The sequence below is a fragment of the Scyliorhinus canicula genome, chromosome 8 (assembly GCF_902713615.1).
Source record: "Scyliorhinus canicula chromosome 8, sScyCan1.1, whole genome shotgun sequence".
Classification (NCBI taxonomy): Eukaryota; Metazoa; Chordata; class Chondrichthyes; order Carcharhiniformes; family Scyliorhinidae; genus Scyliorhinus; species Scyliorhinus canicula.
In genome coordinates, this window is record NC_052153.1 from 74,897,915 (window position 1) to 75,474,630 (window position 576,716).

At 46.0% G+C, this 576,716-nt stretch overlaps 3 protein-coding genes and 1 long non-coding RNA gene across 18 annotated transcripts; 2 read left to right on the forward strand and 2 right to left on the reverse strand.

Moving 5' to 3' along the window:
* The first annotated feature begins 30,279 nt into the window (after window positions 1-30,279).
* On the forward strand, window positions 30,280-308,109 carry sema4d (sema domain, immunoglobulin domain (Ig), transmembrane domain (TM) and short cytoplasmic domain, (semaphorin) 4D). Of its 10 annotated transcripts, none has more exons than XM_038804759.1 (19): window positions 161,664-161,769; window positions 166,102-166,421; window positions 199,639-199,784; window positions 200,626-200,688; window positions 201,266-201,364; window positions 201,459-201,552; window positions 202,782-202,883; window positions 216,258-216,409; window positions 224,071-224,246; window positions 232,596-232,752; window positions 234,819-235,041; window positions 238,950-239,062; window positions 244,399-244,577; window positions 247,437-247,489; window positions 263,117-263,437; window positions 265,707-265,829; window positions 291,123-291,326; window positions 303,590-303,687; window positions 306,529-308,109. In XM_038804759.1, exons 2-19 carry the CDS (start codon window positions 166,331-166,333, stop codon window positions 306,532-306,534), a joined length of 2,400 nt encoding a protein of 799 aa, XP_038660687.1. In that variant the 5' UTR covers window positions 161,664-161,769; window positions 166,102-166,330; the 3' UTR covers window positions 306,535-308,109. The 10 variants fall into 10 exon arrangements, with proteins under 10 accessions (XP_038660680.1, XP_038660681.1, XP_038660679.1 ...); XM_038804758.1 differs by having other exon boundaries at window positions 306,524-308,108; XM_038804760.1 differs by lacking the exon at window positions 265,707-265,829 and having other exon boundaries at window positions 306,524-308,108.
* Window positions 308,110-323,302: 15,193 nt separating this feature from the next.
* Window positions 323,303-461,385, reverse strand: LOC119970326 (selenocysteine insertion sequence-binding protein 2-like). 5 transcript variants are annotated; one of them, XM_038804765.1, is made up of 20 exons: window positions 461,177-461,383; window positions 438,415-438,557; window positions 433,706-433,988; window positions 428,541-428,661; window positions 427,740-427,972; window positions 425,678-425,743; window positions 409,507-409,591; window positions 406,856-406,998; window positions 406,606-406,746; window positions 398,964-399,077; window positions 386,872-387,024; window positions 384,880-385,012; window positions 384,529-384,701; window positions 381,425-381,575; window positions 375,984-376,131; window positions 363,709-363,929; window positions 356,221-356,375; window positions 352,143-352,341; window positions 332,282-332,389; window positions 323,303-324,221 (listed from the first exon to the last, which is right to left on the reverse strand). In XM_038804765.1, exons 1-20 carry the CDS (start codon window positions 461,210-461,212, stop codon window positions 324,217-324,219), a joined length of 2,811 nt encoding a protein of 936 aa, XP_038660693.1. In that variant the 5' UTR covers window positions 461,213-461,383; the 3' UTR covers window positions 323,303-324,216. The 5 variants fall into 5 exon arrangements, with proteins under 5 accessions (XP_038660693.1, XP_038660690.1, XP_038660691.1 ...); XM_038804762.1 differs by having other exon boundaries at window positions 332,193-332,389; XM_038804763.1 differs by lacking the exon at window positions 323,303-324,221 and having other exon boundaries at window positions 332,115-332,389; window positions 375,984-376,122; window positions 461,177-461,385.
* A 45,770-nt stretch (window positions 461,386-507,155) lies between these two features.
* On the reverse strand, window positions 507,156-516,156 carry LOC119970327 (cyclin-dependent kinases regulatory subunit 2). Of its 2 annotated transcripts, none has more exons than XM_038804767.1 (3): window positions 515,939-516,156; window positions 510,430-510,557; window positions 507,156-508,341 (listed from the first exon to the last, which is right to left on the reverse strand). In XM_038804767.1, the coding sequence occupies exons 1-3, from the start codon at window positions 515,995-515,997 to the stop codon at window positions 508,286-508,288; spliced, it is 243 nt and encodes an 80-aa protein (XP_038660695.1). In that variant the 5' UTR covers window positions 515,998-516,156; the 3' UTR covers window positions 507,156-508,285. The 2 variants fall into 2 exon arrangements, with proteins under 2 accessions (XP_038660695.1, XP_038660696.1); XM_038804768.1 differs by lacking the exon at window positions 507,156-508,341 and adding an exon at window positions 508,403-508,762 and having other exon boundaries at window positions 515,939-516,155.
* A 164-nt stretch (window positions 516,157-516,320) lies between these two features.
* LOC119970328 lies at window positions 516,321-521,826 on the forward strand. The gene is made up of 2 exons (XR_005461584.1): window positions 516,321-516,423; window positions 519,792-521,826. It is a non-coding gene; the product is annotated as an uncharacterized LOC119970328 (long non-coding RNA).
* The last annotated feature ends 54,890 nt before the right edge of the window (window positions 521,827-576,716 follow it).

Consider the following 576,716-nt stretch of genomic DNA (forward strand, 5'->3'; position numbering starts at 1 on the left):
TGCAAAACTGCTTACCAACAAATTAAGAGCCGTTATCCATAATGATCTTTCTAGGCACACCAAATATACTGGAATAGCACTTAAAGTGTGTTGTACAGTTGTGATTTTCCAGCAGACAAACGTCCGGTGGTGGCTATGAGCTGAGCTCTTGCACGAAAGGTGGCTCTCTCCTGGGACCTTTTCATTAGACATTTATAACCCATCAAACGTATACCACGTGTGTGAAAAAGTTCCCCAGCTGAACCCCCACTTACTACCCAACTGAGTGAGATGTTGACGCATCTGTAGCCAGGCCGTAAGGCTAGCAAGAGCAAGAAGAGGAAAACTCCAAAAGCAGAACTGGGGGGGACCCATGTGGCGAATCATATCTGAACATGGCGGAGAAGCTGATGGAGTTTATCTCTGCAGAGCTTCAAAAGCACAGGGAGGCAGTAAAATTGGACCTCATGGAGGCAATGAAGTCGGCAATAGAGGCCGCAGTGGCCCCCATAAAGGGAGTAATGGATAGAGCAGAGCGGAGACTGGAGGCCCAAATGGTGATTAGTGGGCCCAGAGCCCTATGCTCCGGCCAAAGCACTAAGTACATTCCAGTCACTCAAGCGTGTGTACTCACTGCACTTACCTCACTTTGATGGGGTCAATGTTTACAAACATTGTGGTTTCACCACTTAGGCCACTGAAGCATGAAAGGATATTAATGGCGCAAAGCTGCATATGGTTTGTAGAAGCTGTAAATCACAAATCGCTGCTTGAAAGCTATGAATGGCTTGCAGATAATGGATCTGTGGTAACCCGGTGCAGGTCACAGCTGCTATCCTTTGAGGAATGGACACATGGAGCTGCAAGGTTAGTATTACAGCTATAATGCTTCCCACTGCCCTTGTCTGGACAGCTCTCTAGCTTCCTGACAGGGGTCCCTTTCCTGGGAGGTGGGGGGGGGGGGTTCGTGGTCTGTGTTGGGAGGGGATGGTCTGTGTGTGGGAGGGATCTGTGGAGGGGATCTTAGGCAGGGGGTCACTGTGAGGGATTCCTCTATTACAGGGGTCCTTGTGGTGTTTTCCTATTAGAGTGGTCCCTGGGGCTCCCTTATTAAAGGGGTCCCTGTGGGTGTACCCCATTCCCGGGATCCCTAGGGCAAATCCCCATACTATAGGGGCCACCAGGGGTTCCTGGGGGAGGGAGTTCCATTATTACAGGGATCCCGGGGGTGGGGGGGGGTGGCGGGTTGGATCACTCCTGTACTTGGGGGTAGAGGGAGCAGCCAAGCAACCTGAGAGTGGGGGGACCTATTTGAGGTGGAAGCGTTGTTTGGGCCGATTTGTGTTGGAGGGGGGTTTCGGGGCCAATTTGCGGTGGGGGGGCTCCCGAAAGGATCTCGTTATCGGGCCGCCACCTTCAGTGGGATACCCTGGGGAAACATTATATTCCACGCCATGCATAAATTTGCATGTCATCGAACACTGAATCACATCCGGCTTTAAAACTGCAAGTTTATGTAAAACTAGTACAATTCAGCCCCGGTGGGAGAACAAGTCTCCCAAACGGAGAATCTCGCCCTATGTTCTCTGAGGTGAATTGGAACTGATTTGTGGTCCCGCTAACTACGATTGACAGCTTCCACAAACACAGCTGTGAGCCTTGATTCATTCATCTCCCTTCATAGATAAGTAACTCTGCATTGCTCTAACCACAATGTTTACATACATCAACTACTTCAAAGAGAGTTAAGTGCATTCCAATCACCCCCTTCACGCTTGAGTGATTTTGAAGTGCTGAGCTGGAAATTGACAACTCTCTATGCCCAACTGAGTGTTATAACAGTAATTCTTTTCACTGCCCTTGTCTGAACTACTTCCTAGTAGACAGGGGTCTCTTTTCTGAGGGTCTGTAAAGGTGGGTTCCTTTGGTTAGGGAGTCTTGGGGGACATGTCCCTTTATTTAGGCGGTCCCTGGGGAAGTCCCTTTAGTTAGGGGGTCTCTGTGGAGAGTTCTTTTATTTAGGAGATCTCTGTGAGCGGTTCCTTTAGTTAATGGGGCCCTTGGGCGGGGCCGCTTTCATTAGCGGGTCTCTGGGGATCCATCTATTTATGGGGTCTGTGTGGGGGTCATTAAGACCCGTTTGCATCCATTTGCATTCTCCCTCTGGCGCGCGGGCGAGAACCCCAATTCCACTGCCAGCACAAGGCTGGAGCATCACAAATGGTGCTGATCCCATTTTTACCCCTGATACCTGATTCTCCGCTGCATTGGGAACTGTATGAAGTGTGGATGAGGCATATCTAATGATGTATACCTACCTACACCACATGGACAGCAGTGGTTGAGAAAGGTTGCTCACCATTACCTTCTCAAGGACAATTAGGAATGGGCAATAAATGCTGGCTTAGCCAGTTATGTCTATATCACATGAACAAATATAAATCATACTTAATCCCCTATAAAAACAAACATTTGTATTCATAGCCCAATATCTAAGGCAGATAATCTTGTCATAACATCTTTGAGTTGACAGTCAAACTATGATTTTCCAGCCATCCAGTATGGTTATGACAGGCTGCGGAAAGCAATCAAGCATTAATAATGCTGAAACGATAACACTTAAAGTTATTTAAATGTCTAGAACGAAATTTTCTTTCTTTTTTAAAATAAATTCAGAGTATCGAATTCTTTTTTTCTAATTGAGGGGCAATCTAGCATGGCCAATCCACCTACCTTGCACATCTTTTTGGGTTGTGGGGGTGAGGCCCACACAGACACAGAGAGAAAGTGCAAACTCCACACAGACAGTGACACGGGATCGAACCCAGGTCTTAGGCGCCGTGAGGCAGCAGTGCTAACCACTGTGCCACCCAACTAATTTTTATTCCAACTCTCAGGCACAGGCAGTTCTTTTCAATTTTGAAAGGACTAGGCATTTAAATAACTTGGCAGCTTGAGTTTTTTTACCTCTCAGAAACAGGTAATTTATTTCCATTGTTAAAGGGCTTGGCATTTAAATGGCTTGACAGCTGACAGGTTCTACAGAATGTATCCGTTATAAGATGTCTTTAAGGGATAGCAGCATGTCATAATTACAAAGGAAGTGTGTCTGTTCATGATGTCCTCAAGCTTTCCATCTTTGTGTAACTGTGCTTAGTCTAAATAAATAAGCTCACAACAGATTTACACAATCCCTTATAAGTGATTAGTCCTTCTATCATTATAAAAACTCAACAGCATCCATCCATAAAGAGCATTTCCAGCTTCTCCAAAACTTTGACCAAAACTCAGCAAATGGCCCTGCTGAGTTCAGGTTTCCAGCAAAATGGTTTCTGCTAGAAATGGCGTTGAGAGTTCTAGACCTGGGCCGGGATTATCCCCTGCCCAGCGGGGCGGGGGGTCCCAGCGGGATGGAGTGGCGTGAACCACTCTGGCATCGGGCCAGCCCAAAGGTGCGGAATTCTCCATACCTTTAGGGGCCAAGCCCTAACCTTGAGGGGCCAGGCCTGCGCCTGAGTGGTTGTCGCCCCACCGGCCGGCGGGAACGGCCTTTGGCGCCACGCCAGCCGGGGCCGAAAGGACTTCGCCAGCCGGCGGAAGACCGCGCATGCACCGGAGCGTCAGCGGCTGTTGACGTCATCCCCGCGCATTCGCAGGGGAGGGGGGTCACTTCCGCGTCCGCTATCGTGAAGACTATGACGAAAAGGCCAGGCCACCGTTGGGGAATCCCCCGGGGCCAGATCGCCCCGCGCCCCCCCCCCCAGGACCCCGGAGCCCACCCGCGCCGCCTGGTCCCGCCAGTAAGGTAGGTGGTTTGATTCCCGCCGGCGGGACCGGCATGACAGCGGCGGGACTTCGGCCCATCGCGGGTCGGAGAATCGCCAGGAGGGGGCCCGCTGGCAGGCACGGCGCCATTTCCCCCCCCCCCCCCCCCCCCCCCCCCCCCCCCCCCCCGCCGAATCTCTGGTGCCATACACTTCGGGAGACAGCGGGGGCGGGATTCACGCCGGCCCCCAGTGATTCTCCGACCTGACGGGGGGTCGGAGAATCCCGCCCCTGGTGTCCAACTGGCATTTTGGACATGCCATAGAGTCTCCACAACTCCACAAAAATCCAGGCAGCATGGTGGCATAGTGGTTAACACTGTTACCTCACAGCGCCCGGGACCCAAGTTCAATTCCCCCTTGGGTGACTGTGTTGAGTTTATATGTTCTCCACTTGTCTGCGTGGGTTTTCTCCGGGTGCTCTAGTTTCCTCCCACAGTCCAAATATATGCAGGTTAGGTGAATTGGCTGTGCTAAATTGCCCCATAGTGTCCAAACTTTTAGGTGGGGTTACTGGGTTAAGTGGGCCTTCGGTGTTCTTTCAGAGGGTCAGTGCAGACTCGATGGGCCGAATGGCCTCCTCCTGCACTGGAGTCATTCTATTCTAATCTGAAAATCGGTCGATGGATGTCTACAATACTACGCTATTATTTAACATTGGAAAATATTGTTCCACAATTGATACTCAGGAGCAGAACATTTAACTCATCCCTATTCATCTGCTTTGGAAAAACCAATAGTCATTATTTTTAAATGGTGTAAAGCTAGTGGAGGACTAAAAGGAGTCCATTTGCACAGAGTATTAAAATGTAAAAGCCAGATACAAAATACTTGCAAAAAAGACAATGGAATGTTCAAGAAGGTTAGAATATAAAGGCCAGGGAGTTTTGTTACTGATTTATAGAGCCTTGTTTAGTCTTGGAGAAATGTGTGTAGTTCTGAAACTATGTTAGAGAAGATATATTGACCTTGGAAAGATTGCAGCACAGACTCACTGGAATGTTCCAATTGCTTTCAGGTTTAGATTATGAGGAGAGATTACATAAACCAGGTTTGTATTTCCTGGAATTTCGAAGGTTCAATGGTGATTTGTTTGAGGTGTTTCGGGTTTTGAAATCAACTCAGTGGGTGGATAGAGAGAAATGTTTTCCATTCATGAGGGGATCTAGGAAAAGGAAACATAGGCCTCAATTTTTCAGAGGGTGGGGTCTCGTTTCCCACTATCCAAAGAGTTGATAATGAATGCAGTGCCCCTCAACCATTTCACACTCGACTGAGCGTAATTTGACTGCAGACACAACTCCTGCCCGCCCCTCATTCAGGGGTGAACTATGACCTTACAGGGCAGACAGACAACCAGATTGGCTGGCAGCTCTCCAGTCCCTGCCGTGATAGTGCTGCAGTGAACAGGCGAGAAAACGCAGGAGAGCCTAAGTCAGGTAGGTTCTAGGGTTTTCTGGGTGAGGAGGGTATGGAATGCCTGAGGCGAGACTAGGAAGGGATGCTCAGGGTCTCAGGGAGAGGCTGGGATGTGGGAGGTGAGGGGAAGACACAGGACCTTAAGGGGCCGTCCCTGATTGCTGCCCCCCCCCCCGCCTACCGCACTCCACAGCATGCCCCCCCCCCCCCCCCCCCCCCCCCCACCTAGCGCACTCCACAGCATATATTCAATTTCAGCCTTCCTTGTGCAAGTTCTGCCAACCTAAGACTTGACGCTGGGCGGGAAATGGCCCTTAAGTGGCCAATAATAATAAGTGGCCTTGCCAGCCACCGTGAAAAATCGATTAGTGGTCAGGGCGGGCGGGAATTTAATAGTCCACCTCCATCTAAAATCCTGGCATTGTAGGGAGTGTAATATTCTAGCCATAAGTCTTAAAAGCAGAGCAAGTTTATACATAAGACATGTTGGGAAATATTCCTTCAGGAAAAGGGTCAAAGAGGTGGGACGTGGCGCAGTGGTTAGCACTGCTGCCTCATAATGCCGAGAACCCGGGTTCGATCCCGACTCTGGGTCACTATCCGTGTGGAGTTTGCACATTCTCCCCGTGTCTACGTGGGTCTCACCCCCACAAACCCAAAGATGTGCAGGCTAGGTGGATTGGCCACACCAACTTGCCCCTTAATTGGAAAAAAATAATTGGATACTCCAAATTTATAAAAAATGAAAAGGGTCGAAGAGGTGTGCAACATTCTCCTACAGAAAGCAGTAGTTTTAAAAAATTCTTTCTCTGTCTAAGCCAGCAATTTTATTGCCCATCTCTAATTGCCCTTGTGATGCCTTCTTGAACCTCTGGAGTCCCTGAGGTGTAGGTACACCGACCGACAGTGCTGTTACGGAGGGAGTTGCAGGATTTTGACCTGGCGACAGTGAAGAAACGGCAATATATTTCCAAGTCAAGATAGTGAGTGACTTTGAGGGGAACTTCCAGCTGGTGGTGTTCCCATGTGTCTGTTTCCCTTGTCCTTCTGGGTAGTATAGGCCACGGGTTTGAAAGGTACTGTCCAAGGAATCAATCAATAATTTTAACTTTGAGATTGTTAGATTTTTGCTACTTAAGGGCATTAAGGGGCGTGTAACCAAGGTGAATGGATGGAATTAGGATAGAGATCAGCCATGATCTCTTTGAATGGTAGAACAGGTTCAAGGGGCTGGATGGCCCTTCCTGTTCTTATGGGCAGATTTTTCCCAATGCCCTAGCTGGTGGGTTCAATAGTGGGCAGGGGAGAGAAGTCAGCTGGAGTGCAAAAATCATTTTCACGCTGGTGCGATATTTCCCGTGGAATCATCTGCTGGAGCCTGGCATGGCGGATCGGGAAACCGGTGGAGGGTGGCGTGAAACTGATTTGCATCCGGCTAATGGGATGCAGATGGAGGCTCGACCAGAATCTTCCCCCATGCCTGATTCTCTGCAATGCCAGTGGGAAAACATACTGGTCCTGAGCACGTCTGGAACATCATGGTGTGCAGAAGTTGGGACACACCTCAACAATGCCTGGGACTGCCTTCAGAGTTCAGGATGAAGGCTGCCGGCAATCCTGAACCCCGGAACACCACAGCAATGGGGGAAGGAGGGGGAGGGGATGCGGGTGGGGGGTAGCATCTTTCAGGTGACCTTTTAGCTTCAGTTGGCAGTGAAGAGATCCATCTTCCAGCCTCAGAGTGTCCTGGAGATGTGTCAGTGATGTTAGGTGCCTTTTAAATACGGCATCCAGATAGGATGGTAGAACACAGACCATCATACCCAGCCTGCCAAGGAAAACAGCACTAAACCCTTGAGTGCTTGATTAAAGAGGTTGGGGCTGGAAAATATGGCATGGTTTGCCACCGGCCTCCATTCTCCTTGCCACGTGCCTTAGTCCCAGTTGGGAGAATTCTGCCCCATGTTCCTGTTTGGCCCCTTCCCCTAATCACAACATCCAAACATTTAACTGATTCCAATTTGTGCCATAGATAATTGTCATTTCATCCAGTATTGGTTAGGGTTCACAGTGTAACAACGTTTCCACAAAGCACCTGCCGTTCATAAGCACCCATCGTATCAGTCACACAAATTTAAACTGAATTTCCATCAAAGATTATTTATTTGCAACAAGATCCTGAATCCCTTGCAATAGAATAAAATGTATGACAATAGTATCTAATTAACTTTGCAAACATTAAATGTATGCACATCTCATGTTGAGTGATTTTTCAATTAGATTAAATTTATAAGTCATTGACTTTCTCCTTTTGATCAAATATTTAATTTGTTTCTGTTTGTTGTCGCACACTCAATACAATAGTAAAAAGAGTCATTATAAGCTTTCCTGTGTAACACAGATTTTGGGTGACCCTAAACCTGGATACAGTTATTTATTTAAGCATTTACTTCCTGCTAATCACTATAACGTAACTCGGTATGGTTTACAAACTGCACTTCAATAATGGTTGCTTCCCACCATTGTGAGCCTGAAAGAACAGCCTGGCAGTGGTGTCAGCTGCCTAAAATGAGACAGCAGTGTACTCTGTCCTGTGTCCCTCTAATCACCGTCTTCTGGTGAAGATACTTCCAATAGGATAATTATAACATTGCAGGAAGTAACACCAGGTGAATGACAGGAGAAGCAAAACCTGCCAGCTGAATGGGCAAAGCAAAATACTGCAGATACTGAAAATCTGAAATATGAACAGAAAATGCAGGATGTGCACACAGTTCAGGCAGTATCTGTGGAGAAAGAAACAGTGTTAGGGGACAAACCTTTACAGCCCCCTAAGGCAAGATGGCAAGCTGGAGTGAGGCATAAACTGGGAACTAGGGGAATGGCACTATCCCTGCTGCCTGCCTACCCCTGCTATTACGATCCTAGGCTAGACCCCAACAATGGCTAGGATACTGGACTGAAACCTCAATATTTTATTTTTGGAAGACTGTGCTCCAGGAGTGATATCGCAAGAAATAGGGATTTGGTATTTTAAAACAAAACTTTGTTATTAACACAATAGGTGCAATCTTCACAAAAGGGAACAAAGTCCCGAGCGTGTGTAGCCCGGCACTCGCAGTGCTGAGAAACACGTGGCTATTCTATGAGACTTGCTTTGAATAAAGTGCCTAAACAGGGAGCCTGCGGCCGAGGTCGCACATAGCCCCGTTTTTTACAACGAGGAGTTCCGCTCGCCGGAACTGTCCGTTGTAGTGCGAGATCAAGACTGTCCTGATCTCCGAGGTCCAAAAATAAAATCCCTGAACTTTCCCCCACTCCCCAGCCCGATCGCAACATGGGAGCCCTTCCCAAACACCCACAGTGGACAACCCCGGCCCAATTGCGCGTGCGCAAAAAATCCCAACTTGGCCGTGCTACCTGTGCACATTGGCATTGCCAACTTGGCACCTGGCAATGCCACCCAGGCACCATGGCAGTGCTAGGCTGGCACCTAGGTGGCACCAGCAGTGCCAGGGCACCACCCTGCCCAAAAGGGCAGGCAGCTGGAGACCTCCGATCTCCTTGGAGACCACCACAAGTGTTGTTCTGTCTGGTCCTCATTTGTGGAGACCAGAACCAAATGGAACTCGCCTGAGGTCCCTGAGGTGAAGGGATTGAATTCCAAATTATTTTGGGAATCTGCACATTAGAATAAGGCTTACTGACTCGCTCTAATATGCAAATTTGCTAAAAACTGATCATGTCCATTGTGAGCAAGATTCCCCTTGCAGCGTCTCGCGAGATTAGTAAATTACTAAATCGTGGGTTAGTAAATTTGCTGATGACACCAAGATTGGTGGAGTAGTGGATGAGGTGGAGGGCTGTTGTAGGCTGCAAAGAGACATTGATAGGATGCAGACCTGGGCCGAAAAATGGCAGATGGAGTTTAAACCTGATAAATGCGAGGTGATTCATTTTGGGAGAAAAAAATTTGAAATCGGATTACCAGGTCAACGGCAGGGTTCTGAGGAATGTGGAGGAACAGAGAGATCTTGGGGCTCATGTCCACAGATCTCTGAAGGTTGCCACTCAAGTGGATAGAGCCGTAAAGAAGGCCTATTGTGTGTTAGCGTTTATGAACAGGGGGCTTGAGTTTAAGAGCCGTGGGGTTATGCTGCAACTGTACATGACCCTGGTGAGACCACATTTGGAGTATTGTGTGCGGTTCTGGTCACCTCACTATAGGAAGGACGTGGAAGCATTGGAAAGGGTGCAAAGGAGATTTACCAGGATGCTGCCTGGTTTGGAGGATTGGTCTTATGAGGAAAGGTTGAGGGAGCTAGGGCTTTTCTCTTTGGAGCGGAGGAGGATGAGAGGCGACTTAATTGAGGTATATAAGATGATGAGGGGGATAGATAGAGTGGACGTTCAGAGGCTATTTCCTCGGGTGAATGTAGCTTTACAAGGGGGCATAACTATAAGGTTCAGGGTGGGAGATATAGGAGGGATGTTCGAGGTAGGTTCTTCACTCAGAGAGTGGAATGGACTGCTTGCTGTGATAGTGGAGTCGGACACTTTAGGAACTTTCAAGCGGTTATTGGATAGGCACATGGAGCACACCAGAAGGACAGGGATGATCTTGGTCGCGAACAATGCTCGGCACAACATCTGGGGCCGAAGGGCCTGTTCTGTGCTGTACTGTTCTATGTTCTATATTCTATGAATGGACATTTGGAGCTTCCAGGTCAGTGTTACAGCCCCTGCTTGGACTGCCCTCTAGACTACAGACAGGTGTCTCTTTCCTGTGGGGGGTTGTGGAGTGGGTTTTAGTTAGGGGGTCTCTGTGGGAATCCCTCTTGTTAGGGGGTCTCTGGGGAGTCCTTCTTCTTATGGGGTCTCTGTGAGGGTTTCTTCAATTAGGGGGGGTGTTCCCTATTCACGGGGTTCCTGGAGGGGTCTCCCTGTTCATTGGGTCCCTCGGAGGGGCTTCCCTATTCCTTGTTCCTGGGGGCGCCTCCCTATTAAGGGGGTCCCAGGGGGTCTACCTATTAAGGGGGCCCCAGGAGAGGTCTCCCTATTAAGATGGTACGGGGGAGGGGTGGTCAGCCGCAGGACTTCACTGTGGGGTAGCCCGCTCAAAATGACAGAAAAATAGTGGGATTCCCTCGGCAATCCTTCGTATTCCTCGCTATGCATCCATTTGCATGGCACGGGATACAGAATGCTTCTCAATTTGTGCTCCCAGGGGGAACGTAAATCGGTTACAATTCTCCTCCGGTGGAAGAAACTTTATCTTTATTCCCAATTAAACAACAAGAAAGGGAAAAAGCATACAGTTCCCAATCCATCTCAATGGCACAGTGTAATAGTTGCTTTACAGAACAGACTTGGTTTCTGCTGGAATTCCTGTAGACATTGGCTGAATTGCTTCAAAATGTTGTTTCAACTGGTATGTTTCAGCTTTCCCCTTGTCCTCAGACAAGTCTGCCCTGTTTTAAATACTATTACTCTTTTTTTAACTATCCTACTGGGAGACCAAAATACTTTACTTGTGGTCTAAAAGGGTAGCCAGATTAGAACTCAACTCAAAAAGCTTTCTCAAAATGTCTAACTACCTTAGCTCCACCCAGCAATGATGTCATCTCCACAAGTTGAAAAACATGAACTCCCCAGGGACTTCGCCTAGTCAACAACATTACATTAGCCAAGGCTGAAAATACATTACTCTGGTCAATTTCACCTCTGGCTCCTAAAAACTTGCTGGTCTTGCAAAACAAGATTATTTTAAAATCATGGCTACTCTATCCCAGGCTTTTAGCCCTGAAATCGCCAAATGTTCACAATCCAATGTATCTAAAATCCTGCATTTGCCACTCCTCCCCCTTATGAAAATGAACAAGCAATATAAACAGATGGCTTCATTTTTCCAAAGCCTTTTAACATGAAACATTTCTCATGATTAAACACAACTTATACTCTATAAGATATGTATAATATTGTATGGGCCAGAGTTTAGAGAACCCCAAAGTGTATCATGGAATTCACCTGACCCACAACTTTTAATAGATTGTGATATGGGGAGCACATGGACCACTCTACAGGTGTGGTACAGCAGAAATGGAAAAGTATTTTTAAAGCAAAACAATGTTTATTCTATGAACTCAAGTTAACCTTTTTAAAACATACAGTGAACATCTTAGCAACCATTAATTCAAATACAACCCCCAAAGACTACAACATTAAGAAATCCTTTAAACTTTCCTTTGAACATCCATACGACTAAAACAAAACATTTAACAGAAGCACATCAGGTTAAAGTCACTACTGAAAACATTTATAATTCTGAATTCACCAAATGATCAAAAAATAGTATTTTGATGGCAGAGAGAACAGCAGTACAGCTGCTTTGTCTGGCTTCAGCTCCAACACTGAAAACGAAACTAAAACACACCCTACAGCAAACAGCCTAAAACGAAAGGAAACAGCTGACAGACAGCCCAGCTCCACCCACTCTCTGACATCACTGCAATAGTAAACACCAATTTCTTAAAGGTACTCTCACTACAGATATTTATATCTACACCCATTTATAAACACCCATTCCTTAAAGGTACTCTCACATGACAATATGTATATATATATATATATTCATCATTTTACATTTTAAACATGCAAACAGCAGACCTATTTTTGGTTTTCTTACTTGTCACATTAACATTGTACTTTTGCCTTGCACCATCATCTATTTTGTTTAATAACCCTGCTTCCCACCCTAGCACAGGCCTTTCCTTTTGTTCTTTCCTCCCCTTCCCTTTCCCTGCCTCCAACTTGCTTAAAACCAGTTACACCTCAAACTCCTTCCAGTTCTGATGAAAGGTCATCAACTTGAAACTTTAAATTTGATTCTCACTCCATAGATGCTCCCTGACCTCCTGTGAATTTTCAGCATTTACTGTTTTCATTTAAAATTTCCCGTATCTGCAATATTTTGTTTATGCACTCAAATATTTTGTTCACCTTTTATTATGCTCTTTCACACTGTAGTGATAATTTCAGGTAGATATCTCTCTGCGTCTTCCCAATTCTGAGCCATTTCTTTGTTGTATCCTGAATCTTACGAACGTTCATCTTTTGAGATCAATGTTTATTCTCGTGGCCCAGTCTTGTCTCCTGTTGAGTCAGAACCAATGGAAATATTAAATGTATTTCAGTGTCTATAACTGAGAACATTCCAGTGTTATTTGAGAAGTTGGTTATAGAGCATCTGCTAGACTATACTTTTTTAAAATAAATTTAGATTACCCAATTATTTTTTCCAATTAAGGGGCAATTTAGCATGGCCAATCCACCTACTCTGCACATTTTTGGGTTGTGGGGGCGAAACCCACGCAGACACGGGGAGAATGTGCAAACTCCACACGGACAGTGACCCAGAGCCGGGATCGAACCTGGGACCTCAGCGCCGTGAGGCGGTTGTGCTAACCACTAGGCCAGGGTGCTGTCCTCTGCTAGACTATACTTATCATACAATATTTGTTTAAATTGGCCTGCATTTCATTCTTGCTTTCCACTACGTTCACAAAATAGTAACCTTTATGGCCAAAGGCACAATCCCTAAACAATACAACAGGAAAATATCATGAATACAGGTCAGATACTAATTAGAGTCTTGAGTTCGAATTCTGGGGTATGGTTTTCAATTACCTCCTGGCACTTGACCCATCAATTCACACAGTGAGTATTGACAAGCTATTTGATCAAGGAGCATATCACTCCTGAATTTGATCCTATTCCAACTGACTGTCCACCATGTGCATTTTACAGCAGGAGTTACTATAAAGTGATCAGGAAATTGTATTTACTTTTTGCCTCAAGCTCAAAGATGCTGACACCAATTCTAGCATCTGTCACTGCCTTGCCCGAGAAAGACGAACTTAGCTCAGATCAAGAATCAAATCTGTGACCTTCCTTATTGTATGGCTCGGTAGTGCATATACCCATCAACACATGTTGCAGCAACAATGATCTCTCTGTTCAATTTATAAACAGAAAGGCATAGCGATGTGATTGTCACAATGAAGTAATTCCACTACTAACTGTGCTTACTCCACAATTGCGACATTTGCCCAATGTAAATTTTGAAAATTAAAACACAATAATGTGACAACAAAAACAATATAATTGTAGAGCAAATCTTTGGGGAGGAATTTTACTGTGTGATGACTTGGAGGTGGGGTAACCAGGAAAATAACAGGGAGCTGCGTCAGGTTGGCAACACATTCTTACTACCATGGAACCCTCCATGGGTTAGAATGGTTACAGGATTGGCTGCCCGCTCCATGGAGGCAGTTAGCCAGTCCGGGTAGTTAAGGCCCTTTCCGGGTGATTTTGTAACATCGTTGGAACTTTACCACCAACAGAGAGGACTCTGCCCTATATAGACACTCCTCCCTATATGACAGGCCTGGGTGCTGTCAAAGCTGCAGGCCCAAGCCCAATGACGGGCCGCTTGAAAAAAAGTCACAATGGCAATTATTTCCAATAATGCAGAGGGGTTACCCCTCCATCCCAATGTCACCATTGGTTTTCGGAAACTTCAGTGTAGTACTTCCAAGTGGGCCAATGAGGGCACCTCCATGTTGAGCCACCCTCAAGACCCGTGTCCTTAATGGGGCAGCGAGCTTGGTGGTGACCAATTTAAAGGGTGCTTCCAGGAGGATGGCACTGTTGGCCTTACGGCTAGCAAGTGAGAGGTCAGACCCCCATTTGGTCCTGATGTCAGGGTCCTGAAATCCACAGGAAAGTCTAGCCCTTTGTGACAGTACATATATATATAATATATATATTAGCTCTTAAAGCAAGTCTTTTTGGAGCAGCAGACTACTCCAGGAGATAACATTGCATTAACATTTCATAAAGCCAAGACAACATTTGTTCAAAATTATATAGTACTATTTAATAACAATAACAACAATACAGTACCAATATATTCATTGGCACGAATGCTGTTCTGCATGCAAGTGGACCATGTCTGTGTCAAAAGATTATGGGTCAAATTCCATTTCGGACATTTGACCACATAACCTAGACCGAGAGAGCACTGCTCTATTATCTGCATGAGATAATAAACCAAAGCCCCATTCAAAGGTACCATGCCACTATTCAAAAAGGGATAGAGGAGTTCCTCCTGGTGTCATGGTCAAAATTTATGCCTGCCCAACATTTGGTCATTTTCTCATTAATGTTTTTGGGTACAAAATGGTTTGTTGCATTTTCTACACTGCAAAAGTGACCACGCCACAAAAGTATTTAAAATAGCCCTCTCCTTTGTTACCTCAGGTGATAAAACCTGTAGTTTCTTTTATCGTTTGTAAACAAATTGATCTCGCTGAAATTGAATAAAAGCCCACTATAGGGAAAAAAGTACCAACAGATTAACATTGAGTTACACCGAATTTACACCACAGAAGCAGGCCATTTGACCCAATTGGTTTATGCTCCACTTGAGCATCCTCCCACCTCTCTTCACCTAATTCTTTCTGAAGATTCTTCTATTCATAGGAAATAGAAACAGGAGTAGACCATGTGGCCCCTTGAGCCTGACATTCAATAGGATCATGGCTGATCTTCTGCCTCAACTCCATTTTCCCACCCAATCCCCATATTCCTTGATTCCTTGAGTGGCCAAAAATCTGTCCATTTCAGCCTTAAATATAATCAAAGATGGGGCTTCCTCAGCCCCCTGGTACTTCCAAAGATTCACAACCCTATGTTTGAAGAAATTATACCTCATCTCAGCCCTAATTTATCAGTCCCTGAAACTGAGACTATATCCCTGTGTTCTAAATTCCCCAACCACGGAATCTACCCTGGCAAGCCTCTTCAAAATCTGGTATATGTTACTGAGATCACCTCTCATTTCTTTTACCTGTAGAGAATATATGCTTAATTTACTCAGCCTCTCATCAAACAACAACCCTTAAAATTCAAAAGTCTTCAAGCAAGCCGTTTGACAGATGTTGAAATATTTCTCTGCTGTTGTTATGGGCGGCCAGTGACATAGTGGTTGGCTTTGCTGCCACACGATGCCAGGAACCGAGGTTCAATTACAGTCTTGGGTGACTATGTGAAGTTTGCACGTTCTCCCATGTCTGCGTGGGTTACCTCCAGGTGCTCAGTTTTCGTCCCACAGTCCAATGGCGTGCACTGTAGGTCGATTTGGCCATGTTAAATTGCCCTTTAGTGTCCAGGGATGTACAGGTTAGATTATGGGGTTTGGGCAGGGGAGTGGACCTGGGTAGAGTGTTATTTTGGAGGGTTGATGGGCCAAATGGCCTCCTTCTGCACAGTAGGGATTCTATGATTTTATGTTCCAGGTTTCTGCATAAACCAGTTTTTTTCACTCCTGGGGGGACAAGTAAGCCTTAAGCCTTCCTCTTGTCGTTGAGCATGACTGGGGGAATGAGCAGTGATCATACAGTGCAGGACAAGCTACTGGGAGAGTGAAGAGTAACAGAGGGGGGAAAACTTTCAACAGGAGGCTACATCGCCCAGTGGTTTATGGAACAATCCTCCAACCTTATGTTGAGTAACAATCAATATCTGAAATGTCTATGCTTCCCTAGGATTCTGAAATATACCAACTGTTGAAGCCACAACTCCAGCCTCAGAACAGTGCAAGGTCTGCATTGTCAATAGCTGTGAAGGTGACTATAAGTATGATGTTTTAATACATTGGACTCCTTCAAGCCTGCTGCGGAAGATAACAGAAGCATCTTGCAGTTTGCAATGCATTGCTGTTTAAGAGGTTCTTTGTGCAAAGGGAGATAACATTCATCTTAATTCCTCTTGCCAGATGAAAGCAGATGGAGCAAGCACAAGGGTTTGTTCAGATTGCAGATATCCCCATGGTGCAGAGTACGTTGACTGTAGTCACATCGCTGGACACAAGCTTCATGCCAACTCTGCCGTTAAATGAACCCAAGTGAATTTCATTTCCTCAATGTGCAGTTGAGGTGTTTTAAAGATAGTAATTTATACAGGTCAATGCCCAATATCCTGGCAGCAGTCATGATGCATGCAATCTGCAATCCTCTGTGTCAGCTGTATTTCAGATACTATGACAAACCAAAGGTTGGCCATCTACATGGCTCATGACTCTGATTCACAACCCAAACAGATTTGCACTCCATGCATACATTGAGAGACATGCTGACACAAGAAATCTAATAAAGCAAACTATTAATGTCCTGAAATAATGATTCCACTGCCTGAGCCACCCTGGGGGCCCTGACTGCTAAAGTACTCAACTGAGAAAGTCACAGAATTTGTTCCAGCATTTTGCTTGTTGCCCAATACCACCGTCATAAGGGAACAGCTTCTAACACCACTTATCAGGTGAGAATCTGAGGAACAGGCACATGACATGGAGGAGACAGAGCAGGAGGCAAAGGTAAAGGAGGAGGAAGAAGATTAAATGCAGTTGGAATACTACACTAATGAGGGTGTAAGGTTGGTCTGCTTCCAGTGGGTGCCTCCATAGTCCTGGAGGACACCACTATGCAGTGGTACTCAGGCAGAACTGCATACTCAAATAGAGACCAACATTGCGACAATGGGGGGGGGGGGGGGGGGGGGGGGGGAGATTAAGGGACACATGGTGGGGGTAGAGGGGCAGGAAGGCATGGCAAGAGATTTGGGAGGGGGAACACATGATGGGGCAAAGGACGCTATTATAATGGAGTAGGGCAGCGATAGACAAAGTAGGCTGGTGAGTGGGCCTCCTGAGTGGCCCTCCTTCATCTCAGTGGGCCTCAACATTGAAATAGAGCTTGTTCACTAACTATGACCTTTGAATAAGATTGAATACATTGAAGGCATGTCAAGTATTTTCTAATAAGTCATAGAAAATGCTTAATCATTTATATATTAATGGAACTGTCATCAACTTCAAATGACAAACAGAAAATAAATATTTCCATTTTAATGGATGCAGAGGGAGCGTACGGCTCTCACAGTCATTGTGTGCAATCAGTGTTCAATTCACGTGTCTTAGCTTTACGTGCATTTTAGTCATGCCGGTAGGAAAAAAACTACATGGATGGAAACCAACGGAATGTGGTAACTCTGGCCATGGGTAACAGTCAACAAAATGTCTCGTGGGCCACACTCAAAACATTGATGGGCCGTGTATGGCCCCTGGGCTGAAGGTTGCCCACCACTGGAGTAGGGGGAAGGGGAAAAGACAGTGGGGGACAAAGGGACAAGAAGGTGTTGCAACGGGGTCGGGAGGGAGGGGAATCATTGACAGGCAGAGGGGCGACTGAGGGGTGGGAAACATAGTCCTGACAAGGGAAAGTGAAACACTGACATACGTTCACCGTGAGCATAAACGGAGATGTGGGAACAAAATATCGCGAGACTTGGAAAATGGGAATCTCGCCAGCAAGATCTAATTTTCTGATTCTCCCCACCCAACACCAGCGACGTAACAAAGTTCCCACCCAAGCAACTCAAGAACCTTATTTCAATCCATTTTCATATAATTAGTGGACTCCCCCCCCCCCCCCCCCCCCCAGTATTGTTCCCTCCATATATGGAACTGCCCCCTCGCTGATGCAAGGTTTACAACTGCTTTTTAAAATTGAAAATCAGAGAAAGAAAACCTGCTTGGGGCGCACAGGTAATTATAGACCCCCCAGGGGGAGAGGGACATGCCAGATAGTACCCTGGCACTGTCCCTGCACACTGGAACTGCCCCGACATCCTAGTACTGTCCCCTGCCCCGGCACTGCTTCCTGCATCTTGGCACTTAGAATCATCATAGAATCATTAAAGTGTAGAAGGAGGCCATTTGGCCCTTCGAGTATGCACTGATCTTCTGAAAGAGCACCCTCCTCGGTCCACGTCCCTGCCCTATCCTCATAACCTAATAACCCCACCTAACCTTTTGGACACTAAGTGGCAATTTAGCGTGGCTAATCCACCTAACCTACACATCTTTTTTTAAATATAAATTTAGAGTACCCAATTCATTTTTTCCAATTAAGGGGCAATTTAGCGTGGCCAATCCACCTATCCCGCACATCTTTGGGTTGTGGGGGCGAAACCCACGCAGACACGGGGAGAATGTGCAAACTCCACACGGACAGTGACTCAGAGCCGGGATCGAACCTGGGACCTCGGCGCCGTGAGGCAGCAGTGCTAACCACTGCGCCACCGTGTTGCCCCAAACTACACATCTTTTGACTGTGGGAGAAAACCGGAGCACCCGGAGGAATCCCACGCAGACACGGTGAGAATGTATGATCACCACACAGACAGTAACCCAAGGTTGGGTTTGAATCCGGGTCCTGGCACTGTGAGGCAGCAGTCCTAACCGCTTTACCACCGTGCTGCCCACTTCCCCTGGCACTGCCCCAGCACAGTACCCTGGCACTGGCCCCTGCCAGAAGGCAATGCCAAGAGGCAGTGCCATGGGGCAGTGGTGGGGGACTCTCTGGGGAGCTCCATTGGGGGGGCTTCCACTTACATATTAGGGTGGTTCCCCTTGTGAGGGGGGATTTCCCCGTGTCAATGGGTGGTGTCTCCTATGTCCATGGTGGGGGGGGAATCCATTTGCACGTGGGGGGAGAGTGTTCCTGTTTTTTCCACGGGTGCCCCGATCTTGGGATTCCCAGTTGCTGGGATTTTTCAGCCCTGCCACGTCAGAATGACGGTGTGGGCCACACCTCCAGAATGTTTCTGCCAAGAGTTCTGGATTACTTGTTGAGAAAAGCCTGTGAGCTGCAAGCCCAGTTTTCTGGCCTCAGCCAGCAGAGAATGGAAAATTCCACCCCACATGTATGTATGGGCGAATGTACATGCAGACACCAGATCATGAAAGGGGATGTATGTTAGTCTGGCTCAAGAGGGATTTACAGAATTTACAGTGCAGAAGGAGGCCATACGGCCCATCAAGTCTGCACCGGCACTTACAAAGAGCACCCTACTGAAGCCCATTATCCACCCTATACCCGTAAACCAGTAACGCCCACTTAACATTTTTTGGACACTAATGGCAATTTATCATGGCCAATTCACCTAACCCGCACACCTTTGGCCTCTGGGAGGAAACCAGAGCACCCGGAGGAAACCCACACAGACACGGTAGAACGTGCAAACTCTGGACAGACAGGGATGGGTTGCACAGAGACTATGGTCAGTCATGAGGGCAATGGGGACTTCATTGAAAGTCAAAGTTCACAGTCTGGGGCCAACAGGGTGGAGTGAGAGAGTGGAGACAGTCTTGGAGAAGACAGTGAGGAGTGCGAAGGTGGAGATAGTCCTGGGGTACAGTGGGCCATGCTACAGAGCTATGCATGACATGCACGTGTACTCCTGCTCCGGGGAGGGGCAAGAGCTGTGTGCTCAATTGGCATAAGGCACAGCCTGGTCGTTTTCACAGTCCCTGGCCATGGGCTTGTCTGGCTTTTTACTGGTCTGAAGATGGGATGGTAATGCTTACAGGAGGCACCCGCAGCCTGCATTTTGGGGAAAACATCATAAAGGTTGGGATCCTTAAGGGGGAGGGGGAGCAGCCCCAAGTCGTGGTCCACATAGGTACCAACGACATAGGTAGGAAGAGAGATGGGGATTTGAGACATAAATTCAGGGAGCTAGGGTGGAAGCTGAGAGCTAGAACAAACAGAGTTGTTATCTCTGGGTTGTTACCCATGCCACGTGCTAGTGAAGTGAGAAATAAGGAGAGAGAGGAGTTGAACACGTGGCTACAGGGATGGTGCAGGAGGGAGGGTTTTGGTTTCCTGGATAATTGGGGCTCATTCTGGGGTAGGTGGGACCTCTACAAACAGGATGGTCTTCACCTGAACCAGAGGGGTACCAATATCCTGGGGGGGAGATTTGCTAGTGCTCTTCGGGAGGGTTTAAACTAATTCAGCAGGGGGATGGGAACCTAAATTGTAGTCCCAGTGTACAGGATGTTGAGAGTAGTGAGGTCAGGGATAGGGTTAAAAGTTCGAAAGAGGGCACCGGCAAGCAGGACGCTGGTTTGAAGTGTGTCTACTTCAACGCCAGGAGCATCCGGAATAAGGTGGGTGAGCTTGCAGCATGGGTTGGTACCTGGGATCTCGATGTTGTGGCGATTTCGGAGACATGGGTAGAGCAGGGACAGGAATGGTTGTTGCAGGTTCCAGGATTTAGATGTTACTGTAAGAACAGAGAAGATGGTAAAAGAGGGGGGGGGGGGGTGTGGCATTGTTAATCAAGGAAAGTATTATGGCGGTAGAAAGGACGCTTGAGGATTCGTCTACTGAGGCAGTATGGGCCGAGGTTAGGAACAGTAGAGGAGAGGTCACCCTGTTGGGAGTTGTCTATAGACCTCCGAATAGTTCCAGAGATGTAGAGGAAAGGATTGCAAAGATGATTCTCGACAGGAGCGAGAGTAACAGGGTAGTTGTTATGGGGGACTTTAACTTTCCAAATATTGACTGGAAATACTATAGTTCGAGTACTATAGATGGGTCAGTTTTTGTGCAGTGTGTGCAGGAGGGTTTTCTGACACAGTATGTAGACAGGCCAACAAGGGGCGAGGCCACATTGGATTTGGTACTGGGTAATGAACCCGGTCAGGTGTTAGATTTAGATGTAGGTGAGTACTTTGGTGATAGTGATCACAACTCGGTTATGTTTACTTTAGCAATGGGCAGGGATAGGTATATACCGCAAGGCAAGAATTATAGCTGGGGGAAAGGCAATTATGATGCTATTCGGCAAGATTTAGGATGTATAGGATGGGGAAGGAAACTGCAGGGGATCGAAATGTGGAGCTTTTTCAAGGAACAGCTACTGCGTGTCCTTGATAAGTATGTACCTGTCAGGCAGGGAGGAAGTTGTCGAGCAAGGGAACCGTGGTTTACTAAGGAAGTTGAAGCACTTGTCAAGAGGAAGAAGAAGGCTTATGTTAGGATGAGACATGAAGGCTCAGTTAGGGCACTTGAGAATTACAAGTTAGCCAGGAAGGACCTAAAGGGAGAGTTAAGAAGAGCGAGGAGAGGACACGAAAAGTCGTTGGCGGATAGGATCAAGGAAAACCCTAAGGCTTTCTATAGGTATATCAGGAACAAAAGAATGACTAGAGTAAGATTAGGGCCAATCAAGGATAGTAGTGGAAAGTTGTGTGTGGAATCAGAGGAGATAGGGGAAGCATTAAATGGATATTTTTCGTCAGTGTTTACACTGGAGAAAGACAATGTTGTCGAGGAGAACACTCAGGTTCAGTCGACCAGGCTAGATGGAATTGAGGTTCAAAAGGAGGAGGTGTTAGCAATTTTGGAAAATGTCAAAATAGATAAGTCCCCTGGGCCAGATGGGATTTATCCTAGGATTCTCTGGGAAGCCAGGGAGGAGATTGCAGAGCCTTTGTCCTTGATCTTTATGTCGTCTTTGTCGACAGGAATAGTGCCGGAAGACTGGAGGATAGCAAATGTTGTCCCCTTGTTCAAGAAGGGGAGTAGAGACAACCCTGGTAATTATAGACCTGTGAGCCTTACTTCGGTTGTGGGTAAAATGTTGGAAAAGGTTATAAGAGATAGGGTTTATAATCATCTTGAAAAGAACAAGTTGATTAGCGAAAGTCAACACGGTTTTGTGAAGGGTAGGTCATGCCTCACAAACCTTATTGAGATTTTTGAGAAGGTGACCAAACAGGTGGATGAGGGTAAAGCTGTTGATGTGGTGTATATGGATTTCAGTAAGGCGTTTGATAAGGTTCCCCACGGTAGGCTATTGCAGAAAATAAGGAAGTATGGAATTGAAGGTGATTTAGCGGTTTGGATCAGTAATTGGCTAGCTGAAAGAAGGCAGAGGGTGGTGGTTGATGGCAAATATTCATCCTGGAGTTCAGTTACTAGTGGTGTACCGCAAGGATCTGTTTTGGGGCCACTGCTGTTTGTCATTTTTATAAATGACCTGGAAGAGGGTGTAGAAGGATGGGTTAGTAAATTTGCAGATGACACGAAGGTCGGTGGAGTTGTGGATAGTGCTGAAGGATGTTATAGGATACAGAGGGACATAGATAAGCTGCAGAGCTGGGCTGAGAGGTGGCAGATGGAGTTTAATGCGGAAAAGTGTGAGGTGGTTCACTTTGGAAGGAGTAGCAGGAATGCAGAGTACTGGGCTAATGGCAAGATTCTTGGTAGTGTAGATGAACAGAGAGATCTCGGCATCCAGGTACATAAATCCCTGAAAGTTGCCACCCAGGTTAATAGGGCTGTTAAGAAGGCATATGGTGTGCTAGCCTTTATAAGCAGGGGGATTGAGTTTCGGAACCACAAGGTCATGCTGCAGTGTACATAACTCTGGTGCGGCCGCACCTGGAGTACTGCGTGCAGTTCTGGTCACCACATTATAGGAAGGATGTGGAAGCTTTGGAAAGGGTTCAGAGGAGATTTACTAGGATGTTGCCTGGTATGGAGGGAAGGTCTTACGAGGAAAGGCTCAGGGAATTGAGGTTGTTTTCGTTAGAGAGGAGAAGGCTGAGAGGTGACTTAATAGAGACATATAAGATAGTCAGAGGGTTAGATAGGCTGGACAGTGAGAGTCTTTTTCCTCGGATGGTGATGACCAACACGAGGGGACATAGCTTTAAATTGAGGGGTGATAGATATAGGACAGATGTCAGAGGCAGTTTCTTTACTCAGAGAGTAGTAGGGGTGTGGAACGCCCTGCCTGCAACAGTAGTAGACTCGCCAAATTTAAGGGCATTTAAGTGGTCACTGGATAGACATATGGATGAAAATGGAATAGTGTAGGTCAGATAGGCTTCAGATGGTTTCACAGGTCGGCGCAACATCGAGGGCCGAAGGGCCCGTACTGCGCTGTAGTGTTCTATGTTCTATGTTCTATGTAGGTGTTGGTGGGGGAGATATGCGAAGGTTATAGGTGGTCGGTGGGGCAGATGGGCAGGGAGAGGAGTTGCCCCCGGAATGGGTACACACGATCCAGGGGTTGGTATGGTGGAGCTGCGAGCCATTGCCAATCCAGTGCCTCTCCCCCACCTTCCTATGGTGGCCCACCGCTGCAGAGGGTCCCCCACTCCCAGCTGAGGGTGTCCCATTCCCCACTCCCGAGCACTGGGGTGACAATCCAAGCTTCCCTAGGCTCTTTGCCTGTGAGTAAAGATGGCTACTCAGCTCCTCGGATCCCCACAGAAGCCCTTCCACCAGGTGCACGTTTTTCAAAAGGAGTACTAACTGGCGCTAGCGTGGCAACTTGCTGGGTGGGGGGGGGGGGGGGGGGGGGCGAAGAATCACGGGAGGCTGTTGGACATAGGGTGGTTCTCGTTAATGGAAATAGGGCTCAAATGGTGATAATTGGTTTCTTGCAACGTTACGTCGATATTTCGATTTTGCCTATGGGAGCGGGCCGGTTGCATCGCAAACTGTTTGGCAGCTGACATGGTTATTTTCTGTCTCTCCTGCTATTTACCGGTTTTGTTTAGCTTGAGCGAGAGTGCAAGGAGGGTGTAGAATCACAACCTTTGTTTTCTCCTCAGCACAGCTGGAGGACATTCTAGTGAGACTGGTGATGGAACCATCAATTCACCAGACACGTGTTTCCGATATGAATCTAGGCTTTAATCGACATACTTCAGAGCCAGCCTGTTACCCGTTGATGAACTCTTAGTGAACTCAGGCTGACTCTGGACAAGGGTATTTATACAGCAGCACTAGGGGAGGAGTCATGGGCGGAGCCAAGGGTGGAGCCCAGTACAAGTTCCTGAGCACTCCCAGAGCTACTCCCCCTAGTGGTAGGATAGCGCTACTGCGCTTACAAAGACAGTGTGAATTATCATATATATATATATATATATATTACATTCACCACAACTGGAAACCAAGTAAGAGTAAAACTCAGGCTGGGACAGCTCTCGGTGGATTTGAGGGGAGACAAAGTAAATCTTAAATAAATCTTAGCCGACAACTAAAAGCAGGTTCAGTAGTTTAAAAGTCCTTTTAAAATCTCATGTGGGGAACTCTGTTCTTATCTCAGAACGGCTGCTGCTAATCCTGGTGTAGTTGAAAACAAATCGGAATTACACAGGCCTGAGGGTGTCCTTTTGAGTGAAGGCCCAGGGTAATAAAAATCAAAGTGAATCCAGAGGAAACCCTTTAGCTGGGGGCTCTGACTGACTGCACTACCAGAAGTTCCTCATTAGCGATCCAACCAGTGGTTCCAATCATTCCGCATCCTGATTGATTGATATTTATTTATTTTTGCATGTACCGAAGTATAGAGAAAAGCATTTTTCTGCGGCCAAGGGAACGTACACAGTACGTGCATAGTAGCCAAAAGAATAACAGAGTATATTGACAAATGGTACATCGAGAAATAGTGATTGGTTACAGTGTAGAACAAGGGCCAAATGAGCAGCATAGAGTGCCGTGAATAGTGTTCTTACAGGGAACAGAACAGTTCAAGGGAGAGCCATTGAGGAATCTAGTAGCTGTGGGAATGAAGCTGTTCCTATGTCTGGATGTGCGGATCTTCAGACTTCTGTATCTTTTGCCTGATGGAAGAGGGCAAAGCCTGGGTGTGAGGGTCTCTGATAATGCTGCCTCCCTTCCTGGGACAGAGGCAGGTGTAGACAGAATCAATGGGAGGATGGCAAGCTTGTGTGATGTGTTGGGCTGAGTTCACCATACTCTTGCGATCTTGAGCCGAGCAGTTGCCATACCAAACTGTAATGCAACTGGATAGGATGCTCTCTATGGTATATCTGTAGACATTTGTGAGAGTTGATGCAGACATGCTGAATTTCTTTAGCTTCCGTAGGAAGTGGAGATGTTGTTGGGCTTTCCTGATTGTTGCATCAACGTGAGTGGGAGGGCAACCTGCTGCTGCAACCACTTCAACATCCGAAGCAAGGAGACTCATCTTTCATTTCATATGAATTCCTATTATTTTACTCCTTCCCCTCCTTCTATGTGTGCCTGTCTTATGTGTGTTTGGGTAGCGGCTGGGACAGTAAAAGAGGGGAGTAATAAAGTAGGTGGTTGTTGTTCTATTATAATTATTGTATGCCTTGGGCGAAATTCTCCGTCCCCCGCAGGGTCAGAGAATGGCCCGTGGCCAGAATTCTCCACCACCCGGGAATTGGCGGGGGTGGGAATCACGCCCCACCGATTGGCGAGCCCCTGCGGCGATTCTCCGGCCCGCAATGGGCCGAAGTCCCGCCGCTGGGAGGCCTCTCCTGCCGCCGTGGTTTGAACCACCTCTGATGGCGACGGGGATCGGCGGCGCGAGCGGGACCCCGGGGTCCTGGGGGGGCGCGGGGCGATCGGACCTCGGGGGTGCCCCCACGGTGGTCAGGCCCGCGATCAGGGGCCACCGATTGGCAGGCGGGCCAGTGCCATGGGGGCACTCTTTTTCTTCTGCGCCGCCACGGCCTCCACCATGGCGGAGGCGGAAGAGAATCCCCCAGCGCGCATGCGCCAGTGGTGACGTCAGCGGCAGCTGACGCACCGGCGCATGCGCCAACCGGCGAAGGCCTTTCGGCCAGCCCCGGCGCCGGTCGTCAAAGGCCGCTGGAGCCGGTTTGGGCGCCAGTCGGTGTGGTGCCAACCGCTCCGGCGCGGGCCCAGCCCCTCAATGTGAGGGCTTGGCCCCTAAAGGTGCGGAGAATTCCGCACCTTTGGGGAGGCCCGATGCCGGAGTGGTTGGCACCACTCCGCTACGCCGGGACCCCCCACCCCACGGGCCTGGCCACCGTGGGGGCACCCCCCCGGGGTCCGATCACCCCGCGACCCCCAGGACCCCGGGGGCCCACTCGCACCGCCGATCCCGCTGCCACCAGAGATGGTTCAAACCACGGCGGCGGGAGAGGCCTCCCAGAGGCGGGACTTCGGCCCATCGCGGGCCGGAGAATCGCCGCAGGGGCCTCGCCAATCGGCGGGGCGTGATTCCCGCCCCCGCCAATTCCCGGGTGGCGGAGAATTCCGGCCACGGCGGGTTTTACCCCGGCCCCGGGCGATTCTCCGACCCTGCGGGGAGTCGGAGAATTTCGCCCCTTATCTCTATTTTTATTATAAATAAACAGTTGTTGTATTTCACTTACAAATCTGATGCCTGCAAGTCATTTGAGCAGTCAAGGGCCAGAGATCTCAGAACCTTTATATGAATTATTGGTAAATTCACTTGTGTTGGGACTCGAGGGTCTGTGGGGCTGGAATCGACCGTGAACTAACCCAGGGGCCGGGTTTCACTGATGTTATGTGTTGACGCCGTCGTAAACACCATCACGTTTCTCGACGGCGTCAACATGGCCTCAGGAGCAGCGATTCTGACCCTTACAGGGGGCCAGCACGGCACTGGAGTGACCCACGTCGCTCCAGCTGCTAATCCTCGAATCAGAAGGGCGATGCGAGTCTGCGAATGCACAGTGGGACCGGCGCCAATGCGCGCATGCGCAGTGGCTCCCTTCTCCGCGCCGGCCCTGACGCAACATGGCGTAGGGCTACAGGGGCCGGTGCGGAACAAAAGAGGCCCCCAGCCCGGGAGGCCGGCCCGCCGATCGGTAGGCCCATCGCGGGCCAGGCCACAGCAGACACCCCTCCCCCTCCACCAGGCCGCCCCCTGATGCATGCATGCCAAAGTCCCGCCGGGTAAGAGCAGGTGTGAACAGCGCCGACGGGACTCGGATTTTTTGCATGGCCGCTCGGCCCATCCCAGGCGGAGAATCGCCGGGGGGGGGGGTCACATAGAGCGCCCCCCGACCGGCGGTGCACCGACCACACCGGTGCGAATTCTCCACTCTCTGGAGAATCGGCGGAGCGGCATCGGGGCGACGACGTGCGATTCGCTCCCTTCCCGCTGATTCTCCGGCCTGGCCTGGGCTGAGAGAATCCCGCCCAGGATGTCCAAACATAAATTGGGGACTCGTCCAGGATCTGAAACATTAGACGGTGAATTTGGGTTGCAAGGTAAATTCAAAAGAGACAGCAGGTTTGTAGTGATATAACAGGATGGCTCTGGAAACTGCTCAGCATTTTCTTCAGGTGGAAGACTTACTCTGGCTTACTTAAAGGGCTTCACAAAGACTGGCTATTTGCAATGGCAGGTGAATTAAACATAGATGTACCACCCAAAGCTACGAAGGTGGAGGTAATTGATGCAATTGTGAAGCATTTAAATTTGATGGAGATGCTGGGAGCACGTGGGAGCCGGCGAGATAGTATAGCATCAGGGACATCTTATGGTGGGGAAATGGAGCTGGAGAGAATTTGGTTGTTGTTAGAGTATGAAAGGGAATTAAAAAGAATTGAAATGGAGATGAAGCAGAAAGAAATGGAGATGAAGCAAAAGACAATGCAGATGGAAATGAGGAGAGAGGAAAAAGAAAATAAGAAAAAAGAAACAGAGAGCGAGGAACAAGAAAAGGATTTTCAGCTTAGGTTACTGGAAATAGGTGAGAAGCTGCCAGAACGTAGAGGGGAGCTCAGTGGCGATATATTTACATTTATACAGGCTCTCCCAAAATCTGAAGAGAAGGAAGTAGAAACTTCTTTAGGGCTTTTGAGAAAATAGCGACTCAAATGGAGTGGCCAAAAGCAAAGTGGACATTACCCCTGCAGAGTAAGTTGATGGGCAGGAACAGTATGTTTATGCTGCCTTATCAGAGCAAGAGTCAAAGGATTATGAGATGGTAAAAAAGGCCATATTCTAGATGCATATGAATTGGTTCCCAAAGCATATAGATAAGAAGTTCAGAATTTAAGGAGACACTCTGTAGAATTTGAAAGGGTTTAGCAGAACAATTTTAATAGGGGGTATGAGCATGAAGAGTTGAATCTACCTATGAGGCTCTGAGAGAGGTTGTTCTCTTAGAGTAGTTTAAGAATTCCCGCCCTTCTATAATAAGAACCCATGTTGAAGAGGGTGCAAACTACTAGGCAAGCAGCAATTATTTTTTTTAAAATTTAGAGTACCCAATTATTTTTTTTCCAATTAAGGGGCAATTTAGCGTGGCCAATCCACCTAACCTGCACATCTTTGGGCTGTGGGGGTGAATCCCACACAGACACAGGGAGAATGTGCAAACGCCACATCGACAGTGACCCAGGGCTGGGATTTGAACCCAGGTCCTCAGCGCCGTAGGCAGCAATGCTAACCACTGTGCCACCGTGCTGCCCTTGGCAAGCAGCAATTATGGCTGACAATTCTGCGTTGTCGCGCGTCCTGAAGACCGCCTTGGAGAACGCTTACCCGGAGATCAGAGGCTGAATGCCCTTGAATGCTGAAGTGTTCCCCGACTGGAAGGGAACATTCCTGCCTGGTGATTGTTGCACGATGCCCGTTCATTCGTTGTCGCAGTGTCTGCATGGTCTCGCCAATGTACCACGCTTCGGGACATCCTTTTCTGCAGCGTAAGAGGTAGACTACATTGGTTGAGTCGCACGAGTATGTGCCGCGTACCTGGTGGGTGGTGTTACCACGCGTAATGGTGGTATCCGAGTCGATGATCTGGCATGTCTTGCAGAGATTGCCCTGGCAGGGTTGTGTGGTGTCGTGGTCGCTGTTCTGAAGGCTGGGTAATTTGCTGCAAACAATGGTTTGTTTGAGGTTGCGCGGTTGTTTGAAGGCCAGTAGTGGGGGTGTGGGGATGACCTTGGCAAGGGCAATCTCTGCAAGACATGCCAGATCATCGACTTGGATACCACCATTACACGTGGTAACACCACCCACCAGGTACGCGGCACATACTCGTGCGACTCAACCAATGTAGTCTACCTCTTACGCTGCAGAAAAGGATGTCCTGAAGCGTGGTACATTGGCGAGACCATGCAGACACTGCGACAACGAATGAACGGGCATCGTGCAATAATCACCAGGCAGGAATGTTCCCTTCCAGTCGGGGAACACTTCAGCATTCAAGGGCATTCAGCCTCTGATCTCCGGGTAAGCGTTCTCCAAGGTGGTCTTCAGGACGTGCGACAACGCAGAATTGCCGAGCAAAAACTTATAGCTAAGTTCCACACGCATGAGTGCAGCCTCAACAGGGATCTTGGATTCATGTTGCATTACATCCACCCCCCACCATCAGGCCTGGACTTGCAAAATCCTACCAACTGTTCGGGCTTGAGACAATTTACACCTCTTTAACCTGTGATTATCCCTCTCCCTGGATCTGTAATGATTTGATTACCTGCAAATGCCTGCATTCCAAGCATTGTCCAGCATCTCTGACTTTGTCTATATAAATGTTTCTGGAACATACCTCGCCATTCACCGGAGGAAGGAGCTGTGCTCCGAAAGCTCGTGTTTGAATCAAACCTGTTGGACTTTAACCTGGTGTTGTAAGACTTCTTACTGTGCTCACCCCAGTCCAACGCCGGCATCTCCACATCAGAGTTATATAATGTCATTTGTCTGCTGCTGTGAAGCAGAAAATGCAGCCAAATCCTGAATTCATTGTGGCGGATAGGCACCCCAAGCTGTTTAATCTGGACAGGACAAGGGTAATGGCAGAAATGGGTCCAGGTTTTTAGAATATTCAACACCGACAAAGGTTGGGAGGAGAACTCACGTGATTAAGTTCTCCCATGCTAGTTTAATCTTGTATGCGACCCTGCATCAGGAGTATAGCTTTGCTAACTAAAAACTAGCGATTCCAGCCACTGGCCTCAGCCTGATAGAGCGCACTCATAAAGACAGACTAAAATCAATAAAATCACCACTGATTATTTCACAGTATTGGCAAGTGGTGCTGGGGAATGGACATCTGACCCTTCCCCTCGTGGCAGATTAAAAAAAAAGCTGCTTGATAAATTCGTGGAAGGGTGAAAATAAACTGAAAACAAACTTTGGGGGGGGGGGGGGGACACACGCAAAACAATTCTGCCGTTGGTTTTGCTGTCGATCATTTTTATTTCGGTTCGACAAAAAGTACCCCCTCCGTTGTACGGCGAAGAAAAAGAATAAAGTTCACCAGGCCCCTCAACTGCAAACATTAACAGAAAGGGGGGGGGGGGGGGGGAGGTGATGAGCGGTGAATGCCGCCGCGAGACATCTTCCAACTGAAACTTTCACGCCCCCCCAAAAAAAACCCTTCAGGGGTTTCGCGCATTTAAACATAACGGGAAAAGGGGGACACAGCTTGCAGAGAGGGTGGGTAGGCTGTGTTACAGCCCGGCTCTGACTGTCGCCCAGGGTGGGAGGGGGGGTGCTGCAGGCGGGACGAGGCGCCTCATTAACGCTCGTCCACCTCTGACCGCCATACTGCGGGGAGGCGCCCAGGCCGCGGCTCCGACTGGACTTGTTGCAGAGCTGCAGCGCGGACAAGCTGCACGTTTCCTGTACACTGTTCCGGTGAGTCCCACATCAGCGTCCGCTTTTTAATTTTAAAAAAATATGTTGTTGTAGAAATGCATTTTTCCGAGGAGGGGGCTGCTGCTGTCCAAATACTTCAATTGGACGCTGCTGCTTCTCGGCACCCGCCGCGCCCCCTTTTTAAAAAAAACATGTATTTTAAAACTAATCTCGGGTTGTCTGCAGCCGACTTGAAGTAGTTTGCAAGGAGTTACAGCACTGATTCTGCGGAGTTTGCTGAAACCACACGCGTGTCTCTTTCTCTGCTCCTTCGCGCGCGCAAAATACTTAACCTGCACCTATTTTATAAAAAACAAGTGAAGTAGTTGCTGGGGTGGGTCAGGCCACAATTTTTTTGTGTGTGTTTCTCTCTTCGGGAGATCGTTTTGAAGTGGACGGCCTTCGGGGTAAACAAACAATTGATCCAATATTTTTACTTGGTGCCACTATTGTGGCTCGAGCGTTTGTAGGTCTGGCACTTCAGGTATAAATTGGGAATGGAAAGGTTGTCTCAATTGATTGCAGATTTACATTTACACCGCTTGTTGTCCACCGTCCTCCTATAAGCCCCCCAATATGGTGGGGGCGGGTGGGTGGCTAGGGAGAAAGCGTTGGATTCTTTCAAGATGCTTATCTGAGATATGTATAAATAATTGCTTCCAATTGAAGCACTCTTCTATGGGAGAAATTAGGAGCTGTGCATAGGCATTTACAGTAAACAAGATCACTACTTGTCCAGCTGTTTCGGTTCATTACTTTTCACCTTCAGGAAAGTATATTTTTCTGTGATTTTCTTTTTAGTGTGAGTTCAATTAGCCAAAGGACAGTGCTACTCACGAATTTGTAGATTGTAATACAAACAAAACCTGACCGTGTTTTCGTTTGTTCAATGGTGTATAGCATGTTAGCAATCTAAGTCACCGAATTTGTGGGCTGACGCCTGACGCTAGGTGTCTTGCTCTAAAATGTAAATCGATGCATACTGTTCTTCCATGACTGCTAATCGGTAGTTTGAATACCACACCAACAAAGAGTTGGGAATAGGCCACAGCCCTGCTTTCTCAGTTGGGTTGTTGTATGGGGTTGGTTGAAGGGTGCTTGGAGGAAAGATTAATGGCAGGGTGGGATGTTAAAAATGAGTACAGGTCTGATTTGATTTTTCACTGTTTGACACATAAAGCGACACAAGTATCAGCACCGACACAAATATAAGCAGTTTATAAATGGATAGGACAGTGTCATTGTTTTACCCCCAGAGGTATGAATAGGATTTAAAAGTTACAAACCTTTGATATACTTGCATTTGCTTTACGGCTTGAGTGCTAGAACATCTTATGAACCATTTTAAAACAGGCATATTGTTTGGTTGGGCAATAGGTTATTTTTCAGACTTTACATATTTATTTGCAATATTGTGATTGCCAGAATGGTTTTTGACCTCTTAGCTGTATGATGCCAGCAAAAAATTAATTGGATCAGATGAAATTTCTGATCCTGTCAATTCCCATTGTAAAGCGTATTTTCTGAATTTGCTGAATTGCATAAAATATATAATTAACTATAAATTTGTTAATATTCATAATGATAAAGTGTAAGATGTTGTAATTTCTATTATTATCTTGCATAGGTTAGATTTACTTTGAAATCAGTTATTTTCTAATATATACTTTTACATAGCGTATCATCGATTAATGTGTCTCTTTATTATTTTTATGTGTTTAGCATAGAGGGGAAGAAAGTGCCAAACCAACTGATTGCACCTTTGTGGTGGTGGGGCATAACTTGGGAAGAAATGCAAAGACAAATTAGTTTGATCTCAGCAATGCCTTGCAGGGGAGATGTTGCTTGGAGGCTTTATTTCACAGGCATTTGTAATATCTGACTGTTCCCGAACAGGCGCCGGAATGTGGCGACTAGAGGCTTTTCACAGTAACTTCATTGAAGCCTACTTGTGACAATAAGCGATTTTTACTTTCACTTTCACTTTTTTGATTGTTTCCGTTTATGAAGCAAGTTATGGCTTTGGTCTGGAAGTATGGCGAGAGGGCTGTTGGGCAGAGTTTGATTTCACAAACTATTTTAATCAACTTGTAGTCTTGATGTTTCAATATTTACTTGAGTTTCATTGCAAACATGAAACAAATAATTATAATGTGATTAATCGCCTGAATGCTAGGGAATAATCTCATCAGGTTGGCGTTGTCAGTATTTGTGCAGAATATTTTGCATATTTTATTTCAAACACAAACTGTATTAAATGATATATTAAATATTGCTTTATTAACTGCGAAGATGGTCTTTTTAAATACAATTAGACCGTTGAACAGAAATAAAATCAAGAACACCACTGTGTATAAACCTTGACCTATCTAAGATTTCATTATTCAAGATCTTAACAAATCTTGCTCGCCCATCCTTCTTGCTGACCTACACCCATCCTTCTTGCTGACCTACACCCCTGTCCTACAGAACCACATTTAAAATTTGTAAATCATCCGTGGTTGCACCCTTCCCTGCATCTGTTATCATTTTTCAGACCTGCAGTGGCCTCTCCCCAGCCTCCTGGTTTGGTCTTCTGCATCTCCCTCTCCATTTATCTTGGGTTGTGTTTTCAGCTGCCTAGACTTTTGGAATTGCCTCCCTAGACGCCTCCATCTCTCCATTCAGCCTTGAAGACCGCCCCACCCCCTACTGCTGCTTTGACTAAGATCTTGGTCAGTCATAAAATCTTTCCTTCCTCTGCAAAGTAACTATGGACAACTTTCTGCATTAGAGCTGCTATATAGTATGCAACTTGTTGACATGATGTAGTTGTAGTAGTATTGACTACACCTACTTTTATATTGGCAAGCTATCTGGAAGAAAATCTGGAAGTCCTCCCCGTGTGTGCGTGGGTTTCCTCCGGGTGCTCCGGTTTCCTCCCACAGTCCAAAAGATGTGCGGGTTAGGTGGATTGGCCAAGCTAAATTGCCCGTAGTGTCCTAAAAAGTAAGGTTAAGGGGGAGTTGTTGGGTTACGGTTATAGGGTGGATATGTGAGTTTGAGTAGGGTGATCATTGCTCGGCACAACATCGAGGGCCGAAGGGCCTGTTCTGTGCTGTACTGTTCTAAAATCCGTTGCTCACATAGGTATATGTCTGAAAGCTTGTATGATGGAATGTTGTACACTAAATTTCATCATTCTTAAGATAGGTGATCCTATTGCTCTATGTTCCTGGCCAATGAATTTTGGTAGTGGCAGCAGTTCATTGGCTCTTGATACAGTTAATGGCTGGTAGCCCAAAATAAGATCCCATCTCTGCTGTGCTTCTATCCAATGCAAATAACAAAGGTCAGAATCCAGTACTTTAGGGTGGAGTGATTGTACTTGTATGTCTGAACTGCTTAGCAATAAGCAGGGTCAAGAACAACCTGCCATGGCATTTGATGTTGCATTTACAAAGCACAGAACTGCTAAGTTGTTTGAGAACTGAATTGTTGGAAAGGTGGCAGCTGTACTTGTAAACTGGAATGTAGCAGGTTCACGCTGTACTTTTTCGGTCGAGAGATAAATTCCTACTCGATAGTAGTATAAATAGATGAAACGTCTACAGTATACATTTGTTTACTTGGAAAGTCAAAATTTCACACAGTGGGCTATCTTGGAGCTTTATTTGTACAGAATCTGCTATAACACTATGAATGTTGGAGCAATGTTAAGAGTAATGACATTATAAATAGAAACACTACTAACTTTTTTTCATATCATCTCAGCCATGACTGCAATAGTTGACTAGACTGTCTTAAAACTCGGAACTAGGGAGAGTAAAATCGGTGAGCTTATCTAAGGATGATTGCTATCCCGCGACTTCAGCTGGAAAGTGTAACTAAATAAACAAAATCAGCAAATTGAGGGATAAATTAAAAGGAAGCCCTTTAATGGGATGCTGCATCAAAGTAAACGGAATCTCAAAGGAAACTTAAAACATCAAAACAAACAGCTGGAAAGTGTGTGTACAGGTTTATTATGATGTGGAGATGCCGGCGTTGGACTGGGGTGAGGACAGTAAGAAGTCTTAAAACATCAGGTTAAAGTCCAACAGGTTTGTTACAAACACTAGCTTTCGGAGCACTGCTCCTTCCTCAGGTTCACCTGAGGAAGGAGCAGTGCTCCGAAAGCTAGTGTTTGTAACAAACCTGTTGGACTTTAACCTGGTGTTGTAAGACTTCTTACCAGGTTTATTATGATTAAATATCCAAGATCAAATAGCCTGCTGGTGGTGCCTCAGTTTGTGTCCAAAGAATGATCATTTGGGTGAGGCAGTTTAGGGTGTCGGACACCAGCATGTTTATGTTCCTGCTCTGAGAAGGAGAGACAATTGTTTGTGCATTGAAAGGTTAATTTTGCGGATATTTCTATAAATCACCGTTGTTTGAAAAAACTTTTCAAAGTTGGAGAATTTTGTTTTCAGTATCCATATCTGTAGAGGCCGTGTCATATACCGTTCACCCTGCTACTTTTCTGCCGCTTCTTAGATTGTGGAACCAAGTTGAAGGGCTAAAGTCATTGAGCAAGACATCATCACATTTGCAAAGAAAATAGATGAAGAAGTATCAATTAGGCAAATCCAAACTTGGATATTAATCATTTTGATTAGCTAAACGAGATAGCCAAGTGATTAGATTTTAAGTCTTTCAGAAAAGCAAGACGTTTTGGATTAGTGATGGGCTGAACAGTAGAATAATAAAAAAGCATGACGCAGGAACATTAGTGGCAAATTTTTTGTTTAAGTGTCAGCAGACTTAGAATATTTCATTGCAGTCTGACACTGGGCTAGTATTTTGAGAAAGCAATTTTCTTATTCTTGTGGGCTGCCAGGATTAAGGTTGGATGCTTCCCATTCAGTCAGAATTTGCTTTTGTAGGGAAGTATCTGCACTCCTCTTAGACTCTTAGCCATCTCTTTCTGACCAATTCAGAGCAGCCTTGGGAGCAAAACTTTAGCGCATGGTTCAAGGGCAAAAGACAAGAAACAGATTTCACGAGCTAAGATAAAATGAGTCATTCTGTGAATGCATACGTTTTTCAAATACCTCGAATTGTAGGATCTGTCATTATTTAAAACATGTTGATGCTTATTTTGTATCACTTGAATGCTTCCATAACATCACCCTGAGCTTTCTCTTCAGTGCTGACCTTCCAAGCATAAGCATTCTCTTTTTCTAACTCGTGAGTCTAATCCCAGCCATCACTATAGTTTTTCTTTGCTGTATCTCTCCAATACCTAAATGTTTTAATCATAATAAGATGACAAGAATTGTGCAATCTGTTAAAACTCCAGACCGTAACGAGGTTTGTGCTGTACAGGCCAAGGTTCGATTTACTCTCTTACCTGCTGCCGCAGGTTTTGACCATCTGTTTGCCCGTAACCTCAAATTCCTTTCCCATCTCATGTAATTCACTTTACTTTTGTTGCCAATTTATTATCCTTTCTTAATCTTATGATGTTGCAGTTGTCCACATTAAATGGCACCTGCCACTCTTCAGCCCAGCTGCTTGATGTAGCCAGGTCTTTTAATATGTAATCAACCTGTGTTATGAATGCCTTTATTTGGGTAAATTGTTGAACTTGAAACGGTCTAATTCCAAGATAGAATTAAATTTGGGGGGGGGGTTCTGTCTTGCTGATGGCTAACTGGCATTTCTATCTGGCTACAAGGCCCATATGACTAATGTTACGATGGACTTGGGCTTTGAGCAGGAAAGAGTCCATTGGAAACCATTGTCGGATATAGTTGCAGATTTTCTTAAATATCACTGAAACTCAAGTCTGCAAAACATTTGAGAGAAAAAGAGAGCAGTGAAACAGGGGCAAAAGATTTATGTTGTTCACCATACAAAATCTAGTGGGAGCCCATGCTTGGATTGAAGTGACCAAGGCCATGAGAGTCTAAACCAAGCTTGCAGATTTGCCTAGCTTTGGTTAGAGGGAGAGATCTCTCAGCTAACTCACGCCATAAAAACCAGTTCAAAGATTAGAAGTTGTTTGGCTGAAAAAGGAAAAATGATCTAAGAATCACTTTGAACTGGTTCTCTGAGAATTAAGTGTCTATTTGAGGACAAAAGTTTCTACTTGAGGGACAGAGTAAAGTATAATCATAGCGAGAGTGTTTTGGTCATTTTAAATGTTAAATAGAGGAGTTTAGAGCATAAGTTGACGACTGAAATAATGTTTAGCTAATGCTGCTTTAGTGTGTGTGTTAAGGTAAAAGTCCTAAAACTTGAAATCTTGTGTGATCCTTTCAGTGATTCACTGGAAGTTCAACTTTAATTTATCAGTCTCTGAGGATCGTTACAGGACCTACTTGCAAATCATTTATTTATATTGTAAACACGAGCATTTTTAATTCTTAATACATCCTATTACTTATCTCTTCAATTCTGTCAGATGGAGCAATTGTCTTATGAGGCAATGTTTCAAAATTGAAGTTCAAGTTAGTTATCATTTGAAAATGCTGGGATAGTTCAGCACGGTTGGCATCGATTTCTTCAAGATATGAGCAAACTTAATTGGGGTAGTGTTTCCTGGGGGGGGGGGGGGGGGGGGGGCATAATACAATGTCTATTTTTGTTCTCTGTGTATGTAGGTGGTTTGAGCTTGGGTGTAGTAAGCACAATATTGAAATTTACTGAGAATACAAAAGTCAAGATTTGGTAAACAGCGATGTAGACTACGGTAGACTTAAGGCAAACATAAACAAGTAAAGTTTAATGGAGTGAAATGTGTGCTGAAGCATTTTTGGAGGAAAAGTGAGGAATGGAAGTATGCATACCATTCAAAGACATACTGACGGGGTTAAATATGCAGAGACCATGAGATTTGAGTACATCTTTCAAGTGTGAGGTAAGTTAGCTATTTCCTTAAAAGGCTAATAGTATTTGCTGTTAAACAAATAGAACTGTGAAGTAATCTGGTTCGAACACGGATGGACTTGTTGCCTGCAGTGTTGGTTGCCTCATCACCAGAATTATGGCAAGACTGGGAAACTAGTTATGAAGAGAGTTGAAATATGGGGACAATTTCTGTAGAAATAGAAAAGGCTGATAAGTATAAAAGAAGTTAAACATGTTTTGATCAGGGCTAATGGATGAAATGTCCTGCCTGGAGTGAGGAAATGCAAATATGAATTTGACGGCAGCACGGTAGCCCAAGTGAATAGCACTGTGGCTTCTACAGCGCCAGGGTCCTAGGTTCGATTTCCCCATTGGGTCACTGTCTGTGCGGAGTCTGCACGTTCTCCCCGTGTCTGCGTGGGTTTCCTCCGCGTGCTCCGGTTTCCTCTCTAAGTCCAAAGACGTGCAGGTTAGGTGGATTGACCATGATAAATTGCCCTTGGTGACCAAAAAGGTGAGGTGGGGTTATTGGGTTACGGGGATAGGGTGGAAGTGAGGGTTTAAGTGTGTCGGTGCAGACTCGATGGGCCGAATGGCCTCCTTCTGCACTGTATGTTCTATGAAGAAAACTTCATATTCTAAACAAATACTATTCAATTATAGGTGCTGTAGTAGAAGTGTTTTAAAATTATGCCAGGATAGACGAGGTCGAAAAAAATCATACAGACTCCAGTAGTTGAGGGGTCAAGAACGAGGAGTTGGGGGGCAGCACGGTGGCACAGTGAGTAGCACTGCTGCCTCATGGCACCGAGGTCTCAGATTCGATCCCGGCTCTGGGTCACTGTCCGTGTGGAGTTTGCACATTCTCCCGTGTTTGCGTGGGTTTAGCCCCCAGAACCCAAAGATGTGCAGGCTAGGTTGATTGACCACGCTAAATTGCCCCTTAATTGGAATAAAAATAATTCTGTACTCTAAATAAATAAAAAAAGAACAAGCAGTTGTACAAGATGACATTTAAAAGATTTAGAAGATTAAGAGTATCTTATTCTTGCAGACTTGTGGATAATGTCCCCCTAGGTTGTAGGGCTTCACATTTAAATAAATTACAAAACAAAACTAGAGGGACCGTTGGTTGTGAGACAGTAGAATTTAGTTCTAAGGGTGGTATGTGAGACAGAAACTGTGTTCATATTCAAGATTAAATTGGATAGATGGTTGAAATTTTTGGACGGGGCAGTGGTTAACACTACTACATCAGCTCTAGGGACTCTGGTTCACTTCCAGCCTCGGGTGACTGTCTATGCGGAGTTTGCACTTCCTCCTCGTGTCTGCGTGGGTTGCCTCCGGGTGCTCTGGTTTTGTCCCACAGTCCAAAGATGTGCAGGTAGGTAGGTGGATTGACCACGCTAAATTGCCCCTTAGTGTCCAAAAGGTAGATGGGCTTACTGGGTTACGGGGATAGGGTGGGGGCAAGGGATTGGGTAGGGTAATCTTTCCAGCGGCCGATGCAGATTCGATGGGCTAAATGGCCTCCTTCTGCACTGTAAAGTCTATGATATGGGAAGAGGTTGGGTAAATGTGATTAAACTATTGGCTTGCACAGATGCTTTAAAAGATGTTTCCCCAAATTTGTCGGTGAACAAAGCTTTTGTATGTGTGTATGTTCTTATTTGGATTTCTCACTCGTCGAGTGAGAAATCCAATGTAAAATGTAGTAAGTAGTACTAAATAAGGAATCTGGATCGATGCAGGCTTGATGGGCCGAAGGGCATATTGATGTGCCGTAATGTCCTTTGTTCTTTATTGCTCTGGAACGTACTGACGAAAAGATAAAGTTACTAGCATATACACAAAATGAGTTTAAAAATAAAATGATACTAATAAATGTAAATCAAAACTAGTCAATATTCAGTACAGCTCTGATAGGTTTGAAGTTAAGGTATTGCATTGTTTGAAGTGAAGGTCTTGAAGTTGTAGAGTTGTCTCTGCAGCTGCAATGACTTCTACTGTTGAATTCCTGGAGATTGCTTAAACATATGAGCTTTATAGATGGAATCAGGTTTGAGGGAGGTTCCTTGCTTCTAATTCTGCAGGCAAGACATCTTTATGCCCAATTACTTGCAACAGATTGTTCCTGGATCTCTCTTCCTGGTTTGAAGCTCTTGTCTGCTTCTCTGTGGATCAAGGTGGTAGATCCGTCTCTGCACAGCTTGCTGCACTTTATCAGTGGTTTTTGCAGGTAAGTTAAGATGGCTGCTGTTATCATGTGTCCTGTACAAAGTGCCAAGTCATCTTACAAGTAAGGCATCAACACTTCAAACAGCCCTTCTGAATGGCAATGACCACATCTGCAGCAAGTGTTGGTTGCTGGAAGAACTCCGGCTCAGAGTTGATGATCTGGAATCCGAGCTTCAAACACTGCGGCACATCCGGGAGGGTGAGAGTTACCTGGACACTTTGTTTCAGGAGGCAGTCACACCTGGGAGATTAAGTAATTCACATTCAGTAAGTGATCAGGGACTTCAGAGTGTGACTGTTAGTGAGGCAGGCAGGGGGAACCTGAGTTCAGGAGTGCAGGAGCCTCAGCCCTTGACCTTGTCCAACAGGTATGAGACTCTTGCTCCCTGTATGGATGAGGAAAAGGGCTCTGGACAGGATGAGCCAGCTGACCACAGTACCATGGTGCAGAAGGCCATTCAAGAGGGGGGAGTAAAAAGAGTTGTTATAGGGGATTCTATAATTAGGGGGACAGATAGTATCCTATGCAAGCCGGATCGGGAGTCTCGCATGGTGTGTTGCCTGCCCGGTGCCAGGGTGCGGGACATCTCTGACCGGCTTGAAAGGATATTGGAGCGGGAGGGGGAGGATCCAGTTGTTGTGGTCCACGTTGGGACTAACAACATAGGTAAAGCTAGGGTGGAGGACCTGTTCGGGGACTATCAAGCACTAGGAAGAAAATTGAAATACAGGTCCTCGAGGGTCATAATCTCTGGATTACTGCCCGAGCCACGTGCCAATTGGCATAGGGACAAGAAAATTAGGGAAGTAAACACGTGGCTAAGGGATTCCACTTCATGGGACATTGGCATCAGTTTTGGAACCGGGGGGATCTGTACCGTTGGGACGGTCTCCACCTGAACCGATCTGGAACCAGTGTTCTAGCGAAGAGGATAAATAGGGTGGTCAGTAGGACTTTAAACTTCTGAGTTGGGGGGAAGGGAAAGTGAAAGCGACAGGGAGCATGGAGTTAAATGGCAAGATATGCAGGAGGATAACATGTAAGCAGGTGGATTTAAGGCAGACTAGGAATGCAACAAAAAGGAAGGATAACTTTGGACATCTTAGGACTTCCAATATCTGTAATGATAAGAAAGTTAGCATTAAGGCACTTTACCTGAATGCTCGTAGCATTTGTAACAAAGTAGACGAACTAATGGCACAGATCATCATGAATGATTATAATGTGGTAGGCATCACAGAGACATGGCTGCAGGGGGTTCAGGACTGGCCGTTAAACATCCAAGGATATACAACCTATCGAAAAGACAGGGAGGTGGGCCGAGGGGGTGGGGTTGCCTTGTTAGTTAAGAACAAAATTAAATCTATGGCACTAAACGACATAGGGTCGGATGATGTGGAGTCTGTGTGGGTAGAATTGAGGAACCACAAAGGCAAAAAAAACCATAATGGGAGTTATGTACAGACCTCCTGACAGTGGTCAGGACCAGGGGCGCAACATGTACCGGGAAATAGAAAAGGCATGTCAGAAAGGCAAGGTCACGGTGATCATGGGGGACTTCAATATGCAGGTGGATTGGGTAAATAGCGTAGCCAGTGGATCCAAAGAAAAGGAATTCATGGAATGCTTACAAGATGGCTTTTTGGAACAGCTTGTCATGGAGCCCACAAGTGAGCAGGCTATTCTGGACCTAGTGCTATGTAATGAACCAGACTTTATAAAAGATCTTAAAGTAAGGGAACACTTAGGAAGCAGCGATCATAATATGGTTGAGTTCAGTCTGCAGTTTGAAAGAGAGAAGGCAAAATCGGATGTAATGGTGTTACAGTTAAATAAAGGTAATTACGAGGGCATGAGAGAGGAACTGGCGAAAATCGACTGGAAGCAGACCCTAGTGGGGAAGACAGCAGAGCAAAAATGGCAGGAGTTTGTATGCATAATTGAGGACACTGTACAGAGGTTCATCCCCAAGAAAAGAAAGATTATCCGGGGAGGGATTAGACAGCCATGGCTGACAAAGGAGGTCAGGAAATGTATCAAAGAAAAAGAGAGATCCTATAAAGTGGCCAAAAGCACTGGGAAATCAGAAGATTGGGAAGGCTACAAAAACAAACAGAGGTTAACAAAGAGACAAATAAGGAAGGAGAGGATCAAATATGAAGGCAGGCTAGCCAGTAATATAAGAAATGATAGTAAAAGTTTCTTTCAATACATAAGAAACAAACGACAGGCCAAATTAGACATTGGGCCAATTCAAACTGATTCCGGAAGGCTAGTGATGGGAGACGAGGAAATGGCTGGAGAACTGAATAAGTACTTTGCGTCTGTCTTCACAGTGGAAGACATGAGTAATATCCCAAAAATTATAGAGGGTCAGGGGGCTGAGTTGAGTATGGTTGCCATTACAAAAGAGATGGTGCTAAAAAAGCTAAAAGGTCTTAAAATTGACAAATCTCCTGGCCCCGATGGGCTACAACCTAGAGTTCTGAGGGAGGTGGCTGAAGAAATAGCGGAAGCGTTGGTTGAGATCTTTCAAAAATCACTGGAGTCAGGGAAAGTCCCAGACGATTGGAAGATCGCTGTTGTAACCCCCTTGTTCAAGAAAGGATCAAGACAAAAGATGGAAAATTATAGGCCAATTAGCCTAACCTCGGTTGTTGGTAAAATTCTAGAATCGATCGTTAAGGATGAGATTTCTAAATTCTTGGAAGAGCAGGGTCGGATTAGAACAAGTCAACATGGATTTAGTAAGGGGAGGTCGTGCCTGACGAACCTGATAGAATTCTTTGAGGAGGTGACAAGTAGGTTAGACCAGGGAAACCCAGTGGGTGTGGTCTATCTGGATTTCCAAAAGGCCTTTGATAAGGTGCCACACAGGAGGCTGCTGAGTAAGGTGAGGGCCCATGGTGTTCGAGGTGAGCTACTGGCATGGGTTGAGGATTGGCTGTCTGACAGAAGGCAGAGAGTTGGGATAAAAGGTTCTTTTTCGGAATGGCAGCCGGTGACCAGCGGTGTCCCACAGGGTTCAGTGTTGGGGCCGCAGCTGTTCACTATATATATTAATGATCTGGATGAAGGGACTGGGGGCATTCTAGCGAAGTTTGCCGATGATACAAAGTTAGGTGGTCAGGCAGGTAGTGCTGAGGAAGTGGGGAGGCTGCAGAAGGATCTAGACAGTTTGGGAGAGTGGTGCAGGAAATGGCTGATGCAATTCAACGTGAGAAAATGTGAGGTCTTGCACTTTGGAAAAAAGAATCCAAGCATAGACTACTTTCTAAAAGGTGAGAAAATTCATAATGCCAAAGTACAAAGGGATCTGGGAGTGCTAGTCGAGGATTCCCTAAAGGTAAACATGCAGGTTGAATCTGTGATTAAGAAAGCGAATGCAATGTTGTCATTTATCTCAAGAGGGTTGGAATATAAAAGCAGCGATGTGCTACTGAGCCTTTATAAGGCTCTGGTTAGGCCTCATTTGGAGTACTGTGTCCAGTTTTGGGCCCCACATCTCAGGAAGGACATACTGGCGCTGGAGCGTGTCCAGCGGAGATTCACACGGATGATCCCTGGAATGGCGGGTCTAACATATGATGAACGGCTGAGGATCCTGGGATTGTATTCATTGGAGTTTAGAAGGTTAAGGGGAGATCTAATAGAAACTTACAAGATAATACATGGCTTAGAAAGGGTGGACGCAAAGAAACTGTTTCCGTTAGGCGAGGAGCGAGGACCCGTGGGCACAGCCTTAGAATTAGAGGGGGTAAATTCAGAACAGAAATGCGGAGACATTTCTTCAGCCAGAGAGTGGTGGGCCTGTGGAATTCATTGCCACGGAGTGCAGTGGAGGCCGGGACGCTAAATGGCTTCAAGGCAGAGATAGATAAATTCTTGATGTTGCGAGGAATTAAGGGCTACGGGGAGAATGCTGGTAGGTGGAGTTGAAATGCCCATCAGCCATGATTGAATGGCGGAGTGGACTCGATGGGCCGAATGGCCTTACTTCCACTCCTATGTCTTATGGTCTTCTGCCACCTGTAATTCTTAGCTTTTGTCTTGGCCAGGGCACAACTTACATTCTTTTTAAAAATAAATTTAGATTACCCAATTATTTTTTCCAATTAAGGGGCAATTTAGCGTGACCAATCCACCTACTCTGCACATTTTTAGGTTGTGGGGGCGAAACCCACGCAAAAACAGGTATAATGTGCAAACTCCACACGGACAGTGACCCAGTGCCGGGATCGAACCTGGGACCTCAGTGCCGTGAGGCAGCTGTGCTAACCACTAGGCCACCGTGCTGCCCCACAATTTACATTCTTACAATGAGGCGGCAACAAAACTTTATTATCACTTGGACAAGATCACAGTGAGCCATAATTAAATTATGTTGTCCACTTGGATGAGGAAATTCAGTCTGAAATCCACAATTCTGTCTGGTAGCTTGGAGTCATTTTGAAATAGTCTTTAAAATCGGTTCACCGTATAAAAATAATTTGTAACTGTTAAAGCAGTTTTGTCTAAAAAATAATTGTAATATCATAACTGTGCACCATTGCTAAACATGTTAAACAGGAGAAGAGCTGATGAATTTGGTATTACTGTAGCTATGAGTGACATAGACACTTGTTGAATGGTCTCCCACGTTGTAAAATTGTTGGGTTCTTGATATAATCTTTATTAGTGTCACACGTAAGTTTACATAACACTGCAATGAAGTTACTGTGAAAATTCCCTATCGCCACACTATGGTGCCTGTTAGGGTACAGTGAGGGAGATGTCCAATAACAGCTGACAAGCACGTCTTTTGGGTAAGGAGGTGATTGGGCTTGGCTGTGATTCTTTCGATAACCAGTGGAGATTTTGTCAAGAGCTCATGTGAAGAATTGGTTCTTTGGGTCAGTTATGGAAGGTCAACTGTATCTGTGGAACTCTATTCCTGTGTGTGGTTTTTAAAAAAAGTATTTAGTAGAGGAAGGAGAAAATCACAAAATGCGAAGAATAATAGATTGAACTATAGATGGAGATATCTACTACAATTTATTTTTTCTTACACGATGCATTGTTTGTTCCATGTTTACAGGTTGAGCCCAAAATGGGTCAATAATGAAGTATGTTTAGAAACCGAATAAATCTGACAGACTTACTTAAACATTCTCGAAGAAAATTATTGCTTATTAGACTTGGGTTATAATAAGAAATTGCAACCCTCCCTAAGGTATAACAAAAGAAGTAAATCTGTGTGAGAATTAGAGGGAGAGCTCCAAATTTGTTCAAATGTGACTTGATAAGAATTACCCTGCCAGGCACCAGGAGATTGTAATAAAAAGGTACTGTGGTTTTTTTTTTCTCAAAGATAAAACTGCAAAGGGCAGCACGGTGGCCTAGTGGTTAGCACAACCGCCTCACGACGCTGAGGTCCCAGGTTCGATCCCGGCTCTGGGTCACTGTCTGTGTGGAGTTTGCACATTCTCCCCGTGTCTGCGTGGGTTTCGCCCCCACAACCCAAAAATGTGCGGAGTAGGTGGATTGGACATGCTAAATTGCCCCTTAATTGGAAAAAATAATTGGGAAATCTAAATTAAAAAAAAAAGATAAAACTGCGAACAGAGTACATGTTCTTGAGTTTGGAGAGAAAGTTCAGACAGTGACCTGACCCAGTTGAACAGTGGAAATACTGTGGTTGGCAAGAACTTGAATCTGAAAATGAGAACTGTGCCACATATCTCCTCTTCCTCACTGGCACTGTAATAACAGTTTGTTTACCAGTTCTGTGTATTTTTTCCAATGTTATAAACACTGAATAAACATTATACTGTCTTGACTGAAATCAAATCTGACATTATGGACTGGGAAGTAAACAAAAAGCTTGTTTATGCGCATTTACTAAATCGAAACGTGGGGAGGGGTATACATTTGAAAGATAAGCTAATCATTTACCCACATTTCAGATGGCAATTTATCTTGCAGTACAGTTTAATTCCAGGGTTCCTCAAGTGAACTTAATTGAAAATTAGAGTTTAATTAGTGAAAGGCAAGACTGAAGGGGCCTTTTATAATAAATAAAACTGCCTCTGCAATAATTCATTTTAAGTGGTCTTTTCAAGTGTATTTTGCTGCAAATTTTCAGTGACTCTTCTGAACAGCACTTTATTCATACAGGACAAGTTTGCAACTGCAAAAGGCTGCTGCTGACATTTAACTGAGTTCTGACATGCATCTTTTATCATTTTAGTCATCTTTACTTGAACATGCAAATTCACATTTAATCCAATACAACATTTTATAGCAATTTCCAATACTGTCTGGATTCAACATGGTGAAATAACTGGCCACCATGGTTTATTTCGTTAATGTAATTAAAATGGTGCAAAATATTATTTGATTTTTGTAGCTGTCTGTTTTATTTTGTAACATCTCTGCAATGGGACTCTCCACAAAAACAAAATATTTAAAATGTATTGTGGGCCTCAGGTCATATATACATCCATTAAATGAGACAATAACTTCACATTCCAAAAATAGTGTTTTATTCAAATAATTAACATGTCGTATTTTAAAGCAAATTGCACTGCTTTGTGGCTTTAAATCACCATCAGTGCGTGGTTTAGTTGTTAAAACTTTTTGTGAATTGGATCAGTTTTCTGTAGAACTTTTAAGTGACTAGTGTCTTCATGGTATTCAGCAAAGTTCCCACAATGCAAAGCATGTCTTGTGGGAACTTTCTGGAGACCCATTAATGTTTATGAATAGAGACCACATTCTGTTAAAGAATTTGTGTAGCTATATAGAGTCAGGTGATTTAAATTTTTGTTCCGAATCTTTCTTGTTCAGCAAATCCTGCTCCTGGCCAGGACAGTGAAAAACGTCAAGCTTGACTACTGCATAGTGATGAAGAAGAATGTTGTCCTTGTTTTATGCATGAAGGGACTATGGCGATGGTGCCTGGAAAATTTATTTCACACGCCAAATCATTGGCACTGATAGGTCCTGGAAAATATTGTATTTATATTTTGACACCATTCAGTACCTCAATTTTAAAGTGATTAATTTGTTTTATTTTATCTTCTATCCTTCTCTACAGTCTCCCTGTACCAAACACTTCCTCATCAGTGAACATGTGAAGCAAAAAGACCTGTCCCTAGGAAACTGTCAATGGTGTGTACCAGGTGACAGGACCTCTGATTTTCAGTACTTTCTTCTTGAAGCATGTGACCTTTGGCTGTCTTGAATAGTGACATGCTTGAGTTTGAAACTTTTATATAAGACTTAATTCACTAATATATTGTATAGGCACCAGCCACAATACCAAAACTGCTCTTATAAAAGTTATAAATTACCTCCTGTGTGACTGTGACAAAGGTAAATCATCCGTCCTGGTGCTTCTCCATCTGTTTGCAACCATTGACTAGGTTGATCACACCATTCTCCCCGTGCCTTTATAATTATCTTTCATTTTGATGGGACTGCATTCGCCTGATTCCAGTGCTAGCTACTCTTAGCTAAAGAATAACGTGCGGTGGCTCCCTTCCCATGCCTGCATAAGTGCCTCAGATGACTCCAAGGATGTATCCTTGGCTGACCGCTTTCTAATTCGCATGATGCCCTACAGTGGTACATCAGGTTCACATATACACTGATGACACCCAGCCCTACCTCCCTACACCACTCTTGACTCCTCCACCGTTGCTAAGTTATCAGACTCTGCTTGTCTGACATCCACTACTGGATGAGCAGAAATTTGGTCCAATTAAATTGAGAAGACAAAAGCCATCGAGTTCAGTCCCTACCACAAACTCTTCCTTAACCAGTTCTGTCTGTCTCCTGGCATCTGTCAGAGGCTGAACCAGGTAGTTTGCAAACTTGGTCTTATATTTGATACAGAGAAAATCTTTTAAACACCTAATTGCAGTATCATTGACTGTCTGATTCTACCTTCCTAACTTTGTCAAGCCTCAGCTGCTGAAATCCTGTTTGACTATTATAATGTACTCCAAATGCCTACCACGTTCTATCCTCCGTAAGCTCAAGGTCATCCAAAGCACTGCTGCCTTTGTCCTTACTCCCACCAAGTACATTGCATCCACCGCTCAGCTACATTGTCTCCTGGTGAAGCAACGCCTTGATTTTAAAATTTCTCATGGCCTTGTCCTTCCCCATCTCTTGTAACCTCGTCCAGCTTCACAGCCCTCTTGGGATATCTGCTTTTCTCCAAATCTGGCTCTTGAGAATGCAGATTTTAATCACTCCACCACTTTCAGCTGCGTAGACCCTAAGCCCTGAGATTACCTCCCAAAACCTCTCTAACTCTTCACCCCTCTTTCCTCTTGAAGATGCTCCTTAAAGCTGACCTCTTTGGTCACTTAACATATCTTGTGACTCAGTGTCAAATGCCGGGGAGATAACCACAGTGTGCGATGCCTGGCCGGGTCGCGTGCCGCTGTCGCCCGCCTCTCCCGGACGGTTCTCGCCGCCGTCCTCCGCTGCTCCTTCTGTCCTCCATCCCCAACCTCCTCGTTCCCCGCTCCTGGAGATGTCATGCACGTTTTGGCACCCTGTGCCTTCCTTCCGGCTCCTGTTTCCCTGCCCCCCGCCGCCCCATCCCGCTGGTTCTCCTCTCCTGTCCCCCTTCCCTCCACGATTCGCCCCTCCCTCCTCAAGTTCAGCTGTCTCCCCCCTCTTCTCCCCCGGTTCGCCTTTCTTTCTTCAGGTTTAGCCCCCCCCCCCCCCTCCCCTTTCATGCCTTGGCTACCCTCACCTGATTCTTGACTAAGTTCCCCTGATTCTTGGCTACCTGGCTATTCTTCCTCTTGTTCGTTGGCCACAAACAGGTCCTGGAACAGTCGCGTGAATGGCTCCCACGTTCTGTGGAAGCCGTCGTCCGACCCTCTGATGGAGAATTTGATTTTCTCCATTTGGAGAGATTCCCAGAGGTCGGACAGCCAGTCTGCAGCTCTGGGTGGTGCTGCTGACCGCCAGCCAAACAGGATTCTACGGCGGGCGATCAGGGAGGCAAAGGCAAGGGCGTCTGCCTTCCTCCCCAGGAATAGATCTGGCTGGTCCGAGACCCCGAAGTCCGCCACTTTCGGGCATGGCTCCACCCTCGCTCCCACCACTTTGGACATGGCCTCGAAGAAGGCTGTCCAGTACTCCACCAGTCTGGGGCAAGACCAGAATATGTGGGTGTGGTTGGTCGGGCCTAATTGGCATCGTTCACATCTATCCTCCACCTCCGGGAAGAACCTTCTCATACGGGTTCTTGTTAGGTGGGCTCTATGTACCACTTTTAGCTGCGTCAGGCTGAGCCTTGCGCACGTGGAGGTGGAGTTGACCCTATGCAGTGCTTCGCTCCAGAGTCCCCATCCTATCTCAATCCCCAGGTCCTCCTCCCATTTCTTTCTTGTTGCGTCCAGTACGGTGTCGGCCCTTTCTGTCAGTCGGTCGTACATGTCACTATAGTTCCCTTTATCTGGATACTTGCGTCCAGTAGGTCTTCCAGTAGTGTCTGTCGTGGCGGTTGTGGGTACGTCCTTGTCTCCTTTCGTAAGAAGTTTTTGAGCTGCAGGTACCGTAGCTCGTTCCCCCCAGCTAGCTGAAATTTCTCTGTCAGTTCGTCCAGTGTTGCGATCCTGCCGTCCGTGTATAGGTCCCTGACTGTCAGTGTCCCTCCGTCCTGCCTCCACCTTTTGAAGGTGGCATCAGTCAGTGCTGGTGTGAACCTATGGTTGTTGCAGATGGGAGCTTTGTCAGACATTTTGGTCAGGCGAAATTGCTGCCGCAGTTGGTTCCAGGATTGGAGGGTGGCTATCACCACCGGGCTGCTGGAGTGTTTTTTGGGTGGGGATGGGAGTGCTGCCGTGGCGAGGGCCCGGAGGGAGGTCCCCACGCAGGAGGCCTCCTCTGCGCGCACCCACTCGGCCTCTGGCTCCTGTATCCATCCCCCTTACTCGCTCGGCTGTTGCCGCCCAGTGGTAGAATTTTATGATACCATCCTTCTGAGAATTGTAGAAAACTGATCACAATTTTGATTTTCTTTTCCTGTGACGTTGCAAAGCTGACATACCCTAATTTGCTTGAGCATTGGTGAGTTATTTTCCTGCAATGCTCTTGAACCATTTAAACACACTTTCTCACCCTAAAATTTGGATGGATTTTGTGTTCCTGAAAGAAGAGTAAATTGAGAAATGTAACATTTGTGGATTATTGGTGTTGAGTGTTGCCAACAAACATAAGCTTGTGTAACACAAAATCGATGCAGGGTAAGACTCACTTCATTCTGCCAACAATGGGCTTTATCCCTAACTTCAAAAAGCGCATTCTACGATACCACTGCAAAATTTCCCACACAAGCCATCTTTGTGGTTTTTAAGAAACACTGCCAATTTTTGCTGAATTTGGGACAGTTTATCCTGTGGGCTTGCATCCAATAGGAACTGGGTTGAAGCCATCCAAGCTCATTTCATATACAGTTGATAGGAAGAGTAGCTTTGTATCCTGCGACTCACAGCTCAATTCAAGCATAGATTCAGAAAGCTGGGGGCTGAAGAAAATTGTGAGAAGTGAAGCACGAGCAATCTCATTCCAATATTGAATTGCACATCCTAATTTGGGTGTGATGGGAGTCGAAACCTTTTGGAACTTTGAAACTGTGACAAAATAATACCACAGTTGTGTTCAGGAGGAATAACTAAATGTAAATGCATTTTATTGAAAGGAAGATAAGTAAATGTAAAATGAATATCTCTCATCCCATGTTTTAAAAATAAAATTAGAATACCCAATTATTTTTTTCCAATTTGGCATGGCCAATCCACTTACCCTGCATATCTTTGGGTTGTGGAATGAGACCCACGCAAACACTGGGAGAATGTGCAAACTCCACACAGACAGTGACCTGGGGCCGGGATTGAACTCAGGTCCTCGGCACCATAGGCAGCAGTGCTAACCACTTGAGTACTGATTTAAGGGTTATGTCATGTTTTAATACTATAATATTTTCTTACCCGTATACCAGATGATAATGGTTCTATAAATTTTTTTGTAACTTTACTATTCCATCTAATCACCAGGTAGGTTGTTGCTAAAGATGGAGAAGAGCTGTATGTTGATGTAAAATAATTATAATGCTTAACAAGAGATCAGTTACACAGTCATGGGCAATAACGTGAGGAAACGACTGTTTAGAACAAGATAAGCAATGGGGTGATTTGAATATTCTTCAGAATTGGACAGGTATGTGAAATTCAAGTGCTTCCCAAGGTAACAAAAAAAAATCGAGGACAGGACTTTATTTAAATGGAAAATAAGCAAATTCAGGGGGGCAGTGATCAGTGGTAGTGAGTTTTGTGATTCAATTGTTGAAATAGGTTAAATATTCAATATTGAGTTGAAATGGATCGTGGATGTGGTTGGACTTGGAATACGATGTACACGTCTGCTTGTCATATTACAAAGGGGATATTTTAATTCTTGAAAGAACCCTAAGGAGCAACTGAGGAATTGAATTATGAGGAACAATTATGTAAATTAAGTATGTTCTCACTGCAAAACAAAGCAGAGGTTGAGGGTGGGCAGGACATGTGATACAATTGCTGTTGTTTGAATTCTGTAGGGACTAGATAATGTAAACCAGGGCTTCCTAAACTGGATTGCGACCCAGGATTTCGGGATTGTGAGTTTCGAGGCAGCAATGGCTGCCGTAACACTCAATCTGCACGTAGCCGCTCCGAGGCCCCTTTAAATCCTACCTACAGTTTTATTTTCAATCGTGGGAGTGCATAACCGGCTGACCTGTGAGGCCTGAATCCTGCTCCAGAAAGAACTGTGAAGAAATAGTTCTAAAAAACACTTTAAACTCCCGCTCCTCCCCCCACCACCCCCTGAACTATCACCATCTGGAGTCACAGCAATTTTCAAGCCTCATAATCACAGTGGGAAATGGTTTGGGAAGGATTGATGTATGCCAAGGCGAACTGTTTCACATCGACAATAGTAGAACCAGCGGACTCAATATTTGAGGGATAAATTCAAAACAAATCTGCAGAACATTATTTAATTGAGCAAGTGGTCGGTTTATAGAGCATACATCATAGGTGGGCAGCAGAAGCAGGCAGTATTCATTCATTCATTTATAAATTGGAAAGATTTCTCTCAGAAAAATGTCTTTTGCAATATTGTAGTTGAATAATTTGAGCCATGGCATAGGAGTGAAGTGCCGCATTCTTGGGCGAGCAGGTCAATTTGGACCTATGGTTCCCAAATCTTTCCACCCCTGGATTTTACTTGCCTTGTATTTGGTTTTGTGATAGACTAATTTAGGTGATTAATTGCTGTGATTAGTCGAGGACTGAATCGTTATCCTCTTGTGTAGCTATAAGGATGGGAGATGGAGAACTGGATGGACCTTGGTCTTTCCTTCATCCAGCGATTCCCAAGACAAACCTCTGATGGGAAGAGAGTTTTAAAACATATGAGGCGATGGAATGTGCACTGCTTGTACCTGCTGTGCTAAGTTTAAATCTGAACCAGGTTGATTAAATTCTGCATTGTTGGGTGTAGCAGTCCTGTGTGAAATCTTTCTGTAGTTTCAATCCAGTTCCTAATGGATAAAGGCCCACAGCACAATTTTGATCAGCTTACTTAGGCAGCAGGTTGGCTGATACGGTAAAAGAAAAATGGCACCCTTGTGCAGTAAGAAAGCGCTTTTTTTTTTAAAAGTGTAGTGTGTGATTCTCCGGAAAGATTGCTAAGTGCGGTAGCAATCATGAACTACTGCGAGCTGCCTGGCGAGGCCAGCAACGTAATACAATGTTAATTGGCTCACTTAACGAGGCCCACAGGCTTCACTCAGCGAATGAAGGCTCCCCAGCCAATTCGCCAGGGCCACAAACCACCACCACCAATGTAAACCACACCTGTGGTTGACGATGCCTCCCTGTCTCTGCAGGAGAAGCTGCCTAACAACCATCGGGAGCGGCCCAGACTGGCAGAGGGGTGCTGGCATAAGAATCCTCACTACCTTTGAGGAACTTGACCTGGAGGTAACGGGTGGCCGAGGACTGAGCGGTCACCAATGCGGACGTTGGCGCACTCCGCAGAGTGGAGGATCCACCTGGAGAACCTGGCCAACATGAGTTATGCCATACAGACTGACCCATCCCTCCCACTGACTACATGTTCATTCGCCACCCACTCCCCTCACCTCCCAGGAGACCACCTGAAGAGGAGAGCTCCAAGGATGCCACAATCGATGTGCCACAGCTGTCATCCCCACCCTCCAACAGCGCAGAGACACATACATCGGTGGGCAATGTTAGTGGACAGGCTTCTGGGGCACATGGTAAGTAGCTAGCTGCCTCCACCTCTGATGTACATCCTAGCGATACACCTAAACGTAGCAGTAGAGCGAGGAAGGCCAAGCACACTGATAATCCGTGAGAGGGCACTAGTGGTGTGCAGGTGGGGCATAAGGAGTGGAGTGTGTGTTGGAAGGGAAGGGGGCCATTTTCTGGGGGGAGGGAGTGAGAGTGCGGATAGTGGGGTGGCACCATTGGGAGAGTGGGGCAGTGCTGTACACTTGCACGAGGAACATTAAAATATCCTCACCACAACCAGTATGGCGTGTCTGGCTCTTTGTTCCGTGATGCGAGCCGACCATTGATTCCATGCCCCATTACCCCCACCGGACACGCCCTACCCATGCACATCTGGCCACGCACATGTGCCCAGGGCTGGGTCCCATCTCCTTGGTGATCAAGGTTGGCTGCTGCGTCTCTGGTACTGCCTCCCACAGTGTTCAAGCACAGTGTCTGCATCAAGGTGTGATTGGGAGGCTAGGCAATGAGCCCTACACGTTATAATGGCACGTCCGCTCACGGGGGTCCACTTGTGATGTGTGAAATGCTCACTTAACCTCTTCCCTCTGAGCAATAGCCTTCAGCAGCAAGGCCAGAGGCCTCCATGGTCAGTGGAGCTTATGGGTGATCGTTGGGCAAACAGGCAGGGACTAGGGTTGCCCCAGGAATGGGACCGCATGGGGTTGGCATGGAGGACCAGTGCATGGTTTATTTCCTACCCCCATCCCCCAGAGCACACGAGCAGCATGCCCAGTGCCCCCGGGCTCATTGCCTGTGAGCGAAGATGGCTGCTAACCTCCTCGGCTCCCCGCAGCAACCCATCTGCCAGGTTCACTTTTTTCAAAAGGAGGATTAATCAGCGCCAGCGTGACCACTTGCTGGGAAGGCCATTGGATATGGGGTTGCTCCCATTAATTGTATGGAAATAGAAGAATGAAGTATGTAGTTTTTGGCCGATAGATTTCTAGATAATATTTGCATATTTACGTAAGAAAGTGACACTGAGGTGGATGATTAGCCGTGATCTAATTGAATGGCGGAGCAAGTTTGAAGACCGACTCCTACAGTGTTCCTTTCCAAATGGATGTTGGCTGTTGTTCACTAAGTTATTGTCAAGCAGGTAATCCTCAAGTTTACTCCTGATAATTGATTTTATTACTATTCTATTGATGTGAGACTAATGCCTCTGGTGCCTGAATCTGTTTTATGACATTTTGAAAAGAGGAACTCTGTTGGTTTACATCAAATGTATTGGGACTCCATGTTTCTGAATCCCTCATGTTAGGATATCATATTCTCTACAAGGTCGAGAGTTTATACAATAAGATGCTGAATCTGATGTCCAGAGCTAATAAGACACATTACAGGTAATTACCAATTTGCATCTAATCTATAAAAACAGGAGCCAACTAATCTATCAACAGAAAATGAATGTAAACTTGTACAAAACTAAAAATTTTCCAATTTCACATTATTTTCTCTGGACCAATGAAAATTGAAAACAAAGAAGTAATGGTCTTGCTTTTGAGCTTTTTTCCATTCTGTAGCAATTATAATAAAATGTTTTGTGTATTGTGAAGCTTGCAAATGATACCGGGGAGTGGGGGGCAGGAAATCATAGTTGTTCAGTCGTTTGGTCTATGGGCCTGATGTACTTAATTTACTTCTAAGAGGCGGTACGGTGGCACAGTGTTTAGCACTGCTGTCTCATGGCGCTAAGGACCTGGGTTCGATCCCGCCCGGGTCACTGTCCGTGTGGAGATTGCGCATTCCCCCCTTGTCTGCGTGGGCTTTACCCCCCCCCCACAATCCAAAGATGTACAGGGTAGGTGGATTGGCCAAGCTAAATTGCCTCTTAATTGGGAAAACAATTGTGAACAAAAACTTAATTTGGTTCTGGAAACGCACATGAAATAGAAAACACAAAGTAATGCTGTTCACCATATTTTGTTACATTTTATTTGATGTAATACTTCGGCTGGCTTTAATTAAGTGATCCCTGAGTTTTGTTAAGCAGAAACTTTGCACAAGTGTTCCTTTGTAGTTCTCGTGCAAATTTAGTTTCCGGACATATAATGTTTAGTAATTATGGCCCCTGTTTGTTTTATACCTCTGTGCACGCACTGGTTTAAGATGAACTGCATTGAGAATTCAGTTTGTTTATGTAACTGAAGGTTCCGTAACCAATAAATTAAAAAATGTCTTTGATAGACAAGAATCCTTTTCTACTTTCCCGTTGGAAATCGAGCATTTCTATGAAGCGACATGGAAAAAAAACCTAGATCATTAATGATTACCTGCGTCATATATACTTCAGCCAAAAACCTTAACACGAGAAAAGAACAGTGAATTCACATTTCAGATTTGCTAATTAATGTGCAGGTGTGTCAAATTTACATCATAGAAACATCTGAGGAAGGTGATTCTGTCCATCATAGCTCATCCAGCCAGGAACACCTATAATCCTTCTCTTCTTGCCCTTCAGCTCATTAAAGAATCCCAGTGTTTCTATAGCTGCTTATGTATTCTTCAGACATGATTCTGCTAGGGTGAGTTTATCTTAGCCACTGATCAACCTCCATTTTCTTTGGTAGTGTGTTTGCATGGCTGCATTCTCACAGAAAGGAAGGGGCCAACTTGTGTGCAACCTGCACGCGTTATATCTGAAAGAAATAATTGATACAGTGCCCGTTTTTCCATCAAATTGCTTTGTGTGCATTGAATTACTTTGAAATGCCGCGACTGTTATCTGGGAAGCCAATTTTGTTGCAGCAGGATTCAACATCAGCAATGGAGTGGAATGGAACAGGTCTTCGTTTGTCTCATCTGAGCTACGATGCTTTTGATAATTCTATACAGTGTCATAACTGCAATTATAAGTGGTTAGCACTGCTGCTTCACGGCGCCGAGGTCCCAGGTTCAATCCCGGCTCTGGGTCACTGTCCGTGTGGAGTTTGCACATTCTCCCCGTGTTTGCATGGGTTTCGCCCCCACAACCCAAAGATGTGCAGGCTAGGTGGATTGGCCACACTAAATTGCCCCTTAATTGGAAAAAATGAATTGGGCACTCTAAATTTATTTAAAAGAGAAAAAAAACCTCCAGTTATAAGCTCTAATTCTTTTTATGGGACTTGAACCTTTTAACATGGTTGAAGAGCTGTTGATTGAGTTGAGCTGAGACCTCTGCGGTACCTCTCTAACTGGATTATGCTAAAAGTGATAATCCGTTCACTAAGGAACAACCTAAAACATTTGCATTAATCCAATGTATACTTTTGATTTGGACTACAATCTTTAGTAGCCATGATTACTGCTGACTCCAGGCTGATGGATTGATCTCTGCAGTAACTGATAATTTGTAATTTTCAAGAGAATAGTGTTTTGTTTTATATAACTGGGTTTGCAGGTGGTTGATTTATTTAATGCTGATGAACAAATGGACTGTGCAGATTCACCTCTAATTTGACCACCTTCTACCTGAATCACGAAAGATAGGAGATAAGCAACTGAGTTGCTATTTTTCTAAAGAAATTGTGGAAGGCATATTGTGCAGAATGAGTTTCGGGGGACAGAAACAAAAGAATCTATTTGTGAACTGTGCCAGCCTTTTCAGTTTGCGGTCATTTTGGAAATAAAGTTGATCTTAAACAATCTGTACTTTGTCTCTCTCCCTATCCTCACTCACATGGAGAAGCCATAATTCCTTATTTAATGACTCCCAAGTACATAATTATATTGTAGAAATGATGAGAAATTTTGAGATTATCCTTTTCAGTATTCTAATGAACGGACTGAAGTGAAACTGAAACTTTTGGCCGACAATAGATGTAAGAGTAAATGATCAGATGTTGGGATTTAACTTGATAAGTTAACCATACAATGCTGCTCGAGTCATTTTGATACATTGCAGCCAGTATTTCTGTTTGTTGTCCTGCTGAGTTTAAAGGAAGTCTTCAGGCTCAAGGGAGATAAAAACTCCTGAATATTCCGTCTTCACTCCTAGCACAGTTACATTTTCATTATGTAGATAAATGACAAAAGCTTCAACATATATACCGCACCTATGGAAATACAATTTGCAATTATTGTACCTTTGCTGTTAGTTGCGTTATCTAACTCAAATTCAGGAGATTTAAGAAGTGAGCACTTATTAGAATGGGACAGTGATTATCAATCATCCTGAATCTGACTAGTGTTGTCGGGTGGGCTGGTTGAAGACGGTGAAGGACCATATTTATCGTTGTTACAATCCCCTTTGAGACTGATGACGTTTTTAGAAGATACTTGAATTTCCGGTAATTTACTGGAGGAATCACACAAAGTTTCAAGTTTTCAGACTTTTACTGCGACAAACAAAAATAAAACATTGACTAGAAGTTTTTTTTAAAAGGCGACTTTATCTCTTTTGGTGGCAACTGAAAGAAAGGGTTAAAGAAAATTACTGCGGATGCTGGAATCTGAAACAAAAAGCAAAAATACTGGACAATCTCAGCAGGTCTGACAACATCTATAGGGCGAATAGGGAGCTAACATTTCAAGTCTGGATGACCCTTTGTGAAAGCTGGAGAGAAATTTTCCAATCTTACGATATTTTGTTTGAACCAATGGATGTTGAAAACATTAATAATGGTCTTGCTTTTGAGCTTTTTTCCATTCTGTAGAAATGATAAAAAAAATGTTGTTCTGTATTGTGAAGCTTGCAAATGATACCGGGGCAGTGCGGGGCAAAAATCCTAGTTTGGTATTTGGGCCTGATATGCTTAATTTGGTTCAAAGAGGCATCACAGTGGCACAGTGGTTGCACTGCTGCCTCACGGCACTGAGGACCCAGGTTCGATCCCAGCCCCGGGTCACTGTCTGTGTGGAGTTTGCACATTTTCTCCTTGTCTGCATGGGTCTCACACCCCACAGCTCAAAGATGTGCAGTGTAGATGGATTTGCCATGCTAAATTACCCCTTAATTGGGGGAAAAGATTGTGTAAAAAACCCTTCCGTAATTTTGGTTCTGGAGATGCACATTTTTCCCTTCATCATTTGTCTCTTCTTCCCCCCCCAAAACTTGGGCCAACTGCTCCTAGTTGGCCATTACACAATGCTCACCTTCTTTGTTCTGCCATTCGCACATTTTAATCTCTTGATGTGCCACTGTCAGCACCCTTCTTGGCCTTCTTCACCCCATTTACATTCCTTTTATTTTCTGTCATTGACATCTTTGTCTATCTCCACCTATCGCTGGCCCCCTATCCAGCCATACTGCTCTCCCCCTCCCCCCACTACTGTATAAATCTGACCCCATTTCCAGTTCTCTCTAGCTTCGACAGAGTCATCCAGGTTCGAAATGTTATTTCCCTTTTCTCTTCAGCGATGCCGTCAGGCCTGCTGAGATTGTCCAGTATTGTGTTTTTGTTTTGTGGGTTCACCCACTTAACGTGTAAAGCACTAGAATTTCCCCATCATGCTTATACTTTACTCTGAAGTTTTATTTATTCTCCCGTAACCAGTCGAAAGCTATTTTCTGCTCCCAATGACCTGCTTCCTTTCCCAGCATGGATACCTCAGATTGCAGGGCTGACTTTCACAGTGAGGGTTATGCTGTCCTGATCTTCCAATCACCTTTTTTAAGTCTTCACAAACTAGGCCTTTTCAATCTGTGATGAGCTCCCACCCACCTTTGTGTGGTACTTAATAAAGGCAGCATTTTCTAGACTCCAGGTGCAGGACTGGCTACATCTATCAATCTTCCTTTTGCACTCTCAGATTCTTGCAGGACTGCCTTGTCTCAGAGTGTCGGGAACATCTTAGAAACACTGCGTAACTCAATACTACAATGCTTGCTATGGATCCAGGTTGAAATGATAATTATCTATCCTCCTCTTTCCCAACCCCGCCAACTAAGACAATTAAAATATGAACATTTATAAAACCTGACATTCCTAACAACTCCCTTGGAGGCATTTGCTATTGTCTTGCACCTTCTTCCCCGCAAAACAACCTGCCACCCGTTTAACATATAACAGCCAATCCACCCAAGCTTCTTGTCGGGTGGAATTTAGAGCAGGTCATATGATCCTCTTCATTCCACCCGAGAGAGACAGTCAAAAAAATCATAATCCTATAAAGCATACGTTTGTAACACTGCTGTCATCAAGGATTTTCTTAGAAATGGAAGCTAAAGGCTTCTTTAAAAGTCATACAAGTGAAAGATTATTGAAGAATTAGATAATTAAATGTAGTGCTTAGAATGGGGCTACTCATTAGCAGTTTTTAATTTTGACTGGTATTTCTGGGAGAAGAAAATGCAAAAAAGTGGCATTTATAAATGATTTGTGTTTTTTTTGATAAAGCATTTACGATCTGAACTTTGTGCTGGAGTGGATGTCTTTGGTGCAGGAAAAGTAAAGCTGACGTATTGCTGCTTGTGGCCTGGCTTAAAGGCAAAATTTAAGTGGGTCAAGGTTGCAGGCCAGAGAAGTGTGCACAGTGGCAATTGTTACTTTTAGAATTCCAGAGTTCTTCAGAAACTGCATTATAAATTCAGGATGGACATTTTTAAGACTGGTGCCAGTTTTGTTCTTGTGCAGTGTACTTTAGGATAATGGGCAGCATGGTAGCATTGTGGATAGCACAATTGCTTCACAGCTCCAGGGTCCCAGGTTCGATTCCGGCTTGGGTCACTGTCTGCACATCCTCGCTGTGTGTGCGTGGGTTTCCTCCGGGTGCTCCAGTTTCCTCCCACAGTCCAAAGATGTGCTGGTTAGGTGGATTGGCCATGCTAAATTGCCCTTAGCGTCCAAAATTGCCTTTAGTGTTGGGTGGGGTTATGGGGATAGGGTGGAGGTGTTGACCTTGGGTAAGGTGCTCTTTCCAAGAACCGGTGCAGACTCGATGGGCCGAATGGCCTCCTTCTGCACTGTAAATTCTGTGATAACATTTCTTTAGGATAAAAATTCTTCCCGTGTCTTTGCAGCTGAAGCCCCAAACCAGCAAATTGAAATTTGCTGATTTAAAAAAAAAAAAATTCCAATTAAAGAGCAATTTAGCATGGCTAATCTACCTGCCCTACACATCTTTGGGTTGTGGGGGTGAAACACACACAGACGAAGGGAGAATGTGCAAACTCCACACGGACAGTGACCCGGGGCTGGGATCAAACCCGGGTCCTCGGCGCTGTGAGGCAATGCACCACCGTGCCGCCCTACTCCTGTTCTTTGTTTTTAAAAAAAGTATTTTTATTAAGGTTTTGCAGAATTTTTCATAATAAAACAGTAGTAACAATAATAACAAAACAAACTAGAGTGAACATTAACATAGTGCAAAAAGAGAATATACAATAACAATTAAATAGACATTACCCCACACGACTCCGTCTTTCCACACCATCCCAATGAAGCACCTGCCCCCACCCCGGATTGCTGCTGCTGCTTGCATTTTAATTTTCCCCAAGAAAGTCGATGAATGGCTGCCACCTCCCGAGAGATCCGTAGCGTAGACCCTGTTAAGGCAAACTTTATTTTCTCGAGGCTGAGAAACCCAGCCATGTCACCAACATAAGTCTCTACACTCGGCGGGGGGGGGGGGGGGGGGGGGGGGGGGGGGGGGGCTTCGAGTCCCTCTACATTAATAAAATCGGTCTCCGGGCTACTAGGGAGGCAAAGGCCAAGACGTCGGCCTCTTTCGCCCCCTGTACTCCCAGGTCTTCTGACACTCCAAAGATCGCTATCTCTGGACTCGGCACCACCTGTGTGTTAAGCGCCTTGGTCATTGCCCTTGCGACCTCTTGCCAGAACTCTCTAAGCTCCGGGCATGCCCAAAACATATGGACATGGTTTGCAGGGCTGCCCTTGCACCTCATACAACTCTTCTACCCCAAAAATCTTTCTCATTCTTGTTGCAGTCATGTGTGCCCGGTGGACCATCTTAAATTGAATTAGACTGAGCCTGGCACATGGTGAGGAGGAATTAACCCTGCCCAGGACCTCGTCCCAAAGACCCGCTTCCAACTCCTCACCTAGCCCCTCCTCCCACCTGCCCGTGTGCTCTTCCACCTGGGCTTTCTCTGCCTCCTGTAGTTCCTGGTAGATATTCGACACCTTCCCTCTCCCACCCAGGTGCCGGAGATCACCCTGTCTTGTATCCTCAGTGGCGGTAGCGTCAGAAAGGCCACTACCTGGTTTTACAGGAAGGCTCGTAATTGCAGATATTTAAAGGCGTTTCTTGGCGGCAGATTACATTTGTCCTCTAGCGCAGGCATTGTCAAACTCGGGGGCGCAACCCGCGGGTGGGTTGTGGGCGGGTGTCGGGAGGGTCACGGCGGCCACATTTTAAAATATGGTCGCAGCCTTTTTTTTCCCCAAGTTCGAGGGACCATTGGGGCCAAAGGGACCCAAAACCATTTCCTCCATTTTTGTCAGCAACAAACAAGGTAAGAGAAAATGGTGGGTCGTGAAGGTTGGCCGGTTGGTAAAAATGGGTCCCTGGAAAAAAAGTTTGAAAAACACTGCTCAGCGCCTTGAAACTGGGAAAGCTTCCGTCTATGAACAGATCTCCCGTCCTTCTGATGCCTGCCCTCTGCCAGCACTGGAACCCACCATCCATCCTACCTGGGACAAATCTGTGGTTGTTATATATCGGGGTCCAGACTGACGCTCCCTCCACCTTCTTGTACCTCCTCCACTGTCCCCAGATCCTCAGTGTCGCCACCACCACCGGACTTGTGGAGTAACGGGTCGGCGAGAACATCAAAGGAACCGTTATCAAAGCTCCCAGACTAGTACAGTAGTCCCCCTTTATAACGCGGGTGTTGGGGTCCAAGACCCCCACCCGCGTTGTAACCGAGCCGCGGATATCCACGATGGGGGTTTTAAATTTATTTAAAAATCTATGCTAGCGCTTCCCATTGTGAGTCTACGGGGGGCGGGGGGAGAGGTCAGACCCCCGTAGACTCTCAATGGGAAGCGCTAGCATAGATTTTTAAATAAATTTAAAACCCCCATCGTGGATCCAATTAAATTTCAGCGGCCGGCTCACTTTGATCCGGAGAGAAGCTGCTCTCAGTGAAATAATCAGCCGGCCGCTGAAATTGACACTGCTGGCTGCTCTCTCCCTCCAATCCAACTTTTAAGTTTTAATGTTTCTGATTGGAGGGCGAGAGCAGCCGGCAGTGTCAATTTCCTTTTTTTTCCCTCCGGCTTGCCCCCTCTCCCCCCACATCCTCCAACTAGACCCCTCTCCCCCCACACCCTCCGGCTCGCCCCCTCTCCCCCCCCCAACACCCACCGGCTCGCCCCCTCTACCCCCACACCCTCCGGCTCGCCCCCTCTCCCCCCACACCCTCCGACTCGCCCCTCCCCACACCCTCCGGCTCGCCCCCTCTACCCCCACACCCTCCGGTTCGCCCCCTCTCCCCCAACACCCACTGGGCTCTGTCTCCTCCTCTCCCCTCCCCCCACCCCCCCCCACCCACCTCACACCCTCCGGCTCGCCCCCTCCCCCCCCCTCTCCTCCCCCGTCCCCCAACACCCGCATGGCCCTCCTCTCTCCCCCAACACCCGCAGGGGGGGTGTCCCCCACACCCGCAGGGGGGGTGTCCCCCACACCCGCAGGGGGGGTGTCCCCCACACCCGCAGGGGGGTGTCCCCCACACCCGCAGGGGGGTGTCCCCCACACCCGCAGGGGGGTGTCCCCCACACCCGCAGGGGGGTGTCCCCCACACCCGCAGGGGGGTGTCCCCCACACCCGCAGGGGGGTGTCCCCCACACCCGCAGGGGGGTGTCCCCCACACCTGCAGGGGGGTCCCCCCACACCCGCCCCCCCTCCTCTACCCCCCCCAACACCCGACCCCCCCCAACACCCGACCCCCTCCTCTCCCCCCCCAACACCCGCCCCCCCTCCTCTCCCCCCCAACACCCGCCCCAACACCCGCCCCCCCTCCTCTCCCCCCAACACCCGACCCCCCTCCTCTCCCCCCCCAACACCCGCCCCCCCTCCTCTCCCCCCCAACACCCGCTCCCCCTCCTCTCCCCCCCAACACCCGCCCCCCCCTCCTCTCCCCCCCAACACCCCCCCCCCCTCCTCTCCCCCCCAACACCCGCCCCCCTCCTCTCCCCCCCAACACCCGCCCCCCAACACCCGACCCCACTCCTCTCCCCCCCCCAACACCCGACCCCACTCCTCTCCCCCCCCAACAGCCGCCCCCCCTCTTCTCTCCCCCCCAACAGCCGCCCCCCCTCTTCTCCCCCCCTTCTTCCCCCCCTTCTCCCCCCCCTTCTCTCCCCCCCCCCCCCCTTCTCCCCCCCCTTCTCCCCCCCCCCCAACAGCCGCCCCCCCTCAGCAGTGTCAATTTCAGCGGCCAGCTGATTGTTTCAGTGAGAGCAGCTTCCCTCTCTGGATCAAAGTGAGCCGTCCGCTGAAATTGACACTGCCGGCTGCTCTCTCCCTCCAATCAGAAACATTAAAACTTAAAAGTTGGATTGGAGGGAGAGAGCAGCCAGCAGTGTCAATTTCAGCGGCCGGCTGATTATTTTAGTGACTGCAGCTTCCCTCTCCGGAGCCGGCCGCTGAAATTGACGCAACTGACAGTTGGGGTCCATCAGCCCCCCCGCGGTATATCGCGAACCGCGGTATTGCGGAGCGCGGTATAACGGGGGACTACTGTACCTTTACATGAAGCCGCCTCCAGCTGCTCCCACGCCCCCCCATTGCTCACTTCCTAATTATGGCTATATTGGCCGCCCAGTAGTAGTTGTGAAAGCTCGGTAGCGCCAAACCCCCCCCCCCCAACTGCGCTCCAACAGCGATCTCCTTACTCGCGGGATCTTATTGGCCCACACAAAGCCCGCAATGATCCTACTCACCGCTTTAAAAAGGCCTCGGGGATGAAAATGGGGCGGCACAGAAAGACAAACAAAAATCTGGAGAGGACAGTCATTTTCACGGTCTGCACCCTCCCTGCCAGTGACAGCAGGAGCATGTCCCACCTTTACTCCTGTTCTTTTTAACACTCCTTTTGAATTCCTTTAGTATTTCCCTTTTGTTTTAGATTACGGAAGAATATAATTGTGAATCATATTTGCTTTGTATTGCAGAAACACTTTGCCATTATAGTGAGCAAATGTCCAGGAAATAAAGTACATAATAGTAAAAGTACACTGCTATCTATCTCTGTAATACTATATTGTGTGGGCTTATTTAGTATTTGATTTTACGTTCTCTAGCTCAAACTGTGATCAGAGGAGAGAAGAGAGAATGTGTTTGAACTGCAAGTTGGCTGGTTAGCTTTTGAATTAGTTTTAATGAAAGATTTAAAGTTATCCCCTGAAGGAAAACTTGGGAAAGATGTCCCAACATGCTTCACATGCTATGAATTGCTTTTTGAAGTGTAGCCACTGTTTAGTGAGCAAAGTTTTGGCAAAGTACCAGGCCTACAAACAGCAATAAGATAAATGACCTGTTAATTTTTGATGCTGTTAACTGAAGAAATTAATTTTGTTGAGACTAAATCTGTGCTTTTCAAATCATGTAACTACAGCAACCTGTATGTATGTAGTGTCTTTTAATGTACTAAAATGTCCCTTCACAGGAGCATTAGAAAACAAAACTGTTATGGCAGATGGCCAGAGCATGACCATTGGGCTTTAACCAAGTGTCTTAAAGGAAAGAAAAGTGAGGTGGAGAGGTTTAGGGAGGGAATTCCAGGGGCTAAGCAACTGATGGCATGGTCACAAAGCGATGGAGCAATTAAAATTGGAGATGCACAAGAGATCAGAATTGGATGAACAAACACATCTTTATGCAAAACCATCAGAGGTAGGGAGGGGGGAGGCCGTGGATGAATTTCAACACGAGGATGAGAAGTTTAAAATTGAGGTGTTGCTTGACTCACTTAATGTAGGTCAGCCAGCACAGGCAAATGGGACTTGGTGCGAGTAAGCATGCAGGCAGCAGAATTTTGGTTGAGCCCAAAGTTTCCGAGAGTAGAGTTCCGGTGTGATTTGTTTGGGCTCCTGGCAGAACAAACAGCTGTGAATCGGGGAAGTCAAAATCGACATTGAAGAGGGGCGGAGATGTGAAACTTCAGGCTCCGTGCCTGAGCCCACTGGGGTTGGAAGAGATCAAGAAGGTGTTGGAATTAATGCTACGGGGAAGGCACCGGGGCCTGCTGGGTTCCCGGTGGACTTTTATCAAACGTTTGTAGACCTGTTGGCCCCTCTATTATTGGGGATGTTCAGGGATTCCTTGGAGCGAGGTGGTTTGCCACAGACGCATAGGCAGGATTGATTTCCCTGCTCCTGAAAAAGGGCAAAGACTCTGTAGACTGTGGGTCGTATCGTCCAGTCTCCTTGTTAAATGTGGATGCGAAGCTGTCCGTAGATTGATAGAATTTACAGTGCAGAAGGAGGATATTCAGCCCATCGAGTCTGCACCATCCCTTGGAAAGAGCGCCCCACCAAGCCCACACCTCAACCCTATCCCCATAACCCAGTGACCCAACCTAAACGTTTTGGAATCTAAGGGCAATTTACCATGGCCAATCCAACTAACCTGCACATCTTTGGACTGTGGTAGGAAACCAAAGCAACTGGAGGAAACCAACGCAGACACGGGGAGAACGTGCAGACTCCGCACAGACAGTGACCCAAGCTGGGAATCAAACCTGGGATCCTGGAGCTGTGAAGCAACTGTGCTTTAGAGTACCCAATTCATTTTTTCCGATTAAGGGGAAAATTAGCATGGCTAAATCCAGCACATCTTTGGGTTGTGAGGGCAAAACCCATGCAAACACGGGGAGAATGTACAAACTCCATACGGACAGTGACCCAGAACCGGGATCGAACCTGGAACCTCGGCGCCGTGAGGCGGCAATACTAATCACTGCCACTGTGCTAACCACTGTGCTACCGTGTTGCTGTTATTTAAGGCATTGATGTTAGGCTGGAACCCCTTCTTCCGGAGGTAGTGGGAGAAGACCAAACTTGATTTGTCAAGGGGCGGCGGTTGATGGCAAATGCGAAACAGCTGTTGAACGTGGTGCCTATCTCAGGGAGGGTCGGGTTCCAGAGATCATTATTTCGTTTGATGCGGCGAAAGCCTTCAAAAAGCTGTGGGGCTATCTATTCACGCTATTCGAGAACTGAAGAGGTTCTAGAGTGTTATGGGGATTCAGAAGAGCTTTGGGTCCGGATGGAAGCAGAGTCTGTGAGGAGGGAAAGCCTAGAAGCATTGGTATCAGCTCCATTACCGGTGGTGCTGAAGAAATGCTTGACTAACCCGGTGATAGTGGCCACGTAAAAAATTTGGAGGCAACTCGGTTAACATTTTAATTTGACGGAGAGGGTTGCAGGGTAACTTGGGGTAGAAGGTTTTTGTTATTCTGTGTTATTGTATGTTTTGTGTATAAATTGCTGTAATTTTATTGTAGTGTAGAATATGGGAGGTCAGTCCTACGTGCATTGGAATAGCCAAGTCGAGAAGGAACAAGCATTGATTGAAAGTTTTGGCAGCAGTAGAGCTGTGACAGGACTCCAGCCCAGTGATGAGGAGGTGGAAATGTCATAGTCATGATGATGGTTGAAAACTCATCTTGGGCGCAACTATAAGACACAGGTTTTGAATGGTCAGGTTCAGGCACAAGAGAGATCCCAGGACGATAGATGGAACTCGTGGTTAGGAATTGGGGTTTGTGGCAGGGATCGAAGACAATGGCTTCAATATTCCCAATAGTTGGAGGGTACTTTGCTCATCCAGTACTGGATGTTGGATAAGAAGTCTGCTAATGGAGCAGCAAGTGTGAGGTGGAGCTGGATATCTTCAGCATAGATGCGAATAATAATAATCTTTATTGTCACAAGTAGGCTTACATTAACACAGCAATGCATTTATTGTGAAAAGCCCTAGTCGCCACATTCAAGCGCCTGTTCGGGTACACAGAAGGAGAATTCAGAATGTTCAAATTACCTAACAGCATGTATTTTGGGACTTGTGGGAGGAAACCGGAGCACCCGGAGGAAACCCACGCAGACAGCGAGAGAACATGCAGACTCCGCACAGACAATGACCCAAGCCGGGAATCGAACCTGGGACCCTGCAACAGTAAAGCAACAGTGCTAACCACTGTGCTACCGTGCCGCCCGAAAATTAATACAAAGAGTGAAATCATCAGTTGGATAAGAGGTGGGAGGGCGGGTTGTGTCTTGAGTTATCTACCTGACGCTTTCCCACTACCAAGCAATCTTGCTGGAGGGGTCTGCCTGGCACTGGCTGCCGCCTGGCAGTTTTGGGTAGTTAAGATCAGTTAAGTGCCTGTTTTGAGAAAATGTTAGGGATTTCACCAGAGGTGGATGGCAAGCCACTGAAGCCAGAGTCTGGCAGGCTGGAATCCACTGTGTCCTCCTTTAATTCTCCATCGCCTCCACAAGCTGCTGTCCCGGCAGCTCAGTTGTGGCCATGGGCTCTTTTGTGGGATAGAGGGCATTTCCTCCACAATAGCGGCATGGCAGCTATAGCCACAGTTTAATTTTACCATTTATTAAAAAAAAATCTTCAGGGGATGTCTCCATCTTGAGTTGCCTCTATTACTAACCTACAGTTGCAATGACTCGCTCTGTGTGCTGCAATTGACCTGGCCTGTGTAGCTTGTCTTCCATACCTAAATGGACCGGGCTCCTGGAGGTGTTCCTGTTAATTTGGTGAAGATCGCACAGGTGGGGTGGAACTCTGGCACCATCGGGATTGATATGTGTATATGGTTCAAACCCTCGTTTAAAGGCAACATTGGCATGATTCTACCCTATGTGTTTGGGTATTGTCGCTAACTGGCAATTAAGTCTGAAGACCATGGTGCTGGATCCTGAGGCTGGCGGACGGTTGGGTTTTGATTTGCTCCGTCTGGACCAGTAAAGACTTAATTACAAAGACTCATATTCAAAGTATCATCTTGCATCATTGACTATATATATATATATATATATCTTTTTGGAACCCACTTCTTCATTCACCTTTAGGAAGGAGCTGTGCTCCGAAAGCTAGTGATTCGAAACAAACCTGTTGGACTTTAACCTGGTGTTGTAAGACTTCTTACTGAACTTATTCTTGGAGGTGAGGGTGGAGGAGACGGAAAGAGGGATTCAAGTGAAGAAGGTTTATAGTAGAGAAAAGGATCCAGAGTTATCTTTCCATTACAAAATTATTCTGGTCCTGAGATTGGGACCTAATGATGCTTTATTTGCTCAAACCAGACTTGTTGGTGAATGGCTAATCCAGTTTTCCACCATATCTGCTCAAGCCTGCATTCCCAGGACTTGGGGCGTGAGATGGTAGAGTGGTCAGAGGAAGAGAGAGTAATGATTTTATTGGGGATTATGGCGTTCAAAGATAGAGAAGGTGAAGGTGGGGTTGAGCAGATTAATAGACGCAATAATGCCATTGCAGACAAAGGGATAAAGGTTAGAGTTGGGATTCAGAAGTTGCAGGTTTAAGTGAGTTGGGTCCAGTCAACCCCCGCTCCCCCCAAAGGGGTGAATGGAGCAAGAGTTAAGCAGTTAACATGATTTGACCAGATCTGTTTTTGTCTCCATCTTTTATCCCTTACTCGCGACTTCATTTTTGGAGCTTTCCATGTCCTCCCACTGGGACACTAACTTGATAATGGTGCTCTGTAGCCAGTCATCTGACGTGTCTTTTTGCACCGCCAATTTTCTTCTGAGCAGGCACTGCAGGGTCAGTCGTCTACCTGAAGAGCATAAAATAATTGAACTGTCTGTGTGTGGGCCAGTTCCTGACCAGCGCATGCATGGGGACCCATAGTTCATCGGGAACTGAGTTCCCGCCGACCTCTGACTGTAAGTTTAGGTTTTAGTAACAATGAAGCTAGAGGTGATTAGCGGACTTCAAACTGTTTACCAGGTATTTTTGTGTCTGGTGTCATATTTCTGTTAAAAGTGGAAAAAGGGAAAAATCGTATAGTGCCCCTTTTCAATTGTTCTGTAACTGCTTACATAAATAGTAATGGTGGCACGGTAGCACAGTGGTTAGCACTGTTGCTTCACAGAGCCCAGGGTCCCAGGTTCAATTCCTGGCTTGGGTCACTGTCTGCGGAGTCTGCACGTTCTCCCTGTGTCTGCGTGGATTTCCTCCAGGTGCTCCAGTTTCCTCCCACGAGTCCTGAAAGACGTGCTGTTGGGTAATTTGGACATTTGGAATTCTCCCTTGGTGTACCCGAAAAGGCGCCGGAGTGTGGCGATTAGGGACTTTTCACAGTAACTTCAGTGCAGTGTTAATATGAGCCTACTTGTGACAATAAGATTAAAAAAAAACACATTTTTGTGAAGGAGCTGCTTTATATTGTGATCTAATCATGCTTGTAGATTAGGTAACAGAAACCAAAGGGCAGATTACTTTTAACAAGACATTGAGGTATGAAGGAAAAGCAAAATGTAAATGCAAGTCTGTCTTGATCCCAGGACATCCCAAAGTTTTTTGAAATGTAGATACTGTTGTACTGTAGGAAACATGGCATCCAATTTTTGCACAGCAAACTCCTCTAAACAATGATGTGATAATGGCCAGGTTATCTATTTTTTGGTGTTGCTTATTAAAAGTTGGCACCTCGCACAGTGCAGCTCCCCCTCCCCCTTCCTCCATCCTCTTCAGAAAACATCAATAATTGTGTGCAATAACATCTCTTCTTTTTATTAGACAAATAATTATTGTTTAAAAAAAAAAAAATCCACACATCAAGCGTAGGCATTAAGGACGAAAGGAACTTTGGGCAGTTTCTAGGAATGCAAAGAAATGTGTACAGCTATTTTAGTCTGATTTCAAAATGTTCCAGTTTTTAAATAGCATTTTGCTTGGCTAGTTTCTGCATGTTGTGCAAGGTAAATTGGGGGAAAAGCATTGCTGTGTTGGAACTGGCAGTGGGAGGTAAGAAGCAGTTAGCAAGGTGACAGCTGTGCTTCACTCGAGCACCCTTCAGATGTCATAGGAATGTAACCAAGTCTGATTAGTTCTGGGAAAATCTGGATGCAAGCATGCTTTTCATTTGTGCCTGGAGTCAAATGTGACCTGCTATTCTTGTGTTCAATAAAGCTCTCCGACCTGTATGAGAGAACTGTTTAATTCCCCTCCTGCAATCAGTGAGCTCTATTCTCCTATTCTGGAACGTGATCATGCATAATATCAGAAGATATAGTATAGTTTGCTTGCAGGATATTCGCAATACCCTCTGACCGTCCCCTCTCTTGACACTGAATCACCTATACTCAGCAAAGGACTCTGCTCTATACCGCTACGCCCGCACGGCAATGAAATTTGAGCCCTGCATGATGTGAAGCTGTTCCTCTGTCGCCTTTGCCTCAGTGCTTACTTCTTTTGCCAGGAATCCTCTCTCCGACCAGCGTGCTCTTTCAACTGCCTCCAGTATTCTCCTTCGATCTGGACCCCTTCCCTCTGGCTTCTTACCTGTTCTTATTTTTTTCATTAAGAATTGTAGACATGACTTCAGCTGCTTTAAATCCTCTGCCCCCTCACTCACACTTACTAAGATCCCAGACCAGATCCCAAAAGTGGCTAGGATACTGGACCAAAACTCCAATATTTTAGTTTATTTTGTAAGACTGGGCTGAAAAAATAATTCGCTCCAGGCATGACTGCACGAAGAGCTAGGGTTTTGGTATTTTAAAACAAAACTTTATTATTAATACAATGATACAATTGACATCACACCCAAAAATAGTTTACGATTACCCCATGAACGATACTATTAAATACAGTAAATGCCCTTAATTACTATCTCTATTCCCCAGTAAACAACAAGAAAGAGAAAAACATACAGCTCTCAATCCATCCTATAACCCAATGGCACAGAGTAATACTTGCTTTCCAGAATAGATTTGGTTCCTGTTAGAACCCCTGCAGACTCTGGCTGGTTGTCTTCAAAAAGCTGTTTCAACGTGTTTGTCAACTTCCTTGTCCTCCGACAAATCTGTACGGCTACAAATACTATTAATCTTTTTTAACTATCCTACTATGAGAGCAAAGGACTTCTGGTCTAAAGGGAGCGACATCAAAAACTCAAAGCTTTCTCAAAATGTCTGAATACCGTGGCTCCACCGAGCAATTGCATTGTATCCCCAAGCTGAAATCAAATCAACTACCCAGGCTGAAAACACACTAACTCCCCAGGGACTCCCGCCTGTCAAACAACATTGCATTAGCCCAGGTTTTTTTCTCTGGTCGATTTCACCTCTGGCTCTGAAAAGCTTTCTGTTCTTGCAGAAGAATATTTTAAAAGCATGACTACTGCAGTCAAACACACTCTTAAACCAAACTTTTAACCCTTAAATTACCAAATGTTTATAATCCAATATATCAGAAATCCTGCATTTGTCACTCGGACTTGTCTCTCTTTGAACTTGTCCCATCTTGTTCTCGGGTCAAACCCTTGGCATTGTTATCAAACCGGTTGACCAGGATGGTGCTGTTATTGTCTGGTGTATCAATCTCCACCATGAACATTAAACTGCTGTTTCTAGAACTGTCACTGATCTCCACTCCTCTGGTGATCTTGCCACCTAGTTCCTCAACTACAAACAGTCTATTTCTACCTTCTTTCCCAGAAGCCAAACAAGATTACCCTGGTAAACTCGAAGGTTTCAGCCTGGTCCTGCCGCCTTGAACTTATTTCTTCTTATATGGACTGCACTTTTGCTTTTCTCCCTTTGTCCAGTCTCTCCCTACCTATAGCCACCACCTCTTCACTATGGATGCCCAATATCCCTCTATACTTCCAGCTCCCCTCAGGACTATCTGAGGGCTGTCCGCTTCTTCCTTGCACCGAAGCCCATCCAGTCCCTGTCCTCCACCACACTCCTCTGCCTGGATGAACATGTTCTCACTTTGAACAATTTCTCCTTTATTTTGTCTCAATTCCTCCAAATAAAAGATGTTGCTCTGGGTCCTGGTTAGATGGGCCTTTTTGTGAGTTTCCGGCTGTTTGCTATTGTAATTCACCACCTTGCTTTCATATCTGTCCTTGGCCTGCCGCAGTGTACCTATGAAGCTCACGCAAGCTTGAACCACATTTTCAACTGATTAGGCACTTTATAGCCTTCTGGACTCAATTTTCACATTCCCCCCCCCCCCCCCCCCCCCCCCAAAATTTTTCTCCTGCTATGTGCCAGTTTGATTCTTGTATTTCCTGTTTTTGCCTTTGGACAGGGACGTTCATTATTCTGTCATTTACATTCACTTAAGACAAACACTTTGTCCCTTTACTACAACCATTGCCATGTTTTTTGCCTTTTGTTCCCAAATATCTTTATCATTCAAACTTTCCCATTCCATCCTACACATTCCCCTTTGTTCTTCCTCCCCCTTTCGCCAGCAACCCATTCATTTCCTACCTTCCTTCAGCTCTGAAGAAATCACGTTGACTCAAAGTTAACTTTCTTGCTTCCATTACTTTTTATTATGTTTTAGTTCTACTTTTATTATACCATAGTCTTCTCCTTCGATACTTTAAAAAAATATATATTTTTATTGCCATTTTCAATTTTATATGCAGTTACATTTCGTGTTCCTTATTTAGTACATCGGATTCTTTTGTATCTATTTACATTTTGTCACTATCTGTCTCGACGCTCTATCCTCCCTGTTCGCTCGGGCTGTGCCTACCCTTTACTTCTGCTTCCCCCCCATCCCTAACCTTTATTTCCCAAAAGTTCCCTCAGGTTCCCTCCTCTTGGGGCCGCACGGTGGCGGAGTGGTTAGCAATGCTGCCTCACGACGCCGAGGTCCCAGGTTCGATCCCGGCTCTGGGTCACTGTCCGTGCGGAGTTTGCACATTCTCTCCGTGTTTGCATGGGTTTCGCCCACACAACCCAAAGATGTGCAGGCTAGGTGGATTGGCCACACTAAATTGCCCCTTAATTGGAAAAAATGAATTGGGTACGCTAAATTAAAAAAAAAGTTCCCTCGTCTTTTCCACCCCCCCCCTCCCTCTGGGTTGCGTATTCCTAAATTTAAAAAAAAATTCTTCCTTTCTAGTTATTGTTGGCCTTGAACAAGCCGACAAATTGCCCCCATGCTTTAAGGAAGCCTTCCTCCAACCCTCGGATGGTGTATTTGATCTTCTCCAAGTGGAGAAATCCAGCCAGTCTGCAGCTGTGGGTGGTGCTGCTGATGATCAGCCGAGCAGGATTCTCCGGTGTGCGATTAGGGAAGCGAAAGCAAGGGTGTTGGCCCCCTTCCCCATGTGTAGCTCTGGCTGCTCTGATACCCCAAAGGTTGCCACTTTTGGGCACGGGTCCACCCTCACCCCCACAACCTTGGACATCGGCTCTTAAAAGGCTGTCCAGAACCCAACAAGCTTGGGGCAGGCCCAAAATATGTGGGAGTGGTTGGCCGGGCCTCTCTGGCACCATTCACATTTGTCCTCCACCTCTGGGAAGAACCTGTTCATTTGGGTTCTGGTCAGGTGTATTCTGTGTGCCACTTTGAACTGCATAAGGCTTAGCCTTGCGCGGGAGGAGGTGGAATTGCCCCTGGTCAGTGCTTCATTCCAGAGTCCCCAACCCACTTCTGTTCCCAGTTTGTCCCCCATTTCTGTCTGGTCTCGTCTAATGGCGTTCGGGCCCTGTCCAGTAGTTGTCCATATATTTTCTGTCCGTTTCCCCCTTCTTTACTTTCTGTATTCATCAGGTCCTCTAATAGTGTGGTCTCTGGGGCCCTGGGGTACCCTACTGTCTCTTTGCGGAAGAAGTGTTTTATTTGTAGTTGCCCCATATCTTGTCCTGTTCAGTTTCCATTCCTCCGTCAGTTCGTTCAGCGTCGCTAGTCTGTAGAAGTCCCTGACTGGCGGCGTTCCCCCGTCCTGTCTCCATTTCTTAAAGGTAGTGTCTAGCATGGCTGGTGGGAACCTGTGGGGCGCGATTCTCTGCTGCCCACGACGGGTCGGAGAATAGCGGGAGGGCCTTCCCGACATTTTTCACGGCCTCCCGCTATTCTCCTCCCCCTCCGGCCGCCCCCCGACACGAATCGCTGCTCGCCGTTTTTTATGGCGAACAGCGATTCTCCGCAGGCCGATGGGCCGAATACCGCGGAGTTTACGGCCGTTTTCATGGCCGCGGTCACACCTGCTTTCAGCGTTCGTTAGAACGGCCGCAAAGTGCCTGTCCCGGACAACCATGGCACCGATTGATGGCATGGGCCTGCGATCGGTGGGCACCGATCGCGGGCAGTGGGTCAGATACCCGCGCACTATTTGTTCTTCCACTGCCCCGCAGGATCAGTCCGCGGGGCGGCTGAGGGGCATGACGGCCCGCGCATGCGCGGGTTTGGCGCGTCTGCGTGATGACGTCATGCATGGGTTGGAGCCGTCCAACCCGCGCATGCGCAGCTGACGTCATCGTGCGCATCAGCCGGCGTGACGCTTGCCGCGCGGACTTAGCGACGGTCGCTAAGCCCGCGATGCCGTGCCTCACGGCGCCCCGCTGCTAGCCCCGCCCGGGGGGGAGAATCGGGTCCCGGGAGGGGGCGCGGAGGCTGCCGTGAAACATGGCCAGTTTCACGGCAGCCTTTACGACTCGCTGCATTTGCGGAGAATCGCGCCCGTGGTTTCTGCAGATGGGGGCCATCTCGATCAGTCTGAAATGTTGCCTCATTTGGTTCCAAGTTTTTAGTGTGGCAACTACCACTGGGCTGGATGTGTACTTTGTCGGGGGAGATGGAGTGCTGCCATGGCTAGGGCCTGAAGGGTTGTCGCCTTGCAGGAAGCCTCCTCTATCCGCACCCATTTCGAGTTGGGTTCATGTACCCATCCCCTCATTTTCTCTGCCATTGCTGCCCAGTGGTAGTACTGCAGGTTTGGTAATGCCAGGCCACACTTAATGTTTCCTCCTTTGCAGTGTTGGTTTGGGGAATCTCGGATTTGTTTCTCTGCGCCGAAATCGTGATCGGCGTGGGGGTAGAGAATGGGCGTTGATGCCGAATCCAGCGTGACGTTGCTCCCGCCGACCGGAGAATCGCCGCGAATCATGCGTGTGTGGTCCACGTGGCGTGGGTAGGGGGCCATTGACAGAGGTCCCAGTAAAGATAAACTGAGTTCTTCAAATGCTCCTTTACAGCTCTCAATATGTGTATATAAAGCAACTATGACGTGCGCATTTACTAAACATTACTGTTTATATTTTAAAAATATTTTAATTAAAATTTTCCCCATTTTATATACAATACAAGATAATACAACAAAACAGAATAAAACACCAATGCACTCGTATAATCCCAAAGCATAACATAACTCCCAGAAAATAACTGTGACCATCTCCTTAAAATACACAATAAGCGGCTGCCATCTGCGGTAAAACCCCACAATTGCTCCCCTCGCGATGTACTTGACTTTCTCGAAGAATAGGAACTCCTAGCCACACTGAGGCACTGGGTGGAGAGGCAGACCTCCACCACAGCAGTACTTGCCTCCGGGCTTTGCTGTTTATATTTGACAACTGCTCAGGCCTTCTATATTCCGTACAATTTTGACATAGTTCCGAAAGTGTGAATGATTTCTACATTTCTGATCTTTCTATAAAACTTGTTAGATTTTTGATACGGGATTTTAGTTTGACCTTTTGTTTTAGACCAACTCTAGGTCAAAATGATTTGATTCAACTGTACAGGTGCCTGGTCTATATGCAATGTAGGATTAGGTTAGCTATGAATCCCCAACATGATGACCTGACAACAAAAATTTGGTCATGCTCAGCACGTGGTTTCCAAACAAAAAACGCTTGTTTTAGTTTCTATAGCATGAAATTTGTCTGTCCAAGAATGAATCCATCCGAGGAAGACCGATTTATCTTTCCTGCATTTTGGTTGAAGGATTTGTAATTGATAGCTAATGTGTGTTGGGATCTACCTTTTTATGACTGTAATTTAGCTTAAATTCTTTTGGTATTGTAACGAAAGAACTTGCATTTATGTAGCACCATTCATTACCATCGGACATTCAAAAGAGCTTTACAATCATTGAAGTTCCTTTTTAAATTGTGGCCACTATGCCACCTATAGACCTATGGCAACCATATTTGCCCACAGCAGAAAGAAAATAAATACTTTGCATTTTACCGTTCCTGTCTCCACAACACCCCCTTCTATCAAAATAAATAATATTTCTCACTTTCAAGACAAACAGGATTAAAATGCATTCTTCTATTAGCTACCAGGTGTGCTGTAGTGCCAAGTTAATTTTGCTCTTGATTTATTGATCTTTATTTTTCCCTTTTTTCCCCTCACAATAGTGCCTCAATTTGAATTGTGATCTCCCTTGTGTTTGTCAACTGACTGTTATCTTTTGACTTCATGTTCTTGAATTACAAACTGAAATCTCCCTAAGCAAATAAATTAATTTTGTCAAATGCCAAAATGATCCAGCTTCCTTGTTAAATATACCTTGATGCCTTGAGCCATCTTCATGCTACGTAAAGCAACCTCAGCAGAAACTTGGTAAATTAAATTAAATCCTAGAGTAACATTTTCGCTTTGCACCTAACAATCACCCTGACATTCCAAATCACGGTCTTGATCATTTTGTAAACTTCCATCATGTCATTCATTCTATTCATTAGTACCTATCGATCATCTGTGCTAGCTACTAGGATTTGGTCATTTGTAAACCTGCACTAATGGACACTCTACTTCAACACCTTTCTCTACTTCATCCAGTGTACAGTGATTAAGACTGATTTGGAATGTCGTCTTGTGCAGGGTTGAAATGTGGACAGTGAGAAAGGCGGACATCCAAAGACTAGAAAGTTGAGAAGGATGGAAAGGGTCATTTAGCGAGAACATTAAAGCCATTAAAAAAAAATTTCAGGATGGTGGAGGAAGAAGGATTGTGAACGAATATCATGAAGAAAAGGCAACAAGATTTGATTGACCACATTCTAAGGCATGAGGACTTGCTGAATGGGTGATTGAAGTAAGATTAGAGTGATGTAGGCCAAAGGAGAAAGAGAATGATGATCTTCAACAACTTGAAGAAATTGACAATGGGAGGCTCCTACATGTAGCTGATAATTAAAAACCCAAGATCATGAGGCCAGGGAAATGAGCAGAGAATCTTCGTCAAATCACTGGTGAACAGTCACCTTAGAAGTTGGAATTCTTCAGGTGATCAATTTGGAATCCTAATTCACTTTTCACAAATAATCACTTTTTTTCTTTCCAGTCATCGAGCTCTCTACATGTCAACATTAGTGAAAGCAGGGCAGCACGGTGGTATAGTGGTTAGCATTGCTGCCTACGGCGCTGAGGACCTGGGTTTGAATCCCGGCCCTGGGTCACTGTCCGTATGGAGTTTGCACATTCTCCCCGTGTCTGCGTGGGTTTCACCCCCACAACCCAAAGATGTGCAGGGTAGGCGTATTGGCCACGCTAAATTGCCCCTTAATTGAAAAAAATAATTGGGTACTCTAAATTTAAAAAAAAACATTAGTGAAAGCACAGCCTTAAATGCATGGTAATTCAGAAAGACCCTGGATTATATGGCAAGTACATGTAGTCATAATGAAAGTGCAGTGGGCACTGACTTGGGTATGCAAATATTCCAATGGCATTGTTTTGTTGAAGATTATTGTAAAATTCTCAGGGTTTTTGTTTAAGAAAATTGTGGCTATTACAGTTAATTGCTCATTTTCGGAATGTGATTTTTGTCAGATTGCTTAAGGTTATTTCTTCAGCTGTCACAGTGACATAAATGTACTCAATTTATTTGTCTTGTTATCATCTTGTCTCAATTTACCATCTCTCCCCTCACTTCACCTCACATAAACCTGTTCCTGCCCACCATGACACCGGCTCAGCCTCTTAAAAAGTTTAATTTTATAACTTGATATAGGCCAATACAAAACAAAGACAATGAAAAGTACAGCACAGGAACAGGCACTTCGGCCCTCCAAGCCCGTGCCGACCATGCTGCCCTAATACAGTGCAAGTTGTTTGACATGGGATACAGGTAGATCTCGTGTTTCCACTCACCATATTCATGAGGCAGAAAAGTTCAGTCTGTCAGCAAAGCATCATGTAGGAACTAGGAACAGAATGGAGTATTAAAGCTGATTCATGCAGTGATCAGTAAAAGAAGATTATACGTACCCTACTGATGTTGCCCAGAAGTGATGTTGAAATTTCACTGCAGAGTACTGGAGTTTATTTCTCAGTTTCTGTTAGGTTTTCATCCCATTTCCTCTGGCCTTCTTTAGCACGTATTGCTCTTTCTACGTTTGTGTGGAAGTGTCAGTTGATTTATAACCTCATAATCTTATTTGACACTCCAAAATTTTTAATGATGGGATTTTAAAGTGAAGAAACTGCTTTGAAGTGGAAAGAGAACATAGAACAGTACAGCACAGAGCAGGTCCTTTGGCCCTCGATGTATAGCCGAGCCTATCCCACTCCCTGTCATTCTGATGTGCACCATGTGACCCTCCGACAGTGCGGCACCCCCCAGCACCGACACCCCCTCAGCGCCAACCCCCCGACACTGCAGTGCTCCCTCTGCAGTTACCCCCTGACAGTACGGGGCTCCCCCAGCACTAACTCCCCAACAGTGCGGCGCCCCCCCCAGCACCAAAGGAGCAACTTGAGCTGTGGATATGACCTTCCTGACCCTACTGTACTGAATTTCTTAATCTTTGACATCTTTATCTAGAAAATACTTGAAACAAATGTTAACTGGAGATTATTTTGCTTTGACTTTTCATGCGTATTTGTACATTTTCAACAATCCTTTTGCAGCTATGAGGGCGATTTTGAGGGTTAGTCATTTTGAATAAACTTTCTCTGCTCTGCAATTAGGACCTGTCTAAAAGGACTTCTCAAATGTGAAATAATCTTGGATGATTAGATTTCTTCCTCATTAACCAATTCAGGCATACACCCTCTAAAGTTCACTGCACTTTTAGTTGTATCATTTATTTTGTTATGATCCTAGACCAGACCCCAAGCTTTTGGTATGATCCAGTTAGGAATGAATAACATGTGGCTTAAAGCAGAAAAAGTTTGAGATTCAGGACACTCGCTCAGAGAATAAAACCACACAATGTTGAACAAACAAGTTTAGAAACAGCCAGAAAAGTAAAACAATTTGCAATAGCTATCTTATATTCCAAGAATTAACATGAAGTAATTGTGAATTTATAGACAAACTTGTGGTTGTACTCCCACACGACACATTGAATAGCAAATGCAACCAAGATATATCCCATGCAGATGTCAGTAAATGCTGTGAGTCATGCTCATTGAAACTCTGGAGTCCCTCATGAGAGAGACCAACTTTGCAAAGATTTAGCCTCCAAATTCCCTCAAAATCTGCTCAGACCCAGACTGCCTCAATGACTACACCTCCCAGGATTTCAGTCTTGTTTCCTGGCACCCCATTCCCTACAGTTTCCAAGTCTGCCCTCTAGCCTCTACCGGCTAGCGCAATTTCAGCTCTTCACAGCTTCAGGGAGTTGGCACTGCCTCTGAGTTTCACCAAGCTTCAGTCTCTCCAACTACATCAAGCCACAAATGGCTCCCAGGGCTGCCACCTTTCCCAGCTCCCCAGGACTTCTCCTGAGCCCTAATTGCACAGAGCTATCAAACAGCTCTTGGGACTTTGCCTGAACCCCAGCCGTGCAGACACAGCTAAAAGCAGTACATTTTCAATGTAGCTTTTTCCATTGCAGAACAGCCACTCACCCACAAACACACCGATAAATTGAAACCCTCGAAGTTAGGTTCCCCCCATCTCTATGCTAAAGTTACCATCCAAGGCTCCAAATTGAATGCTTTTAAATTAATTGCAACTTTAACTCGCAAAACAAAACTCTCTCTGGTCTGCATTTCTGTACAAACAGTGTAGTCAGCAGGGGCGGGATTCTCCGCGCCGGAATTGCGCTCGGCCCCCGTATCGCTCGCTCTTCTCTTTCCTCCCCCCCCCCCCCCCCCCCCCCCCCCCATCCCAACTGGAAGGTGTCCATCTGAAACACAGACTTTTTTCCTTTTACTTTCATGATTATTTTATACTCCTCTTTCGCATCTGTGTTTGTGTGTGTAGAAATAGACTATGGGGCAAGTTTAAAAAGGGGAATTAGAGATTTTTAAAAATAAATTTAGAATATCCAATTCATGTTTCCAATTAAGGGTAATGTAGTGTGCCCAATTCACCACCTACCCCACGTCTTTGGGTTGTGGGTGTGAGACCCACACAGGCACTGGGAGAACGTGCAAACTCCACATGGTCAGTAACCCAGGTCGGGGATCGAACTGGGGAATGGAAGCAAGTTCTGACCCAAACCCCCACAGTTGTAAATATGTGGAATAAATTCCCAAAGTCATTTGAGGCTGTATCAATTAACAGTTCAAAAAGGTTGAGATGATCAAACAATTTATGATCAAACGATTTTACGATGCACAGTATTTTCCGTGCTGTGAAGAGAAGATTAGAAATGGGGGAGGGTACTTGAGTTCCGAGATTACAGCTGTGGAGTATAGCAGGCTGAAGTAGAAAATGATCACCTAATAAAAATTCAAAGCTGAATAATCCAGTCATTTGATCTGAGCATTGTAATTAAAACAGTAATGTTAAAAAACAAAATATGATTCATATGCAATGCTCTACCTTTGGGGATTAGGGATAGATTGTTCTCCAATTTTATTAGTAGGATAGAGTCCTTTCAATATTGATTATATATGGCTTGTGAAAGGAGTAATTGGCATGTCTGTATGGATGCACCATTGAGATGTCAAATAGTTACTGATTTTGGAGGCACTTCATCTCCAGTAGATAAGATTCTTGACACAACTCTCTGATCTGATGTATTGATTCTGATGTATTGATAGCTGCAAGTGATCCAAAATCTCCCAAGCCAAAAGCAATTCCTCAGTGAGTTTACTCAGTGAAAAGTTTAATTATTATCTTCTAGAAAAAAAAACAAGCTCTGTATGCAGCCTGTGCTTATCACTGCCAAGGCAGCAATTAAGGTGTTTCAATTATTTTTTGAGTTTCAGGAATGAAGTCTGGTAAAATATCCAGTTTTAACCTCAAATAGTTGGGTTGTCTGGAGGGATAGTAAAATGTCAAATATTTGAAACATGAATTCAACCTGCATTGGGCCCATCCATTTCCAGTTTTCATGGAGTGGGACAAGAGGTAGATGAGCAATCCACGCTGTGGAGTTTCGTTGATTGTTGAAACCTTTTAATGGAGGGCAGTGTGCTTTCATTTTGATGAGATTACTATTTTTGTTCCAGTTTTCTGGGGCTTGGAAAACCAGGTAGGTAAAGGGAGGTGGGAACGACCAAATCAATATAGATAAGTTCCTTTACAGCACTGCATGTGGGCCAGGAGGAACAAGAGTGTTGCCTCCAGATCCAAACAGCTAATCTTTTATACCAAATCCTACCTCCCTTCCTCTCTCCCTCAGTCTCTACCCCCGAAAAAGCACAAAATATGCCTGATCCTGGGTTATGACCTTTTCTGGAGGCACCTTCACCTGGCAGCCAATCGTGCTTCCAAAGAAACACGCATGCCCAGATTGAGGGAAACCTGCACTTCTGGGTTTCTTGACCTTAACTGCGCCCCTACCACTGACTGTCACGGCCATGAAAGGCAATTTACTCACTTGACTTCAATAAATATGGTAACATAAGCTGCTACCAGGAAATTATGACATTAAAACCCAGCTGGTTCATTAATGTCCTTGAACAAATAGAGTTTTCCACCTCTACCTAATCTGATTTATTTGTAATTCCAGTCTCGTGCTATGTGGTTAGCTCTTTCTGCCTTCAGGGCAACTAGTGAGGGATAAAAAATACAAACTCGCCAGGGTCGATTTCGTCCCGAGAACAAATTTTAAAAAAATGTTGGAACATGTGTTTCCCACTTGTGACTTTATAGTGAGAGGAGCTTTGGAAATTTACAAAAACTGTTCCACAGACATTTGTTTCAAATGAGCTAAGTTAAACCATTTGTATATTTAATACCATAGAATATTGGGCATCACGTACAGTTTAAGGGGAGGCATGTATAAACAGGTGATAAAGTGGTTTGCAATATTGCTGCATTTCTTGGAGTATATTAAATGGTAGGATACTGAGAAGTGTGGAGGAACATTGGGACCTTGGAATGCATGTCCACAAATCCCTGGATGTGGCTGAGTGGGTAGATGAAGTCAATGTGATATACGAGAAATCTTTTGTTACCCAAGCCATGGAATATAAAAGATGGGTGGGTATGCCAAAACTGTAGAAAACACTAGTTGAAACACAGCTGGAGTATGATATACGTTTCTGGCTACCTAACATAGGAAACATGATTGCACTTGAGAGGGCACAGAGGAGATTTAAAAAGATGTTGCCTGGGCTGGAGAATTTTGCTTATGAGGAAAGATTGTGGCTAGCCTAGGGTTGTTCTCTTTGGAACAGGGAGTGTTGGGAGAAGACCTAATTGAAGTGTATAAATTGAGGGATTCAGTTAGGATGGTTAGGAAGGCTCTATTCTCCTTCGGGGGCTCCATAACCGGGAGGTATAGATTTAGGCTAAGACGTAAGAGGTTTTTGTTAAGAACCCTGCTGATGTTACCTGTGAGAATGTCTCTAACCCCCCAAATCTCCGATTGTTCATTGCTGGCGGGTTTCTCTGGTCCTGCTGGTGGCACACACCCCCAATGGGTTTTCTGGCAGTGTGGGGTGGCTTGACAGAGGAAGGAACAAAGAATGGTGCGCCTCCTCCCAGCGCCGAGAAACTTGTGGAGAATCGCCCACTGGTTCATAGAACAGTACAGCACAGAACAGGCCCTTCGGCCCTCGATGTTGTGCCGAGCAATGATCACCCTACTCAAACCCATGTATCCACCCTATACCCGTAACCCAACAACCCCCCCTTTAACCTTACTTTTTAGGACACTACGGGCAATTTAGCATGGCCAATCCACCTAACCCGCACATCTTTGGACTGTGGGAGGAAACCGGAGCACCCGGAGGAAACCCACGCACACACGGGGAGGACGTGCAGACTCCACACAGTTCTTGATGTATTTTTGTTTCGAATAATAGGAGGAACCACGTACAACCCAGTGATGAACCAATCCAGTCATTATGTTAGCAACTAATAAACAATATTTATTAAAGAAAATGAAAATTTAAAAAACACGACAAAAAACTAATATATGCAACAAGAAGGAAATGGGAGGATGACCTGAGGATGGAGATAGGGTGGGGACTCTGGAGCGAAGCACTGCATAGGGTCAACTCCACCTCCACGTGCGCAAGGCTCAGCCTGACGCAACTAAAAGTGGTACATAGAGCCCACTTAACGAGAAACCGTATGAGTAGGTTCTTCCCGGAGGTGGAGGACAAATGTGAGCGGTGCCAGAGAGGCCCGGCCAACCACGCCCACATGTTCTGGTCTTGCCCCAGACTTGTGGAGTACTGGACAGCCTTCTTCGAGGCTATGTCCAAAGTGGTGGGGGTGAGGGTGGAGCCATGCCCGATAGTGGCGGTCTTCGGGGTTTCAGACCAGCCAGATCTATTCCTGGGGAGGAGGGCGGACGCCCTTGCCCCTTGCCTCCCTGATTGCCCGCCGTAGAATCCTGTTTGGCTGGCGGTCAGCAGCACCACCCAGAGCTGCAGACTGGCTGTCCGACCTCTCGGAATCTCTCCAAATGGAGAAAATCAAATTCGCCATCCGAGGGTTGGACGACGGCTTCCACAGAACGTGGGAGCCATTCATGCAACTGTTCCGGGACCTGTTTGTGGCCAACGTACATGAGGAAGAATAGTCGGGTGGCCAAGAACCAGGGGAAAATGGGCGGGAATCGGGGGAAGGTAGCCGGGGGTGGGGGGGGGGGGGGGGGGGGGGGCTACGGGCTCGGTATGGGGGTTTGATGGCAAGCCAAGGCCCAAAACCAAACTATAAATAAATGCCTATAAACATGTGCCTCGGCCATATTGGGGAATGTAAAATATGTATGCTGGCTAAAGGGGGCGGCCACAATTATTGTTATGAAGATGCTTACCTGTAAATATTCATGTAAAAAATTTTTGTGTTTTCCTTTTTTTTTTCTCTCTCTCTAATAACTTGTAATTTGTCATATATAAAATATGAAAACTCAATAAAAAAACATTTATAAAAAAAAACTAATATATACTTTGACAATTGCATATATGAATAACTAAACACACCGCTTTACCTGAAGTTACCTCTTGTTCCCAAAATATACCCACATTCCCTGAATTTACTGGAATACCCCTTTTCCCAAGCAACATCCAATTTTTCTAACGCTATAGGTCAAATCCAGGTAATAGTTACCACACAATATCGCTTAGGTGACCGAGTCTGGGGAAATATCTCTTCCTGGTTCGGTAAAGGTACAAAACTGTGTCTTATAAAGGAGAATACCTGCAATCTACCGTGTCTCTAAACGTTAGCTGGAATATGCCTCCCATGTTGGATCACAGATGGACCTGGTCTGTCCAGCAGGTGGATGGAGAACTAGCCTCTTTCCCATTGAAGGTGTTAGCAGTTATACAGTTCAATCTCTTTGATATTTCCCTCTGTGGATTCTGCTGTCTACCTCATTCAAATTTCTTGACTTCAGACGTTATAATTTGTTTAGCCTCATGGATTTCTGGTAAACAATGTTTTTGACATGGCGATTTGCACATCAATGTTGCTAGATTCCTGCTAATCTTGTTACTGGGAAAATTTAATTTCATACTCCTTTAGGTGCTTGCTAATGTTCTTACTTTTCTGTTATTTTCATCTCCGCAATTCACTGTTAATCTCATTAATTTGCCATATTCCTGGCATTTTCAAGAGGAAACGTTTCATTTATTGGATTGTGGCGATCTGGAACTCATGGCCTGAAAAGGTGTGAAAAGCAGAAACCTCTGATAATATTTAAAATGAGCTTGGCAATGCATTTGAAGTGCTGTAACCTGCAAGGCTACTTTCTGAGAGCTGGAAATTTGGATTAGGCTGGATGGCTCCCTTTTGACCTACACGGGCATGCTGGGCTGAATGGCTTCCTTCCATGTTGTTAATTAAATGGAGATAGATTTTGAAAAGCTGCCAAGTTTAGTTCCTAATCTGTAATGTAGTTGATCTCAGTTGTGTACGTGCGTATATGTTCAGCACGTTGCATAGCTAATTGCTCTATCCAAATCAGTTACTTCCAAGACACTTTTTTTTCTGCTTTACAGTTTTAACGATTACATGAATGCAATCTAATATCACTGTACTGACCAACGCAAACTTTACGATTGCACCACACAAGGAAGAAATAGTATTCATTAGGCCAAAAGCATTTGCCGGGATGTTGCTGTGCTGTAATTTTCTTTGTTCTTTTTGGAAGATAGGCAACAGGTTTAGATAAAGGATCTGGGTTGGCGCAGGCTGGGAGGGCCGAAGGGCCTGTTCCTGTGCTGTAATTTTCTTTGTTCTTTGTTCTCCCACCAGAGATGAATTGGAATTGATTTGTGGTCCCAGCATTCACTATCACTCTCCTTGCAGATTTATGCATGGCGAGGAACACGAGGGATTTTGAGCAGGCGGCCCGATAACAAGGTCCCGTGGCTGGCCATCCACATCACGAATCAGCCCACCATTCCTAGATTTTCTGCCCCACAGAAAAGAGACCCCGTCTGGAAGCAAACACAGCATTCAGCCTTGCTTCATTCATTTTTCATGGTTCAGTAACTCTGAAGTGCTGTGGCCACAATGTTTACAAACATCAACCCACTCCAAAGAGAATTAAGTGCTGTCAATTTCCAGCTGAGCATTTCAGAATCACTCCAGCATGAAGGGAGTGTTTGGAATTGCTTAACTTTCTTTGAAGTAGTTGATGTTTGTAAACATTGTACAGCACTTCAGAATTGCTCAAGTCCTGAAATACGAACTTGTTAGGTGAATTGGACATTCTGAATTTTCCATCAGTGTACCTGAACAGGCACTGAAGTGTGGCGACTAGGGGATTTTCACAGTAACTTAATGTAAGCCTACTTGTGACAATAATAAAAACATTATTATTATAATGTGGAGATGCTGGTGTTGGACTGGGGTGAGCACAGAAAGAAGCCTGACAACAGCAGGTTAAAGTCCAACAGGTTTGTTTCGAATCACTAGCTTTCGGAGCACTGCTCCTTTCTCAGGTGAAGGAAGAGGTAGATTCCATAAACATAGACAAAGTTAGAGATGCAAAACGATACTCTGAATGCGAGTCTTTGCAGGTAATTAAGTCTTTACAGATCCAGAGAGGGATAATCACAGGTTAAAGAGGTGTGAATTGTGACAAGTCAGGACAGTTGGTAGGATTTTGCAAGCCCAGGCCACATGGTGGGGGATGAATGTAATGGGACATGAATCCCAGGTCCTGGTTGAGGCCGTATTCATATGTACGGAACTTGGTTATAAGTTTCTGCTCAGCGATTCTGCGTTGTCGGGCGTCTTGAAGGCCACCTTGGAGAACGCTTAGCCGGAGATCAGAGGCTGAATGCCCTTGACTGCTGGTGTTCCCGACTGGAAGGGAACATTCCTGCCTGCCGATTGTCGCGCCATGTCCATTCATCCGTTGTCGCAGCGTCTGCATGGTCTCGTCAATGTTGGGCAAGGGAACCAATCTCCCTCTGCCGTAAAATCATTCAATAGCCCCACCTCCACCGCCTTCTGGAGCAGAGTCCTAAAGTCGTCCAACCCTCTGAGAGAAAACAATTCACCTAATCTTTGTCCTAAAAGGGTGACCCCTAATTTTAAAACACTGTGTCCCCTAGTTCTAGACTAGCCCACAGGAGGAAACATTTGTTCTTCTTCCACCTTGTCAAGACCATTCTGGGTCTTTACTTGAATCAAGTCACTCCTCACCTTTCTAATCTCCAGTGGAAACAAGCCCAGCTTGTCCAATCTATCCTCATAAGACAACCCACTCATTCCAGCAATCAATCAAGTAAACCTGTTCCTTGAGTGAAGAGACTAAAACTGTTCACGGTATGCACACCATATTCGAGCTGTGGTCCATGATCATCCATGTTACCCTCTACACCATGAGTTTTTATTTTCTGCTATAACCTTATCAAATGGCTTCTGGAAATCCGAGTACAGTATATCCACAGGTTCCCCTTTACCCACAGCACATGACACTAATAGAGAGCAATCTTTTGGTTGAGTTTTAAAAAAAAAAGCAATATTTTTGCCATTTTAAAAGCACTGATTTTGTTGTCTACGCCCAAGGAATGCCATTCGTTGTTGAATTTTAAATCCGCCCAAAAAGATTCAGTGGATGTAGGGTTTTGATTTTCCCCTGTTGTGATGTGCCTTTTCATCTGACACCATCTATGGTGCCCAGCAACAGTAATGTCATCAAGCAACCTGAACAGCCAAATTGAAGAATTCTCAAACAGCAAACCAAGAAGTTTAAGAAACATGGATTATAATTCACTTATCATTTTACCGGAAGCAAAATAAAGATTGAAATGAAATGAAATGAGAATCGCTTATTGTCACAAGTAGGCTCCAAATGAAGTTACTGTGAAAAGCCACTAGTCGTCACATTCCGGCGCGTGTTCGGGGAGGCTGGTACGGGAATTGAACCATGCTGCTAGCCTGCCTTGGTCTGCTTTAAAAGAGAGCGATTTAGCCCTGTGCTAAACCAGAACCTGGTTGGGAAGGACATGAGTCAAACCTGAAATTTCATTAGCATGTGGAATTTTAACTCGGAGGGAATATCACTCCAGACTTGAGGATGCTCAGTAATTGTAACTTAGAATGCCATTTAAAAACATAATTATACAAAGTTCAATAGTGTTTTCAGTTTTTAAACTGACAGCAAATCATGGATTCTGTGTTGATTGCATCTGTAAAGACTGTAACTGCCCCTGTAGAGGAGCTGAGTGTCTCTGAAAGCAGCTCCTATATTTCAGTGTTTAGTTGCGCTTGTGTATTCCACGCAAGTTGTTGTTAATGTTAGACAATGAGGGAAAGTGCTGATAGTTTTGTTGTAGTTCACAGCTGTAAATTCTGGGTCAATGGATCCACGAAATGGACCATTTGAGCACCCAGTATTCAATTGAGAACCGATGTAGAATAGTTCGAAGAGTCTATTTCAGCTCCTGTTGTACCATTTCTCATTTTCCACACAAATCATCCTTTGGTTTATTTGAATTAGGTAGTGAAATCAATGGCCAATGAATTTTTAAACTCCAATGTGAACTGAGTGTGTATTGTCTATTTTGAGCGTTTTTGCCTTTCACAGAAGAAGGCCATTTGGCCTGTCATGCCTGTGACAACTCTCCAAATGAGCAATTTACCTAGTGCCATTGTTTCTCCTTCTCCCTGTATTCCTGCACGTTCTTCCTTTTCCATTTCCCACTTGAGCAACTCTATTGAACGTGCCTCCACCAGACACTCGGGCAGTGCATTCCAGATCTTAATCACCCGCTATGTGAACATGTTGCTACTCATGAGTCCATTGCTGCTCTTGTCACTTATCTTAAAATCTGTGCCCTCTTGTTCTTGATTCTTCCATCAATGGGGACAGTGATCCTCCATATCCCCTCCATCGAATCTCCTCTTAACCTTCTCCATTGAAAATAGTCCCAACTTCTCCAATCCAGCTACGTAACTGAAGTTTCTCATCACTGGAACCATTCTCATTAATCTTTTCTGTACTCTGTCTAATGTCTTCACAATTTTCCTAACATATGGCACCCAGAACTGGTTCCAGTACTCCAGTTGAGGCCAAGTCCAAGTTTTATACAAGTTTTTAACAATTTTCTTTTTTACTGTATGCCTCTTATTAATAAAGGGCTCCATATGCTTTATGGTTTTCTCTCTGAATTTATCATCATCGATGCTTCCTATCATCGATGACGTATAAACCCAGATTCCTCTGCACCCTGTTTAGAATTATGCCTTTTTATATTGTCTCTATACATTCCTCCTACCAAAATGAATCACTTCACACTCCCCTGCAATAAGTATCATTCCCCAGTTGCCTGCCCATTTCACTTACTTGTCTGTCCTTTTGAAGTTCTACGTTATCCTCCTCACAGTTCACAATGCTTCCAAGTTTCCTATTATCTGCAACTTTGAAATTGTGTCTTATGCGCCAAGATCTAGGTATCAAGATCTATCAGGAAGAGCAAGGGTCATGACATTGACTTTTGGGGAACTCCACTGCAAACCTTCCTCCAGTCCAAAATATATCCATTAACCACTACGCTGTTTCTTGTCACTCAGTCAAGTTCAGGTTTTGTAGAGTTTTGAAGAATGAGGGGTGACCCTATCGAAATTTACTGATTTCTCACAGGAGTGATGGGCTAGATGCAGATAACATGTTTTCCCTGGCTGATGAGTCAAAAACAAGGGGGATATAATCTCAGGATAAGGGGTAGGCCAGCTAAGACTGAGATGAGGAGGAAATTCTTCACTCTGGAATTCTCTACCCCAAGAAGGCTGTGGAAGTTCAATCATTGAGCACATTTAAGACACAAATTGATAGACTTTTGGAGACCAATGACATTGAGGAATGCAGGGATAGTTTGCGAAAGTAGCATTGAAGTCTATGATCAGCAGACTTTATGGGCCAAATGGCCTACTCCTGTTCCTTTGTTGCTTCTGTCCCTTTTAATGCAGTTTACATCAATTACTCAAATCTTCATTTCACACAATGAGATTATGTACATTCATATAGCAGAGTACTGACTAATAAAAATAAACTACCCTGGAAAATATATGCTTTTTTTTTAAAAATAATTTTTATTCAAAGAGTTTTTCCATACAAACATTTACCCCTACTAATTTTTTTAATTATTTACAACACAATCCCTCTAGGCAAATATCCCTCCCTCGCCCGCCCTCTCGCGCGCACCAGTCCTCCCCCCCCCCCCCCCCCCCCCCAAGCAACAACTTAACAAACAAGGCAGACTACAGTTTCAGACATGAGCAGCGAGCAGACTTGCCCGCGTTACAGTCGTGCATGTCCCCCCACGACCCTTGCTCCCCCCCCCCCCCCCCCGGGTTGCTGCTGCCACGACCCCGAACGTCTATCTCTGATCCAAAAAGTCAAGGAAAGGTTGCCACCGCCTGGAGAATCCCTGTACCGACCCTCTCAGGGCAAATTTGATCCTTTCTAGCTGAATATAGCTAGCCATATCGTTAATCCAAGTTTCAACGCTTGGAGGCCTCGCGTCCTTCCATTGAATTAATATCCTTCGTCGAGCCACCAGGGACGCAAAGGCCAGTATTCCGGCCTCCCTAGCCTCCTGTACCCCCGGTTCTACCCCGACCCCAAAGATCGCAAGCCCCCATCCTGGTTTGACCCTGGACCCCACCACTTTCGACACCGTCCTTGCCACCTCCTTCCAGAACCCTTCCAGCACCGGGCATGCCCAGAACATATGCACATGGTTCGCTGGGCTTCCCAGACATCTGACACACCTGTCCTCACCCCCAAAGAACCGGCTCATCCTTGTCCCCGTCATGTGAGCTCTATGCAGCACCTTAAATTGAATGAGGCTCAGCCTCGCACACGAGGAGGAAGAATTGACCTTCTCCAGTGCATCCGCCCATGTCCCGTCTTCTATCTGCTCTCCCAGCTCCCCTTCCCACTTGGCTTTCAGCTCCTCCCCTGATGCTTCTTCCGCCTCCTGCATTATCTTGTAGATGTCTGATATCTTCCCCCCTCCGACCCAGACCCCCGAGAGCACCCTATCACTCGCCCCCTTACTGGGGAGCAGGGAAAATATATGCTTGTTAACCATTAATTTCATGATCTTTGCCTTTGGAGAGGGAAATTGTTTGACTAAGCTAAATTAATTTTATTGATTGCTTAAATTTTTCACGCGTTGTGCCTTGATGCTGGTATCTACATGCCATTGAGAAAGGTTTGCCATATTTGTGACTGGATACATTTTTGAAAAGTGAACTAGTTGAAATAAGCACTTCAACAGCAAAACTTCAGATTGTTATGCATATTAACCCAATATTTAATTGCTCAGTAGGGAAATGTTGAGTTATGGGAATTATAGGATAAGTGTTGAAGTTTACCTTTGTAAATCATTCTTGAAATCTGATTTCTAGCTTACGGGTAACTTAGTTTTAAAGAAAAATGTCTGAAGTGAAATAAAAGAGTGGCTAAGGTAAATATTGGTCCTTTAGAGGATGAGAAGGGAGTTTTAATAATGGGAAATGAGGAAATGGCTGAGGAACTGAACAGGTTTTTTGGGTCGGTCTTCACAGTGGAAGACACAAATAACATGCCAGCGACTGATAGAAATAAGGCTATGACAGGTGAGGACCTTGAGAGGAGTGTTATCACTAAGGAGGGAGTGATGGGCAAGCTAATGGGGCTAAAGGTAGACAAGTCTCCTGGCCCTGATGGAATGCATCCCAGAGTGCTAAAAGAGATGGCTAGGGAAATTGCAGATGCACTAGTGATAATTTACCGAAATTCACTAGACTCTGGGGTGGTCCCGGTGGATTGGAAATTAGCAAACGTGACGCCACTGTTTAAAAAAGGAGGTAGGCAGAAAGCAGGAAATTATAGGCCAGTGAGTTTAACTTCGGTAATAGGGAAGATGCTGGAATCTATCATCAAGGAAGAAATTGCGAGGCATCTGGATAGAAATTGTCCAATTGGGCAGACGCAGCATGGGTTCGTTAAAGGCAGGTCATGCCTAACTAATTTAGTGGAATTTTTTGAGGACATTACCAGTGCAGTAGATAACGGGGAGCCGATGGATGTGGTATATCTGGATTTCCAGAAAGCCTTTGACAAGGTGCCACACAAAAGGTTGCTGCATAAGATAAAGATGCATGGCATTAAGGGTAAAGTAGTAGCATGGATAGAGGATTGGTTAATTAATAGAAAGCAAAGAGTTGGTATAAATGGGTGTTTCTCTGGTTGGCAATCAGTAGCTAGTGGTGTCCCTCAGGGATCCGTGTTGGGCCCACAATTGTTCACAATTTACATTGATGATTTGGAGTTGGGGACCAAGGGCAATGTGTCCAAGTTTGCAGATGACACTAAGATGAGTGGTAAAGCGAAAAGTGCAGAGGATACTGGAAGTCTGCAGAGGGATTTGGATAGGTTAAGTGAATGGGCTCGGGTATGGCAGATGGAATACAATGTTGACAAATGTGAGGTTATCCATTTTGGTAGGAATAACAGCAAACGGGATTATTATTTAAACGATAAAATATTAAAGCATGCCGCTGTTCAGAGAGACTTGGGTGTGCTAGTGCATGAGTCACAGAAGGTTGGTTTACAAGTGCAACAGGTGATTAAGAAGGCAAATGGAATTTTGTCCTTCATTGCTAGAGGGATGGAGTTTAAGACTAGGGAGGTTATGTTGCAATTGTATAAGGTGTTGGTGCGGCCACACCTGGAGTATTGTGTTCAGTTTTGGTCTCCTTACTTGAGAAAGGACGTACTGGCGCTGGAGGGTGTGCAGAGGAGATTCACTAGGTTAATCCCAGAGCTGAAGGGGTTGGATTATGAGGAGAGGTTGAGTAGACTGGGACTGTACTCGTTGGAATATAGAAGGATGAGGGGGGATCTTATAGAAACATTTAAAATTATGAAGGGAATAGATAGGATAGATGCGGGCAGGTTGTTTCCACTGGCGGGTGACAGCAGAACTAGGGGGCATAGCCTCAAAATAAGGGGAAGTAGATTTAGGACTGAGTTTAGGAGGAACTTCTTCACCCAAAGGGTTGTGAATCTATGGAATTCCTTGCCCAGTGAAGCAGTTGAGGCTCCTTCATTACATGTTTTTAAGGTAAAGATAGATAGTTTTTTGAAGAATAAAGGGATTAAGGGTTATGGTGTTCGGGCCGGAAAGTGGAGCTGAGTCCACAAAAGATCAGCCATGATCTAATTGAATGGCGGAGCAGGCTCGAGGGGCCAGATGGCCTACTCCTGCTCCTAGTTCTTATGTTCTTATGTTCTTAAAAGGCATTTTGAAAGATTTTTGGACCAGTTGACCACACAGATTGCAGCAACAGTCTTAGATTTGCGTATGTTCTTTAACTGGACTCCTTTAAAATCTACTTCCTTAAACTGTCAATCACTCTGGTCGAGGGGGATTTTTGTCATTGCATCATTCCACTGATGGAATATTACAGTAAATTGCAGGCAGATAAAGGCCACTTCAGAAAGTAGAAAAGTGTCAACCATGTTGATATGGGACTGGAGTCCATATAGACCCGGGAGGGTATAGATGCCAGGATCAGCCCCATATGACAGAAATGAACTGGTCTGGTTTTGCAACAATCTAACAGCTTTGTCATCACATTTTACTGATACCAAATTTTTACATGCAGAGTTTTAGAATTACCTTCAAATTTGCAAACTGCCATGGTAGAATTTGAACTCACTTTTCACAAGGTTATTACACCAGGCTTCTACATTATAGGCCCAGTAACATAGTCACTGCACTTGTCTTGTTGGCTAAAGCCCATTTTTATCAACATTGGAAAAATCCGGACAGTTGTTAATTTGCTGCAAGATTATAAACTGGTAAGTGTTTTTTTTTATAAATTTAGATTACCCAATTATTTTTTCCAATTAAGGGGCAATTTAGCGTGGCCAATCCACCTACCCTGCACATTTTTGGGTTGTGGGGGCGAAACCCACGCAGACACGGGGAAAATGTGCAAACTCCACACGGACAGTGACCCAGAGCCGGGATCGAACCTGGGACCTCAGCGCCGTGAGGCGGTTGTGCTAACCACTAGGCCACCGTGCTGCCCTAACTGGTAAGTGTTAGTAAGCTAGCAATAATTGTTTTAAAGAAAAATCTGGTACAGGTCTTAAAAAGATGACAGCCCAAGACGTAACAAGTGAAAACATGCAGTTACATGAGCTTTGTAATTTAAACAGTAGGCGTACACCACACTCCTTCACTTGAATTCAAAGAAAACAACAAAATGTATGGAACTTAAAGGGGAAATCCAGATGTTGAAGACAGAAAATTAATGGTGGAGTTTGCACCATTCTCCTTTGGAAAAACTGCAATTTTTTATTTTAAAAACTTTGAACCTGGTTCACTCAAAGCATTTGAATATTTCAATATTTTAAAATCTCTCAAACTAAACCAAAGTGGCATTGGGGTTTTCAGCAAATGGAGGAGACTTCGCTTATCCAAAATTAATCTTCCTGTTCGTTTACTCTCAATCCTCCACACCTCAGTTGCTCATTCACAAAGGTAGCCGTCTCCTCCATCCCACTTTATTAAGATATTGCATCCACTCCAGCTGCCTACCCTTACCAAGAGACACACTCATCCAAGTCTCACAGTTCAGGATGCCACTCATCTATGTTGTTTCCCTTAAGTTTACTTGCACTTGTCTCCCACTTCAACCGAGTTTAATCTGTTGGCATGAAACACTGACATTTACCAGGAATGACCATAAGAAATAGCCCAACAAATGCACCTTGGTCTTTGCCAAACAAGAGTTGCTGACTCTGTACCTCAATAGGATACCAACACTGAAGCTTCCTAAGCTATCTGCCACATGTGAGTCTTTCTAGAATGAATTGTTGCTTGGAATTCTGTCTTGGGCATGCAGCATTATTTAAAAAAAAAAAAAATTTAGAATACACTATTTTTTTCCAATTAAGGGACAATTTAGCATAGCCAATTCACCTACACTTCACATCTTGTGGTTGTGGGGGTGAGACCCACGCAGACACTGGGAGAATGTGCAATCTCCACATGGACAGTGACCTAGGGCCAGGATCGAACCTGGGTTCTCGGCTCCGTGAGGCAGCAGTGCAAACCACTGTGCCACTTGCCGCCCTTGTATGCAACATGGTGAAGGCAAAGTAAATTAAAGCGTTGGAACATTTATTAAGCTTTGAGGAAATTGCAAGTTAATTGTTGTTATCCACGTACAATCTACTTTTAACTTGCTTTAAGGAGTAATTATAAACTAAGATTAAATACGAATGAGGAATAGGTGTGAGTGCAACACCTGTTGAAACCACAGTTGACTTTTTTCTCCATTAACTTCATCTCTGCAGGTAAAGTTGCCCCATATGTTGTGCAAGCACTTAGCGTCATAAACTTATGAAAGAAGATTGTTGTAAATGCTGCAATATGTAAGACCTCTTTTGAAAACTATAAAGTGTGCTTGTAAGCTTTATGTTTCTCAAAGAGGAAGTGAAGACTGTCCATTCATAAACTGGCCAGTATCATCATTTCAGCTAGTGGGCTGAAGTTGTGCAATGATGATTTGTTGTCATCTTATGCTTTTAAAAATAATTCTCGATCACGCTCCTCCAGCACAAGTTGTGAAATAAGGGGAGGTGGGGAATCATTGCCGTAGATTTTGCTGGAGGGGCTACTCTTGTACCATGCCCTGTTAAAATTTGGTTGTTGAGGTATTTGCGTTAACATATTTTGCACGTTTCCCACAGTTGTTTAAATTATGAGCTGATGATGGCACACCAAAGGCAACAGGTCATTGGGACGTTGGTGAATGATAGGACAAAGTATCTCCTTAAACCAGTGTGAGTTAAGATTGAGAAACAGAGCAGCACGGTGGTGCAGTGGTTTGCACTGGTGCCTCACGGTACTGAGGTCCCAGGTTCGATCCTGGCTCGGAGTCACTGTCCATGTGGAGTTTGCACATTCTCCCCATGTTTGTGCGGGGCCCGCTCCCACAACCGAAAGATGTGCAGGCTAGGTAGCACAAGTGGATAGCGCTGTGGCTTCACAGCGCCAGGGTCCCAGGTTCGATTGGCCGCTGGGTCACTGTGTGTGTCTGCATTGGTTTCCTCCTGGTGCTCCGGTTTCCTCCCACAGTCCCAACGACGTGCAGGTTAGGTGGATTGGCCATGATAAATTGCCGTTGGTGACCAAAAAATGTTAGGTGGGGTTATTGGATTACGGGGAGAGGGTGGAAGTAAGGGCTTAAATGGGTTGGTGCAGACATGATGGGCCGAATGGCCTCCTTCTGCTCTGTATGTTCTATGTTCCAGGTGGATTGGCCACGCTAAATTGCCCCTTAATTGGAAAATGTGAATTGGGTACTCTAAATTAAAAAGAATAATAAAAAAAAGTGAGAAACAGAAAAAGTGAACGAGGGTGAATTAGAGTAGATGAATTCAATGACATCAGCTAGTGAGAAAGAAACATTAAGATTGAGAGAAAGGAAAAATAAGAAAAGAATGGTGACTAAATTAAGCAACTTCATGAAAATTAAAGGGGCGATGTCATTGTGGAGTGGTGTGAATTGGCCAAACAGCTTATGGTGATTCACAATTTGGGGGGCGGGGGGTGGTGGTGTGGAATCTTTCCCTTATGACAAGTTGCTGGCTAATTTGTATTGGTATGCGATGTTCAGATTCTGTGTTTTATTCAGCAAAATACAGGCCATGGAAGAACAAAATGTAAGTCAACTATTTGGCACATTGTATCTCTGCCAGCTCTGTAAAGCTATCCTATTATTTCTTTCCCCTGCTCCTTCTTCATTATAGCCCCACAAATTTCTCCTTTCAAGAACATTTATTTTTGGAATTTACTATTGAATCTGACTCTACCACTCTTTCAGGCAGTGCTTGCTAGAGAATGAAACCTGTGAGCTCTTATTCTTGTAATGAGGTGGTTTGTGTATCTAATTTGCAAGGGTGCTGTACCTTTTTAAAACATTCTCGCCAGTCTTCTAGCCTCTTTGCTTTCTTTTAGATTTAATGCATCTGTCCCTTAAATGGCTCTACAGGTAGCATGTAGTCCTATTAGAAGTGGGGAAGAATTTACACTTGTGATTGTCTCTATTTTGGTATACCAAGCCTTCTTAACATCAAGGAAATTATTATCCTTTTGAAAAGTCTTTTATTGGGCAGATTGCTACAAACACAGTTAGTGTATTAATGAATTCTGATGGTACTTAATTCAGTGTAAGAGTAAGTGCAAATGGGAGAAAAAACTGTTTCTATTTAATATTGAAAGGAAATCTTAGCAATTCTTACAAAGTGCACACTGTGACCTTAAATCAATAGAATGTAACTGCACCTTGAGGATGTAAATGCGTCAGCATATCATTTTACTGTGGGATGACCAAAGTACAAAAACAGGATGGAACAAAAGGGGCCTAATTTCTTGGAAACTGGTACAATTAAATCATTGTGCTATTAAGCAGTATGTCCTCTGAGAATGAGGAGTGCATTTGATTGCCCATGGGTATTCCAAATTGCTGTTAGTTGGAAATCCCCAGAGAGTGTGAAAACGGAAAGGTATCATTTGTATTGACCACATCCCTTTTGGAAATGAGGTTGGTGCTTTCACGGGCATCACATTACCAATGCAGAAATATTTTAACAGCCAGAATTTGATTGATTTTGTAACATAGGATTGCATTTTTATCTCAATTTAATTTAAAGCTGTGTAGGTGATTATAGGGATTTAAAATCTAGTCCAAAAGGAATAATATTTTCACGTTAGCTGAAAAGAGTAGCTTTTCTTTTTGTTGAACAAAATTGTTTCACTTTTGTTTGCTTGAGTGCCGACAATGTTGGCACTGACATTTATTTATACTTCCCCATCAGGTGGGATCAATAGAGTTTCATAAGTATGTGGGAAACCAATACCGTGCCGTTGTATTTCCCTCCAGCGACACTATTCTTAAAGCAGTCTTGATCAGGGAAGCATCTGTTTTTCCTACGTGTTGTCCAGACCCCCCCCCCCCCCCCCCCCCCGTTCTCCCACCCCACATTGCCTCGTTCCTTTCTATCTTGACCCACCCCCCCCATCCCGTCCGCACTCTTCTAATTCTGCCCTTCTTGTGCTCCACCAAACGCAGTCAGCTGTGTCTTCAGCTGTCGAGGCTCGAAGCTGTGGAATTCTTCACTCAACCCCTACACCTCTCTACCTCTCTTTCCTCCTTTTTAGACACTCTTTAAGACCTATCTCTTTGACCAAGCTTTTTCGCCATCTGTCCCAGTCGCGGTTTGTGCATCTTCGCGTCACATTTGGCCTGATGAGGCTTCTGTAAAGTACCTTAGGACATTTTGCTATGGTAGAGGAACTGCATGCTTTTGAATGAGCAGTTGTTCGAAAGAACAATTTGTCTTGTGAAATGCAAAGATTTAAACATAGAACATACAGTGCCATGTATGGAGGAGGCCATTCGGCCCATCGAGTCTGCACCGACATACTTAAGCCCTCACTTCCACCCTTTGAGGGGCTGGTTTAGCTCACTGGGCTAAATCGCTGGCTTTTAAAGCAGACCAAGCAGGCCAGCAGCACGGTTCGATTCCCGTACCAGCCTCCCCGGACAGGCGCCGGAATGTGGTGACCAGGGGCTTTTCACAGTAACTTCATTGAAGCCTACTCGTGACAATAAGCAATTTTCATTTTCATTTCATTTCATTCCCCATAACCCAATAACCCCTCCTAAACTTTTTGGTCACTAAGGGCAATTTATCATGGCCAATCCACCTAACCTGCACATATTTGGACTGTGGGAGGAAACCGGAGCACCCGGAGGAAACCCACGCAGACACTGGGAGAACGTGCAGACTCCGCACAGACAGTGACCCAGCGGGGAATCGAACCTGGGACACTGGCGCTGTGAAGCCACAGTGCTATCCACTTGTGCTGCACTACATCAATTTCTCTCATTTCAATTCTGTAAACATGGGCGGGATTCTCCGACCCCACGCAGGGTCGGAGAATTGGCCGGCAGCGGCGTTATTCCCGCTCCCGCAGGGTTTTTAAATCTCTGACCGGCCAAAAACCGGTGCTGTGCAAATCCCGCCGGCAGCCTCTGAAAACAGCTGGCACCGGCGGGATTTCATTATATTTTTAGATTCCACAAATCTCCGGCCCGGATGGGCCGAAGTCCCGCCGACGTGGCCACGGGTCACGTCGGTGAAAATCACAGTTGCTTTAAAACGGCGTCAACCATTGATGATGGTTGACGCCGTTCAGTGTCGGGGGGTGGGTTGCAGCATCGGGGGGGGGGTGGGTTGCGGCATCGGGGGGGTGGGTTGCGGCATCCGGGGGTTGCGGCATCGGGGGGGGGCATTGGGGGGTGGGTTGCGGCATCGGGGGGGGGCATTGGGGGGTGGGTTGCGGCATCGGGGGGGCATCGGGGGGGGGTTGCGGCATCGGGGGGGGGGTTTGGGGGCAGCGGCGTGCAGAGAGGGGGGGCTACGGATGCCCTGGGCCAACGCACCGTCGCCCCCCCCTCTGTACGCCGCTGCCCCCTACCCCAACCACAAGCCCCTCACCACCCCTACCTCCCTCCAACGCCCCTACCCCCCTCCCCACCACCCCTACCCCCCTCCCCACCACCCCTACCCCCCTCCAACGCCGCCCCCCCATCTCTCGCAACGCCGCAACCCCCCCCCCCCTTAACGCCGGGTCTCCCCCCCCCCCCCCCCCCCCTCAACGCCGGGTCTCCCCCCCCCCCCCCCCCCCCCCTCAACGCCGGTACCCACACCCCGTCCCCCTCCCTCTGAAGGCCGGTACCCACACCCCCCCCCTCTCCCCCTCCCCCCCCCTTCCTTCCTCCTCCCCCCCCTTCCTTCCTCCTCCCCCCCCTCCTTCCTCCTCCCCCCCCTTCCTTCCTCCATTAGTGGGGGGGGGGGGTGCGGCGTTAGTGGGGGGTGTGGGGGTGCGGCGTTGGAGGGGGGTAGGGGTGGTGAAGGGGGTAGGGGTGGTGAGGGGGGGTAGGGGGTAGGGGTGGTGAGGGGGGGTTGGGGTAGGGGCAGCGGCGTGCAGAGGAGGGGGGCGACGGATGCCCGGGGCCAACGCACCGTCGCCCCCCCCTCTGCACGCAGCTGCCCCAACCCCCTCCCCTCACCACCCCTACCCCCTTCACCACCCCTACCCCCCTCCAACGTCGCACCCCCCACCCCCCACTAATGCCGCACCCCCCCCCCACTAACGGAGGAAGGAAGGGGGGGAGGAGGAAGGAGGGGGGGGAGGAGGAAGGAAGGGGGGGGAGGAGGAGAGAGGGGGGGGTGTGTGGGTACCGGCCTTCAGAGGGAGGGGGACGGGGTGTGGGTACCGGCGTTGAGGGTGGGGGGTTGCGGCGTTGCGAAAGATGGGGGCGGCGTTGGAGGGGGGTAGGGGTGGTGGGGAGGGAGGTAGGGGTGGTGGGGAGGGAGGTAGGGGTGGTGAGGGGGGGTGGTTGGGGTAGGGGGCAGCGGCGTTCAGAGGGGCGGGGTGACGGTGCGTTGGCCCCGGGCATCCGTCGCCCCCCTTCTCTGCACGCCGCTGCCCCCAAACCCCCCCCGATGCCGCAACCCCCCCCCCCCCCCGATGCCGCAACCCCCCCCCGATGCCGCAACCCCAACCCCCCCCCCCCCCCCAAATGCCGGAACCCCCCCCCCCCCCAAATGCCGGGTCTGTCTCTCTCCTCCTCCTCCTCCAAAAAACGCCGGGTCTCACCACTTCCGCAGCTGGTGAAACTGACGCGTATCGCGTCAGTCAGCTGCTGGCCCCTCCGGGAACGGAGAATAGCGGCCTAAAAGAAGACCCCGACGCCGGAGTCATGTACACCGATTTTTCTCGCCGGAAATCGGCGTTACGACGGTCTGCGGAGAATCCCGCCCCATATGACAATTTATCTGGGGAGATGGTGGGTAGTGTAAATAATGCAAGTTATTGGGAATGGTAAACTTGAGGGCCAGGCAATGATCAGGTGTGTGTTTATGCTGCTTGGGATGATATCAATAACCAAAGAGAAAATGCTGGAAAATCTCAGCAGGTCTGGCAGTATCTGAAGGCAGTGAAAAGAGCTAATGTTTCGAGTCCAGATGCCCCTTTGTCAAAGCTGATTCCAGCATCCGCAGTAATTTACTTTTGTGGTATCAATAAAAAATTAGAAGAGGCTGACACATTTTCATAGTAATTTCATTGCAGTGTAATGACTACTATAATAATAATTGTTTTTATTCATCTTGATTATTAATAATAATAATAACCGTGTGACAAAATAAAGATTATTATTTCATCCAGTAGTAGATGCCATCAGCAGTGGAGGGATAAAAGTTAAATTATTCTGAAGTGCCATGATAGTATTGGGAAAAACGTTCAAATCCATTCTCTGCTGTGATGCACTGTCCTCAACCACGCCCTATGAACAGACGTGGTACTACCTTTCCTGGAGTTAAGCTATCTTGAGGCATTTTATGGATACCTTAGTGGTTGATTTAGAAAAGCATTAGTGAAGGCCTGGGCGCAATTTGCCCTCTTGCACATTTTGATATTTGTTGCCTGGCATGGATTGAGAGGGTAACCTTAGTAAAAGAAACATAATTTTTAAAATTTATTTACTGGATGTGAAAGTCGCTGGTCAGGCCAGCATTTATTGCCCATCCCTAGTTTCCCTTCGGAAGTTGGTGGTGAGCTGCCTTCTTGAACCGCTGCAGTCCTTGAAATGCAGGTACACCCACTGTGCTGTTCGGGAGGGAGTTCCAAGATTTTGTCCCAGCGACAGCAAAGGAACGACGATATATTTCCAAATCAGGGTGGTGAGTAACTTGGAGGGGAACCTCCAGGTAACCCAGGTATCTGCTGCTCTTATCCTTCCAGGTGGTAGTGGTTGCTGGTTGGAAGGTGCTGTCTAAGGAACCTTGGTGAGTTACTGTAGTGTATCTTGTAGATGGTACACATGGCTGCCACTGTTTGTCAGTGGTGGAGGGTTTGAATGTTTCAGGAAGAAGGATCAATCAAGCAGGCTGATTTGTCCTGGATGGTGTCAAGCTTCTTGAGTGTTGTTGAAGCTGCACTCATCCAGGCAAGTGGAGAGAATTCCATTACACTCCTGACTTGTGCCTTGTAGATGGTGGACAGGCTTTGGGGGGTCAGGAGGTGAGTTACTCGCCGAAGGATTCCCAGCCTTTGACCTGCCCTGGTAGCCACAGTATTAATGTGGCTAGGTCAGTTCAGTTTCTGATCAATGGTAACCCCCAGGATTTTGATTGTGGGGGATTCAGTGATGGAAATGCTCCTGAATGTCAAGGGACGATGGTTAGATCCTCTCTTGTAGGAGATGGCCATTGCCTGGCACTTGTGTGGCACGAATGTAACTTGCCACTTGTCAGATATTGTCCAGGTCTTGCTGCATTTGGACATGGACTGCTTCATTATCTGAGGAGTCGCAAATGGTGCTAAACATTGTGCAGTCATCTGCAAACATCCCCACTTCTTACCTTATGATGAAAGGGAGTTCATCGATGAAGCAGCTGAAGATGGTTGGGCCTAGGGCACTACCCTGAAGAACTCCTGCAATGATGTCCTGAAGCTGAGATGATTAACCTCCAACCACCAGAACCATTTTCCTTTGTGCCAGGTATGTCTCCAACCAGCGGAGAGTTTCCCCCCTGATTCCCATTGACTCCAGTTTAGCTAGGGCTCCTTGATGCCATACTTGATCAAATACTGCCTTGATGTGAAGGGCAGTCACTCTCACCTCACCTCTGGCATTCAGCTGTTTGTCCATGAGGTCAGGAGCTGAGTGACCTTGGTGGAACCCAAACTGAGCGTCCATGAGCAGGTTATTGCCGACTAAGTGCCGCTTGATATGAAATGAAATGAAAATCGCTTATTGTCACGAGTAGGCTTCAATGAAGTTACTGTGAAAAGCCCCTAGTCGCCACATTCCGGCGCCTGTCCGGGAAGGCTGGTACGGGAATCGAACCGTGCTGCTGCCCTACTTGGTCTGCTTTAAAAGCCAGTGATTTAGCCTTGTGAGCTAAACCAGCCCCGATAGCACTGTTGATGACTCCTTCCATCACTTGGCTAGGAACAGCTTGGCTAGGGGTGGGCAAGTCTGTAGCACAAGTCTTCAGTACTGTTGCCGGAATATTATCAGCCTTTGCAGTAGCCAGTGCCTTCAGCTGTTTCTTGATATCACATGGAGTGAATCGTATTGGCTGAAGACTGAGATCTGTGATGCTGGGGACCTCCGGAGGAGACCAAGATGGATCATCCGCTCGGCACTTCTGGCTGAAGTTTGTTGGGAATGACTCCGCCTTGTCTTTTGCACATATGTGCTGGGCTCCTGCATCATTGATGATGGGGATATTTGTGGAGCCTCCTCTAGTGAGTTGTTAAATAGTCCACCACCGTTCATGGCTGGATGTGCAGGACTGCAGAGCTTAGATCTGATGCTTTGGTTGTGGAATCGCTTAGCTCTGTCTATTACTTGCTGCTTATGCTGTTTGGCACACAAGTAGTCTTGTGTTGTAGCTTCACCAGGTTGACACCTCATTTTTCAGTATGCCTGATGTTGCTCCTGACAAGCTCCACTGCACTCTTCATCCACTGGTGGTAATGGTGGAGTGGGGAATATGCCAGGCTATGACATTGCAGATTGTGGTTGAATACAATTTGTATTGGCAACCTCCTGTATCTTTTGACTATATTTACTGCAAAGAGATTTGAGAACTTAGCAGTGACATTTTGTAAGGAAGTTGTAAACTGCATGTCCATTGCTGAACCTGATATACAATTGGTAAGCTGGCATCTACTTCATTGGTGGGATGGACAGTGTAAATGATGTCTGGTGGTTCTGTTATCGCTCCTTCGATCTTTGTCTTTTTTGGTTATGGACATTGGTCACATTCCTTGATCGTAACTACTTCTATTGAATCTATGAGGCTTCAGAAGGAATTAGTTTGTGCCCTGATAGGCCATTGCACAAATTGACATACCTATGTGATTTCAATTTCAGCATGTTGAGGATGAAAGCATGAGGAAAAACAAATTTTGGTTTTGAGATGACAGTCCCCTCTGTGTCCAAAGACTTCCAACACCAATGGATATCAACTGTATTATTAAACTCTGCAGAACAGGTTCAAAGTTCATATCGTTTGGGAAATAAACTTGCATTTAGATAGTGCCATTCACATCCTCAGCATGTTTCAAAGTGCTTTTAATTAAATGTTTTGTTTAATTAATGTCTGTGTATACAGGATGCAAATTATGCAAATCTCAAATTTAGCAAACTTAAAAAGTGACCAAATCAAAAAGACTTAAACTCTCACCATTATACACAGGGCACTAAAAAATTAGCATTCACGACAGTTTTTGCTTTCACTGTCATTCCCTTTCACTTTATCCCTCACCAGTTTAAGGAGTTCTGTCACCCAAGGCCTGAATTGAACCTGGGTCCCTGGTGCTGTGAGACAGCAGTGCTAACTGCTGTGCCACCGTGCCACCTATTTCTGTATTGTAATTTAACCTAAGTTTTAATTTACCATAAAGCACTGTCCTTCCTCCCTACATCAAGTTTACTAATCTTCTGGGACTGTGGATTCTTTTATTTTGCTCCATTCTAGGATGAGCAAAATCTGCTTGCATTTTTATAATCCCTTTAATTCGTAAAACGTCTCGAGGCATTTCATTGGAATATTATCAAACAAAATTTGACACTGGGAACTTTTCCTGCATATTCCTCCGGATGCTGCTTGCTGTTCTGTGCATGCTGGGGTTTGGTGCAATTTTCCCAGGCTTCCATGTATGTTTGACCAGTGCCCCCCTGCCAGTTTGTCTTGCTGTTGTGCCTATTCAGGCATGGATGACCTTAACATTAGCTGGTTACTTCCTGGTCAAACCGAGAGAAAATAAATTGAGCTGTAATGGGAAAGCGAAGAAAAATTATTATGTATAAAAATAGAAATACGAACTGACAGAATGAGTGTAGAAAAAAGGAGCAAGAGAACAAAATAAATGGTCATATGTTGTGAGAGAGAAATGATAGATAATGGATGAGTCAAAAAGGGAAGAGAAAATAAAGATGTGACCATGAGGTGGAATATGGAAGAGATTCCAAGAAAGAAGAATCCATAGAATTCCTACAGTGCAGAAGGAGGCTATTCGGCCCATCAAGTCTGCAGCACCCCACCTAGGCCCAATCACCAACCCTAGCTTGTAACCCTAACTAACTTACACATCTTTGGACACGTGGGGGGAAACCAGAGCACCTGAGGATACCCACACACACACTTGGAGAATGTGCAAACTCCACCCAGGCAGTCACCCAAGGCCAGAATTGAACCCAATTTCCAGGCGTTGTGAGGCAGTAGTGCTAACCACAGGCAAAAAGACAATTTTTAAATAATGCTTGGGGATTTAAACAAGTGAGATCAACTAGTTTTGGATGTTGCTTTAGATAATAGTTTTTGAATTAAAATGGTGATATTTCTCTATCATAATCACAGTGCTGAGAGAGGCCATTTGGCCTATCTAGTCTGTGCCAATGTTTTGCACGACGAGGTCAGATAGTCCCACTCTTCTGCCTTCTCATAGACCTGCAATTTTTTTATCTTCAGGTAATTTCCTTTTGCAAACCACAGTTGAATCTGCCTCCACCATCCTCTTGGTCAATGCATTCCAGATGTTGAACATACACTGCATAAAAACAAAAAACTCTCCCATGTCATCTATTGCTGCTTTTGCTAAACACCGTAAATCATTGTCATTATTGACCCCTCGCACTGCCGTCTCATGGCGCCGAGGTCCCAGGTTCGATCCCGGCTCTGGGTCACTGTCCGTGTGGAGTTTCCACATTCTCCCCCTGTCTGTGTGGGTTTCGCCCCCACAATCCAAAGATATGCAGGGTAGGTGGATTGGCCACGTTAAATTGACCCCTAATTGGAAAAAATGAATTGGGTACTCTTGACCCCTCTGCCAAAGTCAACCGTTTTTTTCTATTCACTCTGTCTGGACCCCTGATGAGTTTGAACATCATTATCAAATCTGCTGGCGATCTTTTCTAAGGAGAACAATCCCAGCTTCTCAAAGTCTTGTAACAAGTCCTTCAATCCTGGAAAAACTCTCCTAATTCATTACTGCACCCTCTCTAAAACTTTCACATTTAAATTGTGTGCCCAGAATTGGATGCAATACTCCAATTGAGGTCAAATCAGTTTATAAAGGTTCGCCATAACTTAGTTAGCACTATGGCTTCACAGCGCCAGGGTCCCAGGTTCGATTCCCGGTTTGGGTCACTGTCTGTGTGGAGTCTGCATGTTCTCCCTGTGTCTGCGTGGGTTTCCTCCGGGTACTCCGGTTTCCTCCCACAAGTTCCGAAAGACGTGCTAGTAGGTGCTATTAGGTAATTTTGACATTCTGAATTCTCCTTCTGTGTACCCGAACAGGCGCTGCAATGTGGTGACTAGGGGTTTTCCCATAGTAACTTCATTGCAGTGTTAATGTAAGCCTACTTGTGACAATAAAGATTATTGTTATTATTATTATTCCATTACTCTTTATAAAAGCCAGATTTCGACTCCTGGTGGCGGCCATGGTGTGAGTGGTCGCGCATTTGGTGGCTCCCGCTTGTGCCAGTTTTTTCGGACCTTTTCCCCGATTAATGGGTGGATGTGAGGAGGCACAATGGTGCAGGAAGGTTCATGGAAGAGAGCGACCCACTGGTATATGGAGCTGTGAGGGCCAGAAGCGGTCGCAAAAGAGGGGAACAGACTGCAAAAGCTGGTGCGGTGTCTGCAACGCATGTGGAGATGGTGGAGGTAGAGGAGCGGCACTGCTGGCTCAGTGGTCAACTGAGCAGCTGGTGGGCTTCCTGAACGGGAAGTTCACCCAGCAACACGAGGAGAATCTGGAAGCCTGGCCCAAGCGGTGGATTCAATTAAGATAGTGATTGACCATGTGGAGACGCGGCTGGAGGCCCAGGGTCAGACGATCGAGGAGTTGGAGGAGGTGGCAGGGGAACATGAGGAGCAGTTCGCCTGGATAGCAGCGGAGATGGGCTGATGTGGGATCAGAAGAGGCGGCACCAGGTGAAAGTCGAAGGCCTGGCGAACCGGTCACGCCGACAGAATATTAGGATTGTGGGCCTGTCCTGGGGGAGTGAAGAGGCCGACACTGGCGGGTATGTGGGGAAGTTGCTGGAGAAGCTGCTGGGAGAGGGAGCATTCGCGTGGCCTCTGGAGGTGGATCGAGTGCATAGGACGCTAATGAGGAAACCCCAGGGGAATGAGCCGTCGAGGGCGATGGCGGTGCATTTGCACCGTTTCCTGGACAAGGAGCGGATCATGAAGTGGGCTGGGCAGATTAGGCGCTGCACCTGGGAGGGCAATGAACTTTAAATACATCAGGACCTGGGTGCAGAGCTGGCCAAGAGGAGAGTGAATTTCAACAGGGGCTGGTTTAGCTCACCAGGCTAAATCGCTGTCTTTTAAAGCAGGCCAGCAGCACGGTTCGATTCCTGTACCAGCCTCCCCGGACAGGCGCCGGAATGTGGCGACTAGGGGCTTTTTACAGTAACTTCATTGAAGCCTACTCGTGACAATAAGCGATTTTCATTTCATTTTCAATAAGGCCAAGGTGACCCTCTACAAGAAGGGAGTGAAGTTTACGATGTTGTACCCGGCACGTCTGCAGGAGACTTATGAAGGCCGGGAGCTGTACCGTGGGACATCAGAGGAGACAATGGAATTTATCTGGATGGTGGACATTGAACTTTGGTGGAGATGCTTTGGCGCTGTGTTTAATTTGTGTTTGGTGCCATTGTTCAGCTTCAGGTTTGTTTTTGTTCTTTGTTGGAAGATGGGGAGTTGATCTCTTCGATTAGGCTTGGGGAGGGGTTGCTTTTGATTGCACTAGCAGGATGATTGAGCGGGGGGGGGGAATCAGTGGGAGGTAGGATGCTAGGTGCCATGGGTGGGGGCTGCCGGGCTAGTTGGGTGGGCTAGTTCACAGAAGCGCAGTGGGGAGTGAGCAGAATGTTAGTTGGGGGGATGGTGGTAGGGGTTGTTGTTTGGGGGACTGGGAGGGGAGGATGTACAGCTGACAGGCGAAGGGCGTTAAAATGTAATAGGAGAAGGATCGTGACAGTGGGCGCCCGCAGGCTGGAGACTGGCCCAAGAGGACTATGGTTGATTGGTAGGAGGTGGGTGGTCGGTAGGGTGTCCTCGACCAGGCTGATCACGTGGAACAGGCTGGTCAAGAGGGCACGTGTATTCGCACATTTAAAAAGATTAAAGGCCGATGTGGCCATGCTACAAGAGGCCCACCTGACGGTGGGGGACCAGACTAGACTGAGGAAGGGATGGGTTGGGCAAGTATTTCATTTGGGATTGGACTCCAAAAGAAAGGGAATGGTGATCGATTTTGATGAATAAGCGGATGGTGTTTGAAGTGGGAAGTATAGTGACGGACTCTGGGGGAAGGTATGTTATGATGAGCGGGAAACTGGAGGGGATGCCGGTGGTGTTGGTGAACATCTATGCTCTGAACTAGGACAATGTCAAATTTATGAAGCGGGTCCTGGAAAGGATCCCTGACCTGGACTCTCATCGGTTAATTACAATGTAATACGGTCCTGGATCTGAGACTTGCAGGGGCGGGAGGGGCAAGTAAGGGTAAGAGAACCAGTGGAATGGTGGGCAAGTAAGGGCAAGAGAATCGGTGGAAAGGGGGCTGGGGAAGGTGGTCCTGTTTGTGTAAAGCCATGTCGGCTGGCGTTTGTTACTGGGGTGGGGGGGGGGGTGTTGGTTATGTTGTTATGTTCATGTTAAAACCTGATGTTTAGAATTGTTAAAATTCTAAATGCCTCAATAAAATATTTTCACAAAAAAAAAAAATCCTAGGATTCCACATGTCTTCCGAACTGCTTTCTCAACCTGCCCGCTATCGTCAACGATCTGTATGTATATATGCCCCCCAGGTCTTTGTTCCTACATCCACTTTAGAATTGTACTCTTTCGTTTATATCGCCTTTTCTTATTCTACCTGTCAAAATGTATCACCATGATTCCCTGCATTAAATTTATCTGGCTCTGTCCTCTTGAAGTCTTATCACTATCCTTCCACATTTTGTTTCTTCAGCTCATCTACCCCCAAGTCTTGGTCATTTATGTAGATCAAGGAAAGCAGCATCTTAATACTGCCCCCTTGGTGAGCCAGTCTGAGAAAGCCATCAACAATCTAAAAATTTTAAGGTTAAGTAACACAAATAAATTGTAGAAGTAATAATTGTGGGGATTTAAACAGGAACCTGTTTCCAATAAGATTCTTTCAAAGGATGAGTGCTTGCTTGTGGAGAAGTCCAACATTAGTGCCTCCTTTGGTAATCCCTTTAAAGAGTTCTGGAAATCATTGGTAGCTTCTTGATGACAGATTGCAGAGATAATATCACATGACTAATTAGCACATATGATCTGAGTCTGTAAATCTAACTAATAGAGACATGTTTATGCTAGCTGCTTTTTAGATGTTATCAGTATTTACATTAGCCTGAGGTATTTTAGTAGATATGAGAACAGATTTGGGTGAAGAAAAAGAGAACAAAATAAAACCTATGGCCCAAACCTGTTCTTGATTTAACACTTTTCTTTTGACAGCCCTAGACTTGCTATTTTCCTAGAGTTTATAACAGGTTAAAGACACTTGAGGGTAATTTTAAGTAAGTCAATGAGGTGTCTGGCAAATGGAGCTGTCCTATGCCAGCCTGATTTGATTTTGGTGATTGGATCTCATCCAAATAAAAGTGACAGCAGCACTAAGTGAATGTCACATGCAATTTGATCATGGTGCGGGTGGAAAATCTGTGGAACGGTATTGATGGAGACCTGCACTTCTTCCTCGGCAACAAAAATTGGTTTAAAAATGAGTTCTGTGCGTGTTCATGGTTGACCGTTCTATACTTTCTCCACCCAATGAGACCTCTCCCTGCCTATGTGACTTTCTGTACTCCTGTCCTGTTTTGGACCCTCTATTCTCGTTCTAGTCCACCATCGGTGGCAGAGCTTCCATATGACGACTGCTGGGCCACTGCAGTCCCACAGTCCCATACTGAGGAGCCCGGGTATGTCTGGCATCAGGGGCCTCTGTAAGGGGCTGGGAGAGGGATTCAAGAGGCCAAGGAAGGAGGGTTGAGTTGGGGGGGATGCCTCTCAAAGACACTGGGGACCTCCTAAGGACCTCCCTTACCCTTGTCCAACACCTGCCCGGATAGTTAAAGTGGTCAAGCTTCCTACATGGTGTGGGCATTTCCCTGAGGTGGGCAACGTATGTTTGCTCAGTAAGCCATTAAAGATGCTGAAAATTAATCCATTTTAAATATTATGCCTTTGTTCTCTCCCCCCCCCCCCCACCCCGGTCCAAATTAAGTTCATTTCTATTGTGCGTGTTTCCCCCTTTTTTAATTCAAAATCTTGGATTACTAAATTGCAGAAAATATTACAAATAGAAAGCAGTCCCTCTTGCTGCAATAATAATAATCTTTATTGTCACAAGTAGGCTTACATTAACACTGCAATGAAGTTACTGTGAAAAGCTGCCGTGGGTCATACTTTTTGTCAGAAGGAAAGTGTCTTGTTACTTCATTTAAAGGGATATTCAAAATGAATTCAGCATTCAGCCTTGTTAACCATAGACTGTTTTACACAATGGAAGTCTACAAACCTAATAACGAGAAAACCCACTTCTCCAAAACCAGAATATTGTTGTTCCTGGTTGATTAATAAATAGACCTGATTGTTATTTTTTTTATTGTTTAAGATCAGCTGCTTCATGAGATCCTGAAGTGAGAACCATAGAAAAAGAAAATAAGAATATAGTGCCTTATATCTGTAAGGGCAGCCTAAGATTGAACAATTAAATGCTGCAAAGTACAGTTATTTTGCTGTGTGACCCACAGCACATTGGTGGATTGGCCATGATAAATTGCCCTTAGTGACCAAAAAGGTTAGGAGGGGTTATTGGGTTACGGGGCTAGGGTGGAAGTGAGGGCTTAAGTGGGTCGGTGCAGACTCGATGGGCCGAATGGCCACCTTCTGCACTGGTATATTCTATGTTCTATAATTAATAATGCATGGCGGAGTAATTTCGATTTCGAGAGCCTCCATCACCTGTTTGATTATTAAAACGTATTCTTGCTTAATGTTTTCACATTTTCTCTTAACCCTATATACTTATCAAAAGGCAGCGCAGTGTACAGATTCAATTGATACATGGCCGCAATCAATTCAAAACTAAGGATTCTCAATAGGTAGAAGATTTATATACGGGGTTTATATTTGTGTTGGTAAATATCAGAAATAAAGCATAGTTTTAAGTGGATTTAATTGTTTATGCATAAGGAAGGGTAAACCTATAGTTAGATTAATGCTAGGTAAAGGTGTTCGTATTTGTGGGGGTTTTGGTTTCAGTTCAACCTGTGCTTCTATTGATCTTGGCGAAGCTGTGGCATGAAAGTAACTAGAAGCATAAAGCCGTTGCTTAGCAAATGAGACACCTTTACTGTATGAAAGTTCTTTTGAGTTTAGGTTTTCGCTGGATATATTGCAGTTGAAAACCAGTAAGTGAACATCTCTCAGCTCAGCCAAAAGAAAAACTGGACAGGATAAGATGGCTGGAATAAGACAGACTCCCCAAAGAACCAGATAACTTCCAGACACCCAAGGAATTGGAACAGAACAAATGTCTTGAGGAAGACTGAAGTTAAGAGAACAGAGACCAAGAAGCTGAACAAGGTACTTGTCAAGAGAATTCAAAGGAAAAACAGATAGCTACAGTAACCAGATTTAAAGTGGGAAAGCAGACTTCAGAGATAAATCAAACATTTGGTGCCATCTTAATGCAGTCTGGGAATTAATAGTTAAAACAATTCTGGAGAGTTTGTGTAACGGTCAAGACAAAAGAATTCCTGAAGAGGAAGATGTAAAACCGGAAAGAGAAACTTTGATGGAGAGTGCTCAGAGAAAGCATTGTTTAAACAAAAATTTGAAAGTGTGTCATTTTGAAAGCAGAATTTAAAATCACTTGTGTGGAAGTCGGAGTTCAGTGAGACAAGATGGCTCATAGTATAAGAATCATTTGGGTTGATTTTGAGAAGTCCACAGAAAATTACTTGGGTTCAGAGTGGTGTGCCTGGCCACAGCCAACCTGTGTGTTGAAAGGGACTGTGTGTTACTGACACTATTATAGGCTAAGATATACTTTAAAACCTGTGTTAAATTTTAAATCTGTGTATATTTGTGAAGCTAAGAAGTGAATGAAGGAATATATCATAATTAACCTTTCCCGTTTAATAATTTTTTTGTTAAAACTAATTAGCAGTCCTGTGATTCTGCTCCTCCCATGTTTTCTTAAAAATATTCTGACCTTTTGAGCCAGGGTTCCATTCTTGGATCTTCCCATCCAGATATAGCACCAACTAGGATCGTAACACTTTTTTCTATAAAGCTAAAATGGAAAGGTAATAAAACAAATTTTAACTTGAGCTTGCTACTCTCCCTCTCTTGTCTAGTAATAAAAAAGAAGCATGACTTGACTGCAGATACTTTTTAGACAAACTCACAAAGTGGCAAGTTTGTCACATCTCTTTTGTATTATCTGGCACTTGGAGTGAAGACTGTAGTGTTACTGCTGCACTCATATATATTCCTTTGGCCGGTAAAGCACCAACATCGGCAGTCACTGAAATTCATTATGCTCTCTGTACTTAGCAGTTAGTGAGTGCTATGTCTTTCACCAGGGAAACTAGTTTTGTGCTGTCCTTGATTGGAAAGGAGGGGAATGAGCTCATCCATAATTGCCTTTGAACTGAGTGACTTGCTAGGCAATTTTAGAGGGCAGTTAAGAGGGAACCACAACTGATAGTAACATATGGAGCAAGAGTAGGCCATCTGGCCCTTCGAGTCGGCTCTGCCATTCAATGAGATCATCGTTGATCTTTTGTGAGCTCAGCTCCACTTTCCCGCCCAAACACCATAACCCATTATTCCTTTATTCTTCAAAAAAACTATCCATCTTGATGGTCACCATTAGTGAGACTCGCTCTATATGCCAGATGTATTCATGGAATTAAAATTTTTTAAAGCTGCTTTGGTTGGATTTAAATCCAGAGCATTAAAATAAAAGCAAAATATTGCGGATGATGAAAATCTGAAACAAAAATTGAAAATACTGGAATAGCTCAGATCTGGAAGCATTTCTGGAGAGAAAAACAAAGTTCACGCTTTGAGTCTGTATGAGAAGTAGCTACTTTTGTGCAAGGTAGGAAAATTGCTTTTTTAATAACTTTGCTCAGATTCCTATCTTCCAACACCAGAGCAGAACGATATGTTGTGGAATAAGACCAGCAATATAATGCCAACATAGGTAGTTAAACCTAATAATTGCAAAACGGGAATAGAATGAATTGCACAATACCATAATAACCCAAATGCCAAATTTATTTCCTATGGCACACATCCAGTCTTTAAAATCTTGATCATGTAAGACACATGCCATTTCACGTAATCCAGCAATCGCTCTGGTCTCATCATGACACGTTCTTGGCAAAGTTAAATAACTCCGTATTAAAATTTGCAGAGCATACCAAACAGGTGTGCATGGGTTACACTTGAGAATGAATGCAACATATTACAAAAAGATATTAGAAAATTTGCAGACTGGGCAGTTAATGTAGATGTAGCAAGGCAGTTTGGCAGTAAAAATTAGAACATCACTTGCACCTTATAAAATGAAAAACTGAATTGGATGGATGATAAAAAAGGCAGGTGAACAAATCATTAAAAACTGCACGGCAAATTTCTGCAGGCAATTGTTTGTTGTGGTTTGTTTCTAGAGTGTGAGGTTAAATGGTGAAGGAGCCATTCCGGCACAGTAGGAAGCCATTCAGCCGATTGCAACCATGATGGCAAAAGTACTGAAGTTATATTACAAAAAACGAAGAACAAAGAAAAGTACAGCACAGGAACAGGCCCTTCGGCCCTCCCAAGCCTGTGCCGACCATGTTGCCCATCTAAACTAAAATCTTCTACACATTCGGGATCCGTATCCCTCTATTCCCATCCCATTCATGTATTTGTCCAGATGCCCCTTAAACGTCACTGTCGTCCCTGCTTCCATCACCTCCTCTGGCAGCGAGTTCAAGGCAGCCACTACCCTCTGTGTTTATAAAAAAAAAACTTGCCTCGTACATCTCCTCTAAACCTTGCCCCTCGCACCTTAAACCTATGCCCCCGAGTAATTGACCCCTCTGCCCTGGGAAAAAGTCTGACTATCCACCCTGTCTATGCCCCTCGTTATTTTGTAGATTTCTATCAGGTCGCCCCTCAACCTCCGTCGTTCCAGTGAGAACAAACCGAGTTTATTCAACCTCTCCTCATAGCTAATTCCCTCCATACTAGGCAACATCTTGGTAAATGTCTTCTGCACCCTCTCTAAAGCCTCCACATCCTTCTGATAGTGTGGCGACCAGAATTGAACACTATCCTCCAAGTGTGGCGTAACTAAGGTTCTATACAGCTGCAACATAAACTTGTAAAGGGCGGTGGTCATGCTGCATTTGAGGTATTAGCACACTTATTTTTTTGTAGTTTAGAGATCATAAATAGAAAACTGAAGAAGTGTAAAAACAATTGCAAGGATGGTATCAGAACTGAGAACTGCTCTAGAAACATAGAAAATAGGAGCAGGAGGAGGCCATCCGGCCTTTTGAGCCTACTCTGCTATTCATCATGACCATGCTTATAATCCAACTCAGTAACCTGTTCTTATTTCTCTCTCTGTTCCCCCCCCCTCCCCTCTATTCTTTGATCCCTTTAAGCCCAAGAGCAATATCTAGCTCCATCTTGAAAACTTGCACTGTTTTAACCTCAACTACTTTCTGTGGTAGAGAATTCCACAGGCTCTCCACTCTGAGTGAAGAAATTTCTCCTCATCGCATTCCTTTTTTTTAATAAATCTTTTTTTATTGGGTTTTTGAACAAAGTATATTTCAAGTTATGTGCACAGAATAATATTATTTTATATATATATGTGTGTGTGTGTATATCGAAGAGAAAAAGAATAAAAAAAGACTGGTATGATATTCTACACTAGCTCAACAACAGCAACTCTGTTCAGTTAGCAATATTATTTTTAACAAATAAATAGGCACCTGTTTGTGGTGGGGGGGTGGGGGGGAACTGTGGAGGTACATATACATTTGGGTGCCGGAGAAACAATTACATTAGTTATGTCCAATACAGAGAGGGCAATACAAGAATGGATCTGGTGTTGGTGCTGTTACTTGCTTCTCCCGGTGTGGTGAGATAACCACTGTAGTTATGTGTACTGCAGTAGGGGGATGTATGCCTGTACCTGTAATACAGGTTCCTCCGGTCAGCCCCTGCCGGCTAGCTCCGCCCACAGGGAGCTTATGTATAAATGTATGAGAGCTGCTCAGACCCTCAGTCTACAGTTGCGGATGGAGGGACAACATCGTACAGCAATAAAGCCTCTATTGTACTAGTCTCTCGGCTTTGAGTATAATTGTTAGCAACACAATTTATTGCTGTACGATGTTGTCCCTCCATCCGCAACTGTAGACTGCTAACCGGATGGACTCTTGATTTTCCTTGTTGGACCCTCTTGTAAATAGCATCCTTTGTATTAGAGTTACATGTCACCCCCGCCAGACTCATTTTTACAGGGGGTGAATGTGGTGAGATAACCACTGTAGTTATGTGTACTGCAGTAGGGGGATGTATGCCTGTACCTGTAATACAGGTTCCTCCGGTCAGCCCCTGCCGGCTAGCTCCGCCCACAGGGAGCTTATATATAAATGTATGAGAGCTGCTCAGACCCTCAGTCTACAGTTGCGGATGGAGGGACAACATCGTACAGCAATAAAGCCTCTATTGTACTAGTCTCTCGGCTTTGAGTATAATTGTTAGCGCCACACCCGGATGGTTTTCGCTGCCATTGTCGTTGCATGTTCACCTCCAGTTCAGCCGTTCGTCCACTCTGTTGCCCGTATTTTCCTTGCTCTCTGTTACTGTATTTGCCAAGTTTGTCGTCAGACCCTCTGATGGCGAATTTGATTTTCTCCATTTGGAGAGATTCTGAGAGGTCGGACAGCCAGTCTGTAGCCTTGGGTGGTGCTGCTGACCGCCAGCCGAACAGGATTCTACGGCGGGCGATCAGGGAGGCAAAGGCAAGGGCGTCTGTCCACCTCCCCAGGAAGAGATCTGGCTGGTCTGATACCCCAAAGACTGCCACTTTTGGGCATGGCTTCGCCCTCATCCCAACCAGTTTGGACATTGCCTCAAAGAAGTCTGTCCAGTACCCCGCAAGTCTGGGACAAGACTAGAACATGTGGGTGTGGTTGGCCGGGCCTCTTTGGCACCTTTCACATCTATCCTCCACTTTTGGGAAGAATCTACTCATTCGAGTTCTTGGTATGTGGGCTCTATGTCCCACTTTTAGTTGTGTAAGGTTGAGCCTTGCACACGTGGAGGTGGAGTTGACCCTATGCAGTGCTTCGCTCTGGAATCCCCACCCTATTTCAATCCCCAGGCCTTCCTCCCATTTCTTTCTTGTTGCGTCCAGTATGGTGTCGGCCCTTTCTACCAGTCGATCATACATGTCGCTAGTTCCCTTTATCTAGGATGCTTGCGTCCAGTAACTCTTCCAGTAATGTCTCTTGCGACAGTTGTGGGTACGTCCTTGTCTCTTTTCGTAGGAGGTTTTTGAGTTGCAGGTACCTTAGCTCGTTCTTCCTGGCTAGCTGGAATTTCTCCGTCAGTTGGTCCAGTGTTGCGATCCTGCCGTCTGTATATAGCTCCCTAACTGTGAGTGTCCCTCCGTCCTATCCCCACTTTTTAAAGGTGGCGTCAGTCAGTGCTGGTGTGAACCTATGGTTGTTGCAGATGGGAGCTTTGTCCGACATTTTGGTCAGGCCAAATTGCTGCCATAGCTGGTTCCAGGACTGGAGGGTGGCTATCACCACCAGGCTGCTGGAGTGTTTTTTGGGTGGGCTTGGGAGTGCCGCAGTGGTGAGGGCCCAAAGGGAGGTCCCCTTGCAGGAGGCCTCCTCCGCGCGCACCCACTCGGCCTCTGGCTCCTTGATCCATCCCCTTATTCGCTCAGCTGTCTAGAATTGTAGGTTTGGGACGGCTAGCCCTCTCCCCCAATGAACGCCATGATTAGTTTGTGCTTTGAAAAAGGCCTTGGGGATGTAGATCAGGATAGACTCATCTCAGTCCTAAATGGTGTAGCCCGTATCCTCGCACTGTGACCCCTGGTTCTGGACTCCCCCACCATTGGGAACTTCCTTCCTGCATCTACCCATCCTGTTGTGTATTCATGGTATCAGGCACTCAGTAACAAATGAAATGAAACAAGTTGTTGGGGCAAAGACATCATGTGCAGGACTTGTGACAAAAAGGGTCACACTGAAAGTACTTGTTGGAAAAAGAAACCAGCTTCAGACAAAAGTTGCAAAAAGCAAGAGCCGACTGAATCAAATGGGAAAATTAATCCAGGAAAAAGATCCATGTGGTAGAAGAAATTTGATTCACAGTCCAAAGATGAACTGTCAATAAAGATACTAGCTATTGCTGGTAAAACAAACAGTTACTGGGCCACTCCATTACTGGACGGTCAGCCGGTGAAGATGGAGGTGATCACTGGGGCAACCGTCTAGTGGGTACCAGAAAGTGAAATTCTGAGATATTGCTCTGAAACCCTCAAAGATAGTATTAAAAAGCTATACTGGTGAAGTGTTTTTGTTAATGTACCAATGCAATTAAATGGGCAGATGGCAGATTTGCCCTTGCTCATAGTCAAAGGAAATTATCAGGCGTTAATGGGAAGAACTTTGCTGGAAAAGATCAGATTAACCTGGGCCAGGCTAAATCTCATGACCGATTCGAAATCAGTCCTTGAACCTGTTAACGTGAGTACTGTATTTAGGCCATGCTGATCGTACTCGTGATCAAAAAGGGTGGATCTGTATGTTTTAGGCTAATTTTAAAATCACTATTAATCCTGTATGTGCAGAGCAGTACCCCTGTCCTTGATGGATGATTTATTCACTGGATTGGCTGGAGGCAAACACTTCAGTAAAATTGACCTCAGTCACGCATATCTTCAAATGAAGGTGGATCCAGAATTACAACGGTTCTTGACAATTGTGATGCACAGTTATATATGTGGGAATACTTTCCTGCTGGTTATGCTTCACATGATGTGTTATGACGTCAAGTTTGCGTGGGCTTTGAGCAACACCCTTGATGAACCTCTCATTGTGTTTTACAAGAATCTAGAGTGTGGACACCTCCATGCATTTCGTCTTGGTGACAGAAATATAACATACACAAAAGGTTATTTTGATTTAAAAGACGACCATTTGGCATCACATCCGCACCAACTTTGTTCCAACGAACTATGGATCAGATTTTAAGCGGATTAGATGGAATCCAGTCTTATTTAGATGACATTTGAAAGAATGAGGAAGAATATCTCCGCAACCTAGATGCCACACTCCAGAGATTAGAAGATTATGGAATAAGAGTCCGAAGAGACAAATGTGAAATTTTTCCAATCTTCAATCGAATATCTGAGACAGCCTGTTAACGCCAAGAGACTGCATAGATTGTCTTAGAAAGTCAGAGTCATTACTGAGGTAGCCGCACCTCAGAATGTGAACCAACTTTGATCTTTCTTGGGCTTACTAAATTACTATGGAAGATTTGTCGGTAATCTGACTACTGTTCTAAAATTTATTGTATCAAAAGAAAAAGTGGAAATGGGTGGCTCAATGTGAGAGAGCCAAAGAGGGGCTACTAAAGTCAGAAGACCGAACATATTTTGACCCAATTTTACCCCTGCAGCTGGCACGTGACACATCACCTTATGGCGTTGGGATGATGGTTTCCCACAATGCCCACAGGTGCTCACATTATATATTAATGATTTGGACGGGGAAACTAAATGTATTCTCTCCACATTTGCAAATGATACAAAATTGGATGGGAGGGTGAGCTGTGAGGAGGATGCAGAAATGCTCCAGAGGGATTTAGACCGGCGGAGTGAGTGGGCACATGCATGGCAGATGCAATAAAATGTGGATAAATGTGAGGTTAGCCGCTTCGGCAGCAAAAATAGGAAGGCAGATTATTATTTGAGTGGGTGTAAATTGAGAGAGATGGATATTCAGCGAGACCTTGGTGTCCTCGTGTATAAGTCGCTGAGAGAAAGCACGCCAGGTACAGCAGGCAGTAAAGAAGTCAAATGGTATGTTGGCCGTTCTAGCAAGAGGATTTGAGTATAGGAATAGGGATGTTTTATTGCAATTGTATAGGGCATTGGTGAGGCTACACCTGGAGTATTTTGTGCAGTTTTGTTGTCTTTATCTGAGGAAGGATGTGCTATGGAGGGAATGCAGCAACGGTTTACTAGGCTGATTCCTGGGATGGTGGGACTGTCCTATTAGGAGAGACTAAATTGGTTAGGATTATATTCATTGGAGTTTGGAAGAGTGAGAGGGGATTTCATCGATACTTACAAAATTCTAACAGGATTAGACAGGGTAAATTCAGAACGAATGACCTGCGGGAATGGCCAGAAGAGGCCTGGCAGAGGATACATGTTGATTATGCCAGACCGTTTGAAGGGCGTACGTGTCTCATTCTAGTCGATGCTCGCTTAAAATGGCCTGAAGTTGCTCTTAAAAAGACAGCATCGTGGAGAAAACAATTGAGAAGCTGGGCGAAATCTTCAGATTCGGTTACCCTGAACAAATCGTGAACGATAATAGGCCATAATTCATTTTACAAGAGTTTATACACTACTTGAAGGAGAACTGAATTCAACACATCCCATCTGCTCTTCATCACTCTGGCACTAATGAATGTTTTGTACAGACCATAGAACCATAGAATTTCTACAGCACAGAAGGATGCCATTCGGCCCATCGAGTCTGCATCGATCCTCTGAAAAGGCACCTACAGAGGCACACTCCTCCACCCTATTCTCATAACCTGATATAAATTGCACATCTTTGAATTATGGGAGGAAACTGGAGCACATAGAGGACCTAAGCAGAGGAGAAATTGCAAACTCCACACAGACAGTTGCCCAAGGTCGGAATTGAACCCGGGTCCCTGGCGTTGTGAGGCGGCTGTGCTAATCATTGTGCCACCTGATGAAACATTAGTTGAGAACAAGGTTCATTGTCCAAATGCTTGAGCCAATTCCTGCCCACGTACAGGAATACTGCACACCAAACAGCCTAAGTTTATTCGGTTTTGCGAATAGTTAGACAGCAATTACACACAGCATTCAATTTGCTAAAACCACCAAAGACAAAATAAATTGTCGAGGAAAAAGAAACAGGATCAGGTCATATGGCGGGAGAACAAAGTGAAACGTGTTTTCCACCATGGTCAATAGGTTCTGATAAGGAATTGTAGTACAAGTGAAACGTGGATGCCTGCCACCAGGACTGGTCTCCTGTACCATACAAACTCGATACAATACGATATGGAGGAGCCGTGTGGATCAACTTTTGCTGACAAGAACCAATCTGCCAGAGATTGACAGAGAGTCCAAATCAAGATGTGCCAAGCAATGACTTGCACCTTCCCGAGAACTTGACACTAATCAAACCAATTGGGCAAAGCAGTACCTCAGTTGAAAACCAGACTCCGGTTAAGATGACCACAGATGATGTCCAAACCAAGTCAAAGACACCATGGATTGCAGTAAGTACTAAAAGGCAGACACACCTGAGGTTCTCCGACAATCACACCGAGAACAACGGACTCCAAAGTATCTAACGTATTGACTGTTGTTGGTTGATTGTTAATGCTACACTGTTCATTGTGTCAGGAATTTTAGATTTAAAATGGAAGGAAAATATTGTGTATTCTTATATGTCTAATGTTTTCTCACAAGCAGTTTTGCAGTGGAACAAGGATGCTTTAAGAGAGACCAATGGTCGCTTTCGCAGGCAAATGGAAAGTATAACATAGCAGCCTGTGGTGTTAACAGCTTCTAAATAAAGCACTTTGATTGTTTGAACCTCTGAGGCCTGCAGATTTAATTTTGAAACCATCACACTGGCTAGTCCTGTTAGAATTTTGTCGGTTTCTATGAGATGCCTCCCCTGTTGGTCGTTCTGGGTGAGTGTGCTTATCACTCACTTGGCTCTGTTTCTCGTTCTAAGCTTTGGAGTCGCCAGGTGCCGTTAAGACACCGCCACAAGTTTCAAGGTGAAGTTCAAAGCAATAAACCGTACACCAATTAGTAAGTCCAAACAATTAGAGTTTATTATAACACAATTATAATAACTACCCATGCACACGCTAAAGAATTAAACTTAATCCTACCGCTAAACAACTAATACTTATCTCGAAGGAACTGCGAGGTCAGGGAACAAGGCCTCTTGCTCTGCTACTGCTCTGCAGACTTCGGATTGCTTATCAGTTGCCAAGGGTGTCAGGAGTGCCTAGGCCTGGTAGCGGTCGTTGTCTTTTAGGCACTTGTTGGTGGCTGCTGCTCGACGGCTGTAGAAGACAGGGGCCCGGAGACAGGAGACTGAACCATGTGTGGGACCTTTCTTTTATAGGTCCCAGGGGGTCCGCGCCCCTTTGGGCGGACTCCCTTACCTGCTTGGAATTGATTGGGTCTCTTCCCAATCGATATGTTTTGAACCCCCCAATCATAGGGCAGTTCCTTGGTTTCTGGGCGGTTCTTGGGACCTTTTGTGTTGGGCTTCTCTGGCGCCACTGGGTCTGGCCTTCCATAGAATGTATCGATTTGTTCTTAATTTGTGTCCATTGTATCTGGGACTCGCCCGGTATTGCCTCATTAGTATGTTAATGCGTTTTCTTTCACAGTGCTGTCTGGTCTCTGCAGCAGCAGAAACCGGTTTCTGCAGTCGTCCCAATACATAATTACCTTGCAAGCTGCTTGCTTTTCAACATGTCCATTTTCCCTGCATTCTTTGCAATCCTCCATTTTGTGGCCACCCCAGGTGGCTACACTCTTTCCCCCCCCCCCCCCCCCCCCAATTCTTCTAATGTCCACCGTCACCATCTCTCCCTGTATGTCAGTCACGCCATTCCAGGAATCACTCTGGTAAACTTTCGCTCCACTCCCTCCACAGCAAGAACATCCTTCCTCAGATAACGAGACCAAAACTGCACACAATGGGCGAAATTCTCCGACCCCCAGCAGGGTCGGGGAATCGCCTGGGGCCGCCGAAAATCCCGCCCCCGCCGTGGCAGAGATTCTCCGCCACCCAGGAAGTGGCGGTGGCGCGAATCTCGCCACTCCGATTGGCGAGGCCCCTGCGGTGATTCTCCGGCCCGAATGGGCCGAAGTCCCGCCGCTGGGAGGCCTCTCCCACTGCCGAGGTTTGAACCACCTCTGATGGCGGGATCAGCGGCGTGAGCGGGCCCCGGGGTTCTGGCGGGGGGCGATCGAACCCTGGGGGGTGCCCCCACGGTGGCCTGGCACGCGATCGGGGGCCCCCGCTCAGACTCCGGGCCAGTGCCGTGGGGGCACTCTTTCTCCTTCCACGGCCTCCGCCATGGCGGAAGCGGAAGAGAAACCCACATCGCGCATGCGCCGGTGTTGACATCAGCGGCAGCTGGCCGCTGACGTCACTGCCGGCGCATGCGCCGACCGGCGAAAGCCTTTCGGCCAGCCCCGCTGTCAGGGGCGCCGATTTTTTGCGCCAGTCTTCTGGTGCCAACCGCTCCGGCGCGGGGCTGGCCCCCAAAGGTGGGGAGAATTCCCCACCTTTGGGGAGGCCCGACCCCTGAGTGGTTGGCGCCACTCACCTACGCCGGGACCCTCCGCCATGCCGGGTAGGGGAGAATCCAGCCCCATATTCCAGGTGTGGTCTCACCAAAGCCCTGTATAACTGCAACAAGGCATCCCTGCTCCTGTACTTGCATCCTCTCGCTAGGAAGGGCAACATGCTGTTTGCCTTTACTACTTGCTGTACCTTCATGTTTACCTTCAGCGATTAAAGTACAAGGACACCAGGTCTCATTGCCATTTTCCTCCTCTCCATCTATAGCCTTTCAGATAATCTTCTTTTTTGTTTTTCCCACCAAAGAGGATAACCTCACATCTATCCATATTATACAGCTTCTGCCATGTATTTTCCCATTCACTAAACTTATCTAAATCACACTGAAACATCTCTGCATCCTCCTTACAGCTCTGCTTTGTGTCATCTGCGATATTACATTGAATTCCCTCATCTAAATTTTTTTAAAGTGTTGGTCGCAGTCCGTGAGTTTGTCGCACGCCGGCAGGTGTCGGGAGATTGCCAGGTCGATTGGTCGCGGCATTCCCACGGTGACGCGCCGGCATTTTTATTCAGAATGGCAGTCGCTGCTGCTTTTTAAATGAGAAGAAAAGGGCTGTGCGCAGTCCTCGGCCATAAGTGGCAGCAGTGAGCAGATCAGTGCGCTGCACATACACTTGGTGTACATGCTTTTGATGATAAATCACAGAGGAGAACTTCTTGCATTTTTTAGCTGCTGCCAAGTAAGGCAAGAGGACTGTGAAGATGAATTGTTTTCTTACAGGTAAGAGACAGCCATAGACACCAATAGGCAATATGCTTATTGGATAGGATCTCACAACTGATTCTGATGGAGAGAGTTGCTTTTGAGAGTCCAGGGCAGGACAGAGCAGTGCCAATGTTAGCTTTGTACAGAGCTCGGGGCCTCTGGTTAACAGCCTACAAAGAAGAAACTTAACTCAGGAAAAGGTGATTTTGTGGTTTACGGTTTTGTTAATTGTGCCAATGTAGATAAGGAAGCAAAGCCCCCGTGTCTTATATGCAGGGAAGTACTGGCAAATGAGACGAGAAGTTTCAGATTTTGGAAGAGAAGTGGTGGGTGAAGAACTCCTTTTGAGGTCAAAACCTCAGAGTCAGTTATCAACTCGCAGCTGACTCCAAATGAAAAGACTATGCTGTTGTACCTGACCTGTGAACTGGCTGAAGCCTGCACCTGATTTGCGCATTACCCTCTCCTGTTAACCTGATTGGAGTGAGATTGTGAGGACCGAACACGCTCCCCTTTTCATTAAAGGTAAGCAAATGTAATGTGGGCTGTGATTCCCTAAGGTCGATCGATTGGCAAAACTGGGTCCAGGGAAAAGAAAGTTTGGAAAACACTGATCTAAATCATTAATATGCATTGTGAATAGCTGGGGTCCTAGGACTGATCCCTATGGTACCCTACTAGTCACTGCCTGTCAATTTGAAAAATACATGTTTATTCCTACTTTGTTTCTTGCCTGAAAACCGGTTTTCTCTCCATCTTAATGCACTATCCCCAAACTCATGCTAATCTCTTGGGTGGGACCTTGTCACAAGTCTTCAACTCTACAAAATGCATTCTCTTAAGAATTTCAGTAGTTTTGTCAAGCATGATTTCCCTTTGTAAATCCATGCTGACTCTATATCCTGCTACTGTTGTCGATGTGCTCTGCTGTTACCTCTTTCATCATGGACCTCAGTACCTGGTAGAAATCCTGAGATAGCTATCTTTGAGGTCTTAATTTTCAACTTCTGTCCTAACTCCTTATATTCTGCCTTTACAACCTCCACCTTTTTAAATTTACCTATGTTGTTTGTACCAATGTGTACCATGACAACTGACTGTTCACGACCCCCCCCCCCCCCCCCCCCCCTTCAGAATATCCTGTAGCAGCACTGAAACATATTTGACCCTAATGAGTGCCAGGGAGGCAACATATCATCTTGGAGTTTTGTTTGCGGCCACAGAAATGCCCATCTTTTCCCCATACAATTGAATCCCCTATAACTATTGCACTCCCACATTTACTCCTCTCCCAGGCAGCAGAGCCAACCATGGTGCAACAAATTTGACTGCCACTGCTTTTCCCTGAGAGGCCAATCCTTCCAACCGTATCTATCTTGCAGGGGAATGACCACAGGAGATTCCTGCACTGCCTGCCTAGTCCTGTTGCTCTGCCTAGTGGTTACCCATTCCCTTCCTGCCTCCAGCTGCGATGGCCGGGCCACTTTGTCTGCGTGCCTGACAAAAGGCTCCCGAAACAAGTCCTCACTCTGAGCTCCGCATTGGCAAACTATCACTAGGAGGGCACAGTAAGAAGTTTTACAACACCAGGTTAAAGTCCAACAGGTTTGTTTCAAACACTAGCTTTCGGAGCACTGCTCCTTCCTCAGGTGAATGAAGAGGTATGTTCCAGAAACATATATATAGGCAAATTCAAAGATGCCAGACAATGCTTAGAATGCGAGCATTTGCAGGTAATTAAGTCTTTACAGATCCAGAGATAGGGGTAACCCCAGGTTAAAGAGGTGTGAATTGTCTCAAGCCAGGACAGTTGGTAGGATTTCGCAAACCCAGGCCAGATGGTGGGGGATGAATGTAATGCGACATGAATCCCAGATTCCGGTTGAGGCCGTACTTATGTGTGCGGAACTTGGCTATTAGTTCCTGCTCGCCGATTCTGCGCGCCCTGAAGGCCGCCTTGGAGAACTCTTACCCGGAGATCAGAGGCTGAATGCCCTTGACAGCTGAAGTGTTCCCCGACTGGAAGGGAACATTCCTGCCTGGTGATTGTCGCGCAAGGAGGGCAGAGGAAACGTTACTCTCTGAAACCTCCCTAAATAAATGCAACATCCCCATCAGCATGTGGGAATCGCTTGTTTAGAGAGTACAAACTGGAGAAGAAGCATCCGCAAAGGCACCAATTACCTTGAGCGTCTTAGGGTGAAGCACGAAGAAGGAGAGTTCAGAATCTAGAGTGTTTCATCCACCCACCTGCCAAACGTGTGGCAGAGTCTGCGGATCCAGGATTGGACTATTCAGTCACCGTTGAACCCACTGCGGATGCTTAGGGACTGCCCAAGAGTGGGGTCATAGCCTGCGATGTGACCACCTCTTTATACCTGTTACCCATGATACTCTCCGCCCCGTGGATACACCACAGTATCTCCAGCAGTCGCCATAGCTCCAATTCCTGAACTTCCAGGGGCTGCAGCTGGAGACATTTGCTGCATACATACTGGGCCCAGGCACCGGAAAAGTTCCCGGCTTCCCAGGTAGAGCAGGAGGAGCACAGCATGGCTTTGAGCTCCCCTGCCACGACATACCCCTTTAACTAAACTTTTGCAAGATGCATAAAATCAAACAAAATCAATTACTCTCGGGGCCCTTCTTCCTGGTCCTCATTACTACAGAATATAGCCCGTACAAACTATAAACCACAAAATAAATACCTTGCCATCTGTAAGTGATAAAAGTATGAAATACTTACCCAACTGTACTCACCAAATTATACTGATCCAATCAGCTGCTTCCACCCTGCAGCGCTTTTGAAACCTGTCACCTCTAGCTCTAAATTGCAAGCTGGTGCTCTGATTTCTCCCTTCATTCCCACGCTGTTTGCAATCTCCTCTTGCACTTTTCTCTGTGTTGATGATTGTCTGTCCCGGTGTCGTCCTCCTCTCATTCTCCTTGAGGGAGACATTTCTTTGGAATGTGTACAGGTAGTTATAACTTGTTACCACATGAAATGGTGGAGGTAAATGCTTAGGTGATTTCAAAAGAAAACTAGATGAGTACGTGAGAAAAGAGGGAATTGAAATATGTGCTGAAAGGCTGCGATAAGATTGATAAAATTAGAGGGGATTTGAGTAGGGTATCACTGCCAGGATAAATTTGATGGGCTATATGACCCATTTTTTTTACTGTATATTCTATTATATGAATTTATAAAGCCTGATACTCCAATGAAAATATGGGTTTAATTGTGCTTGATGGGCCAGCATTTTGACAGATTAATAGTGAGGCTAAAGATGCTCGCCATTAATTAATGTATGAATAGTACAGTGACATAAGGCCAGGGACATGCAGTATCTGAAAGTCGCTGTCCAAGTTGCACTGCTCAGCCAGTAACCTTGAGAAAACAGCATTTTGTCCCTTCTACTTTTCATATGTATTCAGAATTTTAAAAACTCTACACGCTCATAGGTACTTGCCATACTTTTCACTAATTTATCCCAGTGCGTTTCCACTTCCCTCTCCAAATCCACACTCCCACTCCCCAAGAGAGGCAATAAACGGAGAACTCTAAACAATTAAGGAAACTTGTTAACAATTCTACCAAAATACTATTTTATCATTTGATCATTCTGTGTGTAAAATAACTTGTTTTGTACTCTTTAAGTAAGCTATGTGTACATGTCAAAGGGCGTTTGTCAACCATGGACCTACTTCCCCCAAACTATCCAAATCCATTTATAATCTCTTTGAAGATCCTACTCAATTTAGTATCATTCACAGATTAAATAAATTGTGCTATCTGTGCCCTGCTCTAGGTTATATTAAGCAGGAGGGGGATCGAGCACAGGACCAAGGAACATCCCCCTAGTGGCCAGATCCATTGGGAAGTTATCCATTTGTGATTTGTCTTGACACTACAGGATTTAGGATTCATGTAGAGCTCTGAATGTGGTGCTCAAAACAAAATTTCACTGAGATCAGCCCAGTACTGAGGGAGTGCTGTATTGTCAGGTGCCGCCTTTTAGATGAAACATTAAATTGAGATCCCATCTACTCACCTGGGTGGATGTAAAAGATCCCATGACACTATTTCAAATATCACTTAAAAAAAAAAGCAATGGAATTTTCATTATCATATTGTTATGTGGAAAATGGCCACTCTGACTCCTGTATTATAACAGCGACTACACTTCAACGGCACTCATTGGCTGCAAAGTGCTTTGAAGCAGCCATTGGTTGTACAAGTCGCGATATAACTGCAAGTCCTGGCAGTACTGATCCATCAAACTGTTTTATTATTTGTAATTAAACTTGCTGGTAGTCTGTTGAATTTGCTTAAAGACTGCTTCTTGCCACTTCTGTAACAGTCCTTGCCTCTACTTTGAATTCTAGCTTCTCCCAAACTAAAAACCTCATCCATGCTTTTGCCACCTCCAGACTCCATTGCTCCAGAGCTCTTCCTGCTGTCCTTCCATTGTCCTGCCTCCATAAATTGTAGTATATCCAAAACATAGCTGCTTGTTTCCTGTCCTACACTATGCCATGGTCACACTTCCATATTGCCTATCTTCCCTTTGCCTCAAAATATTTAAATTAAAATCTTCAGATCTGTCCACTGCCTCACTCTCCACTACTCCTGCAACCTCCAATGCCTTTTCAGTTCTTTGACTTGGGTCTCTTGTGCACATCCAAAGCTTTGACAAGAGTCATTGGACTCAAAACATTAGCTCTTTTCTTTCCTTACAGATGCTGCCAGACCTGCTGAGATTTTCCAGCATTTTCTCTTTCTTTTCAGACCAGCATTCGCAGTAATTTGTTTTTATCCATCCTTTTCAGTCATTGGTGGCAAAACCTTCAGTCATCTTGGCAGTCACCTAGTTCCTGGATGAAATGAAATGAAAATCGCGTATTGTCACATGTAGGTATCAAATGAAGTTACTGTGGAAAGCCCCTATAGTCGCGACATTCTGGCGCCTGTTTGGGGAGGCTGGTACAGGAATTGAACCCGCACTGCTGGCCTTGGTCTGCTTTACATGCCAGCTATTTAGCCCACTGCTGAATGGAAATCGTTCCCTCATCCCCTCCGTGCCTCTATTTCTTTGCCTTTTCAAAACCCACACAAAATCCAACTTAACCACCTTCTACAATTTGGCATCCGCTTCTCCAGTTTCTCTGCAAACCTCATTCAAACATTAAAGAAGCTGAAGCAACAATTCTTTAAATAACAGGAAACTTGGATACAAATGTGGCTGGGATTCTTTTCTCATTTTTAAGTGCAATTTAAATTACCATTTTTTTTGCCAAATTGCATAAAACTGCAAGCAAAAAAAAATTGAAATCTACCTTTGAATAATTTGCAGTACCCATCTCTCAAAATATGTCCCTTTATAATTGACCTTTGAACATCCATTATTCTATGGTCTTAAAAGAAGAAGAAATAGTTTAATTATTGTAAGAGAATGCCATAAAAGTATTTTATGTACTTTTATTGAAGGATTCTTTCACTTGAATCTGCATTTGAAGTTCATGGGACAGCACAAGGAATGGAGAGTTTTCTGAGGTATGAGGGAGGTTAAATATAGGAAAGGGAGAGGCCATGGAGGGATGTAAACACAAAGATCAAAATTTAAAAAATCACGGTGGCAAGCACTGCTGCCTCACAGCTCCCGGGACCCAGGTTCAATTCCGGTTGACTGTGCGGAGATTCCACTTTCTCCCCGTGTCTGCGTGGGTTTCCTCCCACAGTCCAAAGATGTACAGGTTAGGTGAATTGGCCATGATAAATTGCCCCTTAGTGTCCAAAGGTTGGATGGGGTTACTGGGTTACGGGGGTGGGATGGAGACATGAGGTGCTCTTTCCAAGGGCTGGTGAAGGCTCGATGGGCTGAATGGCCTCCTTCTGCACTGTAGGGGTTCTGTGGTGGACCAGGAGCGGGTGTGAGTCAGGAAGCCAGCTAACAGCTTAGTCAATTTTCAACTGAATTATTTTTTTTAAAAAGCAAGGACATTTGCATATCCTGTTGGTAACATGGTACATTTTTTCTCTTTGCAAGAAGATATAAAAAATCTATGGGAAACAACCAAAGAAATTCAAGAACGAGTAACTCCCCATTGACAGCTGAAATGAATGGAACTGAGAAAATCCAAAGATGCGCATTAAAAATTCAGTGCTAATTTTATTTTAAATTATTTTTTCACTTATTAATATTCTGCACTGCTGCAAGTGCCACAGGTTATGTTGTCACCACTGTGGGCGGTTACCCGATGAAGGGTAATCAATGACATTCCACCTGGGGACTATTGCAAACAGGTTTCATCCACAACAGGCACCATATGGTTCAGGCAGTTGGCATAGGACTGAAGTTCATAAGTCAGTCATTGAAATTATTATCAGTTGTTTTTCTGACATTCTCTGCTTTATTTACAATCCCAGCATCTTTTCTGACAAACTGAATTGCGAATCTCTTATTCCGCCTATCATACAATCTCTACTTCCTCCTCAATAACGTCATCCACCTCTGCCCTCCTACCTCTATCCATCTGCCACTGAAAGCCATCCGTACCTTGTCACCTCCAGAATCAACTAGCCAATGTTTTCCTGGATGTCCTCCCATTTCTCCATTATTCTTGTTCTGGGACACAGTGTGATAGATGTCAGCAGCTCCTTTGTGCCTCACGCCAGTGATGATTTATCATCTGTGAACTTGGGCTAATATTGTCAGCCTGTTTGAATGTGGAAACATTATAATCACATGTAATCTTCCCCTTACCTACACGTATACATATTCAGTCAGTTTATGAGAGAGTAATCAGGATGAAGAGGAACAGCAGTGCCTAATTTTGGCCCTCATTCTCTGTCAAACCAGGGAGTTAACAATTGTTAAGTGTTGTACTTGGGAGTTGCCTGTTCTGGTTTAGCTCACTCAGCTAAATCGCTGGCTTTTAAAGCAGACCAAGCAGGCCAGCAGCATGGTTCGATTCCCGTACCAGCCTCCCCGGACAGGCGCCGGAATGTGGCGACTAGGGGCTTTTCACAGTAACTTCATTGCAGCCTACTCGTGACAATAAGCGATTTTCATTTCATTTCATTTTCACATTGGGCGGTGCTTTTACTCACTGAACCATTGCGATGTTATTGAAACAAAAATAAAATTGATTGCTTTAATCCGTTTGTTTTCATGGATAAACGGAAACACTGCTCAGCAATCGTGTATAATACTAACACTAGTCATAAGACTTTGATCTTTGGGAATCTTTTGTTTTTGACTATAACCGAGACTACATTTGCTGATTGAATATGGTGTTTGTTCTCTTTATATAGTTAGGGGTCTTATTTATCGCTATAGGATGTTAATTAAGACAGGGCACATTGGAGCAATTGTCCACGGCGTTCCCGTGATGGTCCCGATTGGAGGAGAAGTGGCCAATGGCCGCTACCGGCATTTCTATTCAGAATGGTGGCTGCTGCTGCTGTTTAAGAAGGAAAGGAGGCTGTGTGCAATCTACTGACTAGATGCGGGAGCAGTATGCACCCTGCACATATACTTGACGTCAAGCGCCCTTAATATTCGGTGCCAAATCATGGAGGAGAGCTTCTTCCATTTTCTAGCTGTTGGCAAGCAAGGCAAGAGGACTGTGACGATGAATCATTTTCTTCCAAGGAAGAGATGGCTAGACACACAAATAGGCAGTGTACCTACTGCCCAGGATCTCACAACTGAATCTGCTGGCGAGAGCTGTTCAGGAGAGTCCAAGGCAAGACAGAACAATGCTTGTATTATCTCTGTGCAGAGCTCCAGAGGCTCTGGTTAACAACCTACAAGGGAAAAGCTTAACTCAGGAACAAAACAAAATAAAGATGATTTCTAAAGGTATGGTTTTGTCAGTTGTGCCAATGCAAATAAGGATGCAAAGCCCATGTGTGCTGTATGTAGGGAAGTACTGGAAAATGAGAGGAAAAGTTTCAGATTTTGAAAGAGAAGTGATGGGTGAAAAATTCCTTTTGAGGTCGAGACCCCAGAGTCGGTCGTTAACTTACAGCTGACTTCAAATGAAAAAATTACATTGCTGAACCTGACCTGTGATAGCACATTAAAAACACACCAAAAGCCCTTGAAGCTGTCAGCATTCTGGAATAGCATCGCCAGGAGTATCCAGTGCTGAGTAAAACAAGTATTTTGTTGCTATTGCCCTTCATGATAACCTACGTGTGTGAGGTTGGTTTTTCCGTTGAAGACAGAAGAAAGGAACTGGCTGAACTCTGCACCTGAGATGCGCATTACCCTCTCCTCTTGTGAACCTGATTGGACTGTTCAGTCCTTGCTAGTGTTGAGTGGTAAACATGGTGCACTGTTTAAGGTTTATACTTCAGTTGCATTGATTTTAAAAGGTTTTAAAGGTTTTTAAAGGTTTCATGAGCCATTGCACTTGGCTAGAATTAACGGTGACCTATAGTTGAAAGGCCGTAACAGTTAACGTTGATTTTATATGAACAAATGATTATAATAGAAGTTGACAACTAGAATGTGAAGCATGATTATACTGTAGGATAATTGCTGCTGCAACTTTCCCATTGATGAATTGTGAAGGAGCTTAGAGTAAATGATGCAGTAAATGACAGCGGCATTTTCTGAGCGTTGGATCAAAGTATAAATAGATTTAATTATATAGTGCAAACAACTGTCAAATTATGAAATTGTACTTTGCATTGCAATATGTCGTTCATATTAACTGGTTATGAGTCAACAGCACATAGCTATATCAGTCAGTGCTAATTGTAATTATTTTTGATGAAAATGTTGAATTAGATTCTCAAATCAAATTTTCAGCTGGAAGTAAATTTTAAAATGCTAAGCCCAAGTTGGGAATGGGTGGTGGGAAGCCGCCATATTAAACAGCCCGTGTCTGCCATACAAACTATATTCCATTGACTGACTTGAAATGGGATAGAATTGAATTTGCTGATTTATTTTGACTGGAATGCTGTGTAATCTTGTGGGAAGGTAGTAAATGTAATGACATTTCTTTTGAGTATAAAGGCAACCAAGATGCCTCATTCTTTTAAGTTTATTAATGTTTTTGTTCAAATCTTTGCTGAGCCATAAAATAAAGAAACGTTCCGACATTTCATACTTCCCATTTTGTCGGTGCCAGTATAACCAGTTGTTGAAAGCCAGGTGATGTTGGTACTAGCTCGTGTATGGAAGTCACCCACGATGATAAATGTCTGCATTCCATGAGATTTAGAAAGAAAATCCTGAAGATAACTGTACATCTGTTTATCTTATCACTGTTCTCAAAACAGAATGTAATTGATGGAATATGCTGATACATCAAAGATTTTTTTCAAGTTCCCTGGCATAAGTTACATTGATTATTTTGTTTTCTTTGATATATAAATCCTTTCATATTAGTTTTATGGTGCCAATCAGCAGCTTTCACTAACTTCTGTTCACACAGTCACACTCCCGGGCTGCTATATGTTTTACCGCAGTGTGTTTAATATGTGCCAAATATCCTGAAATTGATAGTATTGTAGTCTCTCTCCAGAAATGCTTTGATCCTCTCTTCCTGGTGAGTCTGAGAACAGGAGTTAGACTGAATTTTCTGCGCCAGCAGTGCATGAAACATTTGGGGCTAGATTTTTGCTATCGAGGCAGGTGGGAAATTTCCTGACTTGGCAACCCCCGTGCTCCCCAGTTTAATATTACCACATCATACAACTTTCACAGCTGCCTGATAGATTCAGGCCTGCGAGCCCAAGAAGCAGATTTGAGATGACCACAAAGGTGGCCAAGTGTCGAAGTGGGCTGGTTAGAAGGCCAGCTTTGGTTCTCTGGACTCAACTGTGATAAAAGCAATTGGGCCCTCCTAGTTTTCACCCCTCACATGCCCTCTCCATGTCAACTCACGCAATATCCAGCATGGCCAGATCTCCGGACTTGTGTGGAAATAAAATAAACTTCTTACTATCGAATTAAAAGGATATATCCAATTAAAGTGGTTTCTCTCTGATATAAACTTCACACCCCATATCAAAAATGACTAATCTTTTACTACTCTTGTCAAACTGTGAACTTGGAATTCCCTGTTATGATAAATGTAGTTTTTGAAACTTGGCCAAATTTGCACGATGAAGTAATTTTATTAATGAAATGTTGTCAACTACTGCATGCAATGCTACAGCATCTGGCCTGCCAATCAAAGCAATTCGGCAGAGGTTTTTAACAAGTACTGACAATGATGGCCTGTTTGTTTTTAATAGTTTGAGCGTGGGAGATATTTCATAGAATCCCTACAGTGCAGAAGGAGGTCATTTAGCCCATCAATTTTGCACCGACCCTCCAAAAGGGCACCCTACCTAGGACCACTTTCCCCCACCCTATCCCCGTAACCTCATAACCTTACATAATCTGCACGTCTTTCGGACATCTTAGATAAATGGACCTTATCCACCCTTTGAGTTTATACATCTACCGCATTAATTTATGACTGCCCCATGCAACATGGTTCAGTTTAAACTCAACATGGAATTCAAATAACATCACTGAGTTTGGGTTATCCTTGTATGCATCACGTCTTACCACCTTTCACTTACTGGCAAAAATGGGATCTGTTGGAAATGGGGTCAGAACCTCAGCATCCGGGACTACTGACCATTTTTAAAGATCGGTAGAGTCGTCCGGACTCTGTAAACCTAGCTCTAGGTCTCTTTTTCTTTAGCACCAAATCTTTGAAGGGTGTATACTGGTGAGGGTACCAGTTTTATGGCTAAAATACTTAGTTTAATACCGCCATGACTGTCACATCCAACTTATCTTGTTTTTGTTTAATGCTGACAAATATCCAGCAAAGTAAGGAATGCATACAGTGTTTGCATTGACATGTGGGTCAATCAGTATTGTGAGGCAATGTTAACTTGTCTCTTCTTTCCTCTGGTGTTTGATCAGTCAAATATTTCCAGAAATTTCTGCATTTGTTTCGCATTTCCAGCATGTGTTTTTATTTAGTTTCTTTCCTTTGTGTCTTTGACATTAAAAAAAAGTACAAATTATCTTAGGAACAACAGTTCTACGTATTTAATGCAGTCAGTGCAATTCTTATTTGTGGTGATTTATTTCTGTGTCTGCACTATTGGGACTATTGTTATTGCCAAAGTGTGAGTCTCATTTAAAGTCTTAATATTCTCATCACTTCACCAATCACAGTGACCTTTATGCATTTCACCTTCCTACTCGAACAGCTTGTCTCCAGTTAACTGTGCACTCTTGCTCTATATCCTAGTTCCCATCATTGTTTCTGTTCTCCATAGGAGTGCTGTGCCCTTGGTCTTGAGATTGATTTCAAAAGGTTGCTACTTCCTTCTCTTAGCCTCAGCGCTGTTCGATCATTTGCAAAAGCAAAACTCATGTTTGCTTTAGATGCAACATCTTCCAAATTATTCAGAAGAAGTCAATTGCCTCTACTTTCAGATCTTAAATTGATGTATTTCACAATGTTTCATTTTCATAACTGGACATGTTTTGTAACATGGTTTGTGAAAAATAAGCATGTGCTGAAATACATATGCATTCAACTTGCAGGGTTTCTAGTCTAGCACTGGTGCACCAATTTAAGTGTACTACATGGAAAATAAAAACTTATGGCTAATATAGTGAAAGCATGAAATGTATATTCTCATTCAAAATTTTAAAGATTCTTTGACTTGTGCAAGATTTGGTCTAGAGCCCCATATTGTGTGCTATGTCTCTGTCCATGCATTTTACCTTTTAATTTAATCTGGCCATGTACATGGTGATCTGAAGATCTGATTATTTTCCATTTTTCCAAGCTGATGGTAGAATATGGATGGAAAGGTGATCTGAAGAAGTACTTGTTTTGTTAAACCAAAAAAGACAGTGGCTAGACTCACAGCAGCTTGGCCCCAGAGTAGTCAGAATAGTTATTAACAGGGAGATTCCACAAGTAATGCTGAGGGAATTATTCTAGTTCTAACAATGGTCTTTATTTGTGGTGCTTAGCATGGTAAGAGTAAAGATACAAAAAGATGGTGACTTCTCCATAAACTTATTAAGTTGGGAACTAATTTATTCTTACAGTGTAAAAACTCTGGAATGTTATAACTTGGGTCAGTAGTTGTCTTTGGTCCTTGTGTATGGTTATTTAAAATACACTGGAAAGCAGACCACCTTCCACTGTTCAACTAGATTGCTTCTAGCAGCTGGGCCAGCTGAATGTTAAAACTTAAAATAAGAAATAGGAGAAGTAAGCCATTTGGCCCTTTTGAGCATGCTCTCCCATTTATTACAATCATGGCTGATCTCCCTCAACTCCATTTATCTGTGCTATTCGCATATCCCTCACTCCTCGTAGTATCCGAGAAAATCTATTGGTCTCTTTCTCAAATATACTCAATGACTCATCTATCTTCAACCCCTGGGCTCGAGAATATCAAAAATTCACAACCTCTTGCGTGAAGAAAGTTACCCTCTTTTCAGTCCTAAATGCCACAATTCTGAGACAGTGACCCCTAATTCTAGATGCCACGGCCAGGGATAATATCTTTCCAGCATCTGGGAAATAGACCCTGTCTGCTTAGTTTCTCCTCACAGGATAATTCCCTATTCCAGGAGTCAGCTTAGCAAACTATCATTGCAATCCCTCTCAGGCATGTATGGGCAGCATGATGGCGCAGTGGTTAGCACCGCTGCCTCACAGCTGCAGGGTCCCGGGTTCAATTCCGGCCTCAGGTGTGTGGCGTTTGCACTTTCTCCCTGTGACTGCGTGGGTTTCCTCCGGGTGCTCCGGTTTCCGCCCACAGTCCAATAATGTGCAGGTCAGGTGGTTTGGCTTTGCTAAATTGCCCCTTAATGTCCAAAATGTTAGGTTAGGTTGGGTTACGGGGGATAGAGTGGAGGCGTGGGCTTAAGTAGGGTGCTCTTTTCAAGGGCTGACTAGATGGGCCAAGTGACCTTTTTGCACTGTAAATTCTATGATTCTGTGTACTTCCTTGGTTAAGGTGACCAAAACTGCACACAATACTATTTTCCCATGGCTTGCTATAACTTTATTAGTTTTCTGTTCTTCATGTGCCAGGTCCCTCTGAATACCCGCATTTACCAGTTCCTCACCATCAATGTTCCCTTTATGCTAACCCAAAAGTTTTGTATCGGCTGTTCACAAATTGGGCCCTATTAGATTCATGCACATACGTTGCCATACAATAAAAAGGAAGTTCTGCACTATTATTTTTGCAAACCATTTAGAAGATGTGTAAATGCAGTACGGAGAATACCACTTCAACTTTTCAGTCATCCGGTAAAAATCTGTTTAAAGGGCAGCACGGTGGCCTAGTGGTTAGCACAACCGCCTCACGGCGCTGAGGTCCCAGGTTCGATCCCGGCTCTGGGTCACTGTCCGTGTGGAGTTTGCACATTCTCCCCGTGTCTGCGTGGGTTTCGCCCCCACAACCTAAAAAATGTGCAGAGTAGGTGGATTGGCCACGCTAAATTGCCCCTTAATTGGAAAAAGTAATTGGGTAATCTAAATTTAAAAAAAAAAAAAAAATCTGTTTAAAACTTTTGTCTCTTGAAGTTAATTTTCTCTAATGTTTTAAAATTTGCAGGATATACTGCAGACAATTCACATGAGCTGAGCTGAGTAGCAATGCAGAGCATTTCTCCCTTTTCCATTTTAAACTGTCAGCAAAATGTTTCTTTCTCTTGTTTCCATTGATAGCTCTCCAACTTCGAAAAATGTGACCTGCTTGAAAACTTCCCCTAACAATAGCTTGGACTTTTGGAAAAATAGAGTACCATTGCATCCAGATGAGGCCTGTTGCGCTATATAATATGCAGGAATAGGGCATTATGTGTTCAGGCACATAAGAGGCATTGTGGCCTGCTTAGACCCAGACAATCCTGATTCTAGTAACATACTGGCCTTTCTAGAGATGCTGGAAATAGATATCTGGCACTAGAGCTGAACAGAATATCGAATCGTTGTCTGGGAAACACAGTATTACAGTTCCTTCAAAGAGGATTGCCAGGCCTAGAACTGAGGCTCATCAATGGATGAGTTTCTTTGCCATGATGATCAGGGAGCTGTGAAGATTCTGATTTCTGTTGCAAGAAGCTGTATTTTTAACCTTTGATAACTGTTCAACAGATTGAATACACTGTCCATAAGCAAACTGACCTTGGATGCCACAGTACTTGGCATCATGGTTTCTCAGCTCCCAGGTTCTGTCGTGGTTTTTTTGTCCATTTAGATTTTCATGTTTTCCATTGTTTTGACTCTTGCCTTCCAAGAGCTTTTTTTTAGTAATTAGTATCCAGTATAACTTTGCTGGTTATCAATTGACAAGTTAGCATTTTTGAAGATATTAAATAATGCAAGCCAATATGGAAATAATTGAAAAGTTTTCCTTACTTTGCGAAAACCTAGAGGAGAATCCAACTTTTTGTGGAATCTTAATGCTTAGGAAGGAATAACTGTAGATCTTATTTCCATCCATCAAAGGATGGTTCAGTATAGGATCAAAACCGTGACTTGCTTAGTAAAATTAAGTTTTCCACAGATAACATCTCACTTCATCTCTCCCCTTTTACTTTGCGACCTTGTGTGATCTAACATTCCTGACTTGGAAAACTACCACATTTGTGGATTTGTTCTTAGCTGGAAAAGTTGGAATAACTTGATTTAGTTACTGGCCTGTAATGACTTTCTGACATAATGCAGAGCGGACACTTGTGTTCTAAGCAAAATTTACATTTAGCACAAAAACCATGTTCAGTCCTTACACCTGAACGACAAAACCAAACTACAAAACCAAGTGAAATTTAGTGAACCGTTCATATTCTGAATAAGACATTGGGCCTGTGGAATGTGTCAGTTGTTGCCTCTCTTCAAATCTGCAAACATAGAACTAGAACATAGAACACTACAGCGCAGTACGGGCCCTTCGGCCCTCGATGTTGCGCCGACCTGTGAAACCATCTGAAGCCTATCTGACCTACACTATTCCATTTTCATCCATATGTCTATCCAGTGACCACTTAAATGCCCTTAAAGTTGGCGAGTCTACAGGGAGGGCGTTCCACACCCCTACTACTCTCTGAGTAAAGAAACTGCCTCTGATATCTGTCCTATATCTATCATCCCTCAATTTAAAGCTATGTCCCCTCGTGTTGGTCATCACCATCCGAGGAAAAAGACTCTCACTGTCCAGCCTATCTAACCCTCTGACTATCTTATATGTCTCTATTAAGTCACCTCTCAGCCTTCTCCTCTCTAACGAAAACAACCTCAATTCCCTGAGCCTTTCCTCGTAAGACCTTTCCTCCATACCAGGCACCATCCTAGTAAATCTCCTCTGAGCCCTTTCCAAAGCTTCCACATCCTTCCTATAATGTGGTGACCAGAACTGCACGCAGTACTCCAGGTGCGGCCGCACAAACTTTAGACCTTTGTTTCTAAAATGAGCACAAAAAGTGTTTCTGAAATGAGCATGAAAAGTAATAGTTTTGCATTCACCAGTGAGTTCAAACTGTACTCCAGAAATCTGAACACTTAATCTAGGTTGATGCTTCAGTGCTGCATTGTCAGCACATAAGGGTAGCATCTCATTACAACAGTGCTTCCCTGTCAGAAGTGCTATTGTTTGATGAAACATTATGCCAAGGCCCTGTCTGTCCCCTTGGTGACGTAAAGCATAGCTTGGCACTATTCAGAGCAGGGGAGTTCTTCTGTTTTGGTCGATATCTATCCCTCAACCAACATCACTTAAAAAATCAGATTATCAGATCATTATATTGCTAATAATGGACAATCCTGGGGCATGACCAAGAGAAGCCCTGATAAGATAATATAGTGGGACTTCTTAATTTTTTAGGGGGAGTATTAAAAATAGCAAACTGTTCTTTTGTACTGTAACTTGACTCTAAAGGAAGCAAGTAAAAGATTGAATCTTTAATTTAAAAATTCAGTTTCAGTAAATAGTTAATTTTAGTTCATAGAATTTACAGTCCTAGAATATACAGTGCAGAAAGAGGTCATTTGGCCCATCAAGTCTGCGTCAGCCCTTGGAAAGAACACCCTACCCAAGGCCACACTTCCATCCTATCCCTGTAACCCAGTAACCCCCCCCCCCCCCTAACCTTTTTTGGACACTAAGGGCAATTTAGTATGGCCAATCCACCTAACCTGTACATCTTTGAACTGTGGGAGGTAACCAGGCCACAGACCCGCAGACACTGGGCGAACGTGCAGACTCCGCACAGACAGTGACTCAAGCCGGGAATCGAACCTTGGACCCTGGAGCTGTGAAGCAACTGTGCTAACCACTGTGCTGCAGTACCCCCTAATGGTATCTGACTTGCCAAGCACTTTCTCATGTAACTGGGCAGCCATTTCTCTTGTGTTAAAGTACAGTGTTCTTGTGTATAAATGCTACATACAACAGCATATCTGTCTGATGAAATAAATTTATTTTCTGTGGTTTTGTTAGTTTTTTGTTTGGGGTCAGTGAAATACTTCTTTATTCTTCTGAATGGCTGTTATCCAGCTGTTTGGCTTATAGCATTAGTACCCATTGCAAATTGCAGTTTTTGCTGTAAAAGTATTATTTCTATTAAAAATCAATTCAAAATTGGAAACTTTGTTAATGAGGCAAACCTTTCCCCATCCATCAAAATAAATTTATTTCTAAATGTTCAATATGTAATCCTGTAATATATGATGGATCTTGGTGGAGTTGCTAATTAAGTTTTTATTTTCTCCTTTCCTTCTGAGCCACCCACTCGATCGGTGGAAAACAAAAGAGATGAGAAAAGGAATATTTAGAAAATGAAAATGTCAAACATTTGCACTAAAGTATGAACTAGTGTTCTCTTGCTATTTTAAATACATGACAAGGTGTTAAACAGTTTTGAACCCCGTGAAGATTTAATAATGTTCTTTTGTATTTTAAAGAAAGCCATTGTTCAGTGATGCGCCTTGACGAGGTAGAGAAGGATCAAAGGTTTCCTAGCAACAAACGTTAGGTGCAATGTAAAATTAGATTGCATTAGCAATGTTTGTTCGTAACATAAGAGCTGTACAGCAGTAAGGATGATAAATGCAGTGCGAGGAATTAATAGAGCTAAAATGTCAGAATTCATCTTTCTTTGACAACAGAACAAAGGTTGCGTCCAAGAGCTGATGTTTAATATTCACCAAGTCTTAAAATCAGCTTTTTTGCTTTGATTTATCGAGAGTAAATATGAACATCAGATAGGAGCTTTCAGAATTTTGTGTAAAGTCATGTGGATAATCAATATACAAAGTGAACATGGAATTATTGGCTCTCTAAACTTTAACACAGCAGCCCTGGTTATCAAAACCAAATGGTCAACCTCTGCAATCTTTAAGATTGACACATAGCCAGCGCCACAGCATTGTGGTCCCTCTGTTTAATGTGCCATAAATTGTGCTTTTACAAATGTGTGATGCTCAGTGGGTAAATGTACAATTCTATCTAGGGGTAGCTCTGAACGAGTGCAGATTGGAAAGTCCATGATGTGGTCCCTGCCTCTCCTGACAGTGGGGGTAAGTAGGTGGCAATTGTACCTGAGTTTGTGGATATCCAAAGATCGCTAAAGAGATCACGTGCAGCCTATTCTCTGTATTGGAATAATGACGCCCGTTTTAAATGAGCACCTTTGGAAACAACACTGACTGCATCAGGAATAATGCTTTGGTACTTGGCCTAATGCTTACCATATTCAACGTGACACTGCAGTTTCTGCCATCCCTTCAGGACACCTCAATTGGCTAACGCATTCTGGTTCGAGTTGGAAAAATATTAGGTGGGATTTCCAAACGTGATTGGCCCCTTTGAAAAGTGCGTATGTGTGAATATTGTGAAGGACAGCATTGAACTTGGCTGACATTCTGTGTTTGAATAGGCTGCTGCCATTCATTACCACTGTTAGCTCAGATCGAATGCTTGAATGAAGCAACCAGTAAAAGTTAGCAAGTGGACAGACCTTCAAATGTCTTTTGTGTTGCTGTAAATTCTTTCTGGCAAAAAAAAACCCAACGTTTCACTGCTTTAAAGAAATAGTAGCTAGAAAGCTCATAAAATAACTAAAATCTGAATGCAAAAATAATGAACTGAAAATGTTTGACTCTCTAAATCCTATGTAGTAATCAAAAGGAGTTGAATGTGAGGAAGTATCTGATGAGTCGTTTACAGGAGCCAGGGGACAAGAGCTTGTGGAAAGCTGTCTGTCACTTTGTTTAACAGCTGAAGCGAGATAGCTACGTTCCTTTCTGAAAAAAGCTTAACCAGCCGCAGAAGAAGTTAGCAACGCAAAGACCAGTGTCCTACCAGCTTTATCAGTGAGACCATGCAAATCGTTGAACAATTTACACTTGCACTTAAGATGCTTGCTATGCATAGTAAGTTTTATCTTAATTATTTTCAGCCAAGTTCTCTGCAGTATCCGAGGTACCTGAAGCTCCTTGGGAAATTGTGTTACAGGCACTGTATAAATGTCGCCTTTCTTCAGTTTTCAATAAATACTATTAGTAATGTGAATCATTGGTATTTAAATTGAAAATTTTTCAACAGCATAATTTGTACAACATAAAATGATTGGAACTGGGGGAAAAAATGTAGAGAGCACTTGAGAGATTCACAGTCACCTCTCCAAAACAGCTGCCATCGCACATCAAAGAGCAAGTGGACAAGGCTTTTTGCTTGTTCAGGCAGTGGTTTGTCGATCTCTGACAAGGCCAAAAATAGAAGCCTGGTCTTGTATACAGATACTATGTTTCTAAGTTCCAAGAAACCCTCATAAATAAACCACGTCTAAAAAGACTGTTAAATATGTTTGTGGTTGTAGATTATTTACAGTAAGAAGTCTTACAACACCAGGTTAAAGTCCAACAGGTTTGTTTCAAACACGAGCTTTCGGAGCACGGCTCCTTCTTCAGGTGAATGGAAAGGCTTGTTCCAGAAATGTTTATATAGACACAGTCAGAGATGCCCCGGAATGCGAGCACCTGCAGGCAATCAAATCATCAAAGATGCAGAGAGAGAGGTAACTCCAGGTTAAAGAGGTGTGAATTGTCCCAAGCCAGTTCAGTCGGTAGGCCTCTGCAAGTCCAGGCTTGTTGGTGGGGGCCGAATGTAATGCGACATGAATCCCAGATCCCGGTTGAGTCCGCATTCATGCGTGCGGAACTTAGCTATAAGTTTTTGCTCAGCAATTTTGCGTTGTCGCGTCTCCTGAAGGCCTCCTTGTAGAATGCTGACCCGGAGATCAGAGGCTGAATGTCCTTGACTGCTGAAGTGTTCCCCAACTGGAAGGGAACAGTCCTGCCTGTTGATAGTCGCACGATGCCCGTTTATTTGTTGTCGCAGTGTCTGCATGGTCTCGCCAATGTACCACGCTTCGGGACATCCTTTCCTGCAGCGTATGAGGTAGACTACATTGGTCGAGTCGCACGAGTATGCGCCGCGTACCTGGTGGGTGGTGTTTCCACGTGTAATGGTGGTGTCCATGTCGATGATCTGGCATGTCTTGCAGAGATTACCCTGGCAGGGTTTTGTGGTGTTGTGGTTGCTGTTCTGAAGGCTGGGTAATTTGCTGCAAACAATGGTTTGTTTGAGGTTGCGCGGTTGTTTGAAGGCCAGTAGTGGGGGTGTGGGGATGACCTTGGCAAGATGTCCATCCTCGCTGATGATGTGTTGGAGGCTGCGAAGAAGATGTCGTAGTTTCTCCGCCCCAGGAAAGTACTGGACGACGAAGGGTACTCTGTCAGTGGTGTCCCGTGTTTGTCTTCTGAGGAGGTCGGTACGGTTTTTTGCTGTGGCGCGGTGGAACTGTCGATCAATGAGTCGAGCACCATATCCCGTTCGTACGAGGGCATCTTTCAGCATCTGTAGGTGTCTGTTGCGCTCCTCCTTGTCTGAGCAGATCCTGTGTATACGGAGGGCTTGTCCATAGGGGATGGCTTCTTTAATGTGTTTCGGGTGAAAGCTGGAGAAGTGGAGCATCGTGAGATTATCTGTGGGCTTGCGGTAAAGCGAGGTGCTGAGGTGACCGTCCTTGATGGAGACGAGTGTGTCCAAGAATGGAACTGAATTTGGAGAATAGTCCATGGTGAGTTTGATGGTGGGATGGAACTTATTGATGTCATCGTGTAGTCGTTTCAGTGATGTCTCGCCGTGGGTCCAAAGGAACAAAATGTCATCGATGTATCTGGTGTATAGCATCGGTTGAAAGTCCTGTGTGGTGAGGAAGTCCTGTTCAAACTTGTGCATGAAGATGTTGGCATATTGAGGTGCAAATTTGGTCCCCATGGCTGTTCCGTGCGTCTGGATGAAGAATTTGTTGTCGAAGGTTTCCTACAGAAACTCAGCACCCATGGACCAGTTGAACCAGGAACATTCCTCGTCACAATGGATGTCTCGGCACTCTACACCAGCATCCCCCATGACGACGGCATTGCTGCAACAGCCTCAGTCCTCAACACCGACAACTGCCAATCTCCAGACGCAATTCTGCAACTCATCCGTTTCATTCTAGACCACAACGTCTTCACCTTCGACAACAAATTCTTCATCCAGACGCACGGAACAGCCATGGGGACCAAATTTGCACCTCAATATGCCAACATCTTCATGCACAAGTTTGAACAGGACTTCCTCACCACACAGGACTTTCAACCGATGCTATACACCAGATACATCGATGACATTTTGTTCCTTTGGACCCACGGCGAGACATCACTGAAACGACTACACGATGACATCAATAAGTTCCATCCCACCATCAAACTCACCATGGACTATTCTCCAAATTCAGTTCCATTCTTGGACACACTCGTCTCCATCAAGGACGGTCACCTCAGCACCTCGCTTTACCGCAAGCCCACAGATAATCTCACGATGCTCCACTTCTCCAGCTTTCACCCGAAACACATTAAAGAAGCCATCCCCTATGGACAAGCCCTCCGTATACACAGGATCTGCTCAGACAAGGAGGAGCGCAACAGACACCTACAGATGCTGAAAGATGCCCTCGTACGAACGGGATATGGTGCTCGACTCATTGATCGACAGTTCCACCGCGCCACAGCAAAAAACCGCACCGACCTCCTCAGAAGACAAACACGGGACACCACTGACAGAGTACCCTTCGTCGTCCAGTACTTTCCTGGGGCGGAGAAACTACGACATCTTCTTCGCAGCCTCCAACACATCATCAGCGAGGATGGACATCTTGCCAAGGTCATCCCCACACCCCCACTACTGGCCTTCAAACAACCGCGCAACCTCAAACAAACCATTGTTTGCAGCAAATTACCCAGCCTTCAGAACAGCAACCACAACACCACAAAACCCTGCCAGGGTAATCTCTGCAAGACATGCCAGATCATCGACATGGACACCACCATTACACGTGGAAACACCACCCACCAGGTACGCGGCGCATACTCGTGCGACTCGACCAATGTAGTCTACCTCATACGCTGCAGGAAAGGATGTCCCGAAGCGTGGTACATTGGCGAGACCATGCAGACACTGCGACAACGAATAAACGGGCATCGTGCGACTATCAACAGGCAGGACTGTTCCCTTCCAGTTGGGGAACACTTCAGCAGTCAAGGACATTCAGCCTCTGATCTCCGGGTCAGCATTCTACAAGGAGGCCTTCAGGAGACGCGACAACGCAAAATTGCTGAGCAAAAACTTATAGCTAAGTTCCGCACGCATGAATGCGGACTCAACCGGGATCTGGGATTCATGTCGCATTACATTCGGCCCCCACCAACAAGCCTGGACTTGCAGAGGCCTACCGACTGAACTGGCTTGGGACAATTCACACCTCTTTAACCTGGAGTTACCTCTCTCTCTGCATCTTTGATGATTTGATTGCCTGCAGGTGCTCGCATTCCGGGGCATCTCTGACTGTGTCTATATAAACATTTCTGGAACAAGCCTTTCCATTCACCTGAAGAAGGAGCCGTGCTCCGAAAGCTCGTGTTTGAAACAAACCTGTTGGACTTTAACCTGGTGTTGTAAGACTTCTTACTGTGCTCACCCCAGTCCAACGCCGGCATCTCCACATCGTAGATTATTTAGGCACTTTTCCACCTGGACTTTGGTTTTCCATCTCAAATACCAATTCACTGGGATGGCACTAATGTAATTCAAATTGGGGTTTCTGAAGTTCTTTATCTTTGCTTGTGATTCAGATTGTGTGCTGGCCAAAGTGAAATTCCAGTGAATCTCTGGGTAATCCAGTCAGCTGTTCTCCAGAAGCTATGCAGTGACCCTCTGGGCTCGTATGGTCTGCATTTCTGTACTCCATCCAGAATAGGTTTAGAATCTAGTGACCTATTTAAAATCTACCTGAACCCATAAATATTGACAGTTATTGGTGACTAACAATAGAATGTTTCGATTCAGTTTTTTAAAAAGTTTAAAAATGGAAGTTAAATGACGATGTTTACTTACTTCGTTGTTGCTGGAGCTTAATTGTGTTACAGTTTCCTTTTGGTTAAGGAAAGTGAAAAATCAGAATCAAGGTGCTTTAAAAGTTGTTTTTGATCAGTGGTGTCTCCGGCTCCAACTCATAGTGGAGAGGAGGCAAGACAGCAAATAAGAAAAGTTGAACAATTGAGGTGCGCCATTTGATGATTTTTGTGCTTTTTTGGAACAGAAATCAGGCAAGTGATGATCAGTTCTTTTCTCTGAATTGAATGAAAATGTCAGGTTTTTTTTCTGTCTTTAGTGGATCAGGGCTCCAATCATACCTGCCAGAAAATGTTAAAATAGAAATAAACAGGATGGAATTATCTCACTGCAACTGTATTTATATAAAAGCTGTTGGCTAGAGCCATTGTTTGTTCAACATTAAATATATGTTATTGTGATCCTGTCAAGAAGCATTAACTTTTAAAGAAGTCCAAATGCCCAGTAATTAACTGCCCGCACTATGCCACAAGATTTTAAGTTCTTAAACAAAAGCTTTATTGCATGCAAAAATAAATGACAAACTAAGCACCACTACCGTGTCATTATAGTTAAAAAGACTTGTGCCAAAACTCAATTCTACTTGGTTCCCCATCACCCGTGAGTTCCTTTAGAAATCTTGAAGGTTCATTCATTTCTTCAGGAACCAACCCAAAGATATGCCAAAGCCCTCTGAAAGTCACATCGCTTACCCTTCAATTTTCTAGCTGTTCTTTGAGATAAGATTCTATGTGGGCCCTTGCATTAGCTTTTTGACTACACGGCCCTCCACCTTTTCTTTGCAGATCTCATGCTCCGCCAGGTTTCTGGCAGATACGCAACTGCCTTCTCACTATTTTCAAAGCTAACTGCTGTCTGCTTTCTACCACAACACCTTGTGAGGACCCCTGTAGATTTCTTCTACTAGCTGCAAGTTGGAGCAAATCTTCCAGCTGCTTTCCCCTCTCAAAATCCAAACTGAGAATCAGCCCCACCCACATTCCACACTGCGAATTATGTTAGTATTTTCGCTGTTTAAGTGCAGGCATGACTAATTTTAATTTCTATTAGCTCTCCAAACTCTTGAGTTGCAGCCCACACAAGACCAAATCTGTAATTGCTGCTGGCCCCAAGCAGAAACTTGCTTCTGTCAGCAAGCGCACACAGATAAATTAAACAAAATAGCCTTCTAACCAAGGCACTTGGCAATGCGGCATGCTTTTGGATGGTTCAAACAGAACTGCAAATGCATTATTTTACCTTCAGTGTTACTCTTTGATTATGTAACTCATATGAATAATTTATATTGGTAATTAAATTTTACAACTATTTCTCCAAGCTCTGGCTCCACAAAGGGGTCCAGAAATGGGTCACCCATTATTTAATACTTTTTCCCCATTAGCTCTCACCTTGTAAGATAAAGACCGGTTATCTTTTAAATGTAGTAAACCCAGGCTTGTTTAAATTGCATTTGCATCAGCGTTACTACCATTACTCTTGCCTTTCACTAATTAACCTCCAACCTAAAAACTATTTTCCTGAAACTAAGTCAAAACGTTCTGAACTAGATTTTTGCAACAATGTATATATCATTCTTCCTGGCTTTAAGATTAAAATTCATACATTTTGACAAATTTGGAATTTCCATCTTGATAATTAGCCAGGAGATAGTCCACTGCCTATTCTGGAGAGGATCACGTCCCCAAATAATGAATACAATGACTCTTTTGATATCAATGTGGTAAATGTTGCTTAGTGCAATGTAATATTTTGTGTTTGGATTGATTTGTAATGGTTTTCAGCTAAAATTTTGTTTTTATTCTTCATTGCATTGTTGAGACTATTTTGAAGATATTCTTGATTTCACTGTACAACTGCTTTATGTCTGAAATAATTGGTTCTGAAAGGTAGTGGAGATGCCATATGGGAACAATGTATGATGTCAAGACAATTTGAACATAGCAGTAACATTACTGGAGCACACACAAGTCAAAGGGACTGGTGTGGAGTGTAGTAATTAGTATACAGATGGTGCTGCTTGGTTTAATGGATGCCTTGTTGAAGAGTTGTAGAGTAAATTGTGTTGCATGCTGGATTAAACACTTGGCCACTGCAATGTGCAAATGTGCAACATACATAATGAACGTTGTTTCACAGTGAAGGATAGCTGGGTATAGTATTGAGGTCTCCTATTAAACTTAATGGCCTGAATCTTCCAAGGAGTGGCTGTTGTTGCCTGATTTCCACCCTGCTCAAATGTTTCTCCTTCTTGATGCTGTTCTCCTTTTCCTTTCTGATCGTCTGAATTCGTATTTAGCAAAAATGCAGAAAGCAGCGTCCGTCCCAAGAGCTCTGACGCAGCAGAACAGTCGGGGGAAAACCTCTTGCGAGCAACCTGTTGGAAGTTTATAGGTCCAGTTTGAATGTTAATGAATGGGTAGGGTGGCAGGGTGTGTGTGGTAAGTGGGCAAAGTGGGTTATGTGGAAGGGTGGATGTTACGGCACCCTGGGCTAGGGTGTGGTCAATTCCAGCTCCACTTTATCCGGAGTTTCAACACAATTGATTTAGCCGATAATTCTTATGAAAAATACGTGAAGTCTTTGGCCCTTGGCTGCCCAATAATTATAGTCACCAGGGTTGTAAATTTAAACACAATTGCTTTATATTCATAATAAAAGTAAGAATGAAATGTACGCAAATGCTTTTTTGTTCAGAACAAAAACTGTAACAAAGATGCAGCAAAAACAACTTGTTAACTATTATCTAATTCAGTAATTTTCAAACCCATGAGTCACGGGCAAGTGTTGGGAAGGTCATGGAGCCATGCTTTGCGGCGTTTCCGATTGCGGGAAGTAGTGCCCAACAGCTGCGACCGGTTTTTAAAAATGGCGGCAGCTGCCCCACACGTGCATGACGCCCTCAGCGGTGCGCAGGCCCGGAGTCGAGCGAGGCAGCCAGCCTCCTCCCGACATCAGCTTGCTGACCCCGGAGCAGTTTAAAAAAAAAAAAAAAAAAAAAAATCGTTGGAGTCTTCCAGCCTGGAGCGGCGGCAGAGAGCAGGTCACATGCTCTCGTACACTGACGCAACGTGACCTGGGTGAAGAGAGATTCCTCCAAGCAACCGGACTGAAGAATTTAAAATGGGTCGTTTTGTAATGAGGAAGCGAGGGCCAGAGCGACAAACAGGCCAGGATTTCACACCAAGTAGAACATAGAACAGTACAGCACAGAACAGGCCCTTCGGCCCTCGATGTTGTGCCGAGCAATGATCACCCTACATTAAACCCACGTAACCCGTATACCCGTAACCCAACAATCCCCCCATTAACCTTACACTATGGGCAATTTAGCATGGCCAATCCACCTAACCTGCACATCTTTGGACTGTGGGAGGAAACCGGAGCACCCGAAGGAAACCCACGCACACACGGGGAGGACGTGCAGACTCCACACAGACAGTGACCCAGCCGGGAATCGAACCTGGGACCCTGGAGCTGTGAAGCATTGATGCTAACCACCATGCTACCGTGAGGCCCCTGCGAGTCTGCTGGAGATAGCAGCTCAGGAGAATCCACAGCAGGACAAAACAGTGCCTGGTGTGATATCCAGAGCCTCTGCTGAATAGGCCATTAAAAAGGAGCTGAAATCAGGAACAAAGCAATATAAGGATTTTTTAAGGTATGGCTATATTAATTGTGCCAATGCAAATCAGGATACGAAGCCCAAGTGTTATATGCAGGGAGGTACTGGCAAATGAAAGTTTAAAACCCTCAAAACTTCAAAGGCGAGTTTGAGGACAAACCTCTTTATTTTTTTCAACGGATGCTGTGAGAACTTAAATTGTCAGCAGTAGTCTTTCGCAGAAATGTGACATTGAATGACAAAGCAAGTGAGATCATGAGGACCAAAAATGATATGTCATGAAGTTTGGCTGGTGTGGGTCCCAAAGTCCATTTGTCGCTTCTTCCTCTCTGCCAGAAACTCTGCGGTCGGGGCCTTGGAGTACCACCTGTCAACCTCCAGGGTGGAGTAGATGTTGCTGCCTGGACACCCTCTCTCCCCTGTCTCTGCGAGCCTTAGAGGTGATTATTTCTCCCCTAATCACAGCCTTCAGTGCCTCCCAAATGTGAAAGGTGAGACTTCTCCGTTCTGGTTGTTAGTGACGTTTCTGCCTTTGGCCTGTGATATTTTCTGGCAGAAGACCTTGTCAGCCAAGAGGGTGGTGTCCAACCTCCATGTGTGGCGATGGGCAACCTCCGTCTCCAACATCACATCCATGTAATGTGGAGCGTGATCCGAGATTGCAATTGCAGAGTATTCCTCTCTTACTATCACTGGACGCACCGATTTCCCCACTACAAAGAAGTCGATACAGGTGTAGACCATGCGTACTGGCGAGAAAAACGAGAATTCCTCCTCACTTGGGTGAATATACCGCCAGGGGTCCACTGCTCCCATCTGCTCCATGAACGTTCCCAGTTCCTTAGCCATGTCTGCTGTTTTCCCCATTCTGGGGTTTGACCTTTCCATCAGTGGGTCCTGTACACAGTTGAAGAAGTCTTCCCCCCACACACTCCCATCCCGCCATGATCAGTCAGTGCGTGTCTATGTTGGGGATTTCCGCTGTGATACTTATAATAAATTCCGTGTTGCCCAGTTGGACGCGTACACGTTTACCAGGAACCTGTTGACCATGACGTACCGTCCCCCTTGGTCCATAACCGTCCTCGACTTGGTGAATGTCGTCCTCTTACTAAATACCCCCCCTAGCTCTCGTCCCATAACAGGAATGGTAGGTCTGTTCCACCCAGCCCTACCTTACCCGTAGTCAGTCCTTCTCTCTCTGGTGCGTCTCTTGGAGGAAGACTGTGCCAACTTCCATAATTTTCAGGTGGTCGAAGGCTCAAGATCTTTTCACTGGGTCGTTAAGTCCATTGACGTTCCAGGCGACTATCCTGATTGGGGGGGGGGGGGTTTGTTTCTCTCCCCCCCCCCCCCCCTTACAGGATCAACCATGCTTACCTTGTGGAGGTGAGCCTGCACTCCGAGGTTTCCCTTTGTTCAGGGGCCACCCAAAAAGGCCGTGGCCGCTGTTCTCTCCATGAGCCCGGGCCCTTGCACCCTGCGGTTTCCGTTTGGCCAGAGTCCACCCAACATGACCGCCAATTGTGTGTATGTGCTGTGGGCAAGCCCCTGCACTCCGGGGTTTCTCTTTGTTCAGGGACTCTCCAATGTGTGGCTGCTTATGGTGCCACCCTGTTCCACGTTTCCGATTATTGATCTTCTGAAACCAGTCCAGAGCCCCTCATCCGATCTGACCCCCTCCTACGTCTGCTCTGTTCAGGTCCCGACTGTCCCATCCCCTCCTACGCCCTACAGCCCTTGCCCCCTCCTTCCTATGAGCTGGTTCCCTTGTTCGTAGTGAGACGAGGCAGGCGCACAAATGTGCCCATTTTTTCCTCACCCTTCGCCTCCTCTGTGTCTTCCTGACTGCTGCCTCTCGTTGCCTGTCCAAACGGATGAACTCGTCCGCCTCTGCCGGCGCAGTGAAATAATGTTCTTTGCCCTTGTACGTTATTCAGAGCATGGTTGGGAATAACATCCCAAAACTGATTTTGTGTTGTACAGGGTCACCTTTGCGTGGTTAAATTCAGCTCCGTGCTTTGCCAGATCCGCCCCAATGTCCTGGTACACTCTTAGTGTCCCTCCCAGTTGCACGCCTTCATCTGTCGAGCCCAGCGAAGGATCCTTTCTCGCATACTGATACTTGTGTAGCTTGGCTTTTATCGCCCTCGGCTGCTCGCTGGCCCTGGGCTTTGGTTGGAGTGACCTGTGAGCCCGGTTGATTGATCCTCGGTGGTTTGGGGAAGCTGTCCTTCCCAACCAGGTTGCCCAGCATTTAGGCCATGTATTCGGTTGGGTCCCTGCCTTCGATCCCCTCTGGCAGGCCCATATACGAATGTTCTACCTCCTCGACTGATTTTCCTGATCCTCGACCTTCACTTTTGGGCTCCCCTGGGTCACCACCAACCTCTTGATCTCGGCTTCCTGTCACCCGGATCTGTCGATTGCCTTTTCCAGCTCTTGGACCGTGTTTTCTGGGTTGCCAGTATCCCTGTCTCGGGCATGGCTGGGGACCCTCGCCTTGTGGGACTGCCAATCCGCTTGCTTCCGTTCCTGTCCCTTGCCGCAGTTTGTGGTGTCCCTGCAGGCCCTGTTGTTTCCTGCCATTTTGTTGTTCGTACCATTGTTGAGGGCGAGGGGATGTTTAAGTATGATTTGACGGGCTAAATTCTGCCAAAAGTGCCTATTTTCTGTCGTATGGAGGAGAGCCACCTGATGTGCGACTACTCAGCACATCCCCATCGCCAGAAGCCCCCAACTCCAATCTCGTACTCAGACCGAGGTTTATCCTGCAGCGCCGGGGGCGGTAACTTCGGAAACATAAACAACTCCTTCCTAACGAAGTGTCTAACTTGCAGATATCGAAACCCATTCCCCCACAGAAGTTGGAATTCCTCCAATGTTCGCTCCCAACTCTGCAAACATCCCCACCACAACAGGTCCCTAAAGCACTCAATCCTTGTTCTCTCCCATATCCGAAATGTGGAATCTAGGCCTGTTGGAGCAACCTGTGATTGCCACAGCCCGAGCCCGCAGTGACACCCCCTCCATCTTAAAATGATCCCATACACTTAGCACTGATACCACCACTGGGCTTGTGGAGTACCTGGCCGGCGAGAACAACAGCAGGAAAACATCCCACCTCTTAAAATCCTCTTTCACCTCCTCCACCAGATTCGTCAAGTTCAGCTTGTGCAATAGGGCCCAGCTATGCAGCACTCCTATCCCCAAGTATTAGAAACTCGGCCCGACCAGCCAAAACGGCAACTTCTCCAAATCTTCTCCCCTCACCCGCGCATTTCCTGCGAACATCTCGCTCTTTCCCATGTTGAGTTTGTACCCCGAAAAAGAGCCAATATCACAATGACCCTATCTATGCTTTCCACCGGGTTCGTAATATATGTGGCGATATCATGGTTGTGTTGTAATTCACCAACTGACTACTCAGAGTGTCATTAGTATATAAGTGAATATTAGTGTCAGGTGACCCCTCAGTCTGGCTGGATGAAGCTGGAGAGACGTTGCCTGTGCTTGATCTTGCTGTTATTCATCTGTTGTTTTGTATATAGTTTACCCACAGTTAATGTTAATAAATCGTTTATAGCTTTAGCTGCAAGTGTTCTTGTAATATAAATCAGGCCATCCGACAAGAACATGACAATATAAAGCAAAAGGTCATCTGCAAACTGGGAGACCTAGTGCTGCATTCCCTACCCACCTCCCGAGGCTCTAAGCACCATCACCAGAGGCTCAATTGCCAAAGCTAAAAGCAACAAGAGAAAGCGGACATCCCTGTCTCGTGCCCCGATGCAAGCCAAAACCCCCAAGCTCACATCGTTTGTACAAACACTCGTGTGGGGGCCCTATACAGCAACCCAACCCAATCTACCAACCCCTTCCCAAACCCAAACTGCCCAGCACCTCAAACAAATACTCCTGCTCAATCTGGTCAAATGCTTTCTCCGCATCCATAGACACTCTCACCTCCATTTCCTGCCCCTCCAGGGGCATCATAAACAGACTCAAGAGCCTTCTGATATTCGCCGACAGCTGCCGCCCTTTCACGAACCCCATTTGGTTCTCCCCTATCACCCCCAGCACACAGTCCCCTCGGCCCGATTGGGGCACCCAACCCTTACACCTTCCCTTCCTCGACCACAGGGAACTCCAGTCTGTCCAGAAACCAGCTCGTGCCCTCATCAGCCCCCTCCCCCAACCACCTCCCCAAGGCTCCAAACTACAGCCTATGGTAAAAGGCTTCAAAAATCCACTACCGTGATTCCGTGACCACCTTACCCCCAAATTCCTTCATCGACCAATCCCCCTGGCTGCCACCTGCTGCCTCAACTGGTCCGCGAGAATCCTGCTGGCCTTTTCCCCATGTTCATACATGTATGTATCCAGGTTTGGAACTTTCGCAAACACCGCCACAAAATCCACATCGTAAAAAACAAACAAAATCTACATCGTCCAAATTGATGGGCATATATATTCACCAGCACCAACCTCTTATTCACCATCACGGATCTGCCACAGAACTACCAGCCGAAAATGCCAGCCAAAAATGCTACCCTCTTACTCACCAGCATTGTTACCCCCCCACCCCTTGTCATATCTAGTCTTGAATGAAACACTGCTCCACTCACTCCTTTCTCAACCTTGTTAAATGACCTTTTAAATGAGTCTCTTACATGAATGTCACGTCTGCCTTCAAGCTCCTTAAGTGTGCAAAGACGTGGGACCTCTTGATCGGCCCATTTAGTCGCCTAATGTTCCAAGTGATCAGCCTGGTTGGAGCGCCCCAGGCGACTTCCTTCACCCCACCCCAATCAGCCATATCCAGAGTTTAATGAGCTCCTCCAGGCACAAGTCCCACCCACCTCCTGGGTCTCCTCAACATGACAGCTGCCATTCCCCACACTGCACTTCCGACAACACACCATCCCAAGCCCACCAACCGCACCTCCCAAGTCACAAAGAAAACCATCCCCACCCAAACACCCCAACTCCCCTCCCTCTGTCTCTCCACCACTCAACCCCCCCCCCCCCCAACACTGCACTTCCGTTAACTAGCCTATCAGCTAGGAGGGTGACCTCCACCTGAGGCAACTGCCTCTTCCCTCCTAAGACCCCCCTCCCACCAGCTTCTAGAACATTTGAGCCACAAATTTTATGGCCTGTGTCCCCTCGATCTCCTCGGGTAGTCCCACAATCCTGAGATCCTGCTTCCTCAAACGATTCTCCAAGTTGGCCACCTTCTCCCATAACATCTTCTGGTCCTCTGCCATCATCATCATTTTAGCTTCCAATGAGACTAAATGGTCCTCGTGGTCAGCCACCGACGACTCCACCTTCTGGAGCAATGCATGCTGTGCCTCCAGCCTCTGCTCCACTCGCTCTACGACAAGCCAAAGTGGCTCTGCCACCTTATCCAAGTCTTTTGAGGCCTCCTTCCTCGGCTGCTGGAATTTGGCTGTTAAGAACACCACTGGCTGCTACGAAGACCACTGTGCGGGCAACAACGCCACAGAGCTCTCCGCCATCTTCCCCTCTTCCACAACTCGAGAGTCCTCCTGAACTGACTGTTATTCTTTATTAGTTGCACTCCTCGTTTTGTAGGACTTAGACATTCCCGACCGAAGGAGGCTCACTACTTCTCACTGTTCTTTCATTTTCCACCTGCTTAACACCCTGCAAAACGGGCAAAAGGGACTAAAAAATCCAACCTCGGGCAGGAGTCACTTAATGTGTGACCACTCACTCCGTGGTCGCCTCCAGAGTCTAATTTCATAATCTTTTACTACAGGTAGCTTTTACAGCATATTCCTTTCCACATGTCCATCATGTTACTGTTACGCTTCACCTCACCATTTAAAATCCCATTACCTGGTGACAAAATAGAAATACTATGATGCAGATCAGTCAGCATCTATTAAGGGGAAAAGACGATGTGACATTTGAAATGTTTACCTGTCTTTTCTCTGTACAGGTCATAGATGTGGAAACAGGTCCAACCAGTCTTTGGTGTTTACACTTTTCTAAAACAAATAGTTCTAATCATATTTAACCACCCTATTCTCTTGAAAGCATTTTCCTTCATCTCTCTATCAATCTTGAATGTTGAGAGTTGCTGCCTCAAACACAAAGTCTGGAAGTAAACATCATAGTATCTTAGTTATCTAAGATGTTGCCTCCTAAATCTCTTGCATTTAACTTTACATCATTGCGACTACTTAATTACTAGAAATGGGATGCACCTATCCTTTCACAATTTTAAATTGTTCTATCACATTGCCGGTTACCTGCATTGCAACAAAATAAATCCAATTTTAAAGTTGTCCAACCTTTGAAAGAATTCTGTGAGCTTCGTCAAACAATTGTTACTTTTTGAAATCCCTGCTGGCTTCTTCTAACTTTTTTTCAGTATCCAAAAACGTGGTGATTTCACCCTTAGTTATCTACAGCTCTGACTCGAATTGTTGGATTTTGAATTCAAGCAGTGTGGGTTTTGTGACATTTCCCACACTGACCTATCTATTTCCAGCATTTTGGTTTCAGATTTCTGATATTTGCAGAGGAGAGTTTCTCTTTGATACTACGGACAAATAATACAATTAAAGTATGCAGTAAGGGATGTAACTAGACTCTCTTAGATCAGTGTGAATGCAGAGTGACATAAAAGCTTGTTATGCCAGGTGTAATCGCAGTAGAAGCTCTTACTGCAGGGTGATAATATCCCCTTCAATGTAGCATCATAATCCGGAGCAAAGTACAATCTTCCTTAGACTCGGGTGCTGCCAGAGGACTGGAGAATCTCTAATGTTACATCCTTGTTCAAAAAATGGTGCAAAGACCAGTCTCACAACTACAGGTCAGTCAGTTTAATGTTGGTAGTGGGAAGCCAAACCTAGTAATCCAAAGACCCAGGGTAATGCTCTTAATCGGGTTCAAATCCTGCCAAGGTAGATGGTGAAATTTGAATTCAATAAAAATCTGGAATTAAAAGTCTGATGATGACCATGAAACCATTGTCGATTGTTGTAAAAACCCACCTGGTTCACTAATGTCCTTTAGGGAAGGAAATCAGCCATCCTTACCTGGTCTGGCCTACTTGTGAATCCAGACTCTCAGCAATGCGGTTGACTCTTAAAATGCCTTTGAGATGACCTAGCAAGCCACTCTGTTCAAGGGCAATTAAGGATGGGCAATAAATGCTGCTGCCCCAGCCAGCGATGCTCACATCCCATGAATGAATTAAAAAAAAGTTGTTACTTGGGCACATAAGGGTAAATTAAGGAAAGCCTCATGATCGCTTTTGATCTCTAATCATAGAATTTACAGTGCAGAAGGAGGCTATTCGGCCCATCGAGTCTGCACCAGACCCTGAAAAGTGCACCCCACCCTTTCCCTGTAACCCAGTAACCCCACCTAATCTTTTTTGGACACTAAGGGCAATTTTCCATGGCCAATCCACCTAACCTGCACATCTTTGGACTGTGGCTGGAGCACCCAGAGGAACCCCACGCAGACATGAGAACACGCAGACTCCGCACAGACAGTGACCCAAGCCGGGAATTGTATCTGGAACCCTGGAGCTGTGAAGCAACTCTGCTAACCACTGTGCCACTGTGCTGCCCTAATAGATCGAGAGATTTCTTCTATTGCAAAGCCATTCTCTAGGCAACTTGCTCATTTATTTTAAACACTTCCTCTCAATAACTCCTGATTATCCTATTAATTCTAACCAGATTTAAATACTGGGTCATTTCTCCCAAAATCTCTATACTGAAGAAAAGATGAACGATCGATCATTTGGTAGTTTACCCCCTCCCTTGTCTCTAATCTTCAGTCTCACTTAGTTTCATTTGTTATTATTCTTTATCTATTTTGTTGCTGCTGCCTCTCTCAACTTTATTTCTTGTTCCTTTAAGCTCCAAATACAATCGTACATATTATCATCCCTACATTCTCACTTTGTTGAAACCACAGATTGTTGCAATAACAATAAAATAAGGATTATTAAATAAAGGTGTTGCCAAATATTAGAGTTGTCAGGAGGTGGAAACAGGCACCACAGAGGGAGATGGCTAAGAAGTGTTAGTGAACAGGAGGTAGGGGTTAAACGAGTGACCGTCAGTGATGGAATAGGGGACACACTGTAATCCAGTGGTAAATAAACCAAGAGAATATTATTAAGGTGAGGTGGCATAAGGCTGTGAAGGAATTTGAAAATGAAAAAGTGTGCATTTTGATATCTCATTGGACCATGGGGTGCCACAGAAACTTTAGGGGAATGGTTAACTGTCCTTGTGTGTTGGTAAGAACTTGGGGTTCAATGTTCCACATTGCATCTTATGTAGGGTTGAAAAATCGAAGGTAAGCATTGAGATGATGAAAGAACTTACTTGAATTTGGTGGCAGTGGTGGGGAAATGAGACACAAGAGGGTTGTGTGTTGAGAATTTAAGCTGAGCCCAGGAACCAGCAGTAAATCCAGTTTCTGAAACACCTTTGACTCAGCTTGAGGTGGTAGCCAGGATGCTAATGGATTTGAGGCCAGATGTTAGTAAATGTAGGAACCAATTTTCAAGCTGGGAGAAATTTTAGCTCTACCAGTTATGGGCAAACAATTGAAGAGAATATAATACAACCTTCGGATTGTTGGAAAGAGGAAAAATTCAAAATGGGCGGGGAGGTGGGTGAGGGTGTTGCATCATAACCATACATGTGGAAGATGGCCTTGTTGCATTTGATTCCAATTTATAAAAAAACACTACAAATTCCTGTAGCAAAATCACCCAAGACAATAAAGGTGCACTCCTACCTCCATCTACACATTTGCAATCCTGGAGATGCTGACTGGCCTGGTGTACATCTCAGCAATTTCCATTTTGAAAATTTTAAGTCTCCTTTTATTTGGAAAGAAAATGTAGATCCCAGAGTTTCCGACTTGAGCTTATCCTTTGCAGCAAACCGCTGTGCCTTACAAACGTGCTCCTGTTTCTCCTATCATTTCTCATTTGAAACTTTCCAATCTGGCTTTTGCAAATTGTCTCCTACTCTTCAGTTCATGGCATGAAAATGAAGAAGAGGGTGAGAGTCCATGGCTAATACGGTACATCAGTGGTGACTCTTTAGACAAAGGTAGAAAAAACTGGCTGGGCAATGTAATATCTGCAGTTGGAAAGATGTAAATAGAACTAGGAGACAGCAGTATAACCAAGAAACCCTGGAACTTGATCAATTGGTCAACAGCATTGAAGACATCAAAGAGGCTGATGAAATACAGAGCATAGGTCACAGTTGCATCAGATTTTGCTTGTGACTTTGAACATTGTGGTTTCCATGCAGTGGTTTGGCCTTGAACAGAGCAGTGGGAAAGATGGGAATACAACTCCGAGAATGCCAGATCTGCGATTGGAGCGGAACAATATTTTGCTTTCAGGGTGGGAGACTGTCCGTAACCATTTAATTATGTAGTTCAGGAAAGTGCTCGTCATTGATGTTTCTGAATCATCTTCTGCTGTTTAGAAGATCCAGACATCGCTATTTTCCAAGAACTTTGCAAGTTGTGATTTTAGCATGTACTTTTTGCTGCTAATATTGAGACCAGCTGTAGTTCTGAGTTTCTCCCTTCCCTAGCCTATTCAGCAAAACTTTGCCTCAGCTTCCCTTGCATTAGCTGTGAACACACCTATTTCTCTTTCTCTCCTACCTCTCAACATAACCTCTTCAATTTCATCTTGTTCACGAGAGCTACTTCTTGCTATCTTAACCCTATTCCCACTAAACAGTGGTCACCTAGCTTGCCATCTTGGCCCTTATGTCAGCTGGATAGTATTATAAATTGCCTTTCTTCAGGTTCAACCCCTCTCTCCTTCAAAACTGTTATCAATACCCCTTTCCTCAAAAAAAAGTACCTTTGACCCCTCTTGTAAATTACTGATCTTGACTTTCCTTTCCTTGTACCCGTTGCTGTCTTCCAAAGCCACCCATCTTTCTTGCAATCAGGTTTCTGCTTGCCAAAGCACTGAAAAGCCCATTATCAAAGTCCCAAATGGCACCCAATGTGACTGCGACCCAGGTATACTCTCCCTCCTTACTCTTCTTAACCTGCCTGAAGCCTTTGGCATGGATGACCACAGCAGTATCCTTCTCTGACATCTCTCTGTGTCCTGCTGCCCTCCCTTGGTTCCATTCTTATCTACCGTGCCATATAGCCGGGGGGAGGGAGGGGGGGAGATCACTTGCAATGGTTCCTTTTCCTGCTTCCGCACACCACCAGTGTATCCCAAGGATCTATCCTTGGCCCTGTCCTTTTCCTGTGTGCGTGCTTCCCTTCTACACCCTCATCTGAAACACACCAGTTTCAATATTATTCCAGATTCATCCCATCACAACCTCACTCAACTCCTTCCACATTCCGATTCGTCAAGCTGCTCGTTGATTTCCAACACTGAATGAGTGGAAATTTTCTCCAGCTAAATATTGCAAAGATTGAAACTTCTCTCCAATCCCGAACCAGTGACCCCACCTCTGTTCCTGGCAACAGTCTGAGGCTGAATCAGATTGGTGTTGAATTTAACTCCCAAGATATGACCACATATCTGCTTTCTCACTAATATTGTCTACTTTCACCCCGGAACAGCACCTGACTTTAATAATAATAATCTTTATTGTCACAAGTAGGCTTACATTGCAATGAAGCTCCTAATCGCCACATTCCGGCGCCTGTTCAGGTACACGGAGAATTCAGAATGTCCAAATTACCTACCAGCACATCTTTCGGGACTTGTGGGAGGAAACTGGAGCACCCGGAGGAAACCCACGCAGACACGGAGAACGTGCAGACTCCGCACAGACAGTGACTCAGCCAGGAATCAAACCTGAGACCCTGGTGCTGTGAAGCCACAGTGCTAACCACTGTGTTCCCGTCCTGCCCCACTTTAGATCATCTGTTAATCCATGACTTGACTAAATGTGACTATTTCAATGTGCTCCTAGCTGGTCTTCCATCTTCCACTTATCAATAAACTTTAAATCATTTAAAACCTTGCTGCCCGTCTCATGACTCGCACCAAGTCATGTTCACCCATCAACCCTGCACTTGCTGACTTATATTGCCTTTCCAGTCTGCAATGCCCCAATTTTAAATGTATCATTGTTGTTTTTAAATTCCTCTGTGCCGCTTTTCCTCTCTACCTCTGTAATCTCCTCCCAAGATTCTCCAAAATGTATGTGCTCTTTCATTTCTGGCATCTTATGCACCCCCAATTTTCATCACAGCAGCCATTGATGGCTCTACCTTCAATGTCAAGGCCCTAAGCTTCCCTCCCTAAATTTCTGCACCTTTCTCCCCCTCTCCGCCTTTAAAAAGCTCGTTAAAACTTACTTCTTTGAACAGACTTTAGGTCATCTGGCCGAATATCTCTATGTGGCTCAGTGTTGAATTTTGTTTGAAAATGCTCCTGCAAATTTCCTTGGGATATTTAAATGGAAGTTTTCCACATTTTTATGGAATTAAATACTAATACAATTCCACGCACAGCTCTTCCGATCTTGTTGCATTCACTTTTGCGGCATTGTGCATCCACAGGTTGTGGTAGTGTCACTTTACACATTGTTTAATGAAGGCAGCATGTTTATTCTTTCAAAGAAAAGTGCTGTGGGATAATTACTATGTGTGTAACTGGAGTAGAGATTTAAACTGGGCCTTTGTATAATTTTGGGGAATATTGGTTGTTAACTGCATTGAATGTAAGATTTTCAGCTCTGGAGTTTGTTTGAAATGTAATTTTCTTTTTCTGCTTTTCTTTTGAGAAGTCTGGTCTTGTACAACCGCAACATCCCTTCTTTCTTTCTTAAGTTTCACAACCTGTTTCCTTCACCAAGTTTTTGCTAGTGTTCTTGCACTTTGACTGGGTTTAAAAAAGAGCGGTTATCTAATGTTCATAAACCAGCTTGAGCTAGGAGGTGTTTGCAGTAGAATGATACTAGTAACTTAACCCTTTTTGCTGCAATCCTCGAGTCTTGAAAATTGACACAAAAAAGTTTCACCCCTTCCCCGTAAAGAAAAATCTAATTCATAATATTTTTCTGTTTAATCTCAATAATTCTTTACACCGACATCTAACACGCCGCCTACAGGACATACTCTGAACATTGTTAAAAGAGACATTTCCTGTGCAGTGTTTGGAGTAACAAACCACTGAGCTGACAGTATTTGTAGAAGCTGGTTCCACGAGTTACTGAAGGCATACATTTTGGAGCTCCTTGCTGTATGAGTTAGGTACCATAACTTTGTTCCTTGTTCTGAGCACTGCTAGGTTAATAATTTAATTTCTGGATTTGTTTGCTACTCCTTGAAACTGTAAATTTGTTCATACATGGGAACATGAGGAAAAAGTGTCTGCTCATAATTTGCACTAATTCTTTAACTCTCCTATTGTGGTTAACTTGTAATGTGTTCACCATATCTTTTTGATCAATCCAAACATTTTCTACGAGTGTGCAAATCCGTTTTGTTCATCATGTCTCAAGATTGTAAATTTGTTCGCATTTCTGTTGTCTGAATGCCTCTATGTATTGTTCTGACACCATATTCTGGTAATGTGGACAACCACAAAAATAACAATCCCAATAGGTTTAGTATAAAAAGCAATTGGATACTAGGCACTCGGAATAATTCTTGAATGACTTTAAACTTCCTCAGTTTACGAAACAGATTTTGCAATACTTTCTAATGTTGCAGCAAGATTTCTCACGGTCATATTCCATTTATATTGCTTAGAAAGTTGCCTCCTGTTCTTTACTAATGCGACCGCTGTCATGTGTTTTAAAAAAAACAAAATTTAGAAAGTGTATTCAAGTACAGGTGTAAGGTGAAGTTTGTACATGGCAATAATAGGACAGTGGTAGAATGGAGTTAATGGAGAAAAAACAAGCATCAGAAAAAGGGAATGTTACACTCCGTTCTAAAAGGAGGCGAAAGGCTCGTAATAGTTTTCCTTTGTAGCAGATATGTTTTTTTTTCCTCAGTCAATAGACATCTATTGCTTTAAATAAAGTGTCATCTGTAATATTTATGGAACTTGATGGAAATTGAAGAGCAAAATGGGTTTGGTGGGGAAAAGTTGAAATTAAAAAGTATATTATACAGACTAAAATTTTATTTTCAAAACTGGGTAATGTGTTAACATCCGACTGATTTGCTGTGGGCCATGGGCAAGGTGGCAGCAGTAGGCTGCGTTTCTTTAACAAATTCTTTTCAATCGATCAGAGGATCGGGTGGAAATGTTCTTTGTGTTCACTATCCGGCGATCTTACTAAAAATAGAAAAAATATGTATTTGGGTACATATGTTAACGTTTCACAAAGTTCAAAAACAATATCAAACAGCGATAGACTACCTTTGATGCAGTTGTTTTAAAACATTGATTGCAGCTACTTCCAAAGTAGCATGGAGCAATTTGACTGTTGCTTTGGGTTGCAGCATTGTCTATTGTCCAATGTGAAGCTCTTCCTGAGCCACCATTGGCATTTTGAGTTTTGGTTCTTTTCTTACAGGGAATAACATGGATACTGGCACAGTTCAGGGGTAGTAGGATTAATGCCTGAAGAATGCATGTGTTTTTTTACAATTTTTTTATTTGCATAAAGTACCAGATTTCTGGTGTGATTAGAAGACTACAATTCAGCTGTGGGAATTTCAGAACAGTGTAGGACATCTGAATCCTAATTACCTATCCCATGATTTTATGTTTTATTGACTCTACCGGTTTTATTTCTCTCTTTTTAAAAGAACTTGGGACTTTCTGGTTTATGGTTCAGACAGTCGGATTAGGATCCAATTTCTGATTTAGGTGAAAGAAAATCTCTGTGCCTTAAAGTGATTACTTTTTAATCCAGTAAACTAAAGGTCAACTTGGGTGTTCACCTAGTTTTTAAAAAAATATTTTTATTCTCCTTTTTCACAATTTTTCTCCCGAATTTACACCCAACAATCAATAACCAACAACAAATATCTCAAACCCCATAACAGTAACAACGATCCCATCCTCCCACCATGCCCAGACATCAGCCCGCATGTTAACATAAACAAATGACAAAGAAAAAAAAAGGAATCCGGGATTACCCATAGCCATCTTCAACATACATAGCCCCCCACACCCCACCCACCCTTCTCTTTCCCCCCCCCCAACTAATGTTCGATGTTATCCAGTTCTTGAAAGTGCATAATAAATAGTGCCCATGACTTGTAGAACCCCTCCGAGCTTCCCCTCATTTCGAACTTGACCTTCTCAAGGGTCAAGTATTCCAACAGGTCCCCTCGCCACGCCAGGGCACAGTGTGGAGAGGCCGCTCTCCATCCCAGCAGGATCCGCCTTCGGGCGATCAACGAGGCGAAGGCTATGATATTTGCCTCCGCACCCGTTTCCAACCCTGGCTGATCCGACACCCCGAATATGACTTCTCGGGGACCCGGGTCCAGCTTCACATGCACCACCTTGGAAATTACCCTAAACACCTCCTTCCAGTATTCCCCAAGCTTTGGACAGAACCAAAACATATGAACGTGATTAGCGGGGGCCCCGACCGCAACGTTCACCCCCATCTTCTACCCCTTCAAAGAATCGGCTCATCCTTGCCCTCGTGAGGTGTGCCCTGTACACCACCTTCAACTATATCAGCCCCAACCTCGCACACGAGGTGGAGGCATTCACTCTCCGGAGCACCTCACACCAGACCCCCTCCTCTATAACCTCTCCCAATTCTTCCTCCCACTTCGCTTTGATCCCCTCCAGTGGTGCCTTATCCTTTTCCAACATAGCTCCATATACCGCTGACACTGTCCCCTTCTCCAGTCCACTTGCCGCCAACCCCGTCCTCCAACAACGTGGAGGCCGGTTCCTCCGGGAATCTCTGTATCTCCTTCCTGGCAAAGTCCCGAACCTGCATATACCTAAACACTTCTCCCTGCTCCAGCCCATACTTCGCTTCCAGCTCCCTCAATCCTGCAAATCGACCCCGAAGAAACAAATCTTTTAGAGTCTTAATCCCCGTCTCTTCCCATTTCCGAAAGCTTCCGTCCCACCTCCCTGGCTCAAATCTGTGGTTCTCCCGGATCGGCATTTCCCTCGACCCTGCCACCACCCGAAGTGTTGGCGAACCTGCCTCCAGATTTTCAATGAGGCTATTACTACCGGACTCCCTGAGCATTTCCCCGCACCCATCGGGAGCGGGGCTGTTGCTAGTGCCTTCAGCCCCGACCCCCTGCACGAACTCTCTTCCATTCTGTCCCACTGGGAATCAACCCCTCGGACCCAGCTCTGCACCTTCTCCACATTCGCCGCCCAGTAGTAGTACATCAGGTTTGATGAAACCCCCTGCCTGCCTTCCCCTCTGTAGCAGCACCTTCCTCACTCTGACCACCTTCCCTCCCCATATAAACGAGGTAATCCTTCCCTCAATCTCCCTGAAAAAAGACTTTGGCAGGAAAATCGGTAGGCATTGAAAAATAAGCAGAAATCGCGGCAACACATTAATTTTAACTGCCTGCACCCGACCCGCCAGTGATAGAGGGAGACCATCCCACCTCGCCAGGTCAGCTTTCACTCTCTCCACCAAACTAGTGATGTCGTATCTGGAAAGCCTTCCTCACTCCCGGGCAACCTGCACCCCCAAATACCTAAAGTGAGTCCCTGCCCTATGGAATGGCAGCCCCACCACCCCTGCCCCCACCCCCGGCTGAGACACCACAAAATACTCACTCTTGTCCAAGTTCAGCTTGTACCCAGAGAAAGACCCAAATACCTGCAGCAACTCCAATATCCCTCCTATCGACGCACTCGGCTCTGACACACACAGCAGCAAGTCGTCGGCATACAAGGACACCCTATGCTCTATTCCCCCCTCACTATTCCTTTCCATGCTTCCGAACTTGTTCACCTAGTTTTAACAAGTTTCGTACTTAACAAGAAAATTGTACTTACGGAGCTAAATGTACATTGTAAAAGCAATGCATGCAGCACAATTACTTCTTAAATTGATTACCGTTGCCATTGGTCGATTGGAAACTTTTAAAAGATAAAATTATTTTAGTGATACCCCAGCAAGTTTAACCTGGGAATAAAACGTCCAAAGCTTGCTTATCTGATGTGCTGAGTTAGCTAATCTCAGTCAGGGTGTTTATAGTGTAGCAACAATTGCCTTGAGCGTTTCTAGTTTAGAGAGGGAAAAGCAGGATTCTGATGTTGATCAGTATCCAGTCATTCAGGCAGACATTCGGGAAAGTTGCATTGGGCATGGTGTGATGTTGCACACTTGCAGTCACCACTCTCGAAGTCCAGGCTCACTTGAATAATGGCCGCTTGAGAAAGATACCAGAGGGCAACAGTTGGCTGAGGAATGGTACCCCAGTGAGAAGGGAATGCATTCAAGGGAGGGAGGGTGAACATTGGTAAGGAAAGGAAGAAGTTAATTGAATTAGTTTCATGTAATTGCAACCTGTACTAATAACCATGAATGCTTTAATTTCAGCATCTATGAAATACTTCCTTAAATATTGCTGGTAACTCTTTTCTTTCTTTCTCTCTCAATCTCCACCCCCAAAATCCCACAGACCTGCATTTTGGAACCACACTTTATAAGATATTTTGGATGGTATGCAGAACATCAAATATATCATCAGTTCTTCATGTGACCAGCTCATGTAGCACACTTATTTTTTCCACCCATTTGGATTGTCCCTTTTCTCGATGTCTATGATGTCTGAATAGTGGTTTGATTCTGGGTTTCTGGATATTTCCATCTTTTGAAGAATCTACAAATTCCACACGATCAGATTGAATATGACACCTGTAATATTGTACATGGTTCTCCATCTACTTCAGATTGCATGGTCTGGCCCTGCCATTCCAAGAGTGGTGTGGGAATATGGAGGTAAGATTTACATTTTCAGATTTAACAAATAACCATACAATGTTGTTTTTAGTTCCATAGTTCTCAACAGAATAATTTCTACAAAGTTTTTTGTAGAACTGCAATCATTCGTTTGTGGAGCTATTGTGAATCATTTTAAAATAGAAAACTGTTAAATCATCTGGGTGTGTTTTTTTGACAGTATTATATCAAAATATGATTTGAACTTTGTTCTTGTTGCCTTTCATTTTCATACTTTTATACTCCCTTAATCTAGCTGTAAGAAAATTGGATGTGTATTCTTTTGGTGGGATGGGGTGGATGAGCTTAGTTAAACATTAACCTACTGTCTTGGACTTTGCCAGTTCTGTAACTTGCAGTTTCTACTTTTAAAGGTAATTTTAAAAAATGATTTTAGAAATGTGAAATCATTCACTCAGTGGTAGAACCAAGGATATTAATGGTCTGTAGTTGGAGGCTGGCTAACTTCATTAGGACCACTCGAGCGGATGAACTTTAATAGACCAAATGATTTTTCTTCTCATTCTTGCCTTTCCTTACATTCCAAGTAGAATAAATGTTCTCTCATGGATTAATTTTTATTTTTTGTATTTATCTGGGTGAAGATATTAGTGCTGGAGAATGATGTGTTTCCTATTTCAGGCACCCAGAGTTGGGATCAAACACTTCTAAATCAGATATAGCCCAACCATTAGGCAGAGTAATATTCCCTCATCTTTGGCCTTACAATGAATCTCAGCCCCAACCTCAGTAAATCATACTGTCTGCATCTGAGCAACAATTTTTCCATTTCCCTCATCCTGTAATCTATCTGACTGAGATTCCTAGTTAGTGCCAAAATTGGGAGCAGTTTTGTGCTGACCCCATGTTCACTAAGGACTGAATTGAGGCTTCCTAAACTTGTTTCACTTAGTGGAGACTTTAATTGCATCAGTCTGGATTGGAATTGAACCTAGTTAACTGACTAGTCAAAAGCCTCTCAGTTCGTCCAGATGTTTTTTTGTAAATAGCAGGTTGGGCCACCTCTGTATCTCATCATCTCCATATCGCAGAGATATAAAAATAAATTAAAAACCAGGGGTGGGATTCTCCGAAAACTGACGCGATGGCCGGGACCCGGCGCCAAAAACGACGCGGATCACTCCGGCGTCGGGCCCCCCTCAAAGGTCACGAAGTCTCCGGGCCCGAATGGGCTAGCAGCGGCGTGACGCCATTCGCGACGGCGTCACCCGCCGTGGACGCACCGTGTCACTTGACGCCGGGCAGCGTAATGAACGCCGCGTCACAGCACAAAAGACCCCCCCCCCCCCCCCCCCCGAAGACCTGCAAAGGTGGCCAGCCGCCACGCAGCCCCGAGGTTCCAGGAGCGGGACATCGAGGCGCTCCTGGACGCAGTAAAAGAGAGGAGGGAGGCCCTGTACCCCGGACATGGCCGCAGGGTCGCCTCACGCCTCAGCCGGCGGCTGTGGAGGGAGGTGGCAGAGGCCGTCAGCGCTGTGGCTGTGACACCGAGGACAGGCACCCAGTGCCACAAGAAGGTCAACGGCTTTGTCGGGCAGCCAGGGTGAGGTCCCCCCCCCCCCCCCCCCCCCCCCCCCCCCCGATGTGCAGCACACCCCCAGGTGCAACCAACCATAACGCAAACCCAACCCTAACCCGTGCAACCGCTGTCGTGCAGTCATATACCTGTCCAATACTGTTGCCCTTTACCCCTGCCACCCTCCTGCCCACCCCCCACAGGAAAAGCGTGCACACAACAGGGAGCGTCAGAGGGCTGGAGGGGGCCCACTCCCCGTCCATGAGGAAAGGGCCCTGGAACTGACAGGCGGATCTGAGGACCGGGAGGTTGCCGATGCAGAGGTCGGGGGCCCGCCAGCAAGTAAGCCACCCATGGCCCTTCCCCCTCCCCCATATACCCCCTCCCCCATATCCCCCGATCACCGTCTGCGTGTCTAACCATGCATGCTGTATTGCGTATTGCAGGGCCAAACGTTGAGGCACCCGTCCCCGCGGATGCCGACCGCCCGCAGGAAGCCCCAGGGCGGCTACGAGAGAGGGAGCGACCCGACCCCTCTGGCGTGCGACGCTCGCAGACCCCCCCAAGGCGGCCACGAGAGAGGGAGAGACCTGGAGCACCACGGAGACGACGTCCCCGTCTCGTGCAGGTGCAGCAACGCAGGCGTGTGACACCCAGCGACAAGGGGCACAGCCATAGGACCCCGCCGCAGCCGAGCCAGGACAGCCCTACCCAGGACAGCCGACACACATGAGACTGGAAGACAGGACAGTGACACACAGTGGACGGGTGGAAACTGGGCGCCACCCCAGGGGACCATGGACTCAGAGTCTGATGATGCGCACGCCACAACGCCACTGCTGTCTCCAACACCCTCCACCATCGCAGAGACACTCGCCTTGGCTGGGCACTGTAGTGATGAGGCTTCTGGTACCCTCACTGGTGCGCACAACACTGCCGTACCAGTACAGCAGGTGGAGGTAGGAGCAGCAGAGGGGCCGGGAGGTTGGAGGGCATCCTGGCGCAAGCGAACATCTGCCGCCCAGACAGGTCCCAGGTTCCTGGAGTTACCACACCCACCCATAGACCCGATGCAGCCATCAAACCTGGGACGAAGGAAGAGGATGATGGCTGGCTTGCAGCGACTGCAGACGGAGGTGGAGGAGTCCGAGCCCAGGAGCTGGAAGTGGTGCCGGTGATGCGTGCCACCCAGGCCAAAACCGCACGGGTGGTGTCCGCGGTGGAGGCAATGGGTGCAACGGTGTCAGACATGGAGAGCAGGATGGCAAGCCTGGGGCGTTCCGTGAGGGCGGCATGTGTGGCCCAGGACATGGCTTCACTCTCGCAGGAAGCCAGTGGCAGAAGGCAGAGGCAGTCCCAGCAGGCCATGGCCCAGTCCCAGCAGGCCATGGCCCAGTCTCTGTAGGCCACGGCTGAGGGCATCGCCGCCATTGCCCAGGTGCTGGCCGGCGTTGTCCAGACACAGACAGGGATGGCCAACTCCCTGAGCTCCATGGCTGCAAACCTGCAGACCCTTGTTGATACCAGGGCGGGCCTCCAGGACTGGCAGCGCCAGGTGTCAGGGGGGTGTCGGATGGCCGGTCCGTTCGCACCCCTGACCCATGTAGAAGCCCGGCGGCTATCGTGCACCCCGAGGGAGGAGGAGGTGCTGGGGCCCGTCCCGGGTCCCCCTGTAAGGGAGGTCCCGGAACACCGCAGGACCTTGGACGTGTATGGACAGTTTGTAATTAAAATCACTCACACCTACAGAAGCCGCCTTCGTGTTCTGTCCAAAGCATGATGGGTGTCATGTACGTTGAGTGCCAGTGTGTGTGTGTGAGGGGTGGTCTTGCGTCGGCCCCCGGTGAGTGTGCCTCCCCGCCACCTGGGCCGCCCTCTCCATCCCCCCGGGCAGAGGATGAGACCTTGCGCTGTAGTGTCACGGCCGCATGCAGGAATGGTCCGGATGGATGGTGGTACTGTGGCCATGGGTCAGACATTGTCCAATGATGTGGAGCCCAGAGCTCATCGCAGAGCGGGTCGTTGCCATCCTCCATGGCCTGCAATAGACACGCTTCCACCGGCGACCGTGTAAGCCCGTCCCGTTGTGCCGCAGGTGGATGTGCAATGGAGGGGTGGTGTGCATGCAGGTGGGGTGGGGGTGGTTGGTGGTGGGGGGGGGTTAGGGTGTTGGTGCTGGGTGGATGGGGGGGGGGTTAGGGTGTTGGTTCTGGGTGGGTGAGGGGGGGTGGGGCTGAGGCTGGTCGGATGTTGCCATGGTGTGCGGTATGTGGCCATACTCGCCAATTCGCACACCCCCTAGTCAGTGAACTGGGCGGCTATCAGCCTGTCCCGTGCCCGCTGGCCCAGCAGATAATGGTGGGCAGCCACCCGCCCATGTCCAGCCCGTCTGCCCTGGCCATTGCCCCCATCACCCTCATCTGGGGAGGACTGCGCCTCTTCCTCCTGCTCCTCCACTCCCCCCTCCACTGCCTGCGGCACATCGCCACTCTGCTGGACTATGTTGTGCGGGACACAGCAGACCACAATGATGTGGCCGACCCTATCTGGCGGGTACTGGATGGCCCCCACCCAGAGATGTCCAGGCACCTGAAACACATCTTCAGCAGCCCAAAGCACCTCTCTATCACACCCCGTGGCGCTGCATGGGCATCATTGTAGCCATTCATTTTCATTTCATTTCATTCTCCGCGTCACTCAGTGGCCTCCGTATAGGCGTCATCAGCCACGACTGCAACGGGTAAACCCTGTCGCCCAGCAACCAGCCCCTCAGCTGGGGGTGGCGTCCCTCGAACATGCCGGGGATGTAAGTCCGCGACAACACGTATGAGTCGTGAACACTTCCCGGATACCGGGCGCTGACGTGCAGGATAATCATGCGGTGGTCATAACCACCTGGATGTCCATAGAATAGGTCCCCTTCCTATTGGTGAAGACGGCCCTGTTGTCTGCAGGTGGCCGCACGGCGACGTGCATCCCATCGATCGCGCCCTGGACCATGGGAAAACCGGCCACGGCAGAGAAGCCCACGGCCCGGGCATCCTGGCTCGCCCGGTCCACAGGGAACCGGATATAACGGTCCGCAATGGCATAAAGGGCGTCTGTCACTGCCCAGATGCAGCGGTGCACCGATGTCTATGAGATGCCGGACAGGTCCCCACTCGGTGCCTGGAATGACCCCATGGCATAAAAGTTCAGGGCCACCATAACCTTGACGGACACAGGGAGAGGGTGTCCTCCCCCAGTGCCACGCGGTGCCAGGTGTGCCTGCAGGTGACAGATGTGTGCCACGGTTTCCCGGCTCATCCAGAGTCTCCTCCTGCATTCCTGGTCCGTGAGGTCCTGGTACGACGAACGGGGCCGGTCACACACGGGGCCTCCTTGGGCGTCTCCGTCGCCGTGGTGCCACGACGTCCTCCACCCTCTCCTCATGCTCCTCCTACTCTTCGTGCTCCCCCTCCTCCACCTCGTCCTGTCGTGCGGGTGGCCCTCCAGCCTGGGCGCCTGCCCCTCTGCGGCAGCCTGCGCTACTCCTCCTCCTCCAGGGCAACATGTAGAATACTGGCTGCCGCCACAGTGCCCAACATGGCTGGCTGATCAGAAAACATGACGGCTGCACAGCCAGGGGTCATGGGCTGCATGGGCGCGACTGTGGGAGGATGGCACCTGGCCAGGCGGACGACCTCTTCCCCCCTCTCCGGTACTCGCTTCTCTCTTCTCCTCCCCCCCCCCCCCCCACCCTCCGACACTCGTTCTCTTTCCCCTCCCCCTCTTCGGCATTCGCTTCCCCCCCCCTCTCCCCCACCCACAGACTGCTCCTGCGGCCACCCCCCACGCAGTGACCTACCTCCACGTTGAAAGACGTCAACCATCAGGACTGGTTGACGCCGTTAAATAGCTGTTTTGATTTACGCTGGCGTGACCCCTGGTCACGTCGGCGGGACTTTGGCCCACCCGGCCGGGAGAATGCGGGCAGCACCGGGGTCCATAGCCTCCCACCGGCCCTCGCCATTCTCCGAGGCGGGCAGCTGGATAGACGCCTCGCCGACTTTTTACCAGTCGGAGACTTCGGGAGATGGCAGGGGCGGGATTGATGCCGGCCCCCGGCGATTCTCCGACCCGGCGGGGATCGGAGAATCCCGCCCCTGATTCCAATCATGCAAGGCTGCAGTATCTTTTGCAGTAATTTTCTTGTGTTCAGAAGTTGTCACACCCTTTCCTAAGGCCACCGCAGCATTCACAGGTTTGGAGATTTTGCTTGGAAATTGCCATAATTAATCCTGCAATTCTTCCCTCCCATTGCAACAAGTCCGCTGTTACCTCCTAAACTCAGTCTTCCTACCTCTACGCTTGCCATGAAGAGAAAATGACTAAATAATGACATGCTGTAGAGTTCAGGTACCATGGTCATGTAAGGAAAATAATTTTGATCTGATTGAGGTTGATTTAGCTAAACAATTCCAACAATCATTTGTATCCTTTTAGCATTTCCAAAAAGCAGGATTGTTTTTCAGTTAAAATATTTCTAATATTGTGACTCAAAGCTCTCACTTTGTTGACAGTAAACTGACTGTGTTGTTTCTAACTGTTCATGCTAGTATTTTAATTTGAAATCTGCCGAAACTGGAAGCGCTACTCGTATTGTACGTACGAATATACGATTAGGAACAGAGATAGGCTTCTCGGCCATACAGTAAGATCATGCCTGATCTGACTGTAACTTCATCCTCACGTTCCTGTCTCCTGGTAGGAAAATAAATTGTGACGAGGATGGAAGGAGTCTATAAAAGGACATAGATAGATTAGGTCAATGGGCAAAACTCTGGGAAATGGAGTATAATATGGACAGATGTAAAATTGTCCATTTTGGCAGGAAGAATAAAAAGATTATCTAAATGATAACCTGATAGGCTTTGGGGAGTCAGGAGGTGAGTTATTTGCCACAGAATTCCCACTTTGTCTTTACTTTGTTAAATTTTTTTTGATCGCACTTTTTCTCAACTGTGCTTTTTCAGTGCTGTCAGCATTGTTTTGCTTGCTCTAAGTGTCTCCCTGTGTTTTCTGTGAACAGCGAGTTGTCTTGCTCCTCCAGTAATTTCTGCCGACATTCATATTGGTGGTCTCGCTGGATTGATGCAAGCGTGTCTCTTGCTCAAATGACACCACTGAAAGACTGTCTGCAGTCCTATTTGTTCATTGACACTTAGGATTTAGAGAGGCACCCATATTGCTGTTGACAGTAGTATTTCCTGTTCTGAAACATCAAGCGTAAAGATGTCATTCCAGCCATCTCACCTGTGTGCCTGACACTTATTTTGCATTAAATACTGGACAGTGACCGATTAGTTTTCTCTTGTTTTGAGTAGAATTAATTGTATCTTATTCCTTTTTTGCCTGTTACAGCAACACATTTTTTGGCTTGAACCTCTGGTCAACTCTGGTGTAAATGAATGGCTGATCAGAACAATAAATTTGGATTTGGTTTGCAGGGAAAGAAGCGTCAGTACAAAACAGTGTTTACGGTTTTGAAGACCACATTTCTACCGAGCTTTGACAAAGGGTCACCTGGACTCGAAACATTAGCTTTTTCTCTCCCTACAGATGCTGCCAGACCTGTTGAGATTTTCCAGCATTTTCTCTTTTGGTTCATACTATTTATGAGAACCCAACTAAATGTGCGAATTTCTGCACATATAGAACCATTAACTCCTTTTTAACTATGATATTCCTTTCTCATATATTTCATTTGTAAGATTTTCAACATAAAACATTTTAATTTTGATTTTGCCTGTCAATGTTTTAGTATTTACTTTTCAAATTTATTTTGCTCTAATCCATAGAATCCCTACGGTGTAGGCCATTTGGCCCATCGGGTCCGCACACACCCTCCTATAGAATACTCTAACTGGGCCCACTGCTCTGTTCCCGTGACCCTGCGCATTGATCATTGTCAATCCACCTAATGTGCACATATTTGGACTGTGGGAGGAAACCAGAGCACTCGGAGGAAACCCACACAGGCACTGGGAAAATGTGCAAACTCCACACAGTCACCTAAGGCTGGAGGTGACACAGGTCCTTGGCGCTGTGAGGCAGCAGTGCTGTGCCACCATTTTATTCCCATCTGACACAAATTTGATGTGCTTTCTGGTGCTAAAGTTGCTTCAAATTCTACACAACCTTTATCTCCTGGTTTAATATCTTACCCATGGACAACTATTTCCAGGTTCAAATGCTACATCAAAAATTATTTTTCTGAGTTTGCTCCAGATATCCTTGTAAATGTGTTTACCAGTGACCTGAGCTCTAGGAATTCTGAACAATTAAATTGTAATAACGGAGGCGGCTGAGCCATGTATGTTAAATCAGTACATATATTGAGCTTAATGAGCGAGGTTTGTGCCCTGTGCCTGGGGAATCCCTTAATAAACATACTGGGTGGGATTATTGGATTGCCAACGCCAAAATCGCGTTCAGCGATCGGCTGGTGAATCACCGTTTACACTGGAATTGGGGCAGCACCATTTTTGCGATGCTCCACCCCCTCAAAAACGGTGTACTCTGGGTGTTCGCCACACTCCGTATGGACGGCCTCAGGATGTCACCTGAGGCCCTCGCGCGATGCTCAGCCCCCAAGTCCCCGCTTGCATCTGCTCACACGATTCGGGGACCTTCCTCAGCAGCTGCGGTCTGTGTCCAGCACCGCCAGGGGTGGAGCTGTTCCGCTGGCAATAGGTGCTGCGGCGAAGGCTGGGGGAACTGGCGACTAGTTATTCTAGATTTTAAAAAACATAGATAAGGGTGGCGGCAACAGATGAGTTTACTTTTCTGTTCAGTGAACAGTGCATAATTTGGATAAGTACACTCTGTGGGCCGAAGTTCTCCGTCGACTTCAATTCAGTGACTCTCTAATTTAGATAACATTAATGAATGCCTTTAAAGTCTTCCTTTTAATGACTAATAATAGGTTTGTAATCTGATTGTTGGTCCTAGCTCTGAGAGCACTAGTGTAATTTTTAGATCATAGATTGCTGATGAACTTGTTTTTACATCTTTCAGTGAATTCCAGTTATCCCTTAGATTGTGTTCAAGATTGGGAAAATAATCTGGCAATTGGAAGTTTAATACTGCACTGAGCTAGTTATCTAATTTGGGCCCAAATCACATTATAAAGATCTCTCCTATCAGGAAACTGCATGAAAGCTATCTCAGCCTATTGAAAAACATCAGGCAGCCTTTGACATTCTAAGTTCAAGGCATAGCTAAGTGTATAAGAGTGAGTGAAGGAGGGAAGACTCACGGACAGGTTGAGTGTGATTATCAACCATTAAACACTTTTGTATGTTTCAAGCATTTGGACTTTATAATGTTTTTGAAAATTCTTTGAGAATATTGTAGAAAAGAATATAAAAATTCAAATCTATTTGGTTAAGAGATCGATCTCTGAGTAAGCAGCAAACTATCATTCATTGTGGCAGCAATACATCTTGGAACTAAAAGTGGGATGTTCTTATTATCCCTCATTTTATTCTGTCATGTTTTTCTGTTGTTTTTCACTTCCCCTCTGTGTGTGCATGTGTATACATATGCTCATGTATCTCTTCCTAGCCACAAAAACTTTGGACTGGAATCATAAAAGAACAATTAATACGATGCTGCAGAAGTGGAATTGTTTCCATTCTTCAAATAATCTTGGTTTTACAATTGTCTTCTGTAGTTCGGATCACAGAATGGCATAACCTGTCGGGTGGCTCTCTGCATTCACACCTCTAAAACCAGATCCTTTTATATTGACAGCCAAATTGTCTGCACTCGCTTGTTTATGGACGTATAATTCAACAACTTTCCCCGCAAATTCAAAAACATTGTTATTATCTTTTTTAAAGGCTCACCCATTCATTGTCTTCTGAACTGATGTCTAATTTTGAATCCTCCCGCCAACCTTTCACCCTTTTTTTTCAAGGATCTTCAATGGATCATTACTTCCCACTTGATTGTTCTCCACTTACTCCAGGATCTCTTGAGCCTGAATTATATTCCATCAACAGCACAAACCACCTTGGCTAGTCATAAGAGTATCTGTCCTATGTAATTGTTGTTGTCGTGCCTTGTGCTCCTTGACCTCCTTTCGTCCTCAAGAATCACTTTACCTTTGTGATTACCCTCCATTTCATTGCCCTTTTATGATCCCATTATGATGTATTTCAATGTTTCCAGCACATTCTTTTCAGTGGCTATTATCCCTGTAGCTTTCGCACCCACAGAGGTACCTCTAAGTTCCTTAAACGCATGTTGCTCCTGAAACCTTTTATCTGGAAGCATGATGAAATAGCAAGGGAAAGAGGCCATTAATAGGAGTACTTCATAGGCCCCCTAACAGTAACTACACTGTCGGACTGAGTATAATCCTGGAAATAATGGGGTTTGTAAGAAAAGAACTGCAATAGTCATGTGTGATTTTATTCATGCTATAGATTGGACAAATCAAATTGGCAAATGTAGTCTAAGGATGAGTTCAAAGTGTATTTTGGACAGTTTCTTAGAACAATACATTCTGGAAGAAAACAGGGAAGTAGCCGGAATTGTACTCAGTCCGACAATATAACTACTGTTAGGGGACCTATAGTCTACCCCTGTCAGTGCATCCTTCTTGTAGAGTCTTTCCTATCCATGGCTCAGTAAATTATAGTACCATATTGAAATAAAAAGCCTACAATGCTGCAAAGCTTTGGGCTCAGCCAGAAAATTGGGAAATGTTTTTAGAAGGCAGCAAAGAATGACAAAGAAAAATGGAGAAATCAGTATGAAAACTAGCAAGAAATATAAACATTGAAAATAAGAATTTAGACAAGTGCATAAAAAGGAAGAGAGTAGCTGAAGTAAATTTGTTCCCTTGAAGGATAGAAATGAATAATGGGAAATTTTGAACCAATATTTTATATCTGTCGCCTTATTGGAGTTTCTAAAGGGCACAGAGCAGTGTAGGCTGGGTCATTGAATATACTAATTTTAAAAATAAATTTAGAGCACCCAATATAAAAAGAATAATAATCTTTGTTGTCATAAGTAAGCTTGCATCAGGTGATGAAGGAGCTGTGCTCTGAAAACTAGCAACTCCAAACAAAGCAAACAAGAGCAGGGACTGCAATGAAGTTACTGTGAAAAGCCCCAAGTCGCCACATTCTGGCGCCTGTTTGGGTACACAGAGGGAGAATTCAGAATGTCCAAATTACCTAACAGCACGTCTTTCAGGACTTGTGTGAGGAAACTGAAGTACCCGGAGGAAACCCATGCAGACACAAGAAGAAAGTGCAAACTCCGCACAGACAGTGACCCAAGCGGGTATCAAACCTGGGGCCCTGGTGCTGTGAAGCAACAGTGATAACCACTGTGCTACCGTACTTTTCTAATTAAGGGGCAATTTAGCGTGGCCAATCCACCTAACCCGTACATCCTTTGGGTTGTGGGGGTGAAACCCACACAGACACGAGGAGAATGTGCAAACTCCACACAGACAGTGACCCGGGGCCGTGATTGAACCAAGGTCCTTAGCGCCATAAGCAGCAGTGCTAACCACTGTGCCACCGTGCCACCCGAATCATTGAATATACTCAACAAAAATTTGAAAATGTATTGAATTGGTGCAAACAGGCAAAGCCCTAGTCTAGATGGCTTTCCGATTCAATTCTATAAGAAGTTCTTGGAGCAACTTGTACCTTTAATTCTGGACATGTTCAATGACTCCTTATCCCGGGAATAGTTGCCCTCTGTCCTCACACAGGCCTCTATTTATTTTGATTCTTAAGAAGGACAAAAACCAGACATAGTGTCCGTCGTATCATCCAATTCACTTTTGAATGCAGACGTCAAGCTACTTGCCACGGTGCTGGGGCTTCGGCTGGAGCCTTTCCTCCCAAATATAATTTCAGAGGATCAGGTGGGCTTCATGAAGGGCTGACAATTGTTGGCTAACATACACCGCCTGTTAAGTGTTGTCTTTTTTCCCTCCTTGTTGCCGAACCAGAGGTGATTGTATCTCTTGATGCTGAAAAAGAATTTGGTGGAGTGGAAGTATTTATTTAGATTCTTGGGAGGTTTGGTTTTGGCCACAAATTAATTTCTTGGATTTGTCTATTGTACAAGGTCCCCAACTGCAAGTGTTTGTACGAATGTCCTGAACTCTGGTTATTTTCTGTTGAACTGGGGCACGAGGCAGGGCTGTCCATTGTCCCTACTCTTCATCACCTGATGAAGGAGCTGTGCTCCGAAAGCTAGTGACTCCAAACAAACCTGTTGGACTGTAACCTGGTGTTATAAGACTTCTTTCTGTGCCCACCCCAGTCCAACGTCGGCATCTCCTCATCTTGTTTGCTTTGGCAATAGAGCTGCTTGCAATAGCGCTGAAGTCCTCCATTAAGTGGAGGGGAATACATCTGGGAATGGTGGAGCATCGTGTCTCTTTACGCGGATGACATACTTCTCTACATTACAGATCCAGTACCCTCCATGAATGACATAATGAAATTGGTTAGCAGTTTTGATTTGATTTTTGATTTAATTGATTTGATTTGATTTATCATCACATGTTCCGAAGTACAGTGCAAAGTATTTTTCTGCGGCCAAGGGAACGTACACAGTACGTACATGGAGACAAAAAAGAATAATTGACAAGAGTACATTGACAAATGGTACATCGACAAACAGTGATTGGTTACAGTGGGGAACAAGGGGCCAAGCAAAGCAAATACATGAGCAAGAGCAGCATAGGGTGTCATGAAGTGTTCTTACAGGGAACAGATCAGTCCTTTTCTGGGCACAAGTTGAACTTAGACAAGAGTGAATGTTTCCCGGTCAACCCCCCTGGAAAGGAGAGCCCAGCTGCAGACGTTACTTTTTCACCTCGCCAAAACTAACTTTTGTTATCTGGGGGTCTGAGTGGCCCAAAACACGGCCTCACTTCATAAATTAAACTTCACTGATCTGGTTAGCAGTATTAAATTAGATTTGCAGAGGTGGAACAAACTCCCACTATCCTTGGTGGGGAGGGTTCAGACTATTAAAATGGACATGCTCCTGAGATTTTTATTTCTCTTTCAGTGTCTCTCCATTTTTCTCCCCAAATCCTTTTTTGTTAAGATCAACAAATTGCCCTTTATTTGGATGGGGACGACTCCCAGAATCAGTGGGAGACAGGTAGTTGGGGGGTCTAGCCCTCCCCAATTTTAGTTTTACTATTGGGTAGCTAATATTCAGAAGATAATGTTGTGGTTTAGCAATCCAGGTTCCATATGGGTATAAATAGAAGCAAAATCCTGCACTACTTCTAGCCTTCGTGGAGGCTTTAGAGAGAGTGCAGAAGAGATTTACCAGGATGTTGCCTGGTATGGAGGGCATTAGCTATGAGGAGTGGTTGAATAAACTTGGTTTGTTCTCATTGGAACAAAGAAGGTTGAGGAGCGACCTGATAGAGGTCTACAAAATTATGAAGGGCATAGACAACGTGGATAGTTAGAGACTTTTTGGGGGCAACATTTGGAGGAGATGTGCGAGGCAAGTCTTTTACACAGAGGGTAGTGGGTGCCTGGAACTCGCTGCCGGAGGAGGTGGTGGAAGCAGGGGCGATAGTGATGTTTTTTTTTTATAAATGTTTTTTTATTCAGTTTTCATGTTTTATATTGAACAAATTACAAATTGTTAGAGAGAGAAAAAAAAAACACGCAAAAATTAACATATATATTTACAGGTGAGCATCTTCGTAGTAATAACTGTGGCCTCCCCCTCTTTGCCGGCATACATATTTTACATTCCCCAACATGTTTATTGGCATTTATTTAGTTTGGTTTTGGGCCTTAGCTAGCCATCAAACCCCCGTAACGAGCCTGTAGCCCCCCCCCCCCCCCCCCCCCCTCCCCGCCGGCTACCTTCCCCCGACTATTCTTCCTCTTGTACGTTGGCCACAAACAGGTCCCGGAACAATTGCATGAATGGCTCCCACGTTCTGTGGAAGCCGTCGTCCGACCCTCGGATGGCGAATTTGATTTTCTCCATTTGGAGAGAATCCGAGAGGTCGGACAGCCAGTCTGCAGCTCTGGGCGGTGCTGTTGACCGCCAGCCAAACAGGATTCTACGGCGGGCGATCAGGGAGGCAAAGGCAAGGGCGTCCGCCCTCCTCCCCAGGAATAGATCTGGCTGTTCTGAAACCCCGAAGACCGCCACTATCGGGCATGGCTCCACCCTCACCCCCACCACTTTGGACATAGCCTCGAAGAAGGCTGTCCAGTACTCCACAAGTCTGGGGCAAGACCAGAACATGTGGGCGTGGTTGGCCGGGCCTCTTTGGCACCGCTCACATCTGTCCTCCACCTCCGGGAAGAACCTACTCATACGGTTTCTCGTTAAGTGGGCTCTATGTACCACTTTTAGTTGCGTCAGGCTGAGCCTTGCGCACGTGGAGGTGGAGTTGACCCTATGCAGTGCTTCGCTCCAGAGTCCCCACCCTATCTCCATCCCCAGGTCGTCCTCCCATTTCCTTCTTGTTGCGTCCAGTACGGTGTCGTCCCTATTTACCAGTCGGCCATACATGTCACTACAGTTCCCTTTCTCTAGGATACTTGCATCCAGTGGGTCTTCCAGTAGTGTCTGTCGTGGCGGTTGTGGGTACGTCCTTGTCTCCTTTCGTAGGAAGTTTTTGAGCTGCAGGTACCGTAGCTCGTTCCCCCCAGCTAGCTGAAATTTCTCTGTCAGTTCGTCCAGTGTTGCGATCCTGTCGTCCGTGTATAGGTCCCTGACTGTCAGTGTCCCCCCGTCCTTTCTCCACCTTTTGAAGGTGGCGTCAGTCAGTGCTGGTTTGAACCTATGGTTGTTGCAGATGGGAGCCTTGTCCGACATTTTGTTCAGGCCAAATTGCTGCCGCAGTTGGTTCCAGGATTGGAGGGTGGCTGTCACCACTGGGCTGCTGGAGTGTTTTTTGGGTGGGGATGGGAGTGCTGCCGTGGCGAGGGCCCGGAGGGAGGTCCCCATGCAGGAGGCCTCCTCCGCACGCACCCACTCGGCTTCTGGCTCCTGGATCCATCCCCTTACTCGCTCGGCTGTTGCCGCCCAGTGGTAGAATTGTAGATTCGGGAGGGCTAGCCCCCCCCCTGGATTTTGTTTTCTGTAGGACCTTCTTTGGGATCCTAGCATTTTACGATAGTGATGTTTAAGGGGCATCTTGACAAATACATGAATAGGATGGGAATAGAGGACTCCGGAAGTGTAGAAGATTTTAGTTTAGACGGGCAGCATGGTCGGCGCAGACTTGGTGGGCCGAAGGGCCTGTTCCTGTGCTGTACTTTTCTTTGTTCGTGCAATAGGTACTGCACCGTTACCTTTTTCCCCCAGTTGGACTTTCCTTGAATCCAGTGGCGGTCTCTTCTGAGAATTTGGAAGTAGTTTAGGCAGCATTTCAGGCTCCTTTCCCTGTGTTCGCTAGACCCCATGTGTAGTAATCACCCTTTCCTACCAGCTGACTTAGACATGACGTTTAAATCTTGGGAGGGGAAGAGCCTGAAGCGGTCTGTTTGTGGAGGGAAGGTTTGCTAGTTTTAAGGAGTTAGCTGAGAAATTGCAACCGCCTGGTTCCAGTCTTTTCAGGTTTTTCCAAATTTGTGAGTTTTCACGTAATATTTTTCCCTCCTTCCCTTTGACGTCTCCCTTTCTGTTGAAGAAGGTTCTGCCTCTGGCTAGGCCTGATGGGGTCTATTTCAGACATATATGTCCCAGGTTCAATTCCCGGCTTGGGTTATTGCCTGTGCGGAGTCTGCGTGGGTTTCCTCACGGTGCTCCGGTTTCCTCCCACAAGTCCCGAAAGACCTGCGTGTTAGGTGAATTGGACATTCTAAATTCTCCCTTGGTGTACACGCACAGATGCCATAGTATGGCGGCTAGGGGATTTTCACAACAACTTCACTCAAGTGTTATTGTAAGCCTACTTGTGACAGTAATACAAATTATTATTATTACAGTTGCAGGCAATATAGAACAATATCGGGCTCCGATTGGTGGACTTGCCTTGAGAGTGGGAAAACAGTTTGCCATATGTTGATAGGTGGTGGAGACTTGGAGCAGTTCAGACATGGATCTGTGAATTGGTGTGAAGCTTCTGAATGTTCACTGAGTAAAGGTGCGCAGCAGCTGTCAGGCTTCTGTTGTTCGGTCTGGTGGGCAGCCTGAGGCAAAAGTGAGTTCGCCAACCTAAAGTCGGGGTACAAGCCTGCGAGACCTTCAGCGAAGCAAGGGCGAGTTGTTGGCCAACAGCTCCAAGGGGAGCAGTGAAGCCACAGCTGGGGAGGGCAGGCAACCAATCAAAAAGAAAAGAGGCCAGCAAGCTAGATAGCCAGCAGTGGCAACCAATCAGGAGCACATGAGGTCATCCAAGGTCTGGCTGAGAGGCCCGGCCACCCAAAAACTGAGAGGTGAGTAGAGTAGGAGAGTAGGGGAGGTGCAAAGCAGGCCAGGCAAGCACCGGTGTCAAGTTTCGGGGAATCTGGGAGCAGCGGCCAGTGGGAGTGGGCGACTCAGAGCCTGAGGCCAACCAGACGGGGCTGAGAGTGAGAGGGCTGGGCAACAACCGGACAGGGCTGCGAAGGCGAGAGAGAGCAGAGGCCAGACCAGATAGTCAGCAGCCAGGCAGCAGTATACGCAGTTGTCGAGGCTCAAGGCCTGCACCCAAGCGAGAGCCAAGATGTGAGCAGAGCAGGGGCTCGACTTCATTGGATGCAGGACGTGGGGCAAAGAGTGCATGGGGCCCCCAAAAGTGTAACTCCGCCTCTGCTGAAACCAATGAGAAACCTATTTGAACTGCAGTCTCTGTTGTAATGTAGAAAATACATCTGCCAATTTGCACGCAGCAATGAGGACAGTAACCAGAACATTTGTTTTGGATGTTGGCATGAATTTTTACTGATAAACAAAATATTCTTTTTTGTTTAACTTATAAGAATACCTGTGAAGAACAAAAATAGCTATTCTGCATTTGCAGTGAGAGTTTGTAATTGTGGTGCTGTTTTGGCTTTTAAATTAAAGAATGTACTGAGAAAAATAATCTTTTACATTGCTAATCCTTGGATAGTTATATCATAACTGTGATTGGACTATCATTTTGCTTGAAATTTCTCATTGTCCTCCTCTTTGACCTGGAGACATTCTGCATAATGCCAGTGTGTTTTTCTGCGAACGTGTCTAAGTGCTGCTAGGCACAAATTGAAAGCAACCATTTACATTGTTAAAGGAAACACAGCTGTGGCAGAACGAGCACATACAAAACTCAGTATTTCAATCCAATCAGAACAAAAGCAAAAATCTGTGCCTGGTACAGGAATCTTTAGTTTTTCTGGGTGGGGGAGAAAAAGCGCAATCAATGTTGTCACCATAGAGATTGGCATCTCTCTTTAAAAAAGAATGATTAAATTGTTACTTTGAAAGTAACGTATTTCCTAGTTACAGACAGTGCTTTACTCCTGTTCATTCAGATCAAAGTCACTGCTGTGGCAGGTTCTTTCTTTCCTAGTAACTGCCTTTTTCTGTCATAAATCTCTTCCTGAGGTGCACAGCTGTTCAGTACCACTACCAGCTGGTATTCAATGTTTTGTCTTTTATGGTGTAATCCAGTGGCTAGTCATGCTCCCTCATAACCTTATTGCTGCTCCCACCAAGATGCAGTTGAAAATAACAACTGTCCATCCGTGCCTCCCCCTCACCCACCCAAGTTCCCACTCCAGTTTTTGAATATTAGTCTCTATCCTGAGCCAGTCTAATACAATAAATAATCACATCACTCATGCGATGAGTTTCAAGTTTAAAAAAGCAGTCTTTGGAAAATATGCACCACAGAGGAGACCATTTGGCTCAGCGTCCCCATGCATTCAAAAACAATCCTCTTCACTGCCACTGCTGATCTAAGTGCTAAACACTGGAGCCACTTGTTGAGCACTCTGACCTGGTCAGTAGGAGGTCAGCCTGCTCGAAGGACAGCGAGTATGTTTCCGTGTTGCTTGCCTGAATGGGCATTTTTCCCAATATCTGAGAAGACCTATAGCCAGAATGGCAGAGTTGTGAATTCTGTGACTGCATTCTCTGAATCTAATGTTCAATGTAAAGGAGTGAATTTGGAACACTGTGAACTGAATCACAGTAGTCAGGGTTTGTAATGACTACCTGCCTTCCCACTAAAAGTAACCTGACCTGGGTCATGTACCACTGCGCTCACTACAGCATGTGCCTGACTTGTTTTAATTGGTTTCTTGCATTGACACTGCTGTGATGCCAAGAAGACATGAAAAAAAACTATATCATACTGGCTACTTTATAAAATTATTCTTTTTGAATATAATAGATAAATGCTTTACACTGACTGAGGAAGCCATGCTGGCTATGACTCTCAAAAAAAATAATTTCTAGTCTTCATAAACTACAGCAATTTCATTATCTCTGAAGTTTCGCGAATGCTCCATGACTACAGAAATTAAATTCCAAGGAAATGCACAAAGGCACTTTACATTTCCAAGGCAGACTCTGGCCAATGAAGACGATCAGTCTGCAAGGACAAAGGACTCTGAAACCTCTGGTAAACACATTAATGGATGAAGGATTAACTATCTCAAGAATCCAGATCAGGAATATACATTCTTTGTCCAAACCAGGGGAAGAAGTGGGAGCTATGTCACATGACTCCTCCCCAAGCTGCTTGAACCTATAATATGCCTTGTGAAGGAGTTGGTCTGCCAACTTCCATCAACAAAATAGAAGTTCTGTCCAGGTTTAAATTGCCTGCCCATTACCTGCACCGTTTCTACTGGAATGTCTGAAATTCTGTACTGGTGCCGACTGCAAGTCTAATCCATCTCTACGTGCTTCTCCCATCGGAGAAGTCAAGGGCTACTGGAAAAGTGGATTACCCTGCGTTAGGTTCAGCACGCTAACTTCCCTGAAGGAATTGGACTTTTGATTCTGGACTCTGGACTCGCACAATTCTATTTTGTCTGTGGTCTTTGCCCTGTATGTCCCCCCTCCTCCTTCTCCTCCTCCACCCCCAATCCCTTTATTATTGAATTAATACATTAAGCGTGGACACTGCAAGCTCACTTTCCACATCTCGGTTTGCTGTGGGGTTAAGAGAGGATTAAATCACTCCAAAGTTGAAGGGCTTGGGAAAAAATACTCCACCTCTTCAAAAGGAGGCAAATCAAAAATTTTTTAAAACACACTTCTGTTTACCAATTGTGATGAGGGGAGAAATCAGGGCTGTTTTAAAATTAAACCCCCTTTCTGCCTGCAACAGTGCCACAGGGGGAAATAGGCCTGCAGACCATCCACTGTACTGTCCAAGGCAACATTCTAATTCATGATCCAGTATCTCTTGGATACCAGTGCTAAATATTACTGACTTTCAATATTTAAGGGTTCCTCGAATAGGCTAACATGATTGCTGGTTGTTTGAATATGTTCAAAATGAATATGTACTTTGACAGCAAGACATCAAGCCTTTTATTTTTTGCCACATGGCAAATCTTTGGAAACACTGTTAAATATTGTAGGCTAGATCACAAAAATTGTTATTTTAGTTGACAAAATGTTTAGGTATGTACAAGAAGTCTCTGGCAGTAGTACAATTCTGATATCTGTTCTGACAGATTTAAAAAGTTGAAAATGAAACATCAATAGCAAATTGCATTTACATTGTGACTTTAACATGGCTAACGTTTAATCATGACTCAACATTGAAGAATCAAAATCAGTGCTGTTAAAGACGTCAGAATTGAAGGTATCTGAGAGTTGTAGAACTTGAGGATATTACATAGACTAAGAGAGGTTTGTATGATAAAATAATGCGTACAGCACACAATTGTTAAATCTAAACTCTATAGAGTCACTTTTATAACAGGAGCTCTACTGTACTATAGTCCTGCTAGCCTGTGCTGTGATTTGCATTTACTTAGAACTTTAGTTTGCGAGTTGGGGTACAAATTGCCATTTAAATAGCTGTGCAATCAAGTCACTCTCTTCTTTACATCAAGGAACTCATTGTTTCAGACCTATCGAATTCATGGGCCAGAATCTTTCAGGACCTGGCTTGTTGTTCACGTACTTCATAAAAGCATTTAGTATAATTAAATTCCAGCTAAAAGGTGATGAAATGATCTGTGACAGGCAGTTAAAAGACTTCCACTCCACCCTAGCTAATCTGACATTATTATCATCTTCACTTCTGAAAGCGGAATGACGCTGGTGTAACTGATTGTGTCGGGGTAGTCAAATTTGATAAACTCCTATCAGCTGCACAAGCAGAAGGGAACTGTATGCAAGACCTGATGCTATACAGTAACTATTTCATGGGGTTCAATGTGGGGAAATGTGAAATCACCCAGTTTTACACTCCTAAGAGAGAGAGATCAGAGTATTTATAAATGGCAAGAAATTCGGAGCTCGAGAGAAGCAGTGAGTAAGTGCCAAAATCACTAAAAGCTAACCGCACATACAATTTTTTTTTACACGTACAGATAAAAAGGTTTGCTTTATCTTGCCAGCTGGAATACAAGGCAGTGAAAGTAAAGTCCTCAGTTATATCACTGTAGTTACCCCAATTCAAGAGTGCTGCGTTCAGCTCCAGCATCATACCTCATGAAGGATATATTTAAGCATAGATTTACCAGATGATATGTGGTAAGGTGGAGGGGGAGGTTTAGGTATTCTCTTGAGTATAGAATATTAAATGTGTTATGGGTCAGGGTTTAGAGAACCCCAAAGTGTATCATGGAGTTCAGCTGACCCACAACTGTTATAGATGTGGTATGGGGAGCACGGCCCACCCGACAGGTGTGGTACAGCAGAATATAAAAAGTATTATTTAAAACAAAACAATGTTTATTCTATAAACCCAAGTTAACCTTTTAAAATCTACAGTGAACATCTTAGCAACTATCAATTCAAATACAACCCCAAAAGAATACAACACTAAGTAATCCTTAATAACCAATATCCTGGGGGGGATTGGGAACTTGAATTGTAGCTCCAGTATACAGGAGGTTAAGAGTAGTGAGGTCATGAGTAAGGTTTCAAAGTTGCAGGAGTGTACCGGCAGGCAGGAAGGTGGTTTAAAGTGTGTCTACTTCAATGCCAGGAGCATCCGGAATAAGGTGGGTGAACTTGCGGCATGGGTTGGTACCTGGGACTTCGATGTTGTGGCCATTTCGGAGACATGGTTAGAGCAGGGACAGGAATGGTTTTTGCAGGTGCCAGGGTTTAGATATTTCAGTAAGCTCGGGGAAGGTGGTAAAAGAGCGGGAGAGGTGGCATTGTTAGTCAAGGACGGTATTACGGTGGCAGAAAGGATGTTTGATGAGGACTAGTTTACTGAGGTAGTATGGGCTGAGGTTAGAAACAGGAAAGGAGAGATCACCCTGTTATGGATTTTCTATAGCCCTCCAAAAAGTTCCAGAGATGTAGAGGAAAGGATTGCAAAGATGATTCTGGATAGGAGCGAAAGTAACAGGGTAGTTGTTATGGGGGACTTTAACTTTCGAAATATTGACTGGAAACGCTGCAATTCAAGTACTTTAGATGGGTCCGTTTTTGTCCAATGTGTGCAGGAGGGTTTCCTGACACATATGCAGATAGGCCAACGAGAGGCGAGGCCATATTGGATTTGGTACTGGGTATGAACCAGGACAGGTGTTAGATTTGGAGGTAGGTGAGCACTTTGGTGATAGTGACCACAACTCGATTACGTTTACTTTAGTGATGGAAAGGGATAGGTATATACCGCAGGGCAACAGTTATATCTGGGGGAAAGGCAATTATGATGCGATGAGGCAAGACTTGGGATGCATCGGATGGGGAGGGAAACTGCAGGGGATGGGCACAATGGAAATGTGGAGCTTGTTCAAGGAACAGCTACTGCGTGTCCTTGATAAGTATGTACCTGTCAGGCAGGAGGAAGTGGTCTGGCGAGGGAACCGTGGTTTACTAAAGTAGTTGAAACACTTGTCAAGAGGAAGAAGGAGGCTTGTGTAAAGATGAGACGTGCAGGTTCAGTTAGGGCACTCGAGAGTGACAAGTTAGCTAGGAAGGACCTAAAGAGAGAGCTAAGAAGAGCCAGGAGGGGACATGAGAAGTCTTTGGCAGGTCGGATCAATGTCAGGAATAAAGAATGACTAGGGTAATAGTAGGGCCAGTCAAGGACATTCGTGGAAGTTGTGCATGGAGTCAAAGGAGATAGGAGAGGTGCTAAATGAATATTTTTTGTCCGTATTCACACAGAAAAAGACAATGTTGTCGAGGAGAATACTGAGATACAGGGTACTAGACTAGAAGGGCTTGAGGTTCATAAGGAGGAGGTGTTAGCAATTCGGGAAAGAGTGAAAATAGATACGTCCTCTTGGCCGGATGGGATTTATCCTAGGATTCTCTGGGAAGCTAGGGAGGAGATTACTGAGCCTTTGGCTTTGATCTTGAAGTCATCTTTGTCTACAGGAATAGTGCCAGAAGACTGGAGGATAGCAAATGTTGTCCCCTTGTTCAAGAAGGGGAGTAGAGACAACCCCGGTAACTATAGACCAGTGAGCCTTACTTCTGTTGTGGGCAAAGGCTCGGAAAGGTTTATAAGAGATAGGATGTATAATCATCTGGAAAGGAATAATTTGATTAGAGATAGTCAACACGGTTTTGTGAAGGGTAGGTCGTGCCTCACAAACCTTATTGAGTTCTTTGAGAAGGTGACCAAACAGGTGGATGAGGGTAAAGCAGTTGATGTGGTGTATATGGATTTCACTAAAGCATTGATAACGTTCCCCCGGTAGGCTATTGCAGAAAATACGGAGGCATGGGATTCAGGGTGATTTAGCAGTTTGGATCAGAAATTGGCTAGCTGGAAGAAGACAAAGGGTGGTGGTTGATGGGAAATGTTCAGACTGGAGTCCAGTTTACTAGTGGGTGTACCACAAGGATCTGTTTTGGGGGCCACTGCTGTTTGTTATTTTTATAAATGACCTGGAGGAGGGCGTAGAAGGATGGGTGAGTAAATTTGCAGATGACACTAAAGTCGGTGGCGTTGTGGACAGTGCAGAAGTATGTTACAAGTTACAGAGGGACATAGATAAGCTGCAAAGCTGGGCTAAGAGGTGGCAAATGGAGTTTAATGCAGAAAAGTGTGAGGTGATTCATTTTGGAAGGAATAACAAGAAGATAGAGTACTGGACTAATGGTAAGATTCTTAGTGGTGTGGATGAGCAGAGAGATCTCGGTGTCCATGTACATAGATCCCTGAAAGTTGCCACCCAGGTTGAGAGGGCTGTTAAGAAGACGTACGGTGTGTTAGAACATAGAACATAGAACAGTACAGCACAGAACAGGCCCTTCGGCCCTCAATGTTGTGCCGAGCCATGATCACCCTGCTCAAAGCCACGTATCCACCCTATACCCGTAACCCAACAACCCCCCCCCCTCAACCTTACTTTTATTAGGACACTACGGGCAATTTAGCATGGCCAATCCACCTAACCCGCACATCTTTGGACTGTGGGAGGAAACCGGAGCACCCGGAGGAAACCCACGCACACAGGGGGGAGGACGTGCAGACTCCACACAGACAGTGACCAGCCGGGAATCGAACCTGGGACCCTGGAGCTGTGAAGCATTTATGCTAACCACCATGCTACCCTGCTGCCCCTTTTATTTTAGCTTTTATTGGCAGAGGGATTGAGTTTCAGATATGTTGCAGCTGTAGAAAACTCTGGTGCGGCCAGCATTTGGAGTATTGCGTGCAATTCTGGTCGCCGCATTATAGGAAGGATGTGGAAGCATTGGAAAGGGTGCAGAGGAGATTTACCAGAATGTTGCCTGGTATGGAGGGAAGATCTTATGAGGGAAGGCTGAGGCTGTTTTCATTAGAGAGAAGAAGGTTAAGAGGTGACTTAATTGAGGCATACAAGATGATCAGAGGATTAGATAGGGTGGACAGTAAGTGCCTCTTTCCTCGGATGGTGATGTCTAGCACAAGGGGACATAGCTTTAAATTGAGGGGAGATAGATATTGGACAGATGTCAGAGGTATGTTCTTTACTTAGAGAGTAGTAAGGGCATGGAATGCCCTGCCTGCAACATTAGTGGACTCGCCAACACTAAGGGAATTAAATGGTCATTGAATAGACATATGGATGGTAAGAGAATAGTGTAGATGGGCTTTAGAGTGGTTTCAGAGGTCGGTGCAACAGCGAGGGATGCGCTGTAATGCTCCCAAACAACATCCAGAAGACGATAGAAACACCTTTTAACAGAAGCTCATCAGGTTTACATTCACTATTGAGAACATTTAGAATTCTGAATTCACCAAATGATCAAGAGATAGTCTTTTCATGGCAGAGAGCTCAACAGTATACCTGCTGTCTAGCTTCAGCTCCAACCCTGAAAATGAAACTAAAACACACCCTGCAGCAAACAGCCTAACACAAAACTAAAAAGCTGACAGACAGCCCAGCTCCACCCACTCTCTGACATTACTACAGTAGTAAACACCCATTTCTTAAAGGTACTCTCACTACAGATATTTATATAAACACCCATTTCTTAAAGGTACTTTCACATGACACCTCCCCCCCCCCCCCCCCCCCCCCCCCAAGAGAAAAAAACCCATCAACCTCGAGGTGGTTTCATTTTTCACCTTTTCACTATCCTTTAAGAAATGCACGCAGTAAATATACTTTTTTGTTTTAAAAAAAAACAACACAGGCAAACGGGCACAATAATATAGTCCATTTTTGTTCTTCTTCCTCCAACTGAAATCCTTCTCGATTGACAGTCTCTTTGAACAAGAAGATCTCTGCATGATCCGTCCATTTCTCTACACCTCGGCATTTTTCTTTAAAGTCAGATACTTTAGTTCAATCTGATCACAGAGTCCCTTGTAATTCTCCCAACACAGGAACATTGGTTATCACAGCTTTCAGGCCGTCAAATGCCTGTTGAAAGTCAGCAGTCCACTGAAATTTTTGACGTTTCTTCAGTAAGTCCATCAGTGGAGCAGTCACGCTGCAAACTTTGCACAAATGTTTGATCAATTTTGCTCATGCCAAGAAATCCATTAGTTCCCTTCACCCTGAGGTATCGGAAACTCCTCAAGGAAAGTGACTTGGCCTTTCCAAATTCACGTTCGCTAGGTTTATCACCAACCCGCCTCCTGAAGTTGATCAAATAGCTCCATCAGATGTTTCAAATGTTCTGTCCATGTCTGGCTGGAAATTACCAGATCGTCGATGTATACCGCACAACTGGGTAATCCTGAAACAACTTTGTTAGTTAACCGGTGAAATGTGGCTGGTGTGTTTTTCATGCCAAATGGCATAACTTTGAATTGGTATATAACATCTGGAGTCGCAAAAGCTGAAATATCCTTTGCCCTTTCTGATAAAGGTACCTGCCAGTAACCTGTAAGTATATCCAGTTTGGAAATAAAAGCTGATTGTCCCACTTTCTCAATGCAGTCCTCCAAACGTGGGATAGGATAAAGGTCCGTTCTTGTAACTGCATTAACCTTTCTATACTCCACACACAACCATTGGGTACCGCCTGGTTTAGGTACCATCACTATGGGTGAGCTCCAGTGGCGGCAACCCACTTCAATTATGCCATTTTTAAGCATACTCTCAATCTCTTTGTTAACCTGTGCCAATTTTAAAGGGTTAAGTCTTTATGGATGTTGTTTGATTGGAAGAGCATTTACCGACATCTACATCATGTACAGCCATTTTAGTACTTCCCAATTTAGCTCTCAAACCTGCCCATGTGATATCAATAACTCTTTCAGGTCAGTCCATTTTTCCTCTGGAAGGTAACCCAACAATTTATCCCAATTTCTAAGAACATCCTTGTTTTGCAATTTAATTTGAGGTACGTCAAATTCAGTCACCTGGATTTGGTTCATTAGAAATTAGAATCATGAAAATCTCCTTTTTCTCTCCTTCCCTTTCAAAGTACGTTTTAAGCATATTCACACGATACACTTGTTCCTTCCATCCGGTGTTTTACCACATAATTCACCTCACTTAATTTCCTTTCAATCTGATAAGGTCCACGAAACCTTGCTTTCAAAGATTTACCTACCACTGGTAACAATACTAAAACTTTATCTCCACTGGCAAAACTACAAACTTTGGCTTTCTTGTCCTTTAACCCGTTCATCACATTTGTGCAACTTTTAAATGTGTCTAGCCAATTCGCCTGTTCTATTTAATCGTTCTCTAAAATTTGACACGTAATCCAAAAGTGTACGTTCTGATTTGTCACGCACCAATTTTTCCTCAATCAATTTAAGTGGTCCTCTTACCTCATGACCAAAAATTAGTTCAAGAGGACTAAATTTGGTTGACTCATTAGGTGTATCCCTAATTGCAAACAGTACGAATGGAATTCCTTTATCCCAATCCTTTGGTTTGGTGCTGTTTTTATCACTGCTCGAGGTTTCCCTATCACTTGACATGTGTGACATGATTGACAAAATTTAACTACATCTTTATGTAGTCCAGGCCAATAAAAATGTTTCTGGATTTTAGCTTGAGTTTTCTTTATTCCCAAATGACCTCCCACTGGTACCTCATGTGCAACTCACAATACCTCCTTTCGATACCCTACCGGCAATACTACTTGATGAATTTCTGCCCACTTTTCATCCGCCTGCATATGTAAAGGTCTCCATTTTCTCATCAAGGCATCACTTTTACGGTAATAACACTCTGGTATACACTCAGATTTCTCTTCCGTGTATGCTTTCTGATACATCCATTTTACTTCTGCATCTTTCTGTTGTAACTCCGCCAATTTTCCTGAAAAAATATCCGCCTCGTCCTCCACTTGTTCTTGTTCTTTTTCAACCATCTGATCAAAATCGTTTCTGATAATGGCACTTCATCTTCACTCTCTGATTTCTCCTCTTGTCTTAACCTGTGACTTTGGCGACCTTGTTACTACACCGATCCGGAAAATCCCAGGATATTCATCCTTCAACACTTCAGCTGTCTGATTCTCCATTGGCCTGTCAACCACCGAGAGGCATCACTCCCACCTGCGACCCAGCTATATCATTACTCAAGATAAACTGTATTCCTGGACAAGATAGTTTCTCTATTATTCCTACTACCACTTCACCACTCTTCACTGGACTTTCCAACCTTACCCTATATAATGGAAAACTACTCCTTTCACCCTGAATTCCACATATTACCACCTTTTCAGGCAACATTCTTCCCAAACTACATAACTCCATCTTTTACCATTAAAGATTGACTAACTACCTTATCTCTTAAAATTGTGACTTCTTTACCTGCTCCTCCTGATACACATGAGTAAACTTTACCCACACAAGTAAATTCTTTAAAGAATTCAAGGAATTCTTTCTTTGAATTTCTAAACCTTTGTCTGTAAGCTTCAGGCACTAGCTCATGTGCACTTAAGATGGATTTCTTCACCTCCTCATATGTTCCAGATACCTCCTCCGGTAGTGATGCAAATACTTCACGAGCTCTACCTACCAGCTTTATTTGAATCAGTAATTCCCACATGTCCTGTGGCCATTTCATTTGTTTAGCCACCTTCTCAAATGAAATGAAAAAAGCTTCTACCTCCTTCTCGTCAAACCTTGACAATGCTTGGAGATATTTAAATAGATTCCCACCAAGCCTTCGACTTTGACGCTCTTTCTCACTATCCTCACCCGCTGTCATCCAACTGTAACATTCCTTTACATCTGCCAATTTTAACTGACTGTCATGTTTCATGGCCATTTTCTGAAGTTCAAACTCTCTCTCTTTATCTTTTTCCCTGAACTCTACCTCACTTTCTCTTCCTCTTTGCTCTGCTAGGGCTTTTCTTTCTTTTCTCCTTTCTTCTATCTCCTTTTCTTTTCTATCTATCATTTTCTCTCTCTTTCATTTCGTCTTCTTTCTCGTATTCAAGCTGCTTTAATTCTTTCTCATGTTCATTTGTTTTAATTGTAATTGAATTTTTGTCTTTTCCAATGAGTCAAACTATATATCGGGCAACTTTAAATGCTTAACCACCACCATAATTACCTCATCTTTTCACATTTTGTCAGGTAATGTTAACTGCAGTGTTTTTGCCAAATCTAACCGCCTGCTATTAGTCTCTGTCCGTAAGGTGCTGCGTGTGACCGTCTCCACCCCCAAAAACTTCAGAGCCTCTAAAAGAGCCATTGTCCACAACACACTTAAACTGAAATACAACCTGAAAAGCAACCACAATATGCTCACCTCTCACTGTCTTTAAGTTCACTAAGCCATCCAATAGATAGACACTTATCCCCCTCGAGCCCCAATTGTTATGGGCTAGGTGTTTAGGGAACCCCTAGATGTATCATGGAGCTCACCTGCCCACAACTTTTAATAGATTGTGGTATGGGGAGCACACTGCCCACTTTATAGGTGTGGTACAGCAGAAAATGGAAAAAGTATTTTTTAAAGCAAAACAATGTTTATTCTATGAACTCAAGTTAACCTTTTTAAAACATAGTGAACATCTTAGCAACCATCAATTCAAATACAACCCCCAAAGAATACAACACTAAGTAATCCTTAATATCTTCCCAAACAACATGCAGAAGACAAAAGAAAACACCTTTAAACAGAAGCTCATTAGGTTTACATTCACTAATGAGAACATTTATAATTCTGAATTCACCAATGATCAAGAGATATAGTCTTTCATGGCAGCGAGATCAACAGTACACCTGCTCTGTCTGGCTTTCAGCTCCAACAACTGAAACAAAACTAAACACATCCTGCAGCAAACAAGCCTAAAACGAAAGTTAAAAGCTGACAGACAGCCCAGCTCCACCCACTCTCTAACATCACTGCAGTAGTAAACACCCATTTCTTAAGGTACTCTCACTACAGATATTATATATACACCCATTTATAAACACTCATTTGTAAAGGTACTCTCACATGACAAAAGGTAACGTAACTGAAGTGTTAAAGATAATTAAAGGACTTCATAGAGTAATTATTTTTTTTAAATATTTTTTTATTCCCCTTTTTCACATTTTCTCCCAAATTTAGACCCAACAATAAACAATAATCATTAACGATTGTAATGTCAATCCCCAGATCAACCATGGGGCAGCACAGTAGCATTGTGGATTGCACAATCGCTTCACAGCTCCAGGGTCCCAGGTTCGATTCCGGCTTGGGTCACTGTCTGTGCGGAGTCTGCACATCCTCCCCGTGTGTGCGTAGGTTTCCTCCGGGTGCTCCGGTTTCCTCCCACAGTCCAACGATGTGCATGTTAGGTGGATTGGCCATGATAAATTGCCCTTAGTGTCCAAAATTGCCCTTAGTGTTGCGTGGGGTTACTGGGTTATGGGGATAGGGTGGAGTTGTTGACCTTGGGTAGGGTGCTCTTTCCAAGAGCCGGTGCAGACTCGATGGGCTGAATGGCCTCCTTCTGCACTGTAAATTCTATGATCAATTCTATGCTAAATAACAATGATCCCATCCTCCCACCCAACCCCAGACATTAGCCTGCATGTTATCATAAACAAATGACAAAAAGGAATCAGGAATCACCCATAGTCACGATTAACACCTTCAGTCCCTCTCCCCTCAACTCTCCCAGCCCCCCTCCCCCTAATGTTCGATGAGATTCAATTCCCGAAAGTGCATAATGAATAACGCCCATGAATTGTAGAACCCCTCCATCCTTGCCCTCCGTTCAAATTTGACCTTTTCAAGCGTCAAGAATTCTAACAGGTACTCCCACTCTAACAGATCCGCCTTTGGCCGATCATCGAGGCGAAGGCTTACAACATCTGCCTCCGTGCCCGTTTCCAACCCCAGCTGGTCCGACAGCCTGAATATGGCCTCCCGAGGGTCCGGGTCCTGTTTTGCGTGCACCACTTAGAGATTACCCTAAACCCCTCCTTCGAGTAGTCCTCCAGCTTGGACAGGACCAAAACATTTAACGTGATTGCAGGGCCCCCTGCAACGTTCACACACATCTTCTACCCCCTCAATGAGCCGGCTCATCCTCGCCCTTGTAAGGTGACTCTATACAGCACCTTCAGCTGTATCAGCCCCAACCTCTCACATGAGGTGGAGGCGTTCACACTCTGGAGCACCTCATACCAGAACCCCTCCTCCATACCCTCTCCCAACTCTTCCTCCCACTTTACCTTGATCCCTTCCAGCGGCCCCTTCTCCTCCTCCAAAATAGCCCCGTAAACCACCGATACTACCCCCCTTCTCCAGTCCCCCTGTCGTCAGCACCTCCTCCAGCAATGTGGAAGCCGGCTCTACTGGGAAGCTCTGTATCTCCTTTCTGTCAAAGTCTCAAACCTGCATGTATCTAAATATTTCCCTCTGCTCCAGGCCATACTTCGCTCCCAGCTCCTTCAGTCCTGCAAAACAATCCCAAGAAACTGTCCTAATTCCTTTCTCCTCACCATCTCCGATTTCCATGCCACTTCCCTGGCTCAAATCTATGGTTCCCCCGAATCAGCATTTTCCTTGACTCTGTCATCAACCTGAAGTGCTGTTGAAACTGCCTCCAAATTTCATAAGAGTAATTAGAATGAAACTATTCCATTGGTGGAGAAGTTGAGAATAAGGGAACATAACCTTAACATTAGAACTAAGCTGCCAGTAGGAACTTGGGGAAATTTTCAATCACCAGCGAAGTGGCACTTAACAAATTGTTGGCTCTGAAGGCTGACAGATCCTTGGGTCCTGATGGACTTCATCCAAGGTCCTAAAAGAATTGGCTAGTGAGAGTTGATGTTTTGTTTTTAGTTTTCCAAAATTTCCTAGTATTCGGTGAAGGTTCCACTAGATTGGGAAAATAAAAATGTAACCATAGGCCAGTTAGCTTAACATCTGTCAAAGGGAAAATGTTAGAAGCTGTTAATAAAGATGTTATGACAGTGCACTTTGAAAAATTCAAGGCAATCAGGCAGTGTCAACATGGTTTTGTAAGAGAGGAATCATGTTTAACAAATTTATTTGAGTTCTTTGAAGGAGTCGCGTGTTGTGTAAAAAGAGGAACGCATGAATGTACTGTACTTATTTCCAGAAGGCATTTGACAAGGTGCCACATCAGAGGTTATTGTGGAAAATAAAGCTTAATGGTGGATGGGGCAACATTTTCGCATCGATAGAAGATTGGCGAGCTAATGGGAAACTGAGAATAGGCATCAATGGACCATATTTTTGGTTGGTAAAATGTAATGACAGGTGTGCCATCGGGATCAGTGGTGGGGCCTCAACCTTTTAAAGTTTTATATAAATTACTTGGTTGAAGGGACAGAAGGTATAATTGCTAAATTTGCCGATGACACAAAAGATAAGAAAGGAAAGTGAGTTGTGAGGACATGAAGCTACAAAGGGATATAGATTGGTTAAGTGAGTGCGAAAAGTTCTGGAAATGGAATATAGTGTGGGCAAATGTGAAATTGTCCATTTTGGTAGAATGAATGAAAAGGAAGCGTATTATCTAAAATGGCAAGAGATTACAGAGCTCTAAGATTCAGGGATCTGGGTGTCCTAGTGCATGAATCACAAAGGGCATGTACAGCAAGTAATTAGAAAAACTGATAGAATGTTGTCATTATTGTGTGGGTAATTGATATAACAGTAGGGAGATTGTGCTTCAGTTGTACTGACCACTGCTGAAACCCTGCCCAGTTTAGACAGTTGAGGAGAATGGGGCTGGTTTAGCTCACTGGGCTAAATCGCTGGCTTTTAAAGCAGGCCAGCAGCACTGTTCGATTCCCGTACCAGCCTCCCCGGACAGGCACGGGAATGTGGCGACTAAGGGCTTTTCACAGTAGCTTCATTGCAGCCTACTCGTGACAATAAGCGATTATTTTCATTTTTCATTTTCATTTTCAAATATTTTCTCCAGAGGAGAGTGAGTCTTTGAAACTCCATTCCTCAAAAGGCAGTGGAAGCAGAGTCTTTAAATATTTTTCAGGTTGAGCTAGATAGATTCTTGATAAACAAGGGGAGGGAATGAAAAGTTGTCACGGTAGGTGAGAGGTTACAATCAGGTCAGCCAAGATCTTACTGAATGGTGAAGCAAACTCGAATGGCCTCCTGCTGCTCCTAGTTTGTATTGTATAAAAGAGCACACACAACTGAAATAAGTCACGTTACCAGAAACACAATATTCCAAAAAAATCAATCTGAAGATGCATCATTGGCAAAGAAATAATTTTTTATAAAAGTTTTTCCAATTAAGAGGCAATTTTAGCGTGGCCAATCCACCTACCCTGCACATCTTTGGGTTGTGGGTTGAGACCCACGCAAAAGCAGGGAGAAAGTGCAAATTCCACATAGACAGTGACCCGGGACTGGGATTGAGCGGGGTCATCGACGCTGTGAGGTAGCAGTGCTAACCACTGCACCACCATGCCGCCCACCAAAGAATGCACTTCTGATTATAAAGAGTAAAGCCATATGCAATTTGCTCTCTTCCCACCTTTCTCCTTTCAACCAGCTTAGTACCACTGCACTTTATGCTGTAGACATAATTTTCACATGATCGCTGGGCACAATTTCTGAACTAAGCAGATTAAATTTAGCCATGGTATATAACCCATCCGTTTGCACAAAGTTAAAATCGAACCAAGCATCTTTAGTTACAGCATTGTATAATTTAGCTGCAGTGCAGTAGAACTAGGTCAGTGTGTAGGTGCGGTTCTGTATAAACAGTTAGACATGTAGGTGCAGTTCAGCAAGATCAGTGAGAAAGTTCTCATTTAGACAGCACACTAAAGAATTGAAGATTACTCAGAAATTGTTTGGAATCCATGAATGTTGTTTTTATATGGACGTGGCGAGGTATAAAATTGCCTATGAAGTTATTCTTAATGCAGTTGACTACACCCAGAACATTTACACCAGTATTATTCCTCTTGCAGAAATGCAGATGATGATAATTGTCAGATTAGCTAGGGTGGAGTGGAAGTCTTTCAACTGCCTGTCACAGACTATTTCGTCACCTTTTAACTGGAATTTAACTTTACTAAATTCTCTTATGAATTGCATGGAGAACAACAAGCCAGGTCCTGAAAGATTCTGGCCTTGAAATTAGATAGGTCTGAATCAATCAGTTCCTTTGGCGTGAAGATGAGAGTGACTTGCCATCAATCCCATTTGCACACTTGTCAGGAACTGGTTCTTTGTGAAGCCAAAGGTAATTTGTGAATGTACCCTGAGAAACAGCTTGATTGTCTGATTTTTAAAAAATACATTACTACCAGAATCAACAAAGGATCAGCCTAATATTGCCATTTGCTAAATCAATTACCCATTGACTCCTGTCTGAAGATACCACGCTGCAGACTTACAATCCTTGTGTTCTCTTCTTAAGTAAACTGGTCAGCTTATGCTGAACTATGAACAGGTTCCAGACCAAGAGTGGTCAAACTCATTTGATGTATGGATGGCAAAGGAAAGAGACTGTCCACCAATCATTCTGGGCTGGATCAAATTTGAACCTGTGCCATGTCTGGAAGCAAAAGATAGTGTACCACTTGGTCCTCCTGTGGATTCGGACGTGGGCTAGATATTCATTTTAAAGTCTTCTGTTTTGCTCTCATTTAATAGTACTAATAACATCAATTTTCATTATCATTTACAGAAGTATCTTTGGGTCAAGTTTCTGAAACTGGAGTGTCAAACTATTCAACACTGTTGCTGAATGAAGATAGAGGGGTACTGTATATAGGTGCCCAGGAAGCTATCTTTGCTGTGAAAATGACAGATATTTCAAATAAAATATCTGAGGTAACTTTTAAGAAATATTTTTGTGAAGCCCTATTCAACAACTGTAGAGGGGAGAAACTTGAGTCCAATAAGACACTTCTTTGCAACTTCGGAATGGGTTCCAAAGGTGAACTATATTGGACCCGACCTTCACTCTCCACCTTTACTGCCAGACCTGCTGAATATTTCTGATTTCCAGCATCCACAGTTTTTTGTTTTTATTTTACATTATATCTGCTAGTGCTTATACTTATCACAAATATTTTGCTCTTACCTGAATTTAGTGATGCATGCAGTTCCATGTAACTCCGCACTGTTCAGGTACATCATCCAATAAGTTCTGTCAGTGATTGTCAGCTTTATAAACTAGTTAAAAGAACAATAAAAAGTACCCTCTGAGTGACTATCTGATGAATACTTGTGTAATTCTTCTATTACATTCCAATTTTTAAATATCTATGCAATTCCACCCACATGCTCTGTGTTTGCCCATTAAACCCCTGAATTTTAACTACCTCTCTTATCTCACTGCTAATGAACTATGTCCAGCACACTCTGCCAATATTAACGTAGATTTATTTACAAATTGTTTTAGATTCTCATATTTGTAATGTTGAATCATAATTTTATTGATTATGAGCATCTGTATCCATTAATACCTCAAGTACTTTCAACTATAGGTATCAGCCAATAGTTAGAACAATCGCCACTGAGTTAGAATGTCGTGGCTTGTGCGACTTGAACACAGAAGTCAAGGCTGATACTCCAGTGCAGTCTCAAGGGAGTGGTGCTCATGTTACATTCACTAAAAAGCATTTGTTTCCAAGATCTCTGAACTGGGTTCTATCTGTCCTCCTTTCAGGTGTACTGGAAAGTCACTGAAAAAAAACAAACGGCATGTGCGGCCAAAGGAAAATCGCGAGAGGTAAATTTTGATTTAACCACTTTGTAAACCCCTCTACTTGCTAAAAATTAAGTGATTTTGGCAGAACACATAGAAGATCATTGAGATCCCGGCTTGGGTCACTATCTGTGTGGGGTCTGCACGTTCTCCCCGTGTTTGCGTGTGTTTCCTCCGGTTGCTCCAGTTTCCTCCCACAGTCCAAAGATGTGCGGGTTAAGTGGATTGGCTATGCTAAATTGCCCTAAGTGTCCAAAAAGGTGAATTGGGGCTACTGGGTAAAGAAGATGGAGCGGAGGAGGTGTGTGTTTGAGTGGGGCGCTCTTTCCAAGGGCCGTTGCAGACTCGATGGGCCGAATGGCCTCCTGTACTGTAAATTCTATGATACTATGAAAAGCTCAGACATGTTCCTTGTTAGCTATTCCTGCGGGTTTCCTGGGGTTCTGCCTAGTATCCTGACAAAGTTACGGAGGCTAAGAGAATCCCTAGTGAATTTCAGAGCTGATGTTGTAAACGTGTTGTCTGTAAACCATGTCAATCTGTTGACCTTAATGTGTTTAGAGGTTGCATTTATTTCAACACATTTATTATTTTGCTGTAGACGGAATGTCTGAACTACATACGCATCTTGCATGAATTTAATAATGAAAGCCTCTATGTGTGTGGGACTTATGCATTTCAACCAACCTGTGATTACCTTGTAAGTATGGATGTTTAACATTAATAAAATATTTTTCAATTTTCTCTATTGAATTAAATTAAACAATTTATTTGGCCATTTATTTTCCACTCAGTCAATTAAGAATTTTACTCTGCAAGGCAGACAAGAAGAAGGTAAAGGAAAGTGTCCATTTGATCCTGCTCAAAGATACACTTCAGTAATGGTTGGTAAGTATCTAATTGTAAGTTTCTTGCTTACCATTCTGTTAAAAGTATTAGAATTTAGATGGAAATCCTTTTATATTTCCTTTTGTACATTGAGATAAATTATTTAAGGATGTTAAAGTAGGTTAATACACTGATTTCTCCTGAGTAGCTGGGCTTTAATCCAGGCAGATAGATTTGATCAAAGTCATGTCAACATACGAGAAGGTGAGAAAAGGCCACAAGTACAATTCATGCTCAACCAATGTGGTCTGCTGTTCCAATAATAATAATGCTAATTGCTGGTGGGAGAGTTTTTTTAAAAAACTAGTGAAGTCTCACCTCCTTGCTGGTTGTTGTGAGATGGAGTTTGGTATCTCAGCTGCTTCTTGTTGAGCTCTGGGTCAGTACTATCCACAACTCCACCAAATGCTCAATTTAACTCCTACTGGCCAATGTGGTATGGGGATTCATAAAAGCTGCGAGATGGAGATACTTTACTGAGGTCAAGGTGGGATACATTTTCAAGCTAGAATAATAATCTTTATTGTCACAAGTAGGTTTACATTGACACTGCAATGAAGTTAATGTGAAAAGCCCCTAGTCGCTACATTCCGGCACCTATTCGGGTGCACAGAGGGAGAATTCAGAACGTTCAATTCACTTAACGGCACGTCTTTCAGGTCTTGCGAAAGGAAACAGGAGCACCTGGAGGAAAGCCACGCAGATGCGTGGAGAACGTGCAGACTCCACAAAGACAGTGACCCAAACCGGGAATCGAACCGTGGAACCTGGAGCTGTTAAGCAACGGTGCTACCTACTGTGCTACCGTGCTGCCCCATGGAATGAAAAGAACTTCATGTTAATTAGGGTGGTGTTGATCATTACCAGAAATTGAATTACTAGTAGTGACATCTTTTATCCTCATGAACATAGTTTGTAAATTGGAGAGAATTTGAAAACAGTTTGGGCTATCTTAGTGTCTATTCACGTTCTTCTCCCTACCTGCATGGAAAGTAGTTCTTCATTACTTCACATCTCCATATACCCCATAATAGTTAGTTGAGAATATAATGAGGGAATTGCTGATGTGAATGGGTTCCTCACTGTTTGAAGTGAAAATCAGAGCACTACAAATTAAATTGATTAAAAGATAATTAAATATATTTCCATTGATATATGTTGACTGAACATATACAATTAAAATGCTTAGCTGCATTATGATAAGCGGGCACTTAATTCTACTATTTCAGATGGTGAGCTTTACTCGGGAACAGTATATAATTTCCTGGGAAGTGAGACAGTCATTCTTCGGAGCCATTTACGGACAGAGTATGCAATACCCTGGTTAAATGGTAAGCATATTTTAATTCAAGATTCCAGTCTCTGTTTTATGGATCATCTGTTCAGTTACTTCAATACTGAAGACGTGCTACATTGCCTTGGCTAACATCTATTCCTCGACCAACATCAAAATATTTGATCTAATCACTTATTTTGTTTGTTGGTTGTGATACCTTGCTGTCTATAAGTTTGCTGCAGCATTTCTTCAATTTGAAATGTAGATTGTTATTTCAACTGCTCCACTCGGAATTTGGTCACAGCAGGAGATTCCCAGAACAACAGAAACACTTTGTCTTCTTCATCCTTTGAAGCAAAGTTGACCATTTTCATCATCTCAGGTGTTTGGTAGGGTTCCTGTGGGTACATAGGTGGTTGTTACGGCTAATCTGCACCTGGAGGGTTCTGTTGCAAGTAGGACAGGATACTGTAAGCGACTGCATTTTGGGACGAGTTGCTGTCTCTGGGTTTTCTCTCTACCTCAGTTTTGAGTTTGCTTTCGAAGGAGACTGCATAATTTTGTTTTAGTTAGTTGCGTCAGGAGCTGTGACCCTGGGAGAACTCCTCCCAGAACACAAATTCGATATCAAAACTCCTAGTTAAGCCTTTTGAATGACCTTGAAACACTTTATTTGACCACCATGAGAGTGCCCCCCAGGCTGAAGCTCTCCATAGAAGATTTGCTTTGGTAAGTATCGGCCTTTCTAGCTACATGCCCAGCTCAGTTGTAACTGTGTCAATATCATATGGATGCTTGACATGTCAGCTCTTGTAAGCACCTCCATGTCTAGTATTTTGTCCTGCTATCTGATCCTTCTAAGCTTCCAAAGGCAGCTTAAGTCAAAGTAATTGAACTTCTGGGCATGGCACTGGTACACAGTCCAAGATTTGCATGCCTAGAGTGGGAAGGCTCTATAAATGTTAATGTAGTAGAGAGACTTGTTCCTCTACATTCCCAGATTAATGTTTGATGGCTGCCCAAGGCTACACTTGCTTTGCAATTTTTGCATGTGTCTTGTCATCAGTTTATGAATTAGGAGCTGGGGTAGGCCACTTGAGCCTGTTCAAGAGTGCACTGCCAAAATAAATGAACTTGTCCACTGCTGAAAGGTTCTGCTCATGGAGTAAAACCTTGGTCTTGAGCATAGGTTTTCCTGGAGCAGCCTGGTACATTACTTCAGTTTTCAAAATATCCCTGCGAATCATGGAAATGCCTGGCATGTGATTGACCAAAATGGCAAAGGTTCATTTGGGAAGGCAACAAACACATCAAGAGACTTTGAAGGAATACTAGGTCGGAATCGCACCCAGTTTCCTGGAGCTGTGAGGCAGCAGTGCTAGCCTGACACAATAATAGAGCACGTAATCTTCCAAGCAGCTCATCTACTTGTCCCTTCAAGCAACACCTGCCTGCATGTGGCAGAGTGTGCAGGTTATACATTGGACTCTCAGAACCCATTGAATCAAAATGGAAGCAGGTAATCCTCAATCCCAGGGGACTGCCTTGGAAATAGATAATTCAAATGTACTGTATTGGCTGTGCGTCACCGTGAGTCAGTCTGAGGTTGTGAAAGGTACTATGGGAATTGAGTTTGTTTCATTCCTTTGGTGTTTGGTAAAAACAAATCCGCTTCTGTTAAAATCCAAGTTAACACCAACTTTGAAAGAGAAATTCTAGCATCAGAAACTTTAACTGTAAAACAGAGATGTTTTCATATCAGGATACATGTTCAGTATGGCACAGAGATGGAATTAAGCGGTCCCTCTTAGCAGTCTTACTTAGGAGGTGATGCAAAATTGATATTACCGATATTACTTGCAAAATCAGTTCCAAGGTCCCTACACCACTTTGCAACAACAGGCTATCAGAGCCCTGAAACAACATTGGGCATGATTTTCTGCACACCAGTGGCATGTATTGCGGCGGTAGAGGCTGTCTGGCATTGGCCAGCGATGGAATCTTTCAAACTCGCCGCTGTCAATGGGGTTTCCCGTTGTTCACACCCCCTGCTGTCGGGGAACCCGCATTGGGGGGATTGGCAGGACCAGAAGTTCCCAGCAGTGGGAGCAGCCGGAAAATCCCATCCATTCCTAATTGAATGATGTAGACCTATAATCTGAACAGCAGGTACAAAAGGACAAGTCAGAACCATGATTGATATGAACATACTTTTGTTCTTTCTTTCCGGAAGTTAAAGAACCAGAGAATGCAATATTGATGATTTAGTCAGTCAGGTAGCAGTGAACCTGGATAAACTTTGAGTATCCTACTATATTTTTGTGATGGTTGTATTCCATAACTTAAGTAATACTTGCTTTATGTAGCATGTCAAAACATTTCAAACTGCTGCTTCTAGGGCACTACTTTTGAAGTGCAATAGTATAAAGAAATGTGACTGTCTGAAAAGACGCATTTCTGAAATAACAATCGGGTGAATGACCATTTCATAATTTTTCCAACAAGAGAGCACCTCTTGCTGTTGAGCAAGCTGCTGTTGACATTCAATGGTATTATCATTTCTGAATCCCCCATCATCAACCTGCTGCAGGTCACCATTGACCAGAAACTTAACTGAATCAGCCACATAAACACTGGCTACAATACAGGAATGTTGGAGCTGCACACTTCTAGTCAATTTGACAGCATTCCATCACAATCCTGACTTGTGCCTTGCAGATGCTGGACAAGCTTTGGGAGTCAGGACTCCTTGTCTCTGACCTGCTATTGTTGCCACGGTATTTATAAAGCTAGTCCAATGAAGTTTCTGGTCATTGTAATCCCAAGGACTTTTTTAACAAAAATGTATTTCATTACAAACATGTATCAAAACGGGTTACAGCAAATAAACACCCGGGAAACATACTTTCCAGCAATCAACTATACAGTCTGCACAGGTTCTTTTCCTTTTTCACCCTCCAGTAAAATTCGCCGCCGTGCAATCAGAGCGGTAAAGGCCCCAACATCAGTCTTCCTCCTCTCCATGAGCTCCGGCTTCTCTGAAACCCCAAATCTCGCCACTAAAGGGTCTGGGTTCACCACCTCCACTGTCCTGGCTAAGACCGTGAACACACCCGCCCAGAATCTTCACAATTTTTTGAAACCCCAAAACATGTGCGTGTGATTCGCTGGCCCCCGCCCACACCTCTCACACTCATCTGCTACCCCGTGAAAGAATGCACTCATTCTCGCCCGAGTCATATGCACCCTGTGCAACACCTTAAACTATATCAGACTCAGCCTTGCACAAGAGGAGGTCATGTTTTTCCAACGCAGTACGTCACTCTATACTCCCCAATTGATCTTCCCTCCCAACTCCACTTCACATTTCTCCTTGATCTTTACCACCCGTTTGCCTTCCTGCTTCCCCAGTCACTTGTATATATCCCCAATTCTTCCTCCTCCCCCCCCCCCCCCCCCCCCCCCCCCAGCTCAAATCCATGATTCTCGCAGAGCGGCGTTACCACTGACATCCCTTACACCATAAAATGCCTCCTCAACTGATTCCATATCTTCACTGTGGAATGCACCACCGGCTCCCTGAATACCTACTCTGAGCCATTGGCAACGCTGCCATCATCATAGCCCTCAAACTAGACCCCTTACAAGATTCCTCCTTCTTCCCACCACCACCGCACCGTGTCCACATTCACTGCCCAATAATAATGAAGCAAGTTTGGCAGTGCTAACCCCCCCTGCTGCCTCTGCCTCTGTGGCAGGGTCCTCCCCATCCTCGGCACCTTCCTGTAAAGGATATTGATAGAGGGGGATTTAGCGGTGGTAATGGCATTGAATGTCAAGCACTTCTTCTACCATGGGGGCACTTTGACTGCAATTTGTACCATCTATAAGATACAGTAGAGCAACCTGTCAAGGTCCCTTCAGCACTGTCCAAAATCCAAACCACAACCTGTCACCTATTAAGGGTAGCAGCCCTGCACAGCCACACAATCACCATCAGATTCCCCTCCAAATTACACACTGTCCTGACTTTGAAATATATCATGACACAGTTATCATTGTTGAGTGAAATCTTGAAGTCCCTTCATAACAGCACTGTTGATGTACCTACAGCACAAGGATTGATGCTGTTCAAGAAAGCAGCTTATCACTACATCTCAAGGGCAGTTAAAGGTGGGCAGTAAATGCTGGCCTTGCCAGAGATATCCGCTCCCATGAACACATTTTAAAAACATTGCTGAAGGAGGAATATTGTCCAAATGTACCCATTCTTTGAATGGGGTGTTAATGAACAGGCAGCTTGGACCTTAGTTCACCTTGACTCATCTCCGTATTGGATAATTCAGCATTCTCTCATTCTAGCAGTAGCTTGTTGGCCTAGCTCATTCATTCAAGTCTTTGGAAAGTACAGCCTGGCCAGTAGTCTTTGGCTGAGAGACGGGGATGCTTTCAATGAGCCACTCTGCCACACCTTGAAATTGTGAGCATCTCATAATTCTGTTGTTCACCATGCTGTTTATTATGTGCCTTTCTATTTCCTGTTCAGCTTGCAAGGGTTAAACCGGCACTTATCTGTTGTTTACCTAACAACTAATCATTTGTCCTTCTAACTGGGGGGTGAGAGCAGTCTCTTGGAGGTTAAGATGGCTCAAAAATTACATATCTTGAATTAGAAATTCAGAGCTAGGTCAATCCTATATGGCAGACTTGGTTACCTGACTTGGTATGCTGCTTCATCAATGAATTCCTGCCATCATAAGGTCAGAGGTGAAGATGTTTGCTGATGGCTGCATGATGTTCAGCATTCATGATTTCTCAGAATACTGAAGCTACACAAGCTCAAATGAAGCACGACCTGGACAATATCCAGTCTTAGGCTGACAAGTGGCAAGTAACATTCACGCCGCATAAGTGCCAGGCAATATCCATTTCCAACAAGAGAGAACCTAACCATCGTCACATGTCAGTCATTACATTACTATCGCAGAATCTCCCACTATCAACATCCTGGGGTTTGCCATTGGTCAGGCCCTGAGCTGGAGTAGTCATATCAATGCCATGGCTGCAGGAGCAAATTAAGAGCCTAGGAATCCTGGGTCGAGTATTTCACCTCCTGACTCCCCAAAACTTGTCCACCATCTACAAGGCACAAGTCAGGAATGTGATGGAATACTCTCTACTTGCCTGGATGAAGCAGCTCCAACGCTCAAGAAGCTTGATGCCATCCTGGACAAAGCAGCCCATTTGATTGGCACCATTTACACAAATATTCATTCCCTCCACCACTGGCACACAGTAACTGCAGCTTGTACCATCCACAAGATTCACTGCAGGAATTCACCAAGGCTCCTCAGACAGCAACTTCTAAACCCATGACCGTTACCATCTACAAGGACATGGGCAGCAGATGCCTGGGAATATCGCTACCTGGAAGTACCTCTTCAAGCCATTCACCATCCTGACTTAGAAATATATCACTGTTCCTTCACTGTGTCATGTGAGAGTACCTTTAAGAAATGGGTGTTTGAGAAATGTACCTTTAAGAAATAAGTGTTTATCAGTGATGTCAGAGTGTGGGTGGAGCTGGGCTGTCTATCAGCTTTTTACTTTTGTTTTAGGCTGTTTGCTGCAGGGTGTGTTTTAGTCTCGTTTTCAGAGCTGGATAGCTGCAGTCACAACCAGAAGGGGAATAGTTTTTCTTTCTGTAATCGAAAGACTGCAAATTGATCCTTTGGTGATTTAAGAATAATAACTGCTCTCAGTAGTGACTTTAACCTGATGTGCTTCTGTTAAATTTTTTTTTTAAGCCTTATGGATGTTAAAAGGACAGCTTAAGGATTACTTAGTGTTGTATTCTTTGAGGGTTGAATTTGAATTAATAGTTGCTAAGATATTCACTATGTTTTAAAAAGGTTAACTTGAGTTCATAGAGTAAACATTGTTTTGCTTTAAAAAATGCTTTTCCATTTCTGCTGTACCACACCTGTAGTGGGCCATGTGCTCCCCATACCACAATCTATTAAACGTTGTGGGTCGGGTGAACTCCAAGGTCCACTTTGGGGTTCTGTAAACCCTGGCCCATAACAAATTGCGGGCTCGAGGGGAATGAAAGTCTATCTATTGGATTGGCTTAGTGAACTTAAAGACAGTGAGGGGTGAGCACATTGTGGTTCCTTTTCAGGTGTGGTATTTTAGTTTAAGTAGGGAGTGCGTTGTGAACAATGGCTCTTTCAGAAGCTCAGAAGTTTTTAGGGGTGGAGACGGTCACACGCAGTACTTTACGGTCAGAGACTAAAAGCACACTTAGATCTGGCAAAAACATTGCAGTTAACATTACCTGACAAAATGCGAAAAGATGAGGTAACTATTGTGGTGGCTAAGCATTTAAAGCTGCCTGAGATACAGTTTGACTCATTGGAAATGGCAAAAATTCAGTTACAAATTAAACAAATGGAACATGAGAAAGAATTAAAACAGCTTGAATATGAAAGAGAGAGCGCGGAAAAAGAAAGAGAGAGAGGAGAAAGAGAGAGAGAGGAAAAAGAAAAGGAGAGAGAGAACAAAGGAGAAAAGAAAGAATAGCCCTAGCAGAACAACACAAAAGAGAAAGGGAGATACAGATCAGGGAAAAAGATAAAGAGAGAGAGTTTGAACTTCAGAAAATGGCCATGGAACATGACAGTCAGTTAAAATTGGCAGACATAAAGGGAAACGTAGAGTTGGATGACAGTGATGAGGATAGTGAGAAAGAGCATCATAGTCGAAGGCTTGGTGGGGATCTATTTAAATATTCCAAGCTTTGCCAAGGTTTGATAAGAAGGAGGTAGAAGCCTTTTTCATTTCATTTGAGAAGGTGGTTGAACAAATGAAATGGCCACAGGACATGTGGGTATTACTGATTCAAACAAAGCTGATACGTAGGTCTAGTGAAATGTTTGCATCACTAACGGAGGAGGTATCTGGGACGTATGAGGAGGTGAAAAAATCCATCTTGGGTGCATATGAACTAGTGCCTGAAGCCCACAGACAGAAGTTTAGAAATTTAAGGAAAGTATTTGGTCAAACATACATGGAGTTTGAAAGGGTCAAACAGAGTAATTTTGATAGGTGGATAAGAGCTTTGAAAATAGACCAAACCTATGAAGCTCTCAGAGAAATTATACTCTTGGAGGAGTTTAAAAATTCAATTCCTGATGTAGTGAGAACTCATGTGGAAGAGCAGGGGGTTAAAACTGCGAGATTAGCAGCAGAAATGGCAGATGATTATGAATTAGTTCATAAATCAAAGCTTTGTTTTCGACATCAGTTTCAGCCTGTGAGGGATAGAAACTGGGGACATGAGAAATACTCAAGTGGTAAAGGCAAAGGTGATCTGATGGGAGATAATAAGAAGAGTGTACCTCAGACTAAAAAAGAAATCCAGGAGGGTGGAAAAGAAATGAAAAATTTCAAATGTTTTCACTGTAATAAACTAAGCCATGTAAAGTCACAGTGTTGGTTGTTGAAGAAAAGCACTGGGAAGGCTGATGTGGTCAAACAAGATAAGACAGTGGGGTTTGTTAAAGTGGTAAAGGAAAGCCCAAGTGAAGCGAAGGAGGTGCAAAAGATTGTACAGCCTGATCAAAAGGTGATTGATAAGAAGGTGCCAGATCTCTTTAAAGAATTTACTTGTGTGGGTAAAGTTTACTCGTGCGCATCAGGAGGAGCAGGTAAAGAAATCACAATTTTAAGAGATACGGGAGCTAGTCAATCTTGAATGGTAAGAGATGAGGAGTTATGTAGTTTGGGAAGAATGTTGCCAGAAAAGGTGGTAATATGTTGAATTCAGGGTTAGATGAATAGTGTTCCATTATATAAGGTAAGTTTGGAAAGAGTAGTGAAGTGGTAGTAGGGGTAATAGAGAGACTATCTTGTCCAGGAATACAGTTTATCTTGGGTAATGATTTAGCTGGATCGTAGGTGGGAGCGATGGCTACTGTGGTTGATCAGCCAGTGGAAAATCAGACAACTGAAGTGTTGAAGGACGAATATCCTGGGATTTTTCCGGATTGTGTAGTAACAAGGTCGCAAAGTCACAGGTTAAGACGAGGAGAAATCAGAGTGAAGATGATGTTGAAGTGCAATTATCAGAAACAATTTTTGATCATATGGTTGAAAAAGAACAAGAACAGGTGGAGGATGAGGCGGATATTTTTAGTTCAAGAAAATTGGTGGAGCTACAACAAAAAGATATAGAAATAAAACTGATGTATCAGAAAGCATACACGGAAGAGGAATCTGCATGTATACCAGAGTGTTAATACTGTAAAAGTGATGTCTTGGTGAGAAAATGGAGACCTTTACATATACAGGCGGATGAAAGTGGGCAGAAGTTCATCAAGTAGTATTGCCGGTAGGGTATCGAAAGGAGGTGTTGCGAGTTACACATGAGATACCAGTTGGAGGTAATTTGGGAATAAGGAAAACTCAAGCTAAAATCCAGAAACATTTATATTGGCCTGGACTACATAAAGATGTAGTTATATTTTGTCAATCATGTCACACATGTCGAGTGATACGGAAACCTCAAGCAGTGATAAAACCAGCACCCTTAATACCCAATCCAGCATTTGAGGAACCTTTTACAAGGGTCCTAATTGATTGTATAGGACCGCTTCCTAAAACAAAAAGTGGGAATCAGTATCTTTTGACGATAATGGATGTGTCTACTAGGTTTCCAGAGGCCATTCCAGTACGTAATATTACAGCTAAAAAGATAGTGGAGGAGTTACTTAAATTCTTTACTAGATATGGACTACCCACAGAAATACAATCGGATCAAGGATCACATTATACCTCCAGGTTATTCAAAGAAGTTATGCATAGCTTAGGAATAAAACAATTTAAATCAACTGCTTACCATCCAGAATCGTAGGGAGTGTTAGAAAGGTGGTATCAGACAATAAAGACAATGTTGAGGGCTTATTGTCACAATTATCTAGAGGATTGAGATAAAGAATTCCATTCGTACTGTTTGCAATTAGGGATGCTCCTAATGAGTCAACCAAATTCAGACTTTTTGAACTAATGTTTGGTCATGAGGTAAGGGGACCACTTAAATTGATTAAGGAAAAATTGGTGAGTAAGAAATGAGAAATTACATTAGTGGATTATGTGTCAAATTTTAGGGAATGATTAAATAGAGCAGGTGAATTGGCTGGACAGCATTTAAAAGTTGGACAAAATGCGATGAAATGGGTAGCAGACAAGAAATTCAAAGTTTGTAGTTTTGCCAGTGGAGATAAAATTTTAGTGTTGCTACTAGTGGTAGGTGAACCTTTAAAAGCAAGGTTTTGTAGACATTATCAGATTGAAAATAAATTAAGTGAGATGAATTATGTGGTTAAAAATACCAGATAGAAGGAAGACTCACCGAGTGTGTCATGTGAATACGCTAAAAAGGTACTTTGAAAGGGAAAGAGAGAAAAGGGAGCAGATTTTAATGATTCTAACTCAAAGTGACGAACAAAATCGAGATGACTCTGAATTTGACATACCTCAAATTAAATTGGAAAATGAGAATGTTCTTAAAATTTGGGATAAATTGTTGAGTTACCTTCCAGAGGAAAAATGAACTGACCTGAAAGAGTTATTGATATCACATGGGCAGGTTTATGAGCTAAATTGGGAAGTACTAAAATGGCTATACATGATGTAGATGTGTGAAATGCTGTTCCAATCAAACAACATCCATATGGACTTAACCCGTTAAAATTGGCACAGGTTAACAAAGATTGAGAGTATGCTTAAAAATGGCATAATTTGAAGTGGGTTGCAGCCAATGGAACTGACCCATAGTGATGGTGCCTAAACCAGACAGTACCCAACGGTTGTGTGTGGGCTATAGAAAGGTTAATACAGTTACAAGAACGGACTCTTATCCTATCCCACGTTTGGAGGATTGCATTGAGAAAGTGGGACAATCAGCTTTTATTTCACAACTGATTTAGGTTACTGCAGGTACCTTTTATCGAAAGGGCGAAGGAGATTTCAGCTTTTGTGACTCCAGATGGTATATACCAATTCAAAGTTATGCCATTTTGCATGAAAAACACCCTTGCCACATTTCAACGGTTAAATAGCAAAGTCGTTTCAGGATTACCCAATTGTCTGGTATATGTCGGCGATCCGGTAATTTTCACCCAGACATGGAAAGAACATTTAAAACATTTGATGGAGTTATTCGACCGACTTCAGGAGGTGGGTTTGGTGATAAACCTAGCCAAAAGTGAATTTGGAAAAGCCCAAGTCACTTTCCTTGGCCAGACATTCAGATGGGGTAGAATGGTCCCACGGGATGTGAAACCAAAGGTTATTGGAGAGTTTCCGATACCCTCGACACGATTTCTTGGTATGAGTGGATTTTACCGGAAATTTGTACCGAATTTCAGCAGTGTGGTCGTTCCACTGATGGACTTGCTGAAGAAACGTCAAATATTTCAGCGGACTTTCAACAGGCATTTGACTGCCAGAAAGCTTTGATAACCAATGCTCCTGATTTGGAGAATTGCAAGGGACTCTGATCAGATTGAAATAAAGTATCTGACTTTAAAGAGAAGTGCCGAGGCGTAGAGAAATGAATGGATCGTACAGAGACCTTCTTGTTCAAAGAGACTATACATCAAGAAGGATTTCAGTTGGAGGAAGAAGAACGATAAAAAAAGGACTATATTATTATACCTGTTTGCGTGTGTTGTTTTTTTTGAAATGATAAAGTATATTTACTGTGTGCATTTCTTAAAGGATGGTGAAAAGGTGAAAAATGAAACCATCTTGAAGTTGATGGTTTATTTTTTTTTCTTGGGTGAGTGGGGGGGGAGGTGGAATGTGAGAGTACCTTTAAGAAATGGGTGTTTACAATACATACCTTTTACGAAATGGGTGTTTATCAGTGATGTCAGAGGGTGGGTGGTGCTGGGCTGTCTCTCAGCTTTCGCTTTAGGCTGTTTGCTGCAGCGTTTGTTTTAGTTTCATTTTCAGAACTGGATAGCTGCAGTCACAGCCAGAAGGGGTATTAGTCTTTCTCTGTAATCTAAAGACTGTAAATCGATCCTTTGGTGATTTAAAACTAATAACTGCTCTCAGTAGTGACTTTAACCTGATGTGCTTCTGTTAAGTGTTTTTTTATGGATGTTAAAAGGACAGCTTAAGGATTACTTAGTGTTGTATTCTTTGAGGGTTGTATTTAAATTAATGGTTGCTAAGATGTTCATTGTACGTTTTAAAAAGGTTAACTTGAGTTCATTGAATAAACATTGTTTTGCTTTAAAAAATACTTTTCCATCTCTGCTGTACCACACCTGTAGAGTGGGCCGTGTGCTCCCCATACCACAATCTATTAAAAGTTGTGGGTCAGGTGAATTCCATGATGCACGTTGGGGTTCTCTAAACCCTGGCCCATAACAACTGTCACTGGGTCAAAATCCTGGAACTCTCTCCTTAACAGCACAGTGTGTGTACCTCCACTTCGGGCACTGCAGCAGTTCAAGATGGGAGCTTCCCACCACTTCTCAAGGACAAGTATAGATGAGCAAGAAAAGCTGGCCCAGCCAACAATGTCAACATCCCATAAGTCATTTTTTTAAAAACTCGAGCAGGGTACTGATAATTGATCGGATATTTTGGCTCTCCAATAGGTCAACCCCTCCAGGTTATATCAGTGAGGTTGGGATTCATTAACTTTGTACCAGGTTTCCCTAGAAACCTCGGCTCTAACTGGCAGTGTGTGACTAGCTGGGCTAAAAACGGATTATTTTCTGCAACGTTGCATTGATAAGTTCTGTGGTTTTAGCTGATTAAACTTCAGCAGTGCACCTAGGAAAATGGTGGGGTCCCTAAATAAAGCTTGTTTTAAGAACTAATGCACAGTGGGAGGTGGAGTAAGTCTTGCTACAGCTGTACATGGCATTGGCAGGACTGTAGCTGGAGTACCGTGTACAATTTGGACCTCCTTACTTAAGGAGGAATATACTTGCATTGGTAGCAGTTCAGAGATGATTCCCGAGGCTGATTCCTGGAATGAAGGGGTTGTTTCATGAGGAAAGAAGCAGGTTGGGCCTATACTTACTGGAGTTCAGAAGAATGAGGGGCAACCACATCCTGAGAGCATTTGACAAAATGGATGCCGAGAAGGTGTTCCATCTCCTAGGGGAATCGAGAACTCGGGGCAAACATTTAAAAATCAGTGATCTTCCATTTAAGATGTGGAGGAATTTATTTCTTGGAGGTCGTTAGTTTTTGGAATTCTCTTCCACGGACAGCTGTTAAAGTTGGCTATTCGAATATGTTCAAGGCTGATTTATACAGGTTTTGATTGACAATGTGGAGGGTTATGGGGGACAGGCAGGAAGGTGGAGTTAAAGCCACAATCATAGCCATGCTCTAATCGAATGGTGGAGCCGGCCTGAAGGCTTGCATCTATTTCTTACAATCTTATATAAATTCTTTTTGGCTTGAGTAAGTAGCGTATGACGTGTGGGCACAATTTTACCATAGGCTTGGAAACCCTGACATGGAACAAGAAAACCAAACCTCCATTTGTTGCCAGCAGGAGCTGTTTGTCACTTTTAATGCAGGTGGCCTCCCAGTTGGTCTTCTCTGGGCCCACCATCCAATTCAGGATGGCAGTCAGCTCTTGATGTTGCAGAGGGTTAGCAGCTCTGAGGTCTCACCAGTGTCACTTAGAAAGGTTGGCCTCCATTGGAAGCCCCCCTCAGACAAGTAAGTAATTAATATTCAGAATGGCCAAGGGCAGTGACCATGCTGATTAGAGGGGGAGGGGGGGGCGTGTTGTTTGGCTCTAGGGTGCTGTCTTTCCTGAGCATGGTCCCCTATGTGCAACATGGAGCTTCAGACTCTGATGGCCTCCAGAATTGTGACAGGCATGCTGCCTCTATGAAGCTGACACCTCTCCACGTGGCAGAAAGTGGCCCTGCCATCATCAGAGTGCTGGTGACCCTGCAAAATGATTCTGAATTGGGGGTTTACTTGTGCAATCAGCTGTTCATCTCACAGCCCAGCAATAGGAAAGTTCCCCCGGATGGATTCAGTTATGGGGAGCCATCCCGATGTGGCTCCCCCCTATTGGATTAGCTCTTCTCCTCTGCTCCTGCCAGCTAGAAGCTCGTCAATATTTTCCCAAGTCTCGGAAGTAAGCACATAATTTTGTTTGTTGATGTGCAAGAGCTTCTTAAACTAAGTGATGTATTTCAGTACAGGCCAGGTACACTGCTCATTCAGAAAATTAAGTGAATGAACATTATTTCCTGGGTATTAGTCCATTTTAGTTGGGTTACCCCTAATGGATTTGAGTTTTTGTCGAGGATTGTTAGTCACAGAATATTCAAATGGTTTTGCAGTTGCCAAGTTTATGTTTGTTTCTTTTCTGCAGAGCCAAGTTTTGTCTACTCAGATGTGATCAGAGAGAGTGAAAGTAGTTTGGATGGTGGCGATGATAAAGTCTATTTTTTCTTTACTGAAGTGTCCATTGAATATGAATTTACTAGTGAGCTTTTGGTGCCAAGAGTTGCTCGAGTGTGCAAGGTAAGATTTGGCAAATATAGCCATTTAATTTTCCTAAATTATAATACTAAGAGTGTGTGTATCAGGAATTATCTTATATTCTTTTGCAAGAATTACTGGTTTGTAAAGTAGCTGGTTTAGAAGACAATTCTATCATAACCTATTCAGTTATGTGAATGAGAAATATGGGCCCAAACTGGTGTCTTAAACTTCAATTAAGGCAATTACAAGGATATGAAATCAGAGTTGACTGACGTGGATGAGGAAAATGGGTTAAAAGTAAGCGGGTGCAGTGGCAGACATTTAAGGTGGTATTTTGTAACACTCAACAAAGATGATAATCTTTTATTATTGTCACAAGTAGGCTTACATTAATTTGCTGTGAAATGAGAAAGAAAGATTCCACAGGATGGATGGGCTTGTGGCTAACTGAGGAAGTTTAGGGTGATACAAAATTGAAAAAAAGGGTGTATAATGCTGCAAAGATCAGTGGCAGGGCAGGAGATTGGGAAAGTTTTAAAAACCACGAAAGGATATCTTTTTTTAATGGAGAAATTGGAATATGAGAGATAACTAGCGACAGGACGGCACAGTAGCACATTGGTTAGCACTGTTGCTTCACCGCATCAGGGACCCGGGTTCAATTCCCGGCTTGGGTCACTGTGTGGAGTCTGCACCATCTCCCCGTGTCTGCGTGGCTTTCCTCTGGGTGCTCCGGTTTCCCCCCACAAGTCCCAAAAAAGACGTGCTGTTAGGTGAATTGGACATTCTGAATTTTCCCTCAGTGTACCCGAACAGGTGACAGAGTGTGGCGGCTAGTGGATTTTCATACCAACTTCATTGCAGTGTTAATGTAAGCCTACTTGTGACACTAATGAACATTATTATTATTAAGAAGTATAAAAACAGACAGCGAAAGCTTCTACAAGTGACTAAAAAAGAAGAGAATTGCTAAAGGGAGCATTGGTCCTTTAGAGAATGAAACTGGGAATGTAAAATGGGAAAGAAGAATGGAAGAAGCTTTCAAACATGCATTTTGTGTCTATCTTATCCATAGAAGACACCGGCATCCAAAGAATAGTTGAAAATCAAGAAGCAAAAGGGAGGAGGGCGAAACTTAGGAAAATCACTATCACTATAGAAAACGTAATGGGGCGGCACAGTGGTTAGCACTGTTGTCTCACAATTCCAGGGTCCTAGGCTCAATTCCTGCTTCGGGTGACTGTCTGTGGAGTTTGCACTTTCTCCCTGTGTCTGCGTGGGTTTCCTTCGGGTGCTCCAGTTTCCTCCCGTTGTTCAAAGGTGTGCAGGTAAGGTGGATTGGCCATGCTAAATTGCCCCTTAGTGTCCAAAAGGTTAGGTGGTATTTCTGAGTTACGGGTGGAGGCAGGGGCTTAAGTAAGGTGCTTTTTCCAAGGGCTGGTGCAGACTCGATGGGCCGAATGGCCTCCTTCTGCACTGTAAATTCTAAGATTCCATGAAAATGAGAATACTAATTAATCTAAAAGCTGACACAAGGACCTACTACATCTTAGGGTCTTTAAAAAAGTGGCTGCGTAAACTTCCAAATTCCTAGATTCTGGGAAGGTCCCAGCAGATTGCAAAGCTGCAAATGTAACTCCTCTATTTCAGAAAAGAGGGAGACAGAAACCAGTTAGCCTAACATCTGACATTGGGATAAATGCTAGAATACATTTCGTGGTAGGAGCAGGACAAATCAAAATACAAACAGGCAGAATCAGCATGGTTTGGCGAAAGGGAAATGGTGTTTGACAAATTATATTTGAGGATGTAACAAATGGGATATAGGATAGTGTAGATATAGTGTATTTGGATTTCTAAAAGGCATTTAATCAGTTGTCATATAAAAGATTCCTACACAAGCTCATGCTGCTAGGGATGAAACATCAGCACGGATAAAAGACTGGTTATCTATCAGGAAACAGTCAGTATAAATGGATCATTTTGAGGATGGCAAACTGTAACCAGTGGAGTGCCATAGGGATCTGTACTGGGGCCTCAAACTATTTATATGCTATATTAATGACATGGGTGAGGGACAGTCTGTATTGTAACCAAATCTACTGACCATAATGAAGATAGGTAGGAAAGAGAGTTGTGAGGAAGATACAGCATCTGCCAAGGGATATAGACCGGTTAAATGAGTGGGCAAACATTTGGCAGATGGCGTATCATATGGGAAGATGTGAGGTTGTCCATTTTGGCAGGAAGAATAGAAAAGAGTATTATTTAAATGGCGATGGAGACTATTGAATGCTGCAGTATAGAAGGTGACCTTGCACATGAACCACAAAAAGTCGGCATGCGGGTTCTGCAAATAATTAAGAAGGCAAATGGAATGTTGCCATTTATTGCACAGGACTGTGTGCATTTTTAGTCAGCTTGCTAAAGAGAGCCATACTTGTATTGGCAGTTCAGAGAATGTTCAGTCGGCTGTTTCCTGTAAAGAAGGAGTAGTCTTACGAGGAAAGATTGAGCCTATATGGAGTTTAGAAGAATGAGAGATCACCTTATTGAATGTATGAATCTGAGTGGGCTTGATGGAGGTAAATGCTGAGAGGATGGTTCCCTTTGCGGAGAAATCTAGAACTAGGTGGCACAATTTCAAAATTAGGGGTCTCCCAATTAAGATGGAGATGAGATGGAATTTCTTCTCTTAAGGGTCATTTAGTGTTTGGACTTTTCTCCCGAGTAGAGCCAGGGTCATTGAATATATTGAAGGCTGAGTTAAGCAGATTTCTGAATGACCAGGGAGTCAAGGGGTCAGGCAGAAAAGTGGCCATGCAAAAGCAGAGGGTCCTGGGTGCATAGATCAAGATGGCAGGACAGGTGGCGAGGGTAGTTAATAAAGCATGTATTATCCTGGGCTTGATTAATAGGGGCAAAAAGTATAAAAGCAATGAGGTTATGCTGAATTTAGAAAACACACTAATTAACCCTCAGTTGGAATATTGTGTTCAGTTCTGGGCGCCACACTATAGGAAGCATGCATTGGAGAGATTGCAGAAGTGGATTACAAGAATGGTTCCAGTGATGAGAAACTATAGTTATGAGAATAGGTTGGAGAAATTGGGACTGTTCTTGGAAAGAAAAAGGCTAAGTGGAGTTTAAAAAAAATAAATTTAGAGTACCCAATTCATTGTTTTTTCCAATTAAGGGGCAATTTAGTGTGGCCAATTCACTTACCTTGCACATCTTTGGATTGTGGAGGCGAAACCCACGCAAACCCGGGGAGAATGTGCAAACTCCACACGGTCAGTGACCCAGGGCTGGGATCGAACCTGGGACTGTGTCACCATGAGACAGCTGTGCTAACCACTGTGCCACCGTTCTGCCTGGCTAAGTGGAGATTTGATTGAGATGTCCTAAAAAGAATAGACAGAGTAAATTGGGAGAAACTGTTCCCATTTGTAAAAGAATAAAGAATGAGAGAGCACAGAAATGTGATTTGAGAAAGCTTTTTCGCACAAGTGGCTCGGGTCTGGAATGCACTGCCTGGAAGTGAGGTAGAGGCAGATTCAAGAGGGCATTAGATTATTATTTGAAGAGAAACAATGTACAGGGATAAGGGTTAAAGTCAGGGGAATGGCACTAAGCCATGATGCTCATTCGGAGAGCCAGTGCTTACACGATTGGCTAAATGGAGTCTTGCGCCGTAACAATTCTGTTATTCTGTAATATCACGTCTGCCATAATCTTATTGAGTTGCGGAGCAGGCTCAAGATGCTGAATGGCCTACTCTGCTCCTATTTCTTATGTTTGTATGAGCATAGCAGGCAATGAATGCTGTTTTTCTTCCTCTAATTTTTGGAATGCACATTACAAGATTAAAATGCGCAGTAGCCCATTTGTGTTTTAATACTTGTACAATCACAAACAGAATCATTCCTTTTTTCCCTTTATCGGGAATATATTATTACAATATCATATTTCTGAAAGAAACTGTATATCCTCTGCTTATATTCTTTGTTAGTCCATCTCGCTACTGTCATTTTTTCCTTTCTGCATATTGCAAGGCTGCATTTTCTGGGTAGTCCGTTACCTGAATCCGATCATCTGCCTTGGTTAATGTGATGGGTTTGTCTTCCTCCTAAAATGTGGGTTAAATAGATGTGGCCTATTCCCCCTGTGTCCCTTGCTACTGTATTGATACCCAAGAGATATTCATAACAGTTCAAAACAAGACTAAAGAAAAACTTAATCCAGATTGCCTTGCACTCTCTCAACGTTGCAATGTGATTGGCATTTAATCAATTTGGAAGATGTGAATTTTCTTAATCCAGAAGGATTTTAAGTTTTTGAATGAGCAGATATCCCAAGTAAAGGGACAGAATTACCTCTTTAGCAACATGTTTGGCCATAATTTGTTCCAAGAGTGAATCTAATGATGCCAGCATTAGTTAGACTTTGCCTTGTGCATTTAGATTTTAATTTGTTTGTATGTTACATTGTTGAAACTGTGAACTGGGACTTCCGGTGGAGGTGATGTGATGAATAGGCGCATGAAAGGTGGCTCTCCTCTAGAAAATATAATTTAGGTCCTTTTAACCTGGCTATCAGCCATTAGAACAACAAAGAAAACACCCTCCCCCTAAAACGAACAACCACCCGAGGAAATGCCCTCAAGTCAAACAAGTAACCAGAAAGATAGTAAGAGCAGCAAAAGCCAGGAGAGGAAAACCCAGACTGCAGACACGAGCAATGTAGCTGAGCAGAACATGGCGGACTGAGAGGGATCGCCACACGAATGCCGGCTCACCCACCAATGAGACAGTGGATGGAGCTCCTAACACACAAGCTCCTAAAACATGGGGACTCCATTAAGAAGGACCTCATGGTGACCATGAAGATGGCCATAGTAATCAGTCTGGCCCCCGAGTAGCGCCCGAGAGGATGGAGCGGCGGTTGGAGACCCAGGTGGCAACGGTGCGAGAACTGGAAGAAGTGGCTACCGACCAGAGTGATTGGATCGTCTTGCTCGAGACAGAAGTGGCAAGGTTGGTGGGAGCCCAAGGAGCGCACAGGAAAATGTGTCCCGCCGCCAGAACCTCAGGATTGTCAGGCTACCTGAGGACATGGAGGGCAGAAAGCCAATGGAATACGTAACTGAGGAAGCTGGTCGGGGGAGAAAAATTTCCCAAGCCTCCAGAGATGGACAGGGCCCACAGGTCGCCCGATCTCCGCGGGCGATCATTGGGTAAAATGCTAGCTACAACAGGTCGCACATGGGAACGGCTGCAACAAAGAAGGCAACAGCGGCCATCTTGGATGGCCTCCAGACAAAGAGAAACCCCGTCGTGCAAGGGCACGTCCACGTGATAAATATGGCTGACCCTGCAAATATAGGGGAACAGAAATCCCCCATCAGAATAGTCACCCGGAACGCCAGGGGACTCGACGGAAGGTGAAACAATCCAGATTCTCCGCCCATCTAAAAAGCCAAGGGCTGGCATAGTCTTCTTCCAAGAGACACACCTGAGGAAGAAGGACTGACAGAGTAAGCAAGAACTGGATAGGATAGACCTACCAAGCATTATATGGGATGAGGGCTAAGGGGTTGGCCATACTGTTCAATAGGAGGACCGCCTTCACAGCGATGAATACGGTGACGGACCTGGGGAGATGGTATGTCATAGTCAATGGAGTCCTGGAAGGGACATCAGTGGTGCTGTGAAGGGGGGTGGACTCGTGGAGGTCCACACACCCGATGGAGAAGGAGTTCTCCACAAAGTATACTCTTGTATCGACTTATTTGTAGTGTGTAAAGTGGTGTTTCCAGGGTAGTGGGAACAGAATATTCTGTAATATTCTGTGTTGCCCTATTATGTATTCTGATGTATTTTCTTGAATTCTGTTTAATTCCCTTTTCTTCCCATGTACTGAATGATCTGTTGAGCTGCTTGCAGAAAAATACTTTTCACTGTACCTCGGTACACGTGACAATAAACAAATCCAATCCATCCAATCCAATCCAGTACCACGCTCCGCACTACGTGGATGTGAGGTTGGAGATGGGCCAGGCCCAGCATCCCTCATCGAGGCTGGACACCGCCCTCGAAAGGTGTTTTGTGAGAGAATGTCGCAAGCTATTGACTGATATGTATCTTGCAACCAGAACAGAGAGTCTCACCCTCCACATTCTGAGAGGCGTTGAACCTGAGATACGGGAGGGAAATAATTGTGTTTAGGGCACTCAGGAACAGGAAAGAGAGAGCAGCTGTGCAAGGACTGATTAACTTCACCGGCGGTACTCCGTAGCCCCAACTGAGTAACTACTGGTGGAAAGGAAAAATTACAAATGGAATTTGATCTGCTCTCCACTGGGAAAGCAATGCAGCAACTCCGACAGACACTGGGGGCCTTCTATGAGCATGGAGAAAGGCCTGCAGCCAGCTGAGAAAGGAGGGAAATAGCGCAGGTAAAAAATGGGCACTGCAGACTAGCCACAGCCTCAGGTAAGATCGACGAGGCCTATGCGACCTACTACTCTGGGCGTATACCTCCAAACTCCAGAGGGGGAGCTCTTAAGATGAGACAGTTTCTCGACGAATTGGGCGTGCCAGTTGTGGGGAAGGAAATAAAACTGGCTAGAAGCATCACTAGAACTGGGGAAAGTCATGGCGAGTATCTAACTCCATGCAGATGGGAAAGGCACCGGGTCCAGACGGATTCCCGGTGGACTTTTATTTTTAAATCGCAACAGTACTGGCCCTGCACCCGTGGGAGATGTTCAATGACTCTCTAGTGAGAGGAACCCTTCTGCCCACACTGGCTCAGGCCTCAATATCACTGAGATCGACAGAGTGCGGTTCATACAGATTTATCTCACTTCTAAACACAGATGCCAAAGTTCTGTTGAAGGCCCTGGCGAGGCGACTGGAGAGTTGCATGCCAGAGGTAGTCTCAGACGGAGATCAGACAGGCTTCGTCAAGGGCAGACAACTAACAATGAACATCAGACTGCTGAACTTTGATTATAATTTGTAAACCACATTTCATTCATGGGATTAGTTTACTGGAAGTATTGATTATTTAGTCTTTGCATTTTTATGGATATGGGAGATTGTTACCTCTTGTCAGGCTCTTGGCCGTATCCCTTGAGTAAACAGTTGAATATGATTTTGTGTGAAAGATTTCAATGGCAGGATTTTAATTTTCAAAATCTATGTTGCAGACCATTCAAATTTAAACAAGCCTTCAGAAAAACACCACTCTGTGGATTATCTTTATCTGTACAATTATTTGTGTTATGAAATTGCATGAAAAGTAAGCATAGCTCTTCCAGTGTCTCAGCAACTTATCCAGAAGTGGTAAATTTACATAGACTAGTCTTAGTTTTGCTGTCCAGTCTGTAGTAACATGAGCTGATCTAGGCTAAAATATTCATATTGTTCATATAAAAATGTTCATAAAATGTAGGCCTCCAGACTTGATAAGTTACTTTCTGATCACCCTGTGATGAGTCCCGCTAAAATCTATGACACCAATAGATTGCGGGTAATTTAGAATATTTTCACCTGCTATTGTGATTAAATTAATCCATGTGGCTAAATTGATTTTAAATTAATCAAGGCCTTTTCCAAGAATTGGGTACCTGCAAGCGTTATAAATCTGTGCAAATGTTCAGCAAACTGAAAATAATGATACTTGATTATTTTTAGGGTGACCTTGGAGGATCACGAATTCTGCAGAAGAGGTGGACATCATTTCTTAAAGCTAAGCTGATTTGCACTCTTCCTGAATCCAATTTTATCTTCAATGTCATTCAGGATGTTTTTATTTTGAAAACTCCAAATTGGAAGGAAACAGTGTTTTATGGTGTGTTTACATCACAGTGGTAAGCAACTTTACAATTTTGCTTTGATTTTAATTTTCACAGTAAAATACTTCTTATAAGTAAAATCATTCAGAAAAGTGTAATTGTCAATGTTTGTGTATTGTTTTCTTCCCTGTGCCTATTGTAAGTTCTTCCTGCATTGGGTAACAGGTCCGTTTTACCCCAACATCTATGCTTAAAGGACTGTGTACATATTTTGGAGCTGCTGAGCTGAAATGTAAAATAATTAATCAATTTGCAAGTCACACCAAGGCATTTCGCCCTCCATCTTTAATTCTTCATCACTCTTCCACATTCCCGCTCACTCTGAATTTTTGTGAAAGGTTCTGTTTTCAGCATGGAACAGGTCGATAGTGCCAAAGGTGACATTTTCCTTATCTTAGTGCTAGTTTAAAATTCAGCCCTGGATGAGCAGAAACTTCCTCCAATTAAATATTGACAAGACTGCAGCCACTGTCTTCAGTTCCCAGACTCCCCTCCCTCGTCATCAAATCTGTCCCTCCTCCTTGGAGCCGCCTGAGGCTGAGTAAGGCTCTTTGTAACCATGGTACCATATTTGACTCGTGAGATGAGTTTTCAAACATATATCTGCACTAAGCCCACATTTCCAACTCCAAAATATTGCCTGTCTCTGCCAGTCAGTGCCTCAGCTATTATGCTGCTGAAACCCACATTCATGCTTTTGGTACTTCTGGACTTGACTAGTCTATTGCACACCTGGCCAGCCTCCCACAATCTATCTTACAAGTGGTCATCCAAAACTTTGTTACCCTTGATATAACATGCCAAATGCTGATTGTCCATCACCCATGCGCATGCTGCCCTACACTGGCTCCCTGTTAACGTCTTGACTTTAAGGTTCTCATCCTTGTTTTCAAAGTCTTTTATGGCCTTTAATTTCTTCAAGCCATGAAACTCTGCCAGATATAAGAGCTCCTGTAATTCCAGCTTCTTAAGTAGCCACAATTTTAATATAACCATTATTGATGACCATTATTGGTGGCCATGTCTTCAGCTGCCCATGCCCTAAATTCACAGATTCTATCTTTAAACTTCTTCTCAGCCTCAGTACCTCGATTTCCTCTTTTTTAACCTGAGGAAACCTTCACCTGAGGAAGGAGCAGTGCTCCAAAAGCTAGTGTTTGAAACAAACCTGTTGGGCGGAGTTCTCCGCTCCCGGGAAAAATCAGGAGGGCCGTCGTGAACTCGGCCGAGTTTCACGGCGGCCTCGGAGGCTGCTCCTCGCCCCCTATTCTCCCCTCCCGGCGGAGCTAGGAGCGCCGCTCCGTAACTCTCGGCCGCCGGGCAACGCGCCGAGAGTGACACGACGGCGGTGCCTATGTGACGTCAGCTGCGCATTGGGCGGCTCCAACCCGCGCATGCGCGGCTGACGTCACGAAAGCTGATAGCTCGAACCTGCGCACGCGCGGCTGACGTCACGACGGCTGACAGCTCGAACCCGCGCATGCGCGGTGGCCGTCTTTCCCCTCAGCCGCCCCGCAAGACATGCGTCCGATTGAGACGCCGGCCCAACAATCGGTGGGCGTGTCCCCTCCCGAGCACAGTCGTGGTGCTCATTCCCCAACAGGCCCCCTACAAGCCCCAAAACGGGCATCTTACGGCGATTTCACGACGGCAGCGACCAGGTGTGGTTGCCGCCGTCGTGAAACGGTTGCGAATGGCAGGCCACTCGGCCCATCTAGGTCGGAGAATCGCCGGTCGCCGTAAAAAACGGCGAGCGGCGATTCTTCCAAGCGGGGGGTGGGGAGAATCACGGGGGGCGCCAGGGGGTCGTGAAATTCGTCACGGGGCCCTCCTGCGATTCTCCCACCCGGCGTGGGGAGCGGAGAATCGCGCCCGTTGGACTTTAACCTGGTGTTGTAAGACTTCTTACTGTGCTCATCCCAGTCCAACCCCGGCATCTCCACATCATCCTCTTTTTTTAAGACCTTAAAGCCCAAGACCTTAAAACCTACCTCTTTGACCAAGTCTTTGGTTATCAGTTATCTGACCAAGCTTTTAGTCATAGTATCCCCTTGTGTGGCCCTGTGCTGTATTTTGTTTTAAATAGTCTCTTTGAAGTATCTTGGGATGTTTTATTATGTTAAAGGTGTATTTAAATGCAAGTTGTAGTTGAAAAAAACTTCTCTTTTTCAGACTAGTGAATCCGATGTACAATAAGATACTTTCTTGTTCATTGATGTATGTACATTAGTAAAAACAAAATTAACTTTGGTAAATAATAGAGTAGTGCTTCACCCAGATCTATGCCACATTGGATGAATGCAAATCTTCTTCAAATCCCCTTTATTGTAAGTTAACTCCCTTCTCCAAGATCATCATCAATGGACTATCATGCAAGTCAGATGAAAATTCTAAATTAAATATTAACAAATCAGCTAAAGGGTTAGATGTCTAATTCCCATGATGAATGTGGCAGCTAGGTCCATGGATACCTGTAACTCAAGAGTTGATTTACTTGAGAGGGTTTTCTTTGGCCAATACGTGATGAAGATAGTGTTTCATATGAGTAGGCTAGAGAGAACCGGCTTACTCCCTCATAAACTGTGCTATTAGTGCATTCCCAATTGAGGAAGGGTGTCAAAGTAGTTAGATGCATACATGCAGATAGTGTTTGTGGAGGGTTCTTGACTTCAATTGCAGCTTACTTTGCACAGAGGGTACTTATGGTTACATACAAACTGAGGTAAATTTAACCTTTTTAAAATGCTGCTCGTCCCCAAAAGATATAACCTGGATGTTTTTTAATATATTGTATCGAAGAAATAAACCCATGCCCCCACCCACTCCACTGATAAACTGTAATAGCAATTATCAGTATTTGAAAAATGTGTATGTGATATAATTTTGACAGAATTTTGGCATTGCTATCTTAATGCAACTACTTTGTGTAAATATTGCATCTGTGAATAACCTTTTGTAACCTTTAACAGCATCATAGAATTTTAAAGTGGGTAACGAGGCCATTTGGCTGTGAGGTTCAAATATCTCATCTTTCTGAAGCCAGCAAGAGAATTACTCTTTTTTTTAAACAAACAATTTAAATGAGGTATTTTCGGTTACAAACAACCACAGTACAAAAAATAGAGTACAAAGAACAATATTCATGAGGCAACTGCTGACTCCGTCCCTCCAAGACCTACCTATTTATTCCCCTACTCTATGCTACCCTAAACCACCCCACTGACTATTAATTCTCCGCAAAGAAGTCAATGAATGGTTACCACCTCCGGGCGAACCCTGACACCGACCCTCTCAAGGCGAACTTGATCATTTTCAGGTCGAGAAAGCTTGCCATGTCGGTTAACCAGGCCTTCGACTTCGGAGGCCTAGACTCCCTCGAAGCCAGTAATATTCATCGCCGGGCTACCAAGGAAGCAAAGGCCAGAACATCTGCCTCTTTCTCCTCCTGGACACCCGGGTCTTCCAATACCCCAAAGGTCGCTACTCCAGAACTCATTTCCACCCTGGTCATCAATACTCTGGACATGACATCTGCAAACCCCTGCCAGTAACCCCTAAGTTTTGGCATGCCCAGAACTTGTTGACATGGTTCGCTGGTCCACCCGCACATCTGACACATTTGTCTTCCACCCAAAAAAAATCTGCTCATCCCAGCCACTGTCATGTGCGCCCGGTGCACCACCTTAAATTGGTTCAAGCTGAGCCGTGCGCATGTAACAGTCGCGTTGACCCTGCTCAGCGCCTCCGCCCATAGGCCATCTTCCATCTCACCCCCCAGTTCCTCCTCCCACTTATGTTTCAGCTCCTCTATATGCGTCTCCTCCGCCCCCATTAATTCTTTGCAGATGTCCGAGACGCTCCCCTCCCCCACCCATCCCCTAGACGCTACCCCAGGGATGGGCAAACTACGGCCCGCGGGCCGCATGCGGCCCGCCAAAGGTCTTTATGCGGCCCACCAAGATCAAGTCATTAAAAAATTTTTTTTTTTTTTAATTTTAAGGTTAATGGGGGCGGGGGGTGGGAGCGGGCTGTTGGGTTACTGGTATAGGGTGGATACGTTGACTTGAGTAGGGTGATCACTGCTCGGCACAACATGTGTTTCATGTGAAGTTTCTACTTTAAAATATTAATTAATAAAAATTAATTGCTTTTTTTTCTTTAAAAACCTTTTATTTTGGCTATTTTAAATATTAATTATTTTACTTAATATACTATGCCGCCCTTTAAAATTGTGAATTTCTGAATGTGGCCCTTGCACGGAAAAGTTTGTCCACCCCTGCGCTACCCTATCCTGAATCCATCTTCGTGGCAGGAGTGGGAAGGATTATACCTGCCTGTGCAGAAAGTCCCGCACCTGTAGATATCTGAAGTCATTCCCTGGTGCCAGCCCGAATTTCTCCTCCAGGGCCCTCAAGCTAGGGAAGCTCCCTTCCAGAAACAGGTCCCCCATCATCTCAATTCCCGCCTTTTGCCAAACCCGAAAGCCCCCATCTAAGCTCCCCGGAGTTAACCGATGATTGTCACATATTGGGGACCAAACCGATGCACCCACTGCACCAATGTACCTCCTCCACTGACCCCAGATCCTCAGCGCCGCCACCACCACAGGACTGGTAGAATATCTCACCGGCGGGAACGGCAATGGTGCCGTTATCAGCACCCCCAAGCTGGTGCCCCTGCATGAGGCTGCCTCCATCCGCTCCCAAACGCCCCTGTCCCGACCACCCACTTCCTTATCATTGCAATGTTGGCCGCCCAGTAATAATTACTAAAATTTGGCAGGGCAAGCCCCCCCTCCCCCCGATTCCTCTCAATCATCACCTTTTTCACCTGTGGGGACTTACCCGCCCAAACAAAGCCCAAAATGATTTTGTTGATCCTCTTAAAAAAGGGCCGCGGGATGAAAATCAGGAGGCATTGGACCACAAATAAAAATCTTGGCAATATCGTCATCTTAACCGTCTGCACACTCCCCGCCAGTGACAGCGGAAGCGCATCCCATCTCCGAAACTCGCCCCTCATCTGCTCAACCAACTGGGACAAGTTCAACTTGTGCAACCAGCCCCAGTCGCGTGCCACTTGTATCCCCAGATATCTAAAATTGTCCCCCACTAACCTGAACGGTAACTCCCCCAGCCGACCCTCCTGACCTCTTGTCTGGACAACAAACATCTCACTCTTTGTCATATTCAGTTTGTATCCCGAAAACCGGCCAAATTCCCCCAGAATTGCCATAATCTCCCTCATCCCTGCCCATGGATTTGCTTCATATAGGAGTAGGTCATCCACGTACAGCGATATCCTATGCTCCCCCTAACCAGCCCTTTCCAGCACCTTGAAGCTCTCGGAGCAATTGCCAGGGCTCTATGGCTAACACAAACAGCAGTGGGGAGAGGGGCATCCCTGCCTTGTCCCCCGATACAGCCTAAAATAGTCCGAGGTCGTCCTGTTCGTCCTTACAATAGCTTCCAGGGCCTGGTACAACATCCTGACCCAGTCGATAAAGCCCTTACCAAACCCAAACCATCTCAGCACCTCCCAAAGATAGTCCCACTCTACCCGGTCGAACGCCTTCTCCGCATCCATGGCCACAACTACCTCAACTTCCCTTCTCTCCGAGGGCATCATAATCACGTTAAGCAGCCTTCTTATATTGGCCACCAGCTGCCTACCCTTGGCAAATCCGGTTTGGTCCTCCATAATCACCCCCGGCATACAATCTTCAATCCTGGAGGCCAATACTTTGGCCAGCAACTTAACATCCACATTAAGCAACGAGATCGGCCTATAGGACCCACATAGCTCTGGGTTCTTGTCTCATTTCAATATTAGCGAAATGGTGGCCTGTGACATCGTCGGGGGCAGCACCCCTCTATACCTCGCCTCGTTAAAAACCTTGACCAGCAATTGCCTTAATATCCCCGAAAATTTCCTGTACAATTCCACTGGGAACCCGTCCGGTCCCGGAGCTTTACCCGACTGCATTGCCTTCAGCCCTCAGATATTTCTTCAGACCTAATCGGAGCCCACAACTCACCCACCAGCTCCCTGTCCACCCTTGGGGAAAGTCAGCCTGTCCAGAAAGCGTTTCATCACCTCGGGTCCCATGGGGGGTTCCGAGCAATAGAGTCCGCTGTAAAAGTCCCTGAACGCCCTGTTTAGACCAGCCGAGTCCCCTACCAGGGTCCCATCTCCGTCGACCACCTTATCAATTCTCCTGGCCGCCTCCCTATTCCTCAACTGCTGTGCCAGCATTCTGCTGGCCTTCTCCCCATATTCATACAATGTCCCCCTCGCCTTTCTAAGCTGCTCCACTGCCTTGCCCGTGGACAGCACCCTGAACTCCGTCTACAGCGTTCCCTTAACAGTTCCACCCCCGGGGTCACCGCATACCTCCTATCTACCTGTAAAATCTCCTTGATCAGTCGGTCCGTCTCTGCCCTATCCGTCCTGTCCCTAAGAGCTCGGATTAAAATCAGCTCCCCTTTCACCACTGCCTTCAGCGCCTCCCAAACCACCGCTGCTGAAACTTCCCCCATCTCATTGACCTGCAGGTAGTCCTGCATGCACTTCCTTACTCTCTTGCACACCGCCTCGTCTGCCAACAAGCCCACGTCCAATCGCTACTGCGGGCGCTGGAAGCTCTCCTCACTAATCTGCAGTTCCACCCAATGTGGGGCATGGTCCGAAATAGTGAAGGCCGAGTACCCCCTGTCCACCACCCCTGCCAGCAGATCCCTACTCAAAATGCAGAAATCGATCCGGGAATACACTTTATGCACATGCGAGTAGAAAGAAAACCCCCTAACCGCCGGCTGCCTAAACCTCCATGGGTCGATTTCCCCCCCCCCCCCCCCCAAAACTGCTCCATGAACCCTAACCGCTCCCTTGCCATTGCTGGCACCCTCCCCGTTTTCGAGCATGACCGGTCCAGGCCGGGGTCGACGACTGTATTAAAATCCCCTCCCATCACCAGCTTGTGCGAGCCCAGATCCGGTATCGTCCCCAGTCCCCCATTTTCACCCAAACTTCAAAAAATAGAAAAAAGGCAACGATCAAGCCATATATACATCGTTCAAGAAAAGAGAAAGAGATACTGCCACTTAAGTCCAAAAAGTTCTCAGTTCTGCGCCACACCCTTCTTCGCAAAGTCCATAGTCTCTTCGGGCGATTCAAAATAGTGGTGCTGGTCCTCATGAGTGACCCAGAGGCGCGCCGCGTAAAGGCGTCCGAATTTCACTTTCTTCTTAAACAGGATCACTTTCACTTGCCTGAAGCCTGCCTTCCTTCTGGCCACCTCCACGCTCCGGTTCAGAGAGACGCACAATATGCTATTGTCCCACTTGCAGCTCCTGGTAGGTTTGGCCCACTGGAGAACACACTCCTTATCCAAAAATCTGTGGAACCGAACTACCATTACCCTTGGGTGGGGTGGGTGTGGTGTTGGGGGGGGTCCCCCAGCCATGGCTTCCTCGCCATCCTCACCATCGCCCTGTACGCCCTGTCCACCTCCCAACGGTCGGGGAAAAGCCCCCTCCCCCAGAAGCTGCTGGAACATACTTTCCACAAAAGCGCCAGCATCAGCCCCCTCAGCTCCTTCAGGGAGACCGACAATTCTGAAGTGTTGCCGGCACGCTCTGCTCTCCAGATCTTCCACCTTTTCTAACAGCCTTTTCTGCTGATCCTTCAGCATCCCCACCTTCAGCTAGACTACCGTTTGGTGCTCCTCCTGGTCCCCCAACTTCTGGATCGTCCGATCCTGGGCATCCAGCCTGTGTTCCATCCGATCGACCGATTCCTTTATTGGGTCGACTCCTTTATTGGGTCGAGACAATCTCGTTTCTGTCTGGTGAAGCCCTCTGGATGGCCTGCATCAGCTCCTCCATCGGTTACTGGGCCGTCGCAGCAGGGGTCTGAACCTTGGCCATGTTAACTTCAGCAGCCACTTCTACCCAACCCTTGCTTATCTTTCTATTTCTTCCCTTACGGCCCCTTGGGATTCTCTGTTCCATGCACCACAGTGTGGATGGCTAAATGTCTGCACTCTCAAAACCAAAACTCAAAGCTGCGAAAAAGTCGGGGAAAAGGTCCAAAAGCCTGGCCAGAGCGGGAGCCACCAAGTGTGTGACAACTCCCTCATAGCTGCCACCGGGCGTCAAGAGAATTACTCTTAAATAGATTGTGATATCTGTTAGAGACCAGAAAAAATGGGCAAGAGATTCCTGGCTTTATTAAAAGGAAGTGTTACCCAAAAGTTTGAAAGTTTGTACCTGTAGGCACGATGGTCACATGACAAAATTATGTCCACAATTATAGTTGTGTAGAAGTAGAATTTTATAATCATTGTTTTTATGACCTTGTCAGGAGTAATTTGGAAGTATCTGCAGTCTGCGCCTTTAACATGTCCAAGGTGGAGGATGTTTTCTCAAAAGGGAAATACATGCAAAGTGCTACTTTTGAATATTCCCATGTAAAATGGGTCAGATACAATGGACAAGTTCCAACACCTCGGCCTGGCTCGGTGAGTATACATGACCATTCTGCTCCAGTCGTTTAATTATATTAAATGAAGTACAAGGGGTGAAATTCTCCACCTCCGACCCCAAAACGCGAACCGCCATCGGGCCAACAATTGGGCGTCTGGCCAAAATAGAGATCTGCGCCCGACACCGATTTGGGCGCCATGCTCCTGTCCCTCGCTCGTGGCGATATTTAGTTATGCTGCCCATGCCAGTGGCGGCATGCAAAACCGGCATTTGCATGCATTTACATGTGATTAGCGGGTTGGATACTGTATGCGCTCCGCCCTTAGGCAATGCTCTGCCCCTCACAGGCGGCATTCTCGTGGCATGAATTACTACAAGTATTGACAAAGGTGGACTGGGTGCCATGGCTGCAGAGGGGGAGTGTGAGTCAAGAAAAATACTGAAAAACCGTTGAAAACTGTCAGACTTGATGGGGGGATGGCTGCCTGGGCTGGGGGCAGTAGCGGATCGTGTCTTGGTGCCAAGTCTGTGGACTTGGGGTGTCCCCTCGGTATTGGGGTGGCCTAACTCAGACACCGCCAGTGCTGCAGTCTGTCTTTTAAATGCACCTCTTTGGTACTACAGGCTCCTAGCTGCTCACACTGCTGAGTGCTGCCTGTGTCCTTTAAATGCTCAGAAGGACTCTGGTCATCTGGGCACCCACCCAGGCTGCCCCTCTATACCCCAGCTATATCAAAGACCTAGCTCAATCAGGAGCCCACCTGGGGTTGGCACGCAGAGGCGCTGCCCCATTACAGAGGAAGCAGTGGATTAGCAGAGCTCACTCCAATCATAGGACACCTTCTTCACCTCAACCTTTGGAACTCTGCCTGGTTCTCCGCCCCTCTCAGGACAAAGGCCTCACCAGTGGCCCCCACCCCTCTGGCCCAGCAGCTATCTACTCCTGCTGAGCCTGGCAGCGCTGACTACCTCTGCCACCACCTCCCAGGCAATGTTCAGGTCCTTCTCTGACCCATCTTGGCGGCTGCAGTGAGTGTGTGGAAACGGGAGTGCTTAAAAACCGCTCGAGCTGTCAGTCTCTTTGGTGGGAACTCCGGTCCCAGCGGATAGAATTCACGTCAGCAGAATGTTGGCCCCATTAGCATGTCCTAAATTGCTCCCCGAATAACACTTCCAACGGGAATGCGAACTGCATGCAATTCAGTCCCAACGTCAACACCTAGTCTCCCAAATAGCTATAGGCTATAAGTTGTAATTTGGTAATTGCAAATTTACTACTTGCCAGTTAAACCTTTCTAACTAGAGTTAAATAGTGATCTGTATAATACAGTTTGTGTACATTTGGATCTTTTATTCCAGTTGTGCAGTCGGGGGTGAAGTAGCATAGTGGTATTGTCACTGGACTAGTAATCCAGAGACCCAGGTAATGCCTGGGTCCCGGATTCGAATCCGACCATGATGGTGAAATCTGAATTCAACAAAAATCTGTACTTAAAAGTACAATGATGACAATTGTCATAAAAACCCATTTGGTTCGCTAATGTTCTTCAGGAAAGGAAATCTGCCGGTCTTACCCAGTCTGGCCTACATGTGACTCCAGACACACACACTGATATTGTTGACTCCTAACTGACCCCCCCCCCGGAAATGGCTTCGCAAGCCACTCAGTTGAAGATCAATTAGGGATGGGCAACAAATGCCAGCCCAGCCGGCACCTCCCACATCCCAAGAACGAATTTTTTAAAAACTCATGGGGTATTGTAAAAGTAGCACATGCTTGTGAAACCTCATTAACCTTGTGCTGAAGGGGTCAACAACCTAAATAATTCAAGGTTATGTGTAGGTAATTTATTGGACACTTTGATATTATAAGTCGGTGATATAAGTGCATTTAAAATGTGCACTTACCAAAACAAAAAGTAAAGTGTTGCAATTGTAAACATTCCCATTTTATTAATTGGAAGTGTAGAACAGTAGTGATAGGCTGGTTACAATTCCACTGATTTGAAAATTAATTTGCACTTGTTTGAACTATGCAGTTATGGGTGTAAGTAATTGATATTGTAATGTTGTTTCCATTATTCGACTTCTTCCTTTTCAGTGTATAAACAATGAGGCAAGAACTTTGAATGTCAACAGCTCACTCATGTTACCTGACAAAACTCTCCAGTTTGTAAAGGATCACCCTCTGATGGCAGACCCAGTTAAACCCATTGGGAATAGACCTACATTGGTGAAGAAAAATGCAAACTATATACAGATTGTTGTGGACAGAGTTAGAGCGCTTGATAAGAAACTCTATGATGTCATGTTTGTGGGTACAGGTGAGCCCTTGTAAGAATGTGGAAATTTATGACGGTATTTTGTGGTGGGCAGGTATATCCATTGTATGCTGGTTTAAGGATGGAGACTTGATCAAAGGTACAAGAACTAGCTGAGCACATAAAAAGAACAAAGCAATTGCATAAATAAGCACTCTTTGATGGAGGAACTCCATGTGCAAGAGAAAAGCGTCATTAACACTGGGCAAAATTTTGAACACACAAGGGGAATCTCTACTGGGCGTAAGCTTTGAGACTGTCAGAGAAACTCTGAAACAAAAAAAAGTCTGAAGCAAGCCCAAGAAGCAAGCAATAGATATCCCAATGTCAATTGCTAAATGGGCATGCCACAGTGCAGTACTATTTTACCTGTAACAGCATCATTTCCACTTCCCTCCACAGGCCCATAATCCCTTAGTCCTTACACAATCAACTAGTAACCATACCCAAAACTGAAAAAAGAGAGAATAAGACCTTTAATGACTGCTTTGGCATCATACATTCTGATTCTTTGTACTGTATCACTGTTAAGAAAAATCAATTTGCCCTTCCCTTTGAACCTTTCCTTTTAGAGAGATTGCAGTCAAAGTGAATTTGCTGCCTCTCTGCACAAGCCGCACAAGACGAGAGGGTTATATGGCCCTACAGAAGAGTCTTTTACACACCTATTTAATTATTTGAACACCACTTTTGTGAAATAAATTATGCAATCAAACTGTATGGATCCACAAATTTGTGTTTGTACTTCACCATAGCATTAGCTTTTCATCTAACTGCCTATTTATGAGATGGGGCAGCAGGGTAGCATGGTGGTTAGCATAAATGCTTCACAGCTCCAGGGTCCCAGGTTCGATTCCCGGCTGGGTCACTGTCTGTGTGGAGTCTGCACGTCCTCCCACTGTGTGCGTGGGTTTCCTCCGGGTGCTCCGGTTTCCTCCCACAGTCCAAAGATGTGCGGGTTAGGTGGATTGGCCATGCTAAATTGCCCGTAGTGTCCTAATAAAAGTAAGGTTGGGGGGGGGGGGGGTTGTTGGGTTACGGGCATAGGGTGGATACGTGGGTTTGAGTAGGGTGATCATGGCTCGGCACAACATTGAGGGCCGAAGGGCCTTTTCTGTGCTGTACTGTTCTATGTTCTATTTAATAATAATAATCGCTTATTGTCACAACTCTGCTACCAAATTCTCATTCACAGTTTCAATCCACTCATCACTCCTGTTGCTCATTGGCCTGTATTGGCTCCTAGTCCAGCAACACCTTTATTTTAAAGTTGTTATCCTTGCATTCAAAGCCCATAGGCGGGATTCTCCGCCGGCTGGATTCTCCGTTTTGCCGGTGCCCGCGGGTTTCCCGACGGCGTGGGGCTGCCGCACAATGGGAAACCCCATTGACTGGCCAGCGTAACGGAGAATCCTGCCGGCGGGTCGGGGCAGAAAAGTGGCGCGGCAGGGCGGAGAATCCCGCTCTCTCTCTTTATTTCACTAACCTCCTACAGGCCTCCGAGATCTCTGCTTTCCTCCAATTCTGGTCTCTCGTGGATTCCTGATTTCCATCATTCTTCCATTGGTGACTGCATCTTTAGATTTCTAGGCCCTAAATTCTGGAATTCATTTCCTAAACCTCTACCTCCTATTTTGAGTTTCTTAAAACCCATCTCTTCCAGTTCTCGCTCTTCCCATCTCATATTTTGGAATATGTTTGTCCTCTTCTAAACCCAGCTGTGCCTTATGCCATTCCCTAACCATCTGTGGAACAGGCAGTCCACACTCAAACCTGTTGTAAAGTCTATGAAGCCAGTCTGAAGAGAATATTCTTTTAAAGTTTTCAACCTGCTTTTTCAGTAAACCCTACCTGATGAAGTGTCTGTGAACAAGAATTTGTCAATCATTGGGTTGCATGGCTCCAAATTTCCCATTCTATCTTGAGACAATGCTACCAACTTACGGTGGGGTAAATAGGAGTTGTAAGCAATGATGGATCGTATTGGTTTTTTATACTTAATACTTACTTTGTTGCTGTGAAGCCCCCAGGTTTGCTGACAATAATTCAATATTAAACATCCATGTTTTGGCTTAATGGCTCCAGTGATGTGACTCCCAGAGAAAAGTGCTATTTTTTGTTCTCCAGGGACATTGGATGGGATTCTCCTATCGGCGACGGCAAATTCGCGTTCGGGGATCGCCCAGAAAATCAAAGTTCCCGGCCAAATCGGGGGTGGCGCGCTTTCGCGATGCTCCACCACCTCCAAAACATCGAGAGGACATTGCCTGAGGCCCGCCCCCCCCGAAGCCTGAGGCCCGCCCCAATGCTCCGCCTCCCACCGGCCGAGTTACCGACGGCGTGGCGGCTGCGGACTCGTTGGGAACTCGGCTAGCGGCTGCGGACTCGGTCCAGCACCGCCACAGTCGGGGGAGGACCGATCCGCGGGCAGGGTGGACTTTACCAGGGGCACTGTGGGGGGGGGGGGTCCGGGGCGCGCAAGTCGGTCAAATGGGGGGGCACTATCTCGCAGGCCGACTCTGTGAGCGGCCGGCGCCATGTCGCACATGCCCAACCACGGACCCGCCAATTCTCCAGGCCGTATCGGCAGCGTAGAGCCGGATGCTCTACGCTGCCTTGATGCTAGCCCCCAGCCAAATGGAGGATCGGTGGCTATTTTGCACCAAATGTTCGGGCGTAAAAAGAAACCGTTCCCACGCTGCCGTGAGGGCATAGCCTCACAATCGGAGAATCCAGCCCATTATTTTCTACTCGGATGCATAGGAGGATCAGACCAGACTTTAGCATTCTGGCAATTGATTACTGAAGCCAGCCGCCTTTAAAGCACAAGCAAAAATGCAGCTTAAAATAATACAAAAGAAAATCTGTAAAATTGAAGTTAAAAAGTAGAGAGAAATGCAAGGTCAAGACATTGAAGTTATAAATCTTATAAAAGATTTGTATTTCATGATCTCAGAATGTCTCAAAGTACCTTACAGCGAATTAAGTACTTTTTGAAGTGTAAGTTGCTATTGTAATGTAGGAAATGCAGCAGTTAAACTTTGCACAAGCGGCAATGTGATAATGATAGGAATTCTCTTTTGTTGTGATAACTGAGGGATAATTATTAGCCAGGACACTGGGGAGAACTCCCTCAAAATAAGTACCACTGGATCTTTTACATTTACCTGACGGGGCAAACAGGGTCTTGATTTAACATACCATGTGAATGATATTGCTCAGTCTTTTAACAATATATTGTGAAGTATTGCATTGCAATTTAAAGCTACTCCTGATTTGTGTGGAGGACTTAGATAGAAAGTTTTTCCATCATCACAACATGCAAATTGAATACATGGAGAATCAGAATACATGATACCAAAGCAGTCATTAAAGGTCTTATTCTCTTTTTTTTTAAAGTTTTGGGTATGGTAACTAGTTGGTTGGGTTAGGACTAAGGTATGGGCCTGCGGAGGGAACTGGAAATGATGATGTTACAGGTAAAATGGTACTGCATTGGGACATGCCCAATCAGCAGCTGACATTGGGATATCTTTGGCTTGGGGATTGGTGAATGTTCTGCTTCTCCCAACAATTCCCTCGTGCTTGCCAAGAAATAAACTGGAACGTGCCAACCCAAGGGAAGTGTAATTAATGTTGTCCCCAGTCCTGAACAGGTTGGAGGAAAGTAGAGTTCCTGGACGGAATTCTACTTTCCCCAAGCCAAAGAGATCCCAATGTCAGCTGCTGAATGGGCATGTCCCAGTGCAGTACCCTTTTACCCGTAACAAACTGCAATGGTAAATTTATACAAAACCAGAAGTGTAAATATACAGACAATGTGCGAGTTCTGAAGCCTGAATAATGGAAATACAAGGCTATGTTTACAGGTGATGAAAATGGATGTTCTAAAATGCACTTATGTTTTTCAGATAAAGGATTACTGCACAAAGCAACTAACTATGGTAATGAAATGCACATAATTGAAGAATTGCAGATTTTCCCTGATTCTGAACCTGTGCTGACATTACTCCTGTCTAAGGGGGTAAGTGCAAACTACATTAATTTATTGTATATTTGTCTCAAGATGATTATAATAATGAAGATAATCTGGTACAGGAGCCTGAGTTGCCTCATTATCAGAACATATTTTAAGAGCATTATTATGATGCTATCTTGTAATGTAGTACCAGGTCTAAAGTACCAGGAGCTCTACTGCCAACATTTGATATTGGAAATGATAATGATCTTTTTTTTAAATTAACCTTTCATTCAGCATATTTGTCATGTCTCCCTATCTGTGTTGTCACCTTCAACCTTAAAACCGACCCGGAACTCCACTTTCCTCCAGTCTGACCTCTTGGGCATCCCAGGTTTCCTTTGCCCCTCCTATTTCAGCCAAGCCATCAGTTATTTAAGCACCTAGCTCTGAAATTCGCTCCCTAGACCCTTCTGTACCTTTGCATCTACATTTTGGCCACAAATCTAGTGGCTCAGTGTCAATCTTTGGACGATTATGCTTCTGTGAAGCACTTTTGGATTTTTAGAATTGAAAGATGCTAGTTGTCATTAAAACGTTGTATTTAAATATTTATAGAACCATATAACTCATACAGTGCAGATGGAGACCATTCGTCCCATCGGGTCTGCACCAACTTTCTGAAAGAGCACCGTATCTAGTTTCACTGTCCTGCCATATCCCTATAACCCCACCTAACCTGCACATCTGTGGACACTAAGGGACAATTTAGCATGGCCAATCCACCTAACCTGCACATCTTTGGACTGTGGGAGGAAAGTCCGTAGACACGGAAAGAAAGTGTCCACACAGGCAGTCACCCAAGGCTGGAATTGAACCCTCTGTACCGTAGCCAAAGAAAAAATGCTAGAAAATCTCAACGGGTCTGGCAGCATCTGTAGGGAAAGAAAAGAGCTAACGTTTCAAGTCCAGATGATCTTTTGTCAAAGGCTATCTACATTGAAAACAGATGCAAAATACCTGTTCAACGCTCCTGCCATTTTGCATTTTCCCATTATTAATCCCCTAGCTCACCATTTAAGGATCTAATGCTCATTTTAGACCATAAGACCATAAGACATAGGAGTGGAAGTAAGGCCATTCGGCCCATCGAGTCCACTCCGCCATTCAATCATGGCTGATGGGCATGTCAACTCCACCTACCAACATTCTCCCCGTAGCCCCTAATTCCTCGCGACATCAAGAATTTATCTATCTCTGCCTTGAAGCCATTTAGCGTCCCGGCCTCCACTGCACTCCGCGGCAATGAATTCCACAGGCCCACCACTCTCTGGCTGAAGAAATGTCTCCGCATTTCTGTTCTGAATTTACCCCCTCTAATTCTAAGGCTGTGCCCACGGGTCCTCGTCTCCTCGCCTAACGGAAACAGTTTCTTTGCGTCCACCCTTTCTAAGCCATGTATTATCTTGTAAGTTTCTATTAGATCTCCCCTTAACCTTCTAAACTCCAATGAATACAATCCCAGGATCCTCAGCCGTTCCTCATATGTTAGACCCGCCATTCCAGGGATCATCCGTGTGAATCTCCGCTGGACACGCTCCAGTGCCAGTATGTCCTTCCTGAGATGTGGGGCCCAAAACTGGACACAGTACTTCAAATGAGGCTTAACCAGAGCCTTATAAAGGCTCAGTAGCACATCGCTGCTTTTATATTCCAACCCTCTTGAGATAAATGACAACATTGCATTCGCTTTCTTAATCACGGATTCAACCTGCATGTTTATCTTTAGGGAATCCTTGACTAGCACTCCCAGATCCCTTTGTACTTTGGCATTATGAATTTTCTCACCTTTTAGAAAGTAGTCTATGCTTGGATTCTTTTTTCCAAAGTGCAAGACCTCACATTTTCTCACGTTGAATTGCATCAGCCATTTCCTGCACCACTCTCCCAAACTGTCTAGATCCTTCTGCAGCCTCCCCACTTCCTCAGCACTACCTGCCTGACCACCTAACTTCGTATCATCGGCAAACTTCGCTAGAATGCCCCCAGTCCCTTCATCCAGATCATTAATGTATACGGTGAACAGCTGCGGCCCCAACACTGAACCCTGTGGGACACCGCTGGTCACCGGCTGCCATTCCGAAAAATAACCTTTTATCCCAACTCTCTGCCTTCTGTCAGACAGCCAATCCTCAACCCATGCCAGTAGCTCACCTCGAACACCATGGGCCCTCACCTTACTCAGCAGCCTCCTGTGTGGCACCTTATCAAAGGCCTTTTGGAAATCCAGATAGACCACACCCACTGGGTTTCCCTGGTCTAACCTACTTGTCACCTCCTCAAAGAATTCTAACAGGTTCGTCAGGCACGACCTCCCCTTACTAAATCCATGTTGACTTGTTGTAATCCGACCCTGCTCTTCCAAGAATTTAGAAATCTCATTCTTAACGATCGATTCTAGAATTTTACCAACAACCGAGGTTAGGCTAATTGGCCTATAATTTTCCATCTTTTGTCTTGATCCTTTCTTGAACAAGGGGGTTACAACAGCGATCTTCCAATCGTCCGGGACTTTCCCTGACTCCAGTGATTTTTGAAAGATCTCAACCAACGCTTCCGCTATTTCTTCAGCCACCTCCCTCAGAACTCTAGGATGTCGCCCATCGGGGCCAGGAGATTTGTCAATTTTAAGACCTTTTAGCTTTTTTAGCACCATCTCTTTTGTAATGGCAACCATACTCAACTCAGCCCCCTGACCCTTTAGAATTTTTGGGATATTACTCATGTCTTCCACTGTGAAGACAGACTCAAAGTACTTATTAAGTTCTCCAGCCATTTCCTCGTCTCCCATCACTAGCCTTCAAGAATCAGTTTGAATTGGCCCAATGTCTACTTAGGCCTGTCGTTTGTTTCTCATGTATTGAAAGAAACTTTTACTATCATTTCTTATATTACTGGCTAGCCTGCCTTCATATTTGATCCTCTCCTTTCTTATTTGTCTCTTTGTTAACCTCTGTTTGTTTTTGTAGCCTTCCCAATCTTCTGATTTCCCAGTGCTTTTGGCCACTTTATAGGATCTCTCTTTTTCTTTGATACATTTCCTGACCTCCTTTGTCAGCCATGGCTGTCTAATCCCTCCCCGGATAATCTTTCTTTTCTTGGGGATGAACCTCTGTACTTTTCTTTTCTTTTTTTAAATACTTACAAAACTAGATAGTAAAGAGTTCCTAGCTAGCACGGTAGCCGGCGTCGGTGCAGGATACACACCGACCCCTGGCGATTCTCCAACCCGGCAGATTCTGCCTTTTACCATTTTTGAAACTCGGGCCTTATCTGCTGCTGTACTTTTAGGTTTATGCTTTTTGTACCGTTGCCACACTCTGGTTATCATTACCCACATCTCTACACTGCTGTACTGTCTTGTCCTTTTTATTTTGCCACATTTCCTCCCGCGAAAGCCCTGTCTATTGCCCTACTTGTACGACTCACTGGAACACTGGTCCCACCATGGTTCAGTGAACATCGTGCCAGTGCCCCATGAATTGAAACCCATCTCTCCTGCCAATCTTTGAACCACATCTATAATGTTATTAACCCTACGCCATTTCGCTCATGGCTCAGTTAATAATCTAGAGATTCTTACCTTTGTAGTTTTGCTTCTTCATTTGGCATAATCCCCAAGCAGAACCTAGTTCTGTTTATGCCGTTGGTGCCCACATGGACCACGACAACTGGATCCTCCCCATCCCGAGTTGATGGCTGTATCCGAAGGTCAGACTCCAGTTCACCAACTCTGAGCTGGAGTTCCTCATGTTGCAGACACTTACTGCAGATGTGGTTGCAGTGGGTCACACTGGCATCCAGGATCTCCAATATTCTGCAGCTGCAACAATAAAAACGGCCTCCCTATTCTTTCCTTTTTCTCCCCTCCTTAAAGACAGTGGCTTCACTCAATGCAACTGTGTTGAGTAATGAATCATACCTGCAGTGCAGGTCTAAACAAAAGTGTAGCCAAACCAAGCCAGAGATTGATATGCATATGGGATGGGGGTGGGGAGGAATGCCATACTCTGTCCCACTGTCAATCCATTTTATTTTGTTCATGGGGTGTGAGCGTTGCTGGCAAGGCCATCTTTTGTTGCCCATCACGAACAATCTTTGAGATGGTGGTGATGAGCTGCCTTCTTGAACTGCAGCCATCCATGTAGTTTAAATATATCCACAGTGTTGTCAAAGGTCCAGATTTTGATGTAGGTGAAACTGTGATATATTTCCAAGTCAGGATAATGTGTGACCCAGAATAAAATCTTCAGGTGACGGTGCTTGCCGACCTTGTTCTTCTAGACAGTAGAGGCTGTGAGTTTTAAAAAGTGTAGTTGAAGGAACCGTGGCAAGTTTCTGCAGTTTATCACACAGATGGTACATACTACCGGTGATGGAGGAAGGAGGTGATGGGGTGGTGGATTCGGTCCAAATTGAACAGGCTGTTTTGTGCCCTGGGTGGTGTTGAACTTCGAGTATTGCAGGTGCTGCACCCGTCCACACAAGTGGAGAGATTTTCATCACATTCCTGACTTGCACCTTGCAGATGGTGGAAAAGCTTTGGAAAGGTTAGCCAGGAAGTGGCTTGCATGCCGCAGAGTAGTTATTCTTTGCCCTTTTCTTCTAATCGCAGTGTTTATGTTGCTTGTCCAGTTAAGTTCCTGGGCCATGGTGACTCTCTAGATGTTGATGGCTGCTCCAGTGATGGTAATGCTATTGAATGTCAAAAGGAGGTGGTTAGATTCTCTCTTGTTGGATATAGTCATTGACTGGCACACTGTGGTGCACTCGTGTCTGAGGAGTTGTGAATGGAACTGGATACTGTGAAATTATCAGCTAATAATCCCACTTCTGATTTAAGATGAAGCGCAGATCATTGATGAAACAACTGAAGATGATTGGACCTAGGACACTATCCTGAGGAACGCATGTAATGATATTCTGGGATTGAGATGATTGACTTTCAACAACCACAGTTATCTTACTTTATTCTAGGCATGGCTCCAGCCAGTGGAGAACTTTGCTTCTTCTTCCCATTAACTTCAGTTTTAGTAGAGCTCCCCGATGCCGCAGTTGGTCAAATGCTGCCTTGTTGTAAAGGAAGTTACTCTCACCTCATCTCTGGAATTTGGGTCTTAAAAGACCCAAACTAATGATAGATGGGAAAATATCTGCTCAATGGCCAGACATCTTCAGAACTGGGAATTTTAGTGCGGAGAGTTTTTGTTTTGATTTTAGCGTTCCATGCTACTTTGATCTCTTCTAGTAATGTTTGATTATATTTGATGGTGTTCATAATCTTTCTACAGCTCAGCAACACTAGTTAAATTAATAGAGTATTCATGTCATTCCACTTGTAGGACAAAAAGAATCTTTATGCAGGATCTCATTCTGGCGTTGTTCAAGTCCCTGTTGCTTTTTGTGAAAAGTACAGAACTTGCATGGATTGCATTTTGGCAAGAGATCCCTATTGTGCCTGGAACCCCCAAAATAAAATCTGCACCTGGATTACGAAAGAGGATACCGATGAGAGGTTTGTGTATGTAACACAAAATATCGTAAATTTATATATCTATTTTGGCCATCCAGTGGGCTTTCGTGCATATGCTATGGTATTAGAGTGTATTGATGTTTGGCTTCGCCCTGCTGTACAAAATCATTATCATGCAGCAAATTTATTGAAGTAGTATATTACTTGTCTTATTGCTGCTGAAAGATGTAGGGCCTTAATATATTTTAAATGTTGTTTATCTAGCACTATTTGTGTCTTAGAGCCACTTCCTCCCAGTTGATGATAAATCAAAGTTTTAGGTATTTAAAAGAAAATCAAATATCCAATCATTCAAATTAAGCAAATTAAATAATTTTGCAAGTTGCAGCTTCATGCATATATGATTATCTGAATTAAGTGACTTGCAATCAAATTGTGGATTGTACAATGAATGTCCCCTATTTTCCACAATGGATTTTGATTTCTCGTATTTGTTTAAGGTGCAATTGCTTATTTTTTCTTCTCACCTTAAAAAAGTTTCATTTTATTTAAGGTGGCACGGTGACGCAGTGGTTATCACTGCTGCCTCATGGCGCCGAGGACCTGGGTTTGGTCCCGGCCCCAGTTCAGTGTTGGGTGGAGTTTGCACATTCTCTCCATGTCTGCGTGGGTCTCAACCCCGCAACCCAAAGATGTGCAGAGTAGGTGGACTTGCCACGCTAAATTGCCCCTTAATTGGAAAAAAAGAATTGGGCCAATTTATCTTTTTTTTTTGCATGACTTTCTACCCCTTATCTACTACAGTGGATTTGGGATCTTACTGAAACTGTATTTGAAGTATCTTTGCTGAGGGGGGTTGTAACTGCTGCTGAACGAATGGACGTTGGTCGGGATACTCTGGGGCCACTCGCTAAACCCGGGACTCGTGATGGTCTGCAGGATCCCATGCGGGCCAAAATCAGGATTCACGCCAGACTGCAGTCCTGTTGCGAGTCTTCGTGCCCGGCCATAGCGGGTATCCTGATGTCCCCGTCGAGCTTCCTGCTCAGACCTGCCGGGACCATGCAAAATAGAGCTATTTTGCATCTCATTGTCTCAATGACGGCCAAAACGCACCACTCTACAGCCAGCTTAGATGCTCCAGTGTGAATTGGTTCATGTATTGAGGAATATGGATCTGGCACTTTGCAGTCCAAGGGGTAGCAAGATAGCAAGTACCTTCCCAACAATTGCCGCCAGAGTGCCAAGGGTGGGGGTCAGGGGGGGCTCGCACTGGGCTGGAGATACTCAGGTCGGGGATCCTTCCAGGGATGGGGCTTGTTTGACTGCTGCTCTCACCATCTGCAGCCTTTAAACCCTTTAGACAGTCGGTCAGTATGTAAAATTAAAATTTTCTCATAAAATGGAAATGTTCTCATCTGTAGACTTGTACCATTTAAGCAGTCACTCAGTATCTCAGAAATGCACATTCCTCATAATAAAGTGAAAGTATTCTTATCCAAATCCCTAAACCCTTTAAAAAAATCTCTCCGTATGTCAACTTTAAATGTCTGTGAGATGAAGCTAAAGTAATCCCTTTAAAGTGGTGAAAACCTTTTGAAGTGGTTTTTGTAAATTCCATTTCATTGCCCTTGTGTGTATGCCTAGACGGCTGACAGCTTTGAACAGCATTGTTTACATTCAATTTCATGCCCTATTACCTGTTAAAAGCTTTCTGATAGACAGATCGAGGCAATTTTAATGGGGAGATTCAGATTGTTTATTTTTATAGCTCTGCAGGGATCCATTAACTCAGGGTAGCAGGTGTGTTCCTAACCATAGTTTTTTTTAGGCTGCCTCTTTGTGCTTCAATGGGTCCTAGAAAGTGCAGTGCTCCACCAGCTATCTGTGGGCGATTTATTGAGACCAGAGCTAAATATATCCGAGAGATTAGGTCCTGCCCCCCTCAATTGCAGTGTGGATCCGGTGTGCCATGGAATGGCGCAGTAAAGCAGATTTAGCTAAACAAAAATGTTCAAGTGCCATACCATGGCACATCAGGGTTGTTCCTAGCGCGAGCAGGAATCACTCTGGCTTTCCCACTGGCAGGAACACTTTGTCATAGATAGGGAGAATTGCGGCCGTTCTGTTCTCTGAATTGATCAGGAGCAGCTAGAAGTTTCCACGCCCAAGTGAAGTATTATATTTTGCTCCTGGCTTGAAATAAAAGGCATGTGTGGTGAAAAACTTTCCCAGGCACGTCTGACACATACTTGTTAATTATGTCACTTTTCATTTCAACTATTACCCGTCACCTGTGGTTCAATAATCATCTTCCTGCTTAATCAGAATGCTGTAGAATTAAACCCACACCAGAGTCTTGAGCATGTAACCAAGGCTGATACTTCAGTGCAATAATGAGGGAGTGCTACTCTATTGGAAGTGCCATTTTCCAGATGGCATGTGGTCCAGTCTTCCCCTTCAGATGAAGGTAAAATATCCTCTGATATTAGTTGAAGAAAAGTGGGGAGTTCTACCTGGTGCCCTGGCCAATGTTTACCCCTCAATATACATTGCAAAAGCAGATTATCTGGTAATAATCAAGTTGCTATTTGAGGGACCTTGCTGTGAGCTAATGGGCTGGCACATTCCCAGGTGACAGCAGTGACTATATTTCAAAAGTACTCAATTGGCAGTAAAGTACGCTGGTATGTCCTGAAATTGTGAAAGCCGCTCCAATATAAAGGATTTTTTTGCTCGATATAAATGTAAAGCCCAGGGGAATTAAGGGTTTTTGCATCTGATATGCTAGATACAAGACTTGTGTAGGTATATTGTACTACTATTTTCACTAAATGTTTTCTTAAAATATGTACCATGGTTGATTCCAAGTGTTAATTATGGACATGAATTGTTCTGTTTCCACAGCAATTTGGTGCAGAGTTTGAATGGGACTGCAGCTGCCTGCAGAGCTGAAGATGGTATGTGGACAAATGCTAATGCACTTCATTCACTGCATGTCTTTTAATTGTCACGAGCAGTTTAACATGTTCCAGATATCTAGATTTGGTAACTGATGGATTAAATCTTGGTTCCTGCTGTTCCAAAGACACTAAAGAATTGACAAATGATTGGTCTTGTGCATCAAGAAACTGGAACTTCCTGATGATCCACTTCTGTATTGACTGTCACAAAACTAATCAAATATTGGGAAGCAATGTAACTGAAAACTACGGTTAAATAATAAATAGAAACTTGGAAAGCTGCAGTGACACAACATCTTGAAGCATCAGAAAATGAAGTATATATTTGCATCTAGGATTGTTTTTTATTAATTCATGAGATGTGAGCGTCAGAGCAAAGATCAGCAATTGTTGACCATCCCTATTTGTCCCTGAGAAAATGGTGGTTCACCGTGTCATAAGCTGCTGGAGTCCTTATGGTGTAGGTACACCGGCACGGTGACAGTGATTAGCACTGATGCCTCACAGCACCAGGGTCCCAAGTTCAATTCCAACCTTGGGTGGCTGCTTTGGTTTCCTCCCACAATTCAAAGATTTCTTTTAAAATTTAAATTGCCCAATTCTGATAATTAAGGGGCAATTTAGTGTGGCCAATCCACCTCCCTGCACCTTTGGATTGTGGGGGTCAGACCCACGCAGATACGGGGAGAATGTGCAAACTCTACACGCAGTGACCCGGGGCCGGGAACAAACCCAGATCCTCGGCGCCGTGAGACAGCAGTACTAACCACTGCGCCATCCTGCCACCGCCCACAATCCAAAGATGTGCAGGTTTGGTGGGTTGGCAACGCTACATTGCCCCTTAGTATCCAACCTTTAGGTGGGCCTAGATAGAATGCTTATTTAGCGGGTCTGTGCAGACACGATTGGCCAAATGGCCTCCTTTTGCACTGTAGGGATTCTATGATTCTGTTTTTAAGGTAGTAGGTTGAGTGCCGAGTAAGTCAATTTGCCCTGGATGGTATTGAATACCTTGAGTTTTGTTGGAGCTGCATTCATCCAAGTACAAGTGGAGAGTATTCCATCAACTTGCTGGCTAGTACCTTATAAATGGGGGACAGACTTCGGAGAGTTAGAAGATGAGTTACTTGCTGCAGAATTCCCTGTCCTGCTCTTGCAACCACTGCATTTGTATGCCTAGTTTAGTTAAGTTCTGGTCAGTGGTAACCCCAGGATGTTGATGATGGGAGATTTGTGATGGTGTTGTTGAATGTTAGGGGGGGATGGTTAGATTCTTCCTTGTTGGGGATGGTCATCGTGCGGTACTTGTGTGACGCAAAGCCCAAACCTGAATGTTGTTCAGATCTTGTTGCATGCACACTTTAATCTCTAGTGAAATCTACATTGTGGAGTCTACATCATCTGAAGAACACAAAGTGGAGCCAAGAAGGTATCAAGGACTGAAGTGCCTACCTTTATCTAGATGCAGTATCTGAGTAGTTGTGAGTGGAACTGGAAAATGTGCAATCATCAGTGAACATTCTCACTTTGACCTTATTTTGGAGGGAAGATCATTGATGAAGCAGCTGAAGATAGTTGGGCCTGAGAAATTCCTGCAGCATTGTCCCATATTATGATCCCGGACAAGACTCCAACATTTGTTATGATACTGGACAGAAATCCCAATACTTTATTTAATTTGTAAGACTGTGAGGAAGGGATACTTCGCTCCAGGATTGATTTCGCCCATCAAATAGGCATATGGTATATTAAAACAAACTTTATTGCTAACACCGTGTTATTAACTTTAGCAGCATAATGACAAATAATAGCTTTCAAATACTGGTTAAACAATGCTTAGCAATACAATGAAACAATCTTAGCCACTATCTTTATCTCCACTCAAACAGAAACCCATCTGCGCCACAATCCACTTTTAAATACAGTTACCAGACTCTGGAATACTTGCTCTCAAGAGATGTCTTGGATAAACCATTTTGAGAAAACAGTATCCTTCAGGACCTAGCTTGCAGATTCTTGCCTGGCTCCACTACTGTTTAAACTGCCAGCCTTTGAAGTTGCTCTTATCCTGTCCCCAGTCTAATCTTTAACTGAACTGTTTTGAAAGAAACTGCTCGTCTGCCCACAGACAGAGAAACCTCACTGTATTTAGAACACATCCCAATCTAAAACTAAATTTCTTTAAACTGCAGCTTTAATACCTGACTGCTTCAGCCGTTGGCTCTTCCCATTAACTACATAATCTTACTAAAACTAAACACAATGTCTCTATTTGTCGACTCCCCATGAAACCCTCTTAATATAAACAGAAGTCTAATTGCCCAATGTTTACGATGCTTTCATTGCAGCTCTGTGTCCAAAAAGCCTGCTGCCTTTCAAACTAGGATTTTTAAAAACATGACTTCTGTAGCAGTTATACTCCTCCCCACCCACCCCCACACCCCGGCCTTTTTATCCTGACTGCACCAAATCCATATAATACGGTATATCTGAAATTTCTACATTCAGTACACCTGCGCCTGAGATGATTGGCTTCCAACAACCACAGCTATTTTCCTTTGTGTTAGGCATGACTCTAACTATTGGTGAGTTTTCCCTTTATTTCCATTGACTCCAGTTTTGCTCGGGCTCCTTGATGCCACTCAGTCAAATTCTGCCTTAATGGCAAGGGCAATCACTCTCTATAGCCCTTGGAATTCAGTTTGCTTAGCGCATGCTTGGACCAATGCTTTAATGAGATTTGGAGCCAAATGGCCCTGGTGGAACCCAAACCATTTACTGCTAACATTATCTGTCTCAACCCCAGTTTCACCTGCAGGGACCTGGATTTTGGACGACCGCCAGCAATGCTCGCGATCTACATGACAGCTGCTGTCTCTGTAGCGGATGCACGGCAGTAAGAGTGCTAGAGCCAACCCAGGGAGGACCCTGCACAAGAAAAGTCTGTGCCAGAGCCAGCCAGTGAGGCCCAAGTGCTGGCCATCCAACAAGCTGAGGAGGTGCATAGGAAGCACCGTAAGAGGCAAAGTATACCGTCTGTGCATATCTTCTGAGGAGCTGCTGGACTGCATGTACCGCCTCCGCCTCAGCAAGGAGACCATGCGCCGCCTGTGCCAGATGGTGGTGCACTCAGCACCAGGGTTGTGGGGGGGGGGGGGAAGAGGAGGAAGAGATGGAGGAGGACGTCTGCTCCTGGTGGCCATTAAGGTGAAGGTTGCCCTGAAGTTTTATGCCTCTGGCTCATTCTAAGGCTCAAGTAGGGACCTGTGTGGGATCTCTCCAATGCGCACAGTCACGGATGGGCATCAGACTACATCACTTTCAACCTGGATCAGGCCAAACAAGATGCTCGGGCAGCAGCATTTACCATCATCGCTGGCATGCCCCAGCTCCAGGGACGATCGATGACACGAATGTCACCCTCCGAGCACCAGTTCGTCATGGGGTGCCCTTCATCAATTGAAGTGTTTCCACTCTGTATGTCTGCGCCCAATATCCAGGCAACGTGCACGATGCATACATCCTGGCGAACTCATTGGTTCCCGGCACCTTCAAGGTGCTCCCTCACCGAGGGGTTGACTAGTGGGCGACAAGGGTTACCCTCTGTGGCCATGGCTAATTACACCTCTGCAGAGGCCATAGACTGAGGTGGAGAATTGATATAATGATGCTTATGCAGCAAACAGGAGTGTCATTGAGCAATGAATCAGCGTGCTCAAGATGTGCTTCTGATGTCTGGACCACTCGGGTGGGGCACTCCAATATAGCCCTCGAGGGTCTGGAAAATCGTGGTAGCTTGCTACGTCCTGCACAGCATCGCGCATCAGCGGGGCAACATGCTGGAGGAGGAGGAAGAACAGCAGGCATCTAACTAGGATGGTGTCCAGGAGGATCCGAGCGTGGGGCCTGAGCTGGCAGAGCAGGCCGTTCAACATGTGATCCAGGGCCACCGCACATGGGACAACCTCATCACCTCCAGATTTGCCAATTAAGAGGCCTTGCCACCAGCAGCTCCGCCACACTGCCCGCCCACATCATATCTGCCTTCCCCTGAGCCTCTTGCCCATTTCTTCTCCCATAGTCCATCCACCCCTTCCTTCTCCTTCAGTCCTTCACTCCACCTTCCCTCTAACCTTCCACTCCTTCACGCTACCACGGCTTCTGACCCTCATCCCTCTTTCCCCCCCCCCCCCCCCCCCTTCCCCCGGAGGGTCATACCAGCATTACCACAAGATGTTGGTCCTTGGTTGACAGTATCATCGGGTCTTGTCCTCAGGATGGAGGAGGATGATGACGACTCGCTGAGAGATGAGCTCTGTTGCTCCTCATTGTCTGACTCCTGTTTTTAAGATAACATAAACATGCAGCGCTCAACCGTTATTGCGCGAGTTTGTACTTGTGTTCCAGCCGCCACTGCACGTGTTTGGACTCGTGCTCCAACCGCTGCTGTGTGCGTTTGGACACTCGCTCCAACCGCTGCTGTGTGTGTTTGAACTCTCGCTCCAACCGCTGCTGTGTGTGTTTGGACTCTCGCTCCAACCGCTGCTGTGTGTGTTTGGACTCTCGCTCCAACCGCTGCTGTGTGTGTTTGGACTCTCGCTCCAACCGCTGCTGTGTGTGTTTGGACTCTCGATCCAACCGCTGCTGTGTGTGTTTGGACACTCGCTCCAACCGCTGCTGTGTGTGTTTGGACACTCGATCCAACCGCTGCTGTGTGCGTTTGGACACTCGCTCCAACCGCTGCTGTGTGTGTTTGGACACTCGATCCAACCGCTGCTGTGTGTGTTTGGACACTCGATCCAACCGCTGCTGTGTGTGTTTGGACACTCGCTCCAACCGCTGCTGTGTGTGTTTGGACACTCGCTCCAACCGCTGCTGTGTGTGTTTGGACACTCGCTCCAACCGCTGCTGTGTGTGTTTGGACACTCGATCCAACCGCTGCTGTGTGCGTTTGGACTCTCGCTCCAACCGCTGCTGTGTGCGTTTGGACTCTCGCTCCAACCGCTGCTGCAGGCGTTTGGACTCTCGCTCCAACCGCTGCTGTGTGTGTTTGGACACTCGATCCAACCGCTGCTGTGTGTGTTTGGAGTCTCGATCCAACCGCTGCTGTGTGCGTTTGGACTCGTGCTCCAACCGCTGCTGTGTGCGTTTGGACACTCGATCCAACCGCTGCTGTGTGCGTTTGGACTCGTGCTCCAACCGCTGCTGTGTGTGTTTGGACTCTCGCTCCAACCGCTGCTGTGTGTGTTTGGAGTCTCGATCCAACCGCTGCTGTGTGCGTTTGGACTCTCGCTCCAACCGCTGCTGTGTGTGTTTGGACTCTCGATCCAACCGCTGCTGTGTGCGTTTGGACACTCGCTCCAACCGCTGCTGTGTGTGTTTGGACTCTCGCTCCAACCGCTGCTGTGTGCGTTTGGACACTCGATCCAACCGCTGCTGTGTGCGTTTGGACACTCGATCCAACCGCTGCTGTGTGCGTTTGGACACTCGATCCAACCGCTGCTGTGTGCGTTTGGACTCTCGCTCCAACCGCTGCTGTGTGTGTTTGGACTCTCGATCCAACCGCTGCTGTGTGCGTTTGGACACTCGATCCAACCGCTGCTGCAGGCGTTTGGACTCTCGCTCCAACCGCTGCTGTGTGCGTTTGGACTCTCGCTCCAACCGCTGCTGCAGGCGTTTGGACTCTCGCTCCAACCGCTGCTGTGTGCGTTTGGACTCTCGCTCCAACCGCTGCTGTGTGCGTTTGGACTCTCGATCCAACCGCTGCTGTGTGCGTTTGGACTCGTGCTCCAACCGCTGCTGTGTGCGTTTGGACTCGTGCTCCAACCGCTGCTGTGTGCGTTTGGACTCTCGCTCCAACCGCTGCTGTGTGTGTTTGGACTCTCGCTCCAACCGCTGCTGTGTGCGTTTGGACACTCGATCCAACCGCTGCTGTGTGCGTTTGGACTCTCGCTCCAACCGCTGCTGTGTGCGTTTGGACACTCGATCCAACCGCTGCTGTGTGTGTTTGGACTCTCGCTCCAACCGCTGCTGTGTGCGTTTGGACTCTCGCTCCAACCGCTGCTGTGTGCGTTTGGACTCTCGATCCAACCGCTGCTGTGTGCGTTTGGACTCTCGATCCAACCGCTGCTGTGTGTGTTTGGACACTCGATCCAACCGCTGCTGTGTGTGTTTGGACACTCGCTCCAACCGCTGCTGTGTGTGTTTGGACTCTCGCTCCAACCGCTGCTGTGTGTGTTTGGACACTCGCTCCAACCGCTGCTGTGTGTGTTTGGACTCTTGATCCAACCGCTGCTGTGTGTGTTTGGACTCTCGCTCCAACCGCTGCTGTGTGTGTTTGGACTCTCGATCCAACCGCTGCTGTGTGCGTTTGGACTCTCGATCCAACCGCTGCTGTGTGCGTTTGGACTCGTGCTCCAACCGCTGCTGTGTGCGTTTGGACACTCGATCCAACCGCTGCTGTGTGTGTTTGGACTCTTGATCCAACCGCTGCTGTGTGCGTTTGGACTCTCGCTCCAACCGCTGCTGCAGGCGTTTGGACTCTCGCTCCAACCGCTGCTGTGTGTGTTTGGACTCTCGCTCCAACCGCTGCTGCAGGCGTTTGGACTCTCGCTCCAACCGCTGCTGTGTGCGTTTGGACTCTCGCTCCAACCGCTGCTGTGTGCGTTTGGACTCTCGCTCCAACCGCTGCTGCAGGCGTTTGGACTCTCGCTCCAACCGCTGCTGCAGGCGTTTGGACTCTCGCTCCAACCGCTGCTGTGTGTGTTTGGACTCGTGCTCCAACCGCTGCTGCAGGCGTTTGGACTCTCGCTCCAACCGCTGCTGTGTGTGTTTGGACTCGTGCTCCAACCGCTGCTGTGTGCGTTTGGACTCTCGCTCCAACCGCTGCTGTGTGCATTTGGACTCTCGATCCAACCGCTGCTGTGTGCGTTTGGACTCGTGCTCCAACCGCTGCTGTGTGCGTTTGGACTCGTGCTCCAACCGCTGCTGTGTGTGTTTGGACTCTCGCTCCAACCGCTGCTGTGTGCATTTGGACTCTCGATCCAACCGCTGCTGTGTGCGTTTGGACTCGTGCTCCAACCGCTGCTGTGTGCGTTTGGACTCTCGATCCAACCGCTGCTGTGTGCGTTTGGACTCGTGCTCCAACCGCTGCTGTGTGCGTTTGGACTCTCGATCCAACCGCTGCTGTGTGCGTTTGGACTCGTGCTCCAACCGCTGCTGTGTGTGTTTGGACTCTCGATCCAACCGCTGCTGTGTGTGTTTGGACTCTCGCTCCAACCGCTGCTGTGTGCGTTTGGACACTCGATCCAACCGCTGCTGCAGGCGTTTGGACTCTCGCTCCAACCGCTGCTGCAGGCGTTTGGACTCTCGCTCCAACCGCTGCTGTGTGTGTTTGGACACTCGCTCCAACCGCTGCTGTGTGTGTTTGGACACTCGCTCCAACCGCTGCTGCAGGCGTTTGGACTCGTGCTCCAACCGCTGCTGCAGGCGTTTGGACTCTCGCTCCAACCGCTGCTGTGTGCGTTTGGACTCTCGATCCAACCGCTGCTGTGTGCGTTTGGACACTCGATCCAACCGCTGCTGTGTGCGTTTGGACTCTCGCTCCAACCGCTGCTGTGTGTGTTTGGACTCGTGCTCCAACCGCTGCTGTGTGTGTTTGGACACTCGATCCAACCGCTGCTGTGTGCGTTTGGACTCTCGATCCAACCGCTGCTGTGTGCGTTTGGACTCTCGCTCCAACCGCTGCTGTGTGTGTTTGGACTCTCGCTCCAACCGCTGCTGTGTGCGTTTGGACACTCGATCCAACCGCTGCTGTGTGTGTTTGGACACTCGATCCAACCGCTGCTGTGTGCGTTTGGACACTCGATCCAACCGCTGCTGTGTGTGTTTGGACACTCGATCCAACCGCTGCTGTGTGCGTTTGGACTCTCGCTCCAACCGCTGCTGTGTGTGTTTGGACTCTCGATCCAACCGCTGCTGTGTGCGTTTGGACACTCGATCCAACCGCTGCTGTGTGCGTTTGGACTCTCGCTCCAACCGCTGCTGCAGGCGTTTGGACTCGTGCTCCAACCGCTGCTGCAGGCGTTTGGACTCGTGCTCCAACCGCTGCTGTGTGTGTTTGGACTCTCGCTCCAACCGCTGCTGTGTGCGTTTGGACTCTCGCTCCAACCGCTGCTGCAGGCGTTTGGACTCTCGATCCAACCGCTGCTGCAGGCGTTTGGACACTCGCTCCAACCGCTGCTGTGTGTGTTTGAACTCTCGCTCCAACCGCTGCTGTGTGCGTTTGGACTCTCGCTCCAACCGCTGCTGTGTGTGTTTGGACTCTCGCTCCAACCGCTGCTGTGTGCGTTTGGACTCTCGCTCCAACCGCTGCTGTGTGTGTTTGAACTCTCGCTCCAACCGCTGCTGTGTGCGTTTGGACTCTCGCTCCAACCGCTGCTGTGTGCGTTTGGACTCTCGCTCCAACCGCTGCTGTGTGCGTTTGGACTCTCGCTCCAACCGCTGCTGCAGGCGTTTGGACTCTCGCTCCAACCGCTGCTGTGTGCGTTTGGACTCTCGCTCCAACCGCTGCTGTGTGCGTTTGGACTCGTGCTCCAACCGCTGCTGCAGGCGTTTGGACTCTCGCTCCAACCGCTGCTGTGTGCGTTTGGACTCTCGATCCAACCGCTGCTGTGTGCGTTTGGACACTCGATCCAACCGCTGCTGTGTGCGTTTGGACTCTCGCTCCAACCGCTGCTGTGTGTGTTTGGACTCGTGCTCCAACCGCTGCTGTGTGTGTTTGGACACTCGATCCAACCGCTGCTGTGTGCGTTTGGACTCTCGATCCAACCGCTGCTGTGTGCGTTTGGACTCTCGCTCCAACCGCTGCTGTGTGTGTTTGGACTCGTGCTCCAACCGCTGCTGTGTGTGTTTGGACTCTCGCTCCAACCGCTGCTGTGTGTGTTTGGACACTCGATCCAACCGCTGCTGTGTGCGTTTGGACACTCGATCCAACCGCTGCTGTGTGCGTTTGGACTCTCGCTCCAACCGCTGCTGTGTGTGTTTGGACACTCGCTCCAACCGCTGCTGTGTGTGTTTGGACTCTCGCTCCAACCGCTGCTGTGTGCGTTTGGACTCTCGCTCCAACCGCTGCTGTGTGCGTTTGGACACTCGATCCAACCGCTGCTGCAGGCGTTTGGACTCTCGCTCCAACCGCTGCTGTGTGTGTTTGGACTCTCGATCCAACCGCTGCTGTGTGTGTTTGGACACTCGATCCAACCGCTGCTGTGTGCGTTTGGACTCTCGCTCCAACCGCTGCTGTGTGCGTTTGGACTCGTGCTCCAACCGCTGCTGTGTGTGTTTGGACTCTCGCTCCAACCGCTGCTGTGTGCGTTTGGACACTCGATCCAACCGCTGCTGTGTGCGTTTGGACTCTCGCTCCAACCGCTGCTGTGTGTGTTTGGACTCTCGATCCAACCGCTGCTGTGTGCGTTTGGACTCGTGCTCCAACCGCTGCTGTGTGTGTTTGGACTCGTGCTCCAACCGCTGCTGTGTGTGTTTGGACTCGTGCTCCAACCGCTGCTGTGTGTGTTTGGACTCGTGCTCCAACCGCTGCTGTGTGTGTTTGGACTCGTGCTCCAACCGCTGCTGTGTGTGTTTGGACACTCGATCCAACCGCTGCTGTGTGTGTTTGGACACTCGATCCAACCGCTGCTGTGTGCGTTTGGACTCTCGCTCCAACCGCTGCTGTGTGCGTTTGGACTCGTGCTCCAACCGCTGCTGTGTGTGTTTGGACTCTCGCTCCAACCGCTGCTGTGTGCGTTTGGACTCTCGCTCCAACCGCTGCTGTGTGCGTTTGGACTCGTGCTCCAACCGCTGCTGTGTGCGTTTGGACTCTCGATCCAACCGCTGCTGTGTGCGTTTGGACTCTCGCTCCAACCGCTGCTGTGTGCGTTTGGACTCTCGATCCAACCGCTGCTGTGTGCGTTTGGAGTCTCGATCCAACCGCTGCTGTGTGTGTTTGGACACTCGCTCCAACCGCTGCTGTGTGCGTTTGGACACTCGCTCCAACCGCTGCTGTGTGCGTTTGGACTCTCGCTCCAACCGCTGCTGTGTGTGTTTGGACTCTCGATCCAACCGCTGCTGTGTGTGTTTGGACACTCGATCCAACCGCTGCTGTGTGTGTTTGGACACTCGCTCCAACCGCTGCTGTGTGCGTTTGGACTCTCGATCCAACCGCTGCTGTGTGCGTTTGGACACTCGCTCCAACCGCTGCTGTGTGCGTTTGGACTCTCGCTCCAACCGCTGCTGTGTGTGTTTGGACTCTCGATCCAACCGCTGCTGTGTGCGTTTGGACTCTCGCTCCAACCGCTGCTGTGTGCGTTTGGACTCTCGATCCAACCGCTGCTGTGTGTGTTTGGACACTCGCTCCAACCGCTGCTGTGTGTGTTTGGACACTCGCTCCAACCGCTGCTGTGTGTGTTTGGACTCGTGCTCCAACCGCTGCTGTGTGTGTTTGGACTCTCGCTCCAACCGCTGCTGTGTGCGTTTGGACTCTCGATCCAACCGCTGCTGTGTGTGTTTGGACACTCGATCCAACCGCTGCTGTGTGCGTTTGGACTCTCGCTCCAACCGCTGCTGCAGGCGTTTGGACTCTCGCTCCAACCGCTGCTGTGTGCGTTTGGACTCGTGCTCCAACCGCTGCTGCAGGCGTTTGGACTCGTGCTCCAACCGCTGCTGTGTGTGTTTGGACACTCGCTCCAACCGCTGCTGTGTGTGTTTGGACTCTCGCTCCAACCGCTGCTGTGTGCGTTTGGACTCTCGCTCCAACCGCTGCTGCAGGTGTTTGGACTCTCGCTCCAACCGCTGCTGTGTGCGTTTGGACTCTCGATCCAACCGCTGCTGTGTGCGTTTGGACTCGTGCTCCAACCGCTGCTGTGTGCGTTTGGACTCGTGCTCCAACCGCTGCTGTGTGCGTTTGGACTCTCGCTCCAACCGCTGCTGTGTGTGTTTGGACTCTCGCTCCAACCGCTGCTGTGTGTGTTTGGACTCTCGCTCCAACCGCTGCTGTGTGCGTTTGGACTCTCGATCCAACCGCTGCTGTGTGCGTTTGGACACTCGATCCAACCGCTGCTGTGTGCGTTTGGACACTCGATCCAACCGCTGCTGTGTGCGTTTGGACACTCGCTCCAACCGCTGCTGTGTGTGTTTGGACACTCGATCCAACCGCTGCTGTGTGTGTTTGGACACTCGATCCAACCGCTGCTGTGTGCGTTTGGACACTCGCTCCAACCGCTGCTGTGTGTGTTTGGACACTCGATCCAACCGCTGCTGTGTGTGTTTGGACACTCGATCCAACCGCTGCTGTGTGTGTTTGGACACTCGATCCAACCGCTGCTGTGTGTGTTTGGACACTCGCTCCAACCGCTGCTGTGTGTGTTTGGACACTCGCTCCAACCGCTGCTGTGTGTGTTTGGACACTCGCTCCAACCGCTGCTGTGTGTGTTTGGACACTCGCTCCAACCGCTGCTGTGTGTGTTTGGACACTCGCTCCAACCGCTGCTGTGTGTGTTTGGACACTCGATCCAACCGCTGCTGTGTGTGTTTGGACACTCGCTCCAACCGCTGCTGTGTGTGTTTGGACTCTCGATCCAACCGCTGCTGTGTGCGTTTGGACTCTCGATCCAACCGCTGCTGTGTGTGGTTGGACTCTCGATCCAACCGCTGCTGTGTGCGTTTGGACTCTCGCTCCAACCGCTGCTGTGTGTGTTTGGACACTCGCTCCAACCGCTGCTGTGTGCGTTTGGACTCTCGATCCAACCGCTGCTGCAGGCGTTTGGACTCTCGCTCCAACCGCTGCTGTGTGTGTTTGGACTCTCGATCCAACCGCTGCTGTGTGTGTTTGGACTCTCGATCCAACCGCTGCTGTGTGCGTTTGGACTCTCGCTCCAACCGCTGCTGTGTGCGTTTGGACTCTCGCTCCAACCGCTGCTGTGTGCGTTTGGACTCTCGATCCAACCGCTGCTGTGTGTGTTTGGACACTCGATCCAACCGCTGCTGTGTGCGTTTGGACTCTCGCTCCAACCGCTGCTGTGTGTGTTTGGACTCTCGCTCCAACCGCTGCTGTGTGTGTTTGGACACTCGATCCAACCGCTGCTGTGTGTGTTTGGACACTCGATCCAACCGCTGCTGTGTGTGTTTGGACACTCGATCCAACCGCTGCTGTGTGTGTTTGGACACTCGATCCAACCGCTGCTGTGTGTGTTTGGACACTCGATCCAACCGCTGCTGTGTGTGTTTGGACACTCGCTCCAACCGCTGCTGTGTGTGTTTGGACACTCGCTCCAACCGCTGCTGTGTGTGTTTGGACACTCGCTCCAACCGCTGCTGTGTGTGTTTGGACTCTCGCTCCAACCGCTGCTGTGTGTGTTTGGACTCTCGCTCCAACCGCTGCTGCAGGCGTTTGGACTCTCGCTCCAACCGCTGCTGTGTGCGTTTGGACTCTCGATCCAACCGCTGCTGTGTGCGTTTGGACACTCGATCCAACCGCTGCTGTGTGCGTTTGGACACTCGATCCAACCGCTGCTGTGTGCGTTTGGACACTCGATCCAACCGCTGCTGTGTGTGTTTGGACACTCGATCCAACCGCTGCTGTGTGTGTTTGGACTCTTGATCCAACCGCTGCTGTGTGTGTTTGGACTCTCGATCCAACCGCTGCTGCAGGCGTTTGGACTCTCGCTCCAACCGCTGCTGCAGGCGTTTGGACTCTCGCTCCAACCGCTGCTGCAGGCGTTTGGACTCTCGCTCCAACCGCTGCTGTGTGTGTTTGGACACTCGATCCAACCGCTGCTGTGTGCGTTTGGACTCTCGCTCCAACCGCTGCTGTGTGCGTTTGGACTCTCGATCCAACCGCTGCTGTGTGCGTTTGGACTCGTGCTCCAACCGCTGCTGTGTGCGTTTGGACTCGTGCTCCAACCGCTGCTGTGTGCGTTTGGACTCTCGATCCAACCGCTGCTGTGTGCGTTTGGACTCTCGCTCCAACCGCTGCTGTGTGTGTTTGGACTCTCGCTCCAACCGCTGCTGTGTGCGTTTGGACTCGTGCTCCAACCGCTGCTGTGTGTGTTTGGACTCTCGCTCCAACCGCTGCTGCAGGCGTTTGGACTCTCGATCCAACCGCTGCTGTGTGTGTTTGGACTCTCGATCCAACCGCTGCTGTGTGTGTTTGGACTCTCGCTCCAACCGCTGCTGTGTGTGTTTGGACACTCGATCCAACCGCTGCTGTGTGCGTTTGGACACTCGATCCAACCGCTGCTGTGTGCGTTTGGACACTCGATCCAACCGCTGCTGTGTGCGTTTGGACTCGTGCTCCAACCGCTGCTGTGTGCGTTTGGACTCGTGCTCCAACCGCTGCTGTGTGTGTTTGGACTCTCGCTCCAACCGCTGCTGCAGGCGTTTGGACTCTCGCTCCAACCGCTGCTGCAGGCGTTTGGACTCGTGCTCCAACCGCTGCTGCAGGCGTTTGGACTCTCGCTCCAACCGCTGCTGTGTGCGTTTGGACTCTCGATCCAACCGCTGCTGTGTGCGTTTGGACTCTCGCTCCAACCGCTGCTGTGTGTGTTTGGACTCGTGCTCCAACCGCTGCTGTGTGTGTTTGGACACTCGATCCAACCGCTGCTGTGTGCGTTTGGACTCTCGATCCAACCGCTGCTGTGTGCGTTTGGACTCTCGCTCCAACCGCTGCTGTGTGTGTTTGGACTCGTGCTCCAACCGCTGCTGTGTGTGTTTGGACTCTCGCTCCAACCGCTGCTGTGTGTGTTTGGACTCGTGCTCCAACCGCTGCTGTGTGTGTTTGGACACTCGATCCAACCGCTGCTTTGTGTGTTTGGACACTCGATCCAACCGCTGCTGTGTGCGTTTGGACTCTCGCTCCAACCGCTGCTGTGTGTGGTTGGACTCGTGCTCCAACCGCTGCTGCAGGCGTTTGGACTCTCGCTCCGACTGTCGCACGCGCATTTGGACTTGCGCTCCAACCGCCACACGCGCATTTCGACTCGAGCTCCAACCGCTGCTGCATGCATTTTGACTCACGCTCTGACCGCCGCACGCGCATTTGAACTCGTGCTCTGACTGCCGCTGCGTGGGTTTGAACTTGTGCTCCAGCCGCCACTCCGCGAGCCTAGACTCTTGTTCAGACCGCCGCTCTGCGAGTTTGAACTCTCGTTCTGACACACATTCCGCAGGTTTGGATTGCCACGACGTGCGTTTGATCTTATGCTCTGACCACCGCTGCGCAAGCTTGGACTCGCACTCTGATCATCTTAAATTCTTAAGCACAAGTATTACATCTGTCAGAGCCTTAGCTGTTAGTGCATTCAGCTGTTTCTGATATCACATGAATAGAAAAGACTGACATCAGGAGGAAACTGAGGTGGATCATGCACTTGACATTTTTGATTGAAGATTGAGTGGCACAGTGGGTTAGCACTGCTGCCTCACGGTGCCGAGGTCCCAGGTTCGATCCTGGCTCTGGGTCACTGTCCATGTGTAGTTTGCTCATTCTCCACGTGTTTGCGTGGGTTTCACCCCCACAACCCAAAACATGTGCAGGTTAGGTGGATTGTTCATGCTAAATTGCCCCTTAATTGGAAAAAAAATGAATTGGGTACTCTAAATTTATTTTAAAAACATTATCCTCCCAGTAGAAAGAAAGAAAATTTGGAAGTAAACTTATTGCCCAGATTGCCCCCATCCGCTACTGGCCAATTTCAGAAAGATGATTGTGAAGACTCTGAAGTAACTAGCCTATCTGTTTACAGTTTTTTGTGTGCATTAGGGACATCTGTAAGCAAATAAAACCAATTGGAAAATTTTCTCTGATGAAAGCAGAACTTTAAAAAATATGCTCATTTATGTCCCTTAAAATCGACTGTTGTTTTAAAATGGCAAAAAGCTTGTCAGTTGGCAAGACTGCTTTGATGAAGAATTTAATCTTGTGATTGTTTTGAATGGAGATATCATACCTATGTAGCCTTCGGTAGGCTTAACGGAATGTCTATTATAATGTTTCTAAGTATGGAAATTAAAATAGTCACTATTAAGCTATTTAAAGTTCTCCATTAATGTCATGGTTGGGTCAATAAATCAATGATCTTTAAAAGTAAACCTACATAGGTTCATCCAGTAACTTTAATTTTTAAGCATAGACAATTCAGAGTCTTTAATCTTTGTATGCTGATAAACACAAGCTTTGAGAGCAAATCCGGTTACAATGAAGGTAAGTGTTGAAACTTTGTGTTTGAGGGCCTTGTGTAAAAGTTTTGTTACTTCATAATTTCATTTCTCAGTTCATTTAAAGACAAACTAATAGATATTGGACGTATGTGGATATCAATAAATGTAGTTAAAATATCAAAAGTATTGTAATTATATTCTATTCTAAATTCAGTTGTAATACAATATAATGGATTGTAGAATAAACTATTCAAAATTGTTCATATTTATAATGAAGTAGAACCATAAATCACTATTTTAAAATGTACATTTCTTGCAGTTGAGCTCCACATAAATTTTGAATATTCATGTGGAACAGGAGTTTGACGGTACTGTAAAAACAAATGACCTGATTTTTTTTCCTGTACTTTATAGTGGAATCTACATCAGCTGAAGAATACAAAGTGAAGCCAGAAGGGTTTCAAGAATTGAAGTGCCTACCTATGTCTAGACTGGCTAAAGTTACATGGAAGTTAAATAACAAGGCTCTCAGTGAAAATTCAAAATATCGAATTGTTCAAAACAATTTGTTGCTCTCTGTTACTGAGGAGGATTCTGGTACCTATGATTGTTGGACAGTAGAAACTGTGAAGGGACGTCAGTATGAACAGCTGGTGAAAAGGTATTCTCTGATCGTAGAGGGCCCAACTAAAGTTCTAACAACTTCCCCAACTGCACCATTTACCAAGATGGAAGGTAATTCTGCAACAACCCAGACGAGCACAGATAAAGAACGGAGGTCTCCTCACACTGTCACATCCCAGATTCAAACTGGCGTGTTCACTTCAACTGTGTCATACACTTCAACTCCCACATTCACAATCTCTACATCTTTAATTTCACGAGTAGACGCAGAAGGTGTCAGTGAGCCTTCAACGGCTGAAAGAAATGACGGAGTTCTGTTAACTTTATTTGTGGTGGTTACGCTTCTTTTCCTGATGTTAGTTAGCTACAATTGTTACATGAAATACTTGCCGAGTCCTTGTCTGAAACTACGCATGTACATAGTCAGTGATGGGAAGAAACCAGAATTTGATTCTGATGTGTCTGAGGAGCTGGTAAAACAACAAGCAGTGAAGATCAATTCAGATAATAAAGGTAGTGAGCAGATTGCTGCTGGTGACAGGGGTTATGAAACTGAATCAGACTGTGGGAATGGAAAAATTCCTAATACAGAAAAACCCCAAGAGCTCAAGCAAATAGAAGAAAACCACTCCATTGGTTCCGTTGATATAGAAAAAGATGCAGATATTCCAGATATTAAATTCATTGATGAGGAAGCACAGAGTCTTTGCTAGCATTTTTGGCATTGCTTAAAGTTGCATTTCAGATAAGCTGCTTGCAAGTTTGAGAACAGGAAGGAAGTTAGAAAAAAATGGAAACCATGAAATGCTTTTGACGATTTTCAGTCAGACAATAAGTTCTTGGAAAATGATGTTAAAAGTGACTATCAGTCTCACATGTTCAACCTGCATTATATTCAGCAATCTCAGAATAGTTTTCATATGTGCTCAATATACAGATCATTTGAGTTTCATTCCAAATTGGAAATTATTAATTTATCAAATTGGTAAATCTCAAAGTGCTGTCCAAATTGGAGCATAAATCTTTTTTTGCATATGCTGTATATGTAGTATTTTATATTGCACTGAAAATTTGAGTAATATTCTGATAGAAATAATAGTAGCTTATTGCTGCATCTAATGTAGGTTGATGCCTTTGTTTGAGCTAACATTGTACAGCACCTCAGGGATCAGATAATGAATAGTAGATCTGTGTGTTTTCTTTTGCTTCTCTCTTGAGAAGAATTGAGGCAAGGCTATGTTATACAGACTTCAGGTAGCTTTAGATTACAATGAAACATAGAGGTCCATGAGACTGAGATTAATAGAAGTAATGCATTTTAAAAGGAAAAAAAATGTACATTGTTAAAATGCTGTTCCTGAGCCATTATCGAGGCTTATGGCCTAGTTGCAAAGACTTTTCTTACTAGTGGAAGACTTTTGATGCTCAACTGAGCATCGTGTGATCTGTAATCACATTGCCACAGAGATGAATTTTTCTAACCGGTGTGGCATGAGGCAAAGCATGTACAAAGGACACAAATAAAATGAAAAATTGGTTGGCTGCATTCTTTAAATGAGCAAATTCTTACAGGCTGCAAAGTTGTTGCTGTTTGAATCTGGATTTTGTAAAAGCCTGAAGTGATGGACTTTGGGAGGGGCTGACTAAAACAGCATTGGAACCTGAGATTTGCTGCTATGTATGTTCAATTGTTTTAGTAACCCACTGAATTGCTATTGCGAATACGAGCAACTGGTGCAATTAACCAGCTTTTTAATCTCTCACTGCTATGGCAGCACTGTACATTTTATATTTGAATTATGTATAACAACTCATTTCATTTTGCGTTCTGGCATCTTTATTTGCGACTGTGTATATAAGCAAAAGCAGGTTCCTTTTGAAATTGTTTTGTTCAACAAAGAAATGTCTGAAAAGTGTTTTTATGAAAAGCTAACTTCGAGGGAAGTGGGCATTCCATGTGGTACATTTAGTGGAATAAGTCAGTTCTTTAATTGTATAGGAATCATGTATAAAACTACCTTTTATTTTTTTAATTGTAAATAGAAGTTAAAGGCAACAGAAACTTCTTGTACAGAAACAGCATTTTAGACTACTGAAAATTTAACTGAATCTTGTGTGTGCTTTTCTGCCAGCCTTACCATGCCAAAATTTTATGCAATCCTTTCAATACCACTACTTCTGTAACTTTTGCCTCACTCAGTCTATTGACTCATTTATCCTTAAATGCATGATCAATCTTCCTTGTTATTTGTATCTTTAGAACTCTTTTCGGTTTGTGCCTTTCTGTCTCACAGCTTCTCCTGTTTTACCTTTTCACTCCTATCGGTCCCTCCTCCACCACTTGGGCCTGGTCCTTCCTTTGCTATTACCCCATCTGAAGGGTCTTCTCATGATTGGTCCAGTGCAGATAGTACAGCGGTCCAGCTGTTACCACCACTGCTGAGCGACCAGATACATAGTGTGTGTAGCCCTGGATCTGTTCACCTCTTCTGTCAAGCTATTGGTGAGTGAGCATCTACAAACAGGAGTACTTCACTTATACTTTTTTTTGGGGGGGGGGGGGGGGGGGGGGGGACACCAGGGGTAGAGGCAATACTGTCCTTTTTAGTACTGTGAAACCATTTTCCTTCTCCTTACAAATGACAAATGTTTTAAATGTAGTAAATGAGCACATAGGTTTGACATTTTGTAAATTTTTCAGAGTTCAGAGCCAGTCCCTGAGATTCTGTTAACAATATAAGCAGAGTTCATCAGGGACCCAGAAAGACTTGTTTTTATGTCTTTCACCCTGGCTAATAGTTTGTTATATGTGGTACTACAGTTTTTGGTTAAATGGATATGTGTGTTGATTACTTTTGATTATAAGCTGAAATAGTTTCTTTTTAAAGAAAATTGCACAATAAAATTCTAAACAAAAATCCATTGTACTTTATTAGACTTATACTCGCAAGTAACCTACATGTATTGTGAGCATGATTCAAAATGATGCAGATATTATGTGCTTGTGTTATTTTTAGGGCACACCATTCTTCAATGGTACTATTTATTGCAAGCCTCAAGTTCATTGAGTTGCAACGAATTTGGTATTACTTGGTGTTCAGAAATTATGGGGTGAATTTCATTGGGGCCTCTCACTTGACCAGCTTGGCTGCTCTTATTAGAAATCTGCTTTATATATATATATAAACAAGCCTTCAGCTGCAGATATAGCAGTGGAGTAGGAGAAGCCCCAAATAAATGTATTTTCTGTATTTTATGCTGGTTGAGTCTCCACCTGACCAAGATGAATTAATCTCTGATAGCGAGGCTGCAGTTTGCTAACAGCACAAGTCATTGCTGAGAGATTCAAATTTAAGCCTTGGTCTTGACTAAGATTGACACCCATATGGTTCTAATAATTTCTATTAAATTTGTTTATTATTGGTTACTTAATTCTGCATGATCTGGTTGAACTGGAAAACCCACTTTACAAATCTGATATTCATTGAGTTTGATCATATAAAAAAATCTTGCTTTCAAAACCGAGCTAAATATTTTTGCGTTCCTTTCAGGAGGTGAATAGCATAGTGCATTTTCTGGTAGATTTTTTTTTTGATAGAAATGGAGGAACGTTCTGCAAAAATTAGGGAACTTGATTTTAGTTCCTTGGTGCAAGAAGCCAGTCCTTATTAGATTAATAATAACCAGTTGTCCACGTTACCCTTCTCGGTGATGAATGCTCGGATGAAACTGTTGGGAGACCAAAAAAGTAGCCGGCGACAGATGTTATTGGTTCTGGAACTTGACCCTTGTAAGGAGCAACAACCAGAATATTGTGTCTCTTATCCTGTGTACATAACGGTAAATATACTTTGTTCAAAAACCCAATAAAAAACATTTATATATATTTTTTTAAATTAGCGAGGCCAATCCACCTACCCTGCACATCTTTGGGTTGTGGGGGCAAAACTTACGCAAATACGGAGAGAATGTGCAAACTCCACACGGACAGTGACCCAGAGCCCGGATCGAACCTGGGACCTCAGCACCGTGAGGCAGCAGTGCTACTCATTGGGCCACCGTACTGCCCCTAAATTTGTCAATGTTGAGTTCAGATGCACCACAATCTGAATTAGTTGTATACACAGCTTAAATGTATTTAAAACCCATCACTTGAGCTATAGGTATTATCTGTTGTGGCTGCACTGTTCCTGTTATTTCCTTCTTCTGGTAAGGTACAACAGCACTGCTGTTTATAGGATTGGTAGTTACACTTTCAAAGTCTGATCAGACTAATTAGTAATGTTTAGTTGCAATCCCCTGCATTCTCCTCTTGGTTTTCCTTGCATTGGGTTCTATTCTGAGTTGATACTACATACTGCAGTCATCCTTGTTAGTTTGAGCTGGCATGTTCCTAAACTGATGCAAGTCTTACCATTCTCAAATGGTATACCGTACAAGATTCTTGAGATGCAACAATTTATTGCTGTTAATAGATTAAGGGGTGCATTTCCGAGGCATTTCTCTCATTGCCATTGCACCCTTGGCTGAACTTCAGCAGAAATCTGTTTTTACATAGAAATAGGGTTTCTACAGGAGCTGATAGAGCAGGAGAAACCCAAAGGAAATTATAGTATTAGCTGAGCTGGTGGATTGACTTTCAAAACTGCTTCTTTGACATGCCGTAGCTGTGACCTGACACTCTGAAACGGTCGCATCCATGGCAATCCACTGAGATATTCGGAAACCATTTGCTTTCAGCTGGATCAGTATCGTGGTTGCTCTTTTATCATTTAATTAATAAGTAGAATTAATGCTTTGAACCAGGATGTTTTCTAACACAAATTACTGCCAGACATTTCGAACACTTGTCTGCTGTCTTATTAGATAATGGTGATAGTCCTATGTGATTGATGATGGTGGGAAGGTGGTTTAGCTGTTTGTCTTAGGCTTGCAGAAATGTTCATGATTCACCAAGCCCAGCTGAGATCTGAGTATCTTGCATCCATGTGCTCGAACCGAAGTTCATTTTCCGGGCTGCTCACTTGCTCCGGTTGTTGGCAGATCTGGCATTCTTCAAATTGTCAAACTTCACCCTGGGCTCTGCTTCTGCAGTCCACTTTGTTGCTGCAAGCAAGGCTGCCTTCCACAGCACAGCTTCTGTAATGCTTCTGCTACTTGTCCATTCAGGGCAAATCAGTCCCAAGGTGACAAAATCATTGCATCATTCTGCTCCGAGCATTTACACTCAAATGCTGGAATTCAAGAATATCATTTCCTACCTGAATAATCCAGAAACTTTTAACTGAGGAACAAGTAATTAGGCAAAAATACTCTTCTGTCTCTACATATAGTTAGCTTTTATGAAACCATCCATAGGGCCACGGGGAGAGAATTCAGTTCAGCTGCCAGTTGCCTAGCTTCAATAACCTAGGCGCAGTGACCCAACATATTCAACAAGGCAGTTCACCACTTACCAAGTGCAATTAGGAATGAACAGTAAATGCTGGACTTGCTAGTAATGCCCACATTCCACGATTGAATACAATTCCTAATCATATTCGTTTGCACCGATGTTCTTGACTACAAACATTATTTGCTTCTGGTCATTCACGATTACTTGTACGTTATGGTTTATTAGTTTCTTAGTCTTGGCATCACAGTCGATGCATAAGCTATTTGATAGTTTCATTTTATGTACTCATGAAAAAATATGATTGTGACTAAAGATGCTTTCTGCTGCAGAGAAAATTACGTTAATTTTATTTACATACCACAAGTTTGAAAATTTATTTTTCTCCAAATGGCTCAACAGATATTCTGATTTTTTTTCTCTCCAAAGGTAAAAGTTGTGGAGATATCTTTTCCAAAGAGATACTCATAGGATGATGTTTCTTTGCTGCATCAATGGAAATCTTTCTAACCTTACTCTGTCTATAACATAAAAAAATCTATGAAAATCTTTTGCTGATTCTAATGAGAATCACAATACATCAGTTTGCACTACTACAGAGATTTTGATTGCAGATCCTGGTGATCACATTTATTTGGAACAAACCTTCGGACCACAAAAGACTCTATATATACCTCCATATATATACCTCCAATTGGTCACAGGACTTGAAGATGCTGTGTGGTCCAAAGCTCCGGTAACTGCATTACACTTTGCAAAGCATTCACATAGGGAAACAAAACCAAGGAAACATTTCTCTTCAACAGATTAAAAAGAAGTTCCAAATGACCTGATTCTTCCTAAATATGCCCCAATTGTACCTGATCTCAATTCTGACTTTGTGTTCTTCTCTAGCTTCCATTGCTTGTATAAGTAATTACCTGCAATGGTGTTGCTTTTGATCAGAGGATTGGCTTTTGATGCTGTTGCGTTCAGGATGAAATAGCTGAGAAATCAGTGATCCTGAATCAACAAGCTGAAGAACGGTATAACTAAAATGCAAATGTCCACACACTAGAAGACCCGCTGTTGAGGGATTTAAACTGTGCTGTTGTTGTTTCCAAGGGACTGATCTGCACTTCCATATACAAATAGATAAGTACAGAGAAGAACTTATGATTATCCTAATGTTTTATAGTGATAAAATCTCCCCACCTTGTATTATATGTGAACTTGCCCAAAAACAAACACCTAATGAAGCCACAGGTAAACAGTAAGAATTACCGTGCGTGAATTTATGGAATTTGCAAAATATTTAAGAAATGTATAAGTCAAATTGAGATGGATTTGTTCTGATCTGTGTTGGGGAGGATACTAAACTCCATCTTCTGAATGTGCAATTGATGCAAGTTGGTAGCCAATATATTTACCCTGAAGCAGCAAGAACTTATATTTATACAGCACTTTCAATATAATGAAAAGTCGCAAGACGCTTCATAGGACTGATATAAAACAAAGCTTGGAACAGCTACATGGGGAGATATTGAATCAGAAGGCAAGTGAGGCAGAGTGGCAATTAGAGAGCTTGGGACCTCGGCAACTGAAGGCACAGCCACCAATAGTGCAGCAATGAATTATGATTGGGAGTGCACAAGAGAACAGAATTAGAAGAGTGCAGATATCTGAGGTTTGTGAAACTGGCAGAAGTTACAGCCTCACAACCAATTGTTTTGGTATTAGGCAGCCTATCATTCATTTTATGAATGTTAACTATTATTTTCATGATTTACCAATGTCAAGGTTTTTATTTGTGTCTGAAACTGGCTTAATATTTCTCATGTAGATGTTGAAGCAACGTGCAGTTGTTTTGAACTAGAATTCTGCAATTATATTAAAAACCAATTGATCCTTTCTCTCCGTGCAAATCTGGTCTTACTAACATACGAGAACATACTTAAATATATTGCAAATTATATAAATTCTTGCATGGTGAGTCTTTCTGTTTACCAGGTGCTTCAATGTGTGTTTGGTTTTTTTTAAATCCAAGACTGAAGCACCATAATTCACACTTTAGACATGTTCTGAATGTCAACAGTAAATTACAGCTCGTGATTAACGACAGGTATTTATTTTATTTGATACATACACATTTTAAAATTAAGAATTGAGGAAAATTATGATGAAATGAAATTGGGGGGGAAATAATTGATCAGGGTAGCTGTGTGAAGGAGTGTTTTGACATGCGAATTAGCACACCAGTGAGACAAGCAAGTGTTATCGATGTGACATGGGGGAAACAATGGGATGTAGAAGAGGTAACTTCAAAGTGGAGAGATGAGGGAGATTAGCAGGTAAGTGCTAAAAGCCAGCTCCACAGGATGGGTAACATCAAAGGGAAAGAATAATATATCCATAGCACAGAAGCTGGAGAGAGGATCACGATTGCAGCAGCTACAGTCACAGCCACACCCAGCTGCAGAAAGCAATGTCCCTGAAAACAAGTTATTGTTAAAAGGACAGCTGGTTAAAATGCAAAACTCAAACCGAAAGATCATAGGATACGTAGGCATTTAGGAACAACGGGGTAACTTCATGTGTATAGCCATTAGTATAGTTAAGTGTGCTGTTGTAGCATATTATAGTCCTTGTTTTTTTCTTTTAAGTTAATAAATATTCTTTATTAATTGATCCCCAAATGACTGGATTCTTCCCTGGTTCACATGCTTTTCTCACAGTACACCAAATTGAAAATATACCTCCCAAAGAACCAGTGTTCCAAGTTACCCATTTGGGTTTTCGTGTGCCCTCGCATTTAACATTTGGGTTCTCAACACAATGCATGCTTTCTAGCAGGTATGTTGAGAATGTTTGTTGGGTTGAGTGGTTGGACACGAGTGTGAAAAGTAATAAATTTGATTTGGTCTGTTTTCAGTTCCCATACTATTTTCTTTTCAATGTTCTTTCTGTCCACTTTCCTGAAGGCTGGGACATGACTAATTTAGCAGCTTTGTGCTTCAGGCAGGGTGCCTCATCCATGAGCAATGTATTGTCAATTTAGAACAACTACTGAGTATGTGTTTAGTGATCAGGAAACCATGCACAGCAACATGCCTGTATTTGCCAAAATGTACCACAAGTAGGTAGTACTTAGAAGACACCAGTATTCATCCATAAATTTCAATCGTCCTTTGACACCCAACAGATGGTGCTGGAAGGTTATTCAACTGGATTGAGGCGGGGGGCAGCAAGGAAGGAGGGAAAGAACATGGGAAAATAGTACAGTAGCTGGTTTGTAATATATAAATTGAACATCACAGTCAAATGTATTGCACTTCTACCCATGTCTTTCTGACACTATTCAACTTTATGGTCATGGAGTGAACTAATATGTACACCTTTGAACACTGAACTGACTCCTGGAACCCTGATTATTGATTTGAGGTCCTTTTCTAGCTTGGGGGCACTGAAGACAAGGATAGTAGTACACAACTAATGTGAGATCAACGAATTCAGCACTGTTTGGGTCCCTAAACAATTTTGATGTATTTGGTGACCACTTTCAGATCCTCTGAGATGCTGTTTGGCCAATTCCCCTGGCAACATGAGGCGGACGGTGCTCTGGATCTCAGATGCGTGTGCCACTTGTTGTAGCGAATGAGGTGCAAGGCCTCTGAAACGATGCACTCGGAAATGTCGGTCATGAAGGCGTTCCTTGGCAGAATTATCCACCCACGGTGGACCTGCGTCAGCACCCAGTACACAAAGGTGGAGTAGCTCCACTGTGGGGTTTTCCCCCACTTGAGCAGTTCCTAGGTGACTTTGTGACTACTTGGATGCCTTTAGCCAACTCGGCAGTTCGCTCCACTTCAACCGGCCCCAGGGACTGACTGAATCGCCTGTGAATATTCACCTAAATAACTGCAGCACTTAAATGGATTTAAGCTGAAAATCATATGACTTCTCAGCATTGGACTCTGTTTTAAAAAATTGGCACATTGAGAAATGTCTACTGATTATACGCCTGCATGATGCAACATCCCTTAACTGACTAAAAGGCATAATTTATGCAATTTTCTGACTTTCTAAATTCCTCCGAGCGAGAAAGATCTTGGGCACGATTTACCGACCTCGCACCAGAAGTTTGCAAGATTTGTGACGCTCGAAACGGAATCTTGCACGATGTCACGATCTGGATTTCGCCCTCGCCATTAGGCTCATTTAAATATGTCAGCAACGGATTCTCCCGGCAGCCAGGAACTAATGGCTGAGCCTGGGAAACTTCGCCATGGCGACATTTGCACTGGTCCACACAAATGTGAACCAGACGTTATGGTCTCTTGGCCATTTGAGACCCCTCGGGATCAGGGTCTGGGAAGGGTGCCACCCTAGCACTCCCGCTGGCACAACCCCGTAATCCTCCATTAAAGCCATTTTCAGCCTCATATATTTCTGACCTCAAATTGAACTTCTAATTTCTCCTACATTGCAAATATTCTTTCCGAGAAACTTTATTACCTTTTTGTTTCTTCGCCAGTTCTTGACTTTTATTGGAGCCGAAGACAGGCAGAGCTTCTCCATTTACAAATAAAACTCTTGTAGCTGCTGTCTTGCACTCTCGGACAGAAAAGGGAAAGCTTGATATGTAAATTGCATAACCTCTAACTTCCAAACTCTCCCTCAAAACCCTTCTTGTCTTTCAGTTGGCTAGCTAGAGTGTGATGCAGAATGACACCAATGGTGTGGGTTCAATCGCCGTTCCGGCTGTGGTAGTTCATGGAAGCCTGCCTCCTTGCTTTGCCACACCTTTATCGGGTGATGCCCCTTGACATACATATAACTAATTGTCCTCTAATGGAGAGATTCGTTGTGGGCAATGGCCAATTACCTTTATTTTATCAATATTATTAATGTTAATGCTCTAACTTCCAGTGGTAGCTATAAGGTGAGCAGTTGCATACATGGTGGATCCCGACTGGGGATTTGGTTTTTTGGCCCTTTCTGGCTATTTAACAAGTGATAGAACATAGAACAGTACAGCACAGAACAGGCCCTTCGGCCCTCGATGTTGTGCCGAGCAATGATCACCCTACTTAAACCCACGTAACCCGTATACCCGTAACCCAACAATCCCCCCATTAACCTTACACTACGGGCAATTTAGCATGGCCAATCCACCTAACCCGCACATCTTTGGACTGTGGGAGGAAACCGGAGCACCCGGAGGAAACCCACGCACACACGGGGAGGACGTGCAGACTCCACACAGACAGTGACCCAGCCGGGAATCGAACCTGGGACCCTGGAGCTGTGAAGCATTGATGCTAACCACCATGCTACCGTGAGGCCCCTCACGGATGTTTGGGAAGAAATTGTTGCAGTATGACAGAATAGGATACCTTCTTGAGAGTAATGTCTGATGGACACGACACGAGGCAGAAGTTGGGCAAGGGATTTTTGTTGGATTCTGAAGCATCTCGAGCCTCAGAAGGGAGAAAATGGCGGAAATGTCTGCGGTGCTGTTGCCCTCTCCGTAAATTACTGAGAACGAGTGAATTTGAGAAGCAGTGACAAGTGATCGCTGAAGTTCTGGAGATGGCGATTGAGGGGGCCATGGCATCTACTTGGTGCCCTTGTATAGGATGGATCAGCAGATATGGGGACTGGTGGCGATGGTGCAGAAGGAGGAGGAGGTGCTCTCTGACCATAGCAATCAGATTGTCTCTCTGGAGACAGATGGTGTTGATGGCAGAGAAGTGGAGGGCATTAAATGCCAACATCGATGATTTGAAGAATTGCTCCAGGCAGCAGATCTTCAGAAGTTTTACGTTGCTGGAGGGCCTGGAAGGTACAAATGCCACGGATTACAGCTCCCAGGTATTTGGAAAGTTGGTGGGGAAGGGGATCTTCCCGACCACCCCCACCCCCCAACACACACACTTGAGTTGCACGAGGCCCATCGGTCGCTGAAGCAGAAGCCCAGATTGGGGGGAGCCACCACGTGCAATCATGCTCGGGTTCCAAAGATTATTGGACAAGGAGCGAGTCCTAAGATGGGCAAAGGTCCACTGAGATGGTAGATGGGAGGACCATGCCATCAGAATATACCAGTATGTTGTGGCAGAGCTGGCAAGAAGGCGTGTGGCATTTAATAAGGTCAAGGCTGTGTTGTATAAAAGCAATGTATGATTTGGGTTGGTGAACTTGGCTTGTCTTCCGGTTACCTTCAACTATTTTGATGAGCTGGAGGAAGCGAATGACTTTAAGAAGCATGGATTGGTGGGGGTTCTGAAATGCTTGAGGACTATGGTCTTTGTTGTTTGTTCATTGTTAATTTCTTCTGTATTTGTATTTTTGTGTGGGATTGTGATCAAGTGGAGAAGGGCGTGGTGTTGTATTGGGGCTTGTTGGTGGGGGTTGTATCTGGGTGATGTGGGGGTTGTTCATTGTATAGTTGGAGCTGTTTGGGTAGGGAGGCTGATTGTTGATTAAATGTTTAGACCATAAAACAAGAGGAGCAGAATTAGGCTATTATGTGACTGTGACAATCCTTATCTCAACCTTCCTTTCTCCCCACAATCCAGGAATTTAAAACCTAAACTTAGCCTCACAATCATCACTTCTTGAGAACATTCAGCCGCCTTAAGCTTGTTTTGGCAATCTGTTTGATCACATCTGCTCTGTCGTTTACCTCCATTTATTCACTTTTACTCCTATCCTGTGATTCCCTGACAAAAACATAAGATTTGAGTTGAAAATTTTAATTGACCCAGCTTTCCGAGCCTTTTAGGGAGTGAGTTACAGATCAAAGCTACACTTTGAGGGTGAGGATAATGGAGTTAGATTAAGGATAAATATATTATACAGGGGCCACTGAGTGTGTGGAGTCAGCAGGAAAGTGAATTTTGATACTACTAAATAATTAATGAATGCATTAAAAATTAATTTACTCACACAATCTGGTTGCTAGACAGACAATTACTCCTGAAACAAGACAGGCAGGTGAATAATGAGAAGAAACAGAGTATGCTCGAAAGCTTAAATGTAAGTGGAAAATGTTATAAGTACATCTGCCGAAACAATATTTGAAGTCTGAGTTGCTGTAAAGGGAAACAAGTTGGAACTTTTAAAACATGAAATTAAATAGGCTTGAAATACCTTCTTCATGTGACTGAATGTTGTAAAGTTGACATTTTTACATCTTGATGGAGGATCATCCAGCCTTCTTTCCATGTTCTGATATACCTGCTATATATTTTCCGCCGGTTTTTGGTTAAGAATAAGTCTCGGTGTTTCTTTTCTTCCACTTCCAGGTTAATGCATTAATTTGCTACAAATTTAGACGCTATGGAGTTCACTGGAATTGCAGCCATAGTAGCACGGTAGCATGGTGGTTAGCATAAATGCTTCACAGCTCCAGGGTCCCAGGTTCGATTCCCGGCTGGGATACTGTCTGTGCGGAGTCTGCACGTCCTCCCCGTGTGTGCGTGGGTTTCCTCCGGGTGCTCCGGTTTCCTCCCACAGTCCAAAGATGTGCAGGTTAGGTGGATTGGCCATGCTAAATTGCCCGTAGTGTCCCAAAAAAAAGTAAGGTTAAGGGGGGGGGGGGGTTGTTGGGTTACGGGTATAGGGTGGATACGTGGGTTTGAGTAGGGTGATCATGGCTCGGCACAACATCGAGGGCCGAAGGGCCTGTTCTGTGCTGTACTGTTCTATGTTCTAAGCTAGCCCAAGTTGTATGCACAAGACTGCTCATCAGATCCTGAATTTCCTTGTCCTGACTTGCATCCCAGGTTGTAAAGGGAAGTTGAGATGGAGATAGTGGAAGGGCTGTCATAATCTTCTAATCTTCCCTGGATACAGAGGATTGCAAAGTGCCAAATGTGACACCCTTGTCCAAGATACTTGGCTATTCATAGTAACGTCAGTGGTGGTTGATAGTTTTTGAAACTATAATCGGAGGAAAAAAATAATTTGGTTAAATAAGGAGAGCCAGCTCAAAATTGTAAAAGACAAATTGTGTTTGGCTAATCTAAATGAATCTTTTGATGAAGTAACTATTAGATCAACATGACATGAAAGTAAATCAAAAACTGTATGCATCAAAGCTGTATGCATCAATATTTTGGTCTGGATTTTCCGATTTTGCAGCTGTGTCTGGAGGAAGTGTCTGGTCTTATGACCAAAAAGTCAGGACTGCCCCCGCATCAATGTTCTGCCCAGTGGGCAGCTTGCAGCTGCGCCACGTTACCTGCAGATATGGACGCAGAATGACCAGGTCCGTAGCCGCGCATGAGCACGGCGGCAGGCTGTTGCTGTGGCTCTATACAACATGGCGCCTGCCGTGCGCGGACCTGGCCTGTTAGATAGTGTCTAGTGTCTCCTGTAAACCCCACTTTTCTCTCTCTTTCCCCCCCCCCCCCCCCCCCCCCCCCTCCCTCCCCCCGGACTGTGGCAGCATTGGACATAGTCCGCAGCCGCCATGCGAGGTCCCCGAAAATTGACAGGATACCCGACCAACGTCTTCGGGAAGACGGTGCATCGGGGAGGGCCTCCGGTGATGTCCTGGGGCCATCCCAAGGGTGTGCGGCATCAAGTACCCCAATTTTGAGGGGGCAGAGTATTCTCCGGCCAAATGCAATTTCGGCGGCGGCAATCAGAGAATCCTGCCCTTTATTTTTTTGGTATTTTTAAAATGTACTTTCAACTGAACTTAAAAAAAAACACAAGTCACCTGAGCACAGTATTGGCCCTTTGTTCTGAAAGCTGCCGACAGAAGTTACAAGGACAAAAGATTCTCTTTTCATCGTATAATCTCAAAATCAGGGAACCTTCCGATTGAAGCTCATGCTTGCCTTCATCAGCCGGGGCATTGAGTATAGAAATTGGCAAGTCATACTGCAGTTGTACAGAACCTTAGTTAGGCCACACTTGGAGTATAGTATTTAATTCTGGTTACCATATTACTAGAAGGATGTAGGGGCTTTCGAGAGGGTACAGAAGAGGTTTACCAGGATGTTGCCTGGTATGGAGGGAATTAGCTATGAGGAGAGATTGGATAAACTCTGGGCGCGATTCTCCCAGACAGGGAGAAATCGTAAGGCTGGCGTCAAAACCGGGCGGGTTTGACGCCAGCCTCCCCCTCCCCGACCGGGAACCGATTCTGGTCCCCGGTCGGGGCTAGTATGCCGCGGCCATGAACTCCGGCATCGCGGGCTTAACGAAATTCGTTAAGCCCGCTTGCCAGAGTTTGCGCCGGCTGACGCGTCACATGACGTCAGCCGCGCATGCGCGGATTGGAAGACTCCAACCCGCGCATGCGCGGATGACGTCATTGCGCATTTGCGCGAAACCCGCGCATGCGCGGGCCGGGATGCCCCTCCGCCGCCCCGCGAAGTGATACAGCGGGGCGGCGGAAGGACAAAGAGTGCGCGGGAATCGGACCCGCTGCCCGCGATCGGTGGGCACCGATCGCGGGCCCATGGCACCCTTGGCACGGCCGTGGTACTGCTGTACCAATCGGTGCCATGGTTGCCAAGATCGGGACTTTACGGCCGTTTTTACGAACGGCCAGACCAGGTGTGTTTGCCGTTCGTAAAAACGGCCGTAAAGGGCTTGGAACTCGGCCCATCGGCCAGCTGAGAATCGCTGCTGGCCGTAAAAAAAACGGCGGCAGCGATTCATGTCGGGAGTTGGGCGTGGGGGGGGGGGGAGAATAGCGGGAGGGCGTCGGACTAGCGTGGCCGTAAAAATTTACGACCCCCGCTATTCTCCGCACCGTCGTGAGTGCGGAGAATTGCGCCCTCTGTTCTCACTGGAACAACAGAGGTCGAGGGGGTGACCTGATGGACGTCTACAAAATTGAGGGGCATGGACAGAGTGGAGAATCAAAAATGTTTTCCCATCGTGGAAGAATCGATTACTAGGGGACATGACTTTAAGATGCAAGGGGCAAAGTTTAGAGGAGATATGCAAGGGAAGTATTTTCGACAGAGGGTAGTGGGTGGAAGCAGGTATGTTACTGATGTGTAAGGGTTGTCTTGAGAAATACATGAATAGGATGCACATAGAGGGGTACAGACCCCCGAAATGTAGAAGACTTTAGGTTAGATGGACAGCATGGCTTGGAGAGCCAAAGGGCCTGTCCTTTGTTCTAATCTGCCTGCACAGCTGTTAACAAACTCTTCTCGACTCTGTCCAGGTCCTTTGCAAAAGGGGACCATTGAGGCGTCTGGATTCCATTAACATATTGATAAGTTTACCCTTCTAGTGGAGTCAGAGGATTGGTCTAGACCAGTGGTTCTCAACCATTTTTAACCCATGGACCCCTTTTCCTCTTAATTTTTTTTGTGGACCCCCATAGCCATTCCACAGAAAAAAAAGCTTCTTATATTTTTCACTAACAAAAAAGTAAAGGAATTGTATCAAATATTTAAAAAATAGTAAATGATTATGCTTTATTTTGAAGGAAAATGTATTTATTGTAAATAAACATATTTAACAATTAAATTCTATACAGCATTATGTACACTAGTAAATAATTCATAATAAACCATTTTAAGATAGGCCTAAGTGAGTAATTAAGAAACAAAAACAGATTTATTCAATGAGATCCCTGTGGTTGATGCTGCTCAGCGAGTTTTTTTATATTCGGCTCCATCGCGGTCAATGATAGTCGAAGATCACCCTTTTTCACAATGTCGAGTCTATTACGAGCTTTTGATAATAAGTGAAGAACACGACTAAATCCTGATTCAACAAGGTAAGATGATGGAAAAGCTATAATGTAGAGCTGTGCTTTATCCCAGAGTAGTGGGTACTTTTTAGTAGTGTCATTTGTTTTCCAGAAATTATGCTTCCCATCTTTGAATTTTACGTGCAATATTTCATCACTTTGTAATTCAATGAGGGTCTCCTGTAAAGAAATGTCTACATCGGCAGCATTAACTTCAAAAGGAATTGCCACCCAAGTTGGTATATCCATCATGCGTAGGTCACTAAACCGAGCTTGCATATTTTCATGCAAATTTTCCAAATATTCAGCATACAATGCAAGGTCATCATCGTGCAAATCGCTGCTAATCGAGGTCAAACAAGGAAACTGTTCAAATGCACGACGTCTGATATTAATTTTGTACAGCGGCAGTTTTCTCAGAAAAGCAGTAATAGCACTCTAGACAATGGCTTCCCAACACAAAACACGCAATGTGGATGGCAACTCTTTCGAAAGCCAATGACTCAGAAGTTATCAGTCCTGAAATAAAAGCCAGTTCCAGACATTTTCAACATAGGAACTTAGGAATTAGGAGCAGAATTAGGCAATTTAGCCCTTCGAGCCTGCTCTCATTCAATCAGATCATGACTGATCTCTTCCTGATGTCAAGTCTACATCCATACCTGTTCCTCATATCCCTTCAACCCGTTTTGTATCAGAAATATATCTATCTCCCTCTTGAAACTATTTAATGACTCAGAATTCACTGCACTATGGAGTAGCGAATTCCACCCTCTGCGAGAAGTCATTCCTCCTCATCTCAGTTCTAAATCTACCACCTCTTAACCTATATCTGTGACCTCTCATTCTAGATTGCCCTACAAGGGGAAACATTTAGTTTACGTCTACTTTATCAATTCCTTTTAATACCTTGTATACCTTGAGCAGATCCTCTCTCAGCCTTCTAAACTCCAGCGGGTATAAGCCCAAATGGTTTAATCTCTCCTCATACATCAACCTTTTCCTACCCGGGATCAATCTGATAAATCTCCTCTGAACTGCTTCCAATGCCACCACATCTTTCCTCAAATAAGGAGACCAAAACTGGACACACTACTCCAGATGTGGTCTCACCAATACCCTATACAATTGCAACAACTCTTCTCTACTTTTAAACTCCAGTCCTTTTGTAATAAACACAACATTCAATTTGCCTTTTTAATTACATGCTGTACCTGCATACCGACTTTCTGTGATTCATAAACAAATACATCCAGATTCCTCTGCCCAGATGTATTTTGAATCTGCTTTCCATTTAGATAATTTACCCTTTTTTATTGGAATCATTATGTACAAAAAGTCACAAGACATAAGTGAAACCCTTTGAGATACCCTCAAGACGACACAGGAGAGAAGATAGATAATTCAAAGGCTTTAATCATCTGAGAACTACAGCAGCAGAGAAGTGTGCTCATCACATGTTGCCTGAGTGAGCCTTATCTTGTATACCGTTTCCTGGGGGCGGAGCCAGAGGCAGAATCCCCCAGAGTTCCAAGCCCGGTCTTAAAGGGCCAATGCATTAAAGGTAAGGTACCATTATATCAGCTACTGATAACATTCACCCCGTTTAAAAAAAAAACACAGTCTGGCGGGAGTGAAGTGGAGTCACAAGTTCAGTCTTGCGGGTGGTTTGACCGTCCGTGCTGACTTTCTCTGCTCCGGTGGTGGTGCTGTGGATACGGTCGGTATTGATGGTGGTATATCCGGGAGCACGGTTGACTGAGCCTTTGCCCGCCTTGGAGCCGGGGGGTATCCGGGATGACTAGGGTGATCGGTGCCGGCGACGGCTGGGGGGCAGGGAGCGCTATGGGGGGGGGGGGGGGTGGCGCTGTCGGGGTCGGTGCGGGGAGGCGAGTGTCGGTAGGTGGGGGGGGGTCAATGGGGATGGGGTCGGTGGGCGAGCCAGCGGGGTCGGTGGGAGAGCCAGCGGGTGCCAGGTCTCGCAGGGAGACGGTGTCCTGCCTGCCGTCGGGGTGCTCGACGTAGGTGTATTGAGGGTTTGCGTGTAGCAGTTGGACCCTCTCGACTACGGCATCGGATTTATGGCTCCTCATGTGCCTCCGGAGTAGAACTGGTCCCAGATTCGTCAGCCAACGTGGAAGCGAGACCCCAGAGGTGGACTTCCTGGGGAAGACAAACAAACTATTGTGAGGGGTCTCGTTCGTGGCCGTACAGAGGAGCGACCTAATGGAATGCAGGGCATCGGGTAGGACCTCCTGCCAGCGGGCAATTGGGAGACTCCTTGACCGTAGGGCTAGGAGGACGGCCTTCCAAACTGTCGCGATCTCCCTCTCCACTTGCCCGTTTCCCCGTGGGTTATAGCTCGTTCTGCTCGAGGCGATGCCCTTGCTGAGCAGATATCGACGCAGCTCATCGCTCATGAATGATGTACCCCGGTCGCTGTGGGTATAAGCGGGGAAACCAAACAGTGTGAAGATGCTGCGCAGTGCCTTGATCACGAAGGCCGAGGTCATATCGGGGCAGAGGACAGCAAAAGGGAAGCGGGAGAACTCATCGATCACGGTGAGGAAATAGATGTTGCGGTTGGTGGACGGGAGGGGCCCTTTGAAGTCCACACTTAGTCGCTCAAAGGGCCCAGAGGCCTTTATCAGGCGGGCCCTGTCTGGGTCGATAGAATTACGTTTTGCATTCAGCACAGATCCGGCATGCCTTAGTCATGGCCTTGACCTCCTCTGTGGAGTAGGGAAGGTTGTGGGACTTGATGAAGTGGGCAAGCCGGGTGACCCCCGGGTGGCAGAGGTCATCGTGGATGGCTCTCAGGCGGGACAGGGCATCTGAGGGCTCGTTGAACTTCCCCGGGTGATATTTAATATCGTACGTGTAGGTGGAGAGCTCTACCCTCCACCTCAGAATTATGTCATTCTTTATTTTGCCCCGTTGTGCGTTATCGAACATAAAGGCGACCGACCGTTAGTCGATGACTAGGGTGAACCTCCTACCGGCTAGGTAGTGCCTCCAGTGTCGCACGGCCTCCACTATGGCTTGTGCCTCCTTCTCGACTGCAGAGTGCTGGATTTCCGAGGCGGTGAGGGTTCGGGAGAAGAACGCTACTGGTCTGCCCGTCTGGTTGAGGGTAGCAGCCAGGGCGACGTCTGATGCGTCGCTTTCTACTTGGAAGGGAATGGCTTCATCCACCGCGTGCATGGCGGCCTTGATACGGTCGAAAGCCGACTGGGCCTCATCCGTCAGGGGAAAAACCGTGGTCTTAATGAGTGGCCGGGCTTTGTCCGCATATCTGGGCGTAATAGGAGAAAAGCCTCGAGCACCGTTTGAGTGCCTTGAGGCTACAGGGGATGGGGAGTTCCTTAAGGGGACACATGCGGTCGAGGTCTGGGCCTGGGACCCTGTTTTCCACGACGTAGCCGAGGATGGCTAGCCGGGTTGTGTGGAACACGCATTTCTCTTTGTTGTACGTGAGGTTGAGGGCCCGGGCAGTCTGGAGGAACTTCCTCAGGTTTGCGTTGTGGTCCTGCTGGTCATGGCCGCAGATGGTGACGTTGTCCAAGTACGGGAAGGTAGCCCGTAAGCCGTACTGGTCCACCATTTGATCCATCGCCCTCTGGAAAACGGAGACTCCGTTTGTAACACCAAAAGGGACCCTGAGGAAGTGAAACAGCCGACCGGCTGCTTCAAAAGCCGTGTAGGGGCGGTCCTCTGGGCGTATAGGGAGTTGATGATAGGCCGATTTTAGGTCGACCGTGGAGAATACCCGATACTGGGTGATGTGAGTCACCATTTCTGCTATGCGGAGAAGTGGGTAAGCATCGAGTTGCGTAAAGCGGTTTATGGTCTGGCTATAATCCACTACCATTCGTTGCTTTTACCCGGAGCGGACTACCAACACTTGAGCCCTCCAAGGGCTGTTGCTGGCCTCTATGACCCCCTCTTTTAGTAGCCGCTGAACCTCTGACTTGATGAAAGTCATGTCTTGGGTACTGTACCGGCGGCTCCTGGTGGCGACGGGCTTACAGTCGGGAGTGAGGTTTGCGAAGGGGGGGGGGGGGTGGCGCAACTTTGAGTGTCGCCAGGCTGCATACTGTGAGTGGGGGCAGGGGTCCGCTGAACTTCAGTGCCAGGCTCCGGTGGCTGCACTGAAAGTCCAGACCGAGCAGCAGGGGGGCGCAGAGTTGAGGAAAGATGTAAAGTTTAAAACGGGAGTATTCAGCGCCTTGAATTGCGAGGTCAGCGACACAATACCCCGTGATTTGAACCGAATGGGACCCAGAGGCAAGGGCAATAGTTTGGGAGACGGGGTGGGTGCGCAGGGAGCAGCGTCTTACCGTGTCTGGATGGATAAAGCTCTCTGTGCTCCCGGAGTCGAATAGGCAGGGAGTGTCGTGGCCGTTGATTCGCACCCGCATCATCGAGTTACGCAGGTGTTTCGGCCGCGATTGATCGAGCGTGATCGCTGCTAGTTGCGGGCCGTCAGAGTCCTCGGTTAAGTCGGACTGAAAATGGCTGCCTGGAGTCACAAAATGGCCACCGCCGTCGGTCGCACGTGTCGGGGTTCGAAGATGGCCGCCGCCAAGATGGCCGCTCCCATGACTCGCACGAGGTCAATGACTCATCGGAAGTGGGTGTGTCCGGCTGCCGCGTTGCGGGTCCTGTGAGACCGGGAGCTTGATTTCTGGGCCTGGTGAGGACTTTGTTTGTGGCCTTTGGGCCCAGCCAGGCAGACTTTAGCAAAGTGCCCTTTCTTCCTGCAGTCGTTGCAGATCGCGGAGCGGGCCAGGCAATGTTGCCGTGGGTGCTGACCTTGCCCACAGAAATAGCATGGGGAATCCTCGGAGTGAATCGGCGTGCGGCGCAGGTCTGGAGGGGATCGAGAGGGGTTTGCAAGGTCCACGGAGTATGTCCGGAGGTTACGGTGGGCCGTTTCTAGGGGAGAGGCGAGCGTTACCGTGCCTTGCAGATTCTTTGCCCCGTCTTCTAGGAGCGGCTGCCGGATGTACGAGGACCTGATACCCGACACAAAGGCATCGCGAATATGCAAGTTCATGTGGGTTTCTGCCGTCACTGCTTTATGGTTGCAGTTCCTCGCGAGCACAATGAGTCTCTCCACGTACTCGTCCAGAGTTTCCCCGGAACGCTGGCTGCAGGTTGAGAGCAAATGCCTGGCGTGTACCTCATTAATCGGCTTCACGAAGCGTTTCTTCAGTATCTCGACCGCAGCTTTGTAATTTGCAGCGTTCTCGATCACGGAGGAGAGTCGGTGACCCACCCGGGCATGTAGTAAACGCAGCTTGCGAGTGCCATCGACATCAGTCGCTGAGGAGTCAATATAGTCCTCGAAACACCGCAGCCAATATTTAAACATTTCCAGAGACCGAGCATCCAGGTTGAGTTTCTCCGGCTTTAGAGCGCTGTCCATCTTGATGTGTCAGATGATTAAATTGAGATACCGACACAGGAGAGAAGATAGATAATTCAAAGGCTTTAATCATCTGAGAACTACAGCAGCCGAGAGGTGTGCTCATCACATGTTGCCTGAGTGAGCCTTATCTTATATACCGTTTCCGGGGGGCGGAGCCAGAGGCGGAGTCCCCCAGGGTTCCAAGCCTGTTCTTAAAGGGCCAATGCATTAAAGGTAAGGTACCATTATATCAACTACTGATAACATTCATCACACCCTTATAGTTATTTGACAATGAAGAAATCCTTTGTTTGCTGTTTAACATCCAACCAAGTGAACCACCAAGAAGCAGAACTCCAGGCTGAGCAAACAGTTTTGAAACAAAATGAAATGAAACTCGCTTATTGTCACGAGTAGGCTTCCAATGAAGTTTCTGTGAAAAAACCCTAGTCGCCATATTCCGACGTCTGTTCGGGGAGGCTGGTACGGGAATTGAACCGTGCTCCTGGGCCTGCCTTGATCTGCTTTGAAAGCCAGCGATTTAGCCCTGTGCTAAACCAGCCCCATCCTGTGCTAAACCAGCCCCATGGTTGCTGCCTTCTGCTGGTGGCAACTGTAGAAACAGATAAATCAGTCCTAACAACAGCTTGATTTTTAAGACCGCTTTTATTTAACTCAGTCATGTGCTTATTTAAACAGTTACATAAATTTCAAGACTCACAACTTGAGCTAAAAAATACTACCCGGTAGAGAGAACTTGACCAGGCTTGCTCTGGAGGGTCTATGCTGTGAGCTTCGAAACTCGGGGTTGTCTTGCGAATGTTGATCCCAGGCTTATTGCTATAGTTTGTTAATATAAACAATCCGGCAGCTCACAGCGCTTATCCATCCTTGAGAGTGTTGCTCTTGCTGCTCCAAAACACAGTGTTAGCAGCAAAATGTCTAGTTGCAAGTAGTCATTCTGTCTGTTCCCATGGAATTCATTCTGCAGAGAGCTGCACCTTTTCACATGCACAATTCTGCCTCACAGCGCAAGGTTAGCTATTGTTGTCTGTTCCCATCATGCCTTGCGGCACAATGTTAGCCATTGTTGTCTGTTCCATCATGTCTCACGGCACAATGTTAGCTATTGTTGTCTTTTACCATCATGCCTAACGGCACAATATGAGCCATCTTTCCTACTCAGTAGTTTGCTACTCAAAGCCTGTATCAGTTGGGAGATGTCCTACCATCTCCTGAAGGACAGACCTAGTCTCTCTGTACCAATTTCATATTACAGTATCAGCATAAACTATAAAGATAACTCTACACACCTTGCCTCCAGCCACCTGAACTTCAGCGGCGAGGGAGATTGGCAGAATAAAGGATGATAAGGGTAAGATGGTGTTTGATGCAGAGGGGGTGAATGGCGTGTTTGAGGCGTTTTCTAGTAGGTAATAGGAGTCGGAGCCTCCGGCCGGGAGGGGGAGTTGTGGTGATTTTTGGATGGGTTGGAGTTCCAAGGTAGAACAAGAGCTGGTTCAGGGATAGGGGGCACCAATTGGGTTGAGGGAGGTGATGGAAAGTATGGCAGCAATGCAGACTGGGTCCAGATGGGTTCCTAGTGGATTTTATAAAAGGTTTTGGGGGGGGGGGGGGGGGGGGGGGCTGGGGCCACTGCTGGTGAGGGTGTATAATGAGGCAAGAGAGAGGAAGGAACTCTCCCCTACATTTTCACAGGCTTCCATCTCCCCGATATTGGAAAAGGGCAAGGATCTGGAGCAGTGTGGGCCATACCACCCGATATCGTTACTGAACCTAGATGCTTCGCTGGCTTCACAAACCGAGGATTCTGTTCTGGGGGTGATAGGCGAGGACCAAACAGACTTTGTGAAGGGGAGGCAGTTGTTGACGCATGTAAGAAGGCATGTATGCCTTCGGAGGGTTATGAGATGGAGGTGGTGGTGGCGATGGACGCGGAGAAGGCATTTCATCAGACGGAGTGGGAATATCTGTGGGAGGTGCTGGAGCGGTTTGGGTTCGGGCAGGGGTTTGTGGGCTGGGCCTGGGTGCTATACAAGGCACCGGTAGCAAGTGTGCGGATGAACCGAGTGAGTTCGGGATATTTTGGGTTGCGTCAGGGGCGAAGCAGGAGGGTCCCCTTTCCCAGCTGGTCTTTGCTCTGGCGAAGGAGCCTCTGGCAATGGTGGTTAGGTGTTGGGGGACTGGAGAGGGATTGTGCTGGGGGGGTGGGGGGGGGGGGGGGGGGTAGCGAGCACAGCGTTGCACTGTAAGCAGACGACCTGCTGCTAAACATTTCGGACCCATTGAGTAGTATTGGGCACATTATAGAACATAGAACGATACAGCGCAGTACAGGCCCTTCGGCCCTCGATGTTGCACCGACATGGAAAAAATCTAAAGGCCATCTAACCTACACTATGCCCTTATCATCCATATGCGTATCCAATAAATTTTTAAATGCCCTCAATGTTGGCGTGTTCATTACTGTTGCAGGTAGGGCATTCCACGGCCTCACCACTCTTTGCGTAAAAAACCCACCTCTGACCTCTGTCCTATACCTATTACACCTCAATTTAAGGCTATGTCCCCTCGTGCTAGCCACCTCCATCCGCGGGAGAAGGCTCTCGCTGTCCACCCTATCTAACCCTCTGATCATTTTGTATGCCTCTATTAAGTCACCTCTTAACCTCCTTCTCTCTAACGAAAACAACCTCAAGTCCATCAGCCTTTCCTCATAAGGTTTTCCCTCCATACCAGGCAACATCCTGGTAAATCTCCTCTGCACCCGTTCCAAAGCTTCCACGTCCTTCCTATAATGAGGCGACCAGAACTTATGTGGATTTTGGAGGAATTTGGCCCATTCTCCGGGTACAAGCAGGAGAAGAGATTACGGGAGCTGCCGTACAAGATAGTGGGGATGAATTTTAGACACACAGCTGAAAAAGAATTGGGTGCAACTGCACAAGCTGAACTTGGCCAGGTTGGTGGAACAGATGAAGGGGAACTTTTAAGAGGTGGGATGTGCTGCTGCTGTCACTGGTGGGATGAGTGCAGACAGTAAAGATGACAGTGCTGCCAAGCTTTCTGTTCGTGTTTCAGAATCTCAGAATCTTTGTTCTTCAGAAAGGTTAATGTGCCAACCTCTTGGTTTGTGTGAGGGGGGAAGACGCCACAGGTCAGGAGGGCTTTCGTGCAGCGTTGGCGAAGGGAGGAGGGCGCTGGCATTGCAGAACATGATGAACTACTACTGAGCAGCGAACATCGCCATGTTAGGAAATGGGTCGTGAAGGAGAGTTCACCATGGGGTTGGATGGAGACTGCATCGTGTGGGGGTTTAAAGGCTTTGTTGTCAGCGTCTCTGCCGTTCTCGCCGGCCAGGCACTCCGTGAGCTCAGTGGTGGTGTTTGCCTAAGGGTGTGGGGGCAGTGGAGGCAGCATTTGGGACTGGATGGTGCCTCGGTGTGGCGCTGATCAGCGACAACCCTAGATTTGCATCGGGGGGGGGGGGGGGGGGGGGGGGGGTTGGATGTGAGGATTCGAAGGTGGCAGCAGGAAGGGATTAAGCGATTTGGCAATCTGTTCATAATGGGAAAATTTGCAAAGTTGGAGGACCTGGAGGAAGAGTATGAATTGCCCAGGGGGAGTGGCTTCAGGTACCTGCAGGTCCAGTATTGTGTAAGGAGAGAGGTGCCGCCCTTTCCTTAGCTGCCATCCCTGGGTTTGCAGGATAAGGAACTGTCGAAGGGTGAGATGGGGGAGGGGAAGGTGTCCGAGGTCTATATGGTGATATGCATCACTGTAAATACACAAGGGGTTAATGTAAATACACAGACTAGATAGAGACTAGAGAGAGCACGAGAGACATGACACACAGACATTCAACCAATAGGTCAGTAAGATAGGACACGACCAATGGGCATTCAAGATACACACAGAGGTGACTCTACCACAGGGGGGCATTACACCAACCCACATATGAGGACTCAGCACACATGATCTTCCTCTTTCCAGTGGAGACACTTCGTGTGTACACAGGATTGATTGAACACATCACACCCACCACGTGGATTGTAGCAGACTGGTTAGATAGCCTGAGTAGCTACAGCAGGATTAACGGGAGAGTCGAATCCAAGTAGGAGAATTGTTAACAGTTTAATAAATGTGTTAAAGCATCTCCAAGTCTGAACATTCCTTTGTCAGAGTGCACATCGAGGAAGCAGCTTATGCTACGTCAAGAGCATAACAAAACAGTCTACAAGGAGTTGATGGACTGGGAGAGAGCCGTGGTGGGGAACGTAAAGCGTAAGTGGGAGGAGGAGTTGAGAGGGGAAGTGGAGACCGGGATGTGGGATGTGGACCGAGGCCCTATGGAGGGTGAATGCGTCCTCGTTGTGTGAGTTTAAGCCTCATTCAGTTTAAAGTAATCCATAGGTCGCATATGACAGTAACTCGAATGAGTAGGTTTATTGAGGGGTAGAGGATAGGTGTGGGCGATGCGAATCACGTCCATGTTTTTTGCGCATGTATGAAGCTGAGGGGGTTCTGGGTGGGGTTCACGGACGTGATGTCCAAGGTGTTGGGGGTGAAGGTGGCCTGAGTCCAGTGGTGATGATATTCGGGGTGTTGGAAGACCGGGGAGTTCAGGGGCGAAAGAGGCCGATGTCCTGGCCTTTGCCTCCCTGAGAGCCTGGAGATGGATTTTGCTCGGATGGAGGGACTCAGCCGCTGAAAGCGGGGGTGTGGGTGAGCGACCTGGCGGAATTCCTGAGGCTGGAGAAGATCAAGTTTGACCTGAGGGGGTTGGTCAATGGCTTCACTCAGTCGTGGAAGCCATTTGTTGATTTCTTTAAGGAGGATTGAAGGGTCAGCAATGGGAGGAGCAGAATGGTGGGGTAAGGGGGTTAAAATGGGGACGGCAGGATGGGAGACAAGGGTGGTATTGGGGAGCAGGGGGGCAGTGACTGTGGTTGAGAATGTTGTATGTTTGATCTTCTACTTTTGTTTGTTTATGTGAAAATGCGTTGAATAAAACATTTTTTAAAAAGAGCGATGAGACCTGTGTGAATCCTTTGAAACATGAAGCAATGTCTTCACAGGGTAGTCTTTTATTGGAAACATTTGGGATGTTTACACCTAGTTCCTGAAAGTAGGATTTTAAAGAAGGTGCTAGAATTAAAGGAAATCTAGACACGGGACAGTTTCTCCTAGAAAACATTTTTGGAACTAAATCCATTACTATAGGCTACATTTTAAAATCCAAATAGGGGTATAATTTTCTGTACTTGTGACAAAGATTATTATTATTAAGTGACTGGGAACTCATGGCTAAAAATGCAAATATAATCAACGATAATTTGTATTTATAGTACCTTTAATACAATGTCTCCAAACACTTCAGTTACATTATCGACCAAAGTTGGACACTGAGCCAATAATGAGATAAACGGGCCAATTACCAAAAACATGATCAAAGGTAGTTTTCAGAAGTGTTGGGGAAGAAGAAAGTGGGGGAGAAAAGCCAAGGTTTTAGAGGGGGATTTTAGAGCTGGGTGTCTGTGCAGCTCTGCTCAGTCAATGCTCATTGTGACACGATGCTGGAAGATGCATGTTATAATCTGAGCTATAGTGCGTATTAAAATTGAATGAAAATATTGAAGGGAATAGCTCTTGTGGCTTTAGTACAGCACATTTGAGTCTGATAATATCCTCGCTGCAACTATCAAATATAGCTAGAATAAAAGTACAGCATTTGGAAGATGAAGATCTGATACTAAAAAAAAGAACTGACAGTTACCAGTTCAGCAGTTAGTCGAAACATTTATAAGTAGCAGGATCAATATTCTAATGTCAAACAATAATGTTTACTTCAACATCATACTTGGGGAGGACTCCATGGCAAGAAAATGTAGTGCTCAATGTCTGCAGCAATCCAATATCTTCACTGGCTTTTTACTTGAGGAGGATTCCACTGAGTGACATGGTATCTCCAGACATTTCCTTCAAGCAGCTAAGTCATAGGTTTGTTTTCACTTGAGCTCACTTGCCCCAGTTGATTTTCACTGGCAGTCAGCATGGCACATCACATGGCAATCTACTTCACTAACACCTGCCAGATCGATCTGCTTCAGTTGTCTTTCCTGACAGCCAGTCACAAATCTACACTCATGGCATCTCTCCTGATTAGATGATATCATATTGAGAATCTTAAAGGGGAGCAACTTGGGAGGAGAAACCAGGAAACAAATGTGATAATTTATAAAATCATTACTTTCCACAGGACCCAAAGATTTGCGCTTTATTTGGAAGAAAAATGGTCAAAGGATGACTGATTCCATTAAGCACCAAAGTCAGCCATTAAAAGATGGGCGAATCCACGTTATCAGCTGGCTGAAGGACACAGTAACAACTGACACACAATATCACTGTCATGTTACATCCAAAAACGGAAAAGCAAAGTCAGATGTACTCATTGTAGTTGGAGGTAAGCAAAGAAACAACTTGCACCAAGAATATCCCAAGGTTTTTTACCCTCTTTCTTCTCACCACTCCCCTCACCCAAATGATAACCAATCAGAATCCCAGAAAGATCTGTGACCAGAACAGACCACATGCCTCCCTTATCTGTGTTTCTGTCTCAGCTCAAGCTATTCCTGTTTCCATGGTGAGGTAACCCAGGATCTTGATAACGACTCCTCGTTGTGATTGGAATCTAGTGGAATAAATAAACGTTGGAAATCCAACATGAAAGAAGAGATTAAGATTGGTGACTAAAGTTGAATTGAAAAGGTTGAAGCTGAGAAGACTTTAAAAGGTAAAAAGGCAGAAATCTTTGATGAGAAAATTCTAGGGATCCGAGCCACCAATGGTAGAGTGAAGGGGATGCACGAAAGGTAGGAGCCAAGAGGATTTAAGGATGTGGAAGGAGAGGTACAGCTTACTGCTGAGGGTGCTGGAAACTTAGCAAAAGTAGGTCAGCAAAGAAGCGGGACTGATTGTGTTTTGGATCAATTGGAACTTTCGACCGAGGGTAGACAGTGGGAGGCTAGGTAGGATAGTGTTTTGCATCAATACAAAGTATCTATGCATGTGTAAATAACTTTAAATGCAATTGGACTAATACGAGCATTTTGCAGAATTACATTGCTGAAATTAAACACGAGTGAACCTTTTAATAATTTTTCAATAATACACATCGTAAAGCAAGCTAAATGTATTCCTATGGGCGCATAGGGTTGCTTCTGCTCTTGACCAAGATACCTATTTTTGAGCCAGGAAGTCCAGAAAAGGCTGCCACCGTTTATAGAACCCTTGTACTGATCCTCTCAGGGCAAATTTGACCCTCTCCAATTTTATAAATCCCGCAATGTCACGGATCCAGGTCTCCACACTTGGGGGCCTCGCTTCTTTCCACTGCATCAAGATCCTCCGCCGGGCTACTAGGGACGCAAAGACCAGGACACCGGCCTCTTTCGCCTCCTGCACTCCCGGCTCCACCGCAACTCCAAAAATCGCGAGTCCCCACCCTGGTTTGACCCTGGATCCAACCACCCTCGACACTGTCCCCGCCACCCCCTTCCAGAATTCTTCCAGTGCCGGGCATGCCCAGAACATATGGGCATGATTCGCTGGACTCCCCGAACACCTGGTGCACCTGTCCTCACCCCCCCAAAGAACCTACTCATCTAGTCCCTGACATGTGGGCCCGGTGCAGCACCTTGAATTGGATGAGACTAAGCCTCGCACATTAAGAGGAAGAGTTGACTCTCTCTAAGGCATCCGCCCAAGTCCCGTCCTCTATCTGCTCCCCAAGTTCCCCCTCCCATTTAGCCTTCAGCTCCTCCACTGACGACTCCTCCACCTCCTGCATTACCTTATAAATGTCAGACATCTTCCCCTCTCCGACCCACACCCCCGAAAGCACTCTGTCCATCGCCCCATAAATCTGCAAAGTTAATGGACGTTATTTAATAGGAAATATTCTAAGTGTCGTATCGGACGTAACCTAGAAAGTGCAGAAGGAGGCCATTCGGCCCATTGCGACTGCACCTACTCTGATAGAACACCATATCTAGGCCCACTCCCCCGCCCTATCCCTTTAACCCCACCTAAAGTTTGGACACCAAAAAGGCAATTTAGCATGGCCAAGCCACCTAACCTGTACTCTTTTGGACTGTGGGAAGAAACCGGAGCACCTAGATTAAACCCAGACCTGGAGAGAAAGTGAAAACTCCACACACGCAGTCACCCAAGGTCAGAATCAAACCCAGGTCCCTGGACCTGTGAGGCAGCAGTGCTAACCACTGTGCCATGGTGCTGACCCCCTGGCCAAGCCAGTGAGACCGCGCCTATATTTAAGGGCACTTGGTGCCGGATATGATCCCCCACAAGCTTCACAGTGGAAATGGCTTTCCCTCTTGCTGATTCGTCCAGCAACTCCTTGCTAACAAAGGGGAGCTGCTCAAAGACGCTCCCTCCGAACACACTCCAGTCAGCACACAGCCATGCCACCATGTAGACCTGCTCCACACTTTGCGGATGCCGTCCTTGTCAGGCTACTTGATAATGTGCAGGTGAGATGGGACACCCTGTTCTCCCGAGGGGTGTGGGGGGGGGGGGGGGGGGGGGGGTAGGCAGAGGACCAGCCACAGGACCACCAATGCCGCCTGGGAGGCAATGTCAGCGGCGGCAGCGGTCAGTTTGAGGAGCGAGGCCAGCAGGACCTTCGTCCAGAACAGGAAAACCAATGACCTCTACCGGGCCATAAGGGTAAGTTAACACCAGCCCCCAGCATCGGTCCCGCCTGTCACCAATCTGACCCCCCTCCTCCACCCCCCAACAAGTTGGCATTGTCTCCAGTCCCATAGCCTTTGGAACTCCTCCAATCGGCTATGCAGTCACTGGAGTGTCACTGACATCCACTCCAGAATCTCATGGTCACACCTTAACGTCTGCATCAGCTCCGGGATAACCATGTCCGGAGGCTCGGCATCTGGCTGGGAGCCAGCTGTGTCCTGGAATCCAGCAGATCTCCGACTGCTGCCTCCCTTGGATGTTCCTACCTCCATCTGATGTGCATCAGCAACTGTGTGGTGCTCACCAGATAGTGCTCCAAAAACCCTGTCCTCTAACGTCACCCACTGAGGTGTGTATTTCTGCGCTAGTGGAGGGTGGGGATGACAGTTGTGATACCACAATGGTGCCATCCTCGCAGCTCTCAGCCAGGGTGTTTTCTTGATTCGCAGGGATAGGGCGACCCCATCAGATGGTGATCCTGTGAGACAATGGACATGTCAGTAAGAGGGAAAGATGATTTTGTCTGACATGAACAATTCACTTGAAACAGGTCATTTTGGTGAAGGGGCAGTGGATCCTCACTTATGTGCTGCAGATCAGCCTTGCTGGTGACTGCTCTATCCTCGCAATCTCCAGGGACTGTTCCACATAAGCAGCGAGGGCTCTGATGTCCGGAGGCCTGCTGCCGCCTATCTGGGCTCTCTCCGCCCTATTATGGGCTAACTTCTCCAGTGGGGACAAAGCGACGGCATTGTGAGCCGTACGCCTGATGCATCGGTGGGGGAGGGGGAGGGGGGGGGGGGAAAGAGAGAGTCTATGGAAGACGGCATGTGGGGCACCTCTCCTGGGCATGGAGGGCTTGTGCTGGTGGATGCCAGAGTATGCTGGAGCTCGGTTGCGGGAATATGCTGGGCCCTCGGGGGCAGGGGGGTGTTAGAGATGCCAGCCGCCAACTTGTTGGCAGGTGAGCAGAGATCAGGGGGGTGGCAGGTGGGACCAATGTCAGGTGGCCGGTGCTTTTTGTAGCCCAGTGGAGGTCGTTGGTCTTCCTGCACTGGACAGAGGTCCTCCTCGTCATGTTGCCTGAATTGACAGACTGCTACTGTCTCTCAGACAGCATGGGCAGCCCTGTGCCTGGTCCTCCAAAACCCTTGGGGGAATAGGGTATCCCATCTCCTCTCCACGGCATCCAGCAGCCTGTACACTGTAGAGGCCTACGTGGTGGCATGGCTGTGTGCTGACTGGAGTGTTTTTGGAGGGAGTGTTTATGAGCAGCTCCCGCTTGTTAGCGGGGCGCTGCCAGGCGCGGTCCAAGCGAATCAGCTGGCGGGACAGCCATTCCGTCATGATGCACGTGGCCGATCATTTCCAGCATCAAGTGCCGCCAGGAAGCAAGTCACGCTCAATATGGCACTTCAAACGTTTCCAGTTAAATCGGGCCCAATGTTATTAATCACCCTTAACGATCCCATCATAAAGAATAAAGCTGAAAGGTGTTGCCATACATCATCAGTTACATCATTACCTGGTGTTTGTACAAGTGGCAAAGTGGCTTCTGGTGTGCTTTATGTCGACACTGCTCATCAATACAGAGGACAGTTTGAGAATTTCTTGGTTTGTATGGCTCAGCAACTAGGTCAGTGTATTATCAGAAGGTTGGGTTCATATTAGAGCAGAGAACCAAAATGAATATATAGAATTAGAGGAAAATTGAAAAAATGAATAAGAGAGCAAAGAGAATGTGTATGAGAATAAATTCGTAGTTAACATAAAAGGAAACACAAAAGTAAAAAGGTGGTAAGGGAAAAGTGGAACCAATTATGGATCAAAAATATCTTGTGGAGGCAGAGGATTTGTCTGAGGTACTACATGAATACTTTGCATCTGTCTCCATGAAAGATGAGGATACTGTTAATGTAATATGGATAGGATAACAATAAAGATTAATCGAAATAACTAACAATAGTAATACTTAATATGATGAATTAAATATTTCAGTTAAAGATTGTAAAACTCCGAGAAAAATCGTCCAGTCTGAATGGATTCCCTCCTAGGTTGCTGTGGGAAGGGTGAAAATAGAGGGTCTGGTCATAGACCTCAAATGTTTATGCAGTGAGTTGCTAGGATCTAGCATGCATTGCCTGAAAGAGCGGTAGAAGCAGATTCAACAGCAACCTTCCAACGAGAATTAAATACATTCCAGGGCCTGGGGAGAAAGCAGCAGTGTGCGATTAATTGAATCGCTCTTCTGAAGAGCTGGCACAGGCATGATGGGCCAAATGGCCTCACCTTGTGCTGTATCATTCTATAAAGATATAAAAATGTGCAAAAAAAAACTCTACACTCATGGCTGCTGCCTCTGTATTTGAGTAGTTGGGTTTGAAGCAACATTGAAATCATGACATTCACCATCCTGCAGTAGAACGAGTCTGATTTTTCATCCCACCAGATGACTGCCCAGTAAGTCTCGATGGAAATTATCCCTCATGCCCCCAGGAGAAATGGTGAGAAAGTTGGTCAGAGGAGGAACCACCATGAAGCCAGTGCGCATGGTGTTCAACCAGGATTTCTTGAATGAAGGGAACTGACTCAGTAGAAGGGAATGGTTCTCACTGTCAATAATATTTACAAAAACATTAAGGTTATTTAACAAAAATCCTGAGTGGGAAATGTTCAAACTTGGGCATTGCAAGGAACAACCCTTTGTGTTATGTGGCAGCGATTGAAGCTGCGGGAAGTCAGGACAAAACAAAGAATTAAGCAATGTAAGGGGAACAAATCAAAGTGACAGAGCTGATACAGTTGCTGGAGTCACACAAAAAAATATTTTAATTAAGTTGCATTATACTTCACTCTTTTCTATGAATTAACCTAGGAAGTGCATTCCTCAAACTATTAAAAGATGCAAGTTATGAACATTTGCTGTAGTCCTTATCACTAGTTTTATTTATTTTACATTTGATCAATAAAGGCCCATTTACAGAATAGAAATAGAAGGTGCTGGATGTACTCAGTAGGTGAGGCAGCAAGTCATACCTGCATATCTGCCCAAAGGCAGGGCCTTGGCTCATGGGCTGTGAAGCTTCATCCTGAGCTGCTTTCTTGATGGTTTTTGTTGAGTGCTGGTTTGCAATTGCCTTCCACTGTCAGGGCAAGGTGAGGAGGCAGGCCCCAAGTCAACTTCAGCAGAAATAGGAAATGAGCCCATGCTGTTGTCATTATTCTGAACCACAAAGTAGCCACCTTGCCACCTCCGCTAAGTGGTCTCTTGGCAGCATATATGGAGGGAGAAACAGAGTTAAAGTTCTGCATTAATGACTATCATCACAAGACATCTACCCTGATGCTACCAGAGCTGCTGAGTATTTCCAGCATTTTCTTTTCCTATTTCAAATTTCTAGCGTCTGCAGTACTTTGTTATTTTCCATTATAAGGACTGAATCAACTCTCAGAATTACAGAATTGTTACAGAAGAGGAGGAGGCCTTTTGTCTTGTCATGGATGCACTGGCTCTCCAAATGAGCTATTAATGGAGTGTCCTTCTCCCCATAACCCTCCACATTCTTCCTTTTTAGCTAACAGTCTAATTCTCTTTTGAATGCCTCAATTCAACTCTCAGGCAGTGCATTCCAGAATTTAACTATCCGCTGCCTGAAGAAGGGTTTCCTTAAGTCGCTATTGCTTCATCTGCTCTGTCCAGACCCCTTATAATTTTTCTTTTTTGTCACAAATTTAGAGTACCCAATTATTTTTTTCCAATTGAGGGGCAATTTAGCGTGGCCAATCCACCCACCCTGCACATCTTTGGGTTATGGGGGTGAGACCCATACAGAAACAGGAAGAAGATGCAAATCTTCTATAATACTTTAATACAAGTTTATATGGCATATATATGCACACATTAATTTGGAGACTGGTTTAGTTCAGTGGGCGAGACAGCTGGTTTGATGCAGAGTAAGGCCAGCAGCATGGGTTCAATTCTTACACCAGTTGAGGTTATTCATGAAGGCCCCACCTTCTCAGCCTTGTCCCTCGTCTGAGGTACGGTGACCCTCAGGTTAAATCACCACCAGTAAGCTCTCCCCTTCAAAGGGGAAAGCAGCCTATGGTCATCTGCGACTATGGTGACTTTACCTTTACCTTACACATTAACTTAAGAATCCAATTAATTTCTGATGACAGGTCATCAAACTGAAATTTTAACTCTGTTGAACCATATACTTCAGTGGAATCAAAGGGCTGGATCCTCCATTCCTGGGATTAAATGTTGACGCCGAGGCAGGATTCGTGGACTTCCACAACAGCACCTGAAACGATTTCAGAGACTGTTGAGGGGCTAGCACCGGCATCTCGTGGAACACAATTGATTCCAAGGAGAAACAGTGTAGGATTCGCGATTGATACTCGGGAGGCTGACAAGCTGCAGCCGCATATACACACTGCACTCCCCACACACACCATCCCAGTCAACAAGATAGCAGCAAGGTGAGTGGCCCCAAGATTCACCGACACCCAAGTTTGAGACCCTCCTGGATGCCGTGGAGGAGAGGAGGGCCACCCTGTACCCCAGCCCGGGAAGCTGGCTACCAGTCGCTGCCGTCGACCAATCGGCGTGCCTTGGCATAGGTGGCAGAGGCGGTAAGCGACACGAGTAACACCATCCGGACCAGCCTGCAGTGCCATAAAAAACTGCAAGATCTTCTCAGGGCGGCCAGGGTGAGTAGGCAGCACTGTGCCCCTGGCACCAACCCCCGACCCACACACCCATTACCCCACCACACCCCTAACCCAGAGGGAGAGCGAACACCCATCCTGCACCGCATGCTGGCACCCATACCGCTCGCAGGGGAGGTACCAGAACACGGCAGCACCTCGGAACTCCCACCCCCTCCTGTCCTGGCGCATCTGGTGGGCAATGGGCAGAAGAGGGTGGCACCACGCCATCCGGGACACCCGAGCCGGGTCCATCCTGACCGGTCACCCAGAAAAAAGGGGACCCACGTCGCAGGGCGGGAATCAAAGCAGGCCACCTCCACCCCTGATGTACCATCTGGGGATCTACATAGACGTAATATTAGGGCCCATGAGGCCAGAAAATAAGACATCAGTTAAGTTGGCACGAGTGCATGGCACAGTTTATTGATCAGGGCTAGGGCATGTTATCGCATTAAACACCTGTTCACACTGTTACCAACTGCCTCTGTGCTCTGTCAGAGGGCTGTGAGGGGTGGGCTGGTCTGGGCTGGCCGCAGAGGGGGGAGAGGCAAAGAATTGGTGGACATTGGAGGTGGTCTTGACTCATTGACCATAGTTCAGCCAGCACTCACCGCTCCGGTGTCGCACCATCCCCTTCTCTGCCACCCCAGGGGTCCGATGGGACCATGCGATGGAATGGCCAGCTCGCATGCAGGGATCTCCCAGGTGAACGTTAGAAAGTGCGACCGTGGTCAGGGGTTAGACATTGTCAAATGATGCAGAACACCAGAGCTCATCGCAGAACGGGTTGTCATCATCCTCCATCCCATGGACCAGACCTGCTGTTACTGCCACCCAGGGCTCACACCTGCCGTGCGGCAGCTATGTATCACAGAGAGGGGGGGGGGGGGAAGAGGAGCGGGGTGTGGTGGGGTGGTGTGGAGGCGGGATGCGTTGTCCATGCTCCTAGCTAGTCCCCCCCCCCCCCCCCCCCCCCCCCCCCCCCCCCCCCCCCCCCCCCCCCCCCCCCCCCCCCCCCCCCCCCCCCCCCCCCCCCCCCCACAGTCGGTGAACCTGGAAATGATCAGAGAGTACCGTGTACGTTGGTACTGGAGCACACGTCATGCGGCCTTCTGTGCCTGACTAGGCTCCATGATCTGGCCATCCTCACCTTTTCCCCCCTGCGTTCTCCTCATCGGACGATGTCTGGTGTACATCCTCCTCCTCCAGCATGTTGCGCCTCTGCTGCACGATGCTGTGGAGGACGCAGCAGGCTGGCACGATACGGTCGGCCTTACTGGAGAGCTCCTCCAGAGTGGTCCAGGTACCTGACCCACATCTTCAGGATGCCGAAGCACCGCTAGACCACACTCCTGGTCGCTGCATGGGTGTTGTTGTAACAGGTCTCCACGTCGGTCTGTGGCCTGCGGTAATTGTCATCAGCCACGACCAGAGCGGATAACCCCTGCTGCCCAGGAGCCAACCCCCCCCCCCAGCTGGGGAGGGGCGACCTCAAATAGGCTGGGAATCATCAAGTGTGCCAGGATGAAGGCGTGGTGCACGCTGCTTGGGTATCCGGTACAGACATGTATGATGTGCATCCGATGGTCGCACACTAGCTGCACATTCATCAAGCAGAACACCTTTCGGTTTGTGTAGAGTGGCCAGTCATCTACCAGTGATTGTAGGGCGACATTCATCCCGTCAATCACCCCCTGAACCCGGAATATATCAGTAATGGCGGCAAACCCTGCTGCCTGAGTATCCTGGTGGACTCGGTCCATATTGAAATGGATATATTGTGGTGACTGGGCCTATAGGGCCTCCATGATGGCACGGATGTACCTGTGCACTGAGGTCTGTGAGATCCCAGACAGATCTCCACTCGGCGCCTGGAAGGACCCCGTGGCATAAAAGTTCAGGACGACCGTCACCTTGACGGCCACTGGGAGTGGTTGTCCTTCCCTATTCCCCGTGACAGATATGTCGCACTGTCCCCCTTCTCAGCTGGAGTCTTCGAATGACATGCCCAATCCGGCAGGTCCTCGAATGACGGGCACTACCGGTACACACGAGGCTTCATGCAGCACCTCTTCCTCCTTGGCCTGTTGGGCAGCAGGCTCTCCTTCCTCAGTGGCTGCCTCCTGTTCCTCTGGGACAGGCTCCGCTGCTGCAGCTTCCTCCTCTTCGAGCAGCTCCAGCTCGTACAGCTATACGGCATCCGCCAGGGCTGCAGTGACTAGGAGGAAGGCCACCATTGCTGGTTGCATTCCAATATCCATTGTCTGCAGGGGGTGAAAGGCTGGCATGTTAGCATGGTTCGTACCCCTGTGCCCAACCAGGTCCATCAGCTCAACCGGGCTACACAGTGGTCGGTGGTCAGTGGGTGCATAGCAAGGTGGCTACCTTGCAATGGCGGTCCACGACTGGACACCGGCCCGGTCCCATTGGGGGGGGGGGTCGTCACCCCAGCCTCACGGCCCTTTCCCCGTCAACTCTCTTCCCCTGTGAACTCTCCCCCGGCCCTGGCAAGGTGCCCCCACCCCCAGGCCAGTCAGCCCAGCCAGTGTCAGGATCAGCAAGTGATTGCGCCTCTCCGTGTCCTACCTCCTCTCTCTCCTCCGTGTCCTACCTCCTCTCTCTCCCTCTCCGTGTCCTACCTCCTCTCTCTCCCTCTCCGTGTCCTACCTCCTCTCTCTCCCTCTCCGTGTCCTACCTCCTCTCTCTCCCTCTCTGTGTCCTACCTCCTCTCTCTCCCTCTCCGTGTCCTACCTCCTCTCTCCCTCTCTGTGTCCTACCTCCTCTTTCTCCCTCTCCGTGTCCTACCTCCTCTCTCTCCTTCCCCGTGTCCTACCTCCTCTCTCTCCCTCTCCGTGTCCTACCTCCTCTCTCTCCCTCTCAGGCCCACCAATGATATGCCAAAGGCGTTTACTGCACGTGCGGAGTGGAACACATTGACTGTCGAGGCACTGGAGCGTTGCGATTTTGCATGAAACCAGGGTTGGCCATGATTTCGACATCAAAACTGATTCCCCACCCAATTGCCTTTCCCGATTTTGACGTCGGCAGACGGAGAATCCCACCCACAATCTTTCAAAGTTTGGTCAAGAACAATAGCCAAGCAGGGGGAAATATTTAGAGACATTTTTGCCAGAAAGGAGATACAGAGCTTCCCAATAGAGCCGGCTTCCACATTGCTGGAGGAGGTGCTGACAACAGGGGGACTGGAGAAGGGGGTAGTATCGGCAGTTTACGGGGCTAATTTGGAGGAGGAGAAGGCGCTGCTGGAAGGGATGTAGGCAAAGTGTGAGGAAGAGTTAGGAGAGGGTATGGAGGAGGGGTTCTGGTGTGAGGTACTCCAGAGGGTGAAAACCTCCCTCTCGTGTGCGAGGTTGGGGCTGATAGAGCTGAAGGTGGTGTTCAGAGCGCACCTTACAAGAGCGAGGATGTGTCAGATCTTTGAGGGGGCAAATGAGGTGTGTGAACTTTGCGGGGGAGGGGGGGTGCACAAAACATATTCATATGTTTTGGTCCTGCCAAAGATAGAGGATTACTGGAAGGAGGTGATTAGGGTAATCTCTAAAGTGGTGCACATGAAACTGGACCCGGGCCCCCGGGAGGCCAATTTCGGGTGGTCGGACCAGCCGGGGTTGGAAACGGGGGCGGAGGCAGATGTTGTAGCCTTCGCCTTGTTGATCGCCCAAAGGCGGATCCTGTTGGGGTGGAGATCAACCTCTCCACCCTGCGCCCTGGCATGGCGGGGGGACCTGCTGGAATTCTTGATGCTTGAAAAGGTCAAATTTGAAATGAGGGGAAGGATGGAGGGGTTTGACAATTCATGGGCGTTATTCATTATGCACTTTTGTGAACTGGATCACATCGAACATTAGTTGGGGTGGGAGGGTTGCGGGGGAGGGGGACTGTATGTGTTAATGGTGACAATAGGTGATTCCTGATTCCTTTTTGTCATTTGTTTATGTTAACATCCGGGCTAATATTTGGGGTTTGGTGGGAGGATGGGATCGTTGTTATTGATTTGGGAATGACATTACATTCGTTACTGATTATTGTTTATTGCTGGGTGTAAATTTGGGAGAAAATGTGAAAAAGGAGGAAAATAAAAATATTTTGATAAAGAACAATGGCCAAAGCTCACTGGCTGCACCACTTCATATAGATGAGGTTTATGGGCTACCATGTCATTAATTTTCAAAGTGGGAATTCGGGGTATCTAGATTACTAGACAACTATTTATCAGTAATAGATTTCTGTATTTTGTACTTTTTGACTTTTTAATCTCCTAGATTGTTGTTTCTGTTGTGTACTAAAAATGCTCTTCACAATGACATCATTGTTTCCCTTTGCATACCGAACACTGATTAGAACATGTGCCGGGATTTTCCCCGACCTGGTGGGGCGGGGGGTCCCGGCTGGACGGAGTAGCGAGAACCACTCCGGCGTCGGGCCTCCCCTAAGGTGCGGAATTCTCCACACCTCTAGGGGCTAGGCCCGCGCCAGAGTGGTTTCCGCTCTGCTGGCCGGCATGAACGGCCTTTGGCGCCCCACCAGGCGGGGCCGAAAAGCCTTCGCCGGCCGGCTGAAGTCCGCGCATGCGCCGGAGTGTCAGCGACTGCTGACATCATACCGGCGCATGCGCAGGGGAGGGGGTCACTTCCGCCCCCGCCATGGTGAAGGCCATAGTGGGGTCGGAAGAAAAAGAGTGCCCCACGGCACAGGCCGATTAGTGGGCCCCGATCGTGGGCCAGGCCACCGTGGGGGCACCCCCCCCCCACCCCCGGGTCAGATCGCGCCCCCCCCCCGGACCCCAGAGCCCGCCCATGCCGCCAATCCCGCCGGTACCAGAGGTGTTTTAAACCATGCCGACGGGAAAGGCCTGTCAGCGGCGGGAGAATCGCCGCGGGGGCTCGCCGACCAGCACGGCGCAATTCCCGCCCCCGCCGAATCTCGGGGGTCGGAAAATTCCGCCCATGGTTGTTAGGGTTTCCAGCCGGTTCAATATGATCAGCAAATTCCCTTCCACTTAATTTGATGGTCTGATACTAAATTATTTGGTGAGGTGGTTTGAATGATCAGTTCCTTATTGGAACATTGAATTTGAACAGATGCAAGCTGACTCATTTCATCTGGTTTTGCATAGTACACACGCAAATATGATTAATTTTAAATTTCCAAATATAGTAAGATTAGATATCTGTGATAGGGCTGTTGCATTTACTTTGCATTCGTTTAATTTAGATGACCTTGCCCAAAAAAGGTGGTCGAAGGAACTTGCAAAATGGAAGAAGGCAATAGATGACCACGAACAAATGATGCAGACTTGGATGAAGTCATGGGTAAGATAAATAGCACAAACAAGTGTCAATTATTCTGTAGCGTTCCCAGTTATCTCCATAAAGTTTCAACGTTAGAGCCACAGTAGCGCTCTAATTCCATTATTTTCAAGGGTGTGTGTTAATTTCCAATGTTTCTGACTCCATAATCCTTTTAGAAAACTTCAGAATTAAGTACAAACCTGAATTTGTTGACATGATTCCTACCTGCATTTCTGCACTTACTTTTCTTCACATTCTTAAGTAGCTCAATCCTTGTCTTGAAGCCCTGGCAATGTGTTCCTGTAGAACGTACATCTTGAACCAGTCTCTAGGCATCGATATATCAGAGTTCCATGGCTTGACATCAGTTTGACTTTCACTGATTTGCTAGTTTCCAATGCTTTGCTGGAAATGGGAATAGAACGGTGGTTAGCATCAATGCTTCACAGCTCCAGGGTCCCAGGTTCGATTCCCGGCTGGGTCACTGTCTGTGCGGAGTCTGCACGTCCTCCCCGTGTGTGCGTGGGTTTCCTCCGGGTGCTCCAGTTTCCTCCCACAGTCCAAAGATGTGCGGGTTAGGTGGATTGGCCAGGCTAAATTGCCCTTAGTGTCCTAAAAAAATAATGTTAATGGGGGTTGTTGGGTTACTGGTATAGGGTGGATACGTGGGCTTGAGTAGGGTGATCATGGCTCGGCACAACATTGAGGGCCGAAGGGCCTGTTCTGTGCTGTACTGTTCTAAACCTCAGCCCTTAACCTACCATTATATTGCAGAGTAGGTAGGCACTTTTTAAAGGCACTTGGAACTTTCTAAATATGTGAGAATTTGCACAGAAAATATGCTGACATGAATGTGAATTTTACACTTTTCTTATTATGTCATAGTCGTGTTCTAGATGATTGAGAATATCATGGAATGGAATCCAATAATCCTTTCTTGTTTTTTAAATGAGTTAGTGTCCAACAATTAAATCAGACAAACCTATCCTTTAATAAAAGATGTTAGAGAGATGTTCTTTGGAAGTAAATAAGCTCGTAAACTCTGTAGCAATGCTAAATCTGAGAAATTACTTCAACCTACATTGCGTGACGAGGCAAGAGGATGTAGGTTCAAAGTAGTGAAAAGCAGATTTCCGTTAGACAGTTCTTCATACAAAAGCATCGTACTCTTGCTCAGTTCCTCCCTTCTCATGCTCATTTTTCAGCTTTTCTTAGGCTTACCTAAGTAGGCGGTTTAAAGAGGGTGTCAGAAAAGCTGCATCCTCTTGTCCTCATCATGCAATGTGCTTTCCCCAGCCAGCCCCTGTTCAAACTCAGCATGCGGTATTACTCAAACCTGGGGTGCAGATTATGAAGAAACGTTCAGAGCATTATCAGACTTCAACTGGCTGTTAGAATAAAACCACTGAGATTGACTTCCTAATATTCACTGACTTACTATGACAAAGTAAGTTTCTCACTTTAGAAACACATAGGAAAATCTTGATGGGAATTTCCAGGCCCAATCTGTGCTTTCGGGCCTCACGGTAGCATGGTGGTTAGCATCAATGCTTCACAGCTCCAGGGTCCCAGGTTCGATTCCGGCTTGGGTCACTGTCTGTGTGGAGTCTGCACGTCCTCCCTGTGTGTGCGTGGGTTTCCTCCGGGTGCTCCGGTTTCCTCCCACAGTCCAAAGATGTGCGGGTTAGGTGGATTGGCCATGCTAAATTGCCCGTAGTGTAAGGTTAATGGGGGGATTGTTGGGTTACGGGTATACGGGTTACGTGGGTTTAAGTAGGATGATCATTGCTCGGCACAACATCGAGGGCCGAAGGGCCTGTTCTGTGCTGTACTGTTCTATGTTCTATGTTTCCCACTTTGTGACACAGCCTGTTAAACTAATTGGCCTGAATGTTTTAATTGTAATGATGGCAAAATGGCCAGCATTTGTCATCAAATATGAAAGGGACAGCAACTCCTGGCATCCACACGTGTGCAGCTAATCATAAAAATCCGGAAGTTGCTGCCAGTGATTTGCCCGCTCCTCAAAAAGGGCTGTTGAAGCCTGTGAGCATCCACTTTTTCATGTTGTTACTGTTTCTGTACGCTCTCTTGATAATGTTATGCCTTGTTGAATGGGGGTTTTAAATATTATACCAAATCATAATTACTGCTGAACAATCCCTCTGACCCTAAAAATGTAATTTTGTGTTTGTGGAATGTCAAATTTCTCTGTCGCGGTTAAAATTTCAGAGAATTTTAAAATCATTTTTAAAAACGTTTATCATATTTCAGCTTCTAACTTAATTCCCATGTGTATATTATAAGGGCTGGCTTAGTTCAGTGGGCTAGCCAGCTGGTCTGCAATGCAGAACAATGCCAGCTGTGCGGGTTCAATTCCCGTACCAGCTTACCCGAACATGCGCCGGAATATGGCGACTAGGGGCTTTTTACAGTAACTTCACACTTGTGATAATAAAAGATTATATATTATATAATCTTTATTTGGCTCAAAATGAGGAGGATAATCTGAGTATTTTGTTTCTGGCTTGCTGTTGAGAGAATTATTTTATCAAACTGCTTAGCCTGTCTGTTGATGTGGCTGTTACTGGATGCTGTGTATCCCCAACAGTTAATGCCAAAATAAAATTAACATCAGGGAAATCCATGGAACAGAAATCGACCGATCTTTATGGGGTGCTTTAATCCAGGTCAGAGGCAAAAACTGTCTCTTTGCCACTGACTGCAAAATCTAGGCCATTAACTATGCCACTGGATGTTTTTAGTACTGTGAATCTGTTGCAGTCTTGACCTCCAACAGTTCAGCTATCTTAACTGTGAAGTGAACTATAACCATTTTTCAAAACCTTTCTTCCAGGACAGCTGTGACGAGGAGAACTTAAAATAAGATGCACAGGAAAGGATTTGTCTCTGATTAATGAAGTTCAGCTGTCATTTTGTTTCAAGCACCGGCAAGCGAATAAATTTAACCTTGCCAATGGCAGAAGTGTTCTTTTTTTGATTTTGAACTTTGAAAGGGTAACAACAGTTTACTGAATTGGTAGCTTATTATAGCCATGTATCATGATAATTCTAAGACTACTTCCAGTCAGCCAAAGTTTAATTAGCTTATGCATGTGCTTCTTCGAATCAAGTCTACAGCATCCTAAATGTGACCAACTCAAAGCCAATTGTAAAGCTTGCTACTCATCAAAAATTTATCGGAAGCAGCAGTGCCTGAGGTCTTCTCATGTTTACCATCACAATGATGGCTGTTATACTTATTTGTGCTTATGAGATCTGCAAAAAAACAATTAGCGCCGCAGAGCAGGGTTCCATTGCAGAGCGAAATACTCCCATGTGAGATTAGTCTCAGATACTTGGCAAATGTATAAACAAAATCTTATAAGGAGATGTGAGTTAAGAGAAATGGAATCCAGTTCTCAATGCATTATTTTCCTTACTACCAGAGATTAGAAAATTTTAGCATCCTGGATCATTCATTTGACTTTGCAACAAAGATGTTTGTGTAAATATAAGGCAGGAACCGTTTTGAAGCACGTAACTATTGTAAGAATCTTAATTATAAAGATTTGCAACCAAGAGAAATAACAATACAACTGGACATCATGCCATGGCACTTCATAACAATTACTGGGAATGCAATAATGCCTTCGGCTCAGACAGAAATAGCTAAAATGCTACTTTTGCGTTCTACAGAACAAATTTAAGTTGTCATTACCCATGTGCCAGTTTTTGTAATTTCACCAAAACTGCTATGTTGTGTTGTGTATAAAACATGTATTCTTTTGAAGAAAGAGTCTGAATTTGATCTGAATATTTTAAATAAAGTGTAAAAGATTTTCAGATTTGTTTGAATATAAAGTTGTACTACTCTGCATCAGTAAAACTCATGCTATAATTCCCTCACACATTATCTGAGAAATAACACTGAAGGTTAACAAAACCAAAGAGCTTTGAAGAGGTGTCAAGAGCCATACGGATGTTGATTGGTGGTATAGTTCCTACAGACACTGGCCCTGAATCCTGAACTGGATGACCTGACTTCACATCTAAAATGTCATTTTTATGTGTTAGCCTTTTTTCAGGTGAGGTTTATTCAGATGTCATTTGGACTATGAGATGAAGATTTCAAAGTTGTGCATATCACTGTCTCACAGGAGTTTAAGTAGTCGGAAATGTACTGCTCCCCCATGCAGAAGTACATTTTCAGGTCATATTTTGGGACTTTCCATTGTAGAATCTGGATATAGTATGGATGTCCAGGGCAACACCAACTTATGGAAGTATCTACAATTCTAAGTAACCTTGTCCTGTTGCTTGATACTCACCCTAATATGTAATATGGCACAATGATGGGACAACATTGCATTGTGAAATAAAAGTGAATAAGAACATAAGAACCAGGAATAGGCCATCTGGCCCTCGGGCCTGCTCTGCCATTCAATGAGATCATGGCTGATCTTTTGTGGACTCAGCTCCACTTTCCGGCCTGAACACCATAACCCTTAATCCCTTTTATTCTTCAAAAAATTATCTATCTTTATCTTAAAAACATTTAATGAAGGAGTCTCTTTTGCTTCACTGGGCAAGGAATTCCATAGATTCACAACCCTTTGGGTGAAGAAGTTCCTCCTAAACATGCTTTGTCAGCTATGGCTTAGCTGGAGTACCAAACTGACTTCTCAAGTGGACTTTAAAGATCATTTGGCAATATTTGAAAGTGAGCTGGGGAATTCCTTCTGGTATTCTGACCGATAGTTATCCTTCAACCAACATCAGAAAACATCTGGTCATTATTCTATTACTCTATTGCTGTGTGTGGAAGTTTGTTGTGCACAAATTGTCTGCCACATCCTTCACGTTACAAAAATGTAATTGACTGTAAAGTGCTCGGAAAATCTGAGGTCATGAAAAGGTGCTACGTAAAAACTCATTCATATCTTTGCATTTACAAAGTTCAGCACTGTTCCCTTTATACAGCCTGGCATTGCACTACGTGAAATTACAGTGAAAGTAATAAAGATACTTGGCTATACAACCTATGAAGATGTTTGATGTTTGCCATGTCCACTTTAATAAGCTGAGACTCATTGCACATCATAAATGGATACCTCATCTAGCTTTTCTTTCTTGAACTATAAAATATTAATACCTTACAATGTTTTGACAATAGTAGACAGAACACAAGAGTGGAAAGTGGCGTCCAGTGCTAATCATCAACTCCTATTGCTTGTTTATCCTGGCAGGAACACTCCTGTTTTAATCATTGCTGGGAGGGCAAGTTATTCTTGAGCATCTCGTGCTGAAAGTATCTCAATTCAGGGGATTTACAATGGCAGATCAAGGATGGATTTCAGGCCAGCTATGACCCTCATTTGACATTGCCTTATTTTCATTGGCCACACAATGTTCCCAGCTCCAATGATCACTAACATCAGTATCACTTCCAAAATATTAGCTGCCTATGCATCTATTTATTCTTTTCATAGATAATTTCACCATTCCCAGGATCAAGTTCTATAACACCTATCTAAGCTTCACCATGCATAAATTACAACTCATCCAGAACTTTACTACCATTGTACAATCTCAGCAGGTCTGGTGGCACCTGTGGAGAGAGAAGGGAGCTAACGATTCGAGTCTGGATGACTCTTGTCAAAGCTAGAGAATGGAAAATAAGGTCAGATTTATACTGTTGTGGAGGGAGGGAAACATGGAGCAGTGGGGCTGACAGAGGGTCAGCAATAGATGGAGATTTACAAAGATGTTGTGGACAGAAAGACAAAGGGAATGTAAATGTCGCTTGCCATTTCAACCCACCATCCTGCACTCATATCCAGCCTTGGCCTGCTGCAATGTTCCACTGTAGCCCAGCGCAAACTAAAGGAACGACACCTCATCTTCCAATTAGGCACATTACAGCCTTCTGGACTTAACATTCAGTTCAACAACTTCAGACAGCGAGCTCTCTCCTCCACCTTCATCCCATATTTATTCCACCCACCCCACTTGAGCCATCTGTCCCTGTTCCTAGGTGTCTTTTGACACATTACTTAACTTTGTTCTGCCAGTAACACATTCTGGTCTCTTTGTGCCACTATCAGCACCCTTCTTAGCCTTAATCACACCCATTTACATTCCGTTTGACTTTCTGTCCACATTACCTTTGTCAATCTCCACCTATCTTATTGCTGACCCTCTATCAGCCCCACTGCTCCATGGCCCTGACAACAGTATAACTCTGACCCTATGTCCAGTTCTTTCTCGCTTTGACAAAGAGTTATCCAGGCTCGAAATGTTAGATCCATTCTCTCTACACATGCTGTCAGACATAGGAACATTAGGAGCAGAAGTAGGCAATTCAGCCCTTTCAGCCTTCTCCGCCATTCAATCAGATCATGGCTGATCACTTCCTGGTCTCAAACACACCTCCCTACTTATTGCCCATATCACTTTAACCCCTTCTTTAAAAAAAATATATCTATCTCCTTCTTGAAACTATTTAATGATTCAGATTCCACCGCACTATGGAGCAGCGAGTTCCACAAATACTCTACCTTCTGCAAGATGTAGTTCCTCCTCATCTCAGTTCTAAATCTACTGCCTCTCAACCTATATCCATGACCCCTCGTTCTAGATTGTCCCACAAGGAGGAACATTTGGTCCACATTTACTTTAACAATCCCTTTTAGTATTTTATACACCTTGATCAGATCCCATCTCATCCTTCTAAACTCCAAGTGTTTAATCTCTCCTTGTACGTCAACCCTTTCATCCCCAGAATCAATCTGGAGAACCTCCTCTGAACTGCGGCCAATGCCAGTACATCCTTCCTCAAATAAGGAGACCAAAACTGGACACAATACTCCAGATGTGGTCTCACCTACACCCTATACAATTGCAACAACACTTCTCTACTTTTTTACTCCATTCTATTTGCCTTTTTAATGCCATGCTCTACCTGCAAACCAACTTTGTGATTCATAAACAATCTCACCCAGATCCCTCTGCCCAGGTGCATTTTGAATCTGCTTTCCAATTAGATAATAATTTGCCTTTCTACTTTTTCAGCCAAAATGGATAACCTCTCAATTATTTACATTAAACTCCATCTGCCAAATCTTGGGCCAATCTCCTAGCCTGTCTATATCTGTCTGTAATATATTTATCTCTTCTTCCCTGTCTGTATTCCATCTTCTTTGGAACTGCTGGGATTGTCTAGTATTTTCTATTTTTATTTCCGATTCCAGCATCTGCAGTTATTTGCTTTGATATTCACTACCACTGTACACTACCTCATACTAAATCCTGCCTACTCATCACTTTAGTCCTCACTGCCTCTTCACATTCAACACAGTTAAAAATTTTCATCCGCAAATGAATCATAGATTAAGCCCAATCAACTCTGTAATCTTGCCTTCTCCTATGTTCCAGTAGGGTGGAACGGTAGCACAGTGGTTAGCACTGTTGCTTCACAGCTCCAGGGACCCAGGTTCGATCCCTGGCTTGGGTCACTGTCTGAGCGGAGTCTGCACACTTTCCCCGTGTCTGCGTGAGTTTCCTCCGGGTGCTCTGGTTTCAACCCACAAGTCCCAAAAGATGTGCTGTTAGGTGAATTGGACATTCTGAATTCGCCCTCCATGTACCCGAGCAGGCGCCGGAGTGTGGCGACCAGGGACTTTTCACAGTAACTTCATTGCAGTGTTAATGTAAGTCTACTTATGACACTAATTATGATTATTATGTTATATTAATAATAATTATTATTATTCTATGATTCTCCCCCCTCTGTTTCACCAGCAGCAGCATATCAGTCAGCCATGATGATTTCAAAATTACCTACCAAAGAAAGGACACTGTCCCTGTCCCATGGGAGGTCACCCTGGCCACTCGGCCTGTCACCCCCCCTTCCCCCTGCCCTGGAAGGAGCCCCCTACCCCAGCCAACCCAGCCAGTATTTGGCCCGTCAGACGACAGTCGTGCTTCTCTGTGTACTGTCTCCTCTCCATCATCAGCCACACCAGTTTCAAGATTTGTAAAAGCACACATGGGAACTCAGCCCATCGGAGGAGGAGAATTGCAGAGGATACCGGGTTTGGCCCACTGTACATGCGTTCCAGACGCATTGGTGCCGCTGTCGAGGTGACCGAGAATTGTGATTTGGCGTCAAATCGGCACTCGCTGCTATTATGGCATCAGAACCTATTCTCCGCCCAATCGCGTTTCACGATTTTGGAATCGGCTAATGGTGAATCCCGCCCAATATGTTTCTTTATTCAGAGGGTTGTGAATCTCTGGAATTGTTTACTCCAGAAGGCTGTGAACGCTTTGTTGTTGAGGACATTCAAGTAGATCAGTAGAATTTTGCCATTGTAGAGTAAAGAATTAACATTAGAAGCATATGATGCTGATTTTGTTTCCTTTCATCTGATGGGGTATCACTGGCTGGGCCAGCATTCATTGCCCTTGAGGAGCATTTAAGAGTCTCCCACATTGTTGTGGGTCTGGAGTCACATGTAGGTGAGACCAAGTTAGGACGTCAGATTTCCTTCCCTAAAGGAAGTGAACCAGATGTGTTTTTACAACAATTGACAATGGTTTGATGGTCATCATTCAACTTTTTTTTAACTCCAGAGTTTTATTAAATTCAAATTTCACCATCTGCTGTGGTGGGATTCAAACCTGGGTCCCCACAGCATTACCCTGGGTCTCTAGTATGTTAGTCCAGTGGCAATACCACTACGCCACCGCCACATGTAATGATAATGTGGATACATATAATTTAGATACAGAGATCTGGAGGAGAAGTTCCAACTTAGTACAGAGTTCCAAGATGTATATTGGAAATATAAATAACATGTCTCAAGCAGGGTACTTGGGAAAATAGAGAAACCCCAAAGAACCCCATCTAGATCCCAAACACACGCCAAAACTTGGTAGTGGATAGTGAGTAAAAGACCCAGAAAATAGTCCCAAAAGCTACAGACCTGGCAAGTGAAGAGATTCTTAAGAAGGATGAAAGGGAACAGATTAAAATCTCATCGGAAAGTCAGAGCATTGTGGATGCAGCAGATGCAAGTTGAGACCACTGGACAAAGAGGTTTTCCAGAGCTAGAACCACTTCTGGTTTGCACAAAAAAAGAACATAAGGATCGGGTCAGCACATTACTTCCTGCAGTTGGAGCTCTTGCCAATGATGAAATAACGTTGCAGTGAGTTGATGAGATTTCAACTTTTATGAAGAAGTCCTTCAAGCATTTGATTCATGTTACAGTATGTACAAAAAATGTATTATCGAAAGGAGAAAATTGAACAAGCAAAAGCAAAGACCAGGCGAGAGCAAGACTCGTTCCAGCAATGATATTTCCAGGTATGTAGAAAATTGTGACTATGGAATATTGAGCGATGAACTAATTTGTGATTGAATAGTAGTTAGGATCGTAGATGACGTCTTTCAGATCTCCTGCAGATGACAGGATCTAATTCTCATCAAGGCAGTACAAAATGGAGCAATGGGGCCCCATGGTCAGGATTGAGTGAGCTGTTCAGAACGTGGGCCATATGAGGGATAGTGAATCGAAGCAGAAGCCTGTGAAAATGGGGAAAGCTGTCAACCACCATCTTGAAATGCTCTCTGTGTGGCAGGAAAAACCTGAACATAAGGGAAGAATGCTCAGCAGGGGTAGCAGATGCCACAACTGCAGAAAAATGGGACATTTTTAAAACCGTCTGCCGATCTAAAGCGCTGTTGCCCTGCAAGAAGAAAACAAAATTAAAGTCAAACCACACACAAGAAGTGGAAGCACCAGAGAGAAAGGACCTAACTTTCCCAAGGGAAGTAAACTGAATGGAAAATATACACCGGAGTTTAAACTGGACAATTTGATCTGACAACGTGGAAAACGTGCAGACTCCGGACAGACTGACCCAAGCTGCGAATCGAACCTGGGACCCTGGAGCTGTGAACCAACTGTGCTAACCACTGTGCTACCATGCTGCCCTACCATGCTGCCCTGTGTGGGTTTAACTCAGCTAAACAAATCAGTGGAATGTGAGATCCCTCTGATAGCCTCAATGGATGAGAGACTTACCAAACTAGTGTCATATGAGAGTACCTTTAAGAAATGGATGTTTATAAATGGGTGTGTATATAAATATCTGTAGTGAGAGGACCTTTAAGAAATGGGTGTTTATTACTGCAGTGATGTCAGAGAGTGGGTGGATCTGGGCTGTCAGCTTTTTACTTTCGCTTTAGGCTTTTTGCTGCAGGGTGGGTTTGGTTTCATTTTAGTTTTGGAGAAGCTGCAATCACAGCAGGATGTGTATGAATCTCTGCAAGCTTATGAATGTCCATTTGCTGATTTCAATGTGGTAACTGTTCTCAGTAGTGAAGTTAAACCTGAGGTGCTTCTGTTAAAGGTTTTGTTTTTAAGTCTTATGGATGTTAAAAGGAAAGCTTAAAGGATTACTTAGTGTTGTATTCTTTGGGGGTTGTATTTGAATTAATAGTTGCTAAGATGTTCACTGTATGTTTTAAAAAGGTTAACTTGAGTTCATAGAATAAACATTGTTTTGCTTTAAAAAATACTTTTCCATTCCTGCTGTACCACACCTGTAGAGTGGGCTGTGTGCTCCCCATACCACAATCTATTAAAAGTCGTGGGTCAGGTGAACTCCATGATCCACTTTGGGGTTCTCTAAACCCTGGCCCATAACACTCGCCAAGTGGATGCAAACAGTAGATTTTACTGGTTGCATCTAGACAAACAATCCAGGTTGCTAACCATTTTTATAACACTATGCAGTCATTATTGATTTAATAGATTACTATTCAGATCTACGTCTACTCCTGAAATTTTCCAGTGAACATGTCTCGCACCCTAAAAGGCATGGGGCGGAATTCTCCGCTCCCGGGAAAAATTGGGAAGGCCGTCGTGAACTCGGCCGCGTTTCATGACGGCCTCGGAGGCCGCTCTTCTCACCGTATTCACCCCCACCCGGGGGGCTAGGAGCGGCGCTCCGTTATTCTCGGTGGCCGGGCCTTGACGTCAAGGCGGCGCACCGAGAATGACGCGACGGCGGCCCCTATGTGACGTCAGCCTCTCATGCGCAGGTTGGCCGGCTCCAACCCGCGCATGCGCGGCTGACGTCACGGCGGCTGACGGCTCAAACCCACGCATGCGCGGTGGCCGTCTTCCCCTCCGCTGCCCCGCAAGACGCGGTGGCTTGATCTTGCGGGGCAGCGGAGGAGAAAGAGTGCATCGCTTTGAGACGCCGGCCCGACGATCAGTGGGCACCGTATCAGGGGCCAGTCCCCACCCGAGCACGGCTGTGGTGCTCACTCCCCTCTCCACCCCCCACAAGCTTCAAACGGGCCTTTGGCGCCCATGTTCACGACGGCAGCAACCAGGTGTGGTTGCTGCCGTTGTGAAACGGTCGCGAATGGCAGGCCTCTCGGCCCATCCAGGTCGGAGAATCGCCGGTCGCCGTGAAAAACGGCGAGCGACGATTCTTCCGAGCGGGGAGTGGGAGAATCACGGGGGGCGCCAGGGGGGCGTGAAATGAGTCGCCCGGCCCTCCCGCGATTCTCCCACCCGGCATGGGGAGCGAAGAATCGCGCCCATGGAACAAGTAATATGTAATGTGGACAACATAGTTGTACAAGGCCCTTTGAGAGAACAGCTTGACAGCAGAGTTCGAGCCATTTTGAAAGTCTTGCAGGATGCAGGGCTAACATTAAATGAAAAATTAGTTCATCAAACCTATGATTAAATTTCTAGGTTACATCATACAAGCCTTGGAATAACAGTCAACTCACAAAAAAACTAAGATGATCAGAGAGTTTCCACAAACAAGAACATTACTGAGCTTTAAACATTCCTCGGATGGTCAACCAAGAAGGCAAATTTCTCCCACATTCGACAAAGGTGCCTTTTGAGACAGGGTCAACAGTAGTGCTGGAATGTGGACTAGCAAAATGCTTTTGAGAAAATCAAATATCTTTTCCTTGTGGCACATTACAATGCAGAACTACCAACTATTGCTGATATTCATTGTCTACAGGTCTATGTGCAGCTTTATTTTAAATACAGAAAGATGGTAAAAAGAGACCAGTTTGTCACACCTCAAGGTCACTCACAGACACAGAGAAAAGATATGCTACAATTGAGAAGGAAGCATTGGCAGCAACATGGGCGTGTGAGAAATGATCAGACTATGTGATAGGGCTGTGTTTCAAAATTTGTGAAGATACTATCTAGAATCCAATGCTTCAGCTTAAGACGAAGGAGGTCTGACTCCATAACAGAGTACGTTCAAGGGAAGTGCCAGATGACAGCTGATACACTATCGAGTTTACTGATTGAAGGGATACACAATCGAAGATACCAGTTGAAAGAACCAATTTAGAGGATTTGCATTCCATCAAGGAGGTGGAAACGTATACATCTCTCATTGCTCAACACCTACCAGCTACAGCAGAGAAGAAGAAACACAACCACGTCTCATCTGCTCCACAGAGAAGATTCTGGACCAAAATATATTAGAGGCCTCCAAGGCAAAAAGCAAGGCTTGCTAGCTCCTCACTTATTGGAGATCCTCCTTGACATTGACTCGTATTGACTGCAGCAGGAGCAGATTTTGCATGTTTTACTGGAGTAGACCTATTTCTCCCCAATTCTCACTTCCCTTCATCACCTTTGATCACTTTTCACCAGCAATCCTTTTGTTCTCCCATTTACTTATAGGCATTGCTGGCCAGGCCAGCATTTATTATCCATAGCTAATTTCCCTTGGTAAGGTGGTAGTGAGCTGCCTTCCTGAACCCCTGCAGTCCATATATTGTAGGAACAACCACAATGCTATTAGGAGGAATTCCAGGATTTTGACTCTTTTGAGTTCCTCAATGTTTTCTGGGGTTAACAGTTTTACATTCAGTTTGCATGACCCCCTACCAGCCCTCTGATAATCCTGTAACTGACAGTCAGTCAGGAAGAGGCAGTAGTCGGAGAAGAACACTGGTTTAACGCTGTGACACTGGATTCTTGGGACACAAACAGGAAGTCTATCCTGGAACAGATGGCTGTAACCAGGTATATCTATGTTGTACTTTGTCTTCAGGATTCCCTCTTCGTAAATTGCTGTGAAACTTGGCTTTTTTTAACCATTTCCATTAAGAGTCTGAGCGTGGCATCCAGTTTACTCTCAGCCCTGCCGGATTATCCAGCCATGTCAATGATGCAGTTGAAGTTACTGCCCAGAACGACCAGCCTGGATTTTAGCAGCAATAGGAGCTGCAGAAAGACGACCAGCTGCTCACTCTTTAGAGTAGCAGCCTATATATTTACTAATCTTAGGAGAGCATTTTTGTATATTACGTCTACTCTGAGGAGATGACCGCAAACCACATTATTAACAGTTCCAGCCTTTGATGCAGCTAGTGTTCTCGCCTGTAATATTGTTTGCATAAAAGAACGTTCTTAGAAGTGGACGTCCATTTAACAAACTTGAAACTTGCTCAAATTCCCATCATAACCCCAAGGTCCTGGACCTGAACCAATTAAATTGGTCACAGTGAAGTTGCCTCCCCGCAGCTGCATACCCTAACGAACATACGAGTTAGGAGGAAAAGGCCACTTGGCCCCTTGAGTCTCCTCCACCATTCAATAAGATCATGGCTGACCTGATTGTAACTTCAACCCCACATAAATGCCTACCCCTGATAAACTTTTCAATACCTTGTTAATCTATCTAGCTCTGCCTTAAAAAATATTCAGAAACTCTGCTTCCACTGCCTTTTGAGGAAGAGGGTTCCAGACACTCCCGGCTCTCAGAGAAAAAAAATCTCCTCATCTCTGTCTTAAGAGACCAATCCCTTATTTTTAAACAGTGAATCTACTTCTAGATTCTCCCACAAGAGGAAACATCCTCTCCGCATCCACTCTGTCAATACGCCTCCAGATCTTAAAGGTTTCAAACAAGTCACCTCTCACTCTTCTAAAGTCTAGTAGATACAAACCTAACACTCTAATCCTTCCTCATATGACAACCGCCCATTCCTGGTATTAGTCCATTAAACTTTCTCTAAATAGCTTCTAACACATTTACATTTTTCCTTAAATAAGGAGACCAATTCTGTACACAATACTCTAGATGTGGTCTCACCAGTGCCCTGTACAACTGAAGCATAACCTCTCTACATTTATAATCAATTCCCCTCACAATAAACTACAACATTCCATTAGCTTTCCTAATTACTTGCTGCATCTGTATACCAGCCTTTTATGATTCATCCACCAGGACACTCGGGGCAGGATTCTCCGGCCGCTTCTGCCCAGCAACCAGAGAATCCCACCCAAAGTCAATGGACATTTCCATTGTCTGCGCCTCGCTCGTGGCATTCTTGTGGTGGGCAGGGCAGGAGCATGCAGCCCACGGATCCCTCTGCACCTCAAACCTCTGCAGTCTCTTGCCATTCAGATAATCCTTTTTATTTTCCAGCCAACATGGACAATTTCATATTTGCCCACAGTATACTCCATTTGCCAGAACTTTTCCCATTCACTTAACACATGTCCTTCTGTCGTCTCCTTCTGTCCTCTTCACAATTTACTTTCCTACCTATCTATGTGTCGTCAGCAAATTTAGCAACCATACCTTCAGCCCCCTTCATGCAAGTTGTTTGTACAAATTGTAAAAAGTTGAGGCCCCAGCATTGATTCCTGTTGCATACCACTTGTCACATTCTGCCAACCAGAAAAAGACCAATTTATACTGTTTCCTGTTAGCTAGCCGATCTTCAAACCATGTCAATATGTGCCCCCTACACCATGAGCTTTTATTTTAGGCAATAACCTTTGATGTGGTTTCTTATCCAATGCCTTCTGGAAATCTAAGTACATAGAATCATAGAATGCCTACCGTGCAGAAGGAGGCCATCCAGCCCATACGACCCTTTGAATGAGCACTCTGCCCACTCCCCATCATACCACTTGACCTTTTGGACACTAAGGGGCAATTTGGCCTGGCCAATACAATAAACCTGAGCATCTTTGGACTGCGGGAGGAAACCGGAGAACCAAAGGAAACCCACGCAGACATGGGGAGAACATATTGAACACAGCACATAAACCAGTTTCCCTTTATCCACAGTACATGTGACTCATTCCAAGAACTCCAATAAATTGGTTCAACATGATTCCTTTTACAAAACTAAGTTGACTCTGCCCGATTGCCTTGAATTTTTCCAAGTTCTTTGCTGTAACATCTTTAATAATGGTTGACATTTTCCCTCTGACAGAGGTTAGGCTAACTGACCTATAGTTTCCTGCTTTCTGTCTCCCTCCCTGTTTTAATGAAGGAGTTAAATTTGCCATCTTCCAATCTAATGGAACCATCACTGAATCTAGGGAATTTTGGAACATTATAACCATTGCATCAACTATCTCATTAGCCACTTCTTTCAAGACCTTAGAGTGAAGTCCACCCAGACCAGTGGATCTGTCATCCAGCAGACCTAACAATTTGCTCAACACTACTTCCCTGGTGATTGTAATTTTCACAAGTTCCTCCCTCCCATTTCCTGATTTACAATTATTTTTGGGATGTTACGTGTGTCCTCTACAGAGAAGACAGATGCAAAATACTTGTTTAATTCATTCGCCAGTCCTATTTCCATTACCAATTCCCCAGGTGCACATCCTGAGGGATCAATGTTACTCTTTCAACTCTTATTTAAATATATAGAAACTCTTACTGCCCATCATTATATTATTGGCTGACCTTCTCTCAGTCTAGTTTTCCCCTCATCAATCTTTTTGTCATTCTATGTTCTTTATATTCTTCCAATCATCCGGCTTGTTACTAGTCTTTGTCCAAATATATGCTTTTTAAGTTTAATATGGTTTAAGTTTAATACGGTTTTTTATTTATTGAGCTATCCACAGATGATGGACCCTCTCCTTTGAATTTATATTTCTCACTGCAATGTCTATTCTGTGTATTCTGAAATATACCTTTGACTGACTGCCACCAATCATCTATTGATCTATCCCTTAAGCATGTTTGCCAGTTCTCTTTAGCTAGCTTTGCTTATTTGCTCTCATGATTGTCCTTATTTAAGTTTCAAATACTAGTCTTGGACGCAGTCTTCTCTCCCTCAATCTGAATGGAAAATTCAATTATTGTTGCTGCTACTTAGGGGTGCCTTCACTGTGATATCATCAATTATCCCATCTCACTGCACAATACCAGGTCTAGTGTAACCTGCCTCTGGTTGGCTCCAGAGCGTGCTGTTCGAAGAAAGTGTCCCAAAAATATTCAATGAACTCTTCATCTACACTCCCTTTGCCCGTCTAATTTTTCCAATACATTATGTAAATTCAAATCCCCCATGATTATTGCAATACCTTTCTGCCAGGCTCCTATCTCTTCTTTTATACTCTGTCCTAGTTACAATTAGGGAGCCTGTAACCTATTCCCACAAGTGACTTCTTGCTTTTATAATTTCTCATCTCAACTCAAACTGCTTGTTCATCCTGGTTTCCTTGACTTTGGTTATCCTTCTTTAATTTGCTAATACCATCATGAATTAACAGAACCATCCCTCCATCTGTTCTTAACTTCCTGTCCTTCCTAAATATCACATACCCTTTAATATCCAGGTCCCAAATTATTACAGTCCTCTCTGTAGTAGTTATCATATCATACTTATTGCACAGTTCATCTATTTTGTTTCAAATGTTACGTGTTTAGATACAGAACATTAAGTTTGGCCTTTTGTTATTTTTCTAGCCTTTTCTATTCTTAGATTTATTCTTAACCTGATTTATTCTTAGATTTGTACTCTCTGTCATTTCCTGTCACGGTGTGTTTATTAATTCCCACATTAGTACTGCGGTCTTTTGCCTTGTCTCTATTCTTTGGAATACCACATTGTTCGAAATTTGATCCCTTGTCCCTATATATTTACTTTAAACTCTACTTCCCTAGTTGTGTGGCTCGCTAGAATATCAGCCCCAGCACAATTCAGGTATAGATTGTCCCGCTGGTACGTATCTCACTTTCTCTAGTGCTGGTGCCAGTGTCCAAGGACTGGAACCCACTTCTCCCACACCAGCCTGTGACCCACGCATTCATTTCCCTAATTTTATTTATTTTATGACACTTTGGCATATGGCTAAAGTAATAATCCAGAAATTATTATGTTTGAGGTTCGGTTTCTTAATTTGATACCTAAGTTCCTCATACTGGATAGGCAGAACCTCCTTCCTCAACCTGCCTACATCGTTGGTGCTGGATCTCTCTCTCTCTCTCTCTCTCTCTCTCTCTCCCCCCCCCCCCCCCCCCCCCCCACTCCCCACTCAAGTTTTTCTCCAGCCCTGTGCAGATGTCCCGGACCCTGACACTGGGCAGGCATCACCGCCGTCAGGACTCTCACTCCATGCTACAGAGGAGTGTCAATCCCCCTCACTATACTTTCCCCTGCCACTGTATTCTTATGTGCTCTCCCCACTTGACTGTCATCCCCACAATGCCATGGTCAGTCAGCCTGCAGCCCCCACTCTCATCCAAACAAGCTGAAAGAAACTCAAACCTATGGACAATTGTAGAGGCTGACACTCCTGCCCTCTGGGACCCCTTAACTGCCTCAGCTGCAGTCAAACCCTCCTGTCCCTGACCACTTTCCAAAGCAGATGTTAAGGGGTGTGATTGCCTCCTAAAACAAAGTGTCCAGGTAACTCTCACCCTCCCTGATGTGCTGCAGTGTATTCAGCTCAATCTCCAGCTATGTAATTTGTAGTTGGGGGCCCTTTGAATCCTTTACCACCTTGGTGCTTTGTTCTTTTTGTGGTGGCAGCTTTTTTGCCCTCCTCAACCAAGGAGGGGCAGCCACTGGTGTCTGCTTCGGACATCAGCCACTTGCTGCTCTCTTGGATAGCATCTTTTCCCTTCTTTTGTGTTTTCTTCTTTCGTTTTTTTTCTCTTCATCGTTTGCCAGTCCAGTCCCCATCTTGTTCTGCTGCTGCCTCCTTTTCATTGATTCTGCTTTATCGAGAGGATGCTAAGGGGTTTGATCAATTTCTGGAGTTCTTCACCTTTTGCTCATAAACCTCTTTCCCATCATCTTGTGCACTGAGGGCCTTGTTGGAGGATATGGCGTGATTCTCCTTTAAGGCAGCCCCACTTGTTGCTCCTGCTTTGATTACTTGAGCATGGGTAGTACTGTGTTATGGGCAGGCCTTGTAAAGATGGGTGACAGTCCCACACAGGTTGCACCTCCTGTTCTCTTTACTTCTTTATTAAATGGCCACCTTGCTTGCAGAAAGTTGCACTGCAGTTAATGGCCACATTTCCTGTTTCACTGCAGGTGCAACAGACTCTGGCTGCCCCGTGTGCAACAAATAGCCTTGATTTCCGCTGCTGGCAAAGCTAGAGGGAGGATGGAAAATGGCTCCATTGGCATCCACCTTCAAGGGCACCCTGGCCTGTCGTTTGCTTGTCTAGATACTGAATTGGTCCTTGACCTCTGTGTTCTTCCAGGTGAGGAATGTTAGCACATCCACCACGGGGATAGGGGGGTTGTACATGTGAATGGTGACCACTCAGTTCTGCTGCAATGGACAGAACCTTGGCAGCAAGGAACGAAAGCAGCCCAGCTTCCTTTCTCTTTGAAAACCCTCAGAGTATTGATGCATCTCACATCATTTTTGAATGTGATGTTGAAATATTCAACACTTGGCAGAAGTGGCAGACAGAAGATGGCCATGGCTTTAACTCCACAACTCGAACAGCACCCACTTTTATTCAAAGGGCTGGTCCACGGATGTGTCTACATACGACATCTTCATTTGAAACCCTGACTGTATTACATAACCCCATGCCAACAGCTTGGATGTTTGCAGCCATAACTTGATCATTCAATCAATATTGTATCGGCGTTAGGCCTAAGCCAGCATTAAGGTCCACCAATATCAGCAGAGCTCTAATGCTGTTCTTGCTGATGTCGTCTTCTTCTTTATTGCACTCATCCCGAAGCCAGCATTGAGGACCGCCGAAAAATTGAAGACTTTCAACTCTGAACTTGAACTGATCCAAAAGGCTGAGAATAGGCCTCAACATCTCAGGCTGCATAATCTGAACTTCATCTGGAGAAATGGCTGGAACAAGTAAAGAGGTAATTACCAAAGTGGTGATGAAGAATATGGGCAGGATTGTGTGTAATAGGTCAGTCCATTTTAGATTCTTGCTGCTGATTGGTCAGTACATGTAATATTTTTCTCTGCTAATTGGTCGACTGAGCAGAATGGACAATAGTGTGTTTCTTGACAAAAGAGACAAACATGATAAAACATGAAATTGAAATGGGTCTGACTGGTAGAGAATACTGGAATCCAAAATTAGGCTTTCTTTGATTAGTCAAATGCTGTAATATTTAAGTTGTCAAGACATTTTAGTTACATTTATAAAGTAAAAAGTTAAAATCAGATGAGAAGATTGAGGAGGTAAGTTCTGTTCTATATAACCCCACTCTTACAATGTGCATCAAGTTTCTCTACATTTTTAAACAGACATCAACAGCAAGGTGAGTTTCAGCAGCCAAAGTTTAATTATCTTTAAAGGAAACTGCAGTATGTTTTTTAGTCAAAGTGTTTGTTTATTTTTCAAAAATAGTCAAAAGCAGCAAAATTTGAATCATATGTACCTAATATAAATGTACAGAATAAAAATGAAACATTCATTTGTACTGAACTAGCCTTTATAAAGGGTTACAGCAACTACATGCCTGTCTTTCTGAAAAAAGGCAATTCAATATACATTCCACAGCTTTAAATTCATTTAATTACTTTCCACAAAACCTATCCTTAAAATAAAAGTCACAGTTTTACAATATTGAAACAGTATTTATTGCCTTCACAAATCAAGTATATGGAGTTAGAGATCAGCAGGCAGCTTCCATTATCACCAATCACCTCGTTGAAGTGCAGCTTTTTTTAAAAGCAAGAATAAAGCTGTCCTATAGTTTAAAGAAAGTTGACCTTTTAGGGGACTCCATCATTTCTTTTTAGAGCAGCAAAACTTGACAACATTTCCAGCTGATGCACTCACGTTTAATATTGTTTGCAAAAAAGAACACTTTTGGAAATGGATGTCCATTTACCGAACTTGGAACTGGTTCAAATCTCCATCACAACCCAAGGTCTTGGACCTGAACCAATTAAATGTTTAGACACAAGTGGCATGCAGAATAACTCCCTTGGACTCTTCTTGCTATTCCATAACTAGCTCAACCGCTGTGCAGTTGTTTTATCTTCACAGTTTATTGCAGATTCCAGGTAAAGAATAGAAGAAACAGTGATGAATAAAAACAAAATGAAAGCACACTTTTTTGTATGGTGCTTAAATAAATGAGATACCTACAATCCACAAAGCAGAATGAGCAGTCTGTATGTTCAAGGCAGTGCAGGTATTCTTTGTATATTTGCCATTTTATGAAACCATCCTCAGCATAATTTCTTTATAATCCAGGATGTGCATATTTTGGATTAGTCAATCTAACCATTAAAAACAAAGAATTATTAAACACTAGACGTAGTCATTGAGTGGAGGCTAAATAAGTGTTTTAAATCAAGGATAGACTAAGTCCATCATAATTTTTGGAAAAACACAAAAATTATGGGAGCTCAAGCATGAAAGTGGCATTTTAGTTTATTTAAATTTTGCATAAAAGAACCCTCAAGTGGGGAAGGTTGGAGGGGTTATACAATTCATAGGCGTTATTCCTTATGCATTCAAGAATTGGATTACATCGAACATAAAGGCGGGGGGGGGGGGGGGTTGGGGACTGTATGTGTTAATGGTGACTATGGGTGATTCCTGATTCCTTTTTGCTATTTGTTTATGTTAACATGCGGGCAGTTGTTTTGGGGGTTTGGTGGGAGGATGGGATTTTGTTCTTGAGATGGGGATTGACATTGTATTCGTTGCTGCTTATTGTTTATTGGTGGTGGGTGTATATTTAGGAGAAAATGTGAAAAAGGATAATAAAAATATTTGAAAGAACCCTCAAGCTCAAGTATGCTTATTAGCCCATGTTAGGTTAAAAATGGAAATAGATTTGTGAAATGTATTCCTTGCCGAAATTGAGCAAATCAATGATTTATATGGTTTCCCTGCATTTTGTTTTTTTTACCCACTTTTTTCATCTCTTCCTTATTCCTACTGGAGGATTTGACTCCTTCACTTTATAGGTGGGTTGACCTCCAGTACCTCACTGATCGGCAGTTATTCACATGATTCGAGACATTGAACAGACAATATAATGGTGGAGTGAATTACGCCATGTCTAATTGTTTTATCTACTGTCCACACACTTTTAAAATAATCTTTATTATTATCACAAGTAGGCTTACATTAACACTGCAATGATGTTACTGTGAAAATCCCCAAGTTGCCACACTCGGTTCCTGTTCGGCTACACAGAGGGAGAATTCAGAATATCCAATTCACCTAACAAGCACGTCTTTCGGGACTTCTGGGAGTAAACTGGAGCACCCGGAGGAAACCCACGCAGACACGGGGAGAACGTGCAGTCTCCGCAAGCAGGAATTGAACCTGGGACCCTGGTGCTGTGAAGCAATAGTGCTAACCACTGTGCCGCCCCACGTCCAGTTGCATATCCAGTTGGGGTTACCGAATAGCAATCAGCAGTAGGAACCATGAATAGATTTTCCCTTCCCGAACCAATGGGTGTTAAAACCAATTGTAACACCTTTGCTGCTATACCAGCTAACTCAGCACAGGTTAAGACTGAACTGGGGCATTCCGGATTGTTATTGTTCAGAGACAAAAGTACTGGGTCCAAAAATGTCATCCCTTCTGATGCACTCCTAATGTTTGTGTCCTGGGTCTACACAGAGAAAGTACATAAGTCTGGTCAGGTTTTGTTCCAAGAGGACTTCCGGTGACGGCGGGGACTTCCGGTGACTGGCGGGCGGGAGGCAGCCGCACAATGGAGGGCTCCCGTTCAGGAACGGCATTTTCAGGTCTTTAAGCCTGGTTCCAAGGTCTACGGAGGTGGCAAAAGCAGGGAGAAGGCACAGTGAAGGAAAATGTCGAGGGTGAGCAAAAAAACGGCCGTAAAAAAACAGCTGAAGGTCCGTCAGGGTTGTGGAAAGGTCACCGCGGGGTCACCAAGGAAAATGGTGGCTGGAGCACCAGGGGAGGCCGCATTGCTTATGGCTGAAGAAATGACTAAGGTGATGGCTCCGGAATTCGAAAAGCAGTTTACAAAATACATGGAGACAATGAGGAAGGAAATGAGGGAGATTTTGAGTGTGCTGGTGGAGGAGGAGATTTCCCCGGTGATGACGGTGGTGGCGAGTGCTGAAGGAAGTGGAGGAGACATTATTGCAGCATGGTGATCAACTTACTCGATGAGGAAGGAGATGCGGAAGGTGATAGAGATTAACAAGGATCTGCGAGGAAAAATGGAAGACCTGGAAAACAGATCCAGGCGACAGAATTTGAGGATTGTTGGGCTGCCCGAAGGAGGTGAAGGACCGAGGCCAACTGAGTATTTTGCCGTGATGCTGGCGAAACGTTTGGGGAGGATCCCTCCCGATATGAACTGGATCGGGCTCATCGGTCGTGGAGGCCTGTACCAAAGGCGAGTGAGCCGTCAAGGGTAGTGACTGTGCTTCCGTAGGTACAGTGTGAAGGAGAAGGTACGGTGCTGGGCCAAGCAGAAGCGGGTGGTGCAGTGGGCTGGAGCTGGTATACATGTATACCAGGACTTTATGGTGGAGCTGGAGAGGAGGCGGGCTGCCTTCAACCGGGTGAAGAGGGCACTGTACATTAGCAAGGTGCAGTGTGGCATTGTATATCCAGCGAAGCTGAGGGTGAATTACAAGCTCAAGGACTTTTATTTTGGAACGGCGGAAGCAGCGGAGGGGTTTGTGAAGGCAGAAGGACTGTGACAGAACTGAGAAATGGCCATGTGCCAATGTAATCTCATGACTATATTTTCTTCTTTTTTGTTTCACTGCGTGCGGGTGTATGGGCTAAAGGAGCCAATGTTGTATATATTTGGACAAGGGAAGTGAGGGGACTTACACCCGAAATGAGGGCTCTTTGGGGTGTAGGTGGTTATGTGGGGTTTGTGTGCTAAATGTGGATTTCTGGGCTTTCCTAGGGCCGGGCAAGGGGGAAAGGGATCCGGGCAGGGGGCCTCCACGCTGGCCGGTTTAAGCCGGCCAGTGAACGGGATTGAGGTCAGGGGAGGGGCTTCGGCCATCGGAGCCTGGCAGAACAGGGTCCGAGGGTTCTAGCCGGGGTGGAAAGTTTTAGGGAAGGAACCGAGGTTGGGGGGAGGAGTTTTACAAGAGGCAGTGGAGGGGAGGAGTTGGAGAGGGGGGGGGGGGGGGGGGTGTTTACAACTCTTGGGTATCATGTACGGTACTCTTTCAGAGGTTGGATGGCATTGAGTGTGGGGGGAATGGACTCTATAGGTTAATGGTGAACATGGGCGGTCCCGGACTCCTTTTTCTTTTTCTCCTTTGTTTTTTGTTTCCACCGTGGGAGGGTTTGTTTTATTGGATGCATGTATTGACAGGTGGGCCGTTGTTTGGGGTGGTGGGAGGATGGGATCGTTGTTATTGTTAAAGGGATTGATTTTGTATTTGTTACCGTTTACTGTCTGTGGGTGGGGTGTAAATTTTGAAGGGAAATGTGAAAATGGAGAATAAAAACATTTAAAGGTTTTGTTACAAGTTTTCATGGGGACCTGTTTAGAGTGGAACGGTCCATCCAATATTAAAGTGGTCAGGTCTGGCAATTCCCTTATCTCTGGACTGGGTTATGTTGAGATGCTGATTCAGGTATATTGAACTTCACCCCAGTCTTGGTGTGATCCACCAGGAGATTCAAGCTTGGATCTCTAACAACAATGCTAATTTGGTCTTATTATCCTCCTTATGAAAGGGGCTGACGAGGCACTTCTAAAAATTACTGTAGTGCTGGTAAAAACAAAAACTTTTGAATGGCCACATTTTCTGCTGCCCTTTCTTGTAGGCGACCAAGGTAGGTCTATAATTATGCAGGCAGGCACCTGCAGTATCAAAATTAGGGCACATTCCCCAATCCTGGCAAAATCAGCCAGTATAAGAGTAGAACCTTCTGCTTGGTGATATACCAGCCGAGCACTTGGATTGTGCAGGCTGATACTTCAAAGTGATTGAGGCAGCACTGTGAACTTGAAAAAATATATATTATTCTTTGGTACATTTCAGCTAATTGTCCTTGGATAATCTGCTACAATTTGAGGACGGCTCAATATAACGGCAAAAAAATCTACTGTATAAAATGAATTAGCTGATAAAATAAAGAAATTAGATGGAGTCTTACTGCGACAAACAAGAACATCACAGTCTCCAAATAAATAGCGTTTAACAACATATCAATGTACTGATCACACTGGCCTGAAAATTGAGCAGATTTCTAATATAAAACTTTTACAATAAATGAGAAGTGTTATTGGATTCAATGGGGGGGGGGGGGGGGCGATGACGTGGAGGATGGTGGCATAGAGGTTTCCATTCACACAGGTGGCATTTTAAACAAATATACATTTTGATACCCTATTCAATTTTTCCAATTATGGGGCAATTTAGCGTGGCCAATCCACCTACCCTGCACATCTTTGGTTTGTGGGGGCAAAACCCATGCAAACACGGGGAGAACGCGCAAACTCCACACAGACAGTGACCCAGAGCTGGGATCGAACCTGGGATCTTGGTGCTGAGGCAGCAGTGCTATCCACTACGCCACCGTGCTGCCCGAAACAGGTGGCATTCTACAGTCCTGCCAATGATGCACCCCCACCAAGGGTTTCCTCGCTGTGGGGGGTGCATTCAACAGGAAATTCCGTTGACAACGGCGTGAGCAGAGGATCCCTCTGCCCCTCCGCCAGCCAATGGCAGGTCACCCTCGCTGCCGCGAAACACGTAGTGGGGTGTGTGCACAATGAAAATCTGGAATTAAAAGTTTAATGACGATCATGAAATCAGTATCAATTTTTGTAAAAACCCATCTGGTTCACTGATGTAATTTAGGAGAAGAATCTTGCCACCCTTACCTGGTCTGGCCTACATGTGACTCCAGATCCACAACAACTCTCATTTGCCCCTCAGCCCACGGATAATTAGGGATGGGCAATAAATGCTGCCCTTAGCAGTAATGCTCACATCCCAGGACTTAATTTTAAAAAGCATGCTGAAGTTACTATTTTAAATAAGGTGAATAAGTAAAGATTGTAGGAATGACTCAGAATTATGTCTGTGCAAGAGATTACGAATAAAGTTCACATTCCTCGTCTCCAATTAATTCCATATAGCATGTATTTTTACAACTCACCTAACCCCATTGAATCAGTGCTGGAATACCATGAACATCTGTATATTCCTAACCAATAAGGTTGTTACATATGAAGTAATAAGTCCTGACTCTGTTGGACATATCTTGTATGTAACTGATGACAATAAAACGAGTTCATGTTTCAATGTCCAGTTTAATATTCTAGCTCCTGTATGAAGTAAATCAAATTTAAAGACTTAAAGTTGAATGAGACATCAAATCTAAGTAATGAATCAGTAATGTAATGTATGGTCAGCCAGGTTATAACTTGTAGCACCCGTCACATGTGAGTCACTTGACCACTCTTTCTTGTGGAGGTATCTTTGGCAGTATGTGGCTCATGCCATATCCCAAGATGTTTGACTGGAATAGTTTGCTCTGGCAGAGGAACAAGCTTAAAGTATTATAAATTTGTCATAACATCTCATTGATAATCTATCAAATGCATTCTTTGCAGCAGTTATACATTAAATGTACACAATTCTATTACCATGGGTCTCATGTTTATACTTTGCCACAAGTTGGAATTTGGATAGTTCCCAGATATAGCAACAGTATACTGCATAATAAAATTAAGTTAAAGACACAGTCCCAAGGGTTAGGGTTATGCTAAAAATTGCACCTCAGTGCCAAAGATCTTCAGGTTAGATGGGGTTACGGGGATAGGGCGGGGGGAGTGGGCCTCTTGTGCTCTTTCTAACGGTTGGTGCAGACTCGATGGGCCCAATGGCCTCCTTCTGCACTGTAGGGATTCTGTGGTTGTTTCCTACTCTTTTTAGAAAAAAATGTCGCTACTCTTTTTAGAAAAAAATGTCACTACTCTTTTCCGGTTCCAAATTGCAGCCAGCAGGTACTTATGAATTCATTCAGACAGCATCTTGCCAATGTACAGATATTTAAACACCATTGGTCTGACCATGTTACATCCAATTAAAAAAACCATGTGTGCAAGTTGTCAATCAATTTTTGATATATCAGCTTTTAAAGTTAATCTTGCGGTAATGTGCTGGAAGTAAACTAGGAAATTTTGGTGCTAATTTCTTTTGTATTTCAGCAAAGCTAACTGAAGTAAAGCTGTTTAGCAATACAGTATAAGGGGTTTATAAAATTCTGCTGCAACTTTAATAATATGAAAGCAAACTAAGTGGCATATGAACACATATGTTGAAATGGAATGCAAAGGCAAACTTAGAAAACTGTATTGAAAGATGCATCATAAAAGATGGCTATTATGTTGAAGTCCAGAAATGTGTGTGCTATGATTAAACTTCATGAATTATGCTTTCATGTGCTGACTACAATTTTCTTCTATTGTGTGTACATCGAAAGTTATTCGGTTTAAAGCTCCACAAGGATTTTGTAAACAACCAGTATATCATGACAATTTCACATTTTTGTAGTTTTTACTTATTGGTTAGAAAGACTTGCTGGGTTAAGGGTTAAGCTGCTTTCTGCTTTTATTAGTGCAACATGTTTTATTCCCTTTTGGGTTGCGAGAAACCACAGCTGAAGCAAATCCTAACCAGAGGGATCAATCACGTCTTTTCTAAATAAGCTTGTTTGCAACTGATTATGATTAAGTAAAGTTCATTCGGGGTATTAATAACTAATTAGTCACATAGACGGAAAATGTTTTGAATTCAAAGTGATGATAAATGGAATTACTTTGATTGACTGAACAATTAATGGATTTGTGAAGAGGATATTTTTGTTGTATACTTACCTAGCCCTGCAGTTTAATACCATTAGCAAATTTTATATTCTACATATTCAAAGAAATATGAACAAAGAAATATTCAAAGAACTGATGAGTTTGTGGATAGATATCACGAATGCCAAATTTTGAATGTTTACAAATAAGGGAGAAGTCCATTTAGATAGAGGGCAATTTCTCACCATTCATAGATAATATCCTCTCAATGTGAAGATACTGGACATTTGGCAAATTATTCTGACTTTATATAACGTTATTGGAGAGGCCACTTTTGAACATTATGCTCTAGGGAAGGCTTTGGTGGCAATTGTTTGCCTCAGTGCTTCTCCACTGGTTCATTTCATATTGTGAAGTAATTCGGACAAAGACAAGCAAAAAGACAGATTATTACTTCAGAGTTTTGCAATGGATGTATTTGTTCTGTGTTAGCGGGGTTGTACCCGGCGCTACAACGGCACTCGGTTGCTATTTTGGGCCCCGGCAGGGCCCTGCACAGAGGCTGAACTTAGCGACATTTCCTGCACTGAGGAGCTCCAATGGGTCGAGCTCCTGGGTGCAGCAAGAGATTAGGATGCCATTTTTAAATGGATCCCCGATCTCTCAACCCCCGGACCCCCCTCCCCCCTGCATCCTACCTCACACGAGCAGCGCAACCCCCCCCCCCCCGATCCCCAGCACAGATAAAATGCCAGGCTGGCTCCTTGGCACTGCCAGCTTGGGTATCAGGCCGGAAGTGCCCAGGTGCAGCACCCTGCCCGGAGACCAAACACCTGGAGGCCTCCCATCATCTGGGAGGTCTACCCCCATCCCCAAAGTGCTGTGGCACCGGTCCCCATTTGTGCGGAACAGTACTAAACGTCGCCCGGTTGGGGATCCCATTGTTAGATCTAGCGAGGTGTAACGACTGTGGGGACTCTGGGGAGGCTTCTCCCAGGATCTCCTGGCTGTGTCCTGCCCGATGCTGGCAGGACGTTGCCGGTAAATTGTGCCCTTAAGAATTTCAGGCAAGTTGGAAAACTACAGTGTACAAGAATTGTCTGACTGATTTCTGGGACGTTTAGACTGGAGTGGCACTGAAGCAAGCTATCACAAGTTTCAATCTCAGAGTTATCCCTGGGCAATGAATCAGTTTTCAGCTATAGATCATTCTTAACTTAATTTCTTTAGATACTGAAGGATTCCTGATGTTCAACATTGCACAATTAACATTTGTCAGCAAATTAGATTTTGTAAAAGTGGGATGCAACTAAATTAAGTTTAATCTCACTTGGGGATCATAGAAACCTACATGTTTTTTAAAAAAAAGGTGACAGTTATGAAAGACCTTTTCATTTGTTGTAAATTTTAATCACTATTCCCTGCACAAAGTAGTGGATAGAGAGCCGCAGTAACATTTTACCGTGCTATGAGAAACCACACTCTTTCATCTTATTGCTGCTTGACATTCAAAATCAAGAACAGATTTTGGAAATTTCTGCATTGAATCACCAGATTCTTCTTCTGAGTCACAGTGGAGAGTCTCTGAAGTTTCAGTGTTTTCAGCCTCTGAGTGGTTGGGGTTACACTGTCTCTTGAGCAAGTTTTTCCATGTAGTAACTGTAAAAGTGATAGATCATATAATTTCATTGCAGAGTTAAACTAATCAAATTACAACCTCCCTCTTTAACCTGTTCTATATCTATTGGGAGTTACCATTCTCCTAATCAATTGCAGTTAAAAACAAATAAAGTAGACCAATTATCAAGTATTCCAACTAAACACAAATGCAGAATATTAGGCATTTTGTTTTTTAAACAATAGAGCTGTTTGACTGCATAATATTATGGTCCCATTTCACAAAGGTGCAAATAGCACCTTGAAACCAAAACTCTATTTTCATGAAGTAAAGTTGATATTTTCCAATTTTTGGTTTACTTAAGCGTAATAAAGTATTTTGGACAGACATTTAAAATATTTATAATATACTAAATAACTTTCCCCAGCAACAGAGAATTAGAGAATCAGGGGACAAGGTGTAGAGGCCATCTCGAAGAAGAAGGTGCTGGGGTAACTGAAAGGTATGAAGGTGGATAAATCATCCGGACCAGATGGACTACACCCTAGGGTTGGAACAAAGAAAAGTACAGCACAGGAACAGGCCCTTCGGCCTTCCAAGCCCACGCCGACCATGCTGCCCGTCTAAACTAAAATCTTCTACACTTCCTGGGTCCGTATCCCTCTATTCACCATCCTATTCATGTATTTGTCAAGATGCCCCTTAAATGTCACTATCATCCCTGCTTCCACCACCTCCTCTGGCAGGGAGTTCCAGGCACCCACTACCCTCTGTGTAAAAAAACTTGCCTCATACATCTACTCTAAACCTTGCCCCTCGCACCTTAAGCCTATGCCCCCTAGTAATTGACCCCTCTACCCTGGGGAAAAGCCTCTGACTATCCACTCAGTCTATGCCCCTCATAATTTTGTCGACCTCTATTAGGTCAGCCTCCTTTGTCCAGTGAGAACAAACCGAGTTTATTCAACCTCTCCTCATAGCTAATGCCCTCCATACCAGGCAACATCCTGGTAAATCTCTTCTGCACCCTCTGTAAAGCCTCCACATCCTTCTGGTAGCGTGGCGACCAGAATTGAACACAATACTCCAAGTGTGGCCTAACTAAGATTCTATACAGTTGCAACATGACTTGCCAATTCTTATACTCAATGCCCCGGCCAATGAATGCCTTCTTGGCTAGCTTCTCCATCTGTGTTATCCCTTTCAGTGACCTGTGGACCTATACACCTAGATCTCTCTGACTTTCAATACTCTCGAGGGTTCTACCATTCACTGTATATTCCCTACCTGCATTAGACCTTCCAAAATGCATTACCTCATATTTGTCCGGATTAAACTCCATCTGCCATCTCTCCGCCCAAGTCTCCAAATGATCTAAATCTTGCTGTATCCTCTGACAGTCCTAATCGCTATGCGCAATTCCACCAACCTTTGTGTCGTCTGCAAACTTACTAATCAGACCAGTTACATTTTCCTCCAAATCATTTATATGTACTACGAACAGCAAAGGTCCCAGCATTGATCCCTGCGGAATACCACTAGTCACAGCCCGCCAATTAGAAAAGCACCCTTCCATTGCTACTCTCTGCCTTCTATGACCTAGCCAGTTCTGTATCCACCTTGCCAGCTCACCCCTGATCCTGTGTGACTTCACCTTTTGTACCAGTCTACCATGAGGGACATTGACAAAATCCACTGCCCTACCTGCATCAATCATCTTTGTGACCTCTTCGAAAAACTCTATCAAGTTAGCGAGACACGACCTCCCCTTCACAAAACCATGCGGCCTCTTACTGATGCGTCCATTTGCTTCCAAATGGGAGTAGATCCTGTCTCGAAGAATTCTCTCCAGTAATTTCCCTACCACTGATGTACGGCTCACCGGCCTGTAGTTCCCTGGATTATCCTTGCTACCCTTCTTAAACAAAGGAACAACATTGGCTATTCTCCAGTCCGCCGGGACATCACCTGAAGAAAGCGAGGATCCAAAGATTTCTGTCAAGGCCTCAGCAATTTCCTCTCGAGCCTCCTTCAGTATTCTGGGGTACATCCCTTCAGGCCCTGGGGACTTATCTACCTTAATATTTTTCAAGACGCCCAAACCTTGTCTTTTTGCATCTCAATGTGACCCAGGCTATCGACACACCCTTCTCCAGACACAACATCCACCAATTCCTTCTCTTTGGAGAATACTGATGTAAAGTATTCATTTAGTACCTCGCCCATTTCCTCTGGCTCCACACATAGATTCCCTTGCCTGTCCTTCAGTGGGCCATCCCTTTCCCTGGCTACCCTCTTGCGTGTACGTGTAAAAAGCCTTGGGATTTTCCTTAACCCTATTTGCCAATGACTTTTCGTGACCCCTTCTAGCCCTCCTGACTCCTTGCTTAAGTTCCTTCCTACTGTTTTCAGCAACATCTCCCTGTCTGCTCTTCCTCCGAGCCATACTGGCCCTATTCCCTAGTTCTCCCTCAATGCTTTCTCCTTCTGACCTATTGCTCCGGTACCCACCCCCCTGCCATACTAGTTTAAACCCTCCCGTGTGACACTAGCAAACCTCGCGGCCAGGATATTTATGCCTCTCCAGTTTAGTTGCAACCCGTCCTTCTTATACAGGTCACACCTGCCCCGGAAGAGCTCCTTGTGGTCCAGATAATGGAAACCCTCCCTCCTACACCAGCTGTTTAGCCACGTGTTTAGCTGCTCTATCTTCCTATTTCTAGCCTCACTGGCACGTGGCACAGGGAGTAATCCTGTTCTGAAGGAGATAGCTAAGGAGATTGTGGAGACATTGCTTGTGATCTTTCAGGAGTCACTGGAGTCAGGAACGGTCCTGGAGGACCGGAAAATGTCTAATGTAACAGGCCTGTTTAAGAAGGCAAAAAAATATAGGCCACCTAATAGTTCTAGGGATGTAGAGGAAAGGATGACGAAGATGATTCTGGAAAAGAGCGAAAGTAACAGGGTAGTTGTTATGGGAGACTTTAACTTTCCAAATATTGACTGGAAAATATATAGTTCGAGTACATTAGATGGGTCGTTCTTTGTACAATGTGTGCAGGAGGGTTTCCTGACACAATATGTTGACAGGCCAACAAGAGGCGAGGCCACATTAGATTTGGTTTTGGGTAATGAACCAGGCCAGGTGTTAGATCTGGAGGTAGGAGACAGTGACCACAATTCGGTGACCTTTACGTTAGTGATGGAAAGGGATAAGTATACCCTGCAGGGCAAGAGTTATAGCTGGGGGAAGGGCAATTATGATGCCATTAGACATGACTTAGGATGTGTAGGTTGGAGAAGTAGGCTGCAAGGGTTGGGCACACTGGATATGTGGAGCTTGTTCAAGGAACAGCTATTGCGTGTTCTTGATAAGTACGTATCAGTCAGGCAGGGAGGAAGGGGTAGAGCGAGGGAACCGTGGTTTACCAAAGAAGTGGAATCTCTTGTTAAGAGGAAGAAGGAGGCCTATGTGAAGATGAGGCGTGAAGTTTCAGTTTGGGCGCTTGATAGTTACAAGGAAGCGAGGAAGGATCTAAAGAGAGAGCTAAGACGAGCAAGGAGGGGACATGAGAAGTCTTTGGCAGGTAGGATCAAGGAAAACCCAAAAGCTTTCTATAGGTATGTCAGGAATAAAAGAATGACTAGGGTAAGAGTAGGGCCAGTCAAGGACAGTGGTGGAAAGTTGTGTGTGGAGGCTGAGGAGATAAGCGAGATACTAAATGAATACTTTTCATCAGTATTCACTCAGGAAAAAGATAATGTTGTGGAGGAGAATGCTGAGACCCAGGCTATTAGAATAGATGGCATTGAGGTGCGTAGGGAAGAAGTGTTGGCAATTCTGGACAAGGTGAAAATAGATAAGTCTCCGGGGCCTGATGGGATTTATCCTAGGATTCTCTGGGAAGCCAGGGAAGAGATTGCTGAGATTTGGCTTTGATTTTTAGGTCATCATTGGCTACAGGAATAGTGCCAGAGGACTGGAGGAGAGCAAATGTGGTCCCTTTGTTCAAGAAGGGGAGTAGAGATAACCCCGGTAACTATAGGCCGGTGAGCCTCATGTCTGTTGTGGGTAAAGTCTTGGAGAGGATTATAAGAGATACGATTTATAATCATCTAGATAGGAATAATATGATTAGGGATAGTCAGCATGGTTTTGTGAAGGGTAGGTCATGCCTCACAAACCTTATCAAGTTCTTTGAGAAGGTGACCGAACAGGTAGACGAGGGTAGAGCAGTTGATGTGGAGTATATGGATTTCAGTAAAGCGTTTGATAAGGTTCCCCACGGTCGGCTGTTGCAGCAAATGCGGAGGCTGGGGATTGAGGGTGATTTAGAGGTGTGGATCAGAAATTGGCTAGTTGAAAGAAGACAGAGGGTGGTGGTTGATGGCAAATGTTCAGAATGGAGTTCAGTTACGAGTGGCGTACCACAAGGATCTGTTCTGGGGCCGTTGCTGTTTGTCATTTTTATAAATGACCTAGAGGAGGGCACAGAAGGTTGGGTGAGTAAATTTGCAGACGACACTAAAGTCGGTGGAGTTGTAGACAGTGTGGAAGGATGTTGCAGGTTACAGAGGGACATAGATAAGCTGCAGAGCTGGGCTGAGAGGTGGCAAATGGAGTTTAATGTCGAGAAGTGTGAGGTGATTCACTTTGGAAAGAATAACAGGAATGCGGAATATTTGGCTAATGGTAAAATTCTTGGCAGTGTGGATGAGCAGAGGGATCTCGGTGTCCATGTACATAGATCCCTGAAAGTTGCCACCTGGGTTGATAGGGTTGTGAAGAAGGCCTATGGTGTGTTGGCCTTTATTGGTAGAGGGATTGAGTTCCGGAGCCATGAGGTCATGTTGCAGCTGTACAAAACTCTGGTACGGCCGCATTTGGAGTATTGCGTACAGTTCTGGTCGCCTCATTATCGGAAGGACGTGGAAGCTTTGGAACGGGTGCAGAGGAGATTTACCAGGATGTTGCCTGGTATGGAGGGAAAATCTTATGAGGAAAGGCTGATGGACTTGAGGTTGTTTTCGTTAGAGAGAAGAAGGTTAAGAGGTGACTTAATAGAGGCATACAAAATGATCAGAGGATTAGATAGGGTGGACAGTGAGAGCCTTCTCCCGCGGATGGAGGTGGCTAGCACGAGGGGACATAGTCTTAAATTGAGGGGTAATAGATATAGGACAGACGTCAGAGGTAGGTTTTTTACGCAAAGAGTGGTGAGGCCGTGGAATGCCCTACCTGCAACAGTAGTGAACTCGCCAACATTGAGGGCATTTAAAAGTTTATTGGATAAGCATATGGATGATAATGGCATAGTGTAGGTTAGATGGCCTTTAGTTTTTGACTTCCCATGTCGGTGTAACATCGTGGGCCGAAGGGCCTGTACTGCGCTGTATCGTTCTATGTTCTATATAAAATTATAGGCTGGTTATTGGTAAGATTTTAGGGAGGCCATTGTTAAGGGTGAAATTGCGGAGTACTTGGAGGTGCAGGGTAAAATAGTGCTGAGTCAGCACGGCTTCATCAAAAGGGGGGTTGGGGGGGGGGTCATACCTGATAAATCCTGTTAGAATTCTTTGAGGAGGTAATAAGGAAGTTAGACAAAGAACAGCCAGTGGGCGTTGTCTATTTGGAATTCCAGAAGGCCTTTGACAAGGTGCTGTACAGGAGGCTGCTAAATGTGATAAGAGCCCATGGTGTTAGAGCAAAGTGCTGGCATGGTTAGAGGATTGGCTAACTGGTCGAAGGCAGAGAGTAGGGATAAAGGGGTCTTTTCCAGGATAGACTGAAAGGGCGAACCTTTAAAACTGAGATGAGGAGGAATTTCTTCAGCCAGAGGATGGTGAATCTGTGGAACTCATTGCCGCAGAAGATTGTGGAAGCCAAGTTAGAGTTTGATTAATAAAAGGATCAGGGATTATGAGAAGAAGGCAGGAGAATGGGAATGAGAAACATTCCGCCATGATCGAGTGGCATAGTGGACTCAATGGCTTAATTCTACTCCTGTATCATATGGTCTTAATGCTTTAATATCAGGGTTAAACTTAAATTAATCATTTGGGTGCATGTGGGTTTTAGGGACTGCTATGGAGTTTACTTGCTCATCATAATTAAAACGTTTACATAAAAGTTTGGAATTTACAGGTCAGATTAACTTAAATTAAAATAGTACAAATGGACCAAAGAAATAAAGGATGGAAAAAAGGAAACGTATGTCATGTGAATAGCAATATTGTCTTATTTTATGTGGCTTTCAGCATTTAACATTTGTAGTTTACAATTGACATCACAGTTTGTTTCAGCATTTGTGAGAGGTGCTGAATAAAAGCCTGGAGACATGGTCTTGCCTGGAATTTAAGGGTTTAAAAAAAATAAATCATGAGGTTGTAAAATAATCTATTTTGTGGAGCTCAAAAATAGCTCTTCTCCAATTCAACTATAACTGCACACTGACATTCTTAATTATTCGGCCTTTGGCCCTTCATTCATCAGAACATTTATCAGCTACCAATACCCTCACTCTGCCATTGATGTCCTAGTCCCCATTATAACCATCAGTCTCTCCCACCGTGGCCTTTTCTCCAGTAAGGCCCTCAACTCTGTTCTAAATCGAAGGGACACAAACCTGAATGGAAATGGCAAACAACTGGTTCAAAATTCTAATGAGTCTTAACTCTCATCTGTGAAAACTAGTTACCTTCCCAGGATGATCCTGGAATACAAAGGTTCACGTGGCTTCTTTCTCTACTGCAAGCAATCTTTCAAAAACTGTGTGAAGAGATGATGCGGGCAACGCTGGCAAGACCAGCATTTGTTGCCCCTGAACTGAGAAGCCATATCAGAAGGCAGTAAAGAGTCACCAAACATTGCTGTGGGTCTGTAGTCACTGTCGGCTAGACCAAGTAAGGATGGCAGATTTCTTTTCCGAAAGGGCATTAGGGAGCCAGATGGGATTTTACACACTCGCCCGTACCAAGACTAGCTTCTAATTCCAGATTTAGTTGAATTTTAAATTGAACCCATGTCTCCAGCATCAAACTGAACCTCTGGATTACTAGTCCAGTGACAATACCGCAATGCTACAGTCTTCCCCCAAGATCACCACCAAAATTAAGACCATCTGATTAGCTGCCGCTGTAACGCCTTTACCTTCCCCCAACCCAGCTGGCCAAATTTCCTCCAAGGCTCCCCCCCCCCCATATCCTAGCCCATGAACTGGTTTCCTTCTAGTTTCTATCTCTCCTCATATCCTCTCAGAATTCAACTTGAACACAAGATCCATTTCTAGCACTCTCAATCCTACTAAATTACTGACCACCTAGCTTGTGTTTCTGATTGTAATGATCACCAACATTTAGACTCAGATTCTGTCTCTCTCTCATTCAAATTTGCTGTCAGTGACCCTCTTCAAAAAGCATCCCTTGAGCTTTTCCTGCAACCTACTGTCCCATCGCCAGTGTAGCCACCTGGGGTGGCCACGTCCAGATTTCAAAATGGACACTTGCAGAGAGTAAAAGGAAAATTGGACAATGCTAAGAAAACAAGCAGGTGCAAGGTTTGTCTGTGGATTGGAGTTTGCAGCTCCCAGACAAGACCGAAACTACAAGCCATTAGCATAGTAATGAGCTACCTCCGGGGACAAAAGAGAAACATTTAAGCAAACAATACCAGAGCAGACTCCCCGGCACCAGTGGAGACTAAAACAAAGGCAGACCAACGGTCACCTAGGGCCCGCCCAGCGATTAAGCAACCACCTCTTTATTGGAGAAAATCAATACAGATGATTAGGACATGGTCCAATTAATTGGGGCCAAGTTCAAGGACCGCCCAAAAGAGCGCGAAGCCACTTTGGGGTATTAAAAGGAGCCCCCAAGACAGATCGCCCTCTTCTTCTTCATCATCTTGGCCTTGGCTCTCAGCAACAAGAGACCCGCCAAGCATCAGACAAGTAAGTCTAAAGTCAACGCACGCTACGAGATAGGCGCTCCTAGCTACTATTCCATACAAGTTCGATGCCAGCAGCCTCAGAACCAGACAACGGCCATTGTTCCTCTGACTGAGTGGGCACCCGAAGCTAAGTATAGGCTTGTAGTAGTAGTGATAGTTTAGTGAGTAGAGTTTGTGCATGAGTATAATTGACTGTATGCGTAAATAAATGTGCATTGGACTTCCGTGGCGGCAATGCGGAGCTAAGCCGCACGTTCGGCAGCTCCCGCTAATAACGGACTTTGGGGCTCTTTTCAGGGCCCCCAACGGAACTTCGTCGACGAATCCCGACGTGGGAAGGGGTCTGGAGTAGATCCCTAAGTTCCTATGGTCCGGACCAGGAGTGGGGTAAGAAGAAAAACAAGAACGAGCCCCTGGAAAAGCGGGGGAAGAGAAGCAAAATGGCGGCCAGCAGAGCCCTCGAGGATCTGAGGCAGTGGGCGCAGGAGCAGCAGGAGACTCTGCTGTGCTGCTTCCAGGAGCTTAAGGTGGAGCTGCTGGAGTCGTTGAAGGCTACCACCAGAGAGCTGATGGAGACTCATATAGCCCAGGGACCACGATCCGGGAGCTGCAGCAGCAGGCCTCCGAAAGGGAGGATGTGGCCGTCGCGGGGAAGGTGGAGATGCACGAGACGCTCCATAAAAGCTGGCAGGAGCGGTTCGAGGAGCTGGACAACCGGTCGAGGCGGAAGAATTTGCGGATCCTGGGCCTCACGGAGGGGCTGGAGGGGTTGGACCTGGCGGCCTATGTGGTCGTTATGCTGAACTCATTGATGGGAGTTGGGTCCTTCCAGGGACCCCTGGAGTTGGAGGGGGCCCACAGAATTCTGGCTAGGAGGCCCAAGCAGAATGAGCCGCCGCGGACGGTGTTGGTGCGGTTTTACCGGTTCATTGATCGTGAGTGCGTGCTCCAGTGGGCCAAGAAGGAGCGGAGCAACAAGTGGGAGAACACGGAGTTGCGGATCTTCCAGGACTGGAGTGCGGAGGGCCGGGTTCAACCGGACGAAGGCGGTGCTCCACAGACGGAGCGTGAAGTTTGGCATGGTGCAGCCGGCTCGTCTGTGGGTCACCTACAAGGACCGGCACCATTATTTTGAGTCCCCGGAGGAGGCGTGGGCCTTTGTGCAGGCCGAGAAACTGGACTCAAACTGAGGGTCCAAGATGGGGTATTTTGTATGATAATGTAATTGTGTTTGATTTTTGCTCTGGAGGGGGGTTCTCTGTTTAATGCAAGATGTGGGTTGGCTTTAGGGTGGGTGGGGCGATGTTGTTATGTCTTTTTATATGGGTCTGGTGGACGGGTTCGGGCAAGGAGGTAAACTGGGAGTGTGGGGAACTGGTGGTGGGGACTGGCAATGGGAGTTGCCCTAGAGGGGGCGGGGCTGGGCAGGGTGAAAGCGCGGGCTTTTCTCTGGTTTCCCGCGCTGTGGGATGATGGGGGCGGAGTCGGGGCTGAGGAGCGCGGGCCGTTTCTGGCTGTTATTTTCTCGCGCAAGAGCGGGGGGGGGGAGGAGGGCCTGCTGATGGGCATGAAGGAGGAGTAGTCCCACGTGGGGAGGAGTTGGAGGTATGGCGGGAGTCGCCGGGGTCAGCAGAAGTTAGCTGGCTCACGGGAGTGCTATGAAGGGAGGGGCGCGGCTAGGAGGGGGCTGAGCCTGAAGGGGGGGGGGGGGGGAAAGAGGGGGGTACCGGGTTGCTGCTGAAATGGCCAGGAACTGGGCGAGCGGGGGACGCTGGCCAGTGGTGGGCAGGGGATGGGTTATGGCTAATCGGCAGGGGAGGGGGGCAGGGAGCCCTCTGATCTAGCTGATAACCTGGAATGTGAGGGGGCTGAATGGGCCGGTCAAACGGGGCCGGGTGTTTGCGCACTTGAAGGGGCTGAAGGCGGATGTGGCCATGCTCCAAGAGACACACCTGAAAGTGGCGGACCAGGTTCGGCTGAGGAAGGGATGGGTGGGCCAAGTATTTCATTCAGGGCTGGATGAGAAGAATCGGGTGGCGCCGATCCTGGTGGGAAAGAGGGTGTCGTTTGAGGCATTAAATGTGGTGGCTGACAGTGGCAGGAGGTATGTGATGGTGAGTGGTAAGCTGCAGGGGGAGCGGGTGGTGTTGGTGAATGTTTACGCCCCAAATTGGGACGATGTGGTGTTTATGCGGCGCATGTTGGGCCGCATTCCGGACCTGGAGGGGGCCTGATCATGGGGATGGGGGGGGGGGGGGGGGGGGGGGGGGATTTCAACACGGTGCTGGATCTCCCATTGGATCGATCCAAGTGCCGGATGGGTAGGAGGCCAGCGGCGACTAAGGTGTTGAGGGGATTTATGGATCAGATGGGAGGGGTGGATCCCTGGAGGTTTGCGAGGCCAAGGTCCAGGGAGTACTTGTTTTTCTCCCACGTGCATAAGGCCTATTTGAGGATTGATTTTTTTTGTCCTGAGCAGGGGGCTGGTTTCGAGGGTGGAGGATGTTGAATACTCTGCCATTGCCATTTCGGATCATGCCCCGCACTGGGTGGACTTCGGGCTGGGGAAGGAGCGGGACCAACGTCCTCTCTGGCGCTTTGAGGTGGGGCTGATGGCAGATGAGGAGGTGGCCGGGAGGGTTCGGGGGTGTATTGAGAGGTACCTTGAGGCCAAAGATAACGGGGAGGTCCGAGTGGGGACGGTCTGGGAGGCATTGAAGGTGGTGATTAGAGGGGAGTTGATTTCCATCCGAACCCATAGGAAGAGGGGGGAGCAGAGGGAGAGGGAGAGACTGATAGGGGAGATGGTGAGGGTGGATAGGAGATATGCGGAGGCTCCGGACGAGGGATTGCTGGGGGAGAGGCGTAGCCTTCAGGCCAGGTTCGACCTATTGACTACCAGAAAGGCGGAAGCTCAGTGGAGGAAAGCACAGGGGGCGGTGTATGAATATGGGGAGAAGGCGAGCAGGATGCTGGCACACCAGCTCCGAAAGCGGGACGCGGCCAGGGAGATTGGGGGAGTGACGGATAGAGCTGGGAAGGTGGTGCGGAGGGGGGTAGACGTTAATGGGGTCTTCAGAGACTTCTATGGGGAACTGTACCGGTCTGAACCCCCGGTGGAAGGGGGTGGAATGGGGCGCTTCTTGGACAAGCTGCGATTTCCGAGGGTGGAGGAGGGGCAGGTGGAGGGACTGGGGGCGCCGATTGAGTTGGAGGAGGTGGTTAAAAGGATAGGGTGCATGCAGTCGGGGAAGGCGCCGGGGCTGGATGGGTTTCCGGACGAATTTTATAAAAGGTATGCGGACCTGTTGGGCCCCATGTTGGTCCGGACCTTTAACGTGGTCCGGGCGCTGATTTCCTTGATCCTGAAGCGGGACAAGGACCCTCTGCAGTGTGGGTCATAGAGGCCGATCTCGCTGCTAAATGTAGACGCCAAGCTGCTGGCAAAGATCCTAGCCACAAGAATAGAGGATTATGTGCCGGGGGTCATTCACGAGGACCAGACGGGGTTTGTGAAGGGAAGCCAGTTGAGTACAAACGTACGAAGGCTCCTCAACGTTATTATGATGCTGGCTGTGGAAGGGGAGGCGGAGATAGTGGTGGCATTAGATGCGGAGAAGGCCTTTGATAGGGTTGAGTGGGGGTATCTGTGGGAGATGTTGGAAAGATTTGGGTTTGGGGAGGGGTTTGTCCGTTGGGTGAGGTTGCTCTATGCGGCCCCGATGGCGAGTGTAGCCACGATTAGGAGGAGGTCGGAGTACTTTCGGTTGTACCGGGGGACGAGACAGGGGTGTCCCCTGTCCCCCTTGCTCTTTGCGTTGGCAATTGAGCCCCTGGCCATGGCGCTGAGGGAGTCAGGGAACTGGAGGGGCCTGGTGCGGGGTGGGGAGGAGCATCAAGTGTCGCTTTATGCGGACGACCTGTTGCTGTATGTGGCGGACCCGGTGGGGGGGATGCCGGAGGTGATGAGGATTCTTAGTGAATTTGGGGGCTTCTCTGGGTATAAGCTGAACCTGGGCAAGAGCGAGTTGTTCATGGTGCACCCGGGGGATCAGGAGGAGGGGATTGGTAGGCTCCCACTGAAGCAGGCAGGGAAGAGCTTCAGGTACCTAGGAGTCCAGGTGGCTGGGAGCTGGGGGGCCCTGCACAAGGTTGGTGGAGCAGATGGAGGAGGAGTTCAAATGGTGGGATATGTTACCGCTGTCACTGGCAGGGAGGGTGCAGTCCGTTAAGATGACGGTGCTCCCGAGGCTTTTGTTCCTGTTCCAGTGCCTCCCCATCCTTATCCCGAAGGCCTTTTTTAGGAGGGTCAACGGGAGTATTACGGGATTTGTGTGGGAGCATGGGACTCCGAGGGTGAGAAGAGTGTTCTTGGAACAGGGCAGGGATAGGGGGGGCTGGCGCTGCCCAACCTATGTGGGTACTATTGGGCTGCCAACGCAGCGATGGTGCGTAAGTGGGTAATGGACGTGGAAGGGGCAGCATGGAAGAGGATGGAGGTGACGTCCTGTGTGGGCATGAGCCTGGAAGCGCTGGGAACGGCGTCGTTGCCGCTCCCTCCAACGAGGTATACCATGAGCCCGGTGGTGGCGGCTACCCTCAAAATTTGGGGGCAATGGAGACTGCATAGGGGAGAAGTGGGGGGGCTCGATGGCGGCCCCGATACGGGGGAACCATCGGTTTGTCCCAGGGAGCATTGATGGCGGATTTCTGGGCTGGCACAGGGTAGGTGTTAGGAGGTTGAGGCATCTGTTTGTGGAGGGGAGATTCGCGAGCTTGGGGGAGTTAGAGGGGAAGTTTGGGCTCCCCCCCCGGGGAACATGTTTCAGTACATGCAGGTTACGGCGTTTGCCAGGCGGCAGGTGGAGGGGTTCCCCTTGTTGCCCCCACGTGGGGTACGGGACAGGGTGCTCTCGGGGGTGTGGGTTGGAGGAGGGAGGATTTCGGACATATACCGGGTAATGCAGGAGATAGACGAGGCCTCGGTGGAGGAACTGAAGGGTAAATGGGAAGAGGAGCTGGGTGAGGAGATTGAGGAGGGGACGTGGGCGGATGCCCTGGAGAGTGAATTCCTCCTCTTCCTGTGCGAGGCTTAGCCTCATACAGTTCAAGGTGCTGCATAGGGCCCACATGACTGGGACGAGGATGAGTAGGTTTTTCGGGGACGAAGACAGGTGTGCTAGGTGCTCGGGGAGCCCAGCGAACCACGCCCATATGTTTTGGGCGTGCCCAGCGCTGGGGGAGTTTTGGAAGGGGGTAGCAAGGACGGTGTCGAGGGTGGTGGGATCCAGGGTCAAGCCAGGCTGGGGACTCGCAATTTTTGGAGTTGCAGTGGAGCCGGGAGTGCAGGAGGCGAAAGAGGCCGGTGTCCTGGCCTTTGCGTCCCTAGTAGCCCGGCGGAGGATTCTTTTTCAGTGGAAGGATGCGAGGCCCCCAAGCGTGGAGGCCTGGATCAATGATATGGCAGGGTTCATCAAATTGGAGAAGGTGAAATTTGCCCTGAGGGGATCAGTACAAGGGTTCTTTAGGCGGTGGCAGCCTTTCTTGGACTTACTGGCGGAACGCTAGGGAAATAGGCCGGCAGCACCAGCAACCCGGGGGGGGGGGGGGGATTTAGTTCGGTGGGAGGGAGAACTGTGTACATGGGTTTGTTGGATGTGGCGGGTGTTATCGCTTTCCTTTTTGTTGTTTGCTTTTTTTTTTGTTTTTGTAGTTGGGTGGATGTTGTTCTTGGGTTTTTACCATGGTTGTTTTGTTATTTATATTTTGTGAAAATCTTAATAAAAATTATTTAAAAAAAATAAAAATAAATGTGCATTGATTTCAAACTTACTAACTGGTGTATTGAGTCTCTGATCAGTATTCGGTTTTGAACCTTGTGGCGGTATCGAAAGGATACCTGGCGACTCTTGAGCTAGCATAATTAAAACAGAGCAAATTAAGGAGAGAGCATAACGAGCAACACCAGCCATTCTTTCTTCTCAAGTTCTTGAATATAAGAACACGGGAAATAGGTGACTGCTTGAGCCTGCTCTGCCATTCGCTAGACCAGCTTTGACAGAGCCATCCAGACTCGAAACATTAGCTCCCTTTTCTCTCCACAGATGCTGTCAGATCTGCTGAGATTGTCCAGTATTTTCTGCTTTTGTGTCATTTACAAAACAACAGAAGATGGTTGGAGTTTGGACACTACTTGAGCAACTCCTGTGATGTCCTGGAACGGAGATGATTGACCTGCAAAAATCACAACCAGCGTCCTTTGTGCCAGGTATGACTCCAACGAGTGGAGAGTTTTCCACTGACTTCAGTTTTGTTAGGGGTCCTAGATGCCACACTCGGTCAAATGCTGCTTCGATGCCAAGGGCAGTCATAATTACCTCACCAGTTTATCTCTTTAGTCCATGCTCGAACCAAGGCTGTAATGAGGTCAGGAGCTGAGTGATCCTGGCAGAACCCAAACTGAGTGTTAATGAGCACTGATCATGACTGATCCTCAGCTTCAACTCAATTTTCTTGTTCACTCCTCATATCCCTCGACTCCTTGAGGGACCAAAAATCTGTCTGTTTCACACACACATCGAACAAGGATCAGGAGTAGGCCATTCGTCCTCTTGAGCCTGCTCTGCACTTAACAAAATCATGGTTGAACTGGTTGTAACCTCAACTCTGCACCCAGCCTATCCCTGATAGCCTATCATTCCCTTGCTTACCAAGAATCTATCCACCTCAGCTTTAAAAATATTCAAAGATGCTGCTTCCACTGCCTTTTCAGGAAGAGAGTTTCAAAAACTCTCAACACAAATTTTTTTCGCCTCACCTCTGTTTTAAATGGGCGATCCCTATTTTTAAACAAGGACCACGCAGTTCTAGATTTTCCCACAAGAGAACCACTTATCCACCCTGACAATGCCCCTTAGGGTCTTGTTTGTTTAAATTAAGTAGTCTTTGACTCTTCTAAATTCCAGTGGCTACAAGCCTAGCCTGTCCAAAGCATTTACAACCTTTCTTAAATCGCTCCAGGGCGACTCCCGGTGACGGTGGGCGGGAGGCAGCCGCACACTGGAGGGCTCCCGCTCGGGAATAGACATTTTGGGTTTTAACGCCTGGCAACGAAGGCTGTAAAAGCTTTAAGAAGGCACAGGGAAGGCTGTAAAAGCTTTAAGAAGGCACAGGGAGGAGAAATGTCCAAGCTTGGGAAAAAAACAGCATGAAAAAGGAGGTTAATGAAAGTCCGCTGGTGAGTGGAAAAGCCAGCGCAGGAACTGTAAGGAAAGCGGAGGTTGGAGCACCAGGGGAGGCCGCACCGCTCACAGCAGAAGAAATGACCAAAGTGATGGTTGTGGAACTTGAAAAACAGCTCACAAAGCACATGGAAGCGATGAAGAAGGAGATGGGGACGGTATTGAAAGTGATGGTGGAGGAGGCGATTGCCCGGTGAGGGCGGCGGTATCAGGCGTAGCGGCGGAGGTGCGGGAGCAAGGTGAGACACTGAAGGAAGTGGAAGAGGTATTATTGCAGCACAGTGAGCAACTCACCTCGATGCGGAAGGTGACAGAGACCAAGAAGGGTCTGCGAGCCAAAATGGAAGACCTGGAAAACAGATCCAGGTGGCAGAATCTGGGGATCGTGGGTCTGCCCGAAGGGGTGAAAGGCCCGAGGCCGACGGAGTATTTTGCCGCGATGTTAGCGGAGCTATTGGGGGAGGGGGACGATCCCTTTCGATACGAACTGGATCGGGCTTATCGGTCGTGGAGGCCTATACCAAAGGCAAGTGAGCCGCCAAGAGTAGTAACTGTGTGTTTCCGTAGGTACAGCGTGAAGGAGAAGGTCCTTGCTGGGCAAAGCAGAAGCGGGTGGTGCAGTGGGCTGGAGCTGGTATATGCATATACCAGGACTTTACGGTGGAGCTGGCAAGGAGGCGGGCTGCCTTCAGCCGGGTGAAGAAGGTTACTGTACATCAGCAAGGTGCAGTGCGGCATAGTATATCCAGCTAAGGTGAGGGTGACCTACAAATCCAAAGATTTTTATTTTGGGACGGCAGAAGCGGCGGAGGATTTTGCGGAGGCAGAAGGACTGTGGCAGAATTGAGAAATGGGACTGAGAGCGGGTCGTGTACCAATGTAGCCTCATGTAACTTTATTTTGTCACTGCGTGTTGGTGTATATACTAAATGAGTCAAAGCTGTATATTTGGACAAGGGAAGAGTTGGGACTTTCATTTGCAATGATGGTTCTTTGGGGCTTGGGTGTGTATGCTGGGGTTGTGTGTGAAAGGGGATTTCTTGGTTTTCCTGGGATTGGCAAGGGGGAGGGAGACCCGGGTGGTCGCCTCCGTGAACGGGAGTGAGGTGGGGGGAGGGGCTGCGGCCATCGGAGCCTGGGGAACAGGTTTTGGTGAGTCTAGCTGGGGTGAAATGTTGGGGGAAGGAATCGAGGTTGGGGGGAGGAGTTTACAAGCGGAAGTGGAGGGCAGGAGTCTGGGAGGGTGTCTACAATTCATGGGTGCCATTCACAGTACTCTTTCGGGGATTGGATGGCATTGAATATTAGGGGGGGGTTGGACTATATATGTCAACGGTGACCAGGGGTGATTCCTGATTCCTTTTTTCCTCCTTGGGAGATTTAGTTTTATTTTATGCTTATATTGTCAGGTGGGCCGTTGTTTGGGGGATGGTGGGAGGATGGGATCGTTGTTGTTGGTAGGGGGATTGACATTGTATTCGTTACCGTTTACTGTTTGTTGGTGGGGTGTAAATTCTGAAGAAAATGTGAAAATGGAGAATAAAAATATTTTAAAATTAATAAATAAATAAAGTGCACCAGTCATACGGAGCGCTAGTAAGGCCACACACTGAAGTATAACCACGCTAATTTTGCATTCAATTCCCTGAGGTGCGCAATTCCAAAGATTCACAGCCTTTTCAGTGAACAAATTTCTCCTCATCTCAGTATTAAATGTGCAACCCCTTATCCCGAGTTGTGTCCCTAAGTTCTAGATTCCCCAGCCAGAGGAAACAACCTCTTTGTACCTATCCTGTCAACTCTCTTCTGTATCTTGTATGTTTCAAAGAGATCATCTCAAAAGCGCAGGCCCAACTTACTCAGACTCCAATCATATGACAACCCTCAGGAACCAATCTAGAGAATCTTGAATGTAACACTCTTGACCAGCCTCCAAAAGCTTACCCTCTGTAAACATTAACTTATCCAAACTTCTGCTGCCTGTGTCCTAACTTGGACCAAATGTTGTTCAAACATCACCCCAATGCTGGCTCCTGGTTCAACAAAGTCTCAATTTTAAAATGTTCATCCTTTATTCAAATCTCTTCCTGGTTTGGTTCCTCCTGAAATCTCGTCCAGCCCTACAACTCTCCAAAATAACCACACTCTGTTAATTCCAGTTGTTTGGGCATTGCCAATTTTAATTGCTCCACCATTGGTCACTATGTCTTCAGCTGCCTCGGACTAAGCTCTGGAATTTTCTCTCTCGACCTCTGTGTCTCCACCTCACTTTCTTCCTTTAAGACAAACCTTAAAACCTATCTTTGGCTAGGTTTATGGTCATTTCCCCATATATATCCTTATTGGGCTTGATGACATATTTTGTTTTATAATGTCTTTGTGGAGCACGTTGGGATGTTTTATAATGTTAACGGTGCTACAAAATACAAGTTGTTGTCTAAAAATCTCAGGTGTGACTTATTTACAACAAATTCGCTAGATTTTACAATATCTAGAGAATTTACTTCCATACATCCTACTCCCTTAGTACCTTGGTGAGGAGGAAGAACTTTAATTTAAACATTTCTAAAGCCAGACGATATACAAATTCAATTTGTTCTATAATCACTGTTGCAGACTAATGATTTAAATTCATAACGAGGTATGAAGGTATTGCCTTCATGCATGATCATAATTTAAGTAATATCTCACATTATAAAAGTACGGGAGAATCCCTATAAATACGCTGTGAAGAAGGTTTGATTGGTGTTATACCACGGCAGTAAAAGTTTTTACAAATATATAAAACAAAAAAGAGTGGCTAAGGTAAATATTGGTCCTTTAGAGGATGAGAAGGGAGTTTTAATAATGGGAAATGAGGAAATGGCTGAGGAACTGAACAGGTTTTTTGGGTCGGTCTTCACAGTGGAAGACACAAATAACATGCCAGCGACTGATAGAAATGAGGCTATGACAGGTGAGGACCTTGAGAGGATTGTTATCACTAAGGAGGTAGTGATGGGCAAGCTAATGGGGCTAAAGGTAGACAAGTCTCCTGGCCCTGATGGAATGCATCCCAGAGTGCTAAAAGAGATGGCTAGGGAAATTGCAGATGCACTAGTGATAATTTACCGAAATTCACTAGACTCTGGGGTGGTCCCGGTGGATTGGAAATTAGCAAACGTGACGCCACTGTTTAAAAAGGGAGGTAGGCAGAAAGCAGGAAATTTAACTTCGGTAATAGGGAAGATGCTGGAATCTATCATCAAGGAAGAAATTGCGAGGCATCTGGATAGAAATTGTCCCATTGGGCAGACGCAGCATGGGTTCGTAAAAGGCAGGTCGTGCCTAACTCATTTAGTGGAATTTTTTGAGGACATTACCAGTGCAGTAGATAACGGGGAGCCGATGGATGTGGTATATCTGGATTTCCAGAAAGCCTTTGACAAGGTGCCACACAAAAGGTTGCTGCATAAGATAAAGATGCATGGCATTAAGGGTAAAGTAGTAGCATGGATAGAGGATTGGTTAATTAATAGAAAGCAAAGAGTTGGGATAAATGGGTGTTTCTCTGGTTGGCAATCAGTAGCTAGTGGTGTCCCTCAGGGATCCGTGTTGGGCCCACAATTGTTCACAATTTACATTGATGATTTGGAGTTGGGGACCAAGGGCAATGTGTCCAAGTTTGCAGATGACACTAAGATGAGTGGTAAAGCGAAAAGTGCAGAGGATACTGGAAGTCTGCAGAGGGATTTGGATAGGTTAAGTGAATGGGCTCGGGTCTGGCAGATGGAATACAATGTTGACAAATGTGAGGTTATCCATTTTGGTAGGAATAACAGCAAACGGGATTATTATTTAAACGATAAAATATTAAAGCATGCCGCTGTTCAGAGAGACTTGGGTGTGCTAGTGCATGAGTCACAGAAGGTTGGTTTACAAGTGCAACAGGTGATTAAGAAGGCAAATGGAATTTTGTCCTTCATTGCTAGAGGGATGGAGTTTAAGACTAGGGAGGTTATGTTGCAATTGTATAAGGTGTTAGTGCGGCCACACCTGGAGTATTGTGTTCAGTTTTGGTCTCCTTACTTGAGAAAGGACGTACTGGCGCTGGAGGGTGTGCAGAGGAGATTCACTAGGTTAATCCCAGAGCTGAAGGGATTGGATTATGAGGAGAGGTTGAGTAGACTGGGACTGTACTCGTTGGAATTTAGAAGGATGAGGGGGGATCTTATAGAAACATTTAAAATTATGAAGGGAATAGATAGGATAGATGCGGGCAGGTTGTTTCCACTGGCGGGTGAAAGCAGAACTAGGGGACATAGCCTCAAAATAAGGGGAAGTAGATTTAGGACTGAGTTTAGGAGGAACTTCTTCACCCAAAGGGTTGTGAATCTATGGAATTCCTTGCCCAGTGAAGCAGTTGAGGCTCCTTCATTACATGTTTTTAAGGTAAAGATAGATAGTTTTTTGAAGAATAAAGGGATTAAGGGTTATGGTGTTCAGGCCGGAAAGTGGAGCTGAGTCCACAAAAGATCAGCCATGATCTCATTAAATGGCGGAGCAGGCTCGAGGGGCCAGATGGCCTACTCCTGCTCCTAGTTCTTATGACACAGAAAAACGTACCATATTCTGGTTCACTGGCTTCAGAAAAAGATTGAGAGGTCACTCTATCCAAAGCAACCGTGCTATCCTCTGTCAGATTGCACAATGGCTCCGCTGAATTTTCTTCACCTGCCGTAAGTTCTTGCTCTAGGGAATTAAGCATGTCCTGATATGCATTTCGAGCTTCTTCAGTGAGTTCAATCATTTGATGAAACTGGTTCTGTTGAGTGAAATATACAATAAAAGTATATCACAATATTGATTAGTGATAGAGTGAATCTCTTTTTAGTAGTCCAACACATTTAAATTCACTTTTAAAACTGGCTCAAGCAGATTTCATCTCCGAAAAATGTAATTTCCAACAGAAAATGAAGTGAAGTAATATGAAATAATGTGAAGTAATATTTTCAGTAATATATATTTTATTAGTGAAATATCATAGCAAATTACCAAATAATTTAACTCTTTAATGTAGCACTTGTTTATTAGATTTCTGGATTAGACTACAAATATGGCCCAGAAAGTTACCCTTCTGGACTCCTATCTTCCAAGAAATTGATCAAAACATTATTTCTGAACATACAAATTACACTTACTTTTGTCACCCAATATTATCGCTGAAAACAGCCATCATTTTAAGATGGTTCAACTTGTTTAATTTAATCCATTAAAGCTGTTTAGTCTTGCTTCAAATAGCCTTTTTCCCTAGAAGAGGTTTGCAGTTTTAGTTCAGCAAACAAGCTGCTATCCTATGCCAGTAAGATCGCTCACAATCTGCCTGACAGAGTAAAAACGAGCCAAATGTAGACAGAGTACACTTCTGCTACACCACCTACTCGAGGGAAATTAAGAATGGGCAACAAAAATGCTGGCTTAGCCATGAAAGGATAGAACAAACCTAAGTGCAGTTGAGGACCTGACAATGAGAGCAGCTGATTCCAATGTGCAGTTGGCAACATAGTCCATGTTGACCCATGTAACCAGGTAGTGGAGGGCTCTGGTCCTGCAAGATTCCACAGAGGTGCAGAGGTTGACACCCTCAACAAGTTACATTAAAAACATTCTGTTTCAAGTTTAAAATTTCCCTGGAAAACCAAGCGGCTCTCTGGGCACTTCTGGAATGCACTTTCACACCACTTTCTCTGGGGTTTTACTGTAGCTGGTACTAACAAATAGTACAAGATACCCTACTGACTTTAATGCACTCACAGCAGAAAATGGTAGTCAGAAGTGAGACCAGGCAGTTACTGAAAAATAGAACATAGGTTGGCATAACTGTTTTCAATAGAGAAGATGTGGTATAATATTAGTTAATGAATATCCAAACTATTATCCAGCTTTTTGCCTCTCCATCTTCACTCATCCTGAATTCACTGCCTTCTTATCCACCTTAAATCTCTCCCTCTATGTAAATTGCCCAAATAATATTTTCCAACCATCCCCTTGAACTTTCCACCTCATGTGATCATGCTGATTGTACCACATCAATCAAAGATAAGGCCATCTAAGAGCACTTTCAGACTTCGGGTGGCAGCCATGAGCTGAGCGGTCACACGAAAGGTGGTTCTCTCCTAAGAACTTCTGATTAGACCTTCTAACCCTGCCAAATGGGCACCAAAAGTGAGAACAGTTCCCCAGCTTAACTCCCCATGCACTGCTTAATCAACCAGGATGTCAACGGGCCAGCAATTAGGACACTAAAACAGTAAGAGCATAGAGAAGAAAACCTTGACCTCTGAACAGGGAAACCAGTGTGGCAGCCCAGAAACGAACATGGCGGACCCAACAGGATAGTCAATGCCGACCCATGCAATGATGGAGAAACTGATGGGAGTTCATCACAATGGAATTCCAGAAACACAGAAGGGCGATGAAAGAGGACCTCATAGCAATGGTGGGGTCAGCAATAGAGACCGCATTGATCTCCATAAAGGAGGCAATGGACAGAACAGAGCGGAGACTGGGGGCCCAAGAGACAACGGTATGGGACCTAGAAAGTACAGCCACGGACCAAGGGGTGTGGAACACCTCGTTCGAAGCCGAGGTGGCAAGGTTGGTCACGACCCAGATGGCACTGAAGGGGAAGGTGGATGACCAAGAAAACAGGTCCTGCATGCAAAACCTGCGGATTGCTGGGCTACTAGAAGGCATGGAGTGGAGGAGCCCAGAGTTTGTGGCATCGATGCTCTGAAAACTTGTCGAGAAGGAGGACTTCGCCAATCCCCTGGAGGTATATCGGGCACACAGATCGCTCCGACAGAGACCCAAGTCGGGGGAACCACCATGGGCAATGATAGTGAGGCTCCACAGATTCCAGGATAAAAAGCAGATCCCGATGTGGGTGAAGAACACGCAGTCATGCAAGTGGGAAGGACGCACCATCTGCTTGTACCAAGACATTGAAGCAGACTTGACCAAGCAGCAGGCAGAATTTAACAGGGCCAAAATCACGCTGTTTAAGAGTAAGGCGCAGTTTGGCATGCTGTACCCGGCCAGACTATGGGTCATATACCAGGGCAGGGAACACTATTTTAATTCGCTGAAGGACACAAACAAATTTGTCTGAAAGAATGAGCTCAGGAGTTTTTAAAATTTAGAGTACCCAATTAGTTTTTTCCATTTAAGGGGCAATTTTACCGTGACCAATCCACCTGCCCTGCACATCTTTGGGTTGTGGGGGTGAGACCCACACAGACATGGGGAGAATGTGCAAACTCCACACGGACAGTGACCCAGAGCCGGGATCAAACCCGGGTCCTCAGCACCGTGAGGCAGCAGTGCTAACCACTGTGCCACCGTGCCGCACTTGCAGTAAAGAACAATTAACTTGATATGGACTTTAATGATCCGTTGGGGGGGGGGGGACTGTTCGTGGAAGGGCGGGGGGGGGGGGGGGATTATCCCTCTTTCCAGACGCTCCATCTAGGCCCGTAAAAACTTAATTACTTGCAAAGACTCACATTCAAAGTATCGCCTTGCATTAATAACTTTGTCTGTATATGTGTTTCTGGAACCCACCTCTTCATTCACCTTCATTCAGCAGTGCTCCGAAAGCTAGTGATTCGAAACAAACCAGTTGGACTTTAACCTGGTGTTGTAAGACATCTTACTGTGCCCACCCTAGTCCAACTCCAGCATCTACACATCATTATTAATTTAGGACACTTTACAATCAACAAATACATCTTATTGTTAAAACATTTCCTACAATTATGAAATATAACGGGCAAAATTCTCCGCCCCCCACGACGGGTGGGAGAATAGCGGGAGGGCCTTCCCGACATTTTTGCCGCCCTTCCGCTATTCTCCCCCCCCCCGCCGAAGTCCCGACCCGAATCGCTGCCGCTGTTTTTTTACGGCCGGCAGCGATTCTCAGCTGTTAGATGGGCCGAAGTCCCAGCCCTTTACGCCGTTTTTACGAACGGCAAACACACCTGGTCTTGCCGTTCGTAAAAACGGCGTCACTAACTCGCTATTAATAACCATGGCACCGATTGGCCCGGCCGTACCACGGCCGTGCCAAGGGTGCCATGGGCCCGCGATCGGTGCCCACCGATCGCAGGCAGCGGGCCCGATGCCCGCGCACTACTTGTCCTTCCGCCGCCCCGCAGTATCCATTCGCGGGGCGGCTGAGGGGCAACTCGGCCCGCACATGCGCGGGTTTCGCGCAAAAACGCGATGACGTCACCCACGCATGCGCGGGTTGGAGTCTTCCAAACTGCGCATGCGCGGCTGACGTCATATGACGCGTCAGCCGGCGCTAACTCCGGCAAGCGGGCTTAACGATTTTCGTTAAACCCGTCTTGCCGGAGCCTACGGCGTCGGGCTGCTAGCCCCGACCGGGGACCAGAATCGGTCCCCGGTCGGGAAGGGGCGCGCTGCCGTAAAACCCGCCCTGGTTTCACGGCAGCTTTACGATTTCTCCCGTTTTGGGAGAATCGCGCCCAACATTTTCACTCTCCAGCAGAAACAGTTCCAGTAAAGGATATTTGTAGAATACAATTCACTTTTTAAAAATACTGTATTATTTAAAAATAATATATTGATTCCGAAATAACCAAATTTAGTTCTTGCCACTGGAAAGGTGATTTGAACTAACCTCAGCACCATCATAACTGAAGATTCCAACCACACTAACAGGAACTGCTTTGTTCACACAGCGCCCTAGTGCTCTGCGATTAAGAGCAAAGACAAATGGAATTTCTTGTTCACGGGCAACTTCAATTATCGTATGCAATGCGTCATCCAAGCCTCCTGGAGAAAACCATTTTAAAACAAAAAAAATGCAGATGTTTAACGTTATTAACATAACCGGATTTTTAAAAAAAATCCAATATTCTGCTTTTCACAAATGCAATGGTCAGGTTTATCCTGGCCCAAGAATCTTTACCACTCAGCAATCTAAACCTTTGTAGTTAAAACAAACACACATACAACTTTTACTTTCATGCATTTCGTGATGCAGTATCTCACAAGGTGGTTATTGTCATAAGTTGAAATGGCGCTACTAAATCTCCCAACCCCTCCCCTCAGGGACCTTGTAATAGGAAGAAATCCCAGAGACCCCTTCCACAGGGACCTCAGTGATAGGGGGACCTGCCCAGGGACACCTGTAATAGGGGTGAAGGGGGGTGTCCTGAAATGAGACCCCTTAAAACCAGAAAGCTAGGATAACACTAGAATACTTGAGTGATTGGAATGTACTTAGTGCTTTGAATGCACTTGCCTCTCTTTGATGTGTTTAATGTTTATAAACATTGGGGTTTCACCACTTAGGCCACTGAACCGTGAAGGGTGATGAAAGGATCAAAGTTGTAGATGGTTCGTAGAAGCTGTCAATCACAGACCACTACGATAAAGCAATGAATGGCTTGTAGCTAATGGCTCTTTGGCAAGCAGTAGCAGGTTACAGCAGCTGCTCTTTCCAGGAATGGACACCTGGGGAGCTGCAAGGTGTAATTCTTCTCACTGCCCATGTCTGGACTTCTCTCTGGCTTCCAGACAGGGATCTAATTTAAGAGGGAGGAGTCTATGTGAGGTGGGGGTGTCTGTGGGGTCCTTGTGGGGTGCCCCCATTTTACAGAGATCCCTGTGGGAGGGTCGCCCTATTACTGGGATACCTGGGTTGGGGGTGTTGGGAGGGCGGTCTGGTAGAGGAAAAGTGGGCAAGCAATGCATTTTTGGGGAGGGTGTGGCCTCGGATGGTTTTGGGTCGACTCTAGCAGCGTGGCCCTGGTGTGGTGGTTCTCACAGTGGGCTGGGGGAGCCAACCACCGTGAGGTTCACCACTACAGGGCCATGCTGGCAGAGACCACAAGTGATCCGAACCAACGTGATTCCCAGATACGGGGACCGGAGAATCATGGGAGGCTGGCGCATAGGGCGTCAAGCCCGCTAAATAGATGCAAAATTTGCATTTACGCCAGAGCGCATCGTGGGCCTCGTTCACGCTGCCGTGGGGGGGGGGGGGGGGGGGGGAGGAGAGTTGGAGCATCCAGTTCGGATTGGTGCCTGGTGCCAATCCTGATTTTCCCCCGACGTCTTATTCGCTGCTCCATCAAGGACCGCATTTCAGGCGTCCCGCGATGGACAATCCCACCCACAATGTTTTGGCCTCAACTGCTTTCTGTGGTAGAGAATTCCACAGGCTCATGACTCATGGGGTGAAGAAATCTCTCTCTATCTCAGTCCTAAATGGTCTCCCCCACATCCTCAGACTGTGACCGCTGGTTCTGGACTCCACTGCCATGAGGGGCATCCTTCCTGCATCTACCCTGTCTAGTCCTGATGGAATTTTATAGGTTTCTATGAGTCGTTCTATGAGTCTTCCCCCCTCCCCCATTCTTCTAAACGCCAGCGAATGCAATCCTAACAGACTCAATCTCCCCTAATACATCAGTTCTGCGATCTCAGGAATCAGTCTGGTAAACCTTTGCTGCAGTCCATCCACAGTAAGAACATCTTTCCTCCGATAAGGAGATCAAAACTTCATACAATATTCCAGGTGTTGTGTCACCACGGCCCTGTATAACTACACATCCATGCTCCTGTATTCAAATCCGCTTTCAATGAAGGCCAACATACCATTTTGCAACTTCACTGCCTGCTGCACCTGCATGCTTACTTTCAGCGACTATTGTACAATGACACCAAAGTCTCATTGCACATTCCCCTCTCTCAATCTATAGCCAGATTATAATCCGCGTTCCTGGTTTTGCCCATCTGCCATGCATTTGCCCACTCACTCAATTGTCCAAATCATGTTGAAACATCTCTGCATCCTCCTCAAAGCTCACTCTCCCACCCAGCTTTGTGTTGTCTGAAAATTTGGAGATATTGTTCCCTCATCTAAATCATTAATATACATCATGAATAGTTGGGGTCCGAGCACTGATCCTGAGGTACCCCACTAGTCACTGCCTGCCACTTGGAAAAAGATCCATTTATTTCTACTCTTTCCCGTCTGGCAACCAGTTTTCGATCCATCTTCTAAGAGTCCTTGTTTTTTATTCCCTTATATCCCCTTCTTTTATTTTTACCGTTACATTTTTGATCCATGGACGATTTATGGATATGTGTCTTTAAGGCAGCCCCAAGCAGAAGGAATTAGTGGCCTGTGCCTTTAATTCAAACAAAAAAAAAATCCGGAAGGGTGAGCTGATTTTGACTGGTGCTCACAGACTTGCCAGCATCAGTGGTAACTCGGTTTAATTGATTTGGCTGATGGCCAATGAATGAGCTCAAAAGGCTGTGCTCTGCCACATAACAGGTGGTGATTGGATCTGATCATACTGGAATGTTTTCAGAGTCACAAGTTTTGTTTCATTTTTGACTCTGGCAGCCTGGATGGAGGGATGTAACTAACTCTCCCCAAAAAGATTTTACTGAGCAAGTCTGCATGTCATGCTCTTGAGACTGAAGTCAAATCACGAGCTGAAAGCATATAGGCCTGAATGTGAACCTCGAGCTGAAGGCCCAGTTTGATAAGAAATATAGGGCGTGATTTAACCAAGTGGGAATTATGTTCCAAGCAAACACGCTTTAACACGTGTTTCCCGGCGCTCACAGCATGCGAAACACAACTGGTAACTAATTCTAGTTAGATACGGAACCTCAGCTGGGACTGCGCGGGGCCGAGGCCACACTTAGTCTCGTTGAGGAACCCCGCTCGCCGAAACGCCACAGTGCAGGGAGAAGGCAGGACTAAAACCCCCCCTGCGAGCCCCAACTCATTGTAAGGGGGTCCCCAGTCCCTCCCTCACACGCACAGGGCACCCTCATACCCAATCACCTTGGCAATGCCACCCTATCCTGGCAATGCCCCTGCCAGCATCATGGGCACTACTGGTGTCAGTGCCAAGGTGCCCAGATTGTACAAGCAGTGTTAGGATACCACCCTGCCCAGAAGACATGCACCTTGCAGCCTCCAATCCACTGGGAGACTCCCATGTGTGCTGTGCCGTCCGGTCCCCATTTGTGGAAACCAGTACTGAATGGCGGTTGCTGGAGGTCTCAAAGGCGAAGGGGATAGATCCCAACGCCTCAGTTATCTCAGGGAACGAGCTGTCTCACTCTAATATGCAGAATCGGAAAAAATCGGAAAAAGGTGATCCCGCCAACAATGGACGGGCTTCAAATGACGACATCTCGCACGATCACATTAGATCCCGCGAGGTGTGGCAAGCCGGGTAGATTCTGGGAGTATGGTCTCCTGTCGTTTACCGCCCACAGTGCACTGTGGCGCACTGCTTTTCGGGCAAAGCCTGGCCAGTAGATTGCGCATAAAGTGTCTCTACGGAACATTGCTGCCTGCGAGTACTGTATTCTCTAACCTGCAGAGACCCTGAATGAATGACTTTGCAAAGAACACGATTACCATCTGTAAACCAGAGACTTTAACCAGGAAGCGTGTGGTGAAGAAAGTGTGCTAAAGATCCACCATCCAAAGCAAAGACTCTTGGGTACCCCCCCACCCAGTGTTTGTCTGTCTTGTGTGTGTGGGTAAAGGGCGGGACAGTTAAACGGGGTTGTAGTTTTAAGAGTGTTGTTACCCAGTTGTATTTACTGCAGATTTCATGATAGTTCTTTATATAAACATGTTTAAACTTAAAAACCTGGTGACTGTACTTGGGCAGCCAAGGGCAAAAGACTGGATATTTTTACAAGAATTATTGGTTAATTTACTTGCGTTGTGACTCCACGACAAGTGGGGGTCAACTGACCGTGCACTTGCCTAGGGTGTCGTAACATAATTTTGGGGCTCGACTGGGATCTTTGGAACGGTAGACAGCGAATTTGGGTTACAGTGTAAATTGAAACAGACATCAGATTTGTAGTGATATAAAAGGATGGTTCTGGAAGCTGCTAAGATTCTTCTTAAGGTGGACTATTTATCTTTAAAAGAGCTTCGAAAAGACAAGTAGGTGAATTAGAAATAGAGGTGCTGACTAAAGCTAAGAAGGTGGAGATAATTGAAGTAATTGCTCAACATTTACATTTGAAAGAAATGCAAGAAACACAGCCTGGGTCATGGCAACAATCAGTAGAATTGACGAGAGAGAGAGAGAGAGAGAGAGTTAAAAGAAAAAGAGATGGAGATGTAAATGAGGAAGTTGGAACTAGAGAGAGGGAAAAGCAAAAGAGAGAGATGCCTTAGATGAAGGCACTGGAAATTGGTGGGAAGTTGCCAGAATGCAGAGGGGAGCTTAATTCTAGAACAGAACCCAGTGGCGAGATGTTTAAATTTATATAGGCCTTCCTAAAATTTGATGAGGAAGTAGAAACGTCTTTTTTTTGGGCTTAAGAGAAAATAGCAACCCAAATGGAGTGGCCAAGAGAAAAGTGGACATTACCCATGCAGAGTAAATCGCATGTGGGCGGGAACAGGATCCCTGTCAGAGCAGGTGACTAAGAATTATGATGAGATTTAAAAGGCTATTCTGGATGCATATAAATTGGTTCCCGAGGCTTATAGGCAAAAGTTTTGGAATTTAAGAAGGCAGCCGGGAACAGACATTTGCAGAATTTGAATGGGTTAAGCAGAACAATTTTAATAAATGGGTTTGAGCATTGGGAGTTGAAACTACCAGTGAGGCTCTCAGAGAGGTTGTTCCCTTAGAGTTTAATAATTCCCTCCTTTCGTAAGACCACATGTTGAAGACTAGAGGGTGAAGATTGCTAGGCAGGCGGCAATTATCTTCGCCGATTATGAGCTAATCCATAAATATAAACCATTGTTCCATCACCCCCATAATTTTGAAAAGTATAGGAAGTGAGAGAGTGAAAGGAAGGCAGGTAGCCAAGGTAAGGAATGGATAGCTAGGAATGTTCCGAGATTATGGGGTGGCTGCTAGCATAGTGGTTAGCATTGCTGCCTCACAGTGCCAGAATCTGGGTTCAATGCCGGCTCAACTCTCTTACTGGAGAATGATTTGGTTTCCCTCCAGAGAACTCAATGAAAGCTGAGGTAGTAGTAAATTGAATAGGTGCAAATTATATCCCAGTTTCACGAGGGGTTTTTCACAGTAACTTCATTGCAGTGTTAAGTAAGCCTTCTTGTGACAATAAAGATTATTTAAAAATATATATAATTGTATAAAGTACAATTAGAGTGTGATTTAGTTTCAGGTCCAGTAGTTGCCGGAGTGGTTAAGGAATCCCCAGTGGAATGGATTAAACTTGCTTTTGGAGAATGATTTGGCAGAAGTGAAGGTCGTAATTTTACTTATGATTACAGAGAGTCCGAAAGAAGTACTCCAGATAGTGCATGAGGTACCAACTGTAGGGCATATGGTAATTAGGAAAACTCATTGGGCACTGAATGACTCAATTGAGAAAATGTTGACAGACGTTGATCACACATCAAATGACAGTGGTAGTGACCCAGATTCTGAGAATTCAAAGACTGGAGGTGTCCATAAGAAAGAAGAGATAGAATCTAATAGCAATAAGTGTTGAAGATTCAGACAAAACCTTTTTCTTCATCATTAATCACCCGGACAATCTTCGTTTATATATAGAACATAGAACATAGAACAGTACAGCACAGAACAGGCCCTTCGGCCCTCGATGTTGTGCCGAACAATGATCACCCTACTTTAAACCCACGTAACCCGTATACCCGTAACCCAACAATCCCCCCATTAACTTTACACTACGGGCAATTTAGCATGGCCAATCCACCTAACCCGCACATCTTTGGACTGTGGGAGGAAACCGGAGCACCCGGAGGAAACCCACGCACACACAGGGAGGACGTGCAGACTCCACACAGACAGTGACCCAGCCGGGAATCGAACCTGGGACCCTGGAGCTGTGAAGCATTGATGCTAACCACCATGCTACCGTGAGGCCCATAAAATTTTCTCTCCGCTCCGCCGCTCCCTCTCTCACATCATCTCATATATCACATCACAAACAATAAAGAACCCAGGACTGAGCCCTGTGGTATGCCACTGGACACCAGCCCCCAGCCACACCAACAGCCTTCTACCACCACCACCCTTTGTCTCAGAACATACCATTAAGCCAATTTTGGATTCAACTTGCCACGCTACCCTGGCTTTCATGTACTTTTACCTTCGTTATCAGTCTCCCATGTTGGGCCTTGTCAAAGGCTTTGCTGAAATCCAAATAAACTATGTCAACTGTACTACCCTTATCTACACACCTGGTCACCTCCTTAAAAACATTTATCAAATTTTTTAGGCATAACTTCCCTTTGACAAAGCCAGGCGGACTGTTCAAACCTTGCCTTGCCAAGTGGAGATTGATTCCGTCCTTCAGATTGTTCTCCAATAGTTTCCTGACCACTGATGAGACTCACTGGACTGTAATTCCCTGGTTTATCTCTACCATCCTCCTTGAAAAGTGGACCCACATTAGCTGTCCTCCAGTCCTCTGGTACCTCCCAGGTGGCCACGGAGGAATGAAAAATTTGGGTCAATGCCCCTATAATTTCCTCCCTGTGTGCCAGAGCGGCCGGGCATAAAAATCATCCAGACCAGGAGATTTGTCCATTTCTAAGCCTGCCAAAACCTCCAGTACCCCCTTACTCCCTATGGCAAACTGCTCAAGAACCTCATAGGCCCTCAGTCTGAATTCTGCAGCTTTTAAGAATCCTTCCCTTATTTTTCCTTTCTTTTATTTTAGACGTTACATTTTTGATCCATGGACTGTGACTTTTAAGGCAAAGCAGCCTGTGCCTTTAAACCAAACAGCAGGATCCAGAAATCTGTGCTGACATAGACTGGTGATTGCTGATTGGCCAGTGTCAGTGATGACTCGGTTTGATTGATTTGGCTGGTAGGCAATGACTGGGCCCAAAAGGCTGTGCTCTGGCCGGTAACGGGTGATGATTGGATCTGATTCCACTGGAATGTTCTCAGAGTCATGAGGTCCAGTTTGATCTCACTTTTGATTCTGCTGCTTGGATTGGAGGTTCTAATAGATATGGAGTTGGGACACAGGTCAGCCATAATATAACTGAATAGCTGAACAGGCTTGGTGCATTAAATGGCATACTCCTGTGCCTATTAGCTTTTCTCCTTCCTACATCCTGTAAAAGGAACAGTTACAAAGAACTTACCTTTGGATTGTATTCTTTCACAGTTAGGAGAAATGATAACACACTTCAGCTTTTTCAGCTTTAGATGTTTCAAAACTTCTCTCAGCCCCATGACAATCCTACGTTTTTTCTTAGCTTTAATTGGATCCTTTTGGTACAAGCGATCTTGGAAACGAACAAGTTCTTTCAGCAAGTCAGTCACATAATTGTCAACTTCTTTACTGAGCACCTGGCTGCAATATCTGAAGGAAAAGACACGAACATGGTGAGGTGCTGCAACAATGTTCCAATAAAGTACATATTATGCAAGAAAAAAAACTTGGATACAGCACCCTACTTAAGCCCATGTCTCCACCCTATCCCCGTAACCCAGTAACCCCACCTATCCTTTTGGACACTGAGGGGCAATTAATCATAGAATTTACAGAGCTTTTCACAGTAACTTCATTGCAATGTAGGCCTACTTGTGACAATAAAGATTATGATGAGTGCAGAGGGAGGCCATTCGGTCCATCGAGTCTACACCCATCCTTGGAAAGAGCATCCTACACAAGCCCACACCTCTACCCTTACCCCATTCAATATTTTTGGACACTAAGGGCAATTTAGCATGGCCAGTCCACCTAACCTGCACATCTTTGGACTGTGGGAGGAAACCGGAGCACCCAGAGGAAACCCACGCAGACATGGGGAGAAAGTGCAGACTCCGCACAGTCATCCGAGGCCAGAATTGAACCCAGGTCCCTGGAGCTGTGAGGCAGCAGTGCTAACCACTGGGCCACCATGCCACCCATAGCTGATACCAAACTAGTTATTTTTAGGATCCACAATGGAGGTTTGTCTACACCATTGCAGTCAGCAGTATTTACAAAATAAGACCAGAAAGAAACTTAAAAAAAAACCAAAATATCACACTGAAATACATACATGTAATTATGACCAAGTTAAAAGTTTGTGTTATGGGTTGTTCATGAGAATGCAACTTTCAGGCTATAATGGACTAAATACAGAGAGATGGACATTCAGGTTAAGCCAGTTTATTGTGCGAGTAGCTAAGCCCGATGGACAAAGAAGGTCAATCCTCACCTTGAAATGGAGTTAGCTCATTTCAGCCAGGTCAATAGTAGGAACATTAGAATTTACTCAGCATGCGGGAAAAGCAAATTTCATCTACTCTCAAACAATGTGTGTACATACATGTGAGTATATGTGTGCTGTTGGAAGAGGATAGAGTTACATTTTTGTAATGCATCCTATTGTGGGGTAGTCTTCACCTCACTATCAAAAATTGCATACGAATAATGGATATGTGAACAAGAGACAAGACGTACTTCCGGTGGCGGCTATGAGGGAGTACGTTGCACATTTGGTGGCTCTCGCTCCAGCCAGATTTTAAGACCTTTTTCCCCGACTTTTTTGAACTTTTGAGCGCTGGAGTGAAAAACAATAGCACTCTAGGTCTGAATCCATACAGAGTTGTATGGACTTAAGGAGCAGTAGGGAGCGAAAACAGGCGAAGAAGGGGCTGAACAAAGGTGGTGTGGAAGCTCAAGTGGGAGGAAAGATGGCCGATGAACGGACCACAGAAAGGACGGTCCAGACAGCACTGGACAACATGCTGCAGGTCATGAAAGAGAGCAGCATGAAAGAGGTCATGGCAGCACTGAAGCGGGATAATTTGGAACCGCTCCAAAAAGCAGTGGAGCGACTTGACTAGAGGCTGGATGCTCAGGATAAGAAGGTCCAGGCACTGGAGAAGACAGTGGAAGAGCAGGCGGATTTCCAAACGGTAGCGGGCGTGGAAATTAGTAACTTAAAGGAGCAGCAATCAAGGCTGATGGACAAGCTGGAGGACCTGGAAAATAGGTCTCGCCGGCAGAATCTGAGAATCATTGGGCTCCCGGAGGGGGCCGAGGGAGTAGATGTCACGGTATATGTGGCAGACATGCTGCAGAAGCTGGTGGAGGATGATTTCTTCCCGCGTCCGTTGGAGCTGGACAGGGCACACAGAATGCAGGTGAGGCAGCCACGAGGGGGGCGGGGGGCGATGGTGGTCAGGTTCCATAGGTTTGTGGACAAGGAGCGGGTTCTATAGTGGGCCAAGAGTACGAAGAGCTGCTCATGGAACAACAGTGTCCTGCGCATCTACCAAGATCTGAGCCAGGAGGTGGCCAGAAGGAGGGCAGCCTACAGACAAATTAAAGAGATTCTGTTTAAAAAGGTCAAGTTCGGGCTACTTTTCCCGGCACGGCTTTGGGTCACATACCGGGAACAGCAACATTATTTTGACGACCCGGAGGAAGCGATGGACCTCGCTAAGGGGCATGGACTGGTGCCGAACTGAGGACCCATGGACTCAAGTTAAGAGTGTATTAAGGGATGTCTGCATTTGATCGCAGATTGCCCTTCGTGTTAGCAATGTCGTTCGGCATGCTCTTTTACTTAAAATTGGGGGTGTTCTTGTGTTTGTGTTTGCCTGTTTGAAAGTTTTAAAGTTAAAGCCAAAGTTACAGTTAAAGTTTAAGTTGTTGGGTGCTGGGGGGCTATTCGGATTCTCTTTGCCTTTTTTTTTCTTCTTCTGGGAATGTTGGGAGGGGGGTGGGTGATAGCGCCCACCTCATTACAGTTTGAATTGCACTATGGTGGGGGCGAGCTTTGTTCTTTGTTTGTTTTCTCTCTGTTTCGGTCCCAGAGCGATTGCTCGAAAAGGGCTGTTGATGGGCGGGGGGGGGACAATAGGTGGGAGACATGGTGGCGCCGGAGTTGAGAGCCACCAGACTAGCTGCTCTGAGCTAGTCAACGGGAGCGAGGTGGGGGTGTGTATACAGCCAGTATACGGCAGGGGTTAGGTTACAAGGGGATGTTGCTGGGGGCTGGGGGTGGATGATCTGCTGACGAGGGAGGGAACTGAACCAGGTAACAGGGAAGGGGTCGGGGTGGGAGCTGCCAAGAGGCGGATCAGGGGAGGCGCGGCACATGGGCAGGGGGTGGACCCAAGAAGGGGGATGGCTGATCGGCGTAGAGGGTGCCCTCCAACCAGGCTGATCACCTGGAATGTTAGAGGATTAAACGGGCCGGTCAAGAGGACACGTGTGTTCGCGCACTTACGGGCTCTGAAGGCGGATGTAATGTTGCTACAGGAGACGCATTTGAAAGTGGCGGACCAGATTAGGTTACGGAAGGGCTGGGTTAGCCAGGTCTTCCATTGGGGGCTTGACGCTAAGACCAGAGGGGTCGCGATCATGATTAACAAACGGGTTAAATTTGAGGCGGACAGAACAGTTGCGGATGGGGGTGGTAGATTTCTCATGGTCCGGGGCAAGCTTGAGGGGCTGAAGGTGGTCCTAGTGAATGTTTACGCTCCAAACTGGGATGATGTAGATTTCATCAAAAGGCTGCTGGGGAAAATCCCTGACTTGGATTCGCAGAAGTTGATTATGGGTGGGGACCTTAATACAGTCCTCGACCCCGACCTGGACCGGTCGTGCTCCAGAACGGGCAGGGTCCCGGCAATAGCAAGAGAACTGAGCGGGTTCATAGAACAAATGGGGGAGGGGGGGGGGGGGGGGGGGGGGGTTGACCCCTGGAGAATCAGCCGGCCGATGGAGAAGGAGTTCTCGTTCTATTCACATGTTCACAAGGTTTATTCTCGTATTGACTTCTTTATTATGAGTAGGGACTTTTTGGAGGGGGTGAGGGACACAGGATACTCGGCGATCACTATTTCGGACCATGCTCCACATTGAGTCGACCTGCTGGTCTGCAAAGAAAGTTACCAGCGTCCACAATGGAGGTTAGAGGTGGGATTGTTGGCAGAGGAGAGGGTGTGTGAGAGAGTGGGGAAATGCATGCAGGACTACCTGCAGGTCAACGATACAGGGGAAGTCTCAGCAGCGGTGCTCTGGGAGGCGCTGAAGGCGGTGGTGAGAAGGGAACTGATCTCAATCCGAGACCATAGGGACAGAACGGATAGGGCAGAGATGGACAGACTGGTGCAGGAGATGACACGGAGGGATAGTGAATAAGCGGACTCCCCGAGGGCAGAGCTACTTAGGGAACAACGGAGACTGCAGGCGGAGCTGAGAGCGCTATCCACTGGGAAGGCCTTGGAGCAGCTCAGAAAGGCCAGGGGCGCGGTGTATGAGTATGGAGAGAAAGCCAGCAGAATGCTTGCAGAGCAACTTAGGAAGAGGGAGGCAGCCAGGGAGATAGGGACGGTAGTGGACGGGGCAGGGAACCGGTGGGAGACCCTGGCAGGAGTGAACAGGGTATTCAGGGACTTTTACAGTAAGCTGTATACCTCGGAACCCCCCACGGGACCGGAGGGGATGAGGCGCTTCTTAGATGGGCTGACCTTCCCAAAAGTGGGCAGGGGGATGGTAGAGGGGCTGGGGGCCCCGATTAGAGCTGAAGTAATGGGGGGCCTGAAGGCCATGCAGTCGGGTAAAGCTGCGGGGCCGGACTGTATCCAGTGGAGTTCGACAAAAAGTTTGCGGGTATACTGAGGCCGGTGGTGGTTAGGGTGTTTAACGAGGCAAGGGACAATGGGGTGCTACCCCCGACGATGTCACAAGCCACCATCTTGCTGATATTAAAACGGGATAAGGATCCAGAGGTTTGTGGGTCCTATAGGCCAATCTCCCTGATTAATGTAGACGCTAAACTGCTGGCCAAGATCCTGGCGTCCAGAATTGATTGTGGAGGACCAAACGGGGTTTGTTAAGGGCAGGCAGCTGGTAGCCAATCCAAGAAGGCTACTCAATGTGATTATGATGCCCCCGGAGGGCAGAGAGGTGGAGGTAGTGGTGGCAATTGATGCCGAAAAGGCTTTTGACTGGATGAAGTGGGACTATTTATGGGAGGTGCTGGGACGGTTTGGGTTTGGAGAGGGCTTTGTGGACTGGGTTAAACTGCTATATCAGGTCCCGGAGGATAGTGTAAGGACGAACAGGACAACATCTGAATATTTTAGACTATGCCGCGGGACAAGACAGGGATGACCCTCTTTCCACTGCTGTTTGCGTTGGCCATAGAACCACTGGCAATTGCTCTGAGAGCGGCAAGGGGATGGAAGGGAATGGTCCGGTGGGGGGGGGGGGGGGGGGCTGGGGGGAATAGAACACAAAGTCTCGCTCTACGTGGATGACCTGCTTTTGTATGGGTCAGATCCAGCGGCAGGGATGGACGGATTATGGAAATCCTAGGGGAATTTGGCCGGTTTTCAGGCTACAAGTTGAACATGGCAAAAAGCGAGATGTTTGTGGGCAGGCGAGGGGTCAGGAGAATAGGCTGAGGGAGCTACCATTTAGGCTGGTTGGGGAAAGTTTTAGGTATCTTGGGATACAAGTGGCGCGCGACTGGGATAACATGCATAAGTTGAACTTGTCCAGGCTGGTGGAGCAAATGAGGAGCGATTTTCGGAGGTGGGATGCACTCCCGCTGTCACTAGCGGGGAGAGTACAGACGGTGAAGATGACGATCCTCCCGAGATTCCTGTTTATTTTTCAGTGTTTCCCTATTTTCATTCTGCGGTCCTTCTTTAAAAGAATCAATAAAATCATCCTGGGATTTGTTTGGGTGGGGACGTACCCGCGGGTAAAGAGGGGGATGCTGGAACAGAACCGTAGCGAGGGGGGGCTGGCGTTGCCGAACCTCAGCAACTACTACTGGGCGGCTAACATAGCCATGATAAGGAAATGGATGGTGGGTACATGGTTGGTTTGGGAGCGGGTGGAGGCTGCTTCGTGCAGGGGCACCAGCTTGGCAGCCCTGGTCACGGCTCCCCTGCTGCTCCCGCCGGCCAGGTACTCCATCAGCCCTATAGTGGTGGCGGCTTTGCGGATTTGGGGCCAATGGAGGAAGCATGCAGGGGAAGTGGGAGCGTGGGTCTGGTCCCCAATATGTGACAACCACCGATTTGTCCCAGGGAAGATAGATGGCGGGTTTCGAGTGTAGCGGAGGGCAGGGGTGGGAAGGATGGGCGACTTGTTCCTGGAAGGGAGCTTCGCGAACATGAGGGCGTGGAGGAGAAGTTCAGGCTGGCGAGGGGGAATGACTTTCGGTACTTGCAGGTGCAGGATTTCGTACGTAGACAGGTCCCGTCCTTTCCACGCCTTCCACCAAGGGGGATCCAGGACAGGGTAGTTTCCAGGGGGGAGGTAGGAGAGGGGACAGTCTCGGATATTTATAAGGAGCTTATGGGAGCGGAGGACACAGGGACCGAGGAACTGAAACTTAAGTGGGAGGAGGAGCTTGGTGGGGAGTTGGAGGGAGGCGTATGGGCAGACGCTCTGAGGAGGGTAAATGGAACCACAACATGTGCCAGGCTCGGTCTGATTCAGTTCAAGGTGGTTCACCGGGCCCACATGACGGTGGCCCGGATGAGCAAATTCTTTGGGCTGGAGAACAAGTGTGCTAGATGTGGGGGAGGACCAGCGAACCATGTCCACATGTTCTGGGCGTGTCCAAAACTCAGGGGATACTGGCAGGGATTTGCGGACGTCATATCCCGGGTACTGAAAACAAGGGTGGCGATGAGTCCAGAGGTGGCGATTTTTGGGGTGTCGGAAGACCCGGGAGTACAGGAGGGGATAGAGGCCAAAGTTGTGGCCTTTGCTTCCCTGATAGCCCGGCGTCGAATACTGTTGGCCTGGAGGGACTCAAAGCCCCCAAAGACCGAAGTATGGCTGTCGGACATGGCAAGCTTTCTCGGCTTGGAAACAAAATCAAGTTTGCCTTACGAGGATCACTATCGGGGTTCGCCCTGAGGTGGCAACCATTCATCGATTTCTTTGCGGGGAACTAATCATCAGCGGGGGGTGGGGTTGGGGAGGGGTAGAATAGTGTAGAGTAGGGGAGGGGGAAGAATAGGCGTGTCTATTTGCGAGAGTGGTACTGTTATTTGCACTATGTTTTTTGTAATTGGTATCTGCACACTAATGTATATTGCTACTGTTTACAATGACAAAAATACCTCAATAAAATTGTCTGTTTAAAAAAAAAGAGACAAGATGTAACTGCGGACCCAGAGGGAGGCGAGGTATTGATGCAGAAAGTTGGCAAGAAAATGGACAAACTAACAGAATTAAAACAACTGACAAGGAGAAGGTAATTGACCTCAGAAAATCTCTGAAATCAAATGAAGGTTTTTTTTTTAAATAATTTTTAGTGAGAAATTTTGATTTTATACAACATTGACGCACCTTAGTAAAATACCAAAAATAACAATAATATTAACAATCATATACATTCGCCCCATAATAAACACTACTACAATAATCCCCCCCCCCCCCCCGGGTTGCTGCTGCTATTGACCCAGTTACCCATCTCTGAGCCAGGAAGTCCAGAAAAGGCTGCCATCGTTTATAGAACCCTTGTATTGATCCTCTCAGGGCAAATTTGACCTTTTCCAATTTTATAAATCCCGCCATGTCACTGATCCAGGTCTCCACGCTTGGGGGCCTTGCATCCTTCCATTGTAACAGAATCCTTCGACGGGCTACTAGGGACGCAAAGGCCAGGACACAGGCCTCTTTCGCCTCCTGCACTCCCGGCTCTACCGCAACTCCAAAAATCGCAAGTCCCCACCCTGGTTGGACCCTGGATCCAACCACCCTCGACACCGTCCCCGCCACCCCCTTCCAGAATTCTTCCAGTGCTGGGCATGCCCAGAACATATGGGCGTGGTTCGCAGGACTCCCCGAACATCTGGTGCACCTGTCCTCACCCCCGAAGAACCTACTCATCATAGTCACGGACATGTGGGCCCGGTGCAGCACCTTAAATTGGATGAGACTAAGCCTCGCACATGAGGAGGAAGAGTTGACTCTCTCCAAGGCCTCCGCCCAAGTCCCGTCCTCTATCTGCTCCCCGAGTTCCTCCTCCCATTTAGCCTTCAGCTCCTCCACTGACGACTCCTCCACCTCCTGCATTACCTTATAGATGTCAGACACCTTCCCCTCTCCTACCCACACCCCCGAAAGGACTCTGTCCATCGTCCCCTGCGAGGGCAGCAAAGGGAATCCCTCTACCTGTCGCCTAGCAAACGCCTTTACCTGCAGGTATCTGAACATGTTCCCCTGGGGAAGGCCAAATTTATCTTCCAGTTCCCCCAGGCCCGCAAACCTCCCGCCAATAAACAGGTCCCTCAATTTGCTGATGCCCGCCCTTTGCCACCCCCTGAACAAATGAAGGTTTTTAACCCAAACAAATGCTTGTAGTCTGAAGAAAGCTTCAAAACATTAATGATTTCACACAACTGCAAGGTTTCACATCCTGTAGAGGAATGTGGAAATGTATTTTACGGTATGTAAATTATGAACATTGCAATAAAATGCCAAACTTTGTGGTTAAACCCCAAGCAGAAGTAACTTCATGATCTCAGCAGACCGTGACAGACAAATAATGAACAATATATATTTTTTAAACTCCCCATTGTCTCACTTACAAACCACTTAATGTTCTTACCTTCCTATTAATAGGATAAATGGTTAATGCTCATGCAAATTAAAATATTTTGGCAATATTAAGTTAAAGTCAACCATGTTGGGGAAACAGGGGCGCGATTCTCCGCCCCCCACGCCGGTTGGGAGAATAGCGGGAGGGCCTCCCGTCATTTTTCACGCCCTCCCGTTATTCTGCTCCCCCTCGCCCGACCCACGTCACGAATCGCCGCTCGCCGTTTTTTTACAGCGAGCGGCGATTCTCCACGGCCGATGGGCCGAGCAGCCGGGCCTTTACGCCCGTTTTTTCATGGCAGCAAACATACCTGCTTGCTGCCGTCGTAAAAACGGGCGCTGGATGCCCGTTTGGGGGCATGTGCGGGTTCCGTCAATGGCGTGATGACGTCACCCGCGCATGCGCGGGTTGGAGCCGGCCGCGCGTCATCTTGGCGCGCGGCCTTAACGACGGTCGTTAAGGCCGCGACGCCATGATTCCCGGGGTCCCGCTCCTAGCCCCGATGGGGAGGGGGGGGGGGGGGGAGAATCGGGTCCCGGGAATGGGCGTGAAGGCTGCCGTGAAAAGCCAGTTTCACGGCAGCCTTTACGACTCTCCGCATTTGCGGAGAATCTCGCCCCAGAACATCTAAGTATTCACTGATGGCATTGTGCTCACCAAAATCAGAACCAACGCAGAGTTCCACACACATTATTCTGCCATAAAACCACCAACACCAGGACCAAAATTCCTCTTGCACCAACAGATACAGAATCTGATGAATATCTTGGTGAGAAATTAATTTTCCCAATTATAAAAGGGTAACAATACAAAGTAATTACATTTAATTTTCCAAATTAGGTGGCATACTTGCAAGCTGGTTTCAGATATCTGCCTTTCTGTTCAATATACTCAAACCTGTTATATAAAGCGACTTATTGATTGGTTCTCAGAGGAGACCACATACTTTAGCTGCTGAGTGGAGTTGCAGCCTCATTTTGTGGTTAAATTGCTAGCACCCCCCCCGCCCCCAACATCGAAACCATGTGCCTGGCAAAGGTCTGAAACTTGTGACTTGAGCCCGAAAGTCTGCACACATGATACTAGTTTGTACTCAACCTCAAGGCTGTCCCAAGCGGAAATGCTTATCTCACACTGATTAAATCAAGTTATATGCGCTTTAACTGTTTTTTACATTTTTTTCCTGACACATTTAAATACATTTCCTTCATGATGTTTGCTGTTGGTGAATAGTGCTGCTACACTAACATTTGTTATGATGGTGCAATTTGTACACATGCACTTATGATGAACTATGATGAAGTCCATTTTCCTAGCAGTTCAGAAGGTGAGATTATGGCACACTGAGAGAAAGTGGAAAATCAGTCTCTTGATTGCTCCACTGTCTCTAATTTATCAGACTGCTAGTCCAACATTGGCCTCGGACCCCACAACAAACTCCATTCCCTAGCCACTGATTCAAGCCCCTTCCCGGCAACTACTTGGGGCTGTTAGATCGTTTGCAACCTTGCTATAATATCTGACCCTGAGATGAGCTTCTGACCACACATTTGCACCATCTCTGAAACAGTCTATTTTCACTTCCATAACATCACCTGACTCTGCCCGTCAGAGTTCATCTGCTAGGGCAGCACGGTGGCCTAGTGGTTAGCATAGCTGCCTCACGGCGCTGAGGTCCCAGGTTCGAATCCCGGCTCTGGGTCACTGTCCGTGTGGAGTTTGCACATTCTCCCCGTGTCTGCGTGGGTTTCGCCCCCACAACCCAAACAAATGTGCAGAGTAGGTGGATTGACTACGCTAAATTGCCCCTTAATTGGAAAAAATAATTGGGTAATCTAAATTTAAATAAAATAAAATAAAAAAAAATAAAAAATAAGAGTTCATCTGCTGACGCCCTCATTAATGCGTTTGCTACCTCTAGACTAATGCAGTCCTGACAGGCTTCTCACGTTCTACCATCTGCAATCTTGAGGCAATCCAAAACTCTGCTGCACCAAATCCTGCCCACTCATCGCACCATTGCTCCCTGAATTACATTGGCTCCTGGTTAAGCAACATCTTGATGTATAAATATTAATTCTTAAATTCAAATACCTTCAAAACCTTATCCTTCCCCGTCCATCTAATTTCTTCCAGTCCCAAACGTCTCCAGATATTTGCACCCATTTAATTCTGGCCTACAGTTGCTAAGGGCCTAACCACTGGAATTCCTTCCGTACACATCTCTGCCTCTCCAACTCTCTTTCCTCCTTTAAGACCCTCCTGAAAACTACTTATTTGGCTCAGCTTTAGCTATCTGCGCCAATATGGCTCAGTATCAAATTTTGCTTTTTATGCTCCCGTGATGCTTTTGGATATTTTAGTACATTAAAACTATATAAATACAAGTTGTTGTCATTATCTAATCTCCAGTATTGCATTTTGGAGTTCAACCACCAGAACATATTTACATCATGCGCCTTATATAAAAGTAAAATCTCAACGCACATTACAGCCTAACTGACAGATTCTGCGCCAGAAAAGTGGGAACTTGGAGAAGAAATCCTGGTTACATTCCAATTATAAAACTGATTAGGATGGTCTGGATGCTACGGCAAGAATCAGGAAGAGAGAGTAGCTAGAGAGGTGAGCACTTAGTTGGGCAACAACGATGAATGTGAAGAGAGTGATATATGAAGGATGAGAAAGTGCTTTATAAAAACAAGATTTACGGTAGCATTTGCAAAAATGTTGGTGGGTGTTATAATTTTGGCTCTGAAAAGGATGTAATTGATGTTGAGGGAAAGAGATATCCATCCTGGCTTTGGGAGGGGATGAAAACAGAGTTGGAAAGCAGGCTACAAATACTGAAGGGAGAAGTGGGGGAAGACCTGCGCCTGGATTCTCCCCTACCCGGCGGGGCGGGGGGTCCCGGTGTAGCGGAGTGGAGCCAACCACTCCGGCGTCGGGCCTCCCCAAAGATGCGGAATTCTCCGCAGCTTTGGGGGCTAGGCCCGCGCCGGAGTGATTGACGCCACGCCGACTGGCGCCAAAACTGGGGCTAACGGCTTTTGACGCCCGCCCCCCGGCGTCGGGGCTGGCCGAAAGGCCTTCGCCGGTTCGCGCATGCGCCGGTGCGTCAGCGGTCGCTGACGTCACCACTGGCGCATGCGCGGTAGGGGGGTTCTCTTACGCCTCCGCCATGGTGGAGGCTGTGGCGGTGGCGGAAGAAAAAGAGTGCCCCCATGGCACTGGCCCGCCCGCCGATCGGTGGGCCCTGATCGCGGGCCAGGCCACCGTGGGGGCACCCCCCCCCCCGGACCCCGCTCACGCCGCCAATCCCGCCGCCACCAGAGGTGGCTGAAACCATGTCGGCGGGATTGGCCTCTCAGCGGTGGGACTTTGGCTGATCCCGGGCCAGAGAATCGCCGCGGGGGGGGGCACGCCGATCGGTGCGGGGGGCCCGCCGATCGGCGGGGCCCGAATCCCGCCCCCGCCAATTCCCGGGTGGCGGAGAATTCAGGCCACGGCGGGGCAGGATTTACGCCATCCCCGGGCGATTCTCCGACCCTGCGAGGGGTCGGAGAATTTCGTCCCTGAAGTCTTCTGGTCTCAAAAAGTTTACTGCTGGATGTATGTTTGATTGTTAGTAGTATAACACCGGTATGCATTCCAGTCCTCACAGTCCCAGCAACTCACATATCTCTGAAGTGCAACTCAATCCAGGCGTTCAAACCAGACGATCAGAAATTTACAGAATCTGATGCAATATATTCAAACATTAACCTTCATGGTGTAAAGTAAGGGACATTTTCAATTATGAAACTCATTCCAGCATATAGCACCAGAACTTCACTTACTCTCTGAACCTCCTGCTATGTATCTTCGGACGACTGGGATTCATCAGAATGCTTTCTGTACATGTTCCTTCAGAGTTTTTTTCAGAAAGGGGTTGTAAATTTTGACAGGGTGATGAAGGTGCAGAATTAGCCAAATCTTCTGTTGAATCTGAATCAAAATGTTGTAAATAACAAAATTGTAAAGAGCATTAACGTTTTCTATGTTGCAGAATAGTATACACTGCAGAATAAAATTACATAAATTTAGTATTTTCATCAAAGGCATTCTGCTCAACAGAACCAGGAGTATTGTGTTCAGTTTTGGTCTCCTTACCTGAGAAAGGACATTATGGCACTGGAGGGTGTGCAGAGGAGATTCACTAGGTTTATCCCAGAGTTGAGGGGGTTGGATTACGAGGAGAGAGTGAGTAGACTAGGACTGTACTCGTTCGAATTTAGAAGGATGCGGGGAGGATCTTATCGAAACATATAAAATTATGAATGGAATAGATAGGATAGATGCAGGAAGGTTGTTTCCACTGGCGGGTGAAAGCAGAACTAAGGGACATAGCCTCAAAATAAGGGGAAGTAGATTTAAGACTGAATTTAGGAGGAATTTCTTCATCCAAAGGGTTGTGAATCTATGGAATTCCTTGCCCAGTGAAGCATTTGAGGCTCCCTCCTTAAATGTTTTCAAGATAAAGATAGATCGTTTTTTGAAGAATAAAGGGTTATAGTGTTCGGGCGAGAAAGTGGAACTGAGTCCACAAAAGGTCAGCAATGATCTAATTGAATGGCAGAGCAGGCTCGAAGGGCCAGGTGGCCTACTCCTGCTCCTAGTTCTTATGTTCTCATGTTAAAAGCAGCAAGTCCTTTAACGTTTCTGTTGAAAATTCTGTTTTCAGAAAACTCCATGTAGGAGGTACAGCTAAGAACATAAAATTTGTACACATACTGACTAATCTGTTGTTCCCCTTCCTCTTGAGCCAAGCATTCCGAGCACTTTGGTACCTTCATCAACCTTAATGATATTACGACCCCAGACCAGACCCCAACAGTGGCTAGGATACTGGATTAAACCCTCAATATTTTTCATTTATTTGTAAGACTGGGCACGATTATCCGAAATAACCTTTTATGTTCATTTTCATGGGTTTTTCAGTGAGTTCCCCACTGCTATTCAATGACAATTAGGGTGCGATTCTCCGGCCGCGTTGCGCTCAAGGGAGTCCGACAGGCTCCATGCCTCGTGAGTTTCTCCAGATTCCCGCTGGACATCGGAACTCCGCCCCAAATGTGCGGGAACGACTGACGCTCACGGAAGTAGGTCATAAACCTACTTACGACCTAGCTGAGCGGAATCCACTGCCCTCCCTCGATTCTCCACAAACGTGGACCAGGCGGAATGTCATCCGGGGTGGCGTCTCCCGGTCCATCGGAGACACCTAGGTGGTCAGGGTAAGTGCAGGGTGACACAGTGGCCCTCCCCTGGAACACAGGCACCTTGGCACTGTCACCATGGCACTGCTAGGGTTCCCAGATGGCACTGCTAAGCGAGCAGGAGCACTACCTGGGTACCAGTGCAAGGGTGCCCAAGTGTCAGGGTGGCACTGTCAAGGGACGTGGGGGCCATTCCAATGAAACAAGGATAAAGGGGAGATTTGAGGGGTGGGGGAGTGCAGGACAGGTAAGTAGGGACCTCTGTCAGGTTGGAGGGGTGGGGTAATGGGTTAGGAGGGGGTGCTGGAAGGGGCTTGGGGGGCCTGAAGAGGAAGCGGGGTGTCCTCACTTGCAAAAGCATTTTACTCAAGATCAGACAACCAAATATATCTGCCAAAATACCGAGCCAAGAGCATATCACAACGTGAACCGGTAATGGAAGTAAGCACCACTAAAACAAGAATTTGCTTGGAGTGGGAATCAGGTACACCACAATAGATTATAGAACTAGCTAAACCTGAAACGAGAGCATAGGAAGATGTAATTCTTACAAATGTGGGATTTTTAACATGAAGTGCTGACCTGGGAAATGTTATAAATTAACCTCTGTTGCAAATTAACCTCAAAATCTCATATCACAAGTGTGTTTTTGGAACAAGAGTGAAATGTTAGAAGAGAAGGGGTTGAGAAATTGATGATCTGAACAAATTGGAAGCTCTAGCTTGTGGAAAAATCGTGGCCAGGTTCATTAATTGAAAGTAAATTGCACAAATAAAAATCTAGTTCAAGGAAGAAAAATTGTAACACAGCTATGGTGAACAGACTAGAAAAAAAGTTTTGTGTAGGAGAAAGAGCAACCAATCATCATGAACATATGGAATCAAAAATATTAGGTCAAGAAACCTAAAAAACGTATTAAAAGAATTTAGTAGATTTGGAGTCAATGCCAGGAGCAGTACTGGGTATTGTCAGAATTATATACCCTGGCATGTGCTAGAATAGACAAGGAGAGTAGGACATCAAATTTTGGTTAAAGGTGTAGTGGCAGCCGGGGGGGGGGATCCACAGGTGGGTGTCGGGAGAGTTGTGGTGAGTGTTGGGATGGTCGTGGCGTTCACGATCACGGTAGGAATGCCCAATGGCCGCGACCAGCTTTTAAAAATGCCAGCTGCGATGGACTTTTCAGATTGCCGGCCGTCCCGCGCATGCGTGCCCCCTCAGCCGAATCTGGCGGTGCAGAGGCCCGGAGCCCAGCGGGGCGGACCGCCTCCTCATGACATCAGTGCATTGTCCCAGGACTAGTTTTATAAGAAAACCACGGAGTCCTCCGACCGGAAGTGGCGGTAGGGAGTTAGTCACGCGCCCCATTTCCTGATGTCATGTGTTCATAAGATATAAGAGCAGAATTAGGCCATTCAGCCCATCGAGTTTGCTTCGCCATTCGATCATGGATGGTATGTTCCTCATCTAACTCCTCCTTAAATTTACTCACTGTCCCAGCATCCACTGCACTCTGGGATAGCAAATTCCCAGCGTGAAATCACTGAGCAGAGGTGCCTCCATTTTATAGCTGCCAGCGCTGAAGAATTGAAAGTGGATCGTTTTGTGATAAGAAAGAGAGGGTCAGAGACACATATAGGCTAGAATCTCACAACTGAATCTGCGGGAGAGAGCTGTTCAGCAGAGTCCACAGCAGGACAAAACAGTGCTGGTGTGAGCTCCAAATCCGATGGTGAGCAACCCATTAAGAAGCTGAAATCAGGAACAAAGCAGTATAAAGCAGATTTTTTAAGGTATGGCTTTATTAATTGTGTCAGTGCATATCAAGATGCCAAGTACATTTGCGTTATATGCAGAGACGTACTGGCAAAATGAAAGTTTAAAACCCTCAAATATTCAAAGGCATTTGAAGAGGCATGTTAAGTTCAAGGACAAACCTTCTTATTTTTTTTTCAGTAGATGCAGTGAGAACTTAAGTTATCAGTTGATGTCCTTAGCAGAAATGTAACACTGAATGACAAAGCAAGTGAGATCATGAGGACCAAGCAGGCTCACCTGTCACGTTAAAGGTAATCAAAAATAGTGGGTCATGAAAGTTTGGGCAGCGTGGGTCGCAAAGTTCGGCTGCGTGCACCCTGAAGGATGGCCAGTTGGTAAAAATGGTTCATGGGCAAAAAAGTTTGAAAAACAATGATCTACATCTGAAAAGAAAGTGTGCTAATGCGCTGGCAAAATGGTCAGAAAGGGAGGTGATGAGCATTTAAACTAGAAAAGGCGGGGGTAGGGGTTAGGAAAATTAATTCAGCCAGGATCAGCTAATAGTAAATGAACAGATAGATGAGGATAACATTCAAGCAGAAACAGTTTAGCAAGGAGAATGTGGAGTAAAGGAATAGAATCAAATTATGGAAAGACTGCAAGAAAGATGAAGGGTTGCTGTGACAAAAAGAATTGGGAAAGGGTCCAGGTTTCTTTTGATGTAAACTAAGATTTAAATGTATTTATTCAATTCAAACTGTCGAAAAATTAATCAAAGGAACTAGGAAGATCTCAATAATCACATCAACAGAAGTCAAGGTGCAAATTTAATAAGAATGGAAAATAAAAAAGGTTTTGTCAATTATGATTCAGTAATGGCACCCTTCCCGGAGTTAGAAGGTTGTGTGCTCAAATTCCACTCCAGAGATTTGAATAAAATGGGCGTGATCCACCAGCCACACTGCTCTCTCGTTTGTTCGCGGTGCAACTGGTGAATGCTGGGAGAACCCTCAAGCAGGCTTCCCAGACGTTGATTCACCCAAGTCCCGAGAGGCATCGGAGCCAGAATCCCGCCCACAAGGGGTGGGACCAACGGAACGTCCCGAAGTCGGTTTTAAACCGGCTTTGGTGAACTTACTCAGCATTCACCAACATTGCGGGATCCACCGACCTCTCCAGCGAGGCCGCAGCCAGGCACCATTCAACACTGGTCCACACAAACTGGACCAGGTGGAACGGCACCCAGGGGATCTCCCGGGCCATCGCAAACTTCTGAATGGTCGGGGTCAGTGCAGGGTGGCCACCGGCTCTCCCCGTGGAACGTGGACACCTTAGCACTGCCAAGATACCTGAATAGCACAGCCAAGCTGGCAGGAGCACTGCCTCGGTGCCAGGGTGCCCATGTGCCAGGATGGCACTGCCAAGGGGTAGGGGCTGGGGAGGGGGGGGGGGGGTATTCCCATGAATGGAAGGTTGGAGGGTGGGTTTAAGGGTAGGGGTGTGCAGGGCAGGTACATGGGGGCCCTGGAAGGGAGGGAATGCTGTAAGGGGGCTTGGGGGGGGGGCCTTAAGAGGGGTGGGGGTAGTGCCCATGTGTGTGGGGGGTGACATTGCCCATGGATGGAGGATCTGGGGGAACCACAAGCTCACTAAGAGATCGGGGCACCCTTTCAAAATGATGGCCCAATTTCAGTTTAGCTCCCCAGTGCATCAGAATTAACCATCATCCTTTTTCTCCCCTCCATCCTCTACTCCCCTCCCCAACACCATCCCTTGTGTCCTTTTTTTCTACTTTAACTTCTACATCTCCCTACCTAACTCATGTCAACACTCTCGCCTTCTCCCTCATTCCACCTTCTTTCCCTTTCTCAGTCTTCTAGTTGTTTTTACCCTCCCTTTTCTAGGTCCTTTTTATCCTCCACCCTCTAACCCTAGTCATCGGAAATACCTCACTTGTTCTTGACTAATGAACAAAAATAGAAGAGTTCACTCATCGGAGCAGAGGTGCTGAAAAGCTCAAAGTGCTGGACAACACAAAAGATTGTGTGCCAATCTGACCTGTTTCAACATGTCACCTTTAAATAGACAGTCACTGTTTCTAATTGCACTATTGCTGGGTCCAGGCATTTCTATCAGATTCCTATGGATATTTTCCAAAGCTTAACTGCAGAATAAATATGTATAGTTTCAGAATTTCTGGGATAATATTCATTCCTACTATGAGGTAAAGAGGACTCAATAAAAATGGTCACAAAATGACTTGCCATTTAATTCAGCTGTTCCATTTTGTGTGTCCAGATTCACATCCTGATCTAAAGCAAGTGCTTGAGAAAATATGGTGCAACCTGATGGATTCAGTCCTTTTTCTTCCAGCAAACGCCGCTGTTTCCTTTCTTCTCTTTCCTTCAATATAATCTAATTGAAAAAGACTAATGTTAATTTTAAACATGAGCAAATCACAACCAAACCTGAGGCACCCAAAATCTGAACCAGGGATTGCAAGGGAGAATAGGTAAGTCAATACAAAATCACGTGCAGAAACCAAAACAAAGGGGAAGTGCATTGGCTTTTTGAGACAGGAATAAATAAATGGGAGGGGGGGGGGGGGAAAGAAAGGAGGTGGCAGAGGGGAGGGTCCCGAGAGCTTGGGAGAATGGGGGGGGGGGGGGGGGGGGGGGGGTTGGGACTGTAGCCCTACGCACGAGGGGGAGGGGGCGGGTAGGGGGGATATAGAACACAGTCACTCACGTACACAGGGGTGGGAATTCACGGCCGCTGCCCCCGCCCTGTGCCAGCACTTATGCCAACCTTCTGTGCATGCACCACCCCACACACCTCTGCCTGCGCGTGCACCACCCCACACACCTTTGCACGCACACTAACGTTTCAGACATGTACTTCCTTCACTGTATTTTTTCACAATGTATTAGGCATTTTCGATCAAATGATCTTTTGTCGGATTTCCTCCCTTCTGTCCACAGGGGTCTGACTTTCCTCCAACTCATCTCTCTCCTATACTCACTCCAACTCTAATCTCTTGGTGCCCTTAGAATGCTCTGACTAAGATAAACACTATCTTCAAACCTCCCGCCTGGCAAACCCCACACCAATTTCTTTCCATAATGAACCAATATGACTGAAAGAGGAGAGATGGGTTTACATATCCGAATGTGGATTCTTCATCAGAACACAGCTTTGGTGTGGGGTCTTTCGTATTTAATTCTGACCTCATTTTTCATCATTGCAGCTTTTTGAGTGTTTTGTTCTTGTAATGTTTTTTCACTCAGTTGATCTTTATTACATTATTTACCTGGGTTACTGGTTCTCTATCAAGCAGTTTGCAGGTTAATCAACCTAATAATACTTTGGTGACATCTTTTGCCTCTGAAGAAGGTTCTGCACTTAAGTGGTGATGGACCAGCTGAATACTTTCACTTCTCTGATGTAGCAAGAATGGTTTACTGCTAGTATCTTGGTAAACAGTCTGAAGATGATATATGATTTACTAAGTGTACAGTGACACCTGGTGGCCAATTCATTATTGCACAACTTATTTTTCTAAAATTATACGACTGTTCTGGATATCAATTTATCTGGATTATCGAATAATTACACAAATACAGATTAAAATTTTACAATTAATTTTGGAATGGGGTAACTCAATATTGGAATTTTTAAAAAACTTGAACTGTCTAAATCAGGAGCCAGAATTAAAAAAATACAATTGATTGAGGAGTTATTAAACAAAGTAGATAAATCCCCAGGACCTCGTGAAATGTATCCCAGGACATTGTGGGAGGCTAGGGGGGAAATTGCAGGTCCTCCAGCAGAGATATTTGAATCATCGACAGCCACAGGTGAGGTGCGTGAAGATTGGAGGGTAGCAAATGTGCCTTTGTTTAAGAAGGACTGCAAGGAAAAGTCTGGGAACTACAGATCGGTGAGCAAGTTGTTAGAAGGTATTCTGAGAGACAGGATCTACAGGCATTGAGAGGCAAGGACTGATTATGGACATCAACATGGCTTTGTGAGTGGAAAATCATGTCTCATGAATTTGATTGAGGTTTTTGAAGGGGTACCCAAGAAAGTAAATGAGGGCAGTGTAGTCGACGTTGCCTACGTGGACTTTAGCAAGGCCTTTGACAAGGTACCTCATGGTAGGTTGGTGAATAAGGTTAAATCTCATGGAATCCAGGGCGAGGCAGCCAATTGGATACAAAATTGGCTTGACGACAAAAGAGGTTGTAGAGGATTGTTTTTCAAACTGGAGGCCTGTGACCAGCAGTGTGCCTCAGGGATCAGTGCTGGGTCCACTGTTATCTGTTATTTATATTAATGATTTGGATGAGAATTTAGGAGGCATGGTTAGTAAGTTTGCAGATGACACCAAGATTGGTGGAAAAGTGGGCAGTAAAGAAGGTTATTTAGGATTGCAACGGGATCTTGATCAATTGGGCCAATGAAGTTTAATTTAGATAAATGTGAGGTGATGCACTTTGGTAGATTGAATCCGGGTAGGACCTACTCTGTTAATGGTAGGATGTTGGGGAGAGTTATAGAACAAAGATCTAGGAGTACAGGTCCATAGCTCCTTGAAAGTGGAGTCACAGGTGGACAGGATGGTGAAGAAGGCATTTGGTATGCTTGGTTTCATTGAACATTGAATACAGGAGTTGGGATGTCTTGCTGAAGTTGTACACGACATTAATAAGATCACACTTGGAATACTGTGTACAGTCTGGTCACCCTATTACAGAAAGGATATTATTAAGCTAGAAAGAGTGCAGAAAAGATTTACTGGGATGCTACCGGGGCTTGATGGTTTGAATTATAAAGGAGAGGCTGGATAGATTGGGACTTTTTTGCCTGGAGCATAGGAGGCTTAGGGTTGATCTTATAGAGGTCTATAAAATAATGAGGGGCATAGATAACTCCTTAGCAGGTATCCCCGTGGCATATTTACATTTGATTTCTCATTAATACTGCAATTATCAAGAGCAACTACAATAATAATTTTAAAACTTTGTGAACTGGTTGATACCAACAGAAGACATACCTCCAACCCTGCATTGTGTTAAAGAGTGGAATCCAGGTTGGTAATTGTGTAAGGGGATGTGGTCATTTGTTGAAGTAATAATCTGACTTCGCAGATTTGGGAATGTGTTATGCTGCTGCTTTCACAGCATTGTTCTGTAAATCAGTGTGTTTGGAAAGTGACACAGTAGAGATGTATTTTTTTGAGCACTGATAACAATATTTCTTTAATTTGTAACAGGAAATAATCCAAATAGGATCATAAGTGTTTTTCTCCATCTACAAAGAATATTTATCTAACTGAAAAAAATGAATGATTGTTACATCAACTAACCTTTTTCAATGATGTTGGTTTCTTCGCCTTTGGGACTTCTCGCTGTTTTCCTCGCTTTACTAAAGGGGCACTTGAGTCCAAGGGGTTGTGAGGAACCTTTTCCTGTCCTGAGTTTTGAGGCTGTCTCTTGGATGCTGTGGTTTCTTTGGAAACCAATGGAAACATCCCTCCAACTGCAACACACAATCAACAACAAAGCAGAAATAAAAGATTACCTAGGAGGAATCATAATTAATGCTTCAAAAGTAGAATGATGTAATGCATAAACATTAACTACAGTAAGAAATAGACGCCTGAAAATATACAACAGGATTAGGAGGAGAGATGGAATAGGGTAATTTAAATACTGACCTGCAAGTACGATTGGCTTAGGTGTGTGCTTGGACTTCTTCTCCTGCTGTTTCTGCTCTAGGACAGCCAACATGTCACCAAAGTCGAGCTGCATGGGCGCCTTACTCTTTTTACCACTCTTCTTTGGAGCTTCCTGAACAAAACAATTTTATTGTTATTGACAATATTTGCATTGCAAGTGGATTTGTTATGATCAGAGGCACCCAAAGTCATTAAATATCATCACATATTAAAGTGCTGTTGTACAATAGTGTATTTATTAAAACATTGTGACTTTATTTTAAAATTTACAGTTTTCAGTTGTAAAGCCCGGAAGAATTTTGGAGTTGCAGGATCTCTATGAAAAAAGGAAGCAGACTCACTACCAGTCACCAAAGCATTTGTGCATCATCCTAACAAATATTCAAATAGACCCATGAAGGAACCACATACCCAGAGATTAAGAAAACTGTATTGTCTAGAGTTTTGAAGGGAGGTGATCAAATAGAAACATGTAAAATTCTTACAGGACCTGGCAGGGTGGATGTAGATAAGGGACGCCATTGAATGGCCTCGTCGCGCCCAACCCGGTAAGGCCTCTTGCAAGATTTGCACCTCACCCGATCCAACGAGATCTTGCGAGACGTCGCAATCTGGATTACGCCCACAGATTTACACGTTTAAATGAGCAGTTAGGCGTACTTAAATATGTTGCCACTGGATTCTCCCAAGGCCCTGGAACAAATGTCCATACCTTGGAGACCTCACGATGGCGGCTTTTAGCATAGGCCCGCACAAATGTGGATGAGGTGTAATGGCACCTGAGGGGGTGGGCACCAGAGGTCTCCAGGTGTTCACGCTCTGGGCAGGTGTAGTATCCCCACTACTACCCGGGTAACTTGGCACTGCCAGCCAGGCACCTGGGCAGTGGGTGCCAGGCTGGCAGTGCCCAGGTGCCAGGCTGCCCGTGCAAGGGATGACCTGCCATGATGAGGTGGGGCGAGGGTGGGCTCCAGGATCCCCTAACAGGTAAGTTGGGGCATTGAGGGGGGCCCAGAGGCTGCAGTCAGGGGGTGGGGGAATCGAGGGATCGGGGCAACATTTAAAAATGGCACCCCAATCTCCTTCTGCACTGATGAGCTGAAGCTAAATGCGGTCTCAGTGGCATGTTCTTCACCGAGGTCAAAAAGGAGTCCCGTTTGATCGCGCGCCATTCTTGGCAGGAGCCGAGAAACACCCCGCTATTAACTTTTTCCCCGTTAAATCACGCCCAGCTTGTTTCATTTGGCTGGTGAGTCTAGAACCCGAGGACATAATCTCTAAGTAAGAGATGGGCCATTGAAGACTGAGGTGAGGAGGAATTTTTGGAATTTTCTACCTCAAAGGGCTGTGGAAGCTCAATCTTTGAGCTTGTTAAAGACAGAGATGAATAGATTTCTGTCGAGTAATGATATCAAAGGAAATGGAGATAATGCGGGAAAGTGGTTTTGGTGTAGATGATCAGCCATGATCTAATTAAATGGCAGAACATCCTCAGTGGGCTGAATGGCTTTCTTCTTTTCCTATGTTCCCCAATGATCCTCTGCAATGGTCTTTTTCCACTAATATTCGGTTCATCCTGTTGGCCAGGGGATGCAAATAAAAGCATTGATGAGGCCCCATTGTCAAGTTCGGCATGAGATCGCCATGTCCCTCGCTGTGCCAAATTTCTCAGTTTCACCCACTCCGCTAAATATTGAGGCACATGTTTCTACTTAATGTATTCTTTAAAATATTCCTGTAGCTCATGGTGGGGTTATTTTTCCTATTATTATATAACGTAGAACAACCCTCAAACCGAGCAGAATGACATTTATTTAATATCAACCTGTATCTGAAATACTGCGCAATTTAGAAGATATATTATTCCCTGAACAAAACCACAAGGCAAACACCCTTGGTTATCCTTAGTGTGTTCTCCACATTACACAGGAATTTTATTCAACTGAAAGAAGTTAAGAGTTCAGTACAAACCACAGCTTTCTTCTGGGGACTACTGGATACATATTCTTGAAATGATTCTTTTCTTAAACTTTGGACTGGTTTCTGATCTAGGTCCAATTTCTGTTCACCACCAATAGCATGGGAGTTGGCCACACTGAAAACTAGTTCTTCATCTAATGATGGCTGAAAAGAGAAACAAAAATGCTCAAGTATTTTAAAAACATCAGCTGCAGGAACAATATATTTTTAAAATTTATGATTCCAAAAGTCACATGTAGCAATAAAATATTGTACCTGAATTAAAACAAAAAGAGCCATGGGAGAAGTAACTACTATTTACTCTTAACTGGCAACCATGCACAGAAAAAAAAACTATTGCTTGTTGGATTTCAAAGACACCAGGAAACGAGGACCAATGGAGTATGCCATATATGCACTGTCTCACATCACCCTGCTCCCAATGGTTTGGCCGAGCTATTTTTGATATTTAATATGCATTTTGAAGAAGCTATTTTTGAGCCTGTTCATGCGTGTTCTCAGACTTTTGTATCTCCTACCCAATGGAAGAAGTTGGAAGAGCGAGTAAGCCGGGTGGGAGGGGTCTTTGATTATGTTGCCCACTTTCCCCAGGCAGCGGGAGGTGTAGATGGAGTCAATGGATGGGAGGCAGGTTTGTGTGATGGACTGGGCTGTGTTCACGACTCTCTGAAGTTTCTTGCGGTCTTGGGCCGAGCAGTTGCCAGACCAGGCTGTGATGCAGCCCGATAGGATGCTTTCTATGGTGCATCTGTAAAAGTTGCAAAGAGTTAATGTGGACATGCCAAATTTCCTTAGTTTCCTGAGGAAATATAGGCGCTGCTGTGCTTTCTTGGTGGTAGCGTCGACGTGGGTGGAGCAGGACAGATATTTGGAGATGTGTACCCCGAGGAATTTGAAACTGCTAACCATCTCCACCTTAGCCCCGTTGATGCTGACAGGGGTGTGTATAGTACTTTGCTTTCTGAAGTCAATGACCAGCTCTTTAGTTTTAGAAACCCTCCCAGCAATACTCCTATCCCGACCAGCCGATTTCCCGTCAATGACCAGCTGGTATTGAAGGAGAGATTGTTGTCGCTGCACTACTCCACTAGGTTCTCAATCTCCCTCCTATATTCTGACTCATCGTTATTCGAGATCCGGCCCACTATGGTCATATGTCAGCAAACTTATAGATGGAGTTGGAACCAAATTTTGCCACGCAATTGTGTGTGTACAGGGTGTACAGTAGGGGGCTAAGTACACAGCCTTGCGGGGCCCCAGTATTGAGCACTATTGTGGAGGAGGTGGGTAGCCCCTTCTGGTACAGTGTACATAGTGTCTTCGTTCTGTAAACAAATCTTTCGTAGCTTACACTTCCTGTTTGGCTGCTTCTGTTCTGTGAACTCAACAATATTATAGTGTCAGGACTTCCGGTGGTGTCCATGGAGTGAGTGGTCGCTTATTTGATAGCTCTTGCTCATGGTGGACCTCTGGGACCCTTTTTCCCTTCTCGACTTATGGGGGATCTGATCAGTAAAATAGGAGTCTGGTGAGGTAGAGGAGAAGAATCCCCCACCAGTTTATGAATTTGTGGACCAGAAGTGGCCTGATAAGGAGGGATCGTTGGGTAAAGAAGGGAGTGGAGTCGGCAGCACAGGAAAACATGGCGGAGGCTCAAGGACTGGGATTGCTGACCCAGTGGTCAATGGAGCAACTGGTGAAATTCCTTCAGGAGAGCTTTGCCAAGCAAAGATAGGAGGGTTGGATTCTCCAAAAATGGGGCCATGTCCCCACGCCGGTGTAAAAACACTGGCGTGGCACTCCCCAGATTCCTGCAAAAAATAAAGAGCTATTCACCTACCTGCAGAGGGCTAGCAGGGACCGGGGAGCTTCACGCAGCTTTGGCTGTGGATTCGGTTCCCCCGCACTTCTGGTTCCTGTTCTAAGTACGCCCATGTACATGGGAGCGGCCATGCCGAGCGCTATGGCGGACTTGGACCATCACGAAGAAACAAGGTTCCTCCGATTGGCTCTGCGCCCCTGCATCGGACTGGCCCGTCTCGGCCGCCCAGAAGGCCCCCCTGCCACCCACCAGAGATGCGGTGGGCAGAGTCTGCAGCTGCCGCGCGAGAGTCCCGACCGGCCATACATCGTGGTTATGACCACATCGCCGGGAAATCGGCTGGTCGGGATCGGAGTATTGCTGGGAGGGTTTCTGGCAATGGCCCCCCAGCCGCGCAGCCTGATTCATGGACGAGGGATTTTCCGGAGCGTGGAGAATCAACGGAACGGCGCCGGGTGTGATCCGTTCGGGAACGTTGATTCTCCGACCCCGTGGCAAATGAGATTTTGGCGCAGGGCTGTGGAGAGTCCAGCCCAAGACCCGATTAAGACGGGAATTGACTGGGTGGAACAAAGATTGGAAGCCCAGGGCCAGGAGATCCAGAAGGTGGAAGAGGTGGTGGCTGAGCACGAGGACCAACTAACCGCGATGGCGGCGGAGATGGGGCTGATGAAGGACCACCAGAAAAGGCTGCAAGAGAAAGTGCAGGATCTGGAGAACATGTCACGCAGGCAGAATCTGAGAATCATTGGCCTCCCGGAGGGCAGCGAGGGATCGGACGCAGGGGCATATGTGGCACGTATGTTGGAGAAGCTCCTGGGGGAAGGTGCGTTTACTTTGGCCTTGGAGGTGAACAGGGCGCACAGAGCTCTTATGAGGAAGCTGCGGATGAATGAGCTGCCGAGGGCAGTGGTGGTACGAATGAACCGGTTCCTGGACAAGGAACAGATCTCGAGGTGGGTCAGGCAGGCGAGGAGCTGCAAATGGGAAGATAGCGAGCTGCGCATTTACCAGGACTTGGGTGCAGAACTGGCCAAAAGAAGGGCGAGCTTCAATAAAGTGAAATCGCCCCTCTTCAAGAAGGGGGTGAGGTTCGGCATGCTGTACCTAGCTCGTTCTAATTTTATAAGAGCAGTATTATCTATGTGGTAACAGAAGCTGCAATTTCCAGTCACAAAGAGAGTTCGCAAATCTTTCCTTACTGAAAGGTTTATGATCATTCAAAAATAAAGATTCTGTTGGGATGGAAAGCTAGATAATTTATCCTAAACCATTCCAAACTGTTCTGAAAAACAGGTGAAAAAATTATGCTGTATAGTTATATAATGCAGTTACGTTTAATCATTTAGGAAGGTATTTAATGAAGGTGACATGGGTCTGCCCACTAGCTGAAGAGTTGGTGAAAGTCAGTCGTAGACTCTTATGAATGGCCCAACAACTGGACAGCAGCAGATCTTCACCCAGATCTGCTAAGAGCTGCTGGCCTATCAGCGTATCAATGGCAGTGCTACCAGCAGAGTGGTGGCTGAGTCTAGGATCGTTGCTGGATCCCATGCTACAAGACAGTGGTGACAGGAGGACAGGTGGAGAGGAGGGCTGACTCTCAGCCGGCCACTCTCTTCCCGATGCCTTGTCCAGCAGAGGGCAGCAGAGCGGAGCTACTGATTGGCTGTTCTGGGGAGATTTGCATACGTGCAGTGCGGTCAGCCTAATTTGAAGGTGGTTTGTGAAGGGGCTGTTGTCAAGTAACAATTTAACCCAAAACACTTCCTCAGTGTTTCCCTCCCTACCCCCTCCTCTAACCAAAAAAAAACAACCGTGGTTGTCGGGAATGTAAGTTTATCTCTTTAAAAACTTAACTTGAAGGGTGACATCACAGCAAAGCAGTGACCTGATTGGCTGGCAAGGATAGTACTCCAATTAGCAGTTGCTGAGAGAAATTTAACTCTTCGTGTGTTGGTGAGTATTGTGATTGGTAAGTAAAATCTTTATTCCTTTCACTTATTAATTATTTGATACTATATTTGTAATCAGTTAAGGTAAAGGATAAAAATGGCAGGAGATCCCAGACCCGTGTTATGCTCCTTGTGCGCAATGTGGGAGTTCAGGGACGCGGCCGATGCCCCTGACTTCTTCATGTGCGGGAAGTGTGTCCAGCTGCAGCTCCTGTTAGACCGCATGACGGCTCTGGAGCTGCGGATGGACTCACTTTGGAGCATCCGCGATGCTGAGGAGGTCGTGGATAGCACGTTCAGTGAGTTGGTCACACCGCAGATTAGGATTGGTGACGGAGACAGGGAATGGGTGACTAAAAGGCAGAGAAAGATCAGGAAGGCACTGCAGGTGTCCCCTGCGGTCATCTCCCTCCAAAACAGGTATATCGTTTTGGATACTGTTGGGGGAGATGACTCACCAGGGGAAGGCGGTAGTAGCCAGGCTCATGGCACCGTGGCTAGCTCTGCTGCACAGAAGGGTGGGAAAAAGACTGGCAGGGCTATAGTCATAGGGGATTCAATTGTAAGGGGAGTAGACAGGCATTTCTGTGGTCGAAAACGAGACTCCCGAATGGTACGTTGCCTCCCGGGTGCGCGGGTCAGGGATGTCTCCGATCGGCTGCAGGACATACTGAAGGGGGAGGGTGAACAGCCAGTTGTCGTGGTGCATATAGGCACCAATGATATAGGTAAAAAAAGGGATGAGGTCTTACAATCAGAATTTAGGGAGTTAGGAGATAAGTTAAAAAGTAGGACCTCAAAGGTAGTAATCTCAGGATTGCTACCAGTGCCACGGGACATTCAGAGTAGAAATTCAAGAATAGTCAGAATGAATACGTGGCTTGAGAGATGGTGCAGGAGGGAGGGGTTCAGATTTTTGGGACATTGGAACCGGTTCTGGGGCCGGTGGGACCATTACAAACCGGATGGTCTACACCTGGGCAGGACTGGAACCAATGTCCTAGGGGGTGCTTTTGCTAACACTGTTGGGGAGGTTTTAAACTAATGTGGCAGGGGGATGGGAACCAGATTAGGAAGTTAGAGGTCAGTAAAGAAGCAGCAACTAAAGCCAGTAAGGTACGAGACAATAAACTCAATGTGACTAAGGGGAAGAGTAGACAGGGAAGAGATGGTGAACGCAAAGGTGGTCTGAGGTGCATTTGTTTTAATGCGAGAAGTGTAGCAGGTAAGGCAGATGAACTTAGGGCTTGGATCAGTGCCTGGGAATATGATGCTATTGGTATTATTGGTTGAGGGAAGGGCAGGATTGGCAACTGAATATCCCAGGGTATAGATGCTTCAGGAGGGATAGAGAGGGAGGTAGAAGGGGTGGAGGAGTTGCATTACTCGTCAGAGATGATATCACAGCTGTGATTAAGGAGGGCATGATGGAGGATTCGAGCACTGAGGCAATATAGGTGGAGCTGAGAAATAGGAAGGGTGCAGTAACATTGTTGGGACTTTACTGCAGACCTTCCAAAAGCGAGCATGAACTAGAGGTACAAATATGCAGACAGATTATAGAACAATGTAGGAGCAATAGGGTGGTTGTGATGGGAGATTTTAACTTCCCCAACATTGAATGGGATTCGTGTAGTGTTGGAGGCGTAGATGGAGCAGAGTTTGTAAGGAGCATCCAGGAGAGTTTTTTAGAGCAGTATGTAAATAGCCCAACTCGGGAAGGGGCCATACTGGACCTGGTAGTGGGGAATGATCCCAGCCAGGTGGTTGATGTTTCAGTCGGTGATTACTTTGGGAATAGCGAGCACAATTCCGTAAGTTTTAGAATACTCATGGACAAGGACAAGAGGGGTCCGAAAGGAAGAGTACTAAATTGGGGAAAGGCAGAGTATAACAAAATTCGGCAGGAGCTAGGGAATGTGGATTGGGAGCAGCTGTTTAAGGGTAAATCCACATTTGAAATGTGGAAGTCTTTTAAGGAAAGGTTGATTAGAGTGCAGGACAGACATGTTCCTGTGAAAATGAAAGATAGGAATGGCAAGATTAGGGAACCATGGATGACGGGTGAAATTGTGAGACTAGCTAAGATGAAAAAGGAAGCATACATAGGATCGAGGCAACTCAAAACTGATGAAGCTTTGGAGGAATATCGGGAAAGTAGGACGAATCTCAAACGCGCAAGAGGGCTAAAAGGGGTCATGAAATATCTTTGGCTAACAGGGTTAAGGAAAATCCCACAGCATTTTATTCGTATGTAAGGAGCAAGAGGGTAACTAGAGAAAGGATTGGCCCACTTAAAGACAGAGGGAATTTATGCGTGGACTCAGAGGAAATGGGTGAGATTCTTAATGAGTACTTTGCATCGGTATTCACAAAGGAGAGGGACAAGACGGATGTTGAGGCTAGGGATGGATGTTTAAATACTCTCGGTCAAGTTGTCATACGGAAGGGGGAAGTTTTGGGTATTCTAAAAGACATTAAGGTGGACAAGTCCCCAGGACCGGATGAGATATATCCCAGGTTACTGAGGGAAGCGAGGGTCGAAATAGCTGGGGCCTTAACAGATATCTTTGCAGCATCCTTGAGCACGGGTGAGGTCCCGGAGGACTGGAGAATTGCTAATGTTGTCCCTTTGTTTAAGAAGGGTAGCAGGGATAATCCAGGGAATTATAGACCTGTGAGCTTGACGTCAGTGGTAGGCAAATTGTTGGAGAAAATACTGAGGGATAGGATCTATTCACATCTGGAAGAAAATAGACTTATCAGTGATAGGCAGCATGGTTTTGTGCAGGGAAGGTCATGTCTTACAAACCTAATAGAATTCTTTGAGGAAGTGACAAAGTTAATTGATGAGGGAAGGACTGTAGATGTCGTATACATGGACTTTAGTAAGGCGTTTGATAAGGTTTCCCATGGCAGGTTGATGGAAAAAGTGAAGTCGTATGGGGTTCAGGGTGTACTAGCTAGATGGATAAAGAACTGGCTGGGCAACAGGAGACAGAGAGTAGTGGTGGAAGGGAGTGTCTCAAAATAGAGAAGGGTGACTAGTGATGTTCCACAGGGATCGTGCTCGGACCACTGTTGTTTGTGATCTACATAAATGACCTGGAGGAAGGTATAGGTGGTCTGATTAGCAAGTTTGCAGATGATACTAAGATTGGTGGAGTTGCAGATAGCGAGGAGGATTGTCAGAGAATACAACAAAATATAGATAGATTGGAGAGTTGGGCAGAGAAATGGCAGGTGGAGTTCAATCCAGGCAAATGCGAGGTGATGCATTTTGGAAGATCAAATTCAAGGGCGGACTATATGGTCAATGGAAGGGTCTTGGGTAAAATTGATGTGCAGAGAGATCTGGGAGTTCAGGTCCATTGTACCCTGAAGGTGGCAACGCAGGTTGATAAAGTGGTCAAGAAGGCATACAGCATGCATCCTTCATCGGCCGGGGATTGAGTACAAGAGTTGGCAGGTCATGTTACAGTTGTATAGGACTTTGGTTCGGCCACATTTAGAATACTGCGTGCAGTTCTGGTCGCCACATTACCAGAAGGATGTGGATACCTTGGAGAGGGTGCAGAGGAGGTTCACCAGGATGTTGCCTGGTATGGAGGGTGCTAGCTATGAAGAAAGGTTGAGTAGATTAGGATTGTTTTCATTGGAAAGACGGAGGTTGAGGGGGGACCTGATTGAGGTCTACAAAATTATGAGAGGTATGGACAGGGTGGATAGCAACAAGCTTTTCCCAAGAGTGGGGGTGTCAGTTACAAGGGGTCACGATTTCAAGGTGAGAGGGGGAAAGTTTAAGGGAGATGTGCGTGGAAAGTTTTTTACGCAGAGGGTGGTGGGTGCCTGGAACGCTTTACCAGCGGAGGTGGTAGAGGCGGACACGATAGCATCATTTAAGAGGCATCCAGGTATATGAATGGGCGGGAACAGAGGGAAGTAGACCTTGGAAAATAGGAGACAGGTTTAGATAAAGGATCTGGATCGGCGTAGGCTGGGAGGGCCGAAGGGACTGTTCCTGTGCTGTAATTTTCTTTGTTCTTTGTTCTTTTGTTCTTTCTCTATATGCCATTGAGTGCCTTTGAACTAGGGAAATCCTCCATCACTCCACCCAGAAGCATACAAGCAGCCCTGCATGAGTTTGCTTCTCATGCTTTCCACATAGCAGGCATCCCACCCGCTACTGGGTTAATATCAGCAGCTGGATGATGTTCCTATTCGCATTAATTGCCCACTTTATGGTTTCCAATGGTGGTGGGGCTGGAAGGTACTACAGTGCAACACCAAAACTCAAGACAAGATTTGCAACTTCCCCACCCAAAAAGGATCAAATTTAGAATTATTGAAAAAAAAATCAAATCTAAGCTTCCCTGTTCTACGGATAACCCTGACAGATGATCAAATCTCCAGTTCAATGAATTAGTTACTATTTACAAATTGATATGCATATTAAATTCAATGTTTGTCATGGAGCTTCGCTAGAGAGTACACAAGATTCCCAGCTGCCTAGTTCATGGCCAAAAAAAACGCTTTTTTTTCAGGTTATGCTACTTACCATCACAAACCAAATAAACAGCAAAATCTATTCAAACACCAGATGCAATGGCTTCCTTTTCATCTCTTGCCAACAGCACAGTCATCTACCCAAACTAGGTGCAGCTGTGTGTTGACATTCTAACCTGCAGAAGTCAACTTTTTAAAGCAATCACTTTTGTAGAATTATACAGGACAGAAAATCATTTGGACCATCATGCCTGTACCTTTGGTAGAATTACCCAATTAAATTTTCACTCCCTTGCTCTTCCCCATTGCCATTCTAGATCTTTTCTTCAATTAAAAAAAAATAAAATTCTCTGTTGAAAGATAATAATGAAATTACTTCCACCGCCATTTCACATTGTATGCCAGAGTATATTTTCTCTTCACGCCTTTTTCCAGTTATTTTAAATCTGTGTTCTCTAGATACCAACCCTCCTGTCACAGGGAAAAAAAACCTATTTACTGTCAAAACTGTTGATTTTGAACACCTCTATCAAATTGCCTCATAATATTCCCTGCTCCAAGACTCCAAACACCAGCATCTCCAGATAACTGAGTCTCTCATCCCAGAGTCATTCATTGTTTGCTGTATATTTAAAACTATGCTGCTATATGGCTTTAACTGGATTTTGAATTGTGCATTAATCTTTGTGGCTGTTTAGGGACTTGCAAGAGCAATATTTCTAAATCTATTTATTACAACAGTTTTGGTTCTAATTGCGATTTCACTTGCCACAACCAAAATGGGTTGGGACAGGATTGGAATTCTTTTGGGTGTTCCAATGTTGCTCCAATATCTGGAGGAGGAATAACAGTTCTGGAGCAGACGAGTAGTACTGAGGTAAATATGAAGGACATGTAAAAACGTAAAGTCGCCACAGTCCCAGATGACCATGGGCTGCTTTCCCATTTGAGGTGGAGAGCTGATTGATGGTGTCTTAACTGGAGGATCCCCACACCTCAGTTGAGGGGCACAGTTGAGAAGGCGGGTCTTCATGAATAACCTCAGCTAGTATGGGAATTTAAACCGTGCTGTTGGTCTCGCTCTGCATCACGAACCAGCTGTCCCGCCAACTAGGCTAAACCGGCCCCCATGTGTAACAGCTCTCATCATAATACTTGCATTTCCCCCAACAGTCTTAAGCTGGGCAAACTGGTTCACCAGTTGGATAGCTCTTCTATGTAAATCACAGCAGCATTAAATTTTTTACACCACCAACATGACCTATTTTCTATCAATCAGTCAGTAAACTGTCCATAGATGCATTAAGTGGAGATCTTGTTTGTAATAGACAACACACTTCATCCCCTGTCGATTGGAGGCATCATTTCACAGAATACATCAGCTTACTAATAATAATGATCTTTATAGTGTCACAAATAGGCTTACATTAATACTGCAATGAAATTACTGCAAATATCCCTTAGTCGCCAGGCTCCAATAATAATTCCCAGCTTGGATTACTGTCTGTGTAGAGCCAAACGTTTTCCCAGTGTCTGTGTGGGTTACCTCCGGGTGCTCCGGTTTCCTCCCACAAGTTGCCAATATCCAATAATAATAATAATCTTTATTGTCACAAGTAGGCTTACTAACACAGCAATACATTTAGTGTGAAAATCCCCTAGTCGCCACAGCCCTGCGTCTGTTCGGACACACTGAGGGAGATTTCAGAATGTCCAAATTACCTAACACGTCTTTCGGGACTTGTGGGAGGAAACCGGAGCAGCCAGAGGAAACACACAGACACTGGGAAAACATTTCGGCTCCACACAGAAACTCCAAGCTGGGAATCGAACCCGGGTTCCAGGCGCTGTGAAGCAACAGTGCTAACCACTGTGCTGATGGACAGGATTCTCAAGAGTTTAGAGTGGCATAGTAAGCGTTTACCATACAGACAATTTTTCTCCAGGACAGCAGTACACATTGCTGTCAGACTAACTGTGCTCTGGAGCACAAAGCAGGGCAAATATCTTCACATCCACTTCATGCAGCAGTAAATTCAATTTGTCAGCCAGAAAAGGTGTTGTGCCGCTCCATTCCTTGCTTACAAACTCCATTTAATTGACATCCATTATTCTTTCCCTCCTGGTGAAATTTGGTAAATATTTGAAATCTCTTTTGAATTTTTATGAAGCACAAATAATATGAAAATCGCTTATTGTCACGAGTAGGCTTCAAATGAAGTTACTGTGAAAAGCCCCTAGTCGCCACATTCCGGCGCCTGTTCAGGGAGGCTGTTACGGGAATCGAACTGTGCTGCTGGTTTGCCTTGATCTGCTTTCAAAGCCAGCGATTAGCCCTGTGAGCTAAACAGCCACTGTATAAGCTGCCCTTTAAAGTTAAGCAATCAACTTACACCATTGGACCAGCAGTTGAGTCATGGCTAAAGTAGTTCTGGAAGTTTACTTTCCTTTCTGTCTCCTTTTCTCTTTCACATCTAAACCAATCATTCTTTCCCTCTTAATTTCTCTTTCTGAACCTGGCTTGCCTCTAATTCAACTCACTTCCTTCTTCATCACTTTTGTTTATTTCTCAATCCTCAAATCTGATTGTTTAAGGAAATAGGTTATTGATCACATTGTTCATCTAGTTGCTATTGTTATAAGTCATGTTGTTGGGGTACACTGCAAAATGCGCTCTAAAGCAAAATCTGGGCGATTACAATGTACAGTTTTGTTACTAGCAATGTAACTCGTCAATTGATGCTGCTTTGACGTAAGTGCAACTCTAAAAATCAATGTTCAAAAGCACTCAAGAAAAATACGCTCCTGCAGAGCTCCAATAATTACATGCAAGTTTCAATTATACAAGTTTGAAATAATTGATTTAACGAGAATCATAAGAATATGGGGCCTCACGGTAGCATGGTGGTTAGCATCAATGCTTCACAGCTCCAGGGTCCCAAGTTCGATTCCCGGCTGGGTCACTGTCTGTGTGGAGTCTGCACGTCCTCCCTGTGTGTGCGTGGGTTTTCTCCGGGTGCTCCGGTTTCCTCCCACAGTCCAAAGATGTGCGGGTTAGGTGGATTGGCCATGCTAAATTGCCCGTAGTGTAAGGTTAATGGGGGGATTGTTGGGTTACGGGTTACGTGGGTTTAAGTAGGGTGATCATTGCTCGGCACAACATCGAGGGCCGAAGGGCCTGTTCTGTGCTGTACTGTTCTAAGTTCTAAGAAATAGTATGTCTGCCCTTGCCAGCCCACAAGTTTCCTTCCTTTAAAATTGAATGAGAGAATACTGAACTGGAACTACCATCTCATGATTTTGTAGCAAAGCAGCTAATGCCTGTACCAACCTTAGAAAGAGTGGATCACCTAGTTCCTATTCCTTTGTCCTTTCCCAACACTCCTATGCATGACATTTTCCAATGGTTCCAATTGTAAACAAAGGCACAACTATTCAATGATTGCGCACGTTTAACTCTTTAGGGGTTATTTAATTGAGTGTTTCTTGAATCGCAGCAAAAGTCACAACTAACGAGATTATAAAATTGCTAGTTTTAGCATGGAATTGAAAATAAATTAAATGTAGATCTTAATAAAGTTAATTTTGTTTGGAAAACAAGCAAAAAGCTAATGACTTAGTATGATTTACACTTAAATTGTATTATCTTGCTTGCAATCTAATTGGGCAATTAAGAACCTAGTGGTTTACTTAAACTAAATTAAATAACACAATTTTCCAAGTCTGTCAATAAACTGAATTTTTGTCTTATGGATATCTTAAAATATAAATATTACTTCAGTCCTCAATTCAGTTCTTACCTTTAATAGTGGTTTGGTAACCTGTTTGTGGGAAAACAACTTGTCTTGCCCAACATTGTTGGCTTTGTCAGAACTTCCTATTGCAGACGCCAGATCCGGAAACTCTTCATCATCCTACAAGAGGAATTAATTAGGTTCTCACATTAAACTTTCATGTAAATATGTTGCATTACAATGGTAAATTTTGGTAGGATAATGAATTATGTAAAACACAGAAACCAATTACAGGCTCATCATGGATATTTCAAATCAAATGTACACTTAAATCATAAACAGAACAACAGCAAAGCATATCATGACCATTCTCTTCTTTTAACATTTATTTTCAAGTATACTATTAATTCCCTGCATACAGCGGAAAGTGACTGATACCATCGTTTTCCCTACTTGAGGCCATCATTGAATGAAACATAACAGAAACTAGCAGTCCACTTTTAGAAAACATTTTATCTTTTAAGGGAAGTGAAGAAAGTCCCAGAGGATTGGAGGATAGCCAATGTTGTCCCGTTATTTAAGAAAGGTAGCAATGATAATCCGGGTAATTATAGGCCAGTGAGCTTGATGTCAGTGATAGAGAAATTGTTGGAAAAGGTTCTCAGAGATAGGATCTATGCACATTTGGAAGTGAATGGTCTTATTAGCGACAGACCCCATGGTTTTGTACGAGGGAGGTTATGTCTCACTAACTTAATTGAGTTTTTTGAGGAGGTGACAACAATGATTGAAGAGGGAAGGGCTGTGGATGTTGTCTGCATGGACTTTAGTAAAGCATTTGACAAGGCCCCTCATGGCAGGCTGGTGCAAAAGATTAATCACAAGGGGTCAGGGATGAACTAGCTGGGTGGATTCAGAACTGGCTTGGCCAAAGAAGACAGAGGGGAGCAGTGGAAGGGTTTTTTTTCCGAATGGAGGTCTATAACTAGTGGTGTTCTGCAGGGATCAGTACTGGGATCTCTGCTGTTTGTAATATATATATATAAATGAGTTGGGAGAAAAACATAGCAGATCTGATTAGCAAGTTTGTAGATGATACTAAGATTGCTGGAGTTGCAGATAGTGATGAAGATTGTCAGAGAACACAGCAGGACATAGATAGGCTGCAAAATTGGGAGGAGAAATGGCAGATGGAATTTGACCCAGACAAATGTGAAGTGATGCATTTTGGTAGACTCAATTCAGGTGGGAGCTATAAAATAAATGGCAGAACCATCAGACGCGTAGACACACCGACATGCAGGTCCACAGATCTTTGAAAGTGGCAGCACAGGTAGAAATGGTGGTAATTAAAGCATTTGGCATGCTAGCCTTCATCGGACGGGGTATCGAGTATAAAGGTTCGCAAATTATGTTACAGTTATATAGAACGTTGGTTTGGCCACATTTAGAATATTGTATAAAAGCAAATTACTGCGGATGCTGGAATCTGAAACTTGCACTTCCCATTGCTTCTTTAGAATATTAAGTCCAATTCTGGTCACCACACTACCAGAAGGACATGGAGGCTTTGGAGAGAATACAGAAAAGGTTTACCAGGATGTTGCCTGCTAGGGAGGGTCCTAGCTATGAAGAGATTGTATAAACTGGGATTACTTTCCCTAGAGAGAAGCAGGCTGAGGGGTGACCTGATAGAAGTTTATAAAGTTATGAGGGGTATTGATAGAGTGAACAGTTGGAGGCTTTTTCCCAGGGCAGAAATGACAATTACAAGGGGGTACAAATTCAAGGTGAGGGGGGAATAGGTTCAGTGGAGACGTGTGGGGGAAGATTTTTGACACAGAGGGTGGTGGTGGCCTGGAATGCACTGCCAAGTGAGGTGGTTGAGGCAGATACATTAGCGACCTTTAAGACTTATCTAGATAGACACATGTACAGACGGGCTACAGGATACAGGTGGTTGGTCTAGATAGGACACGTGATCGGCACAGGCTTGGAGGGCCGAAGGACCTGATCCTGTGCTGTTCTTTGTTCATGGATGTGATTCTCTTTGTTCCCAAATAGGTTGTATCACAGTGTTGCACAACCATATGTTCATACATATAACATGATACCAGTAATAGCTTTCTGAAACATTTTAAAAATCATATGTCATTCTACTCTTTATAATGTGCACATTTTAATAATGTCTATTTATGACTAGGAATCAAAGGGAAATATACACTTGAATATTTATTTATTTACTTTAGCCATTTGCATTGCTTTTCCTAAGCGGTTGATGCCAATCACCCTTATAAGGCAATCACTTGCAATTTCAAGACTTCCTTCAAGCAGCAGAGAATGTTTGACTTAATGGAGTTTGGACCAATTCTTCGTAGCTCATCCATATTTTATGATAACATAAATAGTGTAGATGATGTACTGACCATTCAGATGTAAATGAAATGAGTCTTAAATCCATCCACCAGTCTGGCATTCAGCCAAATTGTTTTCTATTATGCAATTTTCTCAAAACTTCCTCCCCCCCCCAAAATTTGTGAAACAGTTTCATTTCCAACGACTTACTATCTTCAATTTTCTCAGAAGCCACACTCTTTTTAGCTGTAATATTACATACTGGAATGGCTTCTGGAAACTTAGCTGACACATCCATTTTAGTCAAAAGATATTGATTCCCACTTTTCATTTTAGGAAGCGGTCCTACGCAATCAATTAGGACCCTTGTAAAAGGTTCCTCAAATGCTGGAATGGGTATTAAGGGCGCTGGTTTTATCACTGCTTGAGGTTTCCCTATCACTTGACATGTGTGTCATGTGATAGGCAACACCTCCTTTCTATACTCTACCAGCAATACTACTTGATAAACTTCTGCCCACTTTACATCCGCCTGCATATGTAACTGTCTCCATTTTCTCATCAAGACATCACTTTTACGGTAATAACACTCTGGTATACACTCAGATTCCTCTTCCGTGAATGCTTTCTGATACAACAAAAAGATATAGAAATAAAACGGATGTAACTCTGCCAATTTTCCTGAAGTAAAAATATCCACCTCATCCTCCACCTGTTCTTGTTCTTTTTTAACCATCTGATCAAAAATTGTTTCTGATAATTGCACTTCAATGTCATCTTCACGCTCTGATTTCCCCTCTAGTCTTAACCTGTGACTTTGCGACCTTGTTACTATACAATCCGGAAAAACCCCAGGATATTCCTCCTTCAACACTTCAGTTGTCTGATTTTCCACTGGCTTATCAACCACAATAGGCATCACTCCCACCTGCGATCCAGCTAGCTCATTACCCAAGATAAACTGTATTCCTGGACAAGATAGTTTCTCTATTACTCCTACTACCACTTCACCACTCTTCACTGGACTTTCCAACCTTACCTTATATAATGGAACACTACTCTTCACCCTGAATTACACATATTACCACCTTTTCTGGCAATATTCTTCCCAGACTACATAACTCCTCATCTCTTACCATTAAAAATTGACTAGCTCCCGTATCTCTTTAAATTGTGACTCATTCACCTGATCCTCCTGATACACATGAGTAAACTTTACCCACATAAGTAAATTATTTAAAGATATCTGGCACCTTCTTATCAATCACCTCTTGATCAAGCTGTACAATCTTTTGCATCTCCTTCACTTCACTTGGGCTTTCCTTTACCACTTTAACAAACCCCACTGTCTTATCCTGTTTTACCACATCAGCTCTCCCAGTGTTTTTCTTCAACCACCAACACTGTGACTTTACATGACCTAGTTTATTACAGTGAAAACATTTGAAACTTTTCATTTCTTGTCCACCCTCCTGGATTTCTTTTTAATCTGAGGTACACTCTACTTATTATCTCCCATCAGATCGCCTTTGCCTTTACCACTTGAGTATTTCTCATGTCCCCAGTTTCTATCCCTCACAGGCTGAAACTGATGTTGGAAACCAAGCTTTGATTTATGAACTAATTCATAATCATCTGCCATTTCTGCTGCTAATCTCGCAGTTTTAACCCTCTGCTCTTCCACATGACTTCTCACTGCACCAGGAATTGAATTTTTAAACTCCTCCAAAAAGTATAATTTCTCTGAGAGCTTCATATGTTTAGTCTATTTTCAAAGCCCTTATCCACCTATCAAATTACTCTGTTTGCTCCTTTCAAACTCCATTATGTTTGACCAAATTCTTTCCTTAAATTTCTAAACCTTTGTCTGTAGGCTTCAGGCACTAGTTCATATGCACCTAAGATGGATTTTTTCCACCTCCTCATACGTCTCAGATACCTCCTCCGGTAGTGAGGCAAACACTTCACTAGCCCTACCTATCAGCTTTGTTTGAATCAGTAATACCCACATGTCCTGTGGCCATTTCATTTGTTTAGCTACCTTCTCAAATGAAATGAAAAAGGCTTCAACCTCCTTCTCATCAAACATTGGCAATGCTTGGACATATTTAAATAGATCCCACCAAGCCTTCGACTGTGACGCTCTTTCCCACTATCCTCATCACTACCCTCCAACTGTACGTTTCCCTTTACGTCTGCAAATTTTAACTGACTCCCATGTTTCATGGCCATTTTCTGAAGTTCAAACTCTCTCCATCTTTTTCCCTGATCTGTGTCTCCTTTTCTCTTTCTTTTTGTTCTGCTAGGGCTATATCTTTGTGTTTTCCGTTCTTCTTGTGCTTTTTCCTCTCTCTCTCTTTCTCTTTCCTCTCTCTTTCGTATTCAAGCTGCTTTAATTCTTTCTCATGTTCCATTTGTTTAATTTGTAACTGAATTTTTGCCATTTCCAATGAGTCTAACTGCATCTCAGGCAACTTTAAATGCTTAGCCACCGCTATAATGACGTCATCTTTTCGCATTTTGTCATGTAATGTTAACTGCAATGTTTTTGCCAAATCTAACAGTCTGCTTTTAGTCTCTGTCCGTAAGGTACTGCGTGTCACCGTCTCCACCCCCAAAAACTTCAGAGCCTCTGAAAGAGCCATTGTCCACAACACACTCCCTACTTAAACTGAAATACCAAACCTGAAAAGCAAGCAGGTACCTTTATCCGAAAGGGCGAAGGAGATTTCAGCTTTTGTGACTCCAGATGGTATATACCAATTCAAAGTTATGCCATTTGGCATAAATAACGCCCCAGCCACATTTCAACGGTTAACTAACAAAATTGTTTCAGGATTACCCAATTGTGCGGTATACATCGACCATCGAAGATCTGGTAATTTTCAGCCAGACATGGAAAGAACATTAAGACATCTGATGGAGTTATTTGATTGACTTCAGGAGGCGGGTTTGGTGATAAATGTAGCCAAAAGTGAATTTGGAAAACCCAAGTCACCTTCCTTGGCCATATAATCGGACAGGGTCGAATGGTCACATGGGATTTGAAACCTACACTTATTGAGGAGTGTCCGATACCCTCAGGACGAAGGGAAATAATGGGATTTCTTGGCATGAGTGGATTTGATCGAATATTTGTGCAAATGTTTTGTAGCGTGGTTGCTCCACTGATGGACTTGCTGAAGAAACATCGAAAATTTCAGTGGGCAGCGGAATTTCAACAGGCATTTGACTGCGTGAAAGCTGTGATAACCAATGCTCCTGTGTTGGAGAAATACGAAGGGACTCTGTGATCAAATTGAACTAAAGTATCTGACTTTAAAGAGAAATGTCGAGGCGGAGAGAAATGGATGGATCATGCAAGGACCTTCTTGTTCAAAGGGACTGCAAATCAAGAAGGTTTCTGTTGGAGGAAGAAGAACGAAAAAAAATGGACTATATTATACCTGTTTGCGTCAGCTGTTTTTTTTAAACGATAAAGTATCTTAAATATGGTGAAAAGGTGAAAAATGAAACCATCTTGATGTTGATGGGTTTTTTTTTCTTGGGGTAGATGTCATGTGAGAGTACCTTTAAGAAATGGGTGTTTATTACTGCAATGATGTCAGAGTGTGGGTGGAGCTGGGCTGTCTGTCAGCTTTTTTACTTTCATTTTTGGCTGTTTGCTGCAGGGTGTGTTTTAGTTTAGTTGTTTTCAGAGCTGGATAGCTGCAGTCACAGCCAGAAGGTGCATTAGAGTCTCTCTCTGTAATCTAAAGAATGTAAATCGATCCTTTGGTGATTTAAAACTCCTCTTAGTAGTGACTTTAACCTGATGTGCTTCTGCTGAAAGGTTTTTTTTAAAGTCTTCTGGATGTTAAAAGGACAGCTTAAGAATTACTTAGTGTTGTATTCTTTGGGGTTGTATTTGAATTAATGGTTGCTAAGATGTTCACTGCATGTTTTAAAAAGGTTAGCTTGAGTTCATAGAATAAACATTGTTTTGCTTAAAAAAATACTTTTCTATTTCTGCTGTACCACACCTGTAGAGTGGGCCGTGTGCTCCCCATACCACAATTATTCAAAGTTGTGGGTCAGGTGAACTCCATGATATGCTCTAAACCCTGGCCCATAACACCTCTTAGCAACCATTAATTCAAATACAACCCCCAAAGAATACAACACTAAGTAATCCTTTAAGCTTTCCTTTTAACATCCGTAAGGCTTAAAACACGTTTTACCAGAAGCACATCAGGTTAAAGTCACTACTGTTATTAGTTTTAAATCACCAGGATCGATTTACAGTCTTTTGATTACAGAGAGAGACTCTAGTACTTCTGGCTGTGACTGCAGCTATCCAGCTCTGAAAATGAAACTAAAACACACCCTGCAGCAAACAGCCTAAAATGAAAGTAAAAAGCTGACAGACAACCCAGCTCCACCCACTCTGACATCACTGCGGTGGTAAACACCCATTTCTTAAAGGTACTCTCACGACAGATACTTATATCCCCATTTATAAACACTCATTTCTTAAAGGTACTCTCACATGACACACTGCAGTGAACTTCAATTAGTTGACAAGTTCTGAAGGGAACATTGCAACTACATCATCCTAGACAAAAGCAGCACATTTGTTATGTAACGTACAAATTTATAATTGAAAATTTCAATTGATATTCTTGTTACTAGCAATAAAATAATCACGTTGGAGATTAAAAATAATAGAAAAAATCAAATTGAAAAAGTTACTGATGGGACAGAGTATAAACATTCATGGATTTTACAGTCTGTAGTTCGTAAGTCTGTAGTTTGTACTCTGAGCTTGGAACTGAGCATTTAATACAACCTACAATAAAGTTGTCAGTTTTACATAGAACATAGAACAGTACAGCACAGAACAGGCCCTTCGGCCCTCGATGTTGTGCCGAACAATGATCACCCTACTTTAAACCCACGTAACCCGTATACCCGTAACCCAACAATCCCCCCATTAACCTTACACTACGGGCAATTTAGCATGGCCAATCCACCTAACCCGCACATCTTTGGACTGTGGGAGGAAACCGGAGCACCCGGAGGAAACCCACGCACACACAGGGAGGATGTGCAGACTCCACACAGACAGTGACCCAGCCGGGAATCGAACCTGGGACCCTGGAGCTGTGAAGCATTGATGCTAACCACCATGCTACCGTGAGGCCAATGGTTTTGGCTGCAAGTACTGCTGTTGAGTGAATCTTTAGTTACTGTGTGACATTTGACATTCAATCTTGCAAGCCCTCCTGATATGTAAGGAAACTGTAAGTTCAGAACGCATATTTATCTCTCCTCAACCACCACATTAAAACATTCAAATACAAAAATCAAGTACCTCAAATCGAGGTAGCTCTTGTACAATTATCTTCGACTCATTCGGTTCTGAAGCAGCTGTAGGTTCCTTTGCCTTCTTTTTCTTTTTCTTCTTTTTCACTTTCCCAGCTGCTTCTTTCAGTTTTGTTTCATCATCATTGCTCTGCAGAATAATTTGATATTTCACATTTTGATCACATTGACACTTAAAAATTAGATTGATTTCAAAGCTAAAACTGTAAAGCAACTGTCATTTTTGGTTCTACCCTGACCTGCGAAACATTACGTGTAGATATCTTTGGTGGAGCTGAACTGAGAACCGGTTTCTTAGGTGCTTGTGAAACAATTCTGGCCCATGACAACGCAGATGGGGTGGCAGTAGATGAAGATGATGCAGGCGGTGCTACTGTGCTTGCTGGTGCAATAACAAAATGAATAACTCAATTTATTTTACAGCATTAGCATACAGAAAAAAATGCAGACACATTGGCTCAAGTTTAAGTTATCATATCAAATGTGACACCTGTAGAGGTATTTTTCATATTTCATGAAGATTTATAATTAAATTATATAAAATTAAAAACTTTCATCAGTTTGATAGGGATTGGGAAAGGAAGTGAAACATTGGTGCTGCAGGAACAAACACTTCAGCTGCAAGTTAATATACAAACCCAAACCAATTCTTATTATGTAATATAATAGAACAAAAAACAGCTGTGGGATACAATCCTGTTCTTTCATGAGTTAGTAGGTCATCACAATTATGGGATATGAAGCATTTCTCCTGCCTCTAATTATTTAACCAATGTGTGATATTTTCTATAATAAATAAAATCATAAAATGCAGGAAAAACACAGCAGCTCTGGCAGCATCTGTGGAGAGAGAAACAGAGTTAATGCTTTGAGTCCAATACGACTCTTCTTCACAGCTTGTGATTATGATGATGTGCGGCACGATAGCACAGTGGTTAGCATTGTTGCTTCACAGCTCCAGGGTCCCAGGTTCGATTCCCGGCTTGGGTCAATGTCTGTGCGGAATCTGCACATTCTCCCCGTGTCTGCGTGGATTTCCTCTGGGTGCTCCAGTTTCCTCCTACAGTTCAAAGTGTGCTGGCAAGGTGGATTGGCCATGCTTCTTTGCCCTTAGTGTCCAAAAAGTTGAGGTAGGGTTACTGGGATAGGGTGGAGGTGTGGGCTTAAGTAGGGTGCTCTTTACAAGGCTGGTGCAGAGTAGATAGGCCGAATGGCCTCCTTCTGCACTGTAAATTCTATGATTCAATGTTATTTCGTCAAATCATTTTGGGAAAACATTGTGTTATTCTGTAAGGAAGGCTGCGTAAATTATTTAATTAAGCTGGAGAAAGTTAATGGAGACAGCTTGTCTGGCGAGATGAGAGACAAAAAGGAGTAGAGGTGCTGAATGCATGCATTAGCAATGAAGCAAGTGAATTTTTAACTAAGTACAGTTAGAAATTTTGGGCAACACGTTGGCGAAGTGGTTTGTACTGTTGCCTCACAGCGCCAAGGATCCAGGTTCGATCCCGGCCCCAAGTCACTGTTCTTGTGGAGTTTGCACATTCTCCCAGTGTCTTTGTGGGTCCCACCCCCACAACCCAAAAGATATGCAGGGTAGGTGGATTGGCCACATTAACTTGCCCCTTAATTGGAAAAAAATAATTGGGTACACTAAATTTATTATAAATAAAAGAAATTTGCATTAGGAGCTAGATAGCAAATTGGGTTTTCAACTATTAAATTTCAAAGGGGTGTAAGGAACTTTTACAATGTGCAACGGTCTCATAAGTAAACAAGGGAAGGCGATTAAATTAAATTTGCCCCTCAAGCAGAGGCCATAGGAAAATATGCAAGGTTTTTGTATTTTGGAAAAGCACAGTTTAAAGAAGCACTGAGAACAATGAAATTGAAGATGAAAAAGAATATCCAAGAGAGATGTTGAGCTGAATTGGGGCTGATTGTATGTGTATGGGCAGACACCCTAGAAAAGCTTTGTGTTGAATGTGCTGAGGGAAGACGCAAAGTCTGAAGTGGCCATCCAGAAAACCAGAAAAGCCTTGGGTTTCAGAAAGCAGTCTTGTTTCTGAAGTTTCTTGGGCTTCCACAGCAGAGTGGAAGTGATGTTGTGTGGCAAAACCTTACTACAACAACAGTTTTGCCTTGGGTAATGTTATTGTTATAGCTAAACATCTCACAAGAGTGTTACCTGGAAGGTGTTTACTTGTGGGTCGAAGGTTTTTTTTGAAGGGGGTGGGGGGATGTTTTGAAAAACTATTTAACTATGTAACTGAAACTTCTGTGCTCAAGCTTTCTTTTCTTACCAATAAATATTTTAAATTGTTCAAAATCCCAACGGTGGTACTGGAAGTATATGCTGCTGAGATCAGTACATTTCTTCACGTTTCAGAATACAAAAAAAAGATATGGTCCATAAGTCATGTTCCCTCTGGGATTTGGCTAGTTCAGCAATTAATATCTGCTGTGGTCTCAACAGTGGTATTTTTTAAATGTTTTGAAATCTTATTGAACACTTACTGGGAAGCTAGATTAAATAAAATATATGAAAGTAACTTCTATCTTTGAATGTTATGAAAACTAAGTCTGTTTTCAAAATTTGCTGATAATTTCAACTTTTAAATAATAAGCATTAATATGTATATGCATCAGTAAACATTTTCTGCAATTTTACATATCATACATAAATTATGGAAATTTAAAAAAACTTTCTTTTAATATTGTTTTAAAAATTGTATAGATAATTATCTGGAGAATATATCTATTGTTCAACCTTGTTTTCTCAGAAACTAAGGCTACTAATGTTGAAAAATATTTTTACTGAGCAGTCAGTTCTAGAAATAGCACAACATAATCCAAAGCAAAAACAAGGAAAGATGGGAAATGTACCTACCTGTGACAGTCATGGAATCAGGGACAGAACATTTCACTGAAGTATTTGAAAGTCCTGGTAGCTGGGTTGTCCCCAAACTCTCATCCTAGAAAAGGAGCAAAAGGCTAGATTTACTTCACAAATGGAAGTGTGACAATGAAAAAAATGAATTGCAGCTACAAATGAAGAGGAAACTAAATAAAGTCATTTTGTTGCTTGGCTGCACAGAACTAGAGAATTGCTGAAAAAGAAACTGCTGCCAAAACTTTTCATCTTGCACCCAACAGGACAGAACTGCAAGAATACCATATCTCAAAAGGGAACAACAATTTATATTGCACTTGTGCAAATTTGGTGATGTTGTGATTCTGACCTGATGACTGATGAAACGTTTTGGTGACATGTCGTTTTTTATAGCAATAAATCAGTTTGCTCAGCATTTATTGTTTTGTCAAATACATTTGGCATCTTCCATTGATATTCTACTGCATTCCCAAGTAAAATTTACATTCAAGAAGTTGGATTCAGAAACTTAATAGAACCAGATATTTCAACATTTGCATGGGGAATATCTGTCAGATATGCTTGGGTGAGGTGGCACATGGCACGGTGGTTAGCATTGCTGCCTCACGGCGCTGAGAACCCAAGTTCGAATCCCAGCCCTGGGTCACTGTCCGTGTGGAGTTTGCACATTCTCCCCGTGTCTGTGTGGGGTTCACCCCCACACCCAAAGATGTGCAGAGTAGGTGGATTGGCCATGCAAAATTACCCCTTAATTGGGAAAAAAATAATTGGGTACTCTAAATTTATATAAAAAAAGATATGCTTGGGAGAAAAATAAACATTCTAACAAATTAACAAAAAATTGCAAATTCACCTTTTAAATCTTTTTAGGATTACCTTAAACTGAGGGCCCACCTTTGCTCTTGTGGACATCAAAAAAATCCAATGCACTTCTCAAAGAGCAGAGGAACACAAGGGCAGCAGGAGGACATTTGCCTCACCATTTGACAAGATCATGGCCGATTTGATTATGGCCTTAATTCCACTTTCCTGTCTGCTCTCCCCATAACTCTTGACCTTCTTGTTAATCAAAAGTCTAACTTAGCCTTGAATATATTCAATGATTCAGCCTCCATTGCTCTCCAGAGGATTAAAGGATTAACCTTCAGAGAAAATATTTAACCTCATCTGTCATAAATGGGGACCCCTAATTTTTAAACTCCAGTCCTGTAGTTCTAGGTTCCCCACAACAATGAAACACCCTCTTGCGCTATCAAGTTGCCTCAGGATCTTGTATGTTTTAATAAGATCACTTCTCATTCTTTTAAATTCCAATGGGTATAAGAAGTTTCTCATTTTCTGCCTAACATTTATTAAATCCACAAACACTAAAACAGCATTCATTTGGCAATTTATTTTACTGCCGCTGGACCTCCCATTGCACAAATGTCTGCTGTATTTTCCTAGATTGTGAAAGGCACGAGATGGGCTTAATTTTGTTGGGGTGGCAGGAGACCAGATGACAGGTCAGAAAACTAACACAACCTTGCCCTGGCGGTTTGGAGGGCACCTGGCCACATTTTAGGTCCATTATGCAGCTATAATCAGGAGATGTTGAGGCTCCTGTCCTTTTAGAGAATGGAAATCCACCCCACAAGAACTACCAGCGTATTGGAGGATGCGGGGCTAGAGGAAAAAATGGTCAGTGAGAACAGGGGATTGAGTTGCCGTTTGGACTGCTGACTTTGGGCACACCCATCCTTCCCACTGAGCCAGCAGGGAGGTAACCAGGCGGTCTCCCCATGAGATGGAGGATCAAGCCAACCCTGGTAAAATGCCAAAAACAGGAACAGGCCCATAAGTGGGGGACATTTAAAAGTGGAACAATTGGCCTCTGGATGGGAGGGTTGTCCTCCACTTTTCCCACCATTGGCAGAATGCCATGGTGACAGGAAATCCCACAGGCACTCACCCCCTCTTTTCCTTACCATTTCATGAGTTACCTGCTACCCATCATGTCCCAGGGGGCTGTTAAAATCTAGCCCGATAAATGCAAGTCATTTATTTTCTTTCTTTTGATGTCCAACTTTATGACTTTGTAACACATCCCCAACATGCTTTTCAAAAAGAGCATGATGAAGGAAATCACATGAATCTGGTCATAGCACCAACCTATGCTTACATTTAAATCTGTAAATTCTGGACGGGTATCAGCTGTACTCTTTGCAGATATCCTCGTTTTTAAAACTGATTATTTTTCCTTTCCCTTCAGATGGTCCCCTTCAGGGTTTCGCTGGCTTGTAATGCAGAACATAGCCAGCAGTGCAGGTTCAATTCCCGTACCAGCTCCCCGAACTGGCGCCGGAATGTGGCGACTAGGGCTTTTCACAGTAACTTAATTGAAGCCTACTTGTGACAATAAGCGATTATTATTATTAACTATTTGGGTGTTCCTATTATCCCTTCATTCTGTCCTTTGTACAAGTCAAACTTTATCCCCTTACATGTATGTATGGTGGAACCTACATCACTGGTCTTCTCCACCCATAAGTATAAGTATGGGCAGTATAGCTCTGATTAAGATGAATATAATACCTAGGTTGCTGTGCCCACTACAGATGCTACCAATTTTACTTTCTGCTAATTTCCCATTTGGAGTTTAGCTCCTTCGTATGGAAGGGAAAAAGAGAGACCTCGTTTAAAATTGGCCAAATTGCAATTTCCGAATTCAAAAAGTGGCCTTGGTGTGCCGAACATTAAATTGTATCAGCTGGTCTCTCATCTTAGGTTTATATGTGAATGGATAAGAGGGGACTCCACTTCCATTTGGCTCAATACTGAAGCTAGTCAGTCTCAATACCCTTCACAAACTCTGCTGTATCTTAGAGATTTAAGATGCTACCAGGCAAATGTGAGAATCCAATAATCACCAATACTCAAGAGCGTGGAGGTTGGTCTGCGATTTGGAGGAAGACCTATGCTGACTTCTCCTCCTTTCATACAGAGTAACCCAGATTTTCCTCAAGATCTCAAAGACTATGGTTTTGACATTTGGAGGATAAGGGGCTTATTAGACTGGGGACTTGTTTAGAGGAGCTTTCTGGTTATCTTTTGAGCAATGTGATATCCCAAGATTTAAAAAATATATATATTTTGCAGCTTAGACTTTATCCCTGCATCTTAAAGCCAGGTTTTCTCTAATGGAAAAAAAATCTTACAAATTAATCGCTTTGGTTCCATGGATAACAAGTTTTATGACACACGCTTTTGATCCAATAGAATAGGCAATAGGTTCTGCAGATTTGGGAAAAGGACCTTGCAGTGAATATTGATGATGAAATCTGAGGTGTTATCTGGGAGAATGCGAATAAGATCTTGGTTTGTAATAGAATGAAGGAGACTCAACTAAAAATTCTACATAGTCTGCATATCACACCAAGCTTAAGCCACAATATAGATCCTTTGATCTTTAAGTCATCTTTGTCTACAGGAATAGTGCCAGAAGACTGGAGGGTAGCAAATGTTGTCCCGTTGTTCAAGAAGGGAAGTAGAGACAACCCCGGTAACTATAGGCCAGTGAGCCTTACGTCTGTTGTGGGTAAAGTCTTGGAAAGGTTTATAAGAGATAGGATGTATAATCATCTGGAAAGGAATAATTTGATTAGAGATAGTCAACACGGTTTTGTGAAGGGTAGGTCATGCCTCACAAACCTTATTGAGTTCTTTGAGAAGGTGACCAAACAGGTGGATGAGGGTAAAACAGGTGATGTGGTGTATATAGATTTCAGTAAAGCATTTGGTAAGGTTCCCCACGGTAGGCTATTGCAGAAAATACGGAGGCATGGGATTCAGGGTGATTTAGCAGTTTGGATCAGAAATTGGCTAGCTAGAAGATAAAGGGTGGTGGTTGATGGGAAATGTTCAGACTGGAGTCCAGTTACTAGTGGTGTACCACAACGATCTGTTTTGGGGCCACTGCTGTTTGTCATTTTTTTAAATAACCTGGAGGAGAGCGTAGAAGGATGGGTGAGTAAATTTGCAGATGACACTAAAGTCGGTGGAGTTGTGGACAGTGCGGAAGGATGTTACAAGTTACAGAGGGACAAAGATAAGCTGCAGAGCAGGGCTGAGAGGTGGCAAATGGAGTTTAATGCAGAAAAGTGTGAGGTGATTCATTTTGGAAGGAGTAACAGGAAGGCAGAGTACTGGACTACTGGTAAAATTCTTGGTAGTGTGGATGAGCAGACATATCTCGGTGTCCATGTACATAGATCCCTGAAAGTTGCCACCCAGGTTGAGAGGGTTGTTAAGAAGGCATACGGTGTGTTAGCTTTTATTGGTAGAGGGATTGAGTTTCAGAGCCATGAGGTCATGTTGCAGCTGTACAAAACTCTGGTGTGGCTGCATTTGGAGTATTGCGTGCAATTCTGGTCACCGCATTATAGGAAGGATGTGGAAGCATTGGAAAGGGTGCAGAGGAGATTTACCAGAATGTTGTCTGGTATGGAGGGAAGATCGTATAAGGGAAGGCTGAGGGACGTGAGGCTGATTTCGTTAGAGAGAAGGTTAAGAGGTGACTTAATTGAGGCATACAAGATGATCAGAGGATTAGATAGGGTGGACATTGAGAGCCTTTGTCCTCGGATGGTGATGTCTGGCACGAGGGGACATAGCTTTAAATTGAGGGGAGATAGATACAGGACAGATGTCAGAGGTAGGTTCTTTACTAAGAGAGTAGTAAGGGCACGGAATGCCCTGTCTGCAACAGTAGTGGACTCGCCAACACTAAGGGCATTCAAATGGTCATTGGATAGACATGAAATGAAATGAAATGAAAAAATGAAAATCGCTTATTGTCACAAGTAGGCTTCAATGAAGTTACTGTGAAAAGCCCCTAATTGCCACATTCCGGCGCCTGTCCGGGGAGGCTGGTACGGGAATCGAACCGTGCTGCTGGCCTGCTTGATCTGCTTTAAAAGCCAGCGATTTAGCCAAGTGAGGTACTGTATCTGGTCCAGAGTCAAAAATAAAAGCTATTGGTGGGGCATACTTGATATTTGAATATGACCTTGGAGATTAATCCTGTGTTTTTCATTCTGAGGCTCCCAGATAAACATATATCAATGAGAAATAGTTTTATAATGTTCCAACATTTACAGCTCAGAAAATATTTTATGCTCCTGGATTAATGATAAACCACCTCGGTACAAAAGTATTATGGAGTATATCCCAATGGAATTTCTCACTTCATAGAATTTACAGTACAGGAGGCCATTCGGCCCATTTAGTCTGCACCGGCCCTTGGAAAGAGCACCCTCCACCCTATCTCCATAATCCCACCTAACCTTTTTGGACACTAAGGGCAATTTAGCATGACCAATCCACCTAACCAATACATCTTTGGACTGTGGGAGGAAACCAGAGCACCAGGAGAAAACCCACGCAGACACGGGAGAACGTGCAGAGTCCACACACAGTGACCCAAGCCGGGAATCGAACCTGGAACGATGGATGTGTGAAGCAACTGTGCTAACCACTATGCTACCCACGGTAATTTGTATACTTCAACCTAAATTGGACTCACTCCAAAAGGTATGGGATCCCAATCTTAAATATACAGGTTCCTCATTGTCAGATTTACTCCTGCAAGGCTTTCCATAGATTATGCAATATTTCTCTAACAGTGTAGGCAAGGGTGTGTGCCCCTGTTCCATTTCTTTACATTATTTGTCATTTTTCTCCCCATCCTCTTACTCGTTTTCTTTACTTGTTCCTTTATGTGGAAGCGGCAGGTTAGATGAACTAACTGTGTTGGTTATTTTTTAAATTCATGGTGAATTGATTGTGCTGTAACGTACAGGTTTTAAGTGGTTTAGAAAAAGAAATGGAAAAGCTCAAATAAAATTTTATTTTATGTATGTAGTTTTGGTCCGATGGCATGAAAATAGTCGCCATCCCATTTGACCAGTTCCTGGAATTGACAAACCTGTCATTCTACCCCTAGTTTAAGACGTAGTTACTGTTGTAATGTAGGAAAAGCACTAAACTCTATTGGTGAAAAGTTCCATGAGCGCTAGGTAGCCTTCAGATGCCTAACCCAAAATGATTCAATTCCAGGATTTTGAAAAAAATTACAATGATTTCAATATTGAGAGTTTTATTAATGGTGTACAGTAGAGAGAGTGCAAATTGAAAAGACTGCCCATGGTGTGTGATTAACAAGTTGCTTTTGATAGTGCAAGAGATAAAATTGCCACAGTCCGAGATGACTGTAGGCTGCTTTCCCCTTTTGAGGGGGAGAGCTAACTGGTGGAGATTTAGCCCGAGGATCACCACACCTCACGCAAGGGGTACGGTTGAGAAGACAGCGGCGTCATGAATAACCTCAGCCGGTACAAGAATTGAACCCGCACTATTGGCCTCACTCTGCATCATGAACCAGCTGTCCAGCCATCTGACTGAAGAGACACCTATTGGAATCATGGAATTCCGACAGTGCAGGAGGCAGCCATTTGACCCATTGAGGCTGCACTGACCCTCTGAAAGAGAACTCTATTTAGGCCCACTCCCACGACCTATCATCGTAACCCCACCCAACCTGCATATCTTTGAAGACTTAAGGGACAATTTATCATGACCAATCCAACTTTCCTGCACATCTTTGTACTGTGGGAGGAAACACACGCAGACATGGGGAGAAAGTGCAAACTCCAAATAGACAGTGACCCAATGCCGGAACTGAACCCGGGTGCCCAGCGCTGTGATGCAGCAATGCTAACCGCTGTGTCACCCTGTGAAGGATGCTTCCCTGATCTCTGTTGACATTAGGTAAAAATATTTTAGTTGTCTTCAGGAGCAATGTGAATTAGAGGCACCCTGGCAGGGACAGTGACCACAGAGGTTGGAAGGGGGAATAAAGAGTGGGTTCAAACCCAGAGATTGGTAGTGAAGATGGCCAAAGAGGAGTCATTTTTCTGCAAATGCATCCTTTTGTTGCTGAGCACTCAAATGACCACCAGGACTGTGCAACTGCACAACAGAATTGTTGACTGGTAGCTCAAATTTGTATGCACATTCCCAGGAACAGCTTTATGGTGCCACCTAAATTAGATACAAATGCAGTAATTTGAACATTCTAAAGAACTACACCAAGCTGTGAGCTGTCTGTCTAGATGTATAAATTACAACAATACAATTTGGGGCAATTAAGGTTATTTATCATTTATATTTTGTAAGTGCCCATTATTTCATCATATCTAAAATCTTATGCAAATTGGATTGTCATGAAGTGTCCTTTTTTGCAGATGTCTATTGCTCATGTCAATTAGGAACAATGGGGTCAACACACCAACCCCTCTACCATCCAATCAGTGCTTTGAACCAACTAAACATACCTCCCCTACCCCTGAATATGCATTATTGAGTTTCACTTATCTCCCCTCATGTCCTCTCCTCAATGAGACCCAATCCTATTCCCACTAAACTACTGACCATACAACTTCTGTCTCCTGTTCCCCATTGTAGAAGTCAGGTATTTTAAATACACTTAATATAGGTAAGAAGGCTGTTTAAAGCATAAATATTAAATCCCAGTTTTAAAATGAAAGAAACATACAATTTGGGGCCTCACGGGAGCATGGTGGTTAGCATCAATGCTTCACAGCTCCAGGGTCCCAGGTTCGATTCCTGGCTGGGTCACTGTCTGTGTGGAGTCTGCACGTCCTCCCCGTGTGTGCGTGGGTTTCCTCCGGGTGCTCCGGTTTCCTCCCACAGTCCAAAGATGTGCAGGTTAGGTGGATTGGCCATGCTAAATTGCCCGTAGTGTAAGGTTAATGGGGGGATTGTTGGGTTACGGGTATACGGGTTACGTGGGTTTAAGTGGGGTGATCATTGATTGGCACAACATCGAGGGCCGAAGGGCCTGTTCTGTGCTGTACTGTTCTATGTTCTATACAACTTCCAAACTCAGACATGTGTTTGGGAAACACAGAACCACTGATAAAAACATCACATTCTTTCAAGGACAGGGGCTAAATCCCATGGGCTGTAAGGTGGAATAATTAAAGGCTCCATTGTTCTGATTTCAGGCCACTTGTGATAACAGCCTGAACCACATTCCATAACGTATGCAAGCCGAAACATTTTAGACTGTGTCAAAAAACAGTTTAAATTATAGTATGATGAGATGACATAACGTCTTAATTGTTGCAGATAAGCAACAATTGGAAGTGGCGTTGCATCGTGAGGATGTACGGCTTGTTATCAAATCAAATGTGTTTTGAATATAGCTTAAACCAATTAGGATTATATTGGGGTGTGATCGGATGGCTTAAGACAGATATGAAGTAGTATATCCATGGATGATTTGGCCACCATTTTAGATAGAAAGACAGAAGGACAGAAAGAGACAGAAAGACAGAAAGAGACAAAGAGAACAAGACAGAAAGAGAGAGAGAGAGAAAGTAAAGGAAGAGAATTAGAAAAGAGTTCTGTATTCCTATTTCATTTTCATACTTTGACTTCAGCCTTTGACTTTTAAAGTTGTGTTCAGGCTATTGTCTCAGAAGATAATTCCTGCGATTCTTTGAAGAAAATCAAATTGTCTACAAACTACCTTTTAAATGAAATTCAAGTTGTAACCAATGAACTTCAAATAAAACAATTCTTATTTGCACCTGACAAGTTTTTAAACTTGAATTTCTACTGAGTTTCAACCATGTCTCAACAACAACCGGCAACCGTAAATTGAAAAAACTTCAAAATCCGAAGATACAACACCCATGTTAGCTGATATTGCTAACAAATCTCTCTTCTGTACCTCTCTCCTTCAAATTTGTCATCATCATCCTTCTCCTAAAAAAAAAATCAACCAATCCTGACTTCATCCAAGCATATTATCCTGACTTCACCCCTACCATATTACCAAAACCTATCAAAGTCAAAACTTACATCCTATATTACCACAACGAAGGTAAATGCTCTCTTTGTACTTGTGGACCTGTCTGCAGCCTTTGACATAGTTGGCCTCAACATTTTCCTCCAGTGCCTCTCCACTGCCACCCAGCTGGGTAGGACCGCACTCAACTGATTCCATTATTACCTAAAAGGTTGCCAGAGAATCACTTGCAATGGCTTCTCTTCCTGCTCTCACATTGCTACCTCTTTTATTTCCCAGGTCTATCCTTGGACCCCACCTATTTCTCATCTACATGCTTCGCCTTGCTGATGTCCTCCAAAAGCACAGCATACTTTTTATATGTACACTGATGACACCTCACCACTAGACTCCCCAACACCTGCTAAATTATCCGACATCCAGCACTGTGCTGGATTAAATATTGCGAAGATTGAATCCACTGTCTTCAGTCACCACTCCAGCTACACAAGAAATAGTAGGAGTAGCCAGTCTCTCTATTAATGATTTAGCATCGACAAGCCTTTGGGGTGGAGAATTTTTTAAAAATCACACCCCATTGAGTAAAGTAATTTCTCCTCATCTCAGTTCTAAACAATTGGCCCCTTATCCTGATATTGTACCTGCCAACTGCGTTTTAGACTCCCCAACCAGCAGAATCAATCTCTCAGCATCTATCTAATCAAGCCATTTCAGAATTCTGTAGCTTTCAATGAGATCGCCTCGCGTTCTTCTAAATTCCATTGACTATAATTTACATGGCCTCTCATCACAAATCAACCTCCTCAGCCAAGGGACCAATCTAGTGAACCTTAACATACAATGCAAGCACATAATTCTTTAGAAAAGGAGGCCATAACTGCACAATACTCCAGGTGTGGTCTCACCAAATCCCTATTCAATTTCAACAAGACTGCTTTATTTTTTACGCCAATTCCCTTGCAATGAAGACCAAAATGCCATTTGCCTTCCTAACTGCTGCTGCACCTGCATGCTAACTTTCTATGCTCCTTCTACAAGCGCACCCAAGTCTCATTGAATGTCAACACTTGTAAGTTTCACACCTTTTTAAAAATATTCTGCATTTCTGTTCTATGACCAGTGAATAGCTTCACATTTCTCCACATTATATTTCAATATACTTGCTGATATTGCTACTGACTCCATCTCTCTCAGCTGGTTAACTGTCTGAGACTGACGCAGACTGTTCTCAACCTTCACGTCACATTTGACGCAAGGTGAATTTTGTGCTTCTGACTACTGAAGCCCTCATTATGCCTTAGTTACCTCTGGACTTGGATTATTTCTGTGCCCTTACTCAAACCAAGTATCATTTCAACAAGTACATCTACGCGCATTGCTTGACTAGGAGTGGGTGTAGGTTGTCTTGATTTTAAAATTCTCATGCTCATGTTCAAACCCCTTCGTGGCTTTGTTCCTCCCGATCTTTAATTTCCACCAACTCACAACCCTCCAAGATCTGCGCTCATTTAATGCTGGCCTCTTGAGCATCCCCAATTTAAATTGCTCCAATCTCAACTGCCTCAGATCCAAGCTCCAGAATTCCCTTCTTAAACTTCGGACTCTACCTGTCTATCTTCCATTAAGAAACACTTAACATTGACCAAGCTTTTTAGCCATTTGTCTTAATATTGCCTTTGGGGCTAAGTATCTAATTTTGCTTTATAATGCTCCTTGGGACATATCATTACATTTAAGGCACTATGCAATGTACGTTTTGCTGATGTCATCAATTTGCCTCCTGTTATTTACCTTGCAGCCAATTACTCAACCATTTCCAGATTTTACCTTTAATCTTCATTATTTTAGGTTAAAATAGCAGCTGTTCATGCTGAACTTCCAATGAATTTTTGAAGTCAAGATAGACTGCATTTCTACTGAATTATGAGAAGATACCTTCGATGATTCATCAAAGAAAATTAATTTTCAAATTTATTTAAATGACAAGTTCAGCGGCTATGTGAGAAAGCTATAATAAGTAATAAGGCACGTTCTCCGATTTAAAACATTTAACATAACTAATGTTATACTGGATACAAATTATATTTAAAATAATGCTAACGGGATGAACAATCTGATCATTTTGGGGGAGTAATTTGATTTGAAGATTTCTAGAATGGACCAGAAAGAATGAACAAAGAATACTTTAACAATGGTGATTTGTTGCATTTAATTCAGTCATGGAATGAGGTAATCAGCTTATTCAAGTAGGCTCCCAGGCACGGATAAATGTTGACAATGTCTTGAGCTACTTAAATTTTAACAAAAATCTCATTAATCTTTTACCATTTTAACGTGAAAATGGAAGTTCAAAATCAGACTGCTTGCTTATTCATTGCATATCTCCTAATTTCTAAGTTGTGGGAACAAATTTCAGACAGTGGCTAGGTTTTACTTTGGATACATGTTGTCAATGAAGATTCATGATCATGACCCCTCCCACCCCTCCTATTACTATGTGCCAGTTTTCCCTCCAGTTTTAATAAGCAAAATACTGCAGATGCTGGAATCTGAAACAACAACAGAGGACTCTGGAAAAACTCTGCAGGTCAGCCATAAGACATAGGAGCAGAAATAGGCCATTCTACCCATCAAGTCTGCTCTGCCACTCAATCAAGGCTGATATTTTTCTCATCCCCATTCTCCTGCCTTCTCTCCATAACCCCTGATCCCCTTATTAATCAAGAACCTATCTATCTCTGTCTTAAAGACACTCCGTGATTTGGCCTCCACAGCCTTCGAAGGCAAAGACTTCCACAGATTTACCACCCTCTGTCTGAAGAAATTCCTCCTCATCTCACTTTAAAGGATCGTTCCTCCAGTCTGAGGCTGAGCCCTTGGGTTCTAGTTTTTCCTACTAATGGAAATATCCTCCCCACGTCCACTCTATCTAGGTCCCTCAGTATCCTGTAAGTTTCAATAAGATCCCCACCCTCATCCTTCTAAACTCCAGTGAGTACAGACCCAGAGCCCTCAACCGCTCCTCATATGACAAGCTCTTAATTCCAGGGATCATTCTTATGAACTTCCTCCGGAACCTTTCCAAGGCCAGCACATCCTTTCTTAGATACGGAGCCCAAAACTGCTCACAATACTCCAAATGGGGTCTGACCAGAGCCCTACAACAGCCTCAGAAGTACATCCCTGCTCTTGCATTCTAGCCCTCTTGACATGAATGCTAACATTGCATTTGCCTTCCTAACTGCCGACTGAACCTACATGTCAACATTAAGAGAACCTTGAACTAGGACTCCCAAGTTACTTTGTGCTTCAGATTTCCTATGCCTTCTCCATTTAGAAAATAATCTATGCCTCCATTCTTCCAACCAAAGTGCATAATCTCACACTTTTAGGGCAGCACGGTGGCACAGTGGTTAGCATTGCTGCCTACGGCGCTGAGGACCCGGGTTCGAATCCCGGCCCTGGGTCACTGTCTGTGTGGAGTTTGCACATTCTCCCCATGTCTGCGTGGGTTTCACCCCCACAACCCAAAGATGTGCAGGATAGGTAGATTGAACACTCTAAATTGCCCCTTAATTGGAAAAAATAATTGGGTACTCTAAATTTATTTTTAAAAAAAATAAATAATCTCACACTTTTCCACATTGTATTCTGTCTGCCACTTCTTCGCCCACTCTCCTAGCCTGTCCAAGTCATTCTGCAGCCCCACTGCTTCCTCAATACTACCTGTCCCTCTGCATATCTTTGTACCATCTGCAAACTTAGCAAACTTGGGCAGCACGGCAGCACAGGTGGCTAGCACTGTGGCTTCACAGCGCCAGGGTCCCAGATTCGATTCCCCACTGGGTCATTGCCTGTGCGGAGTTTGCACGTTCTCCCCGTGTCTGTGTGGGTTTCCTCTGGGTGCTCCGGTTTCCTCGCACAGTCCAAAGACGTGCTAAGTTAGGTGGATTGACCATGCTAAATTGCCCTTAGTGTCAAAAAAGGTTAGGAGTGGTTATTGGGATGGGGTGGAAGTGGAGGCTTAGGTGGGTCGGTGCAGACTCGATGGGCCGAATGGCCTCCTTCTGCACTATATGTTCTATGTTCTAATAGTGCCTTCAGTTCCTTTTCCCAGGTCAATAATGTACAATGTGAAACGTTGTGGTCACAACTCCGACCCCTGAGGCACACCATTAGCTACTGACTGCCATTCTGAAAAAGACCCTTTATCCCCACTCCCCGCCTTCTGCCAGTCAGCCAATTCTTTACCCATGCCTGTATCTTATCCTTAACACCATGTGCTCTTAACCTATTTAACAGCCTTAACTTATTTAACAGCCTCCTATATGGCACCTTGTCAAAGGCCTTCTGGAAATCTAAATAGATCATGTCCCCTGGTTCTCCCTTGTCTAATTTCCTTGTTACCTCCTCAAAGAATCCTAACAGATTTGTCAGACATGGCCTCCCCTTGGTGAAGGCCATGCTGACTCAGTCCTATTTTATCATGCATTTCCAACTAGGCCGCAATCTCATCTTTTGTAATGGACTCTAAAATCTTACCAATGACCAAAGTCAGACTAAATGGCCTATAATTTCTCACCTTCTGCCTCCCTCCCTTCTTAAACAGAGTCTTAGACATTTTCCGCTCCTCTGGTACCCTCCCTGCCTCCAGTAATTCCTGAAAGATCACCACCAATGCCTCCACAATCTCCGCTACTATCTCCTGTCGAACCCTGTGGTGGAGTCCATCCGGTCCAGGTGATTTATCCATCTTCAAACCTTTCCGTTTCCCAGAACCTTCTCCTTAGTCATGGTCACTACACTCACCTCTGCCCCTGATTCTCCTGAAGTGCTGGTATCCCACTGGTGGGGCGGAATTCTCCGCCAGGCCCGACGTCGTCGTGAAACCCGGAGAGGTTCACGACGGCGTCGGAGGCCGCTCCTGGCCCCCTTATCTCCCCCCGCCGGGGGGCTAGGAGAGCCGTGCCGTGAATCTTGGCCGCCGGGCCCAACAAGGCCCGGCACGCCGAGAATGACACGGCCGACGCGCCTAATGACGTCAGCCGCGCATGCGATGCTGACGTCACGACGGATGACAGCAAACCCGCGCATGCGTGGTTGCCGTTTTCCCCTCTGCCGCCCCGCAAGACATGGCGGCTTGATATTGCGGGACGGCGGAGGGGAAAGAGTGCGTCCCATTGAGACGCCGGCCCAACGATTGGTGAGCACCGTTCGCGGACCTGTCCCCTCCCGAGCACGGTCGTGGTGCTCAGTCCCCTGTAGGCCCCCCACAAGCCCCAAACGGAGATCTCACGCCATGTTCACGACGGCAGCGACCAGGTGTGGTTGCCGCGTCGTGAACCGGTCGCCAACGACAGGTGGTTCGGCCCATCTGGGTCGGGGAATCGGGTGGTTTTTCATGGCGGCCCACGATTCTCTGAGCGGCATGTCGCCATTTGGGGGGGGGGGTTGGGAGAATCTCGGGAGGTGCGAGCGCGGACCTCCCGCGATTCTCCCACCCGGCGTGGGGAGCGGAGAATTCCGCCCGTGGTCTTTCACCGTGACGACTGATGCAAAGTAAACTATTCAGTTCCACTGCCATTTCTTTGTTTCCTATTACTACTTCCCCAGTCTCATTTTCCAGTGGTCCAATGTCTATTCTTGCCCCTCTCTTATTTTTATATATTGAAAAAAAACTCTTGCTATTTTCTTTTATATTACCAGCTAGCTCACACTCATTTTATCTTCTCTCCCCCCCCCCTTTATTGCATTTTTTAGTTGTCCTCTGCTCGCTTTTAAAGGCTTTTCAATCCTTTGGCTTCCCACTAATCCTCGCCACTTTGTGTGCTTTTGCTTTTATGCTGTCCTTGATTTCCCTCGTCAGCCATGGATGCCTCGTCCTCCCTTGAGCATTTTTCCTCCTCCTTGGGATGAATTTCTGCTGTATCTCCCGAATAACCCCCAAAAACGCCTGCAATTGCTGTTTCACGGTCTTCCCTGCTTGGCTCATTTTCCTCAATTCTGGCCAGCTACTCCCTCATGCCTTCGTAGTTACACTTAAGTTAATTGTAATACCGTTACATCGGAGTCCCTTCTCCCTTTCAATCTGCAGGGTAAATTCTATCATGCTGTGGTCACTGTTCCCTAATCAAGTCTGCCTCGTTACACATCACCAAATCCAGAATTGCCTATTCTCTAGTAGGCTCTGTCACAAGCAGCTCCAAAACACCATCTCTTAGGCATTCCACAAATTCCTTTTCTTGGAATCCACTACCAACCTGAATTTCCCAGTTCATCTGCATATTGAAGACCCCATGATTATTGTAACATTGCGATTCATACTAAGGATTTAATTCCTTACTAACAATGCAGCCCCGTCCCCTCTGGCCATCTGCCTGTCCTTTTGATAGGACACATATTCTTGTTTTCTAGATCCCATCCTTGATCCCCTCGCAGCCACGTCTCTGTGATGCCCACAACATAGTACTGGCCAATTTCAATGTGCGCAACAAACTCATTTACCTTGTTCCATATACTGCGCACATTTAGGCACAAAACCTCAGTCCTGCATTGACCACCTCCCTTCTCATATTGTCCCTTTTTGTGCTCTGCCTGATTCCGCCACCTTCTAAACTCTCTGTTCTGGAAACTTTACTGACATCTCCTGAGCCCTCAGCCCCTTTAACTGGTTTAAAGTCCTTGTCATTAATCTGCAAATCTACCTTCTCCTTTAACTTTGATTTTCTAGATCTCCATACAACTGAACCCTCCCCCCACTATTTAGTTGAGCCAGCATCTATCAGGAGAGAAACAGAGTTAATTTTCAGTCATAGACCCATTGTCAGAACTGAAAGGATGGAGAATGTGTTAGAGCAGTCATTTTCACACTCAGGGCAGGTCGTGGACAGGTGCCGGGCAGGTTACAGAGCGATTGATTGCAGTGTTCCCGATCACAGGAAGAAGTGACCAACGGCCATGACCGGCTTTCAAGAATGCCGGGATCCCGTAACATGCGTTCCCCCTCAGTTGGATGTAGCAGTGTGCAGGCCCAGAGCCTAGCGGGGCAGACTGCCCCCTCCTGATGCCAGGATCGGATCTTTTAAAAAACTGATCAAGTCTTTCCGCCAGAGGCAGCGGTAGAGAGCAGGTCATGCGTCCCGTACACTGATGTCAGGTGCTCTGACACAAAATCACAGAGGAGCGTTTCCTCCATTTTGTAGATGCCTGCAAGCAAACAACAGGACTGTGTGAAGAACTGGTCATTTTGTAATGAGGAAGAGGGGCAGAGACAAAAACAGGCCAGGATCTCACAATTGAATCTGCTGGAGAGGGCTTCTCAGGAGTGCTGGTGTGAACTTCAGGGCCTCCGAAGAAAAGCTGAAATTGAGAACACAGCAGTATAAAGGGGATACTTGAGTTATAGTTTTATTAATTCATAGAATCCGTACAGTGCAGAAGGAGGCTATTGGGCCCATTGAGTCTGCACCGGCCCTTGGAAAGAGCACCTACTTAAGCCCATGCCTCATCCTTATCCCCATAACCCAGTCACCCCACCTAACCTTTTGGACACTAAGGGGCAATTTAACATGGCCAATCTATCTAACATGTGCATCTTTGGACTGTGGGAGGAAACCAGAGCATCCGGTGGAAACCCACGCAGACACGGGGATTATGCCAATGCAAATCGGGGTGCAAAGCCCATGTGTGTTATTGCAGGGAAGTGCTGGCAAATGAAAGTTTAAAACCCTCCTGTGAAGGTCTCTCCAGCAGAGTCAAAGGCATTTGAAGATTAAAATGGCGAGTTCGAGGACAAATCTTTTGACTTTTTTCAAAGGATGCAGCGAGAGCTTAAAATCATCAGCTGAAGTCCTTTGCAGAAATGTAACATTGAATGACAAAGCAAGTGAGATTGTCAGGACCAAGTAGGCTCACCTGTCGCATTACAGGTAAGCAAAAATGGTGTGTCATGAAGTTCAGGTGGCATGGGTCACGAAGGTCACCGGGTATGAGTCACGAAGGTTGACCGGTTGGTAAAAGAGGGTCCCGGGAAAAAAAGTTTGAAAAATATTGTTAAGAGCGAGAGAAACTGCAACAAAAAGTACCAACCATAAGAGCAAATGACAGATGGCCTGGTGTGAGAGGGGAGGGGGTGCTTTGCATGGAGGCAATACACGTATGGAACATTATTTTTAAAAAGAGTGGGGTGGGGGGGGGGGGGGGGGGGGGGTGAATTTAGGGTGGAGGAGAAAGGTCAAAATCTGAAATTGCCGAATTCAACATCGAGTCCTGAGAGTTGCACTGTGCCCTATCAGAAGATGAGATGCTGTTCCTCCAGCTTGAGCCGGGCTTCACTGGAGCATTGCAACAGGTCAAGGATAGACATGTGGGCATTTTTTGACATTTCTTGTTCCCTACAGTTCTTCTTGCACTATGTCCGTTGGATTCAAATTGTTATGTTTGCAAATGCATGCCAAATATGATTATGCGTATAATTTATTTCAATAAGAGGAAATCTTTTTAGATCCAGATAATATAGAATCATAGAATCCCTACACTGCAGAAGGAGGCCATTCGGTCCATAGAGGGTGCACTGACCATTTGAAAGACAACCCTACAAAGATCCAATCCCGCCATATCCCTGTAACCTCACCGAACCTTTGAACACTAAGGGGCAATTTAGCATAGCCAATCCACCTAACCTGCACATCTTTGGACTGTAGGGGAAAACCGGAGCACCCGGAGGAAACCCACGCAGACACAAAGAGAAGGTGAAAACTCCGCAGTTACCCGAAGTCGGAATCGAACTGGGGTTGCTGGTGCTGTGAGGAGCATTGCTAACCACTGCACCACCATGTCGCCCCCAAAACAAAATAATATAATAATATAAAACAGGTAACCTTCATAATGATTAGAGGCGATTCAAATTCTAAATCAAGATTACAGAGCACTATGCATTGCTATTAAGTCAAGAGGAACTCGACTGAAACAATATATTAACTCCAGCAATGATTTAAATGTGACAAAATAACAATTTTAATTTGGTTACTAAGTAAAAGATTTGTCTTACAAGGAATGAAGGGATTTGAACAAGGAAGAGAATGTTTCAATCAAGATATTGACTAGGAGCTGACGTTGTTAGCGATTTTAGATTCTTGTAAGTTCTGGGCATTTTTGGATTAACTTGAGCACTTGTCCAATATTTTAAACTTCTCCCAGCTTAACCAGTCAAATTCTGATATCAGTATTTAATGATATGAACAGCCCTTTGGATGCAACCAGAGATGCCTCAAAGTTGAACTAAGATTGCACATGATAAATAAGTTTCGATTAAAACAGTTAATGGAAACTGATTTTATAGTACTGCTCCCCATACCATATCTGTCGTAACATCTGATGGCCATATTTTGGCAGATTGCTCGCAGACTTTACTGGATACCCGAGAATTTCTGAGGTCACAGCTAGATTGCTTCATTATTGGACTCTGTAATACGGGGAAATCACTTAAAACAACTTCAGGTGTGATCGCGGTCTGAGGCTCAGATTCATTTTGAATTTTCTGAATTGGCTTTGATTTGCTGTTCTGGCATCTGTTAGGCTGCTTGTCCTCTGTACAAGATTAAAAATATACTTGTTAATCTCAATGCCTGGCATGCAGAAACTGGCTAATAAGATAGAGCTCAAGGACAGGGCTACAGCAACAGAATGCAACAAAAGGCAAATAATTTTGCAATTTCTCAGAATTTTTTGAAGTGTCCCGGGAGGGGGGTGGGGGGTCAGGGGTTCATGCAGTTGTGCTGCCACTCTTCTCACACATCACTGTAGGACGCTCAGTGGAACTGCTGATTTTCAGAAGCAGGGTCTCTCACAGGGTCATTAATCAGATATAAACCAAATAGGAATGCTACATCTATTTGTGGTAACAAAACTATATAGATCACAGTCTTCTAAACAACTGCATATATCACATGGATTAATTATTCAAAAAGTTTGTTAAAATAACTGCTTTTTAGGTTCAGTTCATGTTAAACCAAAAGCATAGCTGAGCTTATATAATTTCCAATAAGAAATATAATTTTGATACAAAATATTTTGGGACAAAATCATATGCAGAGAACTCCTCGTCTCAAATGCAGAATAAATTTTACAAAAAAAAATTAAATATACAAGTACTTACCACCTTTGGCTGCATTATCCCCAAATGCATCAGGTTGTTGTAATTGTTCACCTATTCCAGCCTCAGGTGCTTCATTTACATTTTGTCCCCTGTTTCTCCACTCTTTCCTGGTCCTGGTTTCCTAGAAATTACAGACGCTGCAAACATCAATGAGTTAGCTGATGATCGAGCTACAGAACATATACATCTTTGGACTTTTATAAGCAACACAGGCTAAAGAGCATGTGTTTACTGTGTTTAAATTAGGTATTTGCTACATTTTCAAATCATTTTCTCTGATCAGTTTTCTTCATTCTCTTCCTGAAGGAGTTAACTCCATGATAACCACTGCAAACTAACTAACAGGATTTGATTCAAGACTCTATATTTTCACGTCTCCTCCAGTTTCACCTCCAACTTGTGCAAGGAGCTTATGGACTTCCTTGTCACGAAGATTTAGATCAGCAAATCAACTACTCTATCCCTTTTATCCCTTCTTCTGCCCACAGAGGCAAACCTTCCTTTGGTGTTGTCCCTTCCCTAACCCTGAACTTGCATCTTTCTCTGGTTTCTTTTGTATCTCCCCTTATGTCCTCTGAGCATATCTTGCCCATGAAGCCACCTCCCAATCCCTCAATATTATTTCCATTAAACTTCTGACCATCCAACCTCACTTCCACGTTGTCTAGAATCATAGAATGTACAGTGCAGGAGGCGGCCTTTTGGCCCATCGAGTCAGCACCCGCTCTTTTTTGAAAGAGCACCCTCCCCAAGCCCAGCTGATTGAGTTAAGAATTCTCTCTCCCTGGGTACTGATATCTTCCCTTTCAAATCTAAAATTAGAGGAGGATGGTGTGGTCATGTCATGGTGTGGCAGTTTAAGAAGGATAAAAAACAATAGTTTATCTTTATCACAGCCTCATAGGATATCATTTGTCCCTTTCACAGGAGCAGTTCCAATATTGACAAAGAGTCGTCCAGACTCAAAACATTAGCTCCGTTCTCCACAGATGCTGTCAGACCTGCTGAGATTGTCTAACAATTTCTGTTTTAGTTCCAGTACTGTGGTAGGTCTGCAACCTAATTGGAGGATTTAAACATAAATTTCTGGAAAAGATGGACAAGAACTTGGAAGGTGACAAAATGTTTGGACCGGAAAGGGAAGTTGCAGATGGGATGGTAGTTTGGAAAGACAGAGTTGTCAAATCTGTTTTGTTTTGAGGAGATGAATGATGACGATTGATTGGTTCCCTATGAAAACTCTATTCCATAGCCACCCTGTGAAATCCAGAACAGAGCTCATATGTGCACAACCTTGGTGACATATTTCATCCAGAGCTGCCATCACTAAGACCACCTATTTCCATAACATTCTGGACTTCACCCCTCTCTCAGCTCATCTCCGACTGAAACCCTCATCCATGCCCTTGCTGTTATCTCTAGACTTGAATATTCTCTAGACTTGAATATTCCTAAACACACCTGGCAAGTCATCCTCCACCATTCCTAAACTTTAGGTCATTTAAAATTCTGCTGCTCAAGTCCCAACTTACACCAAGATCTAGTATAAAAACAAAATACTGTAGATGTTGGAAAACTGAAATAAAATCAGGAAATACTAAGCAGGGCAGACAGTGGGCTGGATTCTCCAGCTGCTGAGGCTGAAATCGTGTTCGGCGATCGGCCGGAGAATCCAAATTTCCGATCAAAAGGGGTGGTGCCACTTTTGCGATGCTCTGCTCCCTCCAAAGCGGTGTACTCTAGTATACCGCGCCACGTATCGACGGCCTCAGGCAATGCTCCGCCCCCGACTGGTCGGGTTCCTGACGGCGTAGGTCGCATGTGGTCCCAGCCTGTCGGGAACTCGGCGTGGCGGCTGCGGACGATGTCCAGCTCCGTACACTCGTCCGGGATCCGTGCCGCTGGTCGGGGGGCTTCTGCTGGGGGGTGGCCAGGGCATGGGCTGTGGAGTCAGGGTGGGCGGGTTAGGGTCCCAGTATGCGGGCACCATGTTTTTCGGTGCAACCGGTGCAGGGTGTCAGCCCTGCGCATGCAAGGCCCTGGACCTGGCCATTCTCCACACAATCCGCAGGCGATTCACGCGGCGCCAGTGCTAGCCCCTCACCGATAACAGAATCGGTGACGGTTCGGGCTGATTTTCCTGTCGTGAACCACCCTCAGATTCTCAGTTGGCACCGGCACTTAGTCGCTGGAATGACAAATTCCACCCATTATCTCTTTTCAAGCCAAGGAGTTGAGGTCAATTGAAGTCGCCCCAAATGAGATTGGCCAGCACAACAAATATTGAATACAACAAATATTGAATACCTTCCTGGCCTGTATGGCTCATTCACTGTACCCATTTTGCTCAGCCATCAGGGAAACATGAATTATGATCAATGTAGCACACCACGTGTCATATCCTGCCAACTAGAAAAAGACACATTTCTGCTATCTGTTTCCTGTCCCTGATACTGTTTAAGGTGGTGCACAGGGTGCATATGACTCAGGCGAGAATGAGTGGGTTATTTCAAGGGTAGCAGATGAGTGTAAGAGGTATGGCCGGGGGCCAGCGAATCACACGTACATGTTTTGCGGTTGCGAAAAATTGGGAAGATTCTGGGCGGGAGTATTGGCAGTCTTAGCCAGGATAGTCGAGGAGGATGTGGACCTGGACCCTTTGGTGGCGATATTTGGGGTCTCAGAGAAGCCACAGCTCATGGAGAGAAGGAAGGCCGATGGTCTCGGCCTTTGCCTCTCTGGTTGCACACCGGCGAATTTTGCGGGTGTGGCGGTCGGCATCGCCACCGGGGGTAGCGGCTTGGTTGGGTGACCTGTACAACTTCCTGTGATTAGAGAAGATAAAATATGAGTTAAGGGGTTCTTCAGGGGGGTTTGAGGAAAGGTGGGGAATGTTTGTGACCGTGTTTGAGGGGCTGTTCGTCACGGGGGAGGGGGTGTGAAAAAGGGGAAAAATCTGTACAGACAGTATAGTTGGTTGTTGGGAAACATGTTTCCCGGGGTGTTTGTTCACTGTAACCTGTTTTGATACATGTTAGTAATAAATTTTTTTTTAAAAAAAACATGCCCTTACACAAAACAATGAGGATACTGATTGCTTTGAATTTTTCCTGTACCCTACTTTAATAATAGCTTCTAACATTTTCCCTATGCCAGATGTTAGGTTAATGTAAAGTTTCCTGCTTTCTGTCTCCCTCCCTTCTCAAATTACATTTTCCATCTTCCAATCTAATGGAACCTTCCCAGAATATGGGGAATTTTGCAAAATTAAAATCAATGCATCAACTGTCTTATTAGCTACTTCATTAAAGACCTTAGGGTGGAAAGTGACAGGCGGACGAGTGGCTTGGGATTGCTGAATTATTAGTGGGTGGCGAAAGTGGAGAAGGTTCGGATGTGGGGGAGACTTTGTGCAGGGGGACAAGTCTCAGGGCACTGATGATGATGCCTCATCCATTCTTGCCGGCGAAATACTCCACGAGTCCGGTAGTGGTTGTCACGTTAAAGGTATGGAGTAAGTTCAGGCAACATTTTAAGAGAGAGGGAATGCCGCTGTGGTCGGCGATCTGTGGTAATCATAGATTCATCCCAGCAAGGTTGTATTCAATGTACAGGGTGTGGGAGCAGGAAGAGGTAGAGAGGTTGAGGGATCTGTTTGTGATGGCAGGTTTGCCGAGTTGGGTGAGCTGGTAGAGAAGTTTCAATTGTCGAAGGTGAATGGATTTCAGTACCTGCAGATCAGGGATATTTTGTGAGGAAGGAGCAGTTGCCACCCCCTTCGTTGCTTGAAAGGATTGTGTCCGAGGACAAGATAGGGGATGGCAAGGTCCTCGATATTTATGGGCACTTAATGGAAAAGGAGAGAACCTCGTTGGAGGAGATAAAGGGGAAGTGGGAGGTGGAGCTGGGTGGTGGATTTGAAGGGGGAGTTTGAAGTGAGGCCCTGCGAAGAATAAATTCGACCTCCTCATGTGCGAGATTGAGTTTAATTCAATTTAAAGGTGATGTATACGGTGTACATGCAAGTTGATTTTTCCCGGAGGTGGAAGATAGATGTGGGTGATGAAGGGGGCCACCACACCACATTCATGTGTTTTGGTCTTGCCTGAAATTTGCAGTTTGGAAATCTTTTGCGGGGACGATGTCAAGCAATGTTAGGGGTAAAGGTGGCTCCGAACCATGGATGGCAATATTTGGGGATTCGGGTCTGCAGGTGGGGAGAGAGGTTGATGTCTTAGCCTTTGCCTCCCTGATAGCCTGAAGGAGGATTATGTTAGGGTGGTCGACTCCGGAGCCGCCCAAGGTAGGAAGTTGGGTGAGTGATCTAGCAGAATTTTTGCATTTGGAGAAAATAAAGTTTGCCATGGAGGGGGGGGGTTCCACTTGAGGTGAAAGTTGTTCATCTCCTTCTTTAAGGACTGCTAAACATCAGTGGGTGGGTGGTGGGTGTTATTCAATTATTTGTGTTATATTTCAGCCAGAAAGCAGGACAAGTGGGGTTTAGGGTGGATGGAGTGTTTTGGTTTAAGAAAATGGTATAAAGATGGTATTGTATTGTGTGCTTTGTATACAAAATGAAAATGCCTTCAATAACAATATTTTTAAAATGACCTTAGGGTGAAACCCATCCGGGCCAGGGGATTTATCAGCTCACAAACCCAACAAATTGGTCAATACCATTTCCCTAGCGATTGTAATTTTGCAGCTCCTCACTCCCACCTCCTGATTTACAGCTATTTCTGGTATCTTACAGGTGTCCTCTACAGTGAAGACACATACAAAATACCTGTTTAATTCATCCACCATTGCCCTACTTTCCATTACCAATTTCCCCAATGTTCATTTTGTTAACTAATTTTTAATTTAAATATCTATAGAAACTGTTACTGTCCACCTGCATACTATTTGCTAGTTTTATCTCGTAGTCTAGTTTTTCCCTCCGTATCAATCTTTTTCTCATTCTTTGTTTTTTATATTCTTCCCAATCTGCTGACCTGCTACTCATCTTTGTGACAGTTTTTAACGTTTTTAGTTAACCACATATGATGAGCCCTCGGCTTGGAATTTTCCCTTGGAAATATACATATGCATCTTAAATTAGTCACCATATAGCACAGTATAATCTTTCAGGAAAAATGTTTTGCTGTCCTAATGCATCACAGTACCTTAGATGATTGGATCAAAAATGGTTTCTCCTTTGTGGAGTCTTGTTGGCCAAGCTGTTTTTTCTTGTTACCTCTGCCTCCATACTTGTGCTTTGAAAAGCAATTATCATCGCAGTGTAAAGGTGTTTGTGCGTATAGATTCAATGAAGAATCAGATGATTGTTTGTATGCATAACGCAAGGAATAATCTGCCGAGAGGCGAGATGACACATCTGGATAGGATGAGTGCAACTCTGAAAAATTCTGAGACAGGTTATTGCAGCCATTCTCTGATGTGTGCACCCTAAAAAGGATAGGGGGAAAAAAATCATAGATTATTGACTGATATGGCTGTGAAGCTAATGCAAGAAAAGTCAATTTCCGCTTGTATAAATATCCATCAAGGAGTACATTTCATCCATCAGTGGACCAGCATATTCAAAACATCCCTACACAATTACATCCTGTGAAGTATGAGCCAGCATGGTTTTCAAAAATGAAAACCTTACATTGTGGTCTTTTGCTTCTACATCCTGTCAAATACAGCACAGGAGATTGTTTTTTAAATTTCCAATTTCACCCACTCTTTTGCTAAGGCACTTGAAATGCACTGGATGGGGTCAGCTTCGCAAATTAAATTTGGGCAGGTTGACAGAGCAGATGCAAGGGGACTTCCGAAGGTGGGACGTGCTCCCGCGGTCATTGGCGGGGAGGGTACAGACTTTGAAAATGACAGTCCTCCCGAGATTGTAGTTCGTTTTTCAGTGTCTCCCAATTTTCATCCCCAAGGCATTTTTTAGAAAGATGAATGTGGCGATCTGGGCTTCCTCATCTCCCACTAAGGGGACTGCAGGATAAGGTGATATCAAAAACAGGGGTTGGGAAGGGGAGGGTCTCGGAAATATATAAGGAACTGATGGAGTGGGAAGGGGTTCCAACAGGGGAGGTGAAGAAGCAATGGGAAGAAGAATTGGGAGGGGAGCCCTGTGGCGAATGAACACGCCCTCGCCATGTGCCAGGCTCAGCCTGATCCAGTTCAAGGTGGTCCACAGGGCTCATATGCATGGACCATTATAGTTGGGGTCTATGCTTGGGGGGAGATGGGTATGTTAGTGGGTTTTTTGTGTTTGTTGGATCTCTTTGTTTAAAATGTTAAAATTATGAATGCCCTTATAAAATACTTTCCAAAAAAAAAAGAAATATACTGGATGGATGTCATCAGGTACCTTTAACATATGATGTTCATGTACATGCCTAAACACTGAGCGAGAGTACAGTCATCTATTTGGTAGGCTGAAGGGGGGCAGATATCTCTAAAACGACCAGCAATGACATCACACAACCGATGCACCTTCACTGAAATCATTGGAGATTAATAAGCAGCAGGAACCTTTCCAGTCCAGCCAGCAATTGTACTATCAACTAGAGACCAGCTAGCTCAGGAAATTAACTGGACACAGTACCACAAGGATAAATGTATTGCATGTTGTGCAGTTTACTTTTGGATCAATATAAAATTGCTTAAAAAGTAAAAAAAAGTCAGTACAGTATGTACCACAGACAGTTCCCATTAGTCAACGTGTTCAGCGAAGGTCAAAGAAGTCATACTGTGGCATTTTAGAAACATGATTGTAGTTTCTTTAACAAACGTACAATAAAGAAACAAGGCAAGCAAGAAGAAAAGCGTGATTTCTTTGTTTCCTACAGTTTATTTTTAGATTAGGTTTTATATATAATAATAATAATAATCTTTATTAGTATCACAAGTAGGCTTACATTAAGACTGCAATGAAGCCACTGTGAAAAACCTAGTAGCCACATTCCGGCACCTGTTCAGGTGCACAGAGGGAGAATTCAGAATGACCAATTCACCTAACAAGCACGTCTTTCGGGACTTGTGGGAGGAAACCGGAGCATCTGGAGAAAACCCACACAGACATGGGGAGAGCGTGCAGACTCTGCACAGACAGTGACCCAAGCCGGGAATCAAACCCAGGTCCATGGCGCTGTAAAGCAACAGTGCTAACCACTGTGCTACCTTGCCACCCACGTATAATTACACAGAAGATACAACACAGAAACAAGTCACTGAACTGAACTGACCAGTCATGTGGTATTTATCCCGCCGCATGAATAGTTCCTAATTCTAGGTGCCCATTCTTATTTCCATTCCCTCAGGTAACTAATTTGGCAATTAGCAACTCCAATATTTACTCCATGGCTCTGTGACTCTGCATAAACCGTTCTCCTCCTCCTCCTCTCCCTCATTTCCTGGGAGTCAAGGGGCAAGGCGGGGACATGTGGGAGTGGGGAACACAGACTGCCCTCGTGGCTTCACCTGGAGGGGCGGAGGAGAGACACACAGAGGGAAGTTGGAGAGGAATCCACAAAGTTTCAAGTATCTCTATCAACGTGAGCAGAGCTCTGTATATGATGACATGCAGATTGTTGCATTTTTCTGCTGACACTATCTTTAGGTCGGCTAAAAGAACCTTGAAATCTGTCAATATGGGCAGAGTGTCTCCCACATAGACAAGACTGATCACCACTGTTCCCTAAAATGAATCTCTGATGAAGCTTTTGAACATCTAGCCTGGTATCCTTATGTGATACACTGTCAAATTTAGCTATATAATGCTCCTGTGAAGCATCTTGGGAAACGTAATGTGGGAAATGTATGCATAAATACAAACTGTCTCGTGTCACAATGTCAGCTCCTGTACATGCGCACTATACCGCTGGAAAAAGAGAAATATTCACTGCCACCCGCTACTGTACAACTCGTGGGTGTCTCAGTGTCAGTTCCAAGATATATGTACACCACAATATCATCATTTCTGTCTCTGAATTTGTATCTTTGTCACTCGGTCTCTCTGAAACTCGCGTTTCCATTTTCTAAATAACAGTGACTACATTTGTGCCCCGTTGGCCGTAAAGTGCTTGAGTCATCCTAAAATGCTCTATAAATGCCCTTCCCCAAGTTGCTCGGAGGTCATTAAGAGAGTCAATGTGTGACTGGAGTCAAATGTAGACCAGACATCTCCCTGAAGAAGTTGTCTAACCATTTTGCTCTTTATGACATATATATTGAACGCTTTCATCAGTCTTGTCTATTTTACTCAAATTCCTTGAATTAATTAGTTGTTAAATGTTGTAGGACCTGCAACAATCTGTCCTTAAAAAGAAAAGAGAATCCACTGGTAAAAAAATTTGGTGAAAGCTTTCTCTCCTGAAATTCATGTTTCCTGTTTGTTCACTTTTGGTTCTCCCCCTTCTTCCAGACCTGTGCCCTCCTTTTGTGCTTCCCTGTCACTAGATTATAACCTAAGAAATTTGTACACAGTATTCCAGTTGTGGTCTCACCACAGCCTTGTACAATTTGAGCGAGACCTCCTTGCTCTTGTACTCCTCTCCTTGCAATAAAAGGACAACACACTATTCTGTCTTCCCAATTGTATCAGCATGTTTACTGTGTGTTATTTATTAACAAGGACATCCAAAATCCCCACAAAGATCTAATATTTAACAGCTTCTCACCAGGGACAGACAGATGAAATGTAATGTAGGGAAGTGTATGGTGATAGGAGAATGACAAGAGGCAATGTATGAAATAAAAGATACATTCTAAAAGGGTACAGAACAGAGGGAACTGGAGCTACTTATGCACAATTTGTGAAAGGTGGCAGGGCTGGTTGCAAAAGTGCTTAAAAGGCATACATGATCCTGGCTTTTATAAATAAAGACAGAGATCGTAGAATCCAAAATTTACAGTGCAGGAGGCCATTCAGCCCATCGAGTTTGCATTGGCCTTGGAAAGAGCACCCTACCCAAGCCCACACCTCCACCCTATCTCTGTAACCCAGTAACCCCACCTAACCTTTTTAGACATTAAGGGCAATTTAACACGGCCAATCTATCTAACCTGCACATCGTTGGACTGTGGGAGGAAACCCACGCAGACACGTAGAGAACATGCAGACTCCGCACAGACAGTGACCCACGCCAGGAATAGAACCTGGACCCTGGAACTGTGAAGCAACTGTGCTAACCCCTATGCTACCGTGCTGCCCAGAGCATAAAGACAAGGAACTTGCAAAACTGGTTGATCTCAGCTGAATTACTGTATTCACTTCTGGGCATCTCATTTCAGGACATAGGTGAAGGCTTTAGAGGGGCACACAAAAGGGTTGACAACAATGGCTCCAGATTCGAGTAGTTTCACTACATTGGTAGATGGAAAAATGTGGTTGTTCTCCTTAGAGAAGTAAAGGTTGAAAAGATTTGATAGGTGTCTAAAATTATGAGGGGTACAAACAGATAAGATGCGAGATAAACTGTTCCCATTGTCATAAGGGCCGAGATCCAGAGGGGACTACCAATTTAAGGTTAACAAAAGAACCAACCATTACCTGATAAAAATAACTTTTTTTGCAGTGAGTGGTTATAAATCTGGAATATAGTGCCTGAAAGAGTGGTGAAGGCCGATCAATCATGGCCTTCCAGAAGGAAATTGGATAAACACTGTACTGAAGGTGAAACATTTGGAGGGCTATGGGGACAAGGACTTGCTACGTTGTTCTTCAAAAAAACCGACATAGACAAGAAAGGCCAAAAGCCAACATCTGTGCTGTAGTCATCCTATTACACTGGAAATGTCAATCAGGATTGCTATATCGTTTTCTCAGCTGCTCTAATACAAACAAGCTACAGAACTGTAAATTAATATTTACCTGTCCACATAAGGATCTTGAACAAAAGGATAGCAGGTTGTTAAATATCTGGGCAATGTTGCGGGTGAAGATTCATACCATTTGGCTCCTATTACTTGCTGTTTTGGCACAAATGGTTCAACATCAGCTGATAATCTGGTCCCCTGTGAAAGGTTGGAATATATTTTGTACTATATTTCATAAACACAAAATGAAAAAGAAACATACAGTTCATTTTATTTCACATACTGTGTCAAGCTCTTTAATCAACTCCCTCATAGTTTAGGTCCCGATTCCTCATCTACACATCACCATTTGTCTAGATGGGTACAGCTCTAGCAACACTTACAAAGCTTGACACCATCCATTTTAAACACCGCCACAGCGTGCATACAGTATTTACCATCTACAAAATGCATTGTAACAACTTCTTTGACAACACCTTCAAAATGCACAACCTCTACCACCTAAAAGGACAAAGGCACAACCGCCACTTCCTGGTTTCCTCCAAGTCACACATCATAACGTGAAAACAGATCATGGTTCCTTCATTGTCACTACACAGAATCCTGAAACTTGTTGCCTAATAATAGCACTATGGGAACACCTTTACCACATGGATGACAACAGTCCAAGAAAGTGACTCAGAACCACTTTCTCAAAGCTAACTATGGACCGAGCAATCAATGCTGATCTTGCCAGGGCTGCATGTGGCGTACTGGATAGCACTGGGACTGTGGTGTTGAGGAACCGGGTTCAAATCCCAGCCCTGGGTCACTGTTCGTGTGGAGTCTTCACATTCTTCCCATGTCTGCGTGGGTTTCACCTCCACAACCCAAAGATGTGCAGGTTAAGTGGATTGACCATGCTAAATTGCCCCTTAATTGGGAAAAAAAAATAATTGGGTAGTCTAAATTTATTTTAAAAATAAAATGCTAATCTTGCCAACAATATCCAAAGCCAAAAAATTAATAAGAAGTTACCAAGGCTGACTTTACTTAATTAGCACTAGCTCTGATTTACTGGCTAGAACTCACCTTGGAGTCAGAAGGTTGTGGGTTCAAGTCACTCTCCAGATGCATGGGAACACCACCACCTATAAATCCCTCTCCAGCTACACACAAAGAACAATACAGTAGAGGAACAGGCCCTTCAGCCCTCCAAGCCTGTGCCGGTCATGATACCACCCTGGGCCAAAACCCTCAGCACTTCATAGTGTCGTATCCCTTAAAACCCATCCTATCCATGTATTTGTCAAGATGCATTTTGAACGTCGTTAATGTATCTGCAACCATCCTGATGTAGAACTATATCGCCGGTCCTTCAATATGGCTGGGTCAAATTCCTGGAACTCGCACCGTAAGCCACATTGACTGCAGCAGTTCAAGAAGGCAGCTCACCACCACCTTCTCAAATGCAATTAATGACAGGCAAAACTGCTGGCCTCGCTAGCGGCGCTACATCCCATGAAAGAATAAGAAGTGTTTATTTCTAACATGATCTTTGTTTTCTGTTATACACAAATTCCTTGACCAACAGTGCCTGCTGCCAGACCTTTGTCAGTGTGGCCGATTCTGAAGGTATGGCTAGACTATATTCACTTCCTATTTTAAAAGACAGGAAATATACAAGGAACCATCCATCACCTTGCAGATTTTTCAGAAAAGACACCCTAAAGCAGGGGTGGGAAAACTACGGCCCGCGGGCCGCATGCGGCCCGCCAAAGGTCTTTATGCGGCCCACCAAGTCATTTAAAAAAAAAAAAAAAAAAATTTTCTTTTTTAAATTATATATTTTTTTAATTTTTAATTATTTTTTTTAAGGTTAATGGGGGGGGCTGTTGGGTTACTTACTGGTATAGGGTGGATACGTTGACTTGAGTAGGGTGATCATTGCTTGGCACAACGTCGAGGGCCGAAGGGCCTGTTCTGTGCTGTACTGTTCTATGTTCTATATGAGGCGCCCAGAATCATAACCGGGTGAAGTAATTATTTTACTTAATATACTATGCGGCCCTTTAAAATTGTGAATTTCTGAATGTGGCCCTTGCACGGAAAAGTTTGCCCACCCCTGCCCTAAAGTGAATTCTGAAATAACAAAATGAGTTTAAAGCACTTGCAAAACCTGTAACTGTGAGCTGTAAGAAATGCAGTCCTGAACTCTGACAAAGTGTAGCACGCCACAACAAATGTGACTGAAACATTAAAGGATGTTTCCTGATTTTGTAAGTCATGTTTAGTCTTTGGCTGTCCTTGGAAAATCCCAGATATTCTGGTGCCTGTATGGAAAAGGAGAACAAGGCAACAGTTTTGCATCATTTTATCACAAGGACAAGATTTGCATCATCTCATCCTCATTTGATAAAACACAGGGGGGGGAATTGGTAAACACCTTTTGCTACGGCTTTAAGACAACATCTGCAAGCTAGTTGGATTGAAGGACTGGTTTGAGTCTGACATAAAAACAGTTAAGAAAACAAGATGATGCCAAGTCCTATTGAAAAACAAACTAATAAACTGACAAATTTAAAATCTTCAGTTTGCCTAGCACCTAAACAACCTGTGTCATTTTCATTGTATTCCAGATCAACCCAAAGCATATTTCACAAGCACCAATTAAATTAATAGCATAGAAACAAGCCATTCAACCAAACTGGTCTATGTTGGCACATAAATTCCCTCTTCATCTAAGCCATCAGCATAGAATAGAATAGAATCCCTACAGTGCATAATGAGGCCATTTGCCCCATTGAGTCTGCGCTGACACTTTGAAAGACCACCCTATCTAGGCCCAATCCCTTTAACCATACGCAACTTTTGGACACTTAATTGTCCCATCAACCTAGCCTGCATATCTTTTGGACTGTGGGAGGCAACTGGTGCACCCAGAGGAAACCCATGCAGACACAGGGAGAATGTGAAAACTCCACACAGAAAGTAACCAGAGGTCGGAATCGAATCCGGGTCCCTGGTGCTGTGTGGCAGCAGTGCACAGTGTTGTCCTTCCTGTTCCTTTTCCTCTCCTGTGTTTATACAGATTCCAGTTAAATTAGTGCCTCTCAAAATGTGGTCCATGGACAACTGGCGGTCTGCAAGCATCCTCCAGATTGTCCACTGACTGGTCCAAAATACAAGTAAGTGACACAATATCATGGCCATACAAGAGAATAGGTTAGAATCTGCATTCCTACTGTAGCCATCTAAGATGGACACTGGGCTACAATATGGAGAATTGCTAAGGCTGCAGGGAAAAACAGTCTTAGTGAGGACAAGCAGTTTGCAGAAGACTAATTTGCATTCTGCACGTACAGAAACCAGTTTTTGGCCAGGTGCAGAGTTTCAGCCAAAGGTGCAAATGGAAACAGATCTGCATAGTAATGAGGTGATCCAGATCCAGACCCCGCACAATAGAAACATTTAAGTATCAATGGATACTTTTGTGTAGACGCCCAGACAGAATGGCGCCACAGTAACCAACACAAAGAACCGTAGGGACCGCCCCACCCATCGAGGAACGACCCTCAGATTGGGGAGTTTGGAAGATATTGATTGGGAAAGGCCCAATCGATACCTGGCAGGTAAAAGAACCGCCCCAAGGGGGCACGGACTTCTAGGACCTATAAGAATAGACCCCGCACATGGTTCGGTCTGTTTTGTTGCTCCGGCTCTGCTCTGCTTTGCTTGCTACATCGCATCCTGACTCCAGTTTCATCACCAGCCGTTGAGCCATCAGCCATCGAACTGTAAGTGCCAATACAACGATCGCTACGTGATCCAGACCTTGCTAGATCTTGACAATCTTACGATTCAGAGAGTTGCAGACCAAGAACGGGACGAAGGCCTTGTTCCCTGACCTTGCCTGTTCCTGTCTAGATAAGTATTTAGTTGTTTAGTATTAGAAGTAAGTTAGTCTCTTTAGCGTATGCATGTGTATTTATTATATTTGTTATAATAAACACCAATCGTTTGGACTTACTAATCGGTGTACAGATTTATTACTTTGAACCTGACCTTGATATACTTGTGACGGTGTCTAAATACGGCACCTGGCGACTCCGAGCATAATTACATATACAGAGCCATAGCAGTGTTAAGCACACGGCCTTTAAACGGAGGCGTGTTAATCACACTCCAGTAAAATGAGCAACATTTAGTGGCGACATCCTGACGGGATGCGGTTACAAGTGGCACCCCCACTCCGTCGAGGACCCAGAAATTTGAATTAGAAATCTGAGTAAAGAAAAAGGAAAAATCACAAGTAATCAAGGTGTTCAAACGAATAAAGATAATTCGGAAGTGTGTTTTGTGCATGCGTACTAACAGGGTTGGAAGGTAAACCTGAGAGCTTTTTGTTGCGACGAACTGTCGGGAGTTTTTGAGCGGAACATAGCGAAAGCCTTATCCGTCTTGTAAAACATTACCTCAACACCCCCTGTCCTAAATTAAGAGAGAAAGAGAAAATGGCCATGCAGGCAATGGAACGCCTCATGAACCCACAACGGTTTGTGGTCGCAGCGACCAGCAGTAGCCGAGTAGGTCAGTGTCCCGTGTGGGAGCTGGAACTCCGCAAGTATCTGCAAGGAAAGGGATGGCCCCTTTGGAATGAGTTCTGTATGAATGAGGAGACAGGTCCCGGAAGTATAGGACATACTTGGTGAGAGAACCTCTCTCAAATTCATAAGAAAAATCTTAGTAAATCACGCAAGCTGATGGCAATCGTGTCCTGTTTGGCACAGTTGCGAGGCACTGAGGAGGTCGTTCAGACGCTCCGAGCAGAATTAGAAGAACGAAATAGGATGAGCAAAGTGGATGTCAGGGACATCGAGAAGGAAAACATGGAACTTAGAGGGAAGCTGGCAGAGAAGGGTACCGAGGTGGATGATGCCAAGAGGGCACATCAGTCATGTCTAGCCCATCTGAGCAGTTACCAGACCCAGTATGAAAAAGCCTATCAGGACGTGCAACGTGCCGTCCTGATAAGAGAAGAATCAGAAAAGCAGGTAGAGGCATTGCAGAGGCAATGCTCTGACCTAAAGGCAGCTTTAAGAGCACTCCATGCTGCCACCACAGAACAAAGACAAAGTACAGTGGATCATGCCAAGTGTAGGAAGCAGATTGCGGAGCTGCAATCTCTGCTTTCAGTGCAGAATGGGTTCCAAAGTACTTTTGGAACACAGCTAGATGAGGAGAATGCCCCAGACTGGCAAGAATTAAGTGAGACAGCGCAGCGCTATGTTCAAGGAACATGTGCGCCAGCAGCGCAGCAGAAAAGAAAAGCACCCCAACCCCCCACAGATCAAATAGCTACCGCACCTATGAATCCAGTCACCACCCAAAGGAAAGCGACCACAGAAGGCGCACCCGATATCACCTACACCACCCCCTTAACTGTAACCCAACTCAGGGACGCGTGTGAGAAAATCACTCCGTTTCACCCCACCGCAGACCCCCACCAATTTTTCGCGAAAGTGAAACAGCAGGCTACCATGTACGGCCTGGACGATAGAGAGCAGGTTAAGCTCACGGTTCTGAGCTTAGACCCGTCTGTAGTAGCAGCCCTCCCCGACCCACAGAACGTTGGAGGAGGCACACTAGAGGAAATGCACACCTCCATTCTAGATGCAATAGGGTATAACCGAGGAGACCCAGTTGAAGGACTAAATAAATGTAGACAAAAGAAAACAGAGCATCCCACAGCATTTGCAGAAAGGCTGTGGATCCATTTCACGGCAGTTTTCGGCGATTTAAACCGAGCGCATTTGAACCGTGACAACATCGTTAAATGGACGCGCACCATAATTTCCCATGCCACAGATGCAGGACAGAGTGCTTGCAATAGCTATGACCCCTCAGAAGAGGCCCATAACGAGAAATGGGTTCTGAAAAGATTGTCCCGCGCTTGGGAACAATCGGTTCAGGGCAAAATTAAAATAAAGACCCCAGATGAAGCTCAGGCTGCAGCGGACATTCAGGCAGTGAGAGCACACCAACGCCCCGCATGGGTAAATGAAGGGAAGGCCAGCCCTCCACAGAAGTCGCTCGAATGCTACAACTGTGGCCAATTAGGACATTGGGCTGAGGAATGCAATGCACCCCAAAGATCACAGAGAGGCCAGCAGTCAGGCACTCTGAACAGAAATAGAGCGAAGCCGATCCATAGTATAGGAATACAGTCAGGACAGACCAATGTGGACGGAACGGACTGATGGTGTTCGGGCTCCCCCACTTGGGTCTGTGACACTCTCTGGGACCAATCCGGGAGACCGGTAGTCACAGCAAAGGTTAGAGGGAAGCCCATAGAGTTACTTTGGGACACAGGAGGGTCGCGCACCACAATTAATTCCACCATCACGGCACAGGCAGACACGTGGCCGACCACCTCCACCATCACACTTAGCGGTTTCACAGGTCACTCGCAGCAGGGACACATTACAGCACCCGTAGCAATCCAGCTAGGTAACATCTCTACCAAATACCCCGTCGTTTTAGTAAATCTTCCCCGTACAGCAGAACACATACTGGGAATAGACTTTATGAATGCCCATAGCCTGTCGTTCGACCCAGTAAACCAGTGTGTCTGGCGAATGGCAAGGTCAGACAGAGCACCCGCTACTCTCACAGTAGGAGAGTACACAAATCGGATTAGCGCAGTAGGCGAATATTCTTTCGACCTGACTACACTAAACACGGACAGACAAGTGAGAGCAGTTTTAAACAAACACAGGACAGCATTTGCCAGTCACCGGCACGACTGCTGCAGAATGACTGGACAAGTTCACGTTACCGGACCTGACCCCCGACCACAGAAACAATACAGATTTCCCCTAGAAGCAGAGGGAGAAATAGAGAAAGTAATAGGTAGCTTATTGGAGCAAGGTGTACTTAGGACAGTAGCCTCGACCAATAATGCTCCTATTTGGCCAGTGAGAAAGCCCAACGGATCATGGCGTCTGACCATTGATTATCGGGAGCTCAACAAAGTAACCCCAGCAGTAGCTCCCACGGTAGCAACAAGTCCCGAGACCATGCTCAAACAGGGACTCCACTCCAAATATTTCACGGTATTGGACATTAGCAATGGCTTCTGGTCAATCCCATTGGCAAAGGCGTGCCAGTACAAATTTGCCTTCACATTCAAAACACAGCAGTATACGTGGACATGCCTCCCACAAGGATTCCACAATTCCCCCTCCATTTTCCACCGACAGCTGGCGAATGGTTTAGAAAAATTTTCCCGACCCGAATGTCTGGTACAGTATGTGGACGACCTATTACTGCAGACAGACACAAAGGCAGAGCACATTACGCTTCTGGCTGAGCTCCTGGAACTTTTAACCTCGATTGGATGTAAAGTTAACCCCAGAAAGGCCCAGATATTGGAAAATCAAATGATGTATTTGGGTACAGTCATCACGCACGGCAAACGCGAGATCGAATTCAAAAGGATTGATTCGATTGTCAAATTGCCCCTTCCCCAGAATGTTTCAGCCCTCCGGTCGTTCTTAGGACTGGTTGGGTACTGTCGGAACCATATCGACGGATTTGCGACAAAGGCAGCCCCACTCTCAGACCTCCTTAAGAAAGGAGCCCCATGGGAATGGCTTCCGCAGCATACAGAGGCTGTGGAAGATTTAAAGAAAGCCCTTAGCACAGCACCCGCGCTACAAGTCCCAGACCAACTCTCCCCCTATGCAATAAAGGTAGCGAGCACTGATCTAACCCTCTCGGCCGTGTTACTCCAGGAACGGCACGAGCAGCTACGACCCGTGGCTTATGCCTCAAGACTTTTAGACCCAGTAGAACAAGGATTCTCAGCCTGCGAGAGGCACCTCCTAGCAGTTTTCTGGGCAGTCCAATACTTTTCCTACATTACCGGACTCAACCCCATCACCATTTTGACCGAGCACACCCCCACACAGTTACTCCTAGACGGTCGACTGAAGGACGGTTCAGTTAGCCAGATTAGGGCAGCTAGGTGGACATTACTTTTACAAGGACGGGACATTACGGTTAAACGGACCCGGACACACACGTTTTTAGCCGACAACCTCCAATATCCAGGACAGCCCCATGAATGCGAAATTGCAGCACCCCTACACAACACAGGACCCTTCATAGCGAAGACACCCCCCAGAAAGATAGGGAACCCAAGACAAAGCCCCCAACACACAGACACGTGTGGCCCACTGAAGATATACGTGGACGGTTCATCCACAGTTTTAGATGGTGAGCGTATCACTGGATGCGGCATCTATGTCGAGGACGCGCAGGGTCGCGCACTCGAAGAAATAGCTTTAAAATTGCCAGGTCACTTAGGCGCGCAGGCAGCAGAGCTCGCGGCCATAGCTTACATAGTGGACCACCCCGATTCTTTCCCCAGCCCGGCAGACATATATTCGGACAGTCTATATGTCTGCAACAGTTTAACGGATTTTCTACCCCTGTGGAGGACATGAGGTTTTGTCTCCGCAGACGGAAAACCCCTTCCATCAGCCCCTTTACTCTGCCACATCCTAGACAAAGCGAAGGATAGGACCTTTGGAATTATCAAAGTTAGAAGTCACCATAGGTCATCCCCCCCTGGAAATGTAAAAGCCGACGCACTGGCAAAAGCAGGTTCCAGGCGAGGACACTGTTGGACACCCCTAGCTAGCGCACCAGCTAGCGCCCCTGTGAGTGCAGTTCAAGTCTCACAGACGGACATTAAAGATTTAGCCGAGGCACAGAAGCAGGATGAAGATCTCAGGGAGATTTTTAAAGGGACTTTTGTGCCCCAGTATGATAAGTTCAGACACGCTTTGACCACACATGAGGGTGTGATCATCAAGGACCAGCTTTATGTGGTCCCGCAGCAGGACAGAAATCAAATGATTGCCTTGTTCCATGACGGTCATGGACACCAAGGGATCGACCCGACCACGAGGCACCTCAGGCAACTCAGTTGGTGGCCTAACTTAAGGACCGATGTTACCCATTACATTGAGAATTGCCTTATTTGCGCCCAGAATAACCCGGAGAGGTATTCCAAAAAGGCACAGCTTCGGCATACTCGACCAGTTAATGGCCCCTGGACAAACCTCCAGATCGACTTTATAGGACCATTGCCCCCTTGTAGGAATGGCTATAAATACGTGCTGGTTGTAATTGATACCTTTACCAAATGGGTAGAGGCATTCCCCTCACGCACGAATACAGCTAAGACAGCTGCAAAGATCCTGACCCACCACATCTTCACGAGATGGGGTCTACCCAGAAGTATAGATTCGGACCAGGGATTTCACTTCACAGGACGTGTCATGAAGAACGTCCTGACCATATTCGGCATCAAACAAAATTTCCACATTGCGTATCACCCACAGTCCAGCGGGATTGTAGAGCGCATGAATCGGACCCTAAAATCTACCGTTAGAAAAATGGTTCAGGAAAACAATTCTACATGGGATTCGGTACTCCCATTTGCACTAATGTTTATCCGCAAAACGGTTTCATCATCCACAGGATTCACCCCACACACACTCATGACGGACGCCCTATGAAAGGTACAGAATTCCTTTTAGGACTGGACATGACTAGCCCCGAAGTGACGGCCCTCACACATGAGAAAGCTGTTAAAGACCTAGTTGAGACTGTGAGGTCTGCACAGATCGCAGCCGCAGTTCAACTGGGAAAACGACGCAAACAAAGCGCAGCCTGCTTTAATAAGAACGTACGCCCCACAGAATTCCAGGTTGGGCAACAGGTAATGCTATCTGTGTATAACCCCAGCAGTTTTTTGGCACCAAAATTCTCAGGCCCGTATTCAATTTCGGACAAAATTAGCCCCTCAGTTTACAGGATAAAATACCCCAATGGAAAGACTGCGTGGTTCCATATTAACCAACTGAAGGCATATGGAACACAGTCTAACCACGCACACCATGTCCTGCTAGACGCAGCAGAACATCTCGCCCCGCCCACTAGAGACACGTTTCCACCATCCCCCTCACAGACCAGTTCATCATCGGACTCGCCCACGACTCCGCCCACTGACCACAACAGACCACGCCCCGAAACGCCCACAAGCTGCCACAGCAGAGACAGCGATACTGACACTGACTTTGAGGACAGCCACAGCACACAACCCTACAGCCCCCACTGTAGCGACTACGACCCCAACTCCAGTGACCCCATGGAGGTCACCTATGTTAAATACCCAGACCCACCACCCGACCCCGACGACCCCGACAATACCACTTCAAGTTTAGACCCCACACTTTGGCACAGGGACAATTCATACAAAGTTGTCCGTAACGATGAAAGTGACCCCCGGTCACATAATTCCAAAATTGCATGCCTGATCCACACAAGGGTGTGGGATCCGGGAGAGCAGGACGACACAGTGTCTGACTCCCGATACGGCAACCCCTTTGTGACCCTGTTCACAGAGGCAGAGGAAAAGTGAGGTGTCCAGATGATGTAAAATAGGAACCGCTTGAGGGAAGCGATATCCTTTCTGATGGAACCTGCACGTATGTTTTGTTTGTTAGTTTATGTTTGTTTGCTTGTTGATATATTAAGGGTTTGATTGCAGATCTTTTCAGCTGAAAAGATTGTGACCACCTCACATTATGGCTAAAATGTCTGGAGCACAGCTCAACTTTTCACAAGGAGCATCTTGGCTCCTCCCTTGTTTTTTAGGTGCCCCTCTATTCGGTGAATAGAGGCTGCAATCCCACGGTTAACACATTCTTGCCCGTTCATTCCAGGTTACTCAGGCAGTGGAGAAACGGCACTGAGGACCCGCCCTGTCTGAGAACCCACTTTGGTCAGCCAAGCTCGGGTACGGTACAGCACGCCTTACCCGGGGGATCCCATTCAAATCTTACCCGTAGCGGCCCATACGCAACTCATTCGACCTTTTTGTTCCAAACTTTGTGTCATTTTTCGTTAGGTAGCCCTTAGGCCGCCATCCCACATGCTATTTACATCCAGGAACATTCGGATGGTAAATTTGCAAAGCCTGCGAGACGGCTCGCAGGATGAAAGTTGTTAGGTGTATCTCTGCTCCTAAAATTCGCATTTGAAAAAAAAAATGAGGGGAGTCACAGGGTGTGACTTGGCCAGTCATTCAAGGGTCAATTGGAATGAGAGGACAGATACACTAACAAGTACGGATATTAAACTGTGTATTGACAGATACTGTGCTTGATCCCATAGCTTTCGAAAGACGAAAGAAGGTTCACGGCAAGGATCGGCCATACAGAAGGAAGAGGACAAAGAGAACGAAGAGAAGACCATGATGGAAGCCTACCTACTACTATTAAATGTTGTATTTGTATATGTGGAAGCAAGTCACGTTTCCCCCACAACCCCCGCCGTTAATGTTTCCCTCACACCAACTTCCCCGTGCTCAGCTCTGATCAGCGAAGTTCAGACCTGGTGCACAAAATTCATGACATGGTACTCAATGTCGTACGTGATTGAATCACTGTTGGTGATTGCAATTCTCTGCGTCATTGTACAGACCCTCAGGTTGAGGAAATGGAAAAGGAGAGCCTCCCGTTCCTGCCCCTCAACCATTTACGGAGTTCGATCCCCTATTTTTCGGTTTCACCAATCCCCCCAACCCCTTGATGAATAAAGCAATATGTTAATAAAGAAGACACTCATGTATTATATTGTTCTGAACTCGACTGCCGAGTCAGAAAGTGATATGTAATGTGGTGTGAATGGATAAGGTTTTTAGACTGTAATAAAATGTTTAAAATGAGATAAGGATAGTAGTTGTGATAGGTAGAGGTTCCCGGTTATTGGAAATGCATGTCCCCTTTGACATAGCGCCAAGTAGAAATGTGAGATAAAATTTTTCTTGCCATAGTTAAAGAAAGCATAGACGCCCAGGAACTTGCTAAGGTCAGGGAACCCAAAGAGTGCACCCAAAGGCACTCGAAGAAACGTGCATAGGTGATCCTTCACAATTTCTTGTGAGGATCACAAGGAGGGAATGTAGCCATCTAAGATGGACACTGGGCTACAAAATGGAGAACTGCTAAGGCTGCAGGGAAAAACAGTCTTAGTGAGGACAAGCAGTTTGCAGAAGACTAATTTGCATTCTGCACGTACAGAAACCAGTTTTTGGCCAGGTGCAGAGTTTCAGCCAAAGGTGCAAATGGAAACAGATCTGCATAGTAATGAGGTGATCCAGATCCAGACCCCGCACAATAGAAACATTTAAGTATCAATGGATACTTTTGTGTAGACGCCCAGACAGAATGGCGCCACAGTAACCAACACAAAGAACCGTAGGGACCGCCCCACCCATCGAGGAACGACCCTCAGATTGGGGAGTTTGGAAGATATTGATTGGGAAAGGCCCAATCGATACCTGGCAGGTAAAAGAACCGCCCCAAGGGGGCACGGACTTCTAGGACCTATAAGAATAGACCCCGCACATGGTTCGGTCTGTTTTGTTGCTCCGGCTCTGCTCTGCTTTGCTTGCTACATCGCATCCTGACTCCAGTTTCATCACCAGCCGTTGAGCCATCAGCCATCGAACTGTAAGTGCCAATACAACGATCGCTACGTGATCCAGACCTTGCTAGATCTTGACAACCTTACGATTCAGAGAGTTGCAGACCAAGAACGGGACGAAGGCCTTGTTCCCTGACCTTGCCTGTTCCTGTCTAGATAAGTATTTAGTTGTTTAGTATTAGAAGTTAGTCTCTTTAGCGTATGCATGTGTATTTATTATATTTGCTATAATAAACACCAATCGTTTGGACTTACTAATCGGTGTACAGATTTATTACTTTGAACCTGACCTTGATATACTTGTGACGGTGTCTAAATACGGCACCTGGCGACTCCGAGCATAATTACATATACAGAGCCATAGCAGTGTTAAGCACACGGCCTTTAAACGGAGGCGTGTTAATCACACTCCAGTAAAATGAGCAACACTACCCTGCGTGTGACATCACACAACCAGATTTTGACCCCTCTGTTCAGCCTTTTCTGGCAAGTTTAACTTCAACTCCAGAACCATCCTTGTAAATCTTCCCTGTACCTTCTCTAGCTCTCAATATCCATTTTTAATATGGAGATAACATGTCTGGAAGAATTGCAGAAAGTCAATTAAGCACACCAAAAATGGAAAAAGTGTTTTTGTTTACAATTGACAACATAAATGAGAATTAACTAAGTCACAATTTCCACCAGCTTCATGTTGGGTAAAACCAAAGCTATGGTCCTATCAGCACCTCTAAGCTACTGCTCACAATTGCATCAACATCCCTGTCCAAGAACTTGAGCTAAACCTGCAGATACAAAACCTTGCCAGCCTGGAAGACACTGAGTTGAATTCCTTTTCATATTCACTTCACCCATTTCCAAAATATTTCCTGCTGTAATTCATATCTTCTTCATCTAATCTCACTATACCATGACCAGTTTCAAGCATAAAAATCCAAAAGACAGTATCCTCTTGCTCATGAAACCCAGTTTTAAATATGTAGCATATCCACACGTTGTATTACAGGCTTTGTTCCATGGATCTAATAACCTCAGGAGAAAGATCTACAGGAGGAGGCCACTACCCCATGGTGATCAAACAATACTATAGAGTTTCTAACTATCCCTACGACTCTTATCACACAATCCTGATTATCTGGAAGCTTTCCCACTTCCAAAAATATTGAACCATTGTACCCTGTAGAAAATGTGATATGAGCCATTACAAACATCAGTAGCAGACAATTATCAAGTTGCTTTTTGAAGGAGCTGAGGCAAAACATTATTAATTCCTCACTGGAACCCTTTAAATTTTCTAAATTCCTGAGTTAAGTACTATGTACAGAAGCTGTACTCTGTCAAGCTGGCCTCAGTGCCACCTGCAAAATTCAGGTTTGAAGAATCTACAGTGCAGAAGGAGGCCATTCAGCCCATTGAGTCTGCACTGGCCCCTGGAAAGAGTACCCTACCCAAGCTCACACCTCCATCCTATCCCGGTAACTCAGAAAGCCCACCCAACCTATTTGGAAACGAAGGGCAATTTAGTATGGCCAATCCACCCAACGTGCACATCTTTGGACTGTGGGAGGAAACCGGAGCACCCGGACGAAACCCACGCAGACACGGGGAGAACGTGCAGACTCCACACAGACAATGACCCAAGCCGGGAATCGAACCTGGGACCCTGGAGCTGTGAAGCAACTGTGCTAACCATTGTGCCACCGTGCTGCCACTATTATTAGTGTGGTGAAAGAATGAAAATACATTTCCAAGACATTAAAGGTACAGGTGGACAGCAAAATGTGAATAGATCGGAAAGAAAACATGATGAATTGGCAAGGCAGAGCAGCGCCCTACAGGTTTAATATAGGGGAAGAAAGAACATGTTAATGCCAATAATGCACAGCAACCTGCCAGTTGTGGTGAGGGGTAGTCAGCATCTCAAGTACTTACCCACTTTCCCCACCCCCAGATGTGGCTCATCTGATTGTAACCTCAATCCCACATTCCTGTCTAACTATGATAACCTTTCAAACTCCCTTTGTTAACCAAGAACCTACCTAGCTCTCCCTTGGCACAAATATCCAACAATGGCAGCGTGTATGACCAGAGAGAATAATGGGAATTGTAGTTAATGTCTGAAGTTGTTAAATTTCATGTTATGGTTAGAGCTGCAAATTGCCTGCTAGGAAGATTAGGTGCTGTTTCTCAAGTATTACGATCCCCAGGCCAGACAAAGATACCAGACACAAATACCAATATTTCATTTATTTAAATAGAAAACAGGAGGAGGCCATTCCACCCTTCAAGCCATTCATTTGGCTGATCATCAAGTTTAATACCCTGATCCCGCCTTTCACCCAAACCCCTTGATCCCTTTAGCCCCAAGAGCTATATCTAATTCCTTCTTGAAATTACACAAGATTTGGCCTCAACTACTTTCTATCGTAGCAAATTCCACGAATTCATCACTCTCTGGGTGAACAATTTCTCCTCTGGGTGAACAATTTCTCCTCACCTCAGTCATAAAAGGTTTACCCCTTATCCTCAAACTATGACCCTTAGTTCTGGTTTCCCCCTCAAGCGGGAACATTCTTTCTTAATCTACCCTGTCTAATCCTATTAGAATTTTGTAAGTTTCTAGGAGGTCCCCTCTCACTCTCCTGAACTCCAATGAATATAATCCTAACCGATTTAGTCTCTCATCATATGACAGTCGCGCTTTCCCAGCAATCAGCCTGGTAAACCTTTCTCAGATAAGGACCCCAAAACTGCACACAATACTCCAGGTGTGGGCTCACCAATGCACTATACAATTGCAATAAAACATGGGTGGCATGGCAGCACAGTGGTTAGCGCTGTTGTTTCACAGCTCCAGGGACCTAGTTTCGATTCCTGGCTTGGGTCACTGTCTGTGCAGAGTCTGCACATTCTCCCCACATCTGCGTGGGTTTCCTCCGGGTGCTCCGGTTTCCTCCCACAGTCTAACAATGTGCAGGATAGGTGGATTGGCCATTTTAAATTGCCCTGAATGTCCAAAAGGGTTCGGTGGGATTACTGGTTACGGGGATAGGCTGGAGGTTTGGGCTTCAGTAGGGTGCGCTTTCCAAGGGCCGGTGCAGATTCGATGGACCGAATGGCCTCCTTCTGCACTGTAAATTATTTGATTCGCTGATCACTTCCTAAATTCAAATCCTCTCACTATGAAGGCCAACATAACATTTGTCTCCTTTACTGCCTGCTATACCTGCACACTTACTTTCAGTGACTGATGCAAGTGGACACCAAGGTCTCGCTGAGTATCCACCTCTCTTAATTTACACCCATTCAAATAATAATCTGCCTTCCTATTTTTGCTACCAATGCGGATACCCTCACATTTATCCACATAGTGCTGCATCTGCCATGCTCGTGTCCACTCACTCAGCCTGTCCAAATCCTGCTGAAGCATCTCTGCAACCTCCTCGCAGCTCACTTTATATCATCTGCAAAGTTGGAGATAATACATTTAGTTCCATCGTCCCAACCATTAATATATGTGAATAGTTGGGGTCCTAGCACAGATCCCTGCAGTATCTCACTAGTTACTGCCTGCCAATCAGAAAAAGACCAATTTATTCCAACTTTTTGCTTCCTGTCTGCTAACCAGCTTTATTTCCATATCAAGACATCACCCGTAATATCATGCGCTTTAACTTTACATATATTAATCTGCTATGCGAGACCTTGTTGAAAGCCTTCTGAAAGTCTAAATAAACCACATCCATCGGTTCTCCCTGGTCAACTCTACTAGTTACATCAAAGAATTCTAATAGATTTGTCAAGCATGCTATTCAGTTCATAAATCCATGCTCACTTTGTCTGATTACACCACTGCTTTCCAAATGCTGTGCTATGAAATCCTTGATAATGGATTCCAGAAAATTCCTTACTACTGACTGATCAATAGTTCCCCGTTTTCTCTATACCTCCCTTTTTGAATAGGGTGGTTACATTCACCACCCTCCAATCTGTAGGAACCATTCCAGAGTCCAAAGAATTTTAGAAAATGACCAACAATGGATCTACTATTTCTGGGGCTACTTCCTGGAGTACTCTGGGATGAAGATTATCAGACTCTGGAGATTTGTCCACCTTCAATCCCATTAATTTCCCCAAAACCCTTTCTTTACTAATACTAATTTCCTTTAATCTTAGCTCCTCACTAAAATTTGTATTTCTCAGAACCCCCCGGTACATTATTCAAGTCTTCTTTTGTGAAGATAGAAGCAAAGTACGAATTTAAGTTTCTCAGCCATTTCTTTGAAATTATGAAAATCGCTTATTGTTACGAGTAGGCTTCAATGAAGTTACTGTGAAAAGCCCCTGGTTGCCACATTACGGCGCCTGTCCGGGGAGGCTGGTACGGGAATCGAACCATGCTGCTGGCCTGCTTGGTCTGCTTTAAAAGCCAGCGATTTAGCTGAGTGAGCTAAACCTTTGTTCCCGGTTATGAATTCCAACTGAGCAGAAAGAATAATTCACTCCAGGAGTGATTGTATGAGGAAATAGGGATTTGGTATTCTTCAGAATAAAGCTTTATTATGAATACAATATTAAACTCTTTAACTTCACATCTGGAAAGAACAGCTTACAATTACTCCTGAAACTCTACTTCTCGATGTCCCATTAAACAACAAGAAACATACAGCTCTCAATCTACCTTGTTTGGCATAGAACAATACTTGCTTTACAAAACAAATGTTGTTCCCGTTAGAACCCTCTGGCTGAATATCTTCAAAAAGCTGATTGACCTGGTTTTCTGGGGGCAACGAAGAATACAGCACGTGTTTGCAGAATTGAAAGTAATAACTTTATTTACAATTAACTTTATTTACAATTACATATATACAACAGTAGCAGTACTCCACCACTGCCCACTCCTCTCTAGCTGGTTCCACACTGGCCAGCTCTACTTATGCAGGTGACTCTGCTAATGTTTCTTCGCCCCCACTCATAGAGGAAGCTCATACTCACAAAGGATTATGGGATTACCATTAGTCCCCAGCCAGTATTAATCAGGCAGGTTATAACATTATCCCGCCCCACCAAGTCCAAGGAATCCAAGGCTGTAGAAGGGAGCTCCGGGGGCGGGGAATTTTTAGAAGAGGCAGCCTTCTGGACTGAACGTGGTCTACATTTTTGGGCTGGAGACGACCCTGGGCTTGCACCTGGTAAGAGATAGGACCCGTTCGTCAACGAAGGATAACGCTAGGGACCCACTGGGCACCACCAGTAAAATTTTGAATGAACATCGGGTCATGAGGTGCAAACTGCCAAAATGGATGGTGCCTAGAAAGGCCATGCCCCTGCTGTTCTCAAGTGCGGCGTACTTTTGCGCTAATGTCCGGGAAAACCATGCTAAGGCGGGTGTGAAGTCTCTGGCCCATTAGTAGTTCCGCGGAAACTACCCCAGTCACTGCATGTGGAGTGGTCCAATACGAAAACAAAAAACGAGCCAGTCTGGTGTCCATAGATCTGGAAGACTGTTTCTTTAGGCACCATTGGAACATCTGTACTATGCCTCCACCAACACATTGGAAGCCAGGTGGTATGGAGGTGCGGATATGGCTTATGCCATTCATCCTCATGAACCTTGCAAACTCCTCACCTGTGAAAGGAGTGCCATTGTCCGGGATGAGCACCTCGGGGAGGCTATATGGACTGAAAGACAAACGCATCTTCTCAATCGTTGCGCAGGACGTTTTGCCTACCATCTTATGCCCCTCTAGCTGTTTAGATTGGGCATCGATTGATACAAGGAACATGGATCCTTGAAAAGGGCCGGCAAAATCTGCATGCAAGCGTGCCCAAGGCCGCCCTAGCCACTCCCAGTGATGTAAGGGCACGGCCAGCGGAAACTTCTGATGCTCCTGGCAAATGCAGCAGTTTTGGGCTACCTTCTCAATATCAATGTCGAGGCCGAGCCACCAGACATTACACCAGGACAACATTTTCATTTTGGTCACACCCGGATGCCCATTGTGCAAGTCCTTTAGTTTTAGCTCCTGTCCTTTTTCAAGAACGACCACACACGTCACCCACAAGAGGATATGGTCTGCCACACTAAATTCTGACAGCTTGGAGGAAAATGCCCACAACTTGCCTGGGAACTGTCTATGCTGCCCACCTACAGGACTATGTGCCAAACCTTTGACAGGACTGGCTCAGTCTGGGTCCACTCATGGATCTGCGATGCCGTGACAGACAAGAAGTCCATAAAATGTACGGTTGCAAACACTTCACCGGTCGTGGGGGTCGACATGGGGCCGGTCAACAAAGACAATCGGCTCAGTGCATCGGCATTCGCTATCTGGGTCCCTGGTTTATGCTGTAGGGAATACTCGTAGGCAGCGAACAACAAAGCCCAGCGCTGGATCCGTGCGGATGCAATGGGCGGAAGTGGCTTATCCTCTCGGAAAAGTCCAAGCAGAGGCTTATGATCAGTCACAATAGTGAAGTGGCGCCCATAAATATACTGGTGGAAGCGTTTCACCGCAAAGACCACTGTCAGGCCCTCCTTCCTGATCTGCGCGTACTTCTTTTCCGTTGCAGTCAATGTGCAGGAGGCTAAAGTTATCGGCCGCTCGGATCCATTCTCCATCCAATACCATATAGGGATGCATCACACGTGATGAGCAAAGGCTTTCCAGGATCATAGTGGGTTTGGAACCCAGACGACGACAATTGCTGTTTCACCTGCCGGAAAGCGGTTTCTTGCGGCTGACCACAAACCTAGGTGTGAATCTTCTTTAACAGAAGGTGCAACGGGGCCAGCGTAGTTGTCAGATTGGGGAGGAACTTCCCGTAACAGTTTACGAGGCCGGGAAAAGAACAAACATACAAAGTGTCAGTCGGGGGGCCTGTTGAATTGCGCGCACTTTCTCTGCGACGTGGTGCAATCCTTCGCGGACCAGCCGATAACCCAGGTAGACCACTTCCTTCGCCTGAAACACGCACTTTGTACAATGTAAACAGACTCCAGCCTCTGAGAAGCGTCTACGGACAGCCTCCAAATGCTCCTGCTCCGACGTCCCCAATATCCAAACGTCGTCTAAGTAAACAGCGACACGTGGTCAACGTCTCAAGATGCCCTTCATGACGCGTTGAAAGACAGCACGTGTTGAAACACACACACACACAACCACATACACACACAAACTGGCCAGCTCTATTTATGCAGGGACTCTGCTAATGATTTCTCCGCCCCCATCATTGGGGAAGCTCATACTCACGAAGGATTGTGGAATTAGTCCCCAGTCAGTAGTAATCAGGCAGGTTATAACATCTGCCGTATTTCAACTTCTTTGTGTCCAGACAAGACTGCTCTGCTTTACATATTACTCGTTTATAACTATCCTACTGTGAGAGACTTGTGGACTCAGTTTCTGACAGTTCAGACTTTGCCTCTTCTCTTTCCAAAGCCTTCTCCAAAAGCTGACTCTCTGCATTCCTTAGCTCCACCCAGCAATGACGTCATCTCCCCAAGTTGAAAAGAAAATTAAATCTACACAATGAAAATACATTAACCCCAAACACAGTGCATTAGCCCAGACTGAAGCCACATTCCTTGGTCAATTTCACCTTCTGGCTCCTAGATGCTTGATCAATTTCACCTTCTGGCTCCTAGATGCTACCAGGCGTTTTACAAAAAACATCCTTTTTTAAAAACATGACCACTACACTATAACCCCTGGATTTTAATCCTTAAATTGCCCTTCAAACCTGCTCCACTGTTAAATAATCTTGTGGCTCATCTGATTGCAACCTCAATCCCATATTCATGCCGAACCCCAATAACCTTGCACCCTCCCTTGTTATTAAGAACCTACCTTGTTGTGCTTTAAACTATTCAAAGGCGCAGCTTCCGCCACCTTTTCAGAACGAGTGTTCAAGACTCTCCACATCCAGTCTTTCAATACCACACACACATTTACTGTCACCCTTCTGGTTTTTGGCTTTATTTCTATCCATTGGCTCAGCCTCCAGCTGTTAATCCATATCACGATTCAAAGCGTTTGCATCTTCCAATCTGTATCTGGTAAAATGTCCATTTGTCCTCCAAATCAGTGTGTATGTCAAAAAAAAAATCAGCCTCATCATTCCAGGAACTTTTCCCTGGACAATCCAAGCTTGAATATTTGTGGGAAGTTTGCTGGCTATACAAGACATTTCTGCAGGCTGTAGGTTGATAACCCCTGCAAGCCTAAGACCTAAATTATTGACTTCTAGAGCAGAATTCTCAATTTTGGAGACAAAGTATGTTTGCGAGCAACTCTGGTGGTGCCTTTCCCACTAGCCACAATGGCAGGATCTTGCACTTGGAAGCCAATCAATTATGCACAGACGAGTTACCCTCTGAATTTCCTGGTGGGCCAGCAAATCATTTGTCCGCCTGCCATCAACTGGTGCCATACCTACCTAACAGTGCAGCACACAATATTACCCTCGTCAGCCCACCAGTCTTCATCAGACCATGCAGGACGTCAGCAACCCAGAAGCTAATGGTTAGCAGCCTCAAGAAGTCAGCTCCTTGATTCAACCACACTCCCCTGAGCCCATCGTCTTGAGATGCCCATGGCTTACTTGAACCCCTACCTACCACCACATCTGCCATCTTTGTGCACTCCCTTACAGTAAACAATGTGGTATTCCTTTGAGCCGCTTGTTTGTGAGCTTTCCATGCAGACTTCTCAGGATCCAGCTTCCCTCCCCTCAAGTCTTCCCTCTGCTTGCATTGTTCAACTTCTTCATCCTCCGGGTCTGGTTTAGCTCACCAGGCTAAATCGCTGGCTTTTAAAGCAGACCAAGCAGGCCAACAGCACGGTTCGATTCCTGTACCAGCCTCCCCGGACAGGCGCCGGAATGTGGCGACTAGGGGCTTTTCACAGTAACTTCATTGAAGCCTACGCGTGACAATAAGCGATTTTCATTTTTTCACCTTGTCCCTCTGCCTGCCATCGTGAGCCATTATCCTCTACCTTCCCCTGCACCACCTCCTTGCACAGCCCACCTTCCACCTGTCTCTTTCACCTAAGTATCTTGTGAACAGAGGACTGCCTTGTGCACGCCACTGTTTAGCAAACAGGTTTTAGACTGACAATTTCCTGGAGTGTTCAAAGATGGCACGGTCTGCCGGGATGCCAGCGGGCAACCATTCATGAGATGCAAATTGTGTTGATGCCACCAGTTCGTGGAAAGACCAACCTGCCACTGGAAGAATTGTAACATGAGGTTACACTGGCAGGTTTTTGACTTTTTGGTTGGGATAGGAGAATTCCACCCCCATTTGACAGATACTAACCTGCTGTTTATTTCCATTCTTTTCACTGTTTTAGATTTGAAGCTTGTACAGTTTTTTTTCTCCATTTGGTAATTTCAGTACTCTGTCCAATTTTCTTAGAGATACAGGGATCTTTTTAGACATGAGTTTGTAAAATGCTGACCGATTACAATTAATACTAGCTGATAACCAAAAACTTAAAACGGGCTTAGGTGAAGGTAAAGCAGCGTTCTCATTTTCGCATATGAAACAAAACAGACTGTGATCGGTAATGACCTGGAACACGATGCAAAACTCCAAACTCGTTCAGTTGCATTGATAGGAACATAGGAATTTTCAGGCGAAAAACAGCTGGGCAAATAACCAACTAGTTCACCAGCCACTATCGAGTGACACAAATTATGATCAAACAAGTCAATACCGAGTAACCAGTTTCGGTAAATCGGTCAATATTTGGCTGAAAGTGGCATGAAATCTGGGGTGGGGTGGGTACAATTTTTAAGGACGTATTATTTTCAAACAGGTAATACAAAACATACAGTAAACTACATTTCTAAGTACGTCGCTTGCTTTAAAGCGACTTGGGTCGTCCGAGGTCGGAAATGCCAAGTCTACATATATATAAATATATATATATGAATACCAAGTCTTTCACTTCATTCTCATTAATAGGATTGCAATAATGTTTAATTCCCATGGTCTGAAGGGATTTGAAAAGATTGCTGATTAACAGGCCGAGAGAAAGTTCCAGAAGCGGCCGATGGCCCCCCCTGTCCCCGGATTGCTGAGTCGTTCCTCTCCTTTTACTGGCGACTCTCGGCCGTGCCGCCCGGGCCTGAATTAGTGCCGCCGGTTACCTGGACCGGTGCTCCTCCGCACTGCAAGGCACGGCCCCCACCCCCTCCTAAAGTCCCCGGTCCGCCCTCGGCTTCCCTCGCCCGGGAACTGGCATCGGTCCCGCGCCCCTAGTTACCTTTGCGGTGGCAGGGCCGCTGCCCCGCTCGGCCATGGCCTCGATCTTTCAAAGAGCCGTTCCCAAGCGCCGCTGTCACAACATCAACACCCGCCTCACTACGGCAGCCCGGAAGGCTCAGAGGCCGGAGAGACTAGCAACCTGCATGAAGCACGAACTGCTGTTGCTTCTCCTCCTCCCGCCCCAGCCACAGACAGGTTATAACCCGCGAATCTCAATTCAATTTTGAAAAGCTGCAAATAAAGCTTGCTTTGACAAAGAGTCATTCAGACTCGATTGCTTTATCGACCCCTCTTTTCACATTTTGATTTGATGTCCTTTTCGGGCATGCTCCAACCAAGTAATTTGTCCTTAAGTTCATTTCTGTTAGTCTATTCAGTTGGTGAACCCTAAAACAACATCGTTCAGACTCGAAACGTTGGGGGCGATTCTCCAAAATGGAGACGAAGTGTTCGCGCCGGCGTAAAAAAAAGGGCACGGGGCGACCGATTCTGTCCCCCACAGGGGCCAGAATGGCGCTGGAGCGGTTCACGCCGCTCTAGCCTCCCTTGCTGGTGCCAAATGGGCGCCACACCAACCCACGCATGTGCAGTTAGGCCATGCCAACCTGCGCATGCGCCGGGGACTTCTTCAGTGCGCCGGCCCCAACTCAACATGGGGTCGGTGTTCAGGGGCCAGCCGTGCAGGAAAGTAGGCCCGGGGTGGGGGGAGAGGCCGGCCTGCCGATTGGTGGGCCCCGATCGCGGGCCAGACCACATCGGAGCCCCTCCCGCCCCCTGGGGACGGAGCCCCCCTTCCCACCCCACAGGCCGCCCCCCGACCCTTCGCGCTGAGTTCCCACCGGCAGCGACCAGGGGTGAACGGTGCCAGCGGGACTCTGTCGTATCCGCTCGGCCCATCCGGGCCGGAGAATCGGCGGCCCCGCCAATTCCAGCTGCCCATGGCTGGTGCTGTGTCAAACGCGCCAGTGCAAATGGCGCCGATTCTCCACACCTCGGAGAATTGCGCACCGCCGTCGGGGTGCGGTTGCGGCAATTCTCCGGCCCGGCGCAGGGCTTAGAGAATCGCCCCGTTAGCTCCATTCTTTCTCAACAGCTGGTGTGACCTGCTGTGATTGTCCAGCATTTTCTGTTTTTGCTTCAGATTCCAGCATCTGCAGGAATTTAGAGGAATTTCACAGCAACTTTATTGCCGTGTAATGTAAACCTACTTGTGACACTAATAAAGATTTTTTTTTTAAAGTTGGTTGATTGTCGTAAAAATATCCTCATTGTTTACCAATTTTTAGAGAAAGAAACCAATCATCCATACCTATTTGACCTATAAGAGAATCCATTTCTACACTCACGAAATGATTAAGTAACCCACTCAGTTGTAGCAAACTGCTAAACAGGCCTACCACCACTCAGAGTGACCCATTCATTAAAGAAAATAAGGGCCACTTGGACAGAAGGGATGGGGGCAGTGACGGTCAGGGGAGCGGAGGGATTAAAGCAACCAAAACTTAGATCATCACTGTGATAACTTACTCACAGACTTGTAGTCCCACTTAATCACTCAACTGAGACTCCCAAGTTCTGTCTCCCACAGGCTCTCCTAGAAAATAATATATCAACTAGGAGCAGGAGTAGACAATTCAGCCCCACAACCCCACTCTGCCATTCAATACAATATGGCCAATCTCCTCTTGGCCTGAACTCCACTTTCCTGACTCTTCCATAACCCTTGAAACATTACTAATTAAAAATCTGTGGATCTTCTCACATTTACTCAAAGTCCCAGCATCCATTGCACTCTCGGGTAGTGAATTCCACAGATTCACGACCCTTGGAGAGAAGTAATTTCTCTTCATTTCTGTTTTAAATCTGCTACCCCTTATCCTAAAACTATGACCTCTCATTCTAGATTGCCCCACAAGAGGAAGCATTCACTCCATGGCTACTGTGTCAATACCTTTTATCATCTTATAGAAACATAGAAAATAGCAGAAGGCCATTCAGCCCGTCGAGCCTGCTCTGCCATTCATTAGGATCATGGCTGATCATCAAACTCAATAGCCTAATCCCGCTTTCCCCCAATAACCTCGGATCCCCTTCACCCCAAGTATTAAATCTAACTGCTTCTTGAAAACATGAAATGTTTTGGGTCTCATTTATATCAATTCAATTAGATCACCTCTCATTCTTCTAAACTATAAGCCTAAACTGTTCGATCTCTCTTCTCAGACAAACCCTTCATTTCTGGAATTAACCTAGTGAAGCTACTCTGAACTGCCTCTAATACAACTGCATCTTGTTATATTTTAAATAATGACTTACCTAACATATATATATTACTCTTGAAACCACCAGATGATTAAATGACCAATAGTCTTCTTGTTGAAAGATGAACTATTTAATGAGTAATAAAATAATAAACTGAGTCCTTTTACTCAATACTAAACTAACAATAAAGAATTAAAGTACAATACAGATAACTATATAACTATACACTATTATAACAAACTAGTTCTAACTTCTCTCACTCTAGCTTTTCTATGTCTTGCTTGTTCACTGTTCTGAATCACTTCTCATCATCATCTGACTTAGAAAAGGCGGGAAACCAGTTCTTATAGTATCAGACTGTAAGCCATCTAGTATTGAAATGACTGTACTACATTTACATACATTAATCATGTATATTGATATCTGAATATCACTACACATCTCTCCTCAAATAAGGGGACCAAAATTGTACACAGTACTCCAGGTGCGGTCTCACCAATGCCTATACAGGTGCAGCTGCACTTCCCTACTTGTATCTCTTTAGCTATAAAATGCATGTGTATTAACCTTTTCTGCGGCACCTTATCAAATGCTTCTGGAAGCCCAGGTATATCTACAGGTTGTCCATTATCCACTTGACTTGTTACATCTTTGAAGAATTCTAGCAAATTAGTCCAACACAACTTACCCTTAATAAAACCATGCTGCTTCTGAAGAATTGCATTTTGACTTTCCAAATGTCCTGTTATTACTTCCTTAATAATGGATTCCAACTATTTCCCAATGACAGATGTTAAACTAACTGGCCGATAGTTTCGTACTTTCTGTCTCCCTCCTTTTTTGAATAAGGGTGTTACATTAGCATTTTTCCAATCCACCGGAACCTTTCCTGCATCCAGGGAATTTTGGAATAATATAACCAATGGATCCACTATCTCCACTGCCACTTACTTTAAGACCCTAGGATGTAGGCCATCAGGCCCTGGGGACTTGTCTGCCTTTAATCCCAATAGTTTGTTTGGTATGTTTTCCCTGTCTATGATGATTTTTCTAAGTTCCTCCCTTTCTGTTACGTCTGCATTATCTGTTACTATTGGGATGGCACTGGTGTCCTCCACCGTCAAAACTGAGGCAAAATATTGGGCGCGATTCTCCGCTCCCCACGCCGGGTGGGAGAATCGCGGGAGGGCCGGGTGAATCACGACACGCCGCCCTGGCACCCCCCGCGATTCTCCCACCCCCCCCAAAATGGCGTGTCGCGTTTTGCGACATGCCGCTCAGAGAATCGGCGCTCGCCGTTTCTCACGCCGACCGGCGATTCTCTGGCCCGGATGGGCCGAGCGGCCTGGCGAACCCGACAGGTTCACGCCGGCGTCAACCACACCTGGTCGCTGCCGGCGTGAACGTCACGCGACTGGTAAGTGTGGGGCCTGTGGGGGGACGCCACAGGCGTGCTCATCGGATGTCTGGCCCGCGATCGGTGCCCACCGATCATCGGGCCGGCGTCTGTAAACGACGCACTCTTTTCCCTCCGCCGCCCCGCAAGATCAAGCCGCCATGTCTTACGGGGCAGCGGAGGGGAAGACGGCAACCGCGCATGCGCGGGTTGGAGCCGGCCAACCTGCGATGCGTGGCTGACGTGACTTCGGCGCTGCCGGCCGCGTCATTACCGGCACGCCGCTTTGACGCAAGCGTCAAGGCCGGGCGCTCGGGATTCACGCGCCGCCGCCCCTAGCCCCCCGTGGGGGGGGGAGAATAGGGGACGAGGAGCGGCCTCCGATGCCGGAGTGAAACACTCCGGGTTTCACTCCGGCGTCAGCTGTTTCTCTCCATTTCGGAGAATCATTAATTTAGCGACTCCGCCATTTCTGTGTTCCCCACTATTAACTCCCTGGTCTCATCCAGTAAGGGACCAACATTAACTTTAGTTACTGTCTTCCCTTTTATATACTTAGAGAAGCTATCCTTTTTTATATTTTGATATTTTATACGTTTTGCACGATTTTTCTTTCATACTTTACCTTTGCTCTTTTTATTACGTTTCTAGTAACCCTTTGTTGATCTTTAAACATTTCCCAATCATCCAGCCTCCCATTGGCCTTTGCAGTATAGTAGGCCTTTATTTTTGTCTTTATGTACTCGGGTGGCATGGTAGCACAGTGGTTAGCAATGTTGCTTCACAGCATCAGGGTCCCAGGTTCGATACTGGCTTGGGTTATTGTCTGCCCGGAATCTGCACGTTCTCCCTGTGTCTGCGTGGATTTCCTCCGGGTGCTCTCGTTTCCTCCCACAAGTCCTGAAAGACGTGCTTATTAGGTGAATTGGACATTCTGAATTCTCCATCAGAGTACCTGAACAGGCACCGGAGGGGCTTTCACAGTAACTTCATTGCAGTGTTAATGTAAGCCAATTGTGACAATAATAAAGATTATTATTATTTTCTATAATGTTATCTTTACCATCCTTGCTCAGCCATTCATGATTTTTCCCCTGCTTACAATCTTTATTCTTTTCTGGAATATATTTTTGTTGGAATAAATTAAATATCTCCTTAAACGACTGCCACTGCTCATCAACAGACCTACCCTTTAGTCTTCCTGCCCAGTCCGCTAGGACCAAATCTGACCCTCATGCGAATGTAATTACCTTTTTTCAACTGCAGAACATTAGTGTGGGACTCCGATTTCCTGCCCTCAAACTAAATTTGAAATTCTATCATGCAATGATCACTCTTCCCCAGAAAATCCTTAACTATGAGATCATTAATTAATCCCTCTGAAGGAGAACTTTTTCAGAGACTATGTATTGGAATGGTTTCCACGTGGGGGGCCTCCCCTCTTAATTACGGCTCAGTCAACTCAGAGACTCGCAGACTGCAACTCTGGTAAGAAAACATTCTTTGTTTTCAAGCTTGACCGACGTACGAAGGAGAGAGATTTGAGGCAGTCTCAAATCTCTCTAAATTTAGACTTTCGGTACAGTAATCACACATTTTTCAAAAAGTTAGTAGCCCACCCCAGGTTGGATGGGATCCAATCACTTCACTACAGATTATATACCTTTTTTTTAATAAACAATTTTATTGAGGTAGTTTTTGGCTTTATAAACAGTTACAGACATCATCAGAAAGAAAGCAAAAAAAGGCAAAAATGTGCAAACATCCATGTACTTTCAATACTTCAATCATAACATATTGCACAAGCCCGCTCCTCTCCCACCGGTACTACCCGCCATATTTTCCTTCCTACTCTACTCTATCCCCCACCCCCTGCTGATGCTCACTCTCCCGCAAAGAAGTCAATAAATGGTTGCCACCTCCGGGCGAACCCCTGCATAGATCCCCTCAAGGCAAACTTAATTTTCTCCATACCCAGGAAACTCGACATGTCCGCAAGCCACAACTCCGTCTTCGGGGGCTTTGAGTCCCTCCACGCCAATAGTATTCGTCGCCGGGCTATCAGGGAAGCAAAGGCCAAAACATCGGCCTCTTTCTCCCCCTGGACCCCCGGATCCTCCGAAACCCCAAAAATTGCCACCCCTGGACTCATCACCACCCTTGTTTTTAGTACCCGGGACATGACCCCCGCAAATCCCTCCCAGTACCCCCTCAGCTTAGGGCATGCCCAAAACATGTGCACGTGGTTCGCTGGTCCTCCCGCGCACCTAGCGCATTTGTCCTCTATCCCGAAGAATTTGCTCATCCGAGCCACCGTCATATGTACCCGGTGAACGACCTTAAATTGAATCAGCCCGAGCCTAGCACATGTCGCGGTCGAATTTACCCTACTCAGGGCCTCTGCCCACAGCCCACCCTCCATTTCCCCGCTTAGCTCCTCCTCCCATTTAAGTTTCAGTTCCTCTGTCTGGGACCCTTCCTCCCTCATGAGCACCTTATATATACCCGAGACTCTACCCTCCCCTTCTTCCCTCCTAGAGACTATTCTATCGAGGATCCCCATTGGCAGGAGGTGTGGGAAAGATGGGACCTGTCTACGAACAAAGTCCCGCAACTGTAGGTATCTAAAATCATTTCCCCTTACCAACCCAAATTTCTCCTCCAAGCTCCTCAGACTCGCAAAGCTCCCTTCCAGGAACATATCACCCACCCTTCCCGCCCCCGCCCGCCGCCATACTCGGAACCCCCCATCCATACTCCTGGGGGCAAACCGATGGTTGTCGCAGATTGGCGCCCAGACAGACGCCCCCATCTACCCCACATGCCTCCTCCACTGGCCCCATATCCGCAGGGTTGCCACCACTACCGGGCTGGTGGTGTACTTGGCCGGCGGCAGCGGTAGAGGAGCCGTGACCAGGTCTGCCAAGCTGGAGCCCCTGCACGATGCCGCCTCCACCCGCTCCCAAATAGACCCTGTACCCACCATCCACTTCCTTATCATAGCGATGTTGGCCGCCCAGTAATAATTGATCAGACTCGGCAAAGCCAGCCCTCCCTCGCTGCGGTTCCTCTCCAACATCGACTTCTTCACCCGCGGGGATTTTCCCGCCCAGACAAAGCTCATGATCAGCCCGTTAACTCTTTTGAAGAATGACTGTGGGATAAAGATCGGGAGGCACTGAAAAATAAACAAAAATCGAGGGAGGATTGTCATCTTTACAGTCTGCACCCTCCCTGCCAGCGACAGCGGGAGTGCATCCCATCTCCGAAACTCTCCCTTCATTTGCTCCACCACCCTGGCCAAATTGAACTTATGCAGCCTGCCCCAGTCTCGTGCCACCTGGATTCCCAAATACCGGAAATTTTCCTCAACCAGCCTAAACGGTAGCCCTCTCAATCTGTTCTCCTGGCCCCTTGCCTGGACCACAAACATTTCACTCTTGACCGTATTTAATTTGTATCCTGAGAACTGGCCGAACTTCCTCAGCATTCCCAGTATAGTTCCCATCCCGGCCACTGGGTCCGACACATACAGGAGCAGGTCGTCTGCATAAAGAGAAACCCTATGTTCAACCCCGCCCCTCACCACCCCCTTCCAACCCTCTGCGGCTCTCAGCGCAATCACCAGAGGCTCTATGGCCAGCGCAAACAGCAGCGGGGAGAGCGGGCAGCCCTGTCTGGTCCCTCGGTACAACCTAAAATACTCCGACACTTCTCTGTTGGTCCTGACGCTGGCCCTCGGGGCCTGATATAATAATTTGATCCAGTCCACCAATCCCTCCCCGAACCCAAACCGTCCGAGCACCTCCCATAGATAGTCCCACTCCACCCGGTCAAAGGCCTTCTCGGCGTCCATTGCCACCACTACCTCTACCTCCCTACTCACTGGGGGCATCATTATCACATTAAGTAATCTTCTCAGGTTGGCCGCCAACTGCCTACCTTTCACAAACCCCGTTTGATCCTCCCCAATCACCTCCGGTACACAGTCCTCCATTCTACCCGCCAGTACCTTTGCCAGGAGCTTGGCGTCTACATTAATCAGGGAGATTGGGCTGTAGGACCCGCACGCCTCCGGGTCTTTACCCCGCTTCAATATTAGTGATATGGTGGCTTGTGACATTGTCGGCGGCAGGGTCCCTCTGTCCCTTGCCTCATTAAAAACCCTCGCCAAGACCGGAGCCCCCAGCTCTTCCACTCGCCCCCCACCTACTATTGGGAATGTTAACCCGTCCAGAAACCTTTTCATCCCCTCCGGTTCTTCCGGCGGCTCCGAAGTATACAGTTTACGATAGAAGTCCCGGAATACCTTATTCAATTCTGCCGGGTCCTCCACTTTGCCCCCCCCCCCCCCCCCCCGTCTCTTACTCTACCTATTTCCCTGGCCGCCTCCCTCCTCCTGAGTTGCTGCGCTAACAGTCTGCTTGCCTTTTCCCCATGCTCGTACACCACTCCCCTCGCCTTCCTAAGCTGTTCCACAGCCCTGCTCGTGGATAGAGCCCCCAGTTCCGCCTGTACTCTCTGCCTCTCCCTGAGTAAAACCTCCCCCGGGGACTCCGCGTGCTCTTCATCTATCCGACCCATTTCCCTGACAAATCTATCCATCTCTGCCCGGTCTGCCTTGGCTCTGTGGGCCCCAATTGAAATCAGCTCCCCCCCGCACTACTGCCTTTAGCGCCTCCCACAGGGTCGCCGCTGAGACCTCCCCAGTGTCATTCACCTGCAGGTAATTTTGTATACATCTCCGAAGCCTCTCGCAGATCCCCTCCTCCGACAGCAGTCCCACATCTAGCCTCCATTGCGGGCGTTGATAGCTCGCTCCCCCGAACTGCAGGTCCACCCAATGCAGGGCATGGTCTGAAATGGTAATTGCTGAGTATTCCGTGTTCTTTACCTCTCCCATATAGTCCCTGCTTAGTACAAAGAAATCTATCCTGGAATATACTTTATGGACGTGCGAGTAAAACGAGTAGCCCCTTCCTGTTGGCTGTCTATCTCTCCAGGGGTCCACTGCCCCCATTTGCTCCATAAGCCCTTTCAGCTCCCTTGCCATTGCTGAGAGTCTACCCGTTCTGGGACACGACCGATCCAAAGTCGGCTCAAGGACCATGTTAAAGTCCCCCCCCCCCCATTATTAGCCTGCGAGAATCCAGGTCCGGGATCTTCCCCAGCACTCTTTTAATGAAGTCCACATCATCCCAGTTCGGGGCATATATATTCACCAGCACCACTCTTCTCCCCTCCAGTCTGCCCCATACCATCAGGTATCTGCCCCCCCTGTCTGCGGATATACTCTCTGCCTCAAATTGCACCCGCTTGTTGATCATGATTGCCACCCCCCTGGACTTCGAGTCCAAGTCCGAGTGGAAGACCTGGCTAATCCAGCCCTTCCTTAGCCTGGTCTGGTCTGACACTTTCAGATGTGTCTCCTGCAACATAATTACGTCTGCCCTCAGGGCCCGCAAGTGCGCGAACACCCGCGCCCTCTTAACCGGCCCATTCAGTCCCTTGCCGTTCCAGGTGATCAGCCTGGTCGGGGGGCACATCCCCCCCCCCCCCCCGCCCGCCCCAACCCCGCCGGTCAGCCATAGCCTTTCTCGGGCCGGCCCCTGGCCCGTGCGTCGCGCCATTCCTGGCCCGCTCTCTGGCTGCCTCCACACTCGACCTCCTTTCCAGTGCCTTTTTCAAGTCCCTCCCCCGTCAGCAGAACACTCCCCCCCCCCTAACCCCCTCCCCCGATACCCCCACCCCTGCCATCTACTGGCTGTAACTTCCCCCCCCCCCCCCCCATCTGACTCCCTTGACTAGCCAATCTGCTAGCCCGGTGACTCAACACTCCGGCGCCTTCCTGTCTCATTCCCATTGTTTCCCCATCCTCCTCCCCACTCCCCGGCGCCCCATCCCCCTCTCCCACCCACTAGGGCAAGCCGGCTCCAGTGTCTTCTGCGAGCTGCACAAAAAGTACAAACCAGCCCAAACAGGAAAACAAAAACAGAAAAAAGAGTAAAAGCACAAAAATAAACCCAAAAAACAAACACCCCCCCCAAGAAACAAGAGAGATCCCAACAAAAATAAACAAAAAAGGGGGAAAGGGGGGGGGGGGTTTAACCCCCCAAGCCAATGTCCATGAACAAAGGAAAGAGTCCCAAATGTTCCGCTTGGCCCCTTTGGCCCAGCAAACCGTTGTTGAGCAGCAGTCCAGGCACATTCGGCGATCCTTCCCACAGTAATCCTTGGGCCCTCATTCGCGTCCTTGGGGCCTCCTTTCGGGACCAGCCCCTGGTCCCTCACAAAATCCATCGCTTCTTCGGGCTCGGAGAAGTAGTGTTGTTGACCCTGGTGCGTGACCCATAGACGAGCTGGGAACAGCAGACCAAACTTCACGTGCTTCTTGAACAGCACCTCCTTGACATTCTTTTTTTTTTTTTTTTAATTTTTTTTTTTATTGGAATTTTTTGCAGAAAATATAACAAAAAGTATAGCAAAAAGCAGTAATATGCAACTAACAGCCCCATAACACCCACAATTCCCCCCATACCGTAACATCACATGTATCACATTCCCCCACCCCCCCCCAAACAAGAGAACTTAACCATAAATTAAAATTAGATAAATCAAATTTAAATAAAATAAGCTAACATAATCAACGCCCCCCCCCCCCCCCCCACCCCCCCCCCCCCCCCCCCCCCCACCCCCCGGGTTGCTGCTGCTACTGTCCCAGTACCCTATCGTTGAGCCAGAAAGTCGAGGAAAGGTTGCCACCGTTTAAAGAACCCTTGCACCGATCCTCTCAGGGCGAATTTAACCTTCTCAAGCTTAATAAAGCCCGCCATGTCATTGATCCAGGTCTCCACGCTTGGGGGCCTCGCATCCTTCCATTGTAGCAAAATCCTTCGCCGGGCTACTAGGGACGCAAAGGCCAGCACACCGGCCTCTTTCGCCTCCTGCACTCCCGGCTCTACCCCAACCCCAAAGATCGCGAGTCCCCATCCTGGCTTGACCCTGGATCCCACCACCCTTGACACCGTCCTCGCCACCCCCTTCCAGAACTCCTCCAATGCCGGGCATGCCCAGAACATATGGGCATGGTTCGCTGGACTCCCCGAGCACCTGGCACACCTATCTTCACCCCCAAAGAACCTATTCATCCTCGTCCCAGTCATGTGGGCCCTATGCAGCACCTTGAATTGAATGAGGCTAAGCCGCGCACACGAGGAGGAAGAATTTACCCTCTCCAGGGCATCAGCCCATGTCCCGTCTTCGATCTGTTCCCCCAGTTCCCCCTCCCACTTCGTTTTCAGCTCCTCTACTGACGCCTCTTCCTTCTCCTGCATAAGCTTGTAGATATCGGATATCTTCCCCTCCCCGACCCAGACCCCCGAGAGCACCCTGTCACTCACCCCCTTCGCCTCCTTGACATTCTTAAAGGCTGCTCGCCGCCGAGCCACCTCCTGGCTTAGGTCCTGATAAATGCGGAGAACACTGTTGTTCTACGTGCTGCTCCTGGTGCTCTTTGCCCACTGCAGCACCCGCTCCTTGTCCACGAACCTGTGGAACCTAATCACCATCGGGCGGGGTGGAGGGGGGGGGGGGGGGGGGGTGTCCGCCCGGCTGCCCCTGCCTTGCCTGCACTCTGTGTGCCCCCTCCAGCTCCGGCGGTCGCGGAAAGGCTTCGGCCCCCATCAGCTGCTTCAGCAGGTCTGCTACAAACGCTGCAGCATCAGCTCCCTCAGCCCCCTCCGGGAGGCCGACCATCCTCAGATTATTCCTGCGGACTCTATTCTCCAGCTCCTCCACTCTGTCCAGCAGTCTTCTCTGCCGCTCTTTCAGGCCGTCAACTTACATAGATTTTACATAGAATTTACAGTGCAAAAGGAGGCCATTCGGCCCATCGAGTCTGCACCGGCTCCTGGCAAGAGCACCCTACCCAAGGTTAACACCTCCACCCTATCCCCATAACCCAGTAACCCCACCCAACACTAAGGGCAATTTTGGACACTAAGGGCAATTTATCATGGCCAATCCACCTAACCTGCACATCTTTGGACTGTGGGAGGAAACCGGAGCACCCGGAGGAAACCCACGCACACACGGGGAGGATGTGCAGACTCCGCACAGACAGTGACCCAAGCCGGAATCGAACCTGGGACCCTGGAGCTGTGAAGCCATCGTGCTATCCACAATGCTACCGTGCTAACTTCTATCGCTGCAACCGTCTGCGCATCCGCCTGCTCCTCCACCGCCTCTCCCAGCGCCTTAACTTTAACATCCTGCGCGTCCAGCCTCTGGTTCAGCTGATCCACCGCTTTCTGGATTGGGTCCAAGCTGTCCCGCTTCAGCGCTTCAAAACTGGACTTCATTACCTGGAGCATGTTATCCAGCGCCTGCTGGATTGCTGAGTCCAGGGTCCGTGTGTCCGCCATCTTAGGTCCCAGGTAAGTTTCTTCAGGTCCTTGTCCCTGTCCCTTTTTCTCCTTTTTCTGCCTTCTGGACTCTCGCTGTTCCATATGCCGCAGCCCGCTCCTCAGCGCCTTCGCTGCCGCTTTCCTTTGCCCAGCTCCTTAAATTTTACCTTCTGGGCCTCTGAAGTGGGTCCAAGTTGTCCTGCTTCAGCAACTCCAAAACTTCTTTTCTTCTCCTGGAGGAAGGAAGGTCCGTGGGTCCGCCATCTTACTTTCCAGGTCCGTTTCCTCTGCTCCTTGCCTCCGTCTCTCTCTCTCTCTTCCCCTACCTGCTGGCCTCCCACGCTTCCATCGCTGTCAGCCCGCTCTCCAGCCCTTTCCCGGCAGCCTTTTTGCCGCCCCCGAGGTCCCGCTATCGCGGGAAATCAGCTCCAAAGCCCCGCCGGAGTGAGAGCCCACCGAATGTGCGGCTCACTCAGGCATCGCCGCCACCGGAAGTCCTCCAGATTATATACCTTAACCAATAAAATGTATTTTTGCCTGCGTGATCACCTCATAACTTTTGAATACCTTATTCATTGTCCACAGATGCTCTGTATTCATTCTAGTCTATCTGGCTCCTGGTTCTAACTGATACTATTGTCTAAGTAACTAAGGCTGCTTCGCTGTTAAGAATTCCTGTTACCTTGGCTGTTTCAGTGTTTCGGTATGTGCATTCTGTATTTTACCATCTCTCTCAAGAATGTGGTCAAATACCCCATTATGCTTTGCGAAGCTTTCACAAGTGACTATATGTATATTTCAGTATTATTCTGCCTTAAAAATGCATTTCCATCTAATTATAATGGATACAAGTGCTGCTATTTAGGAATGACATCTTCTATGATTATATTTTCTATGATTGCGGTATAGTGTCATTCAGTAATTAACCCTTTTCTCGCTAAACTACTCTTTATTGTCATATTAGTCTATTCTTTTATGCTTTCCCAGCTGTCAGTTCCCCCCCCCCCCCCCCCCCCCCCCATTAGATAGGAGCTTTTCCTATGCCCCCAACACCCTCATTACTGCATAATATCAAATCCAGAATAGCCTGCTTCCTGGTTTGTTCCATAACATATTGCTCCAAGAAACAATCTCTAACACATTCAATGAACTCTCTCTCAAGGCTAGCCGTGCCAATTTTATTAATCCATTCTAAAAGCATATTAAAATCACCCATGATCATTATTGTACCTTTCTTACAAGCGTCCAATATTTCCTTGCTTATGCTGTGCCTCACTGTGCAATTACTGTTTGTGAATCTATAGATTGCTTCCACCAGTGGCTTCTTTCCTTTGCCATTTATTTCTACCCAGACTGATTCCGTGTCTTGATCTCCAGTGCCGATATCATTTCTCACTACAGCACTGATCCCTTCCTTTACCAGCAAAGCTGTACCACCTCCTTTACCTTTCTGTCTATCCTTCCGAAATACTGAGTATCCTTGAATATTCGATTTTCAGACCTGGTCTCCTTGTTACCATGTCTCAGTAATCACCACCAAATCATACCCTCGTGTCTCCATTTGCGCTTTTAACTCATTAATTTTGTTCTGAATGCTTCATGCATTCAGACACAAAGCCTTTACGTTTCTTCTTTTATAAAATTTCCCTACTCTTGTCTGATTCCTTGGTGCAATATTACTTTCACACGTTCTGTCCCTTCCTTTATTTTCTGGTAACAATCTGTCTCATCATTATCCTACACTCCTACCGTCTCCTTTAATTTTGATTTTCTAATTTTCCATACAACTGAACCCTCCCCATCCCCCCCACTATTTAGTTTAAAGCCCCATCTAAATCTCCTCTGACTCGGAACTCCTGTTCTTTATAAATTTCCATTCTGACTCTCACCACCCGTTCTTTTTAAATCTTCGCTCTGACTCTCAGCCCCCACCTTTTTGCAATCTCTGCTCTGACTTTCAGCTCCCGTGCTTTTTAAATCTCTGTTCTCTCAGCTGTCGCTCTTTTTAAATCTCCGCCCTCTCATCGTCTGCTCTTTTTAAATCTCCATGCTGCTCTCTCAGCTCCTGCTCTTTTTAAATCTCTGCTCTCTCAGCTCCCGCTCTTTTTAAACCTCTGCTCTGACTCTCAGCTCCCACTCTTTTTAAATCTCTGCTCTCTCAGCTCCCGCTCTTTTTAAATCTCTGCTCTCTCAGCTCCCGCTCTTTTTAAATCTCCGCTCTGCCTCTCCGCTCCCACTCTTTTTAAATCTCCGCTCTGACTCACAGCTCCCGCTCTTTTAAAATCTCCGCTCTCTCAGCTCCCGCTCTTCTTAAATCTCCGCTCTCTCAGCTCCCGCTCTTTTTAATTCTCTGCTCTGACTCTCAACCCCCTGTCTTTTTAAATCTCCGCTCTGACTATCTGCTCCTGCTTTTTTTAAATCTCTGCTCTCTCTCAGCTCCCGCTCTTTTTAAAAACAGGACCAAAGATTTAGGGATGTGGGACAAAGTCAAAATAAGGGACAATCCTTTAAAATGCAGGATAGTTGGTCACCCTGCCACCACCTTCTCAGAGCAACTATGAATGAGGAATGTGCTGGTCTAGCCTAAGAACCATACCAAATACATTTCTTTTCGTGGGAAATCCAGAAAGAGGGTACAATCTTAAAATTAGAGAGAAGTTAGGAGTGCATTTTTCACACAAAGAATTGTGGATAGCTGGAATTCTCTTCCCCAAAAGGCTGTATATCTTTGGCCAATTAAAATTTTCAAAGTTGTGATCCATTTTTTTTCAGGTAAGGTTATCAATGGATATGGATCAAAGACATGTAAACAGGATTGACGAACATATCACCCATGATTTAATCGAATAGCTGTTAGATCACAGCTGAACAGGCAATGGTCTGAATGACCTATTCATGATCCTATGTATAACTGAGAAATAAGGAGACTTGAATCAATAGTGCGGATAGCAGTTAGAAAACAGCCAATGTTTAACTTATGAAAACAGGTAATTTATAACACTGAGGTGAGAGTGACTGCCTTTGAAATCAATAAAGCATTTGACTGTGTGGCATCATGAAACCCGAGCAAAACTGAAATGAAAAGGAATCAGGAAAAAACTATCAACTGGTTTGAGTAATGATTTGTAGTTGTTGAAGGTCAGTCATCTCGTGATAGTGCTGCAGGAGTTCCTCAGGCTAATATCTGTGGGCCATCCATCTTTAGCTGTTCATCAATCACCTTCCCTCCATCATAAGGTCAAGAGTTGGGATGTTCATGGAAGATTGCACAATGTTCAGGACCATTCCCAAATCCTCAGATACTGAAGCAGTGTCCATATGTATCAAGACCTGGGCAAATTCAGGCTTGGGCTGATACGTGGTCAGTAACCCTTGTTCCACACAAGTGCCAGGCAATGACGAGCTCCAACACTCAAGAATCTAACCATCTCCTCTTCTCACTCAATGGTATTATCATTGTTGAATCTCCCACGATCAACATCCTAGGGGTTACCATTGTCCATCAACTGAATTGGACCAGCTGCATAAATACTGTGGCTTCAAGAACTGGTCTGAAGCTGGGAATTCTATGGAGAGTAACTCACCTCCTGACTCTCCAAAACCTGCCCGTCATCTACAAGGCACATTCAGGTGCGTGATGGAATACTCACTATCTTGAATGAGTGCAACTTCAACAACACTCAGAAGCTCAACACCATTCAGGACAAAACAGCACGTGTGATAGACACCCCAACCATCACAACATTCACTTCCTCCACCACTAATGCATAGTGGCACCAGTGTGTACCATCTACATTCTACAAGATGCTCTTCAGCAACTCACCAAGGCTCCTGTAATGGCACCTGCCCAACTCGAACTCTACTATTTAGAATGACAAGGGCAGCAGACACAGGAATACCACCACCTGTACGTTCCTCTCCAAGCCACTCACCATCCTGACTTGGAACTATATCGCCATTCCTTCACTGTTGCTAGGTCAAAATCCTGGAATTCCCTTCCTTACAGCACTGTGGGTGGTCCTACAATACATGAACTGCAGCGGTGCAAGAAGACAGCTCACCACCTCCTTCTCAAGAGCAATTAGGGATGGGCAATGAATGGTGGCTGAACCAGCGACATCCTGTAGCTGGACAATCTACCAATAGAAGAAAGACAAATTAATTAAATTGCTGAGAATTCTTCTTTACAGTTTTTATTTCCCCTCTCCACCATGTTGCAGTTTCTCATGCCCTTCCTGCATCTCAGTGCAGCCAAATATGACAAATCCCCACTGAGCCAAAATCAAATTTCAATTCTTCTAAATGCTGTGTGTTTGGTACATCTCATGAGGAGGTTCTGAGTTTTCTATGGTTGAACATTAAGTGTACATATTTGTACATATATGCAAGGTATAATGGGCAGCATAGTGGTTAACATTGCTGCCTCACGGCACTGAGGATCCGGGTTTGATTCCGGCTCCGGGTCACTGTCCGAGTGGAATTTGCACATTCTCCCCGTGTTTGCATGGGTTTTACCCCCACAAACCTAAAAGATGTGCAGATTAGGTGAATTGGCGAGACGCTCCCAGGTTCCGCGACACAGACCTGGACACCCTGCTGGATGAGGTGGAAGAACGCAGGGCCATTCTCTGCCCAAGACGTGGGCATTGCCAACCGTCAAGCAGTGTGAGGCGTGGCTGGCGTGAGGTTGGCACACAGTGCTGTGGGGCACACCCCCCGCCTGGGGGGGGAATGTAGGAAGAAGCTCTACACCTCACGAGGGCTGCCAGGGTAAGTGCCCCCAGGTCACACCCAACCCCCACCCCCCGCCCTGGACGCACAGCACGACGCCCTTGAGAGATGCCGTGGCGTGGCTCCAACTGTCCCCCCACCCAGCAATAATGTAGCCTACATCTGCACGCCCTGATGATAACCGCCTAATTGTGATGCTTTATCGAACCCCCCACACAGGAAAAGACTGCTCACAACCACAGTGAGCGTATGAGAACCATAGGGGCCTCAACTGTGCTGCACCCCCTAACCGTACATGGGCAGAGGGCCCTGGACCTCGCTGGGGGATCCGCCACCCGGGAGGTAGCGCCATGCCAGGTCGGAGGCGCAGAAGCCAAGTGAGACAACCCTGCATGGTTACCCGCCCCCTCAGCCTATCATCCCCACCCCCCCTCACACTGCCCCCTCCACCCTGAAGCCCTCCCCCTCACACTCTGCCCATTCCACCCCTCCCCCCTCACAGTGCCCACTCCAACCCCTAACCCCTCCCCCTCACACTCTGCTCACTCCACCCCCAAACCCCTCCCCCCTCACAGTGCTCCCTCCACCACCGTACACCTGGTCCAGCGTGTCTAACGATCCCCGCATCATTGTGTTCCCCAGGGCCAGGGACCAATCGTCCAGGGTCGTCTCGGACAAGACCCAGCCATACAGCTGGAAACTCAGCTACACCCAGGGACGCACGCCAGAGGGTGGAAGGAAGACGTACAGGAGGGCCATCCTCTCAGTCCGGGACACTGGAAGGGGATGCACAGAGGGCAGTCAGAGACAACACCGAGGGACACAGGACAGACAGTCAGGACAGTGATGGCCGTGAGTTGCACGAAGGTAGGGCCATGAGCCAGGACAGTGACGGAGAGAGTACGGGGACTGTGGGCAGTGACGCACAGAGGACGGCCAGACAGTCGACGGACACATCGGGCACGGAACATGACATGTCCAGACCTCTGGACAGATGAGGACCTCAAGTTTGCGACACTGCTGTCACCCACAACATCCACCATCCCAGATACACGCACCTTGGTTGAGCACATAAGTGATGAGGCTCCCGGGTCACGGATTGGTGCGCAGCACACAGCCGAGCCGGTACAGCAGGTTGAGGTTGGAGCAGCTGAGGGGCTGGACGGTCGGAGGGAAGCCCAGGCCCAGCATTCAGCTGCCGCCGAGACGGTTCCCAGGTTCCTGGAATTACTGGAACCACCCAGAGACCCGATGCATATGGAGACCCAGGGACTGAACGGGATGACGGCCGTCTTCCAGCAGCTGCAGACGCAGTTGGAGGAGTCCATCCACGTCCAGGAGCAGGGATTGGTGCCACTCATCGCAGCCACCCAGGCCGACACCGCACGGGTGGCGTCCGCGGTGGACGCAATGTGGGAAACGGTTTCGGCCATCGGTCAGGTTCTGCAAGGCTTTGGGCTTCATGTGCACGCGTCATCCGTGGCCCAGGTGAGGTGTGCCCTCTCACAGGCAGCCATCTCCCACAGCCAACAGGACATTGCCGCCGTGCTCCGGGGTCTGGCCCAGTCTCAGCAGGCCAATGCCCAGTCCCAGCAGGCCATGGCACAGTCCCAGCATGTCATCGCCGAGAGCATCGTCCGTCCGGCACACGTGCTGGATGGCATAGCGCACTCACATGTAGAGGCCATGGCACAGTCCCTGACAGGGATATCGCACTACCTGGGCTCCGTCACTGCGAACGCTCGGACCCTAGTCGACACCGCTGTAGGCCTCCAGGACTGGCAGCGCCACGTGTCGGTGGTGCAACGGCGCATGTCTCCGATCGCACTTCCGTCCCACAGTGAGGCACGGGGGCCACCGGGCTCCCCGAGGGAGGAGGAGGTTCTGGGGTCCGTCCCGGTAACTCTAGCAAGGGGGGTCCCTGAACACTCGGCCTCCCCCCGTCCATCCCTGGCGCATCTGGTGGGCAGTGGGCAGGACAGGGTGGCACGCCATCCAGCACGCCCGCCGAGCTGCCTGGCCCATCGAAGCCGGGCCGTCCCAGGAAACGCGTGCTGACGGGGAGCCACGTCGCAGGGCGGGATTCTCAGCAGTCCGCTTCCACTCCTGCTGTACCATCTGGGGATACGCCTAGGCGTAGTGGTAGGGCCCGTAAGGCAAAGAAGCTAGACACGTAGTTAGTTGGCATGGGTGCAGGGCACAGCTTAGTTGTAGAGGCTCGGGCATCTGTCTGTGAATGTCACGATTAAAGTCAATGTTACACTGAATTTTGAAGACTCCGTCTTATGTCCGGTGCCAGAGGGCACGTGAGGGTGACCGAGTGATGCTGGGATTTTCGTTCCGTGCAATGGTGATGCCGGGTTGCATTCCCTCCCCCCTCCCACAACCGAACACCGTCGTCCTCGGCACACTGACGCTAGCTACCCCACATGGGCACGTGTATCCGTGATGAATACAGGGCAGCACGGTAGCATTGTGGACAGCACAATTGCTTCACAGCTCCAGGGTCCCAGGTTTGATTCCGGCTTGGGTCACTGTCTGTGTGGAGTCTGCACATCCTCCCCGTGTGTGCGTGGGTTTCCTCCGGGTGCTCCGGTTTCCTCCCACAGTCCAAAGATGTGCAGGTTAGGTGGATTGGCAATGATAAATTGCCCTAAGAGTCCAAAATTGCCCTTCGTGTTGGGTGGGGTTACTGGGTTGTGGGGACAGGGTGGAGGTGTTTACCTTGGGTAGGGTGCTCTTTCCAAGAGCCGGTGCAGACTCAATGGGCCGAATGGCCTCCTTCTGCACTGTAAATTCTATGAAAACAGTGACCACCGAGGTGGAGGGTTCAGCTATAGCCATGAGTCAGTCTTTGTCTAACGAGTCTGAGCTCACAGCTCATCGCAGAGCGGGTTGTCATCATTCAACGTGGCACTGATCACCCCGCTTACACAATCATCAATGTAGTGCAATCCCGTAGTGCCGCAGTCGCAAGGTGATGTGAAATTGGTGTGGTGTACGCGGTGCGGAGGTACGGTAGTGCTGGTGGGGTGGTGGGTGCTGGGTGGTGTCCGTGTGTGCGATTGGCGGTGCAAGTGACAGTGTTCAGTGAATCCCTCCCCCGCAGTTTGTGAACCATGCGGCCACCAATGCGTTGCGTGCCCGCTGTCCTCGACGGTGCCGTCGTGCAGCCTCCTGGCCATAACCAGCACCCGGGTCGTGTCTGTGCCCGGCACACCCTCTCCACCCTGATGCATGTCATCCTCCTCCTCCTCCTCGTTTGCGGTTTCTCCGCTGCCATCGGGTTCTCAGCAGGGGGCTGGGAGTCCCAGTGTACAGGATGTTGAGAGTAGTGAGATCAGGGATAGGGTTAAAAGTTCGAAAGAGGGCACCGGCAAGCAAGACGCTGGTTTGAAGTGTGTCTACTTCAACGCCAGGAGCATCCGGAATAAGGGGGGTGAGCTTGCAGCATGGGTTGGTACCTGGGATCTCGATGTTGTGGCGATTTCGGAGACATGGGTAGAGCAGGGACAGGAATGGTTGTTGCAGGTTCCAGGATTTAGATGTTTCTGTAAGAACAGAGAAGATGGTAAAAGAGGGGGGGGGTGTGGCATTGTTAATAAAGGAAAGTATTACGGCGGTAGAAAGGACGTTTGAGGACTCGCCAACTGAGGTAGTGTGGGCCGAGGTTAGGAACAGGAGAGGAGAGGTCACCCTGTTGGGAGTTGTCTATAGACCTCCGAATAGTTCCAGCGATGTAGAGGAAAGGATTGCAAAGATGACTCTCGACAGGAGCGAGAGTAACAGGGTAGTTGTTATGGGGGACTTTAACTTTCCAAATATTGACTGGAAATACTATAGTTCGAGTACTATAGATGGGTCAGTTTTTGTGCAGTGTGTGCAGGAGGATTTTGTGACACAGTATGTAGACAGGCCAACAAGGGGCGAGGCCACATTGGATTTGGTACTGGGTAATGAACCCGGCCAGGTGTTAGATTTAGATGTAGGTGAGCACTTTGGTGATAGGATCACAATTCGGTTATGTTTACTTTAGCAATGGGCAGGGATAGGTATATACCGCAAGGCAAGAATTATAGCTGGGGGAAAGGTAATTATGATGCTATTCGGCAAGATTTAGGATGTATAGGATGGGGAAGGAAACTGCAGGGAATGGGTACAATTGAAATGTGGAGCTTTTTCAAAGAACAGCTACTGCGTGTCCTTGATAAGTATGTACCTGTCAGGCAGGGAGGAAGTTGTCGAGCAAGGGAACCGTGGTTTACTAAGGAAGTTGAAGCACTTGTCAAGAGGAAGAAGAAGGCTTATGTTAGGATGAGACATGAAGGCTCAGTTAGGGCACTTGAGAGTTACAAGTTAGCCAGGAAGGACCTAAAGGGAGAGTTAAAAAGAGCGAGGAGAGGACACGAAAAGTCGTTGGCGGATAGGATCAAGGAAAACCCTAAGGCTTTCTATAGGTATATCAGGAACAAAAGAATGACTAGAGTGAGGTTAGGGCCAATCAAGGATGGTAGTGGAAAGTTGTGTGTGGAATCAGAGGAGATAGGGGAAGCGTTAAATGGATATTTTTCGTCAGTGTTTACACTGGAGAAAGACAATGTTGTCGAGGAGAATACTCAGGTTCAGTCGACCAGGCTAGATGGAATTGAGGTTCACAAGGAGGAGGTGTTAGCAATTTTGGAAAATGTAAAAATAGTTAAGTCCCCTGGGCCAGATGGGATTTATCCTCGGATTCTCTGGGAAGCCAGGGAGGAGATTGCAGAGCCTTTGTCCTTGATCTTTATGTTGTCTTTGTCGACAGGAACAGTGCCGGAAGACTGGAGGATACCAAATGTTGTCCCCTTGTTCAAGAAGGGGAGTAGAGACAACGCTGGTAATTATAGACCTGTGAGCCTTACTTCGGTTGTGTGTAAAATGTTGGAAAAGGTTATAAGAGATAGGGTTTATAATGATCTTGAAAAGAACAAGTTGATTAGCGATAGTCAACACGGTTTTGTGAAGGGTAGGTCATGCCTCACAAACCTTATTGAGTTTTTTGAGAAGGTGACCAAACAGGTGGATGAGGGTAAAGCGGCTGATGTGGTGTATATGGATTTCAGTAAAGCGTTTGATAAGGTTCCCCACAGTAGGCTATTGCAGAAAATAAGGAAGTATGGAATTGAAGGTGATTTAGCGGTTTGGATCAGTAATTGGCTAGCTGAAAGAAGACAGAGGGTGGTGGTTGATGGCAAATGTTCATCCTGGAGTCCAGTTACTAGTGGTGTACCGCAAGCAGTGGCGTGCAGAGGTCTGGTGATGCCCGGGGCAAATCTTGAGTATATGCCCCAAAGACTCAAGTATAAGGCCTAATATACTGAGAAATATTATGAGAAAGGAAAACATTTTGAATATATAAACACAGATGAAACATGAAATAAACGCTTTATTCGATTTTAATATAAATCAATCAAATTTATTAAGTTATTTTCCCCAAATGATACCTCCTGTCACAAAACACCTGAACTACTTCACTTTTTACATCAGCTGTGAGAAATTCTTTTTCAATGCTTATTAAAGCCAGGTTGGTCAGTCGCTCCTGTGACATAGAAGACCTCAGATATGTTTTTATTAATTTCAGTTTTGAAAATGACCTTTCACAGCTTGTGACTGAAAATGCGATTGTAAGCAGTAATCTGTATGAAACACACAGCGTCGGAAAGACATCCCTCCCATACTGCAGTAAAGACTCCAGAGCATCTTTAGGATCAGGGGGAACTCTATTCCCTCCAGCTCGAAGGAGCATCACAAAATCAATAATTTTGTCATATAACTGAATTGCAACCACATCATTGTCATAATAATTTGCAAAGTCTGATCATTCCTTTTTTAATTTCTCTCTTTCTTGTTCATCTTCAATCACTCCTGAATTCAAGTTCAGAAGAAAAGAAAATCGGTCACTGAGTCTTTGAAGACGGACACTGCAGTCTTCATTTTCAGTTTTTAATCTGTTCACAATCTCTACCATTACTCTATTCATTTCTTCTTGTGCCGTCAGTCCACTATCTCTTGCTGACTCTCCAGGCATTATTCTTCTTCTCCTTGTTCGTGCAATTGGTATTCCCCAATTTTGACAATATTCATTGGCTAAATCTATTGCATTGTGGATAATTTCGTCATTCTTCAAATTCAAGATATGAATAAGTCCTCTCAGATCACAAGAAGCTTCATGGAACCCCATTTTCAGATCCTGCAAACGTTTTGAGACTTTATCCACTGATGATAAAACTGAGTACCAAAAATGTAATAAAGCTATAAACGGGAACTGTTGAATAGAGTTCAGTAGTGATCCTGCATCAGATTTAGTTTCCCTTGAAAATTCTCCTTCCAGCAGGTGTTGAAGGCTTGCAATAACGTTGTCACACTCTTCGTGGATTACTTGCACAGCACCATGGCTGGAACTCCATCTTGTGTCACACTGTCTTTTCACAGTCCGAGTGACAAATGATTTTAACACTTCCCAACAAGAATTAGATGAAGAAAAAAAAGTAGAGTTTTTCTAGAATGCCAAAAAATGTAACAACAGGTTGCACCTCACTTGCATGGACACAGGACAAATTGAGGCTGTGGTTCTCGCAGTTCACAAACACAGCTTTTGGGTTAACTTCAAGAATTTTTTGTTGAACACCTCCTCTCACTCCAGCGATAACTGCTGTGTTATCATATGCTTGACCACGACAGTCATTCATGGAAATTTTGTCTTCTTCCAATTTTTCCTGAATTTTATTTACCAGGCTGACTGCATCTTTCTTGTTGACTTGAAAAAATCCCAGAAATGTCTCCTTTATTTCTACTTTTCTGTTTTCATCAATATGAACATAACGCAGAATTTCAGAAACCTGATCTTCATGGGCAATATCTGGAGTTGAATCCAGCATTATGCTAAAATATTTTGCGTCCTTAATTTCGGAAATTATATTTTTCTTGACAGTTTCACCAAGAAGATTGATTATTTCGTTTTGAATTCTGTTGGACAAGTAGGTGACACTTTTTGGTTTCTCTTTCCCTCTCTGCAAGTGTTTTGCTAAGATGTCATCATATTTGGCCAAAAGTCTGATTGTTGCTAGAAAGTTTCCTGTATTTTCACTGACTGTCTCCCCTGGCTCTGATAACCCAGATATTCCTTCGCCTCGATGTCCACGATAGGCCAGATTCTGTTTTGCCAGAAAGGATATAACCTCGACAATCCGTTCAGTTATAGCTTTCCATCTTTTCTTTTCAGCAGACATTTGCTGTTGAAGTTCAGCATCTATCGTAGTTGAATGATGGAGTCGAACTACAAGATTCAGGTATTCTCTCATGTGAGCTCTATGAGAAGGGCTTTTCTCATGGTCAGGTATTGTTGGATTTAATTTTCTCCAAGTGGAGAAACCGTCTTCCTTTCCAAAGTTTGACACAGACAACAAATGCTCCTTTGAAAACAAAAAGCAAACAAAACAGTAGCATGCTTTCCGATATGGAGAGTATAACAACCATTTTCTCTCCACAATTTCTCCGTTTGTGGAAACTTTATCAAACCACTGTTTGGAAAATGATCTCCCATCCTTCTCAGCAAATGGACCACTTTTATTCTGATATCTTTCAGGGCCATGTTGTAATATTGTCATCTTCAAATGATCTGGAATCGGTTTCTTCAAACAGACAAAATCGCTTCTTTGCAAAAATATGCAAATATCTTCTTTATTTTCTTCACATGGTTCACCATCCTGACAACGAGACTGAGGAGAGAGAGTATTATGTTCTGACCGAGCTGAATCCGTATCAGAAAAATCCTTCTCTGCACCCACATCATCTTTTACTTCTCCAGGTTCTCCTACTTCTTCTTTACTTCTTTTTATCCATGCATCTAATGCCCCTCTTTGATGGGACTCTTCTTCGACTCTGGCCCTCTTTTTTTTCCTGTTCTGTGCTCCACTCGGTTGTACACGAAATACTCGTAACATTTCATTTTCTATCTCAAAAACCGTAAGACGCATGAGAAAATGGGAAGAAAATGGTAAACAATCGGTCAGTTGCAGACGGATAAACCATATTTCATTTCTTTGTTCCTTCGTATTAAATTATTTCACACTGATTCTCCACTGATAATTTTGTGCAATTTATATCATAGACTTGCAAATTAGTGGTATCTGTATTCGAATATTAGCATGTTAAGGAATAAATGTCTCCTATTCCGAGATTAAATGCCATAGCAGTCCTCTGATCATCCAGGCTTCACTCTTACTACATCCCATGTAAATATTTCATTAAATATCACCAAAAAACCTATAAAAACCGTAGTTGCACCTGTTCTAGAGCTATTCACTGACCTGAGTAGGTAAAAGAACTAATCTAGATGCACAAAAAGCTGAAGAAAAGACGAGTTATGACTCGAGGAAACGCAGGAACGAACAGCCACGTCTGCTTGTTGCTTTTGATGGTTGCACCACATACATCATGCGCATGCGTGTGGGGGGGATGGGGAGAAGGACCATTTTCTCTAGACTGAAAGGGTACACCATGTTAAAGGAATAAAGGGCTAACAACTGCCTCTGCAGTGTGGTGAGCCTCCAAAAATTGATTTATCACCGCTGAAATTTTAAAATTACTATCTTATTTCCTTCTCTGGGGCTGCACGGTGGCCTACTGGTTAGCACAACCGCTTCACAGAACTGAGGTCCCAGGTTCGAACCCGGCTCTGGGTCAATGTCCGTGTGGAGTTTGCACATTCTCCCCGTGTCTGCGTTGGTTTCGCCCCCACAACCCAAAAAATGTGCAGAGTAGGTGGATTGGCCACGCTAAATTGCCCCTTAATTGAAAAAAATAATTGGGTAATCTAAATTTTAAAAAAAAAAAATAATTTTTTTTTTTTCCTTCTCTGATTGGATGCCCCCATCCAATGGATGCCCGGGGCCAATGCACCGTCGGCCCCCCCCTCTGCACTCCACTGACCGCAAGGATCTGTTTTGGGGCCACTGCTGTTTGTCATTTTTATAAATGACCTGGAAGAGGGTGTAGAAGGATGGGTTAGTAAATTTGCAGATGACCCGAAGGTCGGTGGAGTTGTGGATAGTGCTGAAGGATGTTATGGGATACAGAGGGACATAGATAAGCTGCAGAGCTGGGCTGAGAGGTGGCAGATGGAGTTTAATGCGGAAAAGTGTGAGGTGGTTCACTTTGGAATGTGTAACAGGAATGCAGAGTACTGGGCTAATGGCAAGATTCTTCGTAGTGTAGATGAACAGAGAGATCTCGGCATCCAGGTACATAAATCCCTGAAAGTTGCCACCCAGGTTAATAGGGCTGTTAAGAAGGCTTATGGTGTGCTAGCCTTTATCAGTAGGGGGATTGAGTTTCGGAGCCACAAGGTCATGCTGCAGCTGTACATAACTCTGGTGCGGCCGCTCCTGGAGTACTGCGTGCAGTTCTGGTCACCATATTATAGGAAGGATGTGGAAGCTTTGGAAAGGGTTCAGAGGAGATTTACTAGGATGTTGCCTGGTATGGAGGGAAGGTCTTACGAGGAAAGGCTCAGGGAATTGAGGTTGTTTTAGTTAGAGAGGAGAAGGCTGAGAGATGACTTAATAGAGACATATAATATAGTCAGCGGGTTAGATAGGGTGGACAGTGAGAGTCTCTTTCCTCGGATGGTGATGACCAACACGAGGGGACATAGCTTTAAATTGAGGGGTGATAGATATCGGACAGATATCAGAGGCAGTTTCTTTACTCAGAGAGTAGTAGGGGTGTGGAACGCCCTGCCTGCAACAGTAGTAGACTTGCCAACTTTAAGGGCATTTAAGTGGTCACTGGATAGACATATGGATGAAAATGGAATAGTGTAGGTCAGATAGGCTTCAGATGGTTTCACAGGTCGGCGCAACATCGAGGGCTGAAGGGCCCGTACTGCGCTGTAATGTTCTATGTTCTCCATGTGCCTCCTCCACCAGGGCATCACCCCTCTACATGGCGATGTTGTGCAGCGCACAGCAGACCACAACTATGCAACCGACCCTGTCGGGGTGGTACTGCAGAGACCCTCCGGAGCGGTCCAGGCACCTGAATCGCATCTTCAGCAGTCCGAAGCACCGCTCCACCACACCCCTGGTTGCTGAATGGGCCTTGTTGTATAGTGTCTCCGCGTTGGTCTGGGGCCTCCGGATTGGCACTTTCAGCCATGACCTCAACGGATAACCCCTGTCACCCAGCAACCAGCCCCTCAGCCGGGGGGGAGGGCGTCCCTCGAACATTGTGGGGATGAACAACTGTGCCAGAATGTAGGCGTCATGCACACACCTGGGTACTGTGCGCACACGTGCATGATCCTCATATGGGGGTCACAGACCACCTGAATGTTCATCGAGTATGTGCCCTTCCTGTTCATGAACACTTCCCTGTTTTCTGCAGGGGGGGGGGGGGGGGGGGGGGGGGCGCATGGGGACGTGCATTCCATCGATGACACCCTGGACCATTGGTAGCCCGGCCATGTTGGGGAATCCACATGCCCGTGCTTCCTGCTGTGCGCGGTCCTCGGGAAATTGAATGTACCTGTCAGCGATGGCGTACAAGGCATTGGTCACGATCCGGATGCACCTGTGGACCGATGCCTGTGAGATCCCGGATAGGTCCCCGCTCAGCGCCTGGAAAGAACCGGTTGCATAAAGGTTTAGTGCCACCGTCACCTTGACGGACACCGGTATAGGTATAGCTTGTCCTCCTCCAGTTCCACGTGATACAAGGTGCGCCACGAGGTGACATATATGTGCGACCGTCTCCCTGCTCAACCATAGTCTCCTCCTGCATGCCCTGTCTGGTAGGGCCTCGAAGGCCAGTCAGTCACGGTAAACCCGAGGCCTCACTGGGCGCCTATGGCGCCCTGGCACCACCAGCACTGGCTCCTCCTCCTCCCCACCCTGCGCACCATCGATATCAGTGCCTGCATCCTGTGCATTCCTGACTATCTGGTGGTCAATGTTCCCCTCAGCATCCTCCTGGACATTCTGGCCATGAGTGCCTGCAGCCTGCGCGGTGACGACGGGGCCCTCTGCAGCCATCCCCTCAGCAGCAGCAGCCGCCACTGCAGCCGCAGCCACTCTCAGCCATTGCAGTCTACGCTGCCGGATGGCCACCTGCAGTGCAGCGGCTCCAACCACTGCGGTGAACATCGCTGTCTGGTTAGCATACATGGTGACCTGCAGGATGGTGGTGGGAGGTAGAGAAACGACATGTTACACGGAGGTTCTTGGACACCTCGACAGCCAGGTGGCATGGGATAGCTGTGTGCCCCGGTGGCCTGGTCTCGCTGCAGGCACGCAGCCAGCCTAACCCCTGGTCACTGTCTGCATCCACCCGCCAGTTCACACCGTCCCTCCTCACTGGTGCGCCAGTCGCCTCTGTCCATCAGCGAGACGACACCTTGCAAACGTGTCCTTGTCACCGTCCTGCCATGGCAGGGCGGCTGACATGTGGAACCCGCAGATAGGCGGGCATGTCTGAACCTTTCCACGAAGGCATCCTGCTCTTCCCCCCACCCTCCCCTCCCCTCCCCCAGGCATGTCTGACGCCTTCCACAAAGGCATCCTCCTTAACCCCCCCCCCCCCCGTGATTGTCGCCAGCTTTCCCGGAGAAACCTTCCTGTGGTGATATGATCTGCATACTCGTCTGCCATTGGGCCAGATCGTCGGCTTACCATTGGCCCTGGTCGGTCATGTGCCTCTCGACCGATTGGCCGAGAGGCTGAGTTAACCACGCCTCTATTAACGAGGTATAAATGCTCAGACGCCTGACGATCGTCCCTTTCCACTGTAGACGATTGCAGAGCTGTGTTCTAGTCAATTAAAGCCAGACTTTGGTAAATCACTCGCCTCGCGTACAATCGACGGTACATCAATTTAATTGACTACGACTTTGAAGATGGAGTTCCGCATCAAGCCCGAATGCCTCCGCATCAGCCCGCAAACTCCGAACTCTGCAGAACTTTTCCAACTCTGGCTGACTTGCCTCGAAGGGTTCCTAGCATCTACAACCACCGCCCCCACCGGGGCACAGAAGCTGCACGTCCTCCACTCCAGCGTGGGTATTGACGCTTACGCAATAATCAAAGAGGAAACGGATTATGATGACGCTATACAAAAGCTAAAAGGACAATTCATCAAACCGGTCAACAGGGTATTCGCTCGACATCTGCTGCCCACCAGAAAGCAGGTCCACGGTGAGTCTCTAGACCAATACGCCCGGGCCCTCTGTGCCCTGGGGAGAGGTTGCGCCTATGAAGCGGTGTCCGCTACAGAGCACATGGAGCTACTCATCAGAGACGCTTACGTGGCTGGGATGCTGTCTCCCGTGATCCGCCAGCGGATGCTGGAAAGAGACGAACTCAGTTTAACTGAGACGCTGACTCTTTCCGCCTCCCTGGAGGTCGCAGATCTAAGCGCTCGCACCTATGACCCTGGCCAGGCCGCCTCCTGGCACGCTTCCCACCCGCCACCCGCCGCTCCCGGCCTCCCTCAGGCTTGTGCCGCGGGGCGCCCCGATAAATCCGCGGGGCCCCGCTGCTACTTTTGCGGGTACGCTAAACACCCTCGCTCGCGCTGCCCAGCCCGCTCCGCCCTCTGTAAGAGCTGCGGGAAGAAGGGCCACTACTCCACGGTCTGCCAGGCCAAAACGCTGTCTGCAGCGCTTCTGGAAGCTGCACAGCACTCTCCCCCCCCCGCCCCCAGGCCTCTGCGAACGGCCTGTGTGCCTCTCTCTCTCCCCCAGGGCCGCCCCAGCCGCTCCCGACTCGCGGCCCGCGGGCCGACAAGCGCACCTCCCCGGCCCCTCCAGGCCTCTGCCGGCCTGCCCCGCACGTTTCTCCCCCCCGCCCCCGGGCCCCGGCGCCCGACCGGCTCGCCTCTCCGAGCCCCCCCCGGTCCCTGCCTGCCCGCAGCGCGACTCTGCTCCCCCCGCCCCCGGCCCCCCCGCACCCGGCCTGCGCGCCTTACCTCCTCCCGCAGCTGATGCATCTAACTGGCCTCCTGGAGCCGGCCTGCGCGTCCCCACAGCTGATGCATGTAACTCACCTCCTGGAGCCGGCCTGCGCGTCCCTGCAGCTGATGCATCTGACTGGCCTCCTGGAGCCGGCCTGCGCGTCCCCGCAGCTGATGCATGTAACTCACCTCCTGGAGCCGGCCTGCGCGTCCCCACAGCTGATACATGTAACTCACCTCCTGGAGCCGGCCTGCGCGCCTCACCTCATCAGCTCGGAGCGCCGGCAACGCTAGCTCCGCCACCAGCGGCCACGAGGGCTTCCTGGGCGCCACCAGCGGCCATGAGGGCTTCCTGGGCGCCGCTATCTTGGGGCGCCGACCCCACGTGCGGGTCCTGGGCGCCACCATCTTGGGGCCCCGACCCCACGTGCGATACTGGGCGCCGCCATCTTGGGGAACAGACCTCACATATGGATCCTGGTCACCGACTTCCAGGTCTGCCACGCAAGGTCCCTCCAGCATCGACTCGGACGGCGACGACGGATTTTCTCCACGGCTCGCGGCTGTTCACCTCACATATGGATCCTGGCCACCGACTTCCAGGTCTGCTACGCAAGGTCCCTCCAGCATTGACTCGAACGGTGACGACGGATTTTCTCCACGGCTCGAGGCCGTTCAACTCGACCAGTCTCATCCACGCACGCTCGCCAAAACGACTACGCTGATCCACCTCAACGGCCACGAGACGGACTGCCTGCTGGACTCCGGGAGCACGGAAAGCTTCGTTCACCCTGACACGGTAACACGCTGCGCGCTCCCTGTCCATCCCGTAACACGCAAAATCGGTTTAGCCTCAGGTTCGCACTCCGTCCACATCACCGGGTGCTGCATCGCGGACCTCACGGTCCAAGGGAAGGTTTTAAAAAATTATAAATTCCTTGTCCTCCCTGACCTTTGCGCACCGGCACTCCTAGGACTGGACTTCCAGTGCAACCTGCAGAGCTTGACCTTTCAATTCGGCGGCCCTATACCCCCCCTCACTGTCTGCAGCCTCGCGTCCCTCAAAGTGGACCCTCCCTCCCTGTTTGCTAACCTCACCCCCGATTGCAAACCCGTCGCCACACGGAGCAGACGGTACAGCGCCCAGGACCGATCCTTCATCAGGTCCGAGGTCCAGAGGTTGCTGACGGAAGGGGACATCAAGGCCAGCAACAGCCCCTGGCGAGCCCAAGTGCTGGTGGTCTGGACGGGGGAGAAAAACCGGATGGTCATCGATTATAGCCAAACCATCAATCGGTTTACGCAACTGGACGCGTATCCTCTCCCCCGTATTTCTACCATGGTAAACGAGATCGCGACATACAAGGTCTTCTCCACTGTAAACCTTAAGTCCGCTTACCACCAGCTCCCCATCCGCGCGAGTGACCGATTGTGCACCGCGTGCGAGGCTGATGGGCGCCTCTACCACTTCCTTAGGGTTCCGTTTGGTGTCACAAATGGGGTCTCGGTCTTCCAACGGGAGATGGACCGAATGGTCGACAAGTACGGATTACAGGCTACCTTCCCGTATCTTGACAATGTCACCATCTGCGGCCACGACCAGCAGGACCATGACGCCAACCTCCAGAAATTCCTCCAAACCGCAAAACTCCTTAACCTCACGTACAATAAGGATAAATGCGTGTTTAGCACCGACCACCTAGCCATCCTCGGCTACGTAGTGCGTAACGGAGTGATAGGCCCCGACCCCGAACGTGTGCGCCCCCTGATGGAACTCCCTCTCCCCAATACCCCCAAATCCCTCAAACGCTGCCTGGGGTTCTTCGCATACTACGCCCAATGGGTTCCCAATTACGCTGACAGGGCCCGTCCCCTCATGCAAACCACGACCTTCCCGCCGTCGACGGAGGCCTGCCAGGCCTTTAGCCGCATCAAAGCGGACATCGCAAGGGCCACGATGCGCGCCATCGACGAGGCCCTCCCCTTCCAGGTCGAGAGCGACGCATCAGAAGTAGCTCTGGCAGCCACCCTGAACCAAGCGGGCAGACCTGTGGCCTTCTTCTCCAGAACTCTCCAGGCTTCCGAACTCCGCCACCCCTCTGTGGAAAAGGAAGCCCAGGCCATAGTCGAAGCTGTGCGACATTGGAGGCACTATTTGGCCGGCAGGAGGTTTACCCTCCTCACAGACTAACGGTCAGTAGCCTTCATGTTTGATAATGCACAAAGGGGCAAGATCAAAAATGACAAGATTTTACGGTGGTGGATCGAGTTGTCCACGTACAACTATGATATCTTGTATCGTCCTGGGAAGCTCAATGAGCCTCCTGATGCCCTGTCCCGCGGTACCTGTGCCAGCGCGCAGATAGACCGCCTCCGCTCCCTCCACGCGGACCTATGCCATCCAGGGGTGACCCGCCTACACCATTTCATTAAGGCCCGCAACCTGCCCTACTCCATCGAGGAAGTCAGGTCAGTAACCTGTGACTGCCACATCTGCGCCGAGTGCAAACCGCACTTCTACCGCCCCGAGCGCGCACACCTGATCAAAGCATCCCGCCCCTTCGAACGTCTTAGCATTGACTTCAAGGGGCCCCTTCCCTCTAACAACCGCAACATTTACTTCCTGGCGGTTTTTCGACGAACACTCCCGCTTCCCCTTCGCCATTCCCTGTCCCAACATGACCACATCGACCGTCATTAAGGCCCTCCTCTCCATCTTCTCACTGTTCGGCTACCCCGCGTACATACACAGCGATCGGGGGTCCTCATTTATGAGCGACGAGCTGCGTCAATTCCTGCTCGACAGGGGCATCGCCTCTAGCAGGACGATCAGCTATAACCCTCGGGTTAACGGACAGGTCGAGCGGGAGAATGGTACCATCTGGAAGACCATACTACTGGCCCTCTGGTCCAGAAATCTCCCTATTTCCCGATGGCAAGAGGTGATCCCCGATGCCCTGCACTCTATCCGCTCACTCCTCTGTACTGCAACTAATCAGACACCTCATGAGCGTCTTCTTGTTTTCCCCAGGAAGTCGTCCTCCGGATCCCCTCTCCCGACGTGGCTGGTCACCCCCGGACCCATCTTGCTCTGGAAGCATGTGCGGGTGCACAAGTCCGACCCGTTGGTGGAACAAGTCCAGTTACTCCACGCTAACCCGCAGTACGCGTATGTGGAGTACCCCGACGGTCGGCAGGACACGGTCTCCCTCCGGGACCTGGCACCCGCCGGCGTGCGGCCCCCCCCACCACAGACCCCCCTCCCCTTTTTCACCTCAGCACCCCACTCAGCTTCCCCATCCCTCATCCATGGCGTCTCCGCGGCCAGCTCAGGTGACGGAGACTACTCGAAGTCTATCACTCCCGGACTCCAGGACATCAGTAGGACCATCAGCCGATCCGACGACAACTCCTCCACTGCGGCGCTCGGCCAGGACGTCAAGGACCACCAAAAGACTGATCGAATCCTTCTAGAGTTCTACAGCCCCATGGACTTTCTTTTTGTAAATATCGTTATGTCTGGGCCAGTGGGAAGCCCCCAAATTCGATAAGGGTACGGAGAGAAAATTACTCTCCCGACGGCTACTCATATCACCAGTTCTCCCCCCCCCCCACCCTGGGTCTCGTTCACACCCACCCCCCCCCGCCTTCCTTCTCTGTAAGGGGTGAATGTGGTGATAGGATCTGCATACTCGTCTGCCATTGGGCCAGAACGTCGGCTTACCATTGGCCCTGGTCAGTCATGTGCCTCTCGACCGATTGGCACCCGTGGATAGGCGGGCATGTCTGAACCTTTCCACGAAGGCATCCTGCTCTTCCCCCCACCCTCCCTTCCCCTCCCCCAGGCATGTCTGACGCCTTCCACAAAGGCAGCCTCCTCTTTCCCCCCCCTCCCCTTCCCTCCCCCGGGCATGTCTGAAGACTTCCACAAAGGCATCCTCCTTAACCGCCCCCCCCCCGCGATTGTCGCCAGCTTTCCCGGAGAAACCTTCCTGTGGTGATATGATCTGCATACTCGTCTGCCATTGGGCCAGAACGTCGGCTTACCATTGGCCCTGGTCGGTCATGTGCCTCTCGACCGATTGGCCGAGAGGCTGAGTTAACCACGCCTCTATTAACGAGGTATAAATGCTCAGACGCCTGACAATCATCCCTTTCCACTGTAGACGATCGCAGAGCTTTATTCTAGTCAATTAAAGCCAGACTTTGGTAAATCACTCGCCTCGCGTACAAACGATGGTACATCACTTCCCCACCCCCCCCCCCCCCCCCAGCACCGGTCGTGTCTGAGAAACTCCGGGACAGGGGCCGCTCACCTCCTCGCTCCTCGTCAGCCAGCACGACTGAATAAATCTCCCATCCTCTCGATCCCTGCTCTCTGCCATCTCTGAAACCCCCCATCTAGCCTCCCCGGAACAAACCGATGATTGTTACAAAATTGGAGCCCAGACCGATGCTCCCTCCACTCTCATATGCTTCTTCCACTGCCCCCAGACTCTCAGAGCTGCCACTACCACCGGGCTTGTGGAGTATTGGGCTGGCAAACTTGTGTCCTTACACGATGCACCTCTACTTACTCCCACACCGAACCCCCCCCCCCCCCCCCCACTACCCCCTTCCGAATCACGGCTATGTTTGCCGCCCAGTAATAGTGGATAAAATTCGGCAGCGCCAACCCACCCGCTCCCCGACTGCGCTCCAGCACTCGTGGGGTTTTACCCGCCCACACAAAACCAGAAATCACTTGATTTACCCGTTTTAAAAAGGCCTTTGAGATAAAGATGATGAGGCACTGGAAAATGAACAGAAACCTTGGGAGGACTGTCATTTTCACGGTCTGTACCCTCCCCACAAGTGACAGCGGGAGCATGTCCCACCTTTGAAAGTCCACCTTCAATTGTTCCACCAGCCGGGTCAAATTTAGTTTATGTAACAGCTCCCATTCCCATGCCACCTGGATTCCCAAATAATGGAAGCTCCCTCCCACCATTCTGAACGGCAGCTCTCCCAGTCTCCCCTCCTGCCCTCTTGCCTGGATTGCAAACCGCCATAGGGGATACAGGATAAGGTTGTTTCTAAATCGGGAGTGGGGGAAAGGAGGGTCTCGTAAATTTATAAAGAGCTCATGGAGTGGGAGGGAACCCAGATAGAGGAGGTAAAGTGCAACTGGGAAAATGAGCTGGGTAAGGAGCTAGAGGAAGGTCTGTGGGAGGATGCTCTGAGTAGATTCAACACGTCCTCAAGGTGTGCCAGGCGCAGCCTGATACAATTCAAGGTGGTTCACCGGGCACACATTCTCCCTCTGTGTACCCAAGGAGTAGAGAACAGGTGTGGGTGGTGTGTGAGAGGGTCCACAAACCATGTCCACATGTTTTGGGCATGTCCGAAGCTTAGGGGATTTCGACCTATCTGAATTTCTCCGAATGGAGAAAATTAAATTCACCACCCGGAGTCAGAAGAGGGCTTCTACAAAATGTGGGAGCCATTCACGCAGTTGATCCAAGACCTGTTTGTAGCCAACAGCCAATAAGCCAAGAAACGCAGAGGTTAGTCACGCTACAGCAAGGAGAGGGGGGGGGGGGGGGGGGGGGGGTGTTTGGGGGGAGCGGGATGAAGGAAGAAAGGGGAGAGAGCCAGAAACAAAAGCCTACTGGAAAATGAAAAACAGGAAACTGTAACCATTGTAAATAACATAAGCTGACTGATGTAAATAATGGAATGTGTAAATTTTTCTCTTTATTCTTTTTTTGTCTTCAAATGTATGTCCACGCTTATCCTTGCTCTGTATATATACTACAAAAACCTCAATAAAAATATTTTTTTAAATATGGAAATACTCAGCTGGTCAGGCAGCATCTGTGGAGAAAGAAATAGTTAACCTTTCATCATAATTGTGAAAAGTTTGAAAACAGTAGATTTTGAGCAAATTAAAGGGAGGAGGGTTGAAAAAAGAACAAAAGGGTAGGTCTATGATAAGGTAGCAAACAGGAGAGGTTAAGTAATAAAAGGGTTAGTGGCACAAAAAGCCAAAGGGAGTGAGAATGGGACAAAAGGGAGTGAAAATGGGGCAAATAAAAGAAAAAAAAATGTTGTGTATAGAGATGTAAATGGCAGCAAGACGAACAACTGCTGCCCAAAAGCAAAGAGAGAAAAACAAAACACGAAAACCAAAACCAACAAAGAAAAAGGAAACAAAGTGGGGGCAGAGGTTATGGTCTGAAATTGCTGAACTCAATGTTGAATGCAGAAGGCCAAGTACTTAATTGAATGATTAGGTATTCTTCATTCAGTTTACGTTGAGTTTCACTGGAACATTAGGAGGCCAAGAACAGAGAGGTCAGCATGGGAATATGGTAGAACAGGGTTTCTCAACCTTTTGTAGCCGCTGAACCTTCTGATCTCCTAAGAATACTGAAGGAAACCCTGAGAAACATTATAGTGAAGAATTAAACCACAACAAAAATACGGAGAGATGGAGGAGAGTGGAAGCAGACAATTGGGGAAAAGGACAGATATGGTCAAGGGCCCTGTCAAGCACAGTGGGGGGAGATTCGCGTGAAATCTTTTGTAGTTCCCATATTGCCACAGCCTGACTGTAGTGTGGAGGGTATCCCATGATGAATCAGTGTGATACAATCAAATGTTATTAATAATGTCTTGCCTCTCTTTTCAATGTAACTTATCCTTTTGTTTATTTCCAACTGATTTCAAAACAAAATAATTCAGAAGTTTTTTGAGATACAAAGTTATCATAAAAGATAAAATTGAGTTTTTAATTTCAGAAAATTGAGAGGATAGAGAAAGGCAATGATTAAGGTCTGTGCTTTGGTTATTTTGTGTGTGGAGGACAGAGTAGCCATGGAAGAGTGCTTTAACAGAGTGCTAAAAGTGGAAATTCTCTGATAAGTATTTCTCTAGCTGAAATTTTGTTTACCTTTTAGAATTTGACTTGGAACTTTAAAAACTGTCAAAATAAACTTCAAGTTAGTAACAATACCTGGTCAGCAGAAACTGCCTGTCAGGAGTAACCATCCATCAACTGAAAATATATGTTAATTACTGTGGCAGTTGTAACTTGGTTGAGAGTCATAAGATGTATACAAGTAAATAGTATATGCTATGCAAGGGTCCTTCCTGTTTATTCCCAGTCTAATCCTTTATTTCACCTTTCTTTTATTTTTGCCATTACATTTTTAATCCATGGGTGATTTATGGAATGTGTCTTTAAGGCAGCCTGTATCTTTAATTCAAACAGGAGAAAGCAGTGGCCTGTGCCTTTAATTCAAGCAGAAGCCTGTGCTGGTTTATACTGGAGTTGAAGACTGACCGGCATCAATGACAGAGGTTGGTTGGGACTTGGTTTGATTGATTTGGCTGGTGGCCAATGAATTGGCCAAAAGGTTGTGCTCTGCCATGTAACAGGTGGTGGTTGGATCTGATCCCACTGGAATATTTTTAAGAACTCCAAGGGTTGAGATTGGTTTCAGTTTTGAACTTGGTAGCTTCACAGCTCCAGGTTTGATTCCCGGAAGGGGTCATTGTCTGTGTGGAGTCTGCACACTCTCCCTGTGTCTGTGGGGGTTTCCTTCGGGTGTTCCGGTTTCCTTCCATAAGTCCCAAAAGACGTACCGTTAGGTAATTTGGACATTCTGAATTCTCCCTCTGTGAACCTGACGCCGGAATGTGGCAACTAGGGGCTTTTCACAGTAACTTCATTCTAGTGTTAATGTAACCCTACTTGTGACAATAAAAATTATTATTATAAAAGGACCTGCTATGTTCTCCACTCCATTTTTCTCCAGATAGGCTGTGTTTCTGAACTGGCAGAGAACCTGGGTGACTCTATATACAGGCAGAGTCCAGAACCAAACAACTCTCTCCTGAAAGATGGAGGCCTGAATGCGAACCTCGAGCTGAAGGCCCTGTTTGATCAGAAATAAGGTGCCTCTTCAGAAAGCTTGCTCCCATTGAGCACTGCATTTTCTAAACTGTGGGGAACCTGAATGAATGACTGTATAAATAAGACCATTACCGGCTCTAAACCAGATTTTAAACAGCAAGCTTGCTGTGAAGAAAATGCGCAAAAAGAACAAATATCCAAAGCAAAGATTCTTATTTTTTGGCTTTACTCCTTATTACTTTTCACCCCTTTCCCTTTCTGTGTTTGTCTGTCTTGTGTGTGTGGGTAGAGGGTGGGACAGTTAAATGTGGGTAGCAGGTATTAGCTTGTCGTGTATCAGTTGCATTTACAACATAGTTTATGATAGTTCTTGGTATAAATAAACAGTAATTGTGTTTAAACTTACAAACCTGGTGATTGTAATTACTGGATACCAAGGGCCATTGGGGTATTTTTATAAGAATTATTGGTTAATTCACTTGTGACTCTGGGGCATGTGAGGTGGACTTGACTGTGCACTAGCCCAGATTGTCGTAACAGATACTACACAGAGGTCATAAAATAATGCTTCATTAACTAAGTGCTAGCAATGGGAATTAAGTGCAAATAGGAATTTGATGCAGAGGGGAAAGTGTTGCTTTTTATTTTTTTTATTTTGGGTACCTGGTGAATATTTTTTTTTTCCTCTTTACGCTAGGAAACTGTAACTTGCTTTTACTTTACTCATTTTGTAATTTAAACTAGATAAACCAATTAATAACACTAAAATAATCAATTCAATTTTTAAATAAATAAGATAGACATGACAAGACAGGTGGTGCGGGGGTTTGTGGAGAATATTGTGATCCTGGATAACCATAAACATCTGCAGATTGAAGAACTTTGGCCCAAAACTGTGGAGCTGGAATACAAGTTGCAGGCTTTGAAGGACATCAGTAGAAATTTGTTCCACAAGGTTGCAAGGTTGGCAGATCAGATTAACAAATCGGGATTGGGGGGGGGGAACACTTTGCCAGATAGTACAGGAATGCTGGTGACATCAAATGATCGTGAGGGATGGGGGGCTGACAGGGAGCAACCTATTTGTAATGATCCAACATCTCTTTCCCCCACCTCACTGGACATCCCCCACAGACCACTCCTGTCTTGTGGCATCCCCAGACCCCTCTTCACTTTGTTGGACCCCGCCTCCCAATTGGACTTTCCCAGACATCCCTCCCCCCACCCCCCTCTGACACCCCACAAACTCAGGCCACCCTGTACCTCTTTTCCCCTCCCAGGATTCCCCTCAACCTCCCAGGCCTGTGCTGGACCCAACCCTTGGACTCAGGAATGATAGGGCTTCTGCCGCAGTCATGCTGGACTTCAGAGCAACTCTATCCGCCCTGAGCCAGGCCTGAATGTAGCCACTGCCAGCCTGGGCCGAGCCCAACCCCCTCTCCACCCCCCCCATCTCCATACACTGTCATGAGATCGCAATGCCCACTTTTGTTTCTGTCTTCACAGTAAAAAGCACAAAAACATACCGGGAATAATGGGGAACCAAAGTCTAGCAAGAATGAGGAATGTAAAGAAATAATACCAAAAGACTTAACAGACTAAGCGGTGACAAATTCCATGGATATAGCAATCTGCTTCCTAGATTTCTAAGAGAAAGCTGCAGAGCTAGTAGGTGCACGGTTTTGATCTTCCAGAACCCCAATTTCCAAGGATTGGGGAGCAGCAAGCAACCTCTACATTTTTCTTTAAAAAAGGAGAAAATGGGAACAAGAAACCAGTTAGCCTTGCATTAATAGTAAGCAAAATGTTACTACTGGGCAGCTAATATAGCCATGATCAGGAAGTGGGTAGTGGGGGAGGGGCCAGCATGGGAGCGGATGGAGGCGGCGTTATGCAAAGACTGGGAGCATTGGTAACGGCACCTCTGCCGTTCTTGACTGCCCGAGTCCGGTGGTAGTGGCGTCTCTGAGGATCTGGAGGCAATGGAGGAGGTATGAGAGTGGAGGGAGCATCGATTTGGACCCCGATTTATAACAACCACAGGTTTGTACCGGGTAGGCTAGATGGCGGGTTCCGGAATTGGCAGAAGGCAGGCATTAGAAGGATGGGGGATCTATTTATAGATGGGAGCTTTCCGAGCTTGAAAGCTTTGGAGGATAAATTTAAATTGCCAGCAGGGAATGGCTTTAGGCATTTGCAGGTGCTCAACTTCCTGAGGAAACAAGTGCCAGCCTTTGCGCTGCTGCTGCCACGAGGGATACAGGATAGAGTAGTTGCCAGTACCTGGATGGGAGAAGGGAAGGTATCGGATATCTACCAGGAGCTTTCGGAAGCAGAGGAAACTCCGGTAGACGAACTTAAGGACAAGAGGGAAGACGAGCTAGGGGGATAGAGGCGGGTCTATGGGCGGATGCCCTAAGCAGGGTTAATACCTCCTCATCGTGTGCCAGGCTTAGCCGGATACAATTTAAGGTAGTCTACCGGGCACAAATGACAGCGGCCAGGATGAGTACGTTTTTCAGGGGAGAGGATAGGTGTGCGAGGTGCGTGGGAAGCCCAGCAAATCATGTCCACTTGTTTTGGGCATGGCCGAAGCTTAGAGGGTTTTGCTAAGGCAATGTCCACGGTACTCAAAACACGGGTGGTGCTGAGTCCAGAGGTGGCGATCTTTGGAGTGCCAGAAGATCCGGGAGTTCAGGGGGTGAAAGAGGCCGACGTCCTGGCCTTTGCCTCCCTGGTCGCCCGGAGACAGATCTTATTAATGTGGAGGAACTCGAAGCCCCCCCCTCCCTTCCCCCCGAGTGTAGAGACCTGGGTTAGTGACATGGCTGGGTTTCTCAGTCTTGAGAAAATAAAGTTTGCCTTAAGAGGGACAATGTTAGGGTTCACCCAGAAGTGGCAGCAGTTCGTCAACTTTCTCAGGGAAAATTAAAAATATCAGCACATGCAGTATTCCAAGGGGGGGGATGTTTATTTTACCATGTTGATGTCATTGTTTTTGTTAGTTATAAAAATTTTCAAATACCTTAATAAAATATTATTTTTTAAAAAGTAAGCAAAATGTTAGAGGGATGGGGTAGGAACAGGGCACCTAGAAAGTCATGATAGGCAGAATCAACATGGATTTATGAAAGAGAAGCTGTGTTTAACAAATCTTTTGAGCATTTTGAAGATAAAAGATAAAGGGTGGATAGGAGGGTACATATGGTTCATTTGGGTTTTCAATAGCATTTGATGAGTTGTCCCAAGAAAGATTACATAACATTAAAGCTCAATGGGATAGTGGTATTATAAACATGGATTGGGGATTGGTTAATGGACAGAAAACAGTAGGAATAAATGGGACATGTGTGTGTTATCGAGTAGTAACTAGTGAGATAGAGAAGGATCAGTGCTTGGGTCTCAGCTATTTACAATTTGTATTTATGACTTTGACGAGTCGACCGAGTGTGACATATCCAGGTTTGTTGCTGAGACAAAGTCAGATGGAAAAGTAAGTGGTGAGGAAGATATAAACACATTGCAGATAGATATATCCAAGTTGGGCAAACGGGCAAGAATATGGCCATGCAACACATTGTGGTGAAATTATTCACTTTTGTAGGAAAAATAAGAATATTTGTTGAATAGTGAGAGACTGGAAAATGCTTGCATTCAGAGGGATCAGGGTGTCCTTATACGTGCAAAGCTAACAAATTACAAGCAGCAATTACAAAGCCACATTATGTTAGGATTTGAAAAAAAATTACACAAATAATAATGTTTGCAATCTAATTGAAATGTTTAACATTTTTAAATGGCTTGACAAGATAGATTCTGCGAAACTGTTTCCCCTGGCTGAGTCACAGGGTCACAGTCTAAAAAATAAGGGGTCAGCCATTTAGGACAGGGATGAGAAATTTCTTCACTCAAGTCATGGAACCCCTCCAGTGCACAAGGAGGCCATTCAGCCCATTGAAGCTGCATTGGCCCTTGGAAAAAGCACCCTACTTAAGCCTACAGCCCCACCCTATCCCCACAACCATACCTATCCTTTTGGGATGCCAGAGTTCAGGGGAATCTGGGGCAGAGGTGAGTGTAGTGGCTGTTTCGAGTCCGATTACTCTTTGTCAAAGTGTCAGAGTCATCGGACTCAAAATGTTAGTTCTTTTCTCTCCCTACAGATGCTGCTAGACTTGCTGAGATTTTCCAGCATTTTCCCTTTCATTTCAGATTCCAGCATCCGCAGTAATTTGCTTTTCACTAAGGAGAAGGTTCTGGGGAAACTGAAAGGTCTGAAGGTGGATAAGTACTTGGACCGATGGATTACACCATAGGGTTCTAAGAGGTAGCTGAGGAGATTGTGGAGGCATTGGTGGTGATCTGTCAGGAACCATTGGAGGCGGAAAGGATCCCAGAGGGCTGGAAAGTGGTAATGAAACACCACTGTTTAAGAAGGGAGGGAGGCAGAAGGGAAATTATAGGCCGATTAGCCTGACTTCGGTCATTGGTAAGTTTTCAAGTCCGTTTTTAAAGATGAGATCGCGGAGTACTTGGAAGTGCATGATAAAATAGGACTGAGTCAGCACGGCTTTGTCAAAGGGAGGTTGTGTCTGACAAATCTGTTAAGAGTTATTTGAGGAGGTAACAAGGAAGTTAGACAAAGGAGAACCAGTGAACGTGATTTATTTAGATATCCAGAAGGCCTTTGACAAGGTGCCGCATTATTGTTAAATAGGTTAAGAGCCCATGGTGTTATGGATAAGATCCTGGCATGGATTGGGAATTGGCTGACTGGCAGAAGGCAGAGAGTGTGGATAAAGGGGGCTTTTTCAGGATGGCAGCTGTTGACTAGTGATGTGCCTCAGGGGTCTGTGCTGGGACAACTTTTCACAATATACATTAATGATCTGGAAGAAGGAACTGAAGGCTCTGTTGCTAAGTCTGCAGATGATACAAAGATCTGTAGAGGGACAGGTAGTATTGAGGAAGCAAGGGGGCTGCAGAAGGATTTGGACAGGCTGGGAGAGTGGGCAATGAAGAGGCAGATGAAATACAATGGGGAAATGCTTCGTAAATCAGAAGCACAAAGGGACTTGGGAATCCTTGTTCACGATTCTCTTAAGGTTAACGTGCAGGTTCAGTCGGCAGTTAGGAAGGCAAGTGCAATGTTAGCATTCATGTCAAGAAGGCTAGAATACAAGACCAGCGATGTACTTCTGAGGCTATATAAAGGCTCGAGTCAGACGCCATTTGGAGTATTGTGAGCAATTTTGGGCCCCACATCTAAGGAAAGCTGGCCTGCGAAAGGGACAAGGGGAGGTTCACAAGAATGATCCCTGGAATGAACAGCTCGTCGTATGAGGACTCTGGGTCTGTACTTGTTGGAGTTTAGAAAGATGAGGGGGGACCTTATTGAAACTTACGGGTTACTGCAAGGCATGGATAAAGTGGAGGTGGAAAGGATGTTTCCACTTGTTGGAAAAACTAGGAGCAGAGAACACAATCTCAGACGAAAGGGACGATCCTTTAAAACAGATGAGAAATTTCTTCAGCCAGAGGGTGGTGAATCTGTGGAACACTTTGCCACAGAAGGCTGTGGAGGCCAAACACTGAGTGTCTTTAAGACAGATAGATAGGTTCTTGAGTAATAAGGGGATCAGGGGTTATGGGGAGAAGGCAGGAGAATGGGGATGAGAAATATATCAGCTATGGTTGAATGGCGGAGCAGACTCAATGGGCCGAGTGGCCTAAACTATGCTTCAATGTCTTATGGGACCGCGGTTGGAACCAGAGACCCCTCTTTCCCTGCGCTTAATCACTGTTACTCACACTTCACCATCTGATTGACAGCTTCCTGTCTCTGCGTTTAATCTCTCCCTTGACTGCTGGTTACAGCAGCAACAGATCTGGCATAAAGCATGGCGGGGCTGACCCACAGTGAAGAGAGGGGGAATAGAGGGTGTGGTGAGACCAGAGTGCAGGTGATGTAAAACTGAAAATGGCAATGCAAATTGAAAAATAGGCCTTAAGGAATAAACGTTAAAGCAAAATGACGTTAGTTGGGTGAATGCAGTAATGCAAAATCGAGCATTCTTGTTCAACACTGTCTGATTTATCATCATTTTTATATTCATTGCCGAGAATACTGTCCGTTCTCCCAAGGGCAAATCAAAGCACACTAAAAAAAAATATTAGTTTCGCCCACAGCAAAGAATTAAGCATTGGCAATAATACTTTTCAATATTGCTTCAAAGCATCAAGTTACTATACTCACAGGCTCCTTACAAAATGAAAATACTCAGCAATCGCATTTGTGGCAAGAAAGTTTATGCTTATGGCTCCGAGTAGGTATTCAGGTAGCCCGGTGGTGCAGGTCCATGGTGAAGATATGGAATCAGTTGATGTAGCATTTTAGGATGGAAGGGATGTTGGTGCTAATGCCGTTGTGTGAGAATCCTGGGTTTGAGCCGGGGGGGATGGATGGTGTATACAGGAGTTTGAGGGAAGTGGGGCTGGTCAAGGTGAGCGATCTGTATTTTGGAGGAAGGGTTTGCCAGTCTGGAGGAGCACAGTAAGAAGTCTTACAACACCAGGTTAAAGTCCAACAGGTTTGATTCAAACACGAGCTTTCGGAGCGCAGCTCCTTCCTCCTTCCAGTCTGGAGGAGCTAAGGGAGAGGGTAGAGCTGCCGAGGGGTGAGCAAGTTCAGGTATCTGCAGGTTAGGGACTTTGTGCGAAAGGTCTGGAAGGGGTTCCCTAGGTTGCCGGGATACACCCTGCTGTTTCTGGATGTGGAAGGGGAAGGAAGAATTGGGGATATATACAAGTGGCTGGAGGAGCTGGGAGGCGAGAGAGTGATGAAGATCAAAGAGAAATGGGAAGCAGAGTTGGGAGAGGAGATCAATTGGGGACTATGGAGTGCAGCACTGTACGGTAAATGGGACCTTCTCTTCTGCAAAGATGAGCCCGATAGTTTAAGGTGGTACAAGGGTGCATATCATTTGGGCGAGAATGAGTAGGTTCTTTCAAGGGGTAGCAGATGAGTATGAGGTGTGGGAAGGGCCAGCAAATCACACGCACATGTTTCGGGGTTGCCAAAAAATTGATAAGATTCTGTACGGGAGTGTTCGTGGTCTAGCCAGGATAGAGGTGGTGGACCTTAGGTGGTGATATTTGGGGTTTCAGAGAAGCTGGAGCTCATGGAGAGGAGGAAGGCCAATGTAGTGGCCTTCGCCTCTCTGAATGCACAACAAATTTTGCTGAAGTGGCAGTCGGCATCACCACCAGGGTAGCAACTTAGTTGGGTGACCCGTACGATTTCCTGTGGTTAGAGAAGATAAAGTATGAGTTAAGGGGCTGAGCAGGGAGGTTTGAGAAATAGCGGGGGATGTTTGTGACCGTGTTTGAGGAGCTGTTCGTCGGGGGGGGGGGGGGGGGGGGGGGGGGGAATCTATAGACTGTATAGTTGATTGTTGGGATGTTTCCCGGGGTGTTCATTTGCTGCAAACTGTTTTGATGAGTAGAGTGAGGGGCTGGTTTAGCACAGGGCTAAATTGCTGGCTTTGAAAGCAGACCAAGGCAGGCCAGCAGCACGGTTCAATTCCCGTAACAACCTCCCCGAACAGGCGCTGGAATGTAGTGACTAGGGGCTTTTCACAGTAACTTCATTTGAAGCATACTTGTGACAACAAGCGATTTTCATTTCATTTTTGTTTTGAAAAAAAGTTTATGCTTCAATTTAATGACGATCGTTCAGAGGGTCAGAATAAATGGAGGTACTCCTCAGTGAGACTGGACTTGGCTCATAGGATATCTGTGGCTAAAAACCTCAATTTCGTTCCCACACTGGGACAATTGGCTTCATGCTATCTTACTTGGCCAAACCACGTTGCAGCTTTGTTCCCTGCCAAGTGTACAAAGTAGATAGCCAATCCTCTGATCAGCGATTTTTTATGCCAATCCAATAATTTTGTTGTTCATACTCACCAACACCTTTTCTACTTGCTCACATTCCCACTGAAAATTCAGCCAAACCGATTAATCAAGTTTGAAAGGGATGTCCATTGCTCTTCGCTATTCAGTAAATTCAAGTAGGTCCTTAATGGTAAGGCCAACTCCTAAAAGATCCACAATTAATCTGAGCATGAAAGAGGAATACTGCTCTTGATTGAAGAAACGCAACCCAGGCTATGTAACTAAAAGTTCAATCATTAAATGCCAGACGTTCTAACAAATGTCTCATAGGACAGTGTTTCAGCATCTTTTGAAAAATGACCCCAAAGTGAGTTATGTAATAAGGTAGAGTGGTACACCCAAGTCAATTCTTTTTTGACCATATTTGGTACTGTTTATGCATATAGACTTACACTTCAGAGGACAGGTTTGATTCCTAAGACCATGTAGTACAACCCCATCAATTTATGTTAATCATTCATAGAAAGCCTGAAAGTCGGTCATGTCCCCTTTGGTTCGGCTCCTTTGAGAATCATGGCATGGATTACATTGCAGCTTACTCAACAATAGCTGGCAGAGTTGTTTATGGGCTAGTTTGCGAATGAATTTTCACACCTTTGCCTCCATGCAGAGTAAATTTTCTCAAAGGTTTAACTCATTTAGAATACAAATTATCCAGGTGCCCAACAATAGGGAGTACAAGAGTGCCCTGATAGAGCAAGTGATAATGTGCAGATGAGGACTTCCCTGCTGCTCAACTCCACTGCTGGTGCCTCAAGTTATTTTAGCATATTACCAGAAGGATCAATACCAGTCAGATTTGATATTAGCACCCAATATTAAAAATTTAGTGCCAAGAGGAAATTCCTTGATCTCATTATGAAAGTTTTAACATACACCATTTACTAAGTAGTCTAACATTGGCAACTTCCTCTGGTGGCAATTCTAATCCCGTACATTTGCTCTCTTTCCATATCCCTTTTACTTCAAACACATTTTGTTCTAAAATGTTAACATAGTCTCAGCTTCAATCACTCTTGTTTTCTCTGATACATTACCACATTGCCCTATTATTGATGATGCAGTTCATTATGAGCTAGCACACAGCGTGCTGAAAACTTGCTACTTGAGAACACTCATAATGTTTATTAGTTGAGCTCACTAAGTCACCGGCAGCAATGGTTAATGATGTTTGCTCCGCAGTGGTTTTGCTTGGTATTCCATTCAAACTGCACCACTATTAGTGAAAACTCTGCAAAGACAGTATTCAAACTTCTGGAAAGGCCAGTGTTAATGGACCAGTAGCCACAGAAAACCATGAACGAAGAATGATCGGTTAGACGAAATCCATCCAGTCTATGCCCTTTTGAGTCATGCTTCATCAATTGGTAGACTTAGTTGAATTATGATATTGATAATCATTGCAAGTCAATTAGGCCTAGAGTCAGAGTGCATCGTTTTCAATAGTTTCAGCCAATCTATCAACGGTATCAGTCAAAAGGTTAAATCCAAAACTTGCTGGAGGTCATGTTGAATCACTCGAACCCATCCTGTTCAAAGAAAAAAATCCTTAAACATAACATGTATAGCAAATAGATACAGGAACCCCAAGAGGTGCATCAAAACTTTATTCACAACAGTATCCATCAAAAGAAAATTTAAAGACACAGAGAAACATTCACAAGAAAGTAAACAAAGCACTGTAATTTCTTAAGATTGGAACCAACATCATTTTGACTGCTAGTACTTTTTTTTTAAATACATCTCATAGCAGTCTAAACCCACTGTATCACAATGAGCTCTATTGCTGTTTAGAATACAGCTCATATACAGGTTGGAATGAATTTGTACAATTTAATGTATTCACTGAATACTACAATATTTACAAAATGTCCAGAAAATTCCAGAACGTGAGGATTTATTTTTCCTGGTCTTTAGATAGGGGTCTTCGGAATAGCAGAATATGTGGTTCTAGAAATAGAAATTTCAAAAGTCAGTAGCAATTTAGCAGTGCATTTATTGCATATGCCATACCTAACTTATTTTTAAAAGACTCAAGAAATAAAGGCTGACCACCGACTTAGCAAGACTAATGGAATTGACTGATACATCCCAAGTGCTAAATCATTTTAATAGCCAGTATTTGTATCAAATGTAAAAATATCTTATTTGGCAAGTGAAAGTTGCTCCCAATCCCAAGTTGCAAACTAAAATTGCAGTTTGGTCAAGTTTACCCAAACCTGTTTCCATCACTCCCTCTGATCATTTAGAAAGGTGCAAGCACATGTAGAATCTCTGCAGGTCCTAGTAATGTGTAAACTGTGCTTGGAGATGCAGAAACATTACCTTTTTTACAGGCCAAATACAGAAATAGATTTCAAATGTTTATAAATTGGTGCACCCTATGTGGCAAGTGCCCCAGTATTTCCTGTTCAGGGATTTGTCCCTCCCAATCACTCTTCAAAAACTGGATAACATATAACCTTCACTACATTTACTTGCAAGCATTGTGACATTCAGGACATTTCATTCAGGTATGAAATTAGTCTTAAAATGTATTTAGATATTTTTTCTTTCGAACCTGTTCCTAGATTATCTTTACATTTAACACAATAAACACCAGTAGTTACCATTACAAATTAATTTAGAAGCTTAGGCTCTTACTTCAGTTCCCACAGAAACCCACTTTAGCCTTTGTAAATATCAGTAGTGCAAAAGTATACAAACTTTAAAAAGTAAAATCTATAAACGTTTTTCCAAATTGGTGAAGGCAAAAATGTGAGACAATAATTCAAGCTGGCCAAGAGTTCATTTGCCAAATGGAGCTTTTGGAAACAGACTTCAATATTCCAAAGATTCAACTACCAATAAAATAGGCTAATTATTTTGAAGCCTGAGATTTGTAATCAGCTACAAAGGCACAAGCTATGGATAGCTCTATTGCAGGTTAACATTACCAAATATATGACAGGTGTAGTGTATTAACTTATGGATGATTTGATGCAGTTCTTTTTGAAAAAAAAAAGCAAAAACAGGAGACCCAAAATACAATCTACCAGGCAAATATGAATTTTGTATTCAGTGGTTTCTCATATCGTCACTGGGTAGCTCCAGTTAGTGTTTCCTTTTTAGAGGGGCACACTTAATGTTAAGTTAATTAACTTGAACTATCCACCATGCCTTCCAGTGGTCATAAAGATCTCAAGCACATCCACAGGCACATTCTACTGAGCCACCCAAACACGACCAAGCGTGGCTGGCAGCTAGAGCGATAATTCCCAAGGGCTGTCTGGACCTGTGGATGGCCAACTTAGCCAGACTCAGGAACAGACTTGTGAGAAGGTTCTCCAATTGGATTTTTCATCCAGTTAGATTCCAGGTGCATTTCAGATACAACAACAAACAATCAACCTCAGTTTAAAAATTAATCTTGCATAAGAAACCATAAACAAGCCAGGACAAAACAGTTATTTCCCAGCCAAAATATTAATAAGTACATCATTAGCTGGTATAGATTATTTTCAAACTGCTTTATGTACTCGTACTCCACATGCCATGCTTACGTTCATGCAAGCCATTTGCTCTCACACCCATCCAATGCAATTTTAAAAATAATCCCTTCATCATTGTAATAATACCTGGTTCATGCATCATGTAGTGGACCCAGCCCAGAGACTGCTGGACACCGAGTTTTCGCCACTCGTCTTCAGACATAAGATGGGTTTTTGGTACCTGCTTTGCAAGTTCTTTGGGCAACATAACATGCCTGTTAAAAAGAATCATAAATGATATAAGCAAAAGAGAATTAAATGCTCACATTTACTTCATCAATTTATATTTCAGGTAAATGCAACTTAGCCAGGAAGCACCCGATAACAATTTGATGTATTCAGCAGAAGGTACTGATTGAAATAAAAAATTTCATTTACCACGTTAAATGTACACTCAAATCATTAGATAAGATATCTATTTCCATTTACTATTATTGCATTAATTATGAACAAGATTTTACAAGGTTTTAAAATGATCCTTTAAATTTAGGTAAAACAGAATGACAGATGTACCCAGCTTCTGTGATCTGGTGGCCACATGAGCAAAGCTCAAATAGAAGTCATCAAAATCAAATGACGTTTTCAAACCTATACACAGTAATTCAGAAATGGGACAGCTGCTGTCGAGACACCAGAGTCAAAGCAGATACTGCGGTGTGGAGGAACAAAGAAGTTACCAGTATGAAGCAGGGTGCTTCTGAGAATTTGAAAGCAAGGGGCAGAAGCGACAGGATATTGCTATTTTAGAAACAAGGAGTTGGCGAGGTGGGCCTTATTGAAAGTCACACATGAAGGTTCAGGCTGATTGGAAAGACTGGGAGATTTGTATCTCACGCAGTTATATGAGCCTTCTGGAGAGCCAGAGTAACTTTAAACTTCTATGTGTCTGCCGAAGTGCGGTGCACAAGGTAGTTAGAACTTTTTAGTTCAAAGTATTAGTTTCCCTTTAAGTAACGTTTGATCTATGTTGATTTTATAGTTTGTTACAGCAAGTCTTAAATGTGAAATCTGATTTTTTCCATTGATGTTTGGTAAAATTAATCTGTTTAATAAATTATTGGGGATGGGAAATAGAAACTATTGATTATAGTAATTAGCCTCCAAGATCAGACATAACTTTAAGTAAGGCGGGGGAGGTCGGTTAGCTCTGCTACCGTGGGAACAAAAAAATTATTTGGCTTATATGACCCACATGCCAGCACTGAAAAACAGCTTCTGTCGACGATGAGAATTGCCATTTATGGGGGCTGGTTTAGCTCAGTTGGCTAGACAGTTGGTTTGTAATACAGAAAAGCCAGCAGTGTGGGTTCAATTCCTGTATCCATGGTGGTGATCCTCAGGTTAAGTCACCACCAGTCAGCTCACCCAGTCATGGGCAGCATGGTAGCACACGTGATTATTATTGCTTCACAGCACCAGGATCCCAGATTCGATTCCCGCTGTGCGGAGTCTGCATGTTCTCCCCGTGCATGTATGGGAATCCTCCGGGCACTCTGGTTTCCTCCCACAAGTCTCAGAATACGTGTTTGTTAAGTGAATTTGACATTCTGAATTCTCCGTGTACCCGAACAGGCGCTGGAGTAGGGAGAGTAGGGGCTTTCCACAGTTCATTGTGCAGTGTTAATGTAAGCCTACTTCTGACAACAATAAAGATTCTTATTATTGTCAAAGGGGAAAGCAGACTATGGTCATCTGCGACTATGGAGATTTTATTTATGTGGCACATCCATTTCTTGTCAAAAGATGACCCATCTTTACTTTGTGTTGAGCACAATCCAACAGTGGAAAGTAATCCAACCATTGGAACGTTCCCCACAATTCCACTGACTTCAATTTTGGCAGGACTCCTTAATGCACTCAGTCAAATACTGCTTAGGGCAGAAACTCATCTCATCTCTAGAATCAAGTCCTTTCTTCTGTGTGATGAGATCTGAAGCAGTAATTCTGGCAGAACCCAAATTGAGTTGGTTTTTGGCAAGTGCCATTTGATAACACTGGCATTAACTCTGCCGATGAGTGAGTAGACTGGGGTGTCAGCAATTGTTGGGATTGGGTTTGTCCTGTTGTTTGTTCAGGACATCAAAATAGATAAGTTGAAACAGCTTTATTAGAGATGTGGTTAATTCTTGAACAAGCCTCTTTACTACAATCAGGATTTGTCAGGGCACGGGCGGCACATACATGACGCAGTGGTTAACACTGAGACCGCAGCACTGAGGTCCCGGGTTCAAATTCCGACCTTGGGTCACTGTCCGTGTGGAGTTTGCACATTCTGCCCATTTCTGCGTGGGTTTCACCCCCCACAACTCAAAGATGTGCAGGTTAGGTGGATTGGCCACGCTAAATTGGATACTCTAAAAAGGATTTGTCAGGGCCCAAGTCTTTTCTGTATCCAGTATACACATTTGTTTCAGGATATCTTGAGGATTGAACCAAATTGGCAGATGTCTGGCATTAGAATGCTTCAGCCTAGCCTTTTATACTCTCCACTTGCAAACATAGAGGATGGGCAAGTTTGTGGAGCCTCCTCCTCCAGCTAGTTTTGTCCACTAAAATTCACAACTAGATGTGACAGGACTGCAGAACTTTGATCTGTTTGGTTGTTTCTGAGAACGTCCATCCATCTACAGCAATGCATGTAGCCCTGTGTTGCAGTTTCAATAGTTTAATACCTTATGCCCACTGCGGATCCTAGCTTGCTTTTCCACATTTCTCAAGGAGCCAGGATTAATTTCTTAGCTTGATATTAAGGATAAAGTGACAGATATATTGAGTCATTCATGAGGTTACACATTGGAATGGAATTCTGCAGTTGCTGATGGCTCAGTATCTTATGGATGCTGATTTGAGTTGTTCTGCATCAACTGCAGGTTGCCTGGGGAAGCAGTTACTATTTCAATGCAGAGATTAACAACCCATTCAATGGTTTCAGCTAAATACGCTGCAAAGAATAGTGATGCCACCAGGAATGGATCTCTCAAAGCAAGTGGTCAGTACATGGGTGACTGTCATAGTCACAATTTGAGCTGTTCCTCAATGTTCCACTTGCAAAGTAAATGGCCACATCTTCTCAGGACTGCTGTCAAGTGATGCGAGTGTTGTCCAGATTTTCCATGGCATGTTGAAACCTGGGACTTCACCACTAGAGTCAGTTACCAGGTTTTGGCTGGTTACAACAATCACGTGATCCTCCTGCTGAATTTTTCTCAGTTGAAAATCTATGAACCCCGGCAACCAGACCCCTAGGGGATCCAAGCAATGAAAATGCACTGAAAAAAAATAATCAGTGGTAATGCTACAAAATACAATGGAGGGTGTCCCTAGTGTGAAGACAGGACTCCTAGTCAACATTTATCCCTGAACCTAAACTACTACTAGAACAATATGATGCTGGATACAAAGTGAAAAATGGCAGAAACAATCAAGCATCATCTGTGGAGACTACAGATGAGTTCATGTTTAAGGTTACCTGAACCTATCAAGACATTTTAGTATCTATCTGAGCAGGCTTGTGGCACAGTGGTTAGCACCCCTGTCTCTGAGCCAGAGGCTCCGGGTTGAAATCCCACCCCAAGACTTGATGGCCAAGAAGGGTAGTGTCAATCTGCAAGCCCTTCCAACATGTCAATGGCTGCCGGTAAGAGCTTGGTCAGCAATACTTGATATGGAGTGGCATGTCCTCAAGCTATAAACCTCCGACGACAGACTAGCAATCTGTTCCAGGCCGAAGAGTATTGGAATTGGAGCACGCATGGGGCAGAATTGAATACGTTGCTTGAAAGATAACATATACACATCCAATATGTCAGACTAAACAGTCAAACTTGTTTATATGTTCAAATCTTGAGTGGGGTTTGAACACACAACCTGACTCAGTGAAGAGCACTACCAGTGAGCCAAGGGTTGACACCCATCCCACTATACTGAAAGTAAACATTTATTTCTTTAAAAATAACCAAAAGGTGTTTTACAACTATGAACAAGATATGCTCCTATCATTGCTTTATCAATTCCTTGCTTGCATGATCTCGTCTATATTCACTTCCTTGTTAAAAAATTCCTTCAGGCATGCTCCATCACTATCAAATTTGCACAGAATACACCAATGACAGCATTTGATATCGTGCAGTATTTCTCCCTATCCTGCTTGATCTTTTCACTACTAGTTTCTCATTCAGCCAATTCAGAAGTGTCATTTGCACAAGGAAAGAGACTGTCTCAACAGTCAATAGTGGCCCTTAGTAAGGATGCAGTAAACTTTCATATGCAAGTGATGACATCCATGTTTAATTCAATCATCACCCTTCACAATCGGCACTGTATCTTCTGACTGCGTGTTGAACTTCAAGTAGTAGATGAATCTGAATGTTCTCTAGCTGATACAAGACCACTGATTTTTGATGACACATCCATGTTTACATTCGATTTCCATAATCGCTGCTGTCCCCTGTTTACCGATGGTGCAGAACTTCAGTGCCCTGGAGATCCGTGTTACAAATTTTAAGACCCAAAAACCACAGTCCACAAACCTGCTTTTTCAACTACTGTAAATACAGTAGTGATAAAATGTGGAAAATCAAATTCAAAAATTAGTTTGAAATAAAATATGAATTTATTAGGTAATAGCATCTGGTTGCCGACATTACAAAAGCACTTGACTGGCTGTGAATTTGGAATATCCCACGGTTCTGAAAGGCACCGTACATAAATGCAGATTATTTAGTTTCGAATGTATGGTCCAGAAATTTAACACAACTCTTGATACATTTTTAAAAAAAGCTGCCCTATTCCCACCTCCAGTAACGGAACTTGTAAACAGTAGCAAGGCAAGCCTCACAACTCAAGCCATGAGAACAAGTAGTACCTTGCAACGATAAATATTGGGGGGGGGGGGAGGGGATGTTATTTGCCTCCTTCTCAGACCAGGCCTTCCACACACATGGTACCCTTCTGCAGAGTGCCTGGTGCTCAGCAACCGCAAGCTGGAACCTGGGCTGGGGCAGCAGATCGCATTACACAGTGCGGCCGTGTGCGAGATGGTGCAGCAACTCTCCTCCCCCCTCATTTGCAGCTTTTTGAACACTGCCAGAAAAAAAAGATGCAAGGCAGCCGGCTGCATGGGTGCGTGACAGAGGGAATAACATGGCGAGCCGCCGGCGCCGCCTCCCTCCCCACACGTCACATCAACCGGGCTGTGAACCGGGAGGAAAGCTCGAGCTCCACACACACCACCCCGGAGCAATAACCGGTCTGCAGAGAAGTGCCTTTTCACACACTTCATATTTTAATCCGACAAACAGGATCTAACGGTAATAACTTTATTGGGGGGGGAGGGGGGTATCGTGAAGTTCAGTTCACAGGATTACATCCTGCAAACACAACGAAGCGGTAACAACTTTATTTGGATTCACAAGGCTGCGATCGCGATTAGACACAAGTGTCAACATTCGGGGAAAAACTCGTTCCCCGGTGTGTTTATTCGCCTGGTAATTTTTTTCTAAATTTAAAAAACTAAATCAGTCATGTTTGGGACCAGAGGTAGGGGATAGAATGCCTTTCTGTGTTCGCGAAGTACCTCATATGACAGAACTTTTACCTGTATTCGTACTGGTCGTCATAATACTTGTCCGAGTAGTAAATTTGTTTGTTCGCCATGCCTGTATTTCTCTCTCTTTGTCAGCTCCGGTTCAGCAAGTGACCACACCACTCAGCAGTGAGTTGAGGCAAACCCTCCTCTCCAACCGCCGCGCCTTCCAACTTACAACCCACGAGGCGATTTGAATCGCACGGGCGCGTACCCATTGGCCGGCTGGCCTGACCACGTGATCAGAGCCGTGAAAGCGGGAGCGCTGGGCGCGCGCGCGCGACTGCTAATCTAACGGCCGAATCATCAGCAGCAACAACAGGAGCGGGAGCGTGCGCAGCGGAGCCGGTCAGCGGGAGCGTGCGGCGTGCGCAGCGGGGCCGGTCAGCGGGAGCGTGTGGCGTGCTCAGCGGGGCCGGTCAGCGGCTTCTTTAACTGAAGTTTCCTGGCGGTTTCTTCAGGTGCTGGTGATTTCTGTCGACTGTTGGTTGTCAATGGTGTGTTTCCAGTTTCGAAAAAACAAACATGACTTCTAAACTCCTACCATAATTGCTTAGATTTTAACCACTTAGTTTCTCTCCCACCCCCCCGCGCTAATTTTGGCCGGTAATGTTAATTTGCGCACACATAGCAGAGCTCCCTGCTCATTGTTTTAAATATGTGGAGAGAAATAAACCAAGCTTCTGTCGACTGCTCAGCCAAATATCTGATCAGAAATTGTAGTAGAGGATAAAAACAGTATGGGTTTAGGATGACATGGGTTAGTTTAAGGCCACATACAGATTGAAGACATTATTTGGAGTCTGACAAACCCTAAGCTCCTCCAGCGTTTGGGGAAAATTCCTTTGACCATAGGAATTTGGTATAGAATGGGGAGGGAGGTTTTGGAGGTGAGGGTCTTGGGAGAATGAAGCTGAGTGGGAGGTTGGAGCTGGGCAGGGTGAGGGGAAGAAGGCCTGACAACCAATAATTCTCCCATAGCCTGGAACAACTGCAAGGTGACGAGGTGAGTAGTATGGAGCAAGAGCCAGTAAAGAGGTGAGGGAAACCTTACTGTGGATGAATAATGGAGGATTATTTCCATTGGCGAGGCGGAAACTAGGGAACAAAAACAAGTATTTCACTGGAAGAAACAAGGTGGCAGGAAAAAGGAAAGTTCTGAGGGCTATTAGACCATTGAATACTTAACAGAAATACATATATATCTACTGATTGGGGAAATGTGGTTATGTTGAGAATACACGGCGAGATGAATAGCCTCACATACACTGAATACAGTACAGAAGGAGGTGATTCGGCCCATCGAGTCTGCACAGGCCCCGCCCGGAAAGAGCACCCCATTCAAGCTCACACCTCCACCCCATCCCAGCAACTCCACCCAACCATCATGGCCACTAAGGGCAATTTAGAATGGCCAATCCACCCAACCTGCACATCTTTGGACAGTGGGAGGAAACCGGAGAAAACCACGCAGACATGGATCCCCCATTTCAGTTTTGTCATTTTCACACAGAACTGGAGTCATAGAATCATAGAGTCCAAAGAGATGGGGAGTAAGATTGGTCTTACTAAATTCGGCCAACTGGGGAGCCTGACCACACCGTTGAGCATTGGAGGACGGCTTGGGGTTGCGATATCAGGGTGAATATTTGGCTATTGGTTTACCACTAGATAGATACAAGTAGGATATCAGGGAATTGGACCCATTACTACCAGTTACATATAATCAAAAAAGTAACTGCATTGCTGTTGGTTAAGGCAGTGGCTCCCAACCTGTGGTCCTGAGAGTACTGCAAGTGGACCGTGGAAAAAAAATACAATAAGTGTACATCGTATGTATCATAATCAATGTGACATTATTATTTGAAATGTAATTTACTTCACAAACAACCTTGTGTGATATAATCCACAATGTATTTGTGAGTGTACATCACAAACTATTACAAAATAGCTATATTTTTGATACCATTGATATACAAGTTTGGCTCCCCTCAGTCGTAGGCTTATGTAAAAAATGTTTAAAACGGCTTGCACGCATTGTGGTCCACAAAACTTTTGCTTATGATCTGCAAAAGGAAGATGTTGTGAACCGCAGGGTTAAGGGATATAGAACAGTACAGCAGAGAACAGGTCCTTCGGCCCTCGATGTTGTGCCGAGCAATGATCACCCTACTCAAACTCACGTATCCACCCTATACCCGTAACCCAACAACTCCCCCTTAACCTTTTTAGGACACTACGGGCAATTTAGCATGGCCAATCCACCTAACCCGCACATCTTTGGACTGTGGGAGGAAACCGGAGCACCCGGAGGAAACCCACGCACACGCGGGGAGGACGTGCAGACTCCGCACAGAGAGTGACCCAGCCGGGAACCGAACCTGGGACCGTGGAGCTGTGAAGCATTGATGCTAACCACTATGCTACTGTGCTGTATGAATGTTATCACTTTACTATTAGTTATCAGTTCAATTTCAGAGTACCACTATTAGTTACTAGTGAACTAAAAGTTCCTTCCACCCCTGGATGAAAATGCATCTCTTTGGATTCCCCGCACGCAGTTTCCCCTGTTCTGCTCATGGGTGACCTGGATCTTGGAACTTGTCACACAGCTGCTGGCACAAAAACAAGGAACTTAAGTTTTATACGGTAAATGCGTAGCATTTGTTTAAATCATGTGTTCATATGTGGTCAGATGTCATGTGTTTGGAATGTCACATGATCAAGCCTCCAGGAATGCTTTCCAGCAAGGGTTGGCATCTCTAGGTGTACAATATCAAAACTTACATATGACAAAATGTATTGTGATTAACTACAAAGAGTACAGTGTTAAGAGGACATAGATTAGTAGATATGTAGCTAGATTTCAGATTTTTAGTGATAAATTGGGAAAGATTTACAAATGGAGGAAATATACACATTGGTAAAACTTGAAAGGAAGGAGAGAAACATATAGGGCGGGATTCTTCAGAGTACAAATTGGGTGGAGAATTGTGTGTGTCAGCCGAAAATCGAGGCCGGCGCTAGGCACTGCACGGAATGCCACGCTTCGGTGCCTCGACAGCAGCGTGAATGCATTCCACGCCAAGCATAGGCATGCAAATTGTACAGTAAACACCGTTGGCATATTACGGCAGCAACTTTTGGGCATCCTGTGTCCGTCAGGAGGAAGTACCGACGGTGACGTCACTTGTGATATTTAAGACCGGGAAACAGGCGCCATGGCTGCTGAGGGAGAGAGAGGAGGTAAGACGCATTCCCAATGGCAGTCCTGCTGCTGGGGGGGGGGGGGGGGGGGGGGAGGAGAGAGAAGTGAGCGAGGGCCAGGGGTCGGTCAGTGGATAGTCTGTGGGGTTGGGGTGACCCCGGGATCAAGGTGTCCAGGCACTGACCGCCATTGCTGCGGCCTGCAAGATAGCCATCTTGCAGCGCATTACACGAACTGCCCACCATGATCTATTGTTGCACAGAGTACCATCGGCCCAATGGATGCAAAAACACCCCCCCCCCCCCCCCCCCCAAAGACCACCCTCTGCAGTTGTGAGGCGCCATGCGGCCCATCCAAGGTGTCACCCACAGTAGATCCCATGGGAGGGCGCAGGACAGGGGCCTCAGAATGTATCACTGGCATGGGTAGCGCAGGCCACCAGTAGCCTTGCCGGTAAGGACAGATGCTGGGTTCAGAGGACTCCCGGTGCCTGGCTCCAGGGTCAATGGGGCGGTGCGGAGGGTAACTGACTGGGGTGGGGGATGGGTTGAGATGCAGGGGATGTAGTGCAGGACAGGGCCACCGTGTAGCCCGTTGGACCTAATTGGGCATGGGGATAACCGCCACGCTAACATGTTTCCCTTTCACCCTCTACAGAGAATGGATTTCGGTATCTAACCAGGAATGGTTGGTATCTGCCTGGATGCTGCTGCACTGGCGGACGCCATGAGGCTGTACGAGCAGGAGTTGCTCGGGGAAAACACTGCAGAACAGGAGCCTGCCCCAGAGGAGCGGGGGCCAGCTGGTGAAGAGGGAGAGCCGGTCATCCAACAGGCCGAGAAGGAAGTGGGAAGGCGGCGCCGCATCAGGCCTCGTGTTTACCGACAGCACCCATCGTCCGAGAACCTGCTGGACCGAGCGTTATGCCGAAGACTGGCTGAGCAGGGGGACCATGCGACATCTCTGCCGCATCATGGCGCACCTGGAATTGCGGGGGTATGGAGAAGGACACCCACTCCCAGTGGTCGTCAAGGTGATGGTCGCCCTGAACCTATACGTGATGGGGCCTATCCAGGTGCCGAGTGGGGACCTATCTGGGATCTCACAGGGCTTGGTCCACAGGTGCATTTGTGCTGTTAAAGAGGCCCCGTATGCCTGGTCAGCGTAATACATCAAGCTGAATATGGACCGAACTGATCATGTTGTCCAGGCAACCGATTTCGCCTTCATCGCTCCAAGTCCAGGGGGTGATCGACGGGTCGCCTGTCCCCCTGTGAGCGCCGCCGCATTAGGGGGTGCCCTTCATAAACCGGGAGAAGTTCCACTCGATGACCGTCCAGCTTGTATGTGACAACCAGCTGCTCATTATGTACGTCTACGCTCGATACCCAGGTAGTGTACACAACGCCTTCATCCTGGCGCATTCAATGATTTCAGGCACATTTGAGACGCACCCCTGGGTGAGGAGGTTGGCTCCTGGATGACGGATTATCCTCTGCAGTCATGGTTGATGATGCCTATCTGGAGGCCTCAGACTGAAGCGGAGAACTGCTACAATGACACCCATGCTGCAATCAGGGGTGTGATCAAGTGGTGCATTGGCGCCAGGAACAAGAGTTGTCAGTTATAATGAGACATTATTCCAATCAAACAAAAGGTTTTGTGGCGATCTTGCAGAAGTCTCATTATGATGAGTTTCCATGAACTAAATTAGATTTTGGAAAGGAATATGATAATTATCTGCAAAACAGAAATGTAAAATGGAATGGAGAAAGGTGAATGTATGGGAGTAATGTTGTGGCTCTTTCAGAGAACTGGCACAAGTGTGATTGGCCAGATGGCCTCCTGTTCTATAAAATTAGCTAGCCTTGATTTCCTTCATCTGCCTAGCTAATCTATTCTTAAAAGTTGACAGTTCCTGCTTCAATCACTAACACTACACTTGTCTGTGAGAATCATTTCTTCTGCTGTTTGTCATAAATGACTTGCATTTAATCTTATGCCTAAAATGAGGGGACATATATTAGCCACTGGAAACCATCTGTTTCTATCTATCCTGTCTCATCTGCATCATTTTAAACACCTCTATCAAATCACCCTGTAATTTTCTCAGTTCCACTGAAAACTGCTTCAATTTTCCTTACAGCAGGCAGCTGCTCTTATTGATAATTCAGTATTTTACTGTCTGGCTTAAACATCGGGCTAAACTTTACAGCCAATTAGTGGCCACTTAAGTGTCTCAGGTCACCTCCACCGCAATTTTACATATGGTGAAGCAATCAGCTTGGCAGCTTTCATTGCACAGGCTGTTGTCCGGCAGGAAGGGAGGTACCTCCTTTGAGTGTTCTCTGTACTCATTTGGGGCTCTTTCAAAGACTATAACCCCTATTAACCCTGCCATCCCTGGCCTCTAAAATCCAAACTCACTATCTCCTTATTGGGGTTTGCCAGGCAACACTGACCAAATCCTGACTTAGCTGCAGTCCGGAATTCATCACTTTTTTTGTGGACTGCTTTCAGTCCTAGCAGTGGTCACTGGTGCTGTTGGAACTACAGAGTTGGCAGCCAGTCTGATTGGTCGGTAGCTCTCCATGGCAAGACTTCCTTCAAATTGGGGTTGAAATCCCACTCTGACCCCATTAACGTAATATTGCTGCGGGGCAGCCAGATTTCTGGTTGGTATGAACCAAAATACTTTTCAGCCAGGGAGCATGTAGTAAGTCTTGCTGAGTCCAGCCTGTCCTTTCCTTAGCGTGGAATCAATGCTGCACACATACCCCAACTTTCATCTTTCTAATCAGCTTTAATCATAATTTCTGCCCAAACATCTGAAATAGTGTTATTTGTGGCACCTTATCAGGTTTTCTGAAGATCTAAATATAACACATCCATTAGATTTCCCACAACAATGATATCTGTTACCTGCTCAATTTGATCAAGTGTTCAGAAATTTGCAACGTGTATGATTCCAATAACTTGCTTTGTGCCCCCCCCCCCCCCAAAACAAGTTGTTGGTAAGATTTATTTGAAACTTGGTCAGTGAAGAAAACTACAGGTCCCACAGGTTTTGAACAAATTCGAATAAACATTATTATCCAAGGTCAGAAAGATAAAACAAGTTACAATATCTATCTTATATCTTAACATTAAGTATGACATATGTGTGTATTAACAGGCAATAGTTCACTACAAAATAAAAGGCAGATGTAACCAAAACACAGTAAACTAAATTCTCAACAACCCACCGTGATATCTATGTTACAATTCCAACTGTTGTTAATACTGGACAAGTCAGATTCCAGAGTAAAACCTGGCTTGTAGATTCAAAGTTTTTTTTAGAAACCGTGCAGGTCAGTTACTGAACACATTCATAAGAGTCTGCCAGTATAGCTAAAAAAAAAAAAATATTTATGGAACAAGAAAAACAAACTATATTACACGAGACAAAAAGGTTGGAAAGGTTTCAGTACAAAAACAAGAAAATTATTCAAACTCTCACTACTCCTTTAAACACAGCAATACGCTTACAGGCTCAGAACCCTAATGTTGATTTACCACTACCTCAACACCACAACTTGTTGCTTGGGCTGGCACATGGGCAGCACTGTAGCATAGTGGTTAGTACTATGGCTTCACAGTGCCAGGTTCGATTCCCGGCTTGGGTCACTGTGCGGAGTCTGCACGTTCTCCCGTGTCTGCGTGGGTTTTCTCCGGGTGATCCGGTTTCCTCCCACAAGTCCCGAAAGACGTGCTATTGGGTAATTTGGCCATTCTGAATTCTCCCTCTGTGCACCCGAACAGGTGCCGGAAAGTGGCGACTGGGGGCTTTTCACAGTAAATTCATTACAGTGTTAATGTAAGCTGGTTGTGACAATAAAGATTATTATTATTATTTGCAAACGGTTACCCTCTGGCAGATTTCTGAACATTCCCTGAATGCTTTCCCCTCAGCTGACATCTCCCCTGAGATACACACAAAATCACAATCTAAGTTCGCTCTTGTATCAGCTTCAGAGCAAACATGGGTTTCCTAAATTCAGTTACCCAGCAGTCTTGCAGGATTTCTTATTAGAGAGCTTGGAACTTATGCCTCCACTCTATGGCATGCACACACTGGCTGACTGCCCTTCTGTATTTCCCTGTGTCTGTATCACTAGGTCTTTGTCACTAAGCAACTGCACAGTTTTTATACCTTATGTTTTTTCCTAAATTTCCCAAACTACTAACCTCTTTGTAACTGATACCCTAATTCAAGAGTTGTAAAACCTCATTAAAAATGCATGTAGAAAGCAGAGCCATTAGACTTCCAAGCACCCAGCTCACAAAAAAAACCTAATGAAACTAGAATCATGTTTCACCTTTCCTAGCCCACAAATATAAATTTACAGGGCTTTTCCTGAGCCCTCTTCATTTAAATTCTGCTACCTAATTCTCTTTCCCTTCCGGAACCTTGTTTCTCTGCTCCACTCTTTTTAACTGAACCAGGACCTTTTCCTGTCCCTATCTCCTCTTTGGGACCCTGCTTTTGGGGCCTCTCCCTTGTGCCCTACCTAGGACTCCTCTTCTCAATGGTACTCCACTCCTATTCACCTTATCCAGGTTTTAATGCTGTTTCCTTATGCACTGGGCCTAAAAAAATATAAAATGACGATCTGCGCATGTGCAGCCTGCTCTAGGTTATGAATTGAAGTTTCCGATCTCCGGCGCACTCCAATTAAGTAAATTAGGGTTTCGTAGCACCTTGCTCATGGAGCAGCACGGTAGCACAGATAGCACTGTGGCTTCACAGTGCCAGGGTCCCAGGTTTGATTCCCTGCTGGGTTACCGTCTGCGGAGTTTGCACATTCTCTCCGTGTGTGTGTGTGGGTTTCCTCCGGGTGCTCCGGTTTCCTCCCACAGTCCAAAGACGTGCAGGTTAGGTGTATTGGCAATGATAAATTGCCCTTAGTGTCCAAAAAGACTAGGAGGGGTTATTGGGTTATGGGGATAGGGTGAAGGTGAGGGCTTGAGTGGGGTTGGTGCCGACTCGATGGGCAGAATGACCTCCTTCTGCACTGTATGTTCTATGTTCCTTGGAAGAAAGAAAGCTTCACTACAGCTTTAAAATTTCTGCACACAAAATACTTAACATAAACTTCTATCAAATAGCTTATTGCATACAATGCAGATAACCTTTACATTTCCACATTGTATTATAAAGTTACAAAGGTTTAATCAAAATCAAAGCCAGTACATGTAACAAGTGGAATTAGCAGGATTTAAAAATCATAGAATTATAACTCAGAATCTTTATTTTCCCCTACATCCTTTCTTTAAACTCTGAACATAACACCAACTCATACATGGTTTTGGGCCTTAATCTTTTGATGGGTCAACTAAAGGTAGTGAAGATACATTAAATGTTTCTTTAGGAACATCTTGACCAGCTGTACTTGTATTTTGTACCAGAGTCTTCAACCTTGTTGATGTGACTGCAAACCAATACTCTGGTGATCTTTCCCTCTTCATCTGAGTCATATAATGTGAGACAAATTACTTTTGCTTTGGTTTCTCAACTTTAAGGCAGAAGAATTTATTTTTTTTATTATTATTATTTCCCCCTGTAAATGGAAATACGCCTTCAATGGATCCTTTAAGTTTCCTACAGAACCCATGTTTGTCTGATTGGCAACCAGCTTAAATAAGGCCCTTCACTCGCTTCCTCCATAACAGATTATCTTTTCTTTTGATCAAAACCAGATGAATAAGCTTGTCCCAAGGGAGTTTTCCTCTTTTTGCTCAGATTGTTTTCTAGTTTATCCAAGAGATACTTGAAAAAAGGAACTTCATCTTCACTCCTTTCACAATTTTATTTAAGTATTTCTTTACTCCCTTATTTTCTTTCTCAAGCTTGTTAATCTTTTAATTCAGCTCAGCAACTACTCTGGTGAGTTCAGTTGTTTTTGTTTCAGTTATCTGAGGAACCCTTATACAAGCTTAACAACTTCACATGAGCGGGTATTCGGTTTCTTTCAAAATCTTTCTTCTATGGTCACTCACTGCTCTTTAAACCTTTTCAATTCACTTGTTACATCCTCAATCTATTTCTTAAACTGTTCCTTATTTGCTTTCAAAGTTTGGATCTGCTCTTCTTTACTACATACCTCGGGCAGGATTCTCCATTAGCCAATGCCAAAATTGGGGACTGTGATTGGGCGGAGAATAGCTCCCGGCAGCAAAACCATGGCAGGGACGCTGAATCGCCTCCTCGAAAATGGTGTCAATGTGACGCATGCCACGTGTAGTTGCAACACCATTCACCTCCAATGGACCGAGTTCCCGATGGTGTGGTCCACCTGTGTTCTCACAAATCGGGAACCTGGCGTGGTCACTGCTGAGAGAGAGGGCATATGGACTGTGTCCAGCACCACCATACTTTGCCGACAGCCGTGCCCCTGGCCAGGGGGCTTCTGCCAGAGCTGGGGGGTAGTAGTGGGGGACGGCAAGGAGGTGGGTTTTGGGGTCAGGGTGAACGGGTGTGCAACACCATTACCGCAGCCGGGGCACCCCCCTTGGTGCTGTCTGGCCCCAACTGACCCATCAGCTGTATGGGCGCTCCAGCGCAACCTAACCCCTCTTTGCGGCCCCGATCAGTGTGGGGGTGGGGGGGTGTATTGTTTAAACGCAACTGTAGCTTGTCAACCCTGCGAGTTTCGGTCACGGATTTGGTGAATGCCACACCATTTTTTATGGGAATCGATGGTGTTCCACGCGGCACCGGTGTTAGCCCCTCGCTGGTAGCGGAGTCGGTGTGGGTTTTGCGCCAATTTTTCTGACCTGAAAGTTCACGGATTCTCCATTGGTGTTGACACTTAGAAACGGAGGCCCACCCAGCAATCCTCCGCTCCGATTGACTGAGTTCCCGATGGCGTGGAACTAACCACTTTTTGCCAGTCGGGATGCTGGTGTCGCAGCTGCGGACTCAGTCTGCGGCCGTCCTGTTTGGGGAAAGACAAATCGGAGACTAGTGGGGGTCTTGAGGGTGGCCGGCGATTAAATGTGTGGGGTTAGATGCTCGGGCACCCGGCCGATTGGGGGATAATTTTTTTTGTCTGGCTCCACGGTCTGAGTCCGCCACGGAGCATGGCGTAGCGGCTGCAGGTCGCCGCCGTGCACATGCGCGGCCTCTGACCTGGATGTGTAGGGGCCTGTATCTGCAGCAAAAGCTGCGAGATTCACTCCAGGTACCTGCTAGCCCCCTGCAGGGCTTAGAATTTGTTTAACTTTTTTCTAGGAATTTCGGGAGTAAAACTCTGTTTTTACGCCGGCGTGGGGACATAGTCTCATTTTGGGACAATCCAGCCCAACATTTTTACAAAATCCATCTTATACTCCAACATTCAGGGTAACTATGAGGTACCTGTCAATTAACAGGCAACTGTGGTCAAAATACACCACATCACGTGATAAATGGCAGATGTCACCAGAACAGAGTCCACAAATTTCTCAACAACCCACCCAGAAGTCAGTAAGCACTGAGAGACAACCAATCCCTTTGAAACTCTGTCTCTCTCATGAAGGACTCCCGTCTCCACTTTGAAGAGCTGGCCTTGAAATTGTCTCCACAAATCACTCGAACTGGGATGACATAAACAACAGCCCGCCTCACATGGTTTAAATCTCATCTTTCGAGATTCCGTTTCCCTGGATTTCCAGGTATACATTTAAACACCAACTCACAAGCACAACTTCAGCTCTTCGGCCACACAAAGCAGAACATTAGAAAATTACTGTTCCATAGAGGTAACTTTGTCCCAGCACACAATCACCAAGATTTGGCTGTCTGATCAGATATTTAGGAATTCTCATGAGTCCACTCAATTACCATATCCAGATAGCATCAAAGTTGGCCTCCTTTGCAGGATTTCAATCTTGTCAACTGTGATTCTGTTCACCTGGATTCCCAAGTCTACACTCGAGCACCAAATCACAATTTCAGAATCTCCAACGACTAAATTTTGGTTTCACAACATATTTAGATATTTAGTCATTCCAGTTTTTAACTTTATACATTCTAACATTTATGCACCTATAATTGTTAAATTAAGTGGCTCCCGTTCCTTCTATCTCCAATTCTCAATTGACCTCCCATTTGCCACATTCTTTCCTCTCCCAACAGCCAAATCCATCCACCATATTTATCGTTGCCATATCCTCTCCTCCTCCCCTCATTTCCTCTGCATTCTGCCCCACCCCACGCCCCCAGTCTTGATTTCCTGGATGTAACATCATGGGAGATTGTCTATTTTATTATCTATCATTTTGCATTTGATCAATTAATTTATTTCAAATTATTTTTGTGTAAAAACACTCAAATTAAGTATTGGGTTAATATTGCTGCCAATTTCCATTTAACCTCTCGGGGTGAGGGAACTTTCCTCATATTTTTCAATTTTATTTTTACCGATTTACACTTTTAGAATACTTGTTAATATTCTCAACCCCTCTTCTAATCATTTATACTCTGTCACTTTCAACCCAACCTCTTCAATTTAACACTATCCCCCACTTACCAAACTCTCGCACATCGTCCAGGCCTAGGCTGCGTTGCACGTTTTACTTGAGTCTATTACGCGTTTATTGGAGTGTATTAACACGCCTCCGTTTAAAGGCCGTGTGCTTAACACTACTACAGCTCTGTGTATGTAATTTCAGCTCGGAGTCGCCAGGTGCCGTATTTAGACACCTCACAAGTATATCAAGGTCAGGTTCAAAGTAATAAAACTGTACACCGATTAGTAAGTTCAAACGATTAATATTTATTATAACCAATATAATAAATACGCATGCATACGCTAAAGACTAATACTTATTTCTACTATTAAACGACTAAATACTTATCTAAGTAGGAACCAGCAAGGTCAGGGGATAAGGCCTTTGTTCCTTTCTGGACTGCACCTTCTGTTCTCTAATAGTCGGATAGAGTATAAGCAATGCCTGGGTCACGTAGCGAGCGTCGTTTTGGCACTTACTGAACGATGGCTGGTGCTCAACGGCCGGTGATGAAAGACAGGATCTGGAGGCTGGAGTCGGAGTCAGAAGCGGAGCCGGAGCAAAAACAGCAGATCTGGGCCAGAGTCAACAGCAAGCCGGAGCAACAACAGACAGAACCATGTGCGGGGTCTACCTTTATAGGTCTCCCAATGTCCGTGCCTCTTCGGGGCGGGCCTTTACCTGCCATGTATCGATTGGGTCATTTCCCAATCGATATCTTACAAATCCCCCAATCTGAGGGTTTCTTCTCGATGGGTGGGGCGGTCTCTGTGATGGATACTTATGGTGCCGTTTCGTCCGGGCCTTTCTCAAAAGTATCTATTCATATCTAAATGTATCTATTGTGCTGGCCTGGATCTTGATCGCCTCATTACTATGCAAAGCGTTGTTGCCATTTACACCTTTGGTTGAGATCTTGCACCTGGCCATAAACTGGTTTCGATACGTGCAGAATGCTAATTAACCTTCTGCAAACTGCTTGTCCTGGCTAAAACTGTTTTCTCCCTACAGCCTTAGCAGTTCTCCATTTTGGTAGCCCAGTGTCCATCTTAGGTGGCTACAGCTGATAACTGACAGGTAACAATTTTGCCACCCAAGTGTCCAGTAATAAAAAGGTTGAACAAGAGAAAAACATTAAGTGGTATCACATCACTGAGTCATCTGTCATCAAAGCCTTTGTTTTGTGGGAGGGAGATGAGTATCATCTCAGGGAGGGAGTATGAAAAGAAAATCTCAGAAACATTAACAAGTATTCTAAAAGTGTAATTGTGGATTCCACCTTCCAGGAATATGCAAAGACTGGATAAAAGCCAGATGAAAGCTCTTGGTGTGTGTCTCTGTTCTAGGGTGTTGGAACTTGTGTGACACTGAAGAAGAAGCAGCACCCTACAAAACCATTTGTAGGTATATCTTTATTTATCTCTCTGGTTGAAGTAAGCCAAGTCAGCAAAGACCACAGGCTGAATTTTCCACCTGTGGAAACCCTATTGACCAACCGGCAAAACGGAGCATCCCGACAGTATGCTGAACCAGAAATCTGGCGCGGCGGGACAGAGAAACTCACCCCGCTGCTGAAAAGAAAACAGAGAAGCTTTTCTGCCAAACTGCAGAACATTGGAAACTCAACCAACTATTTACCTGCTGAAGTCAGCACTATTGGAATCCGAAATCACAACGGCTGCAACACTTAATCATCTTCTCACATGTCAAGAACTGTTTTGTACACTTGTTTTTTAAAGTTACTTTAGACTCAGTTCTCTCTCCTAATCTATATGGAAGTATATCATTTGTTTTATAATTTTCTTGCTTCTATTAAATAAATTTACTCTATCTTTAACTCAAGAAAGATTGGTTACATTGGCTCCGTTTAAAGTATAAATATTAGGACTGGGAAAAGGTATCTGCGAAGGGAGGGATCCTTTGTTTTGATTAATCTTGTTGTGACCAGCAGAGGGGGTTAGATAAAGAAAGCCAGTTCAGCCTTCCTCATCCAGGGCATAACAATTTGGGATAGTAACAAATTGATGAATCATTCCTGGGGTTAACAAATTTGGGGAATCTCACCTGGAGACCAATCGTAACAATAAACTCTTAGGATGTCCCAAATTATTTTGCAGTCAGTTGCTTTTAAAGTGTAGTTTTTATTGTAATCTAGAAATCATGGCATGTCAATTTGCACACAAGGTTACTGGAGTTGCTCTCTCTATTCATGTAGCATCCTTGTTGTCTGATGGCCACTATTCATGGCTCTTCACATATCTCTATGCCATGATATCATAATGGGTCAAGGAGAAGATATCCCAAGGACTACCTCGGCCAGTCTCGGGACTGAACCCATGCTGTCAACACTATGAAGCTCCACACTCTAACCAAGGTAGTTATGGAGGTGGTGGGTCTTGGAGCTGGTCCATCTTGGAACCCCTCTGTTTTTTTTCTTCAATCTTTCATGGATGTGGGTGTTGCCAGCAAGGCCAGCATTTGTTGCCAATCTCTCAAAGCTCTTGAACTGAGTGGCTTTCCAGGTCATTTCAAGGGACAGTTAAGAGTCAACCACATTACTATGGGTCTGGAGTCACATGTAGGCCAGATCAGGTGAGCATAACAGATTTCTTTCCCTAAAGGATATTATTGAACCAGGTGGAGTTTTACAACAATCGATAGTTTCATGGTCATTATTACCAAGACAAACTTCATATTCCAGATTATATTAATTGAATGTAAATTCTAACAGCTGCCAAGTACCCAGTGCATTAGTTAGACCTCTGCATTACTAGTTCAGTGATATTACCACTACATATCCCATCTTGAGTCAATGACCACCTCAAATTCAAGAGATTTGGGAATCTACAGGAACCTCACAGGCTCTTACTTATGATTGATGCACCATAATCAGTTTGAGATCATTGTCAATTATTGTTATCAAAACATAGGGCAGCACGGTGGCCTAGTGGTTAGTACAGATGCCTCACGGCGCTGAGGTCCCAGGTTCGATCCCTGCTCTGGGTCACTGTCCGTGTGGAGTTTGCACATTCTCCCCGTGTCTGCGTGGGTTTCGCCCCCACAACCCAAAAATGTGCAGAGTAGGTGGATTGGCCACACTAAATTGGCCCTTAATTGGAAAAAATTATTGGGTAATCTAAATTTAAAAAAAAAAATCAAAACAAAACATCGGAGAACTAAATAATAGGGATTTAATTGGGTACATACAGAAAAAAAGATCATAATCTTAAAATTTATGAGTGAAAATACATTTTCACATAATGGATAGTGAAAATCTGGAAATTGCTCCTTCAAAAGCCAGATAAAATGGAGCTGAGATCAGCAAAATCTAAATTTGAATAGTGGAACACACTTGTGGGGCTGAATTGCCCCCTCCTGTTCTATATTCCGAATAAGATTAAGATTTAGAGGCATCTCTCTTGCTGACACCTGACAATCTATCAGTCCGGAGATCTAGAATGTTCACTGGTTTCACGTTTTTGGGTTCTCTGCACTTTTTAATCACATATTAGCTTTTATGTGATTTCAATTTCCCCGCAGATTTTGGGTGGGTATATTATGAGGTGAGCTGAAAACACACCTATTGTTTTATGAATGAGACCTGAGCTATTTTAACTGCCTGGTCTCATTAACATGCTGCTGGCCTATTTTAGGCTTACCTGGCTTGACTAGATTGATTCCAGAGATAAGTTGTTTGTCTTATGAAGAGAGATTGAGCAGTTTAGGCCTTTACTCTCTCAAGTTTAGAAGAATGAGAGAAGATCTAATTGTGATATACAAGATGATTAAAGGTATTGATAAGGTAGACGTAGAGCAGATACTTCCTCTTGTGGGGCAATCTAGGTGATTTTATGATAAAGAGTAACAGATTTAAATCCATTATGAGAAGAAATTACTTCTCAAAGGATCGTCAATCTGTGGAATACACTACCGCAAAGTGCGGTGGATGCGGGAACATTGAGTAAATTTAAGGAGGAGATAGACAGATTTTTAATTAGTAATAGATTGAAGGGTTATGGAGAATGGGCAGGAAAGTGGAGTTAAAGCTGAGAAGAGATCAGCCATGATCACATTGAATGGTGGAGCGGGCTCGAGTGGTTGAATTGCCTGCTCCTGTCCCTAGTTCTTAGGCCTGGAGTGGGAAAGAAGCAACAGGCAACTGTGTGGACTGAATGCTGCCTGTCAGGATAAGAGAGATGGCAGATGCTGGCATCATGGTAGCACAGTGGTTAGCACAGTTGCTTCATACCTCCAGGTTCTCAGGTTCAATTCCCCGCTGGCTCACTGTCTGTGTGGAGTCTGCACGTCCTCCCCGTATCTGCATGGGTTTCCTCCGGGTGCTCCGGTTTCCTCCCACAGATGTGCAGGTTAGGTGGATTGGCCGTGCTATAATTGCCCCTAGTTTCCAAAAAGGTTAGGTGGGGTTACTGGGTTATGGGGATAGGGTGGAGGCAGGGGCTTAAGTAGGGTGCTCTTTTGAAGGGCCAGTGCAGACTCTATGAGCCAAATTACCTCCTGCACTGTAAATTCTAAGGTTCTATGATTATGTCTTAAACTTAGATAGAATCTACAGTGCAGAAGGAGGCCATTCGGCCCATCGAGTCTGCACTGGCTCCCAGAAAGAGCAACCTACCCAAGGTTAACACCTCCACCCTATCCCCATAACCCAGCAACCCCACCCAACACTAAGGGCAATTTTGGACACTAAGGGGAATTTATCATGGCCAATCCACCTAACCTGCACATCTTTGGACTGTGGGAGGAAACCGGAGCACCTGGAGGAATCCCACGCACAGACGGGGAGGATGTGCAGACTCCGCACAGACAGTGACCCAAGCCGGAATCGAACCTGGGACCCTGGAGCTGTGAAGCGATTGTGCTATCTACAATGCTACCGTGCTGCCTTTGGGAGGCTTTAGTTCAGCTTGTGGGGTAGGATCCTGTCTCCATAAAGGAGAGGAAAATATGACCTTTTATTTGCTGTTTCCGTGCACAGAATTGAATTAAAGTTGTGGTCTGTCCCTAATTACGTACATAATTGGGACCCAGTGTACATATGCAAAGAAGATGTTGCCAGTTTTGGTTGGGTGTTCAAGCTGCCTGCTCAGGAAGAGTAGCTTAAAATTGTGGGTACTGGGATTCTGGCAGCTTTTCATTGGATAAATAGTGTTATAATCATCTAGTTCATAATTCATATTAATATTTTGGAGATAATCTTTCGTTTTGGGAAGGTTAAATTTATATGGTAAGATATTGTAATTCAATTGATAAACTTTATCTTTATCAATTGATAAACTTTATGAGAGCACCTCAAATAATGGCAGCTCAAAGGGTTCCATGTGTACTTATGAGATCAGAGTTATAAGGATGAAAGACATAAAACTGTTGGGGTCTCCCGAACCTGATGTACTACTACTGGGCGGCAAATGTGGAGAAGGTGCAGAGCTGGGTCAGGGGGGTTGATTCCCAGTGGGTCAGAATGGAGGAGAGTTTGTGCAGGGGGTCGGGGCTGAAGGCACTAGCAACGGCCCCGCTCCCGATAGCTCCTGGGAAATACTCAGGGAGTCCGGTAGTAATAGCCTCATTGAAAATCTGGAGGCAGTTTCGCCAACACTTCAGGTTGGGGGCAGGGTCGAGGGAAATGCCGATCCGGGAGAACAACAGATTTGAGCCAGGGAGGTGGGACGGAAGCTTTCGGAAATGGGAAGAGAAGGGGATTAAGACTCTAAAAGATTTGTTTCCTCGGGGTCGATTTGCAGGATTGAGGGAGCAGGGAGAAGTGTTTAGGAATATGCAGGTTCGGGACTTTGCCAGGAAGGAAATACAGAGTTTCCCGGAGGAACCGGCCTCCACGTTGTTGGAGGAGGTGCTGGAGGCAAGTGGACTGGAGAAGGGGACAGTGCCAGGGGTATACGGAGCTATGTTGGAAAAGGATAAGGCACCACTGGAGGGGATCAAAGCGAAGTGGGAGGAAGAATTGGGAGAGGTTATAGAGGAGGGGTCTGGTGTGAGGTGCTCCGGAGAGTGAATGCCTCCACCTCGTGTGCGAGGTTGGGGCTGATACAGCTGAAGGTGGTGTACAGGGCACACCTCACGAGGGCAAGGATGAGCCGATTCTTTGAAGGGGTAGAAGATGTGTGTGAACGTTGTGGGGGGGGGCGGGGGGGGGGGGGGGGGCGCTAATCACGTTCATATGTTTTGGTCCTGTCCAAAGCTTGGGGAGTACTGGAAGGAGGCGTTTAGGGTCATTTCCAAGGTGGTGCATGTGAAGCTGGACCCGGGTCCTCGGGAGGCCATATTCGGGGTGTCGGATCAGCCAGGGTTGGAAACAGGTGCGGAGGCAGATATCGTAGACTTCGCCTTGTTGATTGTCCGAAGGCGGATCCTGCTGGGATGGAGAGCGGCCTCTCCACCCTGTGCCCTGGCGTGGCGAGGGGACCTGTTTGAATACTTGACCCGTGAGAAGGTTAAGTTCGAACTGAGGGGAAGCTTGGAGGGGTTCTACAAGTCATGGGCACTATTATGCACTTTCAAGAACTGGATAACATCGAACATTAGTTGGGGGGGGGGTGGAAGGGTGGGTGGGGTGCAGGGGGCTGTGTATGTTGAAGATGGCTATGGGTAATCCCCGATTCCTTTTTTTTCTTTGTCATTTGTTTATGTTAACATGCGGGCTGATATCTGGGCATGGTGGGAGGGTGGGATCGTTGTTACTGTTATGGGGTTTGAGATATTTGTTGTTGGTTATTGATTGTTGTTGGGTGTAAATTCGGAAGAAAAATTGTGAAAAAGGAGGAGAATAAAAATATATTTTTTAAAAAGACATAAAACTGGTAGGTAACCTTCATTATGCTGGGGAACAGTGGACAGTAAGCCTAAAGACAATTGCCCTGACTTCATTAGTCATGCAGACCTCTGGGTCAAAAGGTTTGGTTTTGAAGCTAAAAGTTAATTAATCCAAAAATCTATCAGACACCTCAATAAGCCTGTTTTTGCCATAGGGATGAGTAATTCAGGATTATATTTCGAGGAATTTGTCTGTGGGATTTTTCCAGAAGTCTTTGAAGTTGGAACTTAAATTGGTAGGCATAAACATTTAGTTCAGCAGGCAGAGAAAGAGCCTGCTACGTGATGAAAAGCAGCTGTAGACCAGAAGCAAAAGAGCTATCAGAAAGTAGGCGTATTTCTGAGGTGTTCGCTTGGAGAGTGCAATGGAGTGTAAGTTTGAACTGAGAAATCCACATTCGAGTTTTTAAAGAAATATTGAAGGGTTGCTTAACCAAAAGCTAATGGGAGGCTCCCTATGAAATTTCATACCTCGGAGCATAGCTGGGACACCGAGAAGAAATCAAACTGAATTCCTGAGAGCTCTGGCATTTTGGTTTGGTATGTTAGGAAATTGTGATAAAATGAAAAGTGAGAAATCTAATAATTGGGAATCATGTTTAAAGAAGAAGCTATTTTAAATGGAAATTATAGAAAGACAGGTTGGCTGAGTTGACGGTTTTATTCTGCTTTCCGATGTAACATTTAGTCACCTAGAATAGTGGGCAAAATTTTCCAATAATTTGTCAGAGTGTCAGACTCTGACTGAAAACCGGTCTGTATCTCTCCAGTTGAACAGCTGAGTTTTCAGACAAATCTTCAGCTGCTCTGACAAAAAAACAGGAGGGCGGAACTGGCCAGCGGACCGGACACTGCTTTCCACCCCACGCCCTCACCCCCCCAACCCCCCCCCCCCCCCCCCCCCCCCCCCCACGGCCACCCCTGCCACCTGCGACCCCCTCCGTGATACATATATGCCTCATGACAGGGTGCTGCCCCTGTGTTGGCAGCATCACCGGATCTGGTCCATGGGATGGAGAATGATGACAACCTGATCTGCGATGAGCTCTGTTGCTCCGCATCGTTTCACAATGCCTGACTCCTGCCCATGGGAACATTTTCCACCGACCACCTTGGAGATCCCTGCATGCGAGCTGGCCATTCCATCATACGGTCCCATCGGATCCTTGGGATGGCAGTGATGGGGACAGTCGGTGGGGGGGAAGGGTGGGGAGCCCAGGCCACTCACAATGTCTGCATTTCCTCCTCCCCTCCCCTGTGCCCCCTCCCTGGCCCAGACCAGCCCACCTCTCACACCCATTTGACAAAGCACCGAGGTAGGTTGTAACTGTGTTGACAGGTGCTGAATGTGCGCAAATATTTACAGATAAGTGCCCTAGCCCCTATCACTAGATTGTGCCCTGCACCTGTGACAACTTAACTGATGTCTGATTTTCCAGCCTTGTGTGCCCTAAGTCTACATTTAGGTGGATCCGTAGATGGTACATCAGGAGTGGAGGCAGCCGGCTGTGGTTCTCAACCAGTGACCTGGGTCCCCGTTGGCGGCCATCTTCTGGGGAGACTCTGCCTGGCTGCTGCAAGGTATCCCAGGTGGCATGGTGTCACTCTGTTCTGCCCGCTGCCCAAAGATGCACCGGGGGGGGGAAAGGGGGGGATGGAGTCTGAGGTGCTCTGGTGTTCAGACACCTCCCCTTGGGAGTCACCGGCACTGGCTGCATCACCTCCTCCTCCCTTGGGGTGCCCGATGGGCCCCGGGGTACTCCATGGGACATGGCTGCAAGCGGAGCTTACCCCTGAGGCTACCCCGCTACCTGGTGCTGATTCGTCTGGAGACCCGCTTTGGTTTCGGCCAGGGCCTGAATGCTCACGGCCATGGAGCACAGGGAGTGGACCAACGCCGTCTAGGACAGCGCCACCACCTTCTCGGCTGTGTCACATCAGCCAGTGACTGTGCCATCTCCTTCTGGGATTGCGCCATCTCCCTCTGGGTCTGGATCACTTCTCTCTGTGTCTGCACCACGTCGGCCAGAGCCTGGACAATGCCGCCACCGTTCTCAGCCATGGCCCGTTGTAACTGGGTCATGCTCAGAAGCGCCGCTGCAATTTCCAGGTGGCTCTCGCACATGGCTGCCTGGGAGGCAACAACCCTATCCTGGGCCTCGGCCAGCACCTGCACAGAAAGCCCCAGGCCCTGGAAATGCTGATCCATAGCCAAAACCGTTGCCCCAATGCATCCACAGCGATGCCACCCGTGCGGTGTTGGGTGGTGTGTCACAAATGGTCGGCACCACCTTCTGCTGCTGCATGAGGTTGGACTCTTCCAACTGCGCCTGTAGTACTGGCATATATTTATCACGGGCTTCTCGCCGCAAATGAGGGCTCGCCAGCTGATTTGCCAGCCCCCACTCACAAAGTCAAGAAGCACTTAAGCTGCATTTGCTCAGCCAACCCCAGCCAACTTGCAACAATGACGCCGAGGAGACCAGCCCCGAGATTTGGGGACGCTGAACTAGGGAGGCTCCTGGACACCGTGGAGATGAGGAGGGATGTCCTATTCCGCTGAGAGTCCCAGAGGGTTAGCAATAGGGCAGCCAATGCTGCCTGGGACGAGGTGGCGGCAGCTGTGAGCTCGGGGAGTGTGACCAGGACGACCGGCCTCCAGTGCTGAAAAAAGATCAATGACCTACACCGGGCAGTGTGAGTGAGTAGGCACCAATGCCCGCAACTCTCTCTCTCTCTCTCTCTTCCCCCCCCCCCCCCCCCCCCCCGAGACATGTCCACCCCAAGGGAGCATCCACCCCAAACTCTCCATGCGACCAAAACCCTCCCTCCACCCTCTCCCCCTTCACCCCCAACCCTCCCTTCACACACCCCCTCCCACCACTGTGAACCACGCATGTGGCTGATGATGCCCTCTCTGTGTCTCATCAGGAAACGCTGTCCCCTAATCGCTGGGAGAGGGCCCAGACTGGCGGAGGGTTGCCAGACATCAGAATCCTCATCACCTTCGAGGATCGTGCCTTGGAGGTGACCGGTGTGGCTGAGGACAGATCAGTCACCCATGCCAGAGGACCTGCCAAACGTGAGTTGTTATTGCCTTGCTGACTGACCCAGCCCTCCCACTGACCACATGTCCATTCTCCAGCAGGTCCTCCAGCTGGCGGCGCCAGCCCATCCCGGGTGGCACTCTCACCAGCCTCCCAGGAGACCACCTTGGAGGAGAGCTCCGAGGATGCTACGGTAATAATCGTGGCACAGCTGTCATTCCCAACCCTCCACCAGCGCAGATACCCACACCTCGGTGGGACATGTTAGAGGACAGCTTCGGGGCTTAATCTGGTGAGCACCACAGTGCTGCTGATGTACAAATCAGGTGGAGGCAGGAGCCCCCAGGCGAGACAGCAGTTGGAGGGCTGTCAGTAGGATCCCAACCTGATGCTGAGCCTGTGGAACAGAGCTGATGGGGACGATAGGGAGCAGCCTGGACATTCAGAGGGAGATGTCAGCATCTCCCCAGGAAAAGCTATCTCCTAAACGCCCAGAGGGCACAGACAGTGGAGGGGTGCCAAACCTAAGAATCCTCACCACCATCAACGAGCAGCAGATCCATAGCCGCTTGGAGAAATCCCAGAGGCTGCGGGCGCAGGAGATGTTGCCGGCAAAGCGTGCCACAGAGGCCAACATTGCTAGGATAGCAACCGCAGTGGAGAGCCTGTTGCACAACATCGGCACATTAATGAAGATGTCGAAGGCATGGCGCAGTCGGTGACGGCCATTGCTGAGGGTCTCGGCAGAATGTCCGACTCACCCAGTACCAGGCCGACCTTGATGAGGTTCTGCGGGACATGTCCCACTCTCAGATGGGAATTGCCGAGGTACTGTGGAGCTTGTCCCAGTTGCAGGTTGGCATTGCCGAGGCGCTGCAGAGCATGTCCCAGTCATTGAGGAGCTTCGCCGAGGGCCTCGACTCGATGGTGCAGACATCCTGGGGAACCGCTAGGACTGGCAGAGGTTGAGGTTGTGCCCTTGGGTTCTAGTTTCTCCTACAAGTGGAAACATTCTCTCCATGTCCACTCTATCTGGGCCTCTCAATATTCTGTAACTTTAAATAAGATCTCCCTGATCCTTCTAAACTCCATCGAATACAGACCTGGAGTCCTTGAACGGGCCTCCTCTGACAAACCCTTCATTCCTGGGATCATTTTGTGAACCTCTTCTAGACCCTCTCCAAGGGCACACAACCTTCTTTAGATGTGGGGCCTAAAACTGCTCACAATATTTCAAATGGGGTCTGACCTTAGCCTTAAACAGCCTCAGAAGTAGATCCCTGCTTTTGTATTCTAGCCCTCTCGACATGAATGCTAACATTGCATTTGCCTTCTTCCAACTGAACCCACATGTTAACCTTAAGAGAATCCTGAACTAGAACTCCCCAAGTTCCTGTGACTTTATGGGAAATGTTCAGAATGCAAAGAGTTAATGTCATATCATAATTGACCACTAGATGGAGCTATAAGCAGAACTAAAGCACTGACTCACAGACTTCTGGGAGAAGGCTGGAGAGGAGAGCATTGGAGTAGTGAGAGGGATCAGAGTACAGTTATGGATAGAGTGTAGAGACTAGTTGAGTAGAGTACCGGGCAGCACGGTAGCATGGTGGTTAGCATAAATGCTTCACAGCTCCAGGGTCCCAGGTTCGATTCCTGGCTGGGTCACTGTCTGTGTGGAGTCTGCACGTCCTCCCCGTGTGTGTGTGGGTTTCCTCCGGGTGCTCCGGTTTTCTCCCACAGTCCAAAGATGTGCGGGTTAGGTGGATTGGCCGTGATAAATTACCTGTAGTGTCCTAAAAAGTAAGGATAAGGGGTGGGGGGTTGTTGGGTTACGGGCATAGGGTGATACGTGGGTTTGAGTAGGGTGATCATGGCTCGGCACAACATCGAGGGCCGAAAGGCCTGTTCTGTGCTGTACTGTTCTATGTCTATGTTCTAGTGTTAGTTGAATGTAGATTGTAGATACTAGATTATTGTTTACTACAGGAGTAAGTGGCCGAGCTTTCATAAGTAGTGTGAATAAATGTTAGCTTTGTTAATGGATTTAGCCTCTGTGGTTTTTGTGAACACTACAACATCCGTCCTGAGAACACGAATTACAAAGAACACCACAGTCCCTTTTGTGCTTCAGATTTCCAAAGCCTTTTCCCATTTAGAAAATAGTCTGTGTCCCTATTCTTCTTACTAAAGTGTATCTTTTTTTGTCTACTATGCATGTAATGTGTACGTTCCCTTGGCTGCAGAAAAATACTTTTCACTGTACTTCGGTACAGGTGACAATAAATCAAATCAAATCTAATTCTGGGCACCACACTTTCAGAAGAACGTGATGACATTGCAGAAGGTGTAGAACACATTTACAAGAATTCTTCCGGAGATGAGCAAATTGATTTATGAGGCTAGATTGGAAAAGCTGGCATTGTTCTCCTTCGAGAAGAGAAGGTTGAGAGATTTGATATCACTGTTAAAATTATGTGGGGTTTAGACAGAGTAAATAAGAAGAAACTGTTCCCATCGGTGGAAAGATCGAGAACAGAGGACACTAATTTAAAGAACAGTGGTGACATAAGGAATAACCTTTTTATGCAGTGAGCTTTAGTATGTGGGATGCACTGGCTGAGAGTATGATGGAGGCAGATTCAATCATAGATTTAAAAGGGGAGTTGCTAACCTAAAGAGAAAAGATCGCAGGGCCGTGGAGAAAAGGCAGGGAATTGGGACCAGTTGAGTTGCTCTTGTGGAGAGCTGGCATGGACGCAAAGGGTAGAATTATTTTAGCATGGAAGGGAGCCATACTATGATTCTGCGATAAAAATGGAATGCATAATATATAGAAACCTGATGGTGTAGCTCACTGATAATATGGGCTACAAAGTCCGTAGAAAGTCGACGGCGAATTCGGGAACGGTGATTGGGCGGAGAATGGTTTCCGATGCCAGATCCGGGGCAGGCGCCGGTTTGACGTCGGTCCGTGATGCTCTGCCCCCTCCAAATTGGCGTCATCAGCACACACACCACGCGCAGTCACAACGTCGTTGGCGTCTCATCAGCCGGTCCACCCATGATGCTCCGTCCCCGATGGGCCAAATTCCCGATGACATGGGACACGTGTGGTCCCAGCGGTCGGGAACCTGACGTGCCAGCTGCAGACAGTATGCAGTGCCACCACACTCTTCCAGGATCGATGCCGCTGGCCGGGGGCTTCTGGTGGGGCTAGGGGGAGTGGTGGGGGTTGTCTAGGGGTATGCTGTGGGGTCGGGGTGGGCGGGTTAGGATTCCAGCATGGCCGGCGCGATCAGTGAAGGCCGTCAGCCCTACGCATGCATGGCCCAGGACCCGGCGATTCTGTGGCTGTTTTCTGTTCGATCCGCGGGCATTTCACACGGCGCCGGAACTAGCCCCTCACTGGTACCGGAATCGATGAGGGGTTCGCACCGATTTACCCGTCATGAAACTCCAGCAGATTCCCGTTCACACCGATATTTAGCCGCTGGAACGGAGAATTCTGCCCCATTTGTTTTGACTGAGCAGCTCTAGTCAACTAAAGAAAAATCTGTCATAGGAATGGTGAGTGAAATGTGTGAGAATTCTCCTGCTCTATTGAATTCATACCTGCTTTAAAGTCATGTATGTGTGTATGCATGCATTTGCAATGCTCCACTGGTGTCTTCAAATGCCATTTGTTTTTTCAATTGTTGCAAAGGATTTACTAAATCTATAATGACAAAATATAATTCTCTAACAAATTATAATTTTCCACCTGTTGGCTCTTTAGAATTCTCAACGTGATTTCAGAATTTCTCTACAACTAATGTTTATCATACCAGCATTGAACTGCAGTATTTTTCCCCATTTCCCACTGTAACTTGACAGAAGATCTGTGAAAACCCAGACCAATGGCGCAAATGTCAATTATGCCTTTTGTTGCTAATTGTGTTTTTCACTTAATTGCTCTGTTTTAATAACCCTTGCTCTAGAGTCGCCAGGTATCTTTCTGATACCACCACGAGGTTCAAAGCCAAGTGCTGATCAATAACTCAATACACCAGTTAGTAAGTTTCAAATCAAAACACATTTATTATACACACAGTCAATCACTACTCATGCATAAAACTTTACTTACTAGACTATCACTATAACTAAAGGCCTATACTTAGCTTTCAAATGGCCCACCAGGTCAGAGGAACAATGGCCTTTGTCCGGTTCTGAGTCTGCAGAGTTCAAGCTGGTATGGAATAGTAGCTAGGAGCGCCTATCTCATAGCGTGCGTTGACTGGAGACTTACTTGGTTGGTGCTCTCCTTGTTGAGAGTCATGGTCAAGAGTTCTTTGACAGCTGCCAAGAGAGCGAACTGAACTTGGGGACTCTATAGTCCCCAGGTGTTTCGCGCCCTTTTGGGCGGACCCCAGACTTGGTCCCAATTAATTGGACCATGTCCCAATCGGTTCTATCGATTTCTCCAATACTGGAGCTGTTCCCTGATTGTTGGGCGGGCCCTATGTGTTCGTTGGCCTGCCTTTGTCCTGGCTTCCGCTGGCGTCAGGGAGTCTGGTTTGGTCCCGATTGCTTCAATGTTTCTAATTGTTTCTGGGGATTGCTCATTAGTATGTAGATGGCTATTGGTTTCGGTTCTGTCTGAGTTCTGCAAGTCTTAATACACAGGAAACCTTGCACCTGCTTGTTTTCCTGTGGCTGGCCGATTTTCCCTGCATTCTTTGCGGGCATCCATTTTGGAATCGGGAAGTGGCCACCTTAGGTGGCTACACTCCCTCCTTGTGATCCTCAATGCGAAGCATGAAAGATCACATTACTGCAGTGTCTTCATTCCCTGACCCAGTGAGCACTCTTCCTTGGCCTCTACACTGACCATAACTATGCAATAGAAATTTTAACTAGCAATTCTAGGGGGCGCTATGTCCTCAATAAACTACTCTCACTTAAATCATTCAAACATACTAACTTCCTAACTGTACAAATAGCAGCATTCAAATTTTCCTCTGGTTTGGCAGTCAAACACAGAGTTTTACAATCTCTTAGTCATAAATGAGCATATCTCTTTATTTACAGATGAAGACGCAGAAACAAACAAATGTTCTTTATTGTAGGTCGAGGGGCTCGGGGGCCTGGTGGAAACCGAAAATAGGGGATCTTATCCTGTATACCGGGGTGCGTGAGCGGTAGGCTCTCCTTCGCCATTTGTTCATGCGGATAGTCTGCACGATGCTGCAGAGTATCGCCAATGCTAGAAGTGATTCAACAACATACGAAAGGGATGTGATAAACTTATCACACCATGTCGGGGTACTGTTACTTGTCACTGGGCTCTGTGTACTATGGGGGAGTGAATCATTGACGGCCTGGGGGGTGGGGGTGGGGGGGTTCGCGTTCGCGCGCAACCAAATACATAAAGTCCAGTAAAGAAAGATGGAGGTCTTCATCTTTCTCTTCTCTTCTCTTCTCTCCTTCTCTTGGCCTGGAGCTTCTGGAATTCTGTGGATATAAGCATAATACCTGTTATTATCGTGCTTAATATCTTGTGTGTTAGTCTGTCTGTCCTTTAGTGCCAATTTCCCTTTATAATTGGTCACCATATGTGACTCCCTCATTTTAAAATTTTTTTAAAAACCGAATTTCAGGACAAGACACACTTAAAATTACTGAAACAGTGCGAGCCGTCTCGCAGCCTGTGCGATTTACCATCCCTACGTTTGAGGATGTAAATAGCAGGAGGGGAAGCAACCGAAGGGTCACCTTAAAACAAACAAAAAGTTTGGAACCAAAAGAGCCAAAATGAGGTGCGTGTGGGCTGCGACGGGTAAGAGTTGGATGGAATCCCCGGGTAGGGCAGGCTGTGCTCTACCCGAGCTTGGCTGACCGGGGGGGGGGTCCGGTCCTCACCTCACACAGGACGGGGTAAGTGCCGTTCCTCCACTGCCTGAGTAACCGGCAAGAACGGGCAAGAATGTAGTCATCGTGGGGGGTTGCAGTAATGTCTCTACCGACAAATTGGAAGAGCAGTTATGAATTGGGTGCTGGCAAGTCCTCAGCAGTTTCGGCTGATAAGCATGCCGTCAAGTTCTCATAGGTATCTGCGGACAAATTTGGCGTGGTGCTGTGGAAGGCTGTTTAAATGCAAACAAAGAACCTTTGACAAACACAAACAAACAAACATGCAACGAGTATCGTGCAGGTTCCATCAGAAAGGACACCGTTTCTCTCTTAAGCGGTTCCTTTTTTAAACATCATCTGGACACCTCAGTTTTCTGTTGCGAACAGCGTCGCAAAGGGATTATCGTTTTGGGAGTCCGACACAGTGTCATCATCTTCTCCCGGATGCCATACTCTTGTGTGGATAAGGGTCGCCAAAGATGCGTGGTGTGAGTTGGGGTTCATCTCATCGTTCCGGATGAGCCTGAACAAATTGTCGCGGTGCCAAAAACGTGTGTCGAGTTCGGAGCTAACGGAGTCGGGGTCGTCATCGTGGGGCGGTGGTGCTGGGTGTGGGGTGTTAAGGAATGTGATCAGGAAGGGATCACTCGAGTCGTGTTCAGAGTCGCTGGGAGTGGGGCCTGTTGCAGAGGGATGGTAGCGAGGTGTGCTGTGGCTATCGTCTGTCACTGTCGCTGCTGCTGCTGTCTGTAGGCATGCCGGGGCGGAGTCGAGAGTTAGGGGGCGGAGTCGAGATCGAGTCCGTGGATGGGCTGGTCGGGCTGGAGAAGGGTAGGAATGCGTTTTCTGTGGGCGGGGTGTGGCCATCTGCTGCGGCGAGCATGACGTGGTGTGCGTGGTTGGACTGCGAGCCATATGCCTTGAGCTGGTTAATATGAAACCACGCAGTCTTTCCGTTGGGGTACTTTATTTTATACACGTAGGGGCTTACTTTGGCCGAAATGGAGTACGGACCTGAGTACTTGGGTGACAGGAATGTGCTGGGGTTGTAAAGGGATAGCATAACCTGCTGCCCTACTGCAAACTCAGTCGCATGCACTGTCTTGTTGAAACAAGCCTTGCTCTGTTTCTTTCTGGTGCCTAGTTGTACTGCGGCTGCTAGCTGAGCCGTTTTAACATTATCTACAAGCTGTCTTACTGCGTTCTCGTGGGTGAGGGCCGTCACTTCGGGGCTGGTCAAGCCCAATCCTAATGAATATTCTGCGCTTTCATGGGGCGTCCGGTCATGAGAGTGGGGGGGGGGGGGGGGGGGTGTAACCTGTGGATGTGAAAATAGAGTTCCGTAAAAACATGAGAGCAAATGAGAGGACTGAGTCCCAAGTGCTGATGTTCTGTTGAACCATTTTTCTGAGGGTGGCTTTTAGGGTCCGATTCATTCTTTCCACAATACCACTTGACTGGGGGTGCTATGCGATATGAAATTTTTGGGTGATGCCAAATATAGTGAGGACGTTTTTCATTACGCATCCCATAAAATGGGAGCATTAGTCGGATTCAATGCTGCGGGGGAGTCCCCATCTCGTAAAGATGTGGTGGGTCAGAATTTTGGCTGTGGTCTTTGCCGTATTAGTCCTTGATGGGAATGCCTCTACCCGTAATGTAAATGTGTCGATAACCACCAACACATATTTGTTACCATTTCTGTAAGGGGGAAAGGGTCCTATAAAGTCAATCTGGAGGTTAGTCCAGGGGCCATTAATGGGGCGGGTGTGGCTAAGTTTAGCTTTTATCGCATTTCTGTCCGGATTGTTTTGGGCACAGATCAGGCAATTCTCAACATAGTGGGTGATATCCGCTTTTAAATTTGGCCACCAACAGAGCTGCCTGAGGTGGGCTACAGTGGGCTCAATTCCCTGGTGTCCATGACTGTCATGGAACAAACAAATGAGTTGATTCTTGTCCTGCTCAGGAACTACATAGAGAGTGTCTTTCAGGATCACACCGTCATGTGTGGTCAGAGAATTTCTAAATTTATCGTACGGTGCTGGGAAGTTTCCCTTTAAAATCTCCCTGAGCTTTTCGTCTTGTTTCTGGGCCTGCACTAAATCTTGGATATTGGTCTGTGAGACCTGCATTGCGTGTACTGGGGCACATTCGGGGGGTTCCAAAAATAACCATGCCTGGAACCTGCTTTAGCTAGTGCGTCAGCTTTTATATTTCCAGGTGGGGAAGAACGGTGGTGACTACGAACTTTTATGATTCCATACGTCCTGTCCTTTGCTTGTGCTAAGATAGAACATAGAACATAGAACAGTACAGCACAGAACAGGCCCTTCGGCCCTCGATGTTGTGCCGAGCAATGATCACCCTACTTAAACCCACGTAACCCGTAACCCAACAATCCCCCTTACACTTACCTTACACTACGGGCAATTTAGCATGGCCAATCCACCTAACCCGCACATCTTTGGACTGTGGGAGGAAACCGGAGCACCCGGAGGAAACCCACGCACACACGGGGAGGACGTGCAGACTCCACACAGACAGTGACCCAGCCGGGAATCGAACCTGGGACCCTGGAGCTGTGAAGCATTGATGCTAACCACCATGCTACCGTGAGGCCCTAAAGATGTGGCGGAGTAATAGGGCTGATGGTAGGGGTTTTCCGTCCACGGAAACAAATCCTCTTGCTTCCCACAGGGGTAGGAATTCTGTTAGGCTGTTACAGACATAGAGGCCTTCTGAGTATATGTCTGCTGGGCTGGGGAAAAAATCGGGGTGACCTACTATATAAGTAATGGCTGCCAGTTCTGCTGCCTGCGAGCCTAAGTGTCCTGGTAGCTTTAATGAGATTTCTTCTATGGCGCATCCCTGCGCGTCCTCTACATAAATTCCGCATCCTGTTATGCGTTTCCCATCTAATGCAGTGGAAGAACCATCCGCATATATTCTCAGGGATGCACACGTGTCTGTGTGCTGGGGGCTCTGGGGTGAACTACCTATCTTCTTGGGAGGTGTTTTAGCGATGAAGGGGCCTGTGTTATGGTGTGGTGAGATAATCTCACATTCATGGGGGGTGCCTGGGTACTGTAGGTTGTCGGCTAGGAAAGTGTGGGTTTTAGTCCTTTTAACAGTGATGTCCCGTCCCTGCAAAAGAAGGGTCCAACGGGCTGCTCGGATCTGGCTGACTGTGCCATCCTTAAGTCGTCCGTCTAATAAAAGTTGTGTGGGGGTGTGTTCCGTGAGGATTGTGATGGGGTTGAGTCCGGTTATGTATGAAAAATACTGAACTGCCCAGAAAACTGCGAGCAGGTGCCTTTCACAGGCAGAAAATCCTTGCTCCACAGGATCTAAAACTCTTGAGGCGTATGCCACGGGTCTTAACTGTTCGTGCCGTTCCTGGAGGAGTACGGCCGAAAGGGTGCGGTCTGTGCTAGCTACCTCTATAGCGTAGGGGGAAAGTGGGTCTGGAACCTGTAGTGTGGGGGCTGCGATGAGTGCGCGTTTTAAAACATCCACGGCATCCGTATGCTGCGGAAGCCATTCCCAAGGAGCTTTGTTCTTTAGGAGGTCGGAGAGGGGCGCTGCTTAGGTGGCGAAAACGTCAATGTGGTTTCGGCAGTAGCCAACCAGTCCTAAAAATGACCGGAGGGCTGATACATTTTGGGGAAGGGGCAATTTGACAATCGAGTCAATCCTTTTATCCTCGATCTCGCGTTTACCGTGCGTGATAATTGTTCCCAAATATATCACCTTGTCTTCCAAAATTTGGTCCTTTTTGGGGTTAACTTTACATCCAATCTGCTGCAGGAGCCCTAGGAGTTCTGACAGAAGCGAGATGTGCTCTGCCTTTGTGTCTGTCTGCAGTAGCAGGTCGTCTACGTACTGGACCAGACATTCGGGGCGAGAAAAGTTTGATAAACCATTTGCCAGCTGTCTGTGGAAAATGGAGGGGGAGTTGTGGAATCCTTGTGGGAGGCATGTCCACGTATATTGCTGACCTTTAAAAGTGAACGCCAATTTATACTGGCACGCTTTAGCCAATGGAATGGACCAGAATCCGTTACTGATGTCCAAAACCGTAAAATATCGTGAATGGAGTCCCTGTTTGAGCATGGTCTCGGGACTTGTGGCTACAGTGGGGGCTGCTGCTGGGGTGACTTTGTTGTGTTCCCGGTAATCGATGGACAGTCGCCATGATCAATCGGGTTTTCTTACTGGCCAAATCGGGGCATTATTATTGGAGGCTACTGATCTTAGTACGCCATGTTCTAATAAGCTATCGATAACTTTTGAGATTTCTCCCTCTGCCTCTGGGAAATCCGTATTGATTCTGGGGTCTAGGGTCAGGTCCTGTAATCTGAACCGAGCCAGCCATTCTGCCACAGTCGTGTTTATGATGTGCAAATGCTGCTCTGTTTTTCTGCAGAACTGCCCTAACCTGCTTGTCTGTGCTAATTGTGCTCGGGTCAAAACATTATTCGCCGACTGCGCTGATCCTATTAGCATAATTTCCTAATGTGAGCGTGGCGGGGGCTCTTGCTGTCTTTGCCATTCTCCAGACACATTTGTTTACTGGATCGAATGAAGGGTTGTGGGAGCTCATAAAATCAATTCCTAAAATGTGTTCTGCTGTGTGGGGTAGATCGACTAAAACTATGGGGTGTTTGGTTGTAATATTTCCAATCTGAATGGATACAGGGGCTGTGATGTGTCCCTGCTGTGAGTGGCCTTTTTGGAACATGGTGGAGGAATTAAGTGTGGTGCGGGACCCTTCTGTGTCCCAAAGAAATTCAACGGGCTGGCCCCGTACTTTTGCTGCAACGACCGGTCGGCCGGACCTATCCCAAAGGGTGTCACAGACCCAAGTTGGGGAGCCCGAACACCGTCAGTCAGTGCCGTTCGTGTCTGCCTGGTCTGAACGGGCGCTTACACTATGAATAGGCTTTGTCGTATTCCTATTTAGAGTGTCTGTCTGTTGGGCTCTCTGTGGCTTTTGTGGGGCATTGCACTCTCGTGCAAAGTGTCCTAATTGACCACAGTTATAACATTCCTGAGATTTCTGGGGTGGGCTGTTTCTACCTTCATTTACCCATGCGGGGTTTTGCTGTGTCTTTGCTGCGTGTATATCTGCCTCTGCCTGCTCTTCATCGGGTTTCCTAAACGCGGGTTTATTGTGAACGGATTGCTCCCAAGCGCGGGACAACCTTTTTAAAACCCATTTTTCGTTGTGGGCCTCATCTGAGGGGGTCATAATTTGCACAAGCTCTCTGTCCTGCCTCTGTGGCATGAGAGATCAGGATTCGAGTCCATTTGGCCATGTTTTCTGGTGACAAATGGGCGTGGGCTAAATCTCCGAATACTGCTGTGAAATGGATCCACAAGCGTCCAGCAAACGCTCTGTGGTGTTCGGTTTTCTTCTGCCTGCATCTGTTCAGGCCTTCTACTGGGTCTCCTCTATTGTAACCAATCGCATCTAGGATCGCCGCATGCATCTCGTGCTAGGGTGCCTCCTCCTGCATTCTGTGGGTCGGGAAGGGCTGCTACAACGGAAGGGTCTAGGCTCAAAACTGTGAGCTTCACTTGCTCTCGCTCATCCAGGCCGTACATGGTCGCCTGCTGCTTAACTTTAGCAAAGAAATGGTGGGGGTCTGAAGTGGGGAGGAACGGTGTGATTTTCACGCACGCGTCCCGTAATTGGGTCACAGTTAAGGGGGTCGTGTACATGAAATCCGTGTCTCCGTCCGATGCGGTTCTGCGGTGGGTAGTTACTGGATTCATGGGGGTGTGATCTATCTGCTCTGTGGGGGGTTGGGGTGCTCTTCTCTTCTGGGGCTTTTCTTGCGCACATGTTCTGTGCACATACCTATGCACTGTCTCATTTAACACTGTCTCATTTAACACTTGCCAATCGGGGCTGTTTTCCTCATTTAATTGGGATCCAAATGTGCTTTGGAATCCATTCTGGACTGAAAGCAGAGATTGCAATTCTGCAATCTGCTTCTGGCACTTTGCATGATCTACCGAGCTCTGCCTCTGTTCCGTGGTGGAAGCATGGAGTGCTCGTAGTGCTGCTTTTAAATCGGTGCACTGCTTTTGCAATGCCTCTACCTGCTGTTCCATTTCTTGTCGTACCAGGACTGCACGTTGTGTGTCCTGGTAGGCCTTGCCATATTGGGTCTGGAAGCTGCTTAAGTGCGGCAGACAAGACTGGTGTGCCCTCTTGGCATCATCCACCTCTCTGTCTTTCGCTGCCAACTTCCCTTTTAATTCTATATTCTCCTTCTCTATGTTGCTTGCATCGACTTTACTCATCCTATTCCTCTCATCTATCTCTTTACGGAGCGTCCGAACGACCTCCTCTGTGCCTCGCAATTGTGCCAGACAGGACACGATTGCCATCGGCTTGCAAGCTTTCCCTAAGCTCTTCTTATGGATATCGGTCAGGTTCTCCCACCAAGCATGTCCTATACTCCCAGGACCGATTTCCTCATTTGCACAAAATTCACTCCAAAGGGGCCATCCCTTCCTTGAGGTACTTTCTGATCTCTTCTTCCCAAACGGGACACTGTCCTATCCTACTGGTCGCTGCGACCACAAATTCCTGCGGGTTCTTAAGGCGTTCCATTGCCTTCATTGCCATTTTTCCTATGTCTGAGGGTTCTTTTTAAATTTGGAGCAAGTTGGTAATAAAGCGGTGCTGCAAACACGGGTACGGCTTTCACTAATTTCTGGAATACAAACTCCCAACAGTTTTTGCAACAAAATCTCTCAGGTTTACCTTATATCCCTGTTAGTACGCATGCATTAACACACTTCCGAATTCTGGAGGATTGATCAGAACTGCTTGAACACTTGTGGTTATTACTGTTCCCAATTGGATTCTAATTCAAATTTTTGGGTTCTCTCGGAGTGGGGAGGGGGGGCCACTTCTAAGTCGAATCCCATCTGGGTCGCCGATAAATGTTGCTAATTGTGTTTTTCACTTAATTGCTCTGTTTTAATAACCTTTGCTCTAGAGTCGCCAGGTATCTTTCTGATACCACCACGAGGTTCAAAGCCAAGTGCTGATCAATAACTCAATACACCAGTTAGTAAGTTTCAAATCAAGACACATTTATTATACACACAGTCAATCACTACTCATGCATAAAACTTTACTTACTAGACTATCACTATAACTAAAGGCCTATACTTAGCTTTCAAATGGCCCACCAGGTCAGAGGAACAATGGCCTTTGTCCGGTTCTGAGTCTGCAGGTTTCAAGCTGGTATGGAATAGTAGCTAGGAGCGCCTATCTTGTAGCGTGCATTGACTGGAGACTTACTTGGTTGGTGCAGCTGCTAGGCAGGTATCTCCTTGTTGATAGTCACGGTCAAGAGTTCTTTGAGAGCTGCCAAGAGAGTGAACTGAACTTGGGGACTCTACTTTATAGTCCCCAGGGGTTTCGCTCCCTTTTGGGCGGACCCCGGACTTGGTCCCAATTAATTGGACCATGTCCCAATCGGTTTTATCGATTTCTCCAATACTGGAGCTGTTCCCTGATTGTTGGGCGGCCCTATGTGTTCGTTGGCCTGCCTTTGTCCTGGCTCCCGCTGGTGCCGGGGAGTCTGGTTTGGTCCTGATTGAGTCAATGTTTCTGATTGTTTCTGCGAATTGCTCATTAGTATGTAGATGGCTATTGGTTTTGGTTATGTCTGGGTTCTGCAAATCTTAATACACAGGAAACCTTGCACCTGCTTGTTTTTCCTGTGGCTGGCCGATTTTCCCTGCATTCTTTGCGGGCATCCATTTTGGAATCGGGAAGTGGCCACCTTAGGTGGCTACACTTTTCACCAGGGAATCCTTGGATCTTCATTCATTGGTTTTCAGTAAATACTGAGCACAGTTCACAATGAAAAGCAGATTTCTACTTGTTGATGTTTGCTCCGCTTAAATAGATACTCTGGTATATTCACTCCCCACGTAGAGACCAGGGAATGACACACATTTTTATTTCACTAACTCCCCAGTGGTGTTGACCCAATATTCCAGACATTTTGATGTGAATTAAATCTCGTACTTTTTCTCATGTGTCCATTGTACACTCAGCTCGCCCAAGCAAAAGTGGCTTTAAAATCCAATTCTATACTTTTTAGGAAGTCTTTTCTTAAACATGCACCTTTTACATTTTGATTGCTATATCAAAATTATGAAAACATGTTTTGTATTCGGTGGTGCTGAGATTTTCAGAAGTCAAAGAAATGAATGAAAGAACAGCTGGGGAGAATTGGTCTACATAGGCCTGCTGTTAACCACTGGTTTGCTATCACATCTACTTGGAACAGACAGAAATTTGTTATAATAATGCAAAAGTTAAAACTGGACATCCTGCACTTTTAAAGAAAAACCTCACTGGAAGAAAACTATTAAATTTTATAGCAGCCATTTTCACCAGAACCTATTGGTGGCATATTACTTTAATTGTCTCAGAGATGTACATTAATATTAGCCTCAAAACAGGAGATGTGAATTTAACAGGGATGTGCTATGCTCAGCACCTCAATACTATCTGCAGTGTAGCAGCTGTTTTTCATTGGAAACTTAACTGGTTGTTTGAGCTGATCTATTACCATGCTTTCACTTATCTTACAGCATTAATGCCCTGTTGTAGCTTTTTACTGGTACCTGTCTAGCTCTTAGATCAACTTCGATGGTGTCCATGTGATGTAGTCTAGTTTCACAGATGCATACATTTCCCTCTGAATTGAGAAAGACAGTAACCATCTGCATCATACATATCCACATTAACACATGACACAAAGCATTTCAATGTTGTGTATCCTTACACATATACACAAAGTTCAGTATTGATAATGCTTCCAATTTCAGATGAAGTGGAAATGTCCAAGATATTCACTCATCTTAACAGAGCCATGGTGGCACAGTGGTTAGCAATGCTGCCTCACTGCCAGGGATCCAGGTTCAGTTCTGGCCTTGGGTGACTGTGTGGATTTTGAACGTTCTTCCTGTGTCTGCTTGGGTTTCCTCTGGGTGCTCCGGTTCCCTCCTACAGTCCAACTTCATTAGTGAACTAGTTTCTGAGCCACTCTGCCAGTATAGTGATTAAGTCATCACAGGTTCTGTGCATTAAAAAGTTGGTCTTCCCTGAGCCACAATATTGCTAACTTTTCAAATGCTGCTTGAAAAGCTTGTCAAATTCACGGAGATATTCAAGGCAGACTAAAAATCTATCTCTTTGAATTGACACGGGTGACTCATCATGTCCTCTTATAGGAAGTCCCAAGGAAAACAGCAGTGACTGTGGCAACAACATGTCCCAGCACTTTCCTCTAGTAAGAACATTCCTTTTCAAACTGAGCCAATAAGGCAGAATCAATTCTTTCAGATAATTTACATCTTTGAACAAATGCACACATAGCTTTGATCTGAGCTTTAGAAGTTTCAGCAATATATCTTCCAATATTTCTCCAGTTAGAGTACCCGTCGACAAATGATTGTTCCCCATTACTAGGTTCAGGCAATGATTTTAAACATAACAGGAGACTGCCTTAGTGATTTCCAAAAAAAATCAACCAATTTTTAATTTTCATCATCCCATTTCTCTTCACCCTCAGAACATAGGACTCATAAACTGCTTTTGGCACGAACCTCAAAGTCTTCTCAAATTTCCCAGATTACATATGTCCTCTGGACTATGTATTACAAAATATTCAATCATACCCAGTGGAACAGATTTTGGCCAGAAGGCAATGTCTTCAGAGTAGGTTTCTTCCCTCACTTTAACTGCAGAACAATGAACTTGAGCAGTATCTTGTAGTTCCATTCCCATTTAAGAGTCCACTTCTTTTCGTTCAAGATTTTCAGGCGTTGTGTTGTCCGGAAATCGGCAAGTTGAAGTCATCAGACAAGTCATCAAAAATTTTGGTGAATGTTGTTTTTGAGCATGTTGGGTGCTGCTCAATACTTCAAACCTTTTAAAGGTAAGTGCCAAACTGTATTTTTGTCTAACTTCAACCTCTTTCCTTGCCTTCAAATTTCTGCCTTTTTGACTGGCAGATTCATGATGTCTCTTCATATTGACTGATCGGTGTTGATTTTAATAAATATGAATTTTTAGAAAGTGTAGGCTCCTTTGCCCTCCTCAGCCCTGACCTGGGTGTTGAGTCTCCCCTAGAGCTACTCTCCTCTGCTGCTGCTGCTGCGGGCTATCTGGCCTGGCTTCTGCGCTCACCTTCGCCGGTCACCACCCTGCCCTCTCACTCTCAGCCCTGGCCTTTCGCTCTGGTTGAGTCGCCACACTTGCCTCTGCTCCACGAAAACCACCACGCTGACGCTTGACTGGCCATCGCACCTCCCAACTGCTCACCTCTCGCTAGGGTGGCAGGATCTCAATGATCTCCTTCCTTCCTTGCCTTCCTTCCTTTCCTAGCTTCCATTCCTTCATTCCCCTCTTCCTTTCCGTCCCCATTCCTTTCCTTCCCCTCCTTCCTTTCCTTCACTTCCTTCCTTTTCCCTTTCCTTTCTTTCCCTCTCTCCCTTGCCTGAAGATCGAAAGTCACCCCACTGCACCCCTCAATGGTCATTGGCCAGTACCACCTCCTTGCCTCACTGAAGGCTTCGCAGCCTCACAATCCCATGTAAGGTCAGCAAACTCACTTTTGCCTCAGGCTGCCAGTCCAAATTTCAGAAACCTGGCTGCTCATTCATTCAGTGAAAGTTCAGAAACCTCGGCCGGGATTCTCCGCTACCCGGCTGGGCGGGGGGTCCCGGCGTAGCGGAATGGCGCCAACCACTCCGGCGTCGGGCCTCCCAAAAGGTGCGGAATTCTTCGCACCTTTGGAGGCTATGCCCGGCTGGAGTAGTTAGCGCCATGCTGACTGGCGCCAAAACCGGCGCCAGAGGCCTTTGACCCCGGCCGGCTGGCGTCGGGGCTGGCTGAAAGGCCTTCGCCGGTTCGCGCATGCGCCGGTGCGTCAGCTGCCACTGACGTCGCCGCCGGCGCATGCGCGGTAGGGGGTTCTCTTCCGCCTCCGCCATGGTGGAGGCCGTGGCGGCGGCGGAAGAAAAAGAGTGCCCCCACGGCACTGGCCCGCCCGCCGATTGGTGGGCCCGGATCGCGGGCCTGGCCACCGGGGGGGGGCAGCCCCCGGGGTCTGATCGGCCCGCGCCCCCCCCCCCCCCCCCGGGGGCCCGCTCGCGCCGCCAATCCCGCCGCCAACAGAGGTGGTTGAAACCACGGCGGCGGGAGAGGCCTCTCAGCGGCGGGTCTTCGGCCCATCGCGGGCAGGAGAATCGCCGTAGGGGGCTCGCCGATCCGTGCAGCGCAATTCCCGCCCCCGCCAAGTCCCGGGTGGCGGAGAATTCCGGCCACGGCGGGGTGGGATTTTCGCCGGTCCCGGGCGATTCTCCAACCCTGCGAGGGGTCAGAGTATTCCGCCCCTCATTCGTGGCAATCGGGAGATTCAACTGAACTATTATTAATAATAATCTTTATTGTCACAAGTAGGCTTACATTAACACTGCAATGAAGTTACTGTGAAAAGCCCCTAGTCGCCAGATTCTGGCGCCTGTTCGGGTACACAGAGGGAGAATTCAGAATGTCCAAATTTCCTAACAGCGCGTCTTTCAGGACTTGTGGGAGGAAACCAGAGCACCCAGAGGAAACCCATACAGACACAGGGAGAACATGTGGACTCCACACAGACAGTGAGCCAAGCCGGGAATTGAACCTGGGACCCTGGAGCTGTGAAGTAACAATGCTAGCCACTGTGCTACCGTGCTGCCCACGGACTGTTCTCAAGTCTCCACCCTCTCTCAACCTTTGGCACGCTGTTTTTCCACTCTAAAGCCCGACGTTCTGTATTGCCTGCTGATTGGATCTGTCAGTAAATTCAGACATACCAGGCTTTGATTGGTGCTCCCAAACCACAGCCAGCTCTCAGTATGGGCCTCCCCCACTGGCCAGGGCCTCTTGCTGCAGCACTGTGTGTTTCATTCTAAGTCTGCCTTCTGGTCGGCACACAGTTATATTGCAGCATATAAATGCTCAGGTGTTTTCTGCCTACACAGATGCGTCATAAAAACAACACATTGGTTATTTTTGCAATTTCTTGAACAGCTTTGAGATAACAAATGGAAGTAAAATGAAATTGGAAATTGTTTCTTACACAGTCAGGAGTCATTTGTTAATGGACCGGTGTGTGACACTTCTTAAATTTCACAAAACATGATCGGTGAACCTTAAGTGCTCATTACAATATAACTATGAAGTTTTCAATTGCTGTAAAGTGACGCGGCTCTTACCTGGTTAATTGTATGTGGCCTTCTGCATCACTAGAGTAAGGGGTCTCATTGTGATTGGCAGGTCTGACAGTGCCAAGCATCCCTTCATCCTGATGTCCATTTTATGTAACCACACTACCATAAAAAGGGCACTATTCAATTGAAACGTGATTCTAGAAACTAGAAGAGCTGCTGTCTTAACCTGTGATAACAGATTCAACAAACTGATTGCAATATGTAACCGATGCTGACATGAAACAAAGTTTAGACATGTCATACTGCTTTGGATTTCTAAAATTATCAAAAGACTATGGAACAGATTATTCAAAAAAGGTAACAACAAGTATTTTTTTTGTCTGCTGTTCGATAATATAGAATGTTTTAAATTGCGTTGTAATTTTTTTCTTTCATAATAACATTAACGAAAATTCCAGCATTTATATAATATGTAAGATTATAACAAATCTCACATATTAATAGTGATTAAATGATAATTCACCCGAGATAATTATGGACTATAATTTGCTGTAGAAATTAATCTGATGGTATCAACCATCATTTATGACTTTGCATGCTTAGATTTATAAACGTTTGTGTTCAATTTGTTGAAAGTGTGACCTGATAATTTTGCAGCAAAGGAAACAGAACCTCTGGCATCTGACTGCACAGGGCAAGCAACAGTGTACCTCATTAAACAGTTGGATTGAAGGATTGTAGGAATAGTACTGAGAAGACAATGTAAATTAAAGCAAGGTGAATTTGACATTGAAGCAGGCACAGGAAGAGAAATAGAGAGGGAAAGAAAGTTGGATTAAGAGAGAGCAGGAAAGACAAAAAAGAAGAGTTTAAAAAATAATGTTGCCATTTTCAAGATCTCCAACAACAATTAAAGCTTGAAGGAATGAGGCTCTATGGGCGGGATTCTCCGAGCCCTCGCCGGGTCCGAGAATCGCTGGGGGCGCAGGAAATTCCCGTCACGCCGCTCTGACGCCGGGCCACCGATTCGCCAAACTCGCCTGTATGTTGCCGCGGCGCCAGTCAGGGAGCGCTGAAATAGGCCCCCGCGGTGATTCTCCGCGGTCGCCCGCCGAACGCCCGCTGCCATGGTTTACATCTGGTACCATCCGGCGGGAGCTCGGACCTGTGGCCACGGTGGTGGTCCTGGTTGGGGGGACTGGGGGAATCTGACTCCAGCGGGGTCTCAGCGGTGGTCAGGTCCGCAATCGGGGGCCACCGATCGTGATCTGTGGTGGACCTACCTTACTCCATATGTCGGTGGTGTCCGCGCCGAGGTGGGCCACCGCGTGCATGTGAGGACCTGCTTGCGGCCGCTGGTCCGGACAACAGGGCTCTGCCGGCAGCCAGAGCTGTGGGACACATGCCGGGGCCCTGCTAGCCCCCTGGAAAAGGGAGAATCAGCCCGGACTTTCGAGGAAAAAGTCCGGAGTAATTCTCGCCCGTTTTCCGGCGGGCATGGGGACTTAGTCCCCAGAGGGAGAATCCCGGCCTTTATCTGTGATAGTTCATTTTCATTACCAGCGAGGCTGATAGGCAGTAACTAACACTTACCACATCATTAAAGGGGAGTTAGTCTGGAATGGGCATAGCATAATTCAGAAATGTTACAGTGCAGATGGAGTCCATTCACCCCCATTGAGTCTTTAATGTCCATCCAAATGAGCAATTCACTTAGTGCCATTCTCCTGCCTTCTCTGCTAACCATACACGTTCTCCCTTTTTAGATAATTGCCTAATTCCCTTCTGAATGCTTCAGTTAAATGTGCCTCCACCACACTGTGAGGCAGTTCATTCCAGCCCTAAACCATTCACTGCATGAGTAAGTTTTTCCTTGCGTTGCCTTTGCTTATTTTATCAATTACTTTAAATTTGTGCCTTCTTGTTTTCGATCCTTTCATGAGTGGGAACAGTTTTATTTACTCTCCTATGGGACGTGAGGGTCATTGGCTAGGTCAGCGTTTATATTGCCCATCCCTAATTGGCCTTGAGAAGATGGCGGTGAGTTGAATTTTTGAGCCACTGCAGTCCATCTGGTGTAGGAATCACTTCACTTTTCTTTGCATTGAACTTCATCCTGGAGGGGAGAAGGTAGCATTGTGGTACTGTCAATAGATTATAATCGAGAGGTAAAGGCTGATGCTCTGTTGACACAGGTTTAAACCCCACTATGGCAGTTGCTGGAAAATAACTCAGATCCATTTGTAGCTTATGAAGGAAATTAAGGATATTCAAAGGCTTATAATGTGGCAAAGAATGCTACTTAGCATCAGGATTGGGAGTGTTTTAGAAACTAGCAAAGGGTCAGCAGAAAATTGAGAGTAAACTAGCTAGGAATATAGAAAGATATAATAAGAATGTTTACAAGTATTTGAAAAGGAGGAAAGTAGCTACAGCAAGCATCGTTTCCTTAGAAGGCAAGACGAGAAATTATCATGGGAAATGAGGAAATGGCAGAGTTTAGCTTTGGTGACATCATGTATGTCCAAATAGATGGTGTTGTCATGGAATCTCCTCCAGACCAAGTTCTAACTCACATTTTTGACAGGTCCACGAGAAACATGTTTTCAATGGATTGACTCCTAACCTCCTATCCCTGGCATATTTCTGACATGTAGATGATAAAGAACAAAGAACAATACAGTACAGGAACAGGCCCTTTGGCCTTCCAAGCCTGCGACGACCATAGTACCTGCCTAAACTAAAATTGTCTGCACTTAAGGAGTCCGTATCCTTCCATTCCCACCCTATTCATATATTTGTCTAGATGCCCTTGAATGCCGCTATTGTACCTGCTCCCACCATCTCCCCAGGCAGCACGTTCCATATATTTACCACCCTCTGTGTAAAGAACTTGCCTCGCACATCAGTTCAAAACTTTTCCCCACACACTTTAAACTTATGTCCCCTAGTACTTGACTCTCCTACCCTAGGAAAGAGCATCTGACTATCCACTCTGTCCATGCCACTCATAATCTTGTAGACCTCTATCAGGTCACCTCTCAACTTCCGTCGTTCCAGTGAGAACAGATTGAGTTTATCTAACCTCTCCTCATAGCTAATGCCCTCCATACCAAGCAACATCCTGGTAAACCGCTTCTGTACCCCTTCAAAGCATCCACATCCTTCTGGTAGTGTGGTGACCTGAATTACACTCAATATTCCAAACAAGGCCTAACTAAGGTCCTGTACAGCTGCAACACGACTTGGCAATTTTTATATTCAATGCCCCGATCGATGAAAGCCAGCATGCCGTATGCCTTCTTGACCACCTTATCCCCATGCATTGCCACTTTCAGTGATCGGTGGACATGGACTCCCAGATTTCTCTGCCTGTTCGTACTCGCAAGAGTTCTACCATTTATTGTGTAATTCCTACATGTATTGGACCTTCCAAAGTGCATTACCTCACATTTGTCTGGATTAAACTCCATCTGCCATTTCTCCTCCCAAGACTCCAACCAGTATATATCTTGCTGTATCCTCTGACAATCCTCCTCACTATGCACAACTCCACCAATTTTTGTGTCGTCTGCGAACTTATTAGTCAGACCAGCAACATTTTCTTGCATACACCATGAACAACAAAGGCCCCAGAACTGATCCCTGTGCCCCGCTGCTAGTCACATCCTTCCATTCAGAAAAGCACCCATCTACTGCTACCCTCTGTCTTCTGTGCCCAAGCCAGTTCTGTATCCAACTTGCCAGCTCTCCACTGATCCCATGTAACTTCATCTGTTGTACCAGTCTACCATGAGGTACCTTGTCAAAGGCTTTACTGAGGTCCATGTATACAGCATCTACTGCCTTTCCCTCATCTATCATCTTTGTCACTTCCTCGAAAAACTCGATCAAATTAGTGAGGCACGACCTCCCCTTCACAAAACCATGCTGTCTATCACTAATGAGTCCATTTGTTTCCAAATGTGAGTAAATCCTATCTCTAAGAATCTTTTCCAATAATTTCCCTACCATTGACATAAAGCTCACCGGCCTATAATTTCCTGGATTATCCTTGCTGCCCTTCTTAAACAATGGAACAACATTGACTACTCTCCAGTCCTCTGGAACTTCACCTGTAGCCTATGAGGATACAATGATTACTGTCAAAGCCCTGCAATTTCCTCCCTTGCCTCCCTCAGTATTCTGGGATAGATCCCATCAGGCCCTGGGGACATATCTACTTTAATGCTTTTTAAGATGCCCAACACCTCTTTATTAATATCAACATGACTCAGAATATTTACACACTCTACCCTACACTCCTCATCCACCGAGTCCTTCTCTTTGGTGAATACTGAGGCAATGTATTTATTTAGTATCTCTCCCATTTCCTCTGGTTCCATACATATTCCCTCCAATATCCTTGAATGGACCAACCCTTTCTCTGGCTACTCTTTTGCTCTTCACAAATTTATAAAACACCGTTGGATTTTCCTTAATCCTGTTTGCCAACAATATTTCATGACCCTTTTAGCCTTTCTAACTCCTACCTTAAGTTCCTTTATACTTGCTTTATATTCTTAAAGGGCTTCATCTGTCCCAAGTCTTTTAGACCTTACGAATGTTTCCTTTTTCTTTTTTTGAATTTGCAGTTGCATGCAATAAATTGCTACAGCTCCACGTGATGTATGATTAGCCTTATCGGCAATCTCCTAAATAAGCCTGACCCATTTGCTCACTTTGCAAGCTTGATTCTGAAATAGGGCACATCAAAGCTATTCTGCTGAATAGTGGCTACCCCGATAAGATCATTGCTTGCTGTGTATTGTGCATAGTCATGAATGGGTCTAAGGCTGCCTTAGGAGGGGTACTAACATAGGGGGCTGATGTGCAAAGGGCACAGCCCTGAAGATAACACGCCCTTCTATTTCACCCTTTCAAAAACATTTTACAGAAATGGCCTGCATGCTCCCCCCCCCAACCACAATTGCCCACACCAACTATATAATTGCATAGGCAGTATTATTGGGGTTAGTTGGCTTGTTAACCAGCTCAGTTGACCCATGATTATTTATTTACATATTGGCTGATGGGATGCTGATTTTGGCACCTGCAAACCTGCCATATTATAGGGGTGGACGGGAAGGCGGTGGCAGGGCACCTACCCTATTTCACATGCCCCTGGCCCCCTCATGCTGAAAATACATCTGGGCGGGTGGGGAGGTGAGGGAGGAGGGATCACGCAAAATCCAGCCTAATGTTGATCTGCAAACTCGAAACTTTACAGAGAGTTATCGAGAAATCAATTATTGAAAGCATGAATGGCCATTCTTACTCTGTTATGTAGCAATGGCTGCTAACATTGTTAGCAGCCCGGCAATCCTACCCTTTCTCCCTTTACCTCCTCTCCCAAATTGTTAAAGTTACTGGGATATTTAAGCTTACCAGTGTACAGAAGCTAGTGCCCTAAAAAAGAGGGCTGTGGCTTGCTTTTCCCTGATGCTCCTGTACTGCACAAAGGACTCCAAGAGCAGCTATACTCCACATTTCTCAGCAGGCTTGGCTTGCAAGTCAGGGCGAGAAATGTGGAGCTCCAGTCTAAGGTAAGAAAATAGGAGTGAAACAGTAATCTGTAAGAGAATGGGGAGGGAAGACAGGGGGTGGAGCACCTGTCGCTTTTCTGAGGCTGTGGAATGATGTCAACAGGGGGGGGGGGAGAATGGAGGGCAGCATGCTTACCCAGAGGCTAATTGAGACACATTAATGGTCAATTAAGGGCTTTTTCTTGCTGTTCCTGGCACCCAGTGTTGTACCGTCAATTCACTGTAAGACCGTGAGAACAAGTGAACATAAGAACATAAGAACATAAGAACTAGGAGCAGGAGTAGGCCATCTGGCCCCTCGAGCCTGCTCCGCCATTCAATGAGATCATGGCTGATCTTTTGTGGACTCAGCTCCACTTTCCGGCCCGAACACCATAACCCTTAATCCCTTTATTCTTCAAAAAACTATCTATCTTTACCTTAAAAACATGTAATGAAGGAGCCTCAACTGCTTCACTGGGCAAGGAATTCCATAGATTCACAACCTTTTGGGTGAAGAAGTTCCTCCTAAACTCAGTTCTAAATCTACTTCCCCTTATTTTGAGGCTATGCCCCCTAGTTCTGCTGTCACCCGCCAGTGGAAACAACCTGCCCGCATCTATCCTATCTATTCCCTTCATAATTTTAAATGTTTCTATAAGATCCCCCCTCATCCTTCTAAATTCCAACGAGTACAGTCCCAGTCTACTCAACCTCTCCTCATAATCCAATCCCTTCAGCTCTGGGATTAACCTAGTGAATCTCCTCTGCACACCCTCCAGCGCCAGTACGTCCTTTCTCAAGTAAGGAGACCAAAACTGAACACAATACTCCAGGTGTGGCCGCACTAACACCTTATACAATTGCAACATAACCTCCCTAGTCTTAAACTCCATCCCTCTAGCAATGAAGGACAAAATTCCATTTGCCTTCTTAATCACCTGTTGCACTTGTAAACCAACCTTCTGTGACTCATGCACTAGCACACCCAAGTCTCTCTGAACAGCGGCATGCTTTAATATTTTATCGTTTAAATAATAATCCCGTTTGCTGTTATTCCTACCAAAATGGATAACCTCACATTTGTCAACATTGTATTCCATCTGCCAGACCCGAGCCCATTCACTTAACCTATCCAAATCCCTCTGCAGACTTCCAGTATCCTCTGCACTTTTCGCTTTACCACTCATCTTAGTGTCATCTGCAAACTTGGACACATTGCCCTTGGTCCCCAACTCCAAATCATCAATGTAAATTGTGAACAATTGTGGGCCCAACACGGATCCCTGAGGGACACCACTAGCTACTGATTGCCAACCAGAGAAACACCCATTTATCCCAACTCTTTGCTTTCTATTAATTAACCAATCCTCTATCCATGCTACTACTTTACCCTTAATGCCATGCATCTTTATCTTATGCAGCAACCTTTTGTGTGGCACCTTGTCAAAGGCTTTCTGGAAATCCAGATATACCACATCCATCGGCTCCCCGTTATCTACTGCACTGGTAATGTCCTCAAAAAATTCCACTAAATGAGTTAGGCACGACCTGCCTTTTACGAACCCATGCTGCGTCTGCCCAATGGGACAATTTCTATCCAGATGCCTCGCAATTTCTTCCTTGATGATAGATTCCAGCATCTTCCCTATTACCGAAGTTAAATTTCCTGCTTTCTGCCTACCTCCCTTTTTAAACAGTGGCGTCACGTTTGCTAATTTCCAATCCACCGGGACCACCCCAGAGTCTAGTGAATTTCGGTAAATTATCACTAGTGCATCTGCAATTTCCCTAGCCATCTCTTTTAGCACTCTGGGATGCATTCCATCAGGGCCAGGAGACTTGTCTACCTTTAGCCCCATTAGCTTGCCCATCACTCCCTCCTTAGTGATAACAATCGTCTCAAGGTCCTCACCTGTCATAGCCTCATTTCTATCAGTCACTGGCATGTTATTTGTGTCTTCCACTGTGAAGACCGACCCAAAAAAACCTGTTCAGTTCCTCAGCCATTTCCTCATTTCCCATTATTAAAACTCCCTTCTCATCCTCTAAAGGACCAATATTTACCTTAGCCACTCTTTTTTGTCTTATATATTTGTAAAAACTTTTACTGTCTGTTTTTATATTCTGAGCAAGTTTACTCTCATACTCTATCTTACTCTTCTTTATAGCTTTTTTAGTAGCTTTCTGTTGCCCCCTAAAGATTTCCCAGTCCTCTAATCTCCCAGCAATCTTTGCCACTTTATATGCTTTTTCCTTCAATTTGATACTCTCCCTTATTTCCTTAGATATCCACGGTCGATTTTCCCTCTTTCTTCCGTCCTTCCTTTTTGTTGGTATAAACCTTTGCTGAGCACTGTGAAAAATCGCTTGGAAGGTTCTCCACTGTTCCTCAACTGTTCCACCATAAAGTCTTAGCTCCCAGTCTACCTTAGCTAGTTCTTCTCTCATCCCCTTGTAATCTCCTTTGTTTAAACACAAAACACTAGTATTTGATTTTACTTTCTCACCCTTCATCTGTATTTTAAATTCCACCATATTGTGATCGCTCCTTCCGAGAGGATCCCTAACTATGAGATCATGAATCAATCCTGTCTCATTACACAGGACAAGATCTAGGACCGCTTGTTCCCTCGTAGGTTCCATTACATACTGTTCTAGGAAACTATCGCGGATCCATTCTATAAACTCCTCCTCACGGTTGCCTTGACCGACCTGGTTAAACCAATCGACATGTAGATTAAAATCCCCCATGATAACTGCTGTACCATTTCTACATGCATCAGTTATTTCTTTGTTTATTGCCTGCCCCACCATCTCGTTACTATTTGGTGGCCGATAGACTACTCCTATCAGTGACTTTTTCGCCTTACTATTCCTGATTTCCACCCAAATGGATTCAACCTTATCCTCCATAGCACCGATGTCATCCCTTACTATTGCCCGGATGTCATCCTTAAATAACAGAGCAACACCACCTCCCTTACCATCCACTCTGTCCTTCCGAATAGTTTGATACCCTCGGATATTTAACTCCCAGTCGTGAACATCCTTTAACCATGTTTCAGTAATGGCCACTAAATCATAGTCCTTCACGATGATTTGTGCCACCAACTCATTTACTTTATTCCGAATACTACGAGCATTCAGGTAAAGTACACTTATGTTGGTTTTTTTACCTCTGTTTTGAATCTTAACATCTCCAGTTTTATTCCTTTTAGTATTACTGGACCTATTCACTGTGCTCCCCTCAGTCACTGTACCTTGTACTGTCGCCCTTATGGATTTCTGACTATGTCTTCTCTGCCTTGCACTTTTCCCCTTACTTCCTTTTGTTTCTGTCCCTGTTTTACTACCTTCCAACTTCCAGCATTGGTTCCCATCCCCCTGCCACATTAGTTTAAACCCTCCCCAACAGCTCGAGAAAACACCCCCCCTAGGACATTGGTTCCAGTCCTGCCCAAGTGCAGACCGTCCGGCTTGTACTGGTCCCACCTCCCCCAGAACCGGTCCCAATGCCCCAGGAATTTGAATCCCTCCCTCTTGCACCATCTCTCGAGCCACGCATTCATCCTATCTATCCTGACATTCCTACTCTGACTAGCTCGTGGCACTGGTAGCAATCCTGAGATTATTACCTTTGAGGTCCTACTTTTTAGTTTAACTCCTAACTCCCTGAATTCCGCTTGTAGGACCTCATCCCGTTTTTTACCTATATCGTTGGTGCCTATGTGCACCACGACAGCTGGCTGTTCACCCTCCCCCCTAGAATGTCCTGCAGCCGCTCCGAGACATCCTTGACCCTTGCACCAGGGAGGCAACATACCATCCTGGAGTCTCGATTGCGTCCACAGAACCGCCTGTCTATTCCCCTTACGATCGAGTCCCCTATCACTATAGCCCTGCCATTTTTCTTCCTGCCCTGCTGTGCAGCAGAGCCAGCCACGGTGCCATGAACCTGGCTGCTGCTGCCTTCCCCTGGTGAGCCATCTCCCTCAACAGTATCCAAAGCGGTATATCTGTTTTGCAGGGAGATGACCGCAGGGGACACCTGCACTGCCTTCCTACTCTTGCTCTTTCTTTTGGTCACCCATTTTCTATCTCCCTCAGTAACCTTCACCTGCGGTGTGACCAACTCGCTAAACGTGCTATCCACGACCTCCTCAGCATCGCGGATGCTCCAAAGTGAGTCCATCCGCAGCTCCAGAGCCGTCAGGCGGTCTAACAAGAGCTGCAACTGAACACACTTCTTGCACGTGAAGGAGCCAGGGACAGTGGACGTGTCCCTGAGCTCCCACATCGCACACGAGGAGCATGACACGGGTCTGGGATCTCCTGCCATGTCTTAAACCCTTGGTAAACTTAAACAACTACAATTTCAAAATAAAAATAAGTAAATTAGACAATGAAAAGAAAAAGAGAGGCTACTTACCAGTCAGTCACTTACCAGGGTTAAAGAGCACCTCCTCACACTCTGCACCGAATTACCTCACTGCACCAAATTACCAAATTTCAATCCTCCACTCTGTACGAGTCTCACTCCGGATGAGTCTCCTGGAAAGTGCTTTAATATCCATGAATTCGCCTGCCAGAGTCGGCTGTACAAATGAGTGCCACCCACAGGTGGCTGGACTATATATGGCTCCGGTGAGGGCGGAGCCAGAGGTGGAGCCCACCGGGGTTTCAGTACAGTACCTGGAAATAGCCCGTATCATCACTTCCAGGTCATGGGTCACATCATTGTACAGACAGCTCATGCATGAGGTGAAATACATTCACCACATTCACCCCCTGTTAAAAAAAAAAACAAGTCCAGCGGGGATGACGTGGGGTCATTAGAGATTCAGTCTGTCTGGAGGTCGGATCGTTCTTTTAGACCTCCTCAGCTCTGGCGATGCGGCGGGCACAGTCGTTGCCAATGGTGACTCCGGAGGTGTCGTGTCTGGAGCTTGAGTCTCAGTCTGGCATGTCAGAGATGGTTGGGGGGTGGGGGTGCGCAGGGGGGTGGCGGGTGGTGGCAGTGCTGGTGCGGGCCAAGACTGGAGACCCAGGGGGGCGTAAGGGGCGCAGGGGGTGGCTGTAGGCAGCAGGGAGGGGGGTGTGTTTGCAGGGGAACTAGCTGCCGCCAGATCTCGTAGGGAGACCGTATTGTGCCGTGTGTTCTGGTGCGTGATGTAGGCATACTGGGGGTTGGCGTGCAGCAGCTGGACCCTCTCGACCAGGGGGGGTCAGTCTTATGTCTCCTCTTGTGCCTCTGGAGAAGTAGCGGAGTTGTCAGCCAAGGTGGAAGCGAGACCCCGGTGATGGACTTCCTAGGGAAGAGAAACAAGCGGTCGTGAGGGGTCTCGTTCGTGGCTGTGCAGAAGAGTGATCTAATGGAGTGGAGGGCGTCGGGGAGGACCTCCTGCCAGGGGGGGGGTCGGGATACTTCTAGACTGGAGGGCCAGAAGGATGGCCTTCCATACCGTCGCGTTCTCCCTCTCCACTCTGCCCGTTTCCCTGCGGTTATAGCTTGTCGTCCTGCTCGAGGCGATGCCTTTGCTGAGCAGGTACTGACGCAGCTCATCGCTCATGAATGATGTGCCCCGGTCGCTGTGGACGTAAGCAGGGAAACCGAACAGTGTGAAGATGCTGTGCAGGGCCTTTATAACAGTGGCCGAGGTCATGTCAGAGCAGGGGATTCCGAAGGGGAAGCGGGAGTACTTGTCGACGACGGTTAGAAAGTATATATTATGGTTGGTGGAGGGGAGGGGCCCTTTGAAGTCAATGCTTAAGCACTCAAAGGGCCGGGAGGCCTTTACCAGGCGGGCCTTGTCTGGCTGGTAGAAGTGCGGTTTGCATTCCGCGCAGACCTGGCAGTCCCTGGTCATGGCCTTGACCTCCTCGGTGGAGAAGGGCAGATTGCCGGCCTTAATAAAGTGGGTAAGCGGGGTCACCCCCGGGTGACAGATGTCATCGTGGATAGCCCGAAGTCGGTCATCTTGCACGCTAGCACATGTGCCGTGGGACAGGGCATCTGTGGGTTCGTTGAGCTTCCCAGGATGATACCTGATATCGTAATTGTAGGTGGAGCGTTCGATCCTCCATCTCATGATTTTGTCATTTTTTATTTTGCCCCGTTGTGCGTTATCAAACATGAAGGCGACCGACTGCTGGTCGGTGACTAGGGTGAACCTCCTACCAGCTAGGTAGTGCCTCCAGTGCCGTATGGCTTCCACTATGGCTTGTGCTTCCTTTTCGACCGAGGAGTGTCGGATCTTGGAAGCGTGGAGGGTTCTGGAGAAGAATGCTACTGGCCTGCCCGCCTGGTTGAGAGTGGCGGCCAGTGTGACGTCTGACACCTCGCTCTCTACCTGGAAGGGGACGGACTCGTCCACCGCGTGCATAGCGGCCTTGGTGATGTCAGCCTTGATACCGCTGAAGGCCGAGTGGGCTTCAGCCATCAGGGGAAAAGTGGTGGTTTGAATAAGTGGGCGGGCTTGATCCGCATAGTTGCGGACCCACTAGGCGTAGCAGGAGAACAGCCCCAGGCATCGTTTGAGGGCCTTGAGGCTGTGGGGAGGGGGGAGTTCCGTGAGGGGGTGCATACGGTCGGGGTCGGGCCCTAGGACTCCGTTCTCCACGACGTAGCCGAGGATGGCCAGTCGTCCGCACTTCTCTTTGTTGTACGTGAGGTTGAGGGATTGGGCGGCCTGGAGGAACCTCTAAAGGTTGGCGTCATGGTCCTGCTGATCATGGCCGCAGATGGTGACATTGTACAAGTACGGGTATGTAGCCCGCAAACCGTTCTGGTCCACCATTCGGTCCATCGTTCTCTGAAAGGCCGAGACCCCGTTAGTGACGCCGAAGGAGACCCTGAGGAAGTGGAAGAGTTGGCCGGCTGCTTCAAAAGCAGTGTAGTGGCGATCTTCTGGCGGACTGGGAGCTGGTGGAAGGTCGACTTCAGATCGACTGTTGAGAACACACGGTACTTATGATCTGGTTGACCATCTCCGCTATGCAGAGGAGGGGGTACGAAACCAGTTGCGTGAACCGGTTAATAGTCTGGCTGTAGTCCACAACCATCCGATTCTTTTCCCCGGTCCGGACGACCACCACTTGCACTCTCCAGTGGCTGTTGCTGGCCTCGATGATCCCTTCACTCAACAGTCGCTGGACCTCCAACTTGATAAAAGCCATATCTTGGGAACTGTACCGCCTGCTCCTGGTGGCGATGGGCCTACAGTCGGGAATGAGGTTCGTAAAGAGTGAAGGGGGGGGGGGGGGAGACCTTGAGGGTCGCGAGGCTGCATACCGTGAGGGGGGGGTAAAGGTCCGCCGAAATGTAGGATCAGGCTTCGGTGACTGCATTGGAAGTCTAATCCAAGCACTAGGGGGGCGCAGAGGTGAGGGAGGACGTACAACTTAAAACAGGCGTACTCGGCGCCCTGCATCGCGAGGTTAGCGATACAGTACTCCCGGATCTGGACCGTATGGGATCCGGAGGCAAGGGTGATGGTTTGGGATGCGGGGTATATGGGAAGGGAGCAGCACCTTACCGTGTCAGGGTGAACAAAGCTCTCCGTCCTCCCAGAGTCGAAAAGGCAGGGGGTCTCGTGCCCGTTGACCCGGACGACCATCATTGAGTTTTTCATGTGCTTCGGCTGCGACTGGTCGAGGGTAGGTAGCATGGTCGGTGGTGCCGGGGTCACAAAATGGTGGCCCCATGAGTTGCACGTGTCGGGCTGGGTCGAAGATGGCAACCAAGATGGCCACCCCCACGAGTCGCACGTGTCGGGCCGGGTCGAAGTTGGCGACCAAGATGGCTGCCCCCATCGGTCGCCCGTGACGGTCGGTGTTGGAGCCGACGGGCAAGATGGCGGCCCCCACGAGGCGCACGAGGCTGATGATGCGTCTGAAGGGGGCGTTCCGGACAGGCACGCAACCACGTTGCGGGGCCTGCGGGCCTGTGAGTCCACGGGTCGGGCCTGGTGAGTGTTTGATTTCTGGGCTTTAGGTCGGCCCAGACAGACTCTGGCGAAGTGTCCCTTTTTCCCACAGTCACTGCACGTCGCTGTGCGGGCTGGGCAACGCTGCCGGGGGTGTTGAGCCTAACCGCAGAGGTAGTACTGCGGTTCCCCGGGCTGGATTGGCAGCCGCGCGGCACAGGCCCGCGATGTAGTCGGGTCCGACGGGGGTCACACCGATAGCGTCCGCGAGGAACGCACTGAAGTTCTGGTAGGCCACCTCTAACGAGGTAGCTAACTTTACCGTGTCCCGCAGGTCAGTGAGGCCGTTTTCCAGCAAGCGCTGCCTGATATAGGTCGATTGGACCCCAGTCACGTAGGTGTCCCGGATCTGAAGGTTCATGTGTTCCTCCGCTGTCACATCCCGGTAGCTGCATTTCCTCGTGGGTAGGGTCAGTTTTTCCAGGTACTCATCTAGCGATTCCCCAGCGCGTTGACGTCGAGTCGTGAGGAGATGTTGGGCGTACACCTTGTTTACAGGCTTCATGAAATGCACCTTGAGGGTTATGACCGCCGCCTCGTACGTGACCGCTTTCTCGATCATCACAGAAATTCGATTGCTCACCTGAGCGTGGAGGAGTCACAGCTTGAGGCGTTGTGAAGGAGTGGAGGTAGGCCTCGAAGCAGCGAAGCCAATGTTCGAAGATTTCCTTGGCTTCTGATGTGCGCGCATCGAGTTCGAGCTTATCTGGCTTTAGAGTGGCTTCCATGATGCTGTTTATGGATATTAAATTGTTATACCATCAATTCAGTGTGAGACTGTGAGAACGAGTGAACATTAGGCTTTAATATCCATGAACCCGGCTGCCAGAGTCAGCTGTACAAATGAGTGCCACCCACAGGTGGCCGGACTATAGCCCCGGTGAGGGTGGAGCCAGAGGCAGAGCCCACCAGGGTTCCAGTACAGTACCTGGAAGTAGGCCTTATTATCACTTCCAGGTCATGGGTCACATCATTATACAGGCAGCTCATGCAGTTGGTGAAATACATTCACCACACCCAGTAAAACCTGACGAGAGCAGTCTATTGAGGAGAATGCCTTCTGCTCAGGCACTATGGTCCATGGAAGGGTCCGGGACAGAATGGGCCATTCCTGCAAGAAACACCCCTCCCATACTAGAGCCTGCCTGACTGGTTTGCAAATGACACAAGATTTAGAAATGTAGTAAATAAGGGTGAGGGTGGTAACGAACGGCTGGTGAAATGAGAAGATATGTGGCACATGAAATGTAATGTGTGTATAGTGATTCCTTTTGGTAGGAAGAATAAGATTAACAATCTAAATTCAATACATGTTACAACTTTAAATTGGGTGCAGAAACAAAGAGGACTGGGGTATATAAGGATATAAGTTTTAAAGCCTTTTAAAGGCGGTAGAACAAGTTGAAGAGGCTATTAAAAAGGTACATTGAGTCCCAGTACGAGTGGAACATACTGTACAGAGATAAGTCAAATTTTACTGCATTTTCTGTCATTTTCAAGTGAAAATGTTTTGTAATATACTTTTACGAATTTTATTAAAATGTATATTTTTTTGAAAAAAGGTCTCTCGGATGTTAATATTAATAATATTTAATTTGTATAGAGGCATCTAAGAGTGCAACATACTGTATGGAGATTAGTTGAATTTTATTGCATTTTCTGTCATTTTCATGTTCAAATGTTTTGAAATATACTTTTACAGATTTTGTGAATAACTATATTTTTGGGGGGAAAACGTACATTCGGTCCTTGCCTTTATAAATAGATGCATAGTGTACTAAAGCAAGGATGATATGCTAAACCTTTATAAAACACTGATTAGGTCACAGCTGGAGTGTCTCCATTTTGGGCACCACACAACAGGAACAAAATCAAGGGACTGGTTTCTCTGTTGGCGTGATCCTCCATTTCGCCAGCAGTGCACTCATGCCCGTGGATTTCCCGACGGCATGGGCGTGTCCACAATGGGAAACCCATTGGCCAATTGGCAGGACGGAGGATCCCGCCCAAGATCATTGAAAGGGTGCAGAGTGGATTTATTAGAATGGTGCCAGAGTTGAAAGCCATCCATTGTATGGAGAGACTATTGGGCACCACAGTGGTTAGCACTGCTGCCTCATTGCACCGAGGTCCCAGGTTCGATCCCGGCTCTGGGTCATTGTTTGTATGGAGTTTACACATTCTCCCCAAGTTTGCATGGGTTTCACCCCCACAACCTAAAGATGTGCAGGGTAGGTGGATTGGTCACATCTTTTTGTGAAAACAGTAAAAAATATATACAAGGCCAAATGGTACAAACACTAATTTTGTGTTGGAGAAACAGGGTACCCTCCCGTCAGTACCAACGTACGGGGAGGGGGTTAGGATACTCTGATTATTAAAACAGTTCGCAACACAGTCGTACAAAAAACAAACGGTACAAGCACTAAACTTTGCCCTGGAGAGACCAGATACCCTCACCTCTGTATCAACAGAAGGGAAAGAAAGGGGCTTGGTGGGGAGAGAGGGGTAAGGAGGATGGTGGGGAGGGATGGAGTTGGGGTGTTAAGAACATAGAACATTACAGCACAGTACATCCTTCGGCCCTCGACATTGCACCGACCTGTGAAACCACTCTAAAGCCCATCTACACTATTCCCTTATCATCCATATGTTTATCCAAGGCCATTTAAATGCCCTTATTGATAGCGAGTCCACTACTGTTGCAGGCCGGGCATTCCACACGCTTACTATTCTCTGAGTAAAGAACCTACCTCTGACATCTGTCCTATATCTATCTCCCCTTAATTTAAAGCTATGTCCCCTCGTGCTAGCCATCACCATCTGAGGAAAAAAGCTCTCACTGTTCACCCTATCTAATCCTCTGATCATCTTGTATGCCTCAATTAAGTCACCTCTTAACCTTCTTCTCTCTAACGAAAACAGCCTTAAATCCCTCAGCCTTTCCTCATAAGATCTTCCCTCCATACCAGGCAACATCCTGGTAAATCTCCTCTGCACCCTTTCCAATGCTTCCACATCCTTCCTATAATGCGGCGACCAGAATTGCATGCAATACTCCAAATGCGGCCGCACCAGAGTTTTGTACAGCTGCAACATGACCTCATGGCTCCGAAACTCAATCCCTCTACCAATAAAAGCTAACACTCCGTACACCTTCTTAACAACCCTATCAACCTGGGTGGCAACTTTCAGGGATCTATGTACATGGACACCGAGATCTCTCTGCTCATCCACACTACCAAGAATCTTGCCATTAGCCCAGTACTCTTCCTGTTACTCCTTCCAAAATGAATCACCTCACACTTTTCTGCATTAAACTCCATTTGCCACCTGTCAGCCCAGCTCTGCAGCTTATCTATTCCCCTCTGTAACCTGGAACTCCTCCTGCACTGTCCACAACTTCATCCACAGTGCCATCTGCAAATGTACTCACCCATCCTTCTATGCCCTCCTCCAGGTCATTTATAAAAATAACAAACAGCAGTGGCCCCAAAACAGATCTTTGTGGTACATCCACGAGTAACTGAACTCCAGGCTGAACATTTCCCATCAACCACCACCCTCTGTCTTCTTACAGCGAGCCAATTTCTGATCCAAACTGCTAAATCACCCTGAATCCCATGCCTCTGTATTTTCTGCAATAGCCTACCGTGGGGAACCTTATCAAACGCTTTACTGAAATCCATATACACCACATCAACTGCTTTACCCTCGTCCACCTGTTTGGTCACCTTCTCAAAGAACTCAATAAGGTTTGTGAGGCACGACCTACCCTTCACAAAACCGTGTTGACTATCCCTAATCAAATTATTCCTTTCTAGATGATTATAAATCCTATCTCTTATAAGCCTTTCCAAGACTTTGCCCACAACAGAAGTAAGGCTCACTGGTCTATAAGTTACCGGGGTTGTCTCTACTACCCTTCTTGAACAAGGGGGACAACATTTGCCATCCTCCAGTCTTCTGGCACTATTCCTGTAGACAATGACGACATAACGATCAAAGCCAAAGGCTCAGAAATCGCTTCCCAGAGAATCTTAGGATAAATCCCATCCGTCCCAGGGGACTTACCTGTTTTCACACTTTCCAGAATTGCTAACACCTCCTCCTTATGAACCTCTAGCCCTTCTGGTCTAGTAGCCTGTATCTCAGTATTCTCCTTGACAACATTGTCTTTTTCCTGCGTGAATACTGACGAAAATATTCATTTAGCACCTCTCCTATCTCCTCGGACTCCACGCACAACTTCCCACTAATGTCCTTGACTGGCCCTACTCTTAGCCTAGTCATTCTTTTATTCCTGACATACCTACAGAAAGCTTAGCTTTCTCTTTAGGTCCTTCCTAGCTAACTTGTAACTCTCGAGCGCCCTAACTGAACCTTCACATCTCATCTTTACAAAAGCCTCCTTCCTCTTGACAAGTGATTCAACTAGTTTAGTAAACCACAGTTCCCTCGCTCAACCACTTCCTCCCGACATACTTATCAAGGACATGCAGTAGCGGTTCCTTGAACGAGCTCCACATTTCAATTGTGCCCATCCCCTGCAGTTTCCTTCCCCTTCCTATGCATCCTAAGACTTGCCTCATCGCATCATAATTGCCTTTCCCCCAGCTATAAATCTTTCCCTGCGGTATATACCTATCCCTTTCTATCGCTAAAGTAAACGTAACTGAATTGTGGTCACTATCACCAAAGTGCTCACCTACCTCCAAATCTTGCACCTGTCCTGGTTCATTACCCAGTACCAAATCCAATGTGGCCTCGCCTCTTGTTGGCCTATCTACATACTGTGTCAGGAAACCCTCTTGTATACATTGGACAAAAACGGACCCATCTAAAGTACTCGATCTATAGTGTTTCCAGTCAATATTTGGAAAGTTAAAGTCCCCCATAACAACTACCCTGTTAATTTCACTCCTATCCAGAATATACTTTGCAATCCTTTCCTCTACATCTCTGGAACTTTTCGGAGGCCTATAGAAAACTCCCAACAGGGTGACCTCTCCTGTTTCTAACCTTAGCCCATACTACCTCAGTAGACGAGTCCTCATCAAACGTCCTCTCTGCCACCGTAATACTGTCCTTGACTAACAATGCCACCCCTCCCCCTATTTTACCACCTTCTCTCTGAGCTTACTGAAATATCTAAACCCCGGAGCTGCAGCAACCATTCCTGTCCCTGCTCTAGCCATGTCTCCGAAATGGCCACAACATCAAAGTCCCAGGTATCAACCCATGCTGCAAGTTCACCCACCTTATTCCGGATGCTCCTGGCGTTGAAGTAGACACACTTTAAACCACCTTCCTGCCTGCCGGTACACTCCTGCAACCTTGAAACCTTACTCATGACCTCACTACTCTCAACCTCCTGTATACTGGAGCTACAATTCAGATTCCCAACCCCCTGCTGAATTAGTTTAAACCCTCCCGAAGAGCATTAGCAAATCTCCCGGAGGGGGGCAGCAATAGGACACTGCCTGAACTATCTACGGAGGCAAAAAAACAAAAGAACCTTTAATTATGATGTGCCAGATTCTGGGAGTCACCCAGAGGGGGTGAGGGGCGACACAGTGGCAGGCACGAGTGAGCCCTGCACCCCACTGCAGAGAGCCACATGTGCACCCTCCGCTCCTGACTCTGGGCGGCTGACAGCCTTCAGATAGTTCCCCTCCAGGTCCGATCCTCAACCACACGGAGTGTGGCGGGCAACATTGGCCTACTTGGGCTAAATTGCTGCTTAATTGGAAAAATGATTTGGGTACTCTAAATTTAAAAAAATATGGAGAGACTAGAGGAAACGAGGTTGTTTTCCTTAGAAAAGAGAAATTAAGTGGCGATTTGTTCGAAGTGTACAAAATCAAGAATTGTTTGGATAGTGTAAATAAGGTGAAAATGTGCCCAGTGGCAGAAAAATCACTAATTAGAGGATGCAGATTTAAAGCAATTGACAAAAGAACCAGAGATGCAGGGGGAAAAAAATCATATAAAAAGCTGGTATGATCTGGAATGGACTGCCTGAAAGAATGGTGGAAACAGATTCAATAATAACGTTCAAACAGGAATTGGGTAGATGCTTGAAGTGGAAACATTTGCAACTCACGGTAGCATGGTGGTTAGCATCAATGCTTCACAGCTCCAGGGTCCCAGGTTCGATTCTCGGCTGGGTCACTGTCTGTGTGGAGTCTGCACGTCCTCCCCGTGTGTGCGTGGGTTTCCTCCGGGTGCTCCGGTTTCCTCCCACAGTCCAAAGATGTGCGGGTTAGGTGGATTGGCCATGCTAAATTGCCCGTAGTGTAAGGTTAATGGGGGGATTGTTGGGTTATGGGTATACGGGTTACGTGGGTTTAAGTAGGGTGATCATTGTTCGGCACAACATCGAGGGCCGAAGGGCCTGTTCTGTGCTGTACTGTTCTATGTTCTATGAAATGGGAAAAGAGCACGTGAGTGGGATTAAAATTCTCCTTGAAAGAGGATCTCTTTCTGTGCCACATAATTCTATGATTTGAAGATAATAAGCTTTGTTCTTTCACGCCAAGCTTAGGTTTTAAAATAACCTGTATGCTGTAGGAGTCTGGAGGAGGTAAGACTGACTCTTTTGTTGTTGAATAATGTGTGGAGGAAATATTGTTCAGCCGCATTATTTAAAGGAAAACGTTTTGTTTTTTAATGCTGCAGTATTTCTACATGTCTTCTCTGGAGAGTATGATTTCATTTAAATTGTGCCTATTATGTTACTATATGCACTGCTGCTGCTATATGATAAGAATCTTTATTATTGTCACAAGTAGGCTTACATTAACACTGCAATGAAGTTACTGTGAAACGCCCCTAGTCGCCACATTCTGGCACCTGTTCAGAATGTCCAAATTACCTAACAAGCACATCTTTCGGGACTTGTGCAAGGAAACCGTACACCAGGAGGAAACCCACGCAGACACGGGGAGAATGTGCAGACAATGACGCAAGCCGGAAATCGATCCTGGGACCCTGGGGCTGTGAAGCAACAGTGTTAACCACTGTGCTACCGTGCCACCTCTCGTGCTACTGTGCCACCCCTTTCCCCCTTCATATGCACCTTCATATGAATTATAGCCTGATACCATAATAGAAAGAAGAACTTCATCAAGAGGTAGGAATTCCAACACACAAGGAGTAATGAGTTAGATCTCTAATCATGATTCTCCTCTTATAAGTTATTGATTACAACTGAGCAATGATCGGAAAGCATTGAGCAGAAATGTACTCCATAGAAAAGGGTCAATTTTATCTGATTTTTCTTGCCGGTCATTTATTCGTTGGTCATAAAATTGCAATAGTGAGGGTGTGGAAGTCGATGACCTATTTTCTTTATTGCCCAAGGATACAATTCAAAGTAGGGGGGCTGGTTTAGCACACTGGACTAAATCGCTGGCTTTTAAAGCAGACCAAGGCAGGCCAGCAGCACGG

What these genes read in the sequence shown, in the direction of transcription:
- LOC119970327 (XM_038804767.1), bottom strand. Translation starts at nt 515,997, where the DNA reads ATGGCGAACAAACAAATTTACTACTCGGACAAGTATTATGACGACCAG. An exon ending in GACGACCAGTACGAATACAG is followed by an intron (nt 510,558 to 515,938) that starts GTAAAAGTTCTG and finishes TCTTTTTAACAG; the next exon opens with GCATGTTATGTTGCCCAAAG. An exon ending in CTACATGATGCATGAACCAG is followed by an intron (nt 508,342 to 510,429) that starts GTATTATTACAA and finishes TTCTTTGAACAG; the next exon opens with GATGGGTTCGAGTGATTCAA.
- sema4d (XM_038804752.1), top strand. Translation starts at nt 166,331, where the DNA reads ATGACACCTGTAATATTGTACATGGTTCTCCATCTACTTCAGATTGCA. An exon ending in AACCAACCTGTGATTACCTT is followed by an intron (nt 201,365 to 201,458) that starts GTAAGTATGGAT and finishes TTTTCCACTCAG; the next exon opens with TCAATTAAGAATTTTACTCT. An exon ending in TGCCTGCAGAGCTGAAGATG is followed by an intron (nt 247,490 to 263,116) that starts GTATGTGGACAA and finishes TGTACTTTATAG; the next exon opens with TGGAATCTACATCAGCTGAA.
- LOC119970326 (XM_038804762.1), bottom strand. Translation starts at nt 461,212, where the DNA reads ATGGCCGAGCGGGGCAGCGGCCCTGCCACCGCAAAG. An exon ending in CCTCTCCAGCAGATTCAATT is followed by an intron (nt 409,592 to 425,677) that starts GTGAGATCCTGG and finishes CTCCTTTTCTAG; the next exon opens with GATGAGAGTTTGGGGACAAC. An exon ending in CATAGCAGGAGGTTCAGAGA is followed by an intron (nt 363,930 to 375,983) that starts GTAAGTGAAGTT and finishes CTTTTCCTTCAG; the next exon opens with ATATTGCAGCCAGGTGCTCA.